The following is a 576716-nucleotide window of genomic DNA, read 5'->3' on the forward strand; positions in this document are numbered from 1 at the left end:
TTGTGTGTGAATGCGCTCCTTGTGAAAGGCCATTATACAATAGCTGAGATTGAAGATAGCCAACGGCTCAAATGGACTGACCCATTGCTCCATGCTGTATGCTGTATGCTGTAGGTGTAGTGGTTGGCAGAAAAATAAATGTGAATTTCACAAAAACAGAACAATCGATGAAGAAGGCAGGCTGAAAGCTCCTATAAGTAAGCATATTCTACATGTAATTCCAGTCAAAATCAAAAGGTCTTGGCTAAAGCCAAACTTAAAAGCAATGCAAGTACTAAAGTTAGGTAGAGTCCAGCTTCAGAACTCAGCAAAGATCTTAAAATGTAATCATTGGTGTGACATGACAGTAAAACCCATGAAAGTGGCTTTGAGATGTTTTAGACGGTTAAACATTAAAGTGTTTTGGCCCTTTTCACTGGGGATTACAGGCCATACAGAGTGATAGGGTACAACATAAGTACCAGCATTTTTTCTAAATGTGGTTTTTACAATTTGGTGAAGAATGTGGCAGGGTGACAGACCGAGCCCTGCACTGGACCAGCACAGAAGGACAATTCCCATGCTGCAGTTTATCAAACACATTCTCTGTAAACAGCCAACCACAGCAAAGGAAATGTGACATTAATGCTGCCCAGGGTGGCCCTCAGTAAACAGACCTTGCATCCAACAAGCAGCCTGTTATATACTCCGCAAGATCCATGTAATCTGCCACACAAGCCTCTTCCTAAAGTGAGGATGAAGGATACCAGCAACATAGCTTGAGCTGCATCTACCTGCTCTCCCTTCCTGCTTTCCCAAATCTGAAGGCTCCAACAGAAACCAACACGAAAGTGAGGAGAAGCCACAGACAGCAAAGAGCCACATTATGCTGCTTGGAAACTCAGTTTCCCAACTGCACTGTGGCCAAAGCTGCTGTCCATGCTGGTCACTTGTAGAGGAGACCACACACCATTTGTCTACCAACATAATGTGCTGTCCCCATCTAGACACCCAGGTTGTAAACTGCCTTGAGATAGTCAAGATCACAACCAAACACGTTGCGTCAGTGTGGCAGACAAGACTATTTCAGCCGAACATGACAGTATTTTATCTTTCAGAGTTGTGTATGTATTTGAATCCTTTGTTAAGTATCAGTCATCAGTAGGTAGTTATAGTTAGGACCTTGTTTCTATAGGAAAAGTGTTTATTCTTTTGCCAATTTCTTTGGCGTTGTTTGAAAAATCTTCGCAAAATTTTCAAAACTAATGAGGCGGTTAGGTCAGCTGTTGTGTTGACAGTTTTTGGGTGATCCATCAAGCAGGGGCAGAGGAAAAAGGGGTGGACTTAAAAAGCGTTTTCTCCGTGTTAATTTCCATAGGAAACTTTAGACACAGCTACAGACCAAACGGCTGCTGAACTACTCCACATTTGGCAAAAAGGTAGCTCTTGGTTCAGAAAGCACTCTTTTTGTTAAATGGTGTGAATCTGTTCAGTAGTTTCTGAGAAATTTAAACATTTCTCAGATATACAACTGTGGCCGCGGAGGAACCGCTAACCCTCCTGATCTCAAGCCTGTGATCTGATTGGCTCCAACACATCAAACCAGGAAGTGTTGGCAGCCATCTTGTGACTCAGTTGAACCAAGTCACAAGAAAAATGGTTAAAAAATTATAAAAGACAAGAAAAGGGGGCAGGGTCGAAACACCCTGACCCCCAGGGGCCCAAAAAAGCATTTTTGAAAAAGAAATTTGGTGGGAGTCACGGTGGATCCATGAATCCTGCCAAAAATGTACAAAACAAAAAACCAAAGTGCAGGCTCCCTCCCTTCGTTTAATTTGGATCCCGGGTCGGCTAGGTCCCGGGGGCAATTGAATTAATATTACAGGGTCTGCTTAGCCCCCAGCAGCCCCACGGACCACTGCCTCCCGGGGCTCTGGTTACAATAATGCATGTGGGACTCCTGCCCTCCACGCAGCCGTAGGGATCGCCTCCTCCCTAGGGATATGTTTAAAAATATTTTGATGGGGCAACAGCCCCCGCACAGCCCGTGGACCACCACCTCCCCGGGGCTATTTCAAAGATACAAGAGGGCCAAGTGACCCCCCTCCTGGAGCTGTAAATGGCCCTGGGCCACCACCCCTCAGGGCCGGCTCCAGCAATGTCCCGGGGTGACCACCCCAGGACATTGCAGTTTGCTAAGGCTTGGCACTGTTCCCACCAAGCCATAGCAAACTCAGCTTTGCTTCATGGAAGCGAAAGCATGAAAAATGCTCTTGCTTCCATGAGGAGGAGCAGAATTGCTTTTGGGCAGAGGGAACTGCATGTTTTCAGATCCCTCTGCCCAAAAGCAATGTGGGCTCCTGCAGGGGCCTTAAGGCCCCCCCGCGGTCCCCAATGGTGTGTCCATGCCCCGGGTGAAAGGGGTCCCTGGGGCAATATCGGCCTGGGTAGGGGGGCCGCGCACGCCACCTACTCATTATTCTTTTTAAAGGATAAGGCCTCAACCCAAGTAATGGGGTCCCAGGGAACGAAATTGCCATCAGGAGGGGGGCCGTGAAGCCCCCGTCTAAAAAATAAAAAAAAAATACGGGGCATGCCCTGGGAGATGAGCTACCCAGAGCCAAAACTACCCCAGGGAAGGTGGGCCATGCGGCCCTCCTGCCTTAAAAAAAACAGAGATAATACGAGATACAGCGATATTGGACCACCACCTGGACATTGCTGGAACGCCGATAGCTGACAAGCACAAGGTGCTAATGCCATCACCTTCAAACAGCAAAATAGTAAAAATGGAGGTAGCGAAAAAGCACATGAATGTCGTCAGGAGAGATGAAACATTTAGATCACTTAATTCTGTAGGCTGAATTATAACTGTGGTTGGTACCTGTTTTCTTTTACCAGGCTAAATTCCCATTGAGTCCTTAGTAGCACAGCTTGCAGCAAATGTTTTAGAAATTAACTGACCACAACTTTTTAAAAAGATGTCCTAATTATTCAGCTTTAAGTGCCGCCATCCTACTTAAACCCGCAAATAACACAAATTACCTCTCATCCCTGTAGAAAGATGCAAACCTGTATGCTTTTGTAACATTCTATTTATGTGGGCATATTTAATGCTGTACCTTGTATGTTCTCTGTGCCTTTCCAGCTTCCTGGGTGGATTGCCAACATTAACTAATTAGTTTCAAACCTTCCAGAGGAAATGGATGTCCTCGAGTAGAGTTTGAACCTGGGTGATGGTAAACATATAAACCATTGTCCCAAGAAGCCTCACTCATGGAATGCATCAGATAGTAGGTTTGTCTGTTGCTCATAAACCTAACACTGATCCTCACATTAAAAGGGCATTTGTGCCTGTTACATAGGTCTATGGGCCAGATGTACGACCCTTCCATTTTGCGAGTCTCAAATTGCATTGTTTTGCTACTCGCAATTTGCAACTCCCAAAATGAAATGTACAACAGTGTCTCAGACACGGTTTGTGATTCCTAATGGGGTCGCAAACGACCTGCCTCATTAATATTCATGAGGTAGGTCACAATTTACAACCCCATTGGGAATGGCCAGCACTCACAGGGATGCTGGTCTGCTGGGACAACAGCTCACCACGTCTGTGACTGCTTTTTAACCCGTTCTGTGCTCCCGTCGACCAACGGCTGACAGGAGCACTCCCTCCCTGGTGCTGTGTACGGCCGTTGGCCGTCGCAGCCCCGCACACCCATTAGAACGCCCGCACCGCAGCAGAATTGCCGCCACAGTTAAGGCATTAAATAAAGCAGTTTCTTTTTTTTAATGCAGTCCATCTTCCTTAAAGGAAAACGGAATGCATCTAAAAAATAAAAATAAAATGTTTCTGTTGAATTTTTTAAGAGTAGTCAGTGGTCTTAAAAAATATTTTCGCTGCCAGTCACAAAGGGGAAGTGGCGAGGTTAAGAGTGGCTTACCACCTTTTTAAAATAGGTGGTAAACTGCGAGTGTTTTGCGACTGCAATTGCAGTCGCAAAACAATTGTACAGAGAAGTGCAACTCGCTATTTGGAAGGGACGGCCCTGGCACGCTCTTCTTAATAGTGACTCGCAAACCCTCTTTTGCGAGTCAGTAATAGGTTACTGACTCGTAAAAGAGTCAGTAATAGGTTACTGACTCACAAAATAGGGTTTGTACATTGCACAGACCTATTTTGTGGTCGCAAACAGGCCAATTTCCTGTTTTCAATTGCAATAAACAGCCATACATCTGGCCCTATATTTCCAAAACACATTGTTTTACAACTGTGTAAATGTATCAGAAACTTGTGAATATCCTTAAAGCGCAAGAACGTATTAGATATGACTGTGCTGAATGTAACAGGTATCATAAGCTGACTGTGACCTACTATAATATGATACTGGAACAATGATTTCGATTCTTTTTGGAGGATCGGGACGGTGAGGGTCAGTTGAACATTACAATGGATTGAAAAATCAATAAAGAAATCAAAAGAGCAAGAACATAGAAATTCACTCGATAAAAATATAAAAAATATGGATTGGTAGACAAGGAGATGTAATCTAATGTCTAACTCGATGAAAGTGAGCCTGCTGTTTGTAACCTTTTTAAGTTGCTGCAGAACAATGTATGAACTTTCCTTTGAACTGCTGAAAAATGCTGAGTTCTGTTCCCAACTTTCCCTAGTTTATCAAACTTGTGTTCAAGCAACACCCACTCCTATTAATTGCATGCTAGATATACACAAAATATATATTTGTGTACCAAAATATTCCTTTCTGCACCTCCTCTTCTTTGTACCCTTGTAACAAAAATGGTATAATTCATGGATGCAGTAAATGCCTGTAAACTTACTGCAGGGATACTGGTTTGATAGGTGCTTAAATGGGTGCAGAATGTCATGTAGGTTTTGCTTTGCCCTTAGGAAGACATATTAATATGCTTTCGGTGGGCTCGGAAAAGAATAAACATCCACAGGGACAGTCAAAGTATTAACATAAAGCTGAAAGCCCAAAAGACCCCTTCCCATCCCTTTGCAACCAAACAGATATAGATTTAGATAAATACTCAAATACTGCGCAGAATGCTATGTAGTTTTGACTTGGTGTATTCTTGGTGAAAGAACAAAATCATATCTTATTAAAACTTTTAGATTCTTAAAAACGTGTACTGCATGTCGAGCCCAAGTCTGATTGCAACGACAAAAGGGGTGACTTTTCACAATGAAATACCTTAGAAGACGTATTTAGCATTCACATCCGTTGCATACTTGTGGAGTAGCATAATTTTGGCTCCATCCTTTTACGTTTGGCTAGGCCATATACAAAATATGCCTTTGGCCTTATGTACTTGTGTTATGCAATAATACCAATGAGAAATGGTGAACTAACGGTATAGAAAGTGCATTTATTGTATGTTCTTGACATAAATGTGTGTGTGCATATTAACGTTTTTCCTTTTTCCGAAACTTCTGGATTGCTGATATCAATCTTCTATAGGTATAGATTGTAAGGTGGTGTGCTCAAATGTATTAAATACAGTGCATTTGCCAGGGATTAGTGATAATGAATCATATATGTGTTCAATGCTTTCTTTGTAAATTGTGATCTGTTGTCCTTTTTGCTTAATGATACATGTATTAGTTTATTTTGTGACATATAAGAGTACAGTATCATGTATTGGATTATATGCAGGTTGTAGAAGTAATTTGCACGTAATGAAAATGTGTGCATTAGCATTATAGTGAGCCTTAAGCTTCCAGTCGGGATATTTAATACTAATGTGAAAGTTGTTTTCTGCACATTTTCTCCTCGGCAGGTGCAGACTAGAGGCATTCATTAGTAAGTATAAAGCACATAGTATTTCAGAGGCAGTGAGACAACGAAGAACCGCCAAGGTCAAATAATTTTAATGAAGAACAAATGGAGTGTTACCAGTTGGTACTATCAGACGGATGGAGGAGTCCAAGAACACCTTGTAAATGGAGACTGGAGTATGGGAGTAGTGTTCAAGACATCAAGTTATTTCTTGGGAACTGGAAAAGTAGTGTGATATGTCTGAGGTCATATTTCAAGAATTTTCTTTGTATATTTTAATTAGTGAACCAACCTCAGGGTTAATCATATTCCCTTTAGACTTGGAGAGGTACAGATCTCTCGTGACATTTCTCTGTGGCTTCATGCTATACATGACTCTTTACTTATAGAACTCTACAGAGGTGATGATGCAGACACCTTTCTTTGTTCCTTCATTTATTAGGGTTTCCCCTATCCTTAGGTTAGTGTAGGGTTTGATAGATGCTAAAAAATATTTTCATGTATGGGGAAAAGAATCAAAATCATTCGTCTAGTCATCAAATCCTTTTCCGTATTGTTTGTTCTGCTGCTATCAAAATGTTTATGTGTTCTTTGCTGTTGAGGACCAATATAGTAAGCCAGTTTTGTCTTCCTTTAATAATCCTGTACTTTCATAGTATGTTCTTGTGATTGATTTATATTAGTCTGGCTTTGAGTTTGTAATAAACCTTCAGACTTCAAGTTACTGACTAAGACTTTGATTGCGCGGTCCTAATGGTCACACTGTACCTTAAGAAATGTAGGGCCAGATGTAGGTAAATCATATTTACCGACTCTTAAATACCGAATTTTACCGATTCGGTATTTAAGAGTCGGTAAATATGAAGTACCGAGATGTAGGTAAATCCAGATGTGGATTTACCGATTCTTTAAAAGTCGGTATTTACCGATTCGGTAAATACCGACCGGTAATGCTCCATTCATTCCTATGGGCTTTGAAGCCCATAGGAATGAATGGGGCATTACCGGTCGGTATTTACCGATCGGTAAATACCGATTTTTGGCAAGGGTGCAGGGGGTGTCACTTTGACACCCTCTAGCACCCCCAAAAAAGGTTCGGGGGCCATATGGCAGGCATACCTGCCCTAAGGGCAGGTCTGCCTGTCATATGGCACAGGTGTGCATGCACACATGTGCATGCACACCTGAATCGGTATTTCACCATCAAATTGAATTTGATGGTAAAATACCGATTTCTTAGGCCTTGTGGGACTCATAAGAGTCCCACCTACATATCGATTTTACAGATTCTGTAAATATACCGGTCGGTAAATTTACCGACCGGTATATTTACAGATTCGGTAAAATTACCGATCGGTAAATTTACCGAACGGTAAATTTACCGATTCTGCCCCCTACATCTCAAATTCCTTTTACCGGTCGGTAACGGCCGAATTCGGCCGTTACCGACCGGTAAAACCCTACCTACATCTGGCCCGTAATTTGTTGCTAACCCCTCTTCTTCTTCTCGGGCTACAAAAAAGGTCTACTGACCAAAGTAAATTGAAAGAAATGGCCCTGGACGTTCTGACTTGCAACAATCACTGGAAAGCGGTCATATATGTATCATGCTAGGATGCGATAAACTGATTAATGGTGTTTCACAGTTATTGCACCTGCTTATGAAATATGTGTCTTGTCAAAACAGAATTTCCCCTTTGGGCTATGATAACAAGAAGTACAAAATCAACAACGCTGCATTCAAATCAAGTAGGAGCAAAGGAGAAAATATAAAAATTAGGTTGATTTAAAAAATGGTTTGCAAAATGTATTCAAATATACATTAAAACATGTTCAACAATACATTGCCATTAAAAAATACATTTTATACACAGAAATGTACATCACAGGTGGGACACAAAAGAAAGGAAGATATAATTCCTATACAACTGAGGAAGACACAATAGTCCAAACAGTACAATCTCACTCTATCACATGTATTGCTATCTTGGTTAGAGTTGTTGCTTCAAGGACTTATTGTGTCACTACTCAGATAGTGCATTGACGCGTTTCGGTGGGCATACAGTTTAAAAGCCAACACCTTCTTCAGGACAAAGTATATAAGTCCCACAATTAAATAGAATGTCTGTAAAAAACATAATACATACAGTGAGATACATTTTAAAAATTACATACTATAAGCATATATCATATAAACATCACATAATTTCCATAAAACCTAAGCTCCCAACTTAATTAATAAATATCATTCATACACATATCTAATACAAAAATTCACTTTACAAGTTTAAAATAGAGCCTTTGCTCTGGTCAATACATATTACCATTTAGAACATCCAAGGCAGAATACCTATATAGCTGTATATATACCAACATATAGCTTATATCACACCTAAATAAAACTCCTAAGACAATTCATACTGATGCTGCTAATGAATTAAGAAATGGTATCTGGCCATTAATATCCTAGATAACTATAGGCGTATAACCTTAATGCTAGTACCTTCGCCATTTTATATTATTTTATGCGGGATATTATGGAATGTTATTGTTCGCAAAAAAGAGATCATACAAATGAGCTGATGTCTACAGATGCTCCAATCAAATTAAGGTATAGTGCTCTAACCCAAAGAACACATTATAGTTTTCACACACCTTTTTGAAATACTGCAGATTCTCATGGAATCCCTCACAGAGGACGGGCAGCGAGATCGTACAGCGTTCAATAAGCTGTATCTTTGTTCTTGCGTATATATCTGCAATACAGAGCGCAACTTATTTATGATATCCCTAGTTATTGATGCCAATTACGTTCAGTAAATCAGGCCATCGTAGCTTGCTTTAATTAAGTGAAAACCCGTGGAAATTCTCAGAACGGTATTCACATAACATATTTACAAGACCGTATGCAGCATTATTGGATAAGTGCTAAAATACCAAATGTAAGCAAAAAAAGATGCTCTTAGTGCTTTCATGTGAATAAGTATCTTGAGCATCATCATGATCCATGTTTAATAAAAAAAAGGAATATTACTGTTAGTTTTCAACGAAGAAAGCGGAGCACTTAATTCAAGAAAACATAGTATGCACCAAAACACTACGTATAGTGGGTAGATATTAATTATAGTATACATTCATAAAACAATGTAGACTGAAATTACCTGGCAAATAAATTAGAAGGAACGTCCAATATCCTCCACACGCCCGAATCCTTATACTATAGGCGTCTCAATTTGATAGGGGGTTAGTATTAATAGCCCCATCTACTAAGTTACTGCAAGACCGCCAGCAGCCTATAACCCAGAACAACAAAATACAAAGGGATGGGTTAATTTAAGGTGCGCTCGCATTACGATGAGCTTACACATCACAGTCTAAAACTGCGACCAAAGTACTAGTATACCGCGCAATTTACCTGCATGTAACGAAAACCTCGAGTGGTCCAGACAAACGCCTCGTTCAATGTGTATAAAGACAACAGCCTGGCTTCGCCCTATATATGCTCTCTTGCAAATTGTAATTTACCTACAGTATTGAATAATTAATTTCATCTGCCGGTCCGGATTGCACAAGTGCTTCCGGTTCAAGTTAGACTGCGCAGACTCGGACTAAACGACTCCTGATACGGAGCTATAACGGACTAGAGCTAAAAGCTGCCTATCTAAACAACGGCGGAAAATACGTTTCAATGGAACCATTTCCGACCGCTGTAATCATCTAATAAATGAATATACCGTAATGAAAATCAGAAGGACTATCATTAGATAGCAAAGATGTTTGCCTGATCAAAAAATAAAAAAATAAAAATAAATCAATAAAAACGGGCCGTTATAATTAATTTGGGGTTTTCTAGTTATATCGTTATTTTATCTAACCAATACGTCATAGTATTTTATTTATATATCATCAAAAGATAATTATTAATTTGTTTGTATGTGTAAAAGATGACAGCAGTTTTATATACTTCTCTTAACATATCCACAGATGAAATAGTAGAAATATAAGTTTATGAGTGCATCTTCAGACAACTAAGTCCGGTCATAGGCATCTTAAGACAGGCATAGTTTTATGTCATTTTTAGATAAGCATAGTTTTATGTCCCTTGATGTTGGATTACTCATCTTGATCACATATAGTTAGATATAACAAGCAGCAGTTCTCTAATACAAAGAGCATTTCTTCTTTCTAAATAATTAATCATACGTTACAAAAATTTTATAAATGGCTAACATATATTCAAACCAACAACATTAAAAAAGCCAATTTTCATTAGTGCAAAATACACATTCCAGATAAAGTCTCATGAAGGCCTGATCATACTTTCCCATTCCTCCTTCAAATTTAATCCCTTCCTGACAGTATTCAGCTGAGAAATATACCATTGTTCACGCATTTTGCGTTTAGATTGCATATTACCTCCTCTTTTTCCAATCTTAACCCTCTCGAGGATGAACCACATGAAATTATTTTCATTGTGTCCTGCCTCGAGAAAGTGCATCACCAAGGGAGCAGTTACTTTTTTTGTTTTGATCGCAGACCTATGTTCTTGGAACCTAATGCGTACTTCCCTTCCTGTTTCCCCAACGTAGCCAAGACCACAAGGACATAATAGGAAATATACAACATTTTTAGTCCTACAATTACTCATTGTTTTGGATTTTACTACAAAGTCATTATGTGATATTTCAGAGGTTTGCAAGCATTGTGGACACATGTTACACGTTCCACATTTAAAATTACCTACTGCTATAGAATTATTTAATGTCATCTGGTTAGTTTGATTCTCCTCTCTGTATGTGTGGACTAAAAGATCACGTAGATTTTTATTCTTTTTAAACGTAAACAACGTTTTTTCCATTTTAGTCGTTTCATCATGATTCCGTATGTGCCAATTTTTATTTACAACATTTTTAATTTGATTGCTGATGGTGGAAAATGTGCTTACAAAAACCACCTTATTCAGGGGTTCCTTCTTATTTTAGGATTTAGTAACCAAAGCATCACGGTCATAGAACCAGGCTCTCTTCATGGAATGAGATAGCAATTTTTTCGGATATCCCCTATCTTTAAATTTGTTTTTAAGGATTCCAGAATGTTTATAGAAATCTCCTAGCTCTGAACAGTTCCTCCGAAGACGGAGGAACTGACTAAAAGGGATACTTTCTCTTTGAGATTTAGAGTAAAAACTCGAGAAATGGAGGAGGGTGTTCTTTGCTGTAGGTTTTGTAAACAGCTCAACCTCCAGAGTACCATTCACTTCCTTAATGGTTATGTCCAAAAAATCAACTTTGGACTTACTGTAATAGGAAGTAAACCTCAGATTAGGGTCACCCAAATTCAACCAGATAAGAAACTCGTCCAAAAGATCCATTGAGCCTTCCCAAATAAAGAATATATCGTCAATATAGCGGTACCAGCCCGCTACATTTTCGAAGAAAGGTGCCAGTTCATTATAAACATGTTTCGCTTCAAATTGACCAACATAGAGACAGGCCAGACTAGGGGCACAGGTGGCCCCCATGCTGGCCCCCTTCAGTTGTTTAAAGTATTTATCCCTGAATAGGAAGACATTATTCATAAGAATAAGTCTCACACACTCAACAATAAAATGCTTATTAGCTCTACCTAGATCTTGGGAGTCCAGAATTATACCAATAACCTCAACCGTAACTTTTTGAGGAATATTAGTGTAGAGAGACTCAATGTCCAGGGTGACCAGACACTCAGTCTCTCCACAAAATTCCCTACCTTCAATAAGTGAGATCATGTGTCCAGAATCCCTGATATAGGATCTCATGGCACATACTATAGGTCTTAAAAAGTGATCAACATACTTGCTGATAGGCTCTAGTAGGGAATCAATACTGCTAACTATCGGCCTCATGGGGGGATCCCGATAGTTTTTATGAACCTTAGGAAGGCCACAGATAGTAGGCATTCTAGGCTCAATCTTATTAAGAAATTTAAATTCTTCTTTGCAAATCCAGTCCTGTTCTTTTGCTTCAACAAGGAGGGCTAGACAATCGTTTGTTATCTTATTAATGCTGCTAGCCTGAATGCTTGTATAAAGTTCCTTTACATCTAAAAGCTTGTACATCCTGTTCTCATAGTCTACAGTATTAAAAACAACCGCCCTTGTCGGCTGGTTTTATGGTTAGGGACCTATCATCTTTTAAGGAGTTTAAAGCTAATCTCTCCTCCTTGTTGATATTGTTAATGTTGAGTTTATGTGTTTTGCCTATTAAGTTATGGATGCCACTCTCAACAGCAGTCTCAAAGGCTTCAACATTCTTGCCAATCATAGATAGTGTGGGGGTGAAGGATGACTTTGGCTTGAATCCTGAAATATTAATCCGCTCCCTCGGTTCCCTATCCTCAAAGAACTTTCTTACCCTAACTTTTCTGAAAAAGGAACGCATATCTTTTTCCAACTGGAATGCATCTACATAAGTAGAGGGAGCAAAGCTAAGGCCCCTACTAAGAATACTCAGTTCTGTATTATTAAGGGTCCTGTTCGATTACTGGTACTCTGTCGGTTTCCAGTATTGTTTGTTCCTTGTTCCGGAGGGCCCCGGTTGAACTGCCCCCTCCCTGCATTCCCATTGTATCTTTGCCCCCTCCTCGGGCGACACCCTAAAAAAGGTCCCTGATCCTTCACATGATTCCTTCCTAGATTTTCTTCTCTTTGTAACCCTTCATCCTCACTGCTAGAACCAGAGGATTCGGGAAAATGTAATCTGTTTCCTTCCTCCCCAGTTGTAGGTCTGTCTATTTTGAGGCCTTTCCCAATTGGGATCATTGCGTTGCTGATAATATTTTTCCCTGAGAAAAGGATACACCTTTTCTTCCGAGAATCTCTCAATGTCCTTTTTCAATTTATTTGTTTTTTTATTTGATAGGTAATCACTATAACCATCAACATCCTTGTTTATTTCATCTAACTTACTCTTGGCTTCTTCCAAGGCCGGACAGTTTTTTAACTCTATCTCAAGTTTCTCAATCGCCTCTTTCTCGATTATAATTAGCTCCTGAGCCGTTTGAAATTTGTGTGCAACGAAGGCCCGAGATCGAATCTCATTGAGTTTCATCAGCCATTCATCCCTCCGAGGTCCATTAAATGAGTGTCACTGCCAGATGAGTGACTGAGTCCACCCCAGGCCCATTAGCCTTTGGGACGCAGAGGTCTGTGGAGAAATCTTCATATGGACTTGCATCTAATAGTGGGTGCACTGTTAATTGAACATAGAATTATAAATTGAAGTTGACATGTTAAATTGTGCTATAGCCCTCTTGCTAAAAGCCTCCTCTGGGTGCTCGACTGAGAAATCCAGGATCTGATTGAAAATCATTTAATTCTCCTGGTGCAGAATACAGCATTTCAATATTTTTCAGAGAAATATGCACAATAGGAGAAGGAGGTGGGCTAACAGCTACCATGTTTGGAAGTAGTAGCCCAGGTTGGAGATCCTCTACAGTGCACTTGTGATTCTGGTAAATCACGTTAGCTCCTGGTGCCTAATGCCTTTTGGCCAAAATTGCGCTGTATCAAAGTGAAAAAACAATCTGCTTGATTTGGCTCTGAAAGCTGTGCATGATGTGCACCGGAGAGAGCTCTGGGCTCTTACCCTAAGTCTTTTAATGTGGCATGGTTGTGGAGCGATCTACCGTGTCAGCAAGAGTCCAGTAGCATTGACCCTGAAGCGGCCAGACTACCGTACAGAGAATTTCTGTGAAAAAAGAGAGGAAAAATTAGATCAAAATAAGAAGCACATATCGCGTAACTAGTCACTGGCATGAACTACCTTGTCTCCTAATGGGCACCATAACAATCCTGTCTATCAAAAGAGATCAACTGAGTGGTCTGACCCTGTTCCCCATTCTGTGAATGATACTACAGCAGACCAATGGATGAAGAGAGCTAACAGAAAGCCCCTAAATCTAAGTATAACTATATGTAGGTTTCAGTAAAAGCAAAAGTCTTGGCTAATGTCAGACCTAAAAATCGTGGGCAGGACATCTAACCTGGGCTTCTATTGGAATTCTATAACGCATATTAGCAAGGCCATTATCGCCGTTTTAGCGGCAGTTTACTGCCGCTAAAACGGTGATAATTTTAACTAGGTTCTTGCTAATATGCCCCTTAGTGTTTTGTTTAACTCAGACTTTTTTAGATGGTTGTGTCATATAAAGCATAAAATGCAGAAGAGTACTCCTTCTAATAAAAGTAAACCACCAGGTCCAACTTACTAAAACATTACTCTTACTGACGCATGAGTATTGCAGCATAAACTGGTTTCCTAAAAAAAAGATCTCCAGATGATCTGAAACCAGGCTGCCCGACTTTGTTTCAATAAGAAACACAGGTAAAGACAACATCACTCCACCTTGCAAGAACTTCTTTGGCTCCCAGTGTAATAAAGCGTCAGGTGCAGCGTATTGCCCTCTGTAGCACTGACCCTACGTACGGACAGAAACTCCTAACACATCACCCAGAAACCACAGATGAGGCAATGACAAGCTTATTACCCTGTCCAAATACAGAAGACACACTAAGGCCAAAGACAAACTATGATTGTAGTCTGAAATCTTACCTGCTGCCAAACTTGCAGCAGGGTCGCGCTCATAGGTCTTATGCAACTGACGGTGAAGGGGCAAATGAATGACATACCACAAAACATATATCTTGGCATAATGCCCTGTGGGACAAGTGATAATTATTCATAAAGTTGATACCTCTGTAAAGATTTCACTGACTTGCTGACATGGGTCTCCAACAAGAAATCCCAAATCTCTAAGAGGATTTACTTGGCTTACAGGCTAATGTACATTATATCCTGGGCAAAGGAAATGTAGTAATGCCCACACAAATACATTCCCTTAAAAAAATATAGTAGGTTCCAAGCAGGGGCTGCTGCAAAGTCACCCAATCTTCAATGCATAATTATTATAGGACCTACACAGCAGAGACGCTGCAGCGTGACCCTTGTCAACTGGCATTGATTAAGAAGGTCAACATCAGTTACTACGACTTTGTGTAATTCTCAGATATTTGAGTGAGCTGTTTGCCAGCTTGTGATATTTGTTCTTTGTGCTCTTATCTTCCTATCCCATACCCTTACACATCAAATCTCTCATGTCTCCCAATCAGGCCCTTACTCCTGAGATCCAGCCCTCCTTCCAGGCTGGCAGACCCGCCCCACTCTAGACAGCAATCCCAATCTTAGATCAGCAGAGTGGTTTTGAGCTCCAGCGGCACCCTCCTTACTGAGATTGAGTGCAAACACAGCCTTGTGATCCCCAGGAACAGTACTTAAAGTAGGTTGTTTACTACTATTTTGGGTGAGTCCGATATATTTTTAGGTAAATTCTCTAGACATTTTCGTTAAATTCATTGATGCAATTGTGGGCAAACAGCTTTCTTTCAAAAATAGTTCAAAGTTTATGTTTAATTTGTCAAAATTATGGGTTGTGGTGTTTGCTGTTTACCTTTCAGATACTGTCTTGCACTGCTCCTCCAATCCCAATACCTACTATATTGTAAAACCTAGGTGTTCCCATTGGACTGCTCACTCCCATGACTTGGCTCTATGATAATTATTTCTACTTCTTAATCTCCTGTCAGGGCATCCAGCAATGGGTTTCCTGGTAAAAGAGCAGAGAAGTTAACTGTGTCTTACTGTGGTACATTCCCTTTTTGGGCCTTTCAGTCAACAACTCCATGGCTTGCTTAATAGTGTCTCCAGTGGGATTTGTCCTTTGTTGCTCTTAGGTGGTTACCAGATAATACTCACTGGTTGTTTAATAGTGCCGTGATGGGAGGGGGGGCAACCATACTTCCAGGAAGAGAGCCTATAAAACCCCCTGAATGTGAATATTGCGTCTGGCACCTTGGGTTTTTGTTTCTATCAGTGGGCCTTACTTAGTGCAAACCCCAGTGATGGTTTCCATTGGCAGTCTCCACATATAAGAAAGCCTATTCCTAGACGATAAATATCATCATTCCAACTAAATCTACTCTAACACTGTTGCTGTCACACCTCACTATTTGAGAGCAGCAACATTGTCAGCACCATTCTTACACCACCTGTCTTCAAGCCTCACACACTTCACAAGTATGCCAGAACAGAAACAAAAGGAAATGCTATTCAAATACAAATATGATGCAATACAATTTCTGAATTCCTCCAACTAGATGATGTTTCTTCGAGCTACAATCCCGAGTAGATGTTCTTTGTACGTCAGACTGAGTTCCAATGAGTATCTCTTGCACAGTCTAAGGTGTGGTTTGATTTTCTTCAAATGTACTTCAAATGTACTCTGAGTGAGTTGTATTGGCTTCTCATACCTAGTCATGTTTTTTTATTTTTGTCTCCATCCTTTTCAAGATATAAAGCATAAGACCACTGCCTCAGTGCAAGCACATGATCCTTAGCATTGTGTAACAGTTAAATGGTACCATAATTGCCAAAGAAGGATACTTTCCCAAATAATGTAAAGCAACAGGAAAGAAGGTGACCTCCAGCAAGAACCCATTAGGCTCTGAATTTTCTTGTGCTCCGCTCAAAGCAACAACAAACATTTCAATGAATAGATTTACTTCAAACTACCCGCAGTGCTGCCTAGTACAGGACTCTTCTCCTAAAGGCTTCTTTCTTCTATCATTATAACATGAGGCAGTATTAGCTAAAGTTCCCCAAGAGACACAACAGGAGGTTGCAACCATTTTCTGCCTCCCTGGGATAGAAGAGGTGCAGCAGAAGACACCTTAGCAGCCCCTTCCTTAATACAGATCGTGCTAATGCACATATAGTGCCAATGCAATCCTAAGGAGGTCCCATACAAATCAGTAATAACTTTGCCTCTGCACCCGCACCACATTATGGATGTGGATGCAGAGACAAAAAAAGCTATCAGGGGGCACACTGACTGTGCGTCACAAAGAGGTGGTGTACAGTCAGTATGCCCCCTTAATGTACCTCTGAAAAGCAGCAAATGGGGGCCCACAGACCGCACAACCCCCTTTAGATTGGTGTTGTCACTCACGGCACATGCTTCAAGGAAAACATGGAAAATGTCTGTCCCCCTTTGTAAAAAAGCCAGAGTTGTCATCTGAACTGCAAAGATGGAGCTGCTGCCACTCTACCTTAGATTTTTTTTGTTTTATATAGAGCAAACTAGACCCAAAGGTATCAGGGGGCTTTCGATGAGCACCAGTTCAGTTACAGACGGACACATTATTTTTTTTGTTAGGCATGAGGAGATAATGAAATTTGCCCAGAATCAGGGGATGTTGAGCGTCCCTGCCAAGACTCTAGCCTAGTTCCCCAGCTTTGAGGTTGACCGCTCTAGCCGTTAAGAAACATCCTATTCCCTTAGTTAAGCTGCACCCTGACACAACCAGGGAAGTGTGCCCTTTTTATAATAAAGCCCCAAATAGGCAGCATGTTCAAACATGATGCCACACACTGCTCCTTAAATGCAGGCTCTCACTGACTCAGACAGATAGTTGGGCAGAGGACTCAATGACTCTAAAGTAACCCAAAGATCACTCTTCAGCTCTTTTACAAAATGGATCTATGACATGGTTTTGTGGGTAATATATTTTCTTAGTTAAATTAGAATGGAACCCAAGAATTATTGTTAATATCAGTCCCTGTAATCAACATATTAGGGTCTCCCTGAAATAGATCACAGTCTGGCTTTGGATAAAGGGTGTGGCCAATATGTATTAACCATTGTGTTAGACCTGACATCCTTGCTGTAGTATTCTACCCAAATTTTCCTTTCTCTCCCTGAGTTTGAGGAACTCATTTTTGCTGGAATTAGGGCTAAGTTCACTTTCCCTTGGCTAACCAGTGGCAAAGTGCTAGTCCTCTCGCCCTTAAACATTATAAAATGTATATACACTTATTTGGCGCTTTTAATGTACTTATAAGTCCCAAGGATATGGTACTACATGTACCCAGGACGAGTAGACAAAATGCTACTATTGGGCAGAAGCACTAATAGTGCAACCCACTAATGTAGTCCATTAAACCATGTCTCAGGCCTGCCACGGCAGCCTATAGTGCAGATTTAAAGTTCCATTCTGACCTGGCAATATAAATCTTTTTCCAGTCATATAACCTTTTGTTTTAAATGTATAAGTAATCCCTACTGTACGCCCTAAACGCTCCTAGGGCAGGATGCATAGTATTTAAAAAGATAGACATGTGGGTTTAAGTTTTACACATTCTCTTCAATGATAAAGCCAGATTTTAAGTTACTATTCTGAAAATGCAATTTTTTGTAAAGTTGGCATTTATCTGTCTAAACCAAATGTGACTTTTTGCCAGTCTCCAGGGCCAAGTGACAGAGAATGGTTCTCCTGTGATGTTTTGTGCATTCCTTTCAGACATAGTTACAAAAGGGCCTTTGGTGGAGGGTAGGGAGTTGCTTCCCTGAGTAGGATTGCTGTGGCTTTAGCATTCAACCTTCCTGAACTTCAAAGAGACAGCCTCAGGGTTTTCTCACCCCCTCTCTGACTTCTAAGGGTTGCCTTTGCTGACACTGACAACACAGCTCACACTTAGGCTGCCTGTCTTTTGCTGACCCAGCCGGTTTTTAGCCAAACCCAGAAGAGGGGGACAATAAGACCAAGGCGGCATCCCTCTCCACAAGCTGGCACTAAGGATAAACGTTTCACTTTCAGAACACTCCTAGACCTGTGGAAGATTCAGAAGAAGGGCTTCCCTGCAGCCAGAATGGCTTCCCCTTGAAGGAATGGCTTGCTGTATGAAGAGGGACGATTGGACTTGCTTGCCTTGATCCAGAGCTAGCTGCATTGATTCCAAAGTTCAGTTGGCTGACCTCCTGGGTGAGCTATAGGGACACAATAAACTTCCAGAGGTCTCCCTGCAACTGACAAGCTGCAACTGGACATGACTGGATCTGCATGAGTCTGCTGTTGCCATCTGCTAGAGGGAGTCCAGATCCCCACGAGATGCCCCCAGGTCCTGGACCCATGGTTGGCATCAGTGGAATCTCCTTGAAGAAGATAAACGGTGAACTTCCTAAAGTTGGGGTCTTGACGACTGCCAAAGGACACGATTGCAATGAAACTCTGCCTCCAGTGAAAACCGCCAAAGCTCTGGTAAAACCTGATCTTCATACCAATAATGACCATTCATGACAGCCAACAGGGCAAGACATGCACTTCGTGTTACAGCAACCACAGCCCGCAACGACCAACAAAGCAAAGCTCCAGTGACAACCGGCTCTTCGCACTACAGCAAAAATCCTTTAACAATGCTCAACCTGCTGTATGTGCCAAACAGAACTTGTCACATTGTACTTAGGAAGGTAACTTTTCGGCAGGACTAACTTGGTACCTGTATTGGGCCAGGACTCCATCACAGACAGCCTGAACTTGTTACTTTCCCCCTGTGTAGCGTGGCCAGATGACGCGAATGGAGCTATGTCCTTTTAGGTGTTTAGAATTTTTTGGGGTGTCGTGTTTTCACTTCATTACTGATTGTGTACTGCATTAATGCATCACACGTTGCCTGTAAGTTACGCCTGACTAATTTTGTGCCAAGCATAAACAGGTGAAAATCCTGATGTTTGGCTCTTCTTGACTTCCTCCAATCCCAAAGGAGCTCTTTGTGCCGACTTGAGATGGTAACAATTAACCGTGACTTACCTGGTCCATGCTCCAGTGTGGTCGGCCTGAACTTGTGATTTTCAATCGGTCTAGTGAGACCAGATGACTGCGATTGCCACTTTGTGTTTTTGGGTAATATTTTCACTAACATTAAGATTTATATATTTCTGGTGCTACCCAATAGATTATTGTATTCCTGATATACTTTTATTTATTAAAATTTGGGATTTTTCTGGCTTATCACTTTATAAATGTTTGTGTGCTGCATAAATATTTCTGACATTGCCTCTAAGTTAAGCCTGATTAACTTTGTGCCAAGCTACAGGAGGGTTAAGCACAGGTTAATTTAGTGATTTGTGTGGTTCACCCTGACCAGGATTGTGGTTGCTGCCTTCGCACCCCTCTCAATCAATAACCCAATTCATCACAGACTACTTATGGAATTTTCCAGGGCACTTTTTATTTTCCTATCTCACATTAAGGGTAGTATTTCCTACCTGAATTTCTTCCTCCCTGAGAGAGAAAAGTGCATCAGCAGGAGAGGTCCAGTTTCAGGGAGTAGCCCTGCTCCCTTCACTTGGAGCATTGAGCCAATGACACTGTTGGCTGTACCAGTGTACAAGGTGACCTTTCTCAGACACATTTGGCTCTACTTTCAAATTAAAACCATCACACTGAGAAACAATGATACGGTAATAACGCTTTTAATAAATGTACTGCTAAAAAAATTGAAATGCTGCTGTTTCCAAAATATTATGTTAATTCTATTAGTGGAATTGTTAGTTGTATTCCACATTAGTTTTACGTGTGCCATGAAGTATAAATATCACCATAAGGACAAGATCTCGATATTTAGTAGTATGTGCATTCATGTCTATAGTTTAAATCTGTTTGCTCTAATTAACTATAATTTTACATATATGTGTTTCGGTTCAAAACATTCAGATAAATGCAACCAATCAGTACACTATTCCTTTATCAGGAGATGCTTTACCTAGACCAGTGTTCCTTGACATTTATTAAAACAAAGTTAAACTAGCTATGCTATATATTTCAGCCTAGAGCATAGAACAAAAAGATGTACATTCTCTTTACAGTATACATGAGTTTGTTATATATTTATGCAGAAATTGTTCACTTTCCTTTGTCACCTGAGCCATAAGACTGTAGTGTGACTTTGAACTGTAAACCTACCCTCATTGAGTACATTAATTACAAGATTAGACTGGGGGAAGTTGTAGGGTGTTTGTGTAATGTATCCAGTATGGAATTTACTTTGATGTTACGTACAAGGTCTCAAGAGGTTCTTTAAATAATTTGTGGCAAACGTGCCAGTGCATTCTACCTCATAGAGGCGGCCTGTCTGGAAAGAAGTGAACGCCTTTTATTGATTTACTTGTTGGGACAGGCCAGATTCCATGATAGATCCCTGATATTTCACTTCTTTGTAGATAATGTTGATGTCAGATCCTGAGACCAGATATTATTTGGTTTCACTTTGCCCAGTTTCCACAGTTGAGATCTCCATTTTGATGGGATGAGTTAGATGTGGTTGAGTAGCATCCAGAGGTCAACAGCATCCTGGCATTGACCTGGTAGAGATCTGCTGGTTTATAGAGCTGTAGATTGGCCGGTGTGTTATCTGCATAGATGAAAGGGGAAAGTTTAAGATTCAACGTCATCCGATAGAAGTCTTGGTCAACGGGGCTCTATCTGATTTTTTCAACATATCCCGGGGAACTCGGCAGGGTTGTCCCCTGTCCCCCCTTTTGTTTGACATTTATATGGAACCCTTTGTTTGTGGCATTAGAGAGGACAATGTAATTCAGCCCTTTAGAATAGCAAACATGGAGCTTAAAACTGCCTTATATGCAGATGACCTTCTTTTATACACTTCCAATCACGTAGAAGCTATACCTAGGCTATTCTTCTTAGCTGAGGAATTCGGAAGGTTATCTGGTTATCAAATTAACAGGGAGAAGACAGAGATAATGGGGTGGAACAATAATATTCTTATTCAGGGCGCAAAACAAAAAATGAGATATTTGGGAATCTATTTAACTCAAGAATTAAACAATATCCCAAATATTAGTTGGCAGACGGTAGTGAAAGATATTATTAAAACACTAACAAGATGGGGCAGTCTGCCATTAAATATATATGGACGAGTTAACCTTATTAAAATATCCATACTCCCTAAGTTGACTTTCCTATATAATTCCATCCCTTTATCCTTTCCATTGAAAGAAATCGCGAACCTTCAGGGCAAGATTGGTTCTTTCATTTGGGCCTGTAAATCTCCCAGGATAGCCTGGAAAAAACTAAGGAGGGGTTTAAAGATCGGGGGTCTGACTTTACCATACCTACTTCTGTACTGCCATGCCTTCCACTTTAAAAACTTCAGGCTACTTGCTAACATATTAGACTCATCCTCACAGGGCCGTTTATTCCAGGCTTTATTATATGATCTACCATACGGCAAAGAGTTTTTTTTATTTAAGTTCGGCGACCAGAATTTTTTTTAAAAAGTCCGTCTTAAGATTTTGCTGACTGCACTTAGGAATTGGGGGTTTATTCGGAAGGCCCTGGGAATTCCATACTACCATACCTATACTCCAGTCTGGGATTCTCCGGGCACACCAGCGTGTCTTCGGGACCAGTTATCCCTGCCTCTGAAAACAGCAGGAGTGCAGAAATGGGGAGACCTATGGGTGGACTCCGGTCTTATGGATTGGAATTCTTTAGTGTCACTCACAAATGGGTCATTGACGAGATTTAAATTCTATCAACTATCTGCATGGTGGTCAAGGCAGGCACTACAGCGGGAAAAAGATATTGGAATCCTTGACTCAATCTGCAGGGGGGGAGCTCGGAATCGAGAAGTTTTGCTTTGGTACAAGTTACTCACATAGGCAAAAGGAATCCTGGATCATGAGTTGGTAAGCCTCTGGGGCAATGCTATAGCTGACTATCCTGAAGAAATCAGTAAGATATGGACAGATTCTTTCTCCTTGTCTCAGAGATTAATAAAACCGGCCAACTTAAGGAGGAATCATCTGTTTACGGCAAACTTCTAGCAGCAAATGACATGCATATATTCTTAGAGTGTCCTGAGATCCAGGAGTATTGGAAGGCGATTGTTGGCATTCTGGGTGAGGTTTTATCAATTACTATCCCCTGTTCTCCCAGGCTAGTGTTTTTTGGTCTACCATGTGGGTATAATATTAACAACTTCTCCTCACAATTCATATTTTATGTGGTAGTCATAGCTAGAAGGGAGATATGTAAAGAGTGGAAGTCAGTGGCTCCTCCCAGATTGGCAGACTGTTTAAAAAACATTATGGAAGTTTGTAAGAAGAACATGGTTGGTCGAACAGAAAGTTCAGAGAACGTATGGTCGAAACTTGAGGCCTGGTCAAAAAAGTAACGGTCCGATGATTATGCCAGAGGTTTGTGTCGGTCCTGTCCTCCCTTATTCTGAGGTATTCCATCAAGAGACAGGGGAGTGGGATAAGGAAACAACCTACCTCTGGGAGATCTCTGGTCGCTGTATATTGACCCCGGGGCGGCACCAAGAATGTCAGTATAAAAGGCATCAGAGTGACCCATCTAGAGCATATAATATCTGGTGGCATATATGAGGAAAAGAAGAAAAAAAAAATAGAAGTCCCAGGTTCGCATTTTTCAAAACTCTGACTCTTTAGTGATGTTGGTGAAGTTGGAAGCGGTTTTGAAAAACTGCAACATATTTGGCAGGAGACAAATGTGCACATCCGTGGTAACTGTAGGAACATCAGGTTACTGGTGGTTAAGATAGTGTGCTACTGTAAATTTTACCAAGTCCCTTTGAGGAAAGTATGTCTTCCATGCTATCTTCAATGTGTTTGCCGAGCGCAGTTGTGTCCTGCTGCTGAAAAAAGTGAATACACAGCAATCAGGTTAATACTTTCCTAATTAACTATAAAAACAAGCATTTGCAATGCAATAGGTCGCACATTTACGAGAGTTTGGGCTACTGACATGGTAAATGACAATACCTTTTATTTATGTGTTGTTTTTAAAGCAATTGTAACAATCCTGTGCACACATAAAATCAAAATATAATATGTTTGTTTTCTACACATAGACAAAATTAGTGGTTGTTTTTCTTGCTTCTTTTAATCCTTGTTGGCAGAAACAACAGCCAGCCGACACGTGTTTCGTCAGAGAAACAGTGATCTCTGACTCTTCAGGGCTGGAATTCATGCAAAAGAACCCGCTCAGTACAAGTTATACATTTTTTGTTTTTTTTAACAGAAACCACGATTAACCGAAACTCTGAATCATCCAGCACTCATGAAAACCAACAAGGAGGAGACTCAAGGGACTCCTCTGTGAGAAACAATAGACTCAATAAATGTGACTACTGAATAAGCACATGCCAGGTGTGATCAAATGAACAAATATTCATGCATGCGGGTACAGTGTACCAAATAGGTGTACCCTAGGTGAGTGGGAAAAGTGGGAAAAGTGAAGATAAAAACCCTATCACCAAGTGAGCATGTGTCTGAAAGAAAATGGTAAATACGAGTGACACACATTTATGCACGTGCCACCTAAAAACACATCCCAGAGTAGTTGCAATAAGTCACTCTTATGGGTCGAAGTAAGTGAAACACATACCCAAGTCGTAATCAACTGTGTGCAACACCTACAAGGAAAGGATACAAGAAGGAAGGAAGGGGAGAAATGGGGGTTTAAGAGAATGGTGGCCTGAAGATACGAGTGAATAGAGTTGGTGGAAAAATGAAATCCACAAATCCTGTTAAGGAGCTAATTGTAGTAGGCAAAGTTACAATTTGTGAACTCACCCCTGTACCGGTGATAATTCCAACACGGACGAGGTCAAGGATAATGAGGATTGGTAGAGGATAAAATTACTGGCCAAGATTTCCAAACTAGAAAGAAGAGGAAGGGTGGTTGGAAAAGTAATGAGGGAAAACAGTAGCCATAATAATAGCCATAATAGAAGCTCAAAGGCTCCGCGTAATGCATACCTGATTGTGGATGCGTATCGTAGAATCTAGCAAAGAAAACAACAGAAATAAAAAAAAAAAATTAAAAAACAGGGGTAAATGCAAAGCCGGAAAATACCTATTGACATATACAATTGAACCAAAATAACTGAATAAAACAAGGGTGCGGCGGGGACAGCACAAGGAAGAACAAAGGGGGGTAAAGTGAGGGTACAAAGGGTCAAGTGAAAATCAACTGAAAAAAACGCAACTTGATATGGGTGGGGACAAAAAGCTTACCCAGTTTGCGGCGAAAAGAGTGGTCAGTATCCAGGTCAATGAAGTATCAGAGGAAGGGTAATGTTCACTGTATAAAATCAAGGAAATGTGAAACTCAGAATTGAGGCTCATAGTTATCAGTGACGGTTAGTCACGTGGATAAAAAGCTGGCACTACAGACGTGTGAGCCTCACCTTTTATAATTGTGGAGTATCTCATATGCCAATATGGGGTAGTCAAGGAACGGATAATTCCTCCGAGGACAATCTGCGTAGAACACAAGCAGAGAGCACATAAATATACACAAACGAATGCTAAAATAGGACCCCTACACCCTGTGTGCTCAAGCATTCAAAATGCAAAACTCACGTTCGAGGCCAAGTAAGCCACACGCCGGTCCTCAATGACACGGGATAAGTGTCAACGAATTCTAAAATTAAACATAATCGGAGGATGAGATCAAAACTCAAATCCCAGCACCATTATAGTAGCACACTAATTATTATCAGACCATTAGATTGCGTAAGCCATTCAGAAGTTATTACTGAACTTACATTTATCCGACGTGGACCCCAGGTCTTGGCGGTTGCTGCAAATATGGAAGTGAACTGGAACACAAGCCCGGAGGTGAAATAACAACCTGGGTTGCAACCACTAGAGGGCACTCAATCGCACCCGGCAAACCGGAAGTGCGGTATGCGGCAAGCACGAGGGGTAGACTTCATTACGGCGAAAAAGAAAAAGAAAAGAAAGACTAACTCCCACGAGACGACAATAGCTCCGCATTTCTATAATAAACGATCACCATCACATTAAAAGGAGATATCCAAAGTCGAGACTACGAAATCCAGAGAAATGAACTGATGTGTTGCCTCAAAAGGGGAGTAATTGGTGGCATGTCACGAGTGTGTGAATGCACTAAAGGGTGATCAGTCCGATCACAACAATGTTATTTGGCAAGTATTAATCCAACAAGGCCAGATCAGTGAAAAGATTGTTGTGTAACGGCAAAATCTTTGCATGTAGCTCGAGTGTGGTATCACTGTAAGTAATCCACGTCAATTCGGTTAGTTCTAAGAAAAGAATTTTGACCCCATCGCAACGCCTTTAGTTTGTCTGTACCAAGTATTGTTCTTTGTGCCAACAAGCATTAAAAGAAGCAAGAAAAACTACAACGAATTTTGCCTATGTGTAGAAAACAAACATATTATTTTTTAGATTTTATGTGTGCACAGGATTGTTGCAATTGTTATATGTTTTTGGTTTTCCAACGCAAAGTGAGCGGTTGGTAGGGTTGCCCCTTTCCTGTTAGAACCATATGAAATAGATCAGTGTCCATTTGACCACCGTTTACTTTGCAGAGTGACATAGGGTCCTTTACACTAAAATCTTAGGTCTTAGCAACATTGTTTTTAAAACAGATAAATAAAAAACATTGTCGTTTACAATGTCAATAGCGTAAACTTTCGCATATGCGAGACTTATTGCAAACACGTTTGTGCTATAAAAATATATTTTAAAAAGCTTTAGGAGAGAGTACGTCTTGCCTGCAACAGCAGGCAGGACAAAGCTATTTGAGAAAATAGTGCTCGGAGGCTGTAATTAAAGCCTACTGAGTAAAATCACATGTAACAGGGGATGTCGGCATGGAAGGTTACACAATAATACAAGGCGGTACTAAGGAGGGACTACTAAGCCTATTGATCAATGAACAGCCACAGTTTACGGTGGACAATGACACAAGTCAAAACAATATGGACGGAGAGTGGGTGGAGCTTCAAGTCCCTACATGAATATAGGATGCCTCAGAGAGCAGCGCAAGTACTGCTGAGGATTCACCTAAAAACTAAATAAAAGACAAAAAATTAAGTAAAAATTGTCCTGCCAGCTCCATCAATATTTATTGTCGACCTCTATTGATAAGGGTGTAGGCGACTGTTGATTTTATTTTGCATCCTTTGAATCGGAGAGTGAGGAAAATTACAAGAATCTGGAGACTCCTCCGGAAATGTACCCGAAATTAGTTTATGAATAGCAAATGTCACAGTCCTTTGATGATTTTGGGTATATGCTACAGTACGCTCGGCAAATCGTGGAGTCTTAAACAATATTTTCCATATGTGGTCCCTGTTTACTCCATTACCCTAATTTCAAATGACAAAACAAATTCAAACCAGAAGCAAGGTGTCCGGCTCCTCGAGTGAGTCAACGTGCAGACTGCAACACTAAAGGAAAACAGGACAGCAGTACAGACAAAAAGCTTCGAAGTGGTTTCTTCAGCAATGCAAACCGCTGCATGGCCCAGTGCCAATACTGATTCGGTGTGGAAAAGCTTTACACCTCACACACCTTTTAAAGTGGCAATGTTTCCCCTGCACGCTCACGTGATCACACAAACATGAAGTCATGATAAAAACAATACTTCTCGCAAAGACGGGGGCGCTTATTACAGGAATCCACAATGGACATATAGTTGATGCACCGCACAAACACTTGATATTAAGTAGAATTTATCATAGTCTTTTTTTCTGATGATGACAGTGGAAAACAGACCCACTTACTAAGGAGCCGCATGTTGTCTAGAGAGTAAATCGCCGACTATTGAATCGGGGCAGTTAGATTCAGTACTTAATTTGAGCGGGGGGGGGGGGGGTCCGGTACTCAGCATTGGCACTAAATTACCGGTATCTGCCGGTTTGACAGCTGCTACATGATGGCACTGTTTGTGTAATTTAAAAGATAATCAGAAAATCAGTTGTTTGTTAATTCAATATACATTAAAAACAACAAATACCTGCCACTCAAGACATTCTTAGAGCTTTAGCAGCCTCAAACAGTCTAAAATGCCACACTTGTAGGAGTGTGTGGTTAGTAGTTGTGTAAGTATTGTCATCGGCAGTGGCAGTGTGGTGCAAACTGTGGTGGCCTCCTGACGACTACCTTGGCACCTATATTTTATTACAAATGAACACTATTATATTGTTGCCAGGTACTGTTCGCGTAGCATCTGCAACCCGACTTTTTTTTTTTTTTTTTTTTTGATTTCAAGAAGATTTTATTGAGATAGATAATGATCCAAATAGTAAAAATCAAGTACAATAGAGGTGATACAATCTGACAAAAGCAAAAAAGATAAGCTTATACATTACTCAAGAAGTAAGTAGAATAGATGTAAATAAAATTGAAAAAGACAATCAATGCGAAGTTGAGAATATGAACCAATATAGGCTGTCAGTAATCAAAAGCAAAACGTATCACTCTCTAAATTGAGGATGGGAACAAGGGAGGAAGTAGAAGAAAAGAAAGAAAAAAGGAAAGAAGAGAGAAAAACACAGCAAAAAGAAAGAACGGGACAAGAAGACAGGAAAGGTGGAAGAAGAGAAAAAAGAAGGAATCCCACATGAGCGACCCAATGTAACGCAAAGAACAAACAACAATTAGACAGACGAGTCAACAGGGAATTGTGGTATGAGCCCTTTCGAGGAGAGTTCCATATAATCATCCAGGGCTCTCCAAACTCCTATAGAGATGGAAGGCGACAGGTGAGCTAGATCTACTGAGGTGTGGGCACTGCGTAAGAAGGATACCCACGCCCACCACGTATGATAAGAGACAGACGAAAAGGATTTCCATTCCATAAGAATGATTTTAACCGCTATAGTTAAGAGAAGATCTAACAATTGTAGGTCTAACGGGTCTAAAGGAAGAGGAGTAGGAGCAGCCAAGGGGCCTAGTAAAACGAAAGGAAAGGAAAGCTGGAGTTCAATATTAAAAATAAGGGATAAATGTTGCTGGATAAGGTCCCAGAAAGGTTTTAGTAAGGAGCAATGATAAAACATATGTGGAAAATCCCCAGCCACCAAGCCGCAACTCCAGCAGAGGTCGTCATCTTTAAGATGGAGCGAATGAAGACGCGCAGGCGTCCAATGGAGGAGATTGATCGAGAAAAATTTAGATTGCATTAGGGAAGGAGCTATTTTATTACGAAGGGCCAATTTACCAATGGATTGCCAAGCTTCGGATGAAATATGATCTGTGATGTTATGATCAAAATGGCGCGACCATTTTTGTTGTGCCACCGTCTGATCAGGAAGCGAAGTGGAAGATAAAAACTTATAAATTTTGGAAGCAACATGACCAGCTTTGAGCCAAATGTGGAAAAGCGAGATGGTGGAGGAGGAGGAGTGAAGACGAGTTTTAGAAACAGCAACCTTGATTTTAAGAAAGGTATAGAAATCAAAATTCGTTAAGGAGTGTACATGTGCCAAGGTAGAGAAAGGTAATGGATCTCCAGAATCACTATATAAGTGTTGGACAAGAGAGATTCCCTTAGCAGCCCAGTAAGACATGAGGGCGGGAGAAATATCAATCTTGATTTTGGAGTTCCTCCAGATAGAAGACCACCTAGTGTTATGCAAAGGAGTTGCCATTTTCCTATCTAATTTCTTAATCGCAGTAATTGTATCAATAATGATAGAGCGGGAAAACAGAATATGCAAAGTGGATGTAGTACAAAAAGAGGCAAGTGGTAAAGGTGATGCCAATGCTTGTTCTATGAGAATCCAAGAGGGGGTATGACAAGTTGGAGGAGAGAACCAAAAAGCACCTTGAGATGCCAAGAAAGCAGTTTGGTATTTCTCCCAGTCCGGAAAGTTACAACCACCCATATCACAAGGTCGACGTAAATATTTATATGCTAATCGAGCTCATTTACCATTCCATAAAAACTTAGAAGTGAGAGCATCAATTTCTCGAAAGAAGGAGGCAGACAGTTTAAGCGGTAACATGGATGAGACGAAATTAATAATCGGCGTGATCATCATTTTAAGGGTTTGTAAACGACCCCACCATGAAATATGTTTTGGAGACCATGTATCCAGAAGACAACGTACTTTGGCAATAGTCTGAGATTCATTAAATGTAACGGTGTCATGTAGAGTAGAACAGAAATAAATACCCAGATATTTGAGATGCGTAGATTGCCATTTAAAACCAGCCGAGCCCATATGCGCAGGAAAGCAATAGGCATTTAGAGGGAACAACTCCGTCTTATCTTTATTTAAAGTATACCCCGATACCGTTGAAAACAAGGAGATGGTGTCCGAAATAGCAGGGATGGCCAAGGCGATATCATCTGAAAAGATAAGAACATCGTCAGCGTATGCGGCAGTTTTAAGACAGTGAGAACCAAAAGAAAACCCTTTAATATTAGGATGTAGATCAATCAGCCGAAGAAGAGGATCAATAGACAATAAGAATAAGAGTGGGGATAGGGGACAGCCCTGTCTTGTGCCCTGGCAAAGATTAAAAAATGAAGACGTAGCACCATTGACTCTAATGTTAGCTTTGGGTTGGGAATATAAAGACATGACCATATTAATGAAAGAATCTCCAAGGTTATGTGCACATAGGACAGCTCGAAGGAATGGCCACGAGACCTTATCGAAGGCCTTTTCTGCATCAAGGGCCAAGGCAGCGGCCGGAAGCTGGGACCGTTTGGCAGCACCGATAATATGACAGAAGGTGCGGATATTGTCCCTCGCCAGACGACCCTTAACAAAACCAGTTTGGGAGGGATGTACAAGGTGGGGAATAAAGGATTCTAAACGCTTAGCCAGGATTTTAGCAAAAATCTTTGCTTCCATGTTTAGAAGCGAAATAGGCCGAAAGTTTTTAGGATCTGAGTGGTCCTTCCCGTCTTTCGGGATCACAACTATGGTGGCTTCAGCAGCCGTATCAGAAACAGAGCCTTCCTGAACAAAAGAATTAAAGACAGATTGTAACCTAGGGACTAGCAACGGAAGAAAGGTTTTATAGAATAATATTGGATACCCATCCGGGCCAGGGGCTTTCCCAGACCGGGTGGCCTTGATCGCAGCGATAATTTCCTCTGGAGAAATAGGTTCGTTCAGAATGGAGCGATCTTCCTCAGAGACTGACTGAATCGGAATCGATTTTAAAAAATCTTGACACTTATCAAAAGAGGATTGGTTAGATGGGGTATATAGTTTGTTATAAAAATCACGAAAAACTTCGAGAATCTCCTCCGTCTGAAACTTTTTAGAGCCATTGTGGTCTGTAATGGAAGAAATTTGCGAGGACTTAAAAGAGAAATCTTGAAATTTTAGGGTAGCAGCCAAAAGTTTCCCAGCCCGGTTCTTTAAAAGTAACTTCTTGGACTTTTGTGCTTGGACACCAATATGAGCCCTTTTAGTAACAATTGTATTATATTTGTATTTTAGGAGCTTAATTTGCTGTAGACTAATCGGATCTTTGGTGTGTCGAAAGGAAGCTTCTAGAGTTTTGATTTTAGATGATAAGTCAGTAAGCTCTTTTTTAATAGCCGAATTACGTTTGGACATACATTTAATGACTTGACCCCTAAAAGTACATTTAAAAGAATCCCAAAGAGTTATTGGGGAAGAAACAGAGTCTTCGTTCTCACGGAAAAAAGTATCTATATCCGTAGAAAATTCCGCAACTTGAGAGGAGTCATGTAACACTTCAGTATTTAAACGCCATGAACGACTACGTGGTTTAGGAGTAAAGGAAGATAGCGTAAAAGTGACCGCGGCATGATCAGAGATGACAATGGGGTGTATAAGCGGAGAAGAAGAAGAGGAGACAAGAGAAGAATGAACTAGGAGATAATCAATACGAGAAAAGGAGGAATGCGGCGAGGAAAAGAAAGAGAAATCACTACCAGTGGGATTGTGAAGACGCCAGATATCGTGAAGATGGGAAATGGAACACATGTTAAGCATATGTTTGTGTGCTTTAGGAGGACGAAATTGGAATGCAGAATTCCTGTCTAAAAGAGGGTCCATTGGTAAATTAAAATCGCCACCAACAATGAGATTTCCAGCATGTGGGGTATCTTGCAAAATTTTAGTAATGGACTTCCAAAACGCTGGATCATCAACATTCGGAGCGTAAATATTCATAACATATAAGTCATGCTGTCCATCCGACAGTTTAGATAAGAGCCAACGACCGTCAGAATCATGCTCAGAAGAGAGAATTGATAGACCAGAATTCCTTGAGATTAACGTAACAACTCCATTCCGTTTGCCAGAGGCATCAGAACATGAAACATCCGACACCCATTCTTTCTTTAAAAACAGCGCTTCTCTGCTAGTGATCTTGGATTCTTGAAAAAGAACTAAATCTGTAGAGAGGGACTTACAGTTATCCAAGATTTTAGACCTTTTGACCGGGTGATTCAGACCCTTAACATTAAGGGATAACACATTTAAACCTGGCATTCAAAAATGGAGGGATCAAAAGAAGACACCACTGATAACAGAGAAAGAACGACTGTGAAAAAAAAATAAGGGACCAACTTTGAATCAAAAGAAAATCTGTGGGAGCATCCATGTGGGAGAACCATGAGAAGAAAAAGAAAAGAAGAGAGGAAAATAGAATGGAAAGGAGAGAGAGAAGAGGCAGGAGGGGAGGTCTAAAAAAGACCCATAACATGCAAGGGAGAACGTGGAAGAGGCGAGTAAGGGACCCGTATTAGGAGCAAAAGTGGGTAAAAAAAAGAGATTAGCCCAATATTAAAATACCACGAGTGATAAAGGAAAAGCAAGAAGCAAATAACACCGGAAAACATTATTATAATGCAATTCCTAAACTTGATAAAGAAGAGAGTACATCAATGCAGGATGGATTAACAATATCTATTGAGAATAATATCTATACTAAGCAACAATAGTACCAAAACTAATAACAGTGTAAGTATGTGCGAAAAAACTAATCAGCATATAGCATTAAAAGAATACAATACCTATTGTAAAAGGTTGCAACAAAGTTAAAGAATAACGTATATCAACAATTGATTAGACTATGAAGTTAACTAACAGAAGTAATAAAAAGAGGAGCGTGAGAGAATAGAAAAAGAAAATTGTAGATAAAACAGAGGGATAGAGAAGAAGGAAGAGAACGAGTATAGTAAATAGGAGAGCAAATAAAGAAGAGAATTGAACAGCACCTATAATATAAGAACATCCGAACAGGAAATATATGTGAGTACAAAATGCTAGTGAAATAAGTAAGAATACGTTATTTAAATACGAAAAATCTTAAACAGTAGATAAATGTAAGGCAGGTAAATTACATATTTAAAACCATAACATTATAAGTGAAAAGAAAATATGACAATATGGAGAAGAACATGAAGCTAAATCCAGAAATAAGAAAACAGAGAGGTAAGAGACCTTGGACAAAAAAAAAACGAAAAAGACACTGAATAAAAGAGGAATGACAATGTTGAAGAAATAATCAGGAGGAATTGAAAAGAAGACGACAGAAAGGAAGTAAGAAGAGAAACAGTGGAAGGATAAGAAAAAGTGTTGATGTAGGATAAACATCATAAACATATAGATAGATTGAATATAAGGAAGAATGAGAAAAACGATATTAACATGGACGAAGGAAGGGCAACGTTAGGACGAACAATGGTAACAGGAAAGACCGAGAAGTAAATTAGCTGTAACAAGAGAGGAGGCAGCTAGCCATAAAAAGATCATGCAGAGAAAAAGTAGAAAACAGTTCAAGTTCCTGAGGCCCCAGGAGGCTGCGAAGTTGCTCTTTGGATTTCCATCTCAATCTCCAACTGGTTATCCAGGAATGTCGCCAAATCCGCCGGTTCATCGAAGATTCTAGAACGGCCTTTGTGTGTAATGCGAAATTTGGAAGGACCAGAAAACGAAAAAGGAATGCCCATTTCCGTGAGGCGTTTTCGAAGGTTCAGGAATCCCTTCCTTCTTACGACTGTGTCTCTGGCAAAGTCCTGTGAAATAGAGATGCGATGACCATCCCAACTGAGTTGCTTAACTTTCCTCATATGAGAGAGAATCAGTTCAGTGTGCTGATGTCGCAAAGGCTTAAAAATGATTGCTCTTGGCTGGGTTGCTGCCTTAGGTCGAAACGTTGGAACACGGTGTGCTCGTTCTATCTCAAAATCTCTATGGAATGATATTTGGAGAGTATCCGGAATCCAATGAGATAAAAAGTCTATCAAAGAGGAAGATGATTTCTCTGAATCTTCCGGTAGACCAAAAATACGCAGATTAGATCTACGGTTACGGTCCTCCTGCTCAGTGAGGTCTCTGCGCAATGCCGCCATTGAGCGTTCCAAGTGGTTGAGGGATCTGGATTGCTTGTGCATGCCATCCTCAGCAGAACTGATTCGTGATTCTGTTTCTGATACACGAAGAGAAAGAGCCTTAAAGTCATTCCTGATAGCAGACACTTCCACTTGTAACAAGTCTGTGTTAGTTTTCGTTGACTGCGCAATATCATGTACTTCATTAAGGCGTGATAATATTGCGTCCAATGTGGAAGCAGTGTCTGGCTGAGGCGACTCGGGCGTCGGAGAGACCGACTTAAGCCTTTTCAACGACGTTGCAACATCCTTAGAGTCTTTGTTGGTCGAAGACCGATTCATATTGGCAGTGGTGATGTAGTAATCTGTAAGAATACCACTTGAGGAAGAGAAAAACCACAAAAGTTGCGCAGAGTAACCCACAAATATTAAAAATAGAAAAGCAAGCTCAAAGTGCGCTATGATATTCTAGCGGTGAAAGAATGAGCAGAGCAGGGGGGCACCGTAATGAGTTCGTAACCAAAAATGTCAACACTTCTATGAAAAACGGACTGAGAGAAAAATAGTGTGAAAACAGCTGAAACCCAACCAAGCAGCAAGAAAGTAACATAAAGAAGGCAAAATGTTACCAGTAGTGGGCGTTGTGGACGAAATGCATCAGGCAGACAAGCAACACAGCGAAATTGTATCCGCGGCGGCTCCTTTGAAGTAAAATGACAGGAACGTCATGAGCGGGAAAATGGCTGCCGCTCGTGAGGAATGCGAGCGCCTGTGAGGCGAGAGGCAGAAATCATTCAGCCGGAGGTCAAAGCAGCAGGAAAAGAGTGTCATGCCGATCCCCACATGGTCCGCTGATGAGGGTTGCTTTTTCCGTCAAGAAGGGCAGTGATAGACGGAGAAAAACGCTCGACGGGACCAACTCACCCCGGAGCTCAAGCGCAACACGCCATACTGAAGCGGCGCGCAAGCCACGCCCCCAACCCGACTTAACCAATTCTTGGTTTCTGTCTGACCCAGATACTGATTTCAACAAATCGCTGACATTCTTTTTTCATAGGTATAAGGCAGATTCCTTCTGTCAATTCTTGTGACTTGCTGTGTAAATGCAGAGGTGCAAGCCTTCAAAGGTAATCTCTGGTCTCATAACGACAAAGAGCTATTATAGCAGCCCATGCCCCAGAGAGCGGTCACAAAGCACTGATATCTGTCCTTGCATCTTGCACGGTAGGTGAGAAATCTTTGCTGTCCACTGTTCTTTGTAATCTGTAAGGAATTTCAATGTAGACATAGTGAGTGTAAAAGACATTTGTGACTCGCAACGCTATTTAATACATTGATCTTTGGTTTTTCCACCTCACAAACTCAGCCATGTTTTTTTTACAGAGCAGGCTTAGTGGCATAATAAGCCTTTCAACAATTAGACACCTGTTAACTTGGGATCCAAATACAGCTTTGTTGTGTGATCCTGTGCACATCTACATAACCATGTGCTCTTGTTATCTCATTTCCAAATATGTAAACAGTTAGAAGCAGACTATATGTTAGTGTTAGGAACTGTATGAAAGTCATGGACATAAAAGAGAACACATGCTATGGTATGTTCAATCATTTACTGATCTCTAAAGAAAATGGATACCTCAAACCCAACTAATATGAGAATGTGTTGTATGAAACCAGACCTTGTTATAAAGAAAAAAGGCCATCATTTTAGAGGCCTCACTTCCAAGAGACTACTCTTTCCCACATATGAAAGAGAGAAGGTGAAAATAACACCAGGATGTGTAATATGAGATTAATTAAATGAGGGGAAAGCAACAGTAATAGTCTCATGATCATAGTTGCAACACATCCAAAAAAGAACATCTTACAGAAGAACTTAGGCTGCACAGAGGTTACATCATACAAACAATCTATCTCGAGAGAAGAGAAGCTACCTTTGCCAAAATGCAGGTATTCCTAAGATCACTCACAGTGAATTTAAGCAATTAGTGATGCATGTTATTCAACCATTCTATAACCATGATGTGAAGCCAATGCTTGCCATGACATGTATACTAAAGAAAACCCAACTTGGAAACAGTAACCCTCAGGAATAGGGAAAGTAGTGTTTACGCTCATCACATTTCTGAGTGGACTGCAATGCACTAACACGAGTCCACTACGAGGAAGTGAAACCACACATTACATTTTCTCTGTGGTGCAGTCAGAACCCCATTCAGAGGGCCCTGGGGCCAGCAGAGGTTACAAGGCCCAACGGTGGGGGTTGAGACCTTTTACCCCTTATGTCCCGGGGCTCAACCCACTATGGATTCTGAGCAATTTGACCAAGTACTCTTTTAGCACTTGACTCTTAGTGGTAGTATGGTTTAGACTAGTCCAAGTATTCTTGGGGTGGGGGGAAGTAGACATGAGGGATGAACATAGGCTCACAACTCAAATTACATACAGCAACAACAATGTATGATTGTCCAGTAAAATACTTGCTTTTATGAAAAAAGAAGTATTCATATATGACCACAAAGCAAAATACAATATTCACAAACAACACACAGCCCCTGTGGTCAAGTCTCTAGTGTTTCATAAGCAGATGCTTGAGTACCACCTCCCTCAAACTAGCAGTAGTGTTTATTCCCCATTCACCTGAGGCAACATTCAAGTCAATGTCCACTTGTAGTCTGAGTCTCAGGAGTTCCACTCCGACTCTGTATTAAAGTCAAACATTTTCCAGTGCGAAGCTCTATCTGTCAAGTTGGTTCCCCATGCCAAAAATCAGTCTTCCCACACCAGCAGGATTGGAACAACTGAACGCAGCCCCTCCATGAGCACTGGAGCTGCAGTGGCAGTCTCCGGTAAGTATATTTACCCATGGCCCATGTTGTGCAGGAGCAGCACCAGGGCGTTCTTGTTGCTCCTCCAAGCTGGGTAAGTACTTTGTCTCTTCCCACAAGCAATGGGCTGGTGAAAAGGTCCTGATGCAGGTCTTCAGTCACAGTGCAGTCCTGTTAGGGTCCCCATGGTGGCCTCTCTCCTCTAATGATTATTCTGACAAGTTGATACTTCTTGCTTGGTCTCATCGGCACCCTCTGGCATACAGAGTCACCATTTCTCCACTGTACACAGGGTCTGTACACAGGGTCTGCCCTGATTGGAGCAGCGAGTCTCTTCACAGCACCTCCCTGTTATACTGGTTCGCCGGCATACCACTACATATGGGCTACGGTGCACTTGGCATAGCAATACTTTTCATGGCAGCTCTACCTGTTATACGAGATTGCTGACTTCACGCTACACATGGGTGAAGAACCATTCGAGGTAATGACAATCTAGGTGGCCTTCCTCTGGTGTACGAGGATTGCTGACTTTCCCTGAACACTGGCAATTGCTCAATCGAATCAGCAGCTGCCTACTCACACCTCGCTAGGGGGATCCTTTGACCAGGACTCCCCACTGGGCCTCGCTACCTCCAACGCTCTCCTCTTCCTCACTGGGCACATTGGGCTTGGTACGTTCTGGTGCTACAGGCTCCAGAGTTAGGTGGTCTTGGATTCCTTGGGTGATGTCCCCATACCCAGCTGGGAGACTAGCAGGCCTCCCCCTCCCATTCTGGTCACAAGCAGAAGTCTAGCAGAGCTTCGCCTCTTCACACAGCCCAACCAGCTGCTTCACAGTTGTCCAATTTTGGGGTATCAACCTCCTCTTCTTATAGACCATTCCCAGACACCAAATGTGTTTTGTAGTCTAAGTCTTTGACGTTTATGTTGTGGATCTGCTTCCTTTTAAAGTTCCCACACCTCTGCCCTCTCTTCCTCCAGATAGTAGCAGGTCACAGCAGGGCCAATGGCAATTTTGTCAGTCCCACAACACAGGCCATGGGAGTGACTACAGTCCACACCTGGATGTCAGCCACAGTGATATGTGCATCAAAAGGTTACCCCCTGGGCCCCATCCCTTCTGTTTATAATTCGATTCTCTTATCAGGCTCATCTCCTCCCTGAGAGTGCCCAGGCCCCTTCCCAGTGACATCTCTCTGAATCAACGAGCACCATTTGAAGTGTACTGGAGAGAGTACCTCTTCTTTGCTCCAGTGTGTCTGACCCAGCTTACAGGAATGTAACATTCCACAAATCTGTCTGGGGGATACCTCTACCCCCCTCATATTTCACCATGCAGCCTGCAGTCTCCCAAAAAAGAACCTAGAGTCTGCTGTATATTGTTCAATTCACAGGCACACATACACCGAGCACATGCATATAACATACACACCCTGCACAGTACTGCATTATCTCTGTATAGTACCCTTTGCAGATACACATATACCCGGCACGTGTTCACCACACATGCACAGCACAAGAATACACATCAAACTGATGTAAACCAAGTGTGTTCACTCATACCGATCACTGCACAGTGTGCTGCCACTACTACATTTGTGCTGCTTTATCCCTGGTAAATTCAGTAACCTTTCACCACTGAGGGTAGCACATTAGGTGCCCTTCCTGGTCCTCAAAGACTGCACTCCATGAGACAGCCCTATGTCATAATGTGCACGCATGATCCACATTCACCAAAGTCCTTCAACACCCCATCAGGGGTAACAAGTGCTATATAAATGCAAACCTCTTTCCCTCTTCTATCTCTCCGCTATCCTTCTGAATACAACTAAATTACTAACATATCCATTCAAATTACTTTCATATTACACTATACTAATTCAACACTAATCCTTTATGGGTTCCAGAGTAGCAAGCTTCTCGCTGAAAAAACACTTTAACGCCTCTTCAGAGGTAGTAAGAGCTACATAAATGCAATTACAATACAATACAATGACAAAAAAAAAATCAGCATTAGGGAATCCAAGCATCATTACAGTTGTGATGATACTCAGGGCTGGGTGCACATCCATCACCATACAAAGGACTTTTATATTTCAATAGGTACTAAGAGTCAAGATCAAATGTAGTGTGGAAATACCTCTGCGGAGAGAATACACACTAAAATATAGACATAGGAGCCTGTGACATCCATTATCCAAAGATTTATAGCCAAGAAAAGGGCAGGATAGCAGTCTGCATTTTACCAACCACAAGATACCCAGGTAAATAGAGCACACAGTGCAATAATGATAAATGAGCAAGGAACAAAATGGCGGTATCATGTTGCAGCCTGATTTTTTCCATTTTATTGCAGATGATCATCTCAACCTGAACATATCCCTTTATTTCATTTAAGTGTAAATCCTCTAACTGAGCATGCAAATTCACACACAGACAATTTGCTGAATGCCTGAAATTGATACAGATCACACGATATGGGAATGTCCGGTGGTACAGAGTTACTGTAGGGGGGCGTGGCAGAACTATCAGAGGTGCTGGGGGTATCTGTCCCGTGTACCTCCCAGTTTTCCATACTAGGTACACTCTGTGAGGGTGAGCTACTCTGGGCCAAACTACTGTTCTGCATGCTGGGGGTGGTAATGGCAAAATGTGATATCGCAAGAAGTTGGGGGAATCATGTGGTCCCAAACAATGCAATGTGTGTGCCAGGTGTGAATGTCTGTATGAAGGCACAACAGGTGGTGTATGAGGTGGCATTACCCCATGCACATGAGTGAAACACTTTACTTCTACGCCCGCAGCGTATTATGGACATGGGTTCTGAGTCAAAGAAGCCTTCAGGAGACTCACTGACTTTGAACCAGAAGAGCTGGCACACGGGGTGCCCCCGGAGTGGGAAAAGAGGGTCCCATAGACTTAACCCAGACATCCAGAGTGCAGACAGGTTCAGTTACTCAATACACCTGCCTGCAATGGATCTCTGTCACCCTTGAAAGTGTAGGCCGGGCACCACCTGCACTATGAAAGGATGCCTAGCTCCTTGAACCAGCCAGTTCATGTTTCACTAATGCGCTGCTCAGGGCCATGGCATCATCAGGAATAAGGAGCGCTGTCCCTATTTCAACCGGGCGCACATAGGGGCATATTATCAAGAACAGGCGATAAAATGATCGCCTCTTTATCGGCAGGAAACTGCCGCTAAATCGGCGATAATGGGCTAGATAATATGCCCTTGTGAATTCCCACAGCAGCCCAGGTTAACACCAGAACCTGGGCTGCTATGGGAATTCACAAGGACATATTATCAAGCCCATTATCGCCGCTTTAGCGGCAGTTTCCTGTCGATAAAGCGGCGAGAAATGTATCTCCTGTTCTTGATAATATGGCCCTTAGTTCAATGTGCACTGCACTGCAAACAGGGACAGTGCACCATTATGCAATAAGTTCCACTAATTCAGAGGTAAAGTGTTTTCCAAATTTGCATGGGGCCATACTCCCATACAAATCAGGGAACGCCCTCGTTAGATTGCCTTGGCACTACGGGCCTCATTTATGAGGCCTTGCATCAGGTTTGCGCTACTGATGCGTCACTTTTTGTGACGCATCGGCGGCGTAAAACATGCCTCCTGATGCGCACTATTTACAAAGTGACGCATCTAAGCAGATGCGTCACTTTGTAAACCCCTGCGCTACATTATACCTGCGTCTGGTATAATGTATGCAGAGGGGGCGTTCCCCCTCAAAAAGCCTCGTAATAGTGACGCAGTGAAAGCTATGAGATTTAACTGCGTCACTTTTAGGACGCTGTTGCGTCAAAATCTTGCGCCTGCCTCACAGCAGGCGTAAGACTGACGCAAGCCCTTTCACATGGGGCTTTCCCCATGTGAAAGGAAGCATTGCTGGAGTTGCGTCACTTTTGTGACACATTCCAGCAATGCGTGACTTTTGCGCTTACAGATACGTCAGAAATACTGACGTATCTGTAACTCCTTGCGCCATGATGCGTCATACTGTAAATATGACGAATCATTGGTCTCGCAAGGAGGGCGCAGTGAAAAGTGACGCATCGCTGTTTTCACGCAGCGATACGTCACTTTTCATAAATGAGGCCCCACATGTTTACTGTTGCTCTCAGTATTAAAGAAGAGGTCCCAGACGCTTGTTTGTACTACTACAGTGCCCTGGGAGTGCAGAAAATGGGTGCACACACCCACTGCACCCCCAAGGCACTGTTTGTAATGCGGCCTCTGGTGTGCATAGCTCTTACTGAGCTATAAATGGCCAAGCTGCTGTATGCAAGCCTTTTAAGTGTTTTCAAGGTCACAAATCAGAAATGTATATACTCTGTTAATCTTCAGAAACATGTATGTTTCAGATTCAGACAAACTAGGTCTAGTTTACATTATTACTGTGTAGCCAAATCGAAGAGTACATCTCGGGTCAAAAAAGTTTGTAGGTCATACAAAGTTATTGCCTGACGAACGGTTGATGGTGCATTAACGGCGGCTCCACGCATTTGCGCATAATCATATTTCTGTCTATTATATTTCATGCCTCCCTCACTGCCACCCGCCTTGACTCATCTGCGTCGCATTGTTTGCCGCTTGAGTCAATTTGAGAGTTACTCACGCCCACCACAACAATTTTCCATGCGCGCCCTCAGTCTCCGCTGATTGAACCGCACATTTATAGACGTGCCGTGTGGAATTCGCAGACTTTCCAAATTCAGTCAGTTTGAGGCGCAGACGTGTTTTGTTCTTTCTTTTCTTCTCGTCCGATGACAGTTTGTTTTCCCTTTGGGGACGCGTCAGTGACTGGGTTTCCTCCTATCATTCCGAAACCTAATGCTTTAACTACCATATAAAAGTGGAAAATGCCGGCGTCCATAGAACCGCATTCCTGGCAAGACACGTGAATCCGCTGCCAGTAATAACAAGGAGGAGGGCGGGGCCTGGGAACACAATAGGCAGTTCTCATAGAAGGGGTTTCCTCTTGTTCTTCGAGTATGGGATCTCTGTATCAGGAACTGGGGCCGTAACATGACGGGCCATGCCTGCGCAGCGCAGAGCCACCCGCCTGCGTTATGCGCCTGTTGTGCTAAAGCTACATAGTTTCACCCAATATTTCTCTGACTTATTACTTTATTTTCGGCAGCAAAGCTCAGAAAGGGGCAAACCTTGCTTGCTGACTGTTTCCAAACGGAACTACCTCAAAACAAAGCTGTAACTCAGAGAAATATTGGGATAAAAGGTTTTACTTTACACATTGAAGGCGCATAAAACAGGCGCTCGACTTTGCATTGCGCCAGCAAAACCCATCATTGTTCAGCACCAGATTGTTTACGGTGCAGTGATCATGCTGCTTGTCATCTATATTGTTTTTTTTTAACTTTTAATAGTAATGGGGAAGATTTACAAGGAACTGACGCATCTGCATAGATGCGTCGGATTCTTTGCACCAGTGCCAAATGCCTTTGCGCCACCATGGATGCCCTGTATTTACAATACAGTGCTCCATGGCACGAGGATTAACAAATGCGTCAGAAATACTGACGCATCTGTGGGCACAAAAGTGACGCATTGTTGGAGTTGCTCATGAAAGTGACGCAACTCCAGCAATTTGCCACAACAGATAGGTGAGCCCCACACAAAAAGCCATGCGTAATTCCTTATACGTGGTCTGAGCAGGCATGGGGATTTTGATGCAGTAAAGGCGTAGAGTGACGCACTGAAATGTAAATTTAATTGCATCAGTTCTATGTGGCTCTTTTTCGTGGGAACGCCCACCTTGCATACATGGGGGCAGATTTACAAGAAAGTGACTCATCTGTAGAGATGCGTCACTTTCCCTGTGCCACACTGAGAAACCCTTGCTCCACCATGGAGGCGCCGTATTTACAATAAAACACACAAGATGATGGACGGGATGTTGCACAATGGCAAAACATTCACCTCCAGTCACAGATCTGGGTTTAATCCATCGTTATTTTGCTCACCAAGCCACCCCAGTTCAGACATGGCCATATGCAAATCAGTCTTGACCCTGTGCCTCATGGGAACAGTCCAGACCGAACTGCCAAGCCATGTCTTCCCTGGACCGGAATCAAGCATCCTAGGACCGGTTTCTGGCTATCAGCCTTCATCAGCCAGGATAGCTTGACTCCAGTGGCTTAGTGAGCACGGGACCCACGTTTGGGCATACCCTTCCCACATAGGGTGAACAGCAAACACACAAGATGATGGACGGAATGTTGCACAATGGCAAAACATTCACCCCCAGTCACAGATCTGGGTTTAATCCATCGTTATTTTGCTCACCAAGCCACCCCAGTTCAGACATGGCCATATGCAAATCAGTCTTGACCATGTGCCTCATGGGAACAGTCCAGAACGAACTGCCAAGCCATGTCTTCCCTGGACCTGAATCAAGCATCCTAGGACCGGTTTCTGGCTATCAGCCTTCATCAGCCAGGATAGCTTGACTCCAGTGACTTAGTGAGCACGGGACACACGTCTGGGCATACCCTTCCCACATAGGGTGCACAGCAAAACACATAAGATGATGGACGGAATGTTGCACATGGGCAAAACATTCACCCCTAGTCACAGATCTGGGTTTAATCCATCGTTATTTTGCTCACCAAGCCACTCCAATTCAGACATGGCCAGATGCAAATCAGTCTTGACCCTGTGCCTCATGGGAACAGTCCAGACCGAACTGCCAAGCCATGTCTTCCCTGGACCGGAATCAAGCATCCTAGGACCGGTTTCTGGCTATCAGCCTTTATCAGCCAGGATAGCTTGACTCCAGTGGCTTAGTGAGCACGGGACCCACGTCTGGGCATACCCTTCCCACATAACGTGAACAGCAAAACACACAAGATGATGGACGGAATGTTGCACAATGGCAAAACATTCACCCCCAGTCACAGGCATTACTCCGTTTATGTTTGCACCCTAATTAATTAGCCCCTCCCTCGTGCCCTGTTGGGTCAAGGCCAACTGTAATAGGTGGGGGCTTCCGTCTACTAAAACAGGAGGTTGTGAGGGGGAGTGGCTGTTCAACTATCCGTCTACTAAAACAGGAGGTTGTGAGGGGGAGTGGCTGTTCAACTATTTGGAAAAGGAACTGAGTGTGTCTGTGAGGCGCGGCGAACTCATTACCTAATTATTTAGGGTGAAAATGTACTTGGAGTAATGCAATTACCGGTAAGTAATTGAAGCATTACTTTTCCTGCTATGTCATAATTGGCAAGTCGAGGACGTTTTCATTTTTTACTTATTTTATTTTTGTTAAGGTATTTGTACAGCATGGGCATACTGCAAGAGAAATGGACCAAATTACAATTAACAGAGAACAGATTACAGTGGCACTAATATAGTATCATACTGTAGCAACTATATATATATGTATATTGATGTGTTTGAAAATGCTAAATGCCATTTTAAAATATGCGTTTTGTGTATTTTAAGAAGGGCAAGAGAAAAGGGTTCAGTTTTAGGCTCTTTGGCAATTGATTACACTTTCTTGGAGCTTAGCATTAGACTGCATGTTTGAGCATCGTTTCTTGTGTTTTTGGATTTCAGATAGCAAGTGTTTGCCTCTAGTGCTTTTCCAGAGGCACACAGCTTATTTTTGAGTTAGATGGAAAGGCCAAGATATAGGTACTTATGGAAGAGGCTGGCAATTTTAACTTTGAGGAGGAGCTGGAGATCTTGTAATGACTGATGTTTCTGCACCAGTGATGAAGGAAGCTGCTGCATGGAGGTTGCTACATGGAGGTTGAATTTGAGGGAAGCAAGAGTAGATTGTATGACCTCTAAAAGTAGGGAGACCTAAGAGTTGAGATGCATGGTCAGCAGCGAAGGGTGGGACAATGAACTGGGTACAGATGACACAGGTATTTTAGATGCCTGAGCTGCAGGTTCTAAAATGCAAATGACAATCATCCTCGGTTCCACATTTGGAATGCATGCACCTTCTTGTGTTTTTGTTCACTGGATAATGGGGAGTGTGTCATCCTTTAACGAAGTTCACTTGGCTGGAGTGGTCAAATGACAAAATACCTCAATCACCGCTGAACAGAGTGTAGACCAGCCTATGCAGAGACCAATAATAGTGTTAGAATGAGGCTGAAATTTACAGGTGCTGTAGGAGTGTATGCCCCAGTGCACAGTTCAGCGATTCACTGCAGTATTTATTAGCGATCGCAAAACATCAGAATCGCTGAGTTAGTTTTCATTACTTTCATTACATTAATAGTAGTTCCTTTTTGACTGTTCACATTATTGCCACTTAAGTATGTTATAAGTACATGTGAAACACTGAAATTAAATATTTCCAGAACACTGGAAAAAATAGGAGGTGATGCAGCATGAAAGCTGATCATGCTTTATGCGACAGATAAAACAATCTTGACAACAAAAACACAAATATGCACTGTGCACGCGTCTGGAAAATCAACACTGATACTGAGGAAAAGTAGGATATCAGCACTTTAAAAGTGTGCTTGACTAGGTAAAAACAGTAGGATTCATCAAATAGTGAATTTAAAATGTTTAGTAACCGATAACCTTATGTTCTTCAGAAAATCGTCAAGAAATTTAATGATGAAACTTTGGGGGCCATTAGGATGGCGGGCGGACTTTGCCCGCCCGCCATCCTCACGGTACTTGGGACCGCCCGCCATAAGGGCGGGGGTCCCGTGGGGGGTATTAGGATGCGGGCGCTTCCTGCATTTTTAACATTGTGGCCGGCGGTGCTCTCAGCACCGCCCGCCACAATGCTAAAAATGCATGTATGCATTTGCATACAGAAAGCGGCAGGCACCACACGGTGCCTGCCGCTTTGTGTATGCAAATGCTGGGGGGTACCACAGGTACCCCCCATGTGCACCCTCCACCTTGCCTTCACTCCGGGGGCCCTCAGGGGGCCCCCCAAAATGGAGACCGCCTGCCTTTCCGTGGCGGCATCGCCAGCCTGGCGGGGGCAATCCGCCCGCCATCCTAATGGGAACCTTAGTATTTTTATTGACTTCATTGGAGAATGCCATAGCAAACTTGACAATTGCACAATTCATGCATGACTGAAACTTTCAGTGTAAGTGCCTAACATTATTAAGATCTTATTACCATGGACACAATTTTATTTTAATGATTTTTAGAAATAGTTTGCATGTTGCTACTTTTTGAAATTTTGGTAGTAGGCCACAATGAGAGTTGAACACTTCTAAGTAACAATCCTTGACAACCTTACAAAATGCTCACATATGATATGTTTGATTAATTTTGTTATGCTTGAACTTAATTAGGAGTTTATTTGACTAAATTAGAAATGCTAAATTAAAAATGCATTTGAAAAGATTTTTTTCTTAGGCTGCATTATTTCATAACCTTGTGTAATGGTCTTTTTAGCAACATTCTTTAAGCAACAAGAAACTTTCTTACACCATTTCTTTGTGTATGAATGGTGGAAATCGGACCTTAAAACTATATCCATTGAAAGCAACAACATAAATAAGCACTTTATCAACTAACCTGTGAAGATGGATTGGACAGTAATTTTTCATTATGAGCATGGGAAATTATGCTGGAGTATCAATTTTTACCTGAAGAATGGAACAATGATCACATGATAATCAGACCATTGTAGGGTGACTATTGTTGCCACAACAACACATTTGAACTATAAAAGTGACTTTCCTATGAGGATGAGGCCCCCACTTATCTCTCTTGCTCAACTGACCATAATGCAACATTGAGGCTTCTTCATTCCCCCTCTCCTCAGTTGTCGACAGCCTGACAGACTTTCTCTTTCATTCCCCTTGCCTTTTTGCCCTTACTGATCAACTTGCCTGTTGGACGATTTGGAGGAGTTTGGTGAGAGACCTGACTTGAACTTTCCTGATTTATGCTCCATTCCTCTTGCCCATGCCTGTGGACTTTTCCCTAGTGGACTTTTAAACTGATCCCTTTGCCCATGCTAAGAGAGCCCTTATGTACCATCCTCCTGCCTTTGTTGGTTGTAGGAATCTCTAACGATTGAAACCATCCTCTTAAGGATGCCTGTATTTAGCAATAGAATTACTTTGGCTAGATGTGTGTTGTTATATTTTGAGCTGTATGACTCATGATTGAGCTTCATAAATGTTACTTGTATACACTGATTTTGGATCTTTAATACAATATCCAAATTATCTAAATTTGTCTGAGTCTTTTATTTTGTCTTAATGCTCTTTCTACAGAAACTGTGCCTACGATTATCTTATTTCTAAATGCATGATAGGGAAATGTATATATTCATTTCAGGACATCAGGTTATTTTGCTCCTGTTCTGTGTAGCCACAGCAGAGCTATTGGTTTGCATAATTCTTCTCAGATTAGACTTCTTTAGCAGTTTAGGTCTTCCAATTGCAGTAATGTATTTCTCTAGCATGGTTCTGAGAGTAGTATATTTGCACCTGATTACCAATTTGTGAGTTGGCTACCAATTATTGGTCCTCATTGGATGGCCGACAGTGGGACATCCTGATTTCTCACCCCTCATTACAACAAAGAAAGGTTCATCAGAGGACCATTGCCTCTGAGGTGAAGTATAGAATCTGAGTAAAAAGCCCACACGTATGGGCCCAATAGGAGAAAACCCAGGAAATAAGATTCAGCTGCAACACAGGTTTGTGGCAAAAGTTATTAGATTGTTCTATCGAAGACTGTTGCATCAAATTAGCTTACTTGAACCCTAAACGATGAAGGTACATGATTCCACTTCAGCATAGACACCCATCTCGTTTTATGGCTTGCTTTCAAGAAGGATAACAGTGACATGGCAACATAAAGTGAAACCACATAGCACCTTCCTGCAAAGTGTGTGATAAATCAAAAGGAAACAATTTGTATGAAGCAGGCAGCACCACCCTGTCTGATGTAAATCCGATAATGGATGTTCAGCACTGGTTCTTGACAGACTCATAAATACTCGTAACTGCATTTGTGGCATAACATGGCAGAGAGCCCTGTTTACTAACTACCTGAGTAATTTGCCACCTATGTGAAAGAAAATAGACGCATATGTCATACCTCTGTTTGCTGCACGACACTCAGGGAATGACTAAGCTATATAGTACATGGGAGCCTGGAATCCCTCTATAAAAGACCATCTCTAATTTCCTTATTACAATCCACTTTTGACATTTCTGCTCACCTGTAATAATGAAATGACATTGCTGCTCAACTGTGAAAAGTTATTACAGTTGTGGTCTGCCGCTGTAAAGCCCCCTGCCAGAGCCAGCAGACAAGGTAGGTATCCAAGCATAATGACTGCTGCAGTTTAAGTAAAGTAAAGAAAAGTTCACAATGGAGTGCAGTAGGAAGATATTTACATCAACATGCTTATATTTTGCACATTAGGGTCTCTACAGGGATTAAAAATCTCTCTGCCTTTTTATAAATATTCTGAGCCCCAGCACCTTGCCAATCTGTTTTACATAAAACTGATTCAAATATATTTTTAACCCATTTACCGCTGCGATTATTTTGCCGCAGTGCGGGCGTTCCACGAAGTGGGTGGGGCCACCTCGGCCGTTGGCCGTTCGCAGCACCAGCGAAGTAGTGCTCGCGACGGCCAACGGCCGACGGGAGCACGTAAGGGGTTAACAGCAAATTACTGTTTTTTCACGTTTAATCTCACACTAGATTCTTCTTTTATTCTTTGTTTGCAAGCATACTTTCTCTTTGTTGTTAAAGTGCAAGGCACTATGATTTAAGTTGTTTGAGGAAAGAGTGTGACTATGTATTCTAAGGAATAAAATACCCTCTACCATAAATTAAAACATTACTGCAAGCAGTGGCGCACAACATGGATCGTGGGTGGAGGGTGGATGAGTGCAGGGGGGCTTAAGAGGGTGTTAAAAAAACACTTACCTTATCGCTGCATCTCTCCTCCGTCTCTCCGTGTCGGACTCAGGCCAGGAACAGGAAACACCGAAGCTCTCCTAAGCCAATCACAATGATGCAATGCAGCTTTGTGATTGGCCTGAGAGCTGTTGTTCAGCACTCAGATGAGGAATAGGAGTCTGGGCATGTTCTCCACCCAGGCTGTAATGCAGCCTGGGTGGAGAACATGCAAATTGCGCATGACTGTTTAGTCGGCCGAGATGGTCGGCCAGTTATGTGCACTTAGTGTGCCTGCCACTAGTCTTCGGCATGCCCTGTGAGCACAGCAGCCCCGCCCCTCAAAGCTGCAGCAGCAGGAGAAAGTAAAATTATAATAACATCAAGTTATTATCATTTTATTTTTCCTTTATTTAACTGCTGCACAGCAGTGAGTGGGACGACGTTCCTCCGCCTTAGCGAAGGAACCACCACTGATTGCAAGTCACCCCTGCTTTCTATGATCCTATAAGGACCTCACCCTTTGGCCTCAATCCTCTACACGGGCAAGGAGCTCCTCAGTGACATACAATATCTTTATAATGTATGGCAGAGGCTATCTACTTTGTTCCATACACATTGGCATTGTTCTAGGTCACTCATTACAGAAGAGGGGCACAGACAGACGGTTTAGCTTGCATCTTGGGGCGATTTAGATCACATGCATGCAACATCGTGTCTGTGCGTTGATGGGATCCTTGCTGGACTTTCAAGATATGTACGAGATAAATTTAAATTTCAATACAGTGGATATAAATGGGAATCAATTGCATAGTAAGTGGTTAAGCTGGACTGCGATATAGATCTACTTTTCCTGTTCAAAAGTTAGATGCCACCCAGTTTAGATGGACGAAAGAGGTGTGCTCAAATTAGAAAAAAATTTAAAAATCTGAAATAGGTCAGTGCCTTTCCATTTATACAAAAAATTCTGAGAAAAGAGCTGCCTACATTTTAGTTAGGCCTGGGCGTAATTGTAATTATGCATGTGTAATCAGAGTAATTTTGGTAATTCCACATTATGCTTTGACGTGGAATTGCCAAAAAAAATGCAATTACTCCTGCTCATGTTATTTGAGGGAAAGCAACCCTAGCGCAAGAGCATGTTTAGCAACTGCGAGCAGCCAATTGTGCTCGCTATTTGTGTTTTGCTACATTTAGTGCTATTTCCTAATGCAAAATGTCCATTTTGGATTTGTGGGTGGATTTTGGGCTAAGATAATAGTGCTAGGTGCCAGGAGTAAACTTGAGGGAACATTCTACCCCAACAGGACATTTAGCACTATTTCTTAGTGCAAAAAGCCTTCTTGCACCCATCTTGTACTCAAGGGGGGCATTTTGCGCTAAGGAAAAAGTACTAAATGCTGGAGGTAATTTGGGTGACAATCCTTCCTCAAGAGCACACTTAGAGAGCAGCTGTTCGCACATACTGTTCATGTTCTCTTGCATATAGTGCTAGTTCTTAGTGCAAAATGTATTTGTGCACCCATTTTGGATGCTAGGAAGCATTTTTGCCCAAAAAAATGTGATAAATGCAGAAATAATCTTTTCATGTAATTAAGCATAATCTTGTTGAATTCACGAGTAATTCTGCATGATTACACTACACTGAATTACACAAATTACATCCACCCCTAATTTTAAAACAAAGCAATCCATACAAAGTCTGAGATGAAGTTTCAGGACTTTAGTCCTGAGATGCTTTATTAGGTAATAGCGGTACCGTATTGGGAGATAGAAAACACAGCAGGACAAAATCAAGAACGTTGTGAGCTCTTGGAAATTGTTCTTCTTTTAAAGTATTTTAGTTATTACTTCTACATTTGTTTGTACTGTGTAAGTCTGGATGGGAGTTTATCTGTTGTAAACCAAATCAAACAATGATTAAGTTACAGAAAGAATTAATTTACAGTCTCTCTCGACCAAACAGAACCATCTCTTTTGATGTAAAAAAACAAATGTTAACAAATAAAGAGACACTACCATCCCCACGAAATTCGTTTTTTGGTATTCCATTAGAATGCAGAAAGCCATATATATATATATATATATATATATATATATATATATATATATATATATATATATATTAGTGTGTACTGTCAGGAACAAGGACTTCTATGATGCACACCTAACCATACTTAATTAGGCTAACAAAACATTATTTTCAGATTTTTGAGTTCACAAAGGCGGCTTCTTTACACTTAGGAAGCACAACTTTTCTACTGAAATCAAGCCACTGCTCCAAATAGGACCTAACAGTGGGCAAAAAGTTTTGCCAAAGCACAAAATTCCTTCATGGGATGCCGTGGGTGCAATGCAGATGTGGGTTACTTCCACACCGTGCCACTGAAACCAACCTACACCCTAATTAAGAGGCTCAAATAGGCAGAAGCCAGGCTGGGGTAGTTTGTGTTCCAGTTCGGAGATGACTGGCCTGGCAGTTCGGGTGGACAGCTCTGATTGGAGGAGGACCAATGCTAATGTGCATTTTTCCATTTGCCTTGTTCCTGTCTGAGGTGGCATTGTGGGCATAAAGATTTGGGACCTCATTTATACACCTATTGTGCTGCTGGCGCGTCACTTTTTTTGAGGTTCCAGTGGTGCAAAAGGCTTGCCAATATTTACAAGGCCACGTAAAGTCACCCTACATGACTTTTTAAGCCCTTGTAAATATGTGCCCCTTTCACACAGTACTCTGGGAGAAAGGAGTGTTCCATGGGCATTCCTGTTGGTTTTCCCACGCAACATCCATGGAGCCTGACACATTCCCAGATTTACAAAGTTTTGTAAAGCTGGGAAAAGGTCAGAATCCTACGCCTCGTATGAGTGGTGCAACGAAGAGAAATACTTGTATTTCTCCTTGTTTTTTCCTCTTACTAAGTGTGCTGCAGCAGCAAACCTATAAAGAGGAAAATTCCATCAATGATTTTTTGGGTGTTTGGTATTTTGGTGTTCCTTCCTGCACAAAAACAATCATCCCCACAATGCAGACACCCTTGCTACACGACACATGGTAACCATTTGTGTGTCAGCACAGGGGAAAGCACATGGATGCGTCGTATTGTTGTTAAAATAATGCATCCCTGTGCTTCACGGTGCAGAAAAATGGCTTGCAGCGCTGTGCTGCGTCATTTTGTAGCAAATAAGGCCCTTGGTCTGAAATGTGCCACAGAATAATTACCAGTGACTGAGATTAGTTCAAGCAGTCCACCCATCACTTTTTTTTAATTCATCAAAGCATTAAATCTGCCCACTGAAAAATGTTGCTTTTGAAATTATCCTAAATGTCTTCAGTCGGGTGGTATTTGTCTTACTTCAGCCACTTTTCGCAGGGGCGGCGGCAGCACGGCGGCGGTGTATAAGAATCGGTACCCTCACACTGGGATGCCGGACGGCAGGGTGAGGGGACAACCCATGAGAAAGGGGGTAGCAAACGGAGACGGCACTCGCTGCCCAGCCCCCGCCGGTTGGCAGGGCACAACAGAAACCAACAAGGTGGCGAGTATGGTCCTAACTCCGGGAAGGAAGCTACCCCGCGCAAAAGCAAGCTCTGAGACAACCCAAAAGAACTAACGAACGAACTGCCAGTCCAAAGGGAACGGACGTCAGACGGGATCAGCAAACACGGACTGATGATTTATGACTATGTATGACAAATTACTAAATAGTATGATATGGCAATAACTACATGTGACGTATGACAAACAGTATCCGCATGTATTATAATAAAACTGCGGCCAACACTGACCACTAAAGAAACCAAAACAAGTGTTGGCTTGTTCATTCAAAAGGACCGGGATAGGTCCTATGCATGTGTGTGCATACTCTGGGGACTGGGACACAGTGCGAGGGTTATGTCATTGTCATAGTTTGCACTGTCACCACACAAACTGACAAACCACAGAGCAAGTAAACTGACAAATCACAGAAAAAGTAAAATGTTTTTTCTTTCTATAGATGCGCAAAACTACCCAAAAAAAGGTGGCACGTGGTAGATTTTACATTCCCCGAAAAAAAAAATGCCCAGGACAGCCAAGCAGATCAAATAATAGCTGTGTTGATTTTCTCAAAAGTGAAACAACCGTTTTCAGTTGGGGTTTGGAGAAGGGCGTGACAGCCCGAACGAGGCTCTCAGCCTCCCTGTGAGCTCTGCGGGGATACTGACAATGAAAGAACATTTTATTTTCTGGCCCATGACTGCCTCTTCAATGATGTAACTGTCAGACCTTAAAAGACCCGGAAATGTGTTGCAGCAAGGTGAACAGTGTCTGGAAATGCCACGGGATAGCTATCTGTCCTACTGACATGCTACTGTCTGTCGGTCATGAGGATAAGCACACGTCCTAGGCTAAAACTGAAAAGACAAATTGTAAAAGGAAACATCAGGTCACACAGACAGGGAGAGGCATTGCTGAGCAGAACCCCAAGTGTTTAACATTATCAACCTGCCCCAGCCTTCTGCTCTCTGCTGTATACACTTGCAGATCGGTTACATCTTTTCTCGATTCTTCATTTCCCCTTTTTCTGGGAGACATAAAACACATGAGGTTTGTTTTGAAGGAACTCAAAGCCCATTTCCGCGGAATAAGAAACAGATCGTAATTGGTCACAGCCAGTTTGCAGAATGCGTTTGAATTTCCATCGACGTCTTTTCGTAAGGCAAGCTTGAGATATTTAATTCCATATGGGGCATTGGATGTATTCACGCCCCATCACGAGGGCTATGTGATGGTTAGGTTTATTAAGGATTTTGAGTATGGTCATCAATTTCTTTTGTAGGTCAACGGGTCAAGGTTTATCCAAGATAACTTGGAACCAGTGTGAATGAATTTGTAGTTTCAGTCCAGCTCTTGCATGGTGTCAGCTGTCTTAGAAATGCAACTACCATTGGCTAAGTTAAGGTCCTAGAAAATGTAGCCAAGGGCCAGAGCTTGATCTGAAAAAAGAATACGTACAGGGGTCCAAAGGTTTTCATTGGCACACCCTTCTGAAACTTCCTGCTTGGATTTTCCTGGGATAATGGCTGCCCACACTTGATTCTGCTTCAGCCTCTTTCTTCCACCACCTTATGCACACTGGGGCAGATTTACAAGAAAATGACACATCTGTAAAGATGCGTCACTTTCCCTGCGCCACCCTGAGAAACCCTTGCGCCACCATGGATGCACCGTATTTACAATAAGGCGTACCTTGGTGCACGGATTGACAGATGCGTTAGAAATTCTGACGCATCTGTTGGCGCAAAAGTCACGCAGAGCAGGAGTTATGTTGCAAGCACAACGCAACTCTAGAAATGCATGGGGATACCTATCCTCATTGTGCTGCATCACTCCCTACACCTGTTCCAAACAGGCATAAGGTTTTGACACAGTGGAGTCCTAGAAGTGGCGCAGTGAAATCTTGTAGATTTTACTGCATCACTTCTACAAGGCTTTTTTGCATGGTGACGCCCACCCTGCATACATTATACCTCCCGCCGGTATAATGTGACGCAGGGCTATACAATGCTACACATCTCCCTAGATGCGTCACTTTGCAAATGGGCCGCATTTTTACGCCGCAGCTAAGTCACAAAAAGTGACGCAACGGCGGTGCAAAAATGACGCAAGGGGCTTGTAAATCTGCTGCACTGTCTTTTTATCTCAGGCTTTTACGGTTCTTTTCATGCCTAGTTCTCCATTGCTTAATGCTATTCTTTGTTTCTCTTCCTCCTTCCTCCCTTTTCTGCCTCTCTCTCTCTCTCTCTCTCTCTCTCTCTCTCTCTTCCTTGGGGTCAAAGTCTAATGAGGAACAATAAGCTCTGATCCACAAAATGGCTGCTGGTGCCCACCACCTACAAACACCTGAACATGATAAGCACTCGGAATGAACTACTACAAGAGCATCTACCATGTCACACCGTGCCCCATCTCGAGCTTTGCTTTTTATGCTAGTCGACGAAAAGTTGGGCAGCCAAGTTTGAGCCACTATCTCATCTTAAGACTGCAAATAACCAGAGAATGATTGAATAATGTATTGTTTCAGTTAATTAAAACCATAACAGTGTCCCAATTGTACAGCACAAATCTGCTGAGGGGAAACCTAGATAAAGTGCATCTGTGCTTGGTAGGACACAATTACACCGTCTGTCCTTATAGATATACATACTGAAAGATCAGCTCTGATAAAAAACACATAATTAAAATTCAACAGTACATATTAGTATGTTAAAACATTGTCTATCCATATGTGATATTCCTTGCAAAATTGAATAAACCCAAACCTACTGACAAGGTGGCTGCACCAGTCCAAAATGTTTGCTCACTGCACTTGTGGCCTATGAAATCCAGTTGGGCACAGCTCTTGTCGTTTGTATAACACTTATATGTTGACCGTTGATGTTGGGTTAGCTGACCCGCTGAGCTCAATCAGGGTACTCATCAGTAATAGAACTAAAACCGCTGAGTTCAATCAGGGTACTCATCAGTAATTTAACTAATTTACAGTTCAAATGTGGGTCTAGTGGATTGAAACCCGCTGTTATTGCTACTCGGCATCTGTGAATGCCCCTGGCATTGAAACACCTTTTTAGTTGAGTGGTGCGAGGTTTAACAGATGAAAACAGGCCTGTGCCACCGGAAGATCACTTTTTATGATGCTCTGGTGGCTCAAGCCTCCCAATCATATCTATGAGGCCATGCAAGATGCTGCATTGCCTTACACTGCTTGCAAAGAGGTGTGCTAGGGCCATGACAGTGGGCGATCACAGGGCCGGACTGGCTACCGGGCAGTTGTGTGTGCTGCCGAGCTAGGGGCTAATTTCTCTGTGGTGGGGGTTTATTTCGTTGATGGGGACCTGCGTGCTATTTGAAATAAAAAAAGCAAAACGAATTTCGTTTTGCCCACGCAGGTCCCCATCAACGAAATTAGCCACCAGCACGGCAGCACACACAACTGCCCGGTAGCCAGTCCGGCCCTGGGCGTTCACACTCAACACCCATGGATTTCGACACATTCCCAGATTTACCAGGTCATGTAAAGCTGGGAATACATAAAGCTGTGCGCCTCCCCAGTGCAGGCGTAACATGTCGAAATATGTTTATTTCTCCTCGACTTTTCCTCTTTCAATGTGTGTGCATTCTGCAGCATTCAAAGGAGGAAAACACCTTCATTGATTGTTTTTGTGCAGGAATGTGCTAACTGGCATTTGAAGCCCAACTTTTCTCATACTGAACAACTAATTTACATGTACCACATTAATCATGTCCAACCGGTCATTATGGTAAGCCAATATTAGAGAGCCATAATGTTTAGCCTGCGAGTCCAGGAGCGCTCTAAGCCTATAGTTAACCGGATTGGACCTATCCCCTCATTGAAAGACTAGGTTAATGATTGGTGCAAATTCTCTGGGATAGAGCCTGTTAGGTGAACCCCTTTTGTACAGTGCCAGTAACATATGCTCCCTGAACTGGGTGTCTTCTTTAAAGATGGCCTGTAGAATACTATTCAGCTCTGGCGCTCCAGCGCAGTGTCCATCAGTTATGACTTTTTTTACTTCAGATGGTGAGTAGAGGTCTCGTTCATCTGTGGGCAGATGTGATTTCTTGTCATCTCTTGTGTTGAACCCGCGGTGAGGCATGTAGTTGTGTGGGCTGACAATTTCGGTATGTATGGACTTGTTACTGCTTTGATTATGTTCTACGGTCGTGACTTCTGAGGGACACTTGTTAGTTGCAAATGAATGAGCTAGATGAGCTGCTCATACTGCCTCTGGGATGATTGAGTTATTTATTATGCTTTCTGGTCGGTCAAGCCCATTGATTGTCTCCCAGAACTTCCTGGTAGTAGTCCGCTTGGTATTATATGTCCACTTAGTCCACCTGCCCTCCCAACGTTATTTTTTGTACTGTTTTCTTAATGATGTTAGTCTTCCCCATGGAAAGGATTGCCTAGTTTTCTTCTTCGAGAGTCTGATGGTCTTTCTCAATTCCTTTTTTAAAGTGCTGCATTTAGAAGAGAGTCTTGTGTGCTCTCTATGCACAAGCGGTCAGCCTCTTTATGCTGGATGGGCACGGGTCAACAGATTGCCACTAAAGTAGTATAGATTTTCAACTGGGAATCCCTATAACAAAAGGCTAAATTAGCCTTTAATATGTTTTTTGGTTTTCAAAAATCAGGGTGTTAATGTTTAGTTTTCATGCTACGCAAGCAATATTCTTATGGATAGCCATCAGTCAAACCAAAGCAATTCAAGGAGGTTTATTAACTATAATGGATGCGTTCTGATTACTGATACTTTATTGTTTTGTTGCCCAACTATGGGGATTTGAGCAACTCCGTAATAAAACTTCACCAGACATCTCACTGGGTCAGGTAGCATGAATACCTCACTCCAGCTCATTAAGGACGCCCGTCGACAGTCCTGAACTTTTCAACTGCAAATCATTAGTTTCAGGTGTGCTAGCATCATTAGGTCAATGGCAACAAAGCAAGACTACAGCACCCAGAATGCATGAGGCTGGTACACAAAAGTACAAGACTGAACACAGGGACTGGAGTGAGATAGTCACCCTAGGCCAAGTAGCAAAGCTGCTAACAAGAAATACAGCAACATACAACAGCCATATGTTCCATTGGTATTAGCAATATTTTTTTATATACATCACTTTATGACCCCATCTGGGGCCAAAGAGTGCTCTACTCAACCAACAAGTGTAACATAAATCTATACTAATAATAAGAGGCTGGAAGCCGCGACCCGTGCAGGTAAGAGCGGTGGAGCGGTAGGGCCGAGTGGGGGGGATTTCGACACACGAAGACGAGGGCCAATTATTTATTTATTTAATTTCTCCTCATCGTCGTCTGTCGAAATCCCTCCCACCCAGCCCCATCACCCTTAAGTGCACGGGCCGCAGCTGGAGTCTGTTTTTTTTTTTTCAGAACAAGATTGGAGTCTGGGTTTTTGGACAGAAAAACTCACATATATTTCAGCAGCTGACAGCGAGTAAGAATTTGTAGTGGCAAAGGGACTTTGTTAGGGAAAACTACAAAAGATGCTTGCTAAACTGTTGCGATCAAGGCAGGCAGAGTCGGGAATTGGTCCAGATAAACACCCTGTCACTCTGTTTAGGATACAGCCTGGAACCAATAATCTGTGTATGCCACCAGACCGTAAAATGGAAAACATCAGAAAGAGCAGCACATATACTGAGCTTCGTATCTGAAAAAAAAACTATATTTTAAAATAAATTGGTAACACAAGCCTTTTTTCCCGCCCCATATTATGTGTGAAATACCTTTCCTTAACATGCTTCAGTCTCAGAAGACCTTTCGAAATGGAAACTCCTGCACTTGAAGCTTCAGCCTGCAGATATCTCTGAATCCCAGACATTTTTGGTTAGCTCACTGCTCGCATGCAACAATTACAAAGAGTCCCGGGAGACATGCTGCGCACACTTGAAACCTAAGCTTTGTAATCTTTACTACCAAATAACAGTTTATGGAGCAATTAAAATGTGCATACCATGTCAGGCAACAGATCTGTGGGAAAAAGGAGGTTTATTATTGCTTTCTGCACTACAGAACTTTTTCCATCCTCTCCTGCTTGAGGGGCGTTCCCCTTTTTGGGGAAAGCCACCTCTAACTAATTAGCCTGAACTTGGCATGCACTGCATCGTATGATGTGTGGTAAATATCACTGCAGGCAAAGCTCTGTAAGTTACAGCTCAACCTTTTCCTTCTGCTTTCACATAAAAGGGCACATGCGGGACACGCTTGCGTGTTAGGTTTCAGACTCGGAATTCCTTGAAGGGAAGGGCATTCCCCGACGCGGGGACGTTCCCTGTACGTGGTACGGGTTTCCAGCATTTACGTAGGACATGGTCACGCGCAGTGTTGGGAGGGATGGCAACCGAGTCATGGCCTGGATCTGGCAGTCATCACTGGGCTCGAACCTGGATCAAAGCGGCACCCAGTGAAATGCGCTGGGTATATCGAGGGGGCCCCATTCAGTGGCGCCCACACTTTTTGTGCTGAAGCTTCAGAGCAGCAACCTGCAGGGTGTGAGGGATGCCTCTTTGGGGCTTATTTACGAAACAGAGATGCGACAATTCTCAGTGTGCCCTCCTTGCGACATGATGAATGCGCCATATTTACTGTATTATACATAATGTCGCAAGGAGTTACAGGTAACTCAGTATTTCTGATGAATCTGTAGGTGCAAAAGTGACGCATTGCTGGAGTGTGTCTGAAAACAAACGCAACTCCAGAAATGTGTCCTTTCACAGCTCCATGTGAAAGGGCCTGCGTCAGTTTTAAGATATTGACGCAATGGGGTCCTAGAAGAGGGGCACTGAAATCTCATAGATTTCAATGAACCACTTTGACGAGGCTTTTTGCGGGGGAACCCCCACCCTGCATACATTATACCTGATGCAAGTATAATGTTGCACAGGCCTTTACCAAGTGACACATCTGCCTAGATGCATCCCTTTGTAAATAGGGCGCCACATGGTGCACTTTTTACGCCAACAGTGAGTCACCAAAAGCGACGCACCAGTTTCGTAAAAGTGATGCAAGGCCTCATAAACAAGTCCCTCAGGTGTTTATTTACAAGCGCCTTGTGCCACCTGTGCGTCACTTTTAATATGGGAAAAAGTGAGGAGTAGGGAAAGAGACGCCCTATAATCCTACCATACCTTCATTGAGGATGTAAGAAGTATTGGGAAGAGACACGTCTTATTCGTGTACACAAATTCAAACCCTTCCCGGAATGGAATAGGGCTTCATCAGCGGATTGTGGTTTAGAGTGGAGGGGGAGTGAACACCCGCCTGCCGAATCCTGGGGACCTACCAGCCTGCCCAGTCCGCCACTCTAGACCGAAATCCGCTGATGAAGCCCTATTCCATTCTGGGAAGGGTTTGAATTTGAGTACACAGTTAAGACGTGTCTCTTTCCAATACTTCTTACATCCTCAATGAAGGTATGATAGGATTATAGGGCATCTCTTTCCCTACTTCTCCCTTCCGGCACTTACATTCACAGTCCTGATGAAGTGCTTTGGGATCCATTAGGGACCATCTAATAGTACGGAACATGTCGACCTTTCACCTTTAGACACCACACCACATTGCCACACGGGTTGAGAGAAGATGGAATCTATTTATTTTATCCCCTCTCCATCAGCATAATGAGCATCTCCATCCCCGTCTTTATCTTAGCCTAACCCTGAGGAGCCTGGAATAAATTCATTAGGTTATCAACGGGTTATTTTATTGTCACACACACACATCACTTGGCCCACACACCCACATGCACAATTGTGGCGACTCCTAAAAGATCTCCATCAAAGCGCCCTCTATGAGGGCCTGTGAGGGACTGCAGCGCCACCCCCACAAGGAGCAGTGTCCAATGATCATGCTTGATACTCGCAAGGGTGCGTGAGGGCACAACACACACAGGACTACCACTCCTCACTCTGACTCACTCATCCCTTTCTCTGGAGACACCACACTCTTACTTGCAACCATAATAGGCTACAATCCTTTTACTCTCTTTTAGGAACTGTTACCACCTTTTCAGTAATAACTAGCATGCCAGTGTTTACTGTGATGTTGAAAACAAATGGAAGCAAACATCTATTTTTTAGTTTTTCATTCATTCATTGTTTAGATGCACAGGTACTCACACACCTACTCAGTCACCCTGTCACAGACCCACTCACCAACTCATACACCAACTCACAGACCCACACAGACAATCATCCACCCACCCACAGACCTACTCAGACAAATATACCCACTCACAGATCCACTCATGCACCCACTTACAGAACGACCCATACTCTCACATCTACTCACAGACCTATTTAGAGACTCACACACTGACTTAGAGACCCACCCATAGACTTACACACCCACTCACAGACCCACTCAGAGACTCAAGTACCCACTCACAGACCCACTCAGAGTCTCACACACTGACTACACAGACATATTCAGACACTCGCACTCATTCACAGACTGACTCACACACTCATGGAGGCACTCACAAACCCACTCAGACACTCTCACACCCACTCACAGACCTACTTAGATACTCACACACTGACTCATAAATTCACTCAGAGACTCACACACTGACTCACAGACCCACTCAGAGACTCACACATCCACTCGATGTACACATTCAGAAACTCATGCACTCACTCACAGACCCACTCAGATACTCACTCAGACACTCATGCACCCACTCAGACACTCACACACACACTCACAGACCCATACAGCCACTCACACACCTACTCACAGACCCATACAGCCACACACACCCACAAAACAACTCACACATCCCAACACAGATCCTTACAGCCACTCACTCACACACACACTCACCAATTTACACAGCCATTCATATATACACTCTCAAAGGTTATAGGTTACAGTTAGGAAGTAAAATTTTGAAATTCACAAAAAACAAAGATTATAGAGATATTATAGTTAGGAGTCAAAATTAAAAAGTCTTCGAAATTCAGTAAAAAAACAGAGGTTACATGGACCTTATAGTTAGGCTCAGATTTCACTCATACAAAGCCCTAGAAATTCAGTAGTTATAATTACCTGAGCTAACTATAACTTACTCCCGCAGCACTGCTTTTAACCTCACATATTACATCACTAATGACATGGTCAGTGACATCACCAATGACATCACTCATGACTTCCTCCACAGAACCACTCACACACCCACGCATACGCCTACTCACACCCCATACAATCTCATATACACCCATTCACACACCCACTAACATACCCATGCACAGACCCAGAAATCACCACACAGACCGACTCACTTATCCATAGAGACACTCACACACCCACTCACCTATACAGCCACTCGCTCACACATATAGCTACTCACACAGCCCTCACTCACCCACACAGCCACTCACACACCCATTCTCTCAACAGCACAAGTACTTACATACCCATTCAAACATCCATACAAACACTCACACGTCCACCCACCCACCCATACAGCCATTCACACAGAATCTGACTGTACAATAGATGTCACTCATGCACCCTCTCACTTCTCCATACACCCCCTCAAACAGTCACTCACACACCCACTCACTTCCCCATACACCCAGTCTCTTATCCATAGAGCAACTCGCTCACCCACTCAGTCACCCATAATGCCACTCACACACCCACTCACCCACCCATAGAGCAACTCCCACAGCCACTCAGTCACCTATACAGCCACTCACACATCCACTCAGACACTGATTCAGCCACTCACACACCAACTCATCCTCCCATACAGTCATTCACACAGTCACTCACTCACCCATACAATCACTCACTCAGCAATACATCAAATAACTCAACCATACAGCTCCTCACAGACTCAGATATTCACCCATACAGACACTCAACCCCCCTTGCAACCACTCAGACATCCACTCACACACTGATACAGATAGTCGCACAGCCACTTAGGTTAATATATTTTAGAAATAATATAACTCATTGGTAGTACAGAAAAAATTGTAATTTACCTTATGCAGTAGCTTAGTATCCATCTTTATGTCTCAGAAACATTTCCGAACACTAACACTTACACTCACTTGATGATATTGTCAGTGATGTCATTTGCGATGTCATCAGTGATGTCATTGAACATGTCATGAGTGATGTGATATGTGAGATCATAAGCAGTATATTGGTGGGCATAAGTTATAGTTAGTTCAGGTAACTAAAGCTGCTCAATTTCTATGGTTTTGTATGAGTGAAAACTGAGCCTAACTATAACTTGTGTGTGTGACTGTGATCAAGGGCATTCCGCCCGAAACGCGTCAGTTTTCTTGTCTCTGTTAAGCGTTGCTTAATAAAAACTCTTGCCTGAATATTGGATTCGTGGAGTTGCCTGCTTTCCTGGGGATCCGGGACGGCAGTTTTGCTTCTTCTTGCTTCGAGATGTATGTATATATATATATATATATATATATATATATATATATATATATATATATATATATATATATATTTCTAACGCAAGCTGCTCCTTCTGGCAATCCTTCGCCTTTGATGGGGTGGCTCGCAGCCAGCGGAGCTGCCGGTATTAATGTGACAGCAATAACGGAGTACCGCCGAGCACTCGGTTTGTATAAAAACACAGGGTCTGGGTTCTTTATGCCAAAATATGGAGGTTTATTAACATCGTAAACCTAGTGACGCGCTTCGTAGTAGCCATGACGCATTTCGGCAGATCCCTGCCTTGATCACATTGTGGAAAAGTAAATTTTGCCATGTTCTGTGTCCCTACGCGTTCTCCATCATATGTTATGTGTGCATGATTAATATGCATATGTATTCCCCATGTTCGATTAAAGACGCAATTATAGTTGTGTCCACCTCTAGTATGCCTGTTTCCAGTTCTCGTGAATGATACGAATATCAGGCCTATGTAAAGCTACGTTGCCACGTTTCTCAGTGTGCACGTTATTTCATTGTAAAGTCCCCGTTCCTAGGCCTCAAAAGGGCCCGGACGCCAGATTCAGCTCCTGTCTCCTAAGCCCTCGCTGAGGAGCGATACAGCCCCCACCTGTATCCCTGACCCTTCACTTACTTCCTGCCTCGCAGTGCCCGGTTCAGCCTGGCTCTGCCTCTGAGTCTGCCAAGAGTATGTTATGATTCTAGTTATCAGTCCAGCCCTCCTTCTCTGCATTCCTAAAGCTACTGAATCGCATCAATAGTTACCGTCATTGTCTAGCCTTTACGTCTCCATGTTAGAGAAATACTGTATTTAATGGTCATTTAATATTCTTCATCACGCAATACATGTAGAATAATGCATGTACCAGTCTTAGAGTCTGTTAGCCTTTCCCCTCCTGACTTCTAGTTTATATCAACATGTTCTCTAAACATCAGATACTAGATACTGTTTAGGTACATGTCGCCCTGACTCTCCAGACTTCAGTCTCTGCTCCTAGCACAGAGTTCATAGCCCCCAGCTTCTCCTAGTAATACGTCATTGCCAGTTTGCGCGCACCATTAGGTTAGAGGTCCCGGCTCCTTAGGTAGCCCCCTCCATGTTTCCGCCCCATTTATGACATATCCTGTTACGTTTGCATCACATGTCTATGTATACGCCCTGTTACACCTACTTTCACCCTTATCTTTCGCGACTGCTACGCGTCACACCCTTTGCTCCACCCACCGCTCCGCCTATCATATGTACTGTAATGCAACTGTTTTACTATATATATGCCTGTGTATTGTTATTAAACGTTACGCCAGTCCTTTCCCCAGAGCGCGCTCATCCCAGATCCAGCCCCGGCAGCTGCCGGGCCCTGCCATCCTATCCCTATGCAGGTTGTCCTGTTCCTGTCCTTTATGCTGTAATAAACCTGCAAAACTCCTACTACCTCGAATCTTGACTCTTATTTATTGAGCTATCTGTTATTGCTATGCCTAGACAAAAATAGATCCGGTATTATTTATTTATATACCACATAATGGCGCCCGAACAGGGACTTGCCCTTTCCCCACGCGCCGGTGAAGCCACGCCGGCCCCCTGACCCTCTGCAGCCGTGACGGAACCATACCGTGCACCGGCAGATATTTCTGCTTCAAGTATCCCTCAGGCCCACGGAGGAGACGGAGGTGGCGGTCCAGCATCCAGACGAGGCGGTGGAGGAACGCGGCGAGTCCCGACCAGAGCCCAAGCCGAGAGTCCAAGGTCCGAGGTATCCGGAGGCCCACCCGTAACAGAAGTCCGAAGTTCGTCCGTCCGGCGTCGAAGCAGTCCCGTCCAGTCTGAGGCCTTCCGTTCTTGCTGCCCGGTGAGTACCGTTGCTGGGGTAGTATCTAGACAGGGTCAATCTAAATTGTCTCTGGTCCGATGGGTCTGGGTACGCAGATCTGAAACGAAGTGTTCACCTAGGTGGATACGGGTCTTGATGCGTCCCTTTATGGGACCGGTATGTTCCGTGCTGTTTCAGCAGCGCATCCAGTAATTCTAGCCTGTTCCGTTCTCGAGAAATTCATGTGTTTCTGTTCTCAGTGTTCCAGGTAGTATTCTGTCCGAACTGTTGCTTCATAATGTTATTCAATGTATGTTCAATGTCGTGGTATGCCTGAATTGTTTTCTCAATTGTTATTGTTCCTCGTGTATTGTATTGTGTTCAGATTCAAGTTTGCAATGTCCCTCTTTTCGAGATTACGTCAGTTAAAAACTAGAAAGGGTCTGCTAGAAGAAGCAGTTCCTGTCCCGCCTAGGGACAGTCCAGGTCATTTTATGTATCAGAAACATGGCATAAGCACCATATTGTATCTAGATTTATGGGTAGAGTATACCAAACAGTTAGAGGAAAAGAATAGATGGCCTGTATCAGGTACGTGGGATGCCGAGTGCATCATGAGAGTAGAAGAAGCATTATGGAAAAAGAAAGCCAGACAGTCACAGAAAGATGCCATTGAGTTATGGCGCAAAGAATCTCATAAAAGAACCGAAAAAGAAATCAGAAAGTCTGAATTAAGTAGAGAATCCTTAGAGCGAGCACAAGAAAAATAATTAATCGAGATAGGTGAACGAGTTAAAGCCGAACAGTCAGACAGACAGAGGCATGCTCTTATTAAGGGTATGTATCCTCTTCTTGCCGAGGGCTTGCCAAAAGCGACCCCGGAGGCATTCAGTAATTTTCCGCCACCCTTAGTTCCGACCAAGCTACGTCACAAACCGACCGCAGCTGATATTTTCATTTCGTCCTATTTGGACGACACAGTCCCAGAATATGCAAATCCCGCTCCGCCAGTCCCTGTAAATCAGGCACTTCCCGCTCCTCCAGACACCGGAGTACCTGTTACGGTACCCCCGGTCCAGCCCGCCATACAAGTCCAGCCTGCATTTCCATTTCCCACTCTGCCAGGACGAAGAGCATCAGTAGACGACTCTAGTTTAGGGGCCGCAGGGGGAGGTCCTCCAGGAACCCCGCCGCCACACAAGCGTTTAACGTTAGTCGAATTACATGCACAAGCGTCACAACGTACGCCCAGGTATCAGTCTGTTGCAGAAATAAGAAAAGCCCTTAACGAATGTGGCTATGATCCAGTCCCAGGCGAGGATAATATGGTTTTATATTCATTACGCGTAAGAAAGGTGACCGAGTATCTAGTCACCCTACCAGATATGAAAGGAGATCTAGACAGAATATACCGTTTCATCCGTACAGGGGATGATCCAGAAAGTATTAGTGACGTCATGTGCCAAAGAAAAGTTGAAGTCCAGCTCATGATATTAAAGTTTCTGATTAATTGTCTAATAAGAGAACAAGATTATCCGACCAAAAATCAAGCCGAAATGAAAGTCCTGACAAAGTGGAGTGATAATATAGCCGAGGGTAAGCATAAGACCATCAGCAGTATAGAGAGTATGTATAAGAAAATTCGTAAGGAAATAATAAGGTTACATGATCAACGTAAGGCAGCACAAGTAAGCGAAAAAGAAAATGACTCTGCGGAAGAGGTAGAGGACGAGAATCCCGCCAGAATAGCGTATGTAGGAAAATCTAGATTTCCAGATCGCCATTTACGCCTAGAACACAAGTCAACTTTCCATCACCCGGCACCAGAACAAGGTTCTCTAGAACAAGTATTTCAAGCTACCGATCACATTCTGAAATCACGAATCGGTTATAACGAGTTAAGTACTATGCATGAACAAGAACTAGTCCGATCAGCAGTCCGATGGATTACTGATTCTACCACTTTTCCAGACGAAATAGTGGTACAAATGTTTCTGAAATTGCCCCCAGCCGAGCAACGACTGGCGGGTATGTATATGATTCAACACCTCATTACTTTGTATGAGGGTCAACATTCTGATCCAGGTCCGTTACACGATGTCCTGAACGAGTTACTCCAGTATAAATGGAAAGGTTTAGGTACCGATTTGATTAGTGTCATTCTAGAACAGCGCCACAAATATAGTATGTTCTTGAACCCGCATTTTGTTCATGTCTCACCTCCAGAAAATAAGCCCTTTTACATAGACAGACAGAATCCGTTACGAGAATTGCATCCAGTTAAGACAGACGGTGGTGAAATGCAACGAGTGTTTGTCTACACCCCGATTACAAAGATGGAACTCTTAGAGATGAAAAAGTTAATTCCCTGTCATGATAAAGATCCAGCAGGGTTCCACCGAGAATTAAAAGACATGCTCCGTATGGGAGAATACACGTATCCAGATATTATTAAAATGTTAAAGGTCCTGTTGCCCGCAGGGGTATATGAGAAACTCAAGGAAAAAGAATGGGAGGTGGGAGAGAAAAAGATCGATTGGGCAGTTCTAGAAGCTGAAGATAAGGCACGAGTACCAGGTACCGGTCTAGGAGAGAAATGTAAAGAATTACCAGAATTATTGATTCAAGTTTTGCCCAGACTATTAGCAACTAAAAAGGAAGACTGGGATGCAATCTCAGCCTGTAAACAGAAACAAGACGAAGACATTAGTGATTTTTATTCTAGATTTGAGAAATGTTTTACCATAAACAGTGGCCTCAAGACAAGTAGCGAGTCATACCCTCACCTTTTTGTTACTAAATTAGTCGAGAATTCAAGTCCACCAATTAAAAACCGAGTTTTGAAAGTCGAAAGTACCTGGCAAGCTAATACCCCGTCCCAGATGTTACAGATGCTTCAATATCACCAGAATAGAATCAGAGAAGAGCAAGAACACGAGAGAAAGCGTATGAAAGACACGAAAATGAAAGTACTAGTTGCACAATCTGTTCCTCAAGACAGTCAGAAGAGGGGTCCGAATCAAGCCAGTCACCCTGCAGCTCCCGTTAAAGGGAACTGCAATTATTGTAAACAGCCAGGTCATTTTATAAACGAGTGTGCAGTTCTGAAACACAACATAGCTACCGGTAAGACTAAAGAAAGACCACGTCCGCCTAGACAAGAGCAAGTTTCACAGACTCCTCAGCCACAGAATGCACAACAGACAGTTACTGTACCGCAGCCTATTGCTGCAACACAGCATGTTACACAACAGATGTACCAGTATGCGCAGTCAGAGTATCCGGAGTATCAGCCATATTCATGAAACAGCCTAGAGAGGGAGTTAGGCTTGCCTCTCATCGAGATACCTGTAGATCAAGAAGGTCCCTATGTTCACAGTCAAGTACTAGGGAAAGACAGAAAGTTCCTGATTGATACAGGGGCAAGTAGGACCACCATCAGTCACGCCGAAGTTCCAGGGGCTCCGCTCTCAGGCTCTAGAAATGTTTCCCTTGGATTTTCAGGAAAACCTATCTTAAATGAGATATCTCAGCCAGTTACTCTAGAAGTAGGTCCATTGTCCCGCACTACTGTTCTGTTACTTACGAAGTCATGTTCAGAAAATGTATTAGGCATTAAGACACTGAAAGAGTTAGGTGCAGTTATATGCTGTTCCCCAGAGGGAATACGATTGTTCCTACGTGACTTCAAGGGTCACTATGTATTACGAGATTTTGATCCCAGATTGTCTAATGTTCCGCAGCATCTATGGGCGCGAGGTCCAACTGATGTTGGTTATATGCAAATCACACCCCATCGTGTGACTCTTAAGCCAGGTGTAGTCCTGCCACGAATCAGACAGTACAGATTGCCACCTGAGGCTGTAGCAGCCTTATCCAAAATTATTGACGAGCTCATGGCTCAAGGAGTAGTTGTAGAAACTGACTCCAATATATGTAATTCTCCGATCATTCCTGTCATGAAACGTACTGATCCAAATGCACCTCCAGTATATCGATTAGTGATTGACCTTCGAGAACTTAATAAATGCATTATTCCACAGTACCCAGTTGTCCCAGATATCTCTTCCCTATTAACAGCCATTGATTCCGAAGCCACATTTTTTACGGTCATAGACCTCAAGAACGCGTTCTTCAGTGTCCCCATTCATCCAGACAGCCAGTTTCTTTTCGGATTTTGTTTAAATGGAAGGAGCTATATGTTCACACGCGCTCCTCAAGGTTTCACAGAAAGTCCTAGTATTTACAGTCAAGCACTCAAGAGACAACTAGACAACATTCACATGCCAACTGACACTGCCCTGCTCCAGTATGTCGATGATCTACTGATCACAGCCCGTTCTGAACGTGCTTGCGAGCGAGCATCCCTTACAGTCTTGTATTTCCTTGCCGAGATGGGGCACAAGGTGTCCCCTTCTAAGCTTCAATTCTGTGTCCAGCAAGTAATCTACTTAGGCCACTTGCTGTCCAAGTGGGGTAGGCAGTTGACACCAGACCGTATCCAGTTAATAGCGAGTCTTCCTCAGCCCAAGACCCAGAAGGAGGTACGTGCTTTTATCGGCCTCACTTATTATTGCAGACAATGGATTCCTCAGTATGCATTTCTAGCTAAGCCACTGATACAGTTAACGACCCAGGAGGCAGCCGTATCGACTGTTCTCCCTTGGACATCTGAACATACACTTAGTTTTAATGAATTAAAGAAAGCCCTATGCCAAGCTCCAGTTCTAGCTACACCGAACTACAGTAAGCCTTTTACACTTTTCGTCACAGAACGTGAAGGTACAGCATTATCTGTTCTCACACAAGATCAAGCAGGACAATACAAGCCCTGTGCTTATTTTTCGAGCACATTAGATCCTGTAGCCCAGGCTCTGCCTGCGTGCCTCAAGTCAGTTGCAGCCACAGCACTAGCTATCAGACAAAGTGATTCCATAGTCTTAGGACACTCCCTGACAGTACAAGTTCCACACTCCGTGGAAGTTCTTTTAAACCGAACACAAACTCAGCACTTGACAATTGCACGTTTAACAGGTTATGAATTGACACTGTTCCAGCCACACATAGAAATCAGACGCTGCAACGTTCTGAATCCTGCCACACTGTTACCGTCAGTTAATCCAAATCCTGCCACACACGACTGTGTGGAAGTAGTTAACATTATGACAAAGCCAAGACAAGATCTGACAGATATTCCATTACCAAATCCCGACCTGACACTTTATGTGGATGGTTCATGCATGAGAACAAGTACAGGAGAACTAGTAGCCGCGTATGCAGTGACTACTGACACTGAAGTTATAGAGACACACCGTATTGACACCCTGTCTGCTCAAGCAGCAGAGCTAGTTGCTCTGACACAAGCCTGCATTCACGCCAAGAACCTAAAAGTTAATGTTTACACCGATTCACGTTACGCATTTGGAGTTGTACACGACTTCGGAGTGCTCTGGCAGGAGAGAGGTTTCATGACTTCTCATGGAACCAAGATTCAGCATGGTCTCCTTATTCAAGCTCTGTTAGATGCAATACATTTACCGACATCCATTGCCATCATGAAATGCAAAGCACATACGAAGGTTACTGACACTATTTCCCAAGGTAATGATCTAGCAGATCGCACAGCCAAGCTTACAGCACAGGCTCCAGACATTCCAGTTAATAAGACACAGACACATACTCCAGATCCGACTACATGTATGACAGTTAAGGACCCTACTCAAGATGTCATAGATATCCAGTTACATGCTACTCCCGATGAAATCAAGAAATGGTCCGAACAAGGAGGGGTCCAGACAGATCAGGGATGGGTAACGAAGGGTAAAACCACATGGTTTCTCCCCGACTCTATGGTTCAAGTCATTGTTAATACCGCACATAGTCCAGCACATTTAGGAGAAAAAGCAATGTTAGACAGTATCCAGAATATTTGGTTCAACAAGCATTTACGAGCTGCAGCCAAGCAGAAAGTCCGTACCTGTATGATATGTTGTCAGTTTAATCCAGGTAAAAGTGTCCCGGTGGAACAAGGTGGATTCCAGCCTCCTGACCACCCTTTTGAAGTCCTCCAGATGGATTACATTCAGATGGAGCGATGTCGAGGTTTCAAGTATGTCCTTGTAGTAGTATGCGCTTTGTCCAGGTGGACAGAGGCATATCCAGTCCCTGATTACACAGCCACGACCACTGCCAAGCAGTTGGTTCGTGAGTTCTTCCCCCGTTATGGACTCCCTAGAGTCGTATATTCTGATAACGGCCAGCCATTCTCATCTGAGTTGATGAAACATGTTTCCCTTTTGTTAGGGTACCAGTGGAAGTTCCATTGTGTACGCCATCCTGAAGCAGCCGGTCTCGTAGAGAGACATAATCAGACCCTGAAAATTCGAATTGCAAAGGTTTGTCAAGAGAAAGGTGTAGACTGGCCAGTAGCTCTGCCAGTCGCTTTGTTTTACATGCGCATGGTCGCACATTCCAGATCAGGTCTGTCCCCGTATGAGGTCGTTTTCGGCCGCCCCCCTAACATGTGGGGTACACCTAGACCCCGAAGTATTACCGATGTTTCAAGTAATATGCTGACAGATTACCTAGCTTCCTTGATGTCTGCCCTCAACTCTTGTCGTTCACAGGTTGCCGCCGCATTTCCAGACAATACCGAGGTGGCACCGCATGAAATCGTTCCCGGATCCATGGTCCTAGTGCGAAATTTCGATCGTTCAAGTCCGCTGGAGCCTCGCTGGAAGGAGCCCCGACAGGTCCTCCTGGCCACCCGTACAGCCGTGAAGTTGGAGGGACGCAAAGGCTGGGTGCATCTTTCGCACATCAAGAAGTTTTATGGATTGAAACCAGTTTCAAAGAACATTTCCGAGGATTTAAAGGACTGCCAAAGTACTATTCTTAAGGACTGTCCCGCAAAAGACAATGTTACTGAACCCTCCCTGTTAGAGACAACTCCGCAACAGGAGTATAAGAAAAAGCTAAGGTCTAGTAAAATAAGTCAGCCAGTTTTGATTGTCTAAGTCCTCCCCTAGGTGAAACGGTTAGACCGGTTTCTGACATGTATAAAATAGACCCCCATAGTGAGAGAGTTAGTCAAAACTCAATCCGATGTATCGTTTTTCTAAGTTTCATATTATTTCTCAGCATTATGATTTCCTGCACCAGTTATGCATTTTTCCTGTATTTTCCAGTTTCTCATGTAAATAAGTCTTCTAATGTTACAGTAGAGCACACGTTTAGTGATCTGCCTCCTCATGAACTCTCTTACCGCCTCGCTATGCGTAACAATTCTTTTCTCCGCATGTTACATTATTCACACCAGACCAGCAATGCCACTAATTGTTGGGTGTGTGGTCGACTCCCCCCTTTCCAGACACCGAAGGGAGTTCTGCCACTCTTTCCTTATCCATTTTCACATAATGGTTCGTGTGGAGCATGGTCCACGTTAACGTCATCCTTAACAGATATGTCCTCTCTTAACAGTACATGTTTCCCAGACAAGCAAGGTCTTCCCCACAGAACAGGGTTAGATCTAGAAAACGAAGTTTACAATTTAGGTAATTATTCTTCGAATTTCATGGTCCTGAATGTTCAGTCTGATTCCACTCCAGACTTACCTGCTATTTCAGTACTACCAGTCAAAGGCGAATTATGTGTCCGAAATAATGGTTCCGTACATGTAGGGCATAGTGATTGTACTACTATTGTCAAGTATAGTGACAGTGGGAAATCTATTTTCAAAGCCTCACGTCATTCTTATTTTATTTGTGGTCAAACCGCATATGTTCGTCTGCCCCTCGATTGGGAGGGAACCTGTTACATTGCCTTCCTACTGCCACCAGTTTTCCTAGCGCCACCTGATTATCATAGGAATTCCCACCTAGTACATACTAGACACAAGAGAAATTTCCCGATTGTCGATTATACTGAAACTGCTCTAGAACAATACATAGATATCAATAAAGGTGTCTTCCCCTACTTAGGTACTGTTGTAAATAGTAAACTGATACGTAGATTAACCAGAACACTTGAAGCAGTAGTGATTGAGACTACTTCTGCTCTAGGTAACTTAACCGAAGAACAATCCCTTATGAGAATTGTCGTGCTCCAGAATCGTCTCGTCCTTGACGTCATACTGGCCGATAGGGGCGGGGCCTGTAGAGTCATCGGATCTAGTTGCTGCATTTTCATTCCTAATAACGCGCCGTCTGTTTATTCAGCTATAACCAAACTCCATAAAATTGCCCATATGTTACACCAAGATCCAGGCACCTGGACATGGTCCGGTTGGTTCTGGAATATAATTTCCGCCTGGGGATGGAAAGTATTGTCCTTTCTAGGTATTGCAGTAGCGATCATATTCAGTTGCTGCCTCTGTATACAATGTGGCCCTGCGATTTGCGGCATTTGTGCTACCTCTTGTATTCCTAGTCCCAAGCCCCGTTCTAAATCCCGTTCCAAGAAAATTCGAGATGAGCAAATGATACTGTATGAAATGATAGATGGTATCATGAATATTGATGTTTCCTGATGGAAACGTAGTGACAAGGAGGGAATGTGGAAAAGTAAATTTTGCCATGTTCTGTGTCCCTACGCGTTCTCCATCATATGTTATGTGTGCATGATTAATATGCATATGTATTCCCCATGTTCGATTAAAGACGCAATTATAGTTGTGTCCACCTCTAGTATGCCTGTTTCCAGTTCTCGTGAATGATACGAATATCAGGCCTATGTAAAGCTACGTTGCCACGTTTCTCAGTGTGCACGTTATTTCATTGTAAAGTCCCCGTTCCTAGGCCTCAAAAGGGCCCGGACGCCAGATTCAGCTCCTGTCTCCTAAGCCCTCGCTGAGGAGCGATACAGCCCCCACCTGTATCCCTGACCCTTCACTTACTTCCTGCCTCGCAGTGCCCGGTTCAGCCTGGCTCTGCCTCTGAGTCTGCCAAGAGTATGTTATGATTCTAGTTATCAGTCCAGCCCTCCTTCTCTGCATTCCTAAAGCTACTGAATCGCATCAATAGTTACCGTCATTGTCTAGCCTTTACGTCTCCATGTTAGAGAAATACTGTATTTAATGGTCATTTAATATTCTTCATCACGCACTACATGTAGAATAATGCATGTACCAGTCTTAGAGTCTGTTAGCCTTTCCCCTCCTGACTTCTAGTTTATATCAACATGTTCTCTAAACATCAGATACTAGATACTGTTTAGGTACATGTCGCCCTGACTCTCCAGACTTCAGTCTCTGCTCCTAGCACAGAGTTCATAGCCCCCAGCTTCTCCTAGTAATACGTCATTGCCAGTTTGCGCGCACCATTAGGTTAGAGGTCCCGGCTCCTTAGGTAGCCCCCTCCATGTTTCCGCCCCATTTATGACATATCCTGTTACGTTTGCATCACATGTCTATGTATACGCCCTGTTACACCTACTTTCACCCTTATCTTTCGCGACTGCTACGCGTCACACCCTTTGCTCCACCCACCGCTCCGCCTATCATATGTACTGTAATGCAACTGTTTTACTATATATATGCCTGTGTATTGTTATTAAACGTTACGCCAGTCCTTTCCCCAGAGCGCGCTCATCCCAGATCCAGCCCCGGCAGCTGCCGGGCCCTGCCATCCTATCCCTATGCAGGTTGTCCTGTTCCTGTCCTTTATGCTGTAATAAACCTGCAAAACTCCTACTACCTCGAATCTTGACTCTTATTTATTGAGCTATCTGTTATTGCTATGCCTAGACAAAAATAGATCCGGTATTATTTATTTATATACCACAACATGACAACATTGCTACGTACAGCCTGCTTTTAAAGTGACAGTGCAATTGTTTGGTCATGAACATGGAAAACATACTTTGAAGTTTCATGCCTTAATGCGCATACTTATATCCTGTTTAAATACATTCATAATCAACAATAATTTATGTCATTGTAATTAAAAATAGTTTCATTATAAATTGCACATACATTATATTGTGATTCTCGTAAAAGAATAAATGAAATGCTCAAATGCAAAGTTCTCCCTGAGTATATCAATGTAAAGACCAAACAAAAAACTTAAACAAATTCAAAAAGGAGGTTAACCAAGAAAAAACCCTATGAAAAATGTGAAATGAAATAATGAAGTGCATAGTTCCTAACTTGTACTGTGAACTAAACTCACTAATCTGTGTATTAAAAGGAATGTGAATGCTAAGAATATTTGATGAATAACATCATGTCTAACAATGCCTAAAATAGTACAATCATGATGTTATCCTCATTCACTTTGACTATGAAAATTTGTGCAAAAGACAGCTTGTGCAAAATGGAATTGATCTCATGGGGTATGAGCCCGAAAAGGTTTCATCAGGTAATGGTATTGAGACAAATGATTCAACAATTATAAATATATTCTCTTAAATATATAAATAATTAATAAATAAATACATATACAATTCTATAAATACAATCCATTTGTCTTTAAAAACCCTAAAAAAACCTGAATTGTTAAAACCTGGTTATTATTCCATTATATAAAACTCGTATCTACAAAATTTCTTAGTAAATAAAGTGCAAAGACTGTAAAGTGCAAACACCTTATTCAAGGGACATATTAAGTATCCTAATTCATATTTTACATTCAATCATAAAAGAAGAATGTTTTGTATCCATTGGATTCTGTTACTACATGAGGATCGAAAGGGTCACTATTCAAGATATGTATACAAGTCCTCACTCATGTTGAGCCCTCCCGGTTGCTTAGTGTCGAGCTCAGAGATTTAGTGAGTTTCTAAGCGTCTTAGCTTTCCTTCTCTGTCCCCACCTCTCCTTTGTATCGGAACAGTATCAATGACATAATACCGCAAGTGTTTCAGATTCCCATCATGGTGCTCTTTGAAATGACAAGCTACCGGGTAATTAGGGTCATTATTAGTAATTGCCCTGATGTGTTGTAAAACCCTTTTGTGTGCTGCTAACTTTATACTTCCAAGGCATGCCAAATTGCAGCTACACTCTAAGACATACACCACAAATTCACTTCTGCAACTAAGATGGTATTTGATCATTTCCGGCTTGTCACTAAATGCAGTCAAGTATGTTGGTCTCTTGCTTCCATATACACAGGCCTTGCAGTTGGAACATTTGAAAAACCCCTTCGTTGCCATAAGCCACCCTGCCTCCTCCTTATGTTCTGGACTACTTTTTACCAAAACATTGGCCATAGATACCGATTTCCTATGTGTGATTCAGAGAAATCTGGGGAGCAAGCTGCTTATTATGGGGTCCTCCTTGACTATATGCCAGTTGCGATGAATAATTTTACGCAATTGCTGTTCCTGTCTGCAAAAAGTGAGAATTCATCTCACTGGTTCTGTTGGAGCAATTGGATCTGTTTCCTGAGTTTTGTGGGACTTAAGGTTGTATAGTAACAGATCTTCCCTGGCTAAATCCCTGGATTCATGGATGGCTATTTCAATGGTCTTTGTGCTATATCCCCGCTGCAAGAAACGTGATTTGCTATCAGATTGGTGTTTTTGCAAATCTGCTGTATTACTGCAAATCCTCCGTAACTGCTGCATCTCCCCGTAGGGGAAGCTGTGAATTAAATGAAGGGGATACGCATGTGTTGCATCTAGCAGCGTGTTGCCAGCTGTCTCTTTTCGAAATAAGGAGCTGGTTATAGTATTGTTGGCTATAGTAACCTTGACTTCCCAAAATGAAACACTGTGATTGCTTATACAGGAAGTAAAATTGGGATTAACATTATTTACATTGATTTGATCGATGACTTCTTTTGCTTCCATCTCTGTTCCTTTCCATACGATAATCAAGTCATCAATATATCGTAGCCAAGACACCACCTTTTCCTTATAAATATGGTCATATTGTTTCCTGAGGACCAGCTCCTCCCACCAGCCCATGAACATACATGCATAGCTGAGAGAGAAGCTGGACCCCATAGCAACACCCTGCACCTGCTGAAACATTTGCTTTTTAAACAAAAAAATTATTTTCTAAACAGAAAACCAGCATATCTATTAACATTCCATTATGTTGGGTATACTCGATGGGTCTCCTAGATAGAAAATGTTCTACCGCCATCAAACCGTCAGAATTTCTAATACAAGTGTACAATGAGGACACATCCAGAGTAATTAGTTGATATCCTTCTTGCCATGTGTGAGAAGTTGGCCTGGTATATGATGCTCACTAGTTCTAGTGATCACCTTGTACCATGCCAAGCAACCCTTATGGTGCAGGTTGTAAAGTCAACCTTATAGACAAGCTATCCTAGGAGTAGCATGGACTAAGCAGTCTTAGGCTAAACTCTGTAAAGGCATGTGAAGCAAGCTGTTTTACCATACACCATCCCTTTGAATACCAAATGAAAGGACACCACACAGATATATATTGAAAATATATATAGATTTATTTCTACAAATAACCCTGATACTCTTTATGAGCACAGAAGCAAATGCGTTAAAACAAAACACAGTTTAAATATACAAAAGTTGCACCATTTTGGATGAGCCCTAGGGGCCACCTAAACCATATACTAAAATAGTGGTATAAGAACCACTATGGGGAAAGTGAAGAGGCCTAGGGCCTGGGGAATCGCTGGAGCTGTTCGGGACTAGCAGTGAAGAAGTCGGGAAAGGCCCGCGGGACTCGGGTGCAGTGCGGAAAGTGCACGCTTTACCAATGCAATGTCAATGGTGCGTAAAAGTTACAAAGTTAGTTATTAAGGAACCTTCCGAGTGACCTAGAAGGATGAAACTTTAGACACAGACACTAGAGGTGTATACCAGTGTGGGAACACCGGCGTTGCTGAGTTACCTCACCCACAGGAAGCGGGTGCACAGGGTCGAAGTAGTGTCGGGTTTCGTCACGCAGGTCGATGGTGCTTGGAGCTGAAGATGCTGCAGGCGGCTCGATGTGAAGAGTTCCGGTGGATCCAAGGGTGGATCTGAAAAGGTGAAGACCTGAAAGCAGAGGGGACAATGTTCAAAGTCACTAGCCAGTGACTACCGTGGAACCAGGAAGGAACCAGGCGATGTCGGGCGCAAACAGGTGATTTTGTGAAGATTGTCTCTGCAGCCACGTGGACACGAAGAGGTCAAGGACGTCCAGGAGTCGGTCACGAGCTGTCCCACGTAGGTTCTCGCTAAAGGCGGTGTCGGCATTTTGATTAGAGCAAACAGGCCTTGGCTAAAGCAAGCCACGCAGGAAGTTATTCAAGCTTCTCACTCGGACCAGCAAGGTCAGAGCAGGTGCTCCTTTTCAGGGGAGCAAGGGCCAATCTGGAGCAACCAGACCAGCAGTGTAGTTTGTCGTTTTCGTCGCCGAGATTGCCGCTAGCCACGTGGCAAGTGGCCGGGATGGCGCGTCGAGTGGCACAGTGCAAAAGGGCCCCACGCAGATCGTAGAGATGCTGGGGGGCTGATCTTCAGTGCAAGGGCTGCTCGAGGTTGGGGCTTCTCAATCCCCAAAGCACAGTGTCGAGGGTGCCTCGGATACTGCGCAGTCAGCTTCTCGGGGGTCTTTCAAGAGGTCCGGTCCCACGTCTCTCGGTGCCTCCACGGGTCCCTTCTTTGCAAGGACTGTGGATCGGGCTGTGAGAAGTCTGGGAGTCTGGGTCTTGTCAGGCTCTGGGCTTGGGCTCTGGCGGGAGGCGGCGGCAAAGCAGATGTCGAGTTGCTGGATGGTGCCTGTGTTCACAGGGTGGCCACTCCTAGGCCACAAGGGAGATGCTCTTCAGTCTTCTGTGCAGCAGAATGTCGAAGTCCAGTCCTCTTCTTAGTTTCAAGTTGATTCAGGATGATCTGAAGTCTCAGGACACAGCTCCCACTCTTATTCGAATCTGGGGGGCCGGATCACCTACTAGGTCCCTCCTCTGGGTGGAACCAGGAAGGGGGGTGGTTACACCCCCTTTCCTTTGTCCAGTTTCGCGCCAGGACTGGGGCTGGAAGGCCCCAGCACCGGTTTGAACTGGTCTATGCACAGGGACACCTTGTGTGCCCCAGGCATGTCTGATTCTATTCAGCCCTGTCCTACCCAATACACAAAATCCTGTCTGGGGTGGTGCTAGCACCTCCCAAGGCAGGAAACCCTTTGTCCAAGCTGCCCTCGCTGGAAGGACTCCCAGCAGCAGGAGGTCAGACTTGTGTCTGTGGTGGCAGCATCCATTTTGTGATGCTGAGGCTCTGTTTAACTTTAACCGGGGTTCAGGCTAGGTACATGTCGTGTCCCTCTAGAAGGGTGGAATGCTACCACCGTCACCAGAACTGGCAAGGGGGTAGTATTCCAATTCGTATGACACCTTACTCGACATGTTTTGATAAAGCCAAACCAAAGATAGCATTAAACCGCGAGGTTCATAATGCACTTAAGAGTATATGGTATGGCAGTATCATGAAACACCTAAAGGACATGGTTCTGAAAGCTGCAGACAGGCTCAGCTCATGCCAGAGCACTATCTCACATATTCCCAAGCACTCTGCCTCCAGGATTGATGAGGCCTTCCATAGGAGTGGCTGATAGGGACATATGTGTCCATTTTAGGTTAGGTATATTCATACTACACCTAAGTAAGGGGTGATTACAACGACTTACCCCAGCTGAGTGATCAGCCAGTTGTGTCAAATATGGAGGCCAGGCCAGGGGTGGCACAATACATGCTGCAGCCCCTGGTAGGCCTTGGAAGCACCTATGCCCTGGGTACCTGGGTACACTGTTACAGGGGCCAATAAGGTGACCCAGTTCCAATGTCGTTATGCACCTAAAGTACATGGGTAACAATTTAGAGAGAGAACAGCAGGCTGTGGGTCTGATTAGCAGGCCCACAGCCACATTAAGTCATAAACCAGTGAAGCAAAAAGCAACAATTTGGGGTGACCATAGGATAGCAGACCCTACTCTCCTACACAACCCCCCCCCCCCAAATGCAGGGACATTAGACTAACCTTGACCAGTTGTGTCTTCATGTTCTAAGTGGAAGTACCTAGAGAGACCATCTGCATTACCATGGTCAGTCCCTGGGCGGTGCTCCACTGTAAAGTCCATCCCCTGTAGGGAAATGGACCACCTGAGCAGTTTGGGGTTTTCACCCTTCATCTGATTAAGCTATAAGAGGGGCTTATGGTCGGTCTGAATCTTGAAGTGAGTGCCAAACAAGTATGGTCTCAACTTCTTCAGGGCCCACACCACAGCAAAGGCCTCCCTCTCAATGGCTGACCAACGTTTCTCTCTGGGGGTCAGCCTTCTGCTAATAAAAGCAATGGGCTGGTCTTGACCATCTACATTAAGTTGTGAAAGCACAGCTCCCACTCCCAACTCAGAAGCATCTGTTTGGACAATAAACTCTCTTGAGTAGTCAGGACTCTTCAGGATAGGTGCAGAGCACATGGCCTTCTTCAGGTCATCAAATGCCTTTTGACAGTATTCTGTCCACTGAACCTTTTTGGGCATCTTCTTGGATGTCAGATCATTAAGAGGAGTCACAATGGACCCATAGTTCTTAACAAACTTCCTGTAGTACCCAGTCAGGCCCAAGAAAGCTCTGACCTGAGTCTGGGTAGTTGGAGGAGTCCAGTCCTTTATGGTCTGAATCTTACTCTCCAGTGGTTGAACTTGGCCTCCACCCACAAGGTGGCCCAAGTACACAACCTTACTCTGCCCTATCTGGCACTTGGTTGCCTTGATAGTGAGGCCTGCCTTTTGCAGAGCCTCTAGCACTTCCTTCAGGTGGACCAGGTGATCCTCCCAGGTGGAGCCGAAGACAGCAATATCATCCAGATATGCTGCACAAAAGTCATCCAACCCAGTAAGGACTTGATTCACCAACCTTTGGAAGGTGGCAGGTGCATTTTTCAAACCAAAGGGCATCACCACAAACTGATAATGCCCACTGGGGGTAGAAAATGCTGTTTTGGCTTTAGACTCCTCAGCTAACCTGATTTGCCAGTAGCCAGCTAACAAGTCAAATGTGCTCAAATACTTGGCAGAAGCCAATTTGTCTATGAGCTCATCTGCCCTTGGAATTGGGTGTGCATCTGTCCTGATGACAGCATTGAGTCCTCTGTAATCCACACAGAACCTCATCTCTCTCTTTCCATCTTTGGTGTGAGGTTTGGGGACCAGAACCACTGGGCCAGCCCAGGGGCTCTCTGAAGGCTCAATGACACCTAATTCCAGCATCTTTTGCACCTCAGCCTTGATACAGTCCCTGACATGGTCAGGCTGCCTGTAAATTTTGTTCTTTACAGGAAGACTATCACCAGTGTCCACCACATGGGTACACCAGTTAGTCTGACTGGGTGTCAGGGAGAACATATGTCGGTATGACTGCAAAACCTGTCTAGAGTCATGTTGCTGATGGTCAGTGAGGCTGCCATCTAAGGCCACACCATCAACTGAGTCATCCTCAGGATTCTGAGTCAGCAGGTCTGGGAGAGGGTCACTCTCTTCCTCCTGCCCCTCATCTGTAACCATGAGCAAGCCCATGTCTCTCCTGTCAACATATGCTTTCAGCCTGTTAACATGGAGCACCCTGTGGGGGCTCCTGGGAGTTCCAAGGTCCACCAAGTAGGTAGCCTCTCCCTTTTTCTCAAGGATTGTATGGGGTCCAGACCATTTGTCTTGGAGTGCTGCTGGGGCCACTGGCTCCAACACCCATACCTTCTGTCCAGGCTGGTACTCAGTCAGGACAGCCTTTTGGTCATGCCAGGCTTTCTGTAATTCCAGGCTAGCCTCAAGGTTTTTAGATGCCTTCTCCATATACTCAGCCATCCTGGAGCGGAGACCAAGTACATAGTCCACTATGTCTTGCTTGGGCTTTTTGAGAGGTAACTCCCATCCTTCCCTCACCAGACATAGGGGTCCTCTTACAGGGTGTCCAAACAACAATTCAAAGGGGCTGAAGCCAACACCTTTTTGTGGGACCTCTCTGTTAGCAAACAGAAGGCAGGGCAGAAGGATATCCCATCTTCGCCTGAGCTTCTCAGGTAATCCTTTGATCATGCCCTTTAGGGTCTTGTTGAATCTCTCAACAAGCCCATTGCATTGTGGATGATAGGGAGTGGTGAACTTGTAGTTGACACCACATTCCTTCCACATAGCTGTCAAGTATCCTGACATGAAGTTTGCACCTCTATCAGATACTACCTCCTTAGGAAACCCCACTCTGGAGAAAACTCCAAGTAAGGCCCTGGCCACAACAGGAGCTGTTGTGGTCCTAAGTGGAATTGCCTCTGTGTACCTGGTGGCATAGTCCACCACCACCAGTATGAATCTGTGCCCAGATGCTGTAGGGGGATCCATTGGTCCAACAATGTCAATCCCTACCCTTTCAAAGGGCACCCCCACCACAGGTAGTGGTATTAGGGGGGCATTTGTGGTACCACCTGCTTCGCCACTTGCTTGGCAGGTTACACAGGAGCGACAAAACTCCTTTGTATCTTCTGACATGTGAGGCCAGTGAAAGTGACAGACAAGTCTGTCCCATGTTTTGTTCTGGCCTAGGTGTCCTGCTAAGGGAATATCATGTGCCAAGGTAAGAAGGAAGCCCCTAAATTGCAGAGGTATGACCAACCTCCTGGTTGTACCAGGCTTGGGGTCTCTACCCTCTGAATAAAGGAGCCCATCATCCCAATAAACCTTATGGGTACCTTGAGCATTCCCAGCAGCCTCAGCAGCAGCCTGCTGTCTGAGGGGTTCAAGAGAAGGACAGGATAACTGAGCCTGCCCCAAGTCTGCCCTAGAAGGTCCCCCTGTCCCCAGAAACTCAACCTGATCAGGTTCAAGCTCTATAGGGACAGTTCCTTCAGGGGTCTCAGAATCATCTTCCTGTGAAGGCTGATCCTCACTTGTAGGCATTTGGAAAGGCACAGCCTTTGCCCTCCTGCTCCTTGTCTTGGAAGGTACTTGGTCCATTGTTCCAGGATCCAAGACCTGAGGTTCAGAGAGGCACTTTTTGGCCTGTGACCTGGTCACAGCAAGGACATGTGATGATATCCCTAACATCTCTGCATGAGTCCTGTACCCAACTTCTGACCATAGAGAGCTCTCCAGGTCATTGCCCAACAAACATTCTACTGGGAGATCAGCACTAACCACAACTCTTTTTAGGCCAGTTACCCCTCCCCACGAAAAGTTAACAATTGCCACACTATGTGTAGTAGTGACATTGCTGGCATTGGTCACCAGGTAATTATCACCTGGTATGTACTGTCCAGGGTCCACAAAGCTAGGCGTCACCATAGTGACACTGGCACATGTGTCCCTGTATGCTTGAGCCACTTTTTCATTAATCAGAGGTGTCTGTCTGTACTTGCCCAAATTATTGGGACTGACAGTAGGGGAAAAATCAATCTCCCCATCACAAATCAGAACAGCCTGTGTGGGGATTCTGACTAGGTCAGAATCTCCCTCAGTTCCCAAGGTGATACCCACTACCCCCTTAGTCTGTGGACCAACACTGCCAACTGTACTAGTGGGTGCAGGTGCCTTAGGGGCTACAGTGTTGGGGGCTCCACCCTTTTTACAATCACTTGTCCAGTGAGTGGTGTTTTTGCAAAAGCTACACCAGGGTTTTCTTTGACCTTCTTTCTTCTTCTTCTTGGAAGTTTGGGACCCACCCTCAGTACTAGTTTGGGGCCCTGTTGAAGACTTCTGGTCTTTAGCTTTCTGCTCCCCACCCTTCTGGTCTGTTTTCTTTTGGTCACCACCCTGGTTCTGGTTCTGATTCTTTTGCTTAACTCTGGTTCTAACCCATTTGTCTGCCCTCTTTCCCAATTCTTGGGGAGAGGTTAGATCTGAGTCAACCAAATGTTGATGCAACTGCTGGTTCTGACAGTTATTTAAAATCTGTTCTCTCATAAGCAAATTGTACAATCCTTCATAGTCTGTAACCTTACTTCCCAGCAACCAGCCCTCCAGAGCCTTAGTGGCACATTCAACAAATTTAGACCAGTCCTGAGTCTGTGTCTTCTGGGTATCTCTGAACATTAACCTGTACTGTTCAGTGGTTAAGCCTAACCCATCAATCAGAGCACTCTTCAGGACCAGGTAGTTTCTAGAATCCCCATCACTAACTGTGAGGAGCCTGTCTCGGCCTCTACCTTCAAAGGAGAGCCACAAGATTGCTGCCCACTGATCTTGAGGGACCTGCTGTACTTTGCAAGCTCTCTCAAGTGCAGTCATCCATTTGTGGATATCATCCCCAACTTTGTAGGGGGGCACAATCTTACTCAGGTTTCTATTGTCATAGGACCTGTCTTTATCCTTAGGGATAGTGCTGCCACCAGTGGATCCTAATCCACTCTCTCTAGGCTGCCTTGCTCTAGCAAGTTTCTCTTTGGCCAGGGCAACTTCTAATTCTTGCTTCTGGATCCTAAGTTCAGCCTCTCTCATTTTGGCCTCATGTTCCCTTCTCTGAGGACTAGTCAACTCCCTTCTGGAGTTGCCATGAGAACCTCTAGAAACATGGGAAGTATTGGATTCACCTGAGTGATTCCTCCTCCTCCTATGCTCCTGGTTAAGTCCACTTGGGGGTCTGAATGGGTTGGACCCACCTTCAGTCCCAAATAAGCTTACGTTAGCCTGGTTAAGCCTGCTGACTAACACCTGGCTATTCCTCTCATCATCAGTCCCACTTTCTTCCTCCTCCTCCTCTTCTTCCTCATCCTCTGGCTGAGTATCTCCAGTGGCCTGGTCTTCCTCATCTATGTGGATAACAGGGGCAGGGGCATCAGTGTTTTCTTCTTCAGAAGGAGAACCTCCATCACCAGTCCCTGAGGAGCCTGGTTTAGAGTTTTTTAGAGCTTCAGACTGGTCTAAAAGCTCTCGGAGGTGTCCTGCTGTAGGAGTAGGACCTGTTTTGATTCCTCTCATGGAACACAGTTGCCTCAGTTCCTTAAATGGAAAGATAGCAAATTTGGATGGTGCCCTTGGAGGGTCACTCTCAACAGAGATGGGTCCAGTGGATTCCTCTGCTCCAGACATTGCTCTAGTATGGTGGATGTGTTGCAATCTACCTACACTTGTGTTTTCCTACAAAACCTATCTAGTAGTTGTAGTCAGGGTGAGCTACTCCCTATCCTCTACAACAACTAAGTTCAGTAGAACTTAAGTATATCTAGTCTTGTTTTAGTGTACCTATCAGGTACCTGTATGATCTTTCAAATGATACTCTCAAAGATTGTAATGGTAAAACAACAGCAAGCTCAAATCCCAATCCGCTGCTCACCAATGTGAGAAGTTGGCCTGGTATATGATGCTCACTAGTTCTAGTGATCACCTTGTACCATGCCAAGCAACCCTTATGGTGCAGGTTGTAAAGTCAACCTTATAGACAAGCTATCCTAGGGGTAGCATGGACTAAGCAGTCTTAGGCTAAACTCTGTAAAGGCATGTGAAGCAAGCTGTTTTACCATACACAATCCCTTTGAATACCAAATGAAAGGACACCACACAGATATATATTGAAAATATATATAGATTTATTTCTACAAATAACCCTGATACTCTTTATGAGCACAGAAGCAAATGCGTTAAAACAAAACACAGTTTAAATATACAAAAGTTGCACAATTTTGGATGAGCCCTAGGGGCCACCTAAACCATATACTAAAATAGTGGTATAAGAACCACTATGGGGAAAGTGAAGAGGCCTAGGGCCTGGGGAATCGCTGGAGCTGTTAGGGACTAGCAGTGAAGAAGTCGGGAAAGGCCCGCGGGACTCGGGTGCAGTGCGGAAAGTGCACGCTTTCCCAATGCAATGTCAATGGTGCGTAAAAGTTACAAAGTTAGTTATTAAGGAACCTTCCGAGTGACTTAGAAGGATGAAACTTTAGACACAGACACTAGAGGTGTATACCAGTGTGGGAACACTGGCGTTGCTGAGTTACCTCACCCACAGGAAGCGGGTGCACAGGGTCGAAGTAGTGTCGGGTTTCGTCACGCAGGTCGATGGTGCTTGGAGCTGAAGATGCTGCAGGCGGCTCGATGTGAAGAGTTCCGGTGGATCCAAGGGTGGATCTGAAGAGGTGAAGACCTGAAAGCAGAGGGGACAATGTTCAAAGTCACTAGCCAGTGACTACCGTGGAACCAGGAAGGAACCAGGCGATGTCGGGCGCAAACAGGTGATGTCGTGAAGATTGTCTCTGCAGCCATGTGGACACGAAGAAGTCAAGGACGTCCAGGCCTCGGTCACGAGCTGTCCCACGTAGGCTCTCGCTGATGGCGGTGTCAGCAACTTGATTGGAGCAAACAGGCCTTGGCTAAAGCAAGCCACGCAGGAAGTGATTCAAGCTTCTCACTCGGGTCAGCAAGGTCAGAGCGGGTGCTCCTTTTCAGGGGAGCAACGGCCAATCTGGAGCAACTAGACCAGCGGTGTAGTTTGTCGTTTTCGTCGCCGAGATGGCCGCTAGCCACGTGGCAAGTGGCCAGGATGGCGTGTCGAGTGGCACAGTGCAAAAGGGCCCCACACAGATCGTGGAGATGCTGGTGGCTGATCTTCGGTGCAAGGGCTGATCGAGGTTGGGGCTTCTCAAACCCCAAAGCACAGTGTCGAGGGTGCCTCGGATACTGCGCAGTCAGCTTCTCGGGGGTCTTTCAAGAGGTCCGGTCCCACGTCTCTCGGTGCCTCCACGGGTCCCTTCTTTGCAGGGACTGTGGATCGGGCTGTGAGAAGGCTGTGAGAAGTCTGGGAGTCTGGGTCTTGTCAGGCTTTGGGCTCGGGCTCCAGCGGGAGGCGGCAGCAAAGCAGACGTCAAGTTGCTGGATGGTGCCTGTGTTCACAGGGTGGCCACTCCTAGGCCACAAGGGAGATGCTCTTCAGTCTTCTGTGCAGCAGAATGTCGAAGTCCAGTCGTCTTCTTAGTTTCAAGTTGATTCAGGATGATCTGAAGTCTCAGGACACAGCTCCCACTCTTATTCGAATCTGGGGGGCCGGATCACCTACTAGGTCCCTCCTCTGGGTGGAACCAGGAAGGGGGGTGGTTACACCCCCTTTCCTTTGTCCATTTTCGCGCCAGGACTGGGGCTGGAAGGCCCCAGCACCGGTTTGAACTGGCCTATGCACAGGGACAGAATAATTGATTGAAGAGCTGCGCACTGCATGTACACTTATATTCTGAGTAAGTTAGAAATTTTGTAGGTGCTCTTAGGCTTCGCCCATCACCCTCGGGCGAATGACTAAACTTAGAAAATGCGTGTGATCAATGGACCATTGATAACATCCCCAAGGCACTCAATCCGGTGTTTTTCCTCCAAAAATTCAAATGAGAAATTGATATTTGGACATTCAAAATGTATTTATTTTCATACGTTGATTGTTTGTCAAATTAGTATGATTTACTAACTCAAGCCGAATATTTCATTCATATCGTTATAATTCATTTCTGACAAAACCATTCCTGGTCAGAGGTATATTTCTATTTCAAACTTTCGAAGACTTAGCTCCAATGCATTTCGGGCTATGGCCCTTCATCGGGGAGCATCTATGATAAAAAACAATGATAACGCTATTGTAATATTCATGTGTAACTCGGAAGTTGAACAACAATACAGTCACCTGAATCACGCAAATATAAACCATTTAAAAATAAAACAATTTAACTTGACTATATGACGTACATTCATTAGCAGATATAAAATAAACAATATAACATATTCGCAGTTAAAGTCACCCTAAAGGACTGAAGTTAAATTCCTGGCCGCTAACAATGTTATGCCTGCGCGTTATAAAAACGATGCTACATGTTTAACTTACATATCTCCGTGTTTCATGGAATTCCAATGTCGCGGCTCGACCAAATTCAACCGGAAGTATTCCGGCGGTTGTAAAACTACAGCCGGGTTAGGCTGGGTGATATCCTAGTATTAGAAGAAGGACTGTGGTGTCCAGACAACTATGGAGCTAGAAGGCAGACTCCATGTGTGCGCACGGATCTGAAAACTATACTCAATAATGAAATGAATATGCAATAGTCAAATCTGATAGCCAAATTACACATGAATACGAAGCAAAAAAATAAAAAGTAAAAATGAAATAAATATTACACATAATGAATTACATGCGTATACAACAAGCAGAATTAGCGAACAGATAAGCACTAGGATAGTGCATTGTCTCATAAATAACAGGCAAATTCCACCCGTTCATTGAGCCCAAAAGGCTTAATCGAGTTCAGTTTGTAAATCCAATAATTTTCGCGTTGCAGTAACATCCTGTTATTGTCTCTGCCTTCAGCTTTGTGGATGATTTCTAGTGCCATAAATTTCAATTGAGATATATTGTGATTCATGTCCAAAAAATGTGTTGCCACTGATGATTTGAGATTTTTTGTTCGTATACTAGATTTATGTTCATTTAAACGAACCTTAAGTTTCCGTTCAGTTTTACCTACATATACCTTTCCGCTGAAGGACTGGACTTTTAACAGTACCAGCGGTGCCAGGGAACAACACCTATAACCTTCATGGGATACCTGTTTCGGCGCACAAACTACAGAGACACGGGACACTTCCTTCGGCGTCAAAGATCAGCATTTATTACTGCAGGGAAACAAGAGTCATAAGAAGTACATGGACATGTATATTCTGCGAGTCTGCTTCAAATTGTGTTTGTAGGTCGCTCTCTTTTATACAGAATGTTGCCATTGCATAACATGTGGACAAAAGATTACAATCCGGTTCCCACAGTAAACTTCAAAGAGGTCGCTTTCATGTGTTCAGAATCCCGGAACATAATTACAATAGCAATGCCGGTTCCCAACTGTAAAAGTACATCTTCCCACCATTAGGCATACCTATTTAGAGTTGTAAATGACAAAGAAGAAAGAGACAAGGACAGCTGCAAGGAAGTCAGACACGTGTAGAGAAAAGAGTGTGGGGGTAATATCGGAAGCATGATCGTAGGATCAAAGAGTTGGATCCATCGCCTGCAAGGCTGTCACAATAAGCCTCTCACAATTCTATTTCTGTGGTAATCAGAGGCCACAGTGAAAGTCGGAGGCAAAAGATTCGCAATATAGCAGGTACCCGAGAAGTCATGAGGTAACCACGTATAGGCTCGATCATAACATACAAAGTAAGTACCCTTGGCAGGCAGGAAGACAGGGGAGGAGAGCGTCGGTAAGACATACGTCTCGGTACAAGCACTCTCCCCAAACTGAGCTCTCGGATTTCGACCAAGACCTTTCAAGCAGAAATTACCAAGGTGAGGTACAATCCATATCGGTGGCGAGCTTTTAAGCTGCCTCTCACCCACTGATAAGCTGTACTCAGCCTCACTTAGTTCCTTATATGCTCGCACCTCTTCCTCTGGGATGAGCGATGCGTCAAAAATATCTCTATCTAAATCTGCAATAGCTCTCGCCAGAGTCTTGTGGTACGGACCAGGACCAGAGTTTGCTGAGCGTGGTTCTCGATGGGGGTAGGAATCTAGTGCGCTACGGAACATAGTTTGTAATGCTCGAGCTGACCCTTGTGCACTATAAGGCAGAACTAAGTACGGAATACCCTTATCCATGGTATGTGGCATTAACCCACACACCCAACAGTTGGTAGTGTTTACCACTAACTGATGCTGATGCAAGAGTTGAATAAAAGAGTTGTTTCTGAATTCCGCACGTCTGACTTGTTCGTGTTGAGGCAGAAGATAAAAGGAATGTGGAGAGACAGTAGAAACGAAATATAGATCACGAGATGGGAGAGTAGATGTAGCAGAAGACAATAAGAATTGGGACCCATAATATACTCCCCCCACCAGCAACATAGATATAGTCAGGAACAGTATGACCACCTGTAAGAAAAACCATTTCGTATGAAATATTTTATGCAATGCAGATCTTTGCGCCAAAATTTCCTCTCTTTTCGACAGCTCAGACAATGATGATTCCATCCCCTAACGACCGTCCGCGACGTTCTTGACGCACTTCGTTCTGAGTAGTGGTTATCAATTCCCAGGAGTTCCCAGAAATTGATAATAGAAACCGACCTTGTGTCGATAGCTGCTAAACAGAAGGAAGTACCCGCATGGCCTTACGGTCAACCTGGATGGTAGGTTCTAGCTAAATAATGTTCTTGGCTGTACGAAAAAAGAAAAAGATACACAATATATAATGTCCACTGTTTTCAGAGCAATGTAGAACCTAGAAACAAAAAAAAACTTTTTATTTGTGGCTTGTTCGTGGACGAAGAAAATATCGGCTACTTCCAGGGTGAGTCTGATCTTCAAACAGTGGATTGGACGGCAAAGGAGTGTTCAATTGTTCAGGTGATTGTTCAACAGTCAAATTTTCCAAGGTTGACGTGGAGGAAATTGTTTGAGGGGAATCAACAATGGTGTCAGATACAAGCCGAGCTTCGCTGAATGGAACGAAACGTTGTGGAGTGTCGGTCTCAGATGAAGAAAGACCTCTTCTCATCCAGGTGTCCGACGGTAAAGGAAGCGGGACTTTTTTAGTATGGGTAGCGTGTACCCAGTTCCGGCGTCCGTGTAGTCGAACCGCCGTCCTCGTAGCTAGCTGTACCTGAAACGGGCCCACAAATCTTGGTTCAAGGTTTCGTTTTCGTCCGTAGTTTCGGACGAGGATCCAGTCTCCTGGTTGGAGCCGATGACCAGGACCCTCTGTTTGTGACGGCAGAGCCTCAAAGACCTGTTGATGAATCAAACTTAATTTAGCAGTCAGATCATAGAGATAATCAATCAACATAGGGTATTCGATTCTATCAAATTCTTTAGGTCTTGGGACTCCCCATACATTAGCAGGACGGCCGAACACAATCTCATATGGGCTGAGCCCTACTCGAGAGTGTACAGTTGCCCTGGTCGACAGGAGAGCCAGAGGCAAAGCGTCGGGCCATGATAAACCAGTTGTTGCCTGAATTTTAGCCAATTTCAGTTTTAGAGTGCCATTATATCCTTCCACCAAGCCTGCTGATTGTGGATGATTTGCACTATGAAATTTTTGTACTATCCCTAAACCGCGACACACACTCTTCATCACACTCCCAACAAACTCACTTCCGTTGTCCGACCATACGACCCGAGGCATTCCGTAGCGGGGAAAATACTCTTTGAGCAAAATTTTTGCCGTGGATAAAGCCGTATTATCCTTAAGGGGGTAGGCCTCAATCCACCTAGAGAATGCACACACCACAACCAACACATACTTCAAGTTATTACATCGGTCCATGTGGATAAAGTCCAACTGGATGACTTCGAAAGGGTATGTAGGAGGGGCAAAATGGCCAGGTGGAGTGGGGGTGCCCTTACCAGGATTGTGCATCAAACACACCATACAATTCTTAACCACTCTCTCGGCACACTTAGTAATCCCATCATTCTTCCATACATGAGACAACAACTTGCATATGCCTTTAGTGTTGATGTGCGCCATACCATGAGCCATTGTAACAACAGCGAGCACATATGCATCCGGTAACATCCATCTCTGCTTCTCTGATAAATCAACCCAACATCCATTCTCATCCAATCTTCCCGTGCTCTCTCTCCATTTAGTCCTTTCCGTCTCAGTGGCTTCATTCTGTATTCCTTTCACACTTTCAAATGTGTCTTCACACATACCAGTCTCTGTTGGCCATCTCACTGAGCTCGTAACATACATTCTGTTCGTCAAATCTTTAGCCGTCTCTTTAGCCGTTTCATCCGCAAACGCATTTCCACGACCCACATCATCTGTTACTTTCTGATGTGCGCTACATTTGACTATGGCCACTTGTTTAGGCAATGTGAGTGCATCTAAAAGATCATTTACAAGCTGACCATGTTGAATCTTCGTGCCATGCGACGTAAGGAATCCTCTCTCTCTCCACAGTCGTCCAAAACTATGTGCCACGCCAAACGCATACTGGCTATCTGTAAACACATTCACCCGTTTATCTTTAGACAACACACACGCTCTCGTCAATGCGATTAACTCGGCAGCCTGAGCCGAATTCTGACTTAATCTTGCGCTTTCCACAATCGTTCTCAATGTTACTACAGCATACGCAGTCGTCACATCACCGTTCGGCAACTTAAAACAGGAACCATCCACATACAAAGTACCATCGGGATCTGTCAATGGAGTATCTTTTAGGTCAATACGACCCTTAGTTTCCTCCTCAGTTCTGAGATAGCAGTCATGTACTGCTTCACCACTTGATTCTGTGTCGATCGGCAGCAATGTTGCTGGATTCAACACATTACATCGTTTTATCCGTATGTGACTGGCCAGCAACGTTAACTCATATCCAGACAATCTTGCGCTCGTCAGATGTTGAGTTTTCGTTCGATTCAATAGAGTGTCAACTGCATGCGGAACCATTACCGTAAGCATATTATCCATGACTAGACCTGCGGACTGTCGAATGGACGCCGCAGCTGCCGCTGTAGACCTTAAACAACTCGGCAAGGCTCTTGCTACTGGGTCTAAAGTCGAAGAAAAATAGGCACATGGGCGTTGTTTGCCGCCAAAAGGTTGTGTCAGAACACTCAACGCACAACCATCCCTCTCGTGAACGTATAGTGTAAACGGCTTACTGTAGTCAGGAGTACCCAACACAGGAGCCGAACACAACGCATTACGTAATTCAGAAAAACTTCTCTGACACTCTTCAGTCCAAGGCAATGGGGATGAAACATCCTTGCACGTAAGAGCTATCAATGGTTTCGCCAACAATGAAAAATTTGGAATCCATTGTCTACAATAGGACGTAATACCTAAAAAGGCGCGAACATCTCTCTGGGTTTTTGGCACAGTCATTCGGGTAATCGCTGCAATTCTCTCTGGGGTCAACCTTCTCCCTTCTCTTGACAATAAGTGACCTAAATAGGTAACTTCTTGACAACAATACTGTAGCTTTGAAGGCGATACCTTGTGATGTAAGTCATGTAGATAATGCAATAATGATACTGTAGCCGTTTTGCAAATAGCTTCTGTATCAGCTGCCACTAGAAGATCGTCAACGTATTGTATCAAAGCCGCGCCCATCGGTAAAACAAAGGCATCAAGCTGACCTTTAAGTGCTTGGCTGTAGATTGACGGACTCTCACAGTAGCCCTGTGGAGCGCGTTTTAGCCTAAAACTGCGACCACCTAATGAAAATCCGAATAGGTCTCTGCTTTCCTCTGCAATCGGAATGCTAAAGAAAGCATTCTTTAGATCGATCACCGTGAACCAGGAGGCAGATGCCGGAATCATTGTTAGTAAGGCCGTAATGTCAGGAACCACAGGAAATTGTGGAACCACTATTTTGTTCACCTCTCTCAAATCTATTACGAAACGATACACAGGAGGTTTAGTTGGGTCAGTTCGTTTCAGAATTGGCAATACAGGGCTATTACACACGTTTCCACGAGTTTCTTCAACAACACCTTTTCCAATGAGATCATGAACGATTGCTAACAGCGCTCGTTCGCCCTCAAGAGAAATACGATATTGAGGTAAACGTGGTAATCGCGCATTTGGTTTCAATTGAATCACATAGGGTGGAATGTCTAACAGGCCCACATCGTTGGGACCTGTGGCCCATAGGGACGCAGGGAGGGAACTCAATTCCGGTGGGAATTTTTCGACCGACAAATACATGGGAGAGATCACTCTCCGTCCCAATGTAAGCTCCACTCCTTCGGGGGAACAATACAATGTTGCATATAGTCGTTTCAACAAATCCAGGCCCAAAAGATTCTCACCACAACCTGTAGATAGAATCAGTGGAGCCGTTAGCTCACGAGGTCCAATCATAAGAGGCAAAGGATTAGAGACTGGGTTACTAACAGGGGCGCCAGAGAATCCAACGGAAACGTTCGTTAAGCCAGACAAAGGTGCGCCAGGGAGTTTCGAATGCATGATGGAACTTTTTGTCGCACCAGTGTCTAACAGAAAAGGCTCAACTACACCTGATGTAGCCACTGCAACGTAAGGCCCACTCTGATCGACCGGAACTGACACTACTCCCTCTCTTTGTCGTTGGCTGTCCTAGTAATGGTCATTTACAACAGTCTCATGCTCTACGTAATAATCATCCACATTATATTGTGCAGATCGAACTGACCCCGCATTTCGCTGGTCAAAACAATTATTCGCATCCGATTGATTTTGATGGCGATCAATCTGATTTTGGGATGAACCACGACCTCTACCTCGTGATGCTTGTTGAGGACCACCACCACGGTTTCCTCGTGTCGACACACCATTCAGGCGGTCCCGTAAGGCAAGACAATCATATTTTAGGTGTCCCTCTTTCCTACAATATGCGCACTGATTATACCCAAGTGAAGATCTATAATCAAAGTTGTCAGAGCGCGGCTGCAACCTATCAGGCTGTGCTCGTGGTCGATACTGCTGTTGTGAATCATTTTGGTTTGATCGTGGAGGGTATGCTTGCTGCAACAAAACCTTTGTTTTGAGCTCCTTCGTTTTCTTTTCTACACGATCACTTTCTTCCTTTTCCCTATTCTCATAATACTGGGCCGTTGCTAGTATTTGCGCAGGGGTTGAAACTGCCCACGCACTCTCCGAATTCTTCAATTTGTTGCTTAGTTCAGGCAACAAATTCGATACGAACTTGTCAACAAATAACCGCTGGCCTCCCTCAGCGCCCATGTCCTGGCCGCTGTGGTCGACAAACGCTTCCTCAAACCTTGTAAAGAAATCCGAGACACTCTCGTCTTTCTTTTGCTTACAAGCTGATAACTTATCCCAGTTCACCTTCATCGCTGGCATGAGAGTTTTCATGAGCGTAATGATTTTCTGAGGCAAATCTAAGATTAGCTGGTCAGGCTTAGCCCCACCAACTTGTAGTCCATCAGCCGTTATCAATGCAGCCCAATCACCCCCTAATTCAACTGCGTGATCGGCTTGACGAATTTTAGCCCAAACTGGTTGCGGTACAACATTGCCGAACAACATGTCGATATCGGCAAGGTTCATAATAGAAGCTTCCACCAGTTGTGATAACTCCTTATAATAACCAGCCGGATTTTTACGCGGATCGGGTAAGGATTGCTTCACTTGCAAAACCTCCGATCGTTTCCATGGAAGATGTATCCACACTCTTCGAAAATGCGGTAAAACCGCAGGGTTAGCAGCAGGGTCACCAGGCACCCAAAGTGGCGGAACCTCTCTCATAGGATACTGACCAGGAACCGCTTTCCAACTCTCAGTGGTATCATCAAATGATACCCGAGAATGTGCTGTGGATCTGAACGCTAATAAGCGTTCCACGGCACGTCGTACATCTTCTCCTATAATCATACCATTCGAAAAGTGACTCTGGAGTTCAATTATGTCGGGCGGTACATTATCTACATCATCGTTATACCATTCTTCCCTCAAAAAGTTACACATCTCCTCAAACACGAATCTCTGCGTAGGTTCATTAAACTGAGAAAACGTGTCAAAGACCACACGAGGAGTGTAGTTGGCAGGATGTCTTATCCACCTATGTGCCATGGTTACTAACGTCTCTTTCTCCCTACCACTAGGGATCTGACTCCGTCTTTGAGGAGTTTCAGATAAATTAGACGAAAATAATGGACCAGAAAGAGGTGAATAAAGGGTAGCAACAGAGTTGGGAACACGCTTACGAACAGAAGGAGAAAGAAAAACAGGGGCAACAACACTGGAGGTGAAGGAAGGCATAGTAGGAACGGACAAGGTAGTCGGAGTAGCAGAAACAACAGTCTGCGAAGGTACAGGTACAGGGGCAGTAGGAACAAGGACAGGTGGTGGAACAAACGTAGGGTTAACAACGGGCTGACCCGCAGCCGCTGGAGCAACAAGGGGAGCTACAGGAGGAACAACAGGAGCAGCTACAGGAGCAGTAGCACCCTGTACATAAGGAGGTGGTGATTTCATCAAATATGACAACAAGGAATCCTCCTTCAAATCTTCTTCTTTCCTTTCTAGATTATTCGGTAAAACCGGATAACATTTATCTATTTTCATGTGATGCAATCTAGTAGAGATTTCCATTTCCTTTTCTTCTTTTTCCTGTTTACATTCTCGTATAGTTTGCATTATCGGAACGAACCCTTGCTTTTGATCCTTTTTAAGTTGTTTGATTTCTTTCTGCTTGGCCTCTTTACGCCATATCCGAAAGGAATCAAACATAGCTGGCCTAGCTTTCTTTAAAAATAATTTAGCCTCAAGATTATCTAAAATCGAAAGTTCAAAAGTTCCATGTGGTGGCCATCTAAGGTCACCGTCTTTCTTTGTATAGCGGATCCAGTAATCATTATATATTATAGGACCCACCCCATGTCGACTATAAAGATCATGTATCGGAGTTCCAACTGGAGGTATCGGACACGAGTCCTCCAACCGGGAATCCATTGCGCAACATTGGAAAATACGAAACAAACCACTATGGCTAGGCATCGTGCACACTAACCTAGTATCAAACTTCAAGGATTACCGAAGCAATAAAACCTCGTGTAAGTCAAAACCCTCGGTTTTTGGCAATTGCAACTGTCAAATAATACTAAGAACCAATACTAAGAACCACAAATGCAATGGAACCATGCAATACAACAAAGCCTTAAGGCTACCACAAAGCTCGGAGAGCTAACAACAAAGCCTGAGGAGGCTATTACAAAGCTCGGTGAGCTATTACAACAAAGCCTTAAAGGCTATAACAAAGCTTTCAAAAAGCTAGAACAACCACTAAGGACTGGGAGCGACCCACAAATACTTAACTCAGAACTTCAATGGCGTCACCAGGAAGGCCCGTCTGTCGTCTCGCTTGTACGTAAGGTCTGCGCCGGGCGTCGAAGACAGGTCGACAGTCAGGGCATCGGTCCGTCGCAGCCGTCAGGAGGCGGGAATCTTCGCAGGGAAAAACTTCGGGCCACTTATTTCGACAACAGGATCGATGAAGCGGGGTGCACCTTCCCTCGGAGATTTCACACGAAGTTCCTCACGATCATCAGGCTTTGGACCGGTACCGCTGAAGTCGCCCCACGTTGGGCGCCAACTGAAGGACTGGACTTTTAACAGTACCAGCGGTGACAGGGAACAACACCTATAACCTTCATGGGATACCTGTTTCGGCGCACAAACTACAGAGACACGGGACACTTCCTTCGGCGTCAAAGATCAGCATTTATTACTGCAGGGAAACAAGAGTCATAAGAAGTACATGGACATGTATATTCTGCGAGTCTGCTTCAAATTGTGTTTGTAGGTCGCTCTCTTTTATACAGAATGTTGCCATTGCATAACATGTGGACAAAAGATTACAATCCGGTTCCCACAGTAAACTTCAAAGAGGTCGCTTTCATGTGTTCAGAATCCCGGAACATAATTACAATAGCAATGCCGGTTCCCAACTGTAAAAGTACATCTTCCCACCATTAGGCATACCTATTTAGAGTTGTAAATGACAAAGAAGAAAGAGACAAGGACAGCTGCAAGGAAGTCAGACACGTGTAGAGAAAAGAGTGTGGGGGTAATATCGGAAGCATGATCGTAGGATCAAAGAGTTGGATCCATCGCCTGCAAGGCTGTCACAATAAGCCGGCACGACCAGATTACCCTCAAGCTGAGCCATTTGCCTTTGCTGTGTCATTCCTCCGGCCATAAAGACGCATGAAAGGAATATGCGTCTTCCGCAAGGCTTGGGAACTAGAGGGTCAGGGGGCGAACAGTTATCTGCTCGCTGACTACGTGAGGGCAAGAAACAAAATGGATGCCGTATCTAAAATGGAACCCGAGGGTTCAGATGAAGAACGCGTAATATTAGACGAACCCTGGCAGGTAGCGTAGCGAAAACACACATACTTGCCGAACTCGCCATTTACGGTTCGTAGATACCAAACTCGTCCATATTCGGCAATGCCCAGAACATCGTAATAATTTTTACGGAACCTCACCGCAAGGACATTTTAAAAGATATATGAGGTTGTTGGAATCACATGTAGCTGTAACATTAAGATGAATATTAAATCCTTTCATGGGATGTGGAATTGTATTTCCTGTGATGACGTTATGACAATTGTTACAGTTATTGCAAGGTCTAGTCCCTTTAGCCGGGGGATGTTGTTCCATAGGCTGTTTGAGTATCTCTCCTAGATTCTTGCTCCTAGTGTGAGCAAAGATGGGCTTCTCTTTGAACATATCATGAAAGTCAGTTTCTAACTCTAGCATTGGCCAATGCTTTAAGATGATTTTTTTGTAGCTGTTGCTGACATTGGAAAATTTAGAAACAATGACCATCCGGTCACTAGACTGGTCTTTCTTTGACTGCTTTAGCAATTTTGATCGATCCATTTTGTCAACTTCTTTCTTGGCTGATGTCAGTATTTCCTCTGGGTATTTTCTCTCTTGAAATCTGTTGATCATTTCATTCATACGTATTTCTGTTTGCACTGGGTCTGAACTTATTCGTTTCACTCTAATCAACTGTGATTTAGGTAGATGGTTTTTTAGTGAATTCTGGTGAAAACTACTGTAGTGTAACATGTTGTTACGATCGGTTGGTTTACGAAAAATATCCGTTTTGATTTGGTTGTTTTCAAGGGTAACTTGGACATCAAGAAAAGTAATTGATTTGGAATCTATTGTCCATGTGAACTGGATACGTGGATTCGCTGAATTCAATGCAGTTAGTGCACGTTCTAGGTTTTCTCTGCACAGGGACACCTTGTGTGCCCCAGGCATGTCTGATTCTATTCAGCCCTGTCCTACCCAATACACAAAATCCTGTCTGGGGTGGTGCTAGCACCTCCCAAGGCAGGAAACCCTTTGTCCAAGCTGCCCTCGCTGGAAGGACTCCCAGCAGCAGGAGGTCAGACTTGTGTCTGTGGTGGCAGCATCCATTTTGTGATGCTGAGTCTCTGTTTAACTTTAACTGGGGTTCAGGCTAGGTACATGTTGTGTCCCTCTAGAAGGGTGGAATGCTACCCCCGTCGCCAGAACTGGCGAGGGGGTAGTATTCCAATTCGTATGACACCTTACTCGACATGTTTTGATAAAGCCAAACCAAAGATAGAATTTAACCGCGAGGTTCATAATGCACTTAAGAGTATATGGTCTGGCAGTATCATGAAACAGCTAAAGGACATGGTTCCGAAAGCTGCAGACAGGCTCAGCTCATGCCAGAGCACTCACATATTCCCAAGCACTCTGCCTCCAGGATTGATGAGGCCTTCCATAGGAGTGACTGATAGGGACATATGTGTCCATTTTAGGTTAGGTATAGGCATACTACACCTAAGTAAGGGGTGATTACACCGACTTACCCCAGCTGAGTGATCAGCCAGTTGTGTCAAATATGGAGGCCAGGCCAGGGGTGGCACAATACATGCTGCAGCCCCTGGTAGGCCTTGGAAGCACCTATGCCCTGGGTACCTGGGTACACTGTTACAGGGGCCAATAAGGTGAACCAGTTCCAATGTCGTTAGCACCTAAAGTACATGGGTAACAATTTAGAGAGAGAACAGCAGGCTGTGGGTCTGATTAGCAGGCCCACAGCCACATTAAGTCATAAACCAGTGAAGCAAAAAGCAAAAATTTGGGGTGACCATAGGATAGCAGACCCTACTCTCCTACACCATGCCACTGTCCTGATCCTGCGTATGAAGTCACTGGTATCTTGAATAAAAGACTCCAAACTGTGGACGTTTTCCTGCAAGAAGAAATCTTTATACTTAGACATATTCTCCAGAGGCCCATCACAGGCCGAAATAATGGGCCTGCCCGATGGCCTCTCCATACTTTTATGTATCTTTGCATACCCCCCAGGATATTGCTGCATGGATTGGGAAATTTAGCGGCACAAATAAGGTAATTTAGCGGCACAAATAAGGAAATTTAGCGGCATTTTTGATGCACTTTATTTTACTCATAATCATTCATTTCACCCTGTTTTCAATGGAAACTGTCTTAGCAGAGTATTCCAGTTTGAAATAGGCATGCTTAAAGTGTCTGCAGCTCTACAGAAGCACAGCTCCAGTCCTAACCTCATAGGAGGGAGCTGTATTTCTGAATGTTTTTATTGAGTTTATCTTACTGCAGGCAAACATGCTTGGATGCCCGGGAAAAAAAACTAATGATGCGTGGAATCTTAAATTAATCTCAACCACTGGTAATTACTGGGAGCAGTATTCCAGTCCACTGAATGTTTTAGTTGTCCACCATACTACTTCAGAAAGGACCAGCCACGTGCAAATCAGCCTTGGTCCTGCTCAAAGAGGAACAGTCCAGCTTGCACTGCCATGCCAGGTCCCCTCTTAAACCTAACAAAAGCAGCCCAGACCAGTTTCAACCTGTTTGGGCTCTTCGATAGGGTGAATCAAAATGACAGAACGAACTTGTATCACACACCCTTTCACCTACAGGACCATCACAAAGTTCACTCATTATACCATCCTTTCCCCATCAACAACCTTCTGTTTGCAACTGAGGCGTCTGGGAATGACAAGGGAGAGACTACAGCAAGTGAATGCAACTCTTAAAGCTATGCTTTCTTTCTACTCCTGCTTCTGCCTACATTACCTCTGAGACCATGGATCACAGACCCATTGCAAAGGGTAGCAGAGGTCAAGTCAGAGGTGGTAACTCTGCTGCTTGATACCCCTGATTGACTTCTCTGTAGTTAAGAGTATAATTCTACACTTTTGCATACAACTTATAATCAAAAAGTGTCTTTCCAGTCCATCTTTGTTTTTTTGCACAAGTATTAGTGAGACAAACTTAAGGGGGACTGGTGTGATCTTGCGGGTGGAGTAGATCCAGTTTGTATTCTCTGCAACAAGCAGTGTTCTAGAGGAACTAAAAACAATTAGAGACTGTACCACAGATGTGTGCAAGCCTTACTGGGTGGGATAGGACACTTGTTCAACTCTGCTCTTCTGTGGTCCCAGCCCCACCAGCCTTTTACAGGTGGATTGACTGATAGGAAATTCTACCAACTTCCTTACTGGCTAGTCAATACTTCTTCTTCTCTTCCCTGCACTCCGCCTACCCTTTACGTGACAAGTGAGTTAATATGTAATGTGACCTTGCTGCCTGGCAGCTGGTAGTGTTAACCTGATCCTAGTCAGTCCAGGGTCAGTGACCCCGTCACTAAGGGTTCAGTAGAGCCCATGATTAATTCCTCTCAGAAGCTGTAGGTAGCCTGGCCAGGGTAGTAATGCTAGTGTGATGGGCTGTCAGGATTATGTAGTAATGATGTGAGGTAATGATACAACGATGTATGCATTTGTTTCTACAACACGTGTAGATGTTGCTAAAGATGTGCTAAATTGGCCGGTGGTGCTCTGGGTGGACGGCGGGGACCCTGTGCACTGGACGGGGGAGGGGGGAGGGGAGGAGAGGGGATACGGGAGTTGGGGTTGGGGGGAGGGGAGTTTTGGGAGGAGAAAGTTGTTCTATTTTCGCAACGCTTCATGCTCTTGGCCGTCGCTGCGGACTGGTCTGCAGCCGGGCTATCCTTTTGTAGATGCAAAGTCGAGAGCGTTGCCCTAGCTGCAGTGACCTCACACCTCATACGCTTTGTATATTTGTTTATGTGTGTTATACCAATAAAATACTTTAAACCTAAAGATGTGCTAAGAGTTACCAACTCCATGAATAGTCTCTCCCAAAGCACAGGTGAAGTCTGGGCTCTAGTTGAGTCAGTTTTTCGTGTGAGGTTAGGATTGGTAAACTGCCAGGCAGTAGCGTAATGTAATCTGATACCCCCACCCCCGGAGAATGTGAAGAAGAAACTTTGACTCCCTGCTCCCCCAGACACCCGGGAGAAGCTCCACTGACAACAGCTGATAAAAGTGTCCAGTTGCACAGGTCCGGTTGTTTTCGACCGGGCTCCCTCAGTTTCCAGAATCTTCTGCACTTGCCAAGCACCCTGAATTATTCCTCATGGAGCAAGCAGGACATAGATAACTCTGCCCTTGGAGTAAACAAGAGCCTATATTCGTTTGCGCTGAGAGCAGTTTCATTGTCCTAGAGATTCATACCTTAGTGGGGGACACCATCCCTCTCCAGCACTCGATTATGCAAAAAGGTGTTTTTCCAGCAAACAGAGAAGTCTTATTGTCATTGATGAATCCAGGCAGCTCACGTCGTAAAATAAATTATCACGTTTTCCAAATTTCGCGGCAGTTTTGTAAAAATCGCAGCATTTTTACAAAACGGCAGATTTCGCGATTTTTTTTTGCAAATCACGAAATCCTGGAGGGTCTGTCTTTGGTATGAAATAGATGATGGGACTTTTGGGGTGATTTTTTTTTTTAAATTTAAATTCATCCAAACTAAGGCGACCCAAGTTTTTCCATGCCAAAAGTTTAGTATGAAGTTGATCCTGCATGGTTTTGTAGTTAAGGGGGGTACTTTTGTAGTAGCATTCAATGTTGTTCAACTGACTATATGCTTCCGTCGTATAGTCAATTAAAGGACATAATACGATGTTCCCCCCTCTGTCTGAATTTCTGATCACTGTATTTCCTTCTTTTTTAAGTTTAACCATTAGCTGTCCATATCTTCTTTCGTGGTTAGTAATTCTCATTTTTTCCTGATTATTTGTCACATTGAATTTCTTAATTTGTGCCACTACCAATTCATTAAAAACATCAATTGAGTCACTTGCTGTGACCGGTGTGAATTTGGACTTTTTCCTAAAGGGGGTATCATGTTTCTTACAACACATTGCTTTCAAATCTTGCAGAGATTGTCTAAGACATCCTTCCATATAAGGCCCCTGCTGATCCAACTGACTTGAGTATTGTGATAACTGTGTATATATTTTTTATATATATATATATATATATATATATATATATTACATTTTCCACAGAAAAAGCTTTTTTTTGATTTGCCAATATCTCTGGCGCCGTTTGACGAATCTTCGCGAATTTTTCAAAACTAATAAGGCAATCCGGTTTCTGAGAAATTCATATATTTCAAGATATTGAGATCTGGAGACCGCGGTGGATCCGCAAACCTTCCCGATGTCGAGCTTGACTCTGATATGCTGCCAACAGATCCAACAGGAAGTGTTGGCAGCCATATTGTGACTCAGTTGAACCAAGTCACAAGAAGAAAGGTAAAAAAAACAAGAAAAGGGGGCAGGCTAGTAACACACTGACCTCCTAAGCCTGCTCAGGGGGTCCAACAGGGACCCAGAAGGCAAAAAAGTAAAATTTTAATATATTTTCGGCGGGACCACCCAAAAAAAAAGAAATGAAGCGCAGTCCCTTGTACCTCGTTTAATTAAGCCCCCAGGTGGGTCAGGTCCCCAGGCAAAGCCAAATGTGATGCATAAACAATCTTTAAATGCCATTTTGTAACTTCCATGTGTGCTGCTTAACTACTTCGATGCTGATGACGAGCTCAGCTCGTCATCAGTTGCGCCGCTCGCATGCTGATGACGAGCTGAGCTCATCATGTAACGCGGCTTTTTGAAAAAAGCCGCGCAGCGCGAAAATAGCCGCAGCGCGCATGCGGTTAATACAGCACACACAGATGTTGCAAAAAGGCAATATAAAAAAACTGATTGTTTATGTGCAGGAAGAGGGACCTTCCTGTACATAAACAATCATTGGCCTTTTGCTGTTTTCATGTGTGCTGCACAACGCGGCATACATTCAAACAGCAAAAATGGGGAGAAGTGGAACATTTCTATTCATTGCGCCAGAGTAAGACCAGGTTCTCCCTGGTTCCAATTCTGGCGTTGCTTCCTCCTATTTACTCCTACCTTGTAAATAGGAGGCAGCATCAGAATCAATGGGTGTTGCGGTGGAATGCCCAAAGCAACACCCCTCGCCTACTCTGTACAAATGATTGCTATTTCATTCCTATGACCTCTGGACAAATACTTCCAGGTCTCTCCAAACGTTGACTTCTGATCTTAATTTATGGCTCAATGGATTTCAACTAATGCTACAGCTTCATCAAAGGAAGGGAGGCAAGGGGGTGTCATATTTCCTGACGTTTTCAGTTTTGTCCAGTATCCTGTACACCTAAGAATAATGCCATAACGCTGAACTTTGCAATCACCATGGGGAATCTCTAAATATTCACTATTTCCGCACCATTTTGCAGGTAAACTGATACAGAGATCTGGAGCTGGCTTGTTCCTGTGAAGAACTACAATATCTGTATTCCAGTACTTACCAATATATTAGCTCCCAAATACATTGACCCATGACAGTAAACTATTCGCAACCTTTTTTTATTTGTCCACCTGACATTTTACAGCATTTCTTTCGTTTGTCCACTCAAATTCCTCTTTTCTATTTATACTCTTCTGTTCTTTAATCTTGCTTTTTGTGATATCAGCTAAAGACGATAAATCATCTTGGAAAGCAGTCTCTGAGCTGTCTCTGACACATACGTAGTGTCATTTTACGGATTTTGGGGTCCCCAGGTATGAACGTTTTTAGGGCTCCTTTTTTTGGAACAACTTTGAATTTTTTTTCACATTCTCTGCTAATTCAAGCCTTATGTTACCAAACAAAATTGTCTTATACATTAAAAGTTGTGATACAGAAATATAGATACGTGAGCTATAGAGAAATTCACTTACCAGGGGACTCATTACTTGTGGGGGCCCTGGACCATTGCCCACTTTGTCCATGACTTAAAATACCTCTTCTTATGCTTTTTGAGGTTTTCGCTCCAGAATATGGCACATATGTGACAACATGCATGTTTTTACAGTTGTAATGCTATATGCCTTTCTGATGAGTGGGTCCTTGCCAAGCACTATAACTTTAGTACTCTGTATTTCTTCCTAGTCCCAGTCTTTGTCTATGAGGGTTATCTCTGAGAAACACCTTGTAGCCCTAATTGCATTTTCTTTTAAACTTACCTCATCCACCCTCCAAGGGAGAAATATGAGAGAGTCAGCTTCTCACAGGAAGACCTGTTTTTCTTGTCCCACACTAAGGTGAGTAACATCAAGTTCCTCGCAGTGTCACACCTTTTCAGTGGAATAGGGGTTGCTGCTTCTACTTAATTTTGCTTCTGGGCCTTCTTTTAGGGGGACTGTACCATGCAGGATCCATTTTTGGCTAACCCTCAAATGGAATGGGAATGAGGCTTTGCAGCCTTCTTCCATCTAAGGTGTCTTAGTGCACAGAGAAATGGCCTTCAGGCATCTGATGTGGGAATTCAGGCACATTTTCTTTCTTCTTTGTGCTCTGTATGCCTTCTGATTCAAATGCTTAGATCGCTTCCCTCTCTCTAGCCATGGGGATTCATCCAGGACATAGACCAGGATGGGGTCATCTGGCCTCTTTGTTGGTGCTAGTGGACTATCCAGGTCGGTTTTTAGGTCTTCACAATTGGGCGTCACTTTGCACTACCTATTTCTGGTCTGGTCCTTGTGACAGTGACATGACAATAGCCCCAGCAACTCCTGCAGTGTGGGGGCCCCCAAGCTCCAGGGGGCCCATTCCAACACTGTGCATGGGCAGGCCTGAGAGCTCCTCATTGGGTCCAGAGTTGGGAGGCGTCCTCCATGTACTTTGAATGGGGGGTCCCCGCAAGTTTTGTGACGCCACTGTCTTGTGACAGAAGTCAAGTGGCTTCCATCCAGCTTAAGGTCAATATGCAGCTGTGAAGTGACTAAGTATTCTTTACATGGTCTATAAATAGAGAAGGCGCGTGGTGGGTGGCAGTTAGTCATATTTATTCATGCTCCGGTGGCTTCTTGTTGGCATTAGGAAATGTACGGTGTTTGCCTGCCGCTATGTGCATCTTTTTCTGAGGCTGGTTGTGTACCAAAAATCTATATGGAAATCACTATTAAAATGTGCACCTTCCACTTGTTCTTTTATGTTTATTTCTGTTGATTGATTCTGTTGCTTAGCCATCTGATATTTGTAAGTCGTCAACATTGACACTTGTTGGTGATGCCAGACTTAAGGTGAGATGCCACGTTTGTTAGGGATCAGGTCATTCCCCTTTAGTTATCCATGATCATTCAGTAGGTCAGACTGTCTGTTGTCTGATCCTTTGCTGCAGTTGTATTTGCCCTTCATTGATGCACCGGCAGCCATAAGATTTATCAGAAATGGGCTGTTAAATTGCAATGTGCAGAGATTTGAATTCTAAGTAGTACTATGTTTTCTGCACCTGGTAGTTACAATGAAGATGGTGTCCTTCATTAAATAATCTGGCAGGGCAAACCATTCAGATTTTAACAAGGAGAAAAAGCCCGGTATTTGCAGACTCTTGCAAATTTGGGTGTGATAAGCAACGAAATCTGCATGTCATTCTCTAAGCTCTCAGAATATATGATGATAATTGCATCTGATAAAGTTCAAACACCTCATTGTCAAATTACTATTTGATGCAACACTCATAATCAGGCCCTAAGTCGTCCAATACCCCTTCTATTTGTGAAGGTGGTCTGCATATATTCTAGGTCTACATTTCGTCCTGCCCCATGGACATTGTTTGTGCCATCTCTAACGCTCACTGCACTGCTTCCTGCTTCACTTGCACTCCTGACTGTTCCCTCTTGCTTCTAGCCATGTTCCTCAACCCTTGTTCTTGCCTCTTTCTGGGTTGCTGGCCCTTTTTTGTACTAAAGGGGGTGGTGATGGACGGAGCATCTGAACCAATCAAACACTCACACCCAGTCAAAAAATCTGGGTTTGATCCATCACCGTTCTTTAGCCCACTCTGCCACCCCAGTTCAGACATGGCTATATGCAAATCAGTCTGACCTTGTGCCCCATGGGAACAGTCCAGCCCGAACTGCCAAGCCATGCCCTCCCTGGACCGGAAACAAGCTTCCGAGGACCGTTTTCTGGCATTCCAGCCGTCTTCAGCCTGGCTTGCTTGAATCCAGTGGCAAAGTGAGCAAGGGACTCACGTCTGAGCATACCCTGGCATACTTATGGCGGCCAAAGCGGTACAAAAGGAGGTGGTGATGGACGGAGCATCTGAACCAATCAAACACTCACACCCAGTCAAAAGATCTGGGTTTGATCCATCACCGTTCTTTAGCCCACTCTGCCACCCCAGTTCAGACATGGCTATATGCAAATCAGTCTGACCCTGTGCCCCATGGGAACAGTCCAGCCCGAACTGCCAAGCCATGCCGCCATGCCCTCCCTGGACCGGACACAAGCTTCCGAGGACCGGTTTCTGGCATTCCAGCCGTCTTCAGCCCGGCTTGCTTGAATCCAGTGGCATAGTGAGCAAAGGACTCACGTCTGAGCATACCCTGCCACACTTATGGCGGCCAAAGCGGTACAAAAGGGGGTGGTGATGGACGGAGCATCTGAACCAATCAAACACTCACACCCAGTCAACTGATCTGGGTTTGATCCATCACCGTTCTTTAGCCCACTCTGCCACCCCAGTTCAGACATGGCTATATGCAAATCAGTCTGACCCTGTGCCCCATGGGAACAGTCCAGCCCGAACTGCCAAGCCATGCCCTCCCTGGACAGGAAACAAGCTTCCGAGGACCGGTTTCTGGAAGCTTGTTTCCGGTCCAGGGAGGGCATGGCTTGGCAGTTCGGGCTGGACTGTTCCCATGAGGCACAGGGTCAGACTGATTTGCATATAGCCATGTCTGAACTGGGGTGGCAGAGTGGGCTAAAGAACGGTGATGGATCAAACCCAGATCTTTTGACTGGGTGTGAGTGTTTGATTGGTTCGGGTGCTCCGTCCATCACCACCCCCTTTTGTACCGCTTTGGCCGCCATAGGTGTGGCAGGGTATGCTCAGACGTGAGTCCCTTGCTCACTTTGCCACTGGATTCAAGCAAGCCGGGCTGAAGACGGCTGGAATGCCAGAAACCGGTCCTCGGAAGCTTGTTTCCGGTCGAGTGAGGGCATGGCTTGGCAGTTCGGGCTGGACTGTTCCCATGAGGCACAGGGTCAGACTGATTTGCATATAGCCATGTCTGAACTGGGGTGGCAGAGTGGGCTAAAGAACGGTGATGGATCAAACCCAGATCTTTTGACTGGGTGTGAGTGTTTGATTTGTTCGGGTGCTCCGTCCATCACCACCCCCTTTTGTACCCATTTTTTTGTACTAGCTCCCGGTCAACTCCTTGTCTTTCAGACATGAGGTCACCACCTTGCCCAATGCTTTTCTGTCTGTCTTTGTTGGGAGAACTACATAGAATCTATTGTTCTCCGTTTTGAACTTTCTTTTGAAACAGTCAATACAGAATGTCTTCCCTTCTAAAGTTTTTTGGATGCCTACACTGTTGATGGTTGGCTCTTTATAGTCCGGGCCTACCTTCAACCTCACCTTGTTTGTTGATTTTCTGGATCTTCATAATATCTTCTTTATGTGCCAAGTATTGACCATTGAAATCTCTCGCCATATACCTCGGGTGGCTGGTATTTCTATATGTTTGGTGCCGACCCAAATTCCCCAGATCTTTTCCTTGTTGGGTTTGGTTATTTTTCCACCACTGGTGTGGTGTCACAAGCCTGTCTTCTACTTTGTGACACTGTCAACAATGTTCTTGCATTGTGGTCCTGGATTTATGATTACCTGCCTTTTTTGGGGGGCTGCCTTAGGCCTCAAAGATGCGTACTTTGATGACTGCTGTAATTTTTGGATTCAGGTCTCTGTGATTAATCCTAGTTAGGACTTTTATGCTTGATTTTGACCTTGAGCATGCCCCTTGGTATGTTTGATTTTGGGGTTCTCGAACATGCTGTTTGTATCCTTCAGGCTGGCTTCATTCCCTTCCTACCACTGGCTAGTCCTTTCCAGCTTCTTGTTGAGTTGTTAGCTCTGCCTCTAAGTGGGGTGCTTTCTATTTCTACTTTTCACAAGTTGATGTTGTACCTCCGTGACTCTGCGTGCTTGATCTTTGTGTGGAATTTGGATCCTTTTCTCTGGCTTATTGGGTGCTTCCACTGTTCTGGGCTGACACGAATGTCCTGCTGGTTTGTTTGCCTGGATGCCATTATGTAGGATATGAATTTCATTACTGTGGTCTGGTTGTCTTGTATCTACTTTTGAATCCCTTCTGTTGAGCAGTGTTTCAAGCCCCTATCTCATGTGTGGCATTTCATCTCTATCTCTATCTCTGTCACTGTTGTTTGAATCTTGTAGCTGTCCTTCCTTTTGGGCCATGGATCAGCCAATTGCAATTTGTGGGGCATTTGTTGTGTCCTGTAAGATGCATTCTTGGAGTTTCTGGACACCTCTGCTGTCAACGTGACATGTATCTGTATCTTGATTTGCTAATTTACTGCAGGTCCTCAGATAGGTTTGGATGCCATTTATTTTTTATTCTTTTTTGACCCATAGCCATTCCATGTGGTGCTGCACATCAATCAATCAATCAGTAGATTTGTAAAGCGCACTACTCACCCGTGAGGGTCTCAAGACGCTGGGGGGTGGGGGGGGGGGGCTGCCACTGCTTGAGTAGCCAGGTCTTGAGAAGCCTTGGGCCCTCTTTTCTCTCCTCCTGCAGTGGTCAATTGTTTGAGTCCTGATACATCCACCTGATGTTTCCCCTCACTTTGATGTGCCACAAGTGCTTTTCTCAAAATGTTCTCCCTCTGTCGTGCTTGTTTCTACAACAGAACTGGAGGAGGACCCTCTGTCCTAAGGACTTCCTCAATCCACTTTTCATCCAACGTTCTCATTTGCCGTTTTTGACATCTTGGCCTCCTCTGTTGCAGAAATTATCAGTGCCTCTACTGCTTTAGGTCCTTCCCCTTCTGATTTGATGAGCTTTCATGGCTGATATTATGTTATCATTACTGATATCATGAGTTTCTGTTTCCACGTGTCCTGTTGTTCTCGCCAGTGCTGCCTGACACTTACGTACTATGCGACAAAGCAGTTATGAGTTTTGAGCATGTTCCGAGTGACAGTTCTAGAGTTTAACTGTCTAAAGGTGCTGCTTCTGTTCAGATTTTCTCATCTTCGGTTTCACTGTAGCTTACTTTTCTGTGTGTTACTGCTCTTTTTGGCTTCTGCTGGATCTTTTTTCTTGCTGTTTGCTTCTTATGGTGTTTAGGTGGGATTGCACTATGCTGGTCTGTGATTTACCTTAAAGTCTGCATTAACGTAGTTTAATCTTTTTGTGAAGCTGTTGTTCCTAGTTGGTGCCCTTGATTCTCTGTGGCCTTTTGTCTGTCACATTATGATACAGACTCATTGAGATCCACTGACCAACACGTTTGTTTGTTTTCTGACCACTTGCTCCATTGCCATGGTTTCACCCTGTAGGGATGCACCCTTACATTCCTCATGGGATCTCTCTTGGTTATTTGCAGCACTGTCTGGTGGATTCGGCTCAGCTGTCTTTGTTCTTGGGTTCATAGCCTTCGGTAAGCCGCGAGGTGCGGCATCCCCTATTTTTCGTAGTTGGCTTCTACAAGTGAGATTTCTGGTTTTGGATGTTCCTCTTTTGTTTGGATTGTCTCTTGGATTTCCTCATCTTTGGGTTTCGGTCTGCACTTTCTTGTTGGTGGAGCTGCCTTCTGATGTTGTGCCCTTTGAGACTGCAAATGTTTTGGCATGGTTTTCTTGCTGTCCCTACATTGCATATTCCTGTGTGCTGCTTGGACAGCGAACTTCTGCTTGTTATGTCCTCATATATAAGGACTGTGGCGAGGATCAGGAAGGAAATGGTACTAACCCAATTCTCATCAGCAATCTTCGTTACATTGAGTCATACTGTTTATCATCAGAGTCCTGCTTCCCTTACGTTTTTAGAGGTGGCATTGATCTTATGGTTTTCCTCATTGATAATTCAGGGCTTCTTGTGGGAGAATGAATCCTAGCATTTCCTAGCTAAATTTTAGAATTAATGCCACAAGGTGCTTGTCACCAGGATAGTTCATCCTCATGGATAAGGATTATGATAAGGAATAGTGTATTGAAGATTACCGGTAAATGATTGGGGCATTTCCCTGTCTCGCTGATGCTCCTTGCCACCATCACATCAACAGGTAAAGTTTTAATTCCCATCCCGTTTTTGATAACCATAGATAATCTCGGCACTGTGCCACATAGACTGCATGCCCCAGTGTATTGCTTTTTGCAAAATTACTTGTTAAGACAATCTTCCTTTTCATCGTTTTATAGCTTACTCTGTGTCCAACGTGAGAACGAAATAGGAAAGGAAAAGAAGTCAGGGTGGTACTGAGCTACCAAAGGGAGCAATGGCAAAAATGCTCGAGCACCACTCCCCTTGTCTACTTGTGCAATCTCCCTCTCTATTTTCATCTATTCTCTCCTCTCTCCTTCAGTACTCTCTCTCGTTTCCATCTCTGATCACTTTCTCTCTACCTTCCCACTTCCTACCTCTTTCTCTCCCTCTGTCTCTCTTGAAGCCTCCCCATGCATGCTGCAATTAAGTTCGGAGAGCTGGGGAAATTGACAGAGGGCCACAGGAGTGATCGTGGGCTTTCAAAACTGGCCTACTAGGGCTCCACCCTACCGGGGAAATGCCCTGTGCAATAAAAGGCCTGTCCAGCCCGTTAAAGGAGCAGGTTGGACACTGGACATTGAGACCGTGGCAGCGTTGCATTCTGGATCAGCAGTCCTGTTTTCCTCATTGATAAATTCATTCTAAAATTTTATAATGCGTTCAGTATGGGAATTTGGAACACGGGCCTCTACTACATGCTTACAGTTACAGCTGGGTAACATGAGAACAGGGCAGGACAGTTAGCAACGAGTGTTATGAAGTTGAAGGGAGCGAAACAGAATAACTTTCACCTCAGATATAATGCGAACCAGACGCAAGCCATGGATGGAACATAGCAAATGAACTCAACAGAAACGGAAAAAAAAGTTTTATAACCATTATTGATAATAAGGCAACAATAAAAAAGTCACAAAATATTAGCAAAAGCCATTTGATGTTAATAGCGCAGTGAATATCTTGAAAAAATAAGGAGTTGAAAAAAGTGATTATTTTACCACTGGGCAAATCTAACTACTGTCTTCGACTCCCTGCAGGCCACAGAGCGGAAATATGTAAGATGGAAGTGAGGCACATAGGTAATTTAAATCTTTCAAGATCCTTTCTATAAATCATAAAAACTGAAGTTTGAGGGGCTAAGAAGGACCAAATGATGAAATTACAGCAACTTCGAGGGTATCCTAATTTAACATACTTATGTACCATTAACAAAAAAATAGGCATGGGAGAAATTTAATTAGCAGTTAATGGTCGATCTGTGTGTAACAAAAATATGTTTAGTTCATTTTCAGCTACCAATGGATATTAGGTGAAAAAAGGCATATCATTATTACAACATAACTGAATTAAAAGAAAACGTCGTTACCCACACTGTGATCAGCAGAGTATACGGATTCCACTCCCCTGAACTCCCCAGACGAAAGAAGGGACACCAAAATTAGAGTTCACTATAAGGCAGGCTGGGACATCTTTTCCTTTATCACAGCTATCAGTGGTGCGCTAATTAACAGTTCCAGAGCATTGGGGTCATTGTTTGATTTCCTTGTTAGGCACAATAATGCCCCCTGCATGGCAAACAGATATGGATTCCTGCCTTGAGTGCCCTAAGGCTTGTAGAGCTGGTATCCTGACTTTTTGTTAGGTCGAGCCTAGCAGCAGCGCACATGCAGTGCTCGCTCTCTGACACTTCTGTAGTATGGGAGAGAATCCGCGCCCACTCTCGTCCCATACTTTTCATTGGCTTGTGTCATTGTCTTTCGTAAATGCTGCCTTCGTATTTGCTAATAGGCTTGTTGGTCCCTCCTTAGTACGGCCTTGTCTTCATTTTTACCCTCCCACGGCGACAGGCACTTTTACTTCATTTGTTACACAGGACCTGTTATTTAGTCTGTAAGCACTATTTACTTTATTGAGTTCCTCTTACTGCAGGCCGGTCATGCACTGCTTCACCTGAAACCGCTTGTGTCTTTTTTTAAGCCGCCCCGTAACACAGTCGCCTGCTTTCAATTACTTTAACCCAGCATTATTTCGTGTCTGTTTCAACCCCCCTCCCAAGTAAAATGCATTTAGAAATGATTAGTGAATTAAGTCATGTGAATTCCAGATAGCATATAATCCTGTGCTAATGGGCAGAAGCTGACAACAGCACATCTATGTTACATGTCATCTGTACTAAAGCCACCTGACCGGTTGTTTTCAAAAGCCTGTTTCATTAACAGGAACAACACTGCCACCACCAGCAATACCACCACCTCCATCAATACCACTACATCCACCAATACCATCACCATCAATACAACCACCACCAATACCACCACCACTGCCAATACCACCACCATTCATTCATTCAAAAGACTTTATTCGAATTGAAATAACAATTCATAAAAGTATACAGATAAAAAGACAGTTAAAATTATCATTATTTTCAATCTGATTTAAACATTGCTAAGGTTTGACTTCGTTAAAAGGTTAAAAAGAATAAAACAGTACAGACAGTAAAAAAGATTATAATTAAAAACCTCTCACTAACTCTTATTATCACATGACGATAGACTTTCTCACACTTAGAATTTTATTCAGGAAAAGGCTCACGGTACTAATAGTGAGGCAATCATCTAAGGACCTAAGTTTATTATAAGCGTCTCTTGAGTTCCTTAGGCCCCAAGTTAACAGAAGAGGCTTTAAAATTTGTCTTCGCGAATGGCTATATAAAGTGCAGAACAAAGTGCAGTGTATATTTGATTGAAATGATTTGTCATCACAGGGACACAGCCTTTTTCCCCTTGCCCAATCATTGCAAGTTGGAAGTGATATGAGTCTATAAAAGGTTTCCAGGCGAAAGTGAGTCAGGAGCCTACGGTGATGTAGGGGGTGTTCCAATGCAAGATACAACTGGAGACCCCTCTGGGATATCACTTCATCGTGGCTCATGACCGATTTTTTGGTCCTTTCGTCCTTCCACCTTTGTTGTTCCAAATGTTCCAACAGCATCTTTTTCAGCGTAGGTCGCGAGAGAAATTCCAGTGATATTGGGTCCGTAAAATATTCTGGATGACCAATCTCGCCGACAAAGTTCTTAATATAAGTAAGCCATTTGATGTTTTTCAGCCCATCACACTTCAAGCAGTCCTCTATAATAGATCTATTCAATTCTGTGGCAGGGTTGGTCCAGACATTGTGCCAAAGTCATACTGGGGCGAGTTTTATAATATCCGTGATAAAAGTAAGGCCAACTTCGGCGTGTAATACGTATATTGGGGTGCTCCTTGATGTAGCAGTTATAAATCGGAGGAACCTGTTCTCAATTCGCTGGATCTCCTCCATTTGCTGCCAACCCCAGATACCGGCCCCATAAGTCCCAATAGCCACACATTTTGATTTGAATATTCGGAGGAGCTCCACTGCTGGTCTGTTTCCTATTTTCTTCGCAAAATTCATAAGAGCCCCGACTGCTCTGTTAAATGCCACAGCCCGTGCCTTAACGGCCGGCTTCCAGGTGCCTTGTCTGTCAAAGTGGACCCCCAGGTAGCAGAAAATATCTGCTAACTCTACCTTCCTTTTATTTAAAACAATTGGGCATGGTTGTCTATATTTATTTAGACTGCACGACATAGTAAACGTCTTAGAAACGTTTACACATAACCCTCTCACATTCATAAAATTAGTGAAGGTGTGTACGGCTTTCTGGAGTCCTACCTTGGTTTGTGAGAGAATAGCCGCATCATCGGCATAAAGTAAAATGGGGATGGGTTTGCCCTTGATTACAGGGTAATCATAATACTGCTGTGTTAGGCTAGAACCCAATCATTGATATATAGATTAAATAGCAGGGGGGCCAGGATACAGCCCTGCCTTACCCCTCTGCTAATCTTAAAAAGGTCTGTACATTCCCCCTTCTGACCGTATCTAACTCGGGCACCTGCCTCCACATAGAGTTCTCTGATGTATACAATTATTTTATTGTCCAGCCCAATGTCCCTCAGCGTCTGCCAAAGACCGTCGTGCAAAACGCAGTCAAAAGCAGAGCTGAGGTCCACATAGGTCACATACAGATTTGATTTCCTTGCGTAGATATATTTCGAAATGATTAGTGAAAGATTCAGCCCCTGCTCAATTGTCCTTCGCCCTCCCCTAAACCCATACTGAAAGGGAGACAACACTTCCTGTCCCTCCACCCAGTCCTGAATGCGAGCAATAATGACCCTGCCCGCCATCTTCATAAAGCCATCTAACAAAAAGATGGGGCGATAGCAGGCAGGGTCATTCCTATCCCCCTTCTTGTATATCGGGACCAAGATTGCCTCCTTCCAGGTTGGGATAAAACCTCTTTTCGTCATGCAATTCAAAACTCTAGTGAGTAGAGGAGCCCACAGGTCTGGGTACATTTTAAAAACATCAATAGGGACAGAGTCTGGTTCTGGTGCTTTCGAGGCTGAACTCTCCCTTAGGGCTTTATATACCTCCTCTAGTTTCAATTGCATGTCAAGAGGGAACGGGGATCCTCTTCTTCCAAAGGTATCGGTGTTTCGTGAGCTAGTGCAGGCAGAGCCTTATTGCTATACAGGGCCTGGAAGTTGGACAACCACTCCTGGGCCGTGATAGCATTATCTAGGCGAGGACCTTGGGTGTCTTGGTAGAAAGGAGCATTGACAGCCTTCCAGAAAGCAGCAGTGTCCCTTTGTGTTGCTGCTGTATGGAGTGCCTCCCAGGCTTCAGCTTTTAGATCTTTCTTCCTTTTAATCAAAGCGGCACGGTACTTGCGCCTTGCCCTTTGAGCCTGAACTCTATCTAGTGGGGTAGCATGCAATATATTTTTGATTTCCCGCAGTGCCCTAGAGCAATCTGGGTCAAACCACCCAGGGGTTTTCTTAACTAAATTACGTGGCTCTCTAGTCAGAAGGTGTTTAATTAAACAACAAATTTTATTAAAAGAGAGCAAGACTCCTTCTTCGCTCTCTTCTGGCGTCAAACACTTAGTAATTTCTTTAAGGGAGACGTTTACTAGATTTTTTGAAAACTCTCTGGTATTACCTTCTCCCATTTAATACAGAGTCCATTACGCTGGCCAAGAATAGGATTAAAAACATAATTACGTTGAATATCAGGAGGCCGCATATCCAGGTTTAACTTAAAAGTAACTGAAATAGGGTAGTGGTCGCTAATGCCACTTGTAAGAGTCTCCCAGTTATTAACCAATGAGGCATAGCGTAACGATAGTAAGGCAAAGTCAATCGTTGACTTTGCCCCTCTTGCGCTAAATGTGGGTGCATATGTTTTAGGCACAGAGCAAGCCTCATTAATAAATGCCATAGAGTGGTCCACCATTAAGTTATTAAGTAAGTCCCCTAGTTTAATGTGGGCAAAGTGGCTTGTTGGGCCTATAGATTCAACTTCCCAGCCACACACTCCTTGTAGACTCTTTGAGCACAATGGACAATTAAAATCCCCTACCCACAGGAGGGCCATATCCCCTGTACAACTATCTGTAATAGTCTTAAGGGTGCTTGACAATTTCTTAAGTGTAGTTTCAACTTGTGCTCTCGGGATGTTATTATAGAAATTAATGATGGCAAAATTTTCCAGAGCACCCCAGGATACCCTTAAGATCCGAAAAAAAGGGGAATCCAGGAAGCACCCTTGGACCATAAGCCCCGAGGAAATAGACAAGTACATAGACAAACCTCCCTTATGTCTACCCATTTTAGTCGGAACTGCCAGAGTAAAGAACGTTTTAAAACCCAGCAGATGGGATTCTTCCTTAGCCCATGTTTCCTGGAGAGCTATAATTGAATGGGACATAGTTACTGACCGCCAATCTGCATCATTTATTTTTTGGGGCCAGACCCGCTATGTTCCATGTTAATATACTACCAGGAACTTCCGTATTTATTGGTGATGTTATTTCCATTGATATCACAGGGGCTGGCTCAATTATATCACGGGGTGTAATCTCAAGAGGGGATATTACAATCATGGATATCTCAGTGACTGGTTCCGAAGTATTCATTATTTCGGAGGATATGGTCCCAGGCAATTTATCTAACTGGGGGATTACCAACGCTTTTACCCCAGAAGCTTGTATTTTGGAATGAGGGGCTATCATAGGGCAAGGGTCTAACTCGGACGTGATATGTACAGGAGCAGGGGTATAGCTTTGGGCACCAACATTAAGTATTTTGTCAATTGTCCTGTATGTTCGTGACCTATCAGGAGGGGGCCCCAACCGTCATTCGCAGTCATCCAAGCCTGAAAGTGCTGCAAATCGATTGGTATGCTCAAAGGGGGTAAATGGCAGCAAGTGATCCATTCCCCTAGTTCCTTGTGAGTGGTCTGATCCACTGTAGTTATTTCTATGTCCCCTATATGAGATGTTATTCCACCCGTAAGGGTTTTTTGGGATCATAGGGTAGGGAGCCTGCCACACATATTGGTTATTCAGAGTTGTGGGAAGGTTGTTCCATAAGCTGGTTGGGGCCCCTAAAGACATTAAGGGAGTTACCTGAGGTCTTGGGTAAAAATAAGTTAGATCATGGGGAATGATGGTTGTACCATTTGTTCTTGTATTCCAGTTTAAGATGTAATTAACCGCAGCTGGATCTCTAAAATGTATAATTATGAGATCGCCCTCAATATCTTTCTCTCTACTCCCCAGCCAGGAGAGTCAGCGTACATGGACAATCTCGCCATTGGTGTTGCTTGGAAGCGGTCTGTACTGGCTAAGCCAGTGCATGGTTTTATTTTTTAATTGGCTGAAGCCTTCCCTCCTGCCAGCTTGTAGTATGGGGACGCCTGTGAGTACAACCACATAGGGAACCGCGTCTGGTGGTAATTCAACTTGGCGGACTCTAGTGGTTCCTGGTCTATCTGGATATGCCCGTGCCCCTTGCTCATACCCATTTCCTCCATAAACTATACTTGCCTTCTTTGGTAATTCCTTGGGAATATGTGGAGGGAGTTGATGGTCTGCTTTTTGCAACTTCCCCCCTTGGCAATTACCTGCGACAATTTTAGTAGATGAATTTACATCCCTTTGAGCTACAGGGATGGAGGATGGACTTACGGCTGCGGGGAGTAGTGCTTGCTTAGGTGCAATTATGGAGATACTTGCATTGTTGGTGATGGCAGTTTCTAGATCCCCCAGCCGCTGCTCTAACCTCTTCAACCTCTCCAATATAGGGGAGGTAAATGACTTAAGTAGATGTTCAATTCTATCGAGGGAGACAGTAGATAGTTGTTCCTTGGTCGTGCAATCCCTAGAAGATGTTGAACTGGTACTTGGTGCACTCAGTGTGGGGCTATGTGTGGGCAATATTATTTTAGGTATGGCCTCCTGACCTAACTCGAGAGGTAGTCTAGCCTTTATAGTGGGAGCTGGGGTAACAAGTACCTTGTTGCCCTTCCCAAAATCAGTGTGGCTGATCTTAGCTCTTTGTGGTAGACCTCCTCTCTCCTTCTCTTATTTGGTGGTGGACCAAATACTTTAGCGGCTTCCCGTTTCCCTGCTTTCTTTTGTATGATCCCTACCATTACTCGAGGAGTATCGGGTATGATTTCTATAGTGGCATTAGTATTGCTAATATCTAGAGAACTATTTTGTTCCACGTTATTAAGGGCAGTCATTGAGGGTGGCGTATCTCGCAAGAGCATAGGGATCCCCTCCGTGGATAGCGCGTCCTCCATGCCTGATATAGAACCTGCGCCCGCTGGATTAGAGTGTGATAGTATGTCCACAGGGAGTCTGTTTTTAATAGCTTCAATCGAGCGGCGCCGCTCAGCCCTGCGTTCCGCCAGTGAACAATCCCTGTCTATGTCAGTGGGAGGTTTCCTAAAATAGTCATCCAAGGTACCCTTGCAATTTCCCACTGCTTCGACTTGCATGATTTTTTCGCCATTAGCAGCCATAGATGCTGATAATAAGCTAATGTTAAGACTGGCCCCCAAGTAAGTTTCCTTCCAAAGTTATTAGCTGCTGGTTAAGTGTTGTTGAGGACGTAACCAGATCAAGGTACCTATGGGTGATCACTTGTCCAAGTGGATCTTGCTGATAAGTGACAATGACAAGAGCAGTTACTTTGCGTGGATGTGGTGACGACGCATAACAGAGATGCTCAGTGTCAGAATGGAGTCAGACTTACTTTCTCAGTTGGTGATAATCCCGCAATTTTTAGAGAGTGGGCCCAGCCCAGCCTCCTTCGGCCACCGAACGGCCACAAAACGGCCCGCCCTTTGCCCGGGCTTCGCCCGGCGTCCCGCGAGGCGGGGCTCACGCTGTATTAGGCGCCTCCTGGCGCGGTTTTCGAGCGCGCGTGGCGCATGGGCTGCTGGGTGTTGTAGTTTGGGTGGGCTGCACTCCCCTCGGCGGCCGCACTGCGTGTTGTCAATTACAGCGGGCAGCGGGAGGCAGGGAGCACCACAACCACAGCTTCCCCTTGCAGTCAGACACAGGACCAAAGCAGCAAAGCGTCCAGCCAAAGGGTCAGTAATAATTTCCTTTCAGTTCCCCGCTCGTGCAGGGGCTCACGCTGTATTTAGGCGCCTCCTGGCGCGGTTTTCGAGCGCGCGTCGCGCATGGGCTGCTGGGTGTTGTAGTTTGGGTGGGCTGCACTCCCCTCGGCGGCCGCACTGCGTGATGTCAATTACAGCGGGCAGCGGGAGGCAGGGAGCACCACACCCACAGCTTCCCCTTGCAGTCATACACAGGACCAAAGCAGCAAAGCGTCCAGCCAAAGGGTCAGTAATAATTTCCTTTCAGTTCCCCGCTAGTGCAGGGGCTCACGCTGTATTTAGGCGCCTCCTGGCGCGGTTTTCGAGCGCGAGTGGCGCATGGGCTGCTAGGTGTTGTAGTTTGGGTGGGCTGCACTCCTCTCGGCGGCCGCACTGCGTGATGTCAATTACAGCGGGCAGCGGGAGGCAGGGAGCACCACACCCACAGCTTCCCCTTGCAGTCAGACACAGGACCAAAGCAGCAAAGCATCCAGCCAAAGGGTCAGTAATAATTTCCTTTCAGTACCACCACCATCCATACCACCACCAATACCACCACTATCACCACCACCAATACCACCACCAATACTACTAACACCACCAATACCACCACCACCACCACCACCATCAATAATTCCACCTCCACCACTACCAATGCCACCACCACCAATACCACCACCACTACCACCAATACCACCACCAATAGCACCACCACAAATACCAACACCACCAATACAACCACCAATGCCAATACCACTACCACCAATACCACCACCACCATCAATACCACCACTTCTGCCACCACCAATACTACCACCACCACCAATACCATCACCAATACCACCCCCACCAATAGCACCACCAACACCAATACCACCAACAATACCACCACCACCATCAATGCCACCACCTCCCCACCACCATTACCACCACCAATACCACCACCACCACCAATACCACCACCACCACCATTACCACCACAACCACCACCAATACCACCACCACCAATACCACCACCACCACCAATACCAGCACCAATACCACCAGCACCACCAATACCACCTCCACCAATATCACCACCACCAATATCACCACCACTGATGCCACCACCACCAATACCAAAAACAACAAGTGATGGACTGAATGTGGATCAATGTCACACACTCCCCCAGTCAAAAGATCTGGGCCCAAATCCATCGTTTTTTTGCACTCCACACCACCCTGGGTTAGACAATGGCGATATGCAAATCAGCTCTGACCCTGTTGCCCCATGGGAACAGTCCAGTCCGAACTACAGAAGCCATGTCCTTCCCAGAACGGAATCAAGCATCCGAGGACCGGACCGGTTTCGAGGTAACACCTCTCTTCAGCCCGGCTAGCTTGACTCCAAGTGGTGTGGAGTGCCTGGGACCCACGTCTGGGCATCCCCAGCGCACTTAGGGCGGCAATTGCAAAAACAACAAGTGATGGACTGAATGTGGATCAATGTCACACACTCCCCCAGTCAAAAGATCTGGGCCCAAATCCATCGTTTTTTTGCACTCCACACCACCCTGGGTTAGACAATGGCGATATGCAAATCAGCTCTGACCCTGTTGCCCCATGGGAACAGTCCAGTCCGAACTACAGAAGCCATGTCCTTCCCAGAACGGAATCAAGCATCCGAGGACCGGACCGGTTTCGAGGTAACACCTCTCTTCAGCCCGGCTAGCTTGACTCCAAGTGGTGTGGAGTGCCTGGGACCCACGTCTGGGCATCCCCAGCGCACTTAGGGCGGCAATTGCAAAAACAACAAGTGATGGACTGAATGTGGATCAATGTCACACACTCCCCCAGTCAAAAGATCTGGGCCCAAATCCATCGTTTTTTTGCACTCCACACCACCCTGGGTTAGACAATGGCGATATGCAAATCAGCTCTGACCCTGTTGCCCCATGGGAACAGTCCAGTCCGAACTACAGAAGCCATGTCCTTCCCAGAACGGAATCAAGCATCCGAGGACCGGACCGGTTTCGAGGTAACACCTCTCTTCAGCCCGGCTAGCTTGACTCCAAGTGGTGTGGAGTGCCTGGGACCCACGTCTGGGCATCCCCAGCGCACTTAGGGCGGCAATTGCAAAAACAACAAGTGATGGACTGAATGTGGATCAATGTCACACACTCCCCCAGTCAAAAGATCTGGGCCCAAATCCATCGTTTTTTTGCACTCCACACCACCCTGGGTTAGACAATGGCGATATGCAAATCAGCTCTGACCCTGTTGCCCCATGGGAACAGTCCAGTCCGAACTACAGAAGCCATGTCCTTCCCAGAACGGAATCAAGCATCCGAGGACCGGACCGGTTTCGAGGTAACACCTCTCTTCAGCCCGGCTAGCTTGACTCCAAGTGGTGTGGAGTGCCTGGGACCCACGTCTGGGCATCCCCAGCGCACTTAGGGCGGCAATTGCAAAAACAACAAGTGATGGACTGAATGTGGATCAATGTCACACACTCCCCCAGTCAAAAGATCTGGGCCCAAATCCATCGTTTTTTTGCACTCCACACCACCCTGGGTTAGACAATGGCGATATGCAAATCAGCTCTGACCCTGTTGCCCCATGGGAACAGTCCAGTCCGAACTACAGAAGCCATGTCCTTCCCAGAACGGAATCAAGCATCCGAGGACCGGACCGGTTTCGAGGTAACACCTCTCTTCAGCCCGGCTAGCTTGACTCCAAGTGGTGTGGAGTGCCTGGGACCCACGTCTGGGCATCCCCAGCGCACTTAGGGCGGCAATTGCAAAAACAACAAGTGATGGACTGAATGTGGATCAATGTCACACACTCCCCCAGTCAAAAGATCTGGGCCCAAATCCATCGTTTTTTTGCACTCCACACCACCCTGGGTTAGACAATGGCGATATGCAAATCAGCTCTGACCCTGTTGCCCCATGGGAACAGTCCAGTCCGAACTACAGAAGCCATGTCCTTCCCAGAACGGAATCAAGCATCCGAGGACCGGACCGGTTTCGAGGTAACACCTCTCTTCAGCCCGGCTAGCTTGACTCCAAGTGGTGTGGAGTGCCTGGGACCCACGTCTGGGCATCCCCAGCGCACTTAGGGCGGCAATTGCAAAAACAACAAGTGATGGACTGAATGTGGATCAATGTCACACACTCCCCCAGTCAAAAGATCTGGGCCCAAATCCATCGTTTTTTTGCACTCCACACCACCCTGGGTTAGACAATGGCGATATGCAAATCAGCTCTGACCCTGTTGCCCCATGGGAACAGTCCAGTCCAAACTACAGAAGCCATGTCCTTCCCAGAACGGAATCAAGCATCCGAGGACCGGACCGGTTTCGAGGTAACACCTCTCTTCAGCCCGGCTAGCTTGACTCCAAGTGGTGTGGAGTGCCTGGGACCCACGTCTGGGCATCCCCAGCGCACTTAGGGCGGCAATTGCAAAAACAACAAGTGATGGACTGAATGTGGATCAATGTCACACACTCCCCCAGTCAAAAGATCTGGGCCCAAATCCATCGTTTTTTTGCACTCCACACCACCCTGGGTTAGACAATGGCGATATGCAAATCAGCTCTGACCCTGTTGCCCCATGGGAACAGTCCAGTCCGAACTACAGAAGCCATGTCCTTCCCAGAACGGAATCAAGCATCCGAGGACCGGACCGGTTTCGAGGTAACACCTCTCTTCAGCCCGGCTAGCTTGACTCCAAGTGGTGTGGAGTGCCTGGGACCCACGTCTGGGCATCCCCAGCGCACTTAGGGCGGCAATTGCAAAAACAACAAGTGATGGACTGAATGTGGATCAATGTCACACACTCCCCCAGTCAAAAGATCTGGGCCCAAATCCATCATTTTTTTGCACTCCACACCACCCTGGGTTAGACAATGGCGATATGCAAATCAGCTCTGACCCTGTTGCCCCATGGGAACAGTCCAGTCCGAACTACAGAAGCCATGTCCTTCCCAGAACGGAATCAAGCATCCGAGGACCGGACCGGTTTCGAGGTAACACCTCTCTTCAGCCCGGCTAGCTTGACTCCAAGTGGTGTGGAGTGCCTGGGACCCACGTCTGGGCATCCCCAGCGCACTTAGGGCGGCAATTGCAAAAACAACAAGTGATGGACTGAATGTGGATCAATGTCACACACTCCCCCAGTCAAAAGATCTGGGCCCAAATCCATCGTTTTTTTGCACTCCACACCACCCTGGGTTAGACAATGGCGATATGCAAATCAGCTCTGACCCTGTTGCCCCATGGGAACAGTCCAGTCCGAACTACAGAAGCCATGTCCTTCCCAGAACGGAATCAAGCATCCGAGGACCGGACCGGTTTCGAGGTAACACCTCTCTTCAGCCCGGCTAGCTTGACTCCAAGTGGTGTGGAGTGCCTGGGACCCACGTCTGGGCATCCCCAGCGCACTTAGGGCGGCAATTGCAAAAACAACAAGTGATGGACTGAATGTGGATCAATGTCACACACTCCCCCAGTCAAAAGATCTGGGCCCAAATCCATCGTTTTTTTGCACTCCACACCACCCTGGGTTAGACAATGGCGATATGCAAATCAGCTCTGACCCTGTTGCCCCATGGGAACAGTCCAGTCCGAACTACAGAAGCCATGTCCTTCCCAGAACGGAATCAAGCATCCGAGGACCGGACCGGTTTCGAGGTAACACCTCTCTTCAGCCCGGCTAGCTTGACTCCAAGTGGTGTGGAGTGCCTGGGACCCACGTCTGGGCATCCCCAGCGCACTTAGGGCGGCAATTGCAAAAACAACAACAACCACCACCAATACCACCACCACTGCTACTACCACCACCACCACCAATACCACCACCACCAATACCACCACAACCACCATCACCAATACCACCACCACAACAACCAATATCACCACCAATAGCACCATCAATACCACCACCACTTCCACCAATACCACCACTATCACTAATACCACAACCACCACCAATACCACTGGCAATACCAATAACACCGACAATACCGTCAATACCACCACCACCAATACAACCACCAATACCAACACCAATACCACCACTAAAACCACTATCACTAATATCACCACCAATACCACCAATGCCACCAGCACCAATACCAATACTACCACCACCATTGCAACCACCAATACCACCACCACCAATACCACCAATACCACCAATGCCACCACAACCACCGTCACCAATACCACCATCACCAATACCACCAATACCAACACCTCCACCAATACCACCACCACCAATACCACCACCACAACCACTACCACCACCAATACCACCACCAATACAACCAACAATATCACCACTACAACCAATATTACCATCGCCAATACCACCACCACCACCAATACCACCACCAATACCACCACCACCATTACCACCACCACCAAAACAACCACCATCCACCAATACCACCACCACCAGTACCAATAACAATACCACCACCAATATCACTACCACCGCCATTAATACCACCACTACCAATACCACCAACACCAGCACCACAAATACCACCACCACCAGTACCAATAACAATACCACCACCATTAATACCACCACCACCACCAATAACACCACCACCACCAATACCACCACCACCAATACCACCACCAGTACCATCAACCCCAATACCACCAACAATACCACCACCAAAACCAATACCACCAATACCAATAACGCCTCCACCAATACAACCAATACCAGTACCACCACCAAAACCAGTACCACCAATAGTACCAATAGCCCACTTCCACCAATACCACTACCACCAATGCTACCACCACCACCACCACCAATACCAGCACCACCAATACCACCACCACCAATACCAATACCACCCCTACCAAAACCAATACCACCACCTCAGCGCCTCTCGCTCACTAATAATAGAAGGGGCACTGTACAAGGGTGGAGCTGCAGCTTAGACATTCTCTCCCTCCCTCCATACCTGCCATAAAGCACAGCCCACCCTGCACCAGGAGGTGAAGCCAGGGCCCTACTACAACTGGAGTGTTTTTGTTAGCCCAAATTTATCAATGATATTAGGCAATGCCATTCAGCACACTCAATTCATAGAGACGGCAGGAAATAGCCCCCCTCTTGATCTTCTTCTTGGGCCGCAACAGTGTAATCACATAGCGAAAGGTGTTGGTGCGCTTTTTTAGTGTTTATAGCTCAGATCATATGTAACTCTCACTTCACACTTTGTGTCTGTGTAATTTACAACACTTACACATCTTCTTCACTGCACTATTCATCACTCCTTTGAAGACGTCGCTGGCCAGTCTCTTCTTCTGATATTTACAATCTAACAAGCTATCGAGAAGACCCTTTATTGCAATGCAATAGGTCTCGCATTTGCGAGAGTTTAAGCTATTAGTATTGTAAAGGCCAATGCCTTTTATTACTGTTTTAAAACCCAAAACATAAAAAAGGCATTTTCATTTTCAATGCCAACAGCTCAAACTCGTTTGAATGCGAGACCTATTGCATTGCAAATGCTTATTTGACCCTGGCATCAAACTTTTCTACCCTGTGCACAGTAGCTTGTAATGAGAGGTCAAGAATGTCTTCCCTGAGCTAGAGGGGCCTCCCAAGCTCACCCTCATAGTGGACCTAAGACTGAAGTACGTGCCCTTGCTAAGCTACGTAGAGTGGTGGTTGTAGCACACTGAGTTTGACCAATAGTGTGACCAGACCTTTTTCTCTGTGTCAAGGAGAGTGTGATCTACTGAACCCTCTTGTGTAAAGCATCACTGGTGTGTGAAACCCAGATCCCTACACTTACATTCCGTGTGCATGCTCATTGCATGTATGTGCAGTGTGTGTAGTATATGTATGGTAGTATGGCATTGTGTGTAGGGAAAGCTTGAGTACGGGGACCAGTGGGGTCCATTTTGAATAGCCCACAGTTTAACATGGCACACGATGCAGGGTGAGCACAGCTTCCCCAGGCAGTGGGAGTGTATTGACTGCAGGGTGGAAATCCAGGCACTAAAGTTTAGGAGGCTAAAGGCAGGGATTCCATTTGAAATGTAATGAGTGCCTTAATAGCAGATGGCTGCTGATTAGTTCTTCTTGAACACTGCATCTTGGTAGAAGGAAGCAGTGAGGGGTGGGACTGACATTTCTGGTGTTAAAGATGAGGAAGTTCTAGGCAAGGATTGTCGTTTTGTCGGTTCTTGATTACTGCTTCAGAAAGGCAGAGGACAGGCAGGTGAAGAGAACAGATCTGACAGTTAATTGTGCCCCTATTTTGAATTCTCCTACTTGGATCCAGCATCATTGTTAGTGCTAGGAAAGCTGTGAAGTAGTACAAAGGTTGTTTCTAAGGGGCAACTAGAAAATGGCATTTGAAAGAGAACACCCCAATCTGGTTTTGAAACCATACACAGTGAATCTACATCCCTGTCTGGAAAACGTGTATAAAAGTGGGTCTCAAACAACTCCTCTTTTTACAGATTCTTCTCAATGAACCAGAAATGGATTCCTCCGCAGAAGGCATGCAAGACTGCAGTGTGAATGGAGTTGGTGTCTGCATGACAGCCAGTCTCCCAGAGGTGAGGAAACATCACCTTAACTAGGCACTTTCTGCTGGATGAGCGAGAGTCTGCATAGAGTCTAGAAGGCTGCTGGCGCTGAGATAGGTAAAGAGAGTAGCTTACCCTAGAGGACTAGAGACTTTCAGGAAGGAGAAGCCCAGTATGTTCTTGGTTTGGCATATAACCAGAGAAAGCGAGTAACTACAAGGGTGAAAAGCAAAAGGCAACCCGAATGTAGGTGGGCTCGGTCACTCTGAAGTGTTCTGGTTACAAACCGCACCAAGAAATCTACAATTACCTAGCATATTTCATGTTTGGCAATATGTTGGACTAGTGCTACAGCTGTTGACGTCAAAGTTTCTGGTTAGTGCCTTCATGGGTGCCTTGATCTGCCTAGAAGCAACAACTGCAGATGGCAGTTCAAGATCATCCCAAAACTGCACCTGCCAAGATAGCATCCTTTCTGCATCCTTTATGGAGACCACTGCTGCCAAAAATGAGCACTGCCAGGAGAGCCACGACAGTGATATCTCCCAGACATCAAGTTCCAAGCGAGACTGCAGCCATTGAACCTCCAGTTTAAGTGCTGCCACCACAGAATCAGGTCCAGCACTACCCTAAACTGCAACAAGAATGTAGCTAACCTCTGAGCATGAGAAAATTTGCAGAAGAGGTCTGCAAAATGAACGTAAGACTTTTGCAGAGGAACCACAAAGTGGTGAAATCGAATTGAACTATTGGGTGCATCTATACCTTGGGGGTGATTTGAGTGAATTGTACCTCTTCCTATTCAGTGCCTTACCCTGAGTTAAATGCCAGTGAAAAGGGATGCTGGGAGACTCTGTCAGTCCATACAGAAGGGTGTAGCACTCCAAAGAAGATTTTCAAAATGATTACACCTAATTAAAACAGTGTGTCTGATTCCCATAATTGCTCTGTCTAGTGTTATATTATGCTTAAAGTACTTTCTTGAACAATTTGATTGAGTCTGTTGAGTTCAGAGCGCTTGCTCCTTAAACTATCTCCCTGGGAAACTGCTCAACCTTGCTAGCCTGAGAGTGAAGTGCAAAAAGGGTGTACTTGGACAAGATTGCAAATTAATAGTAGGATGTACCCCAAGAAATCAGTGGCAAATTACTTCAACCACTTTGGTTGGTGACAAGTAGCACTTGTCTGCCTAGTTGCCCCCCCAAAAGGGCCTGGCAGTATGATAGTCCCAGCAGGGAAATTCAGTGATGATCACTCACCCGAAATAGGACGGGCTGACTGCCATTATGATCAGACGGCCGGCACATCATAGGTTTCCAAAAGCTTAAAAAACACAATTAAAGTGTAATTTTGTGTATAAATTAAAAATTGAAAACCGCACAAGTTATGGTTAGGACTCAATCAATCAGTACATATGTAGACCGCACAACTCACCCGTGAGGGTCTCAAGGCGCTGGGGGAGGGGTGGGGGTGCTGCTACTGCTCGAACAGCCAGGTCTTGAGGAGTCTCCTGAAGGCCAGCAGGTCCTGGGTCTGTCATAGGTGGATGGGAAGGGTGTTCCAGGTGTTTGCGGTGAGGTGGGAGAATGATCTGCCACCAGCAGTCGCTCGACAGATGCGGGAGTTGGTGGCGAGGGCAAGGTCGGTGGAGCGAAGCTGGTGGATCGGGGTGTAGAAGGTGAGTAGTTTGTTGAGGTACGCTATTCCGGTGTTGTGGAGAGCTTTGTGGGTGTGGGTGAGGAGCTTGAAGGTGATCCTCTTGTTGACAGGGAGCCAGTGAAGGTCTTTCAGGTGTCCTGTGATGTGGTTGTGGTGGGGGATGTCGAGGATGAGGCGTGCAGAGGCGTTCTGTATGCGTTGTTGTCATTTCTGGAGTTTTGCTGATGTTCCTGCATAGAGAGCGTTGCCGTAGTCCAGTCTGCTGGTGACAAGGGCCTGGGTGACTGTCCTTCCGGTGCCAGTGGGGATCCATCTGTAGATCTTGCAGAGCATGTGGAGGGTGTCGAAGCAGGAGGAGGAGACGGCGTTCACTTGCTGGGTCATTGATAGTGCGGAGTCCAGGATGACTCCCAGGTTGCATGCATGGTTAGTGGGACTGTAATCAATATCTTACACAACAGGCATTTCAACCCATAACTTACACACCAAATGCAATGCTCATAACCTCAAAGTTGGTGAGATAGATGCAGTTGCAAATGGGGCAAATAATCTTAGTGATGAGACCATATAACACATTACATTTAACAGGGCGAAAGCAATTACTATTAATGTAGTATTATTTAGTGGTTTTAGTATCTGATGCTATTTAAGCATGTTGTGATGTTGATACTTATGATGTACTTCCCTGTAAATATCAAACAGAATGTAATGTTAATGAAATGTGATTTTTAATATGTAAATGTGTGTCTTTTATGACTAAAAGTCGAAATAAAGACTAATTTGAATTGAATTGATGTTGATACCTATTAACATAAATATTGTGTGGTCATTGGCATTTCATTTGGTGTGTGAGTTATGACTTGTCTGGCTATTGAATGATTTATTAATTGAGGTCCTAACCATAACTTATGAGTTTTTATCACATTTAATTTGAAACCATAATTTCACTTTAAAAGTATCTTAACCAAAGTTAACCATAACTTCAGGCTAAGCCCATTTCAGTTAATTGTATCAGATACAAATGCCACTATTCCCTGTACCCATCTCACTGTGTCAGTTATACACACTGCACACATGAACAGGGCATTCTCAAACGGGCAGGCATATTTCAAATGCACCCAATCCCCCTGGTCTCCCAAATCCTGCTGCACATGATCCTTGTCCATGTGTTGTGGGATTGGCCTCCTTGGCTGGCCTTAGGCTAGGCCATGTACTAAAGTCTTTCCTTACAGCCAGCCTCCATTGTCTAAGGCTTCCAGCCTATAAACCAGCCCTGTTTTTAGGGCTCGGCCTACATCCCACGAAGTGGGTGTGGCTTAAGAGTCTGAGGAGTTCGAAAATCTAACCTACGAATTCCAGAGAAGCGCATGATTTTTGCTCGTTATTTATGGCAGCTGCATGGCAATTGGCCCTCGCATGGCTGTGTTTTTACAAGCCAGCACGCAATAGGCCATAGGCTGTAGAGTTGCTCCGCTTCCTGCATATTCCGTGCGGACACGCGCAGCAGAAGGCTATATTTCATCAATTACCAGCTGTCAGGGGCCGCGGTAATTGAAGCCAGATGCTCGGCGCGCATTCACCTCTTTCCAGTTCCTTTTTTTTTCAGCTGTGTGTGCGCGCATGCTGGCTTCCTGCCAACGCTTGTTATTATTCTGAGGCAGACACAGAGGGAGCTGTCATGTGCTTGTTTCATCTGGGCTGCCATTGTTCTGCTTATCTCACTAGAAGCATGAACGTGGACGTCAGGTGACACCTCTCTACGGAGGCGCACAACCAACTGAGTTTTCCAATTGCCTTAAACGAGAATGGGGGGTTGTCCGTTTCCACAACTGGAGCATGTACATGCCTGCCTGCGGTTTGTATCGACCTCACAAGGATGAAAGTCTGGGTTGGAACATGCAGGTCCGCTGCATCCGTGCACAGCGCACGAGCAGCCGTGTTTCAGGCTTTGTGATTTACAAACACCTTTATCGGGTCTGGTCTGTGAGTCACGTTAGCTCTACTCTTTCGTGTTTAAGTGTCAGGCGAGCACTGTTATGTGGTGGGAAACATTAGAGTCCTGTCCGTACTGTGTGTAGAAAAGAATGCAGATTCGTATGAACTTTATTCTCTAGCACTAGAAGTCGGCGGGGTTATTTAAGCACTAGGTAAAGAGAGTGGCTTCTTCTAGGTCCAAACATATTTTTACTGCGGTTCCCTCACCTCTTGCATGCGTTAACGCTGAGAATCTTAAACAGTGACAGTTTTTCTCCCACACCTGCAAACGTGATTTAAATATGCATAAATTAAAAATGGAGACAAGGCGAGGGAAACTAAATCCGCCATTAACCCCTTGGAGTGCCCAGGCACCCCCAGCAGCTTGATCTTAGCAGGGCCAGTGAGTGCAGAGTGAGTGTGAGAGTGACAGTGAGTGCAGAGTGAGTGCAGAGTTAGTGCCAGAGTGACAGTGAGTGCAGAGTGACTGACAGTGAGTGCAGTGTGAGTGCTAGAGTGACAGTGCGTGCAGAGTGACAGTGAGTGCAGAGTGAGTGCAGAGAGACAGTGAGTGCAGAGTGAGTGCGAGTGACTGTGAGTGCAGAGTGAGAGCAGAGTGAGTGCGAGAATGACTGTGAGTGCAGAGTGAGTGCGAGAGTGACAGTGAGTGCAGAGTTAGTGCGAGAGTGAGTGTGAGAGTGAGTGAGTGCAGAGTGACTGAGTGCAGAGTGACTGTGAGTGCAGAGTGACTGTGAGTGCAGAGTGACTGTGAGTGCAGAGTGAGTGCAGAGTGACAGTGAGTGTAGAGTGACAGTGAGTCCAGAGTGAGTGCGAGAGTGATTGTGAGTGACTGTGAGTGCAGAGTGAGTGCCAGAGTGACTGAGTGCAGAGTGAGTGCCAGAGTGACTGTGAGTGCAGAGTGAGTGCAGAGTGAGTGCAGAGTGAGTGCAGAGTGAGTGCAGAGTCAGTGCGAGAGTGACTGTGAGTGTAACTGTGAGTGCAGAGTGAGTGCAGCGTGAGTGCGAGAGTGACAGTGAGTGCAGAGTGAGTGCGAGAGTGACAGTGAGTGCAGAGTGAGTGTGAGAGTGACTGTGAGTGCAGAGTGAGTAGAGAGTGAGTGCAGAGTGACAGTGAGTGCAGAGTGAGTGCAGAGTGACTGTGAGTGCAGAGTGAGTGCGAGAGTGACTGTGAGTGCGAGATTGACTGTGAGTGCAGAGTGCAGAGTGAGTGGCAGAGTGACTGTGAGTGCAGAGTGACTGACAGTGAGTGCAGTGTGAGTGCCAGAGTGACAGTGCGTGCAGAGTGACAGTGAGTGCAGAGTGAGTGCAGAGAGACAGTGAGTGCAGAGTGAGTGCGAGTGACTGTGAGTGCAGAGTGAGAGCAGAGTGAGTGCGAGAATGACTGTGAGTGCAGAGTGAGTGCGAGAGTGACAGTAAGTGCAGAGTGACTGACAGTGAGTGCAGTCTGAGTGCCAGAGTGACAGTGCGTGCAGAGTGACAGTGAGTGCAGAGTGAGTGTAGAGAGACAGTGAGTGCAGAGTGAGTGCAAGTGACTGTGAGTGCAGAGTGAGAGCAGAGTGAGTGCGAGAATGACTGTGAGTGCAGAGTGAGTGCGAGAGTGAGTGTGAGAGTGAGTGAGTGCAGAGTGACTGAGTGCAGAGTGACTGTGAGTGCAGAGTGACTGTGAGTGTAGAGTGACTGTGAGTGCAGAGTGAGTGCAGAGTGACAGTGAGTGTAGAGTGACAGTGAGTCCAGAGTGAGTGCGAGAGTGATTGTGAGTGACTGTGAGTGCAGAGTGAGTGCCAGAGTGACTGAGTGCAGAGTGAGTGCCAGAGTGACTGTAAGTGCAGAGTGAGTGCAGAGTGAGTGCAGAGTGAGTGCAGAGTGAGTGCAGAGTGAGTGCAGAGTCAGTGCGAGAGTGACTGGGAGTGTGACTGTGAGTGCAGAGTGAGTGCAGCGTGAGTGCAAGAGTGACAGTGAGTGCAGAGTGAGTGCGAGAGTGACAGTGAGTGCAGAGTGAGTGTGAGAGTGACTGTGAGTGCAGAGTGAGTAGAGAGTGAGTGCAGAGTGACAGTGAGTGCAGAGTGAGTGCAGAGTGACTGTGAGTGCAGAGTGAGTGCGAGAGTGACTGTGAGTGCGAGATTGACTGTGTGTGCAGAGTGCAGAGTGAGTGGCAGAGTGACTGTGAGTGCAGAGTGAGTGCAGAGTGACTGCAGAGTGATAGTGACTGCGGAGTGACAGTGACAGCAATGTATGAGAGTGCTGTTGAGGACAGAGTGGTGTTGAGGGCACAGTGTTGAGGGCAGAGTGCAGAGTGACTGTTCCAGAGAGAGCAGGGTATGATTGTGCGCTTACAGGGTGCACTGACACACAGGAGCTAAAACAAAGAACAGCTGAACACATGTCTTGTTACACAAGGTTCCAAAACACAAAGGTAGGTTACTCTATGCTTAATTCCACAAAACTCACGCTATATATGGCTGAAAAATAGCACAAGGCGAGGATAATGAAATTCAACAGTACTGCGAAAGCATGGCTTACATTACAAACAAAATCTTGCAGTTGCCCATTGTAAATGACAATGCCATTTATTTATGATTAAAAAAAAAAAGAAATGTCATGAGCAATGGCAATAGCTCTACCTTTAATGATGCCGAGACCATTGCATTGTAAATGCTTGTTTAATTTTCTTAGTGATTCATGGACCCTATCTCGGGGTTCCCAAACCCCAGTATACTCTAATACAAACGTTGGACATGCCATGAGATTTACAAACCTCGAGGCATGCCCAAAAAGGGTGTAAGGCTCCTTGCTATGGGTTCGCTGACCCTTCACCTGACCATCGGGTCAACAAATCCAGCTGCAGGGTTTGCTAACCACATGGAAAAATCTTACTTTTTTTATTTAAAAAACATTCAGATTACCTTTGGGCTTCCCTCACCGAGCTAGTGGGTCTATCTACCCTTTTATGTGTCCTTTATTTTGTATGAAATATCACAGCTACTGGCTTCTGGTGTTCTGTAATGGTGGCTGTCAATCAGAGAGCTTCAGGTCCTCTAACCCAATTTTGGTTTTACAGACCCAAAAAAGACAGTGGGAGAAAAAGATGTTGCGTTGAATCATGTTTAAGAACTTTTTTCTTTTTAAATTTGGGTCTTCATATGGTCCATGAACCAGGGTTTGAACACCATCTCTTGGCTAGCATACCAATATGACTCTTGAATGACAATTGAACTAAATTTGAGCCCTACCAAAACCAGTTTTGTAACACAAATTTTGATAAAACTGTTGAACTGATTTATACCAAACAAGCAAATGCACTTTCGTGAGTAAAGTTCTGCTTTCATGCCAAGTTTGTGTCATTCCATTCAGCCGTTTTTCTGTGTTAGAAAAAAAGAAGCCTATGGGATTTAAAATAGGAACTGTCATTTTTGTACCCCCCTTTCTTTAGCAGCCTAGTTAACAGATCTCCATGAAACTTGCCATTGCCAGCCCCGAATAATCTTTCATTTTGAAAGTTTATGCAGATTCTTTGAATAGATTCAAAGTTAACATGAAAACAAAAAATGACATTTCAATAGAAAGTTTGACACAACCTTAACTACAGAGGTGCTATCACTGTCCCTGTAATATTTATATATATAGAGAGATATATGTATTCAAAATTTCAAACTTAGGCATACATGTAGCATTCTATATTATGAACAAAGAATCTCACCCTGAAACTGTCAATGCTTCTAGGGAAATCTGAATCAGAAATCTGCTTGCGGGAAGAAAAGGTCACTACTGTACTGATTGAGACAAGTGCCAACTAATCTCACAAGTCTTAATATATAGACCAAATTTCTCTAAATGTAATTCTTCCTTCTGATTTCTGCCTGTCACCAGCTCCAGATTTGCCTTCAGTATCAAGTCATTTGTTCAATCTTCCATTTTGAGGTTTTGAGTACTCTTCCAATCTCCACGGATTGATCATTGTAGGCATATATGTACACATAGTAAGCATATAGAAGTGAGGTTATCACCATTTGTAATGTAACAAAAATCCTTTTGAAAACTCAAACACATGTCTTAGGTAAATGGCAATGATTGTCATTAGTTCAATCTTACATAGTATTTCTGTATGTCCTTTTTATACACAATAACAACAAATGAGTAATTAGTTACATATGACTTGCTCACACATCCAGTCTGAACAATAATCATTGAGGCTCAGATTAAACAGCTTCCTAGGAGTCCAGTAATTCCTTAAAAGATTTTATTTGCTTTCATTGGAACGTGGGGAGGTATGTGTACATGTTTTTATGTAGCTTACTAAAATGTCTGACCAACATTCCTTTGCTATGGGCAACCCTAAAATTCCAAGCTCTTTTAAAGAGTTTGTTAAACACAAGACAAGTTCTAGTTGATGGAGCAGGGTTTTCGCGAAAATAAAACCTACTCAGATTGAACCCTCAGTAACATTTACCAACTGTGTGCAGTGAATATTATGTGGAAAGATTTCACATAAAGGGAAAATGCTACTGCGCAAGCGTGTACTAAAATACTAAGAGTAGGCCGCAAATGCTTTTTGACTAATGAAAAATAAAAAGGGCTAATGCTGCTTTTGTGCATGTTATTAATACTTGCTTTGGAAAAGTAAATAACTAATGTGGGTTGCGCAGGCATTAGTGTAGCATTGGGTTGGTGGGTAGAGAAAACGTATTATAAGTTAATAATAATGTCTGTGTTTTGTTTTCCTAGAAACATGATTTTCTATTCTGCATGACAGTAATGGGTTAAAAATGCTGCCAGGATGACACTTCCTTAAAATAATGAAAATGAGCATGAAGAGGAGAGTGGAACATTGTCCTACAAGTCCTGAGTGGCTGCCAAGATCATTATGAAAGAACAATGTGACAAACAGAAGGAAGCTTCCTCTGCGGAGGGGCGCTCAGCGAGAAACAGTGACTGAGCCCAATCTACTACTTTTCCACTGTCGACCTGGTAGTGTTATACTGCGGTGAGCCTATGTTGCCATGTTCTTGCAGTTATACACCCTCCACTCACTTTGTATAATTATTGATGGCATTCCTACCTACCTTGTTGGTTGCTCCTGCAATTGTCCTTAGGAAGACCCCACTGTAAGGAATGAATTGCCTTCCTCTAATCTTAGGGGTCAAATCATTGACCCTAGGTCCTATGGGGCCCTAGAAGTGTAGTCCTGGGTTAGATTGGTACTTAAACAACTAAGTCAGAAGGTAAAATCTTTGACCAGGACAAATCAGTTTGGGGTATCTTATCAAATTATGCCTATGCTCCGGTCTACTGACTATCATTGGTGCATTGTGCATTTTGGTGAGCCCCCAATTCCTGTATTGATGGCTGCAACATTTTCTTCATGTTGCAGCCAGCCAATCAGATCGCTCGGTACTGCATCCAGATATACCTAAATCTTTAACCTCTTCAATTCCAAGCCTCAAGCCCATCTTTAAATACAAATTTTTCTAAAAACGGCAGAATGGATTTACACCAAGTCACAAAACACGTGCTCTTTGCCAAGCTTGGGGCCTGATTATGAGTTGCCCGGGCCCTGATTAAGAGTTGCCTGTAATATTACGACCCGTGCATTAACCCCTGTTTACGCATGGCTTAGAATTCAGTGTTTGAAGATATTTAATACATCCGATGTGTATCAGATGCATTATATAAGTACAACTCCAAAATATTTCTGCAGGTCAAACCTGCTGAAATTTAACAGGGGAAAGCACATGGTATTTTCTATATCATGCAGATTTTGGTGCGTTATCACACAAAATCCACATATTATTCCCGATAAATTCATTATAGGTGTCATTTATGACATTCACTAGATAACTCACCCTGTGGTATGTTTATTTACCAGGGGTGATAAATAACTCTTCAACTCGTAATAAGACCCTACATGCAATTACGTTCAGACAGGTTTTTTTGGATCAGAGTTTCTATAGGAATTACCATAGGAATCAGAGTTTTGGGACCCCCTTTTATTCTTGACCCACCACTTGATGGATATGTGCGAATCATTCCAGGAAGGAGCTGAGGTGGATTAACTTTCTTTTTGAAAAGCATCAAATGGTTTCAAAGTCATTATCAAAACGTTACCCCCTCTTCCTTTGGAAACTCTGACACCACACCATAACTACAGAGTTGACAACCCAGGATTGATTGGAAAGTTTGCTCGAGACCCTTGAAGTTGTCTGTTAGTCTTAGGCCTCACTGGCTCATATGGTTGACATTTTTCTGCATCATTTTAAACTCAGTGATATTGGTTTCCTCAAAGCTTGGCAAGAGATCCACATGGTGTTACAATAGCAAAGGACCCGTATTAGAATAACAAGTTTTACTTCCGCATGTTTTTAACGACTCAATCACAGGTTCGTCCGGATAAAAGGTTCACCATGTTGACATTCGAACCTGCGATGTGCATGATTAACACACATCACCCTAAAGGAGATATACAGGCACATGCATCAATGTTGGCTTTTGCAATTCCTCAATTGAGATTTGTAAGGAATCGCAAATAAGGAATCGCAAAAGCCTATGCATGTAGAAATCGCTTAAATAATAGCGATTTCTAAACATTCCTTAATTGCGACTCGCAAATTGTGGGTCGCAATTAAGGAATACCTCCCCATTCATTCCTATGGGCCTAGAAGCCCTTAGGAATGAGTGGGAAGACATTCTCAATTTGCGATTCTAAATTAGAGAATCGCAAATTGGGAATGCAATTTCAAGGGTGCCAGGGTGTCAAAAGGACACCCTATTGCACCCCTGAAATTGATCTGTGCACATATGTTGCGCACACACATGCCCTAAGGGCATGTGTGTGCGCAACATGAAACTTTAAAAAACTGCACAAAAGTGCATTTTTCACAGTTTTTGCAAATTACCATGAAGTTCAACTTCATGGTAATTTGCTCCCCCTATTAGCGAAATCGCAGATTTTTTTACTTTAATTCATTGCATTTCAGGAATCGCAAAATGTGATTCCTTAAATGCAATCACAATTTGAGAACTCGCAATTATTGGCAAATTCTCACATTGCAAGGGCCTTGACCCTTGATGCATCGCAAAAGCTAATTCTGCGATTGCAAACGGCCGATTTTTGTAAATCGCACCGTTTGCGATCGCAAAAGGCTTTGATGCATGCGCCCGATAGACTCTCTTAGTTGTACTATTGCAAATTGTACCCAATACTAGGAGGCAGAGACATGCCGAAGTCAGACGGTCGTTGAAATACTAATGACTCGTGAAAAGAAAAGGCAAGCAGCTAATTCAGATGCACGGAAAGGTAAACACATGGTGCACGCTGTATGAGAACATGTAGGAATGTGCCTTGTTGCGTCTAGTGCTCAGTTGGGCATGAAGGTGTGTGACGTAAAATTACCAAATCTCTTATTTTCCTTTTCGTCAATTAAGCCCAGGCCTCACCACTCAAGTTATTTTAAGCCCACACGAGTCTGAAAATAACCACAAAACGAGTAAATGTTTAACCTACGTGCAGAATAAAACCAACTGGTCTGAACAACTTCCAGCTTGCCAAAACTTTCCTTCAAAACGTACTGTTCCTGTGTCCCTTGTTATTCAATCAAGCATGCAGCCAAAGTGTTTGCTTGCGTGGGGCGGAGCGTTGCATATATCCTAGTAGAAAAATAAGTTTGTCGCTTGTATATCACAATAGAGAGGTCAGTAATAACAATAGTGCGTCCACATAGCATATATAGGGTAATACAAATGTACTGTTTTAACTCCACTAAAATAAAAGTGCTCTGGTTATACAATGCAACATCATCACAATTTGAATGAGTACATTATAGATACAAAATAGCTCCTCGTGCACAGAAATGCAAGCACTCCATAGAAGACATTGATACACCAAACAGCCAATATCATGAGGTGCGACGATAATACTCTTGGGGGGTGGGGGGGGGTAGATGAAGTCCACTTTATATATATTTTAAGGATTGGTAAAAAACTGTCTTGCAAAACACTAGAATGTTTTGCCAGGCCTAAAAAAGAGCCATGATGTTGCCTTCTTCTAGTTCGAGCGTATGGGACGATAGACGGAGACGATTGAACGGCAGAGTTCCAACAAATGGAAGAAATAATACAGAAGAACCGCTAATCAACCATCGTATCACACGAGGGATCAATAACGCCCTACAGGATAAACAGTACATTTAACCACGGTACATATAAGAAATATACGTTGTCTTGGAATTGCCACAACATTTGAGTTATTGAGCGCTACCGGAGACTCTTTGAACTGCGCCCTTGCCGTCTCAGAAATGGACCCAAATTCTAACAAGCCCCTCATTGAAGCAACTCTCATTAATTACTGATTGAGAAACACGGCTGGAGAATTAAGGGAACGCGTGTCTCTGACTTACAGAATAATTTAAATCAAGAATTCCCTGCACAGATTGGACCGGGATATCCACACAGAATTTATATTTGATTGGAAAGAACGGTTGTTCTGCTAAAGGTCCTGAGGAAGGTGGTCCTACTCCACCGAAACGCGTCGACCTAGCGTAGAGGATCACACTACAATCAGTGATCCCTCAGACCCAGAATAAGGGATGAATGTAGTATGTTTGAGAGTGTATGTATGAGAGATATGTGAGATTTTCGTTGGAAACTAATTTTTTTCTTCTTTTTTTCTGTGTGGGTCCCTTTTTATCTATTGGACTTGTGACTCTTGTTTTGATAAAATAATTGTAAATGTATTTGGATAAAATAACTTGAATGTATATTGGAATCATTACAAAAAACTGAATTTTGAAACAAAAATAATTTTTCATAAAAAAAGAAAGAGTTTATTAAAAAAATTGTTGATAAAATACTATGTTGTCACCTTGTGTTTCTAGAAAAATTTGTTGATAAAAATAAGGAAACTATGTTTCGAACAGCAGAAGTATTTAGGTCATGAAGGGAATTTTTCATGTTCAGTGTTGCCTTCTTCTAGGTCATGGAGCTATCAGTGGTTACTGGGCCCTATGCATGGTGAGTTGGATACACCCTTAACAAGCATTGGTAAATGCATTAGATTTCGCCTAAGTGATTAATAATATCCTGTTTTTTGTTGTAAGTTGTAGCTTGCTGAGTCTGCTGAGTCTTGCTGAAAGTCTCTTAAAGTGTTAGGACGTGTTTATGTGCAAAAATGAGATATATTGTGCTGTCACTGTACCTCTCGAGGCCGGGTCACCCCCCTCACTCGCCTGCTGCCCTGCTAGCCAGCCTCCTTGCCAGCCTCCTGCCTGCCTGCCTGCCGCCTGCCTGCCGCCACCGCCGCCCCCCCAGCACCCCCGAGCGGCCCAGCCACAGCGGAGCCGGCCGCTCGCCACTTTTCCCGCCGCTGGCCCCTGCGGCCCCGCCCACCACCGGCCCATTGGCCCGGACGCTCGCCCAGCCCAGCAGACCCGCCCTCCCGTCCCCCTTCTTAAGGGGAGCGCCTGGGTGACCGCGGGAGTGACCACTGTGCCTCTCGAGGCCGCATCACCCCCCTCACTCGCCTGCTGCCCTGCTAGCCAGCCTCCTTGCCAGCCTCCTGCCTGCCTGCCTGCCTCCTGCCTGCCGCCACCGCCGCCCCCCCAGCACCCCCGAGCGGCCCAGCCACAGCGGAGCCGGCCGCTCGCCACTTTTCCCGCCGCTGGCCCCTGCGGCCCCGCCCACCACCGGCCCATTGGCCCGGACGCACGCCCAGCCCAGCAGACCCGCCCTCCCGTCCCCCTTCTTATGACGCCCCCTGAGCGACCGCGCAGCGGACGCGCGCAGCGGGAGCACCGATTGAGCGCCGAAGGTGCGCCAAAGGTAAGCCCGTCTGCGCCCGTCTGCGCCTGGACCGCGCCCAGTGCCAGGACCCCTGGCCCCCACCGCCGGAAGCCGACCAGACAAACCTACGACTCCACCGAACTCAACGCTCTCAACACCGGCCGAACCCCGCGCTGCTACCGAGCCACACCGAGACGCACCCACGGACCCTTCAGCTGCCACTCCTGCAAGTTCACCTGCAACTGGACCCACGCTACACCAGCACCCACCAAGCCGAACTCCAGCCGCTCCCACCCAAAGTGCATCCTGCTCAACACCCGCTCCGTCCACAGACACGCCGTCGAGCTCTGGAACCTGCTTGACACCACAGACCCAGACGTCGCCTTCCTCACGGAAACCTGGATGAACGCCTCCTCAGCGCCCGCCATCGCCATCGCCATCCCGGACGGCTACAAGATCATCCGGAGGGACCGCGTCAACCAGACAGGAGGAGGCATCGCCATCATCCACAGGAACTCCATCCGCATCACGACCAACACCAACGACAACCTCGCACCCGCCGAACACCTGCACTTCCAGATCCACGTCAACCCCAAGACCACCCTCAGAGGCACCCTCATCTACAGACCCCCGGGACAACGCGCACAATTCAGCGAGGACATCGCCGACTTCGTCAGCCCGCTCGCCCTCCCCTCAACCGACTACATCCTCCTTGGAGACCTCAACTTCCACCTGGAGAACAACAACGACCGCAACACCACCACCCTGCTGGACAACCTCGCCAACCTCGGACTCAAGCAACTGGTGACCACCCCCACCCATTACGCTGGACACACACTCGACCCGATCTTCTCTTCCAGCAAGGACATCGCCTTCAGCCACACCACGGGACTCCAATGGACGGACCACAGCTGCGTCCACTTCAGCTACAGAAGGACCACGCTCCACCATCTCCAGCAACAGGCTCCCCGCAGAAGCTGGAACAAGATCACTGCAGACCAGCTCACTACTTCCCTGAGCAAGAACCCTCCCACCAGCACAACGAACCCCAGCCAAGCGGCCACCAACCTCACGAAATGGATCAGCGACTGCGCAGACGACCTCGCCCCTCTGAAGACCCAGCCGAGCAGACCCGGCAGCAAGAAAGCCCCATGGTTTAACGACGAACTCAAGAGCTCCAAGAAGAACTGCAGAGCACTCGAGAAAACCTGGCGCAGAGACCCAACACCGGACAACATGACTGCCCTCAAGCTCGCCACCCGAAAACACCACCAGCTGATCCGCGCCACCAAGAAAACCACATTCAAGGAACGACTGGACAACAACGCACACAACTGCAAGGAACTCTTCAACATCGCGAAAGAGCTCTCCAACCCCAACGCCGGAAACAACGACATCACCCCTTCGCAAGACCTCTGCAACTCCCTCGCCTCCTACTTCCACAACAAGATCGCGGACATACACAACAGCTTCAGCACTCAACCAACGCACGCCACGACCGAACCACCGCCCCCCACCGCCACCCTCCGCGCCTGGACCCCGATCAGCACCGAAGACACCATCCGCACGATGAACTCCATCCACTCCAGATCTCCAACAGACCCCTGCCCTCACCACGTCTTCAACAAGGCCGACGCTGTCATCGCACCCCACCTGCGGGACATCATCAACACCTCCTTCGACAGCGCCACCTTCCCGGAGAGCTGGAAGCACGCCGAACTCAGCGCTCTACTCAAGAAACCATCAGCAGACCCTACCGACCTCAAGAACTACCGCCCCATCTCGCTGCTCCCGTTTCCAGCCAAAGTCATCGAGAAGACCGTCAACAAGCAACTGGCCGCCTTCCTCGAGACGAACGGCTCCCTCGACCTCTCGCAGTCTGGCTTCCGGGCCAACCACAGCACCGAGACCGCCCTGATCGCAGCTACAGATGACATCCGAGCCCTGCTCGACAACGGAGAAACAGCGGCCCTCATCCTCCTGGACCTCTCCGCGGCCTTCGACACTGTCTGCCACCGCACCCTAGTACAGCGCCTCAGCAACGTCGGAATCCAGGAGAAGGCACTGGAGTGGATCACCTCCTTCCTCGCCGGAAGGACACAGAGAGTCCGCCTCCCCCCGTTCAGATCGGAAGCCACCGAAGTCATCTGCGGCGTCCCTCAAGGCTCCTCGCTCAGCCCAACTCTCTTCAACGTCTACATGAGCCCCCTCGCAGCCATCGCACGCCAGCACAACCTGAACATCATCTCCTACGCAGACGACACCCAGCTGATCCTCTCCCTCACCAACGACCCCGCCACCGCCAGAGCCAACCTGCACGAAGGGATGACAGACGTAGCCAAATGGATGTTGAACAGCCGCCTGAAACTGAACTCGGACAAGACGGAAGTCCTCATCCTGGGATCCTCACCCTCCGCCTGGGACGACTCCTGGTGGCCCCCCGCCCTGGGCAGCGCACCCAAACCAACTGACCACGCACGCAACCTGGGCTTCATCCTGGACTCCTCCCTCTCCATGACCAGACAAGTCAACGCCGTCTCCTCGTCGTGCTTCAACATCCTGCGAATGCTACGCAAGATCTTCCAATGGATCCCCACCGAAACCAGGAAGACGGTCACCCAGGCCCTCGTCACCAGCCGGCTGGACTACGGCAACTCCCTCTACGCCGGCACCACCGCCAAACTCCAGAAGAGACTCCAGCGGATCCAGAACACCTCAGCACGACTCATCCTGGACATCCCCCGCCGCAGCCACATCTCCGGACACCTGAGAGACCTGCACTGGCTCCCGGTCAACAAGAGAATCACCTTCCGGCTCCTCACCCACGCACACAAAGCCCTACACAACCAAGGACCAGGATACCTCAACAGCCGCCTCAACTTCTACGCTCCCACGCGCCAGCTTCGATCGACCAGCCACGCCCTCGCCGCCGTCCCCCGCATCTGAAGAGCCACCACAGGAGGAAGGGCCTTCTCCTACCTGGCCGCCAAGACTTGGAACTCCCTCCCGACCCACCTCCGCCTGACCCAGGACCACCTCGCCTTCAGGAAGCAGCTCAAGACCTGGCTGTTCGAGCAGTAGCGGACCCCCCCCCCCCCCCCCAGCGCCTTGAGACCCTCCGGGTGAGTAGTGCGCTATACAAATGTTCTGATTGATTGACTAGAGGTACAGTGTGGGTCAATATTGCCAACATTTCGAAAAATAAAATGAAAGAAGGTTACTAGTGAGTGGTATAGTGCTAGTAAGTAATAGCAACATTTTGAAAAAAATAAATTGAAAGAGGTAAATAATAGAATTAATTGCTGTCATGTCAATATTATGTGTTTGGAGAACTTCTGACACCTTTTGGGCCCGGTGCCACTGCACCAGCTGCACGCTCCTAGTGCCTGCAAGATAACTGCATTTGTGACTGCCTGTTTAGTAGTCAACTATAGCAATATTTAGTGTTTAGAGGAGTTCTAATAACTTTTGGGCCCGGTACCACTAGACCTGCTGCACCATTCAAATAAATACCCTGTAAGATAACTACGCTTGTGAATGCCTGATTAGTAGTAAGCTATAGCAATATTTGGTGTTTAGCGGACTTATGACAACATTTGGCACCGGTGACACTGCACCTGCTGCATCATTTAGATCAAGCACCTTTTAACTGCAAGGTAACTGCAATTGTGACTGCCTGTTTAGTAGCAAAATATAACAATCTTAGGTGTTCAGTGGAGTTCTGACAACTTTTCGGCCCGGTGGCATTGCACCATTACAATTACTGAGTAAAATGGGCTCACCTATTGCCCTATGCTGCATGCTGTGGTGGGTGGAAAGGATACTATGAAAGAAAATTTGAAGGCCAATGGATGAAGCCCAATACGCAAAGGTCTCTCTCTGTATGACTTTTTTAAAAAGTAAAATAGGGCCCCTACAACTAGTAGAGGCCCATATTCTTTTTAATTATGTAGGGGAAAATATGGCAGGTCAGGACAAACAGTCTGGACAGGTGAATGTGGCAGAGTTTCTGTTTACACAGGAGCGCTTCATCCCTAGAGTCAATACATTCATGCACACTTCAGCTCAATTATTTCCTAAAGTTCCTGCCAACCTTCACACAGAATCTGTAGTCACTTAAAGGTGTTTCTTTCTAGTAAGAGGCCCATCTATGCAAACACATGCCTTTTATCTCTGTAACTGGAATCTCATTTAAGAAACCTTTGACTATGCGTTTTGGTTATGAGTCACAGACTGACTTTACCTTAATTGTAAAAAAAATCCAGTAAAAAGCCTGTTTGATCAATTCTGCAAAAACGACCCGAAAGTCCATTTATTGCGGGCTAAGTGGTTTGAATTGTTGCAGCCTGTTTTGGGCCTGTGCTGTGTCTGGGTGATGTGGTAACAGCTGGATCATGGCAGAAATGTGAAGGGAATGGAAAACCCTTGAATTGTTAACATCCTTGGAGGCCCTTTCAAAAGGAACATTAAAAGTCATTAGTACCTCCTGAGTCTTGACATCCATTTTGGCGCATTTGGAAAGGGAGCTAAGTGGGGTAGGGAATGTTGCCTGAACGTTTGTTACTTTTTTTGGCCTTGGTTCCATTCTCTGTATAGCATCCTAACTCTTTTGTCATAAGGTTCACAAACTTGAATATCCAAAGTATCTGTTGTCAATGCCCTTTTTGCTCTCTTTATGCATAACAGTGGCTAAGTGAGGAAAGGTTAATGGGAAAGCACATTTTTTAAGTATAGACACATAATGATATGTTCACATTTGCACACGGTAATCAGATTTTCAATATCTAATGTTTGGATTTACGGCTGTAAGTAATTAATTAATTGCAGTAGTAAATGTATTTACTCATGTGAACTAAACCAACATTTTGCAGTAATTTGTGAGAGTAATTCCTAGGCAAGATGTGAGAAGTCGGTGTTTAGGGTGTGTTTTGCCTTGAAAGTTTTACAACACCCAGAAGCACGAAAGTTTGTAGCTTTTTTTTTAGGTTTCACCTGCACAGCAATTTTGCTGTGCTTCTGACATTGATTATATTTAATATATTTTAATAGGGATCTGTTATCAGTTCCCATAGCCGAATTACTGTGTTCTTTCGGTTTTGTGTGTAATTTTTTTTTGTGAACTTCCCCTGGTTGCACGCATTTACAATACTTCTACTGACGCTGTTCACACTGTTTAAGCCACATTTCCTGTCAAGATAAGATCTCTTTCCACAGAAAAGGCAGACAGATTCTAACAGTATGCTAGAATGCTTGCTTTTTATTACTTAGTTTTGTAAAGCAGATGCTCTAGTCATAGAACGTTTGTGCCATTTCCTATTCATGCCTCAGAACCTTTCTTTCCACTTTGTAGGCATTATCAGATTGATTTTTTCAACTTAATCTATTTGGACATTATGATCAAATTCTAAATGATGTAATAAACATTGCATGTTCAAAATAAAGCTAATATTCAAGAGCTATGCTATATTTTGGTACTAAAGAGGCACCACAAGTGTAGTTTCCTTATAGAAAACAGAGTCATGCATTGGATGGTGAAGCAGGTGCAGTTGCACCGGGTCACACTTTGTCAAAACTCCTCTAAATACATAATATTGCTGTATTTGACTACTAAACATGCATTCACAATTTCAGTTAGCTTTCTGTTAAAAGGGACTTGGATTTGAATGGTGCAGCAAGTGCAGTTATACTGGGCCTAAAAGCTATAGTTATCCCACTAAACCGAGATTATTCCTAAAATGAAAAACTAAACAGGCAGCCACAAGTGCAGTTACCTTGTATACAACAGGGTCATGATTTCAATGGTGCAGCAGGTGCTGTGACAGGAGGACCAAAAGCTCTAGGAACCCCACTAAAATCCTAACATTGCTATATTTTACTACTAAACAGGCAGTAACAATTGCAGTTATCTGGCAAGCACTAGGGTTGTGATTTCAATACTGCAGCAGTTGCAGTGGCACCAGGACCAAAAGCTCCAGGCACCACACTAAACACTTAATATTGTTACATTTTACTCTTAAACAGGCAACCACATGTGCAGTTACCTTGCAGACAGCAGGGTTATGATTTGAATGATGTAGCAGGTGCAGTAGCAGTGGACCCAAAAGCTGGCAGAACTCCTTTAACACATATAATATTGCTATACTCGACTATTAAACAAGACAGTCACAAGTACATTTATATAGAAGGCAATATGGCCTTGATTTGAATGGTGCAGCAGATGCAGTAGCACCAGGACCAAAAGCTCTAGGAACCCTACCAGACACCTAGTATTGCTATTTATACTACTAAATAGGCAGTCACAAGAGCAGTTACCTTACATTGTTATGTGTAGACAACAGGGTCATAATTTGACTGATGCAGCAGGTGCAGTGGCACCAGGCTCAAAAGTTGTCAGAACTCCTCTAAACACCTAATATTACTATATTTTATTACTAAACAGGCAATCACAAATCCAGTTCTCTTGAAGGCACTAGGGACATGATTTCAATGCTGCAGTAGGTGCAGTGGCATCTGTCCCAAATGTTGTCAGAACTCCTCTAAACACATAATATTGCTATTACATCAATTAATTCTATTAATACCCTCTTTCATTTTGTTTTTCAAAATGTTGCTATTACTATCTCACACTATACCTCTGGTGACAGCACAATGTTTTGCCTTTTTGTACATAAACAAGTAATAACGCTTTAACAGACTTTCTGTAACTTATATTGTACAACTACTCAGCAAGCTACAACTTACAACAAAGACAGCTTATTATTAATCAATAGGTAAAACCTAATGCATTCACCATTGCGTGTTTACATCCTGGCATGATGCATGGAGCTGATATCTTTCACCTCTTATATGTTTTCCAGGTCATTTAACATTCCAACACAGAATCGATTTTCATCTCTGTCGTTGGATGCTATTGATTGACACACAATGAGCCACCTGTGTGTGCAATCTTTGCCCTATTTGTTGTAAGTCATCCTTCTATGGGGGTTCCACACGTGCAGTACCAGGGCATGGCTGCTACTTCACCTATTTTAGACAAGGATCGCACAGAAGTTGGTCCTCTTGAGCCTATCGGTATTTTATCCTGGAAGGTGGCAGCGATTACCTCCAGAGTACACAATAGAGAGAAGAGAAAATACATTCTTTCACACCACATCCTTGCATTTCAAGAAAGCTTGGCAAATTCTAAAGTTTTTCATGAAGTGAATGCCTCCTTTTCTTTTCCTGCAAAACCTTCCAGTTTGGATAAAGCCATTGGTTGACTGGTGATCTGGAACTCCATTGCTCTACACTGTGATGTTGAGGGATGTATTACAGGTCGCTGAAACTTGCAAGCCTCTCTATTTTCTTTGACCAGAACGACATTATTCTCTTGGTCAATATTTAAAGTGATAATTAAAGTAGTAAGAAATGTTTTAACATACCATTCTTTCTGCATTGCTATTAAAAGGGTCTACTGCCATTAGATATGCTCCCAATAAGGATGCTTTTGTTATTCTGTGGATGATTTTAACCTAAAACTGAGTGCCACAGACTTTTATCCCGACTATGGTCTCGATATTATATGATCACACAGCCTTTCCATTATTCGGACCAGGCAATAAGAGTCTTTGATGGAAGTGCAATGCACTAATAATCTCTCTTATGCCTTAGTTGGACCTCTTCTTGACCTTTGTCATATGCCCACTTATGGGGCTTGGGATGTCCAGAGCACAATTGATTATGTTTTCATGTCATAGAACTTTCATGACCTCATCTGTAACTGTCCTGTTGAGGCAACCCCCTCAAGTAACCATAACCTTATAACCTTTTAGCTCTCTAGCTTTTTTAGCATTTATAATACAACACTTTATCTGTCCAAATTGAGTACCGCTGACCAAGGCAAGTGTATTATGTGATTCAGATAATCCAGCCGTCCCTTTCAACAAACTAGACTGCCAGAATATTTACATGGTTTTACATTTTCTAGATTACGCGCCCAGGATATAAGCATTACAGAAGCTTTTCAATGTATTTCTTACTCAGTTATTACCTTGTTGATCTCTAGCAAGGATTGCTATACTTCTGTCTAGAGCCACAGATGGTTTGATTATGCCTGTTCAAAGACATGCTCTGACCTAAAGCATGACCCTCGAGATAAAGTTGAGATCAGGACACTAAGGCTAGACAATACATTTGCTCTCCAAAATTTGAAAGCCACTATTCTGGACAAGGCTTGAGAGGATTAATGCTGAGCCAGCTAGTAATGATCTGCACTTATTCTGGCAAGTTGTCAACAATACTTTTATCCAAGAAGTGCCAGTTGCACACCTTGTTCCTCATATCCCTTCAGATGCTAGGAAGAAGCATCACCTATGGCTCTTGAGCCAACGACTCAGATGATACTATGCAATCCACTTGGTAAGGCATGTTTTCTTGCCTTACATAAAGTTACTAAAGCAATTCTGGATAGTACCTCTGGCAAAGCCTCAGACCCAGACAGATTACTCCTCGATCTCTTCACCCATAGCTTAGAACTGTGGGCTCTGATGACAACAAACATAAGTGCTGCTAGTAACAGTACTATTCACAAATGCTGGACAGAATCCATCATCATCCCTGTCTTTAACAAAGACTCTCAGGGTGACTCGTGTTGCTACCACCTGATTTCACTCATCAACTCTTTGTTAACAGAGTCAAGTAGAATTATTCTAAAAAGAATTATGTTTTATAATTCAGCTAACAATATCCTTACTAAAACGCCATAAGGTTTTAGGTGTGCCTGGCCGTACTAGGAAGTGAAACCGGCCATGGCAAACTGCTCGTCTGGCCCCGAGGGGGTGGTAGAGAGTGCGGCAGAGCTGTTTGCAAGTGCCGGTGTTGGCCGATTTTGTTACACAGGTGGCCGATATTGCAGGCTCCGGTAACAAAAACGGACCCCAGGTGCCCAAATCCAGCCCCCACCCTTGCATCCCACTGGGGAAGCGCCCTGTGCCCGCTACGGCTATTCTGGCCTTGTAGGTGTGGGCTGGATACAATTGAACAGTTCTTGAATATTAAGCTTACTCAAAATTACAGTAGCTTCTAGTGGAGCCTACAACTGGCCTTCATTGACCTTAGCGTGGCCTTTGATTGCTTCAAGAGGTCCAAGCTCTGGTCCATTTTGGCTATGCTGGGTTTTAATGAGGAGATCCTTTTTTATGAAGTTTACACTCAGGTCTGTCTGCAAAAGGTATATATATATAGGCCCAATGGTGAGGGGAAAAACGTCACTGAATTAGCTAGAGGAGTGCAACAGGAGTTTGTTATGGCCCCCCATCTCTTTATGGTATGCACCAAACAATAAATCAAGATGTCTCCAAGGCAAATGATCAGGCGGTCCCCATTTTAATGGACGCCTATAATGCAGTAAACATTGCTTATACAGCAAATCATCAACAGGATCTTTTAGAGGATTATGTTTCATTTAAGGATAGTCTAGATAGAAAAACAAGCCTTGCCAAGACTTGTGTAATTTCTATAGGGTCTAGGCATACCAGCTCTAGGAATTCTACATTAAACTTCAAGATTGAAAAGGCTAAACTTTTTAACTATCTTGGAATCCCATTAAATGACATTGTCTCTAGGACACAACATGTGTAGTCTAGAAAATTCCAGCTTTGTCCGGACTGGGGTGCACTGTCGCCACTGGATCAGCATCATTTTGGCTCCACCCTTACATGTCACAAATACACAACATATATGTGCACTTAGCTCTACATACTTTATGTGTCCTGACATTATTAACTTTGCACTTCAATTCAGTACTGAAGAGCATTCATGTATCATGTACATTGCGTGCCTTAACTTTATAAAAATTAAAAATATGCTTTCGAGATTTGATAAACCATACTCACACTATTAAAATGCATTGGTATTCATAATGTATGTTTTAACTAAATTTGAATTAGTGCAGTCAAGGTTACTTTACATTTTATTGAAAGTGCAGCGTGAATTTTATGCTGAATTCATGACTTACGTGTGTTATCCATTTATAGTTTTATTTGTATTTGCACAACAACACATATAAATATACACCATTGAATAATATGCTTATCTTGACTACAGTAGGCCTGTTTTTTCTGCATACATTTTTGTTTTTCTGTTTCTGCTTACGTGTCTTTTCCTTGAAGGTATGTTCACATGGTTTGTTAGTTGGAGAATTGATGTAACTTTGTACTAGTGATGGAGAGGCTGAGAAGAAAACCTTGACAAAGAACATGAAGAGCCACAGCATTAATTGAAGTAATATATTGAAGTATTGCAGGTGACCAAGGCTGATGTCATTCTCAGGACAAGCCTGGGAGAGTTTACTAGTGTTGCAGATCACAATATGAGAATGGAAAGGAAAATAGAGCCCCTAATGGTATGATCACTGTGTGTTACCCAGGCGATTCTTGTGGTATTCTTGTGGTATTAACTAGTGTTCTCAAAAGTTGAAGTTGACCACGTTTCCTTTTACCTTTGAGAGGTTCAGACCTCTATGCTTTCCCCTCTGATTCTTTGCTGAGTGCTTAAGCTGCACTTATTTCCCTATCCCTAGACGACTGTTGACCAAATTTCTGAAATGCTGACACCTTCCCACATACTGTACATATTTTTCTCTTTTTTGCATTTCCTCCACTATTGAGACTCCATGAGATTTATCACCTTTATTAATTTTAGAGTTTAGAGATCTTTAGAGATTTCTCATGTTTAAGAGAGAAGATCGAAGACTCTTCTCTGAGCTTCAGATTCTTCTGTTAATTTCTCTGTGACAGAACTTCCTGTTTGTTTCAAACTGATGTGCCTGAACTTCTTCAGGAGGTTTGGCTATCGAGTTCTTCATCTATACCTTTACAGCATGGTATTGAGATTGATTTACATTAAGCTGACTGCTAAGTAGCAATAAAGCATCTTTACTTTATGTACTGATTCCTGGTCCCTATTGAGTAGCCAAATGGGTTACACTGTTAATTATATGCGTTGACCAAGTGCTAACTCCCATCACCTCTCAGTTGCAAAGAAAAACCCATTGGATTACCAATGGTAAGAAGTTGAGCTAGCACTGGATCACCACCAAAAAGTTTGGTAAATCTGTTCAATGTACTATGGACATTTATAATAGCGGATGCCTTGAAAGGTTATGTATGGTGCCATATTTGGGGGTCTTACTGACCGTTCTTTCCAGGTAGACAAAATGAGCTCTGTAAGAAATTACTTGGTCTCTTACATAGTCCTCTAATCTTGCATATCACAAAGAGCCGGTGCTCACCTATTTTGTAGGCAGACTTAGCATACTCCACTTTTGCTTTGGGTTTCTGTCTAGTCGAAGCCTGCCACTTTATTTAGCTGGAAAGCTATCTCTGATAATATGAGGATTAAAAGTTTGTAAAGCTACCGTGGTTTAAGTTTTTGAACAAATGATGTGAGGACCTGGGCAGAAACAAGTTACTTTTACAACACTTGCTTATTACAGGGTGGGGGGAATGAATAAAAAACGAGCTGGTCCCCCGTACTCAATTTACATTGACAAACTGAGGAAGTTAAGAATCTGGAGGTCAGAAACCTTATTATATTAAACACCGAGAAAGGTATAGAACCAGATTGATCACTCCTAATATTTACCTATGATAAAGGGTTATTGTCAATATTTTGAATGGGCTCCATTTGTAACTGTTATAACATGGTATGCCCCTTTTCCCCCTTCCTGCCCTTCTCCCCTCACTTGGTCTCTCCCTCCTGTAGAATGTTGGAGTGAAGCTCGCCTTGGAATGTTGGGGAGCTCACTCCATTAGTTGGCACTGAAGAATCCGGCTCTATTAAACTCCTCGTCTTCTCTCAACCTGTGTGGAGTATCCTTCTTAACAATTTGGCGATGAAGACCGTGCTGGGGACGGTAGGATTCTTTCCCCTGTTATAGCTGCCAACTACAAAAGTCAACGGATCACAAGAGAGGCGTAGCGGCGCTCCATTCACCCCTGTCACGGTTCAACCATTGTGAAGTAATCCATTGAGCTTATCCGTGGTTTGTGACACTTCGGTGAGCAGGAAGAGATTAAGAGACCCTGTCGTTTCAACATCTAAGCAGCAGCCGTCTCATTCACATGATAACTGTGTCTGGGGATGTAAAGGTATTTCCTCAGAAACGGGACGCTGAACTCGTTCTGCCTGGTGTCGGCGTGGAAACATTACGTCGGTGAACCTGCTACGACCTTTTGCAATTTCAGTCACGTCAGTTCCTTACCAACGGAGTTTCCTCGGCAACGGGACACTTGTTTTGTTCCGACTGGTGGCCGGCGCGGGAAATCTACGTCGAAGAGCCTGCTCTGCTTCGTGTGGTTCCTGTCACGTCAGTTCCTCTGCGAAGGACAGCGATCGGTGACGGACTGCTTTCAGTTCCAGGTGGTGAGGAAAATTGACATCGGCATAGTAGGAGCAGCCTGACTGATCCCTTCGTTCCTCAGTTCCACATTGGTGAACCACCCTGAGGTAACGAGAAAAGTTGGGGCTCGTGTCCACTTATCCCGACCTGATCAGCGGTGAGAACTCGGAATCCTCCGGTTTCTTTCCGTACTTAACAGTAATCTTCGAGCCCTTACTGTTGATGGGCAAAGTGAGGTAGGAGACATTGTGTAGGAAGCCTTCCCCCTCTTAACTGTTTCGGTCTGCTGGGCTATCCTTTTGACAAGGAATGGGTGCATGACTGTAAGGCGTCTTCGCTCCTGTCAAGGGAACGGTAATTTGCTTCTGGAACACGACGGCTGACATTTCACGGCGTGTTCCGTTTTGATGTCATAGGGAGACTGTGACTTACCTTCTTTCTATAGGTGTGTCATTTTAGCCAGTAAGGAATTGTTGAAGTTTTCACCTATGGCCATTGACCTGCAAGGAGAGTGGGGTGCACATGTTTTCTCGAATCAAATGTGCATTTGAGTTAATATTGAAATGAGTTCTGGGTGGTAAATACTGATGTTGTGTGTTTTCCTTTATAAATCAGTACTGTTTGCAAAAGTAATCTATTTACAATATCTACATAGCGCTAATCTGTATTCTTTTGGTACCATCAATTCAGTATAGATATAGCTTTATTCAGTTTACCCATAGGAGCCATTTGGCGTTTTCTTTGCTGATTGGCACAGCACTGCCATTCTGTTTTTATTACCTAGGCCTGTTGAAAATATTTTGTGTATCCTAGGTGGTAAGCTATTGTGACGGTTTTCCCTCTACCTTTCAATTTCTACCCACACTGGGTGTTCAATTTTCATCATTCTGGTTCTCTCTCTATTTTTGTTTTCTTCTCTTCTTCTCTATCTAGCTATTATCATGACAGCCTTAAATATGTCTCAGCCACCACCATTTTTGTATGAAGCAGTGATCCAATTATTCCTTGGAAAAAATGGTTTAATTTGTTTGAATCATATTTGATTGCTATAGGAGGAAATAGATTTTCATCTTTAAGGAAGCAACACATTTTACTGCATAATTTGGGAAAATATGGAAGGGATGTGTTCGAAGACTTACCTGAAGTAGCTGTTGACGGTGCTAACGCCAATGTGGGTGGAGATGGCGGGGTTCAGCCTGATGTGTATGAGGCTACCGTAAAAAAATTGGCAGAACAGTTTGGGGACAGAATTAATATAGTTCTTGAGCGTCATAAATGTTTCTTGCGGGCTCAAGGAAAAAATGAGAAAGTCAAGAATTATATTGCTGTGTTGAGGGGTTTGGCAGCCACGTGTGATTTTGGTCTTCTTTCTGAGTCCTTAATCAGGGACCAATTAGTTAGGTGCACATGTGAAAAGAAAATTCAGGAGAGACTCTTAGCAGAAGCCCCTGATTTACAAAGAGCTATTGATATTGCCATCAGCATTGAGCACACAAGCTATTGTATGAATGAAATGAAGGAGGCTGGTGAGGTTAAACAAGTTAATGACAATTGTGTGAACAAAGTAGTTCAGAGAGATGTTAAAATTAAGTCTAACCAACCTGAGGTGAATAAACACAGTGCTCAGCCCAACAAGCCAAAGTGCTACAGATGTGGTAACCCAAACCATCTAGCTAATGATGTAAAGTGTCCAGCGAGGGGATTCACTTGCAGTAATTGCAAAAAAAGGGGCCGTTTTTCGAGGGTATGCCACGAAAAGAAAAGTACTACTCACATGGTGGTCCAAGAGTTGGACCAACCGTTGCAAGAGGACATTATTTTTCAAGTGATGAATATTGGTGAACAGAATGTGAATGCATATCCTGAATGTAAAATATTACTGGACAATGTTGCATATGAAGTCTTTGCAGATTAATGTTCACCTTACACTCTCATAAATGAGTCTGCATTTAAAGAAAATTCAGGTCATAAAGAGTATAATCTTTTGCCTCCTGATATTAAACCGGGGGGATACAATTGCGACCCTATTCCTTTGATTGGAATGTTGTTAATGCAGATTGATTTTAAAGATAGGTCAACATTGGGTAAAGTGTATATGACAAAAAATTGATCTAATTTGTTAGGGTGGAAACACCAAAAAGTCCTGGGTATCAAATTAGACCCGAATGCTCCTGAACAGGTGTTGCTGATTGATAGGCCTACGGTTGGGAAGGAGGTTTGTGAGAAATTTCCGGAGGTGTTTACAGACAAGTTAGGGCAGCTTAAAGGGTTCCTCCACAAGATAAAACTTAAATCTAATTCAAAACCATTTGTACACAAAGCAAGGTCTGTCCCTTTGTTGTTAAGAGAACCCCTTCAGGAAGAATTGAACAGATTGGAAGAAAACAGAATAATAGAGCGTATTGAAAGCTCAGAGTGGTTAGCCCCCATTGTAGTAGCGGCTAAAGGGGGGGGGGGAAGGGCATCCGCCTCTGTGTTGACCTTAGGGATTTGAATGCCAACATCTGGGTAGACAGACACCCCCTCCCCAACATTAATGAAATGTTGATGGGAATTCAAGGAGCAAAGTATTTCACTGTTCTAGATCTGTCCTCGGCCTACCACCAGGTTGTCCTTCACCCAGATTCAAAGCACCTCACATCCTTCATAACCCCTTTCGGTGCATATCAGCTCTCAAGGTTACCATTTGGACTCGCTTCTGGGGCTGCTGTTTTCCAGCGCATAATGCAAAATATTCTGCAGGGCCTTGAAAAAGTTATCTGCTTCCAGGATGACATCTTACTCTATGGAGCATCTGAAAGTGAGCACAACAAAGTTTTGGAGGTGGTTCTGTCTAAACTCAGCAAAGCGGGAGTCACGACCCAGAAAGGAAAATGTAAGGTTGGGGTGCAGACGGGGGTGTATCTGGGGCACACTATTTCTAGCGAAGGTATCAAACCCAAGGCCAGTTTGGTGGACGCAGTCAAATTTGCTCCTGCTCCGGTAAATAAAGATGAATTGAAGTCCTTTCTGGGCCTGGTTGAGTATATGTCGAAGTTTGTGAAGAACTTTGCCGACCAAGTACAACCACTCCGTGAACTGCTCAAACTAGGAACCAAATTTGAATGGGGCACTGAACACCAACAAGCATTTCAACACGTCAAAGAAGCCATTGTGAATGCTCCAATTCTGTACACGTTTGATCCTAATGCAAAGTCCACACTCTCAACTGATGCTAGTAATAAAGGGTTGGGAGTTTCCTTGACTCAAATGGTAAATGGCGAGGAAAGAGTGATAGCCTTCGCTTCAAGAACCTTGAAGGCTGCGGAAGCAAATTATTCCACCATCGAGAAAGAGGCACTCGCTTGTTACTGGGCTATTCACCATTTTAAGTACTTTTTGTGGGGAATTCCGTTCTGCTTAAGGACGGATCACAAACCTTTGATCCCGCTATTTGCTACCAAACTGCTAGAAAATACTACTCCACGCATCTCCAAGTGGGTTCTAGGACTGCAAGGGTTCAACTATTCCATTGTACATGTCCCTGGCTCAAAAAATTCCTTGGCAGACTGTCTTTCGCGTATGCCAGTATTGGAAAATGAACCTGAAGAGATCCAAGTAGAAGAAACCATCCTTGCTGTTGATGTCCCGGCCATAAAAAAAGATGAGTGGGAGAAGTCACTTCAGGAAGATGATGTGTTGCGCAAATGGAAAAAAATGATTTCAAAGGGCTGGCCGGAGAAAAAAGAGGAGGTGCCAGAGGATCTCCAAGAGTTCTGGTGCGTGAAGGATGAATTATCCATAGTGGAAGACCTGGTCTGGAGGAGTAACAAGATAGCCCCTCCGTCTGGAATGAGAGGTCACATCATACGGATAGGGCATGAAGGTCACCCGGGTCGAAGTCTGACGAAAAGTAAAATTCGTCAAAGCTATTGGTTTCCGAAAATGGACACACAAATTGAACAACTTGTAAAAAATTGCATTGAGTGTGGTACTAGTGACAAATCCAAGAATGTCCGCAAAGCTCCTTTGGTTCCTATCACCGTGCCTACCAAACCTTGGGACAAACTAGGGATGGACATTATTGGCCCATTGAATATGTTAAATCTTTCTAAAAAATTCATGTTCGTTCTAATCGATTATCATTCCCATTGGATAACCACTAAGTTCGTCCCTTCAATCTCCACTGCTTTCCTCATTGAGTTTCTTAAAGAGACCTTCTCAAAAGAGGGCATCCCCAGTGAGTTGATAACGGACAATGGGGTGCAATTCACTTCAGATGAGATGAGGGAATTCTTGAACGACTTATCTATTGTTCACATCAAATCTCCATTGTACTCACCAAAATCCAATGGGTTAGTGGAAAGGGCTAATAGAATGCTGAAGGATACCATTCAACTAGCTGTGTCGACAAAAGAATCCGTGGTAGACTGTTTAAGGAAGATGTTGTGGTCATATCACATCACACCTAATTCCGTGTACGGAGTCTCCCTGTTTACCTCTCTTAAAGGCAGGAACCCAGGTTCAAAGCTCACCCCCAATTGGTTAAATGGAGGTTTCCCTGTGTGGGTTGACAGGAACTATGTTTCAGAGAAGGTGAAAGAAAATCAAGCAAAGTATAAAGACAAGTATGATGCTAAATGGGGTACAAAGGACAGAGAGTGGATGGTTGGGGATTGGGTGGTGGTCAGGAAACCCACTCTAGTGAAGTCTAAAACTTCCGTTTTCTCTAAACCCCTTAGAATAAGGAAGGTAAACAATAACTCTGTTTTGTTAGAATATGGCAATCTATGGAGCATGGATAGATTGGCTCGTTGCACCAATGTTCATGTCTCCAAATCTACTAGCAATGATGACTCTGGCGAAGCGGTGGGTGATTCAAGTATAGGAAGAGTTGCACAGCAACGGAGGTGTCCGGCATGGCAAGCTGACTACAGCATCTAAAGTATATATTTCAGTGCTCTCACCGCTGTTCCTCCTACTGGTGTTTGTGCCTGTGATTTTTATATGCAATTTCAATGTATTGTATTTTATTGCTTGTATTGGACCTTTCACTCAAATGTAATTCCTTTTAATTTTAGTTAGGCTGTTGCCATTTCACCACCTCTTGGCACTTATCAAAATGTGTTGTGTTACAGAGGGAGGTGTGTTATAACATGGTATGCCCCTTTTCCCCCTTCCTGCCCTTCTCCCCTCACTTGGTCTCTCCCTCCTGTAGAATGTTGGAGTGAAGCTCGCCTTGGAATGTTGGGGAGCTCACTCCAGTAGTTGGCACTGAAGAATCCGGCTCTATTAAACTCCTCTTCTTCTCTCAACCTGTGTGGAGTATCCTTCTTAACAGTAACCTTCTTACTTTCCCTAATGGGAGGAATATTCCTAGTGCTGCTAAACCTTTCCCTTGTGATAGACAATTATACATTTTCTTTTTGTGATTTTTTATAGATTTCCTCATCAAAAAGGTTTTAATTTGATTGCTATGTTAATGTGAATTCTCCCAATGCAGGCCTACCCTTTTATTCCTACTACTTTTTAATTCACCTTTTGTCTGTTATTGTATGAGTCATTTGGTAGCATATACACTATGTCACAGCATATTTTTATCTAGCTATTTTGATGTATATTAGAGTTTTTTAATACCTACCTTGTGTGCCTATGTGCGTCTATATATCATTATTAGGTTAATTTTCTTTTTTGCTAATGTATTATATAATGCATTTAGCCCTTTTTATGAATGATATATCTTCCAAAATAAAGGTACTCAAAGAATCATTGACTGATCAATTATGTGATGGTTGTCCTGCCCTCAATAGGGTGCGACAACAATCACAGTGAGCTGGTGGCCCCTTCGAGGATGAGCTCCAAATAAGAGGTTTATAGTTACAGAGACAGCAGAGGCTACACCTGTGTAAACCTGGTGATTTCCCTGATTTTAAATAAAGCTGGAGAAATTTGAGTTTGGCTGGAAGGTAGCACAGCTGATTTCATCAGCTCCTGCTCCACCAAACTTTAAATACAACTGTCTGTTTCATCTTTGCATGCACCATGTTGGCGTCAAATCAATATCCTCATTTACTGAATTGCTTGCATAATAAACCACATGCTTTCATCTCACTGAGATTCAACCTAAGAGGGTTCATGTGGTCTAGTGGGCAAGTTCTTTTACAATTTTGTTTGACAGTGTTTTATTGTGAAACTGAGGAGGGCAATCCGCGGAAATAGGATGGGTGGTAGACTATTTATCGAGCGTCGGCTCCATTGGGCAATTCATTTTCAAGGTTTTGTGGTATGAGGAGCCCTAAGAGCAAGAGGTTTGGGGATGAGGAGCTCAAATTTAGGCATTTTACCCCAATTTCCAAATATATTGCTTTATAATTCAGAGATTGTGGAGGGCACTAATAAAATATGCCAGTACTTTCTTGCTGTGCCAATCATGTTTTAATCAGTAAAGGGGTGTGGAAGAGTCATAGTCTGTGAGATGTCTTTGAATTAGTGAGGGCAGATGGGGGCATTTTTTTCAGCTCAATTGCTCTAGATTGTCTGAAAAGCTCATGCCATTAAAGGCAGTTCAATGCATCTTGTTGTTGTAAACTGCTTTACTGGTTGAGGGGGTAGAGGTGAAACCCTAATCAAGCAGCAACCACTATTCCTGTCAGGGTGAAGTCACACGTAACCTCACATTAACCTTTGCTTAACCCTCTGGTAGCTTGGCACAAAAGTAGTCAAGCTTATCTTGGGGGCAACGTATTAATGCAGCACTTCTTCTAGTAGTTCTTAATATTGCTAGGTATATGGGCTCTTGACACCAACTCTGCATCACCGAGGGACACTAAGGTAACTTCTGAACTACCCTCCCATACTAACTGGGGCAAACTCCTCCCTAGGTGCAACACTAGCCAGCCCCGGTGTCTACACCAGTAAGGGGGGGGGCTGTTCCTGATTGGGACACTTGGTGTCACCTTTGAAGTGCCCAACCTGTTGGCACATATAGCACCTAGGAGTGGACTTCCTTGAGAACCTATGGTCAGGGAAATTACTCTTTTTCTGTATAGGCGAGGATTGGTAATTATGCCCTGTGGAACTATTTCGGAGACCTTTAGGAAACTACTTGTTTTTATTGTTATCTGCCCCCTCCTTCTTTTTATAGGGACCCTGCCCATCCTAGTGGTGGGTGATCTCCCTCAGAAGCCTTCTTGTGGACACTAGTGCTGAGTGAACGGTCTGCCTCCTTGGCAAGCTCTCTGGGGCCAGTGAGCCTGCCTTCAATCAGGTGTTGGTGCAGATCTGCAAAATAAAGACTGAACTTGTGATACCAAATTGTACCGCCCATGGTAACCTTTTACTTCACTGCCCTTCACCCAATCATACACTGCCTTGCTAAAAGAATCTACATAATCCACCCAGGGCTGATGGGGTAGCTTTTGGATTCCTTTTAGATGGGAATCCCCAAATCTAGCAGAACTGCTCAAACTCAACTACAGTGTATCTTTCCAGGTAGATGAGCTCAAACTCCATTCTTGAAATGTAGCCACAGACAGTCAGGTAGGATGAGAGTACATTTGGAAAGAGCAAAAGTCTAATCAAGGAGCATTAACTACAGGCTCAAATTAGTATCAAGTTATTTATCTTGGATTTTAGTGTAGCACAAAATCACTGTATGTCACTGCACAAACATAAGTCCGAATCTCACTGCTGAACACCAATGTTGGAAATTGGGTTACTTGTTGGGGGTGGGGGGTGAAACCCTACTTAAGCAGCAACCACAATTCCTGTAAGGGTGAAGTCATGTACAAACCTAAATTAGCCTGTCCTTAATCCTCTGATAGCTTGGCACAAAAGCAGTCAGCAGTATTTATGCAGCACTTCAAATAGTAATGAAGCAAAATCATAACACAAGAAAATTCTCGCACCAATTTTGAAAAAATAGAGTAAATGTAATAAATTATTTCAGACCAAACCGACAAAATTCCAACCAGCAGAACCTGAGATATGCAATTCCAAAGTTTTAGGTAAAAACAGTGCCTAGCAGCACAAAGCTGCATCTGTGGTTATCTGGTCATTCTGGAAGAGAACAAAGTTACATGCTTAGGCCTACCGCAATGGAGCATGGGCCAGATAGAGGGACCAGATTAGGCATCCTGCATCGAAGATGTGTAGAGCAGCGGCGGTTCTAGGAATCCGTGAGGTGAAACGCGAGGCCTGCGTCATCATTAAGGATGCCATCGATGAGGGGCTTGTGTTGCAAAGACCTGGATCGAAGATGCTTCATGCACCTGCAGTTCTGAGGAAGCCCCGGGGCTGCAATGCGGAGTCCTGCGTCGTCATCGAAGATGCTGTCGATGAAGGGCTTGCGATAAAAAGACCTGCAATGAGGATGCTTTGAGCAGCGGTGGCTCCGAGGAGATTGTGGGTGGCAGTGAGAAGTCCTGCATGGGGAATGAATTGAATAGTGGTGGTTCCATAATGGAGCTGTGAGGAAAAATGTTGTGTTGCTTCTGTTCTGCCGACAACTTTTGGTGGCTTAACACCCTTTGTGAATATGGTACCCTCTCATGCAGTTATCTTCATGAAAGTTGCGAGCAATGGGTGTTGCTGTGGGAGTTCCACCACCACACCCAATGCTTTTTGATGCTGCTCCAGATTTACAAGGCTCTGTAAATCAGACGCAATGCAAGAACTAAAGCCATGTAATAGCAGGCGTTTCAATGGCGCAACAAGAAGAAATACTTTTATTTCTCCTCGTTTTTGCTTTTTTTGTATGTGTGCTGCATTCTACTGCACACATAGAAAGACCAAAACACCATTAATGGTTGATTATGCATAGTAAGGTGTCCTTCCTGTACATAAACAATCATTAAATAATGAAGATTTGCTACTTCTATGTATTCTGCAGAATGAGGTCATTATTGATTATGTGCAGCAATGGACACCTTCCTGCACATAAATAATCATTCCCTGCAATGCTGGCACCCTTGCACCATGTCGCAAGGGTGTCTGTGTTGGCGCTAGGCAGCAATATATAACACCAGCGCTAGGGAATATACAGGGGTGTACCGTATTGTTGTAAATACGGTGCATCCCTATGTTTCAGAAATGGCAGAGAACGGCACAGCAAAATTTGCTGCAGCGCCCTCCATTTCATTGTAAATATGGTTTCCAGTTTGAAGTAGCAGAAGGTCCTGAAGGTTCTCACACCCGAAGGTATTTTGAATTTTCTGACTACCTGCACAGGCCCCAGATTGTCTAGGGTCACAATGGACTAATGTCACACCCTTTGTGAGTATGCTCAGTCAGAGCCTTTGTGATGTCCAATTATGGTAGATGACAGCTACTCCCCCTCATCAAGTCAGAGTTGGCCCATCCTGTCAACAGCTATGATCCTTTGTCTCGTTGTTTAGGAGCAATACACATACACTAACTGCAGCGTTCGCCTAGCCAGATCATTCAGGAAACAGGCACAGACACTTAATAGTTAGGGAAAGAAAATTCCAACTTTCTAAAAGAGGCATTTTCAGAATTGTGTTTTTAAAGCCGACTTTACGATTGAAGAGGGTTTTAAATTACAATTCTTTAGACACTTAACTTGAAATTCCAACCTGCTCCCTATTTAAAGATATCAATTATTAAATATAATATCTTTTCACAATGTTATCCTATGAGAGAGACGGGCCTTGCAGTAGTGAAATATGAATTTTAGAGTTTTTCACTACCAGGACATGTAAAAAGTAAATGTCACACTTTTTAAATACACTCCACACCGCCTTATGGCTCTTTAGGGTCTGCCAAAGAGGTGAGGTATATGTATTAAAAAGAAAGGCTTAGGCCTGGCAAAAGGTTTATTTTGCCTCATCGAAATGGAATTTTAAAAATACATACACAAGCTGCAATGGTAGGTGTGAGGCATGTTTAGAGGGCTACTTAAGTGGATAGCGCAGCGAGTGTTGCAGGCCCACTAGTGGTATTTAATTTACATGCCCTGGGAACATGTTCTACCCCTTTACTAGGAACTTACAAGTGAACTAACTATTGCAATTGAGTGTAATTCATTGGTACCATGTTTAAAGGAAAGAGCATAAGCATTTTAGTACTGGTTAGCAGAGGAAATCACACCAAAGATATCAGGCCAAAACCTGTCATGCACTTTCACACATTCAAAATGCAAATAGTTGTTTTACTCCTAGACTCCACTTACTCTCATTTTTCCACCATGTCTATTCCAAGTCGATTTTCAGTCATACTTACTTTTATTTTCTACCCTGTGGAGGGAAGGAGATGCTTGGACCCCAAAATCCTGCTCAACCATTTACCAGGCTTAATATATTGTGCAACTAACAATATCTGGCTGGTTTGTGTGTGCATCCCCAGGTGTCCTGGTTAGGGAGCTCTATCCCAGGGATTTCTAAGCATTGGATGTGACCACAAAAGGTCACATCCTATAATATTTTCTAGTATGATAGAATATTATAGTTGTAACAAGTGAACTAAATACATTTTTAGTTAGAACATGAAGATATTATTCCTTGTTGAGCTGCTTTTTTCAGATTTCGGGACATTTAAACTTGTGGTTTGACAGCCAACACATAGTTCAACCCTTAGCCAACACAGAGGCCTGGGGCTTTTTCAAGGTTGAGAAAAATAATCAAAGCCCATAAAACAGTGACAAAATAAAGAAAAAAACATTTAGTTACACATTGGTTGAGCATAGCGGTGAGATTGCACTCTGGGGAATACCTGCACACTTATTAGATTTGATAAAGTAGTTATAGCGAGGCACACATCGCACGTGGAAATGACCTAGCAAGTATGTCATCATTATATGTAAGTGTAAGTATGCAAATATATGAATATTTTCTTATGGATACTTTCAGCACAGGCAGCAAGCAGGTCAAAGGTAAGTATTAGATACATAATTTGATGGATCAGTTGGATGAAAACTTCTACAGTTATGGTGTTTGTCCTGGAGGTTTGTACCATTAGGAATGTGATTAAAGTTGACCAATTTAAGATTTGTTTGAATACTGCCTAGTGAGCTTCATGCAGTGACATCACCTAGATGGAAGAATATGTCACTAAATTACCTTAACTGCTGTGTTCAGTTTGAATATTATTGGAGTATTCATAGGATTATTCAAGGTTTTTAAAGGGAAGATGGATTCATTGGAAGGCTGTTGGAAGACACCATTAGGACACTATCTAATTGCGAAATTATCAAGGGAGAAAAGTGAGTCTGTTTCAAGAGATACAAGGGGGATAAGAAGGAAAGAGTAACTTTAGGCATTGGTAGGAAGGTAGAAGTTGAACCTAAAGAGGAGGGAAATAAATGGATAGAAGTCCAGTTGAAGTCTGGGACCTCCCAGAGGCATAGTGTGAGTAAAATGCCCAAAGGCTGGTCTGCCTCACAGTGTTATGTTGGTGGTTTAGAGCGCCATCTGAGATCAGTAAGTGTGGTTATGATGTTTGGAAGAACAGAGGACTGCTTCCAGTGCAGCGTTGGTGCAGGGGTAGCATGCAGAGACCGCCGGTCTTTGCTCAGAAATAGCATAGTCTACATGTTCTTGGGCATTATGGCTTAGATCCACCAATATTGCACTCCATCTTTAAAGACAGAAATGGCACATTCTTTTATGCTCAGTATTGGAGCGGTCATCTTGGACTATGTGGGAGAAGTGTTGTGGTGTGGAAATTGGGGACTTCCTAAAAACTCAAGAAACCTTAACAAGAAATACATTCCATATAACAGAAAACGAAATTTCATATAGACATTGGATATTAGTGAAAAGGAAGGTATGAGTAACGTGGGTTAGCAGAAATGCCCTGTTTAAGGCAGTGGTGGCAATATTGGTGAGGTATAAGTCAGAAGTAATTAACCATGCACTTTGTCTATGGAAATATGAGAAAGTTGGTATTATTATCCCAAATATCAACTACCTTATGAAAAATGATCGACCAATGTTGTGTTCACTGCAAATGTGCATTTGAGTGAGAAAGAAGCATGATACAGGTATACTATCCTATACTGTCTGAAGTAGTCAAAGTGTTTTCATCATATGAGACAAATGTATGCACTTAGATAGTAGACAACGTCCACAGCTTGTGAATATTACTTAGTACCAACTATCAATAGAGAATTGATTTGCTTGATTTAGGTGCACGATCAAATCCAGTGGATAAGTAGAGCGGGCACACAAAGTGAAGCCAGATCACTGACTTGGAGATACAGTAAGAGATGTCATGGTGGAGGGGAAAAGAAATCGAATGGCTGGTGTTGACAGATTAGCAAAACGCAGTATTAGTGTGTTATTGTTTGAATTGTTTCGTTAACATAGTATTGCCAACTATTAGATATATGGAATCATATGAACATCTTTAATACAACCAAAGTACAAAACTCGCATTGGTAATATTTAATTCAGAATGCCATTATGTGTATCAGGGTATTATCACACATATGCATCTGATAAGTTATGTACACACTGTAATGTCCGAGATGATACCAGTATGACATAGTATTTGTCACCAGTAAATGATTTTGTATTCATAACAGTTTATCAGTAAAACACAGAATGCAAAAAAAGAAATAACAAAAAAAGAATAGACAGAATAGACATATGCAGAACGAACAACTACCACATTATTAACAATAAACAGCAGAGCACCATTTTCAATTAAAAGGAAAGACCCTGTGTGCATGGCTGCCTTGAAATGCTATTACGTCTTTGGTTTATTCTGCAATTTTTCACCTGGATGAGTTGAAGACACATGCTGTCATCCCATTGTTTTCTTTTAATAGAAAAAGAAGTAGCTATTACAACAATGTAGCAGTTTAGCTAATGCAATCGACTTCCGGTTACATCTCAATTCTGATGTGTTGCACTAGAATTTCACGAGTTACAGATTAATTTATGAATTGTTAAGTATGTTTTCCCAATCTAAAATTTCAACAAATCGTTCACATTGGCATGGTTGAGCAGGGATGTGATTTGGTTAATGTTACCACTGACAGATCACACAGAAGGCATGAACAGGTCAAGGAATGTCTCTTCTCGTGGGTTAACCTCTTTTTTGATAAATATTTTTACCCTGATATTAATCAAAAGTTTAAATTCGCTTACAGGAAGAGTTTCATGCTGAGTACACTGGAGGGTGGGGGTGCCGAGTCTTAAACAGTTAATGAAAAACACATCTTTCTGAGGAGCCGAGTTGTAGAAACTCTATGGCACCCCATACGCCGGTCTATCATAAGGACACCAGATGGACACATTTTTTGCTTGGAACATGTTTCAATATTTTCTGCTGCCAATAAGCTTCACCTTGTGTGGAGCTCACCACATTAAATGCCAAAGGACACACTCCAAAATAGGACACAGCCCTCTCGGTGGGTAATGGGACAGTGAGGGAAAATATATTTCAGATTTAGCATTCTTAAGGGTCTACCCTAGGGGAACATTTTGGATAAATCATCAAAGGAAAAGGTCCTTTTCTGAAACATAGTGTATTTATTAATAAGGGTTGCCGCTGCATGCCAATGTTTTGCATTTCAGAGTTCCTTTCGGCCAGATATTCTTAAAACATCAAATATGAGGAGCACAATCCCTCAGAGATGAAAAACGAATTCCTGTCTGAGAATATGCTTCATTTTAGAGTGAATCTTTTCTTTTAAGACTGTTACCAAATGTACATCTTTGGCATGGCGTTGCACAAACATATATATCGATTTTGTTATGTTTACGAAGGGAGGGGCATATTAGCAAGAACCTCGTTAAAATTATCGCCTTTTTAGCGGCAGGAAACTGCAGCTAAAACGGCGATAATGGGCTTGCTAATATGCGTTATAGAATTCCAATAGAAGCCCAGGTTAGATGTGCAGGACATCTAACCTGGACTTCTATTGGAATTCTATAACGCATATTAGCAAGCCCATTATCGCAGTTTTAGCAGCAGTTTCCTGCCACTAAAACTGCGATAATTTTAACGAGGTTCTTGCTAATATGACCCGGAATGCTCCGCATCACAAGTGGGCATGGAACCAGCTAATTGCTCTAGGCTTCTGTGGCACAAACCAACATCACTCTTGAAAACAAATTATGTCATTCCTGCTTGTGACCTGACGAGGGAGGATGTAATCTCACAGTTGAGAGGACAGTCACCTAAACCAGAAGAAACGTGCAGAGTAAATTCAAACGTGGTATTGCTAGTAAGCCATACTTAAGAATTTGTACACTTTCAGGTTGTTAAAATGATGTGCAAGCGACATTTTTGTTGTTGTAAATAACATATTTCAAAGCTTATGATGGTTCTATCTAGTCCCCAAGAAATCAGTTCCTCAATGGTGTGTAAGCATGTATTTTTACTGCACAAGCATGTGAAATTGTTTTTCAAGTTTATTTTTTGTGCATTAATAATGATGTATAATATGCAATGTAACACATGGCTTGTATATATGTGTGTGTGTGTGTGTGTGTGTGTATATATATATATATATATACACACACACACACACATGCACACACACACACACTGGAAAAAACCCAAAGGTTGCAGGGACTCTATAGTGAGGCTTAGATTTCACTCGTGCAAAAACACAGAAATTCAACAGTTATGGTTACCTGAGCTAACTATAACTAACGCCTCTGCAGTGCACTGCTTATGAACTCACATATTACATCACTCATGACATGTTTAATGACATCACTGATGACTTCTCAAATTACATCGCTGATGATATCACTGATGGCATCATCTCATGAGTAAACGTTTCTGAGACTTCAAGATATATACTAAGCTATACCATAAGTTAAATTACTATTCTTTCTGCACTAGTAATTAGTCATACTATTTCTAACATATCTCACCCGAGTGGCTGTGTGACTGTCTGTGTCAGTGTGTGAGTGAATGTTTGAGTGGCTGTATGGGTGTGTGAATGGCTGTATGAATGTGTTAGTGGGCATGTGAGTAGCTGTATGGGTGAGTGAGTGGCATTGGGAGTGACTATACTGGAGAGTGAGTGGGTGCCTTAGTGGATGTATGGGTGAGTTAGTGGCTGTGTGAGTGGCTGCATAGGTGTGTGAGTGGCTGTATGGGTGACTGAGTGGCTGTGTGAGTGGCCGTATGGGTAAGGGATTGGGTGAGTTGCTGTTTGAGTGTGTGTATAGTTAAGTGAGTGGGTGTGAGTGGCTGTATTGGAGAGTGAATTTCTGTGTGAGTGGCTGTAAGGATGAGTTAGTGGGTGCATGAGTGGCTGTATGGATTTGTGAATGGGTATTTAAGTGGTTCTGTGGTATGTGAGTGGGTGTGTGAATGGTTGTATGGGTAAGTGAGAGGCTGTGTCAGTTGCTCTATGGGTAAGTGAGTGGGTGTGCAATTATATGTATTGGTTAGTGAGTGGCAGTGTGTATGGCTGAATGATTGAGTGTGTGGGTGAGTGAGTACCTGTATGAGTGAGTGGGTGTGTGAGTTTCTGTATGGGTCATTGAGTGAGTGTGTGAGTGGCTATAAGGGTGTATGAGTGGGTGTGTAAGTGTATGTATGTCTGTATGACTGGATGTGTGAGTGGCTGTATTGGAGAGTGCGTGGGTGCATGAGTGGCTGTATAGGTGAGTTAGTGGGGGTGAGTGGCAGTATGGGTGCATGATTGGTTGCATGAGTTCTGGTATGGGTCTGTGAATGGGTATGTGAGGGGTTGTGTGGGAGTAGGTTATGAGAAGTTCTATGGGGTGTGAGCTGGCGTGTGAGTGGTCCTGTGGATGATGCCATCAGTGTTGTCATTTGAGATATCATCAGTGATGTCGTGAGTGATGTAATATGTGAGGTCATAAGCAGTGCATTATGGGGGAATAAGTTATAGTTAGCTCAGGTAACTATAACTGCTGAAATTCTATGGTTTTGTTCAAGTGAATTGTGAGCCTAACTGTAACATCCCTGTAACCTTTGTTTTTTTCAGTGAAGTGCTATGTTTTTTAACAATATTTCCTAACTATAACATCCTTGTAACCTTTGTCTTTTTAAGTGAATTTCTAGAGTTTTTTAAATTCTATTTTGTACCTGTAACCAGTAACCTTTGACAGTGGGTGTCTGAGTGGGTCTATGAGCGGGTGTGTGAGTGTCTGAGTGGGTGTCTGTGTGGGTGTGTGACTGTCTGAGTGGGTCTGTGAGTGGGTGTCACAGTGTCTGTGTGTGTTTGCGACTGCCTTGATAAGTGTGTGAGTTAGTCTGTGAGTGCATAAGTGTTTGAGTGGGTCTGTAAGTCGGTGCATGAGTCTCTGAGTGAGTCAGTGAATATGTGTGTGAGTCTGTGAGTGGGTCTATTAGTGAATAAATGAGTCTTTGAGTGAGTCTAGAAGTGCATGAGTCTCTGAGTAGGTTTGTGAATGAGTGCATGCGTTTCTCAGTGGGTCTGTGAGTGGGTGCATGAGTCTCTAAGTGTGTCTGTGAGTGGGTGCGTGAGTCTATGAGTGGGTCTGTGAGTGGTGTTGTGAGCCTCAGTGGGTGTGTGAGTCTCTGAGTGGGTCTGTGTGCAGGTATGTGTATGTATATATATATATATAATATATATGTATAGAATTGTTATAATTGTGATTGAAACAACGTTCATATGATGTATAGAAGTAAATGAAATTATTAATATGTTTTAGTTAGGCCACATGAACTTGCTATGGCAGATTGAAATAAGTATCTATTCTCATTCAGTCTCTTCACTGAACTCCTTATTTAGGAGAACGTCTTATTATCTAAATGTTCCATATTTGTTCAAACATCTCTTAATTGACATTAGCATAGAGGTTGTTGAATATGTTTTTTTTGGGATGATGCTTACATGTTAAGGTGAATTACATTTATTATTCTTGTGTTTTGATTTGCTGAGGAAATGTTACTTTTGTTCAAACAACAATGATTTTGCAGTTTTTCTAATTTACTATGCAGTAATTGTACATAAGATCCCCTTGATTATACACCTGAGACAGAGATGTCCTTAGCTTTCCTGTGCTGGTTGGGATGCACACCAATTATTTTTATGATTTTGCTGCCCATTGAGGATTCAAATATTTTGTGATTTTACATACTCTGTAAAACTTTGCATAGGAGAGCACCCATTGCATTGACTCTGTACTGCTTATTTTAAAATGTATGTAATAAATCTGTCACTTATCATTGATCTAGAACTCAATTAGTGAATTGGCCCATTTATTTAATGCACTGTTTTAGTCTGATAATTGGTGTTTGGTGATGTGCCTTTGAGTTTGGTTACAATAAACCTCTGTTATTCAGCACCAAGATGCATACGGGTGAATGTGCACTTTTCAAATACACGTTATGCTATGTTAACGGAGAGACACATTGCATCATTAAATTGAGGATTAACACGGTCTCCGATCCAGTAAACTGTGGGAGAACTAATTTTAGTAAATTTTCGGGTGCCCAAATTCTGGGGTACAGTGTTGCTCCAACAAGCATAGCTCAAAAGCTTCAGAGTATGCACATAGTAATGGGAGGAGGGATTTGCAATCATGTACATGGCTATGTGTTGGACATGGCCCTCTCTGTAGGATTATGGAAAAAAAAACATGATGCAAGTAGGTTACTTTCAGACCACACAATAGCTCGAAAGATGGACGATGCATTCCAAGATGTATGTGGGCAGACTAAGGTTTTGCCTAATAGGCTGACCAAAATGAGAATGTTTGATGACGTTAAATTCCAGTCATATAGATCAAATTTCAGGGTATAACAGGGGTGGCAAAGCGTGGTGCATAATGTTTTCAAAGGTTTTTATCACCTCTAGATTCACTAAATGGTTTCTCAGATAAAATTATGCTAGAAAAATAGATGGCTCCCAAAGCCCACAAGGTGACAAATTAGTGACAAATAGAGCCTTTCGGGCATATTCACAAACAGCATTTTGTTCTATGCTTAGTAGTACTCAGGGGCAGCTCCTCCTCCAAGTCAGAGGAGCGTCGCCCCACTGGTCCGTGAGCAGTTGAAAGAGGAAAAATAAAATGATAACAACAAACGTTATAATAATTTTATTTTTCCGTGGCTTGTCTGATTAGTGGGGGATGTGCTGGCTCTAACAGGAACAGGGGAGGAGTGCTAGGCATGGCTAGGTGAGTCTGGAAGCCTGAGTGCTTCCTGTTCCTGGTTCTTGCCCCTGTAAGCGGGCAAAGAGGACTGAGAGGGCGCAGCTGGCCTACAGGTGAGTGTTTTTAAAAAATGTATTTTCTTTTGTTTACTCCTGCCTGCCCTGCCACCCCATTAAGTTGCGATTGCCACAAGTACTACTGTAATAGTGGTACGCAGGTAATACAAAATACTATTTAAAAAACTATGTGCCGAGGTCTACGTCACTGCCTCTCCTATCTTTTCGGTGAAGAGATTTTCACAGAGTGCAAGGTTTACTGACATGTATACATACATTTTTGTATTAGGAAGGACCGGGGTAGTGGCTGGAAAATGAGGAATACTTATGACTAAATGGGAAGAGTTTAGGGATGGGTGAAGAAGGGTTGAGGGAAGGCTAGAGAGAGGTTTAGGGGGGGATGTGCACTCAGCCGCAAAAGAGTAGTTCAATTTTCATTTATAAACTGCACTTCTAATAATACGACAGCCAAAAAAGACCCAAAACAGCTATAAATATACTCCAACTCAGACCTGGAGTAAATCCAGCACCACACATGGTTGACCACTGGTAGTGAAAAACCTTGCATAGAAAATAAGCATTGACAAAGCTAATATGTTTTGCTTTTGGGATCCATTGGCTTTGCAAATGGTTTTACCATGTTGTAGATTACGATTAAGAAAGAGATGTATTTTTTTATTTTGTATGCTTTTTTTCATTTGCTGATCAGAGTTGGGTTGGTAACCAAAAAGAGAAAACAATAGTAGTGTAAGTGGGGTAAGTAATGCAGGTGGGAAAGCAACACAGAAGGGGATGTGGAATCAGAGGCTGGGGTGGAGAAGTAACATGAGGGCGAAGAAAGCAACATGAGGGTAACAGGTGGTGGGAAGCAATATGGATGGCTCTGGAGGAATCAAATGGAGAGAGAGGAACTTGAAGTGAGGGCAAGCAAATGGAACGGATAGCATGCAGTTTGGACGTGGAGTGAGAAATTTAGGATGACCAAGAAGGCAACTCAAGGGGGAGAAACACATGAGTATATCTTAGGGACGGGGAAAAGAACATGGGCAGAGAAAGAGCATTCAGAGCTCTGAGGAGGGGGTTGAACATGAGTAAGACAGCTGAAAAATACCTGACTCTCTTGCAATGCTTGAGCAAAAAGATAAAAGGAGCATCTGAAAAGTAAAGTGAGCAGTGGAATGACATAAGTAATTATTATTTGTATTATTATTATTATTTGTATGGCACACAAATCATCCCCAAAGGGATTTCTCGTGGCCCGGGATGCAGACAGCGATATACCAAGTCAATAAACTAAAATAGCCATGTTTTAGTTTTTTCTTAAAGGCCATGAAAGTAGGACAGATTCGCAGGTCTTCTGGTAGTGCGTTCCAGTATTTAGGGGCAACATGAGAGAAAGCACGTCCACCCATCCCAGCCTTTTTAATTTCTAGGAATTTGGAGGAACTTATGGACGCTAGATCTTAGCTGACGGGATGGAGTGTACCATATTAATTTTTGAAAACCAGACAAAGGAGCTTAAAAACTGCTCTTTTCCTCATTGGTAGCCAATGCAACTCATTCAGTAATGGGAAAGAGGGGGAGCGGGCAGGTTTATTGAGGGCTAGGCGAGCCGCCATATTATGCACAACTTGACGTTTAGAAAATAGATCTTCCCTCATTCCAACCAGCAGGACACTTCCATAGTAAAGCCTGCTGACTAGAAGTGCCTGTAAGAGAACCTTTCTGGTGGAGAGCGGATCCAGGGGAATTTTTTTTTAGCATGCGGATTAATCCAAAACATTTACCAGATAAGGTTTTCACATGCTCCTCCATGGATAGATTAGAGTCAATTAGCACACCCAGATTTTTTACCCACTTTTTGGGGCGGGGAGCTTCTCCAAGTTCTTCCGGCCACCAATCCTTAGTCCATATCTGCTCGGCTTTGCCTAACAGTAGGATCTCAGTTTTATTTGAGTTCAATTGCAGGAAGTTCTTTTTCATCCATAGTGCAATTTTGGTCATGCATAGCTTGAGTCTGTCTCTAGTCCCTCCTGTATCCTTCTCTATCGGGTCCATAATCTGTGTGTCGTCGGCATATGAGATGGTATGAAACCCACATGATCTAATAACGGAAGCCAAAGACAACACGTAGATATTGAACAGTGTGGGACTTTGCACAGAGCCCTGAGGAACTCCCTTATCCACAATTGTGTTCCTGGACACAAAAGTGTCCAGTTGAACACATTGAGATCTTTCAGAGAGGAAGCTCTGTACCCAATCCAGTGCCCTCCCCCTGACACCAATCCCTCGCAGTTTCTCTAATAGGATCCTGTGAGAGATGGTGTCAAAGGCCGCTGATAGATCCAACAGAACTAGCATAGTGGGTGTCCCTTCATCCAGCAGCAGCCTGATCGTATCTGACACTTCAGTTAGTGCAGACTGTAATGCATCCCTGCTCCAGGGGAGAGACAAAAGAATGAAGAGGAAGTAGCGCCAACCCAAGTTAACGAATAAGAAGCATGCAAATAATTGTGATGATGACACCAACTAATGGTAAGCAATGGACATACTCTAAGTCCACTCCAAGCAGAAAATGCATCTTGCAACAGACAGCGCATGACCTGTCTGGCAGGCAAGGCCTAGCAAGCATTGGCCATGAGAGATATTGACTTTGTCAATGTTTTTTAGCTAAGTTGTTCAGCAGTATGGCTGTAGTGTCAAGTGGCTAAACATAAACAAAAAATCACTGCAGCCCAGCTAGAGCTGGCAGCAACAAGGTCAATGGAGAGATGGACGGCTGGGTGCACAACATGAACAATGGAGGGGAGAGGCTGAGGGACAACAAGGACAATGGAGGAGAGCAGATGGGAGAGTGGGTAGAAGGGAAACAAAGGCAATGGAGAGAGAGTGAGTGGGGAAGCAACACAAACAACGAAGGAAGGACATGTGGGGGCAACACAGACAATGGAGGAAGGTTGGGAGGGGTTGGAGTAAGCAGATGGACAGTGACGGGCTGGAGAAAGGAACTGGGAGCAACCACTCTGACAACAAACAGTTTCACAGTTTTGAGAAATTATTGAGTGTTTTTATGTTTGTTTTATTGTGTGATATATATTTTAGAAGAAATGCATGCCTGTAAATTTTTAACGGTTGGTTTATGTTTTCTCATCTAACAGGTGAAACCTAGGATTTGACTCCTGCAAGTATTTTTCCTTAAACATTATTGCACTTACTCACAGATTGCATGTCCTGGTGAAAGTCATTGACACACTGGGCTTAATAAATGGCTTAAACTGAGGATGTGGGAATCATTCTTTTTCCACCACACCCCCTAGACGGGAAGTTTTTAATCTTACCCGGGACCCCATTAAGCCAAATGTAAACTTCTATTTTCTTTTATCTCAAACAGAACATATGGTTTCTGAATGTAGTGAGTACTGTTTGGAAGGATGTATTTGTGGTAATTTTTCATCTCTCTCTTCTTTGATTATGGACACCATTCACAATGGCCTGAAGTTAAAGTGGTGAAGCACGTGATTTCTCAGATAGTAATCATTTTACTCATGGAGGTGCTTCAGGAAGAACATTTTCCCTAATTCATTGTTACCAACAATGGGGTGTAGCTGACATTATCCAAGATGATAGCATTTTTGGCAAATCATGTAATTTTAGATGCTCATACTTCGGTATGTTATCCTCAATGAAGGTATTCAGTTGTTTTTTTGCATTTTATGTTGTGCAAACTCGACCCTAAGGTAATGTCGCGCCTTACCTAGGCACCAGTTACATAACACATTTATTCTTTTTGTTAGGCACGGGGAGATTAAGGGGTTTATTTATGGGAGACTTGTGCCTCCAGAGCATGTCTTTTTGTGATGACCTGGTGGTGCAAGCCACTCAATCATAGCTATGAGACGACGCAAAGCCACCCTGCTTGGCTTTTCATGACCTCGTAGATATGGTGTATGACAAAGTAGTGAAAGTCACTGGATTGCCCTTACTCTGCATCAAGGAGGTGGTGCAGTGGGTTTTCCCCCACAAAACCCATGGAGTTTGACACTGTCCCAGACTTAGGGGCCGATTATGATGGCAGACGGACCTGAGTCCGTCTGCCACCATAGAGTAAGTAGGAGGGACCGTCCGCAGGGGCAGTGGCGGTCCCTCCGTGCAAATTAGGATGTGACCGCCACCCTGGCGGTCACACCCTGTATTTTTAACATTGTGGTGGGTGCTGCTTGAAGCAGCACCCGCCGCAATGTTAAAAATTTAAGTTGTGCATTTGCATGCACAAAGAGGCAGGCACCATGCGGTGCCTGCTGCTTTGTTCACGCAAATGCAGGGGGAGTACCATAGGTACCCCCATGTGCATCCCCCACCCCCCCTTCACCCAGGGGGCCCGCAACGGGCCCCCAAAGTGAAGGTCCGTATGCTTTTCCACAGCAGAAAAGCCGCCGCGGAAAAGCATACATCTTACACCATGCTAATATGGCTGGCGGTGTCTGATAGACACCGCCAGCCATGTTAAAGCTTTTCCGCCACGGTCGGAAGGCGACCGCGGCGGAAAAGCTGCGGACTGATTACTAGACCCACCGCCATCCTCAGAGGATTTTCTGCATCCTCCGGGCCGGCGGTGGCATCCGCCGGCCCGGAGGATGCGGAAAATCCTCCATCATAATCTGCCCCTCAGTTAGTCACGTTAACCTGGGGCAGCGCCAAAGCCTTAAGCTGCAGGGGCCCGAAGAAGGGGTGAAAACTATTAAAGCCTCATTAACAATACGAGATTTCTCTTTCAGCCATGTAATCCGCCGTAAAGGGACTAAGCACAGGTGTAAATGAAACGTAATTATTGTGGGAGGGTGCATAACTGATAAAGGGTTTAAACGGCCCTTCTGAAGACAAAGGTGAACCGGGGATAGAACCGCTTATATATCTGAAAACAAATGTGTGCAGGGGCCTCTGTTCATCTCTGCAGCGTGCGGGCTCTGTTTCACATCACGTTATGTTAGAAATGCAAGTAATCTCATAACGTGTTGCAGAGGCCTCCATGGGACTCCTTGAGCAGATCTTTTCTGAGAAGTTTGCATGGAGTGCAGGTTTCAGCTTTAGGCTGAATTTTACTGCGCATCTTTATTTTTCTTGTTTTATTTAATTTGCGCAGGCCTGCTTGGCAACACCCCTGACAGCTATTTTTTTTTTATTGTGCCTCAGTCATGATCATCTTTAGAGCTGCCGCCTGTCTGCCCTGTAACAGCTGAGAACTGTACATTACATAGCAGTCTGTCTTCTCACTGACAGTAAGCTGTGTTAGTAGTTGCTTGCACTAACCTGTTTTGGGTCAGGTGACTGTGAGAGCCACTGTGGTGCTTGCCAACGTAACTTTTCAGCGCGCAAAGCAACACAGAGTCAGAAGAGCATGCCGGGTAGCTCTGTGTGACAGGCTGCAACTGGTGTGATGGGGCCACCAGCGGGGCTTGGCAATCAGTGGGCAATATTCAGGACCGGGGTGCACCGCTCAGTAATACAGCTTGTGGTTTATGATGTGACTCGTCTTAGAGTTCCTTGCTGCTCACATGGGTGTCATTTCTGATATGTATGTTTCCCTCGTCTTCACTGCTTGAGTTTGCCTGCGAGAAATTGTCACTCATAGTCCTTGAAATGTCACTCATAATTACACTGAAATTAAGAAAATGTCACACATAGCCATCTGAAACCTTGGCAGCTATGTTTGGGGGGGGGGCTATCCTGGTTAATTCCTACAGCTGAAATGCTTTAGCTGCAGTGGGAGGCAAGAAGCCCCCTTTTCTAAAACTGAAAGCAACTATTTTGCAAATATTTACTGCAAGTGTCTGGGAATGTACCCTGCATTCAGACAACTTGCTCCTCATTCTCGCCCTTCACTTTCATGCTCACCATGCACTCACAGCGATCACAATTCCCTCATACTGACCCCCATGCACTCACACCATTCACCCTGCACTCAGTGATCACGCTGCTCTCACAATGCACTTCTGCGGTTTTCCCTGTACCTCAACCTGCAGCCACACAAGCACACTGAAGCGTGGCTCAGTGGTTAGAGGCGGCAGACCCGGAAGCTGAGATCGACCGTGGACCAGGGTTCAATTCCCCGTCTCGGCGGGTCTCGGGCCCAAAATTCCACGGACTCGACAATTCTCGCTCTGGTGCCTACTCAACTCACGGGGTCACACTCTGCGACTCTGGGCAATAGCTTGCTTAATCTCCACTACAGCCCCTCGCGGCGGGATGCCTGGCTTTCACCTTGTGGACACCCTGCCGGGGTTTCTCACAGGGGAATACCAGGACGGGTTCCCTAAGCAAGCGCTGGGACGCTTACGGGCAGCTGTGCGCTTTACAAGTCCAACACATTTACATTTACATTTACATTCACTACCCACCCTGCACTCATGTGACACTTCACTCACCTGTCCCCCTCACTGCTCAATCTGCAATCTCACTTAAACAAGCCCATCACTAACCATGCATTCATTAGTCCTACTCTGCACTAACATGCACACCCAAATTCATATGGTCACCTCACTCACCCTGCAGTCACTCCACGTACCCTACTCTCACACTGTCGCATACCTCACTGTGCACTCACATGAGTACTCCTGCCACCCTCACAGCACAGAGGGTTAATGTGCCTGCTACAAAGAAGGTGTACCATGCAGATCAAAGAACTGAGGGGCATATGTTCAAGGAAGTTGCGGAGTGAGGTGTTTAGCAGTCATGGGTTAAAGCCTCCCTCCGCCACTTCAGAAACGGAAGGCTGCACCATATTTTCCCCTTGGCAGTGTAGTGCCAACGCACACACCATTGCACCATAGTTCAAGGGTGTCTGGGTGCAGGGAAAATATTGTTTATGTTCAGGAGGGGGACCTTCATGTACATAAACAATCTTTAAATGCCATTTGTCTCACTTCCATGTGTGCTGCTTAATGCAGCACACACAGAAATCACAAAATGTATTTTCTTTAAAGAGTACAAATACAAGGCATTTTGCTTTTTCCATGTGTGCTGCACAAGGCAGCACACATGGATGAATCAAAAATGAGGAGAAATAATGCATTTCTCCTACTTTCACCAGCTTAAGACCAGGTTTTTCCTGTTCTTAATTTTAACGCTGCCTCACTTTTACGCTGCCCTTGTAAATAGGGCGCAACATCAAAATCAGTGCCTGTTGCAGTGGAACGCCCACTGCAACACCCACTGCTCACCATTTCACGCTAAGCATAGTATGAAAGAGGGCTGTATTTACAAGGCAGCGTTAAGCCAAGTTAAGTGGCTTAACTCTGCCGTGTAAATACGGCAATGCCCCTATCACCACCACAACATCGTAAAAAGTGACGGTGTGGTGTCTATAGGTGCTTGTACATATGCCCCTGAGTATGATGAAACTATGAGTAGCACTATAAAAAAAATTATATGTTTGCCAGAAAGGTGCTATAGAGAGATGAGGTGCATTGTTGGTGAGTGGTAGTGAGGGATATCATGGAGAAGGAGGGAAAACTCATTGTTTTGAACATTATTTGCCGGATATGGCCAGGGATATGCGGGTGGCGGTCAATTATGTAGTGTACCAGATTCCAGAAATTTCTGTCAGGTGGTTGGGGGGCCCGACATTTAAAAAAATTCAGCTGGGGGGGCTCAACCTTCAAAAGTTTGAAGACCTCTGGCGTAGGGCATTGCAGCAACAAGACTTGCCTTAGGTGATTTGCCCAGAATCACAGGATGTTGATCTGACTCTGAGACCTGAACCTGGTTGTTAGTTGCTAGTAAGATAAATTGCACAGAAGGAATCCTGGAAGTAGTTTGAGCATATTTGAGAAGAATGAGAGGCCTGGTCTGGCTATCTTAGTTGACTGAGATTTACATCAAAAGCTATGGCTGTTTGTGCGGATCTTCCCTAATAACACCCCTTTAATACCCCCTTAACACAAAGGGACTTAAAGTAACACAAAGTATCTTTTGTATTGAGGAAAGGGCACCTTTCTAATGCAAATGTTTGTGTTACAAAGTAAGGGGCTTATTTACAAGCCCCCCCGCGGCGCCGTTGCATCACTTTTTCCCATATTCAAAGTGACGCACGCGCGGCGCAAGGGGCAGGTAAATAAGCCTCTAAATACCAAGCGCCACTTTGTGCCACTTTACACTAGAGCAGGGACTTTGTAAAGCTGGGCCTTAGTTTATTTCATTTAACAAATCCAATCCTGAGACACAGGAGAAACAAACTAAAAGTTCATTTAAAGTGAGTTTGTCATTCAGAGGCAGAAGTGGGAAAGGGCTCTCTTACTGGACACAGCAGGGTGCCCGTGTGGTCAGGCTAAGCAAATATAAACACAGCAGAGGAACCACATCACCCCATGCGGCTGATTATACAGAGCGAAGATCCTCGACCGGAGTAGGGAGCTGCCTCAGTGTTGCTTAGTCTCTACAATGATTGTCGTGGATCAGGAACTGCACGATCAGCAAATGTCTAACATCTTCCATGTGTGAGGAAGTGTGTAACACTGCCAAGATTACCCGAGTCAAACTTGGAGACGTGTTACAGGGACAATAAACTCTCTGAATCTGCCTTTCAAAGTCTTCAGGTTAAAGCAAGTATCATCAGAACCTTACAGACATTGCTTAATGTGTTAAATGAAAAAAATGAGTTCAAGGGCCTGAAGGGCTTTTTAGCAGCCCACCGCAGGCGCTGCTTTTTGCTCGGCCTGCCCAGTACCAAGGCTGCCTAGTTTTGATTCCACCTCATACCTCTTTATTCCACCCACTCCGCTTCCTCTCTCCTTCTCACTCTTGCAGGTTCGGTTTCATTGTAGACTTCTGCCTTTGCACTTTGTTCCTCCATCTTTATCCCTTTTTCCTCTTTTATCTGGATCCAAGTCTGAGGATGAAAAATAGGTCTTGTTTCACAAAAATGAGTGCCATTGCCAGTACCTGTAAATATATAGGAAGGTAGTTGTCAATAGCGCAGCAGGTGCAGTGGCACCAGGGCCCCTTTGAACATAGTGGCTTTTTTAATACCAAATTAAAGTTTCTTTTCAAAAGGACAGATGGCACCCTTGCTGTGCCACCGTAAACGCCTGCATAATGTAAGGACTGGACATTTAGACTATTTAACGTCAACAGCTTTCCCATAAAGAAACAGAGCACATGTACGCATATGGAGACATCTTTCCAGTGTACCCCTATTTTCGACACATTCAGCAGGTGCTGGAGCAAGAGGGCCTGGGCCCTAATGGACGCAAAGTAAAAACAGCTACAAGTCACATTGGGCAATGTCATGATAATCCGCTTACCGATTGCTTGTGAGTGGTTTTATTAAGCATTACAATTTCCTGCTAGCTAGGTCTGGTTATTTTAGTTGATTGGCTTTGTTTCAGTATGACACAAAGTACACCCTCTTTACTTATTGTTGTATGGGAGCAGGTCCTGTACAATGTAAGGTGCTTCTCTGGCACCAGGACCCAGAGCGCATTTTGGGTCATATTTACTAGAATCTGGCAGAGCGTGGTGTTACGCCAAATTTGGTAATACCGTTCTCCAGCTGTTTCAAAATGCATGGATGTGCCGGATTTACAAGAATGTGGGGCACCCCTGTGTTTCCCCTAGTGCTGGCACTAAAGAAGCTGCCTTAGCGCCATCGCAAGCACCCTTGCGGAATCTTGCAAGGGTGCCTGCACTGCAGAGGTGATTGTTTATGTGCAAGAAGGGACACGTTCCTGTACATACAAGATCTTTCCAGGCGATTTGCTGTTTCTAAGTGTGCTGCAGAATGCAGCACATATGGATAGAGCAAAATATGAGGAGACATTGCAAAGTTTTCCTCGTATCGCATGCTTAAGACCAGGTATTCACTGGCAATATTTTTGGTGCTGCTCCATACCTTGTAAATATGGGGCAGCATTAATAAAACAATGGGTGTTGCAGTGGAATCCCCACTGCAACACCCATTGCATGCCCCTTTCACACTAAGTGCTGTGAGGATAGGGGCATTATTTACAAGACGGCGTTAAGTGGCTTGACTCCGCTTTGAAAATAAGGCAAGGGACTGAATGCCACCAGAATGTCAGAAAAAGTGACGACCTGGTGGTGTTAACTCCTTGTAAATATTCCCCTAGGAGTGAGAACTCTGATCACTGTTGCTTCGAACAAGGGCCTGTACTACGCTATGCTAAACTTGAGTCAAAGCCTGCATTGTTTCACCAATACCTAAAAAGAAAGCCCAGAGTGCAAATCAGTGTACAGAAAGATCAGATTACCATATCGTATAGTAAAGTTATTTGTGATGTTTGATTTAATATGGACTAACAGGACGTTGTTAAAAGAGGGGGTGTCCTTGTACATCTAGTAGACAATGTGCCTGGATGCTCAAACAAACATACTATTTAAGTGAAATTAATTTATCATGTTGCTGTTGCGTTGTATTTGAGATCACTGTAGGTAGTACATACCTCCATCACATGATCTGCTCCTTCTACAAGGGTGAAAGCAAAGTCTGTGGTAAACCCATGTTGTATGCAGTATTGCCACAGCACTGTATTATTTCAGCATGAGTAAAGTGGTTGCTGCAATTTAAGCAAGGTAAAGGGCCCTCTTATGCCTGCCTGGATATGAAAAGTCCACTGTAGTTTGCCTGCTGTTGGCCCCTGACCCTTAACATCCACAATGTTAACAGTCAAGTTTCAAATGAAATTGCTTTGGCAATTACTGGAAGCGTCTCTGCAGTCACTGGTGAGTTTAGGCACTCAATAAATTGTCATACATGCACTGCCATTCATCCCGGACTCATGCCTCCACTAATTCCCCTACTGACTAATTTTTCCATTCACTCAGTTACCCATCCACAACAATCTCACATACGAACTGAACAAACATAGGTAAGATTAGTTTAAAGTGTAAAGTAGAAAAAAGAAAATGTCACCTTTGAAACAGGGTTGCCATATGCTTACAAAAAAAAGAAATTTAACTTTGCAGCTATCATTATGCAATGGTACTATGCAGTCAAGCAATGGTATCAAACAGAGTGCATCACTTTTTATAAAGTTTCAACATGACTGCCAAGTTTAGAAGAAATGTGTTGCCATCTTGAGATATTAAAACAATAATACACTATTCATAATAGCATTTCAAGATTGCCTTTCAGAAAACATTGTGCAGGGTGGCTAACGTGGAATGGTACTGTGCTTAGTGTATTACTGAACTCTGATCCAAGATGGTTGTCAAAATGTTTGCAAGTGCAATGGCCATCTTGTAATGGTAAAGCAATGATTCACTGTGGACAATACCATTCCAAGATGGCAGACCAAAATAGAGGGAGTAACTACACAAGATAAGGTGCACTACAGAGGAAATGAGTAGCAGGTAAGCGGTTCAGTGGCACAGTATGAAGAGCTGAGGCACACTGTAATAAATACAAACACATTAAAAAAGGAGAAGGAAAGAAATGAAAGGAGACGTACCAAAGAAAACAATGGAAATTTAAAGGTCTGGCCACCCAGTCTTGGCACTGAAACCAATCCTTTTTAAGTGGATGTGAACATGTGATCAAGAAAAATGCAGTCAATTACGGGACAATAGAGCCAATGGCTGATGTGGGCTGACTCACTACTCCATGCTCTATGCTGTCATGGGTGGAACAAGAAAAGTAGAATGTGAATGGCACTTAAACAGATCAATGACAGAAAATAACTGGCCCAAAACTCTCTGTGATAGTATATGTATGCAGAAGATTTGTATTTTCTTCTTTGTGTGCACTGTCTCGTACACCGGGTCCGACAACTTGTCAAGGGGATCTAACCCGCAGCGACTAAGGCTCGTTAGGTATTTTACCCACGCAACGCTGTATTCGGCAACAATAATGGCAAACAAAGTATTGAAGGAGTGCAAAGCATCAGCTCTTCGCATATTTAAATCAAAGTCAGCTGTGAGTGAAGACAGCACTACAAATACAACTATTGCTGATGGCACAAGCAGCAACTTAAAACGAGAAACAATAACGCTTGAAAAAATTAAGAAAAAGGAAATACGTCGATTGTGGGAAGCAACACCGCTACATAATTACCTGATATCAACAGAATACTGAGAGGCCTGAGGATATTCATAATCCCCACATTAGTGAACCACAGGCCTCAGCTACTAAAGGATAGGACTGAAAATACTAATTCATGCTCGACCACCATGCTGAGAATCTTGATAAAAAATGCATGGATTGAACGTACTGAACTGACTACCCAAATCAAAACCCTAATGGAAGTCAGTCGTTACCCAATTCATGGATCGGGGCTGCGCTCATTGGAGCATGTGGTCTGCCACCCTTAAGGCCTCACGCCCTGCGGGGCCCCACCGGCTCCCCTAGGAATGTAACAGAACCGGCCACTGCAACGAGTACGGCTCATCTGGTGAGTGCAGCTGCGCTTGCTCCTGTACTCCCCCTTTTCCAACTGGAGGCCTTGCTGATCCCTACCATGTCACCCCCAGTGGGACTTCTTTTACATCAACCCTCGTAGCCTATGTATCTATTAAAATATGTTTTTACCGAACTTTGAGACCTGAGCAACATGGCTGATGCCCGGTGGAGTTGCTAGACAACTAATGAGGAGATTGGCCCTGGTTTTCCACCTCGATCACCACCTACCCAGCCGGACATTGGACACAGTTCTTCCTCGTCTCCCTGTTATGGCTCCATCCTCCCCTCCTTTCCCACAAATTCTCTCAACCTCGTTGTTTATTTACTGCACCTTACTACGCTATTGTAAATGTTGTAATTGGTAACGCAATGTTCCTCTGTTATAGCGCTATGATACCTCCGGGTCTAGCCAGCGCTACATAATCCTTTTTGATGTACCCTGTAATGCAACAATCCTCTGGTTAAGCGCTCCTATACCTCTGGGTCTAGACAGTGCTATATAACCTCCGCAAATCAAATATACTAAAAATTGGTTTTCTTGAACGCTGAGACCTGAGCAATATGGCTGATGACCGGTGGAGCTGCTAGACAGCTAATGAGGAGATTGGGCTTGGTTTCCCCCTTGACTGTCACCTACCCAGCCGGACTTTAGGCACAGTTCCTCCTCATCTCCCCGCTATTACTCCCCTCCCTCCTAAGAAATCTTGAAACTTTGTTTATGTATACTGTATCTTACTATGCTCTTGTATCTGATGTAAATTTTAACGCAACGACCCTAAATGTAAAGCGCTCTGATACCCTCTTGGGTAAAGTTCGCGCTATATAAAACTTTATAAATAAATAAATTAAATAAATGGCTTTGAAAAAGAAACGGACCAAGAAGCCATTAAGAAGATACTGAAACCAATGGAGGAACGCCTCAAGGCCCACGAAAAAGATGTAATAGAACACAAACAGCGCAAATTCCTCCAAGACGAACAAGTCTGGTCCTGATTCTTCCATCACAACTGGTGGGACTGCCTCGAGATCAGACTGGGGGAGCCCATCGCAATAGAAGGAGGTTCTAGGCCATGTCGTTTAAAGCGTTTTCCACGCCACTTGCAAAATTGTGTTCCTTAAAATCTTTTAATGTGTTTTTGTTTCCAGGTACGTTGTTTCTTTCCTTTTCTATCCGTACAGAATTTGTTGGTCATATTGTACAAAGTTTGTGACTGTATTCTGGAGTGTGTGATGTTCTGAACCTTCATCTTATCCACAATCTCCATGTTCTGAAATGTGGGGAAGTTTGCCAAGCAGTGGGATTGGAATGCCTAGTTTTGTCAGTTAGCCTCAGCCGGTTCCTGAATGGGGACTTCCACACATGTCATCTCAATATAGACTGATGACGGTGATATATCGAATAGAATCGATGAGGCGATCAATGCATGAATGAAGAATCAAAGAGAGCAGACTGGATTGTGTATGAATAAACAAAAATCAGTAATGTTTCCTCTTGAAGAATCATTGAAACACACTGAAAAAGACAGCATACCAGAACTTGAAATGCCATGGTAACTTGACCCCTTTTGATATCTAGGAATGATGGTGACAAATGGTGAAACTAGATGGCTTTAAATAAATTCAGAAAAGCCTCTGCAAACATAACTAAGTCCAGGGAATTTCAGACATTGCCTCTGTTGGTTGCAGTCAGGATAGTGATAATTACAATGTTGGTCCTGCTGGGATGTTGACAATGGTTTCAATGTATGAAGTTTCCAATTCTAAGAATTAAAATCAGCTATTGTGAACATAGCATGGGGTGGGAAAAGGAGCAGAGTGAGAATGGTCAACTTGCAGAGCACCTATGAGGAAGCTGAATGAAGTGTGCCGGATTTAGAGGCGTATTATCAAGCAGCACAACTGGAGTAACTAGCCGGGTTGTATGACGCAGACTATTGCTTTGATAAAGAATTGCTGCGGAACAGTTTGTTGAGGAGGAGCTGAGGGCGAGTCTACGTGATCTGAGTCAGTGTTATAAAGACACCCTATGCATAATACGTATGGCACTGCAAGCCGGGAAAAGTCTTTCTAGCAAGTTGAGGTAAATTACTTCCTCATGCAGAACAGATTCCAATATAGCAGATCGTGGAATTTGTGAAAATAGTGAAATGAACATGAGTAAATGGAAATTAGCGACTTGTAAGGTGGTGAGTGAGCTATGTGATAAGGACGTTCTAACAACAGGGTCGGATTGGGAAAGCGGGAAGTCATGCATTGGATGATGGCCAGTGCCTAAGGGTGACATGCGTGCCATTTTTTAGGGCATCTGCTTCATTCCTGCCCTGCCAGCCATCGCACTTCAGGCAATGGTGGGTGGGTGAGTGTGGTAAGTGTGACAACTGGCCTTACTGGGGTCCAGGAGCTGCTCAATCTGTTGGGTCATTTTTACCTCGGCCATCCATGGGGCCAACTTGGCCGGGAAGCAGTGACTTGCCCTTGAGCCCTCTCCTGCCAGGCCATCCCATTCAGGCAATGGTGGGTGGGGAGGTGGTCATTTTCTGGCTATGGGCCATCTACATCTCAGACCCCCAGAGCGAGCAGCAGTAGCTGTTTGCTTTTTCTTGACCCCTTCTTTTCAAGGTCATCGCCCTGAGGCTTTAGGGGGATGGATGGGGAGGGAGTGAGGTAAGAGAAGCCTTCCTGGAGGGTGTGTTTGTAGTTGCATAGGCCTCGCTGTGAAGCAACCTTTATTAAGCTTGTTTTTAAACTAGAGAGGAGGTGGGGTTACAGCTATGCCTGTTATCTTTGGAAGTGGGAAAACCAGGTTCCAGTCCCAGCGTTGGCTCAACATCATGTGACCCTGGGAAAATCACTTAATCTCCCAATGCCCGAAGTAAAAATAAATGTGATCTTGTGTAGTGTAACAGGTGCTCATGCAAATCACTGCAATACCCTAGCGCAGAGTTCACCCTTCAAAAAACTATGAGAAAGCAATTTGGGGAAAAAAACAGCAATTTATTCATGTTATCAGATTCTGCAAGAGACAGAGCATGATAATTAGAGAGCACTCTTTATATAAAAATATCCATTTTATTTTTTAACATGGCTTTTCTGTCTTTGTATAGTTTAGCTATTAGTCATGGATGAGTAAAGTAGCTGTAGAACAGATTTTTAAGTGCTTTCACAATACGTTGACTGTTTAAAATACATACTGATCAGAGTTGTAAATACAGACGTTCTGTGATGTTCTTCTTTTTCACACCATCCAGGATGTTAAAATTCAGGTCATGCTGGTAAAAAAACGACAAGATAGCAACGCTAGCCAGATAAGGTATTGAGGCCCTTCAGACATTTTATTCACCTCGCCCACCTGGCCAAAATGTAGTGCTTCTCGTTTTCATCCATCTTACTGATTGTAGAGGCTTTAAAATGGTTAGGTTATCAAACATTTCTCTACAAATGAGTTCAATGAGACTAACTAACCAAATGATGTTTCATGAATGGGCACGATCCGCGAATATGGGCCACTTTTTAGGGACTGCCCGTGCCCAATTGCAATCTCAATCTGAACCTGTCTAATAGTAATAGATCCAGTGGCAGCCAGTCCAGGTAAGCACTGTGGGGCAGGGAGGGGGCGGGGCACATAAATACATGTTTTTCAATTGGTGCCGGGACAATTCCTACATTACTGGGCAATTTGTAGAATAGTGAGGAAAATATGGGGAACATTATAGAGGGTCTGCGAATTGTGAACACACTGGAATTGCTAGTAAAAACCGATAGTGGGAGAGGGATTATTTCTAGAATATCCACATTCATATCTGCTGACACCACTAAACCGCAGACAAAGGTGTGGCAGAAGTGGGATGCAGACTTATAAATCAGTTTACAAACAAAATGTGAGAAGAGGCCCATACACGTATAGCACACCATTGAGCAACGCCAGATTTAGGCTTATACAATATCACTTCCTACATAAAATGTGTACAACACCAGCTATGTTACACAAATTTGCTGCAGCTAACAGTGTGGAATGCCCTAAATGCAAATAGCATAGGCATAGCCAATTGATATTGCAGACAAATAAGAGGTAGATACAAAGAAGGTAAAGGAGTGGAAGTGGCGTTGCTGCCACACACGTGCCGACTAGGTAATGGAACTAGTCACTCAAAAGATTAGAAGAAAGTTTATTCATTTTAGACTTCTAGTTGTTAAAAGGCGACTGCCAATACACTGGCTAGGCACTAAAGTGCTAAGCATGGCCAGCTTTAGCACTGGTAGAGCCCAGTGCGGAAATAATTTTTGGTGCCCCCACACCCTATGACCGTATCCTCAACTTCTGTTACTACCACCAGGCAAAAGTGCCCTTCATCTCTCCAATCATAAGTTACTGCTCAACACAGTGCCCCCAGCTGAGGTCAGCGCTCCCTCCACAGGTCAGCACCCAGTGCGGCCGCACCAGTTGCACTGCCCTAAAGCTGGCCCTGGCGCTAAGTGTAGAAGGGTGAAGTAGAGACACAGGAGAATGGTTCCTAGCTGAAGAAATACAAATAAAAATTACAAAAAAAGATGATAAACTTTCAGAGAACTTGAAACTGTGGCAAGAGTTATCAAGAAATTGACTGCACTCACTCCATGAATGACCTCCATGAGCTGTATTAAATACGTGAAATTTATACTAAGATTATATAGGTAGAATAATTATAGCGAAAATGAACATGTAGTCGAACTTTGTTGAAAAATAGTTCAGGCTGTATGTCAGGAGTGAAATAATGCACCAGTGCAATTGTTGCATGTTATAAAATTGTTGTTTTTGTGCAGGAAAATGCAGAAAATTAAGTGAAAATATCTTAAAAGAGAAATGGAACAGCCAGAATGAGACCCATGCCTGAGCAAATCTTCTGCACTTACAGCTATGGAATAGAATGTGACCTGAGTAAATATCAGTGGGATGATCTTTTTACAAGCAGCACACCCACCACCTTTTGATGTTTCCACTGAGTACATTTTCAGTTCATTCCAGACGAGCTGGTACTTTAAAAGCCTAAATAACCTTGCTGTTAACAACATGTCTTTTTAATTTTGATACCTAAGTATATGCTTCAAAAACTGGTGAAGTGCATGAACTTAACTTTTAGGACAAAAAAGGTTGGCCTCTGTGCAAGGTTTTGCAACCACTACTTGGCCTCAATCTTGACTGTGATTAGTTGTAGATATCAACTGCTCTTTCAGGTCCCAGATTTCACCATTGGAATTATGGGACAGAGGCACTTGGGTGAGAATCGAATTTTAATAGGATCCGGATGTCATCAGCAAACATTCAAGGAAGCTAATAGAAATACGTTGAGATTAAAATACACCTCTGGGCTGATCCACGATGTGGTTGAAACTATTTTAAAGCCAACTCTCTATATATATATTGTAAACAATAGGTCATTCAGACAAGTGTGCTATCAAACCTGTCCTGAAAATACAAACTTTGTCACCTGGTGACCGCAGACAGCAGCACGTATCCACTAAAACATACTCATTCAACCTATTAGAAGCACACCCTCACGTGTAGAATACAACTTCAGTCTGTGAAGGAAAACTCGAAATGGTTTGGAAGATTACTGCAAACTATCAAAAGTGTTTTGATGCCACAGCAGTAGAATAATGTGTGACACACAGATACCCTTAGCATAGCATCTTCACCTTTAATAGTACATACACCATCACAAGAGCCGCACCCACAACCGGTGTGCCTCTCCTGACTTTGTGGACTGCCATATGCTAGAATAGCCATCATCCCAAGGCACTGTGTTTGCTTGATCTTCCTGCAATAAATGTTTATATAGGACATGTGATGTTTGCATTGTAGCTGGTAGTGTTTCACAAGACCTCAAGGGCTAGGGAGGCCAGCACACCAGGTCCACTTATGACAGCACTTTCTACAGGACAGGACAAAACAGGAAGTGAAGGGGTCAAAGGAACCTGATAACTAGACCAGGCAGATTACCCATGGTAGTGGAAAGCTCTCCAGGAATTAGCCAAACTGTGTAGTAGACAGGAAAACAAATAAGCGCATCAGTTTGGTTTCTTCATCAAGGTTAAGGACACAACACTGGTCAGCACTGTTTTTAATTTTCATGTATTGTAACATAATTGTATTTATGAAGTGCTTACTACCCCTCATGAAGCGTGTCAGTGCTTTTCAGTGAGTAGCATGCTACTCTGGAACCCAAAAAGGATCAGAGGTGGATAACTATGGGTAAAATTTGAGTTAAATTTGAGCGGTAGACGTGACTCAGTTAGTTGGATTGAAAGGGATAATGGAGGGATAGAAGAGGGAAGAGTCTAGAAACTGTGTTTTTTGGGAGATTGTGGTAGTAAGATGAGGGTATGTATGAGTAAAAGAGAGATGGAGGAAGGAACAGTCTCCACAAATGGATTAAGGAGGTCGTAGTAATAACCTGAGGTTTTGGATGAGTCAAAGGAGGGATACATACGGGAAGAATTTAGAAAGGGCTGTTTGGGCGATCACAGTAGTAAAATGAGGTTTGGGGTGATCCAAGGAAGGGTAGAGGAGGGAAGAGTCTAGAAAGGGTTATTTTGGGTATCATAGTAGTAAAATCAGGTTTGAGATGAGTCTAAGAGTGGAGGTAGAGCATAATTGTCCACACTAATGCGTAAAAGCGAGGTCCCTAGTATAATAAGAAAATTAACAGATTTATTAGAATTGATTTCCCCATATTGTTGTCTTATCGCCCTCACCAGAAAACAGGAGACACAATATATGGAAAAAAGAAGCAACTGTGCTGGTGATGCAGAGCCAGGAAGGGGAACGTAATTTGCGGTTAAAAACCCTTAATAGGTAGCGATGTTAATGCCGCCCCTTACATTTGTTTCGACTTAACTCATTTACCGGGGGATGGCAGATTCACACACATGGTGCAACAGGGCCGCAGGCACAGAAACAAACGCTTGAGAAGGATCCAAGCATGTGAAGTGAATGTCACGAGAACCCTCAGCTCTGGTTTCTATTCCAGCACTTGTACAGATTTATTGAAAGAGATTTGACATTTATTCCTATTTTTTTCTTCTTTTTTTGCATCGCGGTTACATCAAAGGGAGTGTCAGTGCTGATGAAGCCGAGAACAGCTCCACTTTTTCCATTGTTTTCCGGCTGCCCCGTCCCTCCTTGTTTCCATGAAGAAGTAACTGGGCTTCGTTGTCAGCATCTGGTGGGATGAAAAATATTCTGCTGTTGTTATCACATCTGTGCTTCAAAGGCTGCAGGGTGTGGAAGAATGCTGGCTATGCCTTTGGTCCCAGTTTTATCTGCAATATCAATTTGTATGGTAACGCATCGTTTTTAATAACATTAACAATACCCAAATGTGCTATGGCTCTCTGGTTGTCTACAGTGTGTTTTTTTAGCTTATACGCAACCTTTTTGGGATGAGTGAGGTTTGCAGGATTTGCTGTTTTTATTTGCGTTCTCTACAGACACTGAGACAGCTCATTTTATAGTTGAGGTTGTTTCAAAGAGAACATATACCAAAATAATGTCTTGCAATCAGCATCGACGCTCAGGAAAGGGAAAATCACTGTATCTCCCCGTGCCTAACAAAATTGAATGTGCCCTTAGGTAACGCAACTGGTGCTCATTTAAAGTGCCCTGATACCTTCGGATCAAGTTTGCGCTATATAAAACTTCGCAGAAAAAAAATAAATCTAGGTCCCTGTGTGAAGAAACCTAGAAATTCCCTTGAAAAACTACTTTTTAGATCTGGCTACTGAGGGCATTACCTATCAGGTAGAACTCACATCAAATAAAAAAAAAACACAAATTAGGGTAGTACAGAACGAATGAGAAGGGTATAGCCTCTTTCAGTCATTGGCTTTTATGTTTGTCATGGTTTGTAATTTCTTGCATGGGATAGCCAACAAGGCTATTCGAGGATGCTGCATTTTGTGGCTTGTAACTGTGTCCCTTTTGTCTTCTATTTAGGTTTTGAGGACAGGGCAAAAAGTAGACCCTTTGTTAGACCATAGGTGCAACATGACGTCTAGCTTGCAAATGAGAACCATTACCCCCAGGTCCCTCCTGTCCTCGTCCCATTCCTTAACTAAGTGGAGATGACCATCTCGGCGACAGAAAAAAAGAACAGGAGCATGCTGGGATACCCAACCCACTCCCTCCCACTGGGAGTACATAAGCTGTACGAGCCCAGCATGCAGCCTGTTCTTGTTTTCTGTCTTCCGACTGAATGGGACGTGTTTGGATTTACCTGATGGATTCTTCGCTGGACGTCTCGTCGGGGCTGCTGGGCTGTCCTCGCATTCTCCTGCCCTGCCGGGCTTGCCAGGTGCCGCGTTGTTGCTGCCCTTTGCGGGTGGGGCGCTGTTCCTCCCGGTCTCTTCCGGGTTGCAGTGCGCATCTCCCTGTGAGAACCATTGTGTGTTCTTTGGTGTATTTACTTCACAATCTCTTTAATTGCTGCTTTATATTTGTTTGAGGAAATTGTGTTGTTTGTATGCTTTAGCCTACTATAAAGACACTGATATTGATCGATCACCGTTGCATGGTCCTTCCTTTTACTCTGTTTTCATCATACCATGTAGATGAATTTACTACTTATTTTGCTAACAAACTAAAGATGTACAAACACATGATATTTCTTAAAAATGCAGCAATATTGCAGTTTTGATTGATTAAAGTACTGCACTGTGAAAATAGAATGCAAAACGAGCGAGATCGTTTCTGTTACATGATGGTTCCTTAATCAAATCTGCTCTATTTGAATTTTATCATTATTGCCATAACGCCAGCAATGGAGCACTGTGAAGGCACATGTTTTAGTTTTTATCTAGTGAATTTTTTTAGGACAGATTTACAGAATAATTATATATTAATAACATTATGCATTACTTTTCCATTACTTTCTAGCTACATTACATTATTCTTACATAATACCTATATTAACGGACCAAGGTTACCTACCATGCCTAACATACCATATGTATGCTACCTTGTATACTGTACTTATCGTACGTTCCAACCATATTATCTCACCTACCATAAAATGCCTAACCTAGCACACCTACCTACTGTAATTATCATACCTATCTACTGATGATCCCTATTATATCTACTTACCATACTAACATTTTTATATCTAACTACCAATCAAAACCCACAACACCTACTGTATGTACCGTAGTTGTGTTTTATCACCTACCCTCCAAACCTAACCTAACAGGCCTTCAGACCCACCATACCTACCAACCACAATGAACTAGCCTACTTAAAAGTGCTTATTTATCACATATGCCTACCATACATGCCTTACCCGCCACACCTATCATACTTAGCTACCATACCAAACTTCCTACATCTACCCAGCCATACCTACCTTCCATACCTACCTCCCATACATAAATCACCATACTTCATCTACCATACTTACTTACTATACAACCATACCTACCTACCATGTCTAACATCCACCTTTGTATTACAGATGAATATTTAGAAAAGTTGAATAAACATTCAAATGTGCCCCTTCTCCACAAAGAACATTGCCCAGGTGTCCATGCCTTGAAGCACTTCCCACTAAATCAAATATTCATGGTTAAACAAATGCTGATCCTCCAGCAAATAGTCCTTACCCTATGTAATAATGGCATACTCAATATCATTTCTTTGTGTCAGTACTTCCCAATGGAAGAGGTGTGTGGCACAGTGGCCAGAGCGGCTGACTCCGGAGCGCGGGGGTCACAGTTCGATCCTCGGCGCCTGCGGCAGATCAGCCCAGCACCATGTGACTCTGGGCTATAGCTCATTTATTCTCCACTACCGCCCCCAGCGCCTGTATACCCTTATGGGTGAAAAATTATGCTTTACATATCTGGGATTATTATATTATGTTATATTATATTATATTATATTTCCTGTTCCTTTTTCTTACCTGCCACATGAGCATGCCCTCACACTTAGCATGCATAATAGTTTGGTGGCACAATTTTTCTTTACCTACTTGTATGCCGTAACTTTCATTTGCAGCCCTGAAGAAGCCTATCACCTGTCTGTGCTTGTGAAACATAGGTTGATTTCTCTTCTGTGTTTATCAGAAAAATCCAATAATGGAGTACTGGAGTGCTGGTTCTCCAATCTCTGAATCTATGTAGAAAAACTGGGAGTAGTGTCTTGACCAGCAGGTTTCTTCGGGTCAAACGGCAAACATTTGATATTAAGGTAGTGCCAACCACCTTTATAGCAAAATATCTTGGAACTTCTTCACATTAAAACTCTGTTCCATAGCCAGCACTTGCTCATATTGATAGTTCTCAAAAACGAACATTTGTATTCTAGCAGCTTGTAAACTTAAGTTGCCTTCCAGAGATTTCGCAACGTTTTTTATGATCTTCAGAAATAAAAAAGAACTAGGGACCTTTTACCCAGCTGTGGTACTGGTTTGTTTTTTCTAGCCTGGCACATCCTTCCAGATGCTCACATTCCAATAAGCATCCTTATCATTATAGAACATTTATTTGTGAGACATATTTGTAAATCAATTTTACCCAATATATATAAAATAGATACATAACACAAGCTGCATAAATATATCACAGTCAAATAAAAATATCCTACAGAACAGTTTCAGATGGACAGCAGTCGCATGCACTATCTATAGTTACAACCTCAGTCAGATACCCATAGGTGTCTACGTAAGTTACCTTTTCCACAGGGTTTTCCACATTGTCACGCCTTTGATATTCATAGATAGAAGAAGTCTACCATCAGGGTATTTTTCTCCAGGTGCTAGGAATAAAACCTCATAGTGCAAAGCATCATTAATGTAAAGTTCCCAGTTTAGATTGTCTTACATGCCACTGCTTCAGTCCTCTGTTCAAAACATTCTGTGCATTATCCAGAATAAAACACATGTATATTTACACACACATTTATGCTTGGTGGTTAAGTGTACGACTTATGGGACTTCACATATCCCTAGAAAGTTGCACCAATAATATATTTTCAGGAATTCTATTGGGATCATCATGTTACATTTGCTGTTTGTTCAATATGGAGTTATAAGGAGGGTCCAGGTTTGAGTAGAGAAAATTCACATTTTCTTTCTTTTTTATCTCTGTATAGAAAACAATTTTTCCTGTGGAGAAACTCCTTGCTGTACACCCCCATGAGGTTTGGGTGTTCCATTTCCTACTTTCCATTCTGGCAAGGGACTCACTCCACACATTTGCTCAAGTAAACGTCAGGTAACGTCCAAAGTGGGAAAGTCTCAGAGAAGAGTTTGTGAATGTCAATATACGGATTTGTTTGTAGGTTCAAATGCTCAAAGTACATCACAGTCGATTGCCCCACTCCCCACCTGTTTCATGGGAGTTACCATTGCGCAATTGAACTCAGCTGTGGCATACCATTAGGCAGTAGCAAAACTATTTACACATGCCAGAAACCCGTTTGTTAATCCATAGCAGGTGTAAACCGTGCCATTTATGACAGTAAAAGTAGTTATGGCTGATAAGGTTTTTGAGTATGGGCCCTCTTTCTCTGTTTGGGGCCATCACAATGTTGTCCTGCCCTATTCTGGTATATGATAGCCCATGTGTGCCTTGGGTGAGCAAGGGTGGGGCTATCACGTGTGCAGCAGGTGCAGGATCACTGGGGCTGTGGATTTCCCCACAAAGCCCAATCACGGCTATTGCTTATTACTAAACCAGGTGGCAGTAGGAATATTTCTCCTGGCTTGTATTAGTGGCCAGGGGACCCTTGCTACTCTGCTGATTGGGCTACGACTCGTAATACAGTGGAATTAAATGCAGGCACTGAAAGGAATTCTAAATTATGTCCTCTGTTATTGTTTAGGCGAAAAGCTAGGTGTCACCCCCCAGGGTTTTCCCGGAAAGAACATCCCAATATGATCGCATATATTTTTATTGCCTCTGCTTATGCTCACAACTTCACACAGCAGCCTCTGGTTTCCATATGTGTGATATAAAAGTCTGTCAGGAGTTCTCAGAGCCGGATGGATACTATCTCGTTTTCATTTTACACAGTTTGACACTAACAAATAAATCTTTGGCCCGAAAGCGGCTTATAAATGCATTACTATACAAAGAATGTATGGCTTTCCTCAGTCTCAGATGTATTAGCTCACTCAACCTTGGAAATGTAACCTTTTCCACATGCTAATTTAGAATGATTTAATCGACCTAAAGTTCTTTTTGATGAGCAGTTCCATAAATATTACACACTATTGCTCTTACTTATACAGCCAAAGAGTTTTTTTTATTTCTTTTCATTTCAACCTTTGGTACTAGGACTTCCTATTGCTTCCTGTCTGCTTTCAGGCCTCACTGTCTGTAAGGCACCTTTTAGCGGCTCTTGATCAACCTGAACACTGGCAGGGTAATCCCCACTTATTATGACAAAGAGTTGTTAGTGAAAAAGATGAAAAAGAAGAGAAAATGATGGCTACGAAATTGTCCGTGCCCACGGTAAATAGATAATAGGACTGCTACCTGCAACTCATGCACCCACGCGTGTTTTAGGGGTTGTTCCATGGCCACATCTTCTTCGCAATCCTCCGAGAATGTTACTGGCTGTGCGCTGCCACCTGTATTCATCCCACAGCCAGTGGCTATTTTAAAATAATCAGGGCCTCATTTAATATCTTGACGCAGGGCAGCAAGACTTCCAGCTGGGCCGTAGTGCGTCACAACTAAAGGACAGGAATGCGCTGTGTCTAAAAGGGTTGTATGGCATTACAACGCATACTATTACAACGCATGCTTTTACAGCCCGGGCATCACAACGTAAACACCACTGCAACTCATGATTTTACAAGGCATTCCCATCACAACGCATTCCCATAGAGCAACATTATAATTGCCATTACAATGCATACCATATGAATGTATACCTTTGCAACGTAACTTTAGGAACAATAGAAAAATAGTGTTTTTTTCAGCCCTTCCCAAATATTAAAAAAACACTGTAACACTGGCAGGGTAATCCCCACTTAATAGGACGAAGAGTTGTTAGTGAAAAAGATGAAAAAGAAGAGACAACGATGGCTACGAAACTGTCCGTGCCCACGGTAAATAGCCAATAGGACTGCTACCTGCAACTCATGCACCCGCGCGTGTTTTAGGGGTTGATCCATGACCACATCTTCTTCGCAATCCTCCGAGAATGTTACTGGCTGTGCGCAATCACCTGTATTCAACTCACAGCTAATGGCTATTTTAAAATAATCAGGGCCTCATTTACATATCTTGACGCAGGGCAGCAAGACTTCCTGCTGCGCTGTCATGCGTCACAATTAAAGGACAGGAATGCGCTGTGTCTAAAAGGGTTGTATGGCGTTACAATGCATACTATTACAACGCATGCTTCTACAGCGCGGGCAGCATAACGTAAACACCAGTGCAACTCATGATTTTACAATGCATACCATCACAACGCATTCCCATAAAGCAACATTATAATTGCCATTACAGTGCATACCATGCGAATGCATACCTTTACAACGTAACTTTAGGAACAATAGAAAAATAGTGTTTTTTCAGCCCTTCCCAAATATTAAAAAAACACTGTAACACTACCTATTGAGAAAGCATTAAATTCGACAATGAACATTTTCTGTACTTATCAACGATACAAAAAAACTAATCAATGTAATGCTGATAGGAAAAGCAGCAAGTGCATTACAAAAACATTTCAGGTGTCCTTTCTCTGCATTCAGTGACCTGCCAAAATGGCTACCGTTGTTAACATGAAAAAAACGGTGTTTCTAAATACTTCGCATTAAATATAGTTTCTGTCAGAATTAAAATCTGAGTAAAAAATACAATAAAAATCATATTTTGTTTAAAATTTACATTCACCGCACAAAAACATATAAATTGGGCCGTTCACTATTTTGTGCTCAGTGGACCACTGACTTCCCTGGTGTCCACACGCATCAGAGCAAGGAGGAAAAGAATAGACAGTTTGCTTTTGAACACTGCCACCTACAAATCAAGAAAGTAAAACAGTTGCAACAAACACACATACAGATGATATAGTAAAACCCCTAAACATTTGATATTAGTACTTCTTTTTTTTAAATCCACACAGTTTTGCCTGACTATCTACAGTCATGAAAATGGCAGAATTCACAGAACAATTACAAAAATTGAATGGTATCATAAAAGGCTTTCTCATTAACATTTTATGAAAAAATGACATAAACGAAATTACTGAGGCTGTGTTAAATATTACAAATAGATGAATGGTAGTTGGGAGTAAAATCACTGTTCCTAACCCGACAGTGATTACCTGAGATATGGTGCTATATAGTGGTAGGGGTCAAAAATATTATTCCTATTCCTACAGGTGTCTGCTTTAGGAAAAGTACTGGCTGGTGGTGGGGCCGCAAAATTATTAATTTAACTCCAACAAGAGTTTGCTTGAGGGATGGTGCTGGATGTTGGTATGGGTTAAAATTACTATACCAACTCCGACAGGTGTTTGCCTCAGGGATGGTGCTGGAAAGTGGTGGGTGTGAAATTACAATTCCTACTCAAAAAGGTGTTTGCCTCAGGAATAGTGCTGGATGGCAGTGGGGGTGTAATATGAATATTCCTACTCTGACAGGTGTTTGCCTCAGGGTAGGGGCAGGCTGGTGGTAGGGGGTAAAATTACTATTCCTACTTCTACAAGTTTTTGCCTCAGGGAAGGTGCTGGGTGGTAATTATGGGTAAAATTAATATTACTACTCCAACAGTTGTTTGCCTCAGGGAATGTGCTGGATGGTGGTGGGGGTAAAATTGCTATTCCTACTCCAACAGATGTTTGCCTCAGTGAATTTGCTGGTTGGTGGTTGGGGGCAACATACTATTCCCAATCTGACATGTGTTTGCCTAGTGAAGGTGCTGTATAATGATGGTTAGAGGCAAAATTACTATTCCTACTCCGACGTGTTTAACATAGAAAAGTATAAGTTCTCCTATAGGTGATGTCCTAAAAGAAAGCATAAGACTGTGCTTAAATATAAAATAGATAGCACAAACAATTGATGATACTCACATGACCCCTTTTTTACCAGAGCTTTAAATTTTTACCTTACAAATGAAAGGTTCCAATTACACTGCACAACAGAAATCAAATAATCCCACGTGTTTAAGAAAATTGAGAGAGCTCAACAGGTAAAACATTTATATTAAAAACTTTGGAATTCCATACAGTATTAAAATCTGCAGCAATGTGCGAAAGGAAATGTAAAATCATTCCTGACCAACTCTCAACAAACAAAATAAAAACATGTATCTCAGTAAATTAACTTTGCAAAAACTAACTTTAGACATTGGGCATTTCGGTGGAGGAACTGCCCGACTATAGGTCAGTGGTTCCGCACACTGAATTACAATCCAACCACACTAAGGGGCCGATAACGGCTCTGGGGCGGTGTCTGCCCAACACCGTCCCGGAACCGGGACCGACATTGCTGTCAGCAGTTCTGACCTTCAGATTACGATACGACAGCACACACTTTGGTCGGATTCCTATTGATTCCTATGGGAGCTTGTGTTATGCCACAGAAATGGCCACAACACAGGCTCCTATGGGGAAATGGGGTGGGAGTGTAAAATACTGCACCCTGTCACAGGTACACCATGGTGCCTGCCACACAGTGTAGGGTTTTATAGGGGGGTACCTTAGCTACCCCCTTAGCCATCAACGTAGGCTGTGAGGGCTAGGGGGTCCTGCAAGGGGCTCCCAAAGCCACATTCCGACAGCCTTTCCTTGTCGGATCGGCTGATGCGGAAAAGCTGTAGGAAATCGACATTGTAATCGATGAGGTTCCAACAGACACTAATACTCCACAAGTCGATGGGAACCAATTTGAAATTACCTCGCTGTTTACGTTCCAACTGCGAACATCATAATCGGTCAGTCAGAATGTAAACCAACTGAGTCAGTCGGAAGGGCTGGGATGTGGTTGAGGAGATTCTGTCTGCTTTCCATTGTAATCGACGCCCCAGTGCGATCAGAAACTCTCATTTCTCAATGGGAGCTTGCGCGGTGGCCAGAAACCGCCTGCAGCACAAACTCCTATTGAGAAATGGGAGTTTGTGAACATCTCTGCACCATGTGGCATATGCAGGGAAGTTCATGCAGAGGTCCAGGAGGGAAGGCCCTGCTAGGGGCCCCCAATGTTGCTTTCCGACTGCCTTTCAATGTCAGAAAGGCCAACATGGGAAGGCTGTTAGAAACCAACATCCTAATCCCAATGGCGAAAACTGCGCCCTTAAGGAAATATGAGGATTTTCCTACCGCATCGGTCAGTCACTCCAATTGCGGCCTCTGACCGCAGGCATCCTAATGCATCGGTCGGAGTGTAAAAAACAAATACATTTGAATGCAAACATAGCATTGCCTAACGAATATAGCTTTTGTTATCAATAAGAAATCTAGAATGCCAAATACACAAGTTCTAAACATTTTCCCTTGCAGGATAATATCAAAAGCGCATTTATATACCAAATCATAAATACACTTTTTTGTCTTTTTCTTTCTGTACAGATCAACCCAATAGCGTACCACCTGCCTGGAGGAATACATCCTTGAAAATTCTGGGAATCCAAACCATCACCTTTGAAAGTTACAATTCAAACAACAGAAAAACCTGATTAAGGTAAAATATGACTAAAACTCAATTATCACCAAAAATAACTTTCTTTTTTCAGGTGTCAACTTAAAATACATTTCAAAGCAAACATAGCAATGCCTAAGGAATATGACCCTTGTTATCTAAAAGAATTGTAGACTGTCAGATAAGAAATTTCAAAAGATTTTCAACTTGCACAATATTATAAATTAAAGAATTAATCTTTGTAAATTAATATGCAAGTATTAATATGAATACCTGAGTATTAAGACACTTCCCCACTCACAACCCCTAAATCCCTCACATTCCATGCCTAAAGTGTTGTGTAGCAACCTTTTTTGCAAAAACATTTTTAAATTTAAAAAGATAAATTAATATTTTAACTGATCATTTAAACTTAATACCCAGGTATTACATTTAATACCTAAGTATTAATACACTTCCCTATTCAATACCCCTAAATCCCCCACATCTCCTGCCTAAAAGGCTATGTTACAAAACCTACTTTATTTAAAATTAATTAATTTAAAATACAAAATTAAAATTATTTTTTTCTCCATAAAAATGACTAGTCATGTATTAAAAGTAATACCTGAGTATTAATACACTTCCCCACCATAACCCCTAAATCACTCACATCCCAGACGTAAAAGGTTGAATTTCAACCTTTAAAAAAAAATCTTATTTTATTAAATATTGATTTTTTTCTTTTAAAATAGTAAAGTATTAAAATTAATACTAGAGAAATAATATACTTCCCCTCCCAATACCCCTAAAACCCTCTCATTCCATGCCTAAAGAGTATTGTTACAATTCAAAACAATATTACATACTAAAATATACTTTTGGGGTTATTCTACAACTTTTTGGGGTAAACCATAACAAAACAAATACTCATGTTTTAAAAGTAATACCTGGGTATTAATAAACGTTCCCACCCAATACCCCTAGATCCTCACATCCCATACCTAAGAGGTTATGCTACAATCCATTTGTATTTAAATTATTATATTTAAAACCTTAAAATTACTTGTTATAAACTCTTTTTAAATTATTACACAAGTATTAAAATTGATACCTGGATGTAAAACACGTTCCCACTCAATACTCCAAAAACGCTCACATACCCTGCTTAAAGGGTTGTTTTACTACCCATTTTTCTAAATTATTTATTATATACTAAAATTAATACATTTATAATTGCATTTTGAATTAATCCTCAAAAATTTAGAGGTAATACATTAGCATTAATGCACTACCTCTAAAATAAGTATATTATTAAAAACCATAAATTATTTTTTAAAAACAATAAACAATAAGGGGCTTATTACGATGTTGGGCAGACTCATATCTGCCCGACACCAATGCGGATTGGGAACCGCCCGACCTTAGTCGCCAAATCCGACTGCAGTATTTGGATGTGACAGCCCATAGGGCTGTCGGAAACATACATTTTTCAATGGTAGCTTGTGCAGCTCGTGGAAAAGGCCCACAGCACAAGCGTCCATTGAAAAATAGATGTTTTCAAACATCCCTGCACCTTGTGGCCATACTGGGCAAGGAAGTTTAGAGGGGAACCATAGGTGTCCCCCAGACTCCCAAGCAGAGGGCCAGGAGGCAAGGGGGCCCTACTAGGGACCCCCAATGTCGATTTATGGCAGCCTTTACATGTCAGAAAGGCCGACTTGGAATGACTGTCGGAAACCAACATCATAATCTCGATGGCAGAGCCTCTGTCATTAAGGGATAATGAAGTGTTTCAATGCACCAACAGGCTCCTTAAGTACATTGGAAAGCATTGGACGGTTCCTCTCCCTGCTGCCTCCGACCGCACACATTGTAATGCGTCAGCTGGACCACAACAGCAGATGGCGGTCGGGCCGCACCCGACAAGCCATTGGTTGCGGTCCGACAACCATTGTAATCACCTCCAATTGTTACAGATTTAATAAAAACATTAAAAATTCACCTGAACATCTACCTTAACCATAAATGCATTGTAAAAGCATGCGTTGTAAAGGTACCTGAATTGTAATAGCATACGCTGTAATGACATGCGTTGTAATGGTACCTGCATTATATGGTGTCATTGTAATGGCACTTCGTTGTAATGAACGAGTTGTAAAGGTGGTTTACCATCTAAAGGATACAGTACATTCCTGTCCTTCTCCCCTGTGTTGGTGCACAAACAGCAGCTGTGCGCCAACGCAGATTTCCTTGCGTCATGTTGCAAGGGTGCCTACATTGCATAGATGATTGTTTTAGTACAGGAAGGTATACCTTCCTTGAAAAATAATTGATGACATTTTCCTCTTTCTATACATGCTGCAGAATGCAGCACACATAGAAAAAGAAAAAGATGAGCAGAAATGAAAGTATTTCTCCTCGGTGCACCATACCTACACCTCCCCTGGGTAGGAGTAATATTCTGACGCGTTCCTATCTTTACAAAATCTTGTAAATCTGGGAATGTGTCAGGTTCCATGGATGTTGCATGGTAACACCCACAGCAACACGCATGGAACTCCCCTTTCATTCAGAGTAATACTTGGAAGGGGCCCATATCTACAAGGCCATGAAACGTCCTGGAGGGTGGCGCACCAGCAGCGCAATGGGCTTGTAAACGAAGCCCTCAGTGTGAAGGCCCAAAGTTTTTCCTGGGAGCCTGCTGGCAAATGCAAGGTTTGCAGAAAATCAAGACAGCTCGATCTTGGCTCCACTTCATGCCCCTTTCTTCCTCCACATTAAACCGTCTGCCTGTTTATGTCACTCTTGAAAGTTTTCAGCCCTGCTTTCTCCCTTTGCCACTATTTCCTATCTTTATCTTCCTGATTATTTGTCCTTTTTCAGTCTTTTATCTTGTTCCATGTCCTAGTTTCTTAACTTAAAGCAAGTTTGTACTAGTGATTGTCCCAATAATGTGGGCCGGTGTGAACCACCTTCAACACTGGCTCAATTTAAGCACATGCACAAATTAAGCACTATTAATAAGAATTTGCTGGTGTTTTCTTACATAACATTCCTAAAACTCCGCAGTATAACAGTAAGGAACTCTGGTCTCTCAATCCACCATTTGTGAGGGCTGCATGAGATGGGATGTTGCAGTCAATAGCACTTATGCCTGTGATAAATGTAAGCTAGAACTTTCTCAACCGTTTTTCGCTACAATTGATAAGTTTAGGGGCTTGCAGGAGCTGCTTTCTATTAAGGTAGCACTTATCAATGTTCGATCAGTTTCTAAACACTGCCAAGACATTTTTTTATCGCCGATGAGTCCTTTGACTTAGTCTTTATAACTAAAGCATGGCTTACTCCATTTTCTAACCCGGTTATTGAAAAGTCCATCCCAAAAGGGTTTCAAATTGCTAGAGCAGACTGTAAATCAGGGTGGGGGGGGGGGGGGAGGGGGTGGTGGGGGGGTGTCACAGTGGTGGTGAGGGAGGATTGGGAGTGTCAATTCAACGAATAGACCAACTCACCTGACATTGAAGCCTTTGATTTCTGTGTTATATTCTCACCCCACTACTGTCTGGGGGATCTTGCTTCACAGACCCCCTGGCCCTGTTGGTCCCTTCCCTAAGTTGCTCAGTAACTGATTATGCCTAGAGCTTTGTGTTATTCACATATTTTGCTCCTTGGTGATTGTAACATACATCTTGACAATAGCGATGGAAGTGATACGCATGACTTTCTCTACGTGCTACATGTAACTCAACTCCAGCAATATGTAACTGCCCGACTCACTGTGGGAGACACAAGCTAGTTGCCATTTGTTCCAGTTTGCCACTGGCTGTGGGACCTCCCCTGCAAGTAACTTGGTCGGATCATTATCTGATCCCTTTCCCCTGTCATATTGCCAGGGGGTTGTCTGCAAAATGGCCAGGTTGTGCCGGCACAGGAAAAGCGAGTTTTAAAATTGAGCAGCCTGTATTCTGCCAAGTTCTGGCCAAATGTCAGCTCCTTGCAGACTTTGATCTAGCACACAGATTAACAGATGGATTGAGAAGGTGGTGATAGATCTTACTCCACTGGATAGAACTAGACGACAGAATGTACCGGGGTCTAAAACATGGTTTTCACCCCAGCCTAAATTGCAGAAACAGCAATGTAAAAAGCTGGAAAGAAAATGGAGACAGATCTACAGCACAGAGGCCAAAACTGCACTGAAAATAGCCCAAAAATCTTACTATGCTGTGATCATATTAGCTAAACGCTCATACTATATGGATCGCATTGCTTTGTCTGGAAATAATGCTAAAGAACTGTTTAACATCGTTAGAAGTTATGTGACCACTGAAGCCATGAATAATGCCCATGCTCCTTCTTTCTCTTGGTGTGAAGCGCTTTCAATTTCTTTTAATAATAAGGTCAGGGTGCTCCAATTGCTTTTCGGCAACCCAGATGCCCAGCCCTCCTCAGTGCCACCTGATCAACAAGTCTCCTCCTCTCCCAATGTCACCTTCTCCACCTTTAGTCCTGTATCTATGATGGACTCTAGCTGCTCTGTCTTCTCTTAAATCAAGGTCCCCTAATGATCCCTGTTCTGCTAAACTCATGACCAGCGCAGCCGTTGTAATCAACCCATTCTTAAAATCAGCTGATCAACACCTCGCTGACATTGGCCTCTGTTCCAACTGATTGAAAACAGGCACTTCTTATCCCTTTTATATAAAAGACAACTTTGGATCCCAATCTACCGGCCAGCTACCCCCCATCTCTCTGCTTACGGCTATTTCCAAAGTATGTGAGAAAATGGTTAATAAGCAGTTGACCTCTTTTACTGCACAGCAGGGCCTTTGGCACCAGGCTCAATCAGGTTTTAGGGCCACATACAGCACAGAGTCAGCCTTGATGGAAATCACAGAGGCTATCCCTGAGACCTTGGATGCTGGGGGCAGGGCAGCTTTGTTGGACCCTTCTGCTGCTTTTGATACTGACCCCCATTCACTTCTCCTAGCCCGCTTGCAGAAGCTGGGCTTTATGGGTCCCGGTAGGGATTGGTTGAAATCCTTTTTAGAAGGTAAAACCCAACAGGTTTAGATCCCCCTTTAACGTCTTCCTCACAAGCCCTTCAGGCAGGAGTCCTGCAAGGGTCTATATTGAGCCTTCTGCTGTTCAATATTTACATGACTCCTCTTATTCAGTTGGCAGAAGAACTGGGAGCTAAAGTTGTTGCCTATGCCGACATCATGACACTCAGCTCCCATTTACTAGGACAAAGGAAGAGACCGCCACTGCCCATGACAAATCCTGTTTGACTGCGGTGTTTAATTGGCTTCTGTCCGCCCAGCTGAAAACAAAACGGAGATCCTACTCTTTGGGGAGTTTCCCCCTCTGTTTTGGCATTATTTCTGGATGGATGAGTCTCCTAAGCCCTCTCTTTTGGGCCTCTCAGTGAAAAATCGTGGGATTTGGTTTGATGAAAAGCTTAGCTTCAGCAGCCAAATCAATGAACTGACAGGTACTTGTTTCGGCCTCCTGAAGCTTCTTAAAAATGTTTTGCCTCTTCTACCTTTAGCAGTGAAAGAAACAGTCATCCAAGCTCTTGTCACCTCTCGCATAGATTATGCAAACACTCTGTATGTAGGCCTTCCTGGCTATCTAATGGATAGACTCCAGGTGGTCCAGATGGCCGCTGCTTGTCTGCTTCTTGACCTCCCCAAACGTACCAGTGTTAGGCAGCACCTGCGCAATCTGCTTTGGTTGCCGGTGAAGGATAGGGTCACCTTTAAGGCTCTGGTAACGGCTCATGCTGCGCTTTATGTGTATGGCCCATCTATCTCAGGAAGTGCTTTTGGTTTTACATCCCTAACAGACACTAGCATTCCTCCAACATGCGTATGGCCTACATCCCCAGATTTCGTCTGAAAAGAAAGGGTGGCAACTCCCTGGCCTACCTGGCAGCTGTGTCTTGGAATTCTCTCCCTTTTGACCTGCGCAGCCTACAGGACCCTACCCTATTTAGGAAGAAACTTAAAATTTTCCTTTTTAACTGAGCTGGCTCTCTGTTCACTTTTGCTTTCTTCCCTCTTCTGCTGACTTGTGGGCTCTCACCAGGACACTCACTTGAGTAGCTGTGCGCATTATAAAACTTGGATAACATAACATAAAATATGACTGACAGTGCCCTGGATAATTCACTGGAATGGTGGCATCTGTAAAGTGCATGGGTACAGTATGTATGTGGTGCACTTGAGAAACTTTTTGAATGAGCAGTTCTTTGTCTGTAAAGTACATTTGGTATGCTTTGCATCAAGCCATTGTGTCTGTACAGGATATAGTGTGCATGCAAAGTGCGATTCGCCCACTACTCAACCCTCTCCATGATCATGCCTCAAAGAGTGACAGTTTTGTGGGTCGGCCACGGGAAAGTCCTGTATTCATGATTTCACATTAACTTTGGTCATAATCAAGCATAAGCGTCATCAAGAATTTCTTAAAGTCAGATGAAGGATAATCAGATGCAATCAATGACTCAAGGTTACATTAGGCAAAAAAACGTATTTGCATTATTTACATTGTAACAACCATAAAGTACACCTACATTCAATCAACCAATAGTTCTGAATTGTACTGCGGCACAATTCAGATCTTGTGCCGCAGCACAAATTGCAGTGTTAAATTATATTTTCCGATTGCTAGCATGGCAGTCGTACCACGATTCAGCGGTCGGACTGCTGACTGCTTGTCGGGTGGTCTCCATACCGCTGTGATAGCGGTCAGCGGTCTGACCACCAACATCATAAGAAGGTCCATAGTCATATACAGAGGGGGAATCTGCCATAGAGTGCTGTTTCACTTCCCTTTGACCTACAAAGTCCAGCAGGATATCAAACTGGTGTGAAATGTATGCACCAAGATCGATTATGCAGGTCTTAAGCAGATATATCTATACCTTATGGGTCTTTTGGAATTGTCATATTTCTCTGGCTCAGCTCTGGATCAGATCTCAAGCCTTTTGTCAACCTACTGGGTGCAGTTAATCATTCTGCTCCCCAGCAGACGGAACAAAAGGCCTCACCACATAAAAGGAGCAATTAACAGTGCTTCCCTCAGCTCTTAAGGAGGAAGGGGTGGGGCAGAAAATCTTCTTCTGTTAATTAGCTGTTCCACTGTCCTAGGGTTGAGATAGGTTAGGTCCACTGAACAAAAGAGGGAGGCCAAACAACTGGAGCCAACACTAGAGAGGGCTCCACTTTAATGTTTTGGTGGGAAAGATCCTGGCATTGATGTCAGCTAGTGGGCAGAGCTGAGTCTCCCAGAGGACATATGGCCAGTGACTTTTTGATGGCCTATGCTATGCAGGAGTGTTGGGACCAGGTGGCGAGGTGAACTGATATACTATCATTAGCCGGGGATGCATGGCTTCTACAACCTTCTAACACAAAAGAGACAGAGGGCCGAGCGAGGACCAAAAGACCCCACCATTCCACCCCAGCTATGAGGACAGTGGGACCGGGCATAGAAGACTGCTCACTCTCTCCACTCCTGCAGGAAAGCAGTCTGAGAAATGGGGAGAGAGCAGGAGAAAAGATGTCAAGCTTGCTGGAGGGCAGTGCCCCAGGCAGCCAAGGGAGCCGTGGTTGCATTGGCGCTCCCCAGCACACCTGACGTGGAACATACCATGGGGGTGACTGGGTGGGACCAAGCACTCCCAAAAAAAGGGAAGATGAAGGGAAAAGGCATGCAAGGTCATGCACCAGTAAAGAATTCAGCCGGAACTGCTGCTAAAATGTTAACATTTTTCCCACTAGAGCACTCTATAATGCCCTATTGGTCTATTTTGCATATCTCTTTTCTGCTTGTGATGGCCCCAAAATCGATGGGCACCACCAGCATTTATAGGAAACTGTGGGGGCCACAAAGTGCTGCAGTCCCGCCCTAAGGAAGTTAACCAGTGACTCAAAGTTTGCAGAGTGAAATTTTCTAACTTCCATTTTGACCTACTAAAATAAACTTTTGTCAGGCCTTCATCTTCCTTTTTAATACTTATGAGTTGCCCATAAGATAGGCCCTAACCACCCATAGGGCAGTGTGCATGGTATATAAAATGTATGACATGTATCTTTACGTTTAACTGTCCTTACAGTGAAAAACTCCTAAAGTTGTTTTCACTGTTATAACACTTCATTATCCTATTATATTTAATAAGTGCTAACTTCAGATTGGGAGCAGACAGAGATATGATGTTTCCACTAAATTGACCTGTAACTTGAAATCCTCTTTAGTGGTAAAGTCAGATTTTAAGTTACAATGTTAAAAATGCCACTTTTGGAAAGTTGGCATTTTCTTGTCCAAACTAACCTTGCCTTCCTGCCGGGGCCCTGGATCACATGACTATGAATGGCTCTGCATTTGGTGATTGAATATTACATCCAGACAATGAGGCCAAGGAAACCTATGTGTGAGGGAAGAGGGTCTTTCTGGCAAAAACTGGGAAGGAGCTGCCCCCTGCCCTGATGACATTTCAACGGGCACTGCCTATAGCACAAACAATAAACCTGACACCAGGCCTGCCCTGCCTTTTGTCACCCTAGACAGTTTGGAGCCAGGAACAGGGGAAGTGGAAGGACTGACTAGACCCAGCTTTGGAGGTAGGTCAGGGAATTCCCCCACACAAAGGATGGCACCAGGTATAAAACTTAGAATTTCAGAACCGCTCATCAGAACACTCCTGGACTTGAGGAAGATTCAGTCAAAGGACTTCCTTTCTGCCAAACAAATGCCCTGTTGCTTGAAGGTCTGCCTTATTTTCTGAAGATGGAAGATTGGACCTGCTTACCTTGATCCCAAGCTGTCCGGAGTATCTCCAAGGGGCAGTTGGTTGAGCTCGGGTATGGGATACAGCAGCACAACTTGCTTTCAGAGGCCTCCCTGCAACTGTCCAGCTGACCAGTGCCAACTAGACCTACCTGGACCTGCCTGAGCCCTGCTTATGGCCTCTGCTGTTATGAATCCTGTTTCCCAAAAGGTGCCCCCCCAGGCAAAAACCCTGACGTTTGGCCTATTTGTGACTGTAAAATGGCTGGTTCACTGCAAAACTCTGCTGCCAGCGACATCTGACAATGAGAAGCTCCGGTGAAACCTGCACTTCGCACCGAGAGTGACCATTCACACTGACGTCAACGCAAGACCTGCACCTCGAGCCGACAGAGCCTGTTCGGTTAAACAACATGAAGTTCCAGTGATGACTGGCTGTTTGTGCTGCAGCAACAAATATCTGCGAGGCTCTATCTACTCTACATGACGAAAGGTTCATCCTTACGGCCTTCTCCAAAGCAAATGAAAAGCTTTGTGCCAGACTTGAGAAGGCACCTGATCAGCGGGCTAACCTGGCTCCTGTATCTAACCCATGCAGCATGGCTTTCCTGTTTTCAGTTTCTATTTTTGGTAAATTCTGGTGGGGTTTTTTCAGTGTTTTCAATATCTTAAAAAACAGTTGTTATCAGTGGTTACACATTTTCGAGCCACTAAAAACAACAGAAAAAGTGTTTTTTCCGGTGTTTATGGAACGTTTCGCTTTTATTATTGCTTGCTTTCTGCACTGAAAGAACATGGTATATAGACAGAGTACTTATAGTGTATATGAGGTCCAAATAGATTTTTGCAAATTAATCTTATTGTAGTACACCATACAATACTTCTTCAGTGAGTCTTTGGGTCATGTGCGCTCGCTCATTCCTTCCCATGTAAACTTCTGTGAAAAGGCCCTCTCAGCATTCTTAGCCCATTGGGCTGAGAAATATCAGCGAAGGGACACAGTTGGGATGACTCTTTCTTTGATGCCACATAAAGCACGAAATGATAAATATTTGCGTTTTAGTTCCTGTTCATTAGAAACCAGTGCACCAGAATGGATCTACTACAGGGAATCACTTCAGCTCGGGTATCAATTTTGACAGGTCATCACACAACTTTTTTATATATGTAGCTGAATCACTGCAAATACAAACAATATCACTCCAATCTTTGTTGAACTTGGAAAGAACCTTTTTTGCAGAGCATTACAAGTGACACTGTGTTCCATGTTTTCCAAAAGTCTAGTGTCATGTTTTCACCACTATCCCAGATGATTGGTGATATATATACTTGTCACTATACCTTGCATTGAATGTTTAAAGCCTGAGGTATTGGCAATTCCCCTACTATCAGTACTGTCCCACTAGAAACTATGGTCTGATATATTAAGGGTTTTTACCCATTCACTGTTTGTAAATGTGATGACACATATTAGGAAAGATTTTTATGAAACCAGCCATTTTACCTATCGGTGAAAGAATCAAATGCAGCCAAAATATCACATATGTCTCCATAGTTTATAAAATAATTAAACTAGACCTAAAATATTAAACTAAACCCTACATCTTTAGACCAAAGGCCACAAAACTGAAAAAGTAAAAGGAAGAAGAAACAATATTTTAGTGGCATCCCTAAAGAACAAAACTCAAGCAGAATAATGTTAGCCAGTCTTTCTTACTGCTACTTGTATAACAAAGTTACATTGTATTGACCACTTCAGGAAGAAAAAAATGACTTTCACTCTCTTTTTCCTTTCTTTGAATGGCATTTAGTTTGTGGTTGTCCAGGTGTTTTTTCAGTGTTTATATATTTTCACCGGTGAGGGCTATTTTTCTTTCAGTGGGGTTTTATCAGTTATTATAGGTTTAAACCTAAAACCCCACAGCCTACCCATGCTCCATCGTGGTCAGCCTGAATTGTGATTTTCCTCCAGTCTAGCACAAGCAGAGAACCTCAAGTGGCATTTTTTGTTACTTTGTGCTATTTTCGCTAACAACTTTAAAAATCAATATCTCTCCAGTTATAGTTTGATTTTTGTTGTTCTGGTATCATTTTATTTATAAAAATGTATAATATATTTCTAAATTGGTTTGAGGTTTTTTTGTGTTGTGTTTTCACTTTATTATCATTTATGACCTATATAAATACATATTGCCTTTAAGTTAGGCCTGACTGCTTTTTTACCAAGCTACCCGAGGGTTAAACACAGCATAACATAACATGTATTTGTAAAGCATATGTTCACCTGTGGGCATCTTGGCACTGAATATTTTTACCCAATTCATTGGTGCTCATTTTATCAACCTCAGGAGGACGAAAGGCTGGGTTCATTTAGTAACTTTTGTGGTTCTCCCTAACAAGGATTATGGCTGTTACCTGAGTGAAAGTTCCACCCCTCTCAACTAACAACACCATTTCTTACAATGGTGAGCAGTGGTGGGATCCCGAACTTAAGTTTGTGCAATGCCTCTAAGGGATTTGTGTAAAACTAAAAATCCCTTAAATTATTTGACATCAGAATGGTCTTCTTTTTAAATTCTCCTTGATTGGTCATATTTTTTTCTCTTTCCAATTGAACTCTTGCCTCACCTTTGTATGCATGTGACTCTTGCTTGCAAGATGAAGTGGGATCTCAGCATCATTGATACCCTCAAGGTGGCACATCTGAAGAAGCAATGCAAAGGAAGGGGGCTGAGTATGGGAAAGAGGGCCACAAAGGTGGACTTTCAAATAGCCCACAGAGTCTTTGAGAAAGTCCACAGGATGCAAGCTATAACAGAGGAGCAGGAGTGGGATGAGCCGCTTACCTAAGATTGGAGGACTACTGTCACCAAAAACATGCATTTGCAATGCAACGGGTCTCGCATTTACGCAAGTTTAAGCTATTGGCATTGTAATGACAATGCCTTTTATTTATGTTTTAAAAACGAAAACAAAAATAAAAGGCACTGTTATTTGCAATGTCAATAGCTCAAACTTGCGTACATGCGAGACCTATTGCATTGCAAATGCTTGTTTACTGTTAATGTGTGCTGCGGTGGCATGGAAGGTTCCCGTTGGTGTCTTAGGCTAACTCGCCACTGGACAGCAGTAAGGCTGGTCAGGGCAGCTCGTGCACCCATCTCCCTCTCTGTCACCTCACAGCATGCCCCATGCAAACCCACTCACTATTTTGAGGTCCTGGGGGCCAGCGTGGTGCACGCTGGCCTAGGCCAGCCAGACTGAGATTGAGGCCAACGAGGTTTAGCGCCTCTTTGAGCATTAGTAATATGACCCTCTGCCTCGAGGATGGGCCAGATGACACCCATCCGGCATTAAAATTATAATGTCTACAGCTGAGGAAAAATAAGTCAGATAGGGCGTGAGCATGCAGACTCAACGCGCTGCTTAGCCTAAATGCGTGACGATCTCGGCTGCTTGCAGTGACGCAATGCAAACTGCCAGAATGTGTTAGGCAAACACGTAATGTATGGCACTTGGCAGAACTGAAGTCACACCACACGGCTGGACAGACTGTATCTGGCGCACGCATGCACAGATTACCTTGCCATGCTACTTCAGGTAGTTCATGCGCATGCAAGTAGCATTTATCTTTCAGCTGCTGGTCCTGCCCTAACTTGTGTTGTCACCGACCTATCGCCATAGGCAGAAGGAGGGTTAGACCAAACAGCTTCATCACAGCTGTTTCCAAACGTATACATTTTTGAGTACTTAACTGCCCCGTAGAGTCGGTGGTATCCACCAGCAAAAATGAAGTACTGTCTCCGACCCTTGAAAGCAGTAAATCACAGACCACTTTCATAGCAAAAAGGGGATGGAGAAGGGTTTGTTATTCCAAACTTTCCATGGCGTTCTCATCTTGAAATGCCCACTTCCCATCCAGAGGAGATTAATCCACACAGAAAACTTTGTGTTAGCAAATGCTTTTATAATTGTAAAATTGACATGTTAAATAGAATGAGTGGTATGCGCACGCGTGCCACAGCGAGACATCTGGTTTCAATTATCTCGCCAGCGTCTGGGCACGATGATTGAATCCACGTGCCGGCTGTGTGGGTAACCAACACCAATAGGCCATGGGCGGAGCAATGCGCCTGCCTTTAGCCAATTGCGTGCTGTATTTGTTAAAAAGACGCACGCAAATGCCAATAGCGTCGGAAAAAACAAAAAGCACACGCACAAGCCTGTGTGATTCTTACGTTAGTTTTGAAAGCCCCTACATGAAGTCTTCGCCAGAACAGCGCGTGGGCGCTGTTACATGCTCGACCTAAAAATGGTGCTGTGGAGTTTTAGGTCACCAAATAAATGTTAAACCACATTGCCTATCTTTGTATGTGGCAGCTGGATAAGAGGGGAGTGTACTCGATGTGTACCCTATGAACCTTGGATGTGGGGGATTATAAAACAGATAAGGCCTTATTCACCCCCATGTGAATTACCCTGGGGATTAATGTCTAGGCTAGCAGAGTGGGGTGTTTATTTTCATTGGGTAAGGAAAACCTCTGTGTGTTCAAAGAACTGGTAAACACTTTTTACGCCATCCTAACCAAAGTTCCTGCTTTCGAAGTGATTCAGGGCTAAAGTATATTGCTCAAAGCCAAGTAATAATATTAATAGGGCATTTAGTATGTTGCTGTTTCAAAGTACTGTGAATAACAGGCACTACTATATCTGATTTAATAATTCTTAAAGTGTCAGTCATGCACATTTGAAGACTGTTGCCTCTCACAGAAAATGTCAGTGATAACCTGAGTATGTGAGTGATTAGTCACATTTCCAATACACACACACGTGCGCACGCACACACACACTAACACACGGTGACCATCTGACTATCTCACTCCAGGTCATTAGGCACACTTTTTCCAATCCTGGGCTTTTTAGCATATCATTTTTGATGTACTAGTCTTATTTTTCCATTGAAGTAATCAAAATAACACACCTGAAAACATTGATTTGTAGGTTAAAAGTTCAGCACTGGAGTCAGTGTCTGTACTGACCTGGAGAGAGGTAGACACTTTACACAGTGCTCATATCTGTACATATCTTTGCGACATAGAAGTTGTTGACATTTTTTCAATGTTTTTCTTTTTTTAGCCTGCTTATGATAATTCTTTACAGTCCATATGGATTTTGACTGTGCTTTCAAACGATCTTGAGTTATGCCTTTTCATTTTACATGTGGTTTTGTCTGCCCACAGTCACGTACACTTCTACCCCACCCAAGCTTTACTGCATCATAAATACACCCACTTGGGAAATATTACATGTTTCATGCTGACATTTATTATTTCTTTGTACTTAAAAGAGCTAACCCATTGCCATTGAAGTCATTAATATTTCTCAAGAATCCTGGCTGCACTTCAGCTGCATTGCTTGCTTCCACCAATTGTAAGACCCACTCTCAGTTTCACTGAGAACGGTTTCTTTTTAGTGCAGATCGTGTGCATCTGTGTGCTGCAGACCAGACAACGTTTTTTTTTTTTTTTTAAGTCACTGTGTGAGGAGAGGTGGTCTGGAGATGGATTCAGTTTTGTGGCACCAGAATGGGAGTTCACTGGTAATCTCGCCTCAAGTACTTTCATTTGTTGAAGAAATGCCTCTCCGAGACAAGGCTCCATTCCAGATTGTCTAAAATAGGGCAGGTCACAACTATACTAAAGAAAGCTGACTCCACCCCATCTGATCTCAACAACTACCGCCCTATATCCAACATCCACACTCTGGCGAAACTGCTGGAGAAATGTGTACAAATTCAATTGTGCAACCATATTGAGAATTACAACCTCGTAGACAGTCACCAATCTGGCTTCCGTCAAGCCACAGCCCAGAATCTGCACTCACACACATAATGGATGACATACTAAAAATGCTTTACCGCAACAAATCATGCCTAATGATGTCCAAATGTATCTGGACCTATTGTCCGCCATTGAAACGGTCAAGCACGACAACCTACTGTCCCTATTGGAACGAAGGATGGGTCTCTCGGGCACAGTATTACAATGGTTCTCCTCCTTCATAATTAACAGAACACAAAGAATCAAGATTAAGAATTCACTCTCTCAACCATCCACAGTCACCCTGGGCGTTCCACAGGGATCAGCCCTATCACCCATTCTTTTCAACCTACTAATGGAACCCCTGGTGAATGCACTGAAAGCAGCGAATATTCTCTATCACCTGTATGTGGACGACACCCAACTGTATTTGAGAATCTCCACTCCAGAAGACTTACTTTCCCTCAATGCTATATAACACGCAAAGCTGGCTCACTAACAACCACCTCATGCTGAACACCAAAAAAAACTGAATTCATTCTCATCTCGCCACCGAATCACATGCCTAAGATAGACCCATAGTTGAAACATCTAACCTCCTTTGACAGTGCTCCCCTCATCACTGACTCCGCAAAATCCCTGGGAGTCACCTTAGACAAACATTTGAATATGCAGACCCACATCTCTAATGCCACTAAGGGAGCTAATCACAAGTTGAGTATACTAAGGAAACTCAAACCCTTTCTCCCTCAGACTGACCTAAAAATTGCAGTGCAAGCCCTAGTGCTACCAAGATTAGACTATGGAACCACCAGTCTTTGCGGTCTCCCCAAATACAAGCTGGCTCAGCTGAGGGCATCACTTAATATTGCGGCAAGTCTGGTATCAGGAACAAAAAGAAATAGCCACATCTCTCTGACCCTGAAAGCTCTGAACTAGCTGCCCTACGAGGCAAGAATACACCTAAAGGTTGCCTGAATGACCCATAAAGCACTACATAACAATACACCCAGTTACTTAGCTCTGAAGCTAGAAAGGTCGGGAGGTTGCAGACACTTATGAAACGCGAGTACTTTACTTCTGAAACCGAAATCCTTCCACAAGAAGAGAACTGGTTGCAGAGCCTTCCCAGGGATTGCTCCAAAGAATTGAAACTCCTTACCTCCAGGGGTACGTGGAATCTCTTCCGTTACCGCATTAAAAAAAGAAGCAAAAATACTACTAATGAAGAAATTCATGTCCTAAGACTTAATCCTATGCTAACACCGAGTCATCCATATGTTCCGCACATCATTGCCTACCTCCGGTGGACTGAAGGAGATTATTATATGTATGTTTATTTCCACAGCCACTGAATGCTTATTTGCTGTATTTAGTGTAAAGATCAGCTGGCCATGGGTCTACTATACTATCCAGATACCTCATACCCATGGTTAATCGAAGGAGTTTATTATATGTATGTTTATTATCACAACCACCTAATGCTCAATAACTGTATATAGGGCAATGTCTTGCTGGATACGGGTCCCCTGTGTTACCCACATACTATATACCTCTTTTGTAACTATTGACAAATATCAAATGTTTGTATCCTACCACATCCTGTTATGTTTTTACACAGTATACTGTAAAGCTCCCTGATACCCTTGTGGGTCACATTCGTGCTATATAAAACTTTACAAATAAATGCACACTCTTCCCTGAGCAGTGCTCTAAGATAGCCACAAGGCACTATGGGGTATCACACACCTGCAGTGGGTACGCCGATCATGTTGTTTGCCGCTGTCTTCAAACCTAAAATTTGTTTGGAATTAAATAAATAATCCGGTTTTTTTATTACAAATCACCCACCTAGAATTTTGAGCATTTTTTTAATTGTCAAAGTTTTTATTAAATTTGATAGGTTAAGTTAAAGAAAAGGAAGAGATAGAACAGGCCACAGTTACCTGCAGTAACATCACATGCGGATGGTGACATCAGAAACTCAAAGGATAGTGCCACTTCCACATTACTGCCAACAGGAGGGCGTAGGAGAGAGAGAAGAAGAACAAAGCAGCTGAGGGCACTGCAGCCTTGTGGCAATGCCTATCGAGGATCCAGATGGAGAGAGGAATGAGGCATGCGCAGAAACAATTGCAGTGACAAGGAGCTGCATAGGTTAGTTGAGAAATGTGTTGGCTAAAGTGACCAACTGTTTGGAAAAACCTAATTTACCATGCCAGAGAAGACCAAGAAAACAGAATATGACCGTAGACCTAGGAGAGCATGAATACAGCTGGGGCTCAGCACTAAAACCATTGAAGTGATAAGGAAAGTATGGTGTAAAGTGCAGGCAGGGACCAGAAGACAAGGTTGCTTTCTGATTCAGGGTTTTTGCTCTGTGGAAAGATGGGAGGGGCACTGTCAGAGGTGACAGACCCCAGGGAAGTGCTAAAGGGTACTCAAAGGTTTATAAACTTCGAGCCCACATCGGGAAAATGTAGAAACCGGCATGCAATTTATGAATCACAAAGAGATCACGATTCCACAAGCCACCATTTTACGTGCTAGAATCAACGCCATTTGTGACTGATTTGCGATTGAAGTATGAGTCAATACATTTGTGCAGTAGAAAAATAAAATCCATAGACAAGGGTAGACACCATAACAAATGTCTGACTTTCATGGCACAGGTGGATGGGATCTAGAGGTATGGAAAACACAGGGCTGTAGACAGCATGTTGAGTGCGGGACCTGGATAAAGTGTAAAATGTTCTCATAATACAATTACAGTTTTCTGGTGACATTTTAAAACCATTCCGTTTGTTATATAGCTACTTCAACTACAGGTATAAATATGCTTTTCTCTTGACAACTCAGCTTCAATACAGTGGTCATGACCTCACACATAGGGGTTTGTTTACAAGAATTGCCACTAAGCAGTTTTGACTTTGCTAAGCAGCAATTTTTTTACCGCTGCCGATCACCAAATCCTAATGCTGTGTTTGCGGTGTGTTTACAAGACATCGCTGCATGGCATTAGGAACAGCTAGCAGCCAGGAAAATTGTCACTAACACAAGTGTCAAGGTGATAGAAAAATATATGTTATGATTAAAAAAGTGACGGATGGCCAATTAGCGGAAATAAATTCACGATAATCAGCCCAACAACACTTTTCAGCACTTAGAGACAAAAAGAGTTTACAAATACACCTCAAAGGAAAACATTTAATTAAAACAACAGAATGCAGAATAGAACAGCCAGGAAGAAGTTCAGCACAGGTCAACAACACCCCCCAAACCCCCAACAGCGAGGATGACCAGCCAAAGTCTCAGGAGTAGAGGAAATGCAGAATTAGGGCCTCATTTATGGAAAGTGGCTCATCTCTGGGGAAAATCAGCCATGCAGCACTATATGCTATCCTTGCGTCACCATGGTGTCCAATGCCTGGTAGCGTGGACAGTCCCCGAGGCCTGGAGGCCTAGCTGGGCCTGCATCTAAGACCCTGAGTGCAATGCGCCAGTGCTGTGGAGTGACGACGGCCTGATGGTGGAGGCGGGCTGCGGGGGCCTGTGGGCCATGACTGTATACATTGAGGTGTCGGCAGTTGCCCTTACCTGGGGGCGAACTCTGGCAGGCCATATGGAGACACATTGCTGACATGTGTGAGAAGACTGCCTGGTGCTCCTTGGAGCTGTGATCGATAGAGGCACTCCTGCGAACTGACGTGGGGAGGGCTACATTTCCTAACAAATGTCACCACTAAACCGAGGTGCACCGCAGAGATTGCCAATGTTGGCCGCACCTCTCTGTATCACAGGTGGGAGAAGTAGCTGTCCAGATGCTGTGGGAAGTGAGGCCCCTGAGCTGCTCCGAACTTGTGTCATAGGAGCGCCACAACTTCACGCTTAGGAGGACCCAGTTGCATCACCTGCATTGTGAGGTTCCCCAGCAGACTCGGCAGTGACTGCTGTACCCAGGTTTGTGAAATCTGGCCTGGCTGAGGCTCCTGCTGGCTGAGTCACAGATTCGGAGAAAGCGCAGCGGATTGAGCCCCAGTGTCGATATCCAGGTAAGGAGAAGTTGGCATGAGGAGCGGGGATGGCACTGGGGTTGTGTCGGGCCCAGGCCTAGCAGCTATGGGTGGCGCACACTGTACCCTGTGCTGCGGTGAACCCACATCGCTGCGGGCACTGAACAAGACAGGTGGAAGACTCCACTAACTGGCTCTAGTCACAGATTTCAGGAGTTGGTGGCAGCGGTGCTAGGGACACAGGGGTTGGTTTGGGCCCAGGCCCTTGGGTGAGCAGCTTGATTAGCCAATACTCGCTGGGACACTAGGGAACACAGAATCTGGTCGCCACTGTTAGATCGGAGGAGGCGAACGAGTAGGCACTGCCTTTCCTCTCTCCCTGTTAATGCACTCTTGGGTGTACCGGGGATTTCTATCGGTACTGCCCGAACAAAGATTCCTGGCAAGCATACACCTGACTGGAATTGAGAGGCCCCTGGAGAATCAGAAGTACAGGAGCTAATGGCATGTGTGAAGTAACAGGAAAGAAGAGCAGAGGATGCGGAGGATGACTCCCGGCAGAACAACGTGTGGGTGGTGGGTCTACCCAAGGGAGCAGAAGGAGCTGTTGCAGTGGCACAAATACTGAGACATGGTTGAATGACCTACTGCCAGCAGGTGCACTTTCCCCATTCTTTGCTGTTGAGCAGGCCCATGGAGAGCCGAAGAGCCAACCGCCACTGGGGACAGGTCCTAGACCCTTTCTCCTCCGCTTCCTACAGGGATGGTGATGCTGTCCTGAGGGATTCAGAAAAGGGGGTGGTGATGAACAGAGTGTCTGAATTAAGCAGACCACTCTTACCCAGTCCAAAGATCAGGGCTTGATCCATCACCGTTATTTAGCTCACTGCCCCATCCCAGCTCAGAACCTGGCTATATGCAAATTAGTCTGTCCCTGGCCCAGTGCATCATGGGAACAGGGCAGACCAAACTACCAAGCCAATTCTTCACCAGAAAGGATACAAGCTACCGGGGACCGGTTTCTGGCATTTCAGCCTCGTCGGCCCGGCTTGCTTGAATCCTGATGGAGCAGTGAGCAAGGGACTCATGTCTGAGTATACCCTGCCACACCTATAGTGGCCAAAAACGATTCAGAAAAGGGGGTGGTGATGAACAGAGTGTCTGAATTAAGCAGACCACTCTTACCCAGTCCAAAGATCAGGGCTTGATCCATCACCGTTATTTAGCTCACTGCCCCATCCCAGCTCAGAACCTGGCTATATGCAAATTAGTCTGTCCCTGGCCCAGTGCATCATGGGAATAGGGCAGACCAAACTACCAAGCCAATTCTTCACCAGAAAGGATACAAGCTACCGGGGACTGGTTTCTGGCATTTCAGCCTCGTCGGCCCGGCTTGCTTGAATCCTGATGGAGCAGTGAGCAAGGGACTCATGTCTGAGTATACCCTGCCACACCTATAGTGGCCAAAAACGATTCAGAAAAGGGGGTGGTGATGAACAGAGTGTCTGAATTAAGCAGACCACTCTTACCCAGTCCAAAGATCAGGGCTTGATCCATCACCGTTATTTAGCTCACTGCCCCATCCCAGCTCAGAACCTGGCTATATGCAAATTAGTCTGTCCCTGGCCCAGTGCATCATGGGAACAGGGCAGACCAAACTACCAAGCCAATTCTTCACCAGAAAGGATACAAGCTACCGGGGACCGGTTTCTGGCATTTCAGCCTCGTCGGCCCGGCTTGCTTGAATCCTGATGGAGCAGTGAGCAAGGGACTCATGTCTGAGTTTACCCTGCCACACCTATAGTGGCCAAAAACGATTCAGAAAAGGGGGTGGTGATGAACAGAGTGTCTGAATTAAGCAGACCACTCTTACCCAGTCCAAAGATCAGGGCTTGATCCATCACCGTTATTTAGCTCACTGCCCCATCCCAGCTCAGAACCTGGCTATATGCAAATTAGTCTGTCCCTGGCCCAGTGCATCATGGGAACAGGGCAGACCAAACTACCAAGCCAATTCTTCACCAGAAAGGATACAAGCTACCGGGGACCAGTTTCTGGCATTTCAGCCTCGTCGGCCCGGCTTGCTTGAATCCTGATGGAAACCGGTCCCCGGAAGCTTGTTTCCTTCCCAGTATAAGAATTGGCTTGGTAGTTTGGTTTGCCCTGTTCCCATCATGCACTGGGACAGGAACAGACTAATTTGCATATAGCCAAGTTCTGAGCTGGGATGGTGCAGTGAGCTAAAAAACAGTGATGGATCAAGCCCTGATCTTTGGACTGGGTAAGAGTGGTCTGCTTAATTCAGGCACGCTGTTCATCACCACCCCCTTTTCTGAATCATTTTGTCCACCATAAGCGTGGAAGGGTATACTCAGATGTGAGTCCCTTGCTCATTGCACCATCAGGATTCAAGCAAGCCGGGCCGACGGCGCCTGAAATGGCAGAAACCGGTCCCCGGAAGCTTGTTTCCTTCCCAGTATAAGAATTGGCTTGGTAGTTTGGTTTGCCCTGTTCCCATCATGCACTGGGACAGGAACAGACTAATTTGCATATAGCCAAGTTCTGAGCTGGGATGGTGCAGTGAGCTAAAAAATGGTGATGGATCAAGCCCTGATCTTTGGACTGGGTAAGAGTGGTCTGCTTAATTCAGGCACTCTGTTCATCACCACCCCCTTTTCTGAATCATTTTGTCCACCATAAGCGTGGAAGGGTATACTCAGATGTGAGTCCTTTGCTCATTGCACCATCAGGATTCAAGCAAGCCGGGCGGACGACGCCTGAAATGACAGAAACCGGTCCCCGGAAGCTTGTTTCCTTCCCAGTATAAGAATTGGCTTGGTAGTTTGGTTTGCCCTGTTCCCATCATGCACTGGGACAGGAACAGACTAATTTGCATATAGCCAAGTTCTGAGCTGGGATGGTGCAGTGAGCTAAAAAACGGTGATGGATCAAGCCCTGATCTTTGGACTGCGTAAGAGTGGTCTGCTTAATTCAGGCACTCTGTTCATCACCACCCCCTTTTCTGAATAATTTTGTCCACCATAAGCGTGGAAGGGTATACTCAGATGTGAGTCCCTTGCTCATTGCACCATCAGGATTCAAGCAAGCCGGGCCGATGACGCCTGAAATGGCAGAAACCGGTCCCCGGAAGCTTGTTTCCTTCCCAGTATAAGAATTGGCTTGGTAGTTTGGTTTGCCCTGTTCCCATCATGCACTGGGACAGGAACAGACTAATTTGCATATAGCCAAGTTCTGAGCTGGGATGGTGCAGTGAGCTAAAAAACGGTGATGGATCAAGCCCTGATCTTTGGACTGGGTAAGAGTGGTCTGCTTAATTCGGGCACTCTTCATCACCACCCCCTTTTCTGAATCATTTTGTCCACCATAAGCGTGGAAGGGTATACTCAGATGTGAGTCCCTTGCTCATTGCACCATCAGGATTCAAGCAAGCCGGGCCGACGACGCCTGAAATGGCAGAAACCGGTCCCCGGAAGCTTGTTTCCTTCCCAGTATAAGAATTGACTTGGTAGTTTGGTTTGCCCTGTTCCCATCATGCACTGGGACAGGAACAGACTAATTTGCATATAGCCAAGTTCTGAGCTGGGATGGTGCAGTGAGCTAAAAAACGGTGATGGATCAAGCCCTGATCTTTGGACTGGGTAAGAGTGGTCTGCTTAATTCAGGCACTCTGTTCATCACCACCCCCTTTTCTGAATCATTTTGTCCACCATAAGCGTGGAAGGGTATACTCAGATGTGAGTCCCTTGCTCATTGCACCATCAGGATTCAAGCAAGCCGGGCCGACGACGCCTGAAATGGCAGAAACCGGTCCCCGGAAGCTTGTTTCCTTCCCAGTATAAGAATTGGCTTGGTAGTTTGGTTTGCCCTGTTTCCATCATGCACTGGGACAGGAACAGACTAATTTGCATATAGCCAAGTTCTGAGCTGGGATGGTGCAGTGAGCTAAAAAACGGTGATGGATCAAGCCCTGATCTTTGGACTGGGTAAGAGTGGTCTGCTTAATTCAGGCACTCTGTTCATCACCACCCCCTTTTCTGAATCATTTTGTCCACCATAAGCGTGGAAGGGTATACTCAGATGTGAGTCCCTTGCTCATTGCACCATCAGGATTCAAGCAAGCCGGGCCGACGACGCCTGAAATGGCAGAAACCGGTCCCCGGAAGCTTGTTTCCTTCCCAGTATAAGAATTGGCTTGGTAGTTTGGTTTGCCCTGTTCCCATCATGCACTGGGACAGGAACAGACTAATTTGCATATAGCCAAGTTCTGAGCTGGGATGGTGCAGTGAGCTAAAAAACGGTGATGGATCAAGCCCTGATCTTTGGACTGGGTGAGAGTGGTCTGCTTAATTCAGGCACTCTGTTCATCACCACCCCTTTTCTGAATCATTTTGTCCACCACAAGCGTGGAAGGGTATACTCAGATGTGAGTCCCTTGCTCATTGCACCATCAGGATTCAAGCACGCCGGGCCGACGACGCCTGAAATGGCAGAAACCGGTCCCCGGAAGCTTGTTTCCTTCCCAGTATAAGAATTGGCTTGGTAGTTTGGTTTGACCTGTTCCCATCATGCACTGGGACAGGAACAGACTAATTTGCATATAGCCAAGTTCTGAGCTGGGATGGTGCAGTGAGCTAAAAAACGGTGATGGATCAAGCCCTGATCTTTGGACTGGGTAAGAGTGGTCTGCTTAATTCAGGCACTCTGTTCATCACCACCCCCTTTTCTGAATCATTTTGTCCACCATAAGCGTGGAAGGGTATACTCAGATGTGAGTCCCTTGCTCATTGCACCATCAGGATTCAAGCAAGCCGGGCCGACGACGCCTGAAATGGCAGAAACCGGTCCCCGGAAGCTTGTTTCCTTCCCAGTATAAGAATTGGCTTGGTAGTTTGGTTTGCCCTGTTCCCATCATGCACTGGGACAGGAACAGACTAATTTGCATATAGCCAAGTTCTGAGCTGGGATGGTGCAGTGAGCTAAAAAACGGTGATGGATCAAGCCCTGATCTTTGGACTGGGTAAGAGTGGTCTGCTTAATTCAGGCACTCTGTTCATCACCACCCCCTTTTCTGAATCATGCTGTCCTGAGGGAGGCACGCAAGCTGGAGGAGGTGAAAGTGGATAATGTCACAGTACCTTTCTTCCCTGCTTATGCTACGGGGATGCAGAGGCAGAAGGGGTTGATTCTAGTGGTTAAGCGATGCTTAAGAGTTGGCCATCAAATAATACTTCCTCTACCTGATAAGGCTGTGAGTGGGCTCTGATGATAAAATGCATTTCTTTGACTCCGCTAAACAAGTCTCGACTAGGCTGGAATCTTATGGTTGCCAAGTGCTGCGGACATGGAGTGAAGGGTCTCTCAACAAGCTGTCATTTGCAGAGGCAGTCATAGTGGGAGGTCGGAAGAGCAGGCGGTTCCCTGCCACAACTAAAAGCCATCCCCAATTTGGAGCAGGCTATAAAAGAGAGGCGGAAGGCGCTGTATTTGGCTGTGACAATGTGCATTCGCACTCAGAGACAGGATCCTGACACTTCCCCTGAACGCTCCCCCAGAAACGTGGCCATCTGTTGCAGATCTCGGTGTGACTCCTCAGATGGCACATGACCTAATTTAAGGTGTTGACTACCAAACGGAACATATGGTGCAGTGGTATATGATGCATTCAGCATGGTCCTCTGGTGCGCCGGCTGGGATGGTGTTATTGGCAGAGAGATGGAAGGGTGTCTGGGAAGCTCGGCGCCTGCCCTCATAGCTGGACTGAAGACTTATACAAATGACACTGAGCGCTCTTTCCTGTGGACATGTAGGGTACTGGTGTGCTAGACTCTCAACCCCAAAGAGCCTTAAGCTCTGTTCTGCTGGTGATACTTGCCGGCAGTTACCACGAGGCACTATTGCTAGTTTGGGCGGATACATGTTGTCCCTCCGCTCTTATGATGTTCAATGTTACAGTACTCCTGTTCTCCCACTTACCTTTTTGCTTAACATGTGCATATTACAGACAATGTTGTCCTGCACATCCTGCCAACATCCCCAGGCTTTTGACCAGATACTCTCTCCCTCCCTCCTGATGTGTTCCCGGTATATATTTACACGCCTGCGCCATTTAGTCAGTCAGTCAGTCAAAAAGATTGTTTATTTAGACCATTGGTCTTTAAACAAGGGCGAACATCCAAGCATTATACATATCAACAGTTTAAAAAATCACCTCCAATTAAAAACTTTATCAAACTAATAAAATACTACAACTATATTAATTATCCATCTAAAAGAAGTACAATCTGACTCACAATTATTTAAATTCCAAATACCATTCATGAAAACTGGTGTATTTTCCATACTAATGCTGCAACCAATTTCTTTGTAACTCAATGTGAAACCATATGGAGCATGTATTACAAAAATCGTATTTCTAATATGTTTTTAGCTCTGATAAAGTTGCAAGGGTAAATCCCTTTGCGAGGAAACGCATTGGCTTGAGGCTAAAGAAAAAATATAAAGAACATACCGAAGAACGGGAACATTGGGCCCGATTCACAGAACTACCTTAAGACGAAATCCTAAACTTGCTACCATTTACTCATTTTGGTATTCACAGAAGACACTTATTCATTTTGGTATTCACAGAAGGCACTTACTCATTAATGAGTAAGTGCCTTCTGTAAATTCCAAAATGAGTAAGTGCACTTACTCATTTTGGAATTCACAGAAGGACAGGTCTATAGGTCATTCCTCCATAGGAAGCATTACATTTCTTCAGGCCACTAACCGAGGTTAGGGCCCGATTTCTTAGTGCATCTTAGTGCATTTATACTCTAGTCCCCTGCATATAGACGTTAACTATAATGATACCTTCATACTCTGGGATAGGATACAGGGGAGTCACTCTATATGCCACTAGCCATTTACATGTTACTTTTAACGGGACCTCCTTCTTGGCTACTTTAGTCAATATCAATATTATTTGGCCCCCTGATGCCCACCCAAATTTTCCCTTACTAGCCGGGGAGTTTAGTTGTGCGTACCCTTGTATCAGAGGGGTTTCGACACATAGCCAGGTTTCCTACAGGCATACAACTTCGTGATCATTGATTAGCCTTTTGAAATTGTCAGTTTTTGAAATTCTGCTAAACCCATTTATATTCCAAGTAAGTATGCCCAGGCTATGCAGCAACCCTCCCCTCTAATCAATGTCTCTCATCCAGTTTATTTCCTCCTCGTCAGATGGTGGTAGTATACTGTATCTGTTTGCTTGGGTTAAGTCATCACCAGCTGCACCCTTTGCGTAGAGTCTAATAACGGGAAACAACCTTTACAACGCAACTTTTACAACAAACTACCATTACAACGAAATTTTTACAACGCAAAAACCATTACAACGCATGTATTTACAACGCATTTTTTTACAACGCAGGTACCTTTACAACGCATACCATTACAACGTAAGTATTGGTAAGTATATAATTAAATTTTAAATTTTATATGTTTGGGTTTTTTAAGGGGTATTTTTAGGGTTCAGGGTCAGTTTTCAGTTTTTGGGTAAAAGGGTATTTTTAGGGTTCAGGGTCAGTTTTCAGTTTTTGGGTAAAGGGGTATTTTTAGGGTTCAGGGTTAGTTTTCAGTTTTTGGGTAAAGGGGTATTTTTAGGGTTCAGGGTCAGTTTTTAGTTTTTGGGTAAAGGGGTATTTTTAGGGTTCAGGGTCAGTTTTCAGTTTTTGGGTAAAGGGGTATTTTTAGGGTTCAGGGTCAGTTTTTAGTTTTTGGGTAAAGGGGTATTTTTAGGGTTCAGGGTCAGTTTTCAGTTTTTGGGTAAAGGGGTATTTTTAGGGTTCAGGGTCAGTTTTCAGTTTTTGGGTAAAGGGGTATTTTTAGGGTTCAGGGTCAGTTTTCAGTTTTTGGGTAAAGGGGTATTTTTAGGGTTCAGGGTCAGTTTTGGGTTTTTGGGTAAAGGGGTATTTTTAGGGTTCAGGGTGAGTTTTGGGTTTTTGGATAAAGGGGTATTTTTAGGGTTCAGTGTCAGTTTTGGGTTTTTGGGTAAAGGGGTATTTTTAGGGTTCAGGGTCAGTTTTGGGTTTTTGGGTAAAGGGGTATTTTTAGGGTTCAGGGTCAGTTTTGGGTTTTTGGGTAATGGGGTATTTTTAGGGTTCAGGGTAAGTTTTGGGTTTTTGGGTAAAGGGGTATTTTTTTAAATTATTATATTATTTATTAAATATAATATATTATTTATATACAGGGTAAAAATTAAATACAATTACATTTAAATTACATTAAATTAAATTGATTAAAATAAATAAAATTAATTAAATTAAATAAAATTAATTAAATTAAATTAAATTATATTAATTTTAATTAATTTACATTTAAAAAAATATTATAAAATTACCAATATTTACGTTGTAATGGTATGCGTTGTAAAGGTATTTTCGTTGTAAATACATGCGTTGTAATGGTACTTCGTTGTAATGGATCCTGCGTTGTAAAAACTGTGTTGTAATGGTAGGCGTTGTAAAAGTATGCGTTGTAACATCATACATCCCTAATAACAATTTTGATGTCCTCTTTAGAGTTTGGAAAAGGTCTATAGCCAAGTAGCAAAATGATTACATATTTTGATATGTAGGTATGATCAGTTAATTAACGTCATGAGCATGTACAGTCCAACTGTATTGAAAAACTTCAAACGGTAGCTAGTTGGATATTACATTTTATTGATGATTTATATTTGCATTTGGTGATTGTTTATATAATTTTTATCTTTTTTATATATTTCTCTTTTTTTGTGAGGTATGTTTTTTAAAAAAAACAATATAATGTATAGAGTAATTAATATTGTACATAAGAATCATATATTTACATATTCATAACATTCAATAGAAATTTAAAAACATATAAGAAAAAGCGTGATCAATAGACTTGAAAACTAAACAATTGAGTTGAAGGCAATACGGTAGATAATCATTTTGCTACTTGGCTATAGACCTTTCCCAAACTCAAGTTTTTCCCTATGAATAGCAAGTGAAAAAGTATTATATAGGGGTCCCCTTTTTCCAAAATAGATGTCCTCTTTAGATCCACATCCCTGGTTTATCTGTCAAATTTGTCACAGACCTGGACCTGCATGGTTTAGCAAGAAGGGTTGTCTGCCTTTATCCCCTTCCAACGTTTCTAGGCTCGGAGTAAGACTAATGCCTTCTTTAAGTAGCTCCATCTCCACATTTAATATAGCTATCTTAGCCAGTCGTGAGTATGGCAAAAACTTTGTTATTTCTTTTCTCATTCTGTTTTGCGTGAGGCCCACTTGTCTTAAATCATAAGACCCTTTATCACTTAGTTTTGGACACTTAGAGAAGGAGAAAAGCAATTGAGACCGATTTAAAGGATTCAGCTTCTTTGCCTTCTTTCCGGCTTTCTTTTGCTGTGTTATTTCCATAAATAGCCATAAATCATTGTCTGGTGGAACTTCCTTAGCTTTCCCTTTCCCCTTCTTTTCCTGCCTTTTCTCTTTTCTCTCATTACCTCCCACTGATTTATTCCTACCTTTATCCCCCTCTTAATACACTTATTGACTGTGCTTTAGCATTCCTGGACCTATTTAACAATTTCTTTTGCTCATTGTTGATCCGCCCCATGTCCGTTATCAGGCTCATGCCAATTTTGGCAGTTGCATTTCTTCCACTGCACTCAGTTCTATGGGGTTTAATTGTCCTACTGAGCCCTCTTTCTAAATTAATGTTTTCCTTTTCTTTGCGATGCCCATAGTATTCCCTTTCCTACACCTTTTCACCAGTCTCTTAGCCTGGGAATATAATGTTTATATCTCCTTTGTTCACCCAGTTTATTTATGAGCATAGGATAACTTGAGGTAAACACAATGATTTTCAGAAGGCGGAGAGGCTTCTGTCTCCCCTCCCCTCTGAGAGTGAATACGTTCCAAGGATATTCCTTCACTGAATGGTCTCACAATCCTGGGCATATGATCTTTAATTTGTTTCACTTCTCCCGCACTCAGTTGTAGCCAGTCTTTTTGAGTTTTTAAAATGTCATTGTTCATCACTGATACTTCCAATAAACCTTACAGGGTTTTTTGAAGGATCAGCATAACTTCCAACATTGAACCACTAGAGGTAGCCGTCAACTCCAGGTTTGATACTGATCCATTCAACACATGCTGGTTACTAACATAATCATCTGGAATGTGAGGGGCATTCACATGCCATTGCGCCACTATGCTGTGTATTCGTACATTAAGCGCAGATCAGCACACACTGCGTTATTGCAGGAAACACATATCACACTGCTAGAAGCCCTGAGTCTAGCGCCGATTGTGTGTTTGTGTATTTGCAATGGATGACTCTGCGTATAAGAGGGCGGTGCTTATCGGGGTGCGGCCGGGCATTCCCTTTGCGGCAGAGGAGGAGACAGAGGTGGATGGGGAGGCACGCTACATATTCATACTGTGGTGGTTGGATGGAGGCATTTATTATTCAGGTGTGTGTACCTACCTTACGAGGACCAGACAGTCTTTTTACACACAATCTCCGGTACACCAGCCCACTGAAGGGCTATCCCATGGCTCATGGGGAGATTTCAATGCTGTCACAGATCAGGTATTAGACAGGTCTTTTCCACCACTTTCCCATACAGTCACCATGTCTAATGCCCGGGCACTAGGAGACTGCCTGCAGCTCTGGCGCTTAGCTGATGTCTGGAGAGCGTTGACCCGGATGCACATGTCTTTTCTTTTTATTGCTCGCCACATGGCCTCCATGTCCACATTGTTGAATTGTGAGCTCTTCGAAGCTGCTACCGGTTTGTCGACATGTAGACTACCAGGGGTGCACACATGTGTGGTAAGTGTTCAAAGTCATGATCAGAGGGCACTGCATGGGACTCAGCTGTGGTGCTTGCAAACAAATTGATGGGGATCTTGTGCCTATTTAGCACTCCCTCTTGAAGCTGGAGTCTGCCTCAATAACATACTGGAGCGGTACTTGGCATTTGGTGGATGCACGACAGGAGCATGCAGACTCAGCTGGAGCGATTACAATGCCTGAATTGTCATGCACATTCCGCCTGCACTCATGCAGCTTGGGACCGAGTGAGCGGTTGCTCGCATGGCTGATATGTCAGGAGCAGGCATGGCACCCTATCCTTTCACTGCATTCCCTTTCCGGATGGCTGTTTTACACTCAGCAGTTGATCCTTGGGGCGCTCACCAGACACTACACAGCTCTGTATGTGTCTGATGCCAGCGTTTGTCTGGCTAATCTAGTGGGCTTTTTTGCATCCACTCGCTTGCCCACTATTACGCCGAAACAGCAGGCAGACCTGGAGGTGCTGATCACACTATTTGAAGTTGGGGAGGCCATCAGAGCTCTGGCCAGGGGCAAGATGCCCAGGCAGAATAGGCTGCCAGGGGAATATTATAAGACATAAGCTACTGTTCTGGCATGCCCTGTAGGAGGATTTGCTTGAAACCTCCATCCTCACGGGCTCTCTCTGTGAAGCTCTGCTTGTTTCTTTGCCTAAGCCGGATACAGACCCAACACTCTTGGGCTCCTACTGGCCACTGGCACTTTTCAACACTGACTATACAATCCTGGCCAAATACAGGTGGATCGGTTGACCCCCCTGGTGCCCAATCTGGTGCACACTGAAAAGAACGAATTTATATCTTCCTAGAACACATCACTTAATCAGCGTAGATTTTTCCTCATGGCCAACTATTCAGCCTCACATTAGCCACACTCTGGATGTCTGGTGCTTGACTTGGAGAAGCCATTTGAGTCCATTGAATGAGAGTTTCTATTTGCTGCCTTGTCCCGCTATGGACTCTGGGCTTGTTTTCTATGCCTAATACGGCTGTTGTACAACTCTCCTTCCGCTAGAGTCAAAGCGACCGATCTAGTGTCGGGCCCTGTGCCCATCAGTAATGGCACCAGGCAAGTGTGCCCGCTGTCACCTCTGCTCTTCTCGCTGGCTATACAGTCGCTCTCAGAAGCCATTTGTGGAAGCGGGCGAAATGGGGTATCCCCTTGGTTGCTGGGATGCATGCGATCTCCCTGTACACAGGCAACCTGCTCCTGTACATCTGGGACATAAGGGGAATGCCTGTTTACTTGGCGCGCATCCTCAATGATTTTGTGTCCATCTCTGATCTCAGAGTGGATTGGGTGAAATCTTGCTTGTACCCATTCAACGAGGCTTGCCCCAACCTGACACTGGTCATTAACGATATACCTGTGAAGTTATGGCCCACTGTCTTTTGGTACCATGAAGTATGTGTATTTCATCAGTTAGTGGACCTACTAGAGGGTAACTTCTTGCGGGCAATAGCAGCCTTTAAGTCGCAAATGCGCTTCTGGCGGAGTCTGCCCCTGACCGTCATTGGCTGCATAGCACTACTTAAAATTGTGGTGCTGCCTCGGTTACTGCATTTCTTCACTAACTTGTCAACGTATATTTGCAATCCTGTCTTCCGCTCCTCTGTATGCATCATTCATGAGTTCATATAGAATGCATCACTGTGTAGGGTTGCACTGTCCAGGTTATACTTATCAGTTGATCAGGGAGGCCTTGCAATACCTAATATGGAGCACTACTACCTGGTGGCGCAATTGCAGTTGGTAGACAGATGGGCCAGTTTACTAAATCTTGTGGATACAGCTGCACTTGTGCCAGCTGGATGCACTTGTCCGTTCTGGTGCTCTTTCATTCCGGGAGTACAGGTGGGGTGCCCATTCAGATAATGCTGGAGGTGGCTTCTAAATGCGTTCGGCGTTGCTTATGTCTCATGTGCTCTGCCATCCCATATGTGCAGGCATTAGCGATGCAAAGCATGCCTAGGGGTGGCCAAGCCACAACAGGGGTGGAAATTGATGTCTGGCAGCTGGTTGACCTACAGACTCTGGGTGACCAAGATGGGTTGCTGGCACCCTTCAACGCCTTAGTAGTGAACGCTGGACTGCTGCATGGTCAGATTTGACTTCGTACCTCATTACTTACAGCACTGTGGACCTTATGGGGGGACGTGTCCCAGGAGCCTTACTCGCATCCCATCAATACATACACATGATGGGCACAGGGAGGCATCTCACAAAGTGTTTTACTACCTGGCTGCATATGCACTAACCCTGGGTGGGAACTCCGCTCCGCTGGCAGAGATTGAAGATTTCTGCATACTCTGCATGTCACGGAGAATGCAAAGTTCATGCAAAACATCCAACTTCGCAGCGGAGTGGAGTTCAGCCCCGGACCCTCCCGTCTCCACTCCCCCTAAATAAATATATTGTTTAATTAAAATTAAAATTAAGGTAAATAAATCACACTTACCTTTATCAGGGTCTCCATCCTACCCTGCTCCTTCTTGCCATGGCCCTGCAGAATCCACTATGTCAGATGTACGTCATGGTAGGACTGCCTCATGCTCAATGAGTACTGGCGGTAGTGACAACACATTATTAACCCTGGGCGAAGGACTTCGCTACGCCCACGATATAGGCGTAGTGTTGCCTACTTCGCCCTTTGCAAAGTAGGCAAAGCAGGCAACACTATGCCCACTCTGTGGGCGTAGCGAAGTTGCCCGCCACCCGCCTCCCTCCCGCCCTCCCTAAATACTTAAATTAACTTTTAAAAATGAATAAAAACCACTTGCTTTGTCCGCTGCGATCCCCGGGGCTCCCTCTTGTAATCACGCCGCCGTCTCGGATACTAATGCGCATGCGCGGCCGCCCGCGCATGCGCATTTCTCATGAGAAATGCGCATGCGCGGGCAGATAGATATGCGCCCATTGATCCTTTGGTTGTGTGGCTCGTGCAGGCAGTGTGAGAGAAAAGAGCAGCAGTGGAAACTTGAGTTGGGCATCAGTTATTACTGTTATTATCTAGACCTTGGTTCCTCTCCTCAGCCTTTAAAGTGCCACACTCGTCAACTCCTATTGGTGTCATAAGATGCAGCGCCCAATCCCTGCATGCCCTGTAACACATATTGGTGAGTGCCCCCTGGGTTAGTCGCAGACTTGCAGTAGCCTACGCTCCAGGCCATGCATTGAACTATTGACTGAATTATTATTACCTGTGATAAATGCACCTCCGCGCCTTGGCTGAAATGATGCTTGTAACTGTATTGCAACTATGTTTTGCAAAAAAAACAATACAAAAATATGAACAAAAGAAAGTGTGCTACGTGCTGCAGCACACATGAATGAGGCAAGTCCCCTTTCTAGATAATGTTTGTGCTGAAAGCTGTCCCTTCCTCCAGAAAATCAATCAGCCCCGCAACCCTGGCACCCTTGCACAATGGGGCAATGGTGCCTGCTTTGGCACATGGCAGCCATTGTGTGCCAACGTTTGGGGAAAAAAGACTGGAATGCGCCATATATTATTGATAGGGCACATTCCTGCCCTTTTGTTTTGTCGCAGCGCAGCAAGATTGTTTGTGGTGCTGTCCTGCACCAAAACATCTTAAATGAGGCCTGAGTGTATTTGCATCATTTTGAAGACCAGGTAATTTCTGATGTTAAAAAACTGGCAATAATGAGACTTAGCAGCAGTTTTTCTTTTTAGCGACAGACAAGGAAATTCTTGTAAATATCGCGTTGACTGTTTTGCAGGCGTTTTTACACAGGAAGGCCTATCTGCCATCTCAATTTCGGTAAGTCACGGTAACAGAAGTGGCGCTGTGAAAAATTCACATTATCTCTCGAAAAATGCTAAAGGGAATTTGTGGCAACTTGTAAATATGTTGATAAAAAAAAGCTGCCATATCGTCCAAAAATAACTGTATGGCGCCATTAAATCCTTTTAAATATGCCCCATAATGTCACAGATGAAATTACATAATAACAGATACATCACTTGTCATCTCACCATTGATGTAATTTATGGCGTGGACAGCCAAGTCAGTAAAAATACATACAATGAGAATATATATATACTCAATGAACAAACCATAGGTTTCAGGTGCGTTATAGTTAGTTGGAGATTTTACTCATAGAAAACCATATAAATTCCCCCGTTATAGTTAGTTCAGCTAACTATAACTCGCGGCCCCGCCATGCACTGCTGATGATGTCACATATTACATCACTGATGACATGGTCAGTGACATCACTGATGACATCTCAAATGACATCACTGATGACATCACTGATGAAATCATCCAGTGAATGTGAGTTTTTGTGAAATTTAAAACTGTTTTATATATGTATATGTCGAGGTCGATGGAAGAATAAGTGGGTATATAAGTGTTTAAATGGATGATTTTGTATGTGTGAAACTGATTGTATCACTGACTGATTAAGTGTATCTTAGTGAATACATGGGTTAGTGAGTAATCTTTAAATGTGTAAATATCTGTATCACTCTCTCACTTTGCGTATAAGTGACAGCATGGGTTGATGAGTAGCTACATGAGTGTCTATATGGGTTATTAGTTGTTTTTTTGAGTATCCGTATGAGCCTCTGAGTGTCTGTATGGTTCGTTGAGGGTATTACTTAGTGCATAGATGCATGAATGAGTGAGTCACTGTTTGTATGTATTGAAGACAGCATGTGTGCAGGACTGTATGGATGGATGAGTGTGTGTATGGGTGTACTGGTGAGTGAATGACTGTCTCAGTAGTGTCTTCATAAGTAACTACATATCTTTTAAACTAGTATATGTGAATATTGATGTATGTAAGTGAGTATATGTGAGAGTGAGAGATTGGAAGAGTACCTGTATAAATGAGTATGTGTTTCTAAAAGTGAATGTTTAAGAGAGTAAGTATGTTTTAGTTTCTGTAGAAGTAAGTGCGGTGGTGTGTATAACTGAATACACAAGTAAATGGATGTTTGATACTTTCTTTGCATGTGTGACTATGTGTGTGGGTAACTCTATGGATGAGTGGCAGTGTGCAAGTGTATGTATCGGTGTATGAGTGCATATGGTGAGTGAGTGCATGTCTGAGTGACTGTATAGGACTTTTTGTGAATGAGTGGATGTATGTGTAGATCTTGGAATTAGTGAATGGGTATGTTGTAGCTGGTATTGGCGTGTCCATTGTTTTGAAAATGGTATTTTGTTTTTTAAAGTGTGTGTATCAAAGATTATATTAGGGTCTGCCACTCTATCACAAGGATGATGTCATCAGTGATGTCATTTGAGATGTCATCAGTGATGTCCTTTGAGATGTCACTGACCATGTCATGAGTGATGTCACTGACCATGTCATGAGTGAGGTAATATGTGACATCATTAGCAGTGCATTGGGGGGGGCGCAAGTTATAGTTAGCTGAACTAACTATAACAGGGGAATTTCTATGGTTTTGTAAGAGTAAAATATCCAACTAACTATAATGCCAGCGAAACCTATGGTTTTATCAGTGAATTTCTAAGGTTTTTTAAACGCTCATTTCTAACTATAACGTGCCTGAAACCTATGGTTTTTTCAGTGAATTTCAAAGGCTTTTTAATGCTAATTTCTAACTATAACGTGCCTGAAATGTATACATTTTTAAGTGAATTTCAAAGGTTTTTTAAATGCTAGTTTCTAACTATGCCTACAAAGGTAGGACATGTGAAGAAAGAAGAAAGAACAAAGAACACACAAAAAGGAGCAAAATAAATGCAGAAAGAAGCAACAGAAGTCCGCGAAGACAAAGAAAAGTGCAGGGAGGTGTAAAAAGGGGCGTGGCCTGGGCAACCTCTCTGCAACGCAGGGCAGTGGCGCTTACTGGAGGTACTTGGTGGGCTAGTTGGCCCCCAGGGACCCTCAGGATTTAAGAGGAATTCATTCTCCAACTTAAAACATGCCACAGGGTGTGTTTGCACACGTCAAATCAGGCCTTGCCCCCTACCTTTACCACTGTGCAAACACGCCCCGTGGCGCGTTTTAAGTTGGGGATAAAGTCCCCTTGAATCCTGAGGGTCACTGGGGTCCAACTAGCCCAGCAGGTACCGCCAGTAAGCGCCACAAAGCTGTGTTGCAGAGAGGTGTAAAAAGGGGCGTGCCCTCTGAACCCCTCTCTGCAACGCAGCTTCCTGGCGCATACTGGAAGTTCCTGGTGGGCCAGTTAGCCCCCAGTATTCAAGGGGAATTACTTCCCCATCTTACAACGCGCCAGAAGGGCGCGTTTGCAGAGTGCTGAAGGGAGGGGGTGGGTCCTCTGGCACAAAGCCGGTCCTTTTTTATTTATTTATATTATAAAGAAGGGGGCTGTGTGGCCCCCCTTCCTTTTCTAATGTATGGGCCCTGGGGACCCCATCCCCCAGGGCCTGACCCCTATTTATTTATTTATTTTAAATTGTAGGGTGCCGCGTGGACCCCCTCCCAAGGCCATATTTGGCCCTGGGGACCCCATGCCCCGGAGCATGGCCAGTGTTTTAAAAAAAATGTGGGAGGGGGGCTACGTGGCCCCCCTCCTCAGGCCGTTTATAGTCCCGGGGACCCCATCCCCCGGGGCCAGCCTTTCGGTGTTTTTTTTAATGTATTTTATTATTGGGGGCTACATGGCCCCCCTACCTGGCCACTTCTGGCCCCGGGGACCCCATCCCCTGGGGCAACGCCTCTCGTTGGGGACCGGGGGGGAGCCCCAATTCCCCCTCTGTCCCTGCTGGCTCCTCGCGTCCTGCGGGAGCCAGAATTGCTTTTCCACATGGGGAGCTGCTGAAATGCAGCTCTCCGTGTGGAAAAGCAATGTGATTTGGCTTTTGGAAGAAAGAGCAGGTTTCCTACTCTCTCTTCCAAAACCCAAACCACAGTTTGCTATGGCCGGGTGGGAGCCGCGAGGCTCCCACCCTGACATAGCAAACAGCAGTGTCCCGGGGGTGGATACCCCGGGACACTGCAGGAGCCGGCCCTGGGGGGTGGCTGTCCCCAGGGCCATAACAGGCTCCAGGAGGGGGCCGCGCTGCCCCCCTCCCACCATTGGCAAAGCCCCGGGGAGGTGGTGGCCCCCGGGGCTCGGGGGTCCGCCACGGACGCCCAAATTTGAATATTAGTGCCCCGGGGAGGTGGCCATCCCAGGCGTGTGGGGGGACTCGAGCCCGCCCACACAGGTGTTTTTTTTTTTTAAAGCCCTGTGGAGTGGCGGTACCCGGGGCAGCGGGGGGGCTTTGAGGCACGCACCCATTCACATAGAAGCCCCAGTGGTGGCGGTCCCCGGGGCAGTGTGGAGGAGATTAGGACCCCCACACTTTTTTTTCTCTGCCCCTGGGACCTGACCCACCCGGGGGCTAAATAAAAACAAAGCGTGGGAGCCCGCGCTTCGTTTTTTTTATTTTCGCAGCAGGATCCGCAGACCCTCCGCAACTTTTGCAGATTTCTTTTTAAAAAAATGCTTTTTTTGCCCTGAGCAGGCCTAGGGGGTCAGGGTGTTTCTACCCTGCCCCTTTTCTTGTATTACTCCTTTGTTTCCCTGTTTTCTTGTGCCTCGGTTACTGAGGCACAAGATGGTTGCCAACACTTCCTGGTTTGGAGTGTTGACAGCCAATTAGAATAAAGCTTGTGGTCGGGAGGGTCCGCGGATCCTCTGTGCCTCTACATATCGAATCTTTTATTTTTGTATTTTCTCAGCAACGACTGAACAGATTTACACTATTTAAAAAAAGGTCTGTTTCTGAGCCAAGAGGGCTACCTTTGTGCCAAATGTGGTGTAATTCCATTCAGCAGTTTTGGCTGTAACCGTGTCTAAAGTTTCCTATGGGAAATTGATTTTCTGACCGCTATTCTTGGAATTTCTTAGGAGCTACTGAACGGATTTATACCATTAAAAAAAAGGTCTCTTTCTGAACCAAGGGCTACCTTTTTGCCAAATTTGGTGTAATCCGTTCAGCAGTTCGTGTTGTAGCCTTGTCTAAAATTTCCTATGGGAATTAACATGGAGAAAACACATTTTTGGACCCCTTTTTTCTTGGCCCCGCTTGCTGAATCACCCCGAAACTTTCAAGATAGAAGCTGACCGGAGCGTCCCACTAGTTCTCAAAATTTCGCGAAGATTTATCAACCGGCGCCAAAGTTAGTGGGAAAAGAAAACATGCTTTTTGAATAGAAACAAGGTCCTAATGATAAGTACCTACTGGCGACTGCCAGTAGGTAATATATAATATATAAATATATATATATATATATATATACACCTGAAGCAATGCATTAATTCCTACCTGGGTGGGATGCACTTACAGGTAGGAATTAATGCATTGCTTCAGGTGTTACACCTGTGTATAATTACTGTGGGTATTTACTGGTGCTTGCAGCTTGCCGTCATGTCACATGGTCTGCCACTGAAGAGGGCGATGGCCCGAAACGCGTCTGTCAGGAAAAGGACTTTGTTCGCGGCTCGCGCCGTTGCGTTGGCATTAATTCCTACCTGTAAGTGCATCCCACCCAGGGGCAACTCTTTCTTCCATTTGTTAGCGGCCAGCCAGGTCGCGGGTTTGCACTACCGCGGAAAAACTGCAGGTCCACAGCTACCTCACTTGGGCAGCTTACTGTGGTACGGGAGGTGCCTTTTACTTGCGGGGTGCTTGCGGGGACATTGGCAATCCTTTTAATACTTTTTTGCATGTGAATGGCGGCGGCGACCCACTTGGGCTCTACTGAACCACCAGTCCCAGAAAGCATTGCTTCAGGTGTTACACCTGTGTATAATTACTGTGGGTATTTACTGGTGCTCGCAGCTTGCCGCCATGTCACATGGTCTGCCACTGAAGAGGGCGATGGCCCGAAACGCGTCTGGCAGGAAAAGGACTTTGTTCGCGGCTCGCGCCCTTGCGTTGGCATTAATTCCTACCTGTAAGTGCATCCCACCCAGGGGCAACTCTTTCTTCCATTTGTTAGCGGCCAACCCGGTCGCGGGTTTGCACTACCGCGGAAAAACTGAGGGTCCACAGCTACCTCATTTGGCCAGCTTACTGTGGTACGGGAGGTGCCTTTTACTTGCGGGGTGCTTGCGGGGACATTGGCAATCCTTTTAATACTTTTTTGCATGTGAATGGCGGCGGTGACCCACTTGGGTTCTACTGAACCACCAGTCCCAGAAAGCATTGCTTCAGGTGTTAAACCTGTGTATAATTACTGTGGGTATTTACTGGTGCTTGCAGCTTGCCGTCATGTCACATGGTCTGCCACTGAAGAGGGCGATGGCCCGAAACGCGTCTGGCAGGAAAAGGACTTTGTTCACGGCTCGCGCCCTTGCGTTGGCATTAATTCCTACCTGTAAGTGCATCCCACCCAGGGGCAACTCTTTCTTCCATTTGTTAGCGGCCAGCCCGGTCGTGGATTTGCACTACCGCGGAAAAACTGCGGGTCCACAGCTACCTCATTTGGGCAACTTACTGTGGTACGGGAGGTGCCTTTTACTTGCAGGGTGCTTGCGGGGACATTGGCAATACTTTTAATACTTTTTTGCATGTGAAAGGTGGCGACGACCCACTTGGGTTCTACTGAACCACCAGTCCCAGAAAGCATTGCTTCAGGTGTTACACCTGTGTATAATTATTGTGGGTATTTACTGGTGCTTGCAGCTTGCCGTCATGTCACATGGTCTGCCACTGGAGAGGGTGATGGCCCGAAACGCATTTGGCAGGAAAAGGACTTTGTTCGCGTCTCGCGCCCATGCATTGGCATTAATTCCTACCTGTAAGTGCATTCCACCCAGGGGCAACTCTTTCTTCCAAATATATATATATATATGTTTTCCAACAGGAAACAGGATCCGGGAGCCCCCAAATAATTTCCAGCGGTACACCATGGACATGCACAATAATAAATGTTATTGTGTCACAAAACAGAAAAACGTGTTTCGGCGAAGCCTTTCTCAAATCAATGACCTGTGCTCAACTTCCCTTATAAATACAGGTCAGTGTTCATGAATAGTGAAGGTTTTTTCATCCAACGCGATACGCCGGTCTTGCAGAAGCAACCCATGCCGTGAGGGCCATACACCGCCAGATTTGAATAAGCAACAGATATATCGCCAATCCTTACGACTTTTCATCTGGCCCCCGGTTAATCTAACTGTGATCCGAATCTCAGATCAGCTGCCTATACTCTAGATTCATCTTCTATATACATTGTACCAGCTCATATTGCAATGCATCTATTAAAGAAAAAAGTATCAATTATCCTCATCATAGTTTGAAGGGACACGATGTTCCAACAAAATATATGTTTTTAAGCCAGTCTCTCCTTACATCTCGAGTATTTCATTGCAAAAGACTTGACGAAGGCTGCCAAGCCCAAACGCGCATAGTGTGTCATCTACCGCTTTGCTTCCATCGTCTCTTTTTTGTCTTATGCTCAATTATGTCTATGTTATATGTTTTTATAAACTATTCTGACTATAATGTATATAAAAAATACTAAATTCTCAGAAAAATATATCAGTATATTTCCAAAAAAGATATATAAAAAAGTTCATATCTATGCTTTATACAAAAAGAAGTATCAAAAATATACAAATATGTGTTTATGAATAATAAAACTCAAAAACTGATTAATGTAGTTGGTGAAAAATCTTTGTCATAGTGAGCTATAAATTATAACTCATAATGTATGTACCAAGTTAGGTTTACTTAATTTATTTTCTGCTAGCTATAGACCTTTTCAAACTATATAACATGAATAGTGAAGAAACATCGCAAATTCAATTTTTTTAAATATATAAAAGAATTTAATAAAATCTGTACATACAGTACATTGCAGTATAATTCATACCTTGTTGTGCTCAACAAATACTTATGAATTCGAAATGAATTACTAATAAATTGTACAGCGGCATGTAATCTTCAGCCACACAATGATTTGGGAATCGAGCATAATGCGCTTTACAATTCATCATTGCAATTGTCAAATATGATAATAATGGGTAATGTACCCTATTAAGCAGCATATGCTCCTAAAACATCGGCAAATACCACATACCGCATGTGAATAAGACCAAAGTCTGCATGCAACCCAAATGTCCCGCATGTTAACATTGAGGCCTTTAATTTGATTTTGATACATGAGATTAACAAATCTCTCAAATAAAGAAAGTTGCATCCAAGAGTTTGATACGATAATTTGACTAAATCACAAAGAAATGCCCTGGAATGATTAAAGTATAATTATAAAACCTTCGGACAAGGGGGGGCAATGTGATTATAATGGATGTCAGTCAGTACAATCAAGAGGCATTAAGACAACTGAGTGACAACCTGTGTTATGAGGAAATCAGTTGGGATGCTTACAGGGCCTCTGTTACTCTGTATCATGAATTACTGAACGGCTGGTGGGAGGAGGGCCTGTTGGATGGCGAGGAGAACCTATTCTTAAGAACAGATAACCCACGTGTCCCTTGCTTTTATTGCCCAAAATCCATAAACATCCCACTAGACTACCAGGAAGACCGATAGTGTCCTCCAATGGAGGGTTGATAGAGAATACCTCTATTTTGCTAGACCTGTTTCTCTCACCTTTTGTCACGAAATTGAGATCATATTGCAGGGATAGTACAGATTTCCTACGTCACATTCACAATATCACCTTGGAGGATAGCTATCACATGATAGCATTAGATGAGTGTTCATTGTACACTTGCAGTGACCAACAGAAGGGTGTTGAGGCTTGTATGTATTTTCTCTGGGTGAGACATATTTCACACTGGGAACACACTCAAATGTTGGAAAAAATGATGCTTTATTGTCTTAAAGAGAACATCTTCATCTTTGATAAAATACTGTTCAGTCAAAAATCTGGGCTGGCTATGGGTACGTGTTTTGGCCCCAGCCTGGATAATATTTTCCTGGGCTGGTGGGAGGAACGGATTGTGTGGGTAGATGCTAATGAAAGATTCACAGAACACATCCCTATCTGGATCAGGTACATTGATGACCTGTTCCTGATATGGGATGGGACTGTGGATCTACACAGGGTTTCATCCAAGAATTGGGGAATAATGATCTCAATCTGACTTTCACACATTCCATCAACATCTCATACTGTGAGCTTTTGGATGTAGCTATTTGCATGGAAGATGGTCAAATAATGACCAGTCTCTTCCGCAAGGAGACTGCTGGGAGCAACCTACTCCATGCCAATAGCAATCATCCCACCCCTTTACGCAACAGTACCCCCTTTGGAGAATTCCTTCAGGCGTAAAGGAATTGTAGTGCTGAAAGTGGTTTTGTCAAAGAACAAGAAATCATGGAAATGGGGTTTAGACAACGAGGCTATAAACAAAAGGTGATTGCAACTGCCAGTAAGAAAGCTAGAGACATTTCACGAAGTGAAGCCCTCTTCTCATTGAGATTAAAAACCAAGAGTGACATGGAGGTGCCCAGATTAATCACAACCTATAATAGTAGGTCCAATAACCTCAAACGCATCATGAAACAAAATTGGGGATTACTAGAATCGAACCCCATAATTGGCTTGTATGTAGGGACAACGCCATCTATAATTTTCAGGGATTCCAAGTCCATAAAAGATCATTTGGTTTGCAGCTTTCATAATACTCCAACTACCATCACATGGCTAAGAACCGCCAAAGGATTCAGGAAATGCAATTCCTGCAAAGCTTCTAGACACAGTAATAACTGTGACAGCTACTATGTAGGACAGGACAAAAAGAGGAAAAAGGAAATCAATAAATTCATAACCTGCACCAGTGACTATACCATGTATGTCCTGGATTTCCCATGTGGGTTAAACTAAGTGGGCAGTACCAAGTTACAGTTAAAAACTTGCATATTACAACACATGAGAGTAGTGACCAATGTAGATTACAACTATCCAGTAGCAAGCCATTACCAAGAAAACCATCAGAGCAATGCCAACTTGATTACATTTTTCGGTATTGACAGAAATTGGCCACATCCCGGTGGAGGGGATCGTGAAAGACTCCTACAGGTCACAGAATCGAAGTAAATCATTGAGCTCAACACAAAAATCCAGAATGGGATGAATTAGGGTGAGCAGCTTGCCACCCATATAGGCTACAAATGATAGGATGGGGCAACGATACTTCCCATAAATCTTTATAACTGTTGTGGATCAGCATAGCTGTTTTAATCCTTCACTTTTTGTTTTTTTAGTTTGTTTTTTAGATGGTGGGGCGAGGAGGCTTAATTTTCCCAGAGGGGATTGATTCTTTTAGTTGGACCTTCTTGAGCTTACATAATTTGCGTTTGCAAACAGCTGTTGTTCCCCCCACACTCCTAGGCTTAGCACAGTGGATCAGATCTTCCCCCTTTTAAGGGTTCAAGCATTATCCTCATTTACCCTTCTTTTCTTTCTTTATCATCTTTTTCACTATCTTCACTTTAATCTCAAACAGTTACAGACCTGTATTCACTAAGGGAATGTTAAAGAAAGAACGTCGCTAATCTTTATGAATTGTGTATACATCAGCATACGAGTTAGCATAAGAACGTGCTGAATGATTTTATTTGGTGTAATCCCCCACAAATGCAGGGCTTTTACCTTGCTTCATCATACTATGGACATGATGTTACCTAATGGTATAATATTGAATAAATCAAGATTGAGATTGATAATAGGTTGATAATAGAAATGTTATAGACAATTACGTTCTAGATTGGGCACTTGCCAACAAATTCATGAGTAGGCATCTGACACATTTATTTCACCAACCATTTGGTCATCATGGTTGACTATAAAGAATAGTATGTTTTGATTTAATTGTACTCAAAACGAGAAATAAGTTGTGGAACACGTAATGAACGATGATTGATTACAAGCACATAATGAAATGTTGTTTCATATTGGGCATTTGCCAATTATGTATTACAAGCATATCCTGCCCATTATTATCATATTTGACCATTGTAATGATGCTTTGTAAAATGCATTAAGCTTAATTCCCAAATCATTGAGTGACTGAAGATTACTTGTCGCCTGTGCAATTTATTAGTAATTCATTTCGAATTCATAAGTATTTGTTGAGCACAACAAGGTATGAATTATACTGCAATGTATCGTATGTACAGATTTTATGAAATTCTATTATTCATTTTTCAAGAAAATTTAATTTGCGATGTTTCTTCACTCTTCATGAACATCGACCTGTATTTCTAAGGGAAGTTGAGCACAGATCATTGATTTAACAAAGGCTTCGCCGAAACGCGTTGTCCAGTTTTGTGACACAATAAAATGTATTACTGTGCCTGTCCTTGGTGTGCCCATGGAAATCATTTGGGGGCTCCCGGGTCCTGTTTCCTGTTGGAAAACATAACTAGAGGTGTTGTGACTGCTGCTGGCACCGGCAGTAGGGTGAGCGGCTGTTCACAACAATTTTCTTGGATATATATATCTATATATATTCACTGAAAAAAACATCATTTCAGGCACGTCATAGTTAGGAATTAGCATTTAAAAAACCTCAGAAATTCACGGAAAAAAACAAAGGTTTCAGGGACGTTATAGTTAGCTGGACATTTCACTCATACAAAACCATTGAAATTCCCCCATTATAGTTAGTTCAGCTAACTATAACTCGCGCACCCGCAATGTACTACTGATGACGTCACATATTACATCACTCATGACATGGTCAGTGACATCACTCATGACATCATTCCGTGAATGTGTGTTTTTCTGAAAATTAAATATATTTTATATATGTATATCTCAAGGTCAATGGAAGAATAAAAGGGTAAATAAGTGTGTAAATAGATGTTTTTTTGTCAAATTGATTGTATAACTGACTGATTAAGTGTATCTTAGTGAATACATGGGTTAGCGAGTAATGTTTAAATATGTAAATATCTGTATCAGTCTCTCACTTTGTGTATAAGTGGCTGCATGGGGTGGTGAGTAGCTATATCAGTTATTAGGTTTTTTTTTAGTATAAGTATGGGTGTCTGAGTGTCTGTATGGTTCGGTCGGGGGTATTACTTAGCGCATAGATGCATGAATGAGTGACTCACTGTTTGTATGTGTTTTGAAGACAGCATGTGTGCAGGACTGTATGGGTGGATGAGTGTGTGTATGGGTGTGTTAGTGAGTGAATGACTATATCAATAGTGTCTTTATGAGTAACTACATATGTTTGAATCTAGTATTGGTGTATATAAGTGAGTATATGTGAGAGTGGTGAGAGATTGGAAAAGTTCATGTATAAATAGGTATGTGTTTCTATAAGTGATTGTTTAAGAGAGTAAGTACATGTACGTTTCTGTAGAAGTAAATGTAGTGGTGTGTGTATAACTGTATATGCAAGTAAATGGATGTTATTTCTTTATTAGCATGAGTGACTATGTGTGTGAGTAACTCTATGAATGAGTGGCAGTGTGTAACAGGATTTATAGGTGTATGAGTACATATGATGAGTGAGTACATGTTTGACTGACTATATAGGACAGTTGGTGAATGAGTGGATGTGTATGTAGATCATGGAATTACTGAATAGGTTGTTGTAACTCGTATTGGTATGTCCATTTTTTTTTAAATTGTACTTTCTATTTTTGAATTTGTGTATCAAAGGTTACATCAGGGTGAGAGGAAGTCTGCCACTCTATCACAAGGATGATGTCATCAGTGATATAATTTGAGATGTCATCAGTGATGTCATGAGTGATGTTACTGACCATGTCATGAGTAACATAATATGTGACGTCATCAGAAGTGAATTGCGGGTGCACCAGTTATAGTTATCTGAACTAACTATAACTGGGGAATTTCAATGGTTTTGTATGAAAGAAATGTCCTGCTAACTATAACGCACGTGAAACCTATGGTTTTTTCAGTGAATTTCTAAGGTTTTTTAAATGCTAATTCCTAATTATAGCATGCCTGAAACCTATGTTTTTTTCAGTGAATTTCAAAGATTTTGTAAATGCCAATTTCTAACTTGAAAGGAACTGAAACCTATGGTTTTTTAAGTGAATTTCAAATGTTTTTTTAATGCTAGTTTCTAACTATGCCTACAGAGGTAGGACATGTGAAGAAAGAAGAAAAACAGACAGAAAGAATAAAAAGAAATGCAAAAAGAAGCAACAGAAGTCCTCAAAGACGAAGACAAGTGCAGGAAGAAGGAAGACGTGCAGAAAGAACAAACAGAGGAGCAGAAAGAGGCCTTGTTGCAAAATCATCCTGTACCCTCAAACTTTTCAGATGGGTACTAGTGGTAACTGACTCTGACTAACCAGTCCTAGAGCCAGTGCTATGCTAAAACACACTTAGAATACAGTTAAAACACCTAAATACACTAGGGAACACTATGCGCTGGGGTACCCCTGTTATTAGCATGACCTCCTCTGTAAGCCCCTAGTATATAATAGGGCAAGGGGATTAAAAATACCTCTTAAAACGCACCTCAGGGTGCGTTTTCACACTGGTGAAGGGAGGAGGGTGGCTGAGCTGACGTGTGCAAACACGCCCTGTGGCCGTTTTAATTTTGGGGATAAATTCCCCTTGAATCCTGAGTGTCCCTTGGATACAACTAGCCTATCAGGTATCTCTAGTTAGCACCAATGAGCTGCGTTGCAGAGAAAATGGGCACGGCCTGGACCACCTCTCTGCAACGCAGCGCAGTGGTGCTTACTGGAAGCACCTGGTGGACTAGTGGTCCTAATGGGACCCCCTGAGCAGGCCTAGGGGGTCAGGGTGTTTCTACCTGGCCCCTTTTTGTGTTTTGCGAGGTTTTTTTCTACTTTCTTGTGCATCAGTAGATGGCTGCCAACACTTCCTGGTTTGGAGTGTTGACAGCCAATTAGCATACAGCTCGCGCTCGGCAGGGTGCGCTTAGGTGCGCGGATCTTCCGCGGCTATAGGTATACATGTGATTTTAATTTTGATTTTCTCAGGAACTACTGAACGGATTTACACCATTTAACCAAAAGGCACGACTCTGAATCAAGGGCTACTTTTTTGCCAAATTTGGTGTAATTCCCTTCAGCAGTTCGGGCTGTAGCTGCGACTATGGGAAATTGCATGAGGAAAACATGTTTTGGGAACCCCCTTTGTTCTCGGCCCCCACTTGACGAATCATTCCGAGACTTTCAGGATAGGAGGGTACCGGAGCGCCCCACCAGTTTTGAAAATTTGTTGAAAATTTGTCAAATGGGCACCAAAGTTATTCTACATAGAATGTTGCGGATTTACTATGGATAATAGGTCCTAACTATAACTACCTACTGGCGACCGCCAGTAGATAATATATATATCTATACATATATATATTTCGGGGTGATTCAGCAAGTGGGGGCCGAGAAAAAAGGGGGGTCCCAAAACGTGTTTTCTCCATGTTAATTCCCATAGGAAACTTTAGACCCGGCTACAGCCCGAACTGCTGAACGGTATTACACCACATTTGGCAAAAAGGTAACCCTTGTTTCAGAAAGAACTCTTTTTGTTAAATGGTGTTAATCCGTTCAGTAGAAATATATATATATATATATATATATATATATATATATATATATGGGCGGAGCCTAACCACGCATCTCATCATGAGATCTGATTGGCTGTCAGCACTTCATCCAAGAAGTGTTGGCAGCCATCTTGGGACCAATATACATGATAGCACCTCATTAAAAAGCATTGCAGTTAATAAAAGGTTTGAAGACTTTAGTTACATTATAAATCATTTGTTGATGGCACCATACTCATTTTAGGAATTGTGGTGTGTTCTAAGGTGATTTTATCATGTGAAAAAGCCTTCTGCTGGTATATCATGAATTATTTTTGAGAGAAAACTATTTTCTCATGCTTTTCCCATAGAGGTTTGGAAGTTGATCTATAAGCTAAACTGAGAGCATATTTTCTGTAAATTCACATTACATTTCTCAGTCATGTGAGAATGAAGTCTGACATTCTCAGTAAAACATGTACATCCAACAAGGGAAGAGACTGTCAGTTGATTTCTTTGTGTTCTACTGCATCTTCCCAGAGTGTTCTAAAGAACAACTAGAACGCTAACAGTCCTACTTATGACAAACGTATTGCACACCTGAAGCCATCTTGACTGGAATAACGTGGTAACTCTTTAAACATTTAATTTAAAAAGGAACAACATTAGGGGGTTCATTTTGCCATAGAAAGTATGATTAGTGCTGCAGAAAGAAAAATTAGGGCACATTTTGAGTGACTTCTCAAATCAACCTCAATTTCATTAAAAAAACTTCTGACATGCAGACTGAAACATGCACTTTTAATACCAGCAGCAGACTTCCCTGGTGAGCTGTAGCTTTACCACAGTGATCTAATAGGCAACTAGACTGCTAACATTCTGAATTTATGGCAAATGAGTGACACATTTGAATGCCTTCTTGATGGAATCAAAGTAAAAAACTGAAGTATTTCCTACTGAGAAGACTATAGTAAATGAGGAAATTAGGAAATTTCATACCAAATAAGTCTCCCAAGATGGCCACCAGAGACAAAGAGCACAAATATCACCCAGATGTTGCCCAAGTACAGCCAAATGACAGAATGTCCCAGAGTGTTCTAACGAAAAACTAGAGCACTAACTGTCTTACTGATGACTAAAGTATGGCACACCTGAAGCCATCTTGATTGGAATACAGTGGTAACAATTAAAACATTTAATTTGCAAAGGAACAAAATGAGGGGGTTCATTTTGCCATAGATTAGTTCTGCAGAAAGTAAAATTAGGGCACATTTTGACTTCTCAAATCTTCTTCTATTTCATTAAAACATTCTGACATGCAGACTGGAACATGCACTTTGAATACCAGCAGCAGACTTTGCTGGTGAGCAGTAGCTTTACTACAGTGATCTAATGAGCAACTAAAGTGCTAACATTCAGAATTTATGGCAAATGTGTGACACATCTGAATGCCTTCTTGATGGAACCAAAGTAAAAAACTGAAAGTATTTCCTACTGAGGAGACTGCAGTAAATGAGGAAATTAGGAAACTTCATAACAATTAAGTCTCCCAAGATGGCCACCAGAGACAAAAGAGCCGATATGTAGCACAGATATAATCCAGATGTAGCCCTCGTATAGCTCAATGACAGAATGTCCCAGAGTGTTCTTAAGAACAACTAGAGCGCTTACTGTCTTATTATGACAAAAGTATGACACTTAAAACATCTAATTTAAAAAGGAACACAATGAGGGGGTTCATTTTACCATAGAAATTATGATTAGTGCTGAAGAAAGAAAAATTAGGGCACATTTTGAGTGACTTCTCATATCCTCTTCTATTTCATTAAATAATTCTGCATGCAGACCGAAACATGCACTTTTAATACCAGCAGCAGACGTCTGTGGTGAGCAGTAGCTTTACTACAGTGATCTAATGAGCAACTAGAATGCTAACATTCAGAATGTATGGCAAATGTGTGACATATCTGAATACCTTCTTGATGGAATCAAATTAAAAAACTGAAAGCATTTCCTACTGAGGAGACTGCAGTAAATGAGGAAATTAGGAAACTTCATAACAAATAGATCTTCCAGGACTGGCAATAGAGGCTGTGGCAATATAAAAGACCATTGTGGGCAGAAGGAAGAGGCAGTGATAGTACAACCATACATGCCAACTGACCTGATTCAGCCAGGAAACGTTCAATGTTTTTTAGCCCAAGTGGGCTTTATTTGACCCGTCTCGTGTCTACAATCTCCTCTTTTTCAATGTAAGTCAAAGGGAAAAATCAATACCCCAGTTTTTTTCAAAATCTCCCTTTTACCAAGTTCAAAATGTTAGCAAGTATGGTACATTGGATCGTGGAAGGTAGTAGGAATTGGGGTAGGGACACAGACTCGGATAACAGAGGGAAGGCAGAAGCAGAAAGCTTGGGTGGGGGCAGCACAATGCCAGGCCCTGCTTCCTACCCCCCACCATCCATTGTGATATGCATCTTACTTAACTTTAAAAACAACTAGTAATTTGCTGAAAAAAGCAAAGATTACAGGGATGGTATCATTAGACTAAATTTTCACTCATACACAACCAGTGAAGTTCAGCAGTTATAGTTACCTGAGCTAACTGTAACTTACGCCCCCGTAATGTACTGCTAATGACCTCAGACATTACATCATTAATGACATGGTCAGTTACATCACTTATGACATCACTCATGACATCTCATATGAGCTGTGAATGGAATGGAACTATAATCGCTAGAACTTTATTTAGGGATAGTGTGTGTATATTAACACCCCTTTTTTCTCTTTTCATTCGTGTAAAAACCATTATAATATGCAACATGCCCAGATTAATATGGCCGATAGCCTTTAACTTTAAAGTAATGTGTAGTCCATTCTTTATGTTGATATTTGCAATCCTAAGTATGTTTATTATGAATAAGTCACGTTGACGAACATACAGGTATGGCGGTCACGGGGCACTATATGCTGAAATGTCATTGTGTTTAACAACAAGGGGTGGTGATGGACAGAGTTTCTGAATTAAGCAGAATACTCTCACCCAGTCAAGAGATCAGGGCTAGATCCAACACCGTTTTTTAGCTCACTGCACCATCCCAGTTCAGAACCTGGCTATATGCAAATTAGTCTGTTCCTGTCCCAGTGCATGATGGGAACAGGGCAAACCAAACTACCAAGCCAATTCTTACACTGGGAAGGAAACAAGCTTCCGGGGACCGGTTTCTGGCATTTCAGCCGTCGTCGGCCCGGCTTGCTTGAATCCTGATGGTGCAATGAGCAAGGGACTCACATCTGAGTATACCCTTCCACGCTTAGGGTGGACAAAATATTTAACAACAAGGGGTGGTGATGGACAGAGTTTCTGAATTAAGCAGAATACTCTCACCCAGTCAAGAGATCAGGGCTAGATCCAACACCGTTTTTTCGCTCACTGCACCATCCCAGTTCAGAACCTGGCTATATGCAAATTAGTCTGTTCCTGTCCCAGTGCATGATGGGAACAGGGCAAACCAAACTACCAAGCCAATTCTTACACTGGGAAGGAAACAAGCTTCCGGGGACCGGTTTCTGGCATTTCAGCCGTTGTCGGCCCGGCTTGCTTGAATCCTGATGGTGCAATGAGCAAGGGACTCACATCTGAGTATACCCTTCCACGCTTAGGGTGGACAAAATATTTAACAACAAGGGGTGGTGATGGACAGAGTTTCTGAATGAAGCAGAATACTCTCACCCAGTCAAGAGATCAGGGCTAGATCCAACACCGTTTTTTCGCTCACTGCACCATCCCAGTTCAGAACCTGGCTATATGCAAATTAGTCTGTTCCTGTCCCAGTGCATGATGGGAACAGGGCAAACCAAACTACCAAGCCAATTCTTACACTGGGAAGGAAACAAGCTTCCGGGGACCGGTTTCTGGCATTTCAGCCGTTGTCGGCCCGGCTTGCTTGAATCCTGATGGTGCAATGAGCAAGGGACTCACATCTGAGTATACCCTTCCACGCTTAGGGTGGACAAAATATTTAACAACAAGGGGTGGTGATGGACAGAGTTTCTGAATTAAGCAGAATACTCTCACCCAGTCAAGAGATCAGGGCTAGATCCAACACCGTTTTTTAGCTCACTGCACCATCCCAGTTCAGAACCTGGCTATATGCAAATTAGTCTGTTCCTGTCCCAGTGCATGATGGGAAAAAAGGGCAAACCAAACTACCAAGCCAATTCTTACACTGGGAAGGAAACAAGCTTCCGGGGACCGGTTTCTGGCATTTCAGCCGTCGTCGGTCCGGCTTGCTTGAATCCTGATGGTGCAATGAGCAAGGGACTCACATCTGAGTATACCCTTCCACGCTTAGGGTGGACAAAATATTTAACAACAAGGGGTGGTGATGGACAGAGTTTCTGAATTAAGCAGAATACTCTCACCCAGTCAAGAGATCAGGGCTAGATCCAACACCGTTTTTTAGCTCACTGCACCATCCCAGTTCAGAACCTGGCTATATGCAAATTAGTCTGTTCCTGTCCCAGTGCATGATGGGAAAAAAGGGCAAACCAAACTACCAAGCCAATTCTTACACTGGGAAGGAAACAAGCTTCCGGGGACCGGTTTCTGGCATTTCAGCCGTCGTCGGTCCGGCTTGCTTGAATCATGATGGTGCAATGAGCAAGGGACTCACATCTGAGTATACCCTTCCACGCTTAGGGTGGACAATCACCACCCCCTTTTCTGAATCGTTTTTGGCCACTATAGGTGTGGCAGGGTATACTCAGACATGAGTCCCTTGCTCACTGCTCCATCAGGATTCAAGCAAGCCGGGCCGACGACGGCTGAAATGCCAGAAACCGGTCCCCGGAAGCTTGTCTCCTTTCTGGTGAAGAATTGGCTTGGTAGTTCGGTCTGCCCTGTTCCCATGATGCACTGGGCCAGGGACAGACTAATTTGCATATAGCCAGGTTCTGAGCAGGGATGGGGCAGTGAGCTAAATAACGGTGATGGATCAAGCCCTGATCTTTGGACTGGGTAAGAGTGGTCTGCTTAATTCAGACACTCTGTTCATCACCACCCCCTTTTCTGAATCGAAATGTCATTGTGTGCACATTAACATTTGTTCTCTTTTCTTTATTGTATCAATTCCTGAATTTTCATATCGTGACCAGGCCAATATGGCCACCAGCTTTTTGAATTGAAGTAATATCTAGTCCTTTGTTAATGCTGGCAACTGGAGGCATTTGTACATTTAAATAAGGATGCTACAATGAAGTCTTGTATCGTTATCAAGGTTCGGACGAGCCGAAACGTGTGGATCACAGCCTTTGCAGATTAAATATTTCCAAACTACAACCTGAGTGTTGAATCCTTCCTTGTAAGATTGAGAGGAGATTAAATACATATATATAAAATTCACTGAAAAAACCACAAGTTTCAGGGACATTATAGTTAGGAATTAGCATTTAAAAAACCTCAGAAATTCACTGAAAAAACCACAGGTTTCATGGACGTCATAGTTAGTTGGACATTTCACTCGTGCGAAACAAGAGAAGTTTGGCCGTTATAGTTAGTTGTACTAACTATAACTCACGCCCGCGCAAAGCACTGTTGATGACGTCACATATTACATCACTCATGACATGGTCAGTGACATCACTGATGACATCACTGATGACATCTCAAATTACATCACTGATGACATCATCCACGTGATCATCTGATGCACCTCCTCACACCCTAAAATACAGACTACCATTCTCGAAACCATAGACACACCAATACTAGTACAGCTACAATATTCTGTGCACTATGCATGCAGACCTCTAATCAGCTATATAGCATTGATACAGTCGTTTAAATACTCAGTTAGTACCTATGCAGTCTAGGAATCCTTCTGTCTGTCCCATGCACTTGTTCATTCACCCATCCAGCACTATGAACGTATCCTATCACTCTGCCAATACCTAAGCACTTATAAATTTAGCTTGCTCTTTTCAGCACTGTAATTACTCCAGTTATTAGTCATATACTTAAGGAATGACCCAGCCACTAACCCAAGTACAGGTACAATGTTTTGTTCACTATGCATGCAGATCTCTATCAAGCTACATACTAATAATACGCTCTTCTAAATACACAGTTAATACCTATGTAGTGATGGAATCCTTCTGCTATGTATTTCTCCAATCAACCATCCAGCACTTTCTACGTATCCTATCTCCCACCAATACCTAAGCACTTATAAATTCAACATGTACTCTCTTTGCAGCACTGAAATTATTCTAGTTACTTGTCATGTACCTAAGAAATGGCATATCCAGAAAAACTAGTACAGCTACAATATTCTATGCAATATGCAGGAAGACCTCTAATCAGCTACATAGCATTGATACAGTCTTTTAAATACCCAGTTAGTACCTTTACGGTCTAGGAATCCTTCTGTCTGTCCCATGCAGTTCTCCATTCATCCATCCAGCACTATCTACATATCCTATCACTTCACCAATACCTAAGCACTTATAAATTGCGCCTGCACTCTCTTTGCAGCACTGAAATTACTCCATTTATTAGTCGTATACTTAAGGAATGATGTAGTCACTAACACAAGTGCAGGTACAATATTTTGTACACTATGCATGCACACCTCTAACCAGCTACAAACTATTGATACGCTCTTCTAAATACCCAGTTAGTACCTATGCAGTGTAGGAATCCTACTGTCGTCCCATGCATTTCTCCAATCACCCATCCAGCACTATCTCCTTATCCTATTACTCCACCAGTACATAAGCACTTATACATTCACTGTATACTCTGTTTGTAATACTGTAAATATTCTAGTTACTAGTCATAAACCTATGGAATGGCCTAGCTACTAACACAAGTACAGCTATAATATGTTGTGCACTATCCAAGCAGACCTCTAACTAGCTACATACTATTGATACACTCTTCTAAATACCCAGTTAGTACTCATGCAGTGTAGAAATCATCCAGTATCTACTTATCCTATCACTCCACCAATATGTAAGCACTTATAAATTAAGTGTTCACTCTGTTTGCAGCACTGTCATCATTCCAGTTACTTGTGGTATTCTTATAAAATGACCTAAGCACCAACACAAATACACATTAAATATTCTGTGCATAATCCCTACAAATCACTAAGCAGATACAAACTACTGGTCCATTCCATTTAATACTGAGGTAGTACCCATGTAGCGTAGGATACCTCCTGTCAGTCTCATGCAATTCTTCAATCACCCATCCAGCACTGTGTTCTTATTGTATCAATCTGCCAATATCTAAGCACTGATGGGGCAGATTTACAAGCACCCTGCGCTACCAGTACGTCACTTTTGTAACGTAGTGATGGCGCCAGGCACTCCTTCATATTTACAAGGAGAGAAAAAGCCACCCTGCGTGGTTTTTCCTCTCCTTGTAAGTATGACCCCTTCATACACAGAACTTTGCGTTGAAGGGGCGTTCCATAGGTGTTGCTGTGGGTGTTCCCACGCAACACCCATTGAACAAGACACTTCTCCAGATTTATGAGAAATCGTAAATTTGGAGATGTGTGTGAACGCTGCACCATCCTAGAGTTGGTGTAGCAAGGCGCAACGAGGAGAATTGTTTTCACTTCTCTTCATTTTTCCGTCTTTCAATGCATGCTGCATTCCACAGCATACATTGAAAGAGGAAAATGCCTTTACTGATTGTTTTTGTGCAGTAAGGTGTCCCTTCCTGCACATAAACAATCTCCGCATGATACAGACATCCTTGCACCATGGTGCAAGGGTGCCTGTGTCACCCCATGGTTGCAGTTTGTGCAGCAGTGTAGAGGGAAGCACAAAGTTGCAACATATTCATGTACATATGTCACATCCCTGTGCTTCGGAAGTGCCACAGTGCAGTGCAGCTAAAGAGCTTGCAAGGTCACGCTGCAGTACTTCCTCATAAATCTTCACCTATAAGTTCACCATACACTAATAATGCATTCTTTCAGTCAATCATGCTGTATACATATATTCGAACAAACTTTCACACATTACCATGCAATTATGGTTCTTTCTTTAACCAGATAAGGTAGTTCTGATAAGAACTTTTTTTTCTTCTTTTTTTTTTCTTTTGTACTTTTTTTATTTTTTGAACAATTTTGTATTTTTTTGTTGTTTTTTTAAAAAAATGAACAAAAAAAGAATGAATAAAACAGGAAACCTTTGGAATTACTTATCATTCCAAAAACAAAAACTCCCAAAAATTAACAACGATGGTTGCGTTGCGGAGCACAAACTGCATCCACTGATTGCTCACCGTAGCATATACGTTTCTTACACTTCACGCAGTGTTTCTTGAGAAAGGTGAATTCTGGCCTAATGTCCATTGTAGGTGTTCCTGAGGACTCTCCAGACGTACTTGTTACAGCAGGTGAGGGGTACAAAGCAGCTTGCCTCATTTCCTCCCGAGCAAGATTGAGAGGATGTGTGGTCCGGAGATGCTTATACATAGAAGCAGTGCCACAAGAGTATTTTTTTTCACTGGCTCTTGACAGGACTCGGTCACAAATTTTACACGTCACCTTTCTTGCATTTACTTTCTTCTCACATATGCGAAAAACAGTTCCTAGGCAATCATAGATAAGAACAAATATACATATACGGAGGGTATGGCAAAAATCCAAAACACTGAAGTTTTCTATGAAAATTCTATAGTGTGTTTATTGTTCATTAATAAAAATTCATACTAAAATTAAAAAACATCAAAAATTAATTTCATAATACATCCATGTCAACAATCAATTTTACAATAAAAACTACATTTTTAATAAAAATTATTTTACAATGAGTTTTTAATCTATGGGTAACTATCATTAATCCAATAACAATCAGATCATTAATGATGTAGTAATTTATCGACGTGCGTTTCGGCGTATCCAAAGCCTTCCTCAGGAAATTACCACAACCTAAAAAGAGGAGAGTTGGTTCGAACACAATATTAAAACATTTGTATTAAGTACAGTTCCTTTATTTGTAATAAACCATGATTATCTTAGTCCATGATAATTAAGCATGGGCGGATCTAGCGGATCTCGCGTACGCGAAATTGCGGATTTACGGATTCGCAATCCGCGAAGATACGCGAACTCTAGCGGATTTGCGGATTTTCCCGTTTTTTGTGTTGGCGCGCGTTCGCGCCGATTTTGGGACAAGTTCGCAATTGCGAACTTACTTTTCGGCTCGCAACGGCCGCGACTATGTTGTTTCTACGTCTGGTTTATCATCACAGGTTCACAGCACCCTCTGTTTCACCACTGCCACCCTCTGGGACACCCATGCCACCCTCTGGTACATCCTCACTGCCACCCATTAGGTTTATTTATCACTGTAGATTATGGTGGTTGAAAAAAGCAAGCACACCTGCCCTTCTTCAACTGCCATCAATTAATTTGTGGGTCATTAATGTGTCAGTAATTTTGAAAGTTCCAGTCTGGCTGGCACCTGCTTCCTTCCTTATCTGTAATTTGCTTGTTGTTGCGGTGAAATTTTTTTTCACAGGACCTTTATGGTCTACTTGTAGCTATTCTATGAGCCTGCTGTTTGGGTCATAGCAGGGTCATAGAATAGTTGCAAACTCTGGAGGGGCCCCTCAGGAAGCACTACCTTGAATGTTACTAATGTTAAGTTTGAACTTTTGCACCTGCTCATTGCTTTCAGTTTAGCTAAAATCGTTTTTTCTGCAATTTCGCGTGTTTTTTGGGGCGCGAATCCGTGCGAGATCGATTTCGGAAGCCGCGAATACGTGCGAATACAAAATTGTTTTTTTTGCGACGTGTATGTTCGCGTGCTTTTGCGCGTGTTCGCGAGGCGCTTGTAGCTATACGTTTGCCAAGTTACCCTAGCGGTCGTACACGGGTGCGGCCATCTTGTTTGCGTGACGTAATTCCGTTTCCGGACGCTATGTGTAATCTCGCAAAGTGTGCTGCTCGCTAGTACAATTTCGCGCGTGCTCGCGAGGAAAATCTCGCGCGAACTTACCCACGCGGTCGTGAACGGGCGCGGCCATCTTGTTTCTCATTCATTGCTATGGTTCTGGGCATGCTTTCTCTATCCTCTCTCAATCTCTGCCATCCTTTGCTTGTTTGAAGTTTATTTGATCTAATTTTACTTATTATCTATCCCTCTATTTTTCTAGCTCTATATTTTTGTGTTTTCTGCTGCTTTTAGTTACTTTTAAACTACTTTTTTAAACTCTTTTCTTTTCTTCTTCACTATTCTATTTCTTGTTTATCATTTAACTGTATTTCTGCCCAGACCATGGTAAAGGGAGCCGGGAAGCACCCTGAGAAGGGGAAGGGTCCCGCACCCCGTGCCCGGCTCCCGTGCGGGCGTTTGAGGGGGGAGCAAGTGGTCCCGCGGGAGATCTTCAGCGCGGAGGAAGTGGCGGCACTCATCTTCCACGTCTAGCGCCGCCTCCCCAAGACGATCCTGGGAGGCGGCAAGATCGCGACTGGCTATGGCATCCGGGAGCGCCGCAAGCGGTGGGAGAAGGTGTGCCGGGCCATGTATAAGCTCTCTGGGGTCCGGCGCACATATAACCAGGCCACCCACCGCTGGACCGATGTCATGGACCGGGAGCGGGACTTGCTGGACGCGCTCGGCGTAGAGGTCCCCGGGCTTGGTGAGTAGTAGTAGCTATTCATTTACTACTCTGTTTTATCCGGCTCTGTTATTTGCAAATCTTTGTTCTTTACCAAGAGCAATAATGCTGCCGATTACATTGAGGTAAATTATATTTCAAAATCTTCTATGCATTTCAGGTGCACTGCTCTCCTTCTCAGTAGCCTTGCTTGCTACTATGCTTCTTTGTTTTGTATGTTGTGTTCAGAAGCATTTCATTGGCCTGAGAAATTATGTATGAGTGTAGTGTAAAGATAAGAACTGCGTAATGCTAGACACTAAGGGTCATATTTTCAATTACCGGCGCATCCCTGCAAAGTAGCAGGGATGCGGCAGTAATTGTGTGCCATGCCACCACCACCCATTGGCCCAAAACGTCACAGAAGCCTTACGCATCTGTGCCGTAAAGGCAGCGCATTGCTGGAGTTGCGTGCCAACGATGGCGCAGCTCCAGCAATGCTCTGGGGTACCCTATCTCCCCAATGCTGCATCAAGCCGTACGTCGGCTTCAAGCGCGCAGGGTTTGAGTCATGCATCATTGTCCTAAAAGTGACTGATTGACATCTTGTAGATTTCCCTCAGCCACTTTTAGGATTCGTTCCTGCGCAGGTACGCCCTCCCTTGCGCCGGAACGCCCCCTGATGGCGCAGGGCTTTACAACGTGATGCATCGCCCATATGCCCATATGTGTTTTTTTTAATATATACGCCGCACCAACACCATGGCGAGTCTTTTGTTCTGCCGCTGCGTCACAAAAGGCACGCAACAATGGAGGAAAATGAGCCGCAAGGGACTTCTAAATCAGCCCCAACAGACTGAAGTCCAGTCCTTCCTTTAGACACATGGCTATAAGAAGAAATAGTGGCGGTGGTGGGTGGATTGATAGTTTGAGTATTCACTGATCTGCAAGCAGGATGGACTTTGTCTGTCACTTCGCGTGCTGCGGACTGCTGCCTGCAGTGCCAGGCCTAGGCAAACCTCTTTAGTAGTCTGTTTATTGAGTTACATAGGAACTTTCTAAGTCAACGTTCCGCAAATCAGGCAATACGAATAACGTAGTATACCACATGAGATAGATCCCGTGGAATAGTTGTCTATCTATTTGCTATTTCTCCAAAATATTTTGTTATTGTTCTTTTGAAATGTTTGATTTGGTTGAAAAATCTCATCCATGTTTTCTGGTTTTTCTTTCTTTCATGTTGTACATCAGCTCCCCCCAAGGGCAAGAGGACACAGGAGGAGGGTGCTGAGGATGCAGGCCAGGATCGGGCAGGCGAGGGCTCCTTTGCTGGCCCCAGTAAGTTTACATTTTAATAAAGAGTACCTATTTTTTCCTAGCGTTCCTCATTCGATTTTTTCTAAATCGTCTTTGATCTTCTTGTAGACTGGATATAAATTCTTATCCTGCCTCGAATATGACTCCCTGTGGTATTACTAGACTATTCTTATTAGTCTGTCTGTGTAGCTAACTAAGATTGGACATTGGCAATTCCATTGGACTCCCATTCTATTCAGCAATAGCTCTATGCACTGTCTCCTTACTGACTAGATAGTATGGCAGAGTCATTCAGCTCCCGAAGTCACCGATTATTGATCCCCAATGATCTCTAGATTATCGTACGCAGGACAAGAGAGTACGGAGTCACAGCACAGTCAAGAAGTGTCAGAGGCACTCATGCTTGCAAAAATTCCAAAACCTTTAGCTCATCCACTCTAGTCTGGAGGAACAAAAACCACAGAGTCTATTTAAGTTTAAAAGCTTTATTAAAAGTAAACACATTTATTAAAATCTACTTTGTCATAAAACTATTTAACTGAAAACGGAAAAGTGGTTAGTGCTGACGATTAATTGGACACATTTCTTGTGGTCGAGCCGAGCTCTCACCTGGTTTGAACTTGATCCTGGTCGTGTTCTTAGGAGTCAAGCTTCTGTCTGTTAGGAGAAAAAGTGGTGCGTGTTAAAAATCAAAAGCAAGCATTCATCAGTTGTGCATAAAAGTGCAGCAAGACAACAGCCTTCCCTGGAAAATGGGACATTTTTACTTTGGAGTAGACAGTCACAAATTATTACATTGTATTCAGTTTTTTTAACATTTCTCCTAGACCAAATATTATATAGTAGTGAGTGGTGTATTCTAACATTCTTAAATGTACTTTGTAGGTGTAAGATCTGGTGACGGGGCCAGCGCGGAGGTGGCTGTGTTGGGCGAGGACTCAGTGGACTCTGGGGAGGAGGCGGTGCAAGAGCCGGCGGACGGTCCTGTGGGGGTTCAAACGGTGGTGGCGGAAACAGGTAAGCTATATATTCCTTACTTATTGAGATTGAAGACTGCATAGTGTGCTTTCTGCACGGGTGTGCCAGCTCAGCTCCGTTGTATAGTCAAGGAGGTTGACTTCAGAAGATCATTGAAAACATGGATCTTTTCGCTCTCTGACGCAGCCTGCAGAGCTTTGGTGTAATAATTGTACAGTGTGTCACTGCCTTCTGTCTACCAACTCATCTCCATCAGGGTTGGGTGTGGAGCGCCAAGATGCTCCTCGGAGCGATAGCCGCGCTATAAAAATGTGTGCTTACATTACATTACATTACATTACATTACAAATCAACCAGGTAGTAGCCTCCTCGAAATGTACTTCGACTTAGCTGTGAAGTTTTTGGTGAGAAGAATCCCAATAAGTTCTTAGACGAACGTGATGGATGGGATGAACGAAAAGCGAAAGAAGGGTGTAAGTAAGTGGGACGCGAACTTGTATGATGGCTGGCAAAGAAGAACGATATGTGTTTGCTTGGCCCCCGAGGTGGCTGGGAAGGAAAGAATATGGTATGGTGCATGGCTGGGTCAATGATGAAGCAAGGACGGGTGGAAGGACAGCAGCCTGGGTGGGTGAAACAGAAACTGTATGTGTGCGTATACTTTGACTGAATGGATGCCTGGAGCATGGTATTCTCTGACTCTTAGATAGCACATGTGTATCTAGAGAGAGTAGATGGTCGCCAGATGAAGTAAGTGTTACCTTGAAGAGCATGTACCACCGCACCCGCACGTCCGTTCCAGTGCAGGGAAGGCAAGGAAAAGAAATTGTAAATGTGTCCAATACTACCATGAATAGTAGCAGTACTTTGTATTGCGTCTGCAATCACAGCATATATCTGGTTATTACGGTGGACACTCCGTACCTCTCTTAATAACTTTAGTTTACTTGTAGTACGTCATTCATGTGTGGGTGTATCACTGTTCACTCAATATTAAGCAAAGCACCTAAAGTCATCCCATATGTCATCAAATACGTCCCATGTGAAGTGATAGATAATCAAATTAGTTAGCTTCTTCATTTTCCTTTTCTAGTACTCATTTGCACTGTAGGGTGAAAGGTAAATTAATTAAGCAGTAGCCCTTGTAACAGAGTATTCTCAGTGCCACCCGTAATAGAAAAGTAATAGCTTCACCACCTGCATATACTGGACCGGTACAGTAACGCAAGTCTGTCTCACTCATCATGGTGTGCAACTTTTTTTCTCGGGTGCAAGTTCACTGTGCTGTCCATGTCATTCTGCCGGCTTGCATAAGATAACGTACCAATTTCCCTAAACAAGAGAGAAGAAGAAGAATAAGACTGGTGTACTGTCATAGTCGACTGTAATGGAAGTCCATAGTGGTCGTAGAATTTGTTCATTAAACTACCACTAATGTTAGAGCAAGGATGCAGAAGTGGGAGGTTACATAGATACTGTCCTCAATAGTTATGTACTGTGCTTTCAATTTGCTACTTGTACTGTGACCCAACTTTCAGCTCAATCACTTTGTGTTATTAATGCTAAGGAGCATTGGTTACAGACTATGTCTTTCTTTCTTCATATAGTTGCTCCTTCCAAATCAACAACACGGAGGGAGCAGGCTAGAATGGCCCGGCAACGGAGGCTGGAGGCCACTGTCGCCGAATATCGGCGGCTGGTGGCCCTGGAGGAGGAGGAGGACACGCAGTCGAGCGGGGCAACAACAACATCCTCGACTGTGACCACTGCATCCTCCTCCGTGACTAAGCCAGCGGGACCGAGCCGGGCTAACAAAGACAACCGCCACCGCCAAGCAACAGAAATACCAGCTGCCCCCCACAGGAGCTGCAAGGAACGCCAACGCCGCCTACGAGTCCGAATGTCCAACCTGGAGCAGGAGGTCCTGAAGTATAAGAACTTGGTTAAGGGCCTCCGCTCCGAGCTTGCCACCCTCCGCAAGGAGTATGATGCCCATGCCGCAAAATGCACCAGCACCAGCACCCTCCAGTAGTGGAGTGTCCCTTGCCCTTTTTTTATAGACTTTTGGGGGGTGGGATTTGGGAGTTGGGATCGTTTTGGGACGTTTCAAAGACAATCGTTGGGGTTAGGGTGGGTGAGGGAGATTATTTTGTTAGGGCTACATAAATATATTTTTAAACTTTATCTGACCATACCTGTTTTTTACTGCTTTTCAGTCTGGTGGGTAGGGGGCGGGGGTGTAACAGTAACTTTGTTTTCCTGAACAGTCGTAGGACTTTAGTAGTACAACCGTCAATCTCTTGTCTACTCCGAAATAATACTCCATTATACTACCTCCCACCAAACGCTTATCTTACCTGTAATTTGTGTTAGAAATTAGGGCTAGGCCCAGGGCTGGCTCCACGAGAAATGGGGATTAACGTTGTCAATCCTGGGCGGGTGACATTTCCTCATTGCGGTGGTACTAGTGGTGTGACACAGTGGCAGTTGCATGCCTATGGAAAAAAAGAAAACAAAACCTTGTTTGTCCTTACTGTAGCATTACAACGGTTACGGTACGATCGAGAATATAGCAGGTGACAGACAGAACAGTGCCATAATGTAGCCTATCAAATGGTAAAGTATTTGCTTGCAAGTATAACTAGTACTTGCGTTGAATTTATTTGACATTGGCTACTACTACTAGAAGATATAGTACTGAAGCTGAGTAAGTCTAGAAGATATCCTCGTATTCCTTCACCAGCCTGTTGCTATGACCTTATCCTCCCCAGCAAGTGTGTGGAATTATTGATGTCATTTTAGTCAGACATCAAGCAAAACAACACAGCCCGGGGGAAGAGGGTTAGGGTTTGTAAAATGGATGGGAATGGGGGTTTCTTTTTGGGTAGGTTTTGTTGAGAGAAGAAAAAAAAAGCAGAGCCTGGACAAACAATAATTGAAGATAAAGACAATCTTTGGTTACAAAGTAAAGCTAAGCACATGCAGTCACACTCATAGATTAAAACAATGGATACTGTATATGTATTGCGTATGTTGTTGGAGTTGTCCTTGAATTTGGTAAGTAAGTTGCATGCAGCAAACAATTCCTCTTATTGGCGGCACTCCTCCATTCCAGCTGACGCTTCGTCCATCAATGTTGGTGACCACTGACAGAAGACACCCTGTCCACTGCCTGCCTGACGGATGTTGACTGAAACCCGGCCTGTAATTATTGAACGGAAAACAGGAAGTGCTATTACAATACCACTGATAAATAAATAAAAGGTATGTACGCTGTGTGGTTCAAAATGTGACACTTTGATTTCCCTAATAGACAGTACAATATTTTTGAAATTGCGTGCTCTGTCTGAGTCACCTTTTTAAGGATAAATAAGTATGGCCAAAATATTATAGCGGATCTTTCCCCTCAAGGTAGGTGTACTGTAAACTGTGTTTTAGAACAAAATTTGACCTTCCCAGCAATGCTCCCACCAAGACCCTTACTAAAGCCAGTCGCAAAAATGTAGAAGAACCCCAATCAGATCTCCAAAAACGATGCCTAGCAGAAAAATGGTTACAAAACGTACTTTGAAAGTAACAGTAGGCCCAAATACAGACCGTGGATTGTATTCAAACCACTTGCAAGCAAGCAAAAGTATCCATAGCCAGCATCGCTCCAACAGTGCTCTACAACACCAGAACTGCGTTGCAATAGAACCCACCGAAACACATGCAATCCTGCTGCTAGGGCTAACCCTAACGAACCCTAACTTACAAAAAGTGCCAAAACTGGTGTTTCCTTCAGGATTTTGTCCAAAACACTTCTATCCGGTATTAGACCTTCCCAGGAATGCCCCAGGCAAGACCCGCCAACCCACCCGGAAAAAACCACCCGACAACACCCCCAAACAGCGAAAAAGCTAAATCTCATACTTACAATATCTCTCGGCCTTCGGTCCAAACGCGGCGCTGTGCAGCTAGGTCACTCATCATCATCAATCATCATAACTCCTGTTTTCCACCACGGATTTCCTGAAAAGCAAATGCAATCAAGATTAGATTGTCGCAGCAGTGCTTCGACAGAGACCCCGGCCGCAACCCACCCACGAACAGCAGGAAGCCCCCCAAAACGCTACATTGAGCAAGATGACAGAAGAAATAGCAAAAAAAAGGCTGTTCCTTCAGGATTTTGTCCAAAACACTTCTATCCGGTATTAGACCTTCCCAGGAATGCCCCAGGCAAGACTCGCCAACCCACCCGGAAAAAACGACAACACCCCCAAACAGCGAAAAAGCTAAATCTCATACTTACAATATCTCTCGGCCTTCGGTCCAAACGCGGCGCTGTGCAGCTAGGTCACTCATCATCATCAATCATCATAACTCCTGTTTTCCACCACGGATTTCCTGAAAAGCAAATGCAATCAAGATTAGATTGTCGCAGCAGTGCTTCGACAGAGACCCCGGCCGCAACCCACCCACGAACAGCAGGAAGCCCCCCAAAACGCTACATTGAGCAAGATGACAGAAGAAATAGCAAAAAAAAGGCTGTTCCTTCAGGATTTTGTCCAAAACACTTCTATCCGGTATTAGACCTTCCCACGAATGCCCCAGGCAAGACCCGCCAACCCACCCGGAAAAAAACACCCGACAACACCCCCAAACAGCGAAAAAGCTAAATCTCATACTTACAATATCTCTCGGCCTTCGGTCCAAATGCGGCGCTGTGCAGCTAGGTCACTCATCATCATCAATCATCATAACTCCTGTTTTCCACCACGGATTTCCTGAAAAGCAAATGCAATCAAGATTAGACTGTCGCAGCAGTGCTCCCAGACACCAAAAATTACCCACAAACACCCGGAACCCCGCCAAAGAGCACCTCAAAGGCAAGCAAGTCAGCAAAAACGGCAAGAAATTTCCACCTCATATTTGGTCCAAAACACTTTTGTCCATTATTAGAGCTTCACAGCAATGGGCCCAAATCCGTCAACTCACCCGCAAAGAAGTACAACACCCCCACAAGTGCTGAGTCTTTCTTCATTGGGCGTAATCCAGCACTCTGCTTTGAGGGAAATCGCAGTCTGGAGGAGGAGGATAGAGGAGCATGTTCTTCAGAACTTGTGAACCTGAGGAATGTAGACTGCGGCACCTTCAAATCAATAAGCAAACAAGTGAAGACAGTTCTGATGATGGTCTTGTTTTTGGGATTAGGTGATTAAAGTTTGAATTAAATTAACTGTGCAAAACAAAGAAAGAGAGACACAAAGCACACAGGAATAAAAGTGAATAAGGACGAAAAAGAAAGTTCTTGATTGATTGTCTCATTTTCAGGGCTCGGTGTCAGGGAATAAGAACAAGATTTCGTCATCATACTCTGCGAATTCAGGCTGGATGAGGTCAGTGCCACCGAACAGAGAAAAAATCCCCTCATCTACGTTGCCGTCCTCCTCGTCTTCATGCGGCGTGCTTTCTCGTACTTTGTAATCTGGTGGTATGAGGTGCTGATTCATCTTGATCATTGTCAGCCGCTCCACATTTTTGGGCGAGAGGCAGCTCCGTTTGGGAGTTACAATGCCACCAGCAGCACTGAAAACACGTTCAGAAGACACACTTGCGAGTGGGCAAGACAAATAGTTTATAGCCAGGTTGAAGAGCTGTGGCCACAATTGTTTTTTGCCATGCCAATACTGCAATGGCTCATCATTAAGAAAGACCTCTGTTGAGTCATTCAGATAGTCCTGCACCATCGACTCAAGGTCATCAACTGTTCCTCCACTTTGCTTACTTTTTGCTGTGCCTGTGACATTTTTTCGAGAACCATACCCCATCAAACTTAGCCAATCCTCCTCCGCAGCCACTGTTAGTGTTGTCATTGTGTGTGGTGCAGATGATCCAGTTGCCGGTGTCTTTAACGGCTGAGAGGTCACTTGTGCCCCAGCCACAGGTGCAGAAGTGGATTCTTGTGACTGGGGATGGCCTGCTGATGCTGATGCTGATGTACTGGCTTCTCCTTCAATAACCTGCCGTTCTTTTTCAAACCTCTTGGCTGACCAGGCTAACCAATGTTTGTACTTTTGAACATCTGCATCAGCAAAAGGAAAGAATGCTTCGCCTGCCAGCGCCTTTTTGTAGCGTGGATCCAGAATAGTAGCACAAATGTAATGCTGATCTGACTTGATCTTTTGAAGACGTTCATCACCACGTAGGCGCTCTAATAATTTCTCAGACAAAATAAAATGGTCTTTTTTTTGTACATCTTTTTCAAACTCAGAAGACACCGCCATCAGTTGGTGCTCCAGCATGCACAACAATGGGATAGCTTTTCCCAAATTACAGTCCTCCTGGCTGACTGCACGCGTGAAGAACTCAAAAGGACGAAGCATGTCTGTCAGGCTTTTAACTATGTCCCATTGCGCCGCACTCATCCGCAGGTCCTCCTTCTGAGATGTACCCTCTGTGAAGAAATAGTGATCGAGTACCGTATACTGCTCATACAGACGCTCAAGCATGTAGAAGGTTGAGTTCCAACGTGTTGCCACCTCCTGGATGAGTGCTTTCACTGGCATTCCACGTTGAAGTAGCAGTCTCCGCAGATGCTTCCGGGCCTTAAAAGAATGGCTGAAATGGTTGCACATTTTGCGGCAGGTGGCCATTACCTCGAACGCTGGACTCTGTTTATCAATCACGAATTTTTGAACTACCAGGTTGATACAGTGCGCCAAACACGGCACTCTAACATGGTCACCCTTCAACATGGCCTTAACTACATTGGCGCCATTATCCGTGGAAACATAACCAATCTTGCGTTTTAGGGGGGATAGCATTTTCAAGACCTTTTTGTTAAACTCTTCCAAAAGGTTTTCTGCTGTGTGACTTTTCTCCAAGCCAAACATGGCTAGTGTTGCATGTTTCCGAGCAGCTTTGAAAACTTTGTTCGGGTCAACACCTGCGTTTAGCTTTGCTTTAACACCTGAAAAAGAGACCCAGTGTGCAGTGATGCACATGTAATCAGCGCCTGCGCCACTGGTCCACATGTCTGTTGTCAGATGTATTGTGTGAACAGCACTCTTCTGCAAAGCTGCCCCAATCGCCTCCAGCACATCTTCATGTAGTGCTGGAACCGCAACTCTGGCAAAATAGAACCGGCTCGGAACCTTCCATTTAGGGCAGAGCGTTGCCACTAATTCAAGAAAACCTACCGCTTCTACAAAAGAAAAAGGTAGAAGGTCCACAGCTAGCATTTTAGCCAGCTTAGTGTTATACAGACGCGCCAGTGGGTGGTTGCGTTCATATGGCACGTCTGAAGTAAGCATTGTTCTAATGTTGCCCTGGACCAAGCATTTACGGGCTGATAATGACTTCGTTGATCCAATTTTGCTCGCTGGTGAACTTTTGTGCGTTGGTGTCTCACTCGCTCCAACACTCTTAGTGTGCCTCACATTGGGTGTGCTGCTGACATGGGTACTGGGTGTAAGGGAAGTGTTTGACACGTCTTCTTCCTGCTCGTCATCATCAGATGAAACATCAACGTTTCCTTGAATTTGGCCTTTCTTGATCGCATCTAGGTGCGCAAACCATTTGACAGTGTGCTGTCTCCTAAGATGACCTCTCTGGCCTCCGGTACCATAGTTGGTACCTGGCTTACCACGACTAACTGCTTGCTTACAAATGGTACAAATGGCAAACTTTGGATTTTTTGGACAAACAGTAAAGAAGTCCCAAACTGGGGACTTGAAGTGTCTGTGGGACATGGAGGAGGCGGCGATACTGGTGGTGGTGGTCATGAAGCTAATGCCAGATGAAGTGGAGGATCTGGATTGCCCAACTTTTGTACGTTTTGCACTTTCACCGCCACTAATTAAGGTCGAGGTTGACGGAGGTCTCTTCTTGCCAGAAAGAAATATGGAAGCGGGACGAGTTGGTGTACTACTTAACTCCAATGATTGTGGTGTTTCCACTGCCTCCTCATCGACAACATCATCATCATCATCACGCTCAGCAGCTCTTCGGGCTAGGGTCAAAATGTCTGTTTGCTGCATGCCCGCTGGGGCTGCAGTGACCTTTATGATGACTGGGTCGTCGTTGGCAGAGTCTTCATCAGCAGCAGTATCCGCCACTTCTTGTTGAGACTCATCACACTCCATAACTCTGAGACTTTGGACGAGCTTCCTTTTACGCTTAACTACCTTTGTCGGATCATGGTGTGCCTCACTCTCAGACGGCTGTGGTGCTGGTTCCCAAGTTTGATCCGTATCATCAGAAGGAGGTGTGCTTGAAGAAGATGTAGACACCACCCTTGATCTCTTCCTTGCTAGGGGTGTGGAAGACAATGAAGGATCATCAGGAGGAGTGGCTTCCTCAAATGATACCTCGCCTTGATTGTCGATTTCCTGATGTGCCCCTACTTCGGGAGGAACAACTATTGTGGGCACTTGTGACCCTCCATGCACCTCTGCTTGCGCATCTCCTTGCGCTGCCTCTCCTTCCACATGTACTTGGGCTTGTACTTGCACATGTGATTGTTGTTGCGGCTGTGGTTGTTCAACACTCGTCAGATGAGCTACAACAACCTGTGTTGATTGAGGGACATTGCTGCTGCTTTCTTGCGATGAGCCAACATCACTGGTCGATGGTGATTGAACAACTATACTGGCTGCCTCTGCAGCACTCAAGGGCTTGGACTTAAGTTGGCGTGGTGGTGGTGGTGGCACTGAGCCCAATGGAGCGGGGGTGCTGCTGCCAGCTTGGTCCCCAGCAGATCCCGCTGCTGCTGCAGGCATACTTTTTTTTTTACTCCCAAAAAAAGGGGCGGGCAGCACACCAGTGTCCTTGGTAACTTGCTTCTTCTGCTCCTTACTGGCACCTTTCTTGCTAGAGGAGCTACGGGTTACTTTTTTTGGGGCCATCTTCTTCAGAGCAGGTCAGCAGGCAGCAGTTGCACGAGTTGCAGAGGGTTCTGTGTCCAGACGTGACGTCGCGTGACGTTCTGCTGCACACACACACCGCTGCAGGACTTCTTCCTGGCACTGGTGGTTCTCTTGAGTCTTCTTGTGCACCTAAAAGCAATGGAAGACAGAGGAACATCAGTTCAGTTATACACCCCAAAAAATCGACAAAACACAGAAAAATTAGCACAATCCCATGCCATCCATGATGTTTACATTGAAGACACCCCACAGAAAGACTAGGGACATGCAAGTATGCAACACTCACTACCCCTGGGCATAATGGATGAAAAGTAGCCAAAATAAGTGCAGGCCTCAGACACTGCCTCTCCTCAAAATGGCCCCTTACACCCCAAGCACATGTTGCCTGTACCAGCCAGCACTCAAGATGGCCACCACCACCACCCACATGGCCAGTCCACATCAACAGTACACCCCCAAAAAACAGAAAAACAGCCAGAAATCACCACAATCCAATGCCATCCATGATGTTTACATTAAAGAGAGTGAGACCACACCACAGGCACACTCAGTCCATGCACCACCACCCCTGGGCAAAAGGCCACACCAGCAGCCCCCCAAAAACGACAAAAAACAATAAAATAAGCACAATCCCAGCCCATCCATGGCCTCAATTATGTTTAAATTCAAGAAGACACCCCACAGAAAGACTAGGCCCATGCAACACTCACCACCCCTGGGCAAAGGGCCCCACCAGCAGGCCCAAAAAAACGACAAAAAACAATAAAATCAGCACAATCCCAGCCCATCCATGGCCTCAATGGTGTTTAAATTCAAGAAGACACCCCTCAGAAACACTAGGCCCATGCAACACTCACTACCCCTGGGCATAATGGATGAAAAGTAGCCAAAATAAGTGCAGGCCTCAGACACTGCCTCTCCTCAAAATGGCCCCTTACACCCCGAGCACATGTTGCCTGTACCAGCCAGCACTCAAGATGGCCACCACCACCACCCACATGGCCAGTCCACATCAACAGTACACCCCCAAAAAACAGAAAAACAGCCAGAAATCACCACAATCCAATGCCATCCATGATGTTTACATTAAAGAGAGTGAGACCACACCACAGGCACACTCAGTCCATGCACCACCACCCCTGGGCAAAAGGCCACACCAGCAGCCCCCCAAAAACGACAAAAAACAATAAAATAAGCACAATCCCAGCCCATCCATGGCCTCAATTATGTTTAAATTCAAGAAGACACCCCACAGAAAGACTAGGCCCATGCAACACTCACCACCCCTGGGCAAAGGGCCCCACCAGCAGGCCCAAAAAAACGACAAAAAACAATAAAATCAGCACAATCCCAGCCCATCCATGGCCTCAATGGTGTTTAAATTCAAGAAGACACCCCTCAGAAACACTAGGCCCATGCAACACTCACTACCCCTGGGCATAATGGATGAAAAGTAGCCAAAATAAGTGCAGGCCTCAGACACTGCCTCTCCTCAAAATGGCCCCTTACACCCCAAGCACATGTTGCCTGTACCAGCCAGCACTCAAGATGGCCACCACCACCACCCACATGGCCAGTCCACATCAACAGTACACCCCCAAAAAACAGAAAAACAGCCAGAAATCACCACAATCCAATGCCATCCATGATGTTTACATTAAAGAGAGTGAGACCACACCACAGGCACACTCAGTCCATGCACCACCACCCCTGGGCAAAAGGCCACACCAGCAGCCCCCCAAAAACGACAAAAAACAATAAAATAAGCACAATCCCAGCACATCCATGGCCTCAATTATGTTTAAATTCAAGAAGACACCCCACAGAAAGGCTAGGCCCATGCAACACTCACCACCCCTGGGCAAAGGGCCCCACCAGCAGGCCCCAAAAACGACAAAAAACAATAAAATCAGCACAATCCCAGCCCATCCATGGCCTCAATGGTGTTTAAATTCAAGAAGACACCCCTCAGAAACACTAGGCCCATGCAACACTCACTACCCCTGGGCATAATGGATGAAAAGTAGGCAAAATAAGTGCAGGCCTCAGACACTGCCTCTCCTCAAAATGGCCCCTTACACCCCAAGCACATGCTGCCTGTACCAGCCAGCACTCAAGATGGCCACCACCACCACCCACATGGCCAGTCCACATCAACAGTACACCCCCAAAAAACAGAAAAACAGCCAGAAATCACCACAATCCAATGCCATCCATGATGTTTACATTAAAGAGAGTGAGACCACACCACAGGCACACTCAGTCCATGCACCACCACCCCTGGGCAAAAGGCCACACCAGCAGCCCCCCAAAAACGACAAAAAACAATAAAATAAGCACAATCCCAGCCCATCCATGGCCTCAATTATGTTTAAATTCAAGAAGACACCCCACAGAAAGACTAGGCCCATGCAACACTCACCACCCCTGGGCAAAGGGCCCCACCAGCAGGCCCAAAAAAACGACAAAAAACAATAAAATCAGCACAATCCCAGCCCATCCATGGCCTCAATGGTGTTTAAATTCAAGAAGACACCCCTCAGAAACACTAGGCCCATGCAACACTCACTACCCCTGGGCATAATGGATGAAAAGTAGCCAAAATAAGTGCAGGCCTCAGACACTGCCTCTCCTCAAAATGGCCCCTTACACCCTAAGCACATGTTGCCTGTACCAGCCAGCACTCAAGATGGCCACCACCACCACCCACATGGCCAGTCCACATCAACAGTACACCCCCAAAAAACAGAAAAACAGCCAGAAATCACCACAATCCAATGCCATCCATGATGTTTACATTAAAGAGAGTGAGACCACACCACAGGCACACTCAGTCCATGCACCACCACCCCTGGGCAAAAGGCCACACCAGCAGCCCCCCAAAAACGACAAAAAACAATAAAATAAGCACAATCCCAGCCCATCCATGGCCTCAATTATGTTTAAATTCAAGAAGACACCCCACAGAAAGACTAGGCCCATGCAACACTCACCACCCCTGGGCAAAGGGCCACACCAGCAGGCCCAAAAAAAGGACAAAAATCAGCACAATCCCAGCCCATCCATGGCCTCAATGGTGTTTAAATTCAACAAAACAGTTGTATCATGCACCCCTAACCAACCCTGGTCCTACTGGATACTGTGGCTACCCACAATATAATTTATTTAATGTTCTGAAAAAGTTCCAAAATTTTACTTGCAGCAACTGTAATGCCCCAAACAAACTTACTTGTGAAAGTTGATTTCTAATCCAAAAGTGATCCAAAGACAGTCAAAAAGGCCTCAAATCCAAATATCAAGCAGCACCCACAAAAAGTAATCCTTCCAGCTCCAGATCCAAATGAAAGTGACCAGGAGATGGACAAAGCACTGGGAGGAGCCTGCTGGACAGGAACAGGAAGTTGGAGACTGTGGGGCACTTCCTTCCTCCCCCCCCCCAAAATGGACTCCTTGCAAAAAAAAAGGCCATCCAAATGTCAACCTGAGGAGTGATTCTGATAAAAATCATAATTTTCTGAAGGTTTATCCTGTTTGCTGGTGATTTTCTTGTGCGAAATTGCAAAATCTCTATTTCGCAAGTGCGAGATTGTTCCTTTCCGCCGCAACTACGTGTTCGCAATTGCGAACTCTCGCGAGGTGTGCTGTGCAAGGTGGCAAGCCGCGATTACGTATTCGCGGGCGCCAAACTCCCGCGGGAACACGCAGCAAGATCTAAAATGGCGCGTCACTCGCAAAGAAAAACAACTCGGCAAACGCTAAATGACGGAAAGTGAACGCCGTGCACCACGCCGCGCGCCGCAACCAAGCAAAAAATCCGCCGCGAGCGGATTCACGGATTTTCGACAAATTCGCGAGCGTTCGCGGATTGCGAATTTGCCGAAAATCCGAAAAATCCGCGAGCGGAGCGGATTTTACGCCCATGCTTAATGATAATCCACTGTATATCTCCTTGTTTTTAAAAATATTTCTATTTAATACTTTGAACAATAAATTCCTATACACACATCAGCTTATCAAAAATATTTTTTTTAAACAAATATAGAATTGCACAATACCACTCCATTTGTTAAAAATAAGACATTGTTTCCATTATATTGGCCACATCCATTTTTGGAACAAGTCAGTCTGTGCGAAAAAGTAAACGACAGATAGTTTACTCCAATGAAGTGGAGGACTACTTAAGGAAACAGAGAGAAATGTAGTCTAATTTAAAGCCTCGATCTACTTACTTCATGTATTGTGGACATAATCAGAAACTGGAAATATTGTCCTGTAGTCTTTTGAGGATCTTAATGTGTGTAACAATTAGTTCTGAAAGATAGAGATGAAACAGAGTATATACTATGATGGCTTGCCTGAATGTCTGCAGACGAGTACTGACATCCAAAATGGGAGATATTTCACTTACTTTAAAAGTCCCACTTTGAAGATATGGGGATCATGAAGTTCTATTGTTTTATTTCTTAGAACCTTTTATTCAATTATCCGTCCAAAGAGATTTCTTTTATCTAGAGATAGGGAATTTGATAGAAAAAGTGATATATTTGTCTATCTACTCTATATGTTTATCTATATAATCTATCTTTATTTTTATCCACTATCATTATTATAGTTATTCTTCTTAGACTACACAACTCTATTGACAAGAAATACCATATTTAACAATATGATACATGTATAAGTGCTCACTTTTGTTCCAAACATATATTCCATTTGTTTTTGCATGGACTACTAAAATTAAGATGATGATGTCCATGTATTACATGGGTCTTCCGATACACTGTTAGTCATGTTACATACAATATATAAACTAATACAGCCTAAATTTATATATATTGTTTATAGGAACCAAACCAAACCCGAATTTAATAGTTCGGCGGCATGTTCATACCTGGTTGTAGACTGTGACTTGGCATTTAACATCAAAATAAACATAAAAAGGCACTATGATATCGTTTCCTTGCGCCAACAGCTAGGCAGTCGATAAAGAGCTGGAGGAGTTAATAACAAAAAATAACTCGCTTAATCTCTAATATAATATATAGCAAAGTCTTATATGTAGTTATCTCCCACTAGTTAATAGAGACCTATGTTGTCGGTGACGTGATACATACTTATTCAGTAAATGAAGATACTGCAGAGATGTGTTCTAATCTGTTAGCATTCATGATATGACCGATAGAGAGTTGTGAGGATTTTTAAAAAAGATATTTAAAAAACAGGGGAGCAGCTCGACGTTATGTGATCCCACGTAGCTTGATGTAGCCGATAGTAGGAATGCAGAGGTCTAAAGTGACCAAACTGTAAAAAATGACATGCGAAAAGCCGCCATTAATTCACGGGGCTGTAATGAATACCTTGTTTGTTAACAAGTGTTTGCCTACGTGGGATTATTCAATTTACCTGTGGAAATCCGCCGTCGCCGTTCCTGCTTGCTCGACTCGTGTGATGTTCGCGTCTGACGTAACCGGATAGAAGGGTCAAACGACCTCTTCCCGCGTACGCCTGCTATAAATACTCTATGTAGATAGGTCCTACGATGTCACATGTTTAAAAAGAAGGACGGACTTCATTCCTATGGTTACTGAGGGTGTTGTTACTCCGCTCTTAGCGTCTGATGTCACTCAATACGACGTTCAAAAAACCTCGTATCTCATACGTATGCTAAAATACTCTATGTGGGTGGATCTTACCGCCTCGCGTGTATCAAAGAGAGCCAGACTTCATTACTATGGTTACCATGTGTGTAAAAGAACTATTGTGTGATATCACGAACAGCCAACTTCTTTTTTCTTTTGTACTTTTTTTATTTTTTTGAACAATTTTGTATTTTTTTGGTGTTTTTTTTTAAAAATGAACAAAAAAAGAATGAATAAAACAGGAAACCTTTGGAATTACTTATCATTCCAAAAACAAAAACCCCCAAAAATTAACAACGATCCACTGATTGCTCACCAAAGCATATACGTTTCTTACAGTTCACGCAGTGTTGCTTGAGAAAGGCGTATTCTGGCCTAATGTCCATTGTAGGTGTTCCTGAGGACTCTCCAGACGTACTTGCTACAGCAGGTGAGGGGTACAAAGCAGCTTGCCTCATTTCCTCCTGAGCAAGATTGAGAGGATGTGTGGTCCGGAGATGCTTATACATAGAAGCAGTGCCACAAGAGTATTTTTTTTCACTGGCTCTTGACAGGACTCGGTCACAATTTTACACGTCACCTTTCTTGCATTTCCTTTCTCTCCAGGTGGAAAAGTGAAGAATTTCCACACAAGAGATTCCGACCTCTGTGGACGTGGTGCCTCCTGCAAGAATTCTTCTTCAGAAGATACTTCCTCCTGCTGCTGCTGTCCAAATGCCATTTTGTTTGATATTTTTTGAAAAACACCAAAACAACAAGCAAAAAGGGTTCTTGCAGGAAAAGAGATGTCTCTCTAAAGATGTTCCAACAAGAATGATTAAAATGCGTGGGGTCCTTCAATCGTTACAGTGGGAAATGTTATGAGCCGATGAAATCTTTTTTTTTGAGGTCACATGGGATCTGTGTACTCTGCGCTCACGAAGCATGCACTTGACGCAACTTCGCGAAAATATATTTAAAAATAATATAAGCTTATTATAAGTACAAATATATTATTTTTATGAATATCTTAGATAATCTATTGCCTTAATATGTATATTAAATACACATACATATCATTTTAGAACATAAAAATAATTCACGGGAGTCGCGCACCCAGCACGCCCCAGCACGTATATGACGTCATGCAGGACCTGCCACCGCGCAAGCATCGCGTACTCTAATGCGCATGTGTTGCGAATGCGCGGGAGCAGGAGTCACGGACTGGTGGCATACCAATCGTGCACATCATGTAATATTAAATGTATATGATGTAATTGAAAAACACGCAGCTGTCGCACAATGTACGCGTATCCTACACAACTTTTCTAAAATGGTGTCTAGAATTCACGCACCCACCGTGATGTGTACACATTGGGTGCGTGACTTAGAAAACAATGTAGAATTTAAAAATAAAAGAAAATAATATGAATATATTCAAATAAAAAATGAATTGTTTTGTGTGCAATTTTCTGAAAAATATATAATGGTATATAATGGTATTTAATTAATAAAATATTTATAAGTAAACAGTTAAAAAACTGCAGAAAATCAGTACAAAAAATAGGCATAACTACTAATACACTTTAAAAACCTTTGAAATTCACTGAAAAAAACATAGGTTTCAGAGACGTTATAGTTAGAAATTAGCATTTAAAAAAGCTTTGAAATTCACTGAAAAGAGACGTTATAGTTAGAAATTAGCATTTAAAAAACCTTATAAATTCACAGAAAAAAACCATAGGTTTCAGGGGTGGTATAGTTAGCTGGACATTTCACTCGTAAAAAAAACATAGAAATTCCTGCCTTATAGTTAGTTCTGCTAACTATAACTCGCACACCCGCAATACACTGCTGATGATGTCACATATTACATCATTCATGACATGGTCAGTGACATCACTGATGAAATCACTGATGACATCTCAAATAACATCACTGATGACATCATCCACGTGACAATCTGATACACCTCATCTTACACTGGTATAACCTTCCATCACTCACTGTAAAATACAGAGTACCATATTTGAAACCATTTACACACCAATACCAGTTACTACATACCCACTCACTGATTCCTAAGTCTACACACACAACTACCCATTCAACAACAGAATCCCTTATACATGCAGTCACTAATTAATAGAATAATATCAAATGCACTTATACACATATATAGACATTGACACATCAGCAGTCATCTTAGTTGGTTATGCAGTCATCCTACTCACTCATATTTATTTTATCACACTTACATTTACTCACTTACACAATTATACATACAACACCTCATTTATTCAAACACATAGTAACTCATAGTTAATATGTTAAAAATCACCATTACAATTACACACTCATTCATATAGTTACTCTCACAATCACTGACTCTTACATATGTGTATTTATATACACAAACTCTCACATATAATGCATTTTATTGTTTTACTTTGTTGAAGATGTACAACTAAAAATATATTCGCTCACCAACACACAAATAAATACACTCTGTTACCCAAACAACTGTTTCCATATGCACTCTTAAACCTATACACCAAGTCAATCAACCATTCACACATCTATACATAGAGTTACACACACCCCATCCAACCACATACAAACTCAGTGTCTAATACAAATACTCACCCAACTAATCAATAACTAATATAAACACTCATGTAGTTAGTGACCAACTGATGCAGCATGTTATACAACAATAGAGACAGTGCTGCACACATTCACATAGTTTAGTTACTAATCCATGTATTAAGTAAGACACTTTTAATTACTCACTTAAACAAACAGTCAGACTGCTACTAAATCCCTGCTACTAAATCCCCCATCCAGACAGTTATATATCCACGCAATCTTCAATACAGATTGATATATAAATATAATACATATTTAAATTTCAAACTAATCCACATGTCACTGACCATGTCTTGAATGATGTAACATGTGACATCATCAACAGTGCATTGCGGGCGCACAAGTTATAGTTAGCAGAACTAATTATAACGGAGATATTTCTATGGTTTTGTACACGTGAAATGTCCAGCTAACTATAACACCCCTAAAACCTATGTTTTTTTCTGTGAATATCTATATATTTACTGAGAAAACCATAGGTTTCACATATGATATAGTTAGGATTTATCATTTAAAAAACCTTTGAAATTCACTGAAAAAAACATAGGTTTCAGACAGGTTATAGTTAGGAATTATCATTTACAAAAACCTTAGAAATTCACTGAATAAAACCATAGGTTTCAGGCAGGTTATAGTTACGAATTAGCATTTAAAAAACCTTAGAAATTCATTGAAAAACAATAGGTTTCAGGGGTGTTATAGTTAGCTGGACATTTCACTCGTACAAAACCTATGTAATTCCTCCGTTATGATTAGTTGTACTAACTGTAACTCTCGCGTCCGCAATCCACTGGTGATGATGTCACATATTACATCATTTATGACATGGTCAGTGACATCACTGATGATATCACTGATGACATCTCAAATGACATCACCGATGACATCACTGATGACATCATCCAGTGAATGTGATTGGGTTTGTTATTTAAATATGTGTTATATATATAGCAATCTGCATTTAAGAATTAGTGGATATTTACCTATCTTGATGGAGGATTTATTAGCAGTGTGATTGACTGTTTACTTGACTAATTTATAGTGTCTCACTAAATATATTGGATCATGACTAAACTGTGTGAATATCTGTATTACTTTGTCAGTTGTTGTGTAAACTGCTGCACCAGCTGGTGACTAGCTACGTGAAAGTCTATATTAGTTATTATTAGTCAACTGACTATTTGTATGTGAGAGTGAATGTGTGTGTGGTTCAGTGGGGAATCTGTGACTGCCCACAGATATGAGCATATTTTATTCAGGAGATATATGACGTTAAGACTACATGTTATAATAGTTCTTTGGGTGAGCGCATATCTTTATGGGTGTGGTGAAGAGCAAATATATTTCTCAATGGTACATGTCCAACAAAGTATACATAAGACTCATTGATTGCATGAGTGACTGTATAGATAACTATATACTTGTAATAGTGATTTTATAACACACTAAGTATGAGATTCTATCCGTATGAATAAATTAAATGCTATTTGTATAAGTGTGTAGCTCAGTAAAAGTAAATATGATACATTGTTTGCAAAAGTGAGTAGGATGACTGCATAACTGAATATGATGTGTGCTGATGTGTAATGTCAATATAGGTGTATAAGTATATTTGATAGTGTTCTATTGATCATTGACAACATGTATGAGTGAATCTATTGGTAATTGATTAGATGTGTGTGTAGATCTAGGAATCACTGAGTGGGTTTTTAAATACTTGTATTGCTGTGTCAATGGATTCAAATATGGTACTCTGTATTTTACAGTGAGTTGTGAAAGGCTATACTAGTGTATACTGAGGTGTATCTGATTGTCATGTGGATCAATCAATCAATCAATCAAGTCATTTATAGAGCGCACTACTCACCCGTAGGGTCTCAAGGCGCTGGTATGGGGGGGGTGCCGTTACTGCTCGAACAGCCAGGTCTTGAGCTTCTTCCTGAAGGAGAGGTGATCTTGGGTCAGGCGCAGGTCGGTCGGGAGTGAGTTCCAGGTCTTGGCGGCCAGGTGTGGTATATAAATAAATAATACCGGATCTAGGTTTTACTAGGCATAGCAATAACAGATAGCTCAATAAATAAGAGTCAAGATTCGAGGTAGTAGGAGTTTGCAGGTTTATTACAGCATAAAGGACAGGAACAGGACAACCTGCATAGGAATAGGATGGCAGGGCCCAGCAGCTGCTGGGGCTGGATCTGGGATGAGCGCGCTAGCATTTAATAACAATACGCGATCATATATACTAAAACAGTTGTATTACAATACATACGATAGGCGGAGCAGTGGGTGTGATCAATAGCAGTCGCGAAAGATAAGGGTGAAAAGAGGTGTAACAGGGCGTATACATAGACATGTGATGCAAACGTAACAGAATATGTCATGAATGGGGCGGAAACCATGGAGGGGGCTACCTGAGGAGCCGGGACCTCTAACCTGATGGTGCGCGCAAACTGGCAATGACGTATTACTAGGAGAAGCTGGGGGCTTCGAACTCTGTGCTAGGAGCAGAGACTGAAGTCTGGAGAGTCAGGGCGACATGTACCTAAGCAGTATCTAGTATCTGATGTTTAGAGAACATGTTGATATGAACTAAGAGTCAGGAGGGGAAAGGCTAACGGACTCTAAAACTGGAGCATGCATTATTCTATATGTAGTGCGTGATGAAGAATATTAAATGACCATTAAATGCAGTATTTCTCTTACATGGAGACGTAAAGGCTAGACAATGACGGAAACTATCGATGCGATTCAGTAGCTTTAGGAATGCAGAGAAGGAGGACTGAACTGATAACTGGAATCATAACATACTCTTGGCAGACTCAGAGGCAGAGCCAGGCTGAGCCGGGCACTGCGAGGCAGGAAGTAAGTGAAGGGTCGAGGATACAGGTGGGGGTTGTATCGCTCCTCAGCGAGGCTTCAGGAGACAGGAGACAGGAGCTGAATCTGGTGTCCAGGCCCTTCTGAGGCCTAGAAACGGGGACTTTACAATGGAATAACGTGCACACTGAGAAACGTGGCAACGTAGCTTTACATGGGCCTGATATTCGTAGTATTCACGAGAACTGGAAACTGCCATACTAGAGGTGGACACAACTGTAATTGCGTCATTAATCGAACATAGGGAATGCATATGCATATTTAATCATGCACACATAACATATGATGGATGACACGTAGGGACACAGAACATGGCAAAATTTACTTTTCCACATTCCCTCCTTGTCACTACGTTTCCATCAGGAAACATCAATATTCATGATACCATCTATCATTTCATACAGTATCATTTGCTCGTCTCGAATTATCCTGGAACGGGATCTAGAACGAGGCTTGGGACTAGGAATACATGATGTAGCACAAATGCCGCAAATCGCAGGGCCACATTGTATACAGAGGCAGCAGCTGAATATGATCGCTACTGCAATACCTAGAAAGGACAAGACTTTCCATCCCCAGGCGGAAATTATATTCCAGAACCAACCGGACCATGTCCAGGTGCCTGGATCTTGGTGTAACAGATGGGCAATTTTATGGAGTCTGGTTATAGCTGAATAAACAGACGGCGCGTTATTTGGAATGAAAATGCAGCAACTAGATCCGATGACTCTACAGGCCCCGCCCCTATCGGCCAGTATGACGTCAAGGACGAGACGATTCTGTAAAACGACAAATCTCATAGCAGATTGCTCTTCGGTTAAGTTACCTAGAGCAGAGGCAGTCTCATTGACTACTACTTCAAGGGTTCTGGTTAACCTACGGATTAGCTTACTATTCTGGATAGGTCCTATAAAGAAAAAGAAACCTCTGTTGAAATCTGTATACTGTTCTAGAGCAGTTTCAGTATAATCGATAATGGGGGACTCCCTTCTATGTCTAATGTGTACTAGATGTGTATTTCTATGATAATCAGATGGGGCTAGGAAAACTGGTGGCAGTAGGAAGGCAATGTAACAGGTTCCCTCCCAATCGAGGGGCAGACGAATATATGCAGTTTGACCACAAATAAAATAAGAATGGCGTGAAGCTTTGAAAATAGATTTCCCACTGTCACTATACTTGACAATAGTAGTACAATCACTATGTCCTACATGTACGGAACCATTATTTCTAACACATAATTCGCCTTTGACTGGTAGTACTGAAATAGCAGGTAAGTCTGGAGTAGTATCAGACTGAACATTCAGGACCATGAAATTCGAAGAATAATTACCTAAATTGTACACTTCATTTTCTAGATCTAACCCTGTTCTGTGGGGAAGACCTTGCTTGTCTGGAAAACATGTACTGTTAAGAAAAGACATATCTGTTGAGGATGACGTTAACGTGGACCATGCTCCACACGAACCATTATGTGAAAATGGATAAGGAAAGAGTGGCAGAACTCCCTTCGGTGTCTGGAAAGGGGGGAGTCGACCACACACCGAACAATTTGTGGCATTGCTGGTCTGGTGTGAATAATGTAACATGCGGATGAAAGAGTTATTACGCATAGCGAGGCGGTAAGAGAGTTCATGAGGAGGTAGATCACTAAACGTGTGCTCTACTGTAGCATTGGAAGACTTATTTACATGAGAAACTGAAAAATACAGGTAAAATGCATAACTGGTGCAGGAAATCATAATACTGAGAAATAATATGAAACATAGAAAAACGATACATCGGATCGAGTTTTGACTAACTCTCTCACTATGGGGGTCTATTTTATACATGTCAGAAACAGTCTAACCGTTTCACCTAGGGGAGGACTTAGACAATCAAACTGGCTGACTTATTTTACTAGACCGGAGTTTCAGCTTATACTCCTGTTGCGGAGTTTTCTCTAACGGGGAGGGTGCAGTATCATTGTTCTTTGCGGGACAGTCCTTGAGAATAGTACTTTGGCAATCCTTCAAATCCTGGGAAATGTTCTTTGAGACGGGTTTCAGTCCATAAAATTTCTTTACGTGCGAAAGGTGCACCCAGCCTTTGCGTCCCTCCAACTTCACGGCTGTACGGGTGGCGAGGAGGACCTGTCGGGGCTCCTTCCAGCGAGGCTCTAGCGGACTTGAGCGGTCAAAATTGCGAACCAGGACCATGGATCCGGGAACGATTTCATGCGGTGCCACCTCGGTATTGTCTGGAAATGCGGCGGCAACCTGTGAACGACAAGAGTTGAGGGCAGACATCAAGGAAGCTAGGTAATCTGTCAGCATATTACTTGAAACATCGGTAATACTTCGGGGTCTGGGTGTACCCCACATGTTAGGGGGGCGGCCGAATACGACCTCATACGGGGACAGACCTGATCTGGAATGTGCGACCATGCGCATGTAGAACAAAGCAACTGGCAGAGCTACTAGCCAGTCTACACCTTTCTCTTGACAAACTTTTGCGATACGGATTTTCAAAGTCTGGTTATGTCTCTCTACGAGACCGGCTGCTTCAGGATGGCGTACACAATGGAACTTCCACTGGTACCCTAACAAAAGGGAAACATGTTTCATTAACTCTGAGGAGAATGGCTGGCCGTTATCAGAATATACGACCCTAGGGAGTCCATAACGGGGGAAGAACTCACGAACCAACTGCTTGGCAGTGGTCGCGGCTGTGTAATCTGGAACTGGATATGCTTCTGTCCACCTGGACAAAGCGCATACAACTACAAGGACATACTTGAAACCTCGACATCGCTCCATCTGAATATAATCCATCTGGAGGACTTCAAAAGGGTGGTCAGGAGGTTGGAATCCCCCTTGTTCCACCGGGACACTTTTACCTGGATTAAACTGGCAACATATCATACAGGTACGGACTTTCTGTTTGGCTGCAGCTCGTAAATGCTTGTTGAACCAAATGTTCTGGATACTGTCTAACATAGCTTTTTCTCCTAAATGTGCTGGACTATGTGCGGTATTGATAATGACTTGAACCATAGAGTCGGGGAGAAACCATGTGGCTTTTCCCTTCGTCACCCATCCCTGATCTGTCTGTACCCCTCCTTGTTCAGACCATTTCTTGATTTCATCGGGAGTAGCATGTAACTGGATATCTATGACATCTTGAGTAGGGTCTTTAACTGTCATACATGTAGTCGGATCTGGAGCGTGTGTCGGTGTCTTATTTACTGGAATGTCTGGTGTCTGAGCTGTAAGCTTGGCTGTGCGATCTGCTAGATCATTACCTTGGGAAATGGTGTCAGTAACTTTCGTATGTGCTTTGCATTTCATGATAGCAATGGACGTCGGTAAATGTATGGCATCTAACAGAGCTTGAATAAGGAGACCATGCTGAATCTTGGTTCCATGAGAAGTCATGAAACCTCTCTCCTGCCAGAGCACTCCAAAGTCGTGTACGACTCCAAATGCGTAGCGTGAATCTGTGTAAACATTAACTTTCCGGTTCTTGGCGTGTATGCAGGCTTGTGTCAGAGCAACTAGCTCTGCTGCTTGAGCGGACAGGGTGTCAATACGGTGTGTCTCAATAACTTCAGTGTCAGTAGTCACTGCATACGCGGCGACTAGTTCTCCTGTACTTGTTCTCATACATGAACCATCCACATAAAGTGTCAGGTCTGGATCTGGTAATGGAATATCTGTCAAATCTTGTCTTGGCTTTGTCATGATGTTAACTATTTCCACACAGTCGTGTGTGGCAGAATTCGAAGTAACTGATGGTAACAGTGTAGCAGGATTTAAAATATTGCAGCGTCTGATTTCTATGTGTGGCTGAAACAGTGTCAATTCATAACCTGTTAAACGTGCAATTGTCAAGTGCTGAGTTTGTGTTCGGTTTAAAAGAACTTCCACGGAGTGTGGAACCTGTACTGTCAGGGAGTGTCCTAATACTATGGAATCACTTTGTCTGATAGCTAGTGCTGTGGCTGCAACTGACTTGAGGCACGCAGGCAGAGCCTGGGCTACAGGATCTAATGTGCTCGAAAAATAAGCACATGGCTTGTATTGTCCTGCTTGATCTTGTGTGAGAACAGATAATGCTGTACCTTCGCGTTCAGTGACGAAAAGTGTAAAAGACTTACTGTAGTTCGGTGTAGCTAGAACTGGAGCTTGACATAGGGCTTTCTTTAACTCATTGAAACTGAGTGTATGTTCAGATGTCCAGGGGAGGACAGTCGATACGGCTGCCTCCTGTGTCGTTAACTGTATCAGTGGCTTGGCTAGAAATGCATACTGAGGAATCCATTGTCTGCAATAAGAAGTAAGGCCGATAAAAGCACGTACCTCCTTCTGGGTCTTGGGCTGAGGAAGACTCGCTATTAATTGACTACGGTCTGGTGTCAACTGCCTACCCCTCTTGGACAGTAAGTGTCCTAAGTAGACCACTTGCTGGACACAGAATTGAAGCTTCGAAGGGGACACCTTGTGTCCCATCTCGGCTAGGAAATACAAGACTGTCAGTGACGCTCGCTCGCAGTCACGTTCAGAACGGGCTGTGATCAGTAGATCGTCGACATACTGGAGCAGGGCAGTGTCAGTTGGCATGTGAATGTTGTCTAGTTGTCTCTTAAGTGCTTGACTGTAAATACTAGGACTTTCTGTGAAACCTTGAGGAGCTCGTGTGAACATATAGCTCCTTCCATTTAAACAAAATCCGAAAAGAAACTGGCTGTCTGGATGAATGGGAACACTAAAAAACGCGTTCTTGAGGTCAATTACAGTAAAGAACGTGGCTTCGGAATCGATGGCTGTCAATAGGGAAGAGATATCTGGGACAACTGGGTACTGGGGAATAATACATTTATTAAGCTCTCGTAGGTCAATCACTAATCGATATACTGGAGGTGCATTCGGATCAGTACGTTTCATGACTGGAATGATCGGAGAATTGCATACATTGGAGTCAGTTTCTACAACTACTCCTTGAGCGATGAGCTCGTCAATAATTTTGGATAAGGCTGCTACAGCCTCCGGTGGCAATCTGTACTGTCTGATTCGTGGTAACACTACACCTGGCTTGAGAGTCACACGATGGGGTGTGATTTGCATGTAACCTACATCAGTTGGACCTTGCGCCCATAGATGCTGCGGAACATTAGACAATCTGGGATCAAAATCTCGTAATACATAGTGACCCTTGAAGTCACGTAGGAACAATCGTATTCCCTCTGGGGAACAGCATATAACTGCACCTAATTCTTTTAGTGTTTTAATGCCTAACAGATTTTCTGGACATGACTTAGTAAGTAACAGATCAGTAGTACGGGACAATGGACCTACTTCCAGAGTAACTGGCTTTGATATCTCATTTACGATAGGTTTTCCTGAAAATCCAAGGGAAACATTTCTTGAGCCTGAGAGCGGAGCCCCTGGAACTTCGGCGTGACTAATTGTGGTCCTACTTGCCCCTGTATCAATCAAAAACTTTCTGTCTTTCCCTAATACTTGACTGTGAACATAGGGACCTTCTTGATCTACAGGTATCTCGATGAGAGGCAAGCCTACCTCCCTCTCTAGGCTGTTTCATGAATATGGCTGATACTCTGGATACTCAGACTGTGCATACTGGTACATCTGCTGTGTAACGTGCTGTGTTGCAGCGATGGGCTGCGGTGCTGTAACTGTCTGTGGTGCATTCTGTGGCTGAGGAATCTGTGAAACTTGTTCTTGTCTAGGCGGACGTGGTCTTTCTCTAGTCTTACCGGTAGCTATGTTGTGTTTCAGAACTGCACACTCGTTTATAAAATGACCTGGTTGTTTACAATAATTGCAGTTCCCTTTAACGGGAGCTGCAGGATGACTGGCTTGATTCGGACCCCTCTTCTGACTGTCTTGAGGAACGGATTGTGCAACTAGTACTTTCATTTTCGTGTCTTTCATACGTTTTCTCTCGTGTTCTTGCTCTTCTCTGATTCTATTCTGGTGGTATTGGAGCATCTGTAACATCTGGGACGGGGTATTAGCTTGCCAGGTACTTTCGACTTTCAAAACTCGATTTTTAATTTGTGGACTTGAATTCTCGACTAATTTAGTAACAAAAAGATGAGGGTATGACTCACTACTTGTCTTGAGGCCACTGTTTATGGTAAAACATTTCTCAAATCTGGAATAATAATCACTAATATCTTCGTCTTGTTTCTGTTTACAGGCTGAGATTGCATCCCAGTCTTCCTTTCTCGTTGTCAACAATCTGGGTAAAACTTGAATCAATAATTCAGGTAATTCTTTACATTTTGCTCCAAGACCGGTACCTGGTACTCGTGCCTTATCTTCAGCTTCTAGAACTGCCCAATCGATCTTTTTCTCTCCCACCTCCCATTCTTTTTCCTTGAGCTTTTCATACACCCCTGCGGGCAACAGAACCTTTAACATTTTAATTATATCTGGATACGTGTATTCTCCCATACGGAGCATGTCTTTTAATTCTCGATGGAACCCTGCTGGATCTTTATCATGACAGGGGATTAATTTTTTCATCTCTAAGAGTTCCATCTTTGTAATCGGAGTGTAAACAAACACTCGTTCTAGTTCGCCACCCGTTCCTCTAACTGGGTGGACTTCTCGTAACGGATTCTGTCTGTCCATGTAAAATGGTTTACTTTCTGGGGGTGAGACATGAACAAAATGCGGGTTCAGAAACGTTCTATATTTGTGACGCTGTTCTAGAATGACACTAATTAAATCGGTACCTAAACCTTTCCATTTATACTGGAGTAACTCATTCAGGACATCGTGTAACGGACCTGGATCAGAATGTTGACCCTCATACAATGTAATGAGGTGCTGGATCATATACATACCCGCCAGTCGTTGCTCGGCTGGGGGCATTTTCAGAAACATTTGTGCCACTATTTCATCTGGAAAAGTGGTAGAATCAGTAATCCATCGGACTGCTGATCGGACCAATTCTTGTTCATGCATGGTACTTAACTCACTATAACCGATTCGTGATTTCAGAATGTGATCGGTAGCTTGAAATACTTGTTCTAGAGAACCTTGTTCTGGTGCTGGATGATGAAAAATAGACTTGTGTTCTAGGCGTAAATGGCGATCTGGAAATCTAGATTTTCCTACATACGCTATTCTGTCGGGATTCTCGTCGTCTACCTCTTCAGTATCAGAGTTACTTTCTTTCTCGCTTACTTGTGCTGCTTTACGTTGTTCGTGTATCCTTATTATTTCTTTACGAATCTTCTTATACATACTCTCTATAGCACCGATGGTCTTGTGCTTACCCTCGGCTATATTATCACTCCACTTTGTCAGGGTTCTCATTTCGGCTTGATCTTTGGTCGGATAATCTTGTTCTCGTATTAGACAATTAATCAGAAACTTTAATAGCATGAGCTGGACTTCAGCTTTTCTTTGGCACATGACATCACTAATGCTTTCTGGATCATTCCCGGTACGGATGAAACGATATATTCTGTCTAGATCTTCTTTCATATCTGGTAGGGTGACTAGATACTCGGTCACCTTTCTTACGCGTAATGAATACAAAACCATACTATCCTCGCCTGGGACTGGATCATAGCCACATTCGTTAAGGGCTTTTCTTATTTCTGCTACAGACTGATGTCTGGGCGTACGCTGTGACGCTTGTGCATGTAATTCGGCTGACGTTAAACGCTTATGTGGCGGCGGGGTTTGAGGAGGACCTCCTCCTGCGGCCCCTAAACTAGAATCGTCGACTGATCCTCTCCGTACTAGTGTGGCAGGAAATTGAAATGCGGGCTGAACTGGTATGGCGGGCTGGACCGGGGGGACCGTAACAGGTACTGCAAGGGGTACCCCGGTGTCTGGAGGAACGGGAAGTGCCTGATTTACAGGGACTGGCGGAGCGCGAACAGGATTTGCATATTCTGGGACTGTGTCGTCCAAATAGGACGAGATGAAAATATCAGCTGCGGTCGGTTTGTGACGTAGCTTGGTCGGAACTAATGGTGGCGGGAAATTACTGGATGCTTCTGGGGTCGCTTTTGGCAGGCCCTCGGCAAGAAGAGGATACATACCCTTAATAAGAGCATGCCTCTGTCTGTCTGACTGTTCGGTTTTAACTCGTTCACCAATCTCGATTAATTCCCTTTCTTGGGCTCGTTCCAAGGATTCTCTACTTAATTCTGACTTTCTGATTTCTTTTTCCGTTCTTTTATGAGCTTCTTTGCGCCATAACTCGATGGCATCTTTCTGTGACTGTCTGGCTTTCTTTTTCCATAATGCTTCTTCTACTCGCATGATGCACTCGGCATCCCATGTACCCGATACGGGCCATCTATACTTTTCTTCTAACTGTTTGGTATACTCTACCCATAAATCTAGATATAATATGGCACTTATGCCATGCTTCTGATACATAAAATGACCTGGACTGTCCCTAGGCGGAACTGGAACTGCTGCTTCCAGCAGACCCTTTCTAGTTTTTAACTGACGTAACTTAGAAAACAAGGGCATGACTGGACTGTAATCTAGACACAATACAATACACAATGAACACGATACTTATTCCCCATTCATACCACGACATTAAAATACATGAAGAACATTTAAAATAACAGTTCGAACAGAATACTACCTGGAATACGGAACACAGAATACATGAATTTTCTCGAGAACAGAACTGACTGGAACAGAAACTAGATGCACTGCTGAAACAGTACGAAACTTACCGGTCTCATACAGAGACACGTCAGGACCTGTATCCACCGAAGTGGACACTTCGTTTGTGGGTCTGTGTACCACCAACCCACGGACCAGAGTCAATTAAATTGACCCTGTCTAGATACTACCCCAGTAACGGTACTCACCGGGCAGTAAGAACGGAAGGCCTCGGACTGGACTGGACTGCTTCGACGCCGGACGGACGAACTTCGAACTTCTGTTACGGGTGGGCCTCCGGATACCTCGGACCTTGGACTCTCGGCTTGGGCTCTGGTCGGGACTCGCCGCGTTCCTCCACCGCCTCGTCTGGATGCTGGACCGCCTCCTCCGTCTCCTCCGTGGGCCTGAGGGATACTTGGAGCAGAAATATCTGCACGTGCACGGTATGGTTCCGTCACGGCTGCAGAGGGTCAGGGGGCCGGCGTGGCTTCACCGGCGCGTGGGGAAAGGGCAAGTCCCTATTCGGGCGCCATTATGTGGTATATAAATAAATAATACCGGATCTAGGTTTTACTAGGCATAGCAATAACAGATAGCTCAATAAATAAGAGTCAAGATTCGAGGTAGTAGGAGTTTGCAGGTTTATTACAGCATAAAGGACAGGAACAGGACAACCTGCATAGGAATAGGATGGCAGGGCCCAGCAGCTGCTGGGGCTGGATCTGGGATGAGCGCGCTAGCATTTAATAACAATACGCGATCATATATACTAAAACAGTTGTATTACAATACATACGATAGGCGGAGCAGTGGGTGTGATCAATAGCAGTCGCGAAAGATAAGGGTGAAAAGAGGTGTAACAGGGCGTATACATAGACATGTGATGCAAACGTAACAGAATATGTCATGAATGGGGCGGAAACCATGGAGGGGGCTACCTGAGGAGCCGGGACCTCTAACCTGATGGTGCGCGCAAACTGGCAATGACGTATTACTAGGAGAAGCTGGGGGCTTCGAACTCTGTGCTAGGAGCAGAGACTGAAGTCTGGAGAGTCAGGGCGACATGTACCTAAGCAGTATCTAGTATCTGATGTTTAGAGAACATGTTGATATGAACTAAGAGTCAGGAGGGGAAAGGCTAACGGACTCTAAAACTGGAGCATGCATTATTCTATATGTAGTGCGTGATGAAGAATATTAAATGACCATTAAATGCAGTATTTCTCTTACATGGAGACGTAAAGGCTAGACAATGACGGAAACTATCGATGCGATTCAGTAGCTTTAGGAATGCAGAGAAGGAGGACTGAACTGATAACTGGAATCATAACATACTCTTGGCAGACTCAGAGGCAGAGCCAGGCTGAGCCGGGCACTGCGAGGCAGGAAGTAAGTGAAGGGTCGAGGATACAGGTGGGGGTTGTATCGCTCCTCAGCGAGGCTTCAGGAGACAGGAGACAGGAGCTGAATCTGGTGTCCAGGCCCTTCTGAGGCCTTGAAACGGGGACTTTACAATGGAATAACGTGCACACTGAGAAACGTGGCAACGTAGCTTTACATGGGCCTGATATTCGTAGTATTCACGAGAACTGGAAACTGCCATACTAGAGGTGGACACAACTGTAATTGCGTCATTAATCGAACATAGGGAATGCATATGCATATTTAATCATGCACACATAACATATGATGGATGACACGTAGGGACACAGAACATGGCAAAATTTACTTTTCCACACAGGTAGGAGAAGGATCTTCCTCCTGTTGTCGCTCTTCGGATGCGGGGGACGGCGGCGAGGGTGTGGCTGGTTGATCTGAGGAGGCGCGTAGGAGTGTAGAAGTTGATCCGGTTGTTGAGGTAGCTCGGGCCTTGGTCGTGTAGGGCTTTGTGCGCGTGGGTGAGGAGACGGAAGGTGATTCTCTTGTTGACCGGGAGCCAGTGCAGATCTCTCAGGTGTCCGGAGATGTGGCTGCGTTGGGGGATGTCGAGGATGAGTCTGGCCGAGGCATTCTGGATCCGCTGGAGTCTCTTCTGGAGCTTGGCGGTGGTTCCGGCGTAGAGGGCGTTGCCGTAGTCCAGTCGGCTGGTGACGAGGGCCTGGGTGACCGTCTTCCTCGTCTCGGTGGGGATGTCATCAGTAATGTCATCAGTGATGTCATTTGAGATGTCATCAGTGATGTCATCAGTGATGTCACTGACCATGTCATGCAACATATCATTGTAGATATGTCGCATTCCTGTGTTCTGAAAGTGCCGCAGCATGGTGCAGCCAAATGGCTTTAACTTTATCCTGTAACTTAAAACACCCACAGAGCATCTTTCCACATATATCTACTCCGTCCTTCTCCATTTTCTTCACCTGTCTGCAAACACAGGCTATTGTGCATTTTAATACTTAGTTAAACTTACCTCCACAATAATATAAATAAAAAATGCTAGACATTATTTTTCGTTTTTTTAACTAAAATAAATTTGAATACATTTGATACTTTAGAATTAAAATCTGTAAAAGAGAAGAAAAAATACAGTTATAATACATAGTACTATACTTTTTAGAAAACAGAATCATTTTTACATTTCACAAATTATTTTCTTTGCCTTTTTTGCTGTTCTCAGAATATATTGAATTTCACTAGAAACAGTGATTTCAATTGTACCCATCACATAACAGTGGGCAAAAAAAAACAATCAATAAGATTGTTTAAAAAAAAATCCATCCTCAATAAAATACCATAATATACAAATTACACATATAAAATGATTACTGGTAAGAACGTTTTATAACTTACATTTATAAACACTGTAAATGCTGTTGCTTAAAACTATACGCTGAGACAATGTGCAAGAAAAAGTCTGTTATTCAAATAAACACCTTCCCTCAAGGCAAAATAGTATTCTTGAAATCAGTTATATTGAAATTTAGCAACAGTAATCGTATTAATACATATCAATAAATTCCTCAGAGGCCAAATTTTGATCCTAAAACTTTGGCTTTAAAAATATTAGGTAGGAATTAGGTAATTCGCTTGGCAAACGTTGTTTAAAAACTAACTGAGCATCATTACAAAGTGTCAGCTTTTTTTTTACATTTTAGATAGGCAGTGTAATGTTCAGATGTTGTGGAAGGACCATCATGGAAAATTATTGCTACTGCTACAAAAGTCCTTCTTGATATTGATAGTTGACTTGCTACAAAATGTTTTATTAAAGTTTCTAATTTTCTTCCATCAACTGTACAACGTTGCATCATTAAAATGATATATTTTCCATATCTTTGTATAAATAGTGTTGATAAAATTTCTGATTTGCATTGGCTCCACTCCATGTTCTGATTTGCTGCTTTAACTAGTTTATTGAAAGACACTCTTTACAGTCTGGCAATGTCAAATATATAAATCTTTCAGTGTCTATGTTAGTACTACGTGTATACATACAATTTTCACAATGATGTTTCTATTTATATCAAAGGCTAAAAAGGAATACCTTCATTGTCCAATATGGTTAGCATATACATTAGAAATTCCTGAGCATCTTGTTGGATATTTTGCGTAAATTGTGTAGAACCAGAACATACATCCAAAAGATTGCGAATATCACATACACTTTGTATTTTACTTTTATCAGTGCTAATTTTTTCTTAAACGCAGTGCAACAATGAACAAAATCTTTCTTCCCGATTCTCTATAATTTGCTGTTGCAAACCTTCAAGAAAAAAAACAACATTAACCACTACCTTAGCATAGCAGTTGACACCTGAACTATTTTCAAACTGATGACCTACAATCTCTTCAACAGTGTCCTTTTTCTTTTTGCTTGCAATCACAACATTATCTTGTTTTTTCCCTTCTCTATACCTTCACTTCAAATGTTGTCATATCTACTTTTTCTTCCTACTACACACTTTTCAAATACATGATATTGTCCTAAATTAGGAGCATAAACTCTTCTTAACTGATGATACTCTTTTACACAGTTTGCATCTGCAGTAACCTTTGTGTCATCAAAATCAATCAAAAACAAACCAGATAAAGTTTTGACTCGCGACAAAGCAACATATGCCATAACCTCTTTAAACACAGTATTTCCAATGTTCACCAAAGCACGTTCTACACTTAAACCTTGAGATTTATAAATAGTCACTGCATATGCCAGAGAAACTGGAAACTGTTTTCTACGGATAAATAAGTCTTTAACAAGCAAAAAGTGAACTGAACAACTACCAATTTGTTATACTTCTTCAACCTGATCAAATTTAATTTTTAAAAATTCAATACCATCTTTATTCGGGTAATTAACAAAATCCACAACTTTGCCCATTGCTCCATTAACTAAACCTTTTTCTACATCCAAATTACGCCTTAAAATTACCCAACAGTTTCTACATACATATAAATTCTTTTCTAAATCACCAGTTTTAGATATCGATTTTTCTAAAGAATCCAATTTTGTTTTCAACTTTTCTGTCAAAATAATAGTGATTCCTTCATGCTCAATTTTATCAATGACTTCCATGTTATTATTTCTTCATTTTCCAGTTCAAAACTTGTTCGTTGAATATAGAACACTCATGCAGAGTTGGCATTAAGCAGATTACAGATTTGTTTTTGCAATTTTCATTTTTCATTCTGACCTGGGGTGGTGTGGAGTGCAAAAAAACGATGGATTTAGGCCCGGATCTCTGTACTGGGGTGAATGTATGACATTGTTCTGCATTCTTTCCATCAATTGTTGTTTTTGCATTTGCAATTTTCATATACATTTTCATTTGGAAACAAATTGGAAAGTAATTGACTCTGCAAAGCTTCTCTGTCATGTTCTGTCAGTACGCCAATTGTAATATCTTGAAGAATAGTTCCATAATCAACATCATTTGCTTGTCGCATATTTGTAATGAGTTCCTTGTATTCAAAATATGACCAAATGTTTACATTTCCAACACTACCCAGAGACTTTCTGGTGTCTTCATGCGCAAGTGTTTTAAATACTGATTGTCCTTTTACGGGAGTAAGTTGCAGTAGATCTCCACAAACTATGACATGTTTTCCTCCAAATAACACGTCATACTCTGTTTTAAGAATTTGCTGCATTCTTAAATGCACAAAAGCAAGCATTAGGTTTGAGACCATGCTTACCTCATCAATAATCAGAAGTTTAATTTTCTTCAGCACTCTTGAAACTTCACAACAAGCTTCTCCAGATAGCTTGTGATATTCCAATTTGTTTTCATGTTCCACAGGTAGCATCAGTAAACGATCTAATGTAATTCCTTTAACCTTGTGTGCTGCTAACCCAGTTGGAGCAGTTACAACACAAGCCAAATGTGACTCAGTTGTTTTCTGTAGATAACTGGTGATTACTTTAATTAAGAAACTTTTTCCTGTTCCAGCTTGTCCACTCACATAAATTCAGATAGGTTGAAAAGATGAGCATGTACATTCTTTCTTTTCAAGAAGAAATCCATGATCAATCTGTTGTCTCACTTGTTGATATATTTCTTTCTGTTCAACATTTAGTTGTTCTTCCAAGTTTGCCAAGTCCATTACATGTTCTTGAGCTTGATGCATTCTTGTTTCCACCTCATTCATGGAGATTGTTGCTTCATTTTCAACAATTGGTTGTCCTAGTGGATCTTGACTCAGCGCAGCAGAACTTTGACTGTCTTGAGAACTGTCTCTAGAAATCTCAGCTGCAATAGTAGCTTCTTGATCAATTTCATCGTTCAACATTTTCACATAATTTGCAAAAGCAGTACATTGTATGTTATCTTTACAACCTTTACAACGCATTGCGCTGGGGGGCGCTCTAGGATAGAGAATAGATTTAATTTACTATCCAACACCTTCCCTACTATCCACGGGGACTGGAGTTGGAATAGTGAATTAAACTATTCACTATCCAGCACCCCAAAGCGCTATGCGTTGTAAAGGCATGCGTTGTAAATACCGCGTTGTAAAGGCATGCGTGGTAAAAGCATGTGCTGTAATGTCATACATCCAATCTTCATAGCTCAGAAAATCTCCAAGTAATTCCAATTCTGAACGCCACGGTTTGACCAGTTGCAAAAGAGTTAAATAGTAAAATTCCCTTTTATCAGCAGTGCCGCAACTCAGTTTCCTGTGATTAATCAAATTACTTTTCGTTTGTTTTACCAAACATCCTTCGGATCCAATCACTCCATATTTTCCATCATTGATGCTCTCAGTAGTATTCCATTTAAAAGTTCATTTTTGCAGCATTTCATAGAGACACATGTTCTCAAGATGATGACTTCTGTTTGGGTAATATGTGTCCAACATATTCGTTTTCAAAATGTCTGTACTTTCTGGATCTTTTTCTGCTAAATATGCAATATCTTGCACAGATTTCAGTACCGGTTTTCGCATTGCAGCAAGACCTAGACTCACCCAAATAATTCTTCTAGATTTAGACTTGCAGCTGATAACCGATTTAAGCATTCATATGCTCCAATTTCTCGATGAGATAACATCTTCAAACTAAAACTGTATAATTTCTTACTTAGACTCTTTTAGTGAGAAATCTCTTCTCACATTTCTTTCAATTCCGTCTTTTCTGATTTTATAATGTAGGACGTTACATATCGAGCAACAGCAATGGAATTGTCCGCAACATATTGAATATCCATGTTAGCATTCACATGGATAGAATAACCGGATTGTAGTCATTTATGTATTTTGACTCTTCGCTTCTTCTTAAATTGCAGATATTTTTTGGAGACTTTCTTGTGATGGTATGTCGCATAGCTGACATAAAACTGTTCACTCTTCCTTTGGATATGTCGTGCTCTCAAAGGTTGCCTCGGGAGTATCACGGAGTCGAAGCCAGACCCACTACTTCTCCTTCCAGGTTCACCACATGCCAGGAATCAGTACCACACCTGAAAGCACGTGATGATGCCCAAAAGGGGAAACAGGGGAACAAAACAAGGAAAGGAGGGAAAAATAATAAAGTCTTTCTTCTTTTCTGAAGATATGTGTGGAATGGTCCAGGAACCGGAATGTCTTGGTCGGGGATCACTGCATTCAAAATACAATAACACAATTACAAAGGATTCTCAATTCTTGATGGATAATACACGTCCTGATAAGCCTCAGACTCTTTACCTGTCTTATGTTATATAGTGTATAGTGTATTCTTTCTTCTTGTATATCTATAATGTATCTGGAACCTCATATGGATTCTTTGGTCCTGTATGTGAAGAACTGGAAGTTAGTTGTAGCCTGGACCAAGAACAGACCTAATCTTGAATCACTCATATACTGCCAACTACCTGTATGTCTTCACAGGAACAAATACCCTTGCATACGCTGGTACCAACTGTAAATCAATGTATCCCAGCTCTGAAACGAAAAGGATGAAGATTACCTCTAATGTGAAAAGAGAGGGAGTAATATTAACCTAGTTCTACTAAAAGACTACCTGTAACTTTCAGCAGGGACTTATATCCTGGCAAAAGCCCGATACCAATAACTGCTAATAAATCATAAGAGGAGCAACAAGTGACGTTGCTAAGAGGAAGAGTTACAATACGACTCTTCAATTAGACAGTGAAAACTACAATGACCAATTCTATGATTGACCTAAATACCACATTGTGCGACTAGCACTTCTGTTCAGTATTCGTCCTGAACCATTACATTCATATACACACAAGGGAAACTGAAAGGGAAGTTTACAATGCGGGCAATAAAGAACAAGTATTTCCTATGTTCTCAATCCAAAACCAAGGGAACGTACATCAAAGACAGAGTCTACACAATAGATCTAAAGGGCTGCCACAGGACCTACAGGAAGCACCTGGAACGTACCGTCGCCTGCCGTAATCCCGACGAACACGCTTGAACGCCACCACCGTGTCCCGACCGAAACAAGCTAAGCCCCGGAAGCGGAAGAACGCGAAGCGTTCACGGAGCCGCGGGGAGGGTCTAAATGCTGCCAAGTATCTCTATGCGCATGCGTCAGCCTTCGCGCATGCGCTTCTAGCATCCGCGGTCATCTTGCAACCACCTGGGGAATCGTATCTTGCCAACCAACACTGCAGGCATGACAGGATATTACAGGATGTGGAAATGCAAAACGACATTTAGTATAGAACTTATCCTTAGACTTGTACTTTTGTCAGCAGTATTTTCCACATCAATGGCTTTGGAATTGTAAGACTTGCTGTCTTAAGTTGTTTCCTTCTGTACTTTTGGGTATAGCACATGTGGCATATTCTTCAATAAAAGACAAAACTGTATCACCTGAATCTGTTTCGAATTTTGGAGCCTCCTTGATCCATAATAGCATATGTATATGAGGAGCACCTCTTGCTTGATACTCCTTTCTCCATAAGAAATCCACAACTTCTCCAAGAGGAGGATTTTTTTATTGCAGATAAAAGACATCATAGCTTCAAATCTATGATTAAAATACCTGCATACATTAACAGGATCCAAAGGGCACAATTTTACAGGTGTCTTATATTCAATATTTGTTATATTGGAACTTGCCTCTCGAAGAAATTCAAGTAAATCATCCCAAGCGTACTCAGCACAGTTTAGGGTAAGGAACCATGTAGGAGTTTCTAAGTTCCGTAGCATACATTTCAGTTCTACGATGGTACCAATTTTCATTAGTGCCAGGCTGACATGCCATTAGATTAACCCGTTCCGTGCTCATGACGTGCTCAGCTTGTCATGAGGCACAGTCGCGCTGTGCTCATGACGAGCTGAGCTCGTCATGACCATTGTGCCGCGCACACGCGGGGATAATTCCCCTGCTGTGCTGGGCGTTCCATTGGAACGGGCGTGGTCGTGACAAGCTCAGCTCGTCATGAGCAGAGCGCCACCGTGCTGCAGGATGAGCCGAGCTCGTCGTGAGCACCGCGGCTCTGCGCGTGCCCCCCAGCACAGCAGGGGAATTAGCCCCACGGGGGAGGGGTTAATCAGCTGAGATTCTAAATGATCATCCCTCTGGTATACTTTATCCATAAAATCCTTTGCAGAAACATTTTGCAGATGTACCCCTGTTTTCAATATGTGATTGACTGCATATGAAAGTCCAACAAAAGATGAAATATATAAGGGATACATTGTCTAAATCTTGGATCGTCAGCATATAATCTTGTTGTCCAATATTTAGATGCAGGAATTTGCACAGGTCATTCATCATATCGTCCTCCTTTTCCTGTTGGAAACAACTGCGGAAAACAACGAGCTTCAAAGCTCTCTTCCCTTACACTCATGGGACTTCCCTTTGCTTTTTTTTCATTTGAAACAACTCAATAGTGTTCCCCATCACTTCTTTTGAATTAAGTGGATGTTCACTGTAATGTTCATAAATTTCTTCACTTCTTGACATATCCACTTTTTTCAATTTGTCCACTTGATGTTTCAGTATCTTCTGCTAAAAGTATTTCTTCTTCTCCGATATACACATTTTTATAGTACTCATTGTTTTTTATTAAATACAAAGTCGCCTTCTGCACTTTTCTAACATCCACTAAGTCCTGCCAGATTTTCTTACTCTTAGTAGAAACGCCATTAACTAGAATCATTAGTGGTTCATTTTCTACACACTCTACACCAATAGTTTCAACATTTTTCTTTAAATCTAATGGTGAATATACAACTTTTCCCTTTAATCCTCTCTGTAAATCTGAAGGAGGCAATTTACCTGTTTTAGGCTCCATACGAACAATATCCTGAAAAGGGTGCATACATTAAATGAGAGTAGACTCATAGGTATTTAAATCTATCAATTCTGGAGGAATAGCAACCAACTCTAGATTATTATGGACAGCTCTAGCGGGCATTTTATTCTCATCTTATTTGTTATAACAATATTTACAAATACGCTGATCAGAACCCAAATCAAAACAATTCTCTACCAACAAATAAGTTGCAAATTACTTCCACATGTCATTATTTTCTCTTTCACTTTTTAAATACAGATCAACACTCCTAGTCTGATTTTTGTAGTGAGTTCGCCGGCAAAAAATACAAGAGTAATTTGGCCTTTCACCTGAAATCACCTTAAACTTTGTAATTTCACCTTCAAATTTTTTTGTACAACTATGTTCAACATTCTCTTCAACATTTTCTTCTATTAATATCTGAGTTTCTGCACTCTCTTGTTCAGGACCAATGTAACAAAACTCAATATCATCACAAATCTTCTTCACATCTGAAACTGACTCACACAGAAGAGCACTGTTCAACTCATTTAACTTTAGTGCTGGACTATTTGCAGAATACAATCTTCTGACTAACTTCCACATTTGAGTATGATGTACTGCCAACATCCTGAAATGATGAAAAACACTTTGACATACTTTTCTAGAAAGACTAGCCAGAGAATGACCTTGCAAACCCATATTTTTTGTCACTCTGCAAGGGTCTAGTCCTTGCAACATCTTAATCTTTTGTTTAACACTTTTTTTTTACTATATTCCCCTAAGAAATTAGGTAAGAGATCAATAGATTCTTGCGTACACTACAAATACTACTGCAATCCCACGTGTACACTGGGGCTTTAGCACGTCTGCCTAGAACTTCATCAGCTATCACTTCTTCTGCATTTCAGGGAACAATTTTCTCTTTCTCAATTGGACAACCATTTCTAACCTCAGAAGCTCGAGCCCTGGTGTCTATTGCATGCAACACATCATTGGTCTAAAAATAACTCTCTTCATTATAGAAAGGCTCTGAACTCGAACTGTTTCCATTCCCCCCCAAAAAATCACGAAAATGTATTCTGTTAATTACTCTTTTCCTCTTACTTTTGACCTTCATTGAATGGATTGGTTTATCTAGTGATCGAATTCTGTTTAAAACTAAAATAAATAGTTTTCTTTTTACTTCAAAAGCCTTTTCAACAATGGATTTATAAAATAGTGATCTCTTTTTATATTTCTTCAAATCTTTCAGCAAATTATGTACTACTCTATAATAAAATATTTTCTTTCGAATCTCTTTATACTTATTTTCTCTTCTTTTACCAAAAGTCGATTTTTTGATTCTACATTTGCTTTTATTCCTTTCCTATTTTTTCTGGTTTTTTTCTCCTTGAAGCGTCATCACTGCTTTTAACATTTTGAACCTTACTTTTCCATCTAGAAACATTTTTAATAAACGTCTTAGTAATCTTACCAGAAGATTTTCTCTTTTTGGCCACATTATGTTGCTCATTCAATACTTGTTGAGTTTTCTTCAAGTAAATATCCTTTAGCTCTATTTTTTTTCCGACCTTTTTCAGGCATAACGTTATTTTAATAAATTATACTTGTCTAGTAATATGCAAACACATTCTATATAGATGCTGACAGAGAAATTGTATACTGTGACCTAAAGCCTCGCTCACTATATGAGCACATGCATACTAACTGAATAATTAGAATGGTACAAGAAAAGACACTAAGTGAATTTATAACTAATTGAGTTTTACTTTACTGAATGGATTAAAACATAGTACTGAAAGATTCAATATGGCATTGCAAGAGCAGTGACAGGCTGTTTGCTGTAGAGTAGGTATAACGACTAGAGAATTATAGGCCTGAAACACAACTGTAAAGGTGATTAGACCAGTACATGCATGGTGTGTAGGAGTTTAAAACAGTCCATGTACTAAAGCATGTTTTTGTTTTTTTAAACTGAGAAATGTGCGCAGGGTGCATGGAACCGCCTAAAAAAAATAAAATACGAAGTACGGGCTCCTGTGCTTTTTTAAAAATTAGCTACCTAGGGATGGCCAAATCCCGGGGTCTAAAATATTACATTTCATTGGGGTTCAGAGGGGCCCTGTAGCCCGGGGACCGCCATTCCTCAGTGCTACAAAATAAATGGGGAAGAGGTGTGCCACTGTGGCAGGGCGACTGATGCTGGATGCTGGGGATCACGGCTCCGGCAGCAGGGTTCTGGCCAGCACCATGCGACTTTAGGCAATATCTCACTTAATCTTCCCAACAGCCTCCAGTGCCGAGATACCCCTTCGGGGTTGATTTGTGCGCTATACAAGTATTGGATTTACATTTACAATTAAAAATGTGTGGGGAGACTCAAAGGTACTCCCCAGAAAAATACTTAGGTAAGATAGCCTTAAAGACCCCGTCCAGCTCCGGGAACCGCTACTCTTCGAGGCTTTAAGAAACAATGGGTCGGAGGGCTCAAAGGTCCCTCTAAGCGTCGCTGATCACCACCCTCTGTGGCTTTTTATATTGTAGGAGACAGGTCCCGTGGCACCCATTCTGGAGCAGTCAAAAGCCTTGGGGAACACCACCCCCCAGGACCGGCTCCTGCTGTATCTCGGGGTGTCTACCCCCGGGACACTGGCACTGCTCCTTGCACTGCTCCTTGCTATGGCAAGGCAGAGTCGAGGTTCCCGCTCTGTCATAGCAAACTTGAGGTCATATTAACAAGTGCCATTTCGCTGCAAATTAAAAAAAGTGCAGTGAAAATTATATTGCCCTATTTACTAGGAGACAATAAGATGCATTAACACATGTTAGCAGCCAGTTTGGTAAAGGCTCACCTCGTATCTCCGATGAGTTGCAATGTAGGCGTTCCCAGAGGCAAGGTACATTTTCCTATGACAATAAAACATGGAAGAGGAGAGTAAGACAATAGCGTTGTATTTACAAGGCAACCCTGCACTTGAGGAGCGATACCAAAACTCTCGCTAATTGCGGTTTATGCAGGATCCTAACAGCAGGCACACTTGTAATTCTAGACAAGCAACACTACTACCTGGATTTTACAAAGAAAAACACATTAATTATATTTAAAACAAAAACCCCACATAAAACTCTTCACAAATTACTAATTTACCTATCAAGTTGATTTGTAGATTAAGAAGAATTTCAGTAACACACCAGATTTTCTTATACAGAATGTCTGTACTGCACTACTTAGCAAAACCAAAAAATGAAAAAGTTTCCATCTCATTCTGCACACATATACATGTAAATATCAAATTATATTGCTTCCCTCATTAATTCAAAATCTAACACACATTTCTATTGGTTGCACATTTCATACCTTTCCAACTGACATACATTTTAACCCTATCCCCAATCTACTTACTGCCTGTTACCATGGTAACAGTACATGCAACACTGAACTAAGCAGACAGGTCCCAAGTTCAGCATACAATGTTGCTAATGCAAACAGCAAGTGTGCTTGACCTTTCCAAATATCACCTAATCTAATGTACTGTTCTATTCAAACAGTTTTTCTTAACCAATAAGAAATATGCTTTTAAAACACAGAAACATGCACCCTACTTCTCAGACTACAATGTTTTTAAACAGCCAATCATTTCTATTGTTTTTTCAAAACTACACCTTATCCACCATTTTAGAAAAATCTTACTTTTCAAACTGCCATTTCATTTACAGAGACCATCTGAGTGCATCCAGACCTCCTTTTTTAGATGCTTAGTGTGTGGATTGTGGGACACAGCTATATTTTCTGGAGCCAAAGGTACGCAGAAAATAGAGCCATTGACAAAGACCATTGTCATCAGTGTTGTCATGAGTGATGTCACTGACCATGTCATGAGCGATGTTATATGTGACATCATCAGCAGTGCATTGCGGGCGCGCAAGTTATAGTTAGCTGAGCTAACTATAAGGGAGGAATTTCAAAGGTTTTGTATGAGAGAAATGTTCAGCTAACTATAACGTGTGAAAACTAGGGTTTTTTTCAATGAATTTGCATGTTTTTTAAATGCTAATTCCTAACTATAACGTGTGTGAAACCTATGGTTTTTTCAATGAATTCGCAAGGTTTTTTAAATGCTAATTCCTAACTATAACGTTTGTGAAACCTATGGTTTTTTCAGTGAATTTCAAAGGTTTTTTAAATGATAAGTTATAAATGTATTAATTATTATGTCTTTCGTTTTATACTAATTTCTTATATTTTTAATATAAATATTTATATGTATTTAATTTTTTCGATTATATTTCATATTCTTATTATAAAATAATAACAAAACTAAATTGCAAAGTAATTTTTGGATTAATTACTGCTTGACTTCAGTTGCAAGTATAACACAACTCCAGCAATGCTCTGGGGCCCTATGCTCACAAAGCTGTATCAATCCTTACACCTGCTTCAAGCATGTGCAAGGTTTTGACGCAGCATAAGCTCAAAAGTGACAGAATGAAATGTTATACATTTCACTCAGTCACTTTTAGGAGGCGTTGCTGCACCCCCTTCTGCACAGGAAAGCCTCTTCTGGCGCAGGGCTTTACAATGTAATGCTCCCTCCAGATGCGTCACATTGTTAATAGCACACACCATGGCACATCTTTTGCACCACCGCTGTGTCACAAAAGTGACGCAACGGCTGTGTAAAAGAGGCACAAGGTGATTGTAAATCTGCCCCTAACACATACAAATTCACCCAGGCAGTTTCGCCAGCAGCACAAATTGAAACATAAACTTCTAACATACTTATGTACATATGTTACATTCAAGTGCTTCGCACATACTACAGTATACTATAGGTAAACACCATACTACATAGATTTATGCTGTAGCACTTCCTTACAGCTCTGCACTTTCACATTCTCCATACACTAGTAATATATTCATTCATGCATTTATGAACTACACATTCAATCTGACAAACTTTTACACACTAACATAGAAATATAGTTCTTTCTTTGACCAGTGAAGGTAGTTCTAAAAAGAACTGTTTTTTTTGTTTTGTATTTTTTTTGTGTTTTCTCAACAAATTCCAAGCGGAACAAAAGAATGAAAAACAGAACAGCTAATGCTGAGGACAGCAATGATCCTGTATCCTGCGTTTCATCAGGTCTATAGACTGTTCCCCATAACACAAAAGTTTATCGCAATAAATGCAAAGAATTTTAACTTTAGCAAAGTCAGAATCAATATGTGGGTGTGGACTGCTTGCTGAAAATGCTGCCGCAGTTGATGTGCTTGGTGTAGCAGCAGGTGGGTTCTCGTGCAACCTCCGTCTTTCAGCTCGAGCAAAGTTCTTGGGGTGCAAGTTCTTCACGTGTCGCACCATATTTGCTGTGCCAAAGGAGTATTTTTTACATGGATCACCCCTTGAAAGAGTTGTTTGGCAAATTTTACAGGTTACTTTTGCAGCATTAACCTTTTTTTGACCTTCTGGAAAAGTGAAAAACTTCCAAATTAGAGCTTCTTTTCTCTTCTTTGGAGCTTCTTCAGAAATTAAATATTGCTCTGAAGAACTGCTGGAAGATGACTCCATTGCTCTTATTATGGTAATCTTCCTTCTATTTGAGAAGATTCTCACAACAAATGCTTCTTCTTAGAAAGTCAAAGTCGAATAATTATAATGGGACGGAACTTTCAACACTTGCAATAGGAAAAGTTACGAACCAATCAAATCTCTACTTTTAAAGTCACATGGCTTTGTGTATGCTTATGATGCGCTTGCGCAGCTCTTTCAATACGAGTACGCATGATGTTCTACCATGATTTGTGTAATTCTTTTTAAAAGTAATATAGGATTATTAAAAGTATTTAAAAAAAATCATAGTTATCCCAAATGTCTGCCCTTAGTATCTACATTAAATACATACATGTTTTAAACCAAGTAGAAACATTGTCCCCTTTCACGTACAGAACGACGTACATGACGTCACACTGAAGCTTTAATACGACGCGTAACGCCAAAGCATATTCGTACCGTATGCGCGGGTACACGCTGAGTATGATAAGCAGTACAGTGACAAATCAGACCTCAGGGCGCGTTAAGGACAATGATTAGAAGTGCTGACTCATTGCAGATCAGATTCTGGGCCTGCCTCTGCGTACATTATAACACCGCCCCCATCTCTCTCTGTTGTTAATGGTTAGTGCACACACTCATACTTGCACATGCGCAGTGCACGCCCGCCCACACTACCCACATGCCACCACCTAGCATGCTTGCTATCATTTAGCCTGGAAACCAATACATTACCCAATGGCATGTGCCCCAGGGCCATCATTCTTGCAGACCGCGAAAACGGTACTAATGACGGCCCTGGCCTTGGTGTCATCAGCCCCGCGGTTCCCATATAATACGGGCACTGACGTGAGCACGCTCTCTTTTGCCTGCCAGTGCTGCGATGACAGAGAGACTGTCGAAAACACCCCAGACTCAGCAAAACCGCAGACTTTCAAGACACGACAAAAGACGACAGAAGCAAAGGTAAGAGAAGACGTCACAACATCAGCCTCCACTGTACATTGTATATACATAATGCTATTTTTTTATCCTTAATATGGCTTTCCTACCCCTCAATGGTTTAAAATTGTACTTACATAATTGAAATATTTCTTTATAAGTCACGAGGTCCTATAAACCTCTAATATTAAAAATTGTGCGTGCATACATTTCTGTGTCGTATTTCTGTACTACGCCACGTGCTTAGGCCTCTATTATTATTAATTGTGCGTCCATGATACTATTTTCTTTTCTGCGTCACAAGGCCGTCCCAGGCCTCTATTAACTTATTGATCTTCCTTTGTTTGCTGAAGCAGCAACAGTCTTAACTACGGAATATTAAGAACCAACATTAAAATTCACTTTTGATAGTAATTACACAACTCAGTTTACGATGACTAATCAAAATGTCCTTTTGTTTCCTTCACCAAACATCGTTCAGAAGCTCTTCCATATAGACACCACTTGAACGCGGCACTATAACAACTGAAATATACCAGGTACACTGCACTCGTAAAACTGTACTGTTAGCTTTATTTGTGAAATGAGAGAGGGCCATATCATCAACCCTTGGCGACAAAATTATCGCCACTTTATCAGCAGCAAACTGCCGCTAAAGTGGCCATAATAGGTTTGATAATATGCTCTATGGAATTCCAATCGAAGCTCATGTTAGATGTGAAGGACATCTGACATGAGCTTCCATTGGAATTCCATAGGGCATATTATCAAACCCATTATCGCCACTTTAGCGACATTTTCCGGCCGATGAAGTGGCAATAATTTTGGCTTGATATTATGGCCCAGAGTGCGTAGTGTACAGCAGCTTCTCTCTAAAATCCATAATTACCTCCGAGCAGTGACAACAGATAGGTTACAACAGTCTGACAAACAGATCATCAATCTTATTACGCCACTTTTGAGTCACTTTTAACATAGGTAAAGTGATGCAAGGAGCTAGTAAATCTACGTCTGGTTCAACAAAAAATCTCAACTCCAGACTCTGCGACATAGTTTTTATGTTTTCTCTCTCACTCTCTGTGACATCATTTCTCTATCTCTCTTAAACTTAGACACTGCTGTCTACTTGGACATGTAGAAGATCAGCCCACCTGAAGTTGTCCATCCCAGTGGCTGCAGTGTTTGGCCGCAAGATTTATACAACGGTAAGCACAGAGGCCTAGATCTACAAATCCTTCATAGGAATGCATTAGAAATAGGTCGCCATAACGGGCGTCAATAACGCAATAGGCACTTCCATATAGACACCACTTGAACGCGGCACCGTAACAGAACAGGAATATACGAGTCACACTGCACACGTAACACTGTAGAGTTACCACAACTTGTAATGCTTCAGCTCATTTACTCACATCTACATAATTCTAAACTCTAATTTTCCTTTGCAGATTACCAATCGGACACCTTTTGGAATCCATTTCACAATTTCTCTATAACATTGTTTAAGTTATTTTGCCAGTTCTAATATAGCTATAATTGAGTTTTGTTTATATTTATTGTTTAATAAAAGTTAATTAAAAAAACTACATACTTCTTTTATTTTGTGGGGGAGGGGTATGACGGTCCACAATAAAAATAATGTTGAAATACTATAGTAAAATATTCCAGACTAGGATTGAAAACTACTGAGTTCTAACTAACTGATATAATAAATACAACAGTGAGAAACTACTAAAATGGCGGTGGACGGAGTACGTAATCAACGTTTGGCGCCTCGGCACTACCTTTCAAATAAATATATAAAAAATTTGACTAATAATACTGTACAAAAGTACAGCACCAGATGAATCACACGAACCGGGAAAAGAAAGCGACAGATTTACTAACTAATATAAAGAAAGGTTTGCTTGTTGAACTTGAAGAAAAAAACGTGAACTTCGAACAGACGCTGAGCATGCGAAGAGAGTACAACTGCTACACCAAAAAAAAAGAAAGCTTTACATACAAAAGGCGATACATTATCGCCGCTTTTATCGACAGGAAACTGCCGATAAAGAGGCGATAATGTGATTGATAATAGGCCCTTGTAACTTCCCATTGCAGCCCAGGTTCTGATCCTAACCTAGGCTGCTATGGTTATTCACAAGTACATATTATCAAGCCCATTATCTCCGCTCTATCGGCAGTTTCCTGCCAATAAAAGCGACGATAATGTATCTCCTGTTGTTGATAATATGGCCCATTGCTCTTTTTTTGTTACCAGAAAACTTAGGTGCATATTATCAAGGACCGGTGTTAAAATTATCGCCGTTTTATTGGCAAGAATCTGCCGATAAAACGTCGATAATGAGCTTGATAATACGGCCTTGTTATTTCCCATAGAACCCCATGTTAGCACCAGAACATAGGTTTCTATGAGAATTAACAAGGACGTATTATCAAGCCCACCCTCCCAACATTAATAAAAAAACTCCGGACAATGCAGATACCCGGAGCTGGAAGGTAATTTTACATATCACTGCCCCAGAAAGGTGGTGTTCCCTGCGACATGTACGGGGACAGAGAGAGAGAGCTCAAAACATTTTTTTTTTAAAAAGACCCGAGGGGTGCCGCTCCCCGAGACTGCGGGAATTAGGACCGTAACCTCTCCCCGCGTACTTCAAAATAAAACCAGACGAGTGCCGTTCCCCAGTGCTCAGGGCACCTTACAAGCCCCCATTATGCAGAAAAATTGCCCCCATAATTTACCCCCCCGGGACCTAATGAATAAAACGGACTTCTACTTTTTTTTTCACCTTTTCCACCGCGTACAAGTACTGCACGAGTACCCCGCCATTTCTTATTTAAAAAAATTTACCCTAAAGATCCATGTACCACCCGCTGACCAAGACTATAGGCTCAGAATGTTTCTACCCTGCCCCCTTTCCTTATTTCTCAACTTTATTTTACTGTTTTCTTGTGACTCTGCTCTCCCGACAAACAACATGGCTGCCAACACTTCCTGGTTTGGAGTATTAACAGCCAATCAGCATTCAGCTCCTGCTCGTAATTGTAGGTATTTACATACGCGTACGCCGCAATTTTTCTTTAAAATAAAAAATAGAGCCTAAACATCCATGTACGACCCCCTGCAATTTTCTCAGAAACTACTGAACGGATTTACACCATTTACCAAAAAGCTCAATCTGCGAACAGAACTCTACCTCTCAGCCAAATTTCGTGTAATTCCGTTCAGCCGTTCGTGCTGTAGCCCTGACTGAAGGTCCCTAAGGAAAATTGCATAGGGAAAACACATTTTGGGACCCCCTTTTTTCTTGGCCCCCACCTAACAAATCACCCCCAAACTTTCAGGGAAGGAGCGGAACCCAGCAGGTCATTTTCTTGGAGAAATTCAGGAACATTCGTCCACCGATGCCAAAGTTATTCCAAATAGAATGTTGTGGATTTCCTATGAAACTAGGTCCTAACTATAACTACCTACTGGCGACACACAAAACTCAGCATCTCCAGGAACACTAATTCAAATTTCACTGCAAACTAAACTGAAGGTGTGATGGTTATGAAACTAGAAATAATTGTGTCAGATGGACTAAGAACGCCAAGTTTGCCTTTCCTCCTGAAGAAGAAGTAAAGTAATGCACAACACAAAGTTTCTTGTGGTCATTTGGGCAGGTGCTTCGATCCACGTTGGGACTGCTTGCTGGGCTGGACTAAAGTCTGGGGTTTGAGTTCATGACCCATTGAGTATGCCAGAAGTCATTGCTCTGAAGTATTATGTGCAGAGGCTTGGCACAGGGCCTGTGACAGGATAGACTCTGTCCACAGCCACAGATGTGTAAAGCTGATGGCGATGCGGAGTGGGCTATGTCCTTTTGGGGATTCAGTGAAAAGCAGCGTGAGGGTGGGGTGACCCAAGTGCCTACATTCTACAATATAAGTAAATACCAATTAGTTCTTAAACTGTTCCATAGCTGTAGCAATGTCATCAATGACATAAATGGTGAAGTGATGTGTGATGTTATATGATGATATTTGTAATTTCGTCTGTACATGTAATGCGATTCCCTAATTATCGCAACTAAGGACTCGCAAAATCCTACGTTGATGCATGTGCCTGATAGTCTCTCAATTTTCAGATCTGGTGTGATAGCTTAGCTGTCGGCAAGATGTATAGTTTCCAGTTTGGTTGTTGGGTGTATCATTTGATCTCCTATGGAGGTCTTGTATTGCAATGCAGGAGAATATTGTACACTTGTAAAATACACCCAATAGTTAAGCATTCTGTTATTTATCAAATACATATACAGAATGTAAAACATTTTGTTGTGTCTACTGCATTAGATTTTTACAATAGTGGCTGCCTCTGAGGGGGGGTGATGGGGCGTGGGAGGTGGCAGGTGAAAAAAAATGCCTCTCCCGCCACCACATCTCTCTCCTTCGTCTGCTGGCAGCACTGGAAGCATCTAGGCTTCTGGACTCTCCCAGCCAATCACAAAGCTGCCTGAGAAGCATTGTTTGGTCTGAGCGGCATGTTTGGCCACTAAGGTAGTGCATGGGGAAGCTCGGCATGTTCTCCACGGGCTGTGCAACACAGTCCAATGGAGAACATGCCAAATGCGCAGGACAGTTTGGCTGGCCCTAGTGGGCCAGTCAAGCCATCATGCAAACCACTCCTGCTCCCTCTATGGTGAGCCAGCCCCACCCCACCCAACCTAAAAGATAATAACTTCTTGTTATTATCATTTTCTTTTTCTTTTGTACCGCTCAGGACACAGTGGGGCAAACCTCCTCCGACTTAGCGGAGGAGCCAACTCTGGATTTTTATATTGTTATTTTCAAGACCCAAGTGCAAGCCTGATCGTAAGATAGCCACTTATTTGCTTTGAGAAAGCATGACCGAAGAATATCATACCAGTTTCTCGAGATCTTAGCTTCAGCACAACTCCACCCTCCTTCTTAATGTGGCTCTTCTGCAACCATACCACTGCATGCATGTTCGATGCACCAGCATTAGTCCACTCCCTCATTAAGCTCCAGCCTGCTGCTTGTTTCGAGTCACAGGGCCCAACCCAGTGACTCTTCAGCTGCTCAATCTTAGCAGCTCAAATGCTACTACTGCATAATATTCCTGGTCTCTTCTTTCTGTCCAAATATGGTGCTTCTGCTACCTGGCTGTTGAGAATATTTAGTGCAGAAGGCAGCTCTCCTGATGCTTCCCTTTGTGCTCCCCATTGAGCCATCATCATCACCACTACCAACACCACCATTACCATTACCACGATCTCCATGGCTACTATTACAGTCACAAATACATTATCATTATCACAATTACTATCACCATTACTACCATTTGTACAACAAGCATTATTTCCGCCATTACTACCACCAACACTACCATTATCGCCACTAAAACCACCACTCCATTACAATTACAGCCACACCTTTGATGGTTCTTGCCTTGGTAACGTTGCGTATTGATTACGCCGATTCCCTTTATGTTGGTATCTCGGCATATCAACTACAATGTTTAAAACTGGTGCAAAATCACGCAGCTAGACTCATTACCCATCAGCCTTTACAACACCATATTAAACCCCTATTTAAGAGCCTTCACTGTCTCCCGGTTCCTAAATGTTGTGCTTTCAAACTGGGATGCACCACATTCAAAGCCTTAATGGGGAATTGCCCTATCTTCCTCTCCTCCAGGATTCATCGCTATGTCCCTTCCTGGGAACTGCGCTCCTCGAATCTTAACTTGCTGACCACCCCCGCATTTAAACGTAAGAAACACGGTGGGCTTGGATTCGCGGCACTGGCTCCACAGCTCTCGCTTCCCGTGGAAATTAAGCTCACTACCTGTTACCTACAGTCCCGAAAACTACTTACAACTTTTCTGTTCTCTCAGGCATATTTGTAAGTCAAATGCATCATTGTCACAGCTCCTCTTCCGCTCCTCGGCGCCAAAAAACCGTTGGGTGTATGTGCGCTATACAAGACCATTTAACATAACATAACACAACACACCCAATAGAATAAAACAATGTTTACCACCAACATTTCTACCACAATTACAAAAATGCCAAATCACCTCTTTCACCACTACCAACACCATTACTGCCATTTGTTTAACTAACACTAGTATCACCACAATATACAGTACTACATCTTAGACAGGGCCTACCAGACCCCGGCGCACCTTCAGCGATTCTACCCCGACACACAGTTCTTATGCCCCAGATGCCACACCCCTGACGCACACTTCCAACACATGTTCTGGAGCTGCCCGACCCTTCAGACCTACTGGTCAGCCATCCTCGACTCCATTAGCACTCTCACAGGCCTCGCAGGGCTCCATTCCTGGGAGGCAGTCACGTTGGGGATCTTTCACAGGCCTAAGACACACAAGGTGCAGGTTCGATACGCTGCTCTGTCCCTGCTTTTAGAAAAAAGGAACATAGCCATGCAATGGCGAGCGATCACCGGCCCCTCATTCGAGACATGTGTGGGTGCAGTGAAAAAATGGGCGGCGGCAGAGGAGGACGCCCTACGGGAGGAGGAAGCGAAAGAACAGCGCAAACACCCTATTTCCCTTGAATGGGCCACACTGTCTCACCAGTTTATGTTAGTCCACAGGCGCGATACCCTGAGTACCTCTCAATGTGTCGCCACCCCACAGACAGCACCAACGCCCCACTAGGGTGTCCATAACTTCCACCTCGCCATCTCCCCTCCCCCCTCCCCCCAAGTGTTCCCCCTCACCGACTTCTAAAAGATTCACCCTGAACGCTAGGTCTAATTCTGCTCCTCCCACTCATTCTTCGCCCCACCACCTCCCCCCTCCCCCCTCTGGTTTTCTTTCCCTCCCGGGTTATTTCCCCCTTTTTGTTCCTCGTAGTTTCACTGCTTTCACTACCAGTCCTCTTTCTCCCACACACGGTTCCCCGCCCCTCTTCCCCTGGTTCACCTCAAGCTCACACTGCGTCAGTCACTAGCGGTTCCATGCCCTTCATTCGAGCATTATATGACTATCTAATACATTCTGCAGGCATGTTTGTGTCATTGTAACATCTCTGATCGCAATGTGCTGTAACGTGAGAGCTTTGTGGTAAAAAGTTATTAAACATATTTAAAAAAAAAAAAAAACACTATTATCACCACAATAACCACTACCATCATTACCATTACAACCATTACTATAACCATTAAGAGTGCAACCATTATATGAGAAACTGGATTGTTGGTTGATTGGAGTATGAGCCTTGGTCAAGCAACTGCAACAATCCCTTGCAGGATGAACTAAGAAACAATGGCAGCTCCTCTGTTAAGACGAAGTAGCATTGCCCCACTGCATCTCAGCAGTGTAAGGAAAAATGAAATGATAATAACTCAATGTTATTATCATAAAATGTTTTTCTATTGCAGAAGCCTTGCGGGGCGAGTCAGGGTTGCTCTGCTGAAAGAGAAGGAGAGGGGTGGTTTTCACTCCCTAAGTGAGCATGAATGTTTGTCTGGCCATGTTCTGCATTACACCCTGGGTAGAGCATTATTAGTTATGATTTTTTTAAATGTTCTTAGTGAAAATAGTGGCAAAAATAACAAAGTGCCAACTATGGAAATCTGGTCATGCTGGGCTGGGTTAAAGCCACAAGTTCAGGCCAACTGCAATGGAGCGCAGGTCAGCTGCAGTCACTAGGATGGGATCATTGAGGTTTACCTTCTTAAATCCATTCCAAGAGTCTAGTTCATGGTGGAGTGGGCCACAAGGAGAAGGGAGAGCATCATGGGAGGCTGTTCGAATATCGCCAAGAGCAGGCCAGGTGTCGCGGACAGGGGTTGCTTAAGCTTCGTGTTGATGCTCCCTGTGAGTGGTTCATGCTGTAGCCCGAAGGGTCGGGATGATGGCGCTTCACATTAAATCATGATGCGAGTAGCGAGTGGTGAGGTCTCGGTGCGAGTAGGCCCGTTCAGAGTTGTGAAAACCCAGGAGCTTGAATACAGCTCTCTGAGCCACACCAAGGGTCCAGTACATGAGGGGCACTACTCGGGGGTCAGGAACTCACTTCAACTGGGTCCAGGTGCTGGCAAAGGTTGTTGGGGAGCCTTTAATGTCCATGAGGCTCAGATCAGGAGTCCAGAAGACTAGCCATTCTAGACCACTCTGGTATTGTTGGGTTCAAGATAAAGTTGCAGGTCAATTTCTCTTTCCCCAGGCAAGAGGGCAGCAGGGCAGAAATGCAGCAATACTGAAAGGCAACAGCAGGTCAGCAGTCCAGCAGAGTGGCACCGGTGGCAGCTCAATCCTCAGACTACAGTCATATAGCATCTGATGAATAACTATGACCCTTCTCTGGGTCACCTCCCCTCCCCATTCTAGGGATACCAGGGCAATGGGGGGATAAAGTCCTGCCCCTGGGCTTGAGTTATCCTACACACCTCACCAGTGCACTGCTCTGGGGAAACCAGTGTTTCCTCTATGATAGTCTGGCTAGTACCGGTGCCCCACTGAGTAGTGACAGGGACCCAATTCCCCTTAACCTGGTGGAAGTGATGACTCCCACCCTCAGGGATCACCAGAATGCCCTCCAAGTTCACCCCCCAACTAAGGGAGATTGGAGTATGATCTACCTCTTTCTTGTCCCTGGGGACTACCTCCCCCCAAAGTCGCTCCTGTAGCGGTCCCACCCATGGGTGGTTTCTTTGGTCAGACACACTGCTTCTGTCTTAGCTGAGGACAATCAAAGCAGTGGGCTGGAAATGTGGTGCCCTAGTAGTAGCGGCCCTTTATGGGAGTGCTGCTGGGCGCTGATGTGGGGCGGGGGAGGGGCAGGGTGGGGGGTAGTAAACTACGGATTACGGCCCATTAGAGGTAAGTAAACATGGCCACCATGGGCCGCAACTGTGCCCTAGGCCAACATCCACTACAGCCTCCTTCCTTCTTTTTAGACTTGTCTGGGACTCCCTTGACCTCCCCCTCACTTTACTGGGGGGAACCTGAACCCTTTTTCTTGGGGTCACCCCAGGTACCTTTTTGGACATCCTGGTGCTGACCCAGAGTTCTGCCTCCTCAGCAAGCTTCCTGGGGTCAGCAATATTGCTATTTACCAGGTGCTGGCACAGCTCTGTAAAACAGGTATTGAGCACATTCTCCCTCAGAATAAGGTCATACATACTACATAATACATTTTACTGCCCATCACCCAGCCCTTCAGTGGCTTTCTGGAATAGTCTAAGAAGTCCTCCACGGACTGGTTTGGAAGTTTGTTGCTGTCCTTGAACCTCAGAAAGTCTTTCTCAGGGGGCAACCCAAATTTGGAGAAAGAAAAATGGTCTTCATGGGGGCATATTGGTCTGGTCCCCTATCTCAAGTGTAAGGAGTGTGCCCCTTCCTACCATGGGTATGTACCTCCACAAGCTATCCCACTTCCCTCGGTACTCCCCTGGAACATTCTATACTCTCAGAGCTACCTTATATGCTGAGAACCATTTATCAATATAATTTCCTACCATATAACTGAGCATCAGGTCCTTGGACATGCAGACCCTCACCTCTCCAGTGGTCACTGCTGATACACTGCCACCAATATTGCTGGATTCCACTTGCTTAGCTGTTATGTCCAGCTCCTTGAGAATGAGCTCATAGGCCTTCCTCTTTTCCTCCATTCTTAGCTTTGCCATCTCCAGATTGATTTTCCTCCCCTCTCTCATGTCCTCTATCTCTCGTGGGGTTTGGTGACCTCTTGAAGTGGAGGCCCTGATTACTAACTAAGCATGAATAGTCACTCAAATATCATCTTTAACTAAATTATTTTGATATGCTAGCTTCAGCTTGCTCGTTTCTGAATATACCGGAATTTAATCATAAATAAAAGATCTGCTTGTAAATAAATAAGTTCCATCCACGGAATCCAAAAATATGTATTTTAGTTCTCAAATGCTAGATTTTCATTTGTTAGTTAAAGAGCAACATCACACATGGTTTTCACCACCATTGTATCAGAGTTTCCAGGAATACCCACTACCTCAAGAATTAGACAGCATCATAACTTGGGTAGGTGGAAGTTTGATCACAATGTCAAGAATGTGCCAATTTTATCCGGGGGTAACCAGAATATTGCAACGAATGCTCACTATTACAAGGATGGGTCATCACTATTCCACGGAAAAACAAAATATTGTACACATTTGCCAGCCACATTTGTCAGCCTTTCCCTTTCACAGCACTGAAAACTCAAGCATCTTCCCGAAAACTCTGGGATTTTAAAATTGTTCAGGAGAGCGTGAAGGACACAAATCTGCTTAGCAAGTTATTGACTTACAGTAATAATCATGTGAAGGGATTTCAAAATTTGTTGTGGGAGTTGAGTTTACACATTTTTTATCAAAGTTTACCAGCTTTAAAATGTAAAGAAAGGAGGCAGGGTAAAAAGTGGGTCATTTAGCCAGAACTACTCAGGTCCAAGAGCATTAAACTCATTGGGTGCTTACCGTGTGACATCGTAAAACCTGCATGGGCAGGACCTTCAGCAGTGGGTTAAATTGTAACACCACTTTCAACACTTGTTACAAATTCCCTGATGCCTGTAGTTTTGCCCATTTTGGGTGGGTCATCTCACTGCAGGTAAGTGTCAGGTGAAGCAAAGAGTTTCTTCTTGCATAGTCAAAATAATTGACCCAACTTCACCACAGTTCCCAACTTTGCCTAGCATTGCAAGTGAAAGGTTTCTCTTCATCCGCCCCTTCTCATCAGTTAGCAAAGAAAAACCACAAAGAATTGAGAGACAACTTAAACTTCAGGTCCAAACTTACACCTGAAATGTAAACAGACTTCAGATCAGAGTTTACCATTGTGAATTGGGCCCTGAATGTTCACACTTGAAAACATTGTAATAACACACACTGGAAAAGCAGGTATATTTTGTTTTAATGTTCTTATGAATGTTATCAGCACATCAAAGTCACACCTATCCCTTTCTAGAAGAGGGTAAATTGTATTCCAGTATTTCAGGATATAAATTGAACTTCTCACAACAGAGGTACTACCGTTAAATTCCTTATGTTACCAATATATGTTTACAGATACTAATTTTACTTGGTGTCCCAATAAAATAAAATACCTGGGTATATGGTTTTCCTCTACTTTGAATGTCACACTTAAACACACATTTAATGCATTAATCAATAAGATCCAATCTCTGTTACTCTCCTGGTCACTTCTTCATTTATCCTGGTGGGGTAGACTTGATTCCATTAAAATGATGATTGTTCCTCATATCCTTTATACTTTATCTATGCTACCTTTTCGAATTCCTTTATTATACTTTTCCCAAATTAATTCTATTTGTACTAAATTTCTTTGGAACAAAAAGCACCCACGCATTTCCCTTGCAAAGCTTAAACGTCCCAAATTTGAAGGAGGTGTCAGTTTTCCTGATTTCAAAACATATCACGATGCATTTTTAATCAGACAATTTTTTGCCCCTTCTTTTGATTTTGGTGACACTCCTATACCGCGATGGATTTCTTATGAACGGTCCTTATTGAAGGATTTTTCTTTTCGTAATGTAGTTTACATGTCTAACTGTACAGTTATAGCTAATAATCCCATTTTGAAATACTCCCAAACCCTATTATATAACATATTTGTTTCTGGTCTTGACCCTTTTTTAATGCTTTTTGTCCTTTACTATTTGGTACAACAAACACATTAAGTACAAAAGTAAGTCATTCTACTACAAACACTGGAAGGAGAAGGGAATTCTTTTTGTTCATTAACTCGGACTGAGACACTCTTAGGGGGCAAGCTTCTACACCTGCTGACTCTCGAGACCGCCGCAGGATTTCTCTGTGTCCCGTACTCCCGCCGCCGCAGTACACGCCTAGCAGCGGCCGCAGCGTGGATGGGGGACCTGTTCCGCACTACAAGCCCCAGACGCCCCAGCGGCGGAACCAGCCGCTACACGTCATCTTCGCGCCAGGAGGTGCACAAAAGGGAACGTAGCCCCGGTGGAGCGGGGTACTGAGACACTCTTAGGGGGTAAGCTTCTACACCTGCTGACTCCCGAGACCGCCGCAGGATTTCTCTGTGTCCCGTACTCCCGCTGTCGCAGTTCATGCCTGGCAGCGGCCGCAGCGTGGAGGGGGGACCTGTTCCGCACTACACGCCCCAGACGCCCCAGCGGCGGAACCAGCCGCTACACGTCATCTTCACGCGCAGGACCGCGCGCGGGACTAGCCGGGCTATCCGGGGTCGGCAATGGTCGGGTCGGGCCACCCCCCCCCCTGAGGTAGAGCAAAAGGACAATGGGTAAGCGAAAGCTACAAACCTCGACCACAGGTGGGGGAGTTAAAGCAAAAGTCCCACGAAACTCTGCTACTATAATGTCCTATTTAACCTCTGCTGTGGGGGAATTAACAACTCAAATCGCTAACACCGAACGTGAACTGGGTTTGGAAGGCATTGATATTCAGTCACAGGGGCTGTTGACGGTTGTTAGTCCCACCACTAGGCATATCCCTTTGGAGCCAAGGATCATAATTGACTCTGCAAAGAATATTGTAACTTCAGACAGTAATACCCCACTTTGCCCCGAGCAGGGCCCATCTGTTAACATTTCGATCGTAAATGAGCCCGCAGAGGGAGGTCCAAACGCCGCAAAGAAACGTGGAATGAGGCAGCATAACAAGTCTAAGACACCAACTAACAACCAGATAAAGAAAGGAACATTATTATCTAGCCACTTAGAAAGTTCCATAAGGGACATGGTGGAGAACATTTTCACAGAGAAACTGGAACCTACCCTGATACGGATTTTTAAAGACATTATTGATACCTTAAATTGCTGTGTGGCAGGGATTAAGAAAAATTGTGAGCGTTTAAACATCTCTTCTGTAACACAGGTACATTCCTTTAGTCAGCCGGCAGTCATCCTACCACCCACTACCCTGGTCCCCAAACCTCAGACTTCTGGGAGAAGGGAAGTGAGTGCACCATTATCCCCCACTAGGACCCAAGAGATAGAAATGCTCTCTGTTAACACAGCGTCACCCCCGATCAGAACTGGGTCTAAGGGTCCGTTGTTGGGCATAGGCCCTAAAAGCCACCCGATTCCTAATAAGGCTCTGTCAGTCAGGAGGGATTGTATAAGGGATAGAACTTCGGTTCCACAACCGATTATCAATCTCCCACCTGAAGCAACGCCTTTCATTGCTATTCTTGTAAATGTCCCTCCAGTGAAAGTAGGTGAGGGTGAACCCCCTGATGTCCTGTTGAGTAACATAAAGAAGTGGTGCAATGAAAATTGCACCGGGGGGCAAAACATCTCTTCTAGCATAAATATGGGCAGACGGGTTAGTTGGTTGGGTCACACTAAAAACATCTGAAGGGGGATTGCCTCATTGTAAATTTTAACAAACCTGATGGGGCAGCACATCTGCTTTGGGATGCCTCTAAACTAGATCCAGAGGATGGAGGTATTCGGGCTATGCCATTGGGCTTTTTTTACCCGCAGCCGAACATGTATAACAGGGGAGAGAGGAAAGTCCAGGCTCGGAGCCCCAGTAATCATAGTAGGCTTACCCCAAATATCCCTACTTATCCCCCCACCTGGGTAACACAAAAATCAGGGTTGCTGCCCAAGCCCAATAATACATCTAGACAGGAGTCCAGGGAGGGATTGGTTTTATTAAATCGATTCTCCCCCTTATCTCAAGTAGGGGAGATTGACTGACTAACGGGCCCTGTTAACATGACTCTAAACATCCAACCTAAGAGCACAAGCATTACTGAGGGTGTGGGGGAAAAGGTCAAAATGTTAAGCTGGAATATTGCAGGTCTACCGTCCAAAAGGGATGATAATGTCTGGCTAAATTTTGTGAAACAGTACGATATTGTTGCATTTCAAGAGACATGGGACTGGGACTGTGATTTCTGGATAAATGGCTTTACATCATACTATGTGCCTGCTTTGAGTTCGCCAGCAGGAAGAGATAGAGGGGGACTTATGTTTCTGGTTTCAGTAAGCATAGCAGGTAGAGTTAAAAAAGGTCGACTGCACTTCCCCTAATGATCTAATACTGGAAGTAAGTTTGGCAAATAACATCAAGCTTATTCTTATTAACTGTTATAACTCATTGCAAGGGGAGTCCCCAAACGAGCATCTCCATTCGTTGTCGAATTTTTTAAAAATACATAAGGAAAATCAAACCACTTTTGTTCATTATATTTTGATGGCTGATTTTAATGTACACTTATGCAACCTAAACTGCCAATACAGATATAGCGATGGCCATGATTTCACAACCCCTCAACATTTTGAACACAGTCCTAAGGGTGAAGCAATGGAGGCACTCTTGTCCAAAAATGATCTGTTTGAGGTGGGGTTTCCTGATGGGAGTAACCATGTCCCCACGTATAGAGCAAGGGACAGTGAATCCATAATAGACTATATATTCTCATCCCCAGGACTTCTAAGTCATGTAATTTTCTATTATGCCATACCCTCTTCTATTAGCGATCACAACCCGGTAGTGATTGAACTGGACAATGGCCTTTCCCTCCTGAACAAAACAGCCATGTCATTAGCAGCAGTTAATGTAAAAGTAAAAGACCAAGGGAGGAGATTAAAATAGAGTAAGGTCACCCCCGAAGATTTTCTTCACACCATTATAACAAAGTTTGGCACGGATTTAAATACATGTGCAGCCCCTCTCAAAAATGGAGGGATGTAATTGCTTCATACGAAGCCATCTGTTTGCAAGTGGCTAAAGAACTCACAATTAACACTCGAGTTAAAGCAAATCCTGCCTTAGGGTCGTTCGATCAAAAATGTACTAAAGCTCACAATTTACTTAAAAAGGCCCTTAATAAGACACCCAGGAACACATGTCTAGTAAAACAGCTTAGGAAAGAGTACTCTTTAATAGTGCAGGCACGTAAAAATGAAATTAAACAAGATGCCTGGGCAGCACTAATGGAAAAAGCAACAATGAAAGACAGTTCCAAGTTTTGGGCAATCGTTAATAATCCTTTGTTCACGGGTACCCAGAACTCTGTATTAGAAGTTAACATCGCAGAGGAGGACTGGTTAAGTAATTTTGAAAATATCTATGGGAGCAATATTGAGCTGGAAACCTTTGAGGTACCAACTTTTGATCCCCCATTGATATCAATTAGTTTTACCACAGAGGAGGTTGAGAAAGCGATAGAGGGTACGGCAGGGCGTAAGGCGCCAGGCCCTGTCTGTGTGCCATCTGATATGTATAAGGCTAATCCCAAATATTGGGCGAAAATACTGACGAATGTTTTTAACACATCGGCTGCTACAGGGTTCCCGACATCATGGTCCCGTTCAATCATAATCCCCGTGTTCAAGAAGGGACAAAGGGGAGACCCCAGATGTTATAGGCCAATATCTTTATTGGATTCCTCTATCAAAATCTTAGGGAAGGTCATTCTAGCCAAAACAACAGACTGGGCAACGGAGAAAGATATTTAATCTAATGTCCAGTATGGCTTTAGATCTGGTAGGGGGACGGAGGATCAATGCCTTAATTTACATTTAAATATAACTAAATACACGAAGGCCGCTAAGGGCTAAATTTTTCTGGGTTTCATGGACTTGTCCAAGGCCTTCGACCTAGTTAATAGGTCGAGGCTGTGGACCACGTTGTTGGACCTAGGCCTTGACCGGTCCTTGGTGTATTTCTTAGCCGAGCTACACAGAGATCTGCAACAAGGTACCAATCTCAAGAGTGATAGTGTTTACCTTCTTGGGGCTCGTTTTTGATGATAAAGGACTCTGGGCTGCACAACTCTCGACTAAGGCAAATGCTGTAAGAAGCTCTTCAGCTGCAATATTAGGTTTTGCTAAAAGATTGGGGGGAAAACCGTGTGAAGCAATTCTAGCTATATACAAAGCAAAAACCATATCAATCGCTAGGTATGGGGCGGCAATATGGGGGTACACTAAATCTGATTCCATCCAAAGAGAGGAAAATACATTTCTCCGTGCCCTCCTAGGCCTTCCACAATCGACAGCGACTCTTTCGGTTCACCTCGAGTTGGGGATAGGCTATATCTCAGATATAATAAAGATGGCCCCAATCCTGCTATGGATTAGAACCTGGTTGAATCCCAACCTCACACTGAATCATAAGATTCTCAAGGATTGTATGAAATTAGACAAAATGAAGGAAATCCAGTGGCTGTCCTTTATTAAAATGACAAAAAGGAAACTGGGGCGCCCAGATATTTTCTCCAATCCTGAGGGTCTGTGTAAAGGAGACCTAAGTTGGGTTAAAACTAATTTCATTAAGCTCAGTGAGCTAGAGCGGGAATCAGAAGAGTTAAGTAAACCCTCAGTCAGGGCCCACTACATGCTCATCTCATCTCTAGCCATGCAATCGCACCTTTCCACCGTGACGAACCCTTTTCACAGATGGCTACTGACAAAATTTCGGTTCAACCAGATCCATTTGGTATTAAGTGACTCAAAGGGTTGGAGTAGGCCTGAGGATGCGGCTCCTTGCAAATGCAATGATTTTTCCCCCCAAGACACCATGCATTTCATGTTTTTTTGTCCCCTGTATTATGAAGCTAGAAAAAGGTTTATTTTTCCATTGTTAAAAGAGAAGCCATTCCTACAGTCTAAACCTGCATTACTGTACCTACAACTAATGGAATTCCCAGTAATTATGTTTGGTGTTGCAAGTTTTCTTGTCGCGTCAATTCGGAGTAGGAGGATTAGACTGGCAGCTCAACAGGAGATGGAACATTTGTTATGATAAGTGTATTGAAAGTGACTAACTGATTTTTACTATGTAATTGTTTTCTAAATGTTTTTTAATTACATTTTATGAATTTTGATACTATTTTTAAAGATACAAAATTATGTATAGTATACTTTTATGATTTTAATAATCAAATAAAGTGGTTTCTGATTCTGATTCTGATTCATTAACTCATTTATCTGAACTCTATCATTCCCTTTTCGATGTTACAATTGCAATATTGTTTACCTGACACTTCTCTTGATGAATACATTTTGATATCAACTGCTCTGCAATCTCACTTAAATACTTTTAACCTTTCTAATGTTTCCGCTTCAATAATTCCACCTACACCGCTTTATCATATCTCTCATGAACCTAAACTTAAAGCAGCTCATATCTATAAATTACTCTCCTTGCATATTACTGAACTACCTAAATCCCTTTCAGAGTTAGCCTGGGAAGCCGACTTAGCTTGTTCAATACCTGTTTCTGATTGGGATAAATTATGGTCTAAGTTATTTAAAATTTCAGCTGCTGCTCGCATTACTCAATCACTCTACTTTATCTATAATAGAGCAGTACTAACCCCTGTTTGTATATCCAAGTTTTCCACTACCTCATCTCCCCTTTGCTGGTCTTGTTCTAATTTTTCCGGAACTCTAAGACATCAAATTTTTGGCTGTACTAATGTTTTGAGCTTTTGGCGTTCTATTTGGTATATCTGTATGAACATTTTTAAATGTAAAATACCACTATCATTGCAAAATGTTTTTCTAGGTTAATCTTCACCTGATTCTGAAGGTAGTGCTTCTATATCCCTATTGTTTGACCTATTTATTGCATTAGCTTTGAAAGTTATTATGTCATGTTGGAAAGACAGTTCCAAACTATCCTCAGTTACTTAGTGGAATTTTATTTGTGATGAACATCGAATTGCTACTGTCTCCTCTTCCTCTTTATCCCAGAAAATTAAATCTGATCTTCTTTGGTTACCTTTCACATCTTATCTTACTTCACATGCATCTTTGTCTTAACTCTTTCTCTTTTTCTCCACCTTTCGTTCTATTTACATTATCTTATTTTATGTTCATTTTTTACCTTCTCTTTTCTTTCTTCTTTTTATTTCTCCCCTATTTTTCTTGTAGCATTTTAGTATTATTGCTTTTTTCCATCATTTGTTCATAAAATATTTTTTACTATGTTTTATTTTTCTGTTATATGATGTTACTTCTTTCTTTTCTTTTTTTTTTATTATATTTTTTATTATACTTCTGATCACACACATTATACTTTCAACAGTTTGTTTACACAACAAACAAACAAAGGTTGTCTTATAATATTACAACATAAATAATAAACATAAGCATGAATAATTTGTAGTCAGAAGGTAAACAACAATAAAGTAAAGCAGAATTAAATAAAAACCATATCATGATGCTTTACATAAATCACAGGTCCCTCTATTATAAGTCAAAATCCAGTGATAAACTGAATCCCAATCATAAGCATGTTACCCTATCCCATCCCTCCAGCGAGCTAAGGGCTCCCAAATTCTACCTCCTCGTGCTCTCCTAATCCTTCCCTTCCTGGCATATATAGGTTTCTCCAGGTTATGCACCGCTATTAAGTTCGCCAACCAGACTTGTATCAGCGGGGGAGTCTTGTCCAACCAAGCCCTCGCTATCATTAATCTAAAAACTGCCATAGCCAAAAACAAGAAATCGGCCTGCCCAAAATTACTCCCTTCTGGTCCGATTCCCAGCAGAATCCAAGTGGGGGTTAAAACTATCTGTATCCCTATTGACATATCCAGGAAACCCTCAATGTCTTTAATTAAAGTGTGTAACTGAGGACAAGTGGCAAACATATGTACAATGTCAGCATCAGGGGAATTACACCTGGGGCACGTGGTCCCCTCCGAGCCCCCCCATTTAGCATTTCTAGCTGGTGTATGGTACAGCGAATATAGAGTCTTATAGTGCTGGGATTGTAGGGGAGCTGAACACAGAATGGTAGAACACAGATCCAATGACTCCTTAAAGGCTTCAGGATCCACACCTATTTTCTCTATCCATTTATTGCTATGTTTAGCCATATCATCCGGTTTACCCCTCACCAAGAATGCATACCCTAACCTAATAGTTAATTCACCACCACTAGATATATTCTCCATAAGATCATTACCATTATATCCTGCTGGGCCCCCCTGTTTGTTACCCAGAAAACTCCTGACTTGCAGAAACTTCAAAAAATCTCTTCTGTCTATACTATATTTCCTTACAAGGTCCTCAAACTGCACTATTCCCTCCTGATTCCTTAAGTCGCCTATCTGTCTAATTCCTTTATCCTCCCAGGCAGCCATTACAGTGTCAGAGAAAATTTCAGGGGGAAATGATTTATTATTATAAACTTTAATATATCTATTATATCTGCCCATACCCGACTTCTTCAAGAAAATATTCCAAATTTTGAGGGCCGCATTTAGAGTCTTTGATTGTTTCCGTCTCAGATGACCTACCTCAGTATGATATAAGAAACAGTTTTCTGCCTCCTGCCCTAACACTACTGCATATATTTCTGTAGACATATTTGCTATTTTTTGTAGCTGACCACCCCCTCCAATCAATCATATATTGCAATGCCGCCGCCAGATAATACAGCCTGAAATCTGGCGCGCCCCAGCCCCCTCTTTCTCTTGGTAACGACATAAATCTATAAGCCCTCCGAGTTTTTCCGTGAGCCCATAAAAACCTATTTAAAGTGCCTTCCAGCGTCTTGAACCATTTAGCATCAAAAAAGAGGGGAATCGAACGAAATAAATAAAGAAACTTAGGTAAAATCAACATTTTTAACACATTTGTGCAACCCACCTGAGAAAAATGCACATTATTCAACCTCTCCAAATCCTTCCTAACTTTAGCCAGTATAGGAGCCGTATTTATCTCCGCCACAGTGTCCAAGTTTGTGGAAATTATAATCCCCAGATATGTTGCTGAGCTAACCACCCTACTATCAGAACTCCTCGTGAAATGATTTATGACAATTTGCGTCTTGGATTTGTTTAACCTATATCCTGAAACTTGACCAAATCTTTGGGCTTCCATTTCCACCCCCCTGATAGCAATATCTGGGTTTGGGGATAGTATAGCCACATCGTCTCTGTAGGCTAGAGATTTAACTGTGGAGCCATTCAATTTCATTGGTGGAATCCCTTCATTTCTTTCTAGTTTTCGTAAAAATGGCTCTAAATATAATGCAAAGAGTAGTGAGGATGCCGGGCACCCTTGCCTTGTCCCCCTTAGAATGTTTACTATATCTGAATACCCCCTATTTACTCTGATATTTGCAGTAGGATTATTATATAAGACTTGTATGGCTTTTAAAAAGCCTTCGCCAATACCACTCCACCTCAAAACTGCCCATAAGAATTTCCAGGCGACCCTATCAAAGGCCTTCTCGGCATCTAAAAAAAGTGCCGCGATAGGGTCGCCCAGACCGCCGGCAGCATCGAACATCGTAATTACCATTCTAACATGCTGGGTCGTGCTCTTCCCAGGTATAAAACCGTGTTGAGAAGGGCTTACCAGATGTTCGATACTCCCTGCTAGCCTTTTTGCCAACATCTTTGAATACATTTTGACATCTGAATTCATCAGAGTAATAGGTCTGTATGAACCAGGAAGTGTTGTAGGTTTCCCTTTTTTTGCAATGACAATAATATCTGCCCCACCCCAGGACTCAGGAGGTATCCCACCCCGTTGTGTGTGATCCATAATTTCAAACATGTCGACCAAAAGAGCATTTTGAAATACTTTATAAAATTCAATCTGGATTTGGTCTGGCCCAGGTGCTTTCCCTGAGGGGAGGCTACCCAAAGCCCAAGTAAACTCCTCCAAACATAGGGGGGCATCTAACCTCTCCTTTTCTTCAGGAGACAAACAGGGGGGAGAGATATCACAGAGATAACTATCTATCTCATTCTGACTTATTAGTTCATCCAAGGAGTATAATTCATCATAAAATTTCCTAAAAACTTCCCTTATCGAGTCTGGGTCTGTAACCGATACCCCCTGTGAATCAAGAACCTCTTTTATATCGGCTGCAGCGGTACGCTGCCTGGTTCGCACCGCCAAGACGTGACCAACCCTCTCGCTCAGTACGTATGCATCCTGCTTTTTGGCCAAATAGTTCTCCGCTGCTTTCCTACTGAAACCTTCTACGGCCTCTCCTTTGAGGGCTACAATTTTTAGTAAGATAGACTCCATTGCGATATTCTGACTTTTAGCTGTAACTAATTTTCCTTCCTCAACAATCAGCCTTTGTCGAATTTCTTCAATTCTGATTCTTTCCCTCTTCCGTTTGGCCAATACATAACATATTGTCTCCCCTCTTATGCCAGCTTTAAAGCAGTCCCAAACCACCCCTGGGGATGCTGAGCCTCTATTTATATCCCAATAAAGCTTTATCCAGGCTTCCATATGTTTCTGATATGCCCCATCTTTTAGGAGGATACGTTTGAAGGTCCACCGTGTTTTTTTACTCTCAGCTATAGGCATATTAAATGTTAGCACCAGAGGACTATGATCTGAGACAATCCTAGGATGTTTTTCCACTTGAGCACCAGTAATTATTGAATTGGAGACTAAAAAGTAATCCAATCTGACCAAGATTTTGTGAGGGGCCGAATAGAAAGTGCTGCTATCCAAGTGAGAATGTTGCTCCATCCAGGGGTCAGCTAAAGAGTTGTGCTGTACCATGTCTGTTAATGCCCTGTGTGTCTTTTTCTTCCTCCCTATGTATCTACCCCCCGGTACCAAAAACGAGCTTTCTGGGTCGTGAATGTTAAAATCCCCGCAGCATTCAATGGGCTCCGGCCACTGGGCAAGTTCAGTATCCATAAACTGCCATACATCAGGGTCGTCGTCAGTAGAACCATAAATTGTAGCCAATGTAAATTTTACCCATTTAAAGCAAATTTCCGCTATAGCCCACCTACCCCAAAGATCCTCCTTCTTCCTATGAACCACAACATCTCGAGGATTGCCACCCCTCTGGTCCTAATTCCTTGTTTACTGGCTGCTAATACCGTGAACCCCAACTGATCCAGAAGGTATACCTGTGTGGTCTCAATATGGGTCTCCTGGAGGCATACCAGATCTAAATGGAGAGTTCTCAATAATCCTGCGACTTTCAACCTCTTATTGGAATCGTTGAGGCCACATATATTAATTGAAGCAATTTTACAAGTCATTAAAGCATATCAAATATCCTTTTTATCATAAGCCATCCTTCATCATAGGAGTTATACAGAATATAAACATATTCTACCTTCTTCGTGTATGATCTGTATTGTTTATACTGTAGCTGAACTTCAATGAAAATGTGTGTTATTACAGTAAAAAAAAACAATTTTAACCATATTTAAAAAACCCCACCCCCCAACCCTCCCTTGCCTTGCCCACCCCCTCTATCCCCCCCTTTACAGGCAAATAGGTCATGATTGACCTATGTATGGCCGTTTCTGAATTGTGACAGTCGCACCCCTCCCCCATCACCTCCCACCAGCAGATACCGCCCCCTTAAGATAACCCTCAACCAGTAATCCTATTAGCACCCATGTGATCCCTGCTACTACCACTACTCTACACATCCCGATCCCTACTTTACTTCAATTTATTCCTTACACCTCTTTAACTCTTCCATATATTGCTGTGCCTTAATTTCTGAAAGGAACATTCTGACCCCCCCTTTCGTAACCACTTTCAGTTTGGCGGGAAATAGCAGATAGGCCTCTGATCCCAGAGCCTGAAATTGCAAAATCAACTGCCTCAGCCTCCACCTTCTCTCAACTGTCACATGGCAAAAATCAGGTCTGGCAAAAAAATGTGGAGCCCTCAAAAGATCTCTTACTGTCAGGTCTTGCCTTGTCAATAATTTCTTGCCATAGCAAAAAATTCCCAATATAAACTAGGATAGCTCTAGGAAGGGGAGCCTGGCCACCTCCTTCTGCACCATACGACTTTTTCTGTTTAAAAGGGAACCTGTGCGCCCTCTGAATTTCCCTGTCCCACTGCCACTGGGACTCCGGAAATGCCCCCTCCAGTAGATTTATCACAAAATGCCTAGTGTCTTGGCCCTCCAGCCCTTCTGCCACATCCAAGAGTCTAACATTGTTGCGTCTTTGGCGATTTTCGAAATCTTCCATCTTCCACTGTAGGTCTTCTGAGAGCATTTCCTGCGTTGTTTTAAAGGATTGCCAGTTCCCAAAATCATCTTCCAATTTGCCAGTCCTCTCTTCCACCTCTGTAACCCTCCCTACCAGATCATCATAGAGTTTATTTGTTTTCTTCAATGCCAATTGAATTTTTTTAGAGTCCTGTCTTGCTTTCCGGCTTACTGATCTGGCCTCAGTCTGCATTTGCTTCAGCATATTAAATAAGAGATCAAATGGGGCACTATGTTTAGAGGAGCCGGCTGGATCCTCTTCCTGATAAGTCTGAGAGGTTGCTGAATAATCCCAGAGGAGCCTCTTCTCTGTACCCCCGGGGGAGCCTTTCATCCCTCTACTTGATTTTACCTGTCTTTTCTTCTGGGTAGTATCATTACCCATATCCGTGTCTGAGGAGTTGGAGCTAGGGCCGGTCATATCGCCCTCATCATCGTCACCCCGCTCCTCAGATGACTCTTCACTAGGCAGCACTGAATCAGAATCCTCATTTACAGAGTAGAAGTGCTCCCCTTCCACTGAGGCGACATCTCCTATTTTAGCCGGTTCCTGAACCCCTGAGCCCCCTCCAGGATATGATCATTATTCACGAGACTGACTGTGCTCCCCCATGTGGCCTTGGTATTTTTTGAGACAGCTAACTCCTTCTCAAGTGAGATGATAGCGCTCATCATATCAGCGCTCCCAGTTCCAACCTCACCTTTGTGCGTAGTCTCTGCCAATGCCGCCATTGCGCCCCCCGAAATAGAATCAGGAGCTGCTTCTTTCTGCTCCTGCTCCCGAGCCCTTCCTGCATCCTGGATCCCAGAATCGACGATCTCTTCGTTCAACATAGTCTGCTCGGGCTGTTGCTTAGCAACCACCGGCGACGCATTCGATGCATCCGCGGCGTCCTCGAGGCCGGCTCCACCATTACTCGGCCCTCCAGGATTACTGCAACCGTGTCCACCGCTTCGCCCTGCTGACCGAGCGGTAAAAACCTCCGACAGAGTGGGCTGTCTAAATGGTGTTTCCTTGGGCTTTTTATCCGCTTTGCCTACATTCCTTGAAAGTGTATCGGCAGGGCTACACACATTGGTGTCAGGGATTGCGCTAGATTTCACCCGCTGCTCCATCTTCGCTCTCTGCTGCGGGATCACTGTTTTTCTTATCGCGCCTGGATTCTTTGCTGGCAGCGCGGCCTCTTCAGTCGAAACCTTCTTCGCTGAATCCGGCTGCTCTTTAATCTTATCCTTATCTTTCTTATCATTCTTGGCGGCGCGCGAGGGCATTTTGATCGGCTGTAGTTGTGTTTGTGGCTGCCGCTGGTGCTGTACAGACCTTTTAGAGCTCATGGTACTCATCAGCTCCCGTAACTTCCCCTTCAGCCAGAGAAATTCTGCTAGTAACCGGACTTTTAATACAGTTCCAACGGAGAGCGCAACTCGGGAATGCCGCCAGAGTTCAGGGGCCATCGGGCGTTAGCATTCAATCCATACGCAGGTTAGTTCTGGTGATGATGATGGGAGAGAGGAGTTGGTGCGACCTCTCAACACAATCCTCCCGCGGCCATCTTGCCTCGCATTTCCCACATTTGGAGTAGGACTGCCTCCCAGTACTTCTTTATTTTCTTATTCTTTTTTTTCCTCTTATTATTCTGAAAGCTCAATAAAATATTAAACAAAAAAAAAGTCACACCTATGTTATTGCCTCTGCTTAGGGTTAGGCAAGAGTAGCCCAAATAGTAAAATGTGTTCTCAGTGTGTTTTAGGGTGGCATCTTTGTGGGCCCAGTTGAGGAGTGTGGGTGCCAAAGGTCACCGTGGCTGTCGAAGTTAGGTCACCGTGGCTGCCGCCGTTTGCTCAAGTATTTCTTCTCACCAAATTCAAGACACCATGCGCAGTGTGGAAAACACTGCATAGTTACTGTAGAGACTGTCACACCTTAAGACCACAACCAATGCAAGTGCAAACAAGACTACCCATAATGGAGTTCCATGGCTTGATGTAAAATATGGTCTCCAAATTTTATCCAGAGATAAAAAGCTATTAGCTGGCATCCCTGAATGCCTGTGTGTCAGACTGGAGGTGGGTAATCAGCAAATATATTGTGGGCTACTTGTGACTAGTCACTCTCATCCCCCTACTAAAAAATGATAACCGCAATGCACAATGGGACAGTTAACTCCTAATCAGTGGAGCCAGCCACTCATCAGGCATTTACTGACCGGGAGAACATTCAATGCAGGCAATGCTGATTGAACGGTCAATCACTGTTCCCCCTAAAAGAAAATGCAGATGTTGATGGAGCAGGCGGAATAAGAAAGTAGGTTTTGGCAGGCCGGACTAACAGTATGATCTCTTCACAGTGGAAACTTCAATGTCCGGGGCCAATGCAGATAAAAAAGTAGCATTTAGCATCTTGTCTTTGGGACCTATTGCCTTTGCCAATGATTTTTGGCCATGTTGTAGATCATTCCCATACTGTGCAGCATGACTAAAGAAAACAAACAAACAAAACAAAGGTGCAATGATGCAGCGGTCGTGTTATTTTGTAGACATGCATGCCATGCAGGTGCTGGCCTACAAAATGACAAAAGTATTTTTTTATTTCCTTAGTTGAATAAGTAAATAAAAAAAGAATACTCTTTAAAGATAAGCAGCACTCTTATTTTTTGAAGCATGGGCGGAAGGGCATCAGGAAGGGTGTGGACAGCATCATAATAGACGTGGGCGGAGGAAACAACAAGGAAAGCACAGGTGGGGGAGCAACATGAAGAGAGCGCATGGCCGGAAGTATATCAGAGGGTATTTGTGGGGTGGCATTAGTATGTAGGAGGGGTAACAGAAGCAACAGGGGTGGTAGGTGTTAAGGGGCAGACTCAATGGGTGACACAGAGCAACTTGGAGTCGGCTGTGGAAAAGAGCACAGGTGATCCCGTAAAATGGCGGGAGAAGTACACGAGGCTGAGGGCAGCACGGAGGAGGCAGAGGAGAGACGTACAGGAGAGAGACATCTGAAAAGCACATGCTCTATCATGGAGTGCTCAACCAAAAGATAAAAGTTGTGCTTAAAAAGTAAGCACTGGAAGGACACAAGTAATGCTTTCACGCTCCAGAGGAGGGACAAACATAAGAAGAGCAAATAAAGTCAACACAAGCTAATGAATAAAAACTAAGGAAATGAGAGTGAGATTAAAGCCAACCACTGATAAGCCATGGACAGGCACTAAGCCCTCCGTAGTAGACAATTTGCGCTGTCTGATAGGCGGATCTAAAAAACTGTGGGGCAGATTTACAAGCCCCATGCGCCACTTTTGTGCCACCGTTGCGTCACTTCTGTGACGCAGCGGTGACGTAAACCTATCGCCATGCTGTGACGGATTTACAACGTGACGCATCTAGGGAGATGCATCAAGTTGTAAAGCCCTGCGCCACATGAAACCTGACGCAGGTTTCATGTGGGCGTTCCGGTGCAGCGTGGGCGTTCTGGCGCAGGAACTCCTTGGAAAAGTGCCTGAGTGAAACCTACAAGATTTCACTCAGTCACTTTTCCGACCCCGCTGCGTCAAAACCTTGAGACTGCTTGAAGCAGGCATAATGCTTGACGCACCACGTTGTATATGGGCAGGCCAGGAGCATTGCTGGAGTTGCATCGCGTTTGCGCCACGACTCCAGCAATGCGCCACCCTTCCGATGGGAGATGCGTCACGTATCTGTTTATCCTTGCGCCATGATGTGCCGCATTGTAAATGCGGTGCATCTGTGGTGGCGCAAGGGTAAACTTGCATGACACATCTCATCTGGTGCATCTCTGATTTTCAGGGATGCGCCAGTCGTCATAAATCTGCCCCGTTCACCTCCTGACGTTACTGCATTGCATGTTTGAAAAATATTATACTGACAACGTCGTCTACAGCAATCACAAAAGTTTTATAAAAACATGTTTGTTGTAAAAAAAAAAAAAAAAAATACGCAAAAACCCCCGAAATAAAAAAGTATTTTTACTCCATCACCAATTTCAGCGAAAATTGCAGAAAACAAATGTATACATCAGCGAAATGCGTTGGCCCAAACCCTTATGTGTAGACCAGGAAACATATAACTAGAAGCAGCACAACAAACCAATGGCAGAAGAATCGTGATTCAAACCCATTTCTGTATGGTATATGTTATATTTGATGTGTTTTCTGTTGTGCTGACAAGCAGTTCCACATGCTTAAGCTATCTGTAGCCAGTTTAAAGAGTGCTCTTAATTGCTAGGGGGAACTGCATTGTGCACGATGAATTTTAATATTCTCCATATGAGAATGCTAAGCATTGTGACTATAGGATATATTTGTTTATGATTTGAGTAATTAATAGGAATGCCTTTAGTCATTGAGAAAATTATTCCATTGCAGTTTTCCTTTCCCATTGTATACTCTGCACGCCGGAATGTTGTCAACACTGTGGGGTTTGTGTAAATCTTCAAAATCCAGGGAGGATTCTGTGTTGGAAAAGTAGAAACCCAAAGCTTGGATTTTTTCCATAGGTACTGAACAAAGCTCAACTATGGGAGGGGCACACATCATTATAGTCAATAAACTACAATTACAGTATGCATTTCAGCACTCAACCCAACCCTCGGAATAACAATGTAATTCCTTTTTATGGGACTCAGAGAAAATATTTTTTCCAACTACTGCAGCAGGCCATGGAAATGATTTGTCAAGGACCCAGAGGGGAGCAGTTCAGCTTATAAAACATTTATCGATAGTCATCTTACAAGAGGCTGTCAGCATGCATTCTAGAGGATATTTTACATTTATTTTAGATCACCTTTGAAACAGTGGAATTATTACGGATACGTTCTAGAAAATGCATAATGGAAGTATAAAATGCAACAAAAAAATTATGGTTTGATCATTATAAAGTCAAGTAGGGAAGATGCAATTAAACAGTACTCAGCAACACCAAACGACTAAAGACATTATTTAATGGCTGACTGTAATGTGCACCCCTCCTCTCGATGAAGTAACCAGACTGTTAAAAACATAAGTATATTGTGTCCAAAGCACTTTTAGATTGTGAACTTCACAGGAAACAAGTAAGGAATCTGCAATCAACAATGCTTGATTAGGTCGAAGCCTACCAGACAGCTAACGATATCTTGAGTCAAAACCTGCCTCTCTGGCTTGCTAACAACATCTTGAAAGCTTCCCTGGTAACGCATTCCATCCAGTGCTTTGTAACTCACATTTGCTCTCTTTCTATATGTTGGCTTTATTCGTTTAAGGATGCCCAGCTTGAATTTCTTCCCTTCTGTTGCCCAACCACTATTTACTGTATTCTTCCACCAGTGCTGGATTTCTGAAAACAGGCCTTTTAAATCTTGTTCTTATCTTGTCACATTTGCTGTGCATTCCAAGGCAGAAGTCAAACGTCAGGCTCTGTCTTCCAGGGAGCTTGCTGCTTAGTTTTCTTTCTCTGACTTCAAAGTGAGAGGATTTATGTGACAATCATACTGACTACCAGGGGTGTGCTGGAGGACGGCTGCACAATGTTACTTTTCGCTCTAGAATGCAAAAAAAATTGAATGTCTGTAAATTACCTGTGCAGATATTTCAGATTATATCAGAATTAGGAAAGCAGAAATAAAACACATTTCTGGGTAATTCTGAAGTGTGGTGGAAACAAATATTATAATAGGAGCAAAACAAATCAATACACTAGAAGACATTTTCACACATTATCGGTTGTGTACCCTTATAAGTAAAACTGTAGGTCTCTGCAAATGTAATGGTCATTTCAATTGAAGACATGTTGTCTGCAATGGCAGTACACTACCACACCATACATACTCCACTTTACCTCACCCTACAGTGCACCACTCCACACCACTGACCCCTCCTTTGCTCCACTCCACATTACACCACTTCATTCTATGTCACTCCACACTGTCACTGTAATCTCCGCCACTGAACTCGCTGATACTCTACTCTACACCACTGAACTCTATGTCTCTGCACCACTCTACCCTTTGCCAATCTACTGGACTTTATGCCCATGCACTGTGTGCCACTACACTCTACATCGCTCCACTCTAAGTCTATACACTCTACTCCAATCCACTTTAGGCCACTCTAACCTACTCTTCCCCAATTCACTCTATGACACTGCACGCTGCTCTGAAATAATCTACTCTATACCACTGCAGTCTATGCTATTCTATTCCAATCTGCACCATTCCACTCTACGCCATTGCAATATACCCTGAGCCACTCCCGCCACTCTGCACCACTCTATATTATGCAACAGCACTCTACACACCACTTCACTCTATGCCACTGCATTCTAAGCTACTTTATTCTATTCTACACCACTGCACTCTACACCATTGTTCTTTACCTCACTCCACTCTACACCACTGTACTCAATGCCACTGAACTCTTCTCTGCTCCACTCTGTGCCCCTCTACTCTGTTCCACTGCACTGTATGCCACTGAACTGTACCCTACACCACTATTTGCCACTCTACTGCACTTTACACCACTCCACTCTATGCCACTGCACTCTATCAATCCAACCCACGCTACTCTAATCTACTGTGCAGAACTGCATTCTATGACACTGCACTCTACAACACTTCACTCTATGCCTCTGTACGCTACTCTGCACCACTCTACGCTATGCTAATGCACTCTTCTCCACTCTCCTATGTACCACTGCAACTCTTTACCAGTGCAATTTTCACCACTCTAGTCTAGGTCACTCTACTCCACTCTGCACCACTCAATTGTACACCAGTGTACTCTGCACCACTTCTTTATGCCACCACACTCTACCCTGCACTGCCCCACTCTAACCTGCATGACTCCACTCCACTAAACTCTGAAACTATCTACTCCACATCACTGCAATTTGTTCTAAGCAATCTTTGTATCACATTATTAGCTGAGATTCATCCACATTCCAGGGCATAGGATCTATGGGGCCACAGTCACTCCTTTCTACCTAGGACTAACATGGACATCTCTGATGAGCAAGAGAGAGATGTGTCACACCACTGCAATCCCACATGGTGGATGCAAACATGATTGTTTAGGTTTTATTAATAATTCACCTTAAGCTTCAATGCTACTGACAAAGTTCCTGCATCAATATGTTCTGCACTGATGTGATGGCTAACCTGCTAAAACTGTGTGAAACGCCCATGGTATGTGTAGTATTGGTATACATCACATGACTGCTTATGTTGCAAACCATAATAGCTCTGCACTATCTGACATGCAGATGCTGTATGATTTATGCCATTAGCATATTTCAAGTGAGATAATAATCCTTACCAATATCTATACTGACAATTACTTTACTTTAACGAGACTTCTTGTATGTTTATGCTAAACAAACCGTTTCAGTAGTATTTGCTATTTAATTCAGAGTGATGTGGATTACATTGTAAATACATTTATGAATCACACACACATTTGTTACAGACCTACAAACATGTTGTCATGACACTTACTTTCAGCATTGGGATATTTGAAACAATCAATTTTCCTGCTAGAAAAAGGTATATCTCCACCGAAATACAAGCTAAGTTAAATGCCATTAATTGTGGAGCATAAAGACTGCTCTACTTCTATACTATGCACTTTCTAATTTTTTACACACTTCGGACCATATTTATCAATATTTCAAGCACCACCTTGATGTACTGAGTGAAAGGGAGAGGCCAGGAATGTGGCGTATTTAACATTATTCAGCATAGTCTTGCTCTCAGCCTGTGCTGGCACACAAATTGCATAGCACCAATGCAGGCACCCTTGCACCATGGTTCATGGGTGCCTTCATTGTAGGCAGGATTTGTTTGTGCAGTAATAGTTCTGCATAAAAATATTCCTCAGACGCATTTTACTCTTTCTAAGTGTGTTGCAGAATGCAGCACACTTAGAAATATAAAACAATGGGGAGAAATAAAGATATTTTTATCTGTTGTGGAGCATATAACGATACTCACCCAGTTTTTGTTGTTGCAAATTCCAAATTTCTATTTGCAATGTGGTGCTAACGCAGACGCCTATTGAAAGACTGAGCTGAGAACTTAGGCAATCGTGTTTCCTTATGATTACCCTTGTGATCTTAAACTTGTACAAATTTAGGCCATGAACTTTTTTATTTTATCTTTTTAACATTTCTTGTTTAATGTATACTTTTAAAGTGTCTTTTTTAACCTCCTACACTGTTTTTATTGTTGAAAAAGCTGTCCTTGTTATACTATTTGCCCTTGTTTGTTGCCCCACCCGTGATAATTGATCTCAGGGGGTTGGGACCCTCTATATGTTGATACTTTTTGACTCCCAAGGGGTCCTAACGACAATTGTATTTTTTAATCTCTAATTAACATGTTATTTTATGAACTATGTTTTATGGATAATGCTATTTTATATGTTCTTTAATGGCTGCAATAGCCAAAATAAAGCTTTCTGACTGACTGATTGGCATATAATTCTGATGCAGTCCTAGGTCTACAAGTGTTGGTAAATCAGGAAATGTGTCAGAATCCATAGGTGGATGCGTGGGCCACATTTGACACTTTGCACATATGCATGCGCACAAATTCCTACCTGGTGTTTCTTTCTTTGGTAAGGCACCCTTTGCTCACCCTCCCTTCAGCAGCAATCATACATGGGAGGTAATGCACAATTAGCCAGATAAGGGCACCTATCTCCCCATCATCAAAATGAAGGCTTCTCCCATTAACAGACATAGTTCAATGTGACACAATGTCTATCCTAACTTAACTAACTATGAGAACCCCCCTTAAATCCCTAACTATATGAAATAAATGTAAACCCCAGAAAGACAGATACCCAACAATACTCAGACACAATTATTTAAAAATTACAATATTTATACATGAAACACAAGACAAAGACAAATTGTAAAGCACAATATGACAAAGCCTTCACAAGAAACACACCCCAAAACTCCAAATCCTCCTCTCAATACATGCACCAACCGCTAGCCACAAACAGAAAGTGAAAAGAAAAAATTACTCTTCTTAGTATGCAGCCACACCCATTGCATAATTTCCTGGGTGTGACTGGCAAAATGTCCTTTTTTATGCGATGATTTTTCTGGCGCATACCTATGTTCCTATACAGTGCCTACGCAGTGTCCTATGTATTACAATGCAAAGGGTCACACAAATCATATGTTTACTATGTAGTGTCCTTTATATAGCAATTCCATGGTTCACACAGTGTCCTATGTTTGACAATTTTAAAGGGTCACACAAATTATGTTTCCTACGTAGTGTCCTTTATATAGTAACGTAAGGGTTCATACAGTGTCCTATGTATTACAACGCAAAGGGCCATGCAGATCATATGTTTCCTATTCAGTGTCCTATATATGTAATGCAAGGCCCCAAGCATTGTCCTGTGTATTACCACACCAAGGGCAACACACATCATATGTTTTCTACACAGCATCCTAAATATAGCAACGCAAGGGCCATGCAGTGTCGTATGTATTACAATGCAAAGCGCCATGCAAATTATATGCAGTGCCCTATAAACCTACACATGGATAAAGTAAAAAATATGCATTTGAAAAATATACCTACACAATAATTACTTCCTACATATATGATAAGAGTTACATATTGCAGATGTACCTGTAATGCCGCATAATATTGCACACAAAGTGTTATAAAACGTTGTGCACAAGTGTATCTATCATACACACCTATGCATGTAGCTGCCCATTACTTGATTTGCCAGTATGGGTAATAAATAAACTGCTGTTCAAACCAAGTGTGGATATGTGTTATTTTGTACACTCCACATAGGTAATGCAAACGTTAATACCCATTGCATGATTACGTTTTCTCTACAGTTGCACACTCTCATATGGTTGCCTTAGGTGTGTTTGTTTTTCTCACTGTAAGGTTGGCATCACCCTCCATCACCTTGTGTGTTGCAAGGGAATGCCACAGCTTTCACAAGGAAAAGACTTTGGGGCATATTTACAACAGAATGGAGAAAGGTGGTGTTAAGCAAACATTGCTAACGCCACGCTTCTCCATTCTGAAAATGTAGGGATGCCCCATATTCACAAGAATGCGCTGAATAAAAAACCATTCATGGTGTTTGAAACTTCTATGTGTGCTGCGTAATGCAACACACATAAAAGGTGCAAAACTTAATTTTTTTATTGATTGTTTATGTGCAGGAAAGGACACCTTCCAGCATAAAAACAATTAAAGGCCTTTGCTGTGTCTATGTGTGCTGCACACATGGAAAAAGCAAAAACAAGTTGCACCTGTTTAAGACCAGGTTTTCCCTGGTCTTAATGTTGGCGCTGCCCCACATTTACGTCGCCCTTGTAAATATCGTTCAGCGGCAAAATAAATGGGTGTTGCGGTGGAACGCCCACCGTAACACCTATTGCTCACCCCTTTCACGCTAAGTATAGTGTGAAAGGGGGCCTTATTTACAAGGAAGCATTAGGCCACGTTAAGTGGCTTCATTGTAAATAAGGCGAAACACGTATCGCCACAGGAACGTCACTTAAAGTAGCATTCCTGTGGAGATAGGGGCTTGTAAATATGCCCCTTTGTACACTGAGAACTCACAGATAACCCTCTAGGCTTTAGTGCAGTGTCCTAGGTCTATATGTAAATAAGCATATGAAAATGTATGACATTGACATGTCTCTATGGATGTATAAACACATCTGTATGACGCCACGCAGCTTGCAATGAATTTAGATATCGCGTTCTCATGCAAGTGGTACATACAGGGCCCGGTCCCCCTTTTAGCTAATCTCGTCACCTTGATGTTTTACAGAACTGAAAATCGTCTGGTGATCGTTTTTAAATATCCCTTCCGCCCTCATTGATTGAGTCCGTCTTCAACTAAGGTAAAGCTATTTTCCATTAATGACTGCACACTTCCTTGTAATTAAAACGCCAGGACCTTGGGAGACTTATTGTTCCCATTCTCTTGTTCTCATTTAATACAGTGACTGCGCAACACTAGCCACGAATTTCCTAGCGTGACTGGAAGCCCACAGCGACACGACCAGTGGGTAAGAAATTATGTATTAGCATTATAGTCGCCACCCTCCTTTAATTGTGCAACACCCTGACTCCAACTCTCCCTATCCTTATAGGTGTGTGACTAGACCCCACCTGTTTAAGGTTGCCCCATCCAGTCCTGATGAAGATCCGCACAGCCAAGGCTTTAACTACCTGATGGCTTTAAGACGGATCGAAACGTCGATGAATACCCTACCCAGCTAAGGGCCTGGACCTCTTACACCCCCCACGTGCTTTATGAACGATACATTTTATGTATATCAAAACTATTGAAAAACGGCATATGTATTGGACGGTGACTTGCAACCGATCCTGATGTATATAAATTGTATGAATTACTTTCTCCTATGTCACCTACTTTGAGTTTCCTTCCTACCACATTTCCACTTGAGCACTCCTCTACCTCCTTTGCACGCTCTATACCCCTTGGAGCAACCTACCTTTGAAAATATGACGTGATGAAATAACGGTCTCACCATTTTTTAAATAAAATATATGGTGTTCTGAATTACAGGTTGTTGCGCATTCCCTCTTTCTTTTAAGATGTTGTATTAAGTACCCAGGAGCTCACATAATTATCTCTATTAGCTCTGGAAACAACTTATGATTATTCCTACAAGGGAGTTGATTTATTTCTTTCTAAAAATCCTGGTCAAGGACCATTGTTTTTTGTATTCATCTGTATGACATGACACAATTGGGATTTATGTAATATTTCATGATATATATCATATATTTTGAATGTGTGAGGAGTGTAATGAATGACTCAGATACATTTATCAATTTCACATATAACCCCATTCAGCACTCACAATAAATGTGTACTTACTATGTGATTTAAGTTATAACCGTGATATACCTGTATTCTGTTATGTGTATATGCCACAATTTTGATATGTTGGCTGACCAAATAAGAAGTAGATTTGGACTACTGTATTAGGTCCCAGCCTTTGTTGTCACTCACCAGTGCTTGAGATAAGCCATTTTAAAGTGATTTTCATTTCCAGTGTTTGATTAGTATGAATGTAAATTTGATTGTATGCACACATGGATGTATGTATAACATATTACACAAACATGATTTTTCTTTTACAATATCACTGATTTTTATTACATTGGAATGTTACTGCTGTAGTGGCAGTTTGATTATTGTCTGTATAGGCAATGAGTGCTCCTCCAATAGTGTTAACATTGTACTAAACATTGCATTCATACATTACTCTGGTATCCATAACATTATCTCCATCAACAAGTATATGTACGGATTCCTCAAAGAAGTCAAATTCACTTATTGGAGGATAGGCCTTCGCTTAAGTAATATTTGATAGATTATGTACTGTATGCATGCGATTGGTGACCATCAGATTCTGATTGAGACATGAAATTCTATGAGTGATGTCATTACACAGTCATTTTGAAGTGTAGTAAAATTATTGAAGTGCTACTTGCATGGCACAGATTTGACAGGTCATTAGTGATGGTGATGTGATAGCATTATAATAATGAAGAATTACTACATAAATAATTATCATCACTAAGGGTCATGCATTTACGTAGCCTCATTACTATTTTCCTCTTTTAAAAACAAGTAAGAGCAGGTTTGAGGTAGTCTAAGAAGAGGCACTCTTAGTCCCCCTATGAAATACGATCAAAACAACAGCAGAGTGCACTTTTCCTTGCTTCGATGCCAGAATTACTGCGAATACCTAGCTACTTGCATCCAGATAGGCAGAAACATGTTGACCGCACATAGCGCGGCAAAGCTGAAACATCTATCCAGCTTTTCGACCGCCCGCTCCTTATTTTAACCGTGCTGGGTTGGCCTACGAAAAAAATATTTTTTCAGACACAACCTAGTCACTTTTAATTCACATCACACTTTCACCCACACAAAAAACAACCAGCTCCGCAGTAATTCTGGCGTCGAAGCACACCGGGGGGGTTTTAGACCTTCCTGGTGGGGCCCGATGATGAAGCATGTCACCAACTAGGTTGGTGAGTGAGGGCTTTCTAAAGAATCCACTGTGATTCTTCTCCAACTGCTCCTCTCGCAAGGAAAAGTGCACTCTTCTGTTGTTTTGATCGAGCCTCATTACTATTAACATTTCAAACACATTTTCCTGATAATGATTCTGATGTCACACATACCTAAGTAAATACTTTTATTTTATATTAAATATATTACAAAATATTTTATGTTAAAAAACAATTATCTAACATATCTGTGTGAGTTTACTATTCATCGAGAGATCCCCTCGGGCATGGTTTGTGCCCCAAACAAATCCACAAACAATAATAATTGTATTTTTTGTTCAATGTCACAATGATTATGTCCACGTGGATAAAAAAAATGTAAACACTATACATTATCATCTTTAGGTTTGTGAAAAAGCATTTATTGTTACAGTTCATTATTTAAAACAAAGGGCCCGATTGTGATGTTTTGCTGAAAGACTCTGACCTGCTGTCGGAGGCTTTCTGCCTGACATCGTAGGTTTCAGTTCGAGTGTCATATTAGGATGATGCCGGTTGGAGTGAAACCTGCGGGGTGATTGATATGCACTTCCGACAGGCTCAAGGAGCCTGTCGGAGTGTCAGAAGCCAGCATAATACCCTTATGACGGTGGAGCCAGGGTCGGCTCCACCATCGGGATGATGATTTTGCATTTTGCCCCTCACATCAATATTGAAATTCACATAGAGATACAATGATGTCTATGATAATATATCAAAATTTAATGTAATAGTTTATTCTGAAGGTTTCAAGGAAGACATATAAGTGGGATAAATAACCACAGAAAATTAGAGTAAAAAAACTCAGGCATATGTATATGGTGGCCAAGAGACAACTTTAGTAATTTATGCCACAGAACATACATAATGGCACCATAGCACAGAATATTAGCAAATACATATTTGTGTCAAGGTGCTGGGAGTCGACGACGTTTCGGTCCCAAAGCAAGATACTGGGATCATCATCAGGACATGACTATTGATGCCTGAGACAGATGCTGGGATGGGTGGAACCTTATGGGAAATGGAAGAGAATCCTGGTATAGGCGAAATCCGACTGGTTCTACGGTGCCGTAATCGCACAGGGTTGTTGCGTTAATCGGTATCTATCATTGTACCCATATTTAAAAAGGGGGATAGAACAAGTTGCTCGTGCTATCGCTCTATATCGTTATTAGACTCATCAATTAAGATTATTGGTCGTGTGATTTTAAATAGATTACAATCATGGGCTGAAGAACACTCGATAATTAGTGATCTTCAGTATGGATTTAGGAAGGGCCTTGGCACCGTTGACAGGGCCTTAAATTGCACATTCTTTTAGAAAAATATAACAAAGCCAAGGGAGGTCGCACTTTTTTAACCTTTATTGACTTAACATCAGCCTTTGATGGCGTTACCCACAGCAAATTATGGTTGATCCTGGAAAAATTAGGAATAGATGAAAATATAATTCTTTTCCTTAGGGAGATTTATTCGGGGGCAAGGGGTAAAGTTAGATTTGCCAAGAACGGGGAGTGTACTAGGCCTTTTAGTATTTCAAGAGGAGTGCGGCAAGGATGCGTTCTCGCCCCCTTCTTGTTTACAATATATATTAACAACCTAGAAAGAATATTGTCTCAGGAGTGCAGGGACATGCCAAAGATAGCTAATAGATCTGTCCCTGCACTCCTACACGCGGATGACGTTGTCCTGATGGCCCGGACGCCCGTGGCCATGCAAAGGATGGTCACATCTTTCTCCCAATTCATGACACATTTGGATTTCAGAATTAATTGTACAAAAACGTTCTGTATGAATTGTGGTATCGGTGCAGATAAAAAGAAACAAGTAATGTATATTAACTCGCAACCACTGGATTTTACCCCCACTTTTCCTTATTTGGGAATACTGTTTGATCAGTCCGGATCATGGAATAACGCGATAAAATCAAGAAGGTTGCTGTTCTGTAAATCCTTAATGGCTTTGACTAATTTTAGTAGAAAAATGGGCAGACGACTGATTGGGGAACTTTTATGTGTTTATAGAGCAACTTGTGTAGCAATTGCAATTTACGGTGCTGGAATATGGGGCTATGCAAATGTGAAATTACTACAGGTGGCAGAAAACGCCTTTATGAGGTATCTTTTAGCAGTCCCGGACAGTGTCTCCACGTATATTTGCCATGCTGAACTTGGACAACCATATCTAGAAGATGTTATCAAGGTACAACCGCTTCTTTTGTGGCACAGGGTATGGACTACTGAGGAATGTGTTTTTAACTGTCTGGTTTTGAAAGACGTGATGAGTCTTGATAATGTTAGCAAGATAAGAACCCAGAGAGTCCGCCTCCCCCCGTTCTGATCCGCGGCCACCGAAGTCATCTGCGGCGTCCCGCAAGGATCCTCACTCAGCCCCACCCTCTTCAACATCTACATGAGCCCCCTCGCAGCCATCGCCCGCCAACACAACCTCAACATCATCTCCTACGCCGACGACACCCAGCTGATCCTCTCCCTCACCAACGAGCCCGCCACCGCCAAAGCCAACCTCCAGGAAGGAATGAAAGACGTTGCGGAATGGATGAAGATCAGCCATCTGGAACTGAACTCAGACAAGACGGAAGTCCTCATCCTCGGACCATCTTTTCCGCCTGGGACGACTCCTGGTGGCCCCCTGCCCTGGGCAGCGCACCCAAACCAACGGACCACGCACACAACCTGGGCGTCATCCTGGACACCTCCCTCACGATGACCAAGCAAGTGAACGCAGTGTCATCATCCTGCTTCAACACCCTGCGCATGCTCCGAAAGATCTTCCGATGGATCCCCACCGAAACCAGGAAGACGGTCACCCAGGCCCTCGTCACCAGCCGTCTGGACTACGGCAACACCCTCGACGCTGGAACCACAGCCAAACTCCAGAAAAGACTCCAGCGCATCCAGAACGCCTCAGCACGACTCATCCTGGACATCCCGCGCCGCAGCCACATCTCTGCCCACCTGAAAGACCTGCACTGGCTCCCCGTCAACAAGAGGATCACGTTCAGACTCCTCACCCACGCACACAAGGCTCTCCACGACTTGGGCCCGAAGTACCTCAACAGCCGCCTCACTTTCTACACACCCACCCGCCAGCTCCGATCCGCCAACCTCGCCCTCGCCTCCGTCCCAAGAATTCGGAAATCCACCGTCGGAGGAAGATCCTTCTCCTACCTGGCAGCCAAGACATGGAACTCCCTCCCCACTCACCTACGGCTGACCCTGGATCACCTCTCCTTCAGGAAACAACTCAAGACCTGGCTGTTCGAGCAGTAGCGCCCCCCCCCCCCCCATCAGCGCCTTGAGACCCTTACGGGTGAGTAGCGCGCTATACACATTTCTGTGATTGATTGATTGATTGATGAGATGGTTATACTACGTAAAGACGTTTCTTCCACAAATAGGCCACCAAGAATATTATAGTGATCCCTTATCGATGTACCAGGTTCTCAGGAAAGAACTTAAAAATGTTTGCATGACGTTCCTGGGGGATCATAGAATGAACACTGAGATGACAAAGATTTCTGTGGTGGTCCATCACTTAATAATGACCACCTTTAATATTCAACCGTATGTTAAGCTGCACATGAGTGATTTTGAAAGGTTTCTTTTAACACGGTTTAGGTTAAACATTTTATTTAGATTCTTAAGCTTCCCCAAGATGAATGACTGGACAAGACTACTGTGTAAATGTCCATGCGACGATTCGTCCAGCCAATCGGACATTCATATCTTGTTCTTTTGTAAATTTTACACTAGTCCAAGGACAAGGTGGATTGTACCAATATTGAAGAGTATGGAACTTAGGCAATGTCGCCCTGCCATTTTAGCCATCCAGAAACTAGATAATATATTAACTGCCGCATCTGTTTCTGCGTTTTTAAAAAATGTTTTTAGATCAAGGAAATCTATTCATGTATGAAATGTAATCAGTTTATCTATAATGTACCATGATTGTTTTTATATATCTTTTTAAATTTTGAGAGTGTGATATACTAATTGTACTTTTATGGTTATTTTTCCTGTATAATAACTGAATAAAGTTATTGAGATGAGATGAGGCGTTAATCGGTATCAACCGGCACCCAATAGGGTGCTGCGGCAAGCCTGTCGGAGAGTCACAGATGGTGTGGGATCGGTATGAAGTGGATTTTTGGTGGTGTGGAGTCCAGGAGGACCGCATATCTGTAAAGGGCATATATCTGCTAAGCGCAACAGCCCTTCACAGATATGCTTCTGCAGGCTTCCGATGGTGCAGGAAATTAAAACTGCATTGTCTGCATATAAACGAGCCGTGAGCAATATGCCCCCGGCTTTAGGTACATAGATGCCTGGTTTAATGATAGCACTCTCCAGGCGATCAACATACTTTATAAAAAGAAAGAGGGCCAGGATACAGCCCTGATGGACCCCCTTTTTAATGGTAAAGCGCATTAGTGCATCGTCCATTGCTGCCATAGGAAAGTGGGGCCGTCAACACACAATGGAGCTCTCCTAAGAAGTTAACTAGACTTTTTTCACCCCCATGGAGCTCAGCTCTGCCCAGAGCTTCTCTCTGTTAACCTTATCAAAATCAGAGCTAGGGTCCGTGAAGGTGAGATGCAAGGAACCCTTTTTGCGTGAATATATTTGTTGAGGACAAGGTGGGGATTAAGATAATGCTACACCCTGTCCCACCCTGAGCGGAACCCATATTGGTTATCAGACAAAGGTTTGCGTTCCTCTACCCAGTGAGTTAGTCTGTTCGGTATAACAGTCTGATCGGTATATCCCTGCCTACGATATTAACCTCAGCCTCAGTTAGGGAGATGGGCCTGTAACAGGAAGAATCATTCCTGTTCCTCTTCTTGACCACAGATACATTAAGTGAGTGACACCATGCTGCGGGGACGAGGCAGCTCATGGTGGCGTTGATATAAAGAGTAAGAAAAGGGGCCCAGAGGTTGACAAATGACTTAAACAGGTCTGCAGGGACACTTTTGCCCTAGGGGCCTTTCCCATAGGGAGGAATACAATAGCATCTCTAACCTCCCCTCAGAGTATCGTCAGTTTGACACCCCACACCAGGGGGGAGAGTGGAGAGAATGAGTTGTCCACCTGATATAGAGTTGAAAAATGGGTCTCCCAGGCTTGGACAGGGACTGGAGCAGCTTGGTCCACCACCCTGTCCTCCTTAAATTAGGCCTTGTCAGCTTTGAAACAACTTCGCGAATGTGGGAACATACCTTGTCATACTCCAATAAGATATTCTGATAAGAAGTCTCTGAATTCATCCAAGTCTGAAATTCCAAGGGACAGGACATGACTAACTTGGTGATGAACATCTCGGGGATAATTTTACACCAATTCATCCGCCCACCTGGTCTGTTGACCTGACATGGGATTTAAAATAATGAAAAGGTTCCACTCACTCAAATCAAATTCCCAATGTAAACTGGCAACAAAGAGGTTATGTTCACTTAAAGTGTGTCAGTTCACTGAAAATGAAATAATTGAGCATAGAAGACCCACTGATACATAAATATAATCAAGGTCGGGTCCACACCCATGACCCTTAAAGGTGGGGGAATTATGGCCCATTAACAGACTCTCTAGGCTCGATAAATTGACCAAGCTATATTCTGCAGGCCATTCTTCATCACATCCTCGGTGATGTATGCTTAAGGTGGACTTGGTCCTGGGAATCCCCTCATCTACTGACCATTTGCCTCATAAAGATAACAGCCTCTGCAGGGGTGGAGGTTAAAATCACCAATGATCAACAAAACAATATGAAAAATGGAACGGCTAGAATACAAAGAATGAAGGAAAAAGCAGAGTGAATCCAAAATATGCTCAGATTTATTCTCATGAATCATGTTGTTGATGTTAATGCACAAGATCATGGTGTTATTCTTAAATAGAGAAGCACCCCAAGAATGTGGGGAGAGGTGCATTCGTTCTTTTCCATGTTATATGCCAGATCTAATTTGAACAAGGTCACAAGATCCCCGCTAGCCCTCTCACTGGGCGAGGGAATAGCATTAATTGAGAAAGGGACATAGCTGTCCATTTGGATCCCCCTTGTGGGTCCCAAGTCTCCTGAAAAGATATAATATCATAAGTGGTGAGGGTCTTTGTCGAATCAGGTTCATCAAATTTCCACCACAGGCCTGCGATATTCCAAGACATAACTTGAAGGGCCCTGGAAGAGATTGACACAGTGGTAGGACCACTAGAATTAGAATCCCTCCCCAGTCTGTCTTGGTCGTTCAAACCACTAATGGGTGCTAAGCGGTTGGACAGGGAGAGATTCGGGCCAGCATTCCCAGCGTAGGTTTTACCAGTTCTAGCATGGGCAATAAAGGTGGCTTGAAAAGGGGCCCCAAGGGAACAGGTTTGTAAAAAAAAACCAAATGTAAAACTGAGATACCACCATGGGTTGCTGGGATTGACCCAAGATTCCCTAGCATAGAGCTGTCCCTGAAGTTGTTCCTAAAGTTGATGACAATACAGTCCCCACCACTACATTTGTGAATGTAGCCTATCCAGCCCAATATGCATACCATAATTCTTTCATCAGATAGCTTTGTTCTAATAGCTGTGGGTGCCCTCCCTGCAAGTCAATGGGCAACCTTATTTTTGAGTTGTTGTAAATCTTTAGCAGGTTGCGACACAGGAGGGACGTTGGCTAGGATCAGGACATACGGAGTACAAGCCGGTGGAAGATGCAGGATGGCAGGAGAGGCCCCCATTTGGGCTTTCTGAGGATTTGGAAGATCCCTCTGCACTAGGTTTAGTGCAGGCGGGGTCAACCTGAGACCATCCCGTGGGTTTGTACTAACGGGACTCTCTGAGTAGGGAGCCTGTGCACCAACAGAGTTACCAGAGGTTTTACATGTGTTAATGCTAACCGCTGTTGGAATAATCACAGTGTCTGCCTGGGATATAGTGCCATTTGAGATGGAAGGGCACTGACCCAAGCTAGAAGGTATTTCTACAAGCGGCTCATTCACCTGTGCAATGATAGTTGGGGTGTTTGGAATGTGTATTGATAGGCTCAAAATAGATATGATCTGATCTCTCAAGGACCCGATAGAGCTTACCAAAGATCCCACCTGTTTTTTCCAGCGTGTCGCATCTGTGAATTACATTTTCTATAGCCGACAGGTTTTTAACTTCTTGCAGTTCTATGGGCATTCTGTGTAACATTCTCATTTGCAGCAGCTGACTTCCCCCCTTATATTTCCTTGGGTTGTTTATGTTTGGATGTGGAGGGAGCAGGGTTACCCCACCTGCTACTTTCACCTGTGGCTCTAGTGCCACAAGATGTGGCGCTCCCCCGTGTTGCCCACTGACTTGAAATCTAAAGGATCGAGGCCACCCCAAAATCCCTACGTTGAGAGAATCTTGATTGTTACTGCCAAAACAATTTCTGAGGCATGGGAGGCAGAAATCCCAGTAACAACCAATGAGTCGAGTCACTGTCCTGAGTGAGTTATTTGTTCCTCAACAGGTGAGATTTCTTTGGCAAAGACTCCCACGCCATTATTTAACAAGGAGAAAATAGAACTGCTTGTTCTGGGGCATTTTTCGATAGTGCTCTTGTCCTCATCTTTCCTTTTCCTCATGGTGCAGGAGTCAACCAGCTGTTAGTCATGAATCTCTGAATGCCTAAAGGTGGAAGGCAGAATCAACCCAAGCCAGCAGATAAAAAGCAAGACGATATTTAAACACAGATACTACCTTTGTCCACTGAGACAAGTCTTTCTCCAGAAGGCAGTCTGACAGAAGGTGAGACCAAAAGGGGTGGCCCAGCCCAGCCTCTTCTGGGCTATGATGGGCTAAAACGGGCCCGTCTTGGCCCGGTCTGTGGGTGGGCACATGCCCGGGTGCATCCTGCATTCCTCGCGAGCTGCAGGATTCAGAGTGGGCTTTTAGTGCTGAATGAGGCCCTGCCCACTGGTTGCTCTGGAGGCTGGGGGACCGATTCCCACCCTCGCCACTAATGACAATTGGTCACTTGCAGGTTGAGTGGCGTGGTACCCCTGCAGGGTAAAGGGGATGCGGGTCCCAGGACCAAGCTATGACAGTCTGTTCAATTTTACCTGGCTCGTGGAGCCCGGGTTGAGAGTTGTCCTGGGTGTCCCTGGTGCTGAACGGGAGCTGTGGAAGAGTTGCTTTTACAGCTGAAATCAGGCTTTGGGGGGGAAAAGATGCAAACAAACAACAACAATGTGGTTTCTGATGTCAGGCAAAGGTTAACTGAAGTTCTCTCTAGGTTCAGCTTCAAGTAAAAGGACTGGTTGCTGGACTGGAAACCACAAGCCTTGGCAAGGGTAAAAAGAGCCAAAAGTTATTTCAAATACTGGTGGTCCCGGGGAACACAGTAGCTGCCTGAAACTTTGTGGAGGGAAGGACTACAGTTCCCACAATGCACTAGACCCTCTGGATTTGTGCAATCCCTTGAGGGTAGATGGAGAGATATTCTTTGGATTCAGAGCGCTGTTTTACTTGCAGTTTGCAGGGGACTAGTGCCTCTAGTACTGAGGAGTCTGAGGCTCCTTCAGCCTTCCGCAAGGGTCCATTTGTCTGTAGGAACCAAGAGATAGCCTAGTATAAGTCTTAATCAGGCTGTTCCAGGAGCATTGCCACAGGTGCCTGGTATCCCTCCTTTGCTTTGTGCAAGTCCTGTTGTCGCAGACACAGGTCTCTTTTTCTGTCCTCTTTGATGCAGGTTGTTCAAAACTGAGGTTCGGGTGTCAAGGGTGTCCCTTATATCCTATATTTAGGGGAGTTAGGGTTGTGGGAGCAAGTAGCCAATTGGCTACTAGTCCCTACAGCTGGTCCGCCCCTGAGTTGACTACATCTGTGGGTGTGGGGCACCTTTTCTAGCCAGAACCCTCTAATCTGCCACTTCTAAAAATGGCAAAGCCCTTCTTCCAGTGTATATACCAGACTGTCCACTCTGGAGGTGAGATTAGCTTTCTGGGGGTGGACACCTCCTTAACTATCTAATTACAGACCTGCCCAAGTGCAAAAGTGCCTGGGGCAAGGAAAGGTTTGTTTCCTCCCCTGGGAGTCAACTCTGATGAATCGGAGGCTGTGAAGCCTACGAAGCTTGCCACCTTGATGCGTTCACTGCCCTGTCTGGGAGGGTGGAGGCGTGACCTCCTTCCTGCACAGGCCTTTGTTCCTGTCTCCTGGGAGTGATCACACTGCCTGACAGGAGGACAGCAAGCATGGATGGGGAAGTGTAGGATGCCAGACAGGGCACAGAAAAGCTGGGACAGCCAGGTGGGCACCCTTTAAAGTATTCAATTATCAAGGAGAGAGCGAGGACTAGGTAGCTAGTCTGTATCCCCAGGTTTATTATATGTAATCAGAAAGGGGACTAGCCTATTTGTGAGTGATACAGGACTCAGGACTGTATGAGGAAGGGGGAAACATTTAAGTTTCTTTATGAAGCCCTCACCCACCAACCTAGTTAGAGGCATGCTTCATCATCGGGCACACCCAGTGACACCGAATGTATGCCGGTCTGCTTCTATGCCTGTGGTACAGCGGAGCTGGTGTTTTGCTGAGTGTGCAGTGTTGGTGACGTGAAAGTGAAAATTTAAAATGTTTAATGTCTGGGCCTCTGTTAGTGTTAAAAACAAGGCACTGTATGTTAGTGGAGTGAATATTAGGAACTCCAGCATCCGATGTGTGGTCTACATGTTTCAGCCAGGTCTTTCTTTTAAACTGGCTTTCCTCAGGACCAAAAGTTATGTGAAGGTGCGATCTACACTTTAAGTGAGTGTGTGATCAGAAATGTGTCGCACTCGCTAAGGTGCTATACTTGTGGGAGGGGGATTCCCTCTCCAAGCATTACTGGACATACAACATGTATGACAAACAAACATACAGAGGAGAGTCTTAACATGGTTGCATAGATCACGAAAGTACAAGTTTGCCGGTTGTAATGTGCATAATTAGCGGGAAAAATGCGACGAAAGGTGGAACCGCACTGGTGGTGTGGTTTGGGTGAATTTACCGAAATATGCGCTGGTACGTGTGGTGGGCTAAATATCGTAAGCACACACACATGTTAAAAGCGGATACGATCAAGGGGTATCCTTACGCTAGCGTTTTGCTGCAAATGCCCCTGTAGATATATCTGGCAGAGGTGTTGATACTGTAATGAGAAGGGGAGTGGCCCGTGGGCCATTAGGAACCTGTAAAGGAAAGAAAAGGCTTACCTGGTCAAGTTTGAGTTTAGTGCTCTACTCATGACTTTGTTGGTCAGGACCCTTTAGAAACCTGTTGTGCTGTCGCGGATCTCCGAGGGAAATGATCCCGGAGGTGCCAGGGCTTACGTATCCTGTCCGGCGTGCTCAGGTGTGGCTTGTTTCCTCACAGTGAGAGTAGCGTCCCTAGAAAGAGCGAACATAGAAGAGAGACTACACGCATGCGGTGGGCGTCATGCGCGTTGTCAAGGGAACAGAGCAATGCACTGTCTGACGCAGGTAGGGGGACTGTGCGCGCCCAAAGGGCGTCATGCGTGTAGTCAAAGAAACAGAGCTTAGTGAGACACGGGTAAACAAACGTGTAGCATGCGCGCCATGGGCATCGTGCACGGAACCAGAGCACCGATGGTGCACTGTGGGACTTCGGAAACTGAACGTGTTTGAATAATAAAAATATAAAATAATATAGGGAGCTAGGGCGCAGTGTTCTGATGGTGCTAACAGACTAAATGTTGATGGGATCCTGATATGAGCGACATCAATCGTCGATGTCTGACAGAGAGCACAAGTCAAAGAAATGGGGTTATATCATCATAGAGTGTGTGGGGCCCATGGGCAGGCCCATGGGCAGACCCCGTTCTCTGAAGGTCAGAGAGATGTGTTAGGCTTTCAGTGAGCACCATGGAATGGAGTCATTCAATCCCTGATGTTGAGTGGATAAACGATCTATCCAACCTTGTTCTTTAGTGAGAAGGGTTTTTTCATTGTCGCGTTGGTTGTGATCGTATTATTCAATCACTGTCCATGTCATGTAATTGGGAGTATGATAGTGTTGTAAATAGTGGTCAGTGAGTCTGCTGATGTTCTTTTTGCATCTTATGGTGATGCGATGCTCGACCACTCTGGTTTTGACCTTTCGTGTCGTCATCCCTACGTAGAGAAGGCCATATGGGCATGTGATGAGGTAGACAACGTTAGTTGAATTATAATTGGTATGGCGTGACTGTGTCCAGACTTTGCCTGGTTCCAGATTGAGTGTTTGGAGTGTTCAGTTAAGTGGCACACACTACAGTTATTGCAGGGGTGGTGTGCTGTGATTTTGGGGAGATTCCATGTGTTCAGAATGGTATTGGTTGCTGGTTTGGGCACTGTCTTGGGACGTCTGGACACTAGTTGGTCTTTAAGGTTGCTTGCACGTTTATATGCAAAACGGGGTTCCTCCCTTCCTCCTCTTGGTCCAGAATTTATGATGCGCCAATGTTTATTATTGATGTTGGAGACATGGTTGGATGCCACGTTGTATGTGGTGACGCATGTCATTGGTGGTGGGTCAGATTGTTTGACCACCGTTTCAAGAAGGGCCTTTCTATTCTGGTTGTGTGCCCTCTTTTTGTTTTTTTCAGTGATTTTTCTAGGGTAGCCTTGTTCCTGTAATCTGTAAGCAAGGGCAGCCAATTGTTTTTTGTAGTCTGTAAGTTGGCTGTAGTTTCTACGTGTGCATAGGAATTGTCCGAAGGGGAGGTTTTCCCTTAGGGATCAGGGGTGAAAATTGTTGAGGTGTAGTAATGAGTTCCTGGTAGTGGGTTTGTAGTAGGTGTTGGTAGTGAGGGTACCTTGCTTGGCTGTAATGTTAAGGTCAAGGAATGCCAGGGTAGTGGTACTGGATGTACTGGTGAACCGTAGGGATGGGTCACGGTCGGTAAGCCATGTTAGGAATAGTGTTAATCCGTCTGGTGTGCCTTCCCAGATCATAAAGATGTTGTCGATGTAGCGACGCCACACTTTGATGTTGGCTGAGTGCGGGTTGGTATTGGACGATATGTGTCTCTGCTCAAAATGATGGACGTAAAGTCCCGCTACACTGGGGGTGGAAAATGCTCTCTATTGATGTGCCGTTGAATTGTAAGTAGAAGTCACCCTCATATTCGAAGTAATTTTCTTTAAGTTCAAGTGTGGCACATTTGAGGATGAATTCTCTAGGGGTATGATATGCCCAGGGTGTGTGCATCAATATTTCCTGCAGGACCTGGAGCGTGGCGTCTTGTGGTAGGCTTGTGTAGCGACTTTCTATGTCAAGTTCCACTATTAGTTGAGTTGTAGGATCAAAGTTCAAGTCTTTGATAATGTTTAAGAGATGCTTAGTATCTTTTATGTAGGTTGGTGTTTGTTGGACCAGAGGGTTAAGGAAGTGGTCACAGTATCTAGACAGTGGTTCCAGGAGGGAGTTAATCCCACATACAATGGGACGTCCTGGGGGTGGAATTATGCCTTTGTGGCCCTTGAGGACGGTATAAAAGTATGGTACTTTAGCGTTTTTGGTGCACAAAAATCAGCATCTTGTTTCGAATTTAAAATTGTGTCTGTCGCTGAGTAGTCTGTGGCATTCTTTGTCATATTCTGTTTTGTCTTGTAGTACAATACCTCCGCCTTTGTCGGCTGACTTGATGACAAGGGAGCGGTTGTCCTGTAGACTTCTGAAGGTCTTCCGGTCTTCTCTGGAGAGGTTGTTGAATGTCCTGATAGAGTTGAGTTGCTCTATATCATGGTAAATGGCTTGTTCGAACGTGGCTATTTCCGCTGGGACATTGGTTGGAGGGGGTGTGAAGGTAGATTTTAGTATCAAGTCTGTCTCATTGATGTTGTCAGAGGGGTTGTCAACGTTTGTTCTTGGTTTTTTGAAGAAGGCCTTCAGTTTGAGCTTTCTGAAGAATTCAACAAGTTCTATGTGTAGTTTGAATTTGTCCAGTTTAGTGGTTGGGACGAGGGATAGGCCTTTGTTGAGAACTGTGGTTTCCATAGGTGTTAATGGAGTACTTGATAGGTTGAATACCAGGGTGGTTGGCAAGTCGTTGGTTATTGTTTGCTTGTGCCTGGTTGCTGTTCCTGTGTCTTGTTGCGGGTGTTTGCACTCACTGGGTTCTCGTCTTCTGCCCAGTGCACCTGTTGGTTGTTTCTTCTTCTGCCACGTGACCGCCGGCCCTGTCCTAAAAAATATGGCCTGGGGTTGCCTTTGGAGAAAGGTGTTGGGCCTAGCTGGTACATGTGTGGCCAGCCAAAGTATGGATTTTGTGGAGGTCCATAAGGGATGGCCCATAGGCAGGTCCTTGTTGTGGTCCGTGCCAGGGCTGTTGCCATCGCTGTTGTTGGCGTCCTCTTCCTCATTGTTTGGATGAGCCAGTCCTTGAGTCACTGGATAAGGAGCTGTTGTCGCCTGATATATCATTAGATTTGTCAGATTTGCTGGGGGTACAAAGTTGTCATCTGTGTAGGGACATGTTTTGACATAGGAACATTTCTCAAGATCCTTCTGGAATTTCTTTATTTTTGATTGTGTTAAGTACTCCTTGTAGTCTGCCATTTCTTTGTTCTGGTTGTCCAGCTTTTTCTTGTATGAAGTGATGGTGGTTTTAAAGTGGCTCTCTGTGCCTTGGATATCAATTATAATTGCCTCTGATACACATTTGGTGTCACTAGGTGGGCCCGATGAGGAAGCATGCCACCAACTAGGTCTAGTCCTGAGTCCTGTATCACTCACAAATAGGCTTGTCCCCTTTTTGATCACCCTCTAAAGTAGCCACCTGGATACCTGCTGTATCACCCTCAACGCAAAATTTGTGTCAGGTATGATAAGGCACGTTGTTTGATACAAAACATGACATATGTAGGCGGTACCATAATGGAGCTGCCAACCTCGGGTTTGCCCTGGTGCCACCCCATGTTATACAATGGACCGTCAATCACTTTTAGTGCCCTTCAATGGTAAAGGGCATTATAGATTCATACAAGCTTGAACTTACATGTCCACATCTGGGCTTTAAGAGGCCTTCCCTAGGGGTGACGGGAATACATCAAATATAGTGCGTTGACTTTGCCACAGTAGATGAGGGTAAAGTGGAGTTTGAGCAGGTTGCACTGCTCCTGTAATCTGCAATAGCAGGCCGGCTGTCAGTAGTTTATTTGGTCACTCAGGATGGCACAGATAGTGCAGCAAGCCATGGGGACCCTTTTAACACCCATGTCCTGAGTACCACTAGTACCATATACTAGTGAAATATAAGGGGGTAAAGTCCTTGTCAATTGGGGTTGCCAATTTACACATAACAGTTTTAGGGAGAGACCACTTGAACTGGAGTCTGGTTAGCAAGCTTCAATGCACTATCAGAGTCGAATACCAGCATCTAGTAGTCCAAATGGGGGTAAAAAGTGGGAAGACATCTGCAAAAAAACATGTTTACTTACAATAGGTAGCATGGTTAGGGTCAGACTCGCCTTTTTTCTTATTGGGCATTTTGCCGTATACTGAAGTCTTTAGGGCCTTTTTGTTTTTTAAGTCCTAGTGCCACTGTTGGTCATTTTATTGCAGCAGGCACAGTAGGAGGTATAAACAAAGAGAGAATGGGGAGAGATTGGAGACAGAAAGAAGAAAGATAGGCAAGAAAAGGAGAGGAACAGAAAATGGGTGGAGAGAGAAAGTGAGAGTGAGGAAGAAGTAAAAGGGACATATTTGAACATTTTTACCAGGCAGCTTTTGGTTCCAAGTCCAGCCCTGAGTGTGACGTGCCCCAGCCACTGCTGTTAGTGTTTGATGCCCTCTTCCAGTAGTAGGAGGTGCATGATAATATTGGAAAGGCAGGGCAAAGCCTGGTACAAAGCAAGGGGCAAGCTATGTTTGCAGAGCTCCGCAGTTAATTGCATCAAACTATTTGAATAGGCCATACTACAATGCATGCGAATACATTGCATGCCATTACAACGCGGTCATTACAACGACCGCGTTGTTACATCGCATACCTTTACAACGCAAGCTGTAGGGGGCGTGCTGGATTTCGGAATAGTATAATTTACGATTCCAACTCCAGTCTGTGCAACAGTAGGGAAGGTGTTGTATTTTAAATCCAACACTTTCTGCCCCTTACAGTAAGTTGTTGTAACAACTTGCGTTGTAATGGTTTGCGATGTAACAAAGCGGTCGTTGTGATGACTGCATTGTAATGGCATGCGATGTATCGCATGCGTTGTGAACGATGTTTCCCAACTATTAATTTCTGAAGGAGGTGAGGGTAAGAATTCTGTATCTGCCTCCTCTAGGGTAAGAGGACTTATGCCCTACCCAGAGGTTGCATCCCTTTATAGTGTGTTGCAACAGGCAACCATGTTTCACCCATGCCTGCAGAGCCACAAAAGCAAACATGGTTGGGCTGCAAGCATGCTACTTTTCATTAAATAGATTGGCCAATCACAATTCGGCTTCCTAGAGACTTACTGGAAGCTGCATGCTGATTGGCCAACGTGTTGATGCCCCATGCACACACCTAAAACTCAACCAAACTTCTTTGGGGTTAAATGGTCACAATTCCTACAATGACTTCATCTGAGAAGTCAACACTGCCCCAGGCAGGGTCTTTATGTCACCCTACTCCTGCAAAATCGTTTTCTTCACACCTGTCACCCGGGTGACACCCAGATGGAGTCAAATTATGAATTGCCACAACATGTGTGTTTTTTACTTTAAGTTTAGGGGTTTATCAATGGTATTCTGAATTATAGGAGGCATATTTACAAGCCCCTTGAGCCGCACATGCGTCAGTTCTTTTAACACACCGGCGGCGCAGTGTGGTGCTCCATATTTCTAAGGCCACGTAAAGCCACCCTGCATGGCTTTACATGGCCTTTAGAATACTGCCCCTTTTCACACAGCACTTTGCGTGAAAGGGGCATGACATGGGTGTTGCTGTGGGTGTTTCCATGCAACATCCATGGATTCTTGGTTGCCAGATTTACAACATTTTATAAACTTGGGAATGCTTCAGAATCCTAAGCCTCCCAGGGTAGGCACAACAAGGAGAAATACTTATATTTCTCCCCGTCTTTCCCTCTTTCTTTGCGTGCTGCATAGTGACTGTTTTTTTGCAGGACGGTGTCCCTTCCTGCACAAAAACAATCGCCTCTAAAACGCAGACACCCTTGCCCCAGGCGGAAGGGTGCCTGTGCCGGCTCATGGCAGCCAATTGTTTGCCAGTGCAGGGGAAAGCACAGGGTTGCGACATATTGTTGTAAATATAACGCATCCCTGTGATTTGAAAGTGATGCATTGCGGCGCAGCCAAATGACTTGCAGTGCTGCGTCAATTTCTTGTAAATAATGCCCTATGTTTGTGGAAGGGACGCAGTTGCAGCTGAATGGGGAATTGGTGGGTTTTTCTCATGAACTAGCTATCACTGTTCAGTTGATCTAATGGATGTGGGCTCAGTGGGGATTGGGAAGTTCCATACGCCAGTTTGTCAAGTCCCTCGATGATGGATATTGTTCTTTATTTTTGGAAGGGGCAATATCCTCCATGAGGGGGTGCCGGCGGGCTCCATGTTCCCTGCCTATACCAATTGCTTCTATCATCCTGTAGGAGCTAGATTTCGATTGCAGATGCGTGAGAATTATGTTTTCCTATTGTTATTCCTGTACATTATTTATCACACATTGTTTTAGGTGCAAAACAATATTGTGCAGTTTTGTGAACCGTCAAAATTAATCAAATTAGTCTTGTAGTGGGATTTTTCCTAATTTCACTCATGTATCCGGCCGGCCACTGGAACTAACTCCATGGACAGCAGCAGCTGCAGACCAAAATGTTAGTTTTGGAAGAGAGCGATGGCTACTTCTGTCACTTTGGATTTACAGTGTGTTTGTGGTAAATCATCCCATAAAGCCACATGGAGCAGCACAGCGTGCTGCTATGAGAATGACCTAGCAATGAAATGCCAGGCCTTAATGCATCTCACAACTGTTTTTTACATGGCTATGCTCTGCAGCTTTAAGGACATCTGACCAAAATACAGCAAAGGATATGCAGAGTAAGCAGTGCAGGTTGAGACTGCAGATTCTTACACCTGTAACAGCACTGCCCAGTTCTATTAATTTACAATCGTAGCTGGGAAGATGCACCCCACACATAGACAAGAGGTCATGACTTTACATCCTGTTGGTCTTACTACTGCTTTTTTGCTGATGCATTTTTTAAAAAGGACAGTGAGTACTTTTTAAATACACCGCACAATACCCTCTGGGCTGTTCGGTACCTACCCTAGGGTGACTTATATGTATTAAAAAGGAAGGTTTTGGCCTGGCAAAAGGTTTATTTTGCCAGAAGGAAATGGCAATTTAACATTGCACACACAGGGCGCAGTGGTAGGCCCGAGACATGTTTAAAGGGCTACTTAAGTGGATGGCAGAATCAGTGCTGCAGGCCCACTAGCAGCATATCATTTACAGGCCCTGGACACAGGTAGTACTACTTTACTAGGGACTTATAAGTAAATAAAGTGAGCCAATTGAGTGTAAGACAATGTCACCACGTTTTAAGGAGAGAGCACAAGCAAATTAGCACTAATTAGCAGTGATACATTGAGCAGAGTCCTAAAGCCAACAAAATGAAGTCAGCAAAACAGGAGGGTTGAGGCAAAAAGTTAAGAGAAAACCACGCTGAGGATGGCAGGTCTAACAGATGAGAAACACAAGTAGAGGAAGGAAAGTTATTAGATAAGAAGCAAGCAAATACAAGTGGCAGGAAAGCTAACTAATTGTAAACAATGGGCTGGTTCTCAGCCCACAGAAATTTTTGGGTATGGTCAACAAGATTTCTTTCCATAACACTGCTGGAAATTGCCATTGTCTGCATGGTATACCCCAGAATTTTTCCTGTACTATTTATTTTCAGCCTGTAGAACTCTATCTGCTTCACTTCTGCTAATCAGTGGTATAGTGCCTATGCTTCCCATTTCAACATGATACAATTGGCACACTCATGATTGGCACATTTAACCATAGCTATAAGTCGCTAATATATTATACCTAAAGTGTACCCAAGACCTGAAAGTTAAATGTTACCAATGGTCTGCAGCACTCTGTGCCCTACACTACAGCGGCAGAGTAAACATGACTGCAGGCCTGACACCAGTAGTCTGGCTGGGCCAGATTGAACTACAAATTCGATCTGCTAAAATAAACCCTTCCGACAGTAAAAAGTGACTCTTAAGTAAGATGTTTTGCCCATAAAGGCAGGGAGCATGATAGGCTCTGTAAAAGTTTAATGTTAAAAATGCCCTACAGTGAAAAGTCCCAAAAGGCTATTTTCACTCCAGCAGAGTTAGCAGGAAAGCATTGGGATATAATTGTACATTTAATATTGCTAGCTCCACTTAGGAAATGGCTACAAAGGTAATTCTTTGGCATTTTACAATATTTACTACGTACCCAATACATTGGTAAAGTCAGATCTGTGATAAATATTTTAGAACAGGTAGTTTTAAAATAATGCCTGTTTCCTGCCTAAAGCCCCTATAATTCCATTTGCATTAGATTCCAAATGTCAACTAGGAGATGTATAGCCCACTTGATGAGGTGTAAACTTGCTCCCGGAGCTGAGACAAAGGTCTTGGGTGTGGGGAGGTGTTTCTGCTTCTCTGGCAGCCTAACCAACTGGGCTGTGCCCAGGAATCTAATTATCTTAAAGGGGGCCTAATGTGTCACAGGCATTAGTTAACACCTCGGTCTGCCTCCTACCTTTGTCCCTGTAGCCAGTCAGGCCCCAGGCAAATGGTAGAGTTCATTTCCCTAGTCACTCCACCAGATTTGGCTGGCACAGTAGCTCTGAGAGGAGAAGAAAGATTCTGTTGTGTTGATTTTGGGTGGAGAGGAGAGTGGGTGTAGGTTTGTTTGCAGCAAACCACAGGGAATACTGCAAAGTGGGCGGGGTCAATCCTTGGAACTTTTACCCCATTGATTGGGGAGTGGCCAGGAGTTCCCCCCATCCTCAGGCTTGCACTGGACATAAATATGGCATCACCAGTGCTCTCCTTGGATCACTTCTGGATCTGTGGAAGAACAGATGGGGACTGCACCCGCTGTCTGTGACCTGAAAAGACCCCTGAAAATTGGACTTACCCTCCTGACCCCAGGACAAAGATGTGGACTCCAAGGTTCATAAGACGGACCTCCTCTTTGGGCTACTGAGACACAACAAACTTCACATGGACTTTTCCTGAATTTCCACCTGACCACTCCAGGTGGACCTGCTGTGGACCCTGCTGCTTGCGTATGCTAGAGTAAGTCTTGACTCAAGTATAGTCCAGGGGGTCCTGTACCCTTGGCTGGTATCAAAGTGTACTCCTCCTAAAGCTTCCTAAAACCTGGGACTTAAAAACGTTTTGCCAACTTTTCGCTCTGAAAACCAGTGAGGGACTGGGACCAACCTGCCATGCTGATCTGACGAGGGTGCTTTGCCGCGGGGCGAAACATTCAGGAATCTCCCACTTTGTTCTTCTCTACAGCAGCAAATCTGATTCAGAGGGACCTGATGGATAAGTTATTGGACCTTGCATAACCATCTTCAGCTGCAGCCTGCAGCCTTATCTTGTGGAAAGAGTCTGAGTACCAAAAAAAGGACCAAGTCCGAAGCTAGAAATCTTCATCGGATGAAATCTTGGTAAGTTACTGGCTACTGTGGGACCGTCTCTGGGCACGTCATTCAAAATGTTAGCCACTCAGAGCTTTCCCTTCAAATGTCAATGGCTTCACTGAGACCTCGTTCAGTGACTCTGCGATGCCACGAATCCCTCTTTTGCCACAACCTGCTACCTTGAGCTTCCAAGGATTTTTGACTTTCATTCGAGAGACTAAGTCTAAAGGTAAAACTTTTCACTGGGACAAACCTAGTTCCTTTATTCGACCCATGCTCCATCATGGTTGGCCTTAAATCTTGCCCTTGTCACGATCACGTGCAATGAGATGACTGCGGTTCGCTCTTAATGCTTTTCAGCATTATTTTGAAGCTTAAGATTTGAAAGTTCTACTTATTGGATTTTTTCATTTTTTGTGTCATTGTATTCATTTAAAATATACTCAATTTCTCTAAATTTGTTAGGGATTTCTCTTGTGGTGTGATTTGACTTTATTACTGTTTGAGTACTACGTAAATACTTTATATATTTCCTCTAAATTAAGCCTATCTGCTCTGCACCATAGATACCAGGGAGTTGAGCTCAGGTTAGCTGAGTGACTTTAGACGTTTACTCTGACATGGATTGTGCTACTATAATAAAGGGAGAACTTTCAGCCTTTGAGGCGGGTAAACTCGGGAACCACAGCGCCAATCCACACACCCGATACACCATTGGAATCGTCAGGGTGTGTAGATGGTTATAGGCTATATAAATTTAAAAAAAAAGTTATTTAAAAAATGTAAAGTAAAAAAAAAAGTAGTCCCTCCGAAGTAGCGCCTGCCGCGACGTGCGTGCTCACGTCAGGAGCACAGGGAGGAGCCGAGTCCAGGAGTGCAACGAGGAGCGGCGGACATGGCTCGGGGGAGGAGCGGTGATGTGAGGAGCAGCGGACAGGCCAGCGGCGGTGCGAGCAGCGGACAGGCGGGAGGAGCGGCGGCTCAGGTAAGGGGACCCATGTCAGGGCAGGCGGAGGTCGGGGCAAGCGGGGGACAGGTCGGGCGGGGGCCCGGGCTGCTGCACAATGTCGGGGCGGGCAGGGGTCGGGGAAGCCTGTTGCACCCGGACAAGGTCGGGACGGGCTGCTAGTTATATTTATATGTGGGCAGATACCCCCTTACCTAACACCCCCAATTTCCTACAAATGCCTACAAAGGTGGTGAAAGGTGATGTTCCTAATGAAAATATGGTTGAGAACAGTGGCTGAAATTGCATTGTAGTGAGTGACCAATAACTGTGGACTGACCTCATCTCCTCCCGCATCCCTTCCATGAGGATTGACAACCTCTGCACTCCAGCACAAATATCTCTGATGCTCTGAAAGAAAAATCCCAGCACAGGAAGAATATTTTGAATATGGCTCTGGAAATGTACTCTCACTCTGGAGGTTCTATGTTGATCACCCACAGAGTCCAGGCAGGCAGCATCCCAGAGTGGAAGTCAATGGGGTTGGAGTGGCGACGGAGCAAGCGTGGCATTAGAGAGAGTAATGTGAATGTCGTCTTAACGCATGGGCACGCTGGGCAGTTGCCCGGGTGCCCCACGAACTTAGGAGCCCCATGCAGACCAGCATTTAACACAGATTTTACGTTAAATATTTTGTGAGTCGTTGTGTAGGCATGGCCCAGTTCACTTCTTTGCCCAACGGCCTATAATGCTGTTAAGACGTCCCTGATGTCAGCAATAATTACAGCGGAATGGCTTTGAGGTAACCCCTCCCTGGTTTAAGTAGTGAAAATGGAGCAGAGTAAGGGACAAGTTTTGAGGCAAGAAAATATCATTAAGGCGATTACATCAGCCCTGAGTATTTTTTTTTTATCTGAGGGGTATTGACAAAAATATCATTTTTTTGTGAATTTCTAAATAAGGCGCCTAGGCATTTTCAAAACAAGCCTGCAGATTTCCTGGCTACGAATTCGGTTGTAAAATACGGCCCAGAAAATATTTACTTTTTCTGGGAGTCTTTGAGTTCGTTTATCCTGCCAAATGTAATCTCACACTGCAACTTGAGAAACAAGAGGAAAGAAACTTGGGCTGCATTCGCCAGGATGTCAGCTCATGCAGGAATATTTGAAAGAAAGTTTCATTTCCTGCTATGGTCCTGATTACGAATACCCTCGTGGGGGACATGATTTATTATTCCGTATGATAAAATCTTATACCTCTAGGTTCCATATTTATTGGGCAGAATAAACAAGTTAAGCTCTTGAAAATGGGGTTCAGCGTGTCTGTTATGGTGATTCTCTCACCAAAAAGTGTTTGTTTTGGTATTTTCTGTGCATCTTCTCATGGTAAATACGAGTAAGTTTGCCTATCTGACACGTGCCTGGGGGAAATTGCAGGGTGCAAACTTTATTGCCCCCAGCAATTACTGGGCGTGATACACTCTGCAAGTCAGATTTCCAACCCTTGTGCAAATGGCTTTGAGCAAGAGTCTAATTTTCTAGTCCAGTTGTAAGCAGGGCCTAGGCCTCAATAACATTTTTCAGATAGTTGTGGAATAGTTGCAATCCCAGAATACTTTCCTTCTCTGGAAAATGCAGAACTCTAACTGTTCCGTAGGTAATATTCTCCCAGTGGAACTGTACACATGTATACACATTTGACTCATAGTGCTTCAAGCAATGCACACACTTGCCGAAAAGGTGAATTTCTTTCGAAATGTGGGGTATTTGGCCGAGTTTTCATCTAAATTATTTTATACAATATTCCCTAGATCAGTCTCCGATGATACACAAATGTAGGCCAGAGGTTTGTTTGTTTATCAGTGCTTGTCGGCATCCATTCTGTTTTGGAGGTTGCAAAGCCAAAATTCTTAGTGAACGTTGTGTCCTTTAGACTGTCTGAGTCAATTTGTGCATGCAGGAGCACGCAGTAATCAGAAAGTACTTTGGGGCAGATTTACAAGAAACTGAGGCATCTGTAGAGATGCGTCAGTTTCCCGGCGCCAGCCTGCGATACCCTTGCGCCACCATGGAGGCGCTGTATTTATCTTACGGCGCACCATGGCGCAAGGTTTGACAGATGCGTCAGAAATACTGACGCATCTGTTGGCACAAAAACACGCATTGCTGAAGTCATGTCGCAAGCACGCCGTAACTCTAGCAATGCATGAGGAGGCCCATAAGGTTTCGACGCAGTGGCGTCCTAGAAGTGGCGCGGTGAAATCTTGTAGATTTCACGGCGTCACTTCTATAAGGCTTTTCTGTGTGGGAACGCCCAACCTGCATACATTATGCCAGATGCAGGTATAATGCGACGCAGGGCTTTACAAAGTGACGCATCTCTCTAGGTGCCTCAAGTTGTAAATTGGCTGCATTGTTTACGCCGCCACTGCGTCACAAAAGTGATGCAACAGCAGCGCAAAAGTGTCGCAAGGGGCTTGTAAATCTGCACCTTTATGTCATTGGCTATTGCAACCAGAAAAAATCATGTTGGTTATTGACAAAAATACGACATCCCTGATTTCAGCTAAGCAAATACTTGGAGTAGCATTTATGGAATAGACTATTTTACCAGACATAAGATGGCCCAATGACTGTTTTTAAACTAACAATACAGCAGATTCAAGCTAGAAGCAAGATAAATCTGGAATGCATGCCTAATCATTGAAAATGGATGGGGTGTCCCTAATGCACTTAAACAAATATAGAGCGGGACTAATGGTAGCCCTTTGAACTGGCCATGGTTTATTTAGGATTACGGGGAAGTGCTCAGTAAAGACTCATGAAGAATCCTGGTAGTCTGTCATTGCAAGGAGCACAGCAGAAGAAGGTAGGCAGGCCTTAACTTTACAGAGTTCAAACAATCGATTTCCACTCAAGAATTCTTTGTGGACCCTCAACTCCATAAACATTTCTGGAAAGTCAGTGATTTGGCTACACCATAGCCAGAATTTCGAAGAATGGCATGTCTGGAGAGAATATAAATTCAATCAAGGCAGAACATTGCTAATTTATAGCAGGAATATTCAGAGCACAAATACACGCAGTTCTGATTGGTTGTATCATCTGTGTTTCACAACTGATGTCACTGGTAATGTCCCCCCTTGTGATGCCATCTTTGATGCCATTTTATTGATTATAGGCAGAGCAATTAGACAGGACATTGTGGTTATGTTGCTAACCTTAATTGACTATTTCAGGAATTATATTTATATTTTTAATCAAACCCAGAGCATCCCTTCAACTCAAGTTTATTCAGGGTGCTATTATGTTATTTAGACCATATATTACTATTAGCTCTTAGTCAAAATAATGTTTATAGCAAATCTCATAGTTTCTTTAATTATATATTTTGTTCAGTATGTATAGTCCCTGTTGGGATCACAGCACGGTGCATAACCCTTGGGCAAACACAGTGTCAAGCTTCCTTGCACCCAGAACCCACAGATCATGTCCTTCGGCAGGCACAGGCGAGTGCCTTCAGCCGCACTGTGCCCAGAAGCACGTCACAGTATTTGCAGGATTGTATTGTATTGGTCATATCACTTTCTCACCTCTGCAAGGCCCAAAGCACATTCTTGGTGGTTGAGTCAGTGACGACTTCATTTGTGTGGTTTTATTATAGCACCTGACCAGGTCGTTGGGTGCTCTGATTTGAATCAGCTTTCTGGGCACCTTACAAAGTGTATGGTTAAAACCATGTTGGTTGTTGTTAGTCCTGTATAGGATTTCTGGGAGACCTTTGTGAGGTTTGGAGGTGTGCTGTAAGCATTGCACCTGTATGGGACATGCTGGGGGAGTTTTGGAGGTGTATTGTAGGCATTGTGCCTGTATGGCACATGCTGGGTGAGTTTTGTGAGGTTTGGAGGTGTTTTGTAGGCATTGCGCCTGTATGGGATATGCTGGGTGAGTTTTGTGAGGCTTGGAGGTGTATTGTAGGCATTGCGCCTGTATGGGACATGCGGGTGAGTTTTGTGAGGCTTGGAGGTGTATTGTAGGCATTGCGCCTGTATGGGACATGCGGGTGAGTTTTGGGAGGCTTGGAGGTGTATTGTAGGCATTGCGCCTGTATGGGACATGCTGGGTGAGTTTTGTGAGGTTTGGAGGTGTGTTATAGGCATTGTGTCTGTATGGGACATGCTAGGTGAATTTTGTGAGGTTAGGAGGTGTGTTGTAGGCATTGTGCCTTTATGGGACATACTGGGTGAGTTTTTTGAGGTTTGGAGGTGTGTTGTAGGCATTGTGCCTGTATGGGATATGCTGGGTGAGCTTGTGAGGTTTGGAAGTGTGTTGTAGGCATTGTGCCTGTACAGGACATGCTGGGTGAGTTTTGTGAGGTTAGGGGGTGTAATGTAGGCATTGTGCCTGTATGGGATATGCTCCGTGACTTTTATGAGTTTTATAGATGTGGTGTAGGTCCATATAGCCCTCTTTATTTGAATGGTATTGCTAATTTTCCATATTTATTAGCAACATGTCCTAGACCTAGAGACTGTAAATCTGTACTCACAATAGATGCCAGGAGCAAAGTCGTTCCACAGGCGAGATTCCTCCTTTGACAGTAAAGCCTGAGTTTTAAATGAAGAAACACAGGTCCTGATCTCTGGATTGCCTCGAGGGTGATGCATAGAGCTTTGAATAAGTCTTATAGCACTCAGGGAGACAGCACAGATGAGTGACATGAGGGTGATATGGGCATTTAACACTTGTCTTCCTAAAGAATTCTATAACTTTTGTAACTTGATGAGTATGAGTCTCTGGGGCCCAATAGAAAGCACTCTATCACAGAAGAGCCACTGGAGCTCTGGGGGCCATAGCCTCTCTGAGTGAAGATCCCTGAATGGATTCTAATGATGATGAATGCATTTTTGGTCACATAACACACCTGTGGTTGGAGAGTAAGCCTAGGATCTGTGATCACACTTAAGTTCTTTTCTTGGGTGAAGGCATTTTGGAGCGGGCCTTGTCCCTTTAAAAGACAGATTCTCCAGTCAAGAAGAAAAGAGACACTTCGAAAATGTGAATTCTGCGATGGAGTCAGTTTGTGACTCCTCCCTTAATAAAACATAATGGCCATTTCAAATAATGAGGTTATCCAATAATGGTCTTGGACCTGGGTGTATATAGGTACAAGGACCATGGTCCTAAAACTGGTTCCGGTTAAGTCTGAATCAAAATGTCCTTATAGGTCTCTCAATACATTTCTGAGATTGTATGGAACTGATTTCTAATCTCACAGTACTAGATACATTGATTCAAACAGTATAGCAAAAGAGTGCAACACAATCATGTGGATTGGCGAGCAAGTGTCAATATATTTTTTCAATTGAAGAAATAAAGGTTGCTCCAGGGTTAATGTGCATCAAAAAGTGGGTGCTCAAGTGAAGAGTGGTGATGAAAGAATTAAATAAAGTGACAGAAAGACATTTGTATCATTCATTATTGTGGACTTATGTAGCACGATGAGGATATATCTAGGGTCCAGGCCTACTGTGGGGCGCTGACGTTTCGATCCGGCTTATGGCCGTGTGGGTGGTTTCAAGTCTCAGCCTTGCGGGTCTTCATCAGGACTAGGGTCAGTGGGGTGGGGGTGGGTTTGTTCCAAACTGTACGGGTGTAGTTTGTTCACAACCTACCACGCTGTGCTGTCAGTCACAGTCAGTGCGGCGAGTCTTCCCAGTTCAGCCTAGTTACATGGTACTGAACGTGTGCTTAAATTAGCTCGTGAGACTGCATCCAATAGCTCCCTTTTTTATTTTCAGAAAAGTGCTGAGTTTATGTCGTTCAGAATGTGCTCATATAATTAAATGAGATGGCGAAGGAATGCCGGTTCTGCCGTGTAGCAATTCCAAGCGTGCTGTAGAGCCGCTGCGCCGTCAATGTCCGTATGCTGCCTCTAAGTCGAACAGCATACAGGCATAGACGGCGCAGCGGCTCTACGGCACGCTTGTAATCAGCTTGTCAAGAGCTAATTTAATCACACGTTCAGTACCAGTAACTAGGCTGAACTGAGAAGACTCACCGCACAGACTGTGACTGACAGCACAGCGTGGCGGGTTGTGAACAAACTACTCCCGTACAGGTTGCTACAAACCCTACCTCCCCCCTCCCCACTGACCCTAGTCCTGATGAAGACCCGCAAGGCTGAGGCTTGAAACCACCCACACGGCCATAAGCCGGGTCGAAACGTCAGTAGGCCTGGACCCCAGATATATCCTCATTGTGCTACATAAGAATAACATTCTATATGAACTGGGAACTGTGTAAATAATTGAACATATCCAACTGTTTTTGTGGCCAGGCCCTTCAAGACTGTGATTATTAACCAGTCCGCAATATTGAATGATAAAAATGTCTTTCTGTCACTTTATTTAATTCTTTCATCACCACTCTTCACTTGAGCACCCACCTTTTGATGCACGTTCCCCCTGAAGCAACCTTTATTTCTTAAATTGAAAAAATATATTGACACTTGCTCACCAATCCATATGAGAATAAATACATGTTGGATGAGGTATTTTTCTGTTGCACTCTTTTGCTTATACTGTTTGAATCAATGTATCTAGTTCTGTGAGAATAGAAATCAGTTCCATACAATCTCAGAAATGTATTGACAAACCTATAAGGAAATTTTGATTCAGACTTAACCAGAACCAGGTTTAGGACCATTGTTTTTTGTACCTTAATAAAACATAATGGCACAGGAGTTTTGTGATTTTTTGCGACCTGCTCCTATGTGGTACGAGAACTCTGTGCACCACTTGCACCCCAAAGTGAGACCACAAAGTGAGATGCTGAGTGCACAGTTGTTCCATAACCAGCCTTTTTTTATTTTTGCATAAATCCGTTTGCCTATATTGCTTGCTAGCCCAAATTACAGCTCTGGAATTTAACTAGTAACAATATCAGTGGCTCTCATATCACATTGAAACCGAAAGCACCAGAATCCGGACTTTTGGCATCCATTATGCCAGTTCGAAGCTGGAACTGTGCTCTGCCTACACCCTGCCAGGAGGGCATCCCTGTACAGTCAGTGTACCAGGGAGGCCACGGAACCTTTAACAGCTGCAAGCCTTCCTGCTAATCTAATTTGCCAAGGTCCAGGGATGGCATCGCGTTTCTCCAGTAAATTGAACTCAGATGGAGAGCCCCATTTGTTTAATGAGCCACATCTAATGATCAGAGGCCGGGACTCCCATCGAGCCCGAACAGCCCCCTTTGATCGCCCGCGCGCTGCTTGTTTTCGTCGACGGACTATTCAAACCAGCTTCTAGGATCTGGCCGGGCAGTGATCAGTTGCCTTAAATATCTACAGTGACATAATTGCGTAGAATGGAAGTTATTACGGTCTCAATGTTTCCAGAGAGTTTCTGCCCAGGGTTTTGCTTTTCTTTTCTGCAGCCATTCACAAGGCTGTACTTCAAGGTACTTCAAAAAAAATCTTAAACAAGCATTGGCAAAGCCAATAGTACTGGTGTTGAGGGATAGCTTGATGTCTTTGTCAAAGTCATAGTGGAGTTAGCTAGTGGTTTTTGGTGGGCCTCCTGCTTCATACTGTCGTGGGAGGGCAGAAATGCAGATGACACAACAACATATGAATGGATGAAGATGGTGGGCAGAAAGTCCCTGCAAGTGATAGATACTCTCCGAGTCTCATTTCAGAAACTTTATTCTGTTTAATCCCAAACCATCAAAGTATGCACAATCAATACATAACAATCAATCAAAAGTATTCTTTCCCATTTCTCAAATAAAAAAATGACATAAAAAAACTTCCATAAAAACAATTTAAAAACAATTTAAAATTTGCAATCAATTACTCTCCGAGTCATTCATCATACTCTGAACATCAGACATCATTTTCATCAAGGTTCACCTCACCACATTCTCAAGCTTGCTAAGGCACATCCACTCACCATAATCTCAACCACACATATTCACTCTCCTTTCATCCCAATATCTCCTTTCATCTCAATATCATCCTTGTACGTTCCAACCAACCATTCCCAGTGCACTTTCCATAGTTTATCACACACCGTAACTCTCCAGATGCTAACTATTACTGATAATAATAACCTCACTACATTACCGCCTTTAATGTATTTTTATTGTTCTGTGGAGCACTAAATATCACATCGTTATCACTTCGGAGCGCAGCAACAACAGGCTCTGAACAGATGTGGAAGCGGGTTGAATGGTGCCGTGTTCTCTGGCTGATTGGTCCAAATCTCTCATAATTCTTAACTGTTTGATCAGTTAGGGAGGATGGCTGTGTCTCTGTTCTACAATGTACAAGCGCTGAGAAGCAGGCCATGCTCCCAGTATATAGTGATTTGAGAAGCAGAAGACATAAGCAATGTTAGGCCTGTCATTCTCAAGTCATGCATCATGCCTGCTCTGGTAGGCGTTGATAACCCAGAGCCATAAGCTCAGCTTTCACCCATAAAATTAACCCTTGAGCAAGACACTGAAACATAAATGCAGGTGATGGTTCTAAACTCTGGAACTTCCTCAGCCTGAACAAAGTGCTTGTATCCAACTGCATACTGTTTAGAAAAGTCGTACAAATCAAATTATTCAATCTTATCTTTTTACTGAAGTCTGGACTCTAATAAGCGCTTCATTTGTAAAAGAATGACTGATGGTGCTTAACCCATTGCGTGCTTCTGTCAGCCAACGGTCGTCGCGAGTACTACCTCCGTAGTGCTGCGCACGTCCGTTGGCCGACACGGCCTCCCGGCGCAATGGAACGCCCGCTCCGCGGTGTATTTTGCTCCGCGGTTAACGGGTTAAAGCTCTGCTCAGAAGTCCATGGCTGGTGATTTGATTGTCAGTGTGATTACCAAGGCTGCCTAGTCTTGAATCCACTTCATGCCTCTTTAATCCACTACCAGACACTCCCTGCCTCTTTATCTCACTCTCACACATTCCTGCTTTTTTTATTTGTCTCGGGTTTTCTGTCTTTCTCTTCTTCCTTCTTTGCCCTGTGTATGTTTTTTCTCTCTCTTGATCTCTATAAATGCCTGATGTGGTAAAATAGGTGCCAGTCCCCACAAATGAGTACCGGTGGGACTCACCAGCAACCCATTGGGTAAAATTAAGCACTAACTCTAACCTCCACTTCCCACCACCACCTGCTGCATCTCTATTGACTTATCTCTCTATTGTTTGTCTATCGATTGGTTAATTTACCTGTTGATCTATAATTCTCTCACTATCTGTTTCAAATGTGAATCCATATGCCTTTGTATAGCTATCTGCCACGTCTCTCTCTCTCTATCTATCTATCTATCTATCTATCTATCTATCTATCTATCTATCTATCTATCTATCTATCTATCTATCTATCTATCTATCTATCTATCTATCTATCTATCTATCTATCTATCTATCTATCTATCTGTTTCCCTGCCTCTTTGTGTATCTAACTCTGTAGGGCAGCATTTCTCTCAAGATTTTTAAATTTTTAAACCATTGCCAGGCGCCACCCCCCTTAGGGGAGTGGCGTCGTTAGAGGCAGCCAAAGGGCCGACCCCGGCAGGGAATCACTTCCGGGTCGCTTGACCCGGAAGTGAAAGTAGGCGAAAGGTAGACAAAGGGCCAATGGGAGAGGGGCTTGTTAGCGCCCCGGAAGTAGTCTAAGGGCGCCAGGCTTAAAAGCCTGCGTCCATCTTGGGGACCCCCTCTTCGTCCACTGACCACCAAGGAGTTCGGACGTCTCGTGAAGGAAGACATCGCGGGACAGGACGTCGCGGGACCGTCGCGTCGAGAGGCGGCAGTGAGGTCAATCCGACGCTTTATTGGAGGTCAGTGGGCCATTGCAGTGTGTGCGCGGGGGTCGCAGGCTGAGAGCGTGCGAGAGTGAATGGGCGGGGGGGCGCGAAAATATGAATGGTGGGCGCCCCTCCCCTTCCTTAAACCCGGCTCCCTTATGTTAGTTTCAGCGAACGGTGGAAACGAGCATTCCCGCTATCCAGCATGCGAGAAGGACTGTGCGCGGGTAAAGGGGAAGAGTCGCGTGCACACATGAAGATGTCGGAGTGTGTGCGCGGTGTGCGGGGACAGGATGAAGCGTTCATTGGGTTTATTCATCTGCTGTGTGGAAGCGCAGGATAAAGCGTTCATGTTTTTTTTTATTCATCTGCTGTGTGGAAGCGCAAGGTCGGGTGAGCGGAAAATGGAGATAGTCGCGTGCGCACTTGAAGATTGAGTATGTGCGCGCGCAGAGGAAGGAATGTTAATTGGCGTGTTATTCACCAACGCCTTGTTTTTTAGTGGAGTTTTTTATGGGTGCAGAGTTCCCAATGACCATTAGGGTAGTGGTACATGGGCGCGGGGATGTACAGGAGCGCAGCGTTTTTGCAGTAGCGGCGAATGGGGTGGTGGGAGTGCGACCCCCTCCCCCCTTTAAGGAATTCAGTAACGGCGCTCACAAGAGCGCAGCGCCAGCAAGATTTCAGGTGCTCTCGAGGTGGAGGATCTGGAGTGATGTTTTTTAACATTTTTGGAGAGATGGTCATGTGCAATGTTAATCCATGATAAGCGGTACATGGGGGCTTCTGTAGGGGACAAGGGTGTTACGATGATCAAGGGTTTATCAGATATTGAGCCCAAGCACATGTTAATTATCGTGAGGCTGGGCATGCTAAGAGGGGTTGTAGTTAATTTTTGGGTCAATGGGAGAAGGCTGACAGCCAGGTTTCTTTGTTATAGGACCGAGTGGGAGAGGCACAAGCACCTGTGCACAACCTGGTTCAACTTGGGCAAATACATGTACTGTCATTTAAAGATTACTAATGCTTGTTTCCTTCAAGTGCAGGATGCCGCCAAAAAGGGCGCGGAAGGGCAAAGAGCCCCCAGCCACAAAAGATGAGCAACTCGCTTTTTCGGAGCTTCTGGAGTTCACGAAAGAAAAAGGCGCGGACTGGGCACTAAAGATGATGCGAGAGGGGGCGAGAGCGAACACGAAGGCACAGGAAGAAAGAGGGAGAGGCAAGAGAACGAGACGTACGCCGGAAAGGTTTAAAGAGGCGGCTAAAGACAAGCGGCCCAGGGCGGCTGAGCCACAGTCAACATCGCAAGGTGAGGAGGAAGTGCTAGAGACAATTGATGTGAGTTCAGTTGCTGATAAGGACAAGGACGCTTTGGAGGGACAGCACGTTACTGCCAAGGGTACACACATAGGAGGGTACCCTGTCGCTCATGTGGGGGTGCCGTGTTCGCAGGTGGCGTTACCGCCGGTAGTGGCGCAACCGGGTAGCGGGGTGTCACAAGTTTGGGTGCAACCCGGAGGGGTGGCACAGTTACCAGGCATGCAGTTATATGGTTCACATGGGCAAACGATTGGTAATGGTCCTATAGGCTCGAGGATCCCCACCACGACTTACCCGGCAAGTGGGGGGCCCGTAATGTTTAATGCTTACCCAAATTTGGGGTGTCCACCACAGGCCCCAATAGCTAACACCGCTGGGGACTTGTCGGTGGATAGTAACAGCCAGATGTTAAGGGGGTCTGGGGGGCAGGCGGCCGGTCAACCGATGTTGGCGTTCAGCCCGTTAATGTTTGGATCAACCTCAATGACCCTATCACCATCTACGGGGATCACCTGGCACATTCCAGCAGATATAAAGGAAAAGATACTTAGGGGTGAATACATCGAGGTGTTCGACCTCATTAATGCAGGGGTGGCCTCAGGGAAATCCAGGGGAGTGAAGGAGGGCGAACACAACCAAAAGAGGAATTGGGTAGATTGGTCCATGAAGAACTGGATCACGGGTTTTGCCATTTATGCGGCAGTTATGCTGGAAAAATATCCCGTGTTGGGTCCTCAAATGATGAGTTACATATCCCTAATACATGGTGCGGCAGCTGAGTTCCCAGGCCTGAATTGGTTGAAATATGATAGAATGTTCAGGCAGATGAAAGCAGTCCACCCGGGGATAGCATGGGATCAACGGGAGATCAATCTTTGGCACACAGTGTTTTATTCTTCACCTTCAACGCCCAAGGCTAGCTCCCCAGCTCAGAGTCAGTCCTTTCGGAGTGACAAAGGAGTCAGTGATAAAAAACAGGCCTGCTGGCAGTTCAACAGAAATGAGTGTGCTAGGGGGATCTCGTGCAGGTTCAAACACTGTTGTTCGTACTGCGGAGGAGCATCCCATCCAGAAATCAAATGTTTCAAGAAAACAGGAAATCCCAAAGATCAGTCCACCCATACCACCCCAAAAGGAAAGCCACCTAAAACAGCCGACAAAGCTCCCAACTCCCATTAAACGTCATGTTATGACACACCTCCTTAGCAAGTATGACAAACTGGAGGAGGCGCAGTTTCTGCTTCACGGCTTTACATTTGGTTTCCGTATCCCGTCTTCAGCCTCCCCCACTAATGTCCCGCCTCGCAATCAGAGTTCGGTGCTTCGGAATATGGAAGCAGCGCGAAACAAGATCATGAAAGAAGTTTCCTTGGGGCGGGTCGCGGGTCCTTTCAAAAATCTGCCTACCCCTGATCTGATCTGCTCACCGTTGGGTTTAGTTCCGAAAAAAGAAGAGGGCAAATTCCGGCTTATACATAATTTATCAAGCCCCACAGGGTTATCTGTCAATGATAAGTTAGACCCGGAACTGTGCACGGTTCGCTATACGACTTTTGACACAGCAATTGAGAAATTGCAGGCTCTGGGCGAGGGAGCCTTAATGGCCAAGGCTGATATTGAGTCGGCGTTTAGGTTACTTCCTGTTCACCCAGAGGATACCAGGTTATTGGGTTTCACTTTTGATGGCAATTACTTCATAGACTTGTGCATGCCCATGGGATGCTCCATTGCGTGTGCAGTTTTCGAGACTTTTGCTAGGTTCCTAGAATGGGCGGTGGAGCAATTCCTGACCTCTGACAAATCCCATGCATTGGTACACTACTTGGATGATTTTTTATTCATGGGCCCTAAGTGTTCCCAGTCATGCAGGAAGGCCCTGCTGGGCTTCCAGCACCTGGCTGAAGCGCTGGGGGTACCATTGGCAGCGGAAAAGACCGAAGGCCCAACTACATGTCTGACATTTTTGGGCATTGAAATTGATACCAGATTAGGGGTGTGCAGGCTGCCGAGGGTAAAAGTGGATGCTTTCAAGGCTGCTATTGATAAGTGCTTAGGAGCAAAGAAAGTAACTTTACACCAGTTGCAAGTTCTTTTAGGGCAATTGAACTTTGCCCTGCGGGTCATACCAATGGGCAGGGCGTTCTCCAGGAGTATAGCACGGGCAATGTCTGGACTACGTGCAAAACACCACAGAGTGAGACTCTCAGCTGATGTGAGAAAGGACTTATTGATTTGGAAGCACTTCCTGCAGGAATTCAATGGCACGGTGTTGTGGCGGTCAGCCAGCACCTCAAATGCCGATCTCGAGCTGTTCACTGATGCTGCTGGAAGTATTGGTTTTGGAGCAATTTTGGGTCCTAAATGGTGTATGCAGCATTGGCCAGATGAATGGTTACAACGAGGTCTGACCCGTAACGTTACTTTCCTAGAGTTGTTCCCCATAGTGGTGGCGTTGCACTTGTGGGGGATACGCTTGCAAACAGACACATCGTTTTTTGGTCAGACAGCATGTCAGTAGTGATGGTGATTAATAACCAGAGAGCAACCTGCACATGGGTGCTCCGTCTTTTAAAAGAGTTAATATTGCAATGTTTACGCCACAATGTTCATTTCGCTGCTAGGCATGTTCCTGGGGTGGAGAACCAAGCAGCTGATGCTTTATCTCGTTTTAAGTTGACAGACTTCCGTGTACATTGGCCGCAAGCAGAGAAGACAATGACAGCTTTCCCAGCGGAGCTATGGAAGTTTGGTGCCCCACGGCCTCCGAGTTGATAGCGGCATCCTTGGCCCCCAAGACTAAGTGTATGTATCAAAAGTCTTGGGAATGTTATGAGACATATTTAAGGGGAGCGGGCCTAGTGGATGCTTTCGTCCCGCAGAGCGTGTTAGGATTCATAGTACAGCAGAAAGAGAAGGGGAAATCAGTGGCATTTATGAAGAGGCAATTATCAGCATTGGCTTTCTATGCAGGGTTAAAGGGAGTCACTGACCCAACGAAAGACCAGAGGGTGAGAAGAGCTGTGAGGGGTTGGGAGCGCTTGACGCACGGGGTGAAGGACTCCAGAAGGCCCATAGATGTAGGGAAATTGGTTAAGATCTTGGGGACATTGCCGCTCGTTTGTTTTTCCCCATACGAGACACAATTATTTAGGGTGGCTTACGTGTTAGCCTTTTGTGGAGCTCTACGGGTTTCTGAATTACTCCCGGCATCAAAAACAGATAGGGAAGGAGGCTTGAGGTGTTCAGATATAATAGAGTCGGACGATGTCCTTAGGCTCAGAGTTCGAAGGTCAAAAACGGACCCTTTAGGAAAGGGGGCTTGGTTACATTTGGGTAGAGTAGAGGGGTAATCTTATTGCCCGGTTACTTTGATGAGAGCGTTCATGCAAATCAGGCCTCAGGGGGCTGATGATAGAGTACTAGTGCACATGAATGGTTTACCCCTTACCAGGTTCCAGTTTACGAGGGTAGTAAAAATGACCTTGGCAAAGATCGGGGTTGACCCGACCGACTTTACATCCCATTCTTTTCGCATCGGCGCAGCAACGACAGCTGCTGGCCTAGGGCTGCCCGAACAAGTGATTAAGAGATTAGGTCGTTGGAAATCAGCATGCTATGAACGTTATGTACGCCCGCAATTAGTCTAACAGTCTGTATAATTACTTTTCCCGCCTTTCTGCCTAGGTCTGTTCTTACCGTATCTCTTAACGTTTACTATAGGTACTTCCTCTCAGAGAATCAAAATATGTTGGTGCGGCCACTCCTTCATTCGCAGGGCGGGGGTGTTCTTCAAAGAGACACTTGAAAAAAGGGTGCACATGGCGCAGAGATGGGACCATCATTGGGTGGGGATAGGCGGGCAGCTCCTAGCTGACGTCCCGAACGATTTAAAGGCGGCTTTGGCCAGAGGCATGCCTGATCCAGATGTATTCGTGTTGCACGGTGGGGGCAATGACATAATTCCGGCTGGAAGGAGAGGTGTGAAGGAGTTCTTGTTTACTACTCTAGCAGCGGTCAAAAATATTTTGCCTAACGCCGTATTACTATGGTCTGAAGCCATCCCGAGGCAAGTATGGTCGCAGGGCGCACCCGCGAAGGCAGTGAATAAATCGATAAAGAGGTTAAATCAGTCAGTGGCGGAGATCCTACAGAAATCCAGCATTAAAACTATTCGTCACAAGTTAATACAAACGTCCAGGCTAGAATTATATGCGAAGGATGGAGTGCACCTTTCGGAGGCGGGTACCGAGATATTTATACAGACAGTCTTAGGAGCCATCTCCGAAGCCCTCGAGTGCAGGGGGGGAGGTCGAGTCCGCCAGTAAGCGCCTCGCCCTGTGGCGGGGTTCCGGACAAGAATACCACGGGAACTTCTTGTCCAGTGACAGTTTTATCTCTGAACAGGTTTTCGAAATCATCATGGACTCCGGGCTGGCGGGAGAGTTGGGGCTGACCTGCTGGTGGCCTCGGCTTCTCCAGCCCTACCCCGGAAGCCGCTGGTTGCCACAAGTGGTGGCACATTATTCACCTGCAGCTCTGTTGACCGGAAAGGGGGTTAACTTAAAGAGAGCAGGCTATCTTGGTTGTGGCCTGCTGGCGCAACCCGAAGGTAAACCAAATCGCCCATTGGAGAAGGGGCGGAGAAAGAGTATATATGTATATAAGTGTCATTTTCTTAACACTGCGGTGAAAATAATTTGGACATTAAATAAAGAACTGGAGGTCAATGAAGTAATTGACCTGAGAACTTGTTTTAATAAACATGCACACTGCAGAAAATCAAAGCAAGACTCCTGAGTTTGATTGGTGTAGGGGGGTCCTTGGTAATGCATGCATTGGGGGAGAGTGCACTTTGTATGCCATCTATACACTGTGCAAAATAATCACAGCCTAGCATAGCATATATTTTATTAATGCAAATTATGCCAATGCATAATTTATCTTCAAGGTTGTAAACAAATGTAATAAAGGATCCTGTTTTAATGAAATAAGAAAATAAAATAATTTTTGCTCATACCTGCAGTTGAAAATATCAGTAATAGAGTTGAGGTAATACAAAGTAGCTACTAGTAGTGATAAAAACGCCATGCATAAAACAATTAAAGTAAAAAAAAACAATAAAATAGAACTCTTATGGAGTTGAAAAAGTGATAAGTGAGGAAGCACTGTGACTAATCTGATTGCTGCAATACATGTATAAGTCTGCAAAAGTTTCAAATTCGTAATGAAAAGTTGCTACTAATTTGCCTCCAAATTATGCTTGAAAACCAAGCGAAGGAGAATTTTGTTGAGTAGGACGTGGTAAAAAAAATAGTGAAAGTAAAGTGTATTGAAAGTAGAATATTTTTATAAGACCCACAAGCAAATCCTCTTATTTTGTGCTTGCCTGGCAAGGTGTTTTAAGAGCGGCTAGATAACGTGGTTCAGGCTTATCTTAAATAAATCTATTTTCATTATTTAAAATTAATTCTGCAAAGCCTCGAAAAAACACAAAGGTAGAGCAAACTATCGGGGGAAGAGCTGAGCACAATTTCAGCTTTCTTAAACTGAATTTCAAATCATAAATCAGGGAGGAAGATTTAATATGTTTTCCAGCTTATTCGTAGCAACTAATGAGCAGACACATTTTAAAAAGGTAATGTGTTGTTTACTGACACCTGGCGAGCTCTGTATAGATGTAGTTCTCACAGTCTAATCACAATAATATAACAAACATTGGCAAAGCCAATCGGTCTCGCCGTTGGGATCTTATAAGTGTTCATCCAGAGCTACTGGCTTTGCCAATGTCTTTAAGCTACGTTGTAGAGCAGTGTGGCTGTTATGCAGCATGTTGAAAAGTTATAATAAAAAAGTACTTTAAGCATTTTTGTTATCTTATGTATAACCAAGAAAACATTATGTACAACTGAACAACCCTATCAAAAAACAGGAATTAACATAAAAAAGTTATTTTTTTTTGTCCATGCATTGCTGGCAATTTATTCCTGCCTGTTCTAATGCTTGTTATAGGTGATTTTGTTATGTGGGGGGGCAACTACAACGGGGGAGGGGGAGGGTTGGAAATAGTACCTGAATTACTACACAAGCAGTGGGTAGACACTAGGGGAGAATCAACAGATGCCAGATTCAGAGGGTAGACTGAGGTGATGCTCAGTGATGCAGCGGATGTGCTGAGGTGGTGTTGCGCTGGTGCAGAGGTTATGCTCAGGCAGTGCTGAATGATACCCAGTTGGTGCTGAGTGATGCTGGGGTGGTGCTGACGTGGTGGTGTGTTAGTGCAGAGGTGATGTTGAGTGATACTGTGGTGGTGCTCAGAGCTACAGAGTTGGTGTTGAGTTATGCTATGGTGCTGAGTCATGCTGAGGTGGTGACACTGCACTGATGCTCAGGTGGTGCTGAGTGATGCTGAGTTGGTACCGTGTTGAGTTGATGCTGCTCTGATGCTGAGGTTGTGCTGCACAGATGCTGAAGTGATACTGCATTGGTGCTGAATTGCTGGTGAGGTGGGGCTGCACTGGTGCTAAGGTGGGGCTGTGCTGGTGCTCAAGTGGTGCTGTGCTGGTGCTGAGGTAGTGCTGTGCTGGTGGTGGTACACTGATGAGGAGGCGCTGCTGTGCTGATGCTGAGATGGTCCTGTGCTGATGCTGAGGTGGTGCTCTGGTGGTGCTCACGTGATGCTAAGTGATACTGACTTGGTTCTGAGTGATGCTATGCTGGTGCTCAGTGGTGCTGAGGTGGTGCTGAGTCATGCTAAGGTGGTGCTAAGTCATGCTGTGGTGTAGATGCTATGCTGGTGCTCAGGTGGTGGTGAGCTCATGCTCAGGTGGTGCTGAGTGATGCTGCTCTGATGCTGAAGTGCTGGTGCACTGATGCTGAGGTGGCACTCAATTGCTGCTGAGGTGGGGTTGCACTGGTGCTGAGGTGGGGCTGTGCTAGTGTTGATGTACTGATGTGAAGTTGGTGCTGTGCTGATGCTGAGATGGTGCTGTGATGATGGTGAGGTGGTTTCTGTGTTGGTGCTCAGGTGGTGCTGTGCTGATGTGGTACTGAGTGATGCTGAGATGGTGCTGAGTGATGCTGAGGTGGTGCTGAGTCATGCTGAGGTGGTGGTGCTGCATTGGTGCTCAGGTGGTGCTAAGTGATGCTGAGTTGGTGCTGTGCTGAGGGGGTGCTGCCCTGATGTGCAGGCAATGCTAAATGATACTGAAGTGGTGCTGAGTAATACTGTGCTGGTGCTGAGTGATGCTGTTGTGGTGCTTTGTCATGCTGGGGGGGTGGCGCTGTGCTGGTGCTTACAGGGTGCTGTGCTGGTGCACAGCTGGTGCTGAGTGATGCTGAGCTGGTTCTCTGCTGAGGTGATACTGAGGTGGTACTGCAATAATCCTTGAAGTGGTGCTGCATTGGTGCAGAGTTGGGGCTACGCTGGTGCTGAGTTCGGGATGCACTGATGGTGGTGCACTGATACAGAGTTGGTGATGTGCCGATGATGAGATGGTGCTGTGCTGATGTTGAGGTGGTGCTGCGCTGGTGCTAAGGTGATGCTGTGCTGGTACTGAGTTGGTGATGCACTGGTGGGGGTGCTTTGATGAGGAGGTGGTGCTGTGCTGATGCTGAGATGGTGCTGTGCTGATGCTACAATGATGCTGTACAGATGCTGCAGTGGTGCAAAGTGATGCTTAGGTGGTGCTGAGTGATGCTTAGGTGGTGCTGAGTAATGCTGTTGTGGTGCTGAGTCATGCTGAGGTGGTGGTGCTGCCCTGGTCCTCAGGTGGTGCTGTGCTGATGCTTAAATAGTGCTGTGATGATGCTGAGGTAGTGCTGAGGTGGTGCTGAGGTGGTGCTGCTCTGATTCTGAGATGGTGATGCGCTGATGCTGTGCTCGTACTGCGCTGATGCTGGACTGGTGCTGAGGTGCTGCTGAGTGATACTGGCGCTGAACTGGTGGTGTGCTTGTGCGGAGGTGGTGCTCAGGTGGTGCTGAGTGAAACTGAGGTGGCACTGAGGGAAGCTTTGGTGGTGGTCAGGCGGTGCTGTGCTGGTGATCAAGTGGTGCTGAGTGATGGTGAGTTCGTACTGCACTGGTACTGAGGTGATGCTGCACTGGTGCTGTGGTGGGCAGCTCTGGTGCTGCGCTGGTGGTGGTGCACTGATGTGAAGGTGGTGCTTGTTCTGATGCTGAGGTGTTGCTGTGGTGGTGACTGATGCTGAGGAGATGCTGTTCTCAGCTGGTGCTGAGTGATGCTGTGGTAGTGCTGAGTAATGTTTGGTGCTGCTGAGTTATGTGGAGGTGGTCGTGCTGCGCTGGTGCTCAGGTGGTGCTGAGCTGGTGCTGTGGTGGTGCTGAGTGAAGTGGAGCTGGTGCAGTGTGGAGCTGGTGCTGTGTTGAGCTGATGCTGCGCTGGAGGTGGTGCACTGAGGCGGAGATGGTGCTGTGCTGATGTGCTGCTGTGCTGACATTGAGGTGGTGCTGAGTCATGCTGTGGTGGTGCTGAGTCATGCTGTGGTGATGTTGAGTCATGCTGAGGTGGTGGTGCTGCGCTGGTGATCAGGTGATGCTGAGCTGGTGCTCAGGTGGTGCTGAGTGATGCTAAGTTGGTGCTGTGCTGAGGTGATGCTGTGTTGATGCTGCAGTGGTGCTGCACTTATGCAGAAGTGATATTGCGTTGATGCTAAGTTGCTGCTGAGGTGGGGCTGCACTGGTGCTGAGGAGGTGTTGTGCTGATACTGAGGTGGGGCTGCACTAGTAGTGGTGCACTGATGCAGATGTGGTGCTGTGCTGATGCTGAGATGGGGCTTGGCTGATGCTGAGGGAACTAAAAGAGATCTATTGTGTTCTTATAATTATAGCTTTGCAAGTGCACTCACATTTTCAGGTATTTACAAGCATGTAAAAGTGACTGGGGAACCTGCTACACATGTCTAAAATGTGTATTTGAACTTGCAACCTCTTTTTCACTTTTTCCAAGGGGAAAAATAAATCCCTTCTCTGACAACTCAGGAAATTTTGAGAGTGTTCCTGCCTCATTTCTATATCAAGAGGCAAATTTGCTTCTGACCTTGATATGGCTAAATGTTAAGTCATATCCATAGTGGAAATGTGCTTTGCAAAGTTTGTGATTGCCCTGAACTTGCTTGCTTGTTGGTGTTAACCAGCCTTCTAAGGTATGCACCCCCTGGAAAGGCCACTCCAAGTTCTGGGAATGGATTTGCTGCCATGTGATATGCACTACTGAACACTGGTGGACACTATGTGGGATTAGCACTAGTGGGCAGCACAAGCTACTGGCACTGATGCATAAGGATAATAGAACTCAGTGACTTTTTTTTGCAGTTTATATAGCGAATCCTTGGCCCAAAGGCATCAGAGCACTTTATAGAGAGCCAGCTTGCATTCAAATTGACAACTGTACCATTGACTTCACATGATCATATATGAATGCATTAATTCAATTCTGTAAAGATTGCATCAGGATGGCAATTTTGCATATGAGTTTACACTGGTCAAACAGTGCAAAAACATTAAGATGTGCATTAACACATTTATTGCATCAATCCTTCAAATGTTAGAGCAAAATTGTGTTTGTCGGTGCAAAGTTACGTTGCCAGTCCCTCGCTTTTGGTTATGTTATTTTATGTTATGTTATTTTTACTTATACCGCGCACAGCTGCCCCAGCAAAGGGGCGTCCTGGCGCCTTGACAAGGCAATCACAACACAACACTAAAGAAGATCAGAAGGGCAATAAAACACAGCATAAGGGCTAAACAAATAAAAAGGTCTTAATGGCCCGTCTGAACTGAAGAAGCTCATCAATGGCCCGAATGTGCATGGGAAGAGAATTCCACCAGCTTGCCGCCAGAACTCGGAAAGAGCAACCACCAGCTCTACTCAGTCTGAAACGCGGAACCACTGCTAAATTCTGACCCAGAGATCTGAGGGTACGCAGAGGAACATAAGGTGTCAACAAATTCTCTAAAATTTGGGGAGATGTACCCTTGAGAATTATAAACGCAAGGCAAAGGACCTTGAATTTAATCCTCTGATGCACAGGGAGCCAGTGGAGGGAGCGCAAAGATTTAGACACCGAGCACCGCCTTGGCAGACCTATCACCACTCGGGCTGCAGCATTTTGAACTCGCTGCAGCCGAGAGAGTTCTGATTGATTGATCCCAGCAAGTAGTGAGCTGGCATAGTCCAGCCGAGACAGCACTGATGCTTGAACCACCAGTTGTCTAATGGATGCATCAAAGAACTTGAGGATAGGTCTAAGTCCTCTGATAATGCCATAGCAAGAAGCCGCCACCTTCTTGGATGACAGATGAAGCTGAGGGATGGATCAAGCCAAACCCCCATATTTTTTATCTCTGATGCTGGAAACGGAGTCACACCCAATTCAGAAGGCCACCACTTGTCCCCCCACAATGCCACCTGCTTGCCAACTACCATAATCTCAGTCTTCTTGGTGTTTAACTGGAGACAGTTGGAATTCATCCAGTTAGCCACTGCCCGTAAGCCATCACAAAATCTGGGAGCCTCCATGTCTGAGTCCCCACTCAGTGTGACCGCCAGCTGCGTGTCATCTGCATATGAGACCATCGTCAGGCCCCACTGCTTGACGACCGCAGCCAGCGGTCTCACGTAAAGATTAAAAAGGGTGGGACTCAACGATAAACCCTGAGGGACCCCCAGATCTAGCGGATAAGATGTCGACTTACCGGGCGGGATCACCACCTGGAATGACCTATCAGCAAGAAAAGATCGAAACCAGCATAGGGCGGAGCCAGAGACACCCACTTCCTCAAGTCGTTGAAGCAGAATCCTGTGCGAGACCGTGTCGAAGGCGGCACTGAAATCTAATAACAATAGTGCCGCCGTCCGACCCGCATCAAGCACAGAACGCAGATGCTCGACCATGAAAAGAAGGGCCGTCTCCGTGCTATGACCCGCACGGAACCCATTCTGAGTAGGGTCAAGAATGTTAGCCCTGGATAGATGGTCTGCAAGAATGGCATTCACATGGGCCTCCGCGACTTTCGTGGCCCAAGGAAGTAAAGAGATAGGGCGGTAGTTTTCAGGTTTAAGGGGGTCAAGGGTCGCCTTCTTCAAAATCGGTGTGGCTACAGCCTGCTTCCATCTGACGGGAACTACTCCTTAGGAAAGTGACAGGTTAATCAGAGAAAACACCGGAGTGTGGCAAAACGTCGCCAGATTCTTAAGTTGGGCCGGTTTCAGCGGATCTGCCGGGGATCCTGACTTGATTTTATGGCTGAGAGAGTCAAAGGCCTCCATAGATAGGGAGGGCAAGATGGTAAGACACTCACTGTCTCCCAGAGTGCAGCTGACCCGCTCAGGAATTGGGGAGCCCATTGGAAAAGTTCGATAAATGGTTCGCACTTTTTCACGAAAAAAGGAGGCCAGGCCCTCACAATGGGAGTCCGAACATATTTCCGCCGCGGCTGCCCTCTTAGCCATCAGATCCTTTAGCACCTTAAAAATGAGTTTCGAAGAGTTCACGTTATTCTGAAACTCATGGGCATAGAAGGTTGCTCGTGTTTGACACACCGCCCTATGGTAGATTTTAATCTTAGCAAGATAACAAGCCTTCAACTCAGGATCGAACGATTTTCTCCATGACCTCTCGGCCTGTCTACAGGCTCTTTTGAGGGACGCTAAGGTGCTATCATACCATGGGCTAGGCTCCTTCCGCCGACACTTGGACCAGCTCACGGGGATCAGAGAATCGAGGGCACCAGAGATCCACTCACAAAAGGAGTCATATCCGCGATCAACCTCAGTAAGAGGGCCTAGAGGAGCCTCCTCAAGCAGATGGTAAAAGTCTTCCAATCTTAATTTGTTCCAATGTCGTTTCAGAACGAGTCTATCCTGAGGTATAAAAGGAGGTTCAGACATAGGGCATAACATTTTCACCAGCATATGGTCTGTCCAGACCAACTGGGAAGATCCAAGAACTCTAACTCCCTCTAAGTTCGTAAAAAAAAGGGTCAAGAATATGACTGTCTCTATGTGTGGGGGTGGTAATCAACTGGGAGAACTGTAAGGCTTCAAAATCGGCCAAAAAGCTCCTAATGGAGGGCAAGGACGGGCAGTCAAAATGGAGATTAATGTCTCCAATAACATTAAAATTAGCACATCCTAATGCCTCTGTGCTAACAAAATCAGGGAGAGCAGCTCTGAAAGCCGAGTCACAACCCGGAGGACGGTAAATTAACAAGCCAGAAAAGGTAAAATGATGGCTAAACGAAATTTTAAAAAGAGCACTTTCACACCCTGGAAGTTTAGCGGCCTTCCACTCACCCGGATAGCACCGCTTGACGGCCATGGCAATCCCCCCCCCCCTGGTCACCCGGTTTAGGGTAAAGATGGAATAATCTGAAGGGAAGGCCAAATTGATTATAGAAGAATCCGAGTCCTGCAACCAGGTTTCGGTAAGGAAAAGCACATCAGGGGATTCATCAGTAAGGAGATCAAATACCTCCTGATAGTGCTTTACCAGTGATCTGACATTTAGACACCAGATAATCAGATTCCGCGGTCCTGACTTACTTTTATATGGAGCTGGATGCCCCAACGATCAAATAAGGGAAGGGGAGTCTAATGTCCAAGAGCCACAAATACATTGATAGAAGCCACAAAACGGGTCCACTGGCGGGAGATCGCAACGTATAGTTCGATCACGGATGGCAAGCAGATCAGCCCTGTTGTAAGTAAGAAGAGGCAGAGTCATGGTGTCCAGTCCCAGAGTCCTGCCGCGACCCGCGCTTCCTTAGCGCTGACGGGCGCAGACGGGTACCTTATAAGTATTTATCCATGCAGCACATTATGCAACAGTACAAGGCAAAACCTGAAAAAAGAGAACGTGGAAACCATAGGGGAAAGAAGAAGGAGAGGAAAGGGAGTGCAAACTAAGACAGAGAAATGAAATAAATGAAAATAGGAGGATAGAGGGATGAGGAAGGGTTAATAAATAGATGCAAGGCGATGAAAGGAGAGAAGCAAGTTAGAACAAGAAATGAGTAAGGAAGAGTAATGGGCAGAGACTAAAAGAGAATGAATATAAATATAGAGGAAGTAGAATGAGAAAAAAGGTAAATAATTAGAGAAAAAGCATGAACCAGAGCTCAAGAGGAATAGAAATGGGAGCGTAATGGACAAACAAGAGTGAAAAAGAAAAATGTGAGGGACAGAACGCAAACCAAGAGAGAGAAAGAAGATAGGGAAATGAGAAAGACAGAAAGAGAAGTGAGGGAGGCAGAAGGAAAAATGATAGCGAAAGAACAAGAAAGAAGGTGAGGAAAGAAAAAACAAAACTAGAGGGTAAGAGAAAGAGAAACAAGAAGAAAAGAGAAAGGAAAAGACAAAGAAAATTGAGAGGGAGAAATAAAACAAAATCATTGAGGAAGAAATTGAAACCGGAGTGATAGAAAGAGAAACAAGGAGACAATGTGGGGGGAAGAAAGAGGAGCGAGGGAGAAAGAGAAATGAGGAGGGAAGAGAAAGAGAGTGACAGCCAGATCCTCACTGTTCAAAGAAGAAGGTCGGCATCCAGAGGGGGCAACTGGAAAAGCCACAAAAAATCTAACAAACATCAACGCAGATCTAGAGGTCTTTGGTGTTAGAGAGCAATGTAATGGGATGAGGATGATGGGGATGCTGAACCAAGCACATGAGAGGATGTGGCCGTGAGTTCACCAGACAAGGGCTGCAGGTGTCCACTAAGTGGGCTTTATGTTCCAGTTGCTTTGAATAAAAAATCCCAGGTAGTACTACGGACACCATGGGACACGACTCATATGCATGGACATTAGGCTCATGCCTAAGGCCAATGAATGTAGGTTTACCCCTGGATACGCTGCCTAAGGAACACCCTCCCACCACCAACCTTCTAAGCAAAGGCTCTTAACAAAAGACATGTTTGATTGGCTTTATATATATGTTACCTTCAGCTTTATGGTGTTAGTTTGAACCAGTTGCATCGACATCTGCCAAAAAGATAGTACCGAAGTGGCATCCATACTGGAGGCACAGAAATACATGGGTCACATTATTTCTGTGATGGCTGAAGGCAAGTATTTCAGAGTAGGCCACAGAGTGGACTGATACATTTTTAGATATGACCTCCTCTGCAGCTGCAGAAGAGGGCGGATTGCAAGTTTGGTAATGGGGTCATAGTGTTAGTGGCTGGCAGTTCATCTTCTTTGTTTCTCTCCTGGAGTAAGGACAATCGATGGTGAACTGTAATGAAGTGGGGTGATTGCCTGCACCCAGGCATCTAACTGTCATAGCTGGTGGGGGGATGGCCAGTGTGAGCAGTGCTTGAAAGTTTAATATGCCCATTTGTGCTGGTGCAGTAGTATAGAAATCCATTCATCACGCAAACAGCAGAGAATTGGGGACAGTGGTGGCCTGGCTACAAGTTCAGCACACACAGCAGTACTAGCTGAAAGGCACCTGCATTTCCTTTGAGATGGCAGAGAGTGGAGAGTAGAAGGCTGACATCAGTCTTGGAGGCAGATAGATGGGTTGTATGGAAAACTATTGTAATGACGAAAGGATCAATGAGGTGCTTTGTGATGACTGGTGAGGCAGGCAGGGTCCATTCTACAGGAAGAAGCTAAAAAGAAAGGCCATCAGTGCGGCAGATGTGCTGTCATAAATAGTCCACCAATGCCCCTTGATGGGAGGATGGGTAGTGCATCCTCTTGGGCCCTGTCCCGCACTCATAATGGTGGTTGCAAGAAATGAGGACCACAAAGTCAACAGCGCTGTGACATGTGGTCATGAATATTACCTGATGCAGCCATGATGCACCTCAAACAGAGCCTGATGGAGAATAAGAGAGATGGTATCAGGTTGCATGGATGAGCAGCCAGTGTCTCCTTCTGCACTCTCAACATGTATGAGGCTTCCTCTCCCATTTTATTTTTTCAGTCTGCATACCAACTCCAGGGCTGAGAGAGCCTCTGGAGGCCCCATGTCAACGTGCGCATGATTGGATCGGGCGTACGGGACGCAGTGAACTGACTGAGCTTGTTCCAGTGATTTGGCCCACAGTATGTATTTATTAATGTACTTGGCAGCAACACCCCCCTGAGGGAGGGTGTGGCCCTAATGCTCCACGAGGAAAGTAACACAGAGAAGGCCCAGCAGACCCGCACTTCCTAGCTAATGGTAAAATATGGATTAGGCTCCTCTGGGGGAGCGAAGCGGAGCCAAGACCCATAGCTTCTTAGTGTGAATTATGCAATAAAGTGCAAGCATATCAATATTGGGCAAACCGTAATTGGAAATTAGGCCCTTCATCACAGCAAATCCTTAACACAGCAGCTTTTGGACATCTCAGTGGAAAGTAACTCTTCGAAATGGGCGATAGTAAATTACTTGTAATATGCTTCATAAATGCTGCAGCAAACACAGTGATAACAAGCATTGGCATAGCCAATAGGTCTTGCCTTTGGGACCTTATAAGTGTTTAGTTATCCAGCACAATATCCTTGGTACAACAACAGCAAGTGTTGCAGGGCTAAACACTTATAAGGTCCCAAAGGTGAGACCTATTGGCTATGCCAATGCTTGGTTTGAGGAGAGTGGCTCGTGCAGGTGTGCCACTGTGAGGTAGAGATGCTGTGTGTGCTTTTACAGGAGCCCCTGTGACATTGCGCCTCTTCAAAGTGTATCTTGGGTCTGGTTTGATACTTCTAGCCCCTATTCCCGCACCCAATGCATCCTTAAATGTCCCATGTACAGCCGGGGTTGACACTCTTATTACCCCTGCCTCCAGTGACACCTTACCCATCATGGATGGTGGTGGTGGACATGGTGGTGGATATGGTGGTGGTGGTGGATGCAGTGGTCGTGGACGTGGTGGTTGGTGTGGTGGTGGTGGATGTGGCAGTGGTGGTGGTAGATATGGTGATGGAGGATGTGGTGTTGATGGATGTGGTGGTGGTGGTCATGGTGGTGGTGGACATGGTGGTGGTGGATGCGGTGATGGTGGACATGGTGGTGGTGGTGGATGTGGTGGTGACGGTGGTGGATGTGGTGGTGGTGGATGTGGTGGTGGTGGTGGTGAATGTGGTGGAGGTGATGGTAGTGGATGTGGTGGTGGTGGACGTGGTGGTGGATGTGGTGGTGGTGGTGGACATGGACATGGTGGTGGTGGATGTGGTGGTGGTGGACATGGTGGTGGCGGTGGATGTGGTGGTGGTGGTGGATGTGGTGGTGGACATGGTTGTGGTGGTGGACATGGTGGTGGACGTGGTGGTGGTAGTGGACGTGGTGGTGGTGGATGTGGTGGACATGGTGGTGGACCTGGTGGTGGTGGATGTGGTGGTGGACATGGTGGTGGATGTGGTGGTGTTGGACATGGTGGTGGTGGGCGTGGTGGTGGTGGACATGGTGGTGGTGGTGGTAGACATGGTGATGGTGGATGTGGTGATGGTGGATGTGATGGTGGTGGATGTGGTGGTGGTGGACGTGGTGGTGGTGGATGTGGTTGTGGTGGACATGGTGGTGGTGGTGGACATGGTGGTGCTGTTGGACGTTGTGGTAAACATGGTGGTGGTGGTGGATGTGGTGGTGGTGGACATGATGGTGGTGGACGTGGTGGTGGTGGTGATGATGTGGTGGTGGTTGACGTGGCGGTGGTGGACGAGGTGGTGGTGGACATAGTGGTGGACATGATGGTGGTGGACATGGTGGTGGTGGATGTGGTGGTGGATGTGGTGGTTGTGGATGTGATGGTGGATGTGGTGGTGGTGGTAGATGTGGTGGTGGTGGATGTGGTGGTGGTGGAAGTGGTAGTGGTGGAAGTGGTGGTGGTGGACGTGGTGGTGGTGGTGGATGTGGTGGTGGACATGGTGGTGGTGGTGGATGTGGTGGTGTTGGACATGGTGGAGGTGGTGGACATGGTGGTGGTGGATGTGGTGGTGGTGGTGATGATGGATGTGGTGGTGGTGGATGTGGTGGATGTGGACATAGTGGTGGACATGGTGGTGGTGGTGGTAGACATGGTGATGGTGGATGTGGTGATGGTGGATGTGGTGGTGGTGGATGTGGTGGTGGTGGACGTGGTGGTGGTGGATGTGGTTGTGGTGGACATGGTGGTGGTGGTGGACATGGTGGTGCTGTTGGATGTTGTGGTAAACATGGTGGTGGTGCTGGATGTGGTGGTGGTGGACATGATGGTGGTGGACGTGGTGGTGGTGGTGATGATGTGGTGGTGGTTGGCGTGGCGGTGGTGGACGAGGTGGTGGTGGACATAGTGGTGGACATGATGGTGGTGGACATGGTGGTGGTGGATGTGGTGGACGTGGTGGTGGATGTGGTGGTGGTGGTGGTGGATGTGGTGGTGGTGGATGTGGTGGTGGTGGAAGTGGTAGTGGTGGAAGTGGTGGTGGTGGACGTGGTTGTGGTGGTGGATGTGGTGGTGGACATGGTGGTGGTGGTGGATGTGGTGGTGTTGGACATGGTGGAGGTGTTGGACATGGTGGTGGTGGATGTGGTGGTGATGATGGATGTGGTGGTGGTGGTGGTGGATGTGGTGGATGTGGACATAGTGGTGGACATGGTGGTGGTGGACATGGTGGTGGTGGATGTGGTGGTGGGTGTGGTGGATGTGGTGGTGGTGGATGTGGTGGGGGTGGAGGTGGTGTTGGTGGATGTGGTGGTGGTGGATGTGGTGTGGTGGATGTAGTGATGGGTGTGGTGGATGTGGTGGTGGTGGTGGATGTGGTAGTGGTGGATGTGGTGGTGGTAGAGGTGGACGTGGGGGTGGTGGATGTGGTGGTGGTGGTGGCAGACATGGTGGTGGATGTGGTGGTGGATGTGGTGGTGGATGTGGTGGTGGTGGATGTGGTGGTGGTGGATGTGATGGTGGTGGACATGATGGTGGTGGATGTGGTGGTGGGCAAATTGGTGGTGGATGGGGTGGTGGTGGTGGACTTGGTTGTGGTGGTGGATGTGGTGGTGGATGTGGTGGCTAATGTATTGGTGGTGGTGGTGGACATGGTGGTGGTTGTTGCGGTGGTAGACATGGTGGTGGTGGTGAATGCAGTTGTGGACATGGTAGTGGGGGTGGGCATGGTGGTGGTGTATGTGGTGGTAGTGTAAGTGGTGGTGGTGGATGTGGTGATGGTGTATGTGGTTGATGTGCTGGTGGACATGGTGGTGGATGTGGTGGTGGTGGACATGGTGGTGAATGTGGCGGTGGTGAACATGGAGGTGGTGGACGTGGTGGTGGATGTACTGGTGGTGGTGGACATGGTGGTGCTGTTGGACGTGGTGGTGGACATGGTGGTGGAGGTGGAAGTGGTGGTGGTGGACATGGTGATGGTGGACGTGGTGGTGGTGGTGGTGGTCATGGAGGTGGATGTGGTGGTGGTGGACATGGTGGTGAATATGGCGGTGGTGGACATGGTGGTGGTGGACGTGGTGGCGGATGTGGTGGGGTGGTGGACGTGGTGGTGGTGGTGGTGAAAATGGTGGTGGTGGTGGACATGGTGGTGGATGTGGAAGTAATGGATGTGGTGGAAATGGTGGTGGTGGACATGGTGGTGGTGGATGTGGTGATGGTGGATGTGGTGGTGGTGGACATGGTGGTGGTAGATTTGGTGGTTGACATGGTGGATCTGGTGGTGGTGGATGTGGTGGTGGTGGATGTGGTGGTGGTGGATGTGGTGGTGGTGGACATGGTGGTGATGGTGGTGGATGTGGTGGTAGACCTGGTGGTGGTGGTGGACATGGTGGTGGTGGACGTGGTGGTGGTAGATGTGGTGGTGGATGTGGAGGTGGTGGACATGGTGGTGATGGACGTGGTGGTGGTGGTGGACATGGTGGCGGTGGATGAGGTGGACATGCTGGTGGTGGATGTGGCGGTGGTGGACATGGTTTTGGTGGACATAGTGGTGGTGGTTGTGGTGGTGGTTGTGGTGGTGGTGGACATGGTGGTGATGCCCTTGGTGGATGTGGTGGTAGTGGTGGATGTGGTGGTGGTGTATGTGGTGGACATGGTGGTGGTGGATGTGGGGGTGGTGGTACTGGACGTGGTGGTGGACATGGTGGTAGTGGATGTGTTGGACGTGGTGGTGGTGGACATAGTGGTGGTGAACGTGATGGACATGCTGGTAGTGGATGTGGTGGTGGAGGATGTGGTGGTGGTGGACGTGGTGGTGGATGTGGTGGTGGTGGATATGGTGGTGGTGGATCTGGTGGTGGTGGATGTGGTGGTGGTGGATGTGGTGGTGGACATGGTGGTGGTGGATGTGGTGGCGGTGGATGTGGTGGTGGTGGATGTGGTGGTGGACCTGATGGTTGTAGATGTAGTGGTGGTGGATGTGGTGGTGGACGTGGTAATGGTGGATGTGGTAATGTTGGACGTGGTGGTGGCTAATGTGGTGGTGTTGGTTGATGTGGTGGTGGTGGACATGGAGGACATGGTGGATAAGGTGGTGGACATGGTGGTGGATGTGGTGGTGGTGGATGTGGTGGTGGACATGGTGGTGGTAGATGTGGTGGTGATTGATGTGTTGGTGGTGGACATGGTGGTGGACGTGATGGTGGATGTGGTGGTGGTAGATCTAGTGGTAGTGGATGTGGTGGTGGACATGGTGGTGGATGTGGTGGTGGTGGTGGATGTGGTGGTGGTAGATGTGGCGGTGGTGGAGGTGGTGGTGGTGGACGTGGTGGTGGTGGTGGAGGATGTTTTGGTGGTGGTGGTGGACATAGTGGTGGTGGACGTGGTGGTAGTGGATGTGGAAGGGGTGGATGTGGTGGTGGTGGACATGGTGGTGGTGGTGGATGTGTTGGTGGTGGATGTGGTGGTGGATGTGGTGGTGGTGGACCAGGTGGTGGTGGATGTGGTGGTGATGGATGTGGTGGTGGTGGACTTGGTGGTGGATGTGGTGGTAGTGGACATGGTGGTGGTGGTGGACATGGTGGTGGTGGACATGGTGGTGGTGGACATAGTGATGGTGGACTTGGTGGTGGACATGGTGGTGGTGGACATGGTGGTGGTGGACATGGTGGTGGTGGCAGATGTGGTGGTGGGCATGGTGTTGGTGGATGTTGTGGTGGTGGATGTGGTGGTGGTGGTGGATGTGGTGGTGGTGGTTGACGTGGTGGTGGTGGACGTGGTGGACAGGGTGGTGGTTGACATGGTGGTGGTGGACGTGGTGGTGTTGGACGTGGTGGTGGTGGTGGTGATGGTGGATGTGGTGGTGGTGGAAGTAGTGGTGGTGGAAGTGGTGGTGGATGTAGTGGTGGTGGTGGACATGGTGGTGGTGGATGTGGTGGATGTGGTGGTGGTGGTGGATGTGGTGGTGGTAGATGTGGCAGTGGTGGAGGTGGTGGTGGTGGATGTGGTAGTGGTGGTGGAGGATGTTTTGGTGGTGGTGGTGGACATAGTGGTGGTGGACATAGTGGTGGTGGACGTGGTGGTAATGGATGTGGAAGGGGTGGATGTGGTGGTGGTGGACATGGTGGTGGTGGTGGATGTGTTGGTGGTGGATGTGGTGGTGGATGTGGTGGTGATGGATGTGGTGGTGGTGGACTTGGTGGTGGATGTGGTGGTAGTGGACGTGGTGGTGGTGGTGGACATGGTGGTGGTGGACATGGGGGTGGTGGACATAGTGGTGGTGGACTTGGTGGTAGACATGGTGGTGGTGGACATGGTGGTGGTGAACATGGTGGTGGTGGCAGATGTGGTGGTGGGCACGGTGTTGGTGGACGTTGTGGTGGTGGATGTGGTGGTGGTGGTGGATGTGGTGGTGGTGGATGTGGTGGTGGACATGGTGGTGGTGGACAGGGTGGTGGTTGACATGGTGGTGGTAGACGTGGTGGTGTTGGACGTGGTGGTGGTGGTGGTGGTGGATGTGGTGGTGGTGGAAGTGGTGGTGGTGGAAGTGGTGGTGGACGTAGTGGTGGTGGTGGACATGGTGGTGGTGGACGTGGTGGATGTTGTGGTGGTGGTGGACATGGTGGTGGTGGACATGCTGGTGGTGGACATGCTAGTGGTGGTGGACATGGTGATGGTGGCGGATGTGGTGGTGGTGGGTGTGTTGGTGGTGGATGTGCTGGTGCACTTGGTGGTGGTGGATGTGGTAGTGGACATGGTGGTGGTGGACGTGGTGGACGTGGTGCTGGTGGATGTGGTGGTGGTGGACATGGTGGTGGTGGAAGTGGTGGTGGTGTGGACGTGGTGGATGTGGTGGTGGTGGACGTGGCAGTGGTGTTGGATGTGGTGAACGTGGTGGTGGTGGAAGTGGTGGACATGATGGTGGTGAACGTGATGGACATGCTGGTAGTGGATGTGGTGGTGGAGGATGTGGTGGTGGTGGACGTGGTGGTGGATGTGGTGGTGGTGGATATGGTGGTGGTGGATCTGGTGGTGGTGGATGTGGTGGTGGTGGATGTGGTGGTGGACATGGTGGTGGTGGATGTGGTGGCGGTGGATGTGGTGGTGGTGGATGTGGTGGTGGACCTGATGGTTGTAGATGTAGTGGTGGTGGATGTGGTGGTGGACGTGGTAATGGTGGATGTGGTAATGTTGGACGTGGTGGTAGTGGCTAATGTGGTGGTGGTGGTTGATGTGGTGGTGGTGGACATGGAGGACATGGTGGATAAGGTGGTGGACATGGTGGTGGATGTGGTGGTGGTGGATGTGGTGGTGGACATGGTGGTGGTAGATGTGGTGGTGATTGATGTGTTGGTGGTGGACATGGTGGTGGACGTGATGGTGGATGTGGTGGTGGTGGATCTAGTGGTAGTGGATGTGGTGGTGGACATGGTGGTGGATGTGGTGGTGGATGTGGTGGTGGTAGATGTGGCGGTGGTGGAGGTGGTGGTGGTGGACGTGGTGGTGGTGGTGGCGGATGTTTTGGTGGTGGTGGTGGACATAGTGGTGGTGGACGTGGTGGTAGTGGATGTGGAAGGGGTGGATGTGGTGGTGGTGGACATGGTGGTGGTGGTGGATGTGTTGGTGGTGGATGTGGTGGTGGATGTGGTGGTGGTGGACCAGGTGGTGGTGGATGTGGTGGTGATGGATGTGGTGGTGGTGGACTTGGTGGTGGATGTGGTGGTAGTGGACGTGGTGGTGGTGGTGGACATGGTGGTGGTGGACATGGTGGTGGTGGACATAGTGATGGTGGACTTGGTGGTGGACATGGTGGTGGTGGACATGGTGGTGGTGGACATGGTGGTGGTGGTGGCAGATGTGGTGGTGGGCATGGTGTTGGTGGACGTTGTGGTGGTGGATGTGGTGGTGGTGGTGGATGTGGTGGTGGTGGATGTGGTGGTTGACGTGGTGGTGGTGGACGTGGTGGACAGGGTGGTGGTTGACATGGTGGTGGTGGACTAGGTGGTGTTGGACGTGGTGGTGGTGGTGGTGGTGATGGTGGATGTGGTGGTGGTGGAAGTAGTGGTGGTGGAAGTGGTGGTGGACGTAGTGGTGGTGGTGGACATGGTGGTGGTGGACGTGGTGGATGTGGTGGTGGTGGTGGATGTGGTGGTGGTAGATGTGGCGGTGGTGGAGGTGGTGGTGGTGGACGTGGTGGTGGTGGTGGAGGATGTTTTGGTGGTGGTGGTGGACATAGTGGTGGTGGACGTGGTGGTAATGGATGTGGAAGGGGTGGATGTGGTGGTGGTGGACATGGTGGTGGTGGTGGATGTGTTGGTGGTGGATGTGGTGGTGGATGTGGTGGTGATGGATGTGGTGGACTTGGTGGTGGATGTGGTGGTAGTGGACGTGGTGGTGGTGGTGGACATGGTGGTGGTGGACATAGTGGTGGTGGACTTGGTGGTGGACATGGTGGTGGTGGACATGGTGGTGGTGGACATGGTGGTGGTGGCAGATGTGGTGGTGGGCATGGTGTTGGTGGACGTTGTGGTGGTGGATGTGGTGGTGGTGGTGGATGTGGTGGTGGTGGATGTGGTGGTGGACATGGTGGTGGTGGACAGGGTGGTGGTTGACATGGTGGTGGTGGACGTGGTGGTGTTGGACGTGGTGGTGGTGGTGGTGGATGTGGTGGTGGTGGAAGTGGTGGTGGTGGAAGTGGTGGTGGACGTAGTGGTGGTGGTGGACATGGTGGTGGTGGACGTGGTGGATGTTGTGGTGGTGGTGGACATGGTGGTGGTGGACATGCTGGTGGTGGACATGCTAGTGGTGGTGGACATGGTGATGGTGGCGGATGTGGTGGTGGTAAGTGTGTTGGTGGTGGATGTGCTGGTGCACTTGGTGGTGGTGGATGTGGTAGTGGACATGGTGGTGATGGACGTGGTGGACGTGGTGCTGGTGGATGTGGTGGTGGTGGACATGGTGGTGGTGGAAGTGGTGGTGGTGTGGACGTGGTGGATGTGGTGGTGGTGGACGTGGCAGTGGTGCTGGACGTGGTGAACGTGGTGGTGGTGGAAGCGGTGGACATGGTGGTGGTGGACATGCTGGTGGTGGACATGGTGGTGGTGGTGGACATGGTGGTGGACGTGGTGGTGGACATGGTGGTGGTGGATGTGGTGGTGGTGGATGTGGTGGTGGACATGCTCGTGGTGGACATGGTGGTGATGGATGTGGCGGTGGTAGACGTGGGGGTGGTGGGCATGGGGGTGGTGGACATGGGGGTAGTGGTGGATGTGGTAGTGGTGGATGTGGTAATGGATGAGGGGACGTAGTGGTGGTGGACGTGGTAGTGGACGTGGTGATGGACGTGGTGGTGGTGGATGTGGTGGTGGACGTGGTGGTGGTGGACATGGTGGTGGTGGACGTGGTGGTGGATGTGGTGGTGGTGGACGTGATGGTGGTGGTGGATGGGATATATGTCATTACATTGCATACCAATACCACGCATGCCATTACAATGAGGGTATTACTACGCGATGTCAATGACAATGACATGCTGTTACATTACAAAATTTTACCACGACTATGCTTTTACCACGCATACTCATGGTAAAAGTTTGCAAGGTTCCCTTCCCTAAACACTAATATAGTACCCCTGCACAACCCTCCCCCGACCCCCAGTCCTCTCCCTACAATAACACTACACTACTCTGCACGACCCCCAACACTACCCTAAAACACTACACTACACAAACACTACAACACTACCCTAAACCCTAAAACACTACACTGCGCAATCCCCCTTACCTCACTCTCCTCGTGGTTCCTCTCTCCTGCCTCCAGCTTCGTCTGTTGGGTGGTGCATGTCGTTGTAAGGAAACAGCCTCAGTTTCCTCACAACTACGTGGATAGCCATTACATCGCATTTGTTGTAAAAGCGCTTGCAATGAAATGGTATGCGTAGTAATGGCTATGCGTTGTTACATCGTATGCGTTGTAACGCATGCGATGTAATGGTAATGCGTGGTAAAATCCGCATTGTTATTTCTTTTTCATGGTGGACGTGGTGGTGGTGAACGTGGTGGTGGTGGAAGTGGTGGTGGTGGTGGACGTGGTGAACGTGGTGGACATGGTGGTGGTGGTGGCCTTGGTGGTGGTGGTGGACATGGTGGACATGGTGGTTGCTGTGGGGGTGGTGGTGGATGTGTGGGTGGTGGTGGTGGTGGACATGGTGGACGTGGTGGTGGTGGTGGATGACTATTGGGTAGGAGGGTCCTGTCAGAATGCGGAAGGAGAGGAGGATCTGGAAGGGCGCACATGGGAGAGCAGAAAGAGGCCGAATATTAGAAACAAACAAGCGCTGAAGAAAAGAAAAGCGCACGGCTGCCATTGTTCACTATTCGGCTTAGCAAGTGCAGCTGTCGCGCTCGTTTAATAAACCTTAAAAAGCAGCGACGGGAGAGTGGCAGTAACGGGTGGAAGTGCTTCACAACGTAAACAAGAGGTCTTCGCTGTCTTCACTTTTCAAGCACTCGCACTCGTGCTTGTGGTGGCATCCACCTTGCGGGAGTGAGCAGCAGCCATATGTTTGTAATTAACGTGGCCGCCCCACTGCTGGCTCCCCCAAGGTGGATGCCACCACAAGCACGAGTGCCTGAAATGTGAAGACTGATGGCTAAATGGCCTCCTAATGCAGCGCATGCACGCTGCCTAGGTGAGACCTAAAAATCTGATTAACCTGAGCTCTTGGCGAGCTGAGAATTTGAAATAGCCCATTTCAACATATATATGTTCTGTAGTAGGCGTTGAGAGTCTGTGAATACTAATATGTATGTTATATATATATATTTGCAAGTATTTAACGCCTGAACCTGGGAATGCTGTGCAAGAACTGGGGGAGGGGTGGTCGGAGGGGCTAGTCAAGATGTGTATATGACCCAGGAGGGGAGCAGGGAGGTGATGCGGGAGAGGAAGCAACATGTACAATGGGACCCCCTCAAAAGAGCAAGTTGTGGCCAAGGAACAGAGGGGAACAAAAACACATATTATGTAAAAGGTTGTTCCTTCGGTGGCCATATATTTTAATTATTGGTATACATCTATAAATATCAAAGGTGGGTGACAGGAAAAATTTATTCTAGACAAGAATTATTCAAAAAAATATACTTTATTTTCCTTTTTTTAAATTCATATAAATACTATTTTAGATCAGAGATTACATAAAAAAGACATCTATTTATTTCGAGAAATCAGGAATAACAAAAATAGATCATAAATATAAACAACAAAACACCCCTTGGTAACAACCATACCAATCAACCTACTCACGTACTAACACTCATACCACAATCAAATCACATACTCAGATAGACAAAAGGAACTGGATTATAGTTAGCAAGATCACAATGCTATTGTTAGGGCCCCAAGATGTAGTTTTCGGCCCAAGCAGCAGATGCGGGAGAGGAAGTCCTCAGGTCCAATGGGAAAAGGTGTTTTCGGCCTTGTGTCGAAGTGTGAGGAAATGGTGCGCTGAGGTATACAGGGATATGCTTTCATTTTAGCAGCGGAGAGATATGTATAGGCGGTATGCCCTGGTGTGGACTGAGATGCACAGCAATGTGCTGGCTCATATCAGCGTATTGTGGTATACTTTTTATACTACTGTGCATTGTACTCTGTTGATGATGTACTGCATTGTAAGCAATGTGTTGAGCTGCGGTTTGGAAATGTGCTGTACCGCATTGTTTTGCAAAAATGTTAAAAGCTGCTGTGCCACACGAAATACTATGTTTTCAGTCAAGTGCTTTCATGTAACCACCCAATGCGTTCTGGGATTTGTAGTCAAGGGTTTCCTCTATTTAAATTAGAAACCACACCATGATAATAGTAGTTTGAAATTTAAAGCCCCACACTGCAAATGTAGTGTCTAAGTTGTGCTTAGCACATTGTCCTGAGGGCATTGGCATAGTGTGGAATATAATGGTGTGTTTTGAGATGGTGTGTATTGTGGCATGCATGTTTGTTGTGTGTGTTACTGGGGTGCATGTGGGTGGTATATTGTGGTGTGGGTGTGGTGCAAAAGGAATCCAACCTTCATGGAGTAAAATGAAGGTATCCTTCCAGAGTGTGAGTTGCGTGTCCCTCCTATTGTCTGGGGTAGCACACCTCTTTGTTAAAATTACCCTCATCCACCAAAAGGACCCTTGATGGCATGCTTCATCATCGGGTTCTTCCCGCCCCACTGCGGGATGGGGCGTCCTACGACCAATGAAGACACAGGAGCACTTTGTAGTAAACACTATGTGTGATGCAGAAGTGAGAGTGGAAGGGTCAGACGTGCAAATGGTGGACTCGATAAAAAATACCTGGCTATGTGGAAGAATTCATTTTAATGTTCCTTCTAGCTGGTACTGGTAAAAGTGGGGAAATGGAGGTTCTATGCTACAATGGGCTAACACCTCCTTAGTCGACATGTTTCGATGCCATCCCCCTGGCTTCTCACCAGGACTTTGAGGATCCCTATACCACTCTTATTACTAAACAAAAAAGTGATCTGCAACTCAATCTAGCGGAATATGGTGCATATAAAATAACATGCACTAGATACTATACCCTATTAGTTATAGTGCTTTAAACAGGTCTGGAAGAACAAAACATTGCTAAGTTTCAATACATGGTAACCGTCTCTCGAACACAACACCCCTATAGTGGCAATCTGTAAGAGAAGTGATATATTTTTTTCAAGAGAAGTGATAAATTTTTCTCTACATGCACCATAATTATTACGGTATGTAGGTGCTGTGCTGCCCATGAGGAACAAACAAAAGACAATACTTAACATCACGACACATAACATAAAACACACACTCTATTTTAGATCAAAAAAAGTCCATAGGTCAGATTTCACAGAATAACGCCATTGCCATATGTGTATGGTGTGATGAATCATGTTACCTCTATTAGCGACATGTAACAGAATTATTGAGCCCAGCCGCGGAGAAAGGCCCACCGCTTGTTTGCGGGCCCGTGCTGATGCCCAGGTGGTGCAGGCACTATGGAATGCAGGATGACGGCTCCAGTGTGGTGCTGACATGATGTTCATATTTGGCAGCTAAAAAGCGGAGCAGACATCTCAGCAGGACACAGCACCAACCCACATGGGTATGAATTTTGTTTATTGTGCTGAATGAAAAAGCGGCCTCACTTGTGAGACCCTTAGTGGCACTACAAGACCCATAAAGCCTTGAGGATGGCCACGCACACTGGGGCAAGGACTTGAAACATAAATGTGTGCAAGAAATGCTGCTTTTCCATTTGCAGTACAAGCGCCACTGAAGAAAGGAAGAGATTCCTGAAACACGTCTGGCTTGCTTTTATGAGGATGCTTGTTTCCTGTGGGGAGTATGGTTGCAAGTTGTCAAAATAAAGACTAACTATTTGATCTGTCGGAAGCTTCTCTCCTTGGGGCTAACTTTTCGTTTTATATATATATATATTCACTGAAAAAACCATAGGTTATAGACCATATATAGTTAGGAATTAGCATTTACAAAACCTTGAAAATTCACTGAAAAAAACATAGGTTATAGACCATATATAGTTAGGAATTAGCATTTAAAAAACCTTTTTTTACTCACACAAAACCATTGAAATTCCATATATAGTTAGTTAGTTGCACTAACTATATATCGCGCACCCGCAATCCACTGCTGATCATGTCACATATTACATCATTCATGACATGGTCAGTGACATCACTGATGACATCACTGATGACATCTCAAATGACATAACTGATGACATCACTGATGACATCTCATTTGACATCAATGACCACATTACTGATGATATCATTCATGTGACAATACAATGCATCTCCTCACATTTTAATATAACCTCTGTTGCACCCAGTGTTAAATACAGAGTATAATTTTTGAAACCATTGACACACCAATACTAGTTACTACATACGCACTCACTGATTCCTACGTCTACACACACATTCACTCATTCACCCATACAATCATTCATACATACCATCACTCATCTTTACAACACTATCATATGCACTCATACACCTATACAGACACTCACACTCTGCCACTCACCCATGGAGTTACTCACACACCTAGTCAGTCCTGTAAAGAATCAATCACACTTCCATTTTCTTGTCTATACAGTTAAACATAGAGCACCTTACATTTTCAAACATATACTAACACATACTTACTCTCTTATACAATCATTGATACAAGTACACATTGATCTGCACAGAGTCACACACCTCCCAGCCAGCCACACACACACTCAGTCTCCCATACAAATACTAGGAAAATCAATCAATAACCCATATAGTTAATCATATAGCTACTGATCAACACATGCAGCAGTTTACAGAACAACAGACATAATGATGCACAAATTAAGACAGTTTAGTCACTAACCCATGCACTCAGTGAGACACATTTAATCACTCACTCATACATTCAGTCATGCACCTACTAAATCCTTCGTCCAGACACGTATACTTCCACTGTCATTTGAGATGTCATCAGTGATGTCATCAGTGATGTCACTGACCATGTCATGAATGATGTAATATGTGACATGATCAGCAGTGGATTGCGGGTGCGCGATATATAGTTAGTGCAACTAACTAACTATATATGGAATTTCAATGGTTTTGTGTGAGTAAAAAAAGGTTTTTTAAATGCTAATTCCTAACTATATATGGTCTATAACCTATGGTTTTTTCAGTGAATTTTCAAGGTTTTGTAAATGCTAATTCCTAACTATATATGGTCTATAACCTATGGTTTTTTCAGTGAATTTCATTGGTTTTTTAAAAGCTAATATCTATATCTGTAAAATATATTCTTTATTACGTGACGTATCACGTAGCCACGTGAGACGCCTCATGACACGTCGCATAACCGTGACGTATCGGCTCTGCAGCGCAAACAAAACCCGTAACGTAAGCGCGCCGGAGCACGCTTACAGATATATATATCTTTTTTAACCTTAATTAGCCAAAATCCACACGTGCACATATCTTGAGGCCTTGCAAAGGCACATCAAACAAACAGTCCCCACAATTTTTCAAAGTTTTCTTGATAATCTATTCCATTATTTTTTTTTTTACTGTTTCTCTTGTTACGCTTACCGGGACGCTACCCGGTACGCGAACCGGACGCTCCAAAAACACAAGATGGCGGACTCCCGTTACGCTGCCGGTTAGCTGCCGGTTCGCGTACCGGGAAGCGCCTCTACCGCGAAAAATCGCAATTTTTTTTTTTTTTTTGCCCCGCGGGGGACTTTAATATCCCCCTCATCAATCCTAGGGGGTCAGGAGGGGTTTACCTTGCCCCCTTTCCTTCATTTCCCCCTTCGTTTTTCACCACATCTTGTCTCTCGAACCTACCGAGAAACAAGATGGCGGCCGCTCCGGACTGTTTACAATGTTGACAGCTACGCTGCCGGTTAGCTGCCCGGTTAGCTGCCCGGTGAGCTGCCCGGTTCGCGTACCGGGACGCGCCTCTACTGCGAAAATTTTTATTTTTTTATTTTTTCCCCCGCAGGGCACTTAAATATCCCCCTCATCAATCCTAGGGGGTCAGGAGGGGTCTACCTTGCCCCCTTTCCTTCATTCTCCCCTTCGTTTTTCACCACATCTTGTCTCTCGATCCTACCGAGAGACAAGATGGCGGCCGCTCCGGACTGTTTAGAATGTTGACAGACACCGGAGAGCCAATCAGCTTCGCTTCGCGAAGTTCCGTTACGCGTCAGGTACGCGAACCGGGGCGCTGCCCAGAGCGCGCTTACAGATATATATCTTTTTTTGAACGTTAATTTCTCAAAATCCACTGGAGCACATATCTTGAGACCTAGCAAAGGCACATCGGGCTAACAGTCCCTACAATTTTGCCAAGTTTCGTGCAAATCCATTCAGCCATTCGGGCTAAAAGTGAGGCCAACCGCCCTATGGAAATTAACATGGGAAAAACACGTTTTGGGACCCCCCTTTTTTCTCAGCCCCCCCTTGACAAACCCCCCCCCCAAATTTTCAGTGGCTGCTCAGAAACAAAATGTTCCATTTTCCTGAAAATTTCAGCCAATTCCGTCCACAAACGCCAAAGTTATTAGACATAGAATTTTCAAAAATCCCATAGAGAAAAAATCCTAACTATATATACCTACTGGCGACCGCCAGTAGGTAATATATATATATATATTGGCGGTCGCCAGTAGGTATATATAGTTAGGATTTTTTCTCTATGGGATTTTTGAAAATTCTATGTCTAATAACTTTGGCGTTTGTGGACGGAATTGGCTGAAATTTTCAGGAAAATGGCACATTTTGTTTCTGAGCAGCCCTTGAAAATTTGGGGGGGGTTCGTCAAGGGGGGGCCGAGAAAAAAGGGGGGTCCCAAAACGTGTTTTTAACATTGAGTTTTCCATAGGGCGGTTGGCCTCACTTTTAGCCCGAATGGCTGAATGGATTTGCACGAAACTTGGCAAAATTGTAGGGACTGGTAGCCCGATGTGCCTTTTGTAGGTCTCAATATATGTGCTACAGTGGATTTTGAGAAATTAACGTTAAAAAAAAGATATATATCTGTAACAGCGGACCGGGCAGCGCTCCAGGACGCGTACTTTTCGCGCAACGGAGCTTTGTGAAGCGAAGCTGATTGGTTCTCCGGCGTCTGTCAACATTCCAAACAGTCCGTAGCGGCCGCCATCTTGTCTCTCGGTAGGATCAAGAGACAAGAGGAGGCGAAAGCGAAGGGGCAAATGACCATAAGGGGGAATAGTAGATCCTCGCTGACCCCCTAGGTTTGATGTGGAGGTTTTAAAAGGGCCCCGCGGGGAAAAAAAAAAAAATAATAATAATAATCGAACGGCTGAATGGATTTGCACGAAACTTGGTAAAATATTAGGGACTGGTAGCCCGATGTGCCTTTGCTAGGTCTCAATATATGTGCTCCAGTGGATTTTGAGAAATTAACGTTCAAAAAAAGATATATATCTGTAACAGCGCTCCGCTTCGCGTAACGGAGGTTTGCGAAGCTGATTGGTCATTCTGTCACTGGGCTATAGTTGGGCTACATCTGGCTGATATTTGGGCTACATTTGTTTTTTTTCGTCTCTGGCGGCCATCTTTGGGCTACATTGGGCTACATTGGGCTTCATTGGGCTTCATTGGGCTACATTGGGCTACATTTGGGCTCCAACATATATATAGGCCAATGTAGCCCAATATATATTTTTCAAAGTTAATTTTCGTAAAAACCACTGGAGCATATATCTTGAGACATAGCAAAGGCACATCGGGCTACCAGTCCCTACAATTTTGCCAAGTTTCGTGGAAATCCATTCAGCCGTTCGAGCTAAAAGTGAGTCCAACCGCCCTATGGAAATGAAGGAAATGAATGGGTAATTTGTAATTAGCAAATAGCTCATCGCAAACTAGGAATGGTAAAGAATCGCTATTTATTCCTTAAAGTTCGCTATTTAGGAAATGCAAAAAACTTTGATGATACATATGGCGGTTCATCTCTAACAAGATAAGAAGCATAGGGATAGATTTATGATGACTGGCGCATCACCAGGGATGTGTTAGTCATTCTGTGCCGCTGTTCCGTCACCTATGGTGTGCTGCATTTACAATGCGGCGCATCATGGGGCAAAAACAGCACAGATGCGTGATGTATCTGTGCCGTAAAGGTGGCGCATTGCTGGAGTTGTATCGCAAGTGTGATGAAGCTCCAGCAAGGGTCGGGGGTGCCCCTGTCGCAGGGTTTCTGTTCTCACACAGAACTGTGGACAGAGGATTGGAACCTCGGCGAATTAGGGTGTCCCAAAACTCACCTTAGTAATCAAAAACCCCTTAGCAAGCTAGGTATAGTGTCACATTGGATATAACAAACTCTCAATGTTTAGACAATCCAGAATATGAACTTATAGTACCTCAGGATACGTGGAACTCATGAACAGTCGGTTGTTATATATTTCTTAGAAACCAGAACATGGAGTTAAGAAGAACACATGTGTATTTGAAATGTTTATTTACTAATGCCTTCTTCTCAGGCGTAGTATCTTAGATAATACAAGTACACATATTATCAGTAGCAAAATTACCAGCATAGTTACTAGTACATAAAAAGCGAATGGTGATAGTATGTTAACATGCTGTAAATGAATAAGAGTTAGCAACACTTATAAGCAGCCGCGGGCCGTGGAGGGAGTTACGGTGGGGCAGGGAGGCGGGGAGGGGGAGGGGCAGGGTGGAGAGGGCTCCACCCTGCTTCTCCCCCTCCCCGCCTCCCTGCCTCACCGTAACTCCCTCCACGGCCCGCGGCTGCTTATATCTCACCCTCCCTAATACACATATTATATTATTTGCTAAGAAGGTCTCTTTGTGTTGGTTTAGGGCGTGCCCATACTTTAGTGTCTTAGATTTGAAGGAATCACATCAGCATACACCAGCTCTCTCTTCATGTGAACCGCATCAAGTGTTGTGTATGTATGTTCGGCAAAGCAATATAAAACCCGCCTCATGCCCAGAATTGGCAGAAGTTGCACTTATGTTATGAGTATGAAGTCGTGGAGATCAGACCTCATAACAATTCTGTATCGTGTTGTTCTTGAAACTTTAGCACTCGCTGTACAGATATAGTTTAACAAGCAAAGCAGATAGTAGAGCAATAACATATTATTCTCATGTAAACCACGATGAACTACTAGGTTGAAAGCTAAAGCAACAACTAAGTGTCGTGTGCAGAAGTTGCAAAAAAGGAAAAATGGCGTTTAAACCGGTAATGAGCCCATGCTAACTTAACACGGTGTAAAGATATCCAGGACCTAGATGACACCTCCCCATGATCCGGAAACGAACTGAATAAGATAATAGAAGTGCCATCTCATGAGAGCAGATTGCAAGTTTATATGTGGACGGTCCGCAAGGTAAAGCATTAAAAACTAGGAAAATTTAATGCTAAAGAAAAATAAAACAGCCAAGTACTTTATCGAGTCTTAAGCCAATAGGCAAGGTAAATAATAAAAACTTGACAAATAAGTCAATGAATTGTCAATGAAATGCTAGTACTCAGCATATCAAACATAAAAAAGGTCTATGACATAACTGTGTATGCAAAATAAGCTGCAACAGCCTCCAATAGGAAGTTACCGTCTTCATCCGAAAACAGTTCAGCCATCCAATTTAAAAGCGGAAAAGAACATACGTGCTCTCCCAGCACCGGATCCTCTATCACCATCAGAGGACAGCTCGGTGGGTTTTCAAGAAAGCTCTGTTCCAAGAAAGACTGTGTTGCCGCCAGTAAATTCCAGGGACCAATTAGTCCATGCATCAATGCCACAGCCATAATCCTTTCGCCAGGACAAACCAACTCGTGAGTAATGATAGGAGTCATCAGCTGATTAAAGTCGACGTCAGGAGAAACCGGTCCGCAGAGACACAAATCAATGGCCCAATCGAAATCACAGGTCAGGCAGTGAAATACAGGCTGGACACAGGTGAAGTAGGAGAATCGAAAAGATAATCCATATGCCGTGCTTAATATCGCCAACGGCATTGTGCCATAATATTCTAGCATGCGATTGCGGAACAGTGTCAGCAGCTGCAGGGCGGGAGGTTGCATAGGAGGCACATCCATATTTAAAAATGTAAAAAAGCACAAGAGCGTCCGCTGGTAATGCAAGTAAAAATGGCAATCCACGAAGCAGAGTGGAAAAAATAGAATGAAAGAAAGCAGGGATGACTCCAAAGATTTTCTCAAATGAAGTCACGAGACCACTGGTAACAACTTTAAAAAAGTGCGCCAGGGCCTTTGTGGAGGATGCGTTAAAGATAGTCCGAACCATCTTGCTGAAATGGAAAGGCAAATCTGAATTGAAAAGGGTCTGCACCTCTGTACGGGTGTTCGCTATGTGAAGCACGAAAGTTTCACGGGCCGAACTCAAGGCCACCTCTCTCTGAGACAAAAGAGCTCTTATTCTTGCCATGCTGTTGAAATCTGCTCCCAAGGTTGGTATTTGTGGCGAGATTGAAAACTCCCTATGTTGACTCCTCTCTTCGAGCTGAGTGGTCGCTCCCAGTGTCCCCTGCTGGTATTGGTATCGTAGCGCTGCTTTGCCTCTGAAACTGCCAATTGTTATTGCCTGCTGCCTGCCTGACTGCCGCTTTCCTTGACTTGCATTTTAATTAATATTTACTGCTGTTTTCACCTTGGTCGCGCGTCTGCCTGTAGCGCTCCGCTGTGCTCCCCCCTCCGCCTCCATTTTGATTGTTGTTGTGGTCCTCGTGTGCCCGCCCCGCCTCCCAGCTGAGACGCCCTCCCACTGACCTGAAATAGCGCTTCCCTACCTTAGAGCTCCGTGACTCACTCCTCTCTTCGAGCTGAGTGGTCGCTCCCAGTGTCCCCTGCTGGTATTGGTATCGTAGCGCTGCTTTGCCTCTGAAACTGCCAATTGTTATTGCCTGCTGCCTGCCTGACTGCCGCTTTGCTTGACTTGCATTTTAATTAATATTTACTGCTGTTTTCACCTTGGTCGCGCGTCTGCCTGTAGCGCTCCGCTGTGCTCCCCCCTCCGCCTCCATTTTGATTGTTGTTGTGGTCCTCGTGTGCCCGCCCCGCCTCCCAGCTGAGACGCCCTCCCACTGACCTGAAATAGCGCTTCCCTACCTTAGAGCTCCGTGACTCACTCCTCTCTTCGAGCTGAGTGGTCGCTCCCAGTGTCCCCTGCTGGTATTGGTATCGTAGCGCTGCTTTGCCTCTGAAACTGCCAATTGTTATTGCCTGCTGCCTGCCTGACTGCCGCTTTGCTTGACTTGCATGTTAATTAATATTTACTGCTGTTTTCACCTTGGTCGCGCGTCTGCCTGTAGCGCTCCGCTGTGCTCCCCCCTCCGCCTCCATTTTGATTGTTGTTGTGGTCCTCATGTGCCCGCCCCGCCTCCCAGCTGAGACGCCCTCCCACTGACCTGAAATAGCGCTTCCCTACCTTAGAGCTCCGTGACTCACTCCTCTCTTCGAGCTGAGTGGTCGCTCCCAGTGTCCCCTGCTGGTATTGGTATCGTAGCGCTGCTTTGCCTCTGAAACTGCCAATTGTTATTGCCTGCTGCCTGCCTGACTGCCGCTTTGCTTGACTTGCATTTTAATTAATATTTACTGCTGTTTTCACCTTGGTCGCGCGTCTGCCTGTAGCGCTCCGCTGTGCTCCCCCCTCCGCCTCCATTTTGATTGTTGTTGTGGTCCTCGTGTGCCCGCCCCGCCTCCCAGCTGAGACGCCCTCCTACTGACCTGAAATAGCGCTTCCCTACCTTAGAGCTCCGTGACTCACTCCTCTCTTCGAGCTGAGTGGTCGCTCCCAGTGTCCCCTGCTGGTATTGGTATCGTAGCGCTGCTTTGCCTCTGAAACTGCCAATTGTTATTGCCTGCTGCCTGCCTGACTGCCGCTTTGCTTGACTTGCATTTTAATTAATATTTGCTGCTGTTTTCACCTTGGTCGCGCGTCTGCCTGTAGCGCTCCGCTGTGCTCCCCCCTCCGCCTCCATTTTGATTGTTGTTGTGGTCCTCGTGTGCCCGCCCCGCCTCCCAGCTGAGACGCCCTCGCCCCTCCCCCTCCTCTATCCATATATGACAGGAGTCCCCGCGCGCAGCGTTTACGCGCAGCGACCGCGCCCAAACCGCGCCGAAGGTGCGCCAAAGGTAAGCCCGTCTACGCCCGTCCGCGCCTGGACCGCGCCCAGCGCCAGACCCCCTGCCCCTCGCACTGCCCAGCCCTCCCGCATTACCTACGATGCCGCCACCCTCCTAGCCCTTAACCCCGGTCGCGCCCCCAACTGCGTCCAAGCCGCTCCTGGACACACCCATGGACCTTTCTCTTGCTACTCCTGCAAATTCATCGGCACGACAACTTCTCCGCTACGACCACACCACTGATTCCCGACCCCAACCACCTACAATGCATCCTTCTCAACACCCGATCGGTCCACAGACACGCCATTGACCTCTGGAATCTACTAGACACCATCTCTCCAGACATCGCCTTCCTAACAGAAACATGGATGAACGCTTCCTCCGCCCCAGACATCACCATTGCCATCCCTGAAGATTATAAGATCACACGCAAGGACCGTACCAGCCACACAGGAGGAGGAATCGCTATCGTCCATAAGAAATCCATCCACATCTCAACCAGCTCAGACGTCAATATCGCCAACTCTGAACACCTTCACTTCCAGATCCACATCGACCCAAAGACCACACTCAGAGGCACCCTCCTCTACAGACCACCTGGACCCCGCGCAAAATTCAGTGAAGACATCACGGACTTCATCACTCCACACGCGCTCCCATCCAAAGATTACATCCTTCTGGGAGACCTCAACTTTCACCTTGAAAAGAACAACGACCGCAACACCACCACCCTCTTGGACAACCTCGCCAACCTCGGACTTAAACAACTGGTCACTTCCCCCACCCACATCGCAGGTCACACACTCGACCCCATCTTCACCTCCAGCAATCATGTCTCCTTCAGCCACACTACGGATCTCCTCTGGACTGACCACAGCTGCGTTCACTTCACCTACAACAAGCCTAAACCCATCAACCACCTCCAACCAACTCTGCAAAGAAACTGGAACAAAATCACCATCGACCAGATCTCCTCATCGCTCCTTCTAAACACCCCAGCCCACTCTTCTAACCCAGACCAAGCCGCCGCCAACTTCACCCTATGGTTATCCAACACCGCCGACACCCTAGCACCACTGAAAAAACGTCAAAGCAAACCTGGCAGCAAGAAGGCCTCATGGTTCAACGATGATATTAAGAAGTCCAAGAAACTCTGCCGCTCCCTGGAAAAGGCCTGGAAAAAAGACCCAACCACTACCACCAAGGACGCCTTCAAAAACGCCACCCGCACACACCACCAACTAATCCGGAAGGCCAAGAAAACAGCATTCAAGGATCGACTAGACAACAACGCCCACAACAGCAAGGAACTTTTCAACATCGTCAAGGAATTTACCAATCCCTCAGCCAACTCCAACGACATCACCCCCTCTCAAGCCCTCTGCGACTCCCTGGCTTTATTCTTCCACAACAAAATTGCAGACATCCACAACAGCTTCGACAACCAACCCGGAGACCAACCCACCCAACCATATGCTGAACATTCTTCCCCCTTAAACACCCTTAACGACTGGAACCCAATCTCCACTGAGGACACCATCCGCCTGATGAACTCCATCCACTCAGGATCCCCCACAGACCCTTGTCCTCACCACTTCTTTAACAAAGCAGACTCCATCATAGCACCGCACCTCCGAGACGTCATCAACTGCTCCTTCAACTCCGCCACCTTCCCGGAAAGCTGGAAACACGCTGAACTCACCGCCCTTCTGAAAAAACCCACAGCAGACCCCACCGAACTCAAAAATTACCGCCCCATATCGCTCCTTCCTTTCCCGGCCAAAGTCATCGAGAAAGCTGTCAACAACCAGCTCGCCGCCTTCCTCGAAGCAAACAAATCCCTCGACTCCTCACAATCTGGCTTCCGAGCAAAACACAGCACTGAGACCGCCCTCATCGCAGCAACAGACGACATTCGAACTCTACTGGACAATGGAGACACAGTCGCCCTCATCCTCCTCGACCTCTCTGCAGCCTTCGACACAGTCTGCCACAGCACCCTCTTACAACGCCTCAGAAACATCGGAATACAAGGAAAAGCTCTTGAATGGATCACCTCGTTCCTCACCGGAAGAACCCAGAGAGTCCGCCTTCCACCATTCAAGTCCGAGGCCACTGAAGTCATCTGCGGCGTACCACAAGGATCCTCACTCAGTCCCACCCTCTTCAACGTATACATGAGCCCCCTCGCGGCCATCGCTCGCCAACACAACCTCAACATCATCTCTTACGCGGATGACACTCAACTGATCCTTTCTCTCACCAATGACCCCAGCACCGCCAAAACTAACCTACATGAAGGAATGAAAGAAGTTGCCGAATGGATGAAACACAGCCGTCTGAAACTCAACTCAGATAAAACAGAAGTCCTCATCTTAGGTACATCCCCCTCGGCATGGGACGACTCTTGGTGGCCGGAAGCCCTTGGAAAAGCACCCATCCCGACAGACCACGCACGGAACCTAGGCGTCATCCTGGATTCTTCACTTTCTATGAACAGACAAGTCAGCGCCGTATCCTCATCCTGCTTCAACATTCTTCGCATGCTCAAAAAAACATTTCGCTGGATCCCCACCGAAACCAGAAAAACAGTCACCCATGCTCTGGTCACGAGCCGACTGGACTACGGAAACACCCTCTACGCAGGTACTACTGCTAAACTCCAGAAGAAACTCCAACGAATCCAAAACGCCTCAGCCAGGATCATATTAGACATCCCGCGTAACGAACACATCTCTGGTCAGCTGAAAGACCTCCACTGGCTACCCGTCAATAAAAGGATCACTTTCCGACTGCTAACCCACGCACACAAATCACTCTACGACATCGGACCAGAATGCCTCAACTCACGTCTGTCCTTCTACACCCCCTCCCGCCAACTACGTTCTTCCAGCCGAGCCCTCGCCACCGTACCTCGCATCAACAAGACCACCATGGGAGGCAGATCCTTCTCATACCTGGCAGCTAAAACATGGAACTCACTCCCCACTTACCTTCGCCTTACCCAGAACCACCTAGCATTCAGAAAGCAACTTAAAACGTGGATATTTGACAAGTAATCCTTCTCCCCTCCCTCAGCGCCTTGAGACCCTCTGGGTATGTAGTGCGCTATATAAATTCTTTGACTTGACTTGACTTGACTATGTTCATGTGTGGGAGGAAATAGAACATTTCTGCAGCAAATAACCCGTTCACTTACTGTTACGATAAAAGGAATACTTTTAATTAACCCAGAACAATCTTCATTATTGAGCATCAAATAACTACCATTTTCCAACAACTTGAACGTGGGGATGATAGCAGGAACTGGCGTGCCTTGCAACACGCAAGCCATATTTGGTCGGTGTTTGTTGCATGAACCGTGTAACTGTATGTGCCTACACATTAGTGAATGATCTGGCGTCTCAGTGCATTCCTCTCCATTCAGATAAACTTCTTGATCATCTTTGAAACATCTGTATGTGTATGGAAGCGACCAGACCTCATGAAGAAAAGCACTACCTAAAGGTTCATAACGACCTATTGGTATATATTTCATACAATTTGAAAACTTATATAAAGCAAAAGGCAGCGTTATTAAACCGTGGATAAGGCACGTTGCCAAAAAACCCGCAATCCTCTGCTGATGATGTCACTGAGCATGTCATGAATGATGTAATATGTGACATCATCAGCAGTGGATTACGGGTAATAGTATCTCTAGTTTACTCCCCTATAGCTGTCTTTCTTTTAACATAAGTGTCTGTTTCCTTCCCTTATACTTACTGTTTTTGGTTCGCTTCCGGTTCGCGTACCGGCGAGCGAACTGGGAAGCGAACTAAGAGAAATAGAGGTTGGCACAGTTCCAAATATTGTACCAATTTTTTAATAACGGGGAGGTAGTTCTGAAAAGAACTTTTTTTTTTATTGTTTTTGTTGTTTTATATTTTTTTTATTATTTTTCGGAACATTTTTTTACTTTTTTTGAATTTTTCTGAACAGTTTTATATTTTTTTGGGTTTTTCTTGGAGGGGGCAATGAAAACGATTCATTGTAAAGGGCTCAACAGGAGCAACAAAACAAAAAAAAAGTATTTATTATTTTGGTCGTTTCGTACAAACTTGCATATGATAGTCAATAGCTCTGTTGATCAGAGTGATGCTTCTTTCTCCGTAGCAAATGAATCCATCGCAAAATACGCAGATGTGTTTTACTTCACCAAATCTCATTTGTATATTTGGCACCATCTCCCTGCCCTCTGGTCCCGTTACTTCCGGTACAACAGATCTTCTGGCCATAATTTGGAGATTATCTAGGTCGTTCCGAAACTGTGCAGCACTGTAGTTGTTAGGATGCCACCTAGTCATATGGCGATGCATTGTGTAGTTTCCGAAACTGTATTTTTTCTCGGTTCCTCTGGACAGTCTATCTTGACATATAAGGCAAGTTACGTATCTTGCATTTACTTTTTTCTGACCTTTGGGAATTTTAAAAAATTGCCAAATGAAGTTTTCTTTCCGGTGAGACGTCCTGGGCTCCTCAGGCAAAAACTGCCTCTCTTCGTGCTCGTCGTCCTGTTCCTCTTCTTCCTCTTCTTGCTGAATTATAACTTTAGCAGGTGGTCCACTCTTCCTTGGATGTGGTGGAGGTGGTGGGGAAGCACCAGCTGAAGCTACTAAAGAAGCCATTGCTCACTGGTAACAAAGGGTCTTTCTCTCACAATGATGAAAGTCAGAGTGAGGAAAGAAGGAGGGATTTTCATCATTTGGGAAAAACAAGAGTTCTCAACCAATGAAAAGTGTTCATTTTAGATTATATGACCTAGTCTTACATCATTAGGAAACCAAAAGTGAAATGAACCAATGAAAAGTGTTATTACCAAGTCACATGACCTGCTGTGTTTACGTTAAGCGCTTTGCAGGGCCTCCCGGTTTGCTTCCAGAAACCTGCGCTTTGCGACTCGCTTCGCGTACCAGTTCGCTAACGTAGCACGTCATATGACGTATCACGCGACAACGTGAAACGTCATGCGGACGGGAGGCGTCACGATGTTGTTTTCTAACGCGGCAGTTGCGGTAAAGAAACGTTTACCGGCTCGCGGTCTATTTCGCGGCATCAAGGTCAGCTAACGGGAAGCTTCCTGATTCGCGAAGCGGGAACGAAGAAAAAAAAATATTTAAAAAAAAAATTATTCATAAACATATAAAATATATTTTTGGATTTAAAGAAGAATACATTTTACAGCTACAGATATTAGCTGTTAAAAAACCAATGAAATTCACTGAAAAAACCATAGGTTATAGACCATATATAGTTAGGAATTAGCATTTACAAAACCTTGAAAATTCACTGAAAAAACCATAGGTTATAGACCATATATAGTTAGGAATTAGCATTTACAAAACCTTATTTTACTCACACAAAACCATTGAAATTCCATATATAGTTAGTTGCACTAATTATATATCGCGCACCCGCAATCCACTGCTGATGATGTCACATATTACATCATTCATGACATGGTCAGTGACATCACTGATGACATCACTGATGACATCTCAAATGACATCACTGATGACATCACTGATGACATCTCAAATGACATCACTGATGACATCATGACACACCAATACCAGTTACTACATACGCACTCACTGATTCCTACGTCTACACACACATTCACTCATTCACCCATACAATCACTCATACATACAGTCACTCATTATTACAACACTATCATATGCACTCATACACCTATGCAGACACTCACACACTGCCACTCATCCATGGAGTTACTCACACACCTAGTCAGTCCTGTAAAGAATCAATCACACTTCCATTTCCTCATCTATACAGTTAAACACAGAAAACCATACTTCTTTGACATCACTGATGACATCACTGATGACACCTCAAATGACATCACTGATGACATCTCAAATGACATCACTGATGACATCATGACACACCAATACCAGTTACTACATACGCACTCACTGATTCCCACGTCTACACACACATTCACTCATTCACCCATACAATCACTCATACATACAGTCACTCATTATTACAACACTATCATATGCACTCATACACCTAGTCAGTCCTGTGAAGAATCAATCACACTTCGATTTCCTCATCTATACAGTTAAACACAGAACACCATACTTTTTCACACATATACTAACACATACTTACTCTCTTATACAATCACTGATACAAGTACACATTGATATGCACAGAGTCACACACCTCCCAGCCAGCCACACACACACTCAGTCTTCCATACATCCACTCATTCTTCAATATGTAAAACATATTTAAACTTTACAAAAACACACAGACACTAGATGATGTCATCAGTGATGTCATTTGAGATGTCATCAGTGATGTCATCAGTGATGTCACTGACCATGTCATGAATGATGTAATATGTGACATCATCAGCAGTGGATTGCGGGTGCGCGATATATAGTTAGTGCAACTAACTATATATGGAATTTCAATGGTTTTGTGTGAGTAAAATAAGGTTTTGTAAATGCTAATTCCTAACTATATATGGTCTATAACCTATGGTTTTTTCAGTGAATTTTCAAGGTTTTGTAAATGCTAATTCCTAACTATATATGGTCTATAACCTATGGTTTTTTCAGTGAATATATATATATATAAACGCACTAACACATATATATACACACACTCACTCACATATACATAAATATAAAGTGACAGGACATCTGTCAGATTTGGAATGCTCCCAACCAATACTAAAGGAAGAGTATATAAAAAGCATTGGGAAGTAGAATGAATTGGTATATGATTGGTATTCTAGAGGAATGTTAGACTTGGAAGGGTTTCAATTTCTAAAGTGACCACACCCAGTCCCACCAACATTCTACCATCTTCCTAAAACTCATAAAATCAAGGAAACCCCGCCGGGACTTCCAATCATATCCTCACAAGGCAGTCTTATGGAACATATGTCAATGTACGTCGATCACTTCTTGGCTGAATTTGTGGTGACTTTGACCTCTTATGTTCGAGACACTAAAGATTTTCAGAGACAGATCACCAATACTGTATGGGAACCAGGCATGTTAATTGTACTAGACATCACTATTCTCTAGACAAGTATCTGACACGAAAAAGGCTGTAAAGTACTTTCTAAAGGGTGGATCTTTGGAAATTTGCAGAACATAATAGGACACTTGTGGGGCTCATTTACAAGCCCCTTGCGCTGCCGGTGCCTCACTTTTTGAGACTCACCAGCGACCCCTTTAGCTGTCCCATATTTACAAGGACAGGAAAAGCCACTCTGTGTGGCTTTTCCTTTCTCTGTTAATAAGGCCCATTCACACGCAGCAATTTGTGTGAAATGGGGAATCCATGGCTGTTGCTGTGGGTGTTCCCACGAAACACGCATGGAACCTGACACATTTCCAGATTTACGAGAAATCGTAAACCTGGAAATGCGTCTGAATGCTACGCCTCCCCTGCACATAAACAATCATTTAAAAAAAATATGTTTTGCAAGTGCTACGTGTGCTAATGCAGTACACAAAGAAGTTGAAAAACGCCATTCCAGATTGTTTATGTGCAGGACGGGCCACCTTCCTGCACATAAACAATCATACTGTGATGTAGGCACCCTTGCACCATAGTGCAAGGGTGCCTGCGTCAGGGCATGGCAGCCAATTGTGCGCCAGTGCAGGCGAAAGCACAGGGATGCGACATATTATTGTAAATATGTTGCATCCCTGTGCTTTTTAAAAAAAAATGTCTTTATTGATTTTTGGCAATGACAGAAACACCATAGACTTAAATGGTATCGCATTAATAACTGTCTAGAAACTGACCCCCTCCCTGTCCCCCCAACCTCCCACAAACTGTTACATATAGAGTGTCTAAGCAGTGAGATACGTACATACAGCATATGAGCATCATACATTGAAGTAGGTAATAACCAAAAAGAAAAAACAATATTCCAATGGCCTGGAGTCGACATGTAGCAAGGTCACTAATAGTCCACCAATACATACCACAGTGCTGGAAAGCAGTCCCACCACGACTTTGCGCAAATGGCAGTTCTTAAGCCTGGACATGAAGTCTGCATAAACATATACTAATAAAGTCAGTTTGAATCCGGGAAAGTTACCAAGTATGCAGTGAGCGGGGCCCAAAAGTCCTTCGGGCGCGATTTTTCAGGAAGTTCCTCCTCATAGGCTTGTAACTGAGCTTTACAGTACAATAGGTCCCGGAGCCACCACTTTTGGGACGGAGCAGCCTTTGCCCCCCAACATTGCGCCACAGCTCTCTTCGCAAACAGGGTAGACAGTGCAACTATTCGCCTGTTACAGGGCTTGAAACATTTTACGTACCCTAACAAACAGAGTTCTTGAGTGCAGTGTACCGGTTCCTGAATAACCCCTGTTAGCATCCTTGCCACTTCCTCCCAGAAAGCGGACACCGACCACACTGCCATGCCACGTGCATAAAATCTGCATCGGCCATCCCGCATCTCACACAGTTAGCATTCTCATGCAATCCGTATCGAAAGAGCTGTGGTGGGGTATAATACAGTTGGTGGAGGAACTTAAAATGTATTATTCTTAGGTTGCAATTAGCTGTCAAATGGCCAGTAAGCGTACAGCAGGCAAGCCACACATCCGTGGTGAAAGCCTCTCCCAGTATTCCCTGCCACTTCAAAAAAGAGGGGCAATCTTGCTGGTCGCGCTCGCGTAGCAATGCGTTATATAGCCTGGTGATTAAACCCTGCCGTCCTTCACTTGCCAGCATCGCTTGTAGGGCTCCCAACGTAGTGGGTTCAGTCGGATAGTCTGGGTATGCAGTCTTTACAGCCTGACGCACTCGCACATATGTAAAGCCAAACATAAACCCCCTGTTTACCCCTTTCTGCGCCTCCTGCAGGGATTTGAAGCGTCCCTTCTCATATAGATCCCCTAACTGTGTGATTCCCGCCTCCGCCAAGTCGCCTAAGGCGCGCCGTTCTCGCGCAGCTGATATGTCTGGATGTGACGCCAGGGGCAACGACGGGGCATAGAGATAAGTTAGTTGAGCCCTTTCTGCAAGTTGCTGCCAAGCCCACGCCATGCAATGGACAGGGTTAATTTCCGTCCTGGGACCACCCGTGCCACCCAACAAGGTCGCAGCCTGCACAGCCATCGGGAGCACTACATCCACCTCTATAGACACATGGGGCTGAAATCTCTGCGGGAAATGGCAATAATGAGCAAACTGAGCCTGGGCACATAGATAATATAGCCTAAAATCCAGAGCCTCAAAGCCTCTCTGCTCAAACCGCTGCACCAGCAACTCCCACCTGCACCGGGACTTTTTCCCTCCCCATACAAGTGCCGTTATTGCAGATTGAAGAGTCTTGAAGAGTGCCATGTTCAGTTTGATGGGGATATTATTGAAAAAATACAATAGTTTGGGGAGAAAGGTCATTTTAACAACCGCGATTCGATCCGCCAGAGACAGGGGTAAATGGGCCCATCTCTCAGCCTTCTCAGTGAGGCACGTGATCGCCCGCCCATAGTTCTCCGCAATTACCACTTCTGGATCCCTATGTATCCACACCCGGAGGTATTTTACAGGGTCTGAGGTCCAGGTTAGTGGGAAATCCAGGGCACTTTCCCTCATGTGGGCGGTGAGGGGGAAGACCACCGATTTCGACCAATTGATCCCCAAGCCCGAGAAGCGCTTGAACTTGATGTATTCCCTAAGTAATGCAGGAAGATACACCTCCGGCTCGCGTACATAAAGTAACATATCGTCTGCGTATAATGATACTATCAGCGGTCTCTGACAGAATCTCAACGCTTCTGCGCTGTGCAGCTGCCTAAGCTTACAGACGAGAGGTTCGAGGGCAAGGGCAAATAACATAGGTGACAGTGGGCATCCCTGCCTCGTGCCACCCCTGATCGGTATCTGCGAGGACACACACCCATTCACGAGCACCCTGGCAACCGGTTCGTCGTAAAGCACCCTGATACATTGTAAGAAAAAGGGAGGAAAGCCCATCCGCAGCAGAACCGTAAACATGTACGGCCATTGCAGGGAATCAAAAGCTTTCGCCGCGTCGAGCAGCACCGCAACGGCTTGGAACTCGGGCTCAAAGTAATGCAAGGTTGAGAGAATAGTGCGGAGATTATGCGTCGTGGAGCGCGCCTTGACAAAGCCGGACTGGTCAGGCAAGACCAAAAGGGGAACCAATGGCTGCATACGAGTTGCAATAATTTTTGAAAGAATTTTAGCATCAATGTTTATAATGGAAAGCGGCCTATACGATTCGCATTTGTTTGAAGCTTTATCTGGCTTCAGCAATGTCACCAACAGGGCTTCCCGAATGGAAGGTGGCAGCGACCCCGAGTCGTAAGCTTCCACAAATACCTCCAGGAGCCGCGGGGCCAGAGCAGGCGCGAACACCTTATAGAATTCGCTAGGCAAGCCATCCATACCAGCCGCCTTGCACGTCGGCAGCGCCATTATGGCCATCTTGACATCCTCCTCATCGAACGGCTGCGTCAGATACTCCCTGTGCGCATTACAAAGCCAGCCCAGCGCTACATCATCTAGATATGTGTTAGTCTCCTCAGTAGACGGACCTGGCTTGGCAGCATATAACTGGGTATAAAATTGAACAATGATATCACTGATTTCGGGAGTGGAATAATGGGGTTCTCCATCGCAATCTATCATTTCCGTAATATGCTCTTGGGTTCTAGGCACAGCCAGCTTCTGTGCCAAAGACCTGCTCGGGCGCCCTCCCTCCCCGTAATAACGGGCTATCTTGCGGCAAGCACAGTGGAGTAGTTCCTGATCCACCGTTTCGTCATGCTCCGTAACAAGCGACCGTATGTCTGCCAGTACCGCCGGAGACGGATGAAGTACATATTCCCGTTCTAGTGAGGAGATATCAGAGGCCTGCCGTTTAATGCGGCATCGGATATCCCGTAATACACCCGCCTGGGCTCCAATGCACATCCCTCTGACAGTAGCCTTAAAGGCTTCCCACAATACTTCCGCACTTTCGACAGTGCCCTCATTTTCACGAAAAAAGTTATCTATCGCCTCAGCGACAGTTTGCTTAAATACAGGGTCAGCAAATTCGGAGGGCTGTAAGTACCATGAATAAGGCGGGCGTGTGCATGAGGGGACCTGCAGGTCCAGGGTCACCGGTGCTAGGTCCGAGAGATTTCGCGCTTCATGTTTCACCCCGGTCACCCACGAGCAGGCAGTCTCAGAGAGCAACCAAAAGTCCAAACGGGACCAGGACCCATTTACAGTGGAAATAAATGTGCTTTCCCTAATATCCGGATGGCGACATCTCCACACATCATAGAGGTTTCCTGCATCGCAAATACCGCTAAGTGCCTCAGAAGCTTGTTTGTTATGCACTACCAGTGGACCAGTCTAACAGTGGATTCAAGCATGTATTGAAACCCCCCCATATAAGCTTCGCCGGAGGGAAAGCAGAGATTCTGCACCACACATCAGAATAGAAAGCCGGGTCGTCCACAATCGGGCCACACACATTCACCAGCAGCACAATCATGCCTCCCAAGCAACCATAAAGAAGTGCCACTCGTCCCTGCTCATCAGTCTCCTCACGGATCACTGTAAAGGGGACTCCCTTTTTTACTAGCACTAAAACACCCCTGGAATAGGAGGAGTAGGAAGACTCAACCTTAACACTCGCCCACCATGTACCCAATTTTCCAGCCGATTCCCCGGTGAGGTGGGACTCTTGTAGTAGGGCCACATGCACCCCCATACGATCCAGGTAAGCAAAGACGGACCGTATCTTCTTTGGGGAGTTCAACCCTCGCACGTTCCAGGTGATAAAGCGAATAGTACTATTCATAGTTGGTGGCACACCATAATGCAAAAGTCTGCCATGGTGCTAGGTCGCACTCTCCAGGCCAGACAAGGACAAGTAAATCATTACCAGCATATAACCAAAAGACAAAGTGCGTAGTACATTCCCAATTCAATATTCGCAACCCCTCAACATGCCCCTCCAACCGCCCAATGTCCCAACCCCGCTCCCACTTCAGCACACCCAACTCGCCAAAGCCATCCTGCCCCGGAACATCCCCACCCCGACTAAAAACAGAGAGAGTACAACTATGGGGTACAACCATTGGGGGGTGAAGAGAACTTCTGTCCTCCTATCAGATAGGAGGTGGCCAAACATCAACAATAGTACTATAAGCATAATGTAACCAGTAGTTTCTAAAGCCCCAGAGGGCGACCATATGATCCTGAGAGTTCCAGTGCCTGCAAAAAGAACATCATCTCTATCACAGCTGCACGTAATATAGAACATTTCCCAAAGAAGAAACCCCATGATTACACAGCCCAGACATCATAATACAGTGTGCAGCATAGTAGTAGTGACACCTTCACCCTCATTCCCCAGTCTCAGAGGTTGGTTGCGATTCGCGTCGCCGGTTTTTTAACTTCTTTGCATGCTCCATAGTGGCCTTGGGAGTAGTGAAAATTTTAAAGGCATCGTCGGGCCCTATACACAGGCGGGCCAGGTATAACATCGCATATGGGACCCCCTCAGTCTGCAGCAACTTCTTTACAGCCCCAAACTCCTTGCGAGTCGCCTGCACCGCCACAGTGAAATCAGGGAAAAAGGTTAGGGTATTTCCCTGGTGCTCAATAGTCCCCTTCTCCCTAGCCCTTCGCAGGATTGAGTCACGGTCTCTATAATTTAGCACCCTAACAATAATTGGGCGCGGCGGTGCTCCCGGGACCGGCTTAGCAGCAAGAGATCTATGCGCCCGTTCGATATTGAACATAGGTGACAAATTCGTGGTACCAAAGATCTCAGTGATCAGGCGCTCAACATAGGTCTCCATTTTACCCACATTCGTGGACTCCGGCAGCCCAATAATGCGTATATTGTTCCTCCTGGAGCATGCCTCCAAATCCTAATTTTTCGCTTTAATTAGGGAGAGGATCTACTCCATGTTCAAAGCCTTCTCTGCGACGTCACTCAATCCATCCTCAGCAGTTGACACTCGTTGTTCCATCTCACCCATGCGGGCATTTTGTTTTTCGAGCTGAGAGGACATGTGGTCCAAACGATGATTTACTGCTGCCATCGTGCCTTCTATAGGCTGGAGGCTGCATGCATGGCCAGGAGGGTAGTTTCTAGGGAGGGTTGCTCAGCCCCAGGGGCATCCGCCTCAGACACCGAGGCGACGTTATTGGGTGCCCTAGGCGTCTTCCGCGCCTCAAATGTTAGGCGCCGTTGCGTTTTGTCTGTCCTGCCCATGATGGCGTCCACAAATGCCTCCACTGTGCAGGAATAGACTGTCCCCCCTATAGCAGGAAAGGGAGACCACCAAGCCGAAACCGCCGTGGGCGCGATATCCCAGTCCCCTTGCCCCAGACAATGGCAGAGAGCCAGCCCAAGGACCCCGTGGCAGCTATAGGTCAGCTAATGCCCAGTGTCAGTGTGCAGGTCCAAGTGGATATGCAGGCGATACAGTATGGCTTCCAGCAGTCTGCACACTCACAGATATAGAGGAGCCCGCAATCACTTAGGCCTTGCCCCCGCTCCTCCACCGAGCCCAGGGACTGATACCCTCGGCCCCACTGGGGGGGACAAAGACCGCACTCTCCCTCAGCAAGGGCGATCCACTCCACAGTAAGGTAGCCCTCAGACACAAATGCGCTTTCCAGAGGTGCCCCACACAGCTATCCGCAAAGCAGTTTGTAAAGCGCTCAGGAGTGAAAGTATGCCCAATGTAAAAGGTTCCAAGGCACGATCAATAGCCGCTGCAGCCTCACTTCAGGTCGACTCTTCCACCACAGGCAGCATATCAGGCTGATCCCGCCATCCGCACCGGGGAGCGGCTCAAAAATCCCGGCAGAGGCAGCTCCTATGTGCAGGGCCGTAAGGCAATCAGCTCCCAGAGGTCGCGCGGTCTAGACCATAGGCTGCGCCCCAGCGTGAATTCACCCCGCGTCCTCCCGCGAGCAACCCGAGAGCCCCCAGCACCCAGTGACGGAGACCAGGCAGCAAATAGCGCCAGGCACGCCCCCGCCTCCATGGATGCCGGCCCAGCACCCGCCGTGCCCCATTCACCGGCGCCCAGGCCTCAGGCGCCGCCGTCCGCCGATGTCCTTCTCTCCGCCCTAGCCGCCGGAACTCAGCCGCACTCCATGCCGATGTCAAGAGGGCCGGAAGCCGCCCTCAAACCTCCATCGCTCCTCTGCGCAGCCACCGACAACTATCCGCAGCAGGGAGCTGATGTGTTGCAGGCACCGATCGTGCCGACGCCACACAGGATAGAGAGGCCAGAAGTATCACGGCTCGCCGAGCGCGGCCATTTCGCGCCACCCAGGGTGCAAGCCAGAGTATCGCTTCAAGAGCTGGGAGGCGACCCACAGGCACAGCAACGTGGTCAGGTCGTTTTCTTCCCCAGGCACGCTCACTCTGGACCTCAGATGCGACGGATTAACCAAGGATCATGAAGGATTGCAGCTTGGCCGGGCAGAACCTCACGAAGGTGCGGCCATCTTGCCGTGCGCCCTCTAGCGGCCCGCATCCCTGTGCTTTGAAAGTGCCGCAGCTTGGCGCAGAAAAGGGCTTGAGGTGCCGCACTGAGGCACTTTCTTATAAATGAGACCCTTTGATTTTCAGGAACAGCTGTATAAACAGACACATGGGACAGCCATGTGAACCTGCTTTGCCCCCAGTTATGACAATGTATTTGTGAGCTGGTTTGGAGAAGCAGGTGTCCTGGTTGGGACCAAATAAGATCTGGGTTAATCAGCTAGTTAGATGGTATAGATACATTGATGACTTATTCATTTCATGGAAAGGGTCCAAAGAATCAACTAACGCCTATGTGACGGCTCTAAATGACTATGTCAACTTAAGATTCACTGGAGAGATGAGTAATGAATCTGCCACTTTTTTAGACCTAAACGTTTTTGTTGCAAATAATAGGATATGTACCAGTCTATACATAAAGTTGACCGCAGGGAATTTCCTTTTTCAAGCTACAAACAGTCATTCCAGTACTCTCATGTGGAGCATCCCCCATGGGGAGCCGCTTCACTTGAAGAGGAACTGCATAAGGGAAGTAGATTATGATTAAGCAGTAGATGAGTGTATACAAAGATTCCAACAAAGAGGTTGCCCCATGAAAGTATAGACTACAGCAAGAGATAAAGTTAAAAACAAATCTAGACATAGTCTCCTCATAGATAACATCTGCGAAAATGAGACTAATCACAACTTCAGGCTAATTACTAGCTACTCAAATGATGCAGGAGCTTCAAACAGCATCATTTGCAAAAACTGGCATATTCTCAAAACAGTCCCTGTAATTAGAACAGATATATAAGAATATCCCAGTATTGCATACAGAAAAGTGAGGCCTGAAAAAGATCAAATAGTTCAGAGTCATTTGCCTGCAGAAGACACCAATCTAAATTACTTTCTCCTGCTGCAACTTTAAAGCATATAAAGTACTGACATAACAAGTACCAGGATGCAACCTAAAATAATCAATAAATCATTGAACTGTAATACCACCCAAACAGTTTACTGTATTGTATGCACATAACCATTAAAATACATTGGCTGCACAAAGTTAGTCATCCCAAAAAATGGATTCCCGAACAGCCGCGGCTGGCAATGGGAGTACCTGCAGGGCAGTGACGTGGGGAGGGGAAGGGGCAGGGTGGGGGGTAGTAATGTATGGATTAAGGAGCTTCCCAGGCAAGTAAACATATAAATGAATAAAACGAATTCTGTTGAGTGCACTGCATCCCCAAATGCGATGCAGTGCGCGCAACGAAATTCGTTCGGAGGCAAACTTTGAGGCCGCGGAACGAAAAAAGTCTAACAGAAAAAGGTGGAACACAATCAGGCGGACACAGCACCGCAAGCGTAAGCGAGAAGCCAAAAAAAAGTCAAAACTATTGGCGCAAGAAATAGAAGTGGATGAACAAACCATTATGAATTTAACCACTATGACATTATCAAAATCCGAAGAACAAGTATTGGCTTTAGGCCTAAACTATTGTCCAGAAACAAATTTCAATTATGCCACAACGCAAGTTGATATCTTCTGTTTTATACGAAAATTCAAACTCCGGAAATTCTACGCGATTAAAACAGGACTAGACAAGAAACACGATATGGACAATCGAACTGTTCAATCCTGGTCGGAGTCTTTTACCGCACCGGCGAGCTACGTTCTGGTTCCTTGATTCACCCCACGGCAGCAGCTTTGATTAATACAGGCGCTGCACTTCCCAATCGTGGATGCACATCATAGCATCTAACAAGATGAACTTACTTTGAAGACGCCCCCTGATGACTGAACATCGCTTCCCTATCCAATAACCCCTGAAGTACGTGCCGATTCGGCCTGCTACTCGCGCACCTGGGATACTCAGCAATGCCCGTCCAGCACTCAGCTAAAATGACAACCCCGTCCTGAAGACGATCCCGAGTAACGAGGATCGAAACGCCGTCGACACCACAGCGCAACTACTTGGCGTATTCTATGTGTTTTGGCTCTACAAGTTTGAAAATTATAATTGTGATTGATTGAGAATTGTCACTCATTGAGCCACCACTGTACATATATTGGTCACCTTGCGCCGTTCACGCTGTGCACCTTTATCACTTGCGTCGTCACTTTTGTACTTGTATATATCACTATTCACCAAGTGCCTTCGGGTTGTCACATGATTCTCTCTGTACAGTGCTGCTTTAACTGTATTTCCATGTGCAACTGCCTTTTAGAATTGGTGAATTACAAACCTTATGTAAACCATTTGAGCCTTCTTGTTTCATACTTATGTAATGCTGTTTGCATACATGACTAAATTGTCTCAAAAGTGAAACCGGTTGGGATATTGTTTCTTATGTACAATTCAGGTTACAGGCAGAAGATGTTCCAACACTCTTGACCATGCACGATTTAAGTAATGAGGGACAAGATGAATCAGAAAAATCCACACAACAAAGATTAAGTGAGATCAATTTGCTCCAAAAATGTGCTGGTGAAAGCCCATTCAAACCTAAATCATCGTTCTTGCCGCTAATGCCAAAAGATGCGGTGGACATCTTTCATGAGCGGATCATTGATGAAATAAAGAAATTACACCGCTAAGTCAACTTCAAAAGAAATCACGCCAACTACAAACAAGTACAATATCAAAATCTCATGGACAAAATCAGTCAAAACACAGAAATAATAGTGAAAAAATCAGATAAGGGTGGAAACATCATTTTATGGCCAAAGGAACAGTATGAACAAGAGGCCATGCGACATCTGAATAATGCAAATTGTTATGAAAAATCATCTGTGAAAGCATACAATAAAGCAAAAGATGCCCTAAAAAAAGAATTGCAGTATTGGAAACGAGAAGGGTTCATTTCGACAGAGGAAAACAATTTCATGTTCAATGAACACCCGGTTTTACCCTTCCTATATTTGTTACCAAAAATTCACAAAAGAACGTTTCCAATCCTGGGCCGTCCTATAATTTCGGCAATAAAGAGCATGACGGAACAAGTGGGGCAATATATAGATTTTTATCTAGAGGAACTAGTAAAAACTTTGCCCTCTTATCTGAAAGACACTGGAGATTTTTTAAACAAATGAAAAGACATTGCATGGACAGATGATATGATTTTAATGACTCTGGACATAGAATCATTATACACGAGTATTGAACACGTGCGGCATACAGGCAATCGAACATTTTCTTAGTTCTAGGTCCGCTGAATATGTTTTGCACAATAAGATGTTGTCATCATTGATCACTTGGTGCTTAGATAACAACTTTTTTTCATTTGGCAAAGACCTTTTTTATGCTGAAACAGGGAGTTGCCATGGGGGCCTGCTTTTCCCCGAGCTACGCATGTTTACACGTGGGGTTCTGGGAGGAGCAGGTCCTCAGGACGCAATACAAAGAAATTTGTGACAATAGGATTATGCATGGTTGCGTTTTATTGATGATGTTTTTATTCTTTGGAAGGGAGATGTAGAGAGTGCAAAGGATTTTATTAGGAACATTAATGTTAATGGTTTTAATTTACATTTTACTTCGCATCTCAGTCCTACCTCAATTGAATTTTTAGATGTGTGCGTTTATGTTAAGAATAATAAACTAGCTACAACTGCGTTTACAAAACCTACCGCAGGAAACGCAACACTTCACTCAACGAGTGCACACCCTAAACATTTGATTGCTAGCATCCCTTATGGTGAGATCTTAAGATTGAAGCGTATCTGCAGCACACCAGAGGATTTTATTAAATGTCAAACTGAAGCCCTGGTTAGAATGAAAAAGACACCAAAAAAAAGAGGCTATACAGAGAAAATGTTAGCAGATGCAGTATTAAAAGCAAGCACAAGATCAAGAACATCACTACTGCCACAAGAGGTAGAGGCAGGAGAAGATGTCAGAGAAGTGGAAGATTCACCTAGATTAATCACCACATTCAGTTGCCAAGAACGTAAGATCAGAGCTATAATAAATAGAAATTGGCCCATTGTCTTAACAGATAATATTTTAAATGACAGATTGCCAGAGAAACCCTTGATTACATTTAGGAAATCCCAATCAATGGCCACCCAGTTATCCAAGAACAATACTGAGGGGGAACCGATAAAAACATGGTTAACACCTAGAAATGGTTTCTTTAAATATAAAGCGTGCCGCACATTCAAGTTTGGAGTAAATACAACCAAATATCCTACTCCATTCAGGGAAAATGAAGTTGACATTAAGGGCAACTACAATTGCCATAAGGAGTTTGCAGTATATGTCCTCACGTGCACCTGTGGGCTTAGATATGTGGGAAGTACTAAGCTCCAGGTGCACCTGAGAATATTGCAGCACATTAGAGCAATCATGAATTGTGATACGACCTACCCAGTCGCAAGACACTTTAAAGCTGTCCATAATAAGGTTATCAATTGTTTATCCTATTATGTGATTGATTCCGTCTCTATGCCACGGAGAGGTGGCAATAGATAAAAGTTATTGAGACAATTGGAAACAAGGTATATCTTGAACTTGGATAGTAAACACCCGAATGGTCTCAATAACACGGAAGACATGCACACTTTCCTTTAAACAATCGTTGAATATTAATCTTTTGTGAATAAGTTAAGCCTTATGAAGATTTAGGAGACTTCTTGAGCAATAATTTTAGACCCTCACAGGCTTGTGAGTGGTCGGGTCTCCAAATCCACACATAATAATGAAATGCCGCAATAGGTTTGGGTAATTAACATCATTTAAACCCAACCAATAGGCCTCGGTTCTTAAATAAGATTATTGGTTTTAATAAATGTTGTTTGCACATATGACTAGCACTTGACACTTTGTATTCTTGTTTGGAACTATATTGTCGATGACTATAAAATATGACTAGTATGATTGGGCCATTTTCTCGTAGACCCAAATGTAATTTGACAGGATTCTATATGTCGGGGGCGTGGCTTCGGAGCCTCGGGGGATGGCCGCTGGTCCTGGGAGCTCCGTCGGGACGTGAGGCTTCGGGACAGCTCCGGATGCATATTTCTTCCCCCAGACCCTGAAACTGCTTAAAACAGCAGTCGGAACTAGCGCTGCACCTTATGACGACACAAGAAGAGCACAGGGTGAGCCCAGGACCTTTATTTTGATCTTTTTTGTGCCGCCTCTCAATGCAATGTCGCGGCCGCCATTATGTTTTTCGGCTCCATCGTGTTTTCCCACGGGAACAATGTGATTTGCTGTTTTCCTCACAGGAATTATTTGTTCCTTAAAATGGCACCAGTTTTTTTTATATATTTGACCAGTTTTTGCATTGTTTGGACTGCCAATTGGTTATTCATCTATGTGGCTGCCTCCTGACTTCATATAGTCTCTTTATTTGGCGATAGAGTTGATTTTGAGTATCCTGCTCTCATTTCTACTTGTTAAAGGTGATTCTCTTCTTACTGCTCTTCATGGCGATGCCTCGCAATAACCGCAAGGGGTCACTTCAATCCAAGGAGGCGGGTTTGGAAGATTTTAATCCGTTTAGTGTTTTACCAGATCCCATGGATGATACTATGGGTGACTCTGTTGGCTCTAAGGGATCTGTTTCTTCTAATCCTCGCCCAGGGATGAAGCAGGGTTAAGAAATTCCCTCTGCATCGACGTCTACATCTGGCAAATGCGTTAAAGTGAATCTACCTTCTCCTACTGGTTTGTCATCCTCAATATCTATGGAGCTTATTCTTGATGAAATTTGCGCCCTTAAGCCACATATGGAAGAAACAAATACCCGACTACAAAATCAAGAGGCCAACTGGTCGCTCACGGAACAAAGAGTTGGAGAATTAGAATCCCGTGTTGATCTTGTTCGAGGTCTTACAAATCAAGTACCTCACATGTCCAAAGAAATTGTGCAGCTTAAACAACAGATTGAAAATTTGGAAAATCGCAACAGGCATAATAATCTACGCATTTATGGTCTGGCGGAAGGTCTTGAGGGCCCTAACCCCATCTCCTTTTTTCAATCTTTCCTGCCAACTCTTTTGGGTCTCCCAGACAGCCCTTCTTTGAATATTCAATGGGCACATTGACTTGGTCAACTCTCTCGTTCTGCATCATCTTCTACGAAACTTAGAGGTGTTATACTATATTTTCTAGAATATACTGATTTGCTGAAGGTCCTACATGCTGCCAAACAACGTGGAAAAAGCATTTGGAATGGTTCTTCTCTCTTGTTTGCCCAAGACTATGCCAAAGTAACTGCAGAGCGTCTGAAAAGATTCTTGGACATGAGACCTGCTTTACGCAATTTAAATGCTAGATATGGGCTGTTCCACCCATGTCTATTCAAAGTAACTTATAACAACAAAACAACTACCTATGAAGAACCTGCAATACTACAATAGTTCCTGAATAGTTGCAGAGTGGATTCTATGGAGATACCTCGGCCATGATGGACTCATCCTTTTTCTCCTTTTGTTGTTTGTATCGTTCTTATTTGTCTTCTCCTTCCTTTTGTATTTTGTATTAGATGCCATTTTGTATTTTTGTATATTGGTATGTTTTTTGTATGTGCTTGATTGATTGTTTCCTCTTTTTTTCAGGTTGCAGGCTTTGTGGTCCCTCGCAACATTATTCTTCAGTTTCCTAGAAGTTGTCTCCCTCCTTGCTGTCTCGTTCTGGAGTCTTCCGTTCGGCGTCCCACCTCCCTCATGTGGCTCCACCATCCCCATTCGTATTGTTTCCCTGTGGTATGTCTTTGGTTACAGTATTTGTTCATTAATTGTGTCTTTGTTTTGTTCCTTCCTTTGCTGTCCTATTTTTCCTCTTTCTCTGTTTATTTTGTCTCTTAACCTTTTTCTCAGTTCTTTTCTCATTTCCTATTATCTACTTGCCTTTTCTTTCACTGTACTTATCTTCCTATTTTTCAGCATTTCCCTTTTCTTTGCTTTCTCTTATTATTCTTCCCTTATTTTGATATAGTTGCTTGCAATGGTACATTTGCATTTTTGCTGAATATTTATTTTATGTTTGGTCTTTCTCATATTTCTACATATATTTTAGAGTTTTAGATGTCAGTTAACATAGTAACTTGGAATGTTAAGGGTTTGGGTTCTCCCATCAAACGTCAACGTGTTCTGTCACATCTAGCTTACCTAAAGGAAGATATAGTGTTATTACAGGAAATTCATATCAAGGATGCTGACATGTCTAAACTACGTTGTAATTGGTCGGGCCATGTTTTTGCTTCTCCTGGCTTAGGGAAACGTAATGGTGTTGCAATTCTCTGTCATAAACGACTGAATATCCAGCTCATAAATCAAGATAATGATGGTAGATGGGTTGCAGTATCTTTGTTGGTTAACAAAATCACTTTAACTATTTTCAATTTGTATGCTCCCACCATACATGACAAATTATTTTGGCCTCAAATTCTTTCTTCACTCATGCATTACAATGATGATTATTTTATTTTAGGTGGTGACTGTAACATGATTGTGGATCCTTTTCTAGACAGAAAATCTAATTCTCGTTTTTCATCCTCCCACATCCATACTCAGTTTACTACCACTATATCTCAAAGATCTCTTGTTGACTCTTGGAGGCTTTGTCACCCCACATTACAAGAATACACGTATTTTTCTCCTGTTCATTCTTCCCAATCACGGATAGACTACCTTTTTATTTCCAAAGCCCTGACCCAGCACATTATTCATTCTGACATAGGTTCCATTTTAATTTCTGATCATGCTCCTGTCTCCTTACTTCTAGATTTACTCCCCCCCAGTAAAGGTACTAGGAGATGGAGGTTTAATAATTCTCTCCTTTTAGACACAACATTCACGACAGCTTTCCTTGATTTTGCATCCCTGCTTTTGCAGATAACGAATCCCCTCAGGCTTCACCTCAATTGCTATGGGACACTTTTAAAGCTGCCTCTAGAGACTTCATTATTTCTTTGGTAGCCAAAAAGAGATGCTTAGCTGCTCAATCTTTAGCAACACTGACTACACAAATTAAACATTTGGAATATTCGTATTACTCAACTAAGAATCAATCTGATTTGACTAAACTTATTAAAGCTAAACTTTCTTTCAATAAATTATCTACAGATTCTGCGAATTTATATTTACTTAAGTCTAGAGCCAAATATTATTCTGCACAGAATAAAGCTGGCAACCTCCTTGCAAATTATCTCAAAGTTAAAAAGGAACGGATGAAAATAGATTCTATTATGTCCTCTACCAACAATATACTTCATAAGGATGAAGATATTTTGTCTGAATTCACTGATTTCTATCAACAGCTGTATACTCCGGAATCCCCACCTTTGTCCGCTGACATTGATCACTATTTGTCCTCCATTCCCTCTCCTTCGTTACCAGACGTAGATTTTTCCTCTTTAGATAAGGATATTCTTCCTAAAGACATTCTGGATGCCATTCACATTCTTAAAAAGGATAAGGCTCCTGGCCCTGATGGCTTTACAATAGAACTTTATTTAAATTTCTCCAATCTGCTAGTTCCCAAGCTTCATCAATTATTTTCATTTTTTATAGCTTCCAAGAAATCCGAAGGATCTTTCCGGGAAGCTTTGATTTGCCTTCTTCCCAAAGAAAACAAAGACCATACCTTATGTAAAAATTATAGACCTATTTCCTTGGTCAATCTTGATTATAAGATATTTGCGAAAATTCTCGCACTCCGTGTAATAAAATTTTACCTCAATTGATTGGTAAGGAGCAATGTGGTTTCATTAAGGGCCGTCGTCTTTCTGATAATACACGTCTTTTCTTTAATGTTCTTAGTAAATCCCAGTCTTATAATCATCCATTGGCCGCTGTTGCATTAGATGCTGAAAAGGCATTTGACAGGGTTAATTGGCAATTTATATTCTCTACTCTCACTTGGTTTGGATTTGGCCCAAAATTTCTTTCTTATATATTGTTAATATATTCTTTTCCTAGATATTTTATCTTTGCCAATGGTCTTGTATCTTCTTCGTTCCCTCTGTTCCGAGGTGTCCGCCAAGGATGTCCACTTTCCCCCCTCCTCTTTATTCTAGCATTGGAACCTTTTCTAACAAAAATTCGAATGAATAATGATATTACCGGTTTCCAGTATGGTGATAAACATTTGAAGCTTTCTGCATATGCAGATGATATTCTTTTATTTATATCCAATCCTCAGACATCTATTCCAGCCTTCCTATCAGAAGTTTCGACTTTTGCAGCGGTATCGGGTTATAAACGTAATGTTGATAAATGTGAAATTCTTCCTCTTAACAAGTTTTGTTTTCATGCTGATTTTTTGGCCTCTTCTTTTCATTGGAGTCCTTCTAAAAACAAATATTTAGGTCTATGGTTCACTCCCTCAATTAAGGATACAGTTGCACTTAATATTAAAAATTTACAAACCACTTTAATTGACTCTACAACAAGATGGCATCCTTTATTTTTATCTTGGTGGGGTAGATTGGACTGTATTAAAATGATGTTAGTTCCAATAATCTTATTTTTCGTTTCCAATCTTCCAGTCAATATCCCGAAATCCTGTTATAAAAATATCTACTCTACTTTATCTTGATTTTTATGGCAACACAAGAAACCTAGGATGTCTTTCTCCAAACTTAAATGTCCTAAACATTTGGGTGGAGTCAATTTTCCGGACTTTTCCTCTTATCACACTTCATTTTTTCGTACCCATTCTGTTTCTTTGTTATCGGATCACTTATCAGATGCTATATCTCAACCGTTGTGGATTGAAATTGAATCCTCCTTTTTTCATCCCTTTACTTTTGAAGAATTTGTCTCTTTATCAAGTATTCCACAAAAGATGTCTCTCCCTATCCTTAAAAATTCCAGAAAAACTTTTCTTCCCCTGTTCTTAGATGATCTGGATGATCGTGCACGATTTTTACAATCCCCCATCTGGTATAATTCTCTTATTAAAATTAGCAATAGAACTCTTTTCTGGAAAGAATGGAAGGATCTTGGTGTCTCGTGGACTCATCAACTTTTTCAGGATGGGGTTCGTGTTCCTTTCTCTTCCCTTCAATCTCGCTTCTCTCTTCCTCTATCTTTCTATCCTAAATATGAATTATTGAGTGTAGCAGCTCAGAAGAGTTACAATTCCCTTTAATTTTCCGTTTCTCGCAGTAAATCTTCTTCTCTTACTATTCCTTTTTTATTATCCTCTTCCTCCGCATCCCAAATATACAAAAAAGTACGAGAAATCTCTATCACTAGGGATAAATCTAAAATAGAACATGAATCGGAGATAGATTTAGAGGAATCGTTTTCTATCCTAACCTGGCATAATATTTGGACCAAATTCAGGAAGTCTTCTAGGGCAGCTAATACCACTCAAACTTTATTTTTTGTATATAATAGACTTTTGATCACTCCCGCTAAATTACATACAATAGAGCCCTCTATTCCCTCTATTCCCTCTACCTGTTGGTCCTGTTCGGCTGCAGTAGCAGATCTTAAACATATACTTTTCACTTGTCCAATGATCTATACGTTTTGGTCCAAAGTATGGCAACACATTAATAACATTTTCTCCACTCTTTTAATAATAATTCTTTATTTAGATATATAAAAAAACATATCTTTAAAAGATTCTTCCAGCACATTAAGTACAATTTGCAGATTAAAAAACAAAATAAAATTTGGCCTTTTTATCAGTGCTTACTGTAATGTGTCAATTTAAAAATTAGCACTTCCGGACAATGCAGATGAGGTAAAAGTACATATTATTCTACACAGTTATCAGCAAGGCATTAGCCGTTTCCAATTTTTCTAAAAGACTATAAACTTGCTGAACGAATTTGGCCAATTTTATATTTAAAACAGTGTTCTCTAAGGACAAAGCAGCAATAATGGTGTGCCTACAAGTCCGAACTCCCAGCCTGTTCCATTCTGGCCTGAGTAGGCGTCTGCGTTAGAGAATAAAGAAAGGGCATGTACAAAGCACGTGCAAAAAAGTTTCATTTGCTGCCCCACACCCTCTGCACATTAGATCAACTCTTTTTCGACGCCATACTGGGAGATTTTGAAGGAAGCGCCAGTCTCCCAGTCTAAGGGCGATCAAGCATCGCTCTAGATGATAAGAAAATGTTGTCGAAAGGTAATTGGCCGGGGATAATCGTTTATAAGAGTTGGCTACTGCCCAGGCATGACTGCGTTTCGCAAGAAGAGCTTTGTCCATGATCAGGGATTTCAGTCTTATACATATTTATTGGATTAAGGGCCCAGAGATCCACAGCAGATATTTGTTGAATGTGGTCATTTAGGAGGCGGCCGAATGATCCCCCCGGATTGCTCACACTGATTTTGTTCCAGACAAGGAATTCCAAGGTACCAGCTTCTGCCTGTCTTAATTTGTGGATCAGGTTAAGATATGAGCCAACGTTGGAGGTTTCATAGTTAATTAAGCCCAGCTCTAGTCTGACCTGTGCTGGCGAGGAGGAACTCGGCAGGTGAAACAATTTCTTGTAGAGTTTGGTTGTTAATTTATTTAAGGTGTTGTTCATTACCCTTAAAGATCTCTATGCCATACGAAAGTGTGGGGCCGATCTTTGCTCTGAGCACTTCCAGTAAGGGCAAAACGGTGGGGCCTGAGAGTCTCCTCGATAGCTTAGCCAAGGATACCATTAACGCTGTAGCCTTGGCTGCAATCACAGTGTTCTGTTTGGTGAAACTGCCCCTGGAGTCCAAATGGACCCCTAAGTATTTGTAAGATTGGCCGATTGAGATGCTTTCATTATCTATTGTCCAGCCTCCGCCGCTGTAGCGTTTTTTGCCGAGTGGAACAACCATGGTTTTTTTCATGTTGATTTCTAGCTGGTTGGTGGCCGTATATTGCATTAAAGCATCAAGGAGTCTTTGTAACCCCACTCTGGTAAGACTGAACAGTGCCAGGTCGTCGGCATATAAGAGATTGCATAATGCCGTGCCTCCTACTTTTGGTGGATGGCTGATTACCTTCTCTAGAGAGCTTGATAGGTCAGCAATGAATAGATTAAAGAGGAGGGGGGGCAGCACGCATCCCTGTTTGACACCACGAGAGGTCCAGATTTTCCAGGAGAGATGCGAGCCAGACCCTAATTTCACTCAAACCCATGTGTTGGAATACAGTAGGATGATTGGATTCAGGATATTGTCTGGAATTCCCCACTGCCTCAGTTTTTGCCACAGAGCAGCCCTGTCCACCCTGTCAAATGCTGCTTTGAAATCGACAAAGCAGCAATAGATCGACCTGGAGTTTGAAAGAGCTTTGTCAATGATGGTGGAGATTGTCAGTAAGTTTGTCATTGTACCTGGTTTGGCAACGAACCCTGTTTGATTCAGGGGAATCAGATTGTTGTCCTTTGCCCATTGTCTGAGATCCACCAAAATGAGGCCTGCAAAGTGCTTTGCCTCTATATCCAGCAAGGCGATTAATCTGTAGTTGTTCGGGTTGCCTCATGCTCCAGCTTTATAAATGGGATGGATAATAGCACCTCTCCAAGAATCCGGAATGGTTTGAGAGCTCAGCGTGTAATTAAAGAGATTTAATAGCACCTTGGACCAGAAAGGGACATCGGACTTGACTAGCCTTTGTGGCAGGCCATTCGGGCCCGGTGCTCCGTCTTGTCTCCCTTTCGTCAGTGCTTTAACTACTCTTTCTTCAGACAATTCATCGGGTGAGGTAAGCCCCTGCATTGAATCGGGTGGGAGATTCGATGCTGCGCCCATGCCAGTGTCAAAAACCCATGTTGATCCAGGGTGGTCAGGGTGATCTTGTGCCTGCAGATGCTCTGTTAAGTATGAGATCCAGTCTGCCTCCTGAATGTTCGCTGATCCAAAGGATGTTATGTTTCGATCGGTGCTGTTGACAAGTGACCAACATTTCTTTGAGTTCTTTTGCTTGCTTTCCCATACCAGTTTGACCCAGAATTGAGATTCCTGGGCCTTTTTCTCTTGGGTGACTACCCTCCTGAGTGCCTTTTGGGCATGACGGTATGTAACGAGGAAGCTGTTGTTCTCTGGAAATTTTAATAACAACCTCAGTGCGTTGTTTCTCGTTCTTTTTAGTGTTTTTATTATGGGGAGGGCTGTTGCTCCTACTGGTGGGGTGCGATTTGGGCCCTGCCTTGTCACTGGGTAAGTTCTGATCAAATGTGCGCATAACTGCGACCATATTGCTGTTGGAGAAGCCGCTTGGTCTGGAACACACATGATAAAATCTTTGCTTGTTTTTAAGATGCTCTGACAGTTAGACTCGCTCCATTTCAGGCGTTTTAAGTTATCGGAATGTATTCCTTTGTAGGTAAATGGTGCCTTTTTGTGGAGAACTAAATTTGTGGTGAAGGAGATGACCAATGGCCTGTGGTCGCTTTCGGACCTTGGCAGGACGGAGAAACTAGCCAGATTGAACTGGAATTCAGAATTGCAGATGGTAAAGTCCAGATAGGACTTTGTTCTTCCATTTGACCAGGTCCAGTTTGTAGGGGAGTCGCTGGCCGATCTTCCATTCACCACAGGTACCCTGCGTTGTAAAGTCTCATTGCGGTGACCTCGCCTAATATATTGGAAACTTGCACAGGAGGTTTGGATTGGGGGACAGCCTCAATAATGCTGGTCATGTTGGGTCCTTCTGAGTCTGCTGTGTTCCCCTGAAATAGGTTCGTGTTGAAGTCCCCTGTGATAATGCGGTCTGAGTTAGGATATTCTGTGGCTATATCATTCATTATTTCGCAGAGTCTAGCCAGATGGTCTTTTTTTGTACGGGTGTTAGGATTAATGTACACATTTATAAGTAAGGGCAATCGCTGTCTGCTCCGTAGATTTATTTTGACCCCCAGTAGCCAGTCTTCTTTCAGGTAAAGTTGACTGAATTCACCTTTTAGGTTATTGGATATGTATGTGGACAGCCCGCCTTTAGGGTGGCCGAAGCGGCTGTCCCTAAGTGCCCATTTCTGATATTCAATAAATCCTTCTATAGGGCGGCCCTCTAGTTCCCAGGTTTCCTGTAGGGCAATTGCCACATGTTCCCCCAGGAAAGACATAGTGTCTTCATTTAAGGTTTTTTGATGAAGACCGCTGATATTCCATGAGCACAGTGAAAAAAGTAGCTCCCCCTTACTGTTGTCCACACTGTGCTGTTGTGCCCCTGACGGGAGGAGTGATTTTGATGGATTGTGTGTTTCTACTGGTGATCCTGCCGCAGATGGTCAGTTTGTGTTTTTTGAGGCCAATACTGCTGGCAGCCATCCCCAGGCGTGGCCTGGTTCTTTGTTTCCCACCGCTGCTTCGGGGCATTTAAGTTCTGTGTCCGACCCTGAGGCATTTTTCAGAACAGAGAACGGCCTCCCATGCTCTGTGTTTTTGGTGAGGGCCGGCTTGCTGGGTGTGGTCGCTCCTGATAGCAGCATGATTGGATACCCTGGCGTTGAATAATGGTACACTCTAATCCCTCAGTTCCGCAGTTTGGCCTTGTGTTCGAGAAAGGCTCCTGCCCAGCCTACCTGTGCGAAAGTTACAACGGTGACCTCACAGGGTTGGCTTCCTCGTGGGGGAAGGAATTCAATGGATTCGATGCTATTTGTGTCCAGACCCACTAGCCCCGGTATGCCTTCCGCTAATTTCAGCAGATTTGATCTGTTGAGAATATCGTGCCGCCCCTTGGATTTATACTCGGGGGCTAGTAAAATCCAATGACACGATAGGTCGTCGCTTCGCGGCTCTGGTGCAGTTGTGGGTCTGAGGATCGGTTTTTCGATTGATGCATCTGATCTGTTTTTATGTAACTGCTGTGGTGGTCGGAGGGGAACCCGTTTGGATTGTGGCGTGTGACTGATCCGGGTAGCTATGTCATTGCAGATGGTTTTAGTAAAACTCAGTTTTGGTGTTGTGTTTTCATTCCCGAAAAGGAGGAGAGCCATTAAAGGCCAAGGTTTTCCTGCCGCAGTCTTTTGCCCGGTGTTACTTGACCTGACTGGACTCACCCTTGTACTTGTTGTAGGATCACTACCCTCTGCTATCGTTGCCAGGGGAATTGTTGATGTTCTTGGACTCTGAGGACTCCTCGCCAGTTCTTGAGTGGGTAAGTCCGCAGTGGCTCCATTCGAGGTTATTGTTAGATTTGTCGTTGGTTCCACTGTGCTGAGTTCCATAGAGGATTTTTTGTTTTCGGCTATCGAAAAAATGGGGAAGAGATTCTGATGGGCCAAGTTGGAATTAGCTCTGAGTTTATTTCTCGCTTTGCGTTGACGTTTGCGCTCTCTCGCTGCAGGGAGGAATAGGCCCGGGGGGGGGGCCGGGACTGATAGGGCGGGCGAAGAAGCAAAGCTGTTGTTTCGCCCATCCTCAGGTTTGGCATGCTGGATTGTTGGCCCAGTTGGTGACGGGAGAGTGCCGTTTTCAACCGCCAGAGTCGGTTTTATTGAAGCGCTATGAGGGTGACCGTTCATCGATGGGAGGCGGTTAGTTGTTCCAGTAATGTCCGCTTCTTCTTCCTTTGTTTTTACATTTTTGTTTCCAAAGTCCTCCGGTGGTTTGTCCAGTTCTTGATGTTTGGGGGTTGCAGTTTGGCTGGCACGTTTCCTCCCCTCAGCTGCTTTACTTCCCTCAATTCCCCTTTTCTCTTACTCAGATTTTTCTAGGTAGTCTCTATGAAATATGGTCCTCCTTAAATGCCAACAATTCCATTGTTGACTTACTTCTAGCAGTGGCATTTCAACAAATCACTAAATCTTGGAAGAATGCCTCAAATGTCTCCTTTCAAGCCTGGTGGTATGGTGTTTGCTATAACCACAGACTAGACAGGGCATATGTTTATCCTATTACACTTGCTATCAAACGTGATTTGTTATGGTTACCCATTACAAATTTCTTGGATATGTCGGCTCAATCTCTACCTCTACATACACCATGTAATGAAGAAGTACCCAAACCTCCTTGATATAATTAATCATAACGTTGTTTCTCTACTATATTAATTTTTTGACTATAATAGAAGGTTTTATTGGAAGATTTATCTTTGTTTGCTGGTTATGTTTTGAAGGCAAAGATTGTATTATGATGTTTGACCCTCTTTTCCCTCCCCTACCCCTTTTTCTGTTTTGCCCCTCAACTTTCTTGTAACATTTTCATTACTTGCAATATGCTCAATATTGATATTGCACCATATTGTTACTATATTGCACTTTTGTGTTCAATAAATTACTGTTTAAACTTAAAAGGATTCTATATGTCATTTCTCATGTTAATTTTAGAATTAGACAAATAGATATGGATACTACTTTTGGTTACGGTGTGTAAATACATATTAAGGGTCTAACAAGATCCTTTTGATACCATTAATGCATTTAGGCAGCTAATGTTCACATTCATCTTTGCAGAATTTGCACAAATGCTTCTGCATTTAAGCAGTGAGTTGCACTCAGGTTTGCAATGTTTGTACAAGCCATATTTGCGTATTTTGCACATAATTAGTGTTTTTTAGATGATGTGTATTTTAATTGCGGAATTTGCACATAATATTAGCAAAAATTGCACATTTTTGGGCATTTAAGCTGCAATTTATAACCAACATCCAATAATTAGAAAGAAAATTACCTTGAGATAATGTCTTATCATACTCTGTCATGTATAAATGCCTACAGTTATGAGCCTCGCAATACCAGAGTTCCATGAATATTTGTTGCACTAAGTATTTCTTCACTGTTTGTGGACACATGTTAAAGCATTTCAAAAAAACAATTGTATATAAAAACTACAGCGTACTGCACGCTCACTATGTGATCAAGGACACTCATTGCCCGAAACGCGTCATGCGAGGAGTGAGGAGAAAAGGTCAATAAACTTACCTGCAACTTCTAAGCTGTCTGGTGGTCCACTGATTTCCGTGTTCGCCGAAAGGAGGTACAGGAAGGAGCTGTATATATATATATATATATATATATATATATATATATATATATATATATATATATATATATATATATTACCTACTGGTCGCCAGTAGGTATATATAGTTAGGATTTTTTCTCTATGGGATTTTTGAAAATTCATTGTCTAATAACTTTGGCGTTTGTGGACGGAATTGGCTGAAATTTTCAGGAAAATGGAACATTTTGTTTCTGGGCAGGCCCTGAAAATTTGGGGGGGGGGTTCGTCAAGGGGGGGCCGAGAAAAAAGGGGGGTCCCAAAACGCGGTTTTCCCATGTTAATTTCCATTGGGCGGTTGGCCTCACTTTTAGCCCGAACGGCTGAATGGATTTGCACGAAACTTGGCAAAATTGTAGGGACTGTTAGCCCGATGTGCCTTTGCTAGGTCTCAATATATGCGCTCCAGTGGATTTTGAGAAATTAACGTTCAAAAAAAGATATATATCTGTAAACGCGCTCCGGGCAGCGCCCCGGTTCGCGTACTTGACGCGTAACGGAACTTCGCGAAGCGAAGCTGATTGGCTCTTCGGTGTCTGTCAACATTCTAAACAGTCCGGAGCGGCCGCCATCTTGTCTCTCGGTAGGATCGAGAGACAAGAGGAGGCCAAAACAAAGGGGGAAATGACCATAAGGGGGCATAGTAGATCCTCTCTGACCCCCTAGGTTTGATGTGGAGGCTTTAAAAGGGCCCCGCGTGGATAGCGCCCGGTTCGCGAACCGGGAAGCGCCCCGGGGAGCGTACTATAAGGAAAAAAGAATGATAGACTTTTCAAATACTGTATGTTAATTGATTGTTGGTTTTGTTGATTATTTTTGTATTTCTTTATTTTTTAAGCAATTATTTATTGTGTTTCAAAATTTAATAAAATGTCTAACATTTCACTGTCTGAAATGTCATTATTTTCATTGAACATAGCTTGTAATGTTTGAGTGTGTAAAATGTCCTCATTTTCAAGGAGGACATCTACTGCTTGCACACATTGCAGTAGTTCTTGGTCCCAAGTTTCATCCATAAATTCTATATAATTTGGATCAATTATTTCTTGGTTGGTCTCTTGCAGGACAATTTCAAATGAAACTTTGTGTTCGCCTTCCATTTTGTCTGAAATTTGGATAAAAAATATATTAGTAGAGATAGGGCACTGTTGGGATTAATTTTAGATAGGCAGTTTTTAACAGTGAATTTATCTTTGGGCAGTGTATAGTATCAGAGTGGAAGTAGGAATATAAAAAAGTGTATGTGATTTAATGTAAGTAAATTCATAATTATACAAGAGAAACCTAACTCCATCCATAACTATAACAGAGAAGTCTATCTAAATCTATAACTACTACAGAGGGATAGTATATAACTATCAGAAAAAGTTTACCATATTAACTTATAGTGCACAATATACTTCAGTTTTTAAAATAACAACTTACCTTTACAAAGAAGTTGAAGTGATTAGTGAAAATCCTATTGAAATGTACACCAGGAAGTAGTAGTCAAAATGGCTGTGTTTCCTTCTCTTCCTTTATATATATTCAGGTACATAACCAATCAAATGTTAGGTAAAAAAAAAATAGAAAATGAAAGTAACATTTTAATTGGTTGTCAATTCCAACACTTCAGATGTGTTTTGTGAAGTAATTTACCTCAGGGTATTTAGAGAGGTCTACAGGCTAAATGGCTAAATGGAATTTCAACCAAATTTGTGAAAATGGTAGGGATTGATATGTAGTATGAGCAAATCTATATTTGGTGAAAGTGTCTCAAGGGTTTCTTCTGTAAATTACTTTCCCACCTTTTTTAATGGAGCGCTTCCCGGGGAGCGCCCCGGTACGCGAACTGGCGAGCGCCCCGGTACGCGAACCTTAAGCGTTACGGGAGTCCACCATTTTGTGTTTCGGTCGAATTAAGATACAAGATGGAGGGCAAATAATGTTCAGAATGGGTAGAAGGGGACACGGTAGACGTATTTTGACCCCCTAGGTTTTCTGAGGATGACTGGGGAGGCCCATATGTGCGAAAAAAAAACATTTTTTTTAAAAATTTCGCGCGGTTAGCTTCCGGTTCGCGTACCGGGTAGCGCTCCGGGGAGCGTACTTTGTTGAAAATTTGTGAAAAAAGTTAGAGTAAAATAATAATTGTGAGTGATCAGATGTAGGGTAGCTCTGAGAAGAGCTTTTGGGTTTATGGTACATTTAGGTACTTATAAGTAGGTACCAATGCACAGTCTTAAATTCAAAATGAAAACTCTGTTGCCCTCATCTGAGAAGTGAACTCCATCTCCTCTGTAGATATCTTGCATGTAGTAACGCAAGTTATTGTTGTACATGGAGCCCATTCCATGGTCTCTCATGTAAGCTGAAACAGATTTGTTTACATGCTTCCTCGACTTCTCAATTTGTGGACAAAATTGGTTCGACCACCTCCATTTCTGTCTTTGGCATATATTTGAATATACCAAGGCAGTTTGAGGAAAAAGTGCCATTAATTGCTCAAAGGTGTCCTTTAAAAGCATTTCCAGACCTACTCCAGTCAAAGTGCCCAAATCATTACCTCCACAGTGCACAATTAACAGGTCAGGTTTTGGCAAATGCATAAAGGTTTTCACCAATGGTATCAATTGGTGACATTTTAATCCTCTGTGGCCAAACCACTTAATTTCCACATCTTGTAAATTGAGGTTAGGTAAATTTCTGTTCTCAGCATACCTCTGAGCCCAATAGATGTAACTATGTCCAACAATCCAGACAGAAAACATGGTGAGAGAAGGTTCTGCTGCAGTCAGATGAAGTGTGGTAATGAAATGGCAGTTGAAAAAATAAGAGTTTAAAATGAAAAAAACTGTGGAGTTTCTGTGTTAATGAAGCAGTAACAGTGATTGGTGGATTTTGATTGCTGAAAACAGAAAGTTAGGGTGCATGGATGAGTTCTTTGAAAGATGTAATTTGAATGGTCAAGAAAAAATCATTTAATGAAAGATTGCACTGGATACGCAGGTGCACTGAGAGTTCAGAGTTCAATTGAAACATTGTTGTGTGAACTTGCAAACACCAGAGGTCTTCCAGGAGGTGGTTGCTATGCAAAAAAGGCAGAGAGGGCAGAGGGGGGAAGGGTTTTGATTTGAAAAAAGTGAGGGAAGAGTTTTGATTGGGTGACATGAGAGATATGTGTGATGAATTACAGCATTTCTGTGCTTTCTATAGCTGCAGCCTCTGGAGTGCATACCCTTTGTTCTGCTGAAGACAAATTGGTGTATTTCTGAGACTGTTTTGAAACTCATAAAGTATTTGCTAAGGTGAGAAAAGATTTATTTAATTTAGATAGAGAATAGTATGCTTTAAGGAGAAAATTATGAAGAAAGTTGTGTTTTTAAAATGTTGCTTTGTCTCAAGTGTTTTACAAATAGATTTTGTTTCTTTGAGAAATTGTAATTGGAGATAATGTGAAGTATTAGTACTGACAGGGTGTTTTTGTACATAGGAGCTGTGCAGTGTTTTCAAATTATGACTTGAAAATCGTTTTTGAGGAAAAGGAATGCTTTTAAAATTTATGACAAGGAAATAATGGTGTCTGCTTCTTTATAAGGCATTTGAGTGTCTCTGATGTTATTTTTCCCATTTTAATTTAAGACCTTTCTCCGTGGGGCAAGTTCCTTGTAAATATGCTCCCACCTGTGCTTGGCAAATTTAGATTTTGATTCTTTGAGTTACATAGCCATGTTAAAAGTGACCCAAAAATGGTGCAAGGGCAATCAAAAAACGCTTTCATGTGTCTTAAGGACATTTTAAGTCATTTTCCCATGAATGTAGGTATACAATTGATTTATATGTTGTGTTTAAAAACGTTTTTTGAAATCAATTACATTTCTGGATATGTACTGCTAGAGCTTCATAGGTTGTTTGGGGCATATTTAAAAGGCATTTGAGTGTCTCTGATGTTATTTTTCCCATTTTAAATTAAAAGACCTTTCTCTGTGGGGAAAGTTCCTTGTAAATATGCTCCCACCTGTGCTTGGCAAATTTAGATTTTGATTCTTTGAGTTACATACCCATGTTAAAAGTGACCCAAAAATGGTGCAAGGGCAATCAAAAAACGCTTTCATGTGTCTTAAGGACATTTTAAGTCATTTCCCCATGAATGTAGGTATACAATTGATTTATATGTTGTGTTTAAAAACGTTTTTTGAAATCAATTACATTTCTGGATATGTACTGCTAGAGCTTCATAGGTTGTTTGGGGCATATTTATAAGGCATTTGAGTGTCTCTGATGTTATTTTTCCCATTTTAATTTAAGACCTTTCCCCGTGGTGCAAATTCCTTGTAAATATGCACGCACCTGTGCTTGGCAAATTTAGATTTTGATTCTTTGAGTTACATAGCCATGTTAAAAGTGACCCAAAAATGGTGCAAAGGCTTTAAAAAAAACACTTTCATCACCTGTGTTTCCTAAGTTTACGAATGACATTGTGCAGATGAAGTTTAGGTCTGTCCACGGACTCAGAAGAGGTCTGGCCTTTGTTCAAGAGTGAAGTGGACATGACTTACTTCATTGGTAGGCTTTCACATGTATTATCTCCTTTGTATTCTTCAACAAGCGTAAATTTGATCTGCAACCCTGAGTAGGCCTCACCTTAAACAAACCTCTGGAGAGGCCACACCTTATCGTCATCCTGAATTAATCATTTAAAATGCTAGGGACAGATTTATGATAGGTGTATGCCTCTTTTGCGCCACTGTGCGTCACTTGTGTGACGCAGTGGCGGTGCAAAAGATTTGCTATGTGGCGACAAAATTACAAATTGATGCATCTAGGCAGATGTGTCATGCTGTAAAGTCCCGTGCCACATCAAACCGATGCAGCAGTGATGGAAAAGATGCACCATGTTGCAAGACAGGCCTCATATCATCTCCAACAAGATAAGAAGCTAAATCTTCTGTAAATGTCAAAATTGTTGTATACACTGCTCAACTTCTGTGTACTCTTTCATATGCTAGAGTCCATCTGCACTATGAGATACCTAAGCAAAGGAAACACAGGTGATGTGATTGTGAAATGAGGAAAAGAAACTCCACATTTTTCAATTACATCACCTGTGTTTGCTAAGTTTACGAATGACATTGTGCAGATGAGGTTTAGGTCTGTCCACGGACACAGAAGAGGTCTGGCCTTTGTTCAAGAGTGAAGTGGACATGACTTACTTCATTGGTAGGTCTTCACATGTATTATCTCCTCTATAGTCTTCAACAAGCGTAAATTTAATCTGCAACCCTGAGTAGGCCTCACCTTAAACAAACTCTGGATAGGCCACACCTTATCGTTATCCTGAATCAATCATTCAACATGTTAGGGACAGATTTATGATAGGTGTGTGCCTCTTTTGCGCCGCTGTGCGTCACTTTTGTGACGCAGCGGTGGTGCAAAAGATTTGCTATGTGGCGACATATTTAAACATTGATGCATCTAGGCAGATGTGTCATGCTGTAAAGTCCCGTGCCACATGAAACCGATGCAGCAGTGATGGAAAAGATGCACCATGTTGCAAGACAGGCCTCATTTCATCTCCAACAAGATAAGAAGCTGAATCTTCTGTAAATGTCAAAATTGTTGTATACACTGCTCAACTTCTGTGTACTCTTTCATATGCTACAGTCCATCTGCACTATGAGATGCCTAAGCAAAGGAAACACAGGTGATGTGATTGTGAAATGAGGAAAAGAAACTCCACATTTTTCAATTACATCACCTGTGTTTGCTAAGTTTACGAATGACATTGTGCAGATGAGGTTTAGGTCTGTCCATGGACACAGAAGAGGTGTGGCCTTTGTTCAAGAGTGAAGTGGACATGACTTACTTCATTGGTAGGCCTTCACATGTATTATCTCCTCTATACTCTTCAACAAGCGTAAATTTAATCTGCAACCCTGAGTAGGCCTCACCTTAAACAAACCTCTGGATAGGCCACACCTTATCGTCATCCTGAATCAATCATTTAACATGTTAGGGACAGATTTATGATAGGTGTATGACTCTTTTGCGCCACTGTGCGTCACTTTTGTGACGCAGCGGCGGTGCAAAAAATTTGCTATGTGGCGACATATTTACAACTTGATGCATCTAGGCAGATGTGTCATGCTGTAAAGTCCCGTGCCACATGAAACCGATGCAGCAGTGATGTAAAACATGCACCATGTTGCAAGACAGGCCTCATTTCATCTCCAACAAGATAAGAAGCTGAATCTTCTGTAAATGTCAAAATTGTTGTATACACTGCTCAACTTCTGTGTACTCTTTCATATGCTACAGTCCATCTGCACTATGAGATACCTAAGCAAAGGAAACACAGGTGATGTGATTGTGAAATGAGAAAAAGAAACTCCACATTTTTCAATTACATCACCTGTGTTTGCTACGTTTACGAATGACATTGTGCAGATGAGGTTTAGGTCTGTCCATGGACACAGAAGAGGTGTGGCCTTTGTTCAAGAGTGAAGTGGACATGACTTACTTCATTGGTAGGCCTTCACATGTATTATCTCCTCTATACTCTTCAACAAGCGTAAATTTAATCTGCAACCCTGAGTAGGCCTCACTTTAAACAAACCTCTGGATAGGCCACACCTTATCGTCATCCTGAATCAATCATTTAACATGTTAGGGACAGATTTATGATAGGTGTATGACTCTTTTGCGCCACTGTGCGTCACTTTTGTGACGCAGCGGTGGTGCAAAAAATTTGCTATGTGGTGACATATTTACAACTTGATGCATCTAGGCAGATGTGTCATGCTGTAAAGTCCCGTGCCACATGAAACCGATGCAGCAGTGATGTAAAACATGCACCATGTTGCAAGACAGGCCTCATTTCATCTCCAACAAGATAAGAAGCTGAATCTTCTGTAAATGTCAAAATTGTTGTATACACTGCTCAGCTTATGTGTACTCTTTCATATGCTAGAGTCCATCTGCACTATGAGATACCTAAGCAAAGGAAACACAGGTGGTGTGATTGTGAAATGAGGAAAAGAAACTCCACATTTTTCAATTACATCATCTGTGTTTGCTAAGTTTACGAATGACATTGTGCAGATGAGGTTTAGGTCTGTCCACGGACACAGAAGAGGTCTGGCCTTTGTTTAAGAGTGAAGTGGACATGACTTACTTCATTGGTAGGTCTTCACATGTATTATCTCCTCTATACTCTTCAACAAGCGTATATTTAATCTGCAACCCTGAGTAGGCCTCACCTTAAACAAACCTCTGGATAGGCCACACCTTAATGTCATCCTGAATCAATCATTTGACATGTTAGGGACAGATTTATGATAGGTGTATGACTCTTTTGTGTCACTGTGCGTCACTTTTGTGACGTAGCGGCGGTGCAAAAGATTTGCTATGTGGCGACATATTTACAACTTGATGCATCTAGGCAGATGTGTCATGCTGTAAAGTCCTGTGCCACATGAAACCTGGGTCAGTTTTCATATAGGTGTTTTGTTGCAAGGTATGCATTAATTTGCATGAAAGCCCTGTAAAACTAACACAGTGAAATTTAGAAGATTTCACTGAGTCAGCTTTATAGCATAGCTGAATCAAATCCTTACGCCTGTTTGAAACAGGCATAAGAAGTGAAGCACCATGCAATGTGAGGGTTCCTCCTGTGCATTGCAGTAGACATGTTGCGCTTATGACGTGATTCCTGCAATGTGCTGCTTTTGCGGCACAGATGCGTGACGCATCTGTGCTGTTTTTGCTCAATGGTGCTCCACATTGTAAATTCGGCACACTATGGCTGGCAGAGCAGCGGTGCACATTAACTGGTGCATCCGTGGGGATGCGCCACTTAGCATAAATCTGCCCCTGTACATTTAAGTATGAGCAGGGGACACAGAGTCGGTGAGGCTTATCCAAGGTTAAGAAGAGATGAGTCCTGTTCACTGAAAACTTGGACATAGGCCTCACCTCCTCAGCATCGCTGGACATGGCTAAATAATAGCTGCAAAATATTACTCTTGTTAAACAATTTTACTATTATAATCTCTGAGATTTGTCTCTTACTCTGCAACATCTCATTGTTGTTATCTTTCTTTAAAGATAACGACAACATCAACATGAGCGACAATCAGCAATCAGTTGATCTCGACCTCATCATTGAACTCGTAATTGAAACATCAGTGGAAGTAGATCCCTTGGATGATTTAAATCCTGAGGATGAAGAAGAACATGATGAGGATGCAGATTTGTCAGAATTGTATGACATAGGGTGGGAAGCTGACCTGCTTGAGCCTATGGAACTATAAACATTTATTTTTAAAATTTACAATAAATGAAAAGTAAAAATGTAAACTGTTTAATTTTAAATTAAACACACCTTCAAAAACAGGTTATGTGTAGTGTCTTCAATAAAATATTAAAATATGCTCATAAAATTAGATCAGATTCACATATAAAACAGGACAGGTAAATGAAGAAGAATTCCATTTCTTTTCTGCTATTTGTCTATTCTAAATTTGCCAAAGCACTAAAAAATATTCTATGTAAAAATGTCAAGTAGTGTGTTAAGTTTTTGACGACTGTTATTGATTTACTGTTTGGTAATAGTGGTTAATAACATTTTTTATTATATTTTACCACAGATTCAACTGCAGACCATTTCAAAATTTGAAAATGCCAACTAAGGCTCGAATTAGAAAGGCTACAAAACGTCAAAGACAGCAGGTGTATCAAATACTGCAGCAGTCCTCTACAAAAAAAGTTGTCAAGTCACCAAGAAAGCACCGGGTAAGACCACGAAATCATTCATAAGTAATATTTGTAGTAAAAAAAGTATTACTACAGAAAATGTTTCAGTCCAGAAAAAGAGAAGCAATTTAAACGGAAAGGAAAGGCCAATGAAAAATGTTACTGCTAGAGCAAGAGATAACTCTGTGCATGATAGTAGAAGGAAACAACAGTTTAGGGACATTCGTAAACGAATGTTCCGCAACAGGATAATTGGCAAATTGTTAAAAAATATTAAGAAAGGTCAACAGAAAGTGGTTTTTTATAAGAGAAAAAAAAAAGTTGAGAAAGTTATTGATCAGGCATTTGAAATTAAACGTAAGTTATTTATTTTGATAGCCAATAGAATTAGGAAGCTAAACAAGGCAATTTATGATTTCAAAAGAAATAGTAGATGGAAGAGAATAGTTAATCGTAGTAATTTTTGTGAAGTTTTTTCCGGAGAATGGATGCATAGTTCAAGTTGTGAGGCATTTTTTAATGAGGAGAGTTATTTCCAGGATAATGATTTGGTGCATGCAGTTGACACCAATGGTCGAGCTTATGAGGTGAAAGATGGTTGTCCAGTTGAAAATGAAAAACTTGTGACAACAGAGACAGAAGAGGTGTTAGGTAATGAGGTTTTAGGAAGACGTCCTAAGGGTCCTGTGTACACCTGGAAGTGTAGTAGTATTTGCAGTGTACGACAGGATTCCATCAATTTGCTTTGTGATTTTGTAAGGACATTTAATAAGAAAAGTTTGAAGCAGAAAATGATGTTGTTGCAAGAATTAGATCCTTGCAGAGTGAGAGAAGTGACAGGTTTGCATGGTCATTCACTGGCTTGTCTTTCCAGGAGAGTATGCCAGAGTGTTTTTCATCATTTCAGGATGCTAGCAGTGCATCATAATAAAGTGAGGAAATTAGTTAGAATGTTGTATTATGCTAAGAGTCCAGCAATTATGCTTAAACAATTATGCGCTGCTCTTTTGCATGGTTCAGAAGTAGATGTGAAGAATATTTGTGCAGAAATTGAGTTTTGTTACTTTGGAAGTAAAGAGGAGAATGTTGAAATTGACCAAGAAGAAGAGGGTAATGTGGAAGATAGTGTACAGGTTTCCAGTACAGATAATTTTCAGAGGGAAATTGCGACGTTTCAGGTGAAATTAAGTGAGAGGCCTAATTTCACTTGTGTGTGTTGTCGACGCACTTATTATAAGAATCAGACTAAGTTAGTGGATTTATATGCAAAAAGTGAAAGGGAAAATAATAGTGAATGGAAGGATTTCACAACATACTTGATGGTAGAAAATTGTTTTGATTTGGGATCGGATCAACGTGTGTGTACTTATTGTTGTAATAAATTAAATCAAAACCAGATGCCTGCTAGAGCAGTTCATAATAATCTGGAATTGGTTGAGATTCCTTCTGAATTGAAGGATTTAAATACTTATGAATCTATTTTGATTCAAAGTATCCATCCCTTTCAGGCTATTGTAAGAATGGAGCCAAAGACAGGGAAATTGCCTCCATCGGATTTACAGAGAGGATTAAAGGGAAGAGTTGTTTATTTGCCTCTAGATTTGAAGAAAAACATTAACACAATTGGAGTAGAAAAAGTGGAAGAGGAACCTCTGGTTATCTTAGTTAATGGGGTTCCGACAAAGAATAAGAAAATATGGCAAGATTTAGTGGATGTTAGGAAAGTCAAAAAGGCAACATTGTATTTGAAAAAAAATAATAAGTACTATAAGAATGTATATGTTGCAGAAGAGGAAGTAAGTGAGGAAGAGGATAGCGATTTGTGTGCTGGTCAAATTGAGAAAGTAGAACCCTCTACTAGTGAAGAAATATATGAACATTATAGTGTTCATCCTTTGCATTCCAAGGAAGTCATGGGGAATGCTATTGAGTTGTTTCAAATGAAACAAGCCAAAGGGAGTCCCATTAGTGTTTGGGAGGAAAGTTTGGAAGCTCGGTGTTTCCCACAGCTTTTTCCAACAGGTCAGGGAGGAAGATATGATGAGCAACCTCATCAAATTCCTGCTTCTGAATACCGGACTTTGCGATTTTATGCAGGAGATGCTAGGTTTCGACAATGTATTCCCTATTTGTTTCATCTCCTGTTTGAAAGCGATCTGTCTGGACTGTCATATGCAGTGAACCACATCTTGAAAAGTGGTATACACATGCAAAACATCTCGGCAAGTGACTTTATGGATAAAGTCAATGTCCAAGACAGTATTTTGGATTGTCACCTGATTAATCTCATGGCGTGTCAGCGTGGTACTAATGAGTACTGGTACCGTCGTCATGGTGATTTAAAATGTATGCTGAGGAACTTAGGAACTCCCACATGGTTCCTCACTCTGAGCTGTGCCGAGTATGGCTGGGAAGACTTACTTGAATTTCTACGAGAGGCAAATGGAAACATTGAAAACATCGAATTCAAGACACCCGGAGAACTGTGCTCTTTGGATCCAGTCAATGTATGCAGGTACTTCAATTATAGATTTGAAGCTATGATGTCTTTCATCATGAATAAGAAGAATCCACCTCTTGGAGAGGTGTTGGATTTCTTCTGGAGAAAGGAGTACCAAGCAAGAGGTGCTCCTCATATACATATGCTGCTTTGGATCAAGGAAGCACCTAAATTTGGAACAGATCCAGAAGACTCAGTGATGAGTTTCATACAACAGTATTCTACGTGTGCTGTTCCAAACGCAAAGGAGAAGAAAAGCCTAAGAGAAAAAGTTCTACGTTTCCAAAGCCATCGTTGTGGAAAGTACTGTCGTCGTAAATTCCGAAACAAGGACAAGTTCTACACCAAATGTCGTTTCGGCTTTCCACGACCGGTGATTTCTAAAGGAAGAGTAAACAGTTTGATGTCTTCGCTGCGACATAATGTGATGAAGAAATCACCTAAAAACACATACAATTTGAAGAGGAACGAAGAGTCCAAGTACATCAACAACTACAACCCAGTGATTTTGTCCATGTGGAATGCTAACATGGATATACAGTTTGTGGCTGATAACTGTATGGCTGTGGCTCGGTATGTGACATCTTACATCACCAAAAAAGAAAAGACAGAATTGAAGGATATGTGGGAGGACATTTCCCATGAAAAGAGCCTCAGTAAGAAGTTGTACAGTTTCAGTCTGAAGATGTTGTCGCATCGAGAAATCGGAGCTTACGAATGTTCTGACCGGTTGTCTTCAGCAAGTCTCTATGCCAAATCTAGGAGTATCGTTTGGGCGAGTCTTGGTCTTGCTGCAACGCGTAATCGAGTTCTGAAACCTGTGCGGGAAATTGAGTATTTGGCGGAAAAGGAGCCAAACAGTACCGACATTTTGAAGACCAACATGTTGGATACATATTATCCAAATCGAAGCAGTCACCTTGAGAATGTTTGTCTGTATGAGGTTCTACAAAATTACATATTCAAGAGGAACATCAAAGAAGATACTGAGAAAGGAGTGTATGCTGTAATTGGAAGTGAGGGATGTCTGGTCAAGCAAAGAAAATGCCACTTGGTAAACCATCGAAAATTGAGTGGCGAATCTCCTGAAAAAAAGGAGTTTTTCTATTTAGCACTTTTGCAACTTTTCAAGCCTTGGCGTGCAGAAGAGGAACTGCTTGGAGATTTCCTCTGTTACGAAGACTCTTTCACTGCCGCCAAGGAGACCATAGAATGTCCTGCTTTTCCCAAATATGTAGAAATGTTGAATGCGGAAATCGAGCAGGAAGCAACGATTGCAGCCGAGATTGCCAGAGACAGTTCTCAGGACAGTCAGAGTTCTGTTTCATTGAGTCAGGATCCACTAGGAGGACCTGTTATCAAAAATGAAGCTGCCACTGCCATGAATGAAGTGGAAAGAGCCATGGCACATGCTCAGGAGGATGCGGTTAACTTAGAAGACTTGGAAAGACAACTCGACGTTGAGCAGAGGAAAATATATGACGAAGTTACCAAGCAAATTGATCATGGATTAAGTCATGAGAAGAAAGAGTGCTCATGTACGTCGTTGAAGCCTGTCCGACTGTACGTGAGTGGAGAAGCGGGAACTGGAAAAAGTTTTCTGATTAAAGCAATTGCATCTTATCTGCAGAAAAGGACTGAATCACCGCTGTCTTGTGTTGTTACCGCTCCAACTGGGCTGGCAGCACATAACATTAAAGGGATTACTTTACATCGTTTACTGATGCTGCCAGTGGAGCATGACAACAAATTACAATATCACAAGCTATCTGGAGATGCTTGTTGTGAAGTTTCAAGAGTCTTGAGGAAAATGAAACTTCTTATCATTGACGAAGTAAGCATGGTTTCCAATGTCATGCTTGCCTTTGTGCATTTGAGAATGCAAGAAGTTCTCAAAACAGAGTATGATGTGTTATTTGGTGGCAAACACATCATTGTTTTCGGAGATCTTCTGCAGCTGACACCAGTGAAAGGACAACCTGTGTTCAAAATGCTCACGCATGAAGATACCAGGAAGTGCCTAGGGAGCATTGGCAACGTCAATATATGGTTAAACTTCAATTATGCTGAACTGCATGAAAATATGCGTCAGGCGAAGGATGAAGTTTACAAGAATATTCTACAAGATGTTAGAATTGGAAAAGTGACTGAGCATGGGAAAGAAGCTTTACATGCACGATTACTGTCTAATTTATATCCAGAACAAGATGTTGTGCCTGAGAATATTTTTCAGAAAATTACTGAGAAGAAATCTGGAATATGTTTGATGCCAACTCTTGCAGAATGTGCCATCTTCAACAACAAAATGTTGCATTTAGAAAACCAAGAGATTGTGAAACTGGAAGCTATTGACAGAGTAGAGCATATGGGATCAACAATTATTTTGTCTGAGAATTTGAAATCAAAATTGGATTCATTAGAGAAGACTATATCTAAAACTGCAGGTTTTGAAAAGACTCTGAATGTGTGCTTAAACTGCCGTATAATTTTAAGAAGGAATTTACATGTTGAAAGAGGTCTGGTAAATGGATCAATGGGTAATGTTGTTGATTTTGTGAAATACAGAAATAGAGATGGAATTGAATTTTTAAAAATTAAATTTGATGGCATTGAGGAAGTACAGCTAATTGGTCGTTGTTCTGCTAGATTTTTGCTTGTAAAAGACTTATATGTTCGCCGTAAGCAGTTTCCTGTTTGCTTGGCATATGCGGTGACAATCCATAAATCCCAAGGTTTAAGTGTAGACAGTGCATTGGTGAATATTGGCAGTTCTGTGTTCAAGGAGGGTATGGCATATGTGGCATTGTCACGAGTTAGAACTTTATCAGGATTGTACTTGATTGAGTGTGATGTCACAAACATTTGTGCGGATCTAGATTGTGTTAAGGAATACAATAGGTTAAGAAGAGAGTATGCGCCACATTTGCCTCAATATCCTTTGTTTGAGAAACGTGTGGTAGGCCGGAAACGAAGAAATGTGACCAATACTAGGGAGGTTGTAGCAAAAAGACGAAAAGTCGATGAACCTGAAATTATAAGCAGAAACAAAAAGGATTCTGTTGAAGATGTTGTTGGTTTTCAATTTGAAAACAGTTCTGGTGTCAACTGCTATGCTAATGTAGTGGTTAATGTTTTGTTTTCTCTAGAAAATGTAAAAGAAGAGATTGTGGTCAATTCTGATCAAAGATTTTGCAGTTTGTTAAATTCTGTGTTAGAGAAATGTAGCACTGATAGAACAAAAATAGAAAGTGTGTCTGAAATTCGAAATCTGTTAGACAGATGTTCAGGTCAAACACAATTCTCTCAAAATATTCAGCAAGATTGTCAGGAGTTTTTAATGTATATGCTTGATGTATTGCATGCTGAAGGTGTAGATGTAGATCACCTGTTTGGGCTTTCTTATCAATGGCAGCATGACTGCGAGAACTGTAGGGTATCAAGTACTACTAGTGTAGACTCAGAAAGATTTATATATTTAACTTTGCCAGACAGTAAATCAGTCTCCTTTAATAAGCTAGTAAAAGCAGCTGATCACAACATGGAATGTAGCCAATGTAAATCTGAAATGATGTCAACATTATTTATACGAACATATGGCCAGTATGTCATTTTAATGTTCCAACGATGTAGGCCTGATGGAACAAAATTGACAACTTTAATTAAAAATTTTGTGGCTTCACAGTTGTCAATATCAGGAAGGACTTTTGTAACTGCAGCAATTATATATCATGACGGTCCTTCAATAACATCAGGACATTGCACAGCTTATTTAAAGTCTAGAAATGGCTGGTCATTCTGCAACGATTCTGTTTTAATTTTCAAAAAAAAATTGCCGTATGACCTTAAAAATTCTTACCTGGTGTTTTTAAAACCAAAATTTTAGGGAAAGAATCTCGGGATGTGCTCTGAGGAATTTCAAGAGGTTCTAATGGCTCCTACACGATTTGGCCTTGAGGATAAGTGTAGTACAGAGACATAACTTCTTACCATAACACTTGACGTAATGGAAAAATAACTGCACTTTGAATGAGTTCAGAAAAACTGTTTCTTTTTATAAGCTAATTGAAGCAGCCAATCAAAACATGGAGTAGAGGGAATGTAAGTCTGCAATGCTGTCTACTGTTTTATATTGCTTTGTGATTAAAAGTGATGTAGAGAATTAAATAATTGTAGTAGTCATAGAGGTAGTGTAAGTCTGCTTCATAGTAAGCAGTATCAGTGTCATAGGAAATGTAGAACATGAGTGAGCAAGAAGGGTAAGATATTACTAGTCCAGGATTGTGAAAATGATCTTCAACATTTTAATTCTGAAAGTTGCGGAAATACAAAATGACGGGATTGGCTTACAAGAATTCCAAGAGTTATAAATGGCTCTTACATGATTTGGCCTTGTGGAAACGTGTGGTAGAGAGCGAGAAGTCATTTATTGTATGTAACATATTTTTCAAAACGATGGAGGTTTTCTTTCAGAAAGTGGCGAGCTGAAAGTAATAACAGCACAACAGAGTGTAAGCTGTTCATAGGACATCCTTCGACGTCATGGAAAGTAAGTTAATTTTAAGGAGTTCTGAATTCTGATTTGTTATGTTGTATGGGTTTTTTAAACACAATCATTTTGATTGTGTTTTTTTTTCCCCGCTGTTATATGATGAATACCTTCAAGTCACTGTTTTTAGTGAAATTTGATACATTCTGAGAACAGCAAAAATAAACCATTTAACATGTATGATTAATTCTGTACTGTTTGTATTTATGATGTACATTTAGAACTGTGTAGGAGGCATGGAGAAGGAGAGGCTTCTGTAAGTGTCAAAGTTGTTGCATACAGTGCTCACATTCTACGTAGTCTTTCATATGATAGACTACATTTCCACAATGAGATACCTAAGCAAAGGAAACACAGGTGATATGATTGTGGAATGAGCAAAAAAAATTGCACGTTTTTCAATTATATTACCTGTGTTTCCTAACATTACACATCACATTGTGTAGATGAGGTTTAGGCCTGTTCCAGGAGACAGAGGAGGTCTGACATTTGTTCAAGAGTGCAGTGGACATGACTCACTTCGTTGGTAGGCCTGCACATGTATTATCTCCTCTGTATTCTTCAATAAACCTAAATTTCATCTGCAACCCTGAGTAGGACTTACCTGAAACAAATCTGTGGATAGGTTACACCTTATCGGCATCTTGAAACAATCATTTAAAATGTTAGGGTCAGATTTATGATGGCCGTGCGCCTCTTTTGTGCCGCTGTGGGTCACTTTTGTGTAAAAGATGCACCATGTTGCAAGATAGGTTTCAGTTCATCTCCAGCAAGATACCATCAGTTTAAAATGTATATAATTAGCACTGTGTAGGGGGCATGCAGAAGCTGAAGCTTTTGTAAGTGTCAAAGTTGTTGCATGCAGTGCTGCACTTCTGGGTACTGTCTCATATGCTGGACTACATCTGCACAATGAGATACCTAAGCAAAGGAAACACAAGTGATGTGATTGTGAAATGAGCAAAAGAAATTGCAGGTTTTTCAATTACATCACCTGTGTTTCCTAAGTTTACGAATGCCATTGTGCAGATGAAGTTTAGGTCTGTCCACGGACACAGAAGAGGTCTGGCCTTTGTTCAAGAGTGAAGTGGACATGACTTACTTCATTGGTAGGCTTTCACATGTATTATCTCCTTTGTATTCTTCAACAAGCGTAAATTTGATCTGCAACCCTGAGTAGGCCTCACCTTAAACAAACCTCTGGAGAGGCCACACCTTATCGTCATCCTGAATTAATCATTTAAAATGCTAGGGACAGATTTATGATAGGTGTATGCCTCTTTTGCGCCACTGTGCGTCACTTTTGTGACGCAGTGGCGGTGCAAAAGATTTGCTATGTGGCGACAAAATTAGAAATTGATGCATCTAGGCAGATGTGTCATGCTGTAAAAAACCCGTGCCACATGAAACCGATGCAGCAGTGATGCGAAAGATGCACCATGTTGCAAGACAGGCCTCACTTCATCTCCAACAAGATAAGAAGCTGAGTCTCCTGTAAATGTCAAAATTGTTGTATACACTGCTCAACTTCTGTGTACTCTTTGATATGCTAGACTCCATCTGCACTATGAGGTACCTAAGCAAAGGAAACACAGGTGATGTAATTGTAAAATGAGGAAAAGAAACTCCACATTTTTCAATTACATCACCTGTGTTTGCTAAGTTTACAAATGACATTGTGCAGATGAAGTTTAGCTCTGTCCACGGACACAAAAGAGGTCTGGCCTTTGTTCAAGAGTGAAGTGGACATGACTTACTTCATTGGTAGGCTTTCACATGTATTATCTCCTCTGTATTCTACAACAAGCGTAAATTTGATCTGCAACCCTGAGTAGGCCTCACCTTAAACAAACCTCTGGAGAGGCCACACCTTATCGTCATCCTGAATTAATCATTTAAAATGCTAGGGACAGATTTATGATAGGTGTATGCCTCTTTTGCGACACTGTGCGTCACTTTTGTGACGCAGTGGCGGTGCAAAAGATTTGCTATGTGGCGACAAAATTACAAATTGATGCATCTAGGCAGATGTGTCATGCTGTAAAAAACCCGTGCCACATGAAACCGATGCAGCAGTGATGCGAAAGATGCACCATGTTGCAAGACAGGCCTCACTTCATCTCCAACAAGATAAGAAGCTAAATCTTCTGTAAATGTCAAAATTGTTGTATACACTGCTCAACGTCTGTGTACTCTTTGATATGCTAGACTCCATCTGCACTATGAGGTACCTAAGCAAAGGAAACACAGGTGATGTAATTGTAAAATGAGGAAAACAAACTCCATATTTTTCAATTACATCACCAGTGTTTCCTAAGTTTACGAATGACATTGTGCAGATGAAGTTTAGCTCTGTCCACGGACACAGAAGAGGTCTGGCGTTTGTTCAAGAGTGAAGTGGACATGACTTACTTCATTGGTAGGCTTTCACATGTATTATCTCCTCTGTATTCTACAACAAGCGTAAATTTGATCTGCAACCCTGAGTAGGCCTCACCTTAAACAAACCTCTGGAGAGGCCACACCTTATCGTCATCCTGAATTAATCATTTAAAATGTTAGGGACAGATTTATGATAGGTGTATGCCTCTTTTGCGCAACTGTGCGTCACTTTTGTGACGCAGTGGCGGTGGAAAAGATTTGCTATGAGGCGACAAAATTACAAATTGATGCATCTAGGCAGATGTGTCATGCTGTAAAAAACCCGTGCCACAGGAAACCGATGCAGCAGTGATGCGAAAGATGCACCATGTTGCAAGACAGGCCTCACTTCATCTCCAACAAGATAAGAAGCTAAATCTTCTGTAAATGTCAAAATTGTTGTATACACTGCTCAACTTCTGTGTACTCTTTGATATGCTAGACTCCATCTGCACTATGAGGTACCTAAGCAAAGGAAACACAGGTGATGTGATTGTGAAATGAGGAAAAGAAACTCCACATTTTTCAATTACATCACCAGTGTTTCCTAAGTTTACGAATGACATTGTGCAGATGAAGTTTAGGTCTGTCCACGGACACAGAAGAGGTCTGGCGTTTTTTTCAAGAGTGAAGTGGACATGACTTACTTCATTGGTAGACCTTCACATGTATTATGTCCTCTGTTCTCTTCAACAACTCGAAATTTCATTTGGAACCCTGAGTAGGCCTCACCTCAAACAAACCTCTGGATAGGACACATCTTATTGGCATCCTGAAACAATCATTTAAAATGTTAGTGTCTTGCGACACTTTTGTGAGACAACAGCAGTGCAAAAGATGCACCATGTTTTAAGATAGGGCTCACTTCATCTGCATCAAGATACTGTTAGTTTAAAATGTATATCTTTAGGACTATGTAGGGGGCCTGGAGAAGCAGAAGCTTCTGTAAGTGTCAAAGTTGTTGAAAAACTGTTTGTCCTTCAATCTTTTCCCTTGTCTTTTCTAATTTTTAAATACATGTTTTAATATTTTTCAAATGTTTGTTCTCTCTTTCACAGATTGAAAGTATAAAAATAAAAAGTGAGTAAGTTAACGACAATTATAAGGTAAATGTTTTGTACTCTTTTCATTACATTTCTATCACATTCACCTACTATTAGTTCCACAGCTTCATTTCTTTAACCCTCAGTTTCCTGCCTTTGCTACTTCCCTCATTCCTTTCTCTATTACCTACTTACTCTACTCCTTCCACTCCTTTTCTCAGTCCCTCTCTTCTCATAGTTCCTCACTCTTGTTCACTCACTCCGTCTCTATTACTCTTAGTGTCTTTGACTGATCACTCTTTCACTACTTGTTCATTATGCTTTCTCTGTGTAGTTGAAGCACACTAAGGGGCATATTATGAACACAGCCAATAAAATTATTGCTGTTTTTATTGGCAGAAAACTGCTGCTAAAGTGGTTTTAGCGGCAGTTTTCTGCTGCAAAAGCGGCTTTAGCAACACATTTCTGCCGATAAAAGCTGCAAAACTTTTATTGCCTATGTTGATGATATGGCCCTATGTTATTTACATTTCTTTGCTGTTTCAATTATTCTTTTTGTGTTACTTCTTCTTTTCTGTTTTCTGTTTTTTCTCTCTGTTATTCCACATGTTTTAATCTTATTTTGAACATTCACTCACATTCTCCAAGAAAATCTTCTTTGTTATTCTTCTACTCTCCTTTTTTTCTTTCACTTCCTTATCTATTTTGTTTTTCACAATTATATCCTCTTCCCTCTTTTCTTCGGTAAATAAATCTATTAAACAGTATCTCTGGTTTAGACCCTATAGCTGTCTTTGTTTTAACATTACATTCTGTTTACTTCCCTTATACTTCCTCTTCTTTTTTTTTAAAATTTTTTTTTGGTTCGCTCCCGGTTCGCGTACCGGCGAGCGAACCAGGAAGCGAACCAAAAGAAATACAGCTTGCCAGAGTGCTAAACATTCTAGCAATTTTTTTTGAAAGGGGAGGTAGTTCTGAAAAAAACTTTTTTTTAATGTTTTTGTTGTTTTATATATTTTTTTCTTTTTCTGAACATTTTTTGTTTTTTTTGTATTTTTTGAACAGTTTTAAGTTTTTTTAGTTTTTTTTGAAGGGGAAACAATAAAAATCAGGCATTGGAAAGGGCTCAACAGGAGCAAAAAAAAAATTTACTTTCTGGGGCGTTTAGAGCACTTGTGGTTTTCAAATACTCTGTTGATTAAGTTAATGCTCATATTGGCACATGAGAGTAATGCACCGCAATATAAACAGGTAATCTTCATATGGACAAAGTTGTCCTGAATGTTTGGCACGGTTTCCCGTGCCTCTGGCCCTGACAAAGATATCTGTGTTGATGTCCTGGCCACAGGAGTTTGAGGATTGTCCTGAAGGTCACGCATCTCTGCCCGGCTGTAGTTTAGTGGATGCCACCTCTGCATGTGACGGTGCATGGTGTAGTTGCCGAAGCTATACTTCTTTAAGGTGCCTCTAGATAAGTCCTCTTTACATATCAGGCACGTGACATATCGAGCATTAACTTTTTTCTGCCCTTCAGGGATTGAAAAAAACTGCCAAATGAAACTAGTTTTCCGATGAGAAACCCGGGGCTCCTCTTGTAAAAACTGTGGTGCCTGTATCTCTTCTTCCTCTTGTTCATCCTCTTCCTCCTCTGTGTTGCTAATGAACTGTGGAGGTGGTCCTCTCTTCCCATGAGGAGGTGGTGGTGGTGGTGGGGGTGCACCAGCTGAAGCTACCAATGAAGCCATTGCTCAGTGATCACAAAGGGTCTTCCTCTCACAAAGATGAAAGTCAGAGTGAGGAAAGAAGGAGGGGTTTTCATCATTTTGGAAAATAAATTGGTCTAAACCAATGAAAAGTGTTATTTTTAGATCACATGACCTAGCCTTACATCATTAGGAAACCAAAAGTGAAATGAACCAATGAAAAGTTTTATTAACAAGTCACATGACCTGTTACGCTTATGTTACGCGCTGCGGAACGCGCCCCGGATCGCTTCCGGGGAGCTGCGCGCCTCGGTTCGCGCTCCGGAGCACTTCCGGGTGCGCTAACGCGGCGCATCATAAGACGCATTACGCGGCAACGCGATACGTCGCGCTTTTGCGACGCGCCCCGCGTCTCAGTTCACGTACCGGAGCACTTCCGGGTGCGCTAACGCGGCGCGTCATAAGACGCATTACGCGACAACGTGATACGTCGTGCTTCCGCGACGCGTCACGATGTTGATTTCTAACTCGGCAGTTGCGCAAACGGAACGTTTACTGGTTCGCGGACCGGGTCACGGCACCAAATTAAGCTAACGGGAAGCTTCCCGGTTCGCGAACCGGGAGCGAACCAAAGCTTAATAATAAAAAAAAATATTAATAAACATATAAAATAAATTTTTTGATTTAAAGAAAAATACATTTTACAGCAATAGATATTAGCTTTTAAAAAACCAATGAAATTCACTGAAAAAACCATAGGTTATAGACCATATATAGTTAGGAATTAGCATTTACAAAACCTTGAAAATTCACTGAAAAAACCATAGGTTATAGACCATATATAGTTAGGAATTAGCATTTAAAAAACCTTTTTTTACTCACACAAAACCATTGAAATTCCATATATAGTTAGTTGTACTAACTATATATCGCGCACCCGCAATCCACTGCTGATCATGTCACATATTACATCATTCATGACATGGTCAGTGTCATCACTGATGACATCACTGATGACATCTCAAATGACATCACTGATGACATCACTGATGACATCTCAAATGACATCACTGATGACATCACTGATGACATCTCAAATGACATCACTGATGACATCACTGATGACATCTCAAATGACATCACTGATGACATCACTGATGACATCTCATTTGACATTACTGATCACATCACTGATGACATCATTCATGTGATAATACGATGAACCTCTTCAGACTCTAATATAACCTTAGATACACTCAGTGTAAACAGACACTCACAGACTGTCACTCATCCATGGAGTTACTCAGACACTTAGTCAGTCATGCAAAGAATCAATCACACCTCCATTTCCTCAACTATACAGTTATACACACCTTACTTATTCAAACATATACTAACACATATTTACTCTCTTTTACAATGCCTGATACAAGTACACAATGATCCATACAGCCACTCACACATTCACTGGCTCTTATGCCAACTGTCACATGTACTGTGTTTTACATATGTACTTACTTTGACATATAGCACTGAGATATCCATTCACTCACCAATGCACTCAGTCAACCGCCCATACAGGTGTTTCCACATGCACTTTTGAACCCATACATCTATTGAATTAACTGCTAACACATCTATGCACAGAGTCATACACCTCCCAGCCACCCACACACACACACTCAGTCTCCCATACAAATACTTGGGCAACCAATCAATAACTCATATAGCTACTGATCAACACATGCAGCAGTTTACAGAACAACAGACATAATGATGCACAAATTAAGACAGTTTAGTCACTAACTCATGCACTCAGTGACACACATTTATTCACTCACTCATACAGTCAATCATGCACCTAATAAATCCTTCATGCAGACACTTATACATCCACTCATTCTTCAATATGTAAGACATATTTTAACTTTACAGAAACATAAGGTCACTGGATGTTGTCATCAGTGATGTCATCAGTGATGTCATTTGAGATGTCATCAGTGATGTCATCAGTGATGTCACTGACCATGTCATGAATGATGTAATATGTGACATGATCAGCAGTGGATTGCGGGTGCGCGATATATAGTTAGTACAACTAACTATATATGGAATTTCAATGGTTTTGTGTGAGTAAAAAAAGGTTTTTTAAATGCTAATTCCTAACTATATATGGTCTATAACCTATGGTTTTTTCAGTGAATTTTCAAGGTTTTGTAAATGCTAATTCCTAACTATATATGGTCTATAACCTATGGTTTTTTCAGTGAATATATATATATATATATATATATATATATATATATATATATATATATATATATATATATATATATATATATATATCTCACTGAAAAAAACATAGATTTCACACATGTTATAGTTAGCTGGACATTTCACTCACACAAAACCATTGAAATTACCTCGCAATACCAGAGTTCCATGAATATTTGTTGCACTAAGTATTTCTTCACTGTTTGTGGTCACATGTTATAGCATTTAAAAAAAACAATTGTATATAAAAACTACAGTGTACTGCAGGCTCACTATGTGATCAAGGACACTCGTTGCCACAAAACGCGTCATGCGAGGAGTGAGGAGAAAAGGTCAATAAACTTACCTGCGACTTCTAAGGTGTCTGGTGGTCCACTGATTTCCGTGTTCGCCGAAAGGAGGTACAGGAAGGAGCTGCATATATATATATATATATATATATATATATATATATTTATATATATATATATATATCACTGAAAAAACCAGCCTACTTAAGGTATGAAATAAAAGCATCACGCACCCAAGACTATCGATGTGTTGGTATCACCACGGACTACAAATCCCATAACACCAGATAAAGATGACATATGTTTGTCTATGGATTTGCCTGATAGAAAATTTCCAGAAATCACGTGACACACATCGAGAATTGACAGGAAGCAGCCCCTGATGACGGGGGTGGAGTCCCCCAGAAACGCGTCGGGCACATTAGTCTTTGCAACGTGGAGAAGCGCGCTGAGACACAGCAGCCTGGAGGGGAGAGCCCTGCAGTGTGCCTCTCATGTCACAGGCATCTGGTATGAATATTTCCACGCGGCAGCCTGGCCGCGGAGAGAGCACCATCGCCTGCTGCTCTGTAATGGTGAGCGGCAGGATGAAGCTCGAAGCATCCAAACTTTTTGGCTGTACAAGGAGCGCAGGACTCGTCACTTTAATTACAGCGTGCTAAAGCACAATAAGCAGCCTACTTAAGGTATGAAATAAAAGCATCACGCACCCAAGACTATCGATGTGTTGGTATCACCACGGACTACAAATCCCATAACACCAGATAAAGATGACATATGTTTGTCTATGGATTTGCCTGATAGAAAATGTCCAGAAATCACGTGACACACATCGAGAATCGACAGGAAGCAGCCCCTGATGACGGGGGTGGAGTCCCCCAGAAACGCGTCGGGCACATTACTCTTTGCAACGTGGAGAAGCGCGCTGAGACACAGCAGCCCGGAGGGGAGAGCCCTGCAGTGTGCCTCTCATGTCACAGGCATCTGGTATGAATATTTCCACACGGCAGCCTGGCCGCGGAGAGAGCACCATCGCCTGCTGCTCTGTAATGGTGAGCGGCAGGATGAAGCTCGAAGCATCCAAACTTTTTGGCTGTACAAGGAGCGCAGGACTCGTCACTTTAATTACAGCGTGCTAAAGCACAATAAGCAGCCTACTTAAGGTATGAAATAAAAGCATCACGCACCCAAGACTATCGATGTGTTGGTATCACCACGGACTACAAATCCCATAACACCAGATAAAGATGACATATGTTTGTCTATGGATTTGCCTGATAGAAAATGTCCAGAAATCACGTGACACACATCGAGAATCGACAGGAAGCAGCCCCTGATGACGGGGGGGGAGTCCCCCAGAAACGCGTCGGGCACATTACTCTTTGCAACGTGGAGAAGCGCGCTGAGACACAGCAGCCCAGAGGGGAGAGCCCTGCAGTGTGCCTCTCATGTCACAGGCATCTGGTATGAATATTTCCACGCGGCAGCCTGGCCGCGGAGAGAGCACCATCGCCTGCTGCTCTGTAATGGTGAGCGGCAGGATAAAGCTCGAAGCATCCAAACTTTTTGGCTGTACAAGGAGCGCAGGATTTGTCACTTTAATTACAGCGTGCTAAAGCACAATAAGCAGCCTACTTAAGGTATGAAATAAAAGCATCACGCACCCAAGACTATCGATGTGTTGGTATCACCACGGACTACAAATCCCATAACACCAGATAAAGATGACATATGTTTGTCTATGGATTTGCCTGATAGAAAATGTCCAGAAATCACGTGACACACATCGAGAATCGACAGGAAGCAGCCCCTGATGACGGGGGTGGAGTCCCCCAGAAACGCGTCGGGCACATTACTCTTTGCAACGTGGAGAAGCGCGCTGAGACACAGCAGCCCGGAGGGGAGAGCCCTGCAGTGTGCCTCTCATGTCACAGGCATCTGGTATGAATATTTCCACGCGGCAGCCTGGCCGCGGAGAGAGCACCATCGCCTGCTTCTCTGTAATGGTGAGCGGCAGGATGAAGCTCGAAGCATCCAAACTTTTTGGCTGTACAAGGAGCGCAGGACTCGTCACTTTAATTACAGCGTGCTAAAGCACAATAAGCAGCCTACTTAAGGTATGAAATAAAAGCATTACGCACCCAAGACTATCGATGTGTTGGTATCACCACGGACTACAAATCCCATAACACCAGATAAAGATGACATATGTTTGTCTATGGATTTGCCTGATAGAAAATGTCCAGAAATCACGTGACACACATCGAGAATTGACAGGAAGCAGCCCCTGATGACGGGGGTGGAGTCCCCCAGAAACGCGTCGGGCACATTACACTTTGCAACGTGGAGAAGCGCGCTGAGACACAGCAGCCCGGAGGGGAGAGCCCTGCAGTGTGCCTCTCATGTCACAGGCATCTGGTATGAATATTTCCACGCGGCAGCCTGGCCGCGGAGAGAGCACCATCGCCTGCTGCTCTGTAATGGTGAGCGGCAGGATGAAGCTCGAAGCATCCAAACTTTTTGGCTGTACAAGGAGCGCAGGACTCGTCACTTTAATTACAGCGTGCTAAAGCACGATAAGCAGCCTACTTAAGGTATGAAATAAAAGCATCACGCACCCAAGACTATCGATGTGTTGGTATCACCACGGACTACAAATCCCATAACACCAGATAAAGATGACATATGTTTGTCTATGGATTTGCCTGATAGAAAATGTCCAGAAATCACGTGACACACATCGAGAATCGACAGGAAGCAGCCCCTGATGACGGGGGTGGAGTCCCCCAGAAACGCGTCGGGCACATTACTCTTTGCAACGTGGAGAAGCGCGCTGAGACACAGCAGCCCGGAGGGGAGAGTCCTGCAGTGTGCCTCTCATGTCACAGGCATCTGGTATGAATATTTCCACGCGGCAGCCTGGCCGCGGAGAGAGCACCATCGCCTGCTGCTCTGTAATGGTGAGCGGCAGGATGAAGCTCGAAGCATCCAAACTTTTTGGCTGTACAAGGAGCGCAGGACTCGTCACTTTAATTACAGCGTGCTAAAGCACAATAAGCAGCCTACTTAAGGTATGAAATAAAAGCATCACGCACCCAAGACTATCGATGTGTTGGTATCACCACGGACTACAAATCCCATAACACCAGATAAAGATGACATATGTTTGTCTATGGATTTGCCTGATAGAAAATGTCCAGAAATCACGTGACACACATCGAGAATCGACAGGAAGCAGCCCCTGATGACGGGGGTGGAGTCCCCCAGAAACGCGTCGGGCACATTACTCTTTGCAACGTGGAGAAGCGCGCTGAGACACAGCAGCCCGGAGGGGAGAGCCCTGCAGTGTGCCTCTCATGTCACAGGCATCTGGTATGAATATATATATATATATATATATATATATATATATATATATATATCACTGAAAAAACCATAGATTTCACACATGTTATAGTTAGCTGGACATTTCACTCACACAAAACCATTGAAATTACCCCGTTATAGTTAGTTCGCGCGCCCGCAATCCACTGCTGATGATGTCACATATTACATCACTCATGACATGGTCAGTGACATCACTCATGACATCTCAAATGACAATAATATAATTGTGTTTTCAAATATTAATGTGAATATTAATTCTTTCAATTTTTAACAATGATTGTAAAATGTAATAATGACATGAAATGTACATAAAAAAGATGAAGTATTGAGGGAGTGTTTGTCGTAGCACTTCTATTCTACTTTATCGGAAAGTAAAAAAAAAAAACATTTAAAAAAATATTGGTGCAAAACGTATATAATGTAAACTTAAGAAATGAGTGCTTATGATAAAATAAAAATAATGTGGTCCAACGAGTGGTACCAATGAATGAAAAAAAAATTAGCACTTTACCCGTATGATGAATATAAAAGACTCAATAAAAATATTTTGAAAACTTGTGCATATTTTTAATTACCTTCACAGTCAACAAACTTGTAAGCAGAGTACACAGTTTAAGTTAAAAACACCCTACCACAACTAGTTTTTGAAACGCATTGTAAAATAAAGTGCGTCACAAAATGGACTACATACATGGTGAGTGTATCGTAACGTCACATAGAAAAAAAAAGCCAATCAAAATTAGCATCAAGAAGGTAGACGTAACCACACAACAGCCAACCAAATGTTTTTCAAAATCTGCACAAGGAAAGAGGTGTTGAAAGTATCTGTTTTTAACATACGAGCAAATCAGATAACCTTGCAAGTACACACAGCGCGAGGCAATTATTAAAGATGACTTGCTTTCGCAAGACCCCGGAAGGCTTCTTCCAGAATAAATACGCACTTCTCTGCCAGGCCTCATTTAATGATTATCCAGGCTCTCAAGCCTAAATACGTCACAAATAATCTCTCATCACTTTCTCTTCTTTTTTAGTATATTGTGTGAGGCAGACTGCCATGCCCCAAGGCCAGCTCCTGAAGTGTCCCGGAGCCGCGCGTCCCGCCAACCCAACATTTAAAAGCCCCGGGTGGTGGTGGTAAATTGATGGAGGCTGAATAAATTAGTACAGCCCACTCCGCTTACGCTACCAGGAAAACACTACAACACTACATGGCCCATATTTCTATTGTAGTGATTTATTAGTTCCAGGTCTAGTGGTCAGATCGGCACACACACTCCCTCATGGCTGGTATACACCCACACCACACCCATCCAGCACATACGTCATTACACATGTGACCCTACCTTTAAAAAAGACGGGGCGCATGTGCTGTACGCCATTTTAGAGCTGCTCCCATCGCAAGTGCCGTGATGGCTCGTCCTGGTGGTTCACACGCTTCATGTAGGCCCAAACTACAGAACAAGGGGACCCACTACCACATGTGTGGCCTCTTTGGTCACTGAGTTAGTGGTACCTGAACACTGAGCGGATGAAGAAACTGCGATGATGATGATGGGAGCACGAGTATGTTGTTAGCCATACAGATATCAAGACTCGGCACCATATATGAGACTTCTTTGTGGCAGATCGGGACTACAGGATGCAAAAGGTGTCCTGTCCACAAAAAGGTGAGCAGTGAGGCCTGGGTACGCATCGGAGGGAGCCGAAGAGCAGTAGCAGACTGGATACAAAAAAGCAATGCAACTATTTAGAAAAGCGCAGTCCTATATAGTGTATGAAATTACATGCATATATTTTTTTCCAATAGCAGGAACGTTTTTATAATCGCTCAAACGTCCATAATATAAACTATACAAATACTTATTTTAAATGTGAGAAGGAACGTGTGTGAAAGGGCGATGTTATCCAACTCCACATTAAAATAGTAACAATTACCAATCATAACATCTTTCTTTTACTATCGTTTAGATGTAGAGCTTCAGGGTGCATTATGTCCCAGCACGTGGTGAAAAACACACTTGTGACAGAAAGTTGAGCTGAGAATATTCTTTGCAGTCACTCTCTCACTTCTTCTCTCCTTTCATAAAAAATTACACACAAAGATAATTTCCTTTTTATCTTACAGGTTGTCGTCCCCCCCAACACCTCTCAAACTCAATGTTCGAGGATTCTGCGATGATGCGTGGCCATCGTAACAACTTCTAAGAAAGCTGCTTCGACATGTAGTGCACCCTCTTTGAATCACGCCCATGGCACAAGCAGAGCAAAGAAGCTTGTTTCCGAAACAACGACAAGTCATCAGTGAAAGGAGGAAGTGGGACTATACTATTACTAACTCTTTATACTATCTTTCAGATTACTAAAGTAGAGGGTGCACTATGAACCAGCACATGCTTCGACACAACGGAGGCAAAAGGTGAGCTACGAGTATTTTCTCCAGTATTAACTGCTCCATCTGTAACTTTCTCTCTCCCATGTTTTAATGTCATTTTTTCTCTCTTTCTCTTTCTCACTTTCTCTCACATCGTTCCTCCTTCTCTTTTAAAGTTATGGACGCTGCTGTCCACTCTGCTGTGCACAACATTAGCTAAGTACAAATAGTAAACTCTGTTGGCCACAGTGAAGCCTGCTTCGACACGTAGTGCACCCTCTTTGAATCACGCCAATGTCACTAGGTGAGCAAAGAAGCTTGTTTCCGAAACAATAACAAGTTATCTGTGAAAAGAGAGATGGGTAGTGTCCAACACATTCACTGCGTAGAAATATACAATTACCTACGAGCAGTGAGAATAGATAGGTTACAACAGTCTGACGAACAGATCTACAAGCTTCTTGCACCACTTTTGTGTCACTTTTAACATGGGAAAAGTAGTGCAAGGACTTGTAAATCTGCCTCTGACTTCTCAAGCAAAACACTCACCTCCAAATCTGCGAGTCAATGAGGTGCAACAGTCAAGGTACGCAAGGGCAGGTCTACAAGAAAGTGCCGCAGCTTGGCACCGTACGCCCTTTGGCGGCACCACGCTGTGGCACTTTCAGTGCGTAGGAATGCAACATATTTACACGAACATGTCGCATTCCTGTGCTCTCCCCTCCGCTGGCGCACAAACAGCTGCCATGCGCCGGAGAAGGCACCCATATACCATGGTGCAAGGATGCCTGGGTCAAGGGGAGGTTGTTTTTGTGCAGGAAGGGGTACCTTCCTGCACAAAAAAAAAAACTCTAAAGGCTTTTTCCACTTTCAATGCGTGCGTAGAATGTAGTACGCATTGAAAGAGGAAAAAAATGAGGAGAAATGAAAACATTTGGCCTCGTTGCGCCTTGCTACGCCACCTCTAGGGTGGCGTAGCATTCAGACGCATCTCCAGAGTTACGATTTCTCGTAAATCTGGACATGTGTCTTGTTCCATGGGTGTTGCGTGGGAACACCCACAGCAACATCCATGAAACGCCCCTTCACCACAAAGTGTTGCGTGTGAAGGGGCCATATTTACAAGGAGAGGAAAAGTCATGCAGAGTGCCTTTTCCTCTCCTTGTAAATATGGAGGAGTCCCCTGCGCCACCAGTACGTCACAAAAAGTGGTGGTGCAGGGGGCTTGTAAATCTGCCCTGCAATACTGAGAACTCACCGCTATGCAGTGTGAGTGTATGTGATATACTACTTTGGAAGAAAAACAGCGCTCAGACACCTCCTTACAGTGGAAGTTAAAAAATACATTATCCTGAGTATGCAAATAAATAAAGCGAAAATATATGTGTGCAGTTGTATGTACTATCCTATTACTAACTGTAAATGCTATCTTTCAGCTCACTAGAGGGTGCACTATCAACCAGCACGTGCTTGGACACACAACCAAGGCAAAAGGTGAGCTACGAGTATTTTCTCCAGTATTAACAGCTCCATCTATAACTTTCTCTCTCCCACGTTTTAATGTCGTTTTTTCTCTCTTTCTCTTTTTCACTCTCTCTCACATTGTTTCTCTTTCTCTTTTAAAGTTAAGGACGCTGCTGTCCACTCTGCCGTATATTACCTACTGGCGGTCGCCAGTAGGTAGTTATAGTTAGGACCTAGTTTCCATAGGAAATCCGCAATATTCTATTTGGAATAACTTTAGCGCCGGTGGACGAATCTTTGCAAGATTCTCCAAGAAGATGGCCTGCTCCACTCCGCTCTTTCCCTGAAAGTTTGGGGTTGATCCGTCAAGCTGAGGCCGAGAAAAACGGGGGGTTCCAAAGCGTGTTTTCCCCATGCAATTTTCCATAGGACCTTTAGCCTTTGCTACAGCCCGAACGGCTGAACGGAATTACACCAAATTTGGCAAAAAGGTAGAGTTTGATTCGCAGATTACCCTTTTTGTTAAATGGTGTAAATCCGTTCAGTAGTTCCTGAGAAAATCAAAAGTAAAATCATAGATATATCTTTAGGAGCTTACCGTATGCTTACAGTACGCGTACCTTCCCGAGCACGAGCTGAATGCTAATTGGCTGTCAACACTCCAACCCAGGAAGTGTTGGCAGCCATATTGTGCCTCGGTAGAACCGAGGCACAAGAAAGCAGAGAAACAAAGGTGGAAAACACACAAAGGGGGCAGGCTAGAAACACCCTGACCCCCTAGGCCTGCTCAGGGGGTTCCACAATCGCAGAGGTGTAATGAGGCCACGCCCCTTTTTACACCTCTCTGCAATGCAGCCCCCTGGTGCTTTTTCAGACTGGGAACTAATTCCCCTTGCATACTGGGCATCCCTGGGGGGCAACTAGCCCACCATAAACCTCCAGTATGCACCAGAGGGCTGCGTTGCAGAGAGGTGTAATGAGGCCATGCCCCTTTTTACATCTCTCTGCAATGCAGTCCCCTGGTGCATACTGGAGGTTCCTAGCGGGCTAGCTGGCCCCCAGGGACCCACAGTATGCAAGGGGACTTAATCCCCCAACTTAGAACACGCTACAGGGTGTGTTTGCACAGTGGTGAAGGTAGGGGGCGGGGTTTGAGGTGATGTGAGTGCAAACATCCCTGTGGCGCGTTTTAAGTTGGGGAATTAATTCCTCTTCAATCCAGAGGTTCCCTTGGGGGTAACTAGTCCAACAGGTATCTCCAGTAAGCACCACGGAGATGTGTTACGGAGCTGTGTTGCAGAATGTTGTAAAAAGGGGGCGTGCCCTCTGAACACCTCTCTGCAACACAGCTCCCTGGCGCATACTGGAGGTACTTGGTGGGCTAGTTGGCTCACAGGGGACCTCAGGATTGAAGAGGAATTAATTCCCCAATCTAAAACGCGCCACACGGAGTGTTTGCACACATGTTACCTCAAGCCCCGCCCCCTTCTTTCACTATTGAGCAAAATATTCCTGTAAAATCAGCCGAACTACGAATTCTGATTTACTCACCTGTTATCACAAGAGACGTCAGTGCTGCATCTTTGAGCGCACTACTGATCCTGAAAAGTACTTCTAACTCTGCTTACAGTAACTTGAATTTCCTTCCATAGGCTAACATTGACTGGTTTCACTTGGAAATATTTCTAAGTGTGGAGTTTTGGAACTTTAAAAAATTCCTCTAAAATCAGCCGAACTACGAATTCCAATTTACTCACCTGTTATCAGGAGCGATCTCAGTGCTGCATCTTTCAGCTCTCTACTATTCCTGAAAAGTAAATTTAACTGTACTTACCAGTAACTTGAATTTCCTTCCATAATATATCATTGCCTGCTATATAAAATATATATAAATAAAAAAAATAAAAATATTACAATTTCAATATTTTTAAAAACATTTGTTTTCAATTTATATTAAAAATATGTAATGTAATTTAATAAATAAAATATCTAAAAATAAATACTTTAAAACAATGTAGTAAATTAGTATAAAAAAATAACAATTAATACATTTAAAAATGATCATTTACAAAACCTTTGCAATTCACTGAAAAAACCATAGGTTTCAGCCACTTTATAGTTAGGAATTAGTATTTAAAAAATCTTTGAAATTCACTGAAAAAACCATAGGTTTCCGCCACGTTATAGTTAGGAATTGGCATTTAAAACACCTTAGAAATTCACTGAAAAAATCATAGGTTTCACACATGTTATAGTTAGCTGGACATTTCACTCATACAAAACCATTGAAATTCCCCCGTATAGTTAGTTCAGCTAACTATAACTCGCGCGCCCGCAATGCACTGCTGATGATGTCACACTTTACATCACTCATGACATGGTCAGTGATATCACTCATGACATCACTGATGACATCTTGCTGAGGAGTGGGGCATCATAGTCATTAAAAAACAATAGACCATCTATAAAATAAGTGTGGCCATTTTAAGCCTTTTATCTGCGTTCTACATTCACTTCAAACTATGTAAACAATTAAATGTTATCTGTCTCAAACTCGCCGTTGATCGCCTTGGGAACGAATTTCAAACCCCAGTGTGTGTATTTACTCTGCTTTAGGCAGTGCGAGGAACTGCAAGCCCACAATATGTGAGCAGAGTTTATTTACAAAGAACGCTCCATAGATCAGCGCCGGTCCTTTATTCTCAAAACACGTGGACATCGCTGATCTGGGAAATTAGACGCAGATTACGGATTGCGAATTGGATTTCAAAATGTAGCTTTTTTTTCATTCTTCGGAGTGGGAATGGGCAGCCAGCTGCTACGAGGAGTAGAGGCCTTGTGGTAGGATATGGGGGCAGGCGCCCCCACGCCCACATGTGCCCGCTGGGTCTGATGAGTTGAAGGCACTTCATGCCAGGAGTGGGCACGCTTCGTTCAGTGTTGTGACCCTATCCCAACACAACACGCATACGCACTGGCACACGTGCTGGTCATGACTTATCTTAGTAGCGCTCCAAGTCCTTCATTTGTAAAACATTGATGAACAATACAGTGTCACGTGACCCCTCTCTCCGTCCGCCACACACGAGGAGAAGTGCTGATACCACACGCCTCACTTGGGGTCTGGTCATAAAAAATCAGCGAAATCCACGCAGGGTGCGTGGATCCTGCAGAGAAAAAAAACGAAGTGCGGGCTCCGCGCTTCGTTAGTATTTAGCCCCCGGGGGACAAGTCCCGGAGGCAATATATTTAATGTGCAGCCCCAGGGACCACCACCCCCGGGGCTTTTCACGAATGGGTGGTGGGGCTCAAAGGTCCTCCCAAGCCCCGGGGACTGCCACTCCCGGGGCTTTTAAAAAATATGTGGGGGTGGCTCACAGCCCCCCTAGCCCCGGGGACCACCACCCCCAGGGGCTTTAATTTTAAAATAAATAATCCTGTATGGGGGGGCTTGAGCCCCCCACATGACCCGGGTACCGCCATATGTGGATTTAAAAAAAAAAATTGGGGTGCCTGTAAAGCCTCACGAGCTAGTAGGCCCAGGGGTAGTGAGTGGTGCATGGACCAAGTCTTTCTGTGGGGTGTCTTGAATTTAAACATCATTGAGGGCATGGATGGCATTGGATTGTGGTGATTTTTGTGTGTTTTTTTACTTTTTGGGGTGTTGTTGGGGCCTGGCCATGTGGGTGGGGGCCATTTTGAGGCCTGGTCCAGGCAGGGCCTGGCCATGTGGTGGGGGTCAAGCGGTGTCCGCCAGGGACCAGGCTGGAAGCAGCACCTCCGCTTCATTGAGCTCAGTGCCACCACGCCAAGTTAGGTCCAAGACCATGAGTACCGCTGAGGCAGCCACTTTACTTTCTCAATCACCATCGACCAGTGATGTTGGCTCTTCACAAGAAAGTACTATCCAATCAACGCCGGGTGTAACTCAGCTGACGAGTGTTCAACAACTACAGCCGCAACGACAACCACAGGTGCAACTAGTACAAGCGCAAGTACATGGGCAGGTACATGCGCAAGGAGAGGCGCAAGGAGAGGCGCAAAGACAGGCGCAAGGAGAGGCGCAAGGAGAGGCGCTTGGAGAGGCGCATGGAGAGGTGCAACTAGAGGTTCATGGAGCGGCACAACTGCCTACAACGCTTGTTCCTCCAGAAGTAGGGGCACATCTGGAAATTGATATTCAAGCGGAGGTATCATCCGAGGAAGCCACTCTTCCTGATGATGATCCATTGTCTTCCAGATCCCCAGCAAGAAAAAGGTCAAGGAGGGCTACTACTACTACTACAAGTTCTTCTTCAAGCCCCCTTCATTCTGATGACCTTGATCCTGATTGGAACCCACAAATGCAGTCTGAGAGTGAGGCACGCCATGAGCCGACAAAGGTAGCTAAGCCTAAAAGGAAGGTTTCCGCAAGGCTTCGACTTATGGGTGATGACGACGTACAAGAAGTGGTGTCTTCTGCTGCTCATGAACAGTCTGACGACGACCCAGTCATCACAGTCATCACTCCAGCCCCAGCGGGCATGCAGCAGACAGACATTTTCACCCTATCCCGAATGGCTGCTGAGCGGGATGTGGGCGGCCTGGCACTGGTACCACCACCAACGCAGTTAACTACAACGCCAACACGACCTACAGCTTCCATATTTTTTAGTCAGAAGGGCCGGCAGGGACCTCCATCCAGCTCGACCTCCATTACCTCAAGTAGTGGTGCTGTAAGTGAACAACAGAAACGAATTCAGCCACGCCCATCCTCCACTTCATCTGGCATTGAAAGTCAAAGTAGTACCTCCCCCACCAGCAGACATCTCCAGTCCCCAGTTTGGGACTTCTTTACTGTTAGCCAATAGGCGGAAAACATGGTCGTTTGTTCGATTTGTAAAGTATTAGTTAGTCGGGGTAAGCTTAGTACCAACTATGGTACCGGAGGCCAGAGAGGTCATCTACAAAAACACCACACTATCCGGTGGGAGGCGCACCTAAGGAAGATCCGGGAAGACCAAAGTAGAACTGATCCAAATGTATCCATTAACATTGCATCTGATGCTGACGAGGGGCTGATTCATGTGCAGGGGGGAAGTCAAGACCGGACCGACATTTTTTCTGGTACACCCAGTACCCCTGGCAGCAGCACTGCAGTGGTAGCACCCACACCCTCTACCCCTGCAACATGTATGAGGCACACTAAGAGTCTGGGACAGACACCAATGCAAAAAAGTACATCAATGAGCCTAACTGGTTTGAAGTCTGCATCATCATCATCATCACGTAAAACTGTCCAGCCCACCATAAGAAGCATGTTTTGGTCAGAGGCGCCATTTGAACGCAACCACCCAACGGTACGTCTGTATAACGCAAAGCTGTCTAAAATGCTAGCGCTGGACCTTCTCCCTTTTTCTTTCCTGGAAGGGGTGGGTTTTCTAGAATTTGTGGCAACACTCTGCCCTAAATGGAAGGTTCCTAGCCGGTCCTATTTTGCCAGAGTTGCGGTTCCAGCACTACATCAAGATGTGCTGGAAGTGATTGGGGCAGCTTTGCAGAAGAGTGCTGTTCACACTATCCACTTGACAACAGACATGTGGACCAGTTGCCAAGCCCTTGCACACTGCACACTGGGTCTCTTTTGCAGGGGTTAGAGACAAGACAAATCCAGGTGTTGGCCCGGACACAGTTTTTCAAGCTACTCGGAAACATGCAACATTAGCCATGTTTGCCATGGAGAAAACTCATACTGCACCTAACCTTTTGGACGAGTTTGATAGGAAGGGCTCTGAATGGCTGCATCCAAGAAATCGCATAGTTGGTTATGTTTTCACGGATAATGGCAGTAATATAGTTAAGGCCATGCAGCAAGGTGGATACTTCAGAGTACCGTGTTTGGCGCACAGTATTAACATCGTGGTGCAAGATTTCTTGAAAAAAGAAAGCACAGTCATCAAGTTACTTACCACCTGCCGAAGAATCTGCACACATTTCAGCCATTCTTTTAAGGCCCGGAAGGAGCTGAGGAGCATTCAACATGAACGTAGACTGCCAGTCAAAGGACTCATCCCGGAGGTGGCAACACGTTGGAATTCAACCTTTTACATGCTTGAGCGTCTGTCTGAGCAGTGGAGGGTAATAAATGATTATGTCTATAAACTGGGTTCTAATACGAAAGACACGAGGCTAGAGTTGGAGGAATGGAAGCTAATTGCAAGCATGACAGACATGCTTCATCCTTTTGAGGTCTTCACGCGTGAAGTCAGCAGGGAGGACTGTTCTTTGGGAAAAGCTATCCCATTGTTGGTCATGCTAGAGCACCAGCTGAAGGCGGTGTCTTCAACGTTCCAAGATGATGCTGAAAAGCAAGACGCATATCAGTTGGCGGAGAGGTTATTAAGTCGCCTAGTTGACAATGAAAGGCTTAAAAACACACATACAGAACAACATTACATTTGCTCCACTATTCTGGATCCACGGTACAAAAAGGCAGTGGCCAGCAAAGCATTCATTCCTTTTGATGAAGCAGATGTTTCAAAGTACAAACATTGGCTAGCTGTGTCAGCCACTCGGTTCGAAAAAGAGCGGCAGAATATTCAAGGAGCCGGCAGAAGTACAACTGAATCAGCAGGCCATCCGGCGTCAAGTTCCACTTCTGAATCTGTGGCCGAAGGGAGTCACTTTCCTTCACAGCCATTAACGACACCAGCAGCAACCGTATCATCACCCTCACCTGCACCAGGCCCAGCTTTAATATTGTCGGAAGCGGATTGGCTAACTCATCAAGGGTTTGCTCGTTCAAGTGCTGCAAAGGCCACAGATGGTACGCAAAGTAGAGCAACCGTGGAGAACCTTGAGTCGATGGTGCAGGCCTATCTGGATGACCCAACAGAGGTCTGTGTTAATCAGAACCCATTGCTGTATTGGTATAGGAAAAGGCCTCTATGGCCACTGATCACCAACCTGGCTCTAAATTATTTGTCTTGCCCACTCGCAAGCGTGTCTTCTGAACGTGTTTTCAGTGCTGCTGGTGCCATTATAACTTAAAAAAGGACCCGCCTCTCGCCCAAAAAATGTGCAGAGGTTAATACTGATCAAGATGAATCAGCACTTCATACCACCAGATTACAAAATACTTGAATGCACGCAGGAAGAAGAGGACACCGACTTAGGTGACGGAAGTTCTTCTCTGTTAGCTGACCTACTCCCGTCTTAATTGATAGAGTTTGAGGACAAGCTCTACTTCCCTGACACCGAGGCCTGAAAATTACTTCCTTTTTTTTCGTCCTTATTCACTTTTATTCCTGTGTGTCTTTCTTTGTTTTGCAACTTTTACCACAACAAAACTCTCACAACAAGTCCATCAGCAGCACTGTCTTCATCTTATTTTCCTTATTGATTTGAAGGTGCCGCAGTCTGCATTCCTGAGGTTCACAAGTTCACAACTCAATCATGCTCCTCTATCCTCCTCCTCCAGACTCCACCTATCCATTTCCCTCAAGGCAGACGGATTACGAAGAAATAAATAAAGAAACTTTGTTTTCATAAATGAGTCCCCTCAAGTGGGACAGAAATTACTGACTGACTACATGCTTGCTGATTGCTGACAGAGTTACTTCTGAAATTGACAGGAGAGGCTTCCCTGTGGGCTCTCACTTTCCAAAGAAGATGCGGACAAAAAGTAGAACAGGTAATGAATAATTGAGAAGATGGCATACAGTGGACAGCAACGGCTGTCTGGCTCTGATGAAACCAATTGCTGTTTGTTTTTTGTGCATGAAATGAATAATATGTCTTGTCTTAGTTATTATTTAATCTTTTACACAGTAATTGTAACTCATGTCAACTACTCTGTTTTTTTTTACCTTGTTTACTTCAAATTGTACTTCAAATTCAGGGGCCACTATGTTGCATTTTACAATATGCAAAATGTCCTTGGAGTGGACTCACTTGCCAATATACCATGATAATTGATTATGTAATATATCTTTTTTCTTTACAGTCACTCACTGGGATGGATGGATCATCAGCGTCGGTTTACGGAAGAACTATGGCCAATTCGTGAGTGGCAAACAGGTAAACCAGTCTACAACAACTACTACAGCAGAACTACATGTCTGTCTCTTCGTGGTATGTAGTGGTCGAGGGCGAGGCAGTGTACTTTTGTTGTTATGCCAGGCAGAGTCCACTCCAGACAGCAGTTCATGTAAAATTGGGGCTATGTGGGTTGCAATTAGATATGCTTTGTCTGTCTGACAAAGAGCCTAGGTATGATACATCAGGTTGCTTCACTCAGTGGTGCCTGCCTTGACCGTCTGCATGGCACTGCCTCAAGCTTGGGCCAAACATCTGTTATGTTTGCGAAATTTGCTGTTTTCCGCGAATCTCGCGAAATTACAGAAAAATCACAAATTCTTGGGAGGAACGGATTTTCGGCCCATGCTTGCGGCAGGGCCATGCAGACGGTCAAGGCAGGCACCACTGAGTGAAGCATCCTGATGTAGCATACTTAGGCTCTTTGACACAGACAGACAAAGCATTTCTAGGGTTTAGGGTGCAGTGCGATTTACTAGGGTTTTGGGTTTAAGTTGATAGGGTTCTCACTGAGTCTAGGGCTCAGGGTCCGATGCAGGCTCCTTCATGATGATGTTGGCAAAGTTTTAGGGGGTTTGGCGTTCTTTGGTCCAGAATTGGCAGAATTTTGGCCTTTTTTGGTGTTTTGCGGGCGCGTGTGTTTGGGTGAAAACTTCTTCTTCTTCTTCTTCTTCTTCAAAGAGCGCAGTGGTTCGATTTTGTTCTGCCTTGCTGAGATTCTTGGGAATCGCTGGAACAAGTGTATAGGTATGTTTCAAGAGGATCGAAGTAGTGGAAGTGCTGAAAAGTTGTACAGCAATTTTTGGTGAACAGCGCAATTTGCCATGTTTTGATATACCAGTATTGCATGTTTTTGGGGGACTGTTTGGGGGAGGTATAGATTTGTGGGGGTGAGTCGGGGGCCTTGGAGCACTGCTGGGAAGGTCTAATTTTGATTGCAAGTGGTTTGAATAAAATCCATGGTGGAAAAGGGGGGTTTGGGCCTAGTTGCAGACAGAGTTTTGGCACAATTTAAACTGAGGCCTAGCAGTATTGCGTGCTTTTGGGGGGCTGTTTGGGGGTGTTCTAGATTTGTGGGGGGGGGATCTGAGGGTTTGGGAGCACTGCTGGGATAGTCTAATTTTGATTGCAAGTGGTTTGAAGAAAATCCATGGTGGGAAAGGGGAGTTAGGGCCTAGCTGCAGAGTGCGTTTGGAGTGATGTTGACTGGTAGGCCGAAAATGTTCTAAGTGTCACATTTTCCATTTTTGCTTTTGGCCTGTTTGAGGGTGTTCTACTTTTTTGCAGGTGGGTTGAGGGGTCTGGGGGCAGTGCTGGGAAGGTCTAATATCGGAAGCAAGTGTTTTGGATAAAATCCATGGTGAAAAAGTTTTTGCGTTTTTGCTCACTTGCTTGTTTTTGGGGGGATGTTTGGGTGGGTTCTAGGTTTTTTGGGGGGTCTGGGAGCACTGCACTGCTGGGATAGTCTAATGTGGATTGCGAGTGGTCTGAAGAAAATCCATGGTGGGAAAGGGGAGTTAGGGCCTAGCTGCAGAGTGCGTTTGGAGTGATGTTGACTGGTAGGCCGAAAATATTCTAAGTGTCACAGTTTCCATTTTTGCTTTTGGCCTGTTTGGGGGTGTTCTACTTTTTTGCGGGTGGGTTGAGGGGTCTGGGGGCATTGCTGGGAAGGTCTAATATCGGATGCAAGTGTTTTGGATAAAATCCATGGTGAAAACGTTTTTGCGTTTTTACTCACTTGCTTGTTTTTGGGGGGATGTTTGGGTGGGTTCTAGGCTTTTTGGGGGGATCTGGGAGCACTGCACTGCTGGGATAGTCTAATGTTGATTGCGAGTGGTTTGAAGAAAATCCATGGTGGGAAAGGGGAGTTAGGGCCTAGCTTCAGAGTGCGTTTGGAGTGATGTTGACTGGTAGGCCGAAAATGTTCTAAGTGTCACAGTTTCCATTTTAGCTTTTGGCCTGTTTGGGGGTGTTCTACTTTTTTGCGGGTGTGTTGAGGGGTCTGGGGGCATTGCTGGGAAGGTCTAATATTGGATGCAGGTGTTTTGGATAAAATCCATGGTGAAAAAGTTTTTGTGTTTATGCTCACTTGATTGTTTTTGGGAGGCTGTTTGGGTGGGTTCTAGGTTTTTCGGGGGGAGGTGTGGGGTCTGGGAGCACAGCTCGGATAGTCTAAATTTGATTGCCAGTGGCTTGAAAAAAATCCACGGTCGGAAAGGGGAGTTAGGGCCTAGCTGCAGAGTGCGTTTGGAGGGATGTTGACTGGTAGGCCGAAAATGTTCTAAGTGTCACATTTTCCATTTTTGCTTTTGGCCTGTTTGAGGGTGTTCTAGTTTTTTGCAGGTGGGTTGAGGGGTCTGGGGGCAGTGTTGGGAAGGTCTAATATCGGAAGCAAGTGTTTTGGATAAAATCCATGGTGAAAAAGTTTTTGCGTTTTTGCTCACTTGCTTGTTTTTGGGGGGATGTTTGGGTGGGTTCTAGGTTTTTTGGGGGGTCTGGGAGCACTGCACTGCTGGGATAGTCTAATGTGGATTGCGAGTGGTCTGAAGAAAATCCATGGTGGGAAAGGGGAGTTAGGGCCTAGCTGCAGAGTGCGTTTGGAGTGATGTTGACTGGTAGGCCGAAAATATTCTAAGTGTCACAGTTTCCATTTTTGCTTTTGGCCTGTTTGGGGGTGTTCTACTTTTTTGCGGGTGGGTTGAGGGGTCTGGTGGCATTGCTGGGAAGGTCTAATATCGGATGCAAGTGTTTTGGATAAAATCCATGGTGAAAACGTTTTTGCGTTTTTACTCACTTGCTTGTTTTTGGGGGGATGTTTGGGTGGGTTCTAGGCTTTTTGGGGGGATCTGGGAGCACTGCACTGCTGGGATAGTCTAATGTTGATTGCGAGTGGTTTGAAGAAAATCCATGGTGGGAAAGGGGAGTTAGGGCCTAGCTTCAGAGTGCGTTTGGAGTGATGTTGACTGGTAGGCCGAAAATGTTCTAAGTGTCACAGTTTCCATTTTAGCTTTTGGCCTGTTTGGGGGTGTTCTACTTTTTTGCGGGTGTGTTGAGGGGTCTGGGGGCATTGCTGGGAAGGTCTAATATTGGATGCAAGTGTTTTGGATAAAATCCATGGTGAAAAAGTTTTTGTGTTTATGCTCACTTGATTGTTTTTGGGAGGCTGTTTGGGTGGGTTCTAGGTTTTTCGGGGGGAGGTGTGGGGTCTGGGAGCACAGCTCGGATAGTCTAATTTTGATTGCCAGTGGCTTGAAGAAAATCCACGGTCGGAAAGGGGAGTTAGGGCCTAGCTGCAGAGTGCGTTTGGAGTGATGTTGACTAGTAGGCCGAAAATTTTCTAAGGGTCACATTTTCCATTTTTGATTTTGGCCTGTTTGGGGGTGTTCTACTTTTTTGAGGGTGGGTTGAGGGGTCTGGGGGCATTGCTGGGAAGGTCTAATATTGGATGCAAGTGTTTTGGATAGAATCCATGGTGAAAAAGTTTTTGCGTTTTTAATCACTTGCTTGTTTTTGGGGGGCTGTTTGGGTGGGTTCTGGGTTTTTGGGGGGGGTATGCGGGTCTGGGAGCACTACTGGGAAAGTCTAATTTTGATTGCCAGTGGTTTGAAGAAAATCTATGGTGGGAAAGGGGAGTTAGGGCCTAGCTGCAGAGTGCGTTTGTAGTGATGTTGACTGGTAGGCCGAATATTTTGTAAGTGTCACATTTTCCATTTTTGCTTTCGGCCTGTTTAGGGGTGATCTATTTTTTTGCGGGTGGGTTGAGGGGTCTAGGGCATTGCTGGGCTGGTCTAATATCGGATGCAAGTGTTTTGGATAAAATCCATGGTGAAAAAGTTTTTGCGTTTCTGCTCACTTGCTTGTTTTTGGGGGATGTTTGGGGGTGCTCTCGATTTGTCTGGGGGTCTGGGAGCACTGCTGGGATAGTCTAATTTTGATTGCAAGTGGTTTGAAGAAAATCCATGGATGGAAAGGGGAGTTAGGACCTAGCTGCAGAGTGGGTTTTGGCACGATTTGGAGTAAGGGTTCAACCTGGTAGCAGTATCGCATGTTTTTAGGGGGCTACTTGGGGGTGTTCTAGATTTCTGCGAATGGGTTCAGGGGTCTGGGAGCACTACTGGTAATGTCTAATTTTGAATGCAAGTGTTTTGAAAAAAATCCATGGTGGAAAAGGGGGGTTTGGGCCTACTTGCAGAGTGCGTTTTGGCACGTTTTGAAGTTAGGGTTCAACCTGGTAGCAGTATCGCATGTTTTTAGGGGACTTCTTGGGGGTGTTCTACATTTTGCCGACTGGATTCAGGGGTCTGGGAGCACTCATGGGAATGTCTAATTTTGTTTGCAATTTTCTTTCAGGAAATCCATGGTGGATCTGCAGAATTCAACCATAGTTACTATTACTATCCTTCTAAAGGGGAACAAGGTTACGCACTTTTGAAGTGATGATTGTATATAATAATACTGTCAGCCCTGAAAACTGAAAGTGTTATTTTTGCACTACACAGCGTACCTTAGAATTATTTAACTGGTTCACTTCCTGTTGTTTTCCATCAAAAATTACAGGACGGCTTTTACCATGTGCCATGGAACAAACGCTGAACTCAGAAGCAATCCGCAATTACTCATCAGGCAGCCAGTGGACAGTGTGTCTGGTCACCAATATTGATTGACGGAGCGTAAGATGGAATGGAGGAGTATATCGCGAATAAGAGGAATGGCTAGATGCATGCAACTTCACCAATTCAACAGAACAACTACAACATAAAGTTATAGTATTCTCTCTTAACTTCTCCTTATCTTTTAAATGTTATTGTTGTAAACTTGAACTTCTACGAATGTGACTAGGTGCGTTTCTTTGTTCTCTACTTCAAAGTCATCTCTCCAGCTATTTCATACGTTTCATTGCTATTTTTATAACTAACTTAATGTACTAATAATAAGTGTTTATTCTCTATGAGGGCAGAAAGGCAAGTGAAATTGCGTAATCAATGCAGCCCTGTATTAGTGTCAATGTCAAATTGTTTCCTCATACTTACTAATAAGATGTAGTAAGTACAACTTTTCAGTAACCTAACCATCCGTTTAGGAAACAACTTCATGCATGCAGTAGTGCACTACCTTTATGTCCCTTAAAAGATTTATGGTTATCTTTGAATCCAAAAATGTGTTTCTCTTCATTTGTTGTTTGTCCATGCAGTGTTTTTTTTTCTTCTCTCCACAAAACTTTTCCCAAAAAAACCCATTCCCATCCAATCTTCAAAAACCCTAACCCTCTTCCCCCGGGCTGTGTGTTTTTTCATTGAGGTATGACTAAATGACAACAAGAAATTCCACACACTTGCAGGGGAGGATAAGGTCTAAGCACCAGAAAAATGTTGGAAAATGGAATTTCATATGCGACATCGTGGATTGAGCATCAAACATCATGCTCGTACACATGACGAATCAAAAGGTTAATTCTTATGTTTAAGTATCCTTTGCCTTCATAATATTTCTTATAGTAGCCATAGTCCACGAAACTAGAACTCATATTTAGAATACTTTAGCACTGCTTAGGCTACAATTTATGGCACTGTTCTGTAGCGTACTATCTATCGTACTGTTTCTAATGCTACGCTCAGGCCACTCAATGTTTCATTTCCTTTTTTCATGGACTGCTACTGCCAGTGTGTACCACTACTACTGCCAGCACAACAATGATATTTCATCCGTCGAGGATTCAAGTCAACAACCAACCCTAATCACCATTTGCCATGCAGGCAGCCCTGTGGCTACCCCTATTCTCAAACATGAATCACAGGTAAGATAAGCATTTTCGAGAGGTAGAATAATGGGCTAGGACTGGGAGGAGAGCAGAGACTGCCAGTACTACTAGTAAAGTACTAGTAGGGCTACTGAATTCACTAACTCGGTTACTGGCACTTTGGTACATTTCATGACTAGATGTTTCATTCATGCTGGTAAGTTGGAAGAAACCAAACATCCAGTAACCACCGCCCACCCCCACACAAAATAATATGAACGCGTATACTATGTTTTGGTATGAAAAATAATTATTAAGAAATATATTCATGTAGTCCAAAAATAAAATAAATTAACCCAACTCACCCCCCTGCCTAACCCCAATGTCCAAAAGTCCAAAAGTCCCCTTTCCCAAACACCCAATTCCCACCCACCCAACAGTCTTTAAAAAAGGGGCAAGGGACAGTCACTTCCTCCGGTGGAGTAGTGTGGACAGCTGTTGCTGCACATCCCGCAGCTCTTTGCGGAGGTCCCGGAGCTGGCGCTGATGTTTTTTGGCCTACCGCTCCAGGTACTCCACTGTTTTACAGAGGCGGCGCTGACATACCATCCAGGCTCTGGGGGGGGCAGCTGATTGTGTTGCTGCTGTGCGGCGGCGGCAGCAGGAGGCTGTAGGGCCACGGCTCCGTTTGGCTGGAGGATTCTGGCTGGTGGACACGGGGGCACTGGAGGAGGATGCAGTGGTTGCTGTCTCCTCCTCCTGCTCCCGAGCCCACAGCTGACGATACTCGGCACAAATAGCCTCCAGCTTACGGGCCCTGACCCGGACAGCCATCTCCTTTCGGGTGAGCTTTTTCGGAGTAGCAGCTATATGAAGAAAGAAAGAAAAATACTGTAGCCAATAGTCTTTAACATAAAGTCAAAATAATTCAACGGAAAGTTGACTCTCAGTAACACCAGCAAGTAGCAAACACAATATAACATTTTGGCATGTATCTTTCCGCCGTCTTTGTAGGCCTGTGACATTACTGGGAGTTTCAGGAATTCCACTAGCAGGACGATGGATGGACTCACTAATACATACATAGTCAGAGAGTACTAAAAAAAGTCTTCTGGTTTTTTCTCTTGTTTTGCAAAAGAAATTACTGGTACGTGAACTTGTGGTAGCCGGCATGGCAGCTCACTCAGCTTGCACCCAAGAAAAACAGACACAAGCCCTGATGATGCAGATTCGCAGTACTTTAAGCAGTACATGCAGGTGGGGATAGGAAGCTCTTACTTTTCTATAGGGGTGGCTCTGCCACTGGCCATACTCGGTTTCATCAAGAGCTACTGCTCAATGTAATGATATCTTTCGCACTGCCCCCCCGGGCCTTGACTACTACAAAAGAAGAATGAAGATTATTCAATTCTGATCATATATCATTATCCTGCCGATCACATGATCTTTGGTTATTTGATGGATGCCTTTAGGTGCTCTGTTTTGATAGATTGAGTGAACTACAGCGATAGTCCACCCATGACACAGCTGAAATAAAATTATTAACATAGGGAGTGAGTGTGGTGCCCATAATTGGCGGAGGAAGGGACTTGACTTGATATAATGTTGTCAACTATACAATCCATACACAATAGATGCTGTGCTTGCAAAGTGCAAAAACTGTAATGTTAGTGAAGGCAGGGAGTATTTGTGAACAATCACAAATTCTAGTATTTGAATTTCCTCAGCCCTGCTACTCTGGCACGGACATGCTGTTCAAAGTAACAATCTTCATCCACTCAGTGTCTGCTCTACTACATCATACACCTCTGCTATCGATGAGGAAAAAGAAGATAACATCCAGGCTTCCAAAGTACGTCTATCATTCTTCTTAATGTCTCAAATGTACCAAGTTTTCTTTTTCTGAACAACCAACTAACACCCTTTTCGTTATATTTTGGAAACCACCGTCTTCTTCTCTTGACTTGCATTCAAAAACACCATTCTTTACAGTCATAAATGTTAAGACTCGCTCGTCCTTCGTTTCACTCTTCTTTTACTTTTCGTTCTTCACATCCCTAAAGTACATCTGATATGACTTGGCTTCATGATAAAAGTTTGCCAGCTGAGTTGAAGTCAAATAGAGGGGGCCATTGCTTACCCGAGAAGTACCGCCGCTAATGCTATTACAAGTCAAGGTTGACTGTCTTCTCCGTGATAGCCAAAAAAGTAGTTCTAAATTAGTAACTGTTCTTAACAGTACAGTGTACTTGTACTAGTGTACTGTGTACTGTACAGTACATCACACACTCCTTTGCGAGCCTACTCAAAAAGTTTCAATAAGTAAGGAATATAATAACTTACCACCGTCCGCCCTCGCTGAGCCTTCCCCCCCAGCTCCTCCTGGTGGCGACACCGCATCCGTCCCTAGAGTGGAGCCCTCCGCACTGCTGGCCCCGGCACTGGTGGTCATCTGTGCCCCATCAGATGTTGTGACGTCTAGAAAAAACATGTCATATTTTCAGATGCCATACACAACCCCCTATTTCGTCTCGTAATGGAAGAAAATGTTACATAACACATTTTTTATTACTGGGATTGAAAAAAAGTAACAGTTTTGGGGAGGGTGTTAACATTTTATATGCTTATTCCATTAAATGCTACACTTCATAGGACAACTGATGAATGCTTGCTTGACGTGCACCATTTCTCTAATTACAGAAAGAAGATTACATTGCCCTTCTGCCAATAAGACGATTCACCAACTACTAGTAAGTCATCACCAGCAGTACTTTAAGTTCTTTAAAGAAGGTGGGGGCTCCCGCACAGTTATTCTAATAATTTCATGTGTCTGTTAACTATTACGTGAAAGTAATTTGATTCATGGGAATGTTGTTAAAACTTTAACGTCATCTATCAGCAGTGCTCGCTCCGAATACTACGCTATTAAAAAAAAGAAATAATTTTTTCATTCCTTAATTGAAAATAAAACTTTAAAGCTAACAAACACTGTGTGGTTTTTGTTCACCAGTGAGTGAGCGGAAGGGTTTGAACTACCGCACTTGGCAGTCATGTTTCAGTGACTCAGGTAGGCCGGTACTCGGCGGTAGTCTCCTTTGTTCTTCTGGGTCGTAAAATCATTGGTCAGACACACTAGATAGTCGGTGAGGGGATTGAGGGTTCAACTTCTGTTCGGACTGAGGTATGTGGAAAGTCGAACTGCACCTATCATCAATAATGTCCTATTTCTCTTGTCCATACTTCTTTATGTGCAGAACAGTCCCTGAAACACTAGCGGTATGGTATGTGCTCCTAGCAAATCAAAAAGGCAACTGCTACCTTTTTCTTGGTGTAAACATTGACATTTTGTTGTTGGAAATTGTCAAAGCACTTACATTAAGAAGACAGGAATAGACAGCAAGGGCAACCCAGATGACTGCACTCAGTGCCTAGAGCTATCGCTGGATCAGAGTTTTGTTTAACACAGTTTGCCGAGTGGGCAAGCTTACCTACCTACACAGACCGACTCATAATCGTAAATAGTAGTAGCACAGAGAGTGATGGTAGAGGCAGGATAAGAATGTAGAAAGTAGTCTAGATTAGAAGAAGATCAAAGACTATTTTGTAAAAAATAGAATTAGGAAACAGTTTGTAATGAATAGGAGCTGTAAAAGTTAGGGAAGTAGAAGTAATAATATAACAATAGAACAACGTACTGGGGCCAGCAGAAGAGCCTGCAAGGGACCAATCCTGTGACTGTCCATCTTCTTCCATCGGAGTCTCAATGGTGCTAGTCGCCTTGCCCCTGGGAGGTGCTGATGATCATAAAATAAAGAAACACAACATGGATGATTGTTTTTTTGAAATATTTGATTTCTTTGACCACAATCTAAAATTATCTCGGGGAAACAAATTAGCAACAATTGCGCTACATGTATTGACCTATCTTATCTGGTCAAGTAGGAGGATACTAGTACAGTACTGCTGGATTCGCAGACCGTCTACTTGGAAAGTTATGTAAATCACTAACGAAACCAACAACAAAAAGGTTCTACTACGACTGCCAGCACTCAGCAGCATGCGACGTGACAGACACAGTCCGTCATCATGATTGCAGAGCACTAAAACATTTCCTACTACTAATAACAAGTCATAATATACTCAACCTATCAATCCATCACTATTTCTTCTTCTTAGTGGCAGCAGGAGTACAAAGGAAGGACTAGACTTGAGTCTCTAGTCTCTCTAGCATTACGCAGTTCTGCTCTCAAATGAGCACAAAGTTGCAAACAAGTAAGCATAGTAGCAACGCCACTGAGCAGGTGAGCACCTGCAATCACAGAAGCTATTTAAACATTAATTTACCTGCAATGTAATCGAATCTGCAGCATTCTTGCTCTTGGGGAAAACATATATTAGCAATATAACACCGAGCAGAAGAATACAAAGTAGTTATTAAATAGCTACTCACTAAGGCCAGGGATCTCCACACCTAGCAGGTGGAGCAGGTCCTGATTGCGGCGGAGGACGTCGGCCCACCGGTGCGTCGATTGGTCGTAGGTGCGCCGGACCCCCGACTCCCACCGCATGGCCCGGCACACCTTATCCCACAGCTGCTGATGCTCCCGGAGGCCATACTCTTTACCGGGCCTGTCCCCTGCTGCCAAGGTCTTAGGGAGGTGGCGCTGAACAAAAAATATCAGGGTGGCCACCTCCACCTCGATAAAAACCTCCCTGGCCACTACATAAACTCCCCTCAATCGCCCGCAAGGCAACCGGCTACGGGGTGCGGGACCCTTCCCCTTTGACTTGCCGGCTCCCTTTCCCATGGTCCTGGCCGAAAGTAGAAATGAATAGGGGGAAGAAATAAATAAAGTAAAAGAGAGAGCTAAACAAAAAAAGTAGTTATTAAAGTTTTGAAAAAAACACAAAATATAGATCTAGACAAATAGAGAGATAGATAATGAGCAAAAAATAGCAAAAAAAGTTCAAAGAAACAAAGGATTGGAAAGATTACAAGAGGATAGAAAAGCCAGGTCCAGAACCATAGCAATAAATGAAAAACAAGATGGCTGCGCCCATTGAGGACCGTGTGGGGAAGTTTGCGTGATATTTCCCCCACGAGCACGCAAAAACGCGCGCGAACTTGTAATAGCACGCTGCATACAACGCAAGATTGCCAATAGCGCACTCGGAAACGGAAATACGCAGCGCGCACAAGATGGCCGCGCCTATGTACGACCGCATGGGCAACTTCGCGGTCGGTGCGCTGCAAGCGGTCCACGAATACGCAAAAAACCCGCGAACGCGCAAAAAAATCTACAAATTCGCACGAATTTGCGGATTAAGCAGATCGTGAATTCGATTTCACGTGAATTTGCGGACCGCGAATTAGCAAATTTCACCTATACTTAGGAAACACGCCCTGTGGCGCATTTTCAGTTGAGGAAATAATTCCCCTTCAATCCTGAGGGCCCCTGGGGGCCAACTAGCCCACCAGGTGCTTCCAGTAAGTGCCACTGCGCTGCGTTGCAGAGAGGTGGTCCAGGCCGTGCCCCTTTTCACACCTCTCTGCAACGCAGCTCTGTGGCTCTACCTGGAGATACCTAGTTGGCTAATTGGACCCAAGGGAAACTCAGGATTCAAGGGGACTTTATCCTCCAAATAACATGGCCACAGGGTGTGTTTGCACACAAGTCACCTTAGTCCCCCCTCCCTTCACCAGTGTGCAAACGCGCCCTGTGGCGTGTTTTAAGAGGTAGTTTTAACCCTCCTGACCTATTATGTACTAGGGTCTTACAGAGGAGGACATGGTAATCACAGGGGTAACCCATACGCACAGTGTTTCCTAGTGTATGTAGGTTTTTTAACTTTATTCTAAGTGTTAGTCAGAGTCAGTTACCACCAGTACCCATTTGTAAAAGTTGAGGGTACAGAATGATTTTGCAACAAGGCCTCTTTCTGCTCCTCTGTTTGTTCTTTCTGCACTTCTTCCTGTACTTTTCTTCATTTTTGAGGACTTCAGTTGCTTCTTTCTGCATTTCTTTTGCTTCTTTCTGTGTGTTTTTTCTTCTTTCGTCACATGTCATACCTCTGTAGGCATTGGTAGAAACTAGCATTCAAAAAACCTTTGAAATTCACTGAAAAACCATAGGTTTCAGGCATGTTATAGTTAGGAATTAGCATTTAAAAAACCTTAGAAATTCACTAAAAAAACATAGGTTTCAGGGGAGTTATAGTTAGTTGGACATTTCACTCATACAAAACCACCGTTAAAGTTAGTTCATAACTCGCGCTCCTGCAATGCACTGCTGATGACGTCACATATTACATCACTCATGACACTGTCAAGTTATAGTGAGTACAACTAACTATAACGGGGGAATTTCAATGGTTTTGTATGAGTAAAATGTCCAGCTAACTATAACTGGTGTGAAACCTATGGTTTTCTAAGTGAATTTCGAAGGTTTTTTAAATGCTAATTCCTAACTATGACGAGAGTGAAACCTATAGGGCCTTATTTGCGAGCCCCTTACGCCTCCGGAACGTCACTTTTTGTGACGATCCAGTGGCGCAGAAGACTGAGTGATATTTATTAGGGAGGACTAAGCCACTTTTTGTGGCGCAATCCTGCCTGATAAATATCATTCCCTTTAACACAGTGTCCTGCATTAAAGGGGCGGGCAATGGGTGTTGCTGGGGGCGTTCCCAGCAGTATTCATGGACTTGAGTAATTTATAGCATCCTCAAAGTCAGTCTTTCAAAAATTCCAAAGTATAGGACATGATAATCCAAATCCAAATGTTTCTCAAGAAAAGTCATAAACCGTGTCCGTGGGTCATATCTGCCCAAACGCCGATATTCCGAACGATTGAAAATGACTTTTCTTGAGAAACATTTGGATTTGGATTACCATGTCCTATACTTTGGAATTTTTGAAAGACTGACTTTGAGTTTGCTATAAATTACTCAAGTCTGCCCAAATTGTGTGGGTAAAATTGATACCTAGTCACTTTGAATAAGAATGTACTTATGACTCGTCTAACATTTGGAAGAAATATCTAGTTATATGACAACAGAATACCGACATAACTTGAAGGAAATAAAAACGCCCTGAAGAAGTTCTGTTGTACAGAGCGAAACCCGTCGGCTGGCTGTGGTATATAAACTTAAGGAAAATAAAAGCATTTGAATATACACCAAGATTCAGCGCTTCAATAAGGACTCTAAGTGATATGATTTGATTGGACTTGTTGTGCAAGTGGTGCTGTGCCAAACTTTGGAATATTCTCTACTACTCTCTACTACTCACTCTCTACTACTCCACTACTCTCTAATACTCACTCACTACTAATCATTCTCTACTACTCTACTACTCTCTACTACTCTCTCTCTACTACTCACTCCTACTAGTCACTATCTACTACTCTCTACTACTCACTCTCTACTACTCACTCTTTACTACTCACTCTCTACTACTCACTCTCTACTTCTCACTCTCTACTACTCTCTACTAGTCACTCTCTACTACTCACTATCTACTACTCTTTACTACTCACTCTCTACTACTCTCTACTACTCACTCTCTACTACTCCCTCTCTACTACTCTCTACTACTCACTCTCTACTTCTCACTCTCTACTACTCTCTACTACTCACTCTCTACTACTCTCTCTCTACTACTCTCTACTACTCACTCTCTACTACTCACTCTCTACTACTCTCTCTCTACTACTCTCTACTATTCTCTCTCTATGCTACTCACTCTCTACTAGTCACTCTCTACTACTCACTCTCTACTACTCTCTACTACTCACTCTCTACTACTCACTCTCTACTACTCACTCTTTACTACTCTCTACTACTCACTCTCTACTGCTCTCTACTACTAGCTCTACTACTTACTCTCTACTACTCACGCTCTACTATGCTCTACTACTCACTCTACTATTCAATCTACTACTCTCTACTACTCACTCTCTGCTACTCTCTCTACTACTCTCTACTACTCACTCTCTACTCTCTATTGCTCACTCTCTACTCTCTACCTCTCTACCTCTCTCTACTTCTCTCTATACTAGTCTCTACCTCTCTACCTCTACCTCTCTAGCTCTACCTCTCTACCTCTACACCTCTACCTCTACACCTCTACCTCTCTACCTCTCTCTACACGCACACATATACACATATATATATATGCATATATATATACATATGCATTTATATATATGTATGTGTATATATATATATATACATACATATATAAATATTTATAATCTGCATATCTATATAAATACAAATATAAATGCAGGCATACATATACATATATGCATACATATGCATGTTATTTACATGAAAGGTTGAAAAACACTAATAAAAGCAAAGATAAAAAGCCACCTCATTACAAACAGAATGGCTTTAACTTAAATGAGGGCGAGATCTATTGCATTTTCAATGCTTGTTTACTTTGGTTCCATCAAGAAGTCATTCAGATGTGTCACACATTTGCCATAAATTCGGAATGTTAGCACTCTAGTTGCTCATTAGATCACTGTAGTAAAGCTACTGCTCACCAGGGAAGTCTGCTGCTGGTATTCAAAGTGCATGTTTCAGTCTGCATGTCAGAATTTTTTAATGAAATAGAAGAGGATTTGAGAAGTAAAAATGTGCCCTAATTTTTTTTTCTTCAGCACTAATCATATTTCCTATGGCAAAATGAACCCCCTCATTTTGTTCCTTTGCAAATTAAATGTTTTAAGTGTTACCACTGTATTCCAATCAAGATGACTTCAGGTGTGCCATACTTTTGTCATAAGTAAGACTGTTAGCGCTCTAGTTGTTCTTTAGAACACTCTGGGACATTCTTTCATTGGGCTATACTTGGGCTACATCTGGGGGATATTTGTGCTACATTTGGGCTCTTTTGTCTCTGGTGGCCATCTTGGGAGACTTATTTGTTATGAAGTTTCCTAATTTGCTCATTTACTACAGTTTCCTCAGTAGGAAATACTTTCAGTTTTCTACTTTGATTCCATCAAGAAGGCATTCAGATGTGACACACATTTGCCATAAATTCAGAATGTTAGCACGCTAGTTGCTTATTAGATCACTGTAGTAAAGCTACTGCTCACCAGGGAAGTCTGCTGCTGGTATTGAAAGTGCATGTTTCAGTCTGCATGTCAGAATCTTTTAATGAAATAGAAGAGGATTTGAGAAGTCACTCAAAATGTGTCCTAATTTTTCTTTCTGAAGCACTAATCATACTTTCTATGGCAAAATGAACCCCCTCATTTTGTTCCTTTTTAAATTAAATGTTTTCAGACTTACCACTTCATTCCAATCAAGATGGCTTCTGGTGTGCCATACTTTTGTCATAAGTAAGACTGTTAGCTCTCTAGTTGTTCTTTAGAACACTCTGGGACATTCTGTCATTGAGCTATACTTGGGCCACATCTGGGTGATATTTGGGCTACATTTGGGCTCTTTTGTCTCTGGTGGCCATCTTGGGAGACTGCATGTCAGAATGTTTTAATGAAATAGAAGAGGATTTGAGAAGTCACTCAAAATGTGCCCTACTTTTTCTTTCTGCAGCACTAATCATACTTTCATGGCAAACTATACCCCCTCATTTTGTTCCTTTTTAAATTAAATGTTTTAAGAGTTACCACTTTATTCCAATCAAGATGGCTTCAGGTGTGCCATACCTTTGTAATAAGTAGGACTGTTAGCGCTCCAGTTGTTCTTTAGAACACTCTAGGAGGCTGCAGTAGAACACAAAGGAATCAACTGACAGTCTCTGTCCTTGTTGGATGTACATGTTTTACTGAGAATGTCAGATTTTATTCTCACATTACTGAGAAAGATATTGTGAATTTACAGAAAATATGCTTTCAGTTTAGCTTATAGATCCCCTTCCAAACCACTGTGGGAAAAGCATGAGATAATAGTTTTCTTTCAAACATGATTCATGACATCCCAGCAGAAGGCTTTTTCACATGGTAAAATCACCTTAGAACACACCACAATTCATAAAATGAGTCAACAAATGATACCAACAACAAATGATTTATAATGTAACTAAAGTCCTAAAACCTTCAATTAACTGCAATGCTTTTGAATGAGGTGCTATCATGTATATTGGTCCCAAGATGGCTGCCAACACTTCTTGGATGAAGTGCTGACAGCCAATCAGATCTCACGATGAGATGTGTTGTTAGGCTCCGCCCAGATATCTATATATTTTTTCGTTTGATTTTCTCAGGAACTACTGGAGGGATTTACACCATTTAACCAAAAGGGTGATCTGCGTACCAGACTCTACCATTTTCCCAAATCTGGTGTAATTCCGTTCAGCGGTTCGGACTTTCAGGAGCGGAGCGGAGCGGGCCATCTTCTTTGAGAAATTCGCGAAGATTCAACAACCGGCGCCAAAGTTATTCCAAATAGAATGTTGCGGATTTCCTATGGAAACTAGGTCCTAACTATAACTATATATATATTCACTGAAAAAACCATAGGTTATAGACCATATATAGTTAGGAATTAGCATTTACAAAACCTTGAAAATTCACTGAAAAAACCATAGGTTATAGACCATATATAGTTAGGAATTAGCATTTAGAAAACCTTATTTTACTCACACAAAACCATTGAAATTCCATATATAGTTAGTTGCACTAACTATATATCGCGCAGCCGCAATCCACTGCTGATGATGTCACATATTACATCATTCATGACATGGTCAGTGACATCACTGATGACATCACTGATGACATCTTTTTTAAAATTCCCAAAGGTCAGAAAAAAGTAAATGCAAGATACGTAACTTGCCTTATATGTCAAGATAGACTGTCCAGAGGAACCGAGAAAAAATACAGTTTCGGAAACTACACAATGCATCGCCATATGACTAGGTGGCATCCTAACAACTACAGTGCTGCACAGTTTCGGAACGACCTAGATAATCTCCCTATTATGGCCAGAAGATCTGTTGTACCGGAAGTAACGGGACCAGAGGGCAGGGAGATGGTGCCAAATATACAAATGAGATTTGGTGAAGTAAAACACATCTGCGTATTTTGCGATGGATTCATTTGCTACGGAGAAAGAAGCATCACTCTGATCAACAGAGCTATTGACTATCATATGCAAGTTTGTACGAAACGCCCAAAATAATAAATACTTTTTTTTTGTTTTGTTGCTCCTGTTGAGCCCTTTACAATGAATCGTTTTCATTGCCCCCTCCAAGAAAAACCCCAAAAAATATAAAACTGAAAAATTAAAAAAAAAGTAAAAAAATGTTCTGAAAAAAAATAAAAAAAATATAAAACAACAAAAACAATAAAAAAAAAGTTCTTTTCAGAACTACCTCCCCGTTATTAAAAAATTGGTACAATATTTGGAACTGTGCCAACCTCTATTTCTCTTAGTTCGCTTCCCAGTTCGCTCGCCGGTACGCGAACCGGAAGCGAACCAAAAACAGTAAGTATAAGGGAAGGAAACAGACACTTATGTTAAAAGAAAGACAGCTATAGGGGAGTAAACTAGAGATACTATTACCCGTAATCCACTGCTGATGATGTCACATATTACATCATTCATGACATGCTCAGTGACATCATCAGCAGAGGATTGCGGGTTTTTTGGCAACGTGCCTTATCCACGGTTTAATAACGCTGCCTTTTGCTTTATATAAGTTTTCAAATTGTATGAAATATATACCAATAGGTCGTTATGAACCTTTAGGTAGTGCTTTTCTTCATGAGGTCTGGTCGCTTCCATACACATACAGATGTTTCAAAGATGATCAAGAAGTTTATCTGAATGGAGAGGAATGCACTGAGACGCCAGATCATTCACTAATGTGTAGGCACATACAGTTACACGGTTCATGCAACAAACACCGACCAAATATGGCTTGCGTGTTGCAAGGCACGCCAGTTCCTGCTATCATCCCCACGTTCAAGTTGTTGGAAAATGGTAGTTATTTGATGCTCAATAATTAAGATTGTTCTGAGTTAATTAAAAGTATTCCTTTTATCGTAACAGTAAGTGAACGGGTTATTTGCTGCAGAAATGTTCTATTTTCTCCCACACATGAACATAGGGAGTTTTCAATCTGGCCACAAATACCAACCTTGGGAGAGATTTCAACGGCATGGCAAGAATAAGAGCTCTTTTGTCTCAGAGAGAGGTGGCCTTGAGTTCGGCCCGTGAAACTTTCGTGCTTCACATAGCGAACACCCGTACAGAGGTGCAGACCCTTTTCAATTCAGATTTGCCTTTCAATTTCAGCAAGATGGTTCGGACTATCTTTAACGCATCCTCCACAAAGGCCCTGGCGCACTTTTTTAAAGTTGTTACCAGTGGTCTCGTGACTTCATTTGAGAAAATCTTTGGAGTCATCCCTGCTTTCTTTCATTCTATTTTCTCCACTCTGCTTCGTGGATTGGCATTTTTACTTGCATTACCAGCGGACGCTCTTGTGCTTTTTTACATTTTTAAATATGGATGTCCCTCCTATGCAACCTCCCACCCTGCAGCTGCTGACACTGTTCCGCAATCGCATGCTAGAATATTATGGCACAATGCCGTTGGCGATATTAAGCACGGCATATGGATTATCTTTTCGATTCTCCTACTTCACCTGTGTCCAGCCTGTATTTCACTGCCTGACCTGTGATTTCGATTGGGCCATTGATTTGTGTCTCTGCGGACCGGTTTCTCCTGACGTCGACTTTAATCAGCTGATGACTCCTATCATTACTCACGAGTTGGTTTGTCCTGGCGAAAGGATTATGGCTGTGGCATTGATGCATGGACTAATTGGTCCCTGGAATTTATTGGCGGCAGCACAGTCTTTCTTGGAACAGAGCTTTCTTGAAAACCCACCGAGCTGTCCTCTGATGGTGATAGAGGATCCGGTGCTGGGAGAGCACGTATGTTCTTTTCCGCTTTTAAATTGGATGGCTGAACTGTTTTCGGATGAAGACGGTGACTTCCTATTGGAGGCTGTTGCAGCTTATTTTGCATACACAGTTATGTCATAGACCTTTTTCATGTTTGATATGCTGAGTACTAGCATTTCATTGACAATTCATTGACTTATTTGTCAAGTTTTTATTATTTACCTTGCCTATTGGCTTAAGACTCGATAAAGTACTTGGCTGTTTTATTTTTCTTTAGCATTAAATTTTCCTAGTTTTTAATGCTTTACCTTGCGGACCGTCCACATATAAACTTGCAATCTGCTCTCATGAGATGGCACTTCTATTATCTTATTCAGTTCGTTTCCGGATCATGGGGAGGTGTCATCTAGGTCCTGGATATCTTTACACCGTGTTAAGTTAGCATGGGCTCATTACCGGTTTAAACGCCATTTTTCCTTTTTTGCAACTTCTGCACACGACACTTAGTTGTTGCTTTAGCTTTCCACCTAGTAGTTCATCGTGGTTTACATGAGAATAATATGTTATTGCTCTACTATCTGCTTTGCTTGTTAAACTATATCTGTACAGCGAGTGCTAAAGTTTCAAGAACAACACGATACAGAATTGTTATGAGGTCTGATCTCCACGACTTCATACTCATAACATAAGTGCAACTTCTGCCAATTCTGGGCATGAGGCGGGTTTTATATTGCTTTGCCGAACACACATACACAACAGTTGATGCGGTTCACATGAAGAGAGAGCTGGTGTATGCTGATGTGATTCCTTCAAATCTAAGACACTAAAGTATGGGCACGCCCTAAACCAACACAAAGAGACCTTCTTAGCAAATAATATAATATGTGTATTAGGGAGGGTGAGATATAAGCAGCCGCGGGCCGTGGAGGGAGTTACGGTGAGGCAGGGAGGCGGGGAGGGGGAGAAGCAGGGTGGAGCCCTCTCTACCCTGCCCCTCCCCCTCCCCGCCTCCCTGCCCCACCGTAACTCCCTCCACGGCCCGCGGCTGCTTATAAGTGTTGCTAACTCTTATTCATTTACAGCATGTTAACATACTGTCACCATTCGCTTTTTATGTACTAGTAACTATGCTGGTAATTTTGCTACTGATAATATGTGTACTTGTATTCTCCACCCTGCTTCTCCCCCTCCCCGCCTCCCTGCCTCACCGTAACTCCCTCCACGGCCCGCGGCTGCTTATAAGTGTTGCTAACTCTTATTCATTTACAGCATGTTAACATACTATCACCATTCGCTTTTTATGTACTAGTAACTATGCTGGTAATTTTGCTACTGATAATATGTGTACTTGTATTATCTAAGATACTACGCCTGAGAAGACGGCATTAGTAAATAAACATTTCAAATACACATGTGTTCTTCTTAACTCCATGTTCTGGTTTCTAAGAAATATATAACGACCGACTGTTCATGAGTTCCACGTATCCTGAGGTACTATAAGTTCATATTCTGGATTGTCTAAACATTGAGAGTTTGTTATATCCAATGTGACACTGTACCTAGCTTGCTAAGGAGTTTTTGATTACTAACGTGAGTTTTGGGACACCCTAATTCGCCGAGGTTCCAATCCTCTGTCCACAGTTCTGTGTGAGAACAGAAACCCTGCGACAGGGGCACCCCCGACCCTTGCTGGAGCTTCATCACACTTGCGATACAACTCCAGCAATGCGCCACCTTTACGGCACAGATACATCACGCATCTGTGCTGTTTTTGCCCCATGATGCGCCGCATTGTAAATGCAGCACACCATAGGTGACGGAACAGCGGCACAGAATGACTAACACATCCCTGGTGATGCGCCAGTCATCATAAATGTATCCCTATGCTTCTTATCTTGTTAGAGATGAACCGCCATATGTATCATCAAAGTTTTTTGCATTTCCTAAATAGCGAACTTTAAGGAATAAATAGCGATTCTTTACCATTCCTAGTTTGCGATTAGCTATTTGCTAATTACAAATTACCCATTCATTTCCTTCATTTCCATAGGGCGGTTGGACTCACTTTTAGCTCGAACGGCTGAATGGATTTCCACGAAACTTGGCAAAATTGTAGGGACTGGTAGCCCGATGTGCCTTTGCTATGTCTCAAGATATATGCTCCAGTGGTTTTTACGAAAATTAACTTTGAAAAATATATATTGGGCTACATTGGCCTATATATATGTTGGAGCCCAAATGTAGCCCAATGTAGCCCAATGAAGCCCAATGTAGCCCAATGTAGCCCAAAGATGGCCGCCAGACACACAAAAAAACAAATGTAGCCCAAATATCAGCCAGATGTAGCCCAACTATAGCCCAGTGACAGAATGACCAATCAGCTTCGCAAACCTCCGTTACGCGAAGCGGAGCGCTGTTACAGATATATATCTTTTTTTTAACGTTAATTTCTCAAAATCCACTGGAGCACATATATTGAGACCTAGCAAAGGCACATCGGGCTACCAGTCCCTAATATTTTGCCAAGTTTCGTGCAAATCCATTCAGCCGTTCGATTATTATTATTATTATTATTTTTTTTGCCCCGCGGGGCCCTTTTAAAACCTCCACATCAAACCTAGGGGGTCAGCGAGGATCTACTATGCCCCCTTATGGTTATTTCCCCCTTTGTTTTGGCCTCCTCTTGTCTCTCGATCCTACCGAGAGACAAGATGGCGGCCGCTACGGACTTTTTGGAATGTTGACAGACGCCAGAGAACCAATCAGCTTCGCTTCACAAAGCTCCGTTGCGCGTAAAGTACGCGTCCTGGGACGCTGCCCGGTCCGCTGTTAGAGATATATATCTTTTTTTAAACGTTAATTTCTCAAAATCCACTGGAGCACATATATTGAGACCTACAAAAGGCACATCGGGCTACCAGTCCCTACAATTTTGCCAAGTTTCGTGCAAATCCATTCAGCCGTTCGGGCTAAAAGTGAGGCCAACCGCCCTATGGAAAACTCAATGTTAAAAACACGTTTTGGGACCCCCCTTTTTTCTCGGCCCCCCCCTTGACGAACCCCCCCAAATTTTCAAGGGCTGCTCAGAAACAAAATGTGCCATTTTCCTGAAAATTTCAGCCAATTCCGTCCACAAACGCCAAAGTTATTAGACATAGAATTTTCAAAAATCCCATAGAGAAAAAATCCTAACTATATATACCTACTGGCGACCGCCAGTAGGTAATACCTTAACCTCAGTTCCCAATGCGCAGCAGATGCGTTTGCAAACGCAATGAAAAGCAAAGTACAGACCAAAATTCGGTTCTTCTGTAGATATTTTATTTGCTTGTCGGCTTCATAACGTTTCCGCTCCCATTTTATACAAACACACATTCACTGGATGATGTCATGAATGATGTCATCAGTGATGTCACTGACCATGTCATGAGTGATGTAATATGTGACATCATCAGCAGTGCATTGCGGAAGCGCAACCAACTATAACAGGCGAATTTCTCTGGTTTTATATGAGTCAAATGTTCAACTAATTATAATGTCACTGAAATCTATGTTTTTTTAGTGAATATATATATGTATATATCTATACTTATGTTAATAAACTATGACTCTTTGCCTTAACTGCTAAATGTCAATAGTTTAGTATGGGTAAAAGTCGGCCTAACTATAGCCACCTTGTAATTGTTGGTTTTAGCAGTGCAATGCTATGTTCTTTTTCTACTGGAGCTCAATTCCGCATAGGATCCACAGAGTATTAGTTTTGGAAGAAAAAATAATACGCAGTTTTGTTCTTCTAAGCAATCCCTTAGGGACCCCTTTATTTGTCCTCTGGGGTCAGTATATTGGTAGCCTGACCCCTTATATGTGTTTCAAAGTGTGTTTTCCCCACACCCAGCTGATGTGATAAACAAGATAGCAGCCACAGCTTTTCTTTCAAGCTGCAGCCAGCCAATAGGCTTTCCTTTCCCCTCCATATTGTCAGATCCTCTGAGGGGTCATACGCGGAGGAACCACACCCCTATATATAGGAATTTATAATTAGGCTATAAGCTCGAAAACTACATTTAGACCAAATCACAAAAAGTGTGATTTCTACCTCAAAGGCTAGCTTTCTGCCACATTTGGTGTCATTCTGTTCAGCAGTTTTCGTATTATCGATGATTAATTTTCCTTTAGGAATTAACATGGGGTAAATTTTGGGACCCCTTCTTTTTCTCCTCCCCTGCTTAACGAATCACCCCAAAACTTTCCAGATAGCAGCTGAAGTGACTGGCAAATTACTTTTGAAAATGTCAAAATTATTCATCAACTGTTGCAAAAGATATAGGCAAATCAAAAATGGATTTTTAATAGAAATGATGTCCTAAATAAAACTACCCAATCGCTACTGCCAGTATTAAAAAAAAAAAAAAAAAAAAAAAATATATATATATATATATATATATATATATATATATATATATATATATATATATATATATTACCTACTGGCGGTCGCCAGTAGGTAGTTATAGTTAGGATTGATTTCCATAGGGAAATCGCAACATTCTATTTGGAATAACTTTGGCGCCGGTTGAGGAATCAGCCTGAATTTTTCAGCAACTTTGCCTCGCGGCTCTCCGCTCCTTCTCTGAAAGTTTGGGGGGGATCCGTCAAGCGGGGGACGAGATAAAAGGGGGTCCCAAAACATGTTTTCCCCATGTTAATTTCCATAGGGCGGTCTGTCGCACTTTTAGCTCGAACGGCTGAATAGATTATCACCAAACTTGGCAAAATTGTAGGGACTGGTAGCCCGATGTGCCTTTGCTATGTCTCAAGATATGTGCTCCAGAGGATTTTGAGTAATTTAGGTTCAAAAAAATGTATATATCTGTAAGCGCGCCCCGGTACGCGCACCGGGCCACGCGACAATATAAAACTGAAAAATTAAAAAAAAAGTAAAAAAATGTTCTGAAAAATAATAAAAAAAATATAAAACAACAAAAACAATAAAAAAAAAGTTCTTTTCAGAACTACCTCCCCGTTATTAAAAAATTGGTACAATATTTGGAACTGTGCCAACCTCTATTTCTCTTAGTTCGCTTCCCAGTTCGCTCGCCGGTACGCGAACCGGAAGCAAACCAAAAACAGTAAGTATAAGGGAAGGAAACAGACACTTATGTTAAAAGAAAGACAGCTATAGGGGAGTAAACTAGAGATACTATTACCCGTAATCCACTGCTGATGATGTCACATATTACATCATTCATGACATGCTCAGTGACATCATCAGCAGAGGATTGCGGGTTTTTTGGCAACGTGCCTTATCTACGGTTTAATAACGCTGCCTTTTGCTTTATATAAGTTTTCAAATTGTATGAAATATATACCAATAGGTCGTTATGAACCTTTAGGTAGTGCTTTTCTTCATGAGGTCTGGTCGCTTCCATACACATACAGATGTTTCAAAGATGATCAAGAAGTTTATCTGAATGGAGAGGAATGCACTGAGACGCCAGATCATTCACTAATGTGTAGGCACATACAGTTACACGGTTCATGCAACAAACACCGACCAAATATGGCTTGCGTGTTGCAAGGCACGCCAGTTCCTGCTATCATCCCCACGTTCAAGTTGTTGGAAAATGGTAGTTATTTGATGCTCAATAATTAAGATTGTTCTGAGTTAATTAAAAGTATTCCTTTTATCGTAACAGTAAGTGAACGGGTTATTTGCTGCAGAAATGTTCTATTTTCTCCCACACATGAACATAGGGAGTTTTCAATCTGGCCACAAATACCAACCTTGGGAGAGATTTCAACGGCATGGCAAGAATAAGAGCTCTTTTGTCTCAGAGAGAGGTGGCCTTGAGTTCGGCCCGTGAAACTTTCGTGCTTCACATAGCGAACACCCGTACAGAGGTGCAGACCCTTTTCAATTCAGATTTGCCTTTCAATTTCAGCAAGATGGTTCGGACTATCTTTAACGCATCCTCCACAAAGGCCCTGGCGCACTTTTTTAAAGTTGTTACCAGTGGTCTCGTGACTTCATTTGAGAAAATCTTTGGAGTCATCCCTGCTTTCTTTCATTCTATTTTCTCCACTCTGCTTCGTGGATTGGCATTTTTACTTGCATTACCAGCGGACGCTCTTGTGCTTTTTTACATTTTTAAATATGGATGTCCCTCCTATGCAACCTCCCACCCTGCAGCTGCTGACACTGTTCCGCAATCGCATGCTAGAATATTATGGCACAATGCCGTTGGCGATATTAAGCACGGCATATGGATTATCTTTTCGATTCTCCTACTTCACCTGTGTCCAGCCTGTATTTCACTGCCTGACCTGTGATTTCGATTGGGCCATTGATTTGTGTCTCTGCGGACCGGTTTCTCCTGACGTCGACTTTAATCAGCTGATGACTCCTATCATTACTCACGAGTTGGTTTGTCCTGGCGAAAGGATTATGGCTGTGGCATTGATGCATGGACTAATTGGTCCCTGGAATTTATTGGCGGCAGCACAGTCTTTCTTGGAACAGAGCTTTCTTGAAAACCCACCGAGCTGTCCTCTGATGGTGATAGAGGATCCGGTGCTGGGAGAGCACGTATGTTCTTTTCCGCTTTTAAATTGGATGGCTGAACTGTTTTCGGATGAAGACGGTGACTTCCTATTGGAGGCTGTTGCAGCTTATTTTGCATACACAGTTATGTCATAGACCTTTTTCATGTTTGATATGCTGAGTACTAGCATTTCATTGACAATTCATTGACTTATTTGTCAAGTTTTTATTATTTACCTTGCCTATTGGCTTAAGACTCGATAAAGTACTTGGCTGTTTTATTTTTCTTTAGCATTAAATTTTCCTAGTTTTTAATGCTTTACCTTGCGGACCGTCCACATATGCACTTGCAATCTGCTCTCATGAGATGGCACTTCTATTATCTTATTCAGTTCGTTTCCGGATCATGGGGAGGTGTCATCTAGGTCCTGGATATCTTTACACCGTGTTAAGTTAGCATGGGCTCATTACCGGTTTAAACGCCATTTTTCCTTTTTTGCAACTTCTGCACACGACACTTAGTTGTTGCTTTAGCTTTCCACCTAGTAGTTCATCGTGGTTTACATGAGAATAATATGTTATTGCTCTACTATCTGCTTTGCTTGTTAAACTATATCTGTACAGCGAGTGCTAAAGTTTCAAGAACAACACGATACAGAATTGTTATGAGGTCTGATCTCCACGACTTCATACTCATAACATAAGTGCAACTTCTGCCAATTCTGGGCATGAGGCGGGTTTTATATTGCTTTGCCGAACACACATACACAACAGTTGATGCGGTTCACATGAAGAGAGAGCTGGTGTATGCTGATGTGATTCCTTCAAATCTAAGACACTAAAGTATGGGCACGCCCTAAACCAACACAAAGAGACCTTCTTAGCAAATAATATAATATGTGTATTAGGGAGGGTGAGATATAAGCAGCCGCGGGCCGTGGAGGGAGTTACGGTGAGGCAGGGAGGCGGGGAGGGGGAGAAGCAGGGTGGAGCCCTCTCTACCCTGCCCCTCCCCCTCCCCGCCTCCCTGCCCCACCGTAACTCCCTCCACGGCCCGCGGCTGCTTATAAGTGTTGCTAACTCTTATTCATTTACAGCATGTTAACATACTGTCACCATTCGCTTTTTATGTACTAGTAACTATGCTGGTAATTTTGCTACTGATAATATGTGTACTTGTATTCTCCACCCTGCTTCTCCCCCTCCCCGCCTCCCTGCCTCACCGTAACTCCCTCCACGGCCCGCGGCTGCTTATAAGTGTTGCTAACTCTTATTCATTTACAGCATGTTAACATACTATCACCATTCGCTTTTTATGTACTAGTAACTATGCTGGTAATTTTGCTACTGATAATATGTGTACTTGTATTATCTAAGATACTACGCCTGAGAAGACGGCATTAGTAAATAAACATTTCAAATACACATGTGTTCTTCTTAACTCCATGTTCTGGTTTCTAAGAAATATATAACGACCGACTGTTCATGAGTTCCACGTATCCTGAGGTACTATAAGTTCATATTCTGGATTGTCTAAACATTGAGAGTTTGTTATATCCAATGTGACACTGTACCTAGCTTGCTAAGGAGTTTTTGATTACTAACGTGAGTTTTGGGACACCCTAATTCGCCGAGGTTCCAATCCTCTGTCCACAGTTCTGTGTGAGAACAGAAACCCTGCGACAGGGGCACCCCCGACCCTTGCTGGAGCTTCATCACACTTGCGATACAACTCCAGCAATGCGCCACCTTTACGGCACAGATACATCACGCATCTGTGCTGTTTTTGCCCCATGATGCGCCGCATTGTAAATGCAGCACACCATAGGTGACGGAACAGCGGCACAGAATGACTAACACATCCCTGGTGATGCGCCAGTCATCATAAATGTATCCCTATGCTTCTTATCTTGTTAGAGATGAACCGCCATATGTATCATCAAAGTTTTTTGCATTTCCTAAATAGCGAACTTTAAGGAATAAATAGCGATTCTTTACCATTCCTAGTTTGCGATTAGCTATTTGCTAATTACAAATTACCCATTCATTTCCTTCATTTCCATAGGGCGGTTGGACTCACTTTTAGCTCGAACGGCTGAATGGATTTCCACGAAACTTGGCAAAATTGTAGGGACTGGTAGCCCGATGTGCCTTTGCTATGTCTCAAGATATATGCTCCAGTGGTTTTTACGAAAATTAACTTTGAAAAATATATATTGGGCTACATTGGCCTATATATATGTTGGAGCCCAAATGTAGCCCAATGTAGCCCAATGAAGCCCAATGTAGCCCAATGTAGCCCAAAGATGGCCGCCAGACACACAAAAAAACAAATGTAGCCCAAATATCAGCCAGATGTAGCCCAACTATAGCCCAGTGACAGAATGACCAATCAGCTTCGCAAACCTCCGTTACGCGAAGCGGAGCGCTGTTACAGATATATATCTTTTTTTGAACGTTAATTTCTCAAAATCCACTGGAGCACATATATTGAGACCTAGCAAAGGCACATCGGGCTACCAGTCCCTAATATTTTGCCAAGTTTCGTGCAAATCCATTCAGCCGTTCGATTATTATTATTATTATTTTTTTTGCCCCGCGGGGCCCTTTTAAAACCTCCACATCAAACCTAGGGGCTCAGCGAGGATCTACTATGCCCCCTTATGGTTATTTCCCCCTTTGTTTTGGCCTCCTCTTGTCTCTCGATCCTACCGAGAGACAAGATGGCGGCCGCTACGGACTTTTTGGAATGTTGACAGACGCCAGAGAACCAATCAGCTTCGCTTCACAAAGCTCCGTTGCGCGAAAAGTACGCGTCCTGGGACGCTGCCCGGTCCGCTGTTAGAGATATATATCTTTTTTTAAACGTTAATTTCTCAAAATCCACTGGAGCACATATATTGAGACCTACAAAAGGCACATCGGGCTACCAGTCCCTACAATTTTGCCAAGTTTCGTGCAAATCCATTCAGCCGTTCGGGCTAAAAGTGAGGCCAACCGCCCTATGGAAAACTCAATGTTAAAAACACGTTTTGGGACCCCCCTTTTTTCTCGGCCCCCCCCTTGACGAACCCCCCCAAATTTTCAAGGGCTGCTCAGAAACAAAATGTGCCATTTTCCTGAAAATTTCAGCCAATTCCGTCCACAAACGCCAAAGTTATTAGACATAGAATTTTCAAAAATCCCATAGAGAAAAAATCCTAACTATATATACCTACTGGCGACCGCCAGTAGGTAATACCTTAACCTCAGTTCCCAATGCGCAGCAGATGCGTTTGCAAACGCAATGAAAAGCAAAGTACAGACCAAAATTCGGTTCTTCTGTAGATATTTTATTTGCTTGTCGGCTTCATAACGTTTCCGCTCCCATTTTATACAAACACACATTCACTGGATGATGTCATGAATGATGTCATCAGTGATGTCACTGACCATGTCATGAGTGATGTAATATGTGACATCATCAGCAGTGCATTGCGGAAGCGCAACCAACTATAACAGGCGAATTTCTCTGGTTTTATATGAGTCAAATGTTCAACTAATTATAATGTCACTGAAATCTATGTTTTTTTAGTGAATATATATATGTATATATCTATACTTATGTTAATAAACTATGACTCTTTGCCTTAACTGCTAAATGTCAATAGTTTAGTATGGGTAAAAGTCGGCCTAACTATAGCCACCTTGTAATTGTTGGTTTTAGCAGTGCAATGCTATGTTCTTTTTCTACTGGAGCTCAATTCCGCATAGGATCCACAGAGTATTAGTTTTGGAAGAAAAAATAATACGCAGTTTTGTTCTTCTAAGAAATCCCTTAGGGACCCCTTTATTTGTCCTCTGGGGTCAGTATATTGGTAGCCTGACCCCTTATATGTGTTTCAAAGTGTGTTTTCCCCACACCCAGCTGATGTGATAAACAAGATAGCAGCCACAGCTTTTCTTTCAAGCTGCAGCCAGCCAATAGGCTTTCCTTTCCCCTCCATATTGTCAGATCCTCTGAGGGGTCATACGCGGAGGAACCACACCCCTATATATAGGAATTTATAATTAGGCTATAAGCTCGAAAACTACATTTAGACCAAATCACAAAAAGTGTGATTTCTACCTCAAAGGCTAGCTTTCTGCCACATTTGGTGTCATTCTGTTCAGCAGTTTTCGTATTATCGATGATTAATTTTCCTTTAGGAATTAACATGGGGTAAATTTTGGGACCCCTTCTTTTTCTCCTCCCCTGCTTAACGAATCACCCCAAAACTTTCCAGATAGCAGCTGAAGTGACTGGCAAATTACTTTTGAAAATGTCAAAATTATTCATCAACTGTTGCAAAAGATATAGGCAAATCAAAAATGGATTTTTAATAGAAATGATGTCCTAAATAAAACTACCCAATCGCTACTGCCAGTATTAAAAAAAAAAAAAAAAAATATATATATATATATATATATATATATATATATATATATATATATATATATATATATATATATATATATATTACCTACTGGCGGTCGCCAGTAGGTAGTTATAGTTAGGATTGATTTCCATAGGGAAATCGCAACATTCTATTTGGAATAACTTTGGCGCCGGTTGAGGAATCAGCCTGAATTTTTCAGCAACTTTGCCTCGCGGCTCTCCGCTCCTTCTCTGAAAGTTTGGGGGGGATCCGTCAAGCGGGGGACGAGATAAAAGGGGGTCCCAAAACATGTTTTCCCCATGTTAATTTCCATAGGGCGGTCTGTCGCACTTTTAGCTCGAACGGCTGAATAGATTATCACCAAACTTGGCAAAATTGTAGGGACTGGTAGCCCGATGTGCCTTTGCTATGTCTCAAGATATGTGCTCCAGAGGATTTTGAGTAATTTAGGTTCAAAAAAATGTATATATCTGTAAGCGCGCCCCGGTACGCGCACCGGGGCGCGCTCCGGGCGCGCCACGCGACTTGCGCACGGAAAGCTGATTGGCTCTCGGGTGTCTGTAAACATTCCAAACTGTTTGGAGCGGCCGCCATCTTGTGTCTCGGTAGGATCGAGACACAAGAGGTGGCAAAAACAAAGGGGGAAATAACCAAAAGGGGGCAGGGTAGACCCCCCCTGACCCCCTAGGTTTGATGTGGGGGCCATAAAAGGGTCCCGCGGGACAAAAAATAAATTAAAGATTTTTTCGATTTTCGTGGGGGGGAGCGCACGGTACGCGTACCGGGGAGCGTACCAGGGAGCGTACTTTGGTGAAAAATAGTGAAAAATAATCATTTTGAGTGATTAGAGGTAGGGTAGCTCTGAAAAGAGCTTTTGGGTTCTGTGGCTGTTTTAGGTACCTACAAGTACGTCCCACACACACCCACACGCACACAACCCCACACCCCCACAGTCACACACTCCCCACACATACCTCAAACACGCACACCTCCACCCACACCCAAACACCCCACCCCCCCACACCGACACCTTATACATCCACACCCACACACCCCACACACCCACACACACACCTCACCCCCCCCAACACACACACACACACGCACACACAGATACCTCACAGACACACCCCACACATCCCACACACACACCTCCCTCCCCCCACAGACACACACACACCTCACAGACACACCCACACATCCCACACATACACACACATCCTACACACATATCCCCCCACACACACACACCCCACACACACAGCACACACTTACACCTCCACCTATACTCAAACACCCCACACACCCACACCCACACACACAGCTTACACAGCCACACCCCCACCCACACCCACATACCCCACACACTTACACACACCTATACACCTCACCCCCCCCCAGACACACACACACACCTCACAGACACACCCCACACATCCCCCACACACACCTCCCCCCTCCACACATGGGGAAAACTCAGTGAAACAGTAACATAATAATTTAAAGTGCTTAGAGGTAGGGTAGCTCTGAATAGAGTTGTTGTGTTGTGTGGCGTATTTAAGTACCAACATGTAGGTACCAATGCAGAGTTTTAAATTCAATGTAGACCGTCTCCTTTGTAGATAATTTGTATGTTGTTACAGAAGTTATTGTGGTATATGGAATGCATAGCATAGTCTGTCAGGAAAGTAGAAACAGATCCTTTAAGCACACCCTGAGAAGGTCTAGGGGATCAGAGGTAGTCTATCCTGCTCCCTTATGATGTTTTCCAGTATTACATTTAATCTCTTCTAAATGTATAGAAAATTGGTGGTGATATCATGCATTAGAGACAGACTGTGAGAGATAGGAGGCGGGAGATGAAAAACAGATGTCAAATACACTTTGGAGATAATATAGTGGGAGAAAGGAAGTAACTATGAGCAAACTTACTATGTATCACAAAAAAAATTGCACAGTATACTATAAGTCTCACATTATATTATATTCATTTTGGTACTATTTCATTGATTACATATAAAAAAGAATAATGTCTGGAACAAATTTTAATTATTAAATATAAATTTATTGCTCTGATTTTTCAAAATTTAATAAGACTTCCAACATTATGTCGTCGGGAATGTCCTCATTTGCATTACATGATTCCATTTCTTACACATATTTGAGAAACTCTACATCAAGAGACTGATCCAAAAAATCTGAATCGTTATTCTCTTCCTCTGGGTTGTCCTGAAGATCAAGTTCGAATGAAATATTACATTTATTTTGATCTCCTTCCATTATGTTGCTGTAAATTGCATAAAAAATAAATATATCAGTAGAGATAGGGCACTGTTGGGTTTAAGTTCAGAGAGGTACTTTTGAGTTTTTAACAGTCAAGTTATCTTTGGGCAGTGTATGGTATCAGGCAGGAAGTAGAAATATAAAAAAGTGCTTGTGAAGAAGCTTAAGTAAATTCATAAATATACTAGAGGAGCCTAAATCAATCCATAACTATAACAGAGAAGCCTATCTGAATCTATAACTATAACAGAGGGACAGTAAAAAACTATCATAAAACGTTTTTCCAATTTAACTTAAAGTGCAGAACATTATTCCCCTTAAAAATTAACAAATTACCTTTCAGAAAGGAGTTGATGTTTTCAGAGGAAATCCTTTATAAATGTACCTCAGGTAGTAGTACTCAAAATGGCCGTGTTTCCCTCTCATTTTTCATATATATTCATGTTCATAACCAATGAAATGTCAGCACATAAAAATACAAAATGAAAGTAACATTTTCATTGGTTGCAAATTCTAACACTTTCATATGTGTTTTAGTCATGTAATTTACCTCAGGATATTTAGACAGTGCTACAGCTCAAATGGCTCAATGGAATTCCACCAAATTTGGGAAAATGGTGGGGACTCCATTTTGTGTTTCGGTAGATTTGAGACAGAAAATGGAGGACAAACAACGTTGGGAATGGGTATAAGGAGGCACGGTAGGCACTCCCTGACCCCCTAGGTTTTCTGAGGGGGTGTTAGGAGGCCCATATAGACCAAAAAACAACAACATTATTTTCAAATTTTCGCGGGGGAGCGCCCGGTACGCGCACCGGGAAGCGTATCGGGGAGCGTACTTTGGTAAAAAATAGTGACAAAAAGTTGGAAAAAGATAATCATTTGGAGTGATCAGAGATAATGTAGCCCTGAAAAGGGCTTTTGGGTTCTGTGGCTGATTTAGGTACCTACAAGTAGGTACCAATGCACAGTCTTAAATTCAGGAGGAATATTCTATTCCCCTCATCTGAAAAGTGCACACCATCTCCTCTGTGGATATCTTGCATGTTGTAACGCAAGTTATTATTGTATATTGAACCCATTCCATAGTCTCTCATGTAAGCAGAAACAGATTTATTCACATGTTTCCGTGCTTTCTCAAATTGTGGACAAAACTGATTGGACCACTTCCATTTCTGCCTTTGGCATATATTGGAATATACCAAGGCAGTTTGAGGAAAAAATGCCATCAATTGATCAAAGGTGTCCTTTAAAAGCATTTCCAGACCTACCCCAGTCAAAGTGCCAAAGTCATTTCCTCCACAGTGCACAATTAAAAGGTCAGGGTGTGGCAAATGCAAAAAGGTTTTCACCAATGGTATCAATTGGTGACATTTCAATCCTCTCTGGCCAATCCATTTAATCTTCACATTTGGTAAGTCAAGGTTGTGAAAATTTCTGGTAGCTGCATACCTTTGAGCCCAGTGGATATAGCTATGTCCAATAATCCAGACAGAATACATGGTGAGAGGAGATTCTGATGCAGTCAGATGAAGTGTGGAAAAGAAATGGCAGTTGGAACAATAACCTGTGGAGTTTCAGTGCTCTTGAATCACAAGCAATGATTGGTAGAATGAGATAGTTGAAAACTGAAAGTTAGGCTGCATGGTTGTGTTCTGTGTAAGAAGTAATTTGAATGGTTAAAAAAAAGTCATTTAAAGAAACCTTGCACCAGAAAAGCTGGTGTATTCGCAGGTCAAACATCATTGCTGAGGTGATTTGCAACATTGTAGAATAAACTTTTAACCCTGGGAGCTCAGTGAGGAGGGAGTTGCTATAGTAACAGGTAGAAAGGGCTAAGGGGGGGAAGGGTGTTGGTTTGAAAATACAGAGGGAAGAGATTTGATTGGTTACCATGAGCAATATGTGTGTAGAATTAGAGGGTTTCTGTGCCTTTATGGTTTGCAGTGCCTGGAGAACATACCTTTTGCTCTGCTAAAGAAATATTGGTGTGTGTATCTGACACTGTTGTGAATCTCCTAAAATATTTGTAAAGGTGAGTTATGATTTATTTAATATACATAGAGACTTGAATACTCTATGGAGAATATTTGGAAGCACATTGTGGTTTATTAATGTTGCTTTGTGTCATGCTTTTTGATAAAGCTTGGTAAAAAGTTTTTACTGCATAGAGTAATTGTATTTTGTAAAATTGTGAAGTTTTAGTAGTGACATGGAATGCTTCTACATAGGACCTGTGCTGTGTTTTTTAAATGGGATGTCAAAAACGATTTTGGGAAAAATGAATGGGTTTTACATTTTTTAAAAGGAATAAAAAATGTGTGCATGTTTAAAGAAATACATTTGACTCTTTACAATGATGTTACCTGTGTTAACTCAGTGTAGGAAGCATATTGAATTTGTTTGCATAGAGGAATTGTATTTTGTAAAATTGTGAAGCTTCATGTGAAAGCTTTTGCCTCAGTCTTATTCCTGGTTTTTACATTGTTGAGTATAATGTGGCGCAGAGGTTTAAAAAGTGACGCATCTAACTACATGCGTCACTTTTTAAATATGGTGCAAAAAGGTACATGTTTGGGCTTTCCTGGGGAGCGTAGGTGGTGAGGCTTGTGTCTAAGAGTGCAGTGGACTAGGCTACATGAAGCCTATCCCCAACTGCACTCTTAGACACAGGTGTCAATTTGACTCTTTACAATGATGTTACCTGTGTTAACTGAGTGTAGGAAGCATATTGAGTTTGTTTGCATAGAGGAATTGTATTTTGTAAAATTGTGAAGCTCTATGTGAAAGCGTTTGCCTCAGTCTTATCCCTGGTTTTTACATTTTTGAGTATAATGTGGCGCAGAGGTTTAAAAAGTGACACATCTAACTACGTGTGTCACTTTTTAAATATGGTGCAAAAAGGTACATGTTTGGGCTTTCCTGGGGAGCGTAGGTGGTGAGGCTTGTGTCTAAGAGTGCAGTGGACTAGGCTTCATGAAGCCTATCCCCGACTGCACTCTTAGACACAGGTGTCAATTTGACTCTTTACAATGATGTTACCTGTGTTAACTCAGTGTAGGAAGCATATTGAGTTTGTTTGCATAGAGGAATTGTATTTTGGAAAATTGTGAAGCTCCATGTGAAAGCATTTTCCCTTAGTCTTATCCCTGCTGTGAGGCAGATGTTTGTACATAGGATCTGTGCTATTTTGGGGAAAATGAATGGTTTTTACATTTTTGAGTATAATGTGGCGCAGAGGTTTAAAAAGTGACGCATCTAACTACATGCGTCAATTTTTAAATATGGTGCAAAAAGGTACATGTTTGGGCTTTCCTGGGGAGCGTAGGTGGTGAGGCTTGTATCTAAGAGTGCAGTGGACTAGACTACATGAAGCCTATCCCCGTCTGCCTTCTTAGACACAGGTGTCAATTTGACTCTTTACAATGATGTTACCTGTGTTAACTCAGTGTAGGAAGCATATTGAGTTTGTTTGCATAGAGGAATTGCATTTTGTAAAATTGTGAAGCTCTATGTGAAAGCTTTTGCCTTAGTCTTATCCCTGCTGTGAGGCAGATGTTTGTACATAGGATCTGTGCTATTTTGGGGAAAATGAATGGTTTTTACATTTTTGAGTATAATGTGGCGCAGAGATTTAAAAAGTGACGCATCTAACTACATGTGTTACTTTTTAAATATGGTGCAAAAAGGTACACGTTGGGCTTTCCTGGGGAGCGTAGGTGGTGAGGCTTGTGTCTAAGAGTGCAGTGGACTAGGCTTAATGAAGCCTATCCCCGACTGCACTCTTAGACATAGGTGTCAATTTGACTCTTTACAATGATGTTACCTGTGTTAACTGAGTGTAGGAAGCATATTGAGTTTGTTTGCATAGAGGAATTGTATTTTGTAAAATTGTGAAGCTCCATGTGAAAGCGTTTGCCTCAGTCTTATCCCTGCTGTGAGGCATATGCTTGTACATAGGATCTGTGCTATTTTGGGGAAAATGAATGGTTTTTACATCTTTGAGTATATTGTGGTGCAGAGGTTTAAAAAGTGACGCATCTAACTACATGCGTCACTTTTTAAATATGGTGCAAAAAGGTACATGTTTGGGCTTTCCTGGGGAGCGTAGGATGTGAGGCTTGTATCTAAGAGTGCAGTGGACCAGGGGGTATATTACCAACAACTAGCGATAATTTTTGTCTCTAACTTGTTTAGAGACAAAAATTATCGCCGCACATCGGCGATTTTTATCGCAGATAAACCTTGCTATTAGCAAGGTTTATCGCAAATGCGATAAAAAACGGCCGCAATGCATGAATATCGCTGAAAAGTCAGCGATATTCATGCATTATCGAGCAAATGCTCTTAGCCATGTTATCCACCTCCCATTGGATAACATGGTGAAGAACTGCTCAGGGCAGGTGTTAGCTTTTGGAGATATTCGCGCTTAGCGCGAATATCTCCAAAAGTTGGTAATAGGAGATAGCGATGTTAGCGACTGTTTCCAGTCGCTAACATCTTGGCACGCCCACTTTGCATGTCATTAGTGATAAATATCACTGACATGCAAAGCGGGGCCCAAGATGGTCGCTATCTCCTATTAGCTGTCACTAACTGGTGTTAGCGACAGCTTGGTAATAGGGAGATAATTTTATCTCCGCTTTCTTGGCTTTTAAAGCCAAAAAAGCGGAGATAAACCCCTTGATAATATACCCCCAGGTTCCATGAAGCCTATCCCTGTCTGCACTCATAGACACAGGTGTCAATTTGACTCTTTACAATGATGTTACCTGTGTTAACTTAGTGTAGGAAGCATATTGAGTTTGTTTGCATAGAGGAATTGTATTTTGTAAAATTGTGAAGCTCTATGTGAAAGCTTTTGCCTCAGTCTTATTCCTGGTTTTTACATTTTTGAGTATAATGTGGCGCAGAGGTTTAAAAAGTGACGCATCTAACTACATGTGTCATTTTTAAATATGGTGCAAAAAGGTACATGTTTGGGCTTTCCTGGGGAGCATAGGTGGTGAGGCTTGTGTCTAAGAGTGCAGTGGACTAGGCTTCATGAAGCCTATCCCCGACTGCACTCTTAGACACAGGTGTCAATTTGACTCTTTACAATGATGTTACCTGTGTTAACACAGTGTAGGAAGCATATTGAGTTTGTTTGCATAGAGGAATTGTATTTTGTAAAATTGTGAAGCTCCATGTGAACGCTTTTGCCTTAGTCTTATCCCTGCTGTGAGGCAGATGTTTGAACATAGGATCTGTGCTATTTTGGGGAAAATGATTGGTTTTTACATCTTTGAGTATATTGTGGCGCAGAGGTTTAAAAAGTGACGCATCTAACTACATGCGTCACTTTTTAAATATGGTGCAAAAAGGTACATGTTTGGGCTTTCCTGGGGAGCGTAGGTGGTGAGGCTTGTATCTAAGAGTGCAGTGAACTAGACTACATGAAGCCTATCCCCGTCTGCATTCTTAGACACAGGTGTCAATTTGACTCTTTACAATGATGTTACCTGTGTTAACTCAGTGTAGGAAGCATATTGAGTTTGTTTGCATAGAGGAATTGTATTTTGTAAAATTGTGAAGCTCTATGTGAAAGCTTTTGCCTCAGTCTTATTCCTGGTTTTTACATTTTTGAGTATAATGTGGCGCAGAGGTTTAAAAAGTGACGCATCTAACTACATGTGTCATTTTTAAATATGGTGCAAAAAGGTACATGTTTGGGCTTTCCTGGGGAGCGTAGGTGGTGAGGCTTGTGTCTAAGAGTGCAGTGGACTAGGCTTCATGAAGCCTATCCCCGACTGCACTCTTAGACTCAGGTGTCAATTTGACTCTTTACAATGATGTTACCTGTGTTAACACAGTGTAGGAAGCATATTGAGTTTGTTTGCATAGAGGAATTGTATTTTGTAAAATTGTGAAGCTCCATGTGAACGCTTTTGCCTTAGTCTTATCCCTGCTGTGAGGCAGATGTTTGTACATATGATCTGTGCTATTTTGGGGAAAATTAATGGTTTTTACATCTTTGAGTATATTGTGGCGCAGAGGTTTAAAAAGTGACGCATCTAACTACATGCGTCACTTTTTAAATATGGTGCAAAAAGGTACATGTTTGGGCTTTCCTGGGGAGCGTAGGATGTGAGGCTTGTATCTAAGAGTGCAGTGGACTAGGCTCCATGAAGCCTAAACCTGTCTGTACTCATAGACACAGGTGTCAATTTGACTCTTTACAATGATGTTACCTGTGTTAACTCAGTGTAGGAAGCATATTGAGTTTGTTTGCATAGAGGAATTGCATTTTGTAAAATTGTGAAGCTCCATGTGAAAGCTTTTGCCTCAGTCTTATCCCTGTTGTGAGGCAGGTGCAAGATTTTGATGTAACAGTGTCCTAAAAGTGACGCAGTGAAATCTCATAGATTTTACTGCGTCATTATTACGAGGCTTTTTGTGGAGAAATGACCCCTCTCTGTACATTACACTTGACAGAGGTATAATGTGGTGCAAAAGGTTTTAAAAATGACGCATCTACCTACATGCGTCACTTTTTAAATATGGTGCAACAAGGCACATGTTTTATGACGCCAATGCGTCACAAAAAGTGACGCTTCAGTAGCGCAAAACTGACGCATGGCTTTATAAATGAGGATCAATTATGTCATCTTTGTTACCTAAGATTAGGAAGTAGATTGTGCAGATGAGGTGAGACATGTCCAGAGGGACAGAGGAGGTGAGGTTTATGATCAAGACTGTATTGGGAGAGAGGCCTTTCTCTGGAAGCATAGGTGGTGAAGCGTGTGTATAAGAGTGCAGTGGACTTATACACAGGTCTCATCTTCTTTGTACTTGTGGACAGAGCTGTCTTCCACTATAATCTTCAATACAGGCCTCACGTTTTGTGCACCCCTGGAGAATCCTCACCTGATCTGTAACCCTGAATAGATCGTTTGCTTTTTGTCATTGCTTTGTTGTTTGGTAATAGTGGTCTATAATGTGCTACTTTTTTCTTTAACACAGATTGAAATCGTTATTTGAAGAGTAAGCAAAGATGCCCACAAGGGAAAGGACAAGAAAACAACGTAACCGGGAAAAATCAAAAACAGCAACGGAATTACAGCACTCTTCCACAACAAATACTTCAAAAAACAGGAACCAATCTCCTGGTAAGACAACTAAGTCTTTTTTACGTAACATATGTACATCCCAAAAAAATGATGGATAGCATGTAGAAAAAGAAAATGAGAGAGTAAAATTGAAAAGGAAGGAGAGAACTTCAAAGAATCCTAAAACTGGAGCAGGAGAGAATAATATGTATAGGAATAGAAGGCAGAATCAGTTTAGAGACATTCGTAGACGAATATTTCACAATAGAGTGGTTTTAAATTTGTTAAAAAACATTAGGAAAGGTAAACAGAGAGCTGCTTTTTATAAGAAAAAGAAAAGTGTAGAGAAGATTGTTGATCAGGCTTTTGAAGTTAAGAAAAAAATATTTATTTTAATAATCAATAGAATTAGGACACTTAACAAGACAATTGATGTTTTCAAATCAAACAGTAGATGGAAAAGAGTAATTAATCGGACTAATTTTTGTAAAAAATTTTCTGGATAATGGATGCACAGTTCAAGTTGTGAGCCATTTTTTAATGAGGAGAGTTACTTCCAGGAGAATGATTTAGTGCATGCAGTTGACACCAGTGGTCGAGCGTATGAAGTGAAAGACGGTTGTCTGATTGAAAAAGAGAAACTTGTGCCTAGAGAACCAGAAGAGGTGTTATCTGATGGAGTTTTAGGGAGACGTACTAAGGGTCCAGTGTACACTTGGAAGTGTAGTCGTATTTGTAGTGTGCGACAGGAATCAAATGATTTGTTTTGTAATTTCTTACGTACATATAGTAAGAAAAGTCTAAAGCAGAAAATGAAGTTGTTGCAAGACTTAGATCCTTGCAGAGTGAGAGAAAAGACAGGTTTGCAAGGCCATTCACTGGCTTGTCTTTCTAGAAAAGTCTGTCACAGTGTTTTTCATCATTTTAGGATGTTAGCAGTGCATCATACCAAAATGAGGAAATTAGTGAGAATGTTGTATTATGCAAAAAGTCCAGCACTTAAGCTTAAACAATTAAACAGTGCTCTTTTGCATGGAACTGAATTAGATGTGAAGAAGATTTGTGAAGAAATTGAGATTTGTTATTTTGATAAAAAAAGAGGATAGTGTAGAAATTGACACAGCAATTCAAGGTAATGTGGAAGACAATGTACAGATTTCAAGTACAGAAAAGTTTGAGCAGGAAATTAACAGGTTTAAGGTGAAATCAAGTGAAAGGCCGAATTTTACTTGTGTGTGTTGTCGACGAAGTCATTATAAGCATCAAACTAGATTAGTTGATTTATACGTAAAAAGTGAAAAGGTGAATAATTATGAGTCGAAAGATTTTGCAACTTATTTGTGGGTGGAGAATTGTTTTGATTTGAGTTCTGATCAGCGTATTTGTAAATATTGTTATGATAAATTAAATCAAAACAGAATGCCTGCTAGAGCTGTTCATAATAATCTGGAGTTGGTAGACATTCCCCCTGAATTGATGGATTTAAATACATATGAGTCTATTTTGATTCAATGTGTCCACCCTTTTCAGGCAATTGTTCGCATGGAGCCTAAGATAGGGAAATTGCCTCCTACAGATTTGCAGAGAGGATTAAAGGGAAGAGTTGTTTATTTGCCTCTAGATTTCAAAAAAAATATTGATACAATTGGTATAGAAAAAGTAGAAGAGGAACCTTTAGTTATTCTAGTTAATGGGGTTCCGACAAAGAGTAAAAAAATCTGGCAAGATTTAGTGGATGTTAGGAAAGTCAAAAAGGCAACGTTGTATTTAGTAAAAAACAATGAGTATTACAAACATGTTTATGTTGCAGCAGAGGAAACAGCTGCAGATAAAGACAGTGATTGTTCAGGTGGCCAAATTGAAAAAGTTGATGTCTCTAGAAGTGAAGAAATATATGAACATTATACTGTTCATCCTTTGCATTCCAAAGAAGTAATGGGGAATGCAATTGAATTGTTTCAAATGAAAGCAGCAAAAGGAAGTCCCGTTAGTGTATGGGAAGAAAGTTTGGAAGCTGGTTATTTTCCACAGCTATTTCCAACAGGTCGAGGTGGACGATATGACGATCGACCACTTCAAATTCCTGCATCTGAATATCGAACTGTAAGATTATATGCTGAAGATCGAAGGTTTCGTCAATGCATTCCCTATTTGTTTCATCTACTGTATGAAAGTGACTTGTCTGGGCTTTCTTATGCAGTAAACCATATACTGAAAAGTGGAGCACATCTGCAAAATGTTTTGGCGAGGGACTTTATGGAGAAAGTAAATCTGCAAGATAATATTTTGGAATCTCATCTAATCAATCTCATGGCATGTCAGCGTGGTACAAACGAGTATTGGTACCGTCGTCATGGGGAATTGAAATGTATGCTAAGAAACTTAGGAACTCCTACATGGTTCCTCACTCTTAGCTGTGCCGAGTATGCATGGGATGACTTACTCCAATTTCTACGAAAGGCAAATGCAAATATACAAAATATAGAATTCAAAACACCTGGAGAACTGTGTTCTTTGGATCCAGTGAATGTATGCAGATATTTCAATCATAGATTTGAAGCTATGATGTCTTTTATTACCAAAAAAAAAAATCCTCCCCTTAGAGAGGTTTTGGATTTCTTTTGGAGAAAGGAGTATCAAGCGAGAGGTGCTCCTCATATACATATGTTGTTGTGGATTAAAGATGCACCCAAATTTGTAACAGATTCGGATGAAACAGTGATGAGCTTCATTGAAGAATATTCAACATGTGCTGTTCCGAAAACTACCGAAGAAAATAGTTTAAGGCAACAAGTTTTACGCTTTCAATCCCATTGTTGTGGAAAGTACTGTCGTCGAAAATTCAGAAACAAAGACAAGTTCTACAAAAATGTCGTTTTGCCTTTCCACGACCAGTGATTTCTAAAGGAAGAGTAAATAATTTGATGTCTTCTCTGCGACATAGTGTTATGAGGAAATCACCAAAAAATACATACAATTTAAAAAGAAACGAAGAGTCCAAGTACATAAACGACTACAACCCAGTGATTTTGTCCATGTGGAATGCTAACATGGATATTCAATTTGTTGCTGACAACTCTATTGCTGTGGCTCGATATGTGACGTCTTACATCACAAAAAAAGAAAAGACAGAACTGAAGGAAATGTGGGAGGAAATTTCACATGAAAAGAGTCTAAGCAAGAAATTATACAGTTACAGTCTGAAGATGTTGTCGCATCGAGAAATTGGAGCATATGAATGTTCTGATCGATTGTCATCAGCAAGTCTCTATGCCAAATCTAGAACCATCATTTGGGTGAGTCTAGGTCTTGCTGTAACACGAAATCGAGTTTTGAAATCTGTACAAGAAATAGAGTATTTGGCGGAGAAAGAACCGGAAAGTGCAGATATTTTGAAGACCAACATGTTGGATACATACTATCCAAATAGAAGTAGTCATCTTGAGAAGGTTTGTTTGTATGAAGTTCTGCAAAACTATATTTATAAGAGAACCATCAGAGAAGATATTAACAATGGAATATATGCTATCATTGGGTGTGAAGGTTGTCTAGTGAGACAGAAAAAATGCCATTTGATTAATCATCGAAAATTTAGTTGCGAAAATCCAGAGAAAAGGGAATTTTACTATTTGGCTCTTTTGCAACTCTTTAAGCCATGGCGTACAGAAGAGGAACTACTCGGAGATTTTCTCTGTTACGAAGATTCTTTTAATGCAACCAAGGATACCATAGAATGTCCTGTTTTTCCAAATGATCTGCAAATGTTGAACGAAGAAATAGAGCAAGAAGCCACAATTGCTGCAGAGATTGCTAGAGACAGTTCCCAAGACAGTCAGAGTTCTGCTTCATTGAGTCAGGATCCACTTGGAGGACCAATTATCCAAAATGAAGCTGCCACTGCCATGGATGAGGTGGAAAGAGCTATGGAACAAGCTCAAGATGATGAAGTTAACTTAGAAGATTTGGTAAAGCAACTAAACTTTGAGCAGAAACAGATATATGACGAAGTCACAGAACAGATTGAACATGGATTCAGTCATGAGAAAAAAGAGTGCTCATGTACATCATTTAGGCCTGTCCAACTGTACGTGAGTGGAGAAGCGGGAACTGGAAAAAGTTTTCTGATGAAAGCACCTCCAACTTATTTGCAGAAAAGGACTGAATCACCGCTGTCTTGTGTTGTTACCACTCCAACTGTGTCAGGTCCGTTCTGGTTGCTCCTCAGGATTGGATCGATGCTATAAGGGGGCCCACCTCTAGATCAACCCAAGTCTGACTGAAAGTGTGTCCAGACTGTTAAGGCGATCAAGCGGGGGAAAAGTTTGGTCCGGAGGAGAACAGCTGGGCTCTTGGCACCGAAAACCTGAAACCACAAAAGCAATGAATAAGGACTAGATAATCCTAAACTGGGACGTTTGCTATGTAACAACACTCCTGTTAACCTCACCTGGATAACCCACAGGTTTTGCCTGAATGCAGGAAGGATCTAAGGGCGGCTTCTATATCCCTGGGTATAGTACTGGAAAATATAATATAGAGAACGTTAGCAACTCCCTGGTTCCCTCCCTTCCTTGATTCTGAAAGATGTAGCCAGCCAAGAACACCTACCCTTATGTAGGAAATAGACAACCTGTAATTGCCCCAGAGCATCAATTGAAGAAAACAAATAGTGATCACATCCCTGTTCACAGCGGTAAATAAGAACAAAGGTTTTTTCTCCTCCGAGGAAATAAGTAGAAGAACGACCTCTGGGTGTGCAAGACGCGACAACCCCAGGATCACTCCTCCCAATATTCCCTGCAAGTTTATAGTTAGAAAAGGAAATTATAAGCCCAGCATAAGTTTGTGTATAGCGTCTCTACAGATCCTGCTCTGTAAACGCTGCTACGTGGTTAAATAGTACAGTACAATTAAGGCGGCACCTATGCCCAGGTGTCCTGCGCTTCACTGGAGCAAAACGCTCCTTGTATGAACAAACAAATAGTTTTAGCGTCTCTACAGATACTGCTCTGTAGGCGCTTCCAAATGGCCAAAGAGTACAGAACAAGTAAGGCGGCACCTATGCCCAGGTGTCCTGCGCAAACCGGAGCAAGACGCTCCCTGCAAGTACTCAGCAACGGGACACTGTACCCGCACACGGAAACTTATGTGCCCCACTCGATAACAAGGAAAACCTGTTGCTGGAAAGAAGGACGAACACGGGCGCTTCCTAAGCCCCTCCTGGTAAATCCAACAACGAACGGCACCTCACCAAGGAACACCACGTTGTAGGCGCTTCCAAAGCCTCACCAGTAATCCACACGCAGAAAGCAGCGTGACCCTTCTGTGAATACCAACCGCTACCTCCGCCGATATCCACGAATATCCACAGTCAAAGGACCAAGACAACAGCAGGAATAATCGGCGGCGCGTCTTCCGCCCGACTTCCTGTTTATCCCTAGGAGCGTCGCGTCATAGGAGCGCGCGGCTCAAAGGATCATGGGATATGTAGTTTTTTATTCCGATTCTCAAGATCGGGCAGACAGTGCTTTACCATAGGTCGGGGAGGGTGAAACGTGACAAACTGGGCTGGCAGCACATAACATTAAAGGGATTACTTTACATCGTTTACTGATGCTGCCAGTGGAGCATGATAACAAATTGGAGTATCACAATCTATCTGGAGATGCGTGTTCCGAAGTTTCGAGAGTCCTGAAGAAAATGAAACTTCTTATCATTGATGAAGTAAGCATGGTGTCAAATATAATGCTTGCTTTTGTGCATTTGAGAATGCAAGAAATTCTTAGAACAGACTATGATGTCTTATTTGGAGGAAAACATATTATTGTTTTTGGAGATCTTCTGCAGTTGACTCCAGTGAAAGGACAACCTGTGTTCAAAATGCTCACACATGAAGATACCAGGAAGTGCTTAGGAAGCATTGGAAACGTTAATATATGGTTAAACTTCAAATATGCAGAACTGCTTCAAAATATGCGGCAGGCAAAGGATGAAGATTATAAAAATATTTTACAAGATGTAAGGATTGGAAAAGAAGCTTTACATGGACGGTTAATTTCAAATTTGTACCCAAATGAAAACATTCTTCCAGAGAATATGTTTAAGAAAATTAACGAGAGGAAATCTGCCATATGTTTGATGCCAACTCGGAAAGAATGTTCCATGTTCAACAACAAAATGTTAAATTTAGAAAATGAAGAGATAGTGAAACTGGAAGCTATAGATAAAATAGAGCATATGGGAGCAACAATTGTTTTGTCTGAAAATTTGAAATCAAAATTGGATTCATTAGAGAAGAGTATATCTAAAACTGCTGGTTTTGAAAAGACTCTGAATGTGTGTTTGAATTGTCGTGTCATTTTGAGAAGGAATTTAAATGTTGAAAGAGGTCTGGTAAATGGAGCAATGGGTCATGTTGTTGGTTTGGTGAATTACAAAAATAGAGATGGAATTGAAATTTTAAAAATTAAATTTGATGGCATTGATGAAATAGAACAAATTTGTCGTTGTTCAGCTAGATTTTTGCTCGTGAAAGACTTATATGTTCGCCGAAAACAGTTTCCTATTTGTTTGGCATATGCGGTGACAAATCATAAATCTCAAGGTTTAAGTGTAGATAGTGCTTTGGTGAACATTGGAAGTTCTGTGTTTAAAGAGGGTATGGCATATGTGGCTTTATCACGAGTCAGAACTTTATCAGGATTGTACTTGATTGAGTGTGATGAAATAAAGATTTGTGCTGATCTAGATTGTGTTAAAGAATACAATAGGTTAAGAAGAGAGTATGCTCCCCATTTGCCTCAATATCCTCTAATTGAAAAACGTGTGGTAGGCCAAAAAAGAAGAAATGACAGTAATTGCAGTGAGGTAGTAGCAAAAAGACAAAAAGTAGATGAAACTGTAATTGTAAGGAGAAGGAAAAAGGATTCTGTTGAGGATGTTGTTGGATTTCAGTTTGAAAACAGTTCTGGTGTCAACTGCTATGCTAATGTAGTAGTTAATGTTGTTTTTTTTCTTCAAAATTTACAAAAACAGATTGTCGAAAATCGGGAACAAACATTGTGCTGTTTATTGAATTCTGTGTTAGAGAAATGTTGTAGTGATAGAGCAAAAATAGAAAGTGTTTCAGAAATTAGAAATCTTCTAGACATATGTTCAGGTCAAAATCAATTTTCACCGAATATTTAGCAGGATTGTCAGGAATTTTTAATGTATATGTTTGATGTATTGCAAGATGAAGGAGTAGATATAAAAAATATTTTTAACCTTTCTTATCAATGGCAACATGACTGTGATAACTGTGCTTCATCAAGTACTACTAGAATAGACTCTGAAAGATTTATATATTTGACTTTACCAGACTGCAAATCAGTGCCTTTTAATAATCTAGTTAAAGCAGCGGATCACAATATGGTGTGTACCCAATGTAAGTCTGCAATGCTGTCCACATTATTTCTACAAAATTATGGTCACTATGTTATTTTAATGTTCCAACGATGTAGACCTGATGGAACTAAATTGACAACTTCTATTAAAAATTTCGTGGCTTCTCAGTTATCGATATCAGGAAGAACCTTTGCAACTGTAGCTATTATTTTTCATGACGGTCCTTCTACAACATCAGGGCATTACACATGCTATTTAAAAACTTCTAAAGGTTGGACCCAATGTAACGACACTCATTTGACTTTCAAACAACGTTTGCCTTTTGGCTTTATAAATTCATACCTAGTGTTTTTACAGCCAAAATTTAGGTAAAGGTAATTGGCCTATGAAGACGGGAGGAGTACTGATATATACTCATACATCTGACACTATTTGGCCAAATGGAAAGGTGCAGGAATGAGTAAAAAGTCATGACTGAAAAAAAGGAGTATATGAAAATATTGAAAATATTTCAGATGTTCTTGGAGTTTTTCTTCTAGAAAGTCGATGAAATTGATTTTTTACTGAACAGCAAAGTACTTTGCAATGAGAAAAGGACCTCCATGATATACTATTTGGCCTCAAGGAAAAGTAAGTCAATCAAAGATTAGTGTACATTTGTCATTTGTCAGTATGTAAGGTTTTTTTTAAAACACAATCTTTTAGACTGTGTTTTTTTTCCCGCTGTCATATGATGAGTAATTTGAACTCACTGTTTTAAGTGAAATTCAATATATTCTGAGAACAGCAAAAATAAACTATGTAACATGTTGTACAAGTTATTCTATACTTTGGATTGTGTAAATTAAATTGTATTCCCATTCTCTGACACTCACTTTCCTTTTTCCATCCTCTTTGAGCTCTTTTAACTCACTTATAATGTATTTCTCTCACTCTCTGTAACCCCTTTTCTTTTACTCCACTTCTTTGACAAGCCCTCATTCACATTTCAACTCTCTGCATCCCCTCTCTCCCTTGCATAACTTTTCAGCTTTCATTCTCTCTGCTTTACTTCTCTTTTCCGTATTTTCCTCCTTTGCTCTTTTAGTAATTCCTGTTTACTCACTCAGCAGTATTATCGCACTCTATCACTATAATTTACCCACTCTCCCTCGCTTATCTTTGTTTTCTCCTTACTTTTGACCTTTTCTATCTATTTTTCGTTCACTACTTCTATGTCCTCAGTGCCTCACTCTCCTTGTGTTATGTTCACTTGTGTTTATGTTTTCCGGCTCAGTCATTATCTTTTTACTTACTACTGTTTCCTGATTTAGTTTTGCTAAGTCACATTGTTTTAGTATCTTTCTTCCCTTCAGTTCATTTCTCTGTTCTTCTCTTCCTCTGTGTCAGTGAATCTATATGCCTTACTCTTAGTAATATGCTCTCATTCTATTTCTTTTTCTCTCTTTTTGTCCTTCTACCTTAGTTTATTTCCCTTTCTGTGTCCTTTACTCTAACTTTATTTGTAAATAGAGTGTTATGATTTTTAACCTCTTCATTTGTATCTTTTAATTTAAAATACATATTTTACTAATTATAACTTATTTTTTCTTCTCTCTTTCACAGATACAAACTGTAGTAAAAAAAATTAATTAAACTGACATTTATTATATGGTAAGTATGACTAAAAAAATGTAGTTTGTCATCACCCTTTGCTTTAAGGTCACTAACATTTTCTCAATCTACCTCACTCCTGTGTCTTTACTCTGTTTCTCTCACTTATTCTTTTTCTACATGTTTACTCCCCTTTCCCTATTTACACTCTCATATTCAACTTCATTCGATCCCTATTCTTTACTTCACTTACCCTCTGTTCCCTTCCTTTGCTTCTTCACTCATTCTCTTTTTCTTAATTATTTACCTTACTTCTACACCTACACCTCATCCCCCTCCCAACACATACACACACCTCTAACATACACCCCACACACACACCACACACACACCTCATACACACAAAAAAACTCCCACACACACTCCTCAAAAACACACACACATTCCATACACACACATACATCGAACACATATACACCCCACACTCATACACTTCTCACACATATTTCACACACCCTCACCTCCACCCACACCAAAACACTGCACACAACCACACCCACAGACACACCTTACACACCCACACTCCGACCTACACCCACTGACTCCCTATAAGTCACACACACTGCATTACTTATCTTTTTTTACTGTTTTACTCAAGTCCATTCAGGTACTGTTTCCTTTACTCTCTTTGTCCTCTCTCTTTCTCACTCCCCATGTGTTATCCTAATTCAATTTTTCTCCCTCTTTCATCCCTCTTTACTTATACTACCTGGTCTTTTCTCACTTTCCCTCATCGTTCTTCATTTATCGTGGTTCCGCCACTACCCTTCACTGTCCATTTTTTACTGTCCTTTTTTTTTCTTTTAACAGCCAATCACAGTCTCACACTATCTCTACTTTAGTGTTCTTCCTCTCTCTTCCTTTCTTTAGCTCCTTTACTCATTTTACTTTTCTCACTTTCATCCAATTACACCTTCTCTATTTTTTACTGTGTAATAAATAATCGCTCTGTGGTAATCTTGTAGCTCTTTTTCTCTTAACATAACTCTCTTTGTGTCCTTCCCTCATGCTAACTGCTTCATAAAAAAAAAAAAATCTATTTTTTTGCGGGGCGCGCCCCGGTACGCTTACCCTAAGGACAAAAAATTGACAGAGATCCTTTAAAAATATAGGTTTAATTTTATAAATAAAAGGTAGTTCTGAAATGAACTTTTTTTTTATTCTGTTTGTTGTTTTATATATTTTTAATGTTTTTTGAACATTTTGTACTTTTTTTGGCTTTTCAAAACAGTTTTATATTTTTTTTGTATTTTTTATGGGAAGAAACAAAGAGAAAGGGAATTGAAAATGGCTCAACTGGAGCAAAAAACAAAAAACGAAAAAAATTACTTCTTTTGTTTGGGGCAAATGTGATTCTGACCAGCAAGGACAATCAGCTTTACGCTCTTTTCACCATAGGCAATGAGCTTGCCACATTCAGTACAAGTGATTCTAAAAGTACCAAATTGTTGCTGAATGCAAGGCATCGTCTCCGTTGTTTCTGGGTCCGATTGACTGGGTTGCTTTCTTTTTGAGCTGGTCCTTGAACACTGGGGGAGGTGACTGGCCAGTTCCCTGATCTCTGCACGAGAATAGTTAGCAGGATGCTTCCGGGTCATATGCCGAATCATGGTATGATTCCCAAATGAATATTTTTATTTGGATTGCCCCTTGAGAGTTCTGCACCACAGATTGGACACGTTACCTTGGCCGCATGAACTTTTTTCTTGCCCTCTGGAAGAGAAAAAAACTCCCATACAATGTGTTCTTTTGGCTTGTATGGGGTAATTTCTTCCGGCAGCCATCTGCTCCCCTCCTCCTCTTCCTCTTCCTCCTCCTCCTCTTCTCCACCAGCAATGTATTGTTGTGGTGGTCCTCTTGGTGGTTGTGGTGGTGGTGCAGATGCTCCAGCTGCTGCTACAGTAGCCATTTCAAAGTACAAAAGAATTGTCTCTGTAGATGAAACAGGTCTTCCTCAGTCAAAAGACAAAGTCAGAGTGAGGAAGAAAGGTGGGGTTTTTTATCATTTGGAGAAAAAAAACTGTGCTGAACCAATCAGAAGTGTTATTTTCAGGTCACAAGACCCAGGCTTTACTCATTTGGAAACCAAAACTGTTCTGCACCAATAGAAAGTGTTATTTTCAGGTCACAAGACCCAGGCTGGTCACAAGACCCAGGCTATACTCATTTGGAAACCAAAACTGTTCTGGACCAATAGAAAGTGTTATTTTCAGGTCACATGACCCGACGCGATTACGCTTCGCGCACCGGGGCGCGCCCGTAGTCGCGCTCCGGGGCGCGCCCGCGGGTGCGTTCCGTAAGCGCGTCAGGACGTTTCGCGATCGTATGCGATCGCGTGCTTTCGGTTGCGATTACGCTGTGCGTCATATGACGCATCACGCGGTTACGCGAAACGTCACGATGTTGTTTTCGTTCGTGAGAATAGCGCTAACGGGACGCTCCCCGGTACGCACCCTGGGGCGTGCCGTAAAATTGTGCTTACCCGTGCGTTCACCTGTACGCGCCCCGGGAGCGCCCCCGGGTTACAAATAAAAAAAAAAATTTTTTTTTTTTACATGTTTATACAATATAAAATTCGTTTTAAAATGTTTCACTTTCTATACCTATTAAGATTTGCTATTAAAAAACCATTGAAATTCACTGAAAAAACCATAGGTTTCACACCAGTTATAGTTAGGAATTAGCGTTTAAAAAACCTATTAAATTCACTGAAAAAACCATAGGTTTTACACCAGTTATAGTTAGCTGGAAATGTTACTCGCATAAAACCATTGAAATTCCCACGTTATAGTTAGTTGGACTCACTATAACTTGCGCGTGCAATGCACTGCTGATGACGTCACATATTACATCACTCATGACATGGTCAGTGACATCACTCATGACATCACTGATGACACCATCCTTGTGACAGAGTGAGAGACCTCCTTTCACTGTAATGTAACCCTTGAAACACATATTCAAAAATAGAAACTACAATTTTCAAAAAAATGCAGATACCCATACCACTTACAACAACCAATTCAATAATTCCACCATCTATATACACATCCACTCATTCACCAACAGTTCTATATAGTCACTCATACATTTACTCACTCATCATATGTAGTGATACACCTATACATCCTGTTACACACTGACAGGCATCCAAAAGTTACTCACACACATACTCACACATGCAAATAAACTATTGAACATCCATTTATTTGCATATACAGCTATACACACACTACCACTTTACTTCTAAGGAAACTTACACATACTTACTCTCTTAAACAATCACTTATAGAAACACATACTAATTTAAACAGGAACTCTTACAATCCCTCACTCTCACATATACTCACTTATATACATCAATATTCACATATACTAGATTAAAACATATGTAGTTACTGATAAAGACACTAGTGAGACAGTCATTCACTCACTAACACACACATATACACACTCATCCACCTATTCAGTCTTGCACATATGCTGTCTTCAAAACACATACAAAGAGAAAGTCAGTCATTCATGCATCTATGTGCTAAGTAATACCCCCACCAAACCATACAAACACTCATACTGATACTAAGAAAAACATCTAATAACCCATTTACATACACATGTAGCTACTCACCAACCCATGCAGCCACTTATACACAAAGTGAAACAATAATACATATATTTAAAAATTTAAACATTACTCACTAATATTTATTTTTCAGAAAGACACACATTCACTGGATGGTGTCATCAGTGATGTCATGAGTAATGTCACTGACCATGTCATGAGTGATGTAATATGTGACGTCATCAGTAGTGATTTGCACGCGCAAGTTATAGTGAGTCCAACTAACTATAACGTGGGAATTTCAATGATTTTATGCGAGTAAAATTTCCAGCTAACTATAACTGGTGTAAAACCTATGGTTTTTTCAGTGAATTTAATAGGTTTTTTAAATGCTAATTCCTAACTATAACTGGTGTGAAACCTATGTTTTTTTCAGTGAATATATATATATATATATATATATATATATATATATATATATATGGCAGCTCCAATCGTTTTCCTTTTTCCACAAACGATAACGCACTCACGGGGGTTCATGCAGCAAATTTTTAATTAGCCACGGACAGACAAAAACAGACGCGTTTCAGACCCAAAGTCCTTCGTCAGTGTTTACACTCCCGTGTCTATCTGACACATTATATGCACATCACTTCCTGTCAGTGAAATGAAAGATGGACATTTTAAACGATTAATGTGGCGGCCATTTCGTAATGTTATATACATTAAGAGACACATTAAAAAACATTGATAAATTGTGCCATTGTCGGTATCAAAAAGATCAATCTAGCTGTGTATCAGCATATTACCGACAATTACTTGCCGCAATTTTACAATTTTACAGTTTTACAATCGAATAAAGAATTTGATTGTTTCAACACCACACAGCTATAAATAGCTAACAAAACAGTATGCAGTCCTCAGTCAATCACACGGGGTTCCCCACAGATTTGGACACAAATGTGATTATAACCCATTTAATAGGAATTGTTCCCCTGTCGGTGAATAAAGATGATTATGCCGTGTATCGGCACCTCACCGACTAATGTAATGACAGTGAGACTGCAACGTATTACCTAATACACCCATAGAACCCACAAAATTATAAGTCTCATATTAGGCCGCCAAAAGACCACCACAATCATATATGACCATAAACTCCCCGTCAATTACATCTTGGAGAGTTAGTTAAAACCAGAATGTAATATAGGTCAATAACAGGTGAAATTCCATTATAAATTGCTTGGCCAACAATTATGAGAAAAGTACTCATAAATTCGAAATGAATTTTAAGCAAAGTTCAGCAGTATATGTATATATATATATATATTACCTACTGGCGGTCGCCAGTAGGTAGTTATAGTAAGAATTGGCTACGATAGGAAATCCGCAACATTCTATTGGGAATAACTCTTGCGCCACTTGAGGAATTTGTGTGTAATTTTCCCAAATTTTGGCCAGCTCCGTTCCGCTCCTTCCCTGGAAGTTTCAGGGGGATTCGTGAAGTGGGGGCTGAGAAAAAAGGGGTTCCCAAAACATGTTTTCCCCATGTTAATTTCCATAGGACGGTCTGAAAAGTCTACAGCCCGAACCGCTGAACGGAATTACGCCAAACTTGGCAAAATTGTAGGGACTGGTACGCAGATGTGCCTTTGCTATATTTGGTGAAAATTGCTCCAGTGTTTTTTTTTTAATTTAACTTCAAAAACACATATATATCTATAAGCGCTCTCCGAGCGCTCACAGGTGCGCGTACCGGGGAGCGCACCTGGCGCGCTACGGGAGTGCGCGAGCGGAAAGCTGATTGGCTGTCGGGTGTCTGTCAACATTCTAAATAGTCCGGAGAGTCCGCCATCTTGTGTCTCGGTAGAATCGAGACACAAGAGGTGAAAAAGAAAGGGGGATATAATTAAAAGGGGGCAGAGTAGACACATCCTGACCCCCTAGGTTTTCTGAGGGGGCCTAGAAGGACCCTGAAGGGCAAAAAAACTTCTTTTAAAAAAAAAAAATCGCAGGGTAAGCGCTGGGTGCGTTCCCAGGTGCGCGCTCCGGTACGCGCACCCTGAGCGCACCACAGGGAAAAACAGTGTAAAGAATTATAGTAAAAAAATAATTTAGAGTGCTTAGAGGTAGGGTAGCTCTGAAAAGAGCTGTTGTGTTATGTGGGTGTTTTTTGTACCTACAAGTAGGTACCAATGCAGAGTCTTATATTCAAGAGGAAAACTCCATTCCCCTCATCTGTAAAATGCACACCATCTCTCCTATAGATGTCTTGCATGTTGTAACGCAAGTTGTTGTGGTAAATGGAACCCATACCATAGTCTCTGAGGAAAGCAGAACAGATTTATTCACATGTTTCCTTGCTTTCTCAATCTGTGGACAAAATTGGTTGGACCAGTTCCATTTTTGCCTTTGGCATATATTAGAAAATACCAAGGCAGTTTTTGGAAAAAGTGACATCAATTGCCCAAAGATGTCCTTTAAAAGCATTTTCAGACCTTTCCCAGTCAAAGTGCCCAGGTCATTGCCACCCCAGTGCACAATTATGATGTCAGGGTGTGGTAGATGCATAAAGGATTTTACCAATGGTATCAATTGGTGACTTCTCAATCCTCTTTGTCCAATCCATACAATGTCCACATTTGGTAAATCAAGGTTGTAAATACCTCTGTTAGCTGCGTATTTTTGAGTCCAGTGGACAAAGCTATGACCCACAAACCAGACTTTTGGCATCTTGAAGGTAGATGTGCTTGTATTCACATGAGTTGTGGAAATGAAATGGCAGTTTGAAAGTAGGAGTTATGTAAAAAAGTGGTTGAGATTCAGTGCACTTGAAAAACAAAAAATGATTGGTGCTTTCTTAACATTCTCCACTGAAAACTAGGGTATATGCTTTTGTTTTTTGAAAGAAGTCATTTCAATGGTTGAGGAAAAGTCATTTCAAGAAACATTGCACATGATTAGCTGGTACATTGAGTGGTCAAACACCCTTGCTGCTTTTTTTTTGCAACATAGTATGATGAACTTCTGAACTGTGTGCTGGGTGAGGAGGGAGTTACCATGGTAACAGGGGAATGAGCACTAGGGGGATGGGTGAATTTTATGTGACTTTGAAAGTGTTCAAAAGTACAACCAATTAAAATGTGCAATTTCTTACTCCACTTCATTAACTCCTTCTCTTACTCCTTCTGTCCTCTTACTTCTACACTCCCCTTCCCTCATTCTCTCTCTGTTAGCCTCATTCTCTCTGTCCCCTTAGTCTCTCACTCCTTTTCTATCACTCTCACTCCCTATAACTCAGCCATACTCCTACACTCACCTTCTTTCAGACCTTTTTCTTTACTTTCCTTCCTCTGTCTTCCCATCCTTCGCTCCTTCACTCTTTTCCCTTCCCTTACTCCCCTTACTCAATTTCAGTAACTCCTTCTCTCAATCCCTCTGTCCTCTAACTTACTCACTCCCCTTCTCTCACTCTCTCTCTGTTACCCCCATTCTCTCCGTCCTCTTAGTCTCTCACTCCTCTTCTATCACACTCACTCCCTATAACTGAGCCATACTCCCACACTCACCTTCTTTCAGACCTTCTGCTTTATTTTCTTTCATCTCTCTTCCCTTCCTTCACTCCTTCACTGTTTTCCCTTCCCTTACTCTCCTTACTCCACTTCACTACTTCCTTTTCTTACTCCCTCTGTCCTCTTACTTCTACACTCCCCTTCCCTCATTCTCTCTCTGTTGGCCTCATTCTCTCCGTCCCTTTAGTCTCTCACTCCTCTTCTGTCACGCTCACTCCCTATAACTCAGCCATACTCCCACACTCACCTTCTTTCAGACCTTAACCTTTACTTTCCTTCCTGTCTCTTTCCTTCTTTTGCTCCTTCACTCTTTTCTCTTCCCTTACTCTCCTTACTCCACTTCACTAACTCCTTCTCTTACTCCCTCTGTCCTCTTAGTTCTACACTCCCCTTCCCTCTTTCTCTCTCTGTTAGCCTCATTCTCTCTGACCCCTTAGTCTGTCACTCCTCTTCTATCACGCTCACTCCCTATAACACAGCCACACTCCCTAACTTATGTTTCTTTCCTCCCTCACTCAGGACCTCATTTATGAGAAATGACACATCGCTGCATGAAAGCAGCGATGCGTCACTTCTCAGTGCGCTCTCCTTGCGCCATTCCTGATGCGTCATATTTAATGTATGACGCATCATGTCGCAAGGAGTTACAGATACGTCAGTATTTCTGACGTATCTGTAAGCGCAAAAGTGACGCATTGCTGGAGTGTGTCACAAAAGTGACGCAACTCCAGCAATGCATCCTTTCACATGGGGCAAGCCCCATGTGAAAGGGCCTGCATCAGTCTTACGCCTGCTGTGAGGCAGGCGCAAGATTTTGTCGCTCTTTTCTTACCCTTCCACACCCCCGTTCCTTTACTACATTTTCTTCACTTATCCTCATTCCCCATGTTCACTCTCCTTCTCCTCACTCACCTCCCACACTCACCTTCTTTCAGTCCCCTTACTTTACTTCCCTTCCCCTCTCGTCCCTTTCTTTACTTTCTTACTCTTTTTCCTCTCCTCTCTCACTGCACTCCACTTCAGTTACTCTTTTTGATTTTTTTAAGAATACAGCTCTTTTTTGAGAATTGGAGGTAGTTTTAAAAAGAACTTTTTTATTTCTTCTTTTTTCGTTTTTTTCTCAACAAAAACAAAAACAGGGAATGTCAAACTGCTCAACAGGAGCAAAAAAAGAATCAAAATTAGGGATGGGGATGGCAGCGGTGGTTCTCTCTTGCTCGGACAATGTTCAGAATACTTTGTTCACCATAACAAAGTAGTTCACCACAATCTTTACAGTTGTTTGTGATGCCATGAAAAACAGGCTGAATATTTGGAATCAGCTGTTCTGGTCACCCCCTCACCAAAACAGTTGCTCCTCCAGTTGAAGTAGAGGCACCATCCCTTGGAGCCTCTCGTGCCAGAGCCCTGACACTCTCCCGGGCATAGTTCTGGGGGTGCCTGCGTTGAACGTGGCGAATCATTGTTGAATTTCCAAAACTGTACTTCCTTTTGGGGTCTCCTCGGGAAAGTACAGTATGGCAGATTTTACATTCAACTTTGGGAGCATACACCTTTTTTAATCCTTCAGGTATGTCAAAGAACTTCCAAATAAAATGTTCTTTCACCTTCGGCTGAGGAGGCTCTTCATCAGTAAAACCATCTGACTCCTCACTGCTTCTGGTGGGTCTAGCAGCCATGATAATTCCAAAAAGGGTGAGCAGCAAAAAACAGGTCTTTCAGTCACAAAAGTGAAAGAAGAAGTGAAGGAAATGGGTGGGGTTTTCATTCTTTGTAAAAACAACTGTTAGCAACCAATGAAAATTGTTATTTTAAGGTCACATGACTTGACACGCTTACGCTGCGCGCACCGGAGCTCTTCCGGGGGCGCTTACGCACCACAAACGTGGGCGCTTCCGTGGCCGCTTACGCGGCGCGCCTAAATGACGTTTTGCTAGCTTTACGGAAATGCAAAATCATTTCCATTCTGAAAATCAAAAATACTACTTTTATAAGTATGGTACTGAATGTCTTGCATTATTATTTAGTTTTCATACATATTTTTTTTTACGAACGCAGAAATAGCGCTCTCGCTGCGCTCTCGGGAGAGCTTACCGGTGCGCGCACCCTGAGCGCTCCAAGACAAAAATGATACGGGTAAGCTTTAATTATAATTAATAGTTATAAAAAACAGCTAATAAAAATAATAAATCGTAGGTTACAAAGTCGATATACAAAGGAATTAGCTTTTAAAAAAACTATGAAAGTCACTGAAAAAACCATAGGTTTCACAAACGTTATAGTTAGGATTTAGCATTTAAAAAACCTTTGAAATACACTAAAAAAAAACATAGGTTTCACAATCGTTATAGTTAGGAATTAGCATTTAAAAAAACTTTGAAATTCACTGAAAAAACCATAGGTTTCACACCAGTTATAGTTAGCTGAACATTTTACTCATACAAAAGCATTGAAATTCCCACGTTATAGTTAGTTGGACTCACTATAACTCGCGCGCCCGCAATCCACTGCTGATGATGTCACATATTACATCATTCATGACATGGTTAGTGACATCACTGATGACATCACTGACAACATCTCAAATGACATCACTATATTTAGATTGCAACTGCGTATGCATCCTTAATCATGCATTTAACACATTAGGTTGACCAAATGCATTTGGAATCAATGTTTTGATTTACAAAGAGAAAGCTTGACTGTGTTGTGATGTTTTTCTCTGCCCTGCAGGTGCATTCGCATGAGCTCCTGGTTAAAGAAAGGCTCATTGTGCAACACAGATAGTGAGGCTCGAAAGGAAAATCATTGGCATGGACGAGGGACACTAATGAGTGAAGGGAGGAAGATGGCCCATGTTGTATGTGAAGGCTGAAGGAATGCAAAGAAGTTTCAGTGTGTGGGCGATAAGATGAAAGGTAAACGTCGTTTACAACGCGGTGTTTACACCGCACGACATTTACCACGGTGCCATTTCAACGCAAGTCGTTACTACGACTTGCGCTGGATGGCGCTGTTGGTTAAGGAATATTGTAATTTTATATTCCAACACCTTCCCTACTGTTACGTGGACTGGTGTTGGAATATAAAATTATAAAAATCCACAATCCGCGCCCTCCAATGCAAGTCGTTGTAACGACTTGTGTTGTAAAATCCGCGATGTAAAGTACCGCGATCAAAATGATCGCGTTGTACTATCATACATCCAAGATGAAAGGAGTCTAAGTGTAATTGCCATAGTTTTACTGTGGGAAGGCGGATGACTTGTGGAACACGTGACAGGGGTTTTCGAATGTTCTTTGTGGATTTTAATCAGTAAACCCACTTTGGGGATTGATCAGGTTTCCTTTTAGATTTTGAGTGGCACAGACCGCTTTGCTGTGGCATTTTGGGTGTCTGGCCTTTAATCTCTGGGCAGTTCTGCAGACCTCCTGGCTTCTCCTTTTTTCCGCCTTCAGTGGTGGCTCCGGGTACTCTGGTTTCTTTCTCATTCCACATCCAACTCTCCTTCTCCTTGGAGTAGCACTGTCCGTGGGCGTCATTGCCCTTCTCATCTGCGATTTTGAAGTGGTGTCTGCTGGAGCACTCTTCACAGATTTTGTTGGGTCTTCGTTGTCGACATTATTAGGGAAGGAATTACTGACCATATTACAATACTCCCTTTCCAAGAGTGGCTGATTGGGCCAGTCTGACATGGGTTCCTCGGAAATATAGTCCTCAGTATTCTGTAACCATACTGGTCAATGTTCAACCTGAAATGAATAAGACTCAGCTAGAAACCAAAGTAGTTCCGGAGAGTTCTACTCCCTATGTCTGGCAAGCCAAACCTGTGGGGCATGGTCTATTAATAAAGTAAAGGCAAGTTTCAAGAGATAATATTGAAGTGCCTTTACAGCCCACTTGGTAGCCAGACATTTTTTCTCAATGGTTGGATATTGTTGTTCCTCAGGGGAGTAGCTTCCTGATTAATATATACTATAGGATGTTGATTACTGTTACAGTCAGCTTGGGGCAGAGCAGCCCCCAAACCCTTTCCAGAGGCGTCCATTTGTAATACAAAAAGTAGTAGGAATTCAGGACAGAGTAAGATGGGTTCCCGACAAAGATTTTTAAACTGTCAAAACTCTCCTGCTGTTGCTTTGCAGGTTGGTGTTTTCTTAGCAAGTGTGTGAGAGGGGCAGCCAAGTCTGAAAAATGTGGGATAAATCATCTATAATACCCCACCAATACTAAGAAGGAATGGATCTCTTTCTTTGTAGTGGGAGTGGGAATGTTTTTGAGTGCCTGTACTTTCTCTATTTGAGGAAGAATGGCACCTGACTGGATTTGGTAACCAAGATATTTAATATAATCATTAGCAAGGGTAATTTTGTTGGATTGGCTGTGTGGCCAGCGTTGTGTAGAGTGAAGAATACTGAGGACAACTATTGTAGGTCTACTGTCCAGGACGGATTAAAACAACGTCATCGAATTATGTTGCGTCATGTCCGATGTTGATAAATAGAATGCCTTACCTCGGGACATATTTACATATTTACAATATTTTGCTGTAGAGCAGGGTAGCAAGCCATCTAGCTGTGCTGCCATACGGCAAAAGAAAAGGGTGGGAATGCTCCATACAAGATCTACAAGATATGGTGCATTGCTATCCTTTCTGCCAGCCTAGCGCCAGTGCAGGCACCTTTGCACCATTTTGCAAGGGTGTCTGTGTTGTTGGAATGGTTGCTTTTTTGCAGGAGAGGGCACCAATCAAATGAGATGTTTTCCTTGTTCTATGTGTGCTGCAGAAAACAGCACATATGGAAAGAGAAAAAAATGTATGTTGTAAATCTGGGTTAATGAAAAAAAAATGGGTGTTGTGTGGGAACACCCACAGCAACACCCATGGAAAGCCCCTTCCAAGCAATGCCTTACTTCGTATTTTCAAGGCAATGAAAAAACACGCAGGGTGGCTTTGTGTGGTCTTGTAAAAATAGGCCTGCACGATGCGCCTCCAGACCAAAACAAAAGTGACTAACCAGCGGCATAAAATGGCAGCAGGAGCATTGTAAATATGCCCCCTAGTTTCTCTATCAATTTGTCTAACCTAGGCATGAGATATGTGTCAAACTTTGAGATACTGTTGAGCTGTCTAAAATCTATGCAGAAGAGCAGCGACTGGTCCGGTTTTGGCACTAGAATGAAGGGCGAACACAATCCACTGTTCAAGGGTTCAATGATTCTGTCTTGCAGCATTGTGGCTACCCCTCTCTCAGCGGCTTCTCTCCTAGCTGCAGGATTGTGATAGGGTTTTAGTCTTACTATTTTATTCTCTTCAGTAATTATGTTATGCTTAATGAGATTTTTGTTCCTGTTTTGTCTGAAAATAACTTAGGGAAACAGTGAAGAAGTTTGATTAGTTGTTCCTTTTGGTTCTGATTGATTGTTGATCCACCAGTTATATTCTCTGTATTTTTCTTGTCTGTTGTGGGGACAAATTCTAGCTTCAGAGGTTCAGAGTCTGTTATGAACATGGCCTGCCTGTCGACTTGTTGCTGAGTTCAAGATTTCACCCATTTTTTTAACAAATTGATATGGTATATCTATCCCCCTCTTCCTTTGTGTGGGACTGCTTGTCTATAAGTAACAGGAGTGATCTTTTCAACAACTTTATAAGGGCCCTGCCACTGGGCCAATAGTTTGTTAACTGAAGAATATAACAATATCAATATCTCCTCTCCTGAAGAAACACAATGGGCTCTTGCTGTTTTGTGGTATTCTTTTTTTGCTTGAACTTTCTCTAGGTTTACCCTCACCTCCTCCCACAGAGACTGAACATCATTCTTCAAATAAGAAGCATATTCTTGCAAATTACAACCTTCATCTTCTTCTTCTTCGGACTGCTCTGCAGCCATATCAAGGCGGGTGCGGACTGCCTGCCAAACAGTAATTCAAAGGGTGAGAACCCGGTTTAAGCTTGTTTGAGGCTGCGTATTGCAAACAGGACGAACAGTAACTTTTTGTCCTAATCCCTCCCATTTCTGGGGACCAAATCCTTTAAGAATATTTTTTTGATGGTTTGGTTATACCTTTCCACGAGACCATCAGTTTCTGGGTGGTAGACTGGGGTACAGATCTGATGAATCCCCAAAACCTTGAAAAACTGGACCATGAGATGAGAAATGAAGGTGTGCCTTGATCAGTGAGTATTTCCTTTGGAAACTCCACTCACAAGAAAAACTCAGCCATAGCCTGGGCAATGACAGGAGTTTTAAAAAATATATATTTTTATTGAAGCCCTTAATGCCATTACAAATGTATAAATAATATACAATCCATCATCATTTCTTAAACTCCAAAAATATTAACATAAGTCTAATTAATTAAAGCAAAAACTATACACCAAGCATTGTAGCTAAGCAGTTAATTATAGTATACACAACACTCAAATCATTTAGGAACTCACTTATGAAAAGTGCCGCATCGCTGCGTGAAAACAGTGATGCGTCACTTTTCATTGCGCCCTCCTTGCGACACGCTGGTTGCGTCATATTTCCTATATGACGCGTCATGTCGCAAAGAGTTACAGACACGTCAGTATTTCTGACTTATCTGTAGGCGCAAAATTGGCGCATTGCTGGAGTGTGTCACAAAAGTGACGCAACTTCTGCAATGGGTCCCTTAACATGGGCAAGTCCCATTTCAATGCGCCTGTGTCAGTCTTACGCCTGCTGTGAGGCAGGTGTAAGATACTGACACATTTACGTCCTAGAAGTGGTGCATGCAGTGAAATCTCATTGATTTTACTGCGTCTGATCTACGAGGCTTACTTGCGTCGGAACGCCCACCCTGCATACATTATACCTGGCGCAGGTGTAATGTGGCGCAGGGGTTTACAAAGTGACGCATCTACATAGATGCATCATTTTGTAAATATGACGCAACATGGTGCATTTTTTACGCAGCTGGTGCGTCACAAAAAGTGGCAGCAGACTTGAATACAGCATTGCACTCTATGCCAGCATCACCCACAAACTCCTCAGGAAACTACAGAATGTCCAAACGCTACAGCCAGACTGGTCCTCAACATCCTCCACCACAGCCACATCACTGAACACCTGTGAGACCTCCACTGGTTCCCAATGAACAAAAGAGTCACTTTCAAGCTCCTCACACATGCCAGAAGGCCCTCCACAATGCAGAGCCAGCATATTCTGAACCACCGCCTCTGAGTCCACGTACTCACCAGACACCTCCTCTCCACCCAACTGGCCCTGGCCACCTTCCCACAGATCCGCAAGACCAGGCCTGGAGGAAGATCCTTCTTGTACCTCACAGCCAAGACTTGGAACACCCTGCCTCTCCACCTCAGACAAGTTCTGTCGCTGACCAATTCAGGAAGGATCGTAAGACCTGGCTCTTCGACTGAACCCCAGCACCCGGATGGGTCATCATCCCTCCCTCAGTCCCTTTATACCCTCACGTGTGAGTAGTTGCCCTATATAAACCATGATTGATTGACTGAATGAGGTAACAGTGATGGACAATAAGTGTGCTGTGAATGTATACCTAGTGCAAGTTTTCCTGCAATGGTATATTACATGGAAGACCCTGGGTTCCATTTTGGGAAGCCCATGCCTGCCTGGTGAAGACGTGAGGAGGAGAGGAATCCCTCCAGACAGATTTGTGTATTGCTGCCTTCCTGTGAGCTGGGTGGGGCACACACTAGAGGATGGGAGGAAGAAACTCTCCTGTTACACTTCAAAAGGTTGCTCTGTGATCCAGTGACAGATCAGAAGGAAGGTGCCTGGACACATCTAAGGAAGGATATGGGGCTCATAAAGAATAGAACTCGAAACCTAGGATTAACCTTTTGATGTACATATCACTGTGGCTGACATCCAGGTGTGAACTCTGGTCACTCCCATAATCTGTGTTGCAGTTCTGTCAACTTCGGAGTCTTTCTTGCAGTGATTGATAGCCTTTCAGAAGAAAATTTGCAATGTACACTTCAAAAGAATCAGACCCCCAGCATAAAACTTCAAAGACTCAGAGCCAAAATCACATGTAGTGTCTGGATAAAGACTACAAGATGGGGAAGTTGAGATCCCAAAATGTGTCATCTGCCAACCAGCCAGACAGGCTGTGTGAGACAGGGAAGCCCTGTAAGACTTCTGCCTGTGACCAAAGCTGGTGGCAAAGGCCTGCTAGTCTCTCTTTGGGGGAGGGGACATCGCCTAGGGAAACCAAGATCAGCTACCCTGGAGTATGGAGCACCAACACCTGCCTGCTTGCCTAGACGAGTGTGCCCTGTGAGGAAGAAAAGAGTATTGTAGGGAGTGAAGTCCAGTGGGGAGCCCTACTGAGAGGAATCCTTGAGCGAAATGTGAGGGAATGGCTGGCACAGAACAGGTTGCTGCCCGTCTGCAGAAGTAATCATTGACCACCATATGCCATTAGAGGGCCGGCATGACCTGAGCCTTGTCGCAAGTGATGTGCAGTAAGAGCCAGGCCCAATCCATAATATTGCGTTGACCATATATACCACAGGGGGGCACTGCTTAATTTTTTGTTGTCAGAAGTGTAAAGACTTGCTACTGCCTTAATCGGCATCCCCATATACCTGGAGGAGCTGCTGTGGTGAGGACAAGTGTAGTAAAGAAGTCTGAATCTCAACAGACAGTATTGCGGCAACCCAGAATGCCAGAAGGGGTTGTAGGTGCTCAGATTTCCAAGAGTTCCGGTAGTTGCCTGAACGTAAGATTGCAGCTGTGATTGGTGAGTAAAGTCTATACTCCAAGACCCGCGCCTGACTGATTCTCTAAGGAACAAGAAGCATGCCACGTGAGACGGAGCCGGATGATCGAATCAGCCCGCAAGGGGAATAGTGACTTACCTCATCTTTGAAGAGCAGAGGCAGCCCCATCACTGGGACAAGCCAACAGTAGGACTCCAGAGAGAGCCTGTGTATGCCAGGTACTGCTGCATGTACCATGGGCAGCCCAATTTCACCAAATCGGATCGTGACTTGTGAGCGCCCACGAAGAGGACAGTCACTGGACAGTTGGACACTTCTATACTGCTGGAGTGGGTAAGACTAGACTTGGCCCTGTGGGGGCCCTGGGGACTATCCGCTAATAGTGCTGCAGCCCTGTAGACACTTTTGACTAATTCCCTAAGTATCAAAAGGGAACTCTTTAGTATGGCTTATTAATGAGCAATACCTGGATGCTGTCATCGGTGAATGGTGAATGATCCCTGTGAGAAGTTGGCCTGGTATATGATGTCCACTATTCTAGAGGGCACCTTGCACCAGCCCAATCGACCCTTATTGATGGTAGGTTATAAAGTCAACCTTATAAAAAGCTATCCTAGTGGTAGCTCTGGAGAGCAGCCTTCAGGCTTAGACTTGGAGACGAGTTAAGCAAGTTGTTTTACCATTTATAATCTCTTGAGTACCAAATGAAAGCACACCACACAAGGTATATATCAAATATATATGTATTTATTCTAAAAACACCCCCTCTGCACTCTTTATGAGGTCAGAGGTAAAAGTACTATACAAGGAACTTAATTAGCATACAATAAGTTGCACAGTATACGTTTTGCCCTAGGGGCCTCAGAAGCCATATACTAAAATAGTTGTATAAGAACCACGTGAGGAATAGAAAGCAGGCCTAGGGTCTGAGGAATCGCTGGGGCTTCTAGGAACAACCAAAGGTTAGGATGTAGGAGGCCCACGGGAGACGTGTGCAGTGTCTAAACACAGCCGCGGGTAACCATTGACTTTCTACGGAGAACGAACAAGTTACAATTTTAAAGATTACGGGTACAAGGAGATGTACTGCGATGGAACCCTTTTAGACTAGGACACTTGGAGAGGCAATACCCACAGGAGCACCGGTGTACTCGTGTTACCTCACCTAGGGAAGCTGGGTGCATAGGTGTCTTTTCGTGTCGGGTTTCGTCATCGATTCCAATGGAGAGGTGCGAAGAAGTGCTGCAGGCGACCAGAAGAAAAGTGTCCAGGTGGGTCCAAGGGTAGATCAGAGATGTGAAGAACCTGAAAGCAGAGGAAACAGAGTCTGGGCCACTAGCCAGTGACCAGGGCGGTGATAGGAAGATGCCACCAGATGTTGGGTGATTTCAGGTGAAAAGGTGAAGTTTGTCTCTTCAGCCACGAGGACCAGGAGGTGTCAACGATGACCAGGAGCTGGATTCGAGCTGTCCAAAAAAAATGAGGTTGACTCTGGTGTCCCTTTATACCCTCACGTGTGAGTAGTTGCCCTATATAAACCATGATTGATTGACTGAATGAGGTAACAGTGATGGACAATAAGTGTGCTGTGAATGTATACCTAGTGCAAGTTTTCCTGCAATGGTATATTACATGGAAGACCCTGGGTTCCATTTTGGGAATCCCATGCCTGCCTGGTGAAGATGTGAGGAGGAGAGGAATACCTCCAGACAGATTTGTGTATTGCTGCCTTCCTGTGAGCTGGGTGGGGCACACACTAGAGGATGGGAGGAAGAAACTCTCCTGTTACACTTCAAAAGGTTGCTCTGTGATCCAGTGACAGATCAGAAGGAAGGTGCCTGGACACATCTAAGGAAGGATATGGGGCTCATAAAGAATAGAACTCGAAACCTAGGATTAACCTTTTGATGTACATATCACTGTGGCTGACATCCAGGTGTGAACTCTGGTCACTCCCATAATCTGTGTTGCAGTTCTGTCAACTTCGGAGTCTTTCTTGCAGTGATTGATAGCCTTTCAGAAGAAAATTTGCAATGTACACTTCAAAAGAATCAGACCCCCAGCATAAAACTTCAAAGACTCAGAGCCAAAATTACATGTAGTGTCTGGATAAAGACTACAAGATGGGGAAGTTGAGATCCCAAAATGTGTCATCTGCCAACCAGCCAGACAGGCTGTGTGAGACAGGGAAGCCCTGTAAGACTTCTGCCTGTGACCAAGGCTGGTGGCAAAGGCCTGCTAGTCTCTCTTTGGGGGAGGGGACATTGCCTAGGGAAACCAAGATCAGCTACCCTGGAGTATGGAGCACCAACACCTGCCTGCTTGCCTAGACGAGTGTGCCCTGTGAGGAAGAAAAGAGTATTGTAGGGAGTGAAGTCCAGTGGGGAGCCCTACTGAGAGGAATCCTTGAGCGAAATGTGAGGGAATGGCTGGCACAGAACAGGTTGCTGCCCATCTGCAGAAGTAATCATTGACCACCATATGCCATTAGAGGGCCGGCATGACCTGAGCCTTGTCGCAAGTGATGTGCAGTAAGAGCCAGGCCCAATCCATAATATTGCGTTGACCATATATACCACAGGGGGGCACTGCTTAATTATTTGTTGTCAGAAGTGTAAAGACTTGCTACTGCCTTAATCGGCATCCCCATATACCTGGAGGAGCTGCTGTGGTGAGGACAAGTGTAGTAAAGAAGTCTGAATCTCAACAGACAGTATTGCGGCAACCCAGAATGCCAGAAGGGGTTGTAGGTGCTCAGATTTCCAAGAGTTCCGGTAGTTGCCTGAACGTAAGATTGCAGCTGTGATTGGTGAGTAAAGTCTATACTCCAAGACCCGCGCATGACTGATTCTCTAAGGAACAAGAAGCATGCCACGTGAGACGGAGCCGGATGATCGAATCAGCCCGCAGGGGGAATAGTGACTTACCTCATCTTTGAAGAGCAGAGGCAGCCCCATCACTGGGACAAGCCAACAGTAGGACTCTAGAGAGAGCCTGTGTATGCCAGGTACTGCTGCATGTACCATAGGCAGCCCAATTTCACCAAATCGGATCGTGACTTTTGAGCGCCCACGAAGAGGACAGTCACTGGACAGTTAGACACTTCTATACTGCTGGAGTGGGTAAGACTAGACTTGGGCCTGTGGGGGCCCTGGGGACTATCCGCTAATAGTGCTGCAGCCCTGTAGACACTTTTGACTAATTCCCTAAGTATCAAAAGGGAACTCTTTAGTATGGCTTATTAATGAGCAATACCTGGATGCTGTCATCGGTGAATGGTGAATGATCCCTCTGAGAAGTTGGCCTGGTATATGATGTCCACTATTCTAGAGGGCACCTTGCACCAGCCCAATCGACCCTTATTGATGGTAGGTTATAAAGTCAACCTTATAGAAAGCTATCCTAGTGGTTTCTCTGGAGAGCAGCCTTCAGGCTAAGACTTGGAGACGAGTTAAGCAAGTTGTTTTACCATTTATAATCTCTTGAGTACCAAATGAAAGCACACCACACAAGGTATATATCAAATATATATGTATTTATTCTAAAAAACACCCCCTCTGCACTCTTTATGAGGTCAGAGGTAAAAGTACTATACAAGGAACTTAATTAGCATACAATAAGTTGCACAGTATACGTTTTGCCCTAGGGGCCTCAGAAGCCATATACTAAAATAGTTGTATAAGAACCACGTGAGGAATAGAAAGCAGGCCTAGGGTCTGAGGAATCGCTGGGGCTTCTAGGAACAACCAAAGGTTAGGATGTAGGAGGCCCACAGGAGACGTGTGCAGTGTCTAAACACAGCCGCGGGTAACCATTGACTTTCTACGGAGAACGAACAAGTTACAATTTTAAAGATTAAGGGTACAAGGAGATGTACTGCGATGGAACCCTTTTAGACTAGGACACTTGGAGAGGCAATACCCACAGGAGCACCGGTGTACTCATGTTACCTCACCTAGGGAAGCTGGGTGCATAGGTGTCTTTTCGTGTCGGGTTTCGTCATCGATTCCAATGGAGAAGTGCGAAGAAGTGCTGCAGGCGACCAGAAGAAAAGTGTCCAGGTGGGTCCAAGGGTAGATCAGAGATGTGAAGAACCTGAAAGCAGAGGAAACAGAGTCTGGGCCACTAGCCAGTGACCAGGGCGGTGATAGGAAGATGCCACCAGATGTTGGGTGATTTCAGGTGAAAAGGTGAAGTTTGTCTCTTCAGCCACGAGGACCAGGAGGTGTCAACGATGACCAGGAGCTGGATTCGAGCTGTCCAAAAAAATGAGGTTGACTGCGGTGTCGGTATCTGGATTGGATCCAACAAGCCTTGGCAAACGCAATCCACACATGATGTCAAGATTGGCTTTGTTGCAGACCAGCAAGGTCTGAGGAACTTCTCTTTTGGGGAGAAGTTGGGGCAAGCCTAAAACAACCAGGAAAGCAAAGTAATTCAAGGATTGGTTTTCTTGGGGGCTCACTAGCCAACGGACTAGGAACCACAAAGACGCATTCAGTGGAAATGCACAAAGCAGGCCCACGGGACACTCGTGAAGTGTGGGCCTCTGAGCTTCAGTGCAAACAGTGCTCAGGGGTGGGGCTTCAAGCACCCCAAAGCACAACTTTGGGATACCTCGGGAAGTCGATGCAGGTAGCAAAATGCGGGATGTCCAGGAGTTCCGGTCCCATGTCCTGAGTCGCAGATTCTTCGGGATCTGGCGGGAGCCTAAAAAATGCAGATCAGCAAAGATGCTGTTGGTGCCTGTTTGGACAGGGTGGTCACTCCTTGACCACAAGGGAGATTTCTTCCGTCTTCCAGTCGAAATGGAATGTCGAAGGTCCAGGATATATGTTGCAGAGTTTCGTCCAGGGTAATCTAAAGTCCTAGGGGCCGGGGTTCTATACTTATAGTAAGTTTAGGGGTTGGACTAACTCTAAGGTCCCTCCTATGGGTGGACCTGGGGAGGGGGTGGTTACACCCCTTCCCCTCCGTCCAATTTCCCGCCAGAGCTGGGGCTGAGTGCCCCAGCAACTGGTTCGAACTGGGAAATGCATGGAGCACCTTGTGTGCCCCAGGCAGTGTCTGAAAAGCATTCACTGAATGCAACCCACCCTCCTGCCCCAATACACTAAAGTCTGGGGGACCTAACTTGAACACTTTTAAGCTGCATCTCAATCACCACTTATCTGTAATTGTTTTCTGCGTTTTAGGGTTGTATATAATGCTCTTGCATGGTCGTCATAAATGTATGTATCCTGTAAATCTGTAAATTGTATTTTAATGTTTTTATGTCTTTTATGTCTTTTATGATTTTTAACAAATCGAATAAAGTGAAATTGACTGACTGACACTAAAGTCTGTCTGGGGAGGTGCCATCAGCTTCCTTGACAGGAAACCTTTTGTCCAAGCCTGCCCTGCCGTAGTTTTGTCCAGCAGCAGGAGGCAGACTCGTGTCTGTGGCAGCAGCATCCATTTTGTGATGCTGGGGCTCTGTTTAACTTTAACCGGGCGAACCAGTAACTACATGTCTTTTCCCTCTAGAAGGGTGGAATGCTACCCCCGCTGCCAGAACTGGCGAAGGGGGGTTAGTATTCCAAAGTGTTTGACACCTTACACCACGATACCAATTTAGGAAAGCATTTCAGCTCCCTCCATAGGGATAGTAAGTGCTATATACATGTTGCAACACAATACGCTTACATACTGTGATTCCCTAATAATCAAATTTAAACAGAAGTACAATGCATTGCATACAAGTGCTCACCAGAGGCATTGTTGATCTTTTTGTTGTTGTCTACTGAATTCCCATATGAGGTGCTTGAAAGGGAGTGAGATCATAAAAATGTCTATTGGTAACTTTAGGGGGTGCCATTCTTATTTAAATATTTTACGGTAAATGTCTGTGGTGCATGTCACAGCCCCTGCACATGAAAGATAATGTTCAATACTGTTCAAACCCCTTGCGTAGTGATGCAGTGGTATGTTTTTTTCTCCCTTCAAATGCTATACTAAATTGAAATGCCAATTTGTATTGAATCTCACTTTAACTGAACTTGAGCTTATCTCAAAAGATCTGAATACACAGGTGCTTATGAAGGGTTGCTGGGACAATAACATGACTTTAGGTATATGAATAACCTTAAATTTTCATCTCTCTTGCTTTTCAGGCCTAGCCAAGTTATCTTCTCATTACATCTTTTTATGATGGGTTAGAGACTGGTACAAATCCTGGTGTCCTGATAACCTTGGTCCTCTATCACCTCCCAAGATCAAGAACTTGGGCACATGGTTAGATGCAAAACTCTCCTTAGATGCCCAGAATAATGCCCTTGCAGGAAAAAAATTTGGGATGCTGAGATCCCTGAATAAAATATTCCATCTCCTTCCTGAATCCGCCCAAAAATTGTAGTCTAGGCACCGTGTTATATCCAGGCTAGCCTACTGTCATGTCCTCTACCTGGGGGTATCTCAGTCCCCTTTGAAAAGGCTTCAACGGGTCCAGTAAGCGGTAGCTCGGGCACTGCTCAGACTTCCAAGGCGTGCCTCCATCAATCTGGCATTGAGGAAACTGCGCTGGTTGCTGGTGTAGCAGGAAATTACCTTCAAGGCTCTCTGTTATTGCTTAAGGGCTCTCTTCTTTCAAGGCCCTGCCTACCTGCAGACAATGATTACTCCTTATGTCCAGACTAGGAATTTAGGATTGGCTGCAGCAAAATAGGCTGTTATTCTAAAATTTTAAAAAGCCAGATTGGAATTAGCACTTTCAATCATCTTGCACCAAAAGTCTGGAACTCCCCCCTGCTGAACTCCAGCTAGCTCCTTGCTGAAATTTCTTTTAGGAAAAAACTGACAACCTGGATCTTTGGATCTGGCTAAGACCTATCCAGTCGTATGGGTAACACTTTTTCTTCAAGTCAGTATCCTAGTGGTAGGACACTTCGTAAAAAGTAGCAATGCCCTCTACAAGACGCATTATTATTATTACCATCTGGGCCTCATCCCACCCATGTTCACTCTAATGATGCACCTCTGGATTGGCATACACAGTAAGGTTGAGAATAGACCAGGCAGGCGTATTGCTCAAAGGTTTTCTGTGAGATTGGTTTTCCAGGTTTTCACATCATGTAGCTCACATACAGTCTGCTGGATGTCATTCAGTGTTTCCTAATTTTGTCCTTGCTTGACTGCCTTTTTCCGCTCGTTTGCCCAATGCACACAGGTCTTTCAATTGGAAGCCTTGAGGCAATGCACAGCTCTTTGAGGAAATGGTTCAAGTTCTAATTGACCTGCAGCTCTGTTTACATCATTTTAAGGTATTCGGTGAAATCATTGGGGGGGCTGGAGGGGCAACATTTTGTTTGCTGCAGTTTCTGCTTGAGTTCAAGGATTCTGAGGTTCTTACATTTATGGTGAAGGAAGCCTGACATTGTATACCAAGACATTGTATGTCCAGTATGTTCCTCTTTACATACAACGGATTTGCTCTTAACTTGATAGCATAGAGTTCCCATCATCTAGCGGCTACTGCTAGCAGTTTTCCAATCATTGGTGGGTCATGGCAACTGAAATGCCCCCCAAGCCTTCAGTGCTACTGGTTCTGCGATCCCTTCTGTTTCCAGGATAGGTCCATCATCAGATGAATATCTTGTTGCAAGGGTTGAACATTAAGTACAGCCTGGTTCATCTGATGCTAGAAGCCAACAGATACCCTCCTGGATACAGAAGCCAAATATCCCCCCACCCCTGATAATTTCATTAACTGAAGGGCGCAGGCATGCTTTAAGGACAGTGTTGATATATTTTAGTCTGGGACAACCCACTTCTCCATTAGTTCCCAGGAACACAGCTAAGGAAGTACTGATCACACACAGATGGCTCACTCAAGAAATTTACAAGACCCAGGACTGAGAATGACATCCCATCCTGCCATTCACCACAAAATCTCCAGTGCTCCTTCTTAAATCATAATGCTCCTCTAATCTTTCATGGTTGTTCGTGTCTCATGCCCGTGAGTGCTCCAGATTGGAAAGGAACCATCCACTGGTCCACATGGTTCCCATATCCCGCAATTACATGTTTCTCTAGTGCCTCACCCAGCAAGTTATGTTATGGACAAATGTTCAGTCCTCCCACAGGTGGTTGAGACTGACCACATATGTTTCCTCCATATATATATATATGTCACCTTTAGGTGGTCGCCTTTCAGCCACTACTCCTGAACTTTTGACAACCTCTCAACCTTCACAGTGGAGCCAGGCACAAGTTTAAAGTGTTGCAAGGTACAGACAGTGCCTAGACAGTGTTTGCATATTTATGTGCAGCTTCAGCTCACTCTACTCCTACTTTGATATTCCCTCCTTCTCACTGTGTAGAACTCATCTGGTGAATCCGTGCTTGTTTCAGGAATCCTTCACCCGTCTGAAATATTAGATGCAGTCTGTGAAGTTGGTGCCACCCTGCCTTCCCTGGCCCACTCTGCAACCTGGGTGTGGCCATCTTCATTTCAGTGACGCATGTGGGATGTAGGCAGATCATTGAAGGGTAAGATCACAGCACCACCGCTGTTCTAGTTGATACCTTTGATCATGGTACTGTTTTTACCTTGTTCCCATTAGTGATATCTAAGTGAGAGATGATGGCTCTTCTTGGAGGGAAAAGTGGTGCCATTGTAATGCAGGATGACAGGGAACTCTACCTCTTTCTCGGTACTCTGCCCCTCAAAATAACCTTGTATTCTACTTTAGGCATTGTCTGTTACCAAAGGACCAAGCTGTATTTGGTTGCTACTATAAAAGGTTATGTAAAATTGATGTTTGTCTGTTCTTTTACCTTAGACGTCTCTACTTCGTCCAGTGTGTATATCTCTAAGGTTATTTAATCTCTTATTTATGGGAAACAGCATTTACCACATGGGCTAAACCACACATGCCATTCAACACAAGTGGAACAATGCTTGCCTTAACCATGCATATGCCTTAACCAGCACTCTACAAGCAGAGCAGATAGGCGGGGAGAGGAACAGGAAGGATAAGGACAGGAAGGATCGGGACACAGATTGTTAAGTAGGGCTGGGGGGGGGTTGGGGCATAGGGCAGAGGTTGGGTAGATTTTAGGGCTGGGGCGGTTTCAGGGCATAGTGCGGGGACTGGGGTTGGGGTCATTTTGGGGGCTGGGGCTGAGTTTTAGGGCTAAGAGCAGGGGGAGGGAATGGGGAGTTTTTTTGGCTGGTAGCCGGTTTTAGGGCTCTGGGCGGGGGGCTGGGCTAGGGGTAGTTTTTTGGGCTGGGGCCAGGTTTAGGGTTCAGGGTGGGGGAATTCAAGGTCGTTTTTAGGGCTGGGTCGGGTAGATTGCAGGGCTGGGTGCAGGGTTTTAGGGCTCAGTGCAGTGAGGCTGGAGTGTGATCTTTACACGCATATACCTTTACCAATCATGCCTTTGTGACTAAATTCCTTGCGAAGGCATGCATGGTAAAGTCATGCGTGATAAAGATGTGGTTGTTTTTAAAACCTCATTGTTCATGAATGCGTGATTCTGTCATACAACCCTTATTTATAAGCACTGTTCTCAACTAAATCTAATCTTTGGGGGTCTTATATATGAATCATATAAATAGCGATTCCTAATTTGAACATCTTAACAAATCGCTAATTGGAATCTCTATTTCCTATGTTCCTACATTTCAACTCCTTGTAATACATGCAACTCGAAAGACATTTGTAAAATACCTGTCCATTATTAAGGAACCTCTAAAAATATGCAGATAGCAAATATCACGCCTAGGCAGTGAATGGTGACTTCACAGACAGGAAGTACATCTCCACATACTGTGTAAAGGCCCGGAGAAAATAAGGCAGACATTAAGAAAACCATCACAATCCTTATCAGTCTACCCCTATCTACACAAGCAGTGGTAAGCGAGGACACAGTTAGAGATGCAGGAGGCAGAAGAAGAAAACTTATGTTCAGTAGAAAAGAACTGTAAATCCCGGCTGAAACAAAACACTGGGCATTTACCTGATGGGCCAGATTGCTGGAGGCCAGTTTTGAACCAGTGCTGCAATATCGGCCCCCTGTAACAAAAGTTGGAGCTGTGCTTCTTGCTAGCAGACCCCTCCCCCAACTCCCATGGCCGGTCAAGCAGCAATCTGCCAGAGTTGGTTGTCGTTCCTAGTCCGGCCCTGGTGCCAAACACTTGCACATTTTTTAGAATGTTATCACTGTCCCTGTAACATAGAAAAGAAAAATCTGGCTCAGCCTCCAGAAAAACATTAACCCAGTTGTGACGTGGGGTGACACATCGCACCACTGAACACATTTGCAAAAGAAGAGATGGACTACACTCCAGAATGAAGTTAAAAATAGTCAATTAAAGAGTGACACACATGGCACAGGAGTAGATCTGCCAATAAATCACCACCTACCCTCTGGAGGAATTCACAGATTTGTCAATCTTTCTAATGGAGGTGGCTTTTGAGCCCAAAGTGCTGAAAAGAGTCAACACTATAGATAACCCAGCACCACCTTCAACAATGAGAGATAAGTGAGCACCACAAGAAAACATTCATGTGAAGGTAGAGGTGACCCAAAAAAGACTGGGGGTCTATGTAGAGGGTTTTACCTCTCACTGGCTCCCAGCCCAGGCCTCCCCCTCAGGTGGAGCAAAAGGGGGCCTATTGATTCTAGTTTCTACTACCCTGGTAAAATGCAGGATTAAGAGTTGTACTAATGGCCCATACCCAGATTATGTGGTTGACATCTACTGTGGGCAAAAATGTCATATTGATCAATTTTTATAATAATATTTTTAAGTCTCCTAGAGGGCCAGTCGTGCACGCCCTAGAAAAGGAACTTGATAGGCTGACTAACACCATTAAAGAATTGATTATTATCCTTTGGGTTGGTGATTTTAATATTCGGGCATGTCCATTTTCATTAACCAAAGTTTGTGGGATCAGGAGAGGGGATTTTGACGACGATTGCTATATGCATTTCCCCCACTGTGAATATGGTACAGCTCTAAATAATGTTATTGATAAGTTGGATTTAGAATTGTTACAATGTGTCACTGATAAACAAAAGTCGAAATGTCCCACCTTTACAGGAAGGAATGCTATGTCTAATAATGACCACATCGCAATCTCATGTAATAGTACTCATTGGTTTTCGCTACCTTGGATAACGGTCCCACCAAGTAGTGATCATAATAGTGTTTCTCTTTACTTATTGTGCTGGGGTTTTAAAAATGTAATTGAAGTTTTTAACAGCCCCCCCATAGCCCCTACCAGACCGAATGGTGTTCGAATAAAATGGGCTGGACTAGATCCAATAAAAATTCAGCATGCTGTTAATACGCATTGTCAAAGTGAAATTCAAGTATGTTTAAGGGACATGGCCGACCCCAGATTGATCCTTGCTAATTTTACTAAGATCAATAACGCAATTGAGAACTTACTGACAAAACCAGCCCAAGGAAACAAAAAACCTAAGGTAAGCTGGTTTGATGGTAATTGTACTACGGCCCTATGTCACCTAAACAAGCTCTAAGGTGTGAACCGAGAGATTCTGACACAATTAAGGTCCTACGTGCAGTTTATGCTTTAGCTATTAAAATCAGGAAAGTAGAGCTTCAAGAAATAGCATGGGAAGACCTAAGTCAAGCTGCAGAAACAAAAAAACAGTAAACTGTTCTGGGACACGGTCAACAGACCCTTTCTAAAAGATGTTCATATCCCAGAACTTAACTCTTACATTAACTGTAATTGTTGGGTAGAGCACTTTTCAAATATTTTTAATCCCACTGATAGAGAGGACTCTTTGACCGTCAAACCTTTAATGCAGTGACCAACTATGCCCTTGACAATCAGGATTGATGATGTCACTGAGGCTTTAACCAGTAGCAAGGGGGGAAGGCACCGGGACCCGACGGGGTCCCGATTTGACCTTTATAAAAATGAAACGGCATTATGGTCTCCGTTTTTAACTAGAGTTTTTAATATTGCCGCTGAAAGCCAATTCCCTTTATCATGGGGTCAGTCAATACCAATATTTAAGAAGGGGGTAAAAACCGACGCCCATAATTACCGTCCGATTTCCCTACTGGACTCCTCTATAAAGATTATGAGCCGGGTCATGCCATCAGGACTGGAAGCCTGGGTAACCGAGAAGTTGATCCTTACAAAAGTACAATATCGATTTAGAAAAGGAGTTGGCACATTAGAGCAGTGTGTCAACTTGGACCTATTGATTGGCAAATATACCCTAGCAAAGGAGGGTAATTTATATTTCTGCTTTGCCGACCTTAGCAGTGCTTTCGACCTGGTAGACCATTCTACCCTATGGCCCCTACTGTTGGAAATGGGTGCCCCCAAAGAGATAGTATATTTCCTGGCAAGACTATATGAGGAAATGTCCAGTAAGGTGCAGTATGGATCCTCAGGTGAATATACCCCCTTCTTTAAAGTTAAAAGAGGCATCCGCCATGGCTGCGTCCTAACTCCACTACTTCTTTCATTATTTATTAATGATGTGGACGCAGCCCTGAAGCCGCTAGAGTCGGATGCCCCGAGGGTGGATGGAAATTCTATTCCAATTCTTTTATACGCCGACGACGTGGTTTTACTCTCTCGTACCCCCATTGGGTTACAGCGTCTTTTTGATAATTTTACAGTTTTTATTGCTAAAAGGAAGCTTTTAATTAACAAATCTAAAACCTTTGTTATGGCTTGCGGTAGGAACCCAATCAGATCCATATCTTATTTTATAGAAGGTTCTAAGGTTCAAAAAGTTAAGACTTTCTGCTACTTGGGCATTACTTTTGCAGGGAACGGGTCCTGGGTACAGAAACAGGACAACGCCCGTGCGAAGATGCTGAGAAATATAAATGGTATTTTTAGATTTTCTGCTAAATTGGGCAATCGATGTATCAAAGATATGCTGACAATTTACGAGATACGATGTGTCACTGCCGCACTTTACGGTGCAGGGGTCTGGGGACATTGCCACTGCAATTTATTATTACAAACCGAAAATTCCTTTTTAAAACGCTTGTTGGGTGCCCCAATATCGGCCCCACGGAAATTATCCACAGCGAAGTGGGGATTAAGTACATCTCGGATCTGGTTTCATTGTGCCCTCTTTTACTCTAGAAATCTATATGGTCAAAAGAGGAGACACTGTTTACCCAATCTATAATACGGGATTGCCTTAAAATGGAGAATTGCTCAAGAATCCCCTGGCTTAATTATATCTCCTACTGGTTTAAACTTCTGTTTAATTGTGATATCCAACTGGATCCTGAATGTGCCGATTTCATTGCTAGAGGTGAGATTAAATCAACCCTGCTAGCCCACAAAATAGAGGTCCGTTCTCATGTCCTTATGAACCAAACAACTTATATTTTTTATTTGCAATTGGATATTAAACAGGGGTTTCAAATGCAATCTGTCCGTTTTAACAAGAGCATCACATCGCTACGTGTTAACACGATTAAGATTGGGTACTATACACCATCTTGTCAATTTTCCTGTCATGAAACAGGGTTCCACCCAACCCTGCCCATGCGACGGAGTCTCTCGCGAAAGCTGTTGCAATATGTATAACATTAGATTTACCAAAGACGCTATGAACTTGCTCCTAAGACTAGAGGAACCAGGATTGTGTTTCTATACAGCAACGTTTCTCTTGAAAGCGATTCACATTGGGAAATCAATGATTTTTTATATCTGATCGTGTGATCTATAGGGTATTTTATGTAATTTTTTGCACTTGCACTTTCTGTATATGGATTATTCATGTTTACATAAATCGCCAGGGAGAGTATATGAATCATGTATCTGCGTTTATTGTATCGTTCTCTTATGTTTATGAATTTTATGATCAATTTTTTCATTATCTTGTGTACTGGTAATTTTATTACTGTGAATATTGATGTATGACTGTTTCTGCTTATATGGTTGATAACTTTTAACCGAATAAAAGCTTGCAAACTAAACAAAACGACTGGGGGTCTTATTTACAAGCCTCTTGCACAGCTGGTACGTCACTTTTTCCCATTTTAAAAGTGACGCAACGGCGGCGCAAGGGGCTTGTAAATAAGCCCCTAGATGTGTATTTGTACATTACGATATTATCTAGCACATACTTACAGAAAGGACAGGCACTCGAGTTTTACTGTTGCAGTACATCTTAAAATGCATAATGTGAATTGTAGTTAGAGCAATGTTGAGACTGGAGTAAGTTAAGCAAGCACATCACTACAGTTAGGCAATCGGTAGTGTCACTAATATGGATGAAGGGCAGAGGTGAGCGTGCGCTGTCTAGCATAAGAGGTGTACTGGAATTATAGCCTTCCATTATAAATTCCTATGCCAATGCATATTTCAGAAAGATACCACACAATGGATGCATGATGTGCACTCCAGCACACGTGTAATGCATGGATTTCTCAGGGAAATGAAAACATTTTCCCACGTTTTTACCTGGCTATAATATCAGAGTGGACTTTGCATTAAAGCCTATGGATGATTGTGTTGATGCTTTCAAATAACACTCAAGTAGCACCCACATGACAAAAAGTGACACTGAGCACAAAACACATTTTGCACTAGAAGGTAAATATAAATGCATCACTTTGAGTTAATTGCATTACTGTGCGATGGCACAATGTCTTAGGAAACCCAGACCACTGTTTATTTATGACAGCATAAGTGAGAGGCTATGCGGAGTTGCAGCACAAGAAGAAACTGGGGGCATATTTACAAGAAACATGTTGAGAGCGGGGATATGTCAAAATTGGTAAGGCTGCGCTCCGACAGTGCAAAAATGCAGGGATTCACAGTCTTCACAAGGATGTGGGCACCCTTGTGTTACCGCTAGCGCTGGCACTAAAAAGGCTGCCTAGCTCCAGCGTAGGCACCCTAGTGACATTTTGTTAGAATGCCTGCACTGCAGAGGCAATTGTTTATGTGCAGAAAGGGGCACCTTCCTGAAAATAAACAATCTTCACAGGTTATTTGCTCTATCTATGTGTGCTGCAGAATGCAGCAGACAAGGTAAGAGCAAAATATGAAGAGAAATAAACTTTTCTCCTCGTATTGCCTGTTTAGGACCAGGTATTCCCTGGTGGTATTTTTGGCGTTGCCCCATACCTTGTAAATATGGGGCATTATCAAAAAGCAATGGGTGTTGAGGTGGAACGCCCACTGCAACTCCCATTACACTCTCCTTTACAGCTAAGTGCTTCGTGAACAGAGGTATTATTTACAAGGTGGCTTTAAGCAACTTTAAGTGGCTTAACGCTGCCTTATATATATGGTGAAGGAGTTAACACCCCCACAGCGTCGGAAAAAGTGGCGTTCTGGTAGCATTAACTCCTTGTATATGCCCCTGAGTTTAGGATTTGAGAAGTGAAAGCGAAAAATATAGAAACCTCTGTGATTCACCAGCCAGGAATTGTCGATAAAAGGAAATAATTACATAGTGTTAATTGTAAACATGGAGGATGCCAAGCACAGACCCTTGAAATTTCCAAAGAGAAGAATGAGACCAGGCAACTGAGTATATTGTGGGAGAAAGAGAGATTACCTGGGATAGGGCAGTATTCCTGTAGCATCCGACTAATAGAAGAAAAGCAACATAAACTCTACAACTGTATGGGAAGGAGCAGGAGGATACAAAAGCAATGTGAAAACATAATTAAAATACAATATGGCATATCACAAAAAAAAATCAGAAAAAGAATGCAACTTCATAACAGCAGTACAACACTACAAAATAACACAACACAAAAACACAGCAGCAGAGAAACAGCAGACCGCATCATCACCACCATAAGAAAATGCCACACAACAGATGTTCACAAATGTTTTTTCTACGAATGAACAGCTCCAGAATTCCGTTTTCATAATACAGGGTTAAGACACATTTTGAGAATGTACGCACAATCCTACTTACCACCATGGACACGAATTGGCGCCTGTCAAAAATGTGTTGAGGTCCTGCCTAAGTTTTCAAAGGGGCACATGCATCAATATTGCTTTTTGCAATTCCCTAATTGCGAAAAATAAGGAATCGCAATTAAGGAATTGCAAATTGCAATGCATCAAGAAATTGCCAAAAAAATAGCGATTTCTTAAAATTCCTTAATTGCGATTCTCTAATTGAGAATCGCAATTAAGGAATACCTCTCCAATTAAGAATGTCTTCCAATTCATTCCTATGGGCCTCTAGGCCCATAGGAATGAATGGTAAGACATTCTTAATTTGCGATTCTCCATTAGAGAATCGCAAATTGAGAATGCAATTTCAAGGGTGCAGTGGTGTCCAAAGGACACCCTGTTGAACCCCTGAAATCTGCCTATAAGTACATTTTGCACACACACATGCCCCAAGGGCATGTGTGTGTGTAAAATGGAACTTTGAAAAATGCACTTTAGAGCATTTTTCAAAATTTTCACAAATTACCATGAAGGTAATTCATGGTAATTTGCTCCCCTTATTTGCGAATTCGCAAATTTTTAAAGTTTGATGCATTGCAGTTAAGGAATCTCAATTTGAGATTCCTTAAATGCAATCGCAATTTAAGAAATCGCAAATTTGCGATTTCTTAAATTGCAAAAGGTACAAAAATGGTGATGCATCCCAAAAATTTTAATTGCATTCGCAAACGGCCGAATTTTGCGATTCGCACCATTTGCGAATGCAATTTACAATGATGCATGTGCCCCTTAGCAATGAAGACAGTACCATATATGAAAAAGTTCTGTTAAGCAGAATTGTAATAGGGGCCAATAAAAGAAGATAACAAAGAGGATAAAGTAGTGGAAGAAGAGAACTTGTAACCACAGTAAATGGATTTGCAAGATGTGGACAAAAAAGGTCCACAATAGGGTGAAAGGCCAATGATCTAAGTGAAAAAACAAAGGGTGGAAGCAGGGAAACGAGTTTCTCAGCACGGTAAATCACTCACTGCACCCCTGATTTCACAGATAAGTATTTCATTGATTGGTCTGTCTTTAAAGGACACGATCATTCATTTGAATGTCTTTGACAGGTTTAGGACGCTTTTGTGTTTTTAACAGTAATGGAAAATCTATCATATGCCTAAAGTAGCAGTAAAATAAATAAGCGTGGACGAAAAGTAAGCAGGCCTTCCAAATATAAATCTGTCCAATCTGGTGAAAAGTGGCACACAAGGAGAGATCACTTGCAGAGCTGGTGTCCTATCCACGTGTTTTGATCAGATCTATGTCTCTGGCTTGTAGGAGAACATCAAAGCCAGCAAAGGGGAATGTTGCAAGTTTTCCAACAAGCGGTTCATAGACTTTGATCAGGTCTCGTGATGCCCTTGATATTGTTGCAGTTTCGGTAGATCCCTTTACTGCGTGACTCTCGGGTTACAATTCAAGCCCCAGCCGCTTTGCGGTTCCCTTATCCTTGGTCACGGTGTAACGCGCAGTCTGCTCAGTCCAAGGGTGATGTCTAATAAAATGAGATGCGGTTTAACTCCAAAATTGGTAATGCTGCGCTCTGACATTTTTTAAACGCAGTGTTTCCCCTAGCACTGGTGCTAAAAAAGCTTTATGGTGCCAGCGCAGACAATTGTTTATGTGCAGGAAGGAACACCTTCCTGCACATAAACAATCTTGAAAGGTGATTTGGTGTTTCTGTGTGTGCTGCAGAATTCAGCACACGTAGAAAGAGCAAAATACTAGGAGAAATGATTCAGCACACATAGAAAGAGCAAAATACTAGGAGAAATGATTAATAAATCCTCGCATCGTCATCCTAGGACCAGGTTTTACCTGGAATTAGTTTTTGGCACTGCCCCATTCTTGTAAATATGGGGCAGCGCCAGAAAGCAATGGGTGTTTTGCGGAGGAATGCCCACTGCAACACCCATTGCCTTCCCCTTTCATGCTAAGTGTAGCGTGAAAAAGGGTCTTATTTACATGGCGGCGTTAAGCCACGTTAAGTCGCTTACCGTCGCTTTGTAAATGAGGAGAAGGGGATATCGACACCAGAACCTCACTAAAAGTGACATTTTGGTGGTGATATCCCTTTGTATATATTCCCCTCATCTCAGTACCTCTCATAGGTCGGGCACGACTAAGCCACAGGTGCTCGTACTTTTATATTGATGTATAAAATTGTAAGCATCGTCCTTACTCACCACCTCTGTTGTACTCGATGATGTTTTATAAATGAGATGAAACTGAACGTACAGTATTTGGTTAAAAATAAAATCAAAAGCAAAATAATTGAACTAAGAATTGGAATAATTATTTTCAACTTCATTTTTGTACTAAAGAAAGAGATTCAAATTAATGATAGGCATGTAAAATTGAATTGCTCTTGCTGGGAAGCATTATGTGGCAAAAGGTGTTAACGAGAGTAGTGCTGCTAAGGGACACCGGAAATTATGTTATTGCATAGTAGCATAGAAAGGTCACACAAGAATGCAGGTCAAAAATAAAATAGCCTCTTCCCCAGTAAGGTCCAAAATAAATTAAACCCTTCATTTTCCAGCCACTCAGTTGGTCATGGCTGCAAACCACATTAATAGCGCACATCATATCCCCTTTACCTATTGTACTTACCATCACTCTCTTTTTCCGCATACCAGTGAGGTTTACAGTAGAAAAAGTTGTGTGTGTGTGCACCTAAATGCTACATTCTTAAGTCAGGATCTGCAGAGTAGTTCCATGCAGAGATGCCATATGAAAATGTGAAACCGACACCAGAGATGTGCACTTTGTCTTTGGCAGTCATAGATACAACAGAAGAGTGGGGAAATGGGTGTGCTCATGGGAGAGCGAGGGGAGTGAACAGCGCAAATCATGTGTACACCCAAAAATCCATAACTTTGTTGCTAGTCTCAACAATGTGAGGTAGTAAGTGTGAGACGTGCAGGAAATGAGTGATTTTTAAACCAGCTACAGGGATAGGCAAGTTTTGAAATATATAATTATTTTCCTCTGGAACAGATAAAAATGATCTATACATTTTCATTTGAACTGTAACTTTAGACCTGTTGATTTTTCTTCCATGAGGATGGTCCACACATACAGGGTTAAGATTAACAGATATTTCAGGAAACCGTGAAAAAAATCATAGTTTTACGCTGATGTAAATCTGTGGGGATTACATTATATTGAATACATTTCAGCAGCTCGTGTGAATTGCTCTATAACTCAGAGATTTCCAATTTGTTTTAGGATTCTGACCTATTATGTTTCACTTTCACCATATGCTTGATTCTTCTTCCATCACTCCTCTTCCTTTCCCCAGTCTTGTATCCTACCCTCATCATACTCTGTCCTCGCTTACCACCTTTCACTCAGCTACTGTGCTCTTGTCTTATACTCAGCCTATACTTTTCGCCTATACCTACCTGCTACAGATGCGTATTTAAAGCTAAAGACTTTGGGGCTTATTTACAAGTCCCTTGCCCACCTGTGCGTGACATTTTGTGAGGAACGGCTGGCGCAGCTTCCTGCCTCATATTTAAAAGGACACGCAAAGCCACCCTGCGTACTTTTCCTGCCTTTGTAAGTATGGCCCGTTCTCATGCAACACTTTGCGTGTTAGGGGCGGGACATGGGAGTTGCTGTGGGTGTTCCCACACAACACCGATGTATTCTGCAGCATTTCCAGATTTACGAGAATTTGCAAACCTGGAAATGCATCAGAAGGCTTCGCAACGCCAAGGGTGGCGTAGCGAGGAGCAACAAGGAGAAATGTTTACCTTTCTCCTAATTGTTTCCTCTTTTTTGTGGTGCTGCGTTCTGCACCATACATAGAAAGAGGAATTCACTTCTTTTTATTTTCTTTGTTCTTGCTTTTGTGCATGAGGGTACCCCTTCCTGCACAAAACAATGATGCAAGGGTACCTGCATGGCAGCCAATTGTGCGTCAGCACAGGGGAACGCACAGCGATGAGTCATTTTGTTGTAAATATGATGTATCCCTGTGTTTTGAAAGTGCGCAGCCAAAGGGCTTGCAGTGCCGCGCTGTGGCACTTTCTTGTAAATAAGCCCCTCTGTAAACAAGAGATTGGAGGACACCCAGTTTGCTGCAGGCCAAGCGAGGCATCTTCAGGGATAGTCAGGTCTTGCCTAAACAGAGCTTTTAGCTCTCTGCTGTTGTTTACCTATTGTGAACAATACAAATATATGCAGTGGGATTAGGGTCAGCAAATTGTTTACCATTGGTTGACTTTCTTTTATCAATTGTATCTGCATTTATCTAATTTGATGGGTTTTCTTCATCTTCTTGTGTTGGTCTCTCTCCTGGAGTATAGCTTCTTTGCCATCCTTTCGATTAGATGACTTGTATCTGTCCAGTTTCCTACCATGGAATTACAGTTTTCTTTTCTTCTCAGTGCTCCATTGGTCTTGCTTCCATTTTCTTGCTCTCTACTCTCTTTCCTTTGCTTTCAGTACAGCATAGGCATGCATGTATTTTCTTCATCTTATGTGTATTGGCCTGTTTCTACTCTCACCCCCCACCCCACTTGCCATGCTGCACCATCCTCCCACCAAACATTGTCAATTGCCTACACACCACTCCTAGTCTTATGCAATGGTTTTTACTTAAATAATCACCTCCACCCAACTCCACTGTTGCCCTTCCCCCCTTTCCCTCATGTTTTTTTGGAGCGCTGGATGACTGCAATTTCCTGCCAGATACAAAATGTTGATAATTTTTAATTGAGTATCCCAAATGGGCAACCGACATGTTGGGATGGCAAATTTAAATAAAATCCAAATGAGCAATGCACCATGACCCATGCACATGTGGTTTCAAATATTCATGTGTGATCATGCAGGAGCTGTCATAGCTTCAAGACACATGCACATTTATTTGTCAGTGCGCTTTTTTGCTTTTTATGCTAATGCTATTATGCATCAGAAAAGAAGATTTTTTTTATTTTTGCCAATGAGAAACAGCATCAGCAAAAAGCTTTGGCAAAGTCAAGACATCAAGGGACACCATCGGACGTAAGACTTACTGGCTTTGCCAATGCCTGTTTTTCATGGAAATTACATCAGCTGCAATATTGAAAAAAAATCAATTATACTCCTATGCAGTCAAAAAGGCCAACAATTATGGACCAGTAGGTGACAGGGAATAGGAGTGTGGGTATGGGTGATAAGGAGTTGACTGCAGTGGTCTCCCACTATTAAAAATTAAAATGGAAAAAATATCTGGAAACAAAATCAATGAGAGTAAAGTAGTTCACAGACATGACCGCATTCAGATAGGAACCAATACACTGTAACACGCAGTAGATCCGTACACAATAAAGAAAGATATACATACAGGTGTGCCCACCTCACCTCCATACAGTCACGAAAATCCTGCGTCTCATCTTGTGCTTTTATCAAGGCATGTCCATGCTCTAAGTATCAGTCACTCATGCCTGAATCCTCAGGTGGAGGGGTACATATGTTTCTCCGAAAATTGTTCCACTTTCCCCACACTCGTGTCCATTTTTGGGGGCAGCCTCTATTGACAAAAACTGCCTTTTCTGCCACCATGGCGCTATCTAAATGGCCACACCATTGCTGGTGGGAGGGTGATGTTTGAACTCCCCAGTGATTTGCGATGTTTCGTTTAGCTAAGGTGATGCTGAGTGCAGCCCAATCCTGATCCTGTGCGGCATGGTTTAGATCAGTGGGCTCCCACACATTAAGCAAGCACATCCGAGGTTCAAGAAGGACCTCAGACCCACATACCTGGGTGATCGTTGCCATAACTGCCCTCCAGTATTGTGCTATATGGGGACAATCCCATATTGTGTGGTAAAAGGAACAGTGAGCCCGCAATCCTTCAGGCAAAGTGGCGTGTCTATCCTCCCTATTTTATACAGTAACAACCGTGTATAATACTTTCTGTGTAGTATTTTGAGCTGCATGAGTTTTAATCTGGAAGGGGTCACCACCTCCCGCGGAGACGCCAGTGCCTCCTGCCACCCTTGTTCGTCCATCTCCCTCACCTTTGCCTGCCATCTCTCCTTTAGGGTCTGTGTGGGATCCTTCTGATTACTTATCAGCTTTCGATATGTGAAGGAGATAGCCTTTTTGGATAATGAGTCTGTTAGCAAACGATCCCCGAGAGTGAGGACTCGGGGAGATCTGTTCCTGGGGGTATAGCCTTCTGATTTGGGTATATCGATACTGTTCCCTTCCTGCCATCTGATACGTTGCCTGCAGCTGTGTAAATAGAAACACCCCTCCTTTTTTCCAAAGGTCGCCAACTTTGGAGATGCCTATAAGGTCCCACCTTGTAAAACCCTTGCTCTTGCGCAACTTGCCAAACCTCGGGGAATCCCACAGTGGAGTGTGTTGTGTTACCACCCCCTGCCATCCGAGTGATAGCTGTGCGATGTACCAGATTTGCACAGTGTGTGCCGTGGGCCCAATTAACGTGTTTCTCTTGTTCTTGTCGATTAACGCTCCCTGGGGTCCATTCACACCTAAATGAGCCTGTCTATACGCATAGCTGGTTCGTCCTGTGGGGCATGTAGCCACTGGTTAATCACTATGAGCTGGGATGCCCAATAGTATAGCTGTACGCTGGGTAGGGCGATACCGCCATCATACCAGCTGCGGGTGAGTTTATTCATAGCTATTCTATGAGGTTTCCCCTCCCACAAGAGATGGCCCACCTCTGTCTCGATGGCTTTAAAATATGAGTTGATAACAAGTGTGGGCGTATTTTGCAGTGCATGCAGGAACCTAGAGAGGGCCATCATTTTGAACAATGCAGATCTCCCCAGCACTGTCAATGGGAGTGATTTCCGGCTTTTTACATCATTCTTCAGCCTCCGCAGTGGTGGGAGCAGATTACGCTCCATAAATTGCTTGTGATTGGGCGTGACGTTTATACCTAAGTATTTAAAACCAGTCTGTGTTATCTGTATCTCAGCTCCCCGGGGCAGGCGTGGGGGAGGGCCCTTAAGTATATATAACACGATTTGGCCCAGTTGATGGTGTAACTGGAGACTCTACTGTACGATGCACAAATGTCGAGCAAACAATTGAGAGACCTTCTGGGGTGTGTCAAGTAAAATAGAATGTCATCAGTGTAAAGGTATATACGGTCCTCCCATCTCTCCGCCCATTTAATTCCCCGAATCACTGGGTCCCTTTGTATCCATGCCACAAGTGGTTCCAGCACTAGGGAGAACAGCAGTGGGGAGAGGGGACAGCCCTGTCTAGTTCCTCGCCCCAACAGAAAGTCCTCTGACAGGCGCCCATTTACCGCCACCTGTGCCAGCGGCTGTGCGTAGAGCAGTTATACCCAGCCACAGAATTTTGGCCCAAAGCAGAAGTGCTGCAGCACCGCAAATAGAAAACGCCACTCCACTAGGTCAAAGGCCATACTGGCATCCAGTGATAGAATCACCGCCTCCTCTTGGATATAGGGCCTTCGAGGCAGAACACCATGTAACTGTCGCAGGTTCATTGCAGTGTTTCTGCCGGGCATAAAGCCCGATTGGTCTGGGTGTATAAGTGTCGCCAGATGGGCCTGCAGCCTGGTCACTAGCGTCTTAGCCAGTATTTTTGCCTCTGCGTTGAGGAGTAAAATTGGTCGGTAGGAGTTGCACTACTGGGGATGTTTACTGGGCTTAGGTATCGCAATTAGTGTCGCCACCCTCTGATCACGAGTGAGAGAACCCGTCATTGGGCTGGCCTGATACATTCTTAACAAGTGCAGCAATATCCTCTCTTGTGAGGTCCGCCTCTAGGGACTGTACATCTTCCGGCGTTAGGTTGGGGAGGAATATATCTCTTGGAAAATCCAAGTTTTCCTCAACCGATGTTGTTGCCACAGGGGTGTAGACCGCTTCATAATTGCGTGCAAATGCCTTAACGATATCATCGGGGTCTGTTATCGTTTCCCCATTAGCTAATTGAAGTTGTACGACCCACCGGCTGGCTCTTTCCTTTTTATCTAACCACGCCAGCAATTTACCAGCCTTGTCCCCCACCTCATATATCTTGTGCTGCGTCTTCGTGATGCGTGCCCTGGCCTCCTCCCATACATGATCCCTGTAGGCTTGTTTAGCAAGATTGAGAGCGTGGGCAGTTTCATCACTGGGATCTTTAGCATGTGTGCCCTCTGCAAGGTCAACTGCCTGTTCTAATGCCAATACCTATTGAGTCATGTCCAGTTTATGGGCAGAGATCACCGAGATGGCCTGGCCGCGCATGACCGTCTTGTACGCCTCCCAGAGTACGACTGGGGAGTTCACTGAGTGCATGTTCTCCTGAAAGTATTGGTTTGTGGACTTATGCATGGCCTTACGTATGGTTGGCACCTTGAGGTACCCGGGGTGAATGGGGAAATGGGGAAAATACGTCTCCAACCCATGAGATGTGATGCAGAAGATAGTAGTATCGGGGAGTGATATGATATGCTTCTAGGGAGTTGTGTGATGTCTCGTATGGTTTCCAGACCTGTTAGTGTTGCGATATATAGATCAATGCAGGAAAGGCTAATATGTGCGCCTGAGTGATACGTGTACTGGTGTTCTGTTGGGTTTCGCATGTGCCAAACATCCACCAAGCCCATTGCATCAGTGAAGTCTTGTAGGGTTGACGTTACCCTCGGCAGACGTCTGTCCGTCAGTTTAGAGATTTTTGACAGTTAGCTCATTTACTATAAAAAATCACACGCTATTTCTACAAATTTTAATTTATATACTTCATTCTGTGCCAGGTATCGTGTTTCCAGGCAGATTACACAAATTCTGGATGAACAAACTAGCAATGTTTTCTGGTTCATTACTCCAATAAGCAAATAACGCAAACCTAGCTAAAAGGCAGCATAGCACTGTACAGGTGTCTAAGGCAAACATACAGTCAATCCATGACGGGAGCAGTAGTTGGGATCTGGGCACAGATGTCTACCAGTACTGCATCTTGATGAAGTGTTCTTTACAGAGGTTTCTCTACAAGTCCTTCCTAAATCTTTCTATACTTATTTGCCACCAGTCAGATGGTGTTCTGGCTGAATCTGTGCTGTACCCCTCACGAGAAGGTGAGTATATCAGTCAGGTAAGCGGGTATGCAGGTCTTGATAGCTTTGAAAATGACACATTTGTGTTTGAAGATGGCACAGGAAGCCAGTAGAGTTCCATTAGAATGGGGTGATGTGATCATATTTACGAGGCCCTGGAAAGAAATACTGCTCAATGAGGATACCCTTAAGGGGACCAGTGTGGTGTATGGGAAACCATGATGCAGAGCGCTACCACCATCCGGGTGCAATAGCGGGACGACTTGAACAAAAGAAAGAGCTGGCGTCAGGTCAACGATGGTTTTTTTGGCAAGTTGGGTGAAGTTGGTGTCAAGGGTGAATCCAAGTGTTCTGACATTGTGTGAAAGTTGGAGTTTGAGGATGTCAAAGTTCATGTCATCGAGCAAGGTATGCACTAGTTGATGACTGTTTTCTTTGCAAATAACTGAAATTCTGTCCTAATAGGTTAAAGCTTTAGGTAGGCGCTGGACATTCACATCTGGATGAGGTGCAGGTTGAGGCTGAGACTTCCACCGGTGCATCACTTTTAATATGGGAAAAAGTGACGCAATGGCAGCGCAAGAGGATTGTAAATAAGCCCCTGAATGTCTGGAGTGGAGCAGAAGTTCCATTAGAGCTGTGCATCTGCTGCATATTGATACATTTTGGGGATGTCATCCGTGACTAGAGCCTTAGGTGACTCCATGTAGAGGTCAAAGATGGCAGGGAATAGGATAGAATCCTGTGGGACACTGCAGGTGATATGGATCTTTTGGGTCCCAGAGGTGCCCATGTGAACATACTGATGTCAGTTCTATAGGTAAAACAAGAATAAATTAAGCAAATTCAAAGACTTTAGGGTGTGGATGAGGTTAGGTTGGTTAACAGGGTTGAAGTCAGGTGTGAGGGTCTTTTAGAAAGCCCTCACTCACCAACCTGTTTGGTGACATGCCCATTACTGCGGAGCAGGTTATTTTGTGTGTGTGTGATCAAGTGAAGTGAAGTAAAAGTGACTAGGTTGTATCTGAATAAAAATTATTCATAGACCAACCCAGCATGGTTAAAAAACCAGTGCGGGCAAGTGGGTAGCTGGATACATATTTCAGTTATGCCACGCTCAGTGTGGTCAGTGAGGTCAACATGTTTCTGCCTATCTGGGTGCAAACTCGCTAGGCATTTATCAGGACCGGTGTGTAGACCCCGAGGGTATGAGCGCACTAAGGCTCACCCTAACCTGGCGGTCATAATGTGAAAAAAAAGCAGGAAAAAACAATGTAAAAACCTGCTGTTTGATAGGTACCAGATGTTGTTCGGCACCCACAGCTTATCTGAAAAGAAATCAGACACAGACAAACATCTATATACATATAAATATGCAGTATGTACAGGCCATTTAAGCACTTCATTTCGCATGAGTCTGCTTAACAACAAAAGATTTGCACCTTTACCTTTACCACTAAAACCCATTACAAGTCCACGGCTAGGAACAATCTCTTGGAATCTACAAGTATCCACCCTAGACCACTCCGAGAAAATTTACCCTATGGGCAATTTTTGTGACTCAGGTGGAATTGCAGCAGCCTGAGTGACTTTCGCTCCCAGTCCACTGACTTAACCTCCAGATTACAGAGTCGCGGCTACCCCGAAAAAATACTGAGTAAAAGCTACAAAAGGGCCCGCCACCAACCCAGGGAGGCTCTGTTAGAAGACAACCCCAAGGACGTGAATGGAATCCCATTGACCTGCGTCACCACCTACAGCACTGCCTCCAACACAGTGAAGAGTGTGGCAAACAAGCATTGGAGTATCCTAATCAGCAACAACAGGAGGTGGGAAAAGCCGCTATTCTCCTTCAAAAAGGGCCGTAGTCTTAGGGACTCACTGGTGCACACACGACCAAGGGCACACATTTCGCTGGGACCACCATCCATCATTACATCCTGGGGTCTACCGAGAATAACCGGACACTATCCATGTTCCAGTTGTAGTGTATGCCACATGACAAAGCACACAAAACACTCGAACTAGAACGCCGGAAGACTTAGGGCCATATGTATCAAGCCCTAATATGTTCGCAAACGCCGAAATTTGCGAACGCATTTTTGCTAAATGGCATGTATCAAAGAAATCTGCGTGCAAAATAAGGAATCGCAAAATGTGCGATTCCCTAAATGCAATGTAAGAAGCATAAAAAAATGCAAATTGGCCTTAAGGAATCGCAAATTACCACCAACTTTACGTTGGTGGTAATTTGCGATTTCCTTGAAAAATGCCCTTTTTTGCATTTTTCAAAGTGCAATGTGAAGCACACATGCCCTTAGGGCACCCCTGCACCCTTGAAATTGCATTCACAATTTGCGATTCGCTAATTGCTAATCGCAAATTGAAAATGTATTCCCATTCATTCCTGTGGGCCTCTAGGCCCATAGGAATGAATGGGGAGGTATTCCTTAATTGCGAATCGCAATTTGTGATTTGCAAATAAGGAATATGTAGGATTCGCAAAATGTATTGCAAATCCTACATACATAGCATTTTGCGATTCTCAAATAGCGATTCGCAAAAAATCGCTATTTGAGAATCGCAAAATGACTTTTTGATACATATGGCCCTTGGTCACTACTCTCACACACAAATTGCAATTCAACTAATGTTGTGTATTTAATCATCTGTCAGTGCGGTCTGAACTACGTGGGGATGACCACACGTAAGGTTAAACAGCGCATTTGCGAACACAGGAGTAAAGTCCAGTGTGGTAGAATCGCGATGAAACTCAGCGAACACTACATTCAGACTAAGCATTCCACAGACAATCTGAAATGGACAGTGATTGAACAGGTGCACACAGGCCAGAATGGCCACCAGGCTCTGTTTGAGAAAGAACAGAGATGGGTCTATCGCCTGGGCACTGACAGGGTTGGTCTAAATGACAACGTCCCCTGGGGCACTGTACTCAAAAAATAGTCGAACATCAGGGCCTACATCCACCTACATATGAATGTGGTCTATCCTCTACTGCTAGCTCACCAGCATTGCCCTTCACTGATTATGACCTCATTCTGTAAATAGATTCTAGACTGGGGCTGGTGATCATAACAACACTAGCTCAATTAAGATTGCAGAAATATCAAAATCAGGGATCACGATCTCTTATTTGGGATGCAGCATAAAAGATATGTACATTTTCGAACTTCTATCTCATAATATTCGTATGTCCTAGTAATAATACTCTGTATTAACAATTGTTAAGACCCAACACGTGTTTGTTTCCCATTCCGCTCCTGTCACTCTTCCTCCTACGTTTCTTTTTCTTTGTTGCCACTCTGGTTTTTTACCACGTCTCTGTCCTATCACATAGGACTATGGAGATTCATTGTCAATAAAGCTTGGTATCCTAAATACAAAGACTGAGCCAGAAACTGGGTTAGCGTACCAGCTTTTGCTTTACAATTGCGATCACGTGCTCTTGAGCTCCATACTCTATTGGCTACACGTGATGACGCAATCAAGCGGACACCACGAGCGCACTGACACCCAGAGCACTTGCGTCGTTAGCAACCGGCAATGACTCAATTCCCTTCTCTACTTATAGGCAGCCTCACTGTTACCTCTGCATCTACAGGGTCCGGTAATTGAGGCAGACGACAGGTACCAAGAGGGTGCTTGACTGTGCTGGCGTAAGTGAATGCTGACCTTTCAATGCCACATACAGATATGTAACCAGCGGGAGAAGGACGAACTTTGCTCTTTTTGACCGCTTACTACCTTATTTCCTCTACAGGGTGTGCCTATTCAGCCATAACCCCCTCCCGAGACCCATGGTGTGAAATTCATCACACCTCATGTAAGCCTTACGTTTTTGGTTTCTTTATCCCAGGCATCACTATCGGCCACTTCACACGCAAAGGGGTGGTGAAAGTCACCATTAAATTCTGTGCGCAAAACACGCACTTATACCACTCGACGCCCAAGTAGTGCAGGTCAAGTAGCGCTACAGTCAGAAGGTACCTTCCCACATAGAGTGGCCTTCTTTGTCTTGAACCACTCACTTGTAAACATAACGAGATGAGGACACATCCACAAAGCATGCACGTTACTGCACCATAGTAATGTGTTTACTCCTTTAATTGCACCTACTTAGAGGAGATCCATTGCTGTGAATCTTCTGTTGTTAAGCAGACTCATGTGAAATGAAGTGCTTAAATGGCCTGTACATACTGCATATTTATATGTTAATATATGCTTGTCTGTGTCTGCTTTCTTTTCAGATAAGCTCTCTTGTGCCGAACAACATCTGGTACCTATCAAACAACAGTTTTTACATTGTTTTTTCCTGCTTTTGACATTATGACCGCCAGGTTAGGGTGAGCCTTAGCGAGCTCATACCGCCGGGGTCTACACACCGGTCCTGATGATTGCCTAGCGAGTTTGCATCCAGATAGGCAGAAACATGTTGACCTCACTGACCACACTGAGCGTGGTATAGCTGAAATATCTATCCAGCTTCCCACTTGACCGCTCTGGTATTTTAACCGTGCTGGGTTGGTCTATGAATAAAAACAATTCAGACACAACCTAGTCACATTTACTTCACTTCACTTGATCACACACACACAAAATAACCTGCTCCGCAGTAATTTTGGCGTTGAAGCACACCGGGGGGGTTTTAGACCTTCCTGGTGGGCATGTCACCAACCAGGTTGGTGAGTGAGGGCTTTCTAAAAGAATCCATTGTGATTCTTTTTCGAACTTCCTTTCTCAAGGAAAGTGCACTCTTTCGTTGTTTTTGACTATACTGCTCAGGGGGACTAAGAGTGCTTCTTCTTAGATTACTTTGTGATGTATTTCCTATGGGAACTGTATCAATATTCCTGTTTCTGACCCTTGTCCGGTTAATATATCAATAGTGGCCATACAACGGCACAGAAACCCGTTTTCTGATTAGGTCATAGCGCATGCTACCACGTTAGGCAAGCACTATTCCCCCAGCCCCCATAGAAAGCATACCGAGTTCTCAAAACAAATCAAACCTCCAGCAACCTGGGAAATCCCCCGCAGCTATTGTTTTGATTTAACCAAGAACTCCAGTAAAGAATGTACGAACGACCAGTTCTTATGACATCCTTATTGACGTATTTATGTCCATCCTTACGTCAATCTCGGCACCTTTCAGGTATAAATATTACCGACATTGCCCTAAGCAAACACGACGGTGGTGACGAGATTGGAGCAGCGATACTTGCCGAGGAGCCCAGCTGATGCAGAAAAAGCCGCTGCCCCTCCCTTTTGACGCGCTGAGAGAGAGACGCTGCCTTTTCTCTTGCCGAGAAATCCAGCTCCGGCGTTCCTAGCCGCCCTTGCGGGCAACTGGGATATCGAGTCCTGAGATTGAGATACAAGCCCTCCAGCCTTCTAAATCCCAGGTACTGAACTGAATAACCCCTCACAGAGAATTCTTGAATCAGATCCTTGGCAAAGCAAACTTAACTTAAACTGCTACTTATCTACTCCCGCCCACGTATTAGGCTTAGGTCAGGTACACTGGGGTAGGCGTAGTTAGAAGCACCAGTTGAGTACGATTACTCAATGTATATATGTATATAACTTTTATCCATTTTAGTATCATATGGCTAAGAAACCATATAAATGCTTTTACAGTATTATTTTATAATTCTGTTTTTACTGTATGCACTTTACTTAACTATAAGTATTGCAATAATAGCGATTCATTTCTCTTGTATGAGAAAAGAGACTGATCAATAAATAACATCTTTTTATTGAACCACGCCCATCTCTTATTTCTCTACAAACTGGTGAAACTAAGAATGCACGTACTGACTGAGTAGAATAAGTTGTCTTTTGTTTTCACACGACTCTAGAGATATACTCTTGATTAGGGGAGAGCAAAGTTGTCATGTTCTATGGTTGTCAGAAACTAAATCCCTTCTTGTCTATCCAGGGAGGTTAAACTCCTCCTTGCCTATTCGAGAAAGTTTCTAGTGAACTCTGAGCTAGCTGGCACACACATAACTTTTAAGTCTAATATCGTCAGTAGAAGACCTAGTTAACCACAGTCCTACGTCTATACTATTGAAGCCTATTGGGATAATAGGAACTACACTACAACTTGAAAACCCTCTCTCTCTTGTTGTTTAGGCCCAGAGTTTAAACACAAGTATCCCTTCATACAGAAAACACCTTTTTTTCTATGTTTTAGGTCTCACAGCATCCTGTAGGACCTGGAAAACAGGCACAGGTCTTGCAGGAGTGACACAGCACTTCTTCAATGGCTTTATGGGACTGTGTGAGTATTGCAGCGCCTTATGGGAACATTTAAAAAAAATTGAAAGTTTACCACTCGGCTCCATCATGTTTAACCTAAAAATATGGTATCCTGTATCCAGTATTAACTTTCGCCACTGAAAAATAATTCAATTTTAAACCAATTATATCAAACAGTTCATTCAATTATTATTATATGATTGTCCATGTAGTGTTTCTACTTACCAAACAAGTTCCTGGAGCAAAGTTCAAAACAAATACATATATATTATCGAACCCATCACAATTAAACAAAACACTAAGTCAAATCTTAAATTCTTTTTGAAATGTTTCCTTTCTTACAAAGGAACATGGTTGCACAATTTATTCAACATACAATCCCCATGGAGGTAGTCATAAAAAAAAATCACATTTATGTGCAATCATGTCCTATCTTTGTTTTAAAGTCTGTATAATGATTTTGTCCTTTACAAATAACACCTCCTGTAGACTTTATCGATGCGTTTTGGTCAAACTTGGTTTGCAGGCATCTTCAGGACAAGGAAGACTGAAGTACCTAAATCATATTAATCATTCATTAAGTATAGTTTCACCATAATTTAAAAAGTCTTTGCACCCATAGTGCAAAACCAAAGCTAAACAGATTCTTGTGTATAGTACATGCCAAACTGGAGTTAAACATCCAAGAGTTAAAAATGACCCTCATATGCCATTCACGTGACAACACTGAAGGTTGGAGTGACTAACCACCTCTACCTACATGTGGAGAAGAGCATGGCTAAAGTGTCTGCTGGTCCACTTCCAGTAATGATAATAGGACTACCGAAGGTGTGCCATCAACAAGGAGCACCTAACCCTGAACCACTGTTACCTTGAAACCCAGTCACCATGCTTGTTCATATATATGCATGCACATCAACCAGGGCCCAACATCTGGTGATAATAACTCACTGCAACAGATACTAGAGTTTGGTATTTCATCTTGCTAACAATGCTTCAAAAAACCTACGAATGGTGCCGCCCATAATTACTTACTGCCTTCACCGCAGGGAAAAAAAATCTATCCGCCTCGATTGGTCGATTGGTAAACTGTGGCCGCCGCGAAACATGCAGCCTGTGTTCCTTAACCAGGCATGCTGGCCTGGGGATCTGCGAGTCCAGTCGTCACTGTGTGAGCCTCCATTTAAATTACAGCCACTGCCACTACAATAAGTGTAGTGTTATTTAAGCGTAGCCATGCTGGACTAGATCTCATGATCTGTGCTAAAACAAACACTGTCATCTTGAAGAGGCTTTGCCGATTGTGCACTCTTCCATTGAAACAACCAAATCTAAGCTTGGGGTCATGAAACAAGACTCTTGGGTTATTCTCTTGTATGCGATGTATAGTGGAGCCTATATCTGGGTTCATGTATAAACTGCAGAGTGTGAAGTGTTCTTCTGAGTGACTAATTTGACCACTAGGGAGTGCATCAAGTCGGGTGCCACCATCTTGGATGATCTGTAGATCCTTATTCCAGCTAAGGAATAAACCGGCTCACAGGAGGCAGGTGGACCCTACTTCTCAAAATAACCTAAAGAAGACCTACATATGACTAAGGCTCCAATCTTTTGGACGCTGCTCAGGTTGTGTGATGGTGATGACTCTCAATGGCATGCGGTTGTTAGTAAAAAATCATTGCTTTTATCCATAAAAAGAAATGTACTGAAAATAAATACAAATTTGACACTTGTAAGGTGTGTTACACACATTTCCACCTTACTGAGTAGCTCTCTTTACATATTCTACCCATGGTTTCATTGCATCATGCCATATTGTGTCTCATAATACAAAAACCACCTCTCATTTTATCAAGTAAACAATACTTCTGTATGATAGATTACATCATATTAATGACCAGATTTCATCAAGATCATTCAGCCCCTGGGTGGCTCTACTGAATCATTCTATCATTCTTGCCTCTGTTCTGGCCAAAACAGAAGCAATGGACCCACCTCTGTAGTTTCTTTGTGCAACAAAAGTGATTCTACAAACCAGATAATTTTCCGAGTGGGTCTTTTTTTATAATGTTCTACTAGTAGGGGCTCTTGGACTGAACATTTAATTCTCTATCTGTGTTGTAAAATATATGATTTGACTGGTTGAGTGGTTTGTCCAATGTACACCAACTCGCATGGGCATTTTGCACAATACACTACATTTTTGGTGTTACAGTTTGAAAACATGGTTTGTTTGTGTACCACTCCATTAAGTGTAACCGTTTTGGTGTTGTTGGTAAACTGGCAGGATTAACAGATATCATGTCTATAGTGTTTTGTCACTGGGGTTAAACCAGGCATTTCAAGGAGATCTTTTTTTATCCCCTGGTCAGGCTGCTTTACACAGTCAGTGTCATAAGTTTGTGTCTTTCTTAAATGAGAATTAAGGTTTGGGAATCTGCAAATTCGACAACGTCTTCCAATTTTTCTCAGTGATATTTTTCAATATGTTAGCCTTTAAAATGTAAGTTATAACACATGTAAGAGGATTCTTTTCCTTTCTGATTTTTGGGACAAGTGGTGTCTTCCTTTGTGTCTACCAAACTATTTTCCATGCAGTTTTCAACACATATTGTTGGGTACCCGCTATTGATGAGTTTATTCACCAGAATGCTGGCATTTTGAAAATAGTCCACTTTATTAGAACAATTTCTCTGGATAGGGAGGAATTGTCAGTTCAGTAAATTCTCTTTTAGGGAACGGGTATGACAACTTGTGATCTGTTACAATGTGTTACAGTCTTTGGGCTTGGTGTAAAGACTTACTTCTATTTTGCCCTTTCTTCCTTCGACTCACAAGTCCAAAATATGTATTTTCATTTTGTCATGTGACAAAGTGAATTTCACGTCTGCTATTCTATGGTTCAGTCAGTCATGAAATGCAACTAGGGTACTTAGTACCACTCGAGATCAAGAGCATGGTATCAATATAGCACAATCAATGTCTTATTTTAATTCTAAAAAGATTTTCGTTGCCATAGACCCACTTTCTTTAAAAAAAATGACATAAAGAGGTTCACTACCGCAGGGGCAAAAGTACACCACATCGCAACTCCCTTTATCTCAGATATAGGTCATCTTTAAAGGCAAAAAAGTTGTTTCTCAGACATATGGCGGCCAAGGAAACATTCCATGAAGACATTGTGAGGCGCTGGTCTTGACACTAGTTATTAGTTAATATTTGCATACCCCTATATGTTTTAACATGGGTCAATCATATTGATGGCACCGTGGGTCAATCATGTTGACAGAACCATCCGTCAAACTTTAAATTTACTTACACTTAACTGCAGTTTTTCTAAATGCAAAAAATGTCCACTGTGCCTGGGAACAACTCAAACTGTGCGCTCCCGGTACTCCCTCAGGGCGACAAAGTTCTTTACTAAGTT

The sequence above is a fragment of the Lissotriton helveticus genome, chromosome 10, assembly GCF_964261635.1.
Source record: "Lissotriton helveticus chromosome 10, aLisHel1.1, whole genome shotgun sequence".
Taxonomy (NCBI): Eukaryota; Metazoa; Chordata; class Amphibia; order Caudata; family Salamandridae; genus Lissotriton; species Lissotriton helveticus.